The 543121-nt window shown below is 40.1% G+C and overlaps 3 protein-coding genes and 2 long non-coding RNA genes across 11 annotated transcripts; 1 reads left to right on the top strand and 4 right to left on the bottom strand.

Annotated features, from left to right (window-relative positions):
* Nucleotides 1-15132: 15132 nt before the first annotated feature.
* On the bottom strand, nucleotides 15133-115418 carry SUCLG2 (succinate-CoA ligase GDP-forming subunit beta). The gene is made up of 11 exons (XM_048958039.1): nucleotides 115286-115418; nucleotides 96971-97112; nucleotides 69734-69833; nucleotides 69520-69610; nucleotides 65483-65635; nucleotides 64346-64435; nucleotides 61658-61754; nucleotides 56529-56690; nucleotides 55355-55497; nucleotides 20713-20833; nucleotides 15133-15712 (listed from the first exon to the last, which is right to left on the bottom strand). The coding sequence occupies exons 1-11, from the start codon at nucleotides 115367-115369 to the stop codon at nucleotides 15597-15599; spliced, it is 1299 nt and encodes a 432-aa protein (XP_048813996.1). The 5' UTR covers nucleotides 115370-115418; the 3' UTR covers nucleotides 15133-15596.
* Nucleotides 115419-115506: 88 nt separating this feature from the next.
* Nucleotides 115507-409267, top strand: TAFA1 (TAFA chemokine like family member 1). Of its 6 annotated transcripts, none has more exons than XM_048958045.1 (8): nucleotides 115507-115574; nucleotides 117613-117690; nucleotides 204922-205018; nucleotides 212375-212495; nucleotides 222162-222197; nucleotides 369132-369272; nucleotides 401548-401672; nucleotides 405391-409267. In XM_048958045.1, the coding sequence occupies exons 4-8, from the start codon at nucleotides 212378-212380 to the stop codon at nucleotides 405406-405408; spliced, it is 438 nt and encodes a 145-aa protein (XP_048814002.1). In that variant the 5' UTR covers nucleotides 115507-115574; nucleotides 117613-117690; nucleotides 204922-205018; nucleotides 212375-212377; the 3' UTR covers nucleotides 405409-409267. The 6 variants fall into 6 exon arrangements, with proteins under 6 accessions (XP_048814002.1, XP_048814001.1, XP_048814003.1 ...); XM_048958044.1 differs by lacking the exon at nucleotides 115507-115574 and adding an exon at nucleotides 115978-115997; XM_048958046.1 differs by lacking the exons at nucleotides 115507-115574; nucleotides 117613-117690 and adding an exon at nucleotides 153675-153693.
* Nucleotides 409268-409337: 70 nt separating this feature from the next.
* LOC125699008 (uncharacterized) lies at nucleotides 409338-415453 on the bottom strand. The gene is made up of 4 exons (XR_007379402.1): nucleotides 414386-415453; nucleotides 413018-413110; nucleotides 410598-410678; nucleotides 409338-410262 (listed from the first exon to the last, which is right to left on the bottom strand). It is a non-coding gene; the product is annotated as an uncharacterized LOC125699008 (long non-coding RNA).
* A 15317-nt stretch (nucleotides 415454-430770) lies between these two features.
* On the bottom strand, nucleotides 430771-452687 carry LOC125699009 (uncharacterized). Its single transcript, XR_007379403.1, has 4 exons — nucleotides 452615-452687; nucleotides 435270-435419; nucleotides 433129-433388; nucleotides 430771-432698 (listed from the first exon to the last, which is right to left on the bottom strand). It is a non-coding gene; the product is annotated as an uncharacterized LOC125699009 (long non-coding RNA).
* An 8771-nt stretch (nucleotides 452688-461458) lies between these two features.
* TAFA4 (TAFA chemokine like family member 4) lies at nucleotides 461459-509579 on the bottom strand. Of its 2 annotated transcripts, none has more exons than XM_048958040.1 (5): nucleotides 509500-509579; nucleotides 506399-506514; nucleotides 475330-475485; nucleotides 467381-467505; nucleotides 461459-463882 (listed from the first exon to the last, which is right to left on the bottom strand). In XM_048958040.1, the coding sequence occupies exons 1-5, from the start codon at nucleotides 509577-509579 to the stop codon at nucleotides 463871-463873; spliced, it is 489 nt and encodes a 162-aa protein (XP_048813997.1). In that variant the 3' UTR covers nucleotides 461459-463870. The 2 variants fall into 2 exon arrangements, with proteins under 2 accessions (XP_048813997.1, XP_048813998.1); XM_048958041.1 differs by lacking the exon at nucleotides 509500-509579 and adding an exon at nucleotides 507946-508310.
* Nucleotides 509580-543121: the final 33542 nt, after the last annotated feature.

The raw sequence follows: 543121 nt of genomic DNA on the forward strand, positions 1-543121 counted from the left end.
TTCGGTGCTCATGCTCTAGTGTTCTAGAGAGCAAATAACAATTAAAAGAAAAAAAAGTTATTTGAGAGTCAATACAGATTATGCCAAAACTGCTGGGTGTTTCTCTGTATCTGGAGTGTACACATGCCAGCCTATGAAGGGTGACATCCTTGGTGGATCAAAACATGTTCTGATTGCTGTGAAATCCAGAATCAGCAGGTCTGGAGGCAGCTTGACAGCTTTCTTGAGTGCTCGGCACGTCTGTGCAGCACCTGGCACATCTGGGTGGTGTGTTTCCTGCAATACTCATATCTATGCCACTTGACACAATTTATATTTTTTTATTATTTCGGGTTTTGTTTGTTTGTTTGTTTGTTTTCTATTTTTCTAGAAGATCTTGATGGGTGATAACAAGAAATGCAGATGGAAATGCATTTGGAGAATGGCAATGAGGGGCCATAAAGGGCTTGCTAATACAGACTGTGCATTCATTGTATCCTCAGCTTTCTTTATGGCCTAATTACTATGCAGGCTCATGTTTGGTTTCCCAGCAGTTGGGAAACTAGTTGGAAGGTGTATGCTGAAGCTACACTGTCTCATTATGCTACATGCTTCCTCGCTGGGAAAAATCATCTCTGACAAGCCACTTTCCTGGGTGCAGAGCTCAAAAGACGCCAAGAGGCTTGGGGCTCGATGAAAGGTATTTGATGTCAATAGCATTTGACGTATGCGGGTTTGATACATTCCTGGCTTCTAAGTGATGCCAAAAATGTAGCTTATGAGAATAATATAAAGAAGGAGGACAGAGATCTAACCTCCTTCAGATAATTGCTCTGAGTTGTTGCAAGGTGACCTTCATTCACTCACAGCTTATTGGTGAGAGTGCAAAAAACCTTTCTCTCTGCCCAGTTCCTGTGGGCATGCAAGAAGCAGGCAGTGCTCATGAAGAAATGCCTGCTGACCCTATTGGCTGCACCAGTAGGTCGGACGGTAGTCGCAGATGAGCATAAGGGTACCCACCCCAATACTTTCCAAGACTTCTCTGGTCATGACACAGTCTCCTTGGTAAAACCAAAAGCTGTGGTTTGTAACCAGAAATGCTCCCAGAAATGCCTTCCAAACCACCACTCCCTTCAGCCTCGTCCTCTTCCCTGGCAGATGCTTAGGTGCATTCGCACAGAGAAAGAGGTGCTGAGGGCCAGCACAGCTTTTTTATTTTTCCTCAAATAGCAGGGTGTAAGACTTCCAGCAGTACACACTGCATGGCTTTGTCCCATCCTTCCCTCTCTGCAAAGCTCAGCTCCTGTCTATATCCCCTCTCAAAAGTGTGATTTGCTGTGATCACGGGAGCCCTGGACTGGGCCATGAACTGCTTATAATTAAATTGGAAGTAGGGCAGAACATTAATAAAATGGAAATACAGCACCTGCGTGCTGGGCAGCCAGCTGGAAACCTGTTCTTCCCTCAGTCACACAAACTCAGACACTGACACGGAAGGCTCCATTTCCCATCGCCTTCCCTGAGGTCCAGCGCAAGGCTGAGGAAAGGTGCCAGGGGCACGGCTCTGAGGTGGAAGCTGGGCTCCCTCTGATTTCACAGCGTTATTCGGCTGTGTATGTAATGCCTGAGGGATCCGTGCTTCCCTCCTGTCACTTCGCAGCCCCAGCAGCAGTGCCAGACTCAGCGGTCAACAGAGGTGGCCGCCATCTTGGAGCAGCGCCCTCCATGGGCAGAGGCCTTCAGAGGCGCTGAGGCAAAGTGAGCTCCGCACAGCAGCACGAAGGGCTCTACAGCAGGGAGGGAAACCTGTGGATGCGCATCCCCACCAAAAGCATGACTTCTGATCTCACTGTCCTAGTTGCTTGCTACTGGATTTTTTTCCTTCAAAGTCCTTTCCTTTGCGTAGTCCCTCTTGATGTATCCTGGAACATAACTCTATGCCTGGTAGGAGATGCCTATGCCCAATGCCTTCTGCAGGCTCTTATGAATCAATTTCAGTAGAAAAGCCCAGAATAAATGGCAGAATAAATGAGATTACTTCTAGCAACGTAGGCGAGGGGTGGGGGAGGTGTTCCCTTGCTGCTTAGACTCATGTAAACGAATAGCTCTAATATAGAGGAAATCACACAGAATCCTGTTGTCTGGATATTTCCACAAAATTTCCCTCCAAGGTAAAAAGCTTTTCACACTGCACTCCCAAATATAGAAATAAACAGGAAAAACAAGCTTCTCTTTTACTGATTCATTTTCCTTGGTGTCAAGGCATCACAGAGGTGTGAGTTGAGAATATTGATGATGCTCACCTGGCCAGGCAGTGCTGCACAGCCCCTATCAACATGTGCATTGAGCACTAAAAGGGCAGAGAATACGTTTAAACCTTTCTCATGGAGCATTTCTACCTGTGGCTTCCTTCTTTCACAGGCCAGACTTACCTCTCCCTAAATGTTTCTGGTTGCAGATGGTTGTCAGCAAATTACTTTGCTGTTTAATGAGACTGGCTTCCACCTAAGGCTGCTTATATTTATATCTCCTAATATGGTAGCCAAAGTAGTCCAATCTGAGGAAAAGTTTTCTGTCCTCCAGCTGCCCCAAATCAGACAGAGCTGTCTGCTGAAAGCCTTCACCCATATAAGGGGCAGTTGCTCCCAATAAACAGCCAGTTTCACTCAGAAACTTTTAAAAACCACCCTCCAAATCTCACTGAAAGCCTAGTATTTTTTTCTTGGTCACCTGGCAGACCACAGCCTCTAAGGTAGCTGGAACTTGGTTCCTGCATGATTACTGGAAGGAACTTGAAACAGGCTTGCAACCAACCTTTACAGAGTGCCCATCAAACTGCCTGTTCCCATGGGGCAAATGCTTGTCTTTTTGACACCAAAAAGACACAGTACAGAGGTGCTCAATGGAGATACTTGCTTTCAGTTTGCACTCTTTGCATTATACCTGATTTATCAACAGCTTGTAATGTCTCATGATAAATAATGGATAGTCAGAACGTAGTGTACAACATGCTTCAGAATCATGTCCCACGCATACAAGAGGCAATTCTGCATGCCCAGAGATATCTGCTAAAATCTCCACAACAGAAAATTGCTATTTTCTACCTTTTTATAGCCTGTTTGTGCAGTTATCACTTATTTCACTTATTCACTATTTCACTATATCACAATTTCACTATATCACAATTCACTATTTCACTATATCACAATTATCACTTATTCAAATCCATGCCTTTTACCTATTGGTACATTATTCTAGTGAGAGCCTAAGTATTTCTAAATACCATCATGCTCCCTTTAAGGCAGGAACACAGTAAGACAATACTAATGTGAAAGATGCAGACAGATAAACACTGGGGTACAAAATTCCAGAGTGGAATTCTTGTGTACCATTTATATCCTTCATTGAAGTTTCTAAAGCAGCTACCCAGCTTGAAATCCAAGCATCAGACCTGGAAACCACTTTTGAAAGCAGGGGCCAAAGAGAATGGGTAATTTTTCAAAGATGTACAGGGAATTTGAGAGAGCACTGAAGAACAGGAGCAACATTCCCTAGTGAAATATAAAATGCTAGTCATAAAACTTGACTTAGTATAACACTATGCACCTGTTTCTCTGCCTTCTTTGTTGAATTTCTTATATATGCTTTTAAAATATCCTTTAATAACATAAAAAAGGAATAAAAAATATGCAGGTGCTTCTATTTATGAATAAGAAACTTTCTTAGAAGTTCACAAGAACAACAACAGAACCAATGCGTTTTCCAAGGCACAATAAGATTTCTGAGCAAGCCTTCTTTATTATTCAGTTTAAGCACAACTGAAACATACGGCCGCTTCAGATTTGGCTCTGACCTGAAGCACGCCTTGTAGAACAGTGTTTCTGCCTCCCTGTAAGCCCCAGTTTCATTTGCCAGGCCTTGTGAACAGTGATCTATCCATCCACGCCATGCATATTATGTCAAATTTATTACGGTAGCTTTTCAGCAAATTTCCTGTCAGGGCTTCATTCTTCTTGTAGATTCTGCAAATGAACAACATTTTTAGTTACAAATGCCTCCTCGTGAGGCAGCGCTCCTGACAATAGGACTGAACTTACTGTTCAGTACTTACTGTATTTCTTACAGAATTGTGACACCAGTATAACCAATCATTATGACACATTGCTGAGGAACACCGTTTTGCTCTGCTGTTGATGTATTTCCAATTCAAAACGAACAGGAGTGATACTGGGAGTCATTCAAGCCTTGATTAGTACTTGAATAGATCAAGCATACATCTTCATATCCCATTAGAAGAAGACAACACAAAGAATTGGCTGCCCCCAACCAAGGCCCTGAACCCTGGGAGAGGTTTGTCCACAGAACAAACGACAGATACATGGAAACATGAACATCAAATATGCACAGAGCGCGTCGCGAAACAGAAAGAACTGCAAGATGTTCTTGACAAATGGTGGCGGTGCTAATGAGCGTCTGGACTAAATGATTATATTCCCTTTTTGATTGAAAGCACTTACAGGTTTGCATTAGCTCTGACCCAGCAAAGCATTAACACCTGCTCAGAGCAAAGATGCAGAGGCTTCTGGGCTGTAAAGGCAGCGCTCATGCGTGGGTAGATAAATGAACTGGGAGTTCGGGAGAGAAATGCCCCTGCTGGCTCTTCCCAACTGGCAGGATCAGTGCCCAATAAACATGCCAGTGAAATGTTATTTTTAAGAGGGGAACCAGAAAGTCCTTCTGATTTTGTCTACAGAGGAGCCTTGAGCCAGCCCTGTGGACCTGTGTGAGCTGATTGCAATGCAGACAGCTGCACCCAGGCACCAGGTGAACTCAGACATGTTTATGAGAAGCTCTAATTCATTTTGATGAAAGTTTAACTATGGTTTCCTGGTTGTTCCTCCCCTATAAGCCTCACATTCCATGCCAAGCATAGCAACACTTGCATTTCTTTCAGCAGAGGTAAAGCAGAAGGCTAAATATTTTGGAGCATCAGTACACATTAAATTCCCTGCTGCTCTGAGAGTGCTTCTCATAAATACTGTGGGTAGGCTGTGTTATGAGTATCAGACACAGAGAAGAAGACCAATGTGATTAATCACAAATAGACCAAGGAAAACTCATGTTGGAGTTTTGAGGATTGCTATTGGTTGTTCTTGGAGAACTTGCAAGTACAAAGTTATTGAGCATCAAATGACTATTTAACCTAGCATACCAGCATTTCTCTTGCTTTGGAAGTCTATGCCAGAGACTGAAAAAAGCAGGATTTAAGTAGCTGTCAGAAAAACTGAAAAGGCTTTGTGACTCCAAAGGTCTGGAGAAAATAAATACAATCACTCAGAGTAATTTTTAAGTCATGGACAAATGGCATTGAATAAGCTAACCATGGTGAATTTTATAAAGCAGTAAATAGGAATATCACTCTTCAGCCCAAGCTTTAGCAAAGGAAAATGTCCTTTGGCAGACGAGAAACTGAATTTCTTTCCCTCAGTGCCCCATGATGCTAGCTGGGAGTCAAACAGGCAGGTCCTACACACTGCATTTCAGTGGTTTTCTTACTAAGCAACACTGCTCATGTCCACGGTTGTGTATCTACTGCTGATGACACCAAGTAATACTGCAGAGCTCAGTTCTGCAAGGTGCTGAGCTCCTGCAGTGTCTCTGCAGAGGGATGAACTCCGGTTTCATTCCAGCTGATGCTGTTCTCTCTGTGACATAAGCATGCAGCTAAGCCATACAGTGCTGACAAATGCTAATTCCCACCTTCAGGGCAGTACTAATTCTATTTTCCAAATCTCAATTGTATCAAGACCTGTACTGGATTTTCCACTGAGCCCCATGCAAAGTGCAGCACAACCCTATGTCACGACAGGGACTATCCACCAGATTAGGTCACCAGGTATTAATACATGGCTTTAGGTTCTGCTGCAGAAATAGTCCCAGGGCTCAAGTTTAAAGCAGCATTGTTGGGTGACAGCACTGAAAGCCAAAGTGCAGAGGCACGAGGCACTCTTCTGAAGGGATACAAACAATAAACCCCTCTGCAGGCATTGGTAGCAATACAGCTGGAAGTATGTGAAAGTCTAAAGAACTTTTCAGAGGATAAAGTGAACTAACAAAGACATCAGCATCCATCCATCAGCTGTCAGGGAACACAACCTCTGTCTTTCATCTTTGCTTATGGCAAAGCACACATTTAAGTGGTTTCCTACAGAGGGATGTCTTTGCTGAACTGAGGCCTGCAGGAGCCATTGATCATTTCCATGAGTAAACAACCTCGTTTTGCACTAAGCAGAGAACACATGGATGCAAAAATGCAGGTTGTGGTTTTGCAGCAAGCCCCAGAATCTCAGGAAGTATCTTGGGTATAAAAACAAAAACAAACTTAAAGAAAAGTTGGGATTTTGGACTCCCCTCCCTCCAATACGTACCCCTTGGCACCATCATCTTCTTCTCCAATAAAGACGAAGAATAGTTTCCATAATGTAACATCACAGGTAGAGCACAATTTGTGCATCTAAAGTTTTCTCATCAAAACCGGAAAACAACCAGGAAAAAACAGATGTTGATTCTGCTATGGTTTTGTCATGTGAATCAATCAAACACCAGCAAAACATTACTTTCGTTTCAGTGTGAACGATCATTTCCTCACTTCCAGTGAGAAAGATCCATTCCAAACGGCCATTTGTCTCCAAGTGCAAAAACAAATCTTCAGCTACAGTATTTCAAATTAACATTATTTTTCTAAAAGGAAGAAGAAAATCCATTTTCAATCATCTGTGAGTAAAACACTTTGCTTCCTAATTCCAGGCAGGGCTCGTGGAGCAGCAGAATCCTTTGTCTGCCAGTGTATGGACTTAAAGTGCTTTAGGATTAATTTGTTTTCCTTTTTTTTTTGCTTCACACTGCATTAATTTTTTTGGCCGTTAACTGCGGTGATATGCAAAAGATACAAGTATTTGTAATTAAAATCTTCAAACTTAAACAATTCTAGAGTCTGGAATGTTTAATTATTTAGTAGTTGTTGAAGATATTCACAGTATCTAAAACACTGGAAATCTCTTAGGTATTTGCATGCTTTGCATTTATTACTGTTTTTCTTCTTTTTTCCTACAGATTTACTCTTCTTTCCAAGTTTGACCCAAGAATTGAGAGCTACAGGAAGGCAAAGCCGAGGAAAACAGCTCAAATCAGTTTTCTTCAGTTAGGACTTTTGGTTGATTTGTTGCAACTACAGCAAAGAAAACAGAAGCACCTCTTAACTAAGAAACTACTGAGAATCCAAGAGACAAGCAGATAGTTAAGAAACCAATGCTGCATTTATCTCAAGATTAAAAGCTGCTCTTCCGAGGGGTTTAAAGAGGCTTCCTCAACTGCAACATTTAGAGAGAAAAAAAAGAGGCATACCAAGAAATGAACTTCTCTTAAATGTTTCCTTCAAAAGCGTTCCCATCTTCACTGTCTGTAAGTCTCTTTTACACCTTAGGGTAAAGACTGCTTTAGCTGTGTTTTGGTAATCCTTAGATTCATCATAATTACTACGTGTTTAAATAGAGAAACACGGTGAATTTCTTCTTATGTACAAAAATTAGAGCTGGTGTCAGAGCTCACCCACAGCATCGCTGCTAGGCTCGCAGCTGAGTTGGTCCTCCAGTTGAGGCCACATCCCCTTGTCTCTCATCAAGGTAGGGGAAACACTGACAAAAAGGAAAATAAAATAAAAGAAGAAGAAGAAAGGGAAGAAAAGCAAAAAAGAAATCTAAAAAAGAAGGAACAGTAAAAAAAAAACCTCCTAAGTTTCTCGAAATACAACCCGCCACCCTTTGGACTGTTTTTGATAGGCCTCTTATAATTAGTTCTTGCTTGCAATTTCTGTGATAATTGCACTCTGTATTAATTGAGCATATATTGTACTCCATGCAGGCAGCAAGTGATGAAGCTGTCGGTGTTTTGTTAGCTATTACACTGCCTGATTCTGTGGGCTGTTTGATATTGGTAACAAATTAGCCAATTTATACATCATAAATAAGATTCAAAAGCCCTGCTTTATCAGCTAGAGAGAAAAATACTGTTATCTTGGTTGACAAAATTCTTGTGCTAAGATTCTCAGTGCCTTTTGGCAGGAATTCATCACAGCAGATGTATTCCTTCTATTGGGCATCATTTGGTCCAATTATTCTTAATGCTTAATGGCAGAATAATTGGACAAAATGGTAATATATACTCCAATAAAATACTTTCATCAAATACTTTAATTGCTGGATCTCCATAACTGCAGTGCTGAGCTCTTAACTCTGCTTATTGACATTTGACAGACAATGATCTTAATGGGCTATTTTTATAAATCTCTTGATGAGCTTTATCAGTGGCAAGCACTAAACCCACAGAAGCAGGTCCTACTTTGGTAAATGGGCTGGGGAATATGAACAAATAGGTTAAAAAAAACACAATGTGACATAAATCTGCTCCACGGTGCTACCTGAGGTAGGAAGAGGAAGGCTGGGAAGCTACTGAAAATCACTGGGACCAATGGTGAGAAGGAGAGGCTTAAAGTCAGGGGAAGACTTACGGACCAGACGAGGATTGCTGGCATTCCAAGGCACTGACTTCCGTGTTGCCTGTTTGGACAATGTAAGGTACTATGGGCCCTAGGTCTTTTCAGAGCTCCTTGCTGCCCAGGGACAGAGGAATGCATTTTGTCATGCAGAAAGCATGTATTCAGAAGGCATCTTTTCCCAGTTTCCATCACCCACAGTGTAGAAATATCAGGCAGAAGGACTTGGCAAGTACCTTTCCAGTTTGGATTCAGCTCAGCCTCGCTGAAACAGGAGGCACCTACAGGTGTGGGTTAGAGCAGAAACAGGACAGCTCTGCCAGGAAAGGGAACGGTGTTCATGCAATCCTACTCTGAAGGAGCACCTACTCTTGAGTTGCCAAATTAATGTCATATTGTGAATAATGAACAAAGAGGGCTGAGCTAGGGCCCGGGGACCAACGCAGAGATACTGCACAGCTGGTCCTGAATGCTGGGAGCCACACAGGCACCTTCTGAATTAGCTGCTTTTAGCATTCATCTTAGAAGAGGCTCGAACATAGTGGGTGGGTGGTTCTGTTATACCAGCAACAGACAGCAGAACAAAAGGGACCACACATAAAAGTCAGGCTGTGCTTCTGCTGCTGTTGCTACATTTTCAGATCTTTGCAAGATCCGGAAACAACTGGGACAGAACTCTGTGATGTGAGAGATCTCAAGCTTGATAATGAAACCTGGAAATCAATCTTTAAGGAGGCACAGCTTTGGCAGACCCCTTCGTATCTCCTGAAAGTAAGCCATTTTCAAAGGGCAGCCTCATGAGGACGGATCTGGGAATTTCCCAGCTAGAAAAGCCAATGCAGCTGTCATGCAAGAACAGGCTGCCTTCAGCAGATGGAGCATGACAGCAAGAATTCTTTAGGCTTACAAGCAGCTATTTCTAAAATGGGTATAATCCAGAGAATAGCAGAAAAATCAATAGATGGGTAATGTTAAGGAAATCAATAGGATTGAAGCTTTAAGGCTGAGTTGTTCACGTGGAGAACTGATGCCAGCCTGGTGTTGTCCTAAAGCGTTTTGTCCTGATGAGGGTGCACTCAGCATTCCGGACATTGGTGTGAAAACAGCACTGCTTTGCACCCGCCAGACAAATAATGGAAAAAAGGATTCGTTCTCACAGAAGACATTCTGCATGTCTGAGAAAATTCACTTTCTGAGTGTTCTCGGAAGCAAATCTAAGGAGCGATTACCAGCTGCCCTGTGGGCAAGCTGTGGAGGTGAGTTAAGCCAAACATTTCACCAGGGCTACAAGACAATAGTTATGGAAAGGTAAATGCAAAATATTTATGCTTCATTTTCCCCGTGTTTTGCAGATGCTTCTTCAGAGCACAACTCAAAGGGGATTAACATCTCCACATCTGAAGTGGTAGTCTTGCTGTGCAATATGGGAAAAGCACTTGGGAAAGCAGTGGAAAAGGCTGCTGGCACGAAAAGCTTACAGTTCTTCAGGAACTCAGATTTAGGCTGAGCCGTGCTAATCAATAAACCTCAGGTGATGGCCAGGTTATGATGGCCCAGGGAAAGGAAGGGCCAGTTGCTGGCTCAGCTCACTGAAGTCTCTCCAACATCAACCAGCCCTGCAGAGCAGTCAAGCACACTTAGGGATCTACATAGGAGCAGAGGATTCTAGGGTTGATAGTTTCTACTGATAAAAAACGAACAAGGATTCATTGAGCTTGTCTGTATGTGCAGAGAGGTGCGCAAGGGCAGAACCCAGGTTTGTGTTTGTTATGCAAACCCTACCTCACACCTTGCTTGGTGGCAGAAGCAGGATGAGCTCTTTGATGTCCAATGGCAGAGCTGCTGCTCTCCTATTTGAAAGGCAGCACGAATCCTTCCAAAGCTTCAGGCTGTGTGCATTCACAGCCTGCGATACTGCAGCTGTAGGAGATTAATACCATGCTGCTGTCAATAGCCTTCAAATGAAGCCTCTGGACACAACCAGCTGGGAAACACATCCATTTTGCTATGCAAGCTGCCCACGTAAGGCAGGGCACCGAATGCCATGTATTTCTTGAACTGTGCTGCCCTGCATTGGCCATGATCGGTCACGAGGCCAACCAGAGCAGTGCTCAGGTACAAAATGGCATTTTCTAATTCTCACCACCGACCCATCAGGGAAACAAAGGAGGAACGCCACTGCAAGTACTTGTTGCAATGCCCTTTCTTGCCTGTTATTCTTTATTTCTGTTTTGGTGCGGCTGGAGAGCAGCAATCGGCACCTAGCTGCAAAGAAGCTGCCAGATGCAATTACAGAGAAAGTCTTGAAGGACACCGTGCTGAAACAGAGGCATCTGAAATAAAGGGAACAGCTTTGTTTAGCTGGATGGCCCTTTGCTGCCCTGCAATTCTTTATGTCGATTATAATAGAAAGATCAAATTCCTCATTTTCCCATCTATCTAGAGCAATGCAAAAACTCTTACACTTGATCTCTCTGAGCCCTCCTTTCCCATATTCACTTACAAATACTTTGTCACTGTCACCTCTCTGACAGCGGTCTCCTTGCATGCGTGCGTTCAGAAGGCTTGCTCAGGTAAATACAAAGGACCCAGTTTCCAAATCCCATCATGCTGCACATCTCAACAGCAATTTAAAAAATGGAGTAACCTACTTCTGTCAGCTGCTTCCTTCTCCCCAGACTTGGCTACTTTTTTAGGCTTCATTTCAAATTAGCTGGGATGTAATTGGGATCTGGGGGCCAGGCTACTTCCCTGTTGTCAGAGACTCAAGGAAGTTTGGAATGAGACATCTCCTGTCAAGGAGGTGGGCAAAGGCAATACGTTCCTCATGGCACTGCTTTGCCTTCCTCCTCCTTCATGACGTGGGAACGCTCCAAGGACACGTGGAGGACAGCGATGGGAAATTTGCCATGATTCCAATATGGAACTTCTTCATTGCAAGCAAGGTGGCATCACTGCCATAACCTTTCCCTCTTCAGTGATCCAAGACCTATTGGAAAGAAGTGTCCACAAGAAATGGAAAGCATCATATAAACCTGCGTTCCTCCAGTGCTGCTGTTCCTACAACACTCGGCACTGACAAGCATGGGCAGAAAATACAGAACACAAATTCACACATGCTACCAGCTCTTGAATAAGGCAGTTTTATCTGATATGAATAATAACATCCATTAATCCACGTACACTTTTGTTTTTAATCTTTAGCTGGTACTTTCTGAGGCTGAACAAAGACAAAGATGTGTTCAGGATTCTACCAGGGACGCATCTGTCTCTGGATGAAAGGATCCTGACATCAAACTGAGTGCAGCTGGGCTGGAAAAAGTTTTAAATCACTGCGATCAACACAAGTTTTGCACCAAAGTAGAAATATGAATACCATGATTTCCTCTGGGTGACAGACAAATCCTGTTATTCTACTTATGAATGGGTCTCATTAAGTGAAAAAAAATTGTTGGTGCAACCTGTTCCCTTTTAAATTAAACATATTAAAGTTGATAGATACCCCTAATTCTCTGCTCAGCCTTTTATGTATTGCAATAACACTGTTCCCATTGTTAGGGAAAGTCTTGAGTCTGCATAATCTGCTTTTCATTTCCCTGGCAGCTGCAGATCATTCTCAGTGACTAAATTAAAAAGTTTCTTTTAAGAATCCACCAGATCTGTCCTTCTGATTCCTCCCTGCACCTACAAGTCACAACAAAACTAACAAAACAAAAACTTACCAACAAGCATTAAATCCTAGCAAATCAGGCTGGAAGGTCACCTCAGCCAGCCCTCTGCCCTGAGGCAAAAATCAACTCTTCTTAAAGCAGTCCTGGCAGATGCTCATCTGACTCCAAAACACATCCTCTGATGATTTCACAGCTCGTTCCTTGGCTCACCTCTTGCCTATAAGTCCAACCTAAATGTCCTTTGCCACAGCTAAAGCTCCTCAATGCTTGTCCTTTTTGCAAGAAAAACTATTTCTCCTTGGAGAAGCACTAAGCCTGATAGGCTGGTGGATTTCTGTAGCTAAGCAGATTCCTTTCAGAGGACACAGTGTTGCCAGCACCAAGCCTGGAGCACAGAGCCCAGTAGAAAGGCTTGGACTTGTGCTTCAGACCACCCTCAGTGCACTCACCAAGCACTGAGTGCCATCCAGCACAATGGCACCATCCAGACCAAGCTGCCACAGCAACCAGAGGCCTGAGAATGCCAGCAGTTCCCAGGCAGGGCAAGCAGCATAGCTCTGCTCCCTGCGGGGCAGCAGGTTGCGCTGTGGAGCAAAGGCGCTGCCGACAGATCTACACTGACCTGCCGTTCCCATCACAGCAATTCTGGTGATGCCAGCTGCTTTTCCAGACACAGGGAAGGAAAGCTCTGACAAACAGGTTAGCAAATCAATGTTAAGGACATAACTCCAGAACTCCCAGCTGTTACATGCTGTTTGCTGTGTGAATTTCAGGGTATCCAGTTAAAGACATCACAATGTCAGCATTAACAGCTTCCTCTTGCTTTTCCATCTACATGCCCAATCCTACAGAGCTTTACTAATACAGGCTAAAATCTGAAGATTCAAAGGCAACTAAATCCCACTTAAACTCTCACAAAGGGGATTACGTGGAACTTACTGCTGCTTCCACCCTGCTGCTCTCCACAGGAGGGGCGATGCTCCCGTGTGCCCCTTCAGCTTTCAGCGCTAACTGCAGGACATTGGGCTGGGGACAGCAAACCTCACTTGTGCCAGGCTGCAACTCTGTGTGCTAGAGCAAAAAGAGCATCCCTTCCAGGTATTGCATTACTTGTGATTTAAAACAGTTAAGACCGCAGGAAGTGTAACTAGAAGCAAGGGAGACCAGAACCAGCTACTCACGTTTCCACGCAGAGGGAAAGAACCCACCTAGCGATAGCAAACCAGTTCACAGCATCGCACACAGCAAGCTGTGCATACAAAGCATGCCTCTGGTTACAGAAAGCCAGCGGTGCCATGGCACAAGCACAGCATGCTGATTTGGAAACACACGCCCAGAGCTAAGAAAACTTTCAATGTAACAGCTGAAAAGTAAAAATGATACTGTTCTATTCTGCTTATGGCTTAACAGAAGTGAAATTTACGTGTACTGTCACTAGATTATGTATAAGAAATGGGGGAAAGATTATTTTTTATGGTATAAGGTAGACTGCATTAGTGAATATAAATTCCTATGTGTTTAACTTCATCAATCTCTAACAAAATGCTGAATGGAAGAACACAAAATACAACAAACAAATTAAATGTATTTTCTAGAGAGAACAAAGTCATTAAATGGGTTCATTTTTACATTTATTTGACCAAACAATTGGTGTAGATAATGTTAATCTTTGCAGAATAATCATATACACACACAAGAGTGGTTTTGGGACCCAAAGTAGATAGGCAGTGTATGACAACATTGCATAAACAGCTCTCCTACAGAATGCCTCTAGCTGCAGTATTCAAACACAGAAAAGAGTGGCTTTTGTATTTATCCTGGTGAGGTAAACATTTCTTCCTTCAAAGCTGTGCACATCCATGCACCTTCACAAGAACTGTAATGACACCTTCTGTGCCATTCAGTCACTAAGTGCAGACCCAGTGGCATATTCACTGCTGTCCTAATGGCTGTAAGTTTTTGCCTTGAGCAACAGGGAGAGAGAAGAATGGGGAAGAAAAACCTACAGAAACTGATGACAGCAGCCTATCTCCACTATTTGTGTGAAGGGGCAGAGATTAGTGCAGGCAATTTATTTAGAAGGTGATCGTTTTAATGGAAACGTCAAGAAAAAACCATTTACATTTTTTCTAAGCAGAATGTGGTATTGATCAGAGCTGCTCAAAAATCATCATTAAGAATTTATTAGACAAATTCTCACCTCTCTGCCCATTTACAAAATCTTCAAGACCCCATCGCAATACTCACTCATTTGTTCACCGTTCAATTTACTGATGATTCCATGCAGTCCCTGTGCTGAGTGAGATCTGTACTGATTTCTGTAGTTACACAAGCCACTGGTATTGTCTTCTGTTCCCTGAGTGAATGATTCATGTAACTAACAGCTTGAATTTGGACTGTTACAGAAGCATATAGAAGCTAAATAAATTTCAGTCCGTATCTGGGTACTGAAACTCATTTCTGATATAGATTTTGACTGATAGCACAGAAATGAAATACTTTAAAACTGGAAACGTTCGTGTGTGTTTTATTCTCGATAAATCAGAAATGTTTTTTGGGGGGGTGAAGATATTTCAATTTAAGAATATTCCATGACCCTAACAGAAAACTGCTTCAGGATCTCACCTCACTCTAAGACCTCACAGCAGTGGTTACTTAGGAAAGTGGTCATTCTGAAAAGCGAGCAGCCATTTTCTGCCTGATGCACACATTCTCCTCACAAACCCCTCTTATGTGCCACGGTCACACTTAGAAACACTGCACCTCGTTTCCAAAACCTAGAAGATAAATCACATTCCACCTATTTACAGGTACAGTATAAGAAAGGAAAGTCCTTCCCCTACCAGCTACTCAGTCTCTTCTACTGTGAGGTATACTTGTGAATCTACAAAAGAAAGTCATCTTAAGGCAAAACGTGTGCTTTCTAAAAAAAGAAAGAGAGAAAAGAAAATAAACTTTCATTTGAATAAAAATAGATACTGTGAGCACAATTTTTTTTTACATTCTTTTAAAAATCCATAAAAATATAAACCCATTATCAGTTTGCTGACTCCTTACAATATAAAAAGATGATCGATAGTATTGTGAAATAGTTTTCTCAGTGTTTATCAGTGGCAAATTCTGGAAGAAAAGGAGAAAAAAAGATTTATGAAATTAAGTATTAATAAAACCCTTAATACCAAAATTATCAAAGCTAGGTGAAGATATACTTTTCAAGAAAGTAACTGCAAGAATTTGTGAGGCCCAATTTGCAAGGCTATCATTTGCCATGTGTCACAAAGAAAGTCCCCCATACACCGATGACAGCCTAGGAAAATTCCACCAGTCCTTCTGAAGAGACAACAGGGATGATGTCTTGTAAAACATGCACTCTTCCTGCAGGTATCTTCAAGGAATTATTTCTTGGCCACACTCGCCACTGCTTTCTTTGCTGCATCTTCAAGGTCACTTGCAGAGGTAATAGGGAGTCCACTTTCATTCAAGATGCGCTGGGCTTCGTGAACATTTGTTCCTAATAAAGAACATTGGATATAATTAGTAATTAATATTAACGAATAAATGAGCCTCTTCTACTAAATCTCTATCAGAAGTGCTGATGCTTCAAAGTACACAATATTCCACTTAACGCCAGGTTCAATGACTGATTTAGACTGAGCTGAGAGGAAGGAACTCAACTTCAGTGACAATTTGGAAAGGCAGCTCAACATGATAGCACTCTTCCCTGCAAGAGGGACTTGGTAAAGATCAGAGGGTCAGTCCAACACCCAGCAGAAGGGGTAGAAAGATCCCACAGCAAGAGCAATACGTAACGGATCATGTACAAGGCCCTTACGATGCTTAGAAATTCACCATCCACTCTTAGCCCTGAAGTATAAAGGACTGTGTACTGATGAAAATCTTAATCCTCTGGAGCTTTCCCCAGCAAAGACACTTTTGATCACTGATGTTTTGAACTTCACGTCAGGCACTGCACTGAGCAAGTGGAATCCACCCTTCTGGATTGTGTCAGCAGTCACACACACTGCATCCCAACTCGATCCTTTTTAGGATCATTTCTACCCCCTCCTGTGCATAAAGTTTCTTGTTCGTTTGCCACATCAAACCATTCAATTACTTTGTAATTCCTAGACCTATCAAAATGAATTTTAATTATACTTGGAACCACACATTAATTGCACCCTTAATAATTCACCAAGCAAGAAGCATTCTCTGTACTGTACAACTTCCAGAAAGCTCATTTTAAGGGGTGATTTTTTTGTTTGTTTGCTTTCTGTCAGTCGTTACACAACGTCTGAATTTATACAGCATAAGTAGAGAAATTTCAAAGCTTATCTAAGCAGTGTGCCAAGTCATGGTTCCCACTCCTGGACTGGAAAACCAAAGACATCCCCACAGCACAGCCCCAGCACGTTGTGATGGGCACAGGAGGTGGAGGATGGTGCAGCCCACAGAGGTCATCGATTTGCAGAGGACACACTGTGAGACAGTGGCAACTTGGGGAAGAAGGTCAAAGACATCTGCAGTTTCTGACAGGAGGGAGATGTGGTTGCACAGTAACATCCAGAATGGTCCAGAACTTTTCCTACAGAAGAGCACAGTGACTCAAACAAGATCACGCTGTTTGAGGTTTTTCAATCATCCCATACATTGTAATGTGGAAGTTGCTAATTGCCAGCAAAGAACTGTATAGGAAAGTCATAAGACCCTGCATAGGTCCTCTTCTCCATTAAGTTCCTTACATTTGTACAGCAATTCCCATAGAGTCCCGAAGGTTTTATCTACTTTAGTGTCATAAACACTAAACACCTGAGATGATACCAGCCTCTCAAATAGGATTCTACAAGTGTTATCAGGAGAACAAATGGAGACAGGGAGAGATTTTTACTGGAAATTTTCCCACACAGAAACAAACACTGTGACAGCTACATATTTAGCATGTGCTGGTCACCAAATGGCAAATATTCATTTATCAGCAGGTGTGAATCAAACAATACCTTGGGTCTGCTCTGCTCTGCACTGACTGCTCTGCACAACGCCTGTCTAACATGCATCACCGAATCAACACGAAACATGGTGAAGGCAGGGAGGAGTTTATGCAGATGAATGAAAATATGAAAGCTTAAAAGAATCTCACTGCTGTCAGAACACTAAGGTCACACACACTATTTATTATACTGCTTTACAGGCAGGCCATACAACCAAACATTTTTCAAGTATTTCATTTGCAGAATCTTTTTAAAGGGACGCTTTTTATCTCATCACGATGAGTGTTTTAGACACAGAGGGCGTGCAAACTGTAATGATGTCCTGTTGAAAGCAGAGTTTTAAAATGAAATGTTCAGGAAATAGTGGAAACATTTAAGAGTGTACACAAGACATCATCTTATTAAAGCAGATGTTAAAATAAACAAATAAATAATGCCACTGTTCTGACATTAACCTCCTGCCACTGGATGGTGTCAGAGAACTGTACACAGAACCCTTATGCAGACTGTTGGAAGCAACCTGCTCTTTACCTGCACCATCACTAAGGAAGTGAAAATGCACAGCCCTGAAGGCTGCAGGGCTCTGCTGCTGTTTTTTCCTCTCTTGTTGTCATTTGTTTTTTGCTTCTGTCTTTGTTCTGCTTTTTAGACTTGATTGCTATTAGGAGGATGCCTCTCTGATGAGGAAAAAAAAAAGGATGTTTTTTCCTTCTGACACATGTTGCTACCAATGACACTCCAAAGAAAAACAAGAAAGCTCTAATTTTATCAGTATATGCTTTCAAGACTTTATATTCTATTGGAAACCTGAACTCTGAAACAACCTCAGTATTTGTGTACATGTAATCTGTCACATTTACATTTCTATCACCTTGAAATCTCTGCTCTCTCTAGCAAAGTGAATCTATTCAACTCATTGCTCCTCGTAATAAATATTCTATCTGGGCATGATTCCACAATTGTAGGATTATACCTGCACACACTGTTAGGAAAGAGACTGCATGGGTTGAATGAAAACAAAAAATAAAACACCCAATCATACTGCAACAGGATTTTAAAGCCAGGATGCCAGAAGAGATGGATATAAAATAAGTTCTAAACGTGACCTTGAAATGCCCCATTCTTTACTATTGGTAGGTAATGTGGCATACTAAAATCACAGCTAATAGATACTAGACCACATTTGTGCTGAAGAGCCATTGGGAGCGAGACAGACAAGCTACAGCAAAATTCCACTTGCAAAAGATTTCTGAATAGGAAAATAAAGACAGAAAAATCATCAGAAGCTGAAAAATACAGATCACGGATCTTAAGGCTAAATATAAGAAGTCAGGGATTTAGGCATTTGAATAGAAGCCAGGTTGATTCCGCGTTTCCACATTTAAGTAGTTCTAATTCCTCCCAGTTCTTCTCATCCTAGGATGAGAAAAACACAATTCATTCTTTGAGAGAGAACGGAAAATTTCCAACACAGGAAGAAGACATCTAATTCACAGTTCTTTTTTTATTCTTTGCTATTTTCATCAAAGACTGAGCTACATAAGTGAGAAACAATTTTTGGCTTCCATACAGCACTACTGGTTTGCTCGCACAAAACTTAATTGAAATACATTACATTTTAAAGGGAAAAAAAACCCCTGCATTAAAACAGCAGAAGTGAGTTTTCGACATCTGTAAGAGATAAAATTCAGAATATGCAGTTTCTCCGTTTGCCTGTGAGCCTTTCAAACAACAATAATCCCATGTCTCAGCTGGTGAGTTCTTTACTGATAAGGCAAGTAAATACATGTAATTATAAAGTTACCATTTTCAAAGAGAAGAGTAATCCTTTCTTTATCCACTGGTAAAACAGCTTGTAATTATAATTCAACTGAGAACAAAGATTTGTCCACAGAATCCTGCTAAATCAAGGCAGATTTGACTGATTAAAACTCTAGTCATCACGACATTTGTAATACAGGGCATGTGGGCAAAGAGTCTTTAAAGTGCAGGTCACAAATCTGTTAGATTTACGGAAATAACCATGAACCTCCTATCGGAAAAATGGAAATCCAAAAAAAAGGGCTTGTCCCTTTTTCACCTTTTGAAGTGCAAAGTGTTGTCAGTGATGTTTTAAAAAGTCCTGGGTAGTCTTATTACCTCTACCGTACTCATTATCAATTCAAAGTCATATATTTGGATAACCCAGTATGAGTTCAAAGAAGAACAAGGAAGATGATTAAGGATCTAAAGGGATTGATTTCTGAGGAAAGATTAAAAGAACCAAATACATGTACAGTTGGGTTGGGTGATGAACGAGAGAGAAAGCTGGAGTTACATGCTAACAGCTCCTAAGTGTGACTGCTGAAGGCTGTACACATCAGAGGTCAGCATCTAGAACGAATTCACAGAGAACACTAGGAATAACAGAAAGAATTAAAATGCTTTTGAGGTAAACATCATGCAGAAGTGGGAGCTGAATGTACTATAATGGGACACAATGTCCTAAGAAAACATGGCAACGTTATCCACTGCATGACCAAGAAGCCCAAGAAAAGTATAATCAAACCTAGCAAAGAGTGTGCAATCACAGGAAGACAGCTGATGCAAGATATCTGCATTGAATGATGTGCTGGACTTGCTAAGGATTGAGCTTTGATCCCTGTGCATAAGCAGCACGTGGCTCTGCTACAGGCCATGGGCCCCAAGGCAGAAGCTCTCCTGATCCTCCCTACTTCCGGGCAAACTCCATTGAGCAGCACCTTTCACATACACCTAAACATGAATATTTAAAGAGACCATAAAAACTCTATTTTTCCAAGGCTACTTAAGTAAAAAAGAGAAGTTTTAAGCATAGCAGTGCTGTGCTGATTTCAGACAGTATACTTTTTCTATTTAGTGGCAGAAATCTCTCTTCTTCCTTCAGGATATTTCTCAGAAATCAGAAACAAACTGCCTTTAAAGCAAAGGAAAGAAGAGGAGCCAGTAACCACCAAGGAATGCTCTTCCTCACCTCTTCATTATTTCTTTACTGGATTTCCTCTAAAAATTATTCTATATCTTTAGCAAACTCATTTTTTTAATGGATTTTAATGGACACTTCAATTCTTGGCTGAAAACACACTGCAGTAAGCTCTCTGAGAAATACTACTTCTAACCTCTTTCTTTTAATTATATTGGAGAAAAATTAAGAAAACTATTTTGCTGCGGGTTTAGAAATAATAGAAATGCATTCAGCAAAAAAACACATGAAAAGGAAATACCTTCCAGTGAATAGCAACTTGCATCAAAATCATTTCTATTTGCATTGCAAATGTTACAAGCAAAACCATAATGCTTTCATTGCAAAATTTCATCTCTTTGCATACCACCTGGTACACCAGGGATATAGAAATACACAAGGAAAGAGAGTTTATTGGCTTTAGGTCATGCCACAGATAAAGAATTAAACATAGCGTGCTGGACTTAGAGCTTAGAAACCAACAAAGCTGACAACAGTATACTGTGAGCGTGAGGGAGGATTTTGTCTGGGACCACCAGCACTCACCTTCCAGCCTGACCACCAGAGGCACTTTCAGCTCAAGCTCTCGGCAGGCTTTGGTGATGCCATTGGCTATAATGGCGCAGTTCACAATACCGCCGAAAATGTTTACAAGTATCGCTTCAACCTGTGGGAAAGAAGAGTGGGAAACAGTTATCTTCAATGAACATGTGTACCAGATCCAAAGCAGGGTAAAAACTTCCTCTGTTAGACAGTTTCATTTACAGAAGGCTGGAAGCTTCGTGGCTGTAGTTGAAGAAGTGGATTTTGAGTGTATTGTTTCTGTAGTATGTTGCAATGATTAAATGCCTTAGTCTAAAGTGGCACTGCAATTTACATCATAAAAGACATTGTTAAGCAGAAAAGGAGAATTTCTACTCATAAAATAAAAACAGATAATTTACACTTTGGATTTGGAAGAATCTTCAGAGTTTGGGGCTCAAGACAGACTGGATATTTGTTTATGCACACTTCACAAAATAATACAGATGTATGCTTGATTATAAGCAGTACAGACGACATGATAACACACTTGCCCTGACTTGATAAAGATAAGTAAAAATCCCTTCTAATTAAAAAGGAGAGGCATGCAAAGAAGAGTTTTCACTGCTACAGATTAATTCATAACAACTTCAGCTACTGTTCATCAGTTCATAGAAACTGAAATTCCTGCACCCATTTCACTACCCAGATGCTTTGGGTCCCCAGCTTGAAAGGAGCATTTGATTTTCATGAAATCAAATACAGCAATAGTAAAAACTAATAATAAAGACAGGTAACAAAAATTGACAACAAAGGGCTACCTTGATGTTTGCAATAGAAAACAACACAGCACAATGCCTTAGAAAGATAACTGTTCTTCTACACACATAAAATTATGTCAAGGTAGCACAACACTGAATCCAAGCTCCCATGGCAGGCTCTTGGAGGGCTGAGGATGCTCCACAGTAACCTTCTCCAAGCAACACAAATAAGCTTTGCCAGAATCACGCTGACTCACAGGAAGATGAAATAAAAAGAGGGGATTAGGTCTGAAGGAATGAAACAACACTGGATCTCACTTGTGCACGATGTCGACCACAGTTATGCTAAACTCACAGCACAAGGTGAACAGATTCCCCTTGCCCTGCAGGCAGACGGCCTCATGCTGGCACTGAGAACACTCCCTGCAGTCACACGTGTGCAGTTCTGCACCACCAGGTCCAGCTTTCCTCTGCAGATAAAACGTGACAACTAGCACTGGAGATGTGCAGTCACACATCTCACCACAGCCAGAAGTACTGCCATCCACAATACAGCAAGGAAAAGGGGAAAAATCTTAACATATGCATCACTTCCCACACGTAATCAGCTCATCTTTATCCTTCAGTAGAAACCTAGAGTGCAAAGCCATCATTTACTGTTGGCGTGTGCAGTGCAATGCAGATCTCCAACGCCAGCTCAAGAACCCTAAAATGAAGCTGACAGTGGGAGCACATCGCTGACTTCTCTCAACACCTTCTGCTGCTCCCAGTTCCAAGGCTTCTCATGACACTGCCCTTGTTAAACACAGGCCAACATCTTAATGTCACGTTAAATGCATACATTCACCAGTCTAGGGTTTTATGGTGATGTCACTGCAACTATTTTTTTCACCTCTGTGTTCCCAGAAAGTCCTTCCCTCTGTAGAAGATGAAACCTTACAGGGCTCCTTCTCTGATTTCCTCCAACTCTACCTACCTATGCGAAGACTCATGGGCTTGGGGTGTAAAAACATCAAGGGAAAATAGAGCCCTTCAAAGTCTTATGCCATGAACCCCTAAGGTAGGAAGCTACCTATGCAAAATGCTTTGATGTTGAAACTAGGAGGACAAGTCCCAGGCACTGCTTTGCCCTTCCTAACACACGCTCCTAAATCAGGGCCATTGCATCGGGCATGTGACATATCAACTTAACCAAGGGTATTTACTTTATTAGAGATAAAGAGGAGGATATTATGCTCAGTACAGATATTTTAATTCCTAATGCAGACATTCTCATTTAAGGATCTGCTTTTTAGCTTTCAAGCTGAATTCTAATCAGGTCTTCTAATCCATTGGCAGCAAAAGGAAAAAAAAGTTGAGGGAAATTAGATGCAGCTCGAATAATTGATGTTTGTGTGTTTGACTTTAATAAAAATACACTGTTAAATTAAAGAGGAGTCTAAAAGGATTCAATCAATAAGAAACTGATTCAGGTGGAGAATTCAATCTTGGGTTTTATCGTAATCTTCCAAATAAGCCAACACATCAGTCCCAATGATGCTGAGATTCACTTTAACTTCACTGAAACTTGTGAACATTGCTTATATGTGCTTGCATAGACTGACGAGATCTTGAATTTCTAGTTGAAAGAACTTTTAACATTCAGACCCAGCATACAGATGGAAAGGTTTTCAGTATTTCAGGTGCACAGAGAATGTGAATCTCTGCATGTTCAGTATCTAATGTGCGTTCAGTATCTAATGCACATGGAATGGCAGATTAATAGCAAGATGGTAAATTGCCCAATACAAGACTTGGTAGCATTATTACCACATCTATCCAATAGCACCCCTTACTAAATTAGTTTGTATTTCAGTGACATTATCAAGGAAATTCAAGATACCAGCATATCCAAAGGTTGGGCTTTTTCCATCCACTGAAACAACTGATATGAAATCACCCTCAAATGTACTCAGAATTAATTACGGACTCCTCTGGAGAAACAGAAGAACCCACAACAGCATTAAGAAGTCACCACCAATGGTGGAAACAACCTGCAGGCTGCCAGCTCCAAGCAGAAGGGGTGGAAACTTAAGTAAGAGCTGCATTACTGCTGTCTTCATGCCAGGTACAGCATGAGGCATTGCAAATGCTGCACTCCCTATTAATTTCACAGCTCCTAAATACTGTATGTACATACAAACAGACACAGAGCCTTCCCTCTCTTTATACGAGAAATATTTATGTGTAGCTGCATCTATATTGCTTAATTTCCAACAATTTTAATTTACAGCGACTTTTTGTTAAAGCAAGCCTTTACAAGGTTTGACAGAGCCTGCAGTCGTGCTCTAAACACCTGACACTGGAAAAACAAAACCAAGCCAACAAAAACCAACAAAGTAGACGTACAGACCAATGGCAGATGCTTCAACTCTAACAAAACCCCAAATTTCACACAGGAAAAAAAACACCCACCATGACTGCTCATTAATCTGAGTTTTCACAACCGCATGAAACAAGCACAGGTGGCCACCAGTGAGGGCTGTCTTGCTTTCCTCCATCTTTTTCCCTCATACACACAAACAGATGCATGAGTATTCACAATGAACTGTAAATATTATTGTATAATCTCTGACCTTGTGTAAATTGTTATTTATTTTAAAAGTAGCCACTCAGCAGCTATCAATAAAACTGCACCTGCAGCAAATTAAAAGCTCTGCTAGCGACGAGCTCACTCATGCTTTGCCAGAAAAAAAGAGAACACACAAAACATACCCAGCTTTACTGGCTAACTGAATTCATTTATTAACCACTCCTAGCTCTTCCATCAGCTAAAGACACACACAGACTCTCTGAAACACCCCGCATTTGTCACAAGATTTGTTCGCCAGGACATTGCAGTTCACACCCACATTGAGGACAGTCCATCCATGGGCTGCAGTTGGCCAGCTTGTTCTTGCCTGGAGACTTACAGTGCTTCCCAAGGATACAGCACAAATCTTATCCCTCAGTCCTGATGGTCTAAATTTGCATCCTCAAAAACACGTTATTTTACCAAAGTCATCCACAGATTCACCCAAAATTAAACAAGCTAAAGCCAGCAATATGCTGTCAGGCAAAACTGAGGTGAAAAAAAAATACATGCAGAAAATGGGAGATGCAGTTCTTAATTTTCAATTTAATAAGGCACATTTAATCCTTTCTATTTTTCCACGGGTCTTTATATTCATGTATTCACAGTTTTAAAATATTTGTTTTAAAGTGAGAAAATCAGATTGCCTGCAACTCCCAGCATCATGTAACAAAACAAATGCCATACATTTGCATCTTTGCTCCACTTCTCTGCTCCAACTGACCCAAACATTTCTAAACGTCCCTACATTACTCTACTTTGGTTCCAAGTTACAGCTATTTACTCTTATCCAGTACTGAAATCTTACTGTCATCTACTAGCTTCTTTTATCAGGCAATGTTCATGGTTCATCTGCAATTAAAGATTAAGCCTACCGTATCAGCAGTACGAGTCACAAACACAGAAACAATTGCTTCAGACATCCACTGGAGGACAGTGCAACTCAATGTGGAAAGGGAATACAAAAATCCCCTCGGAAGGAAGAGCGAGGTTATTTTTTCTACTTAAAAGCTGAACTCTATTTTACTTTATGAAATGAGAGGCAAAGTGATATTTTGCATCTTTAGGGTGGAATTTTCAAAGTCTGAAGGTGATAAAATTAAGGAAGATGAGTCATCCAAAAGTAAAGCAAGAATGCCTGCAGTCAAGAAATATCAGTGCCATGCAATTTTGAATGTTTCTGACTGTTCTAAAATGGGTCAGGGTTTAGGATTCACTATAACACACCGTTATATCACAGCATGAAAGGAATGCTGATGAATCCTCCAAAGATTCAGATTTTCTTCTGGGACAGGGGGACTGGCTGACAAGTAGGAAAAGCACACTCAGCATTTCCCTTACTATTGTTATGTTACTTTGGCTTTTATTGAAGAGGTTCCTGAGGATTGTGCGTCTCACAGAGAGTGAACGTGTGGCTCTTGCTACATCAGCTGCTGTACATCCGTTGGGAGCAGAAATATTCCCATTCTATGTGCACAGTCTCCTTCAACCTCCCAAATACCACTGCAGCCACCACAGCAGCCTTTGGAATATTCACTTCAGCATTACTTTTCAGTGAGGCAAGTCACTGGAGAAGGCCTCTGAAAGGCTTCCCATCTGTGGGTCACACACTGGGCATGTGGTCACACACTCATCACAACGATGCCATCACTGCTGTGCAGCGGCACACGATCACACTTCAAGTGTGTTTTGGAAGATGTAAACCTTCCCATGTTTTCTGTGCCTGTGCTACTGCCTGACAACGTATCAGTCAGTCCCTGTCCTGAAACCATGTTCTCGACTGCGTTAACATGAGCTAATTAATCCTACTTCAGAATCCAGGCAGAGCGGGCAGAGGAGTGCCTGCAACCATGTAGGCATGTTTTCACTGATAGGAAGCACAGCAATGTCCCAGTGTAATCTTTATTTATGGTAATAAGGGACAAGAATAAGGAAAGAGGGAAGGAAAAATCTTGAGGCCACAGTGCTATTCTAAAACATATTTGAGAGTTGAGAGAACAGCTTTTACTATCATTCGGGGGATGAAATGCAGCTGGCAGTGGCTAAAACAATTGCATTTCCAGTGCCAATATGAGAGGATAATGATCATGGGTACAAGGAATAAAAAAGTATAAATTAAATTTGTTCTGACTATTGTTTAAATATCTGAGCTTCAGAGAGATCAAGCCCCTGGATGAGCCCATGCAGATCAAAATAAAATTCAGGGGTAATGATGACTACCTCCACGACTGCATACTGCAAGAACAAAAAAATGCACACCATTCTGCATCAAAGGTGCAATATTGCAGATGTTTTTAAATTTTCTCTTTGCACCCCCAGAACCAAGGGTAGATGCATGTGTAGGTCTGAGTTAGGGATTTTACTTTGGAAAAGAAATGACGCAGCCATCCACCCCTCTCACAGGCATATTTGGAAAGCGCTGGTCATTAAACACTTAGGGAATTCGTGTTATTTGACTGCACCATATTAGCATAATTAGTTATAAACGCTCTCCAAACCCACTTACCCAAGGTGGTTTATAGACTACAAAAGGTCTATTAAAATTGATCCAATATTTGCCGAATTTTGCCTGCGTACTTTTTAATTTCTCAGAGAAACTGTACTGTGTGCCACCCGTAACATTCCCAGAGTCTGAAGCCGAAATCGGATTTCTGACAAACAATAATCAGCTTTCTGAGAAATAATGCAGCAAAGTGATCCTCATCTGAGCAATGTCATCCGACAGGGTGCGTGCGCGCCTGCTATCTCAGCAGCACGCTGTGCCCCAGGATGGATCTGTGCACCGTCTCGCTGGGCTTTACGATGCATTCAAAGGCCGAAGGCCAAATGATTTTACATCATTCAAACTCAAAAAACGCAATGTTCCTGGAAGGAGGGAGAAGATGGATAGATAAAAATGGAGCGAGCACAATACCCGACCACAGCACGGGGGCAGCCAGATGAATTGCTCACACTAAGTGATGCTGCTCAGTGCATTTGGGTATGTTAACAAAAACTTAGCCAACGACCCAAACAATTAAGTTTTGCAATCAGGAATAGTCACAAAATGACTTGACTACATAGACCTGCTGTTTTGATAATCAGTTCAGGCCTTCACTTTTATTTCAGTTAAAAATTCGTATGATCCATTTGTGAAGATCTTCAGTCGTGCCTTCTCTCAACCTGTTGGCCACGGACGTGATTCTGACATGAAGTTCAGCTCAGTGGTGCTTTACTGCAAACTGAAAGATTAACTTCAAAGTTCAGAAGTGGTGGGAACAACTGAAATCTTGATGTAATGTTTGAGAAATACCAGACAAGTTTCCTAGCAAAGCACAACAATTCAACACATCATTTAAAAACTATATTCACCTATTTTAAAACTGCTTTAAAAGAAGAAAAATAATTCTTAGCCTATAAAGCTGTCTCAGGGCTTCTCTACCTACTGAAAGTTGGGAACTGCCTTTGCATGAAGATTTCACTTGCTGTTTGATTTTGTATCTTAACACACCCTAAGCCATCATACTACTCTTATCTTTCACTTTTCCCAACGTTCAGTTCTACACTTTCTCTTGAGTAAGGGACAGGTCCAGCTGCTACTTTTCCAACCATTATGGCAAGGGATTTATTTCCTGAAACTAACACCCATCCAAACCATTTTCATCCCCAAAGGTATATTTAAAGAGAGAATGGGAATACTGTATTTATCTAGAGTATCAAAATATTGATTGTAACCACCTCAAGGGAGAAAACATGAAGAACAGTGAATATTTTGCTGTAGAGAACGTGAGATCTTCCTATTTTTCACCTGGGAACCATCCCTGGCATGTATTCCCTACGTAGAAAAACATAAATGCTATACAAGCTTTTAACTAGGTCACACTTTTTTCTTATTAAGACAATGGAAACTTTTATAAAAGGACTTTGTAATTCCAGAAGCTTAATTAATGTGAAAAAATGCATTGTCATGGGTACTGAACTGCATATACACGTCTGAAATCCACAAATAATTAGAAACAGTTCTTTTATGGTAACATGCTAGTCATCAAAAACCCAAACTGCTGTGCTCATTAGGTTCTGAATTACTATCACATAAAATCAGCTAACTATTAACACCTAAATGAAATCACAATGGAAACAGTAAAACTAAGGAAGGTACAAAGAAGGGTAACAAAGATACTGAACAAGCTTTGGATACGGAACAGGCAAATGAAACAGGGCTTTCCATCTTAGAAAAATGAAAGCTGAAACACAGTATTTTGGGAAGACCGCAAGTAGCAAGAGGAGAAGGAGCAAGGTGCAATCAGTGCCTGCCTCCAGGGATGTTTCTTGCCCAGCTCTTTGTTTGGGCAATGCCAGAGATAGCATAAAAAGAAAAAGGATAATCAATTGTTTGGTCATTTTTATATAGAGAATACTGTTACTGTGAGGACTGGCACAGCATACTGTGGATGTGAAAAGCTTACACGAGTCCAGAATATACAGCCATAAATTCATGGAGGAAAGGCAAAGGTTGGTGAATACAAGGATATCAAAGATCACTTGAAAGCAGGGGGCATGTGTCAAAAAGCATCCTCACATGCTCGTCCTCAGCTAATGCTCTTTTCTAGGAACTGGCTTTTGGCTGCTCTTGGAGACAGAAGATGATATATCAAGGCAGATCCAAATGCTACTCAGTGCAGATATGTTCCTCCATTAAACAACTGGTATAACTCTCATTTAATTATTATTCTTATGCATTCCCTGCTCAAATTAAATAACAAAGCAGTTAGTGCTTGAATGTTTGTTCCTTTATCTGTATCCCTGCTTACCGTACTGCCTAATTTCAGCAGTTACCATTTAACTGTTGAAGAATGTGTCCATTTGGCAGATGATTGAATAGGTAATTAATACCCCACCATAAAGGCTTGCTGCCACCTACACAATGGTGAGAACTTTTGTTCCAGAAACTTCTTTGGAAAACTGGCCTGTCCAGCATTATATATTGTAGACATTTAGCTGAGAACAGGACTGCTGAAAGATGGATGTTGATCCTTATCATTTGCAAGGTTTATTTAAAGTAATTTAAACTAAAAAGAAAAGTGACAGTTTTAAAAATTAATGGCCAGTAATAACACCCTGACAAATAGGATGCTAAGCTAAGAACTGTATTACTGTGAAACAGGGTGACTCAGAAGCTGACGAAGTGGCTCTCCGTTCTTTCTCGATTGCCTCGCTACTTGTGAAATCAGAAAATGCAATTTAACATTATTGTTTTCCCTTAGAATTAAGGGAGGGAAAATGCCCTGAGACATCAGCGACGTTACCTTATTCACTCAAATAATCTAAACTCTCATCTTCATTTCCAGTAAAGTTTTTTTAACCTATTTTCTGCCTCGAAAAAAGGAATCAGCTTCAGAGAAATAATTATTTGATAATGAACTACCAGACACTTTTCACAAATTTATCAAAGCATCTTATAATAGAAGCAGAGTTGAATTTTGTTAACCACAATTCCAAAGTGATATAATCAGCAAATCTGAACTGTGAAAGAAGTTATACGGCTACATTAAGAAACAGATGGAGTGAGCATAAAACAATCACAGATAAGCCAGCATAAAGGAACTTAACTTTAGAGTAATCAAGGTTGAGATGCTCAAGGCAGCCATGGGGAGTCATAGACATTAAAATTAGCAGGAGAAGCATGTAAATCACAGTCTGCTTCTTATACTTCAGTGCAGGCTTGTATGGAGCAACATAAAGAACTAGAATTCTCTCACTTAACCATATTACACTCCTTGACAAGAGATTTTGCAGTACGGGCAAGGAAAAAATACTTAGGAGAGCGAGGCTGAGTGTTCTGTAAGTACCTAAAAAAATCCAGATGCCCGTCAACTTCAGTGAGGAGCAGAAAATCTTAAATTTTCAACTCCCACATTAAATAGAAAACAAAAAGTCAAAAGCTGACCATCTACCTCAAAGCCCAAAGACCTCATTTGGCTTGAGCAACTGACTTCCAAACTCAAATCTTCTGCAGTGATCCATACTGTGATATACTGTGAACCTAATATTGGTTCCTTGGTGTAGGAATATAAACAGGAAATGAACCAACCCGATTCTATTTCAACTGCAGTATTACATGCTAAGTGAACGGTTCGGTCCAGCACTGCCTCACAGGTTTTAGTTTCAAAATCAGTTAAACAAGTACATGCAAAACAATTTCTTCATCTACAAACTGGTACCATAAAAGTGACATCATAAGTTTAGGAACTTCTTGTGGCCACTTTCTGTACTGCTTTGCTGGATGACACGTGGAACAGGAAAGTTTGTCCTTATCTTGGAGTCTATTTCATCACCTAGCATGCCTTGTTTGCAGACAAGTGCCCAGAACCTATCACAGATGGGAAAGCTGTACAAATAAATGCAAATTCAAAGTCTCTATTTCAAAGATAACAATGTAAATGGTTATAAGTAAGGAAATTGATGCAGGCAGAAACAGTTTAATGCATGTACTGGGTGTAGATTTTGTTAATTACTTTTTAAGTACTTAAACACAGTAGTAGCTAAAGAGAATTTGAAAGAGAGATTACATACAAATGCTTCCAAGTGGGTGTTTCCTGCTGAGCTGCAGTCTGCCATAGCAGCCCTGATTAATCAGGGAAGCCTTGCCTTCACTTTCTAGTTCCTTAATGGCCCAACACCACCCCCATTCCCACCCTCTTTCTTCAAGCACCAAAAAGGCTGCTCCTGCCTCCATTCTGTACTGCCAGCTGATGCCTGCCACTGGCTAAGCTGAAACAGCCAGCCTAAGACACTTTCTTACCCAGAATTTCACGTCTAAGAGAAGCTTTCCAATAAGATTCCCAATGCCACTCCACTGACACCTTTTAGTTATGGTAACCTCAATCCTCAAAGAATTCTGGGTGTGACAAAGATAAGGCTGTGACTGTTGCTCTCCATCTCCATTTCCCAACCTAGATCATGCTGGAACCTTAGGGCACAAGTTCCTGAAATGGCTGGAATCCAAACCAAGCATGAACAAAAGGAGAGAGAAGCAAGATCTCACCCTTTCACCTGAATTACCTGCAATGCAAAATCATCTCCTAAGACTCAGAGCTCTTCTTATTATAGACTTGGATGTTATTCTGCATCAATGCACTGTATGGCACAGTGTTCCTAGGCCATTGAGAGCCAGAGCAAGAAGAGAAATATAGGCAGTAATGACACTGTGCTGTAACAGCAATTAGCCTCATCCAGCAGCTGCAAAACGACCATAGTTCAACAGGGAACTAATGTACTGGCCCTGAAAGCCAACCCGTGTGCACTTCAAGCTATTGTCTTTTAATTCATTGCAGTTGGCATTTTAATGCTACAGTTCACCTCCATAAGGATAATGCTGAACAAATGTGGATACCTGCAGCCAGCATCACAGCAGTGTATGGACATACTCTCACCAGTACCATCCATAAGCAGACAGATTACAGTTCTGAGAAGCAAGAAGGTGACACGTAGGCGTGTCCCAAAAGCTCTCATCCATTGCACACCTTTGCAGAAGCAAAACTTCACCAGTAATCCCATTTCCATGGGACACCAGTCTGAAGTAGTGTGCTACGTTTGGTCTTTGGGGCACCAACACATAACTGAAAAACTCTGAATTCAAGAAGTAGTTCAATTTGGTAAGGCCATCTATCAATTAAGTGAGGATGCATGCTAAGAATCACACTGAAAGCCCCTCTAAAACCAAGACACCCTGCAGCACTCAGCACCTCTTGCCTCAGTGACACCTTGGAGTGCTTACAAGCAGCAAACAAGAGGACTCTGGCTTACTTCAGCCTAATTAAAATGTTTTAAAGGAATTTAATTACAATGTGCCAAACCACACAAATGTAAAGATCTTTCCTACAGAGAATTAGTGATGAATTGAATAATTTTATTTTAATCTAACTGTTGGCAAGCGATGTGGGTTTCTTGTTTGTAAACAACCATACTAATGCTAAACATATTTATTCACAACTTGACACGAAATACAACTCTGTAATTAATCATTTCCCTATCTAATTCTGACAAAATAAAACCCCAAACTTGTACCCCTTTCACATTATGAAATAGTCAGTTACACGCAAATGAATAATTATCTGAATTATCAGCTATCTACAGATGCGCAGCTCCTTTCAGCCCAGACAATGGCATACCCCTGGTGCATACTGGTAATCTCTCACACATTCAATTCTGCTTTGTTTTAAGTGAGAAAATCTCCTTGCATATTAAATAAGCTCAATCATGGGCTATTTAAACTATTGTTTCAGGTTATCTATTAATTGCAGGCTTCCTTCATTGCTAAGATGCCAACCGTCCTTATTAATTGAGAAACGCCTGTGTGAGTGGGTAAAATGTCAAAGGCCACAGGTTGAGATTAATTCTGTAAAAATAAGGTAACGCTTAATTCCAGTGACAACTTTTCACAGCTTGACTGCTTGAAACCCTGTCTTATTGTGACAACACAAAAGCTAAGTTGCAAATAAAAAAATACTCATTAGAGCTTATTTAATTTCACAGTCTTAAATAATTTGCAAGAACAGTTTGCTTTTTGTATCAACAGATGTTTAAATCTGAAACTGTATGATTACAATTCCTGTAAAACAGTATTTTCATCTGAAATGCAACAATTAAGAGCCAATATGAAGACATTGAGAACTATGCTGCTCATGTAAAAAGATTAAATTCTTTGTACAAATGTTACATTAAACACAAATAAGACCAGAAATGTAATACATTGCTTGATTATGGCTTTGAATATAATGTTTGTTTGTATGTTTTTTTCTGCTCTTCTTAAAAGGGAAAAATAGATACACAACATCTTCACAAGCTCACTGCAGTCTCACAGAATAAAAACAGCACACAGGCACATTGTGCAAGTGACACCTTTGACAGTAAAAAGCTTCTGCTGGTAAAAACACACATAAAAACCACGACTCAAACCACTGAAGACAACAGAACTCACCACATGCCACAACCTTGACTAGAACACCATGACGCCAACACCTTTTTTCATGATGTTTAACCCCTGAACTAACAAAAACCCAAATCTTTTGTTTGCAGACTCAATATCAGCATGCTCTAGAAGTCTAACTTAGAAGCCAGCCACTTAATTTATGCACCTGTAAGTCACTGCAGTATCACAGACGGGTTTTCAGTGATGTGATGGAAAGACGAGTGGGAAAGGAAGAGAAATAATTAAACTTCATACTTCAGGAAGTCAACTGAATGATTCTTGAATAACAACAGATGATAATACACTTATCAAAGCTTCCTTTTGTCGTTCGTCTTCACTGACTGCAGCTGACTGACACATTCTTTTATAATCCTTTGCCAGCTGCAGACTGAGAAGTCTTTTAAAGTTAGTCCCTCAACCCAAGCCTATGAATTCAATTCTTTCCACAACTGACTGGGCAATGGTTCAAAACCTCACTTCAAGACATCTGCAAAACCCAATGTTCGACTTAGCAGAAGAACAAACAGGTTACTCCTTGCCTTTGTAGGAATGCCAATTCAGTTTAGAATTACAGACTATCTGGATGAAAAACTGTAGGGCTATTAAAAGTAAAGCATCATAAAAGTACCTTTGCTCTCCAAACTTCTAGACAGTTCCAGTTTTGATTCAAATGTGAGGCATATCTTAATTTCTAAGACCGTCTGGTAAGTAGGATCCAAATAAATGTTTTTAAACCCATTTCATTGGCAATATTTTTTTCCCACCTATATACCATAAATTGGACCTTGCTGCTTATATCCACAAAGAAAAACATTTAACTGCCTAAACTTTCTTCTCCATTCCAAAAGCAAAGGTGTATCTCAGTTGAAACTGCACAAAGAATGTATGCTTTGCAAAAAAAAAGAAAACCCACAAAATAATTAAAGCCAAGGTAAATGGTGCAGTGATTACTGCATCATTCCTCTCCTTTGGGATTATTCCAGTCATACAGAGTGAAGTTGTTCTCAAAAGCTTTGATCATGTCCTCGTGGAGCACATCTCAGCAATCGGAGGATTCCCAATTGCAACTCCAGACAACACATTACTGCAATCAAAATTGATGCAAATCAGGAATGAGAAGTACTGGAAAAGCAAGCGAGGTCCTTGCTGAGACAATCAGTACATTTCACTCATAAATGCTCCAAAACTTTCCATTCACATCTGTCATCATCTCTTGATTTTTCAACTAGCCAGATGACAAAACCCAAACATTTGATTAACAACGTACCAAGAGGCTTCAGAACTCAGAATTAAAGCAAGAACAATCTGTGCCAGCCAGTCACGGCTGCTCATGCATTATGATTAAAATAAAGAAGCATTTCCAAAGGTTCCTCTGCAAGAGACTATTAAAGTAGCAACAGTGTGGAAGAAGCTGCATCATGACAGATTTAAATAAAGCCAGGTGGGATTCGGAAAGGGAGGAGCAGAATGAAAGGGTCAGCGTTTATTTTAGCAGATATCTAGAGTGAACAACTCAACGTTTCACTCAAGATATGCAGAAATTCTCTAAGAAAGGCGAGAAGTTACATAGCCAGGGATGTAAAGGAAGCAAGGTGGGGAGAGTCAATGAAAATTAGAGGGAGAAATATTGAAATGACTCAGTTTACTATTTTTTATTTTACATTTTTTAGATTTTTAATTGCTTCACATGGGGTGTCTTTAGCCTTTTTCTTGGAAGGAGCTATCTGTTATGGCTTACTGTCAGAGATACAGTGACTAGGAGAGATGACAGTTCTGACTCAAATGCTTATACCTGGTGTTTACTGATTCTATATACTTTTCCTTGAAGGACAGGTCACTTTGGATGCAGCTGCTCACTGATGTTTCAAGGAAGTTTCATTCAAGCAAATTGCCAAGGGAAGACCAAGAACAAGTCGTATCACTGTTCCCAGGGTGTTTAAATTCTTAGTCTAAACAGTTAGACCTCTGAAACGGCCATTGTTTTTTGCACTTACTTAAAATGAGCACTCATTCAATGTCATCATCTCAGTTATTTTCTGGCCTGGACTTCAATTTCCCTTAAAAATTTCCTTCCCTGCAAAACAACTGTGGTCCAGTTAATCACCATCATAGCCTGCCTCCATTATTACCTGCTAGGTTTTGATTACCTGCACCTCGGCAAATCCAATATCACTGATTTCTGCCTATAGCTACAGCTGTGATGATGACTTCTAGAGAACAGTGGAACTGGCAGAAAATGCTGAAGTAGTTCTGCACTGACAGCTTGCTTTCCCGTTGGCATAAAATTCATGCAGAAGTTGCAAAGCTACTTTTGACATGTTTATTTATTTTACTGCTCAGGCTTTAAAATCAAAACCTAGCAAGAATTTACAAGTGCTGTTATTTGAATCTGTCTGAATTCTTCCGCCATACTCAATACTCTGGAATTGCAACCCTCTCTCATACCCATATTCATTATTTAACAAATGGGATCCATATACACATCTAATGGGAGAGCTGTGAATGCTCCCAGTGAATGGCTCACATGAAAATGGCACTAAGATTCTTTCAAACATTTTGCTGCTGAAGAACTAAGAATCTAATTGTTGCCAGCTCAGAGAATCAGATGACTACACTGGCCAACATTTAAGTTATCCCACCAGTTGAGGCACAGGCAGGACAAACTCTTAAAACAGGGATTCCTGCAACAGTTCAGCCCATGGATTGCTGGATATGGATTTCACCAGGATGCTTGGATCCTGGTTCTAAACACCTCTGGTTTTAGCACTCATTAGAACAAATACTCATTGCCCTAAGCTTGAGCATTTTCCAGCCTTCACTTGTATGACATATGTATGTAAGCATTCATCTGAAGCCATGTCAGACTACCCATATATCAAAAAATAAGCATGGAATCCATTAAACACTGCACATAGCTGGGAGCGCTGCAACTCTGATGCAAAACCTCAAAGAAACAAGAACCGTTCTATTGATTTCTGGATAGCTCTTTTGGTTTTCCAATTATGAAAAAGCTACAAGTAGCAGTTTTCTTCAGTATAACAAGATGCTGAAGTTGTCGCCTGTTTCTCATTAATTTTTCATTTCTACAAGCAAAAGTCTTTTCTAGGAGTGTTCTGTGGCAGTACAAGTCTGTTCCATTCACTTTTCAACACCAGACACGTATTTATTTCTAAGCTTTCAATTTCATTGCATAGCTTGCTATGCAACTTGCACACATCAGCCAAAGCGGCAGACAGCTTTTCACCAAAAACTTGTAGCTTGACATATACCTTGCCTTGCCTTAGGCTTAAATTGATTAATTCATCTTCCACTTGCAGTAAAGTCTTCCATTTAAAATGTTTTAGTAGGAAGAGGCAGATTTTAAAAACTGAACCAGAAAGAATGCTTCCAGCCCGCTCTGCATATATAGTTTAAATACAGTGTTATGCTCTGCTGTTAAGGAAGTCTTTAACTTAATTTTGCTGTTACTAACTCCATAAATATCTGGTTTCCATATATTCCTTCCCAATTCCTTTCTGTGCAAGAAGACTACAAAGCAATGGCTGTCTCAGGGATTTCTCCTCTTGGAGTTTTCTGGTGACTGGAACACTGACTGTAATTTTCACTTTTTTTTTTTTTTTTTTTTTGCAAGAAAGTTGAGTTGAAGAATTCTACCATAATAAAAACATGAAAATTGACTTGACTTCAGAAACTCAATCTGATACATTTTTGAATGGAAGATTCCAGAGTAAATTTTGCCCATAAAATACTTGAGAAGGCAACAATATACTGCAACTTGAAAACAAAAACTGAAGATTCTAATGTGAAAAACGGAATCACAGGTATAAAATTTGATAAAACATGGAAAAGCTTACAGGTACATATATGGTACCCTCCTTAATTAATGACATTTGTATACAAAGATTGAGAATTTCTTCTACAAAACAGTATGCAGCTTATTCAGCCACATGGCTTCGAATTGAAAGCAGGAATTTTTACTCAGGAGTTTGCAGGAGGTCAGACAAGATGATCTTAAAGATCTTTCCTACCCTTCAAATCTGTGACTCAAGGTGTACACACAGATTCAGTTTTGTAGAACTCCCAACTATGGTAAAGCATTGAGCATATTACTAGTAATAAATTTGCTTTTATCTTTGAGCAGAAAGAGTAGATGGCACCTGGCTTTCCCCCATGGAAGTAGGTACGGGTGTCAAACCAGCACATGCAAGCCTGCTCACCTGCTTTCATTTAGAAAACTATACTAGGTGAACAGTTGATTCACAATTTTTAAGATTGTTTCATTGAAATGCTGCTGGTATCAAGGAAACTGGATTCAAAAACACTGAACTGAACAGCAAGTCCTGGACACAATATATTTTATACACATTAATAACAGCGTCGACTGCAAGAGTTTCTCAAGCAACCAAAGGGAATCAAAGCTCGTATTTCTGTGGGTATTCACTCAAAGTCAGATAAACAGTAACAAGTAGGGCATCTTTTGTAACACTGATGCTGACAACGCATCAAGGAGACAAAAGAGGCTATGGTAATTTCAGGGTTCATTAGAAACACAGAGGGTGGGGAGGAAATCAGATTTTGCCAAATAGAAAAAGAGAAATCAGTAGGGAAAGTAGCTCTAATTTCAAGCTTGTATTACAAATAATGTAAAGTTAAAAAAATAAACTGCATTCCCAAGTATTTTTGTATGCACCCTTTAAAAATGCAGACACTAATTTAAGCACAGTCTTCTGCACAAAAAAAATAAAGGTAGTAACCTAAAGGTAATAAAGTTATAGCTCAGTGATCCTTCTTCATAGATGCCTCAAGCATTCCATCTCTTTCTTTCCCTAAACACTCTGAGCAAGCAAATACCCAGTGACAGGAGCATGCAGCAGGTGCTTTCTCAGCTGACAGAAGGATAAGATGATCCATGCAGCATCTATCTGCCACTCCAAAACCTCTGGAACATCCCAAAAGAGAATCTTCTGTTGACTTAAGTGAGTGCTGGATGTGAGCAAGGGGTTTCCCACTTTTCAGAGGTAGAACTACACTTAACAGTAAAACAGATCCATCTAAATTCTTCTGCTGACCTTCAGTAGTCCTAGAAAGCTGGAAACATTGTCTGATAAGTGGCATCTAGTAAAAAGGAACGCATTTTCAGTGAATATCTTGGTAAAACGTACCATTTACAAAGTATTGAGAGTAAGAGAGTGACATAGCATCATCCTATGGAGCACTAACAGCAATGGCAATCTATGTACACAGAGAACAGATGACTGATCATCAGCATATCCACAAGCTGTTCTCTTGACAGCTCACTGTGATGGCAGGACATGAAGTTTAACCTAGAAAAGCAGGCACCTACAGAAGACTATGCTGAATGGAGATAAACAGATGAAAAAAATGAAAGTTTCCTTCACTCAGTTTCGTAACCCTAACAAAGATAAAGACAAGCTGACTTTCAGCTGACATTATCCCTTTATCAGGGCAAAGTGTGGTAACAATGCAAAACACTCCTCATGTTGCAAACATTCTCCAAGCAGTGTACTGGACACTGCATTTTGGGGATTGCTAGAAACACCTCCTTCCATTTAACACTTCTCCAGGTGACACTGTCCTGTGGCTTGTAGTTGTAGGTCACAAATTGCAAACAGCAGCAGTGTTATTAGTTGATTTTCGCTTGTGTTTAAGACAAGAAGTAAATTTTAGACCTTTTCATATACAGAGCAAGTCCAATTAGCAGGCAGCAAAATGCTACACCATGCTGTTCTGCAAAAAAAAAAACTAAAAACCAACCCAAAAAAACATTGAAAACATCTTTGCTGAAGACAAGGAAAGATATGTGCCTTCACATGTTCAGGTAGATGAGACATAAGCAAATTCCAACGCTTAAAGAGGAAATGGGGCTGCAGAATAAAGAATACTTGGCTGCTATGACATCCCATTTAAGCATGAAAACTAACTTTGAAGCACTGCTACGTGGCCTGTTCTCTAAGCACGCAGCCATACAAATGTTCCACTCACATTTCCAAAGCTGAATTTATCCTGATGTTACAGCCCCAATTAGTGAATATAATAAAAAGCAACCTAAGCAGTGGAGATCAGAAACTATTATTAAGCCTGCAGATTAATGCTGCTAGTGACACACAATAGACACAAGGTAGCTACTAAGCCATTCAAACCATGTATTTTAGAAGCACGTGTGATCCTTCCTCTCTTCCCCTCCTCAAATATTTATTTTCTAATAGCAATAATGACCTCAGCATTCAAGGCAGTCTTCCAAGATTAATGACCAGTGGAGGTTAATGGTCCTTAGCTATTCTTCGAGCCATCAACTCCTCCCAGCCAGTCATTAATCCCCACGAAATGCCTTAATGCTTCACTTATTACTGCTTAAGCATCACGCCTGTAAATTTTCAGGGCATTAAATCTCAAGAAGTAACCTTTCTCTCTTCAACAAAACAGACAAAATGAAATTAGTCACTTCATTTTTATAGGCATTCTCTCAGCCTTGCAAAACAGTACTATTTATTTGTGTTTATTTGCATTTCTTTGTTTTGGACACTAATAAATGACATCTCCCTCCTTGTCATTTCAGTAAATTCCCTGACAAAATACTGGTATCAAACCTTCCTCAGCCAGCATGTTGGCAAGAAAAAGCAACAGCGAGAATGCCTTTGATTAGTTTCTTTCTGCCACAGGAAAAACCACAACACAGAGGAACTACTTGTAATCCACACTTCAGCTGAAGATGCCACTGATCTCTGTACCTATATAAATATGCATATGTATGCATATGTTTTTACATTTTCTCCCCCAAACTCAGCAGCAGTGACCTCCTGCAGTAGAACATAACACAGTCCACAGGACGTGGCACTGTGGGACTCAAAGCCATACAACAAAGATTCTAATGAAGGCTCTGCCTCTGATATTTGAGTAACCTTGGGAAAGTCTCATTGCTTCCAGAGACCTTTTTCTTTTCCTGCTGAACCTGTTTAGACAAGACAGCTAATGAAAAAGCAGAGCTCTTCTCTGTAGGATTTTGAGTAAGAAACCTCGATTTCAGCCCAGGGCTTCTATTCACTACTTCAGTGTAAACAGCTACAACAAATCTCTTCCAGTGGCCCATTAAACACAATGTTTATATGGAAGTACTCCATACACCATGCACTACAGCATGTGAGAAATTACCCTTCCTCCAAAGCATTTGGGTTTGTTTTTTTTGTTTGAAAGTTGTGATAAATGGTAAAATACTTGCTTAATTGTCTCTGGACTCCAGCAGAACAAAACAGCAAAACCAGCAAAAATAAATGTCTTTATTCAAATGGTGAAATCAATCAAATTTAATCTGCATTCATTCAGAAGATCAACTATCCAAATGCGTTTAATTCAGACTGTACCTGATCTAGGCATCCCATCAATCATTTAAAGGGCACCTTTTTTTTTTATGCCTTTTACTTTTTCAATCTCCTAGTATTTTAAATGGACATCAAGATTTACATTCATTTTCCATTGTCATTCTCTGGCTAATAAGACCTGTTTTACAAGGCATTCCCAACTTGAATTCTGTGGTGTTTAAAAGAAAAAATTATTCGAGAGTTCACTGTCCACAGCTATGACAAACAAAGCAAAATGTCATTATTTTTCAATCATTTTTCTGTGAGGAAAACAGCACACAGAAAAATGGTGACATTACATTTAGAAGATTAGACATATCTGACTATTATCATACTCATTTATATTGGCACTCGACTAGCATTAGTTGTGAAGGCAACAGGGCTAGCTGTCAGACAACAACATGTGCAAATTGACAAGCTATTAGAGAATGCCAACTGGATCTATTCAATTAGAAAATTTACTCCAGTACTGGAAAAGCTTGCTTTCAAGATAAGGGAGAAACATTGTGTGTTGACTAGGGAAAAAAAATGATAGAAATTAATAAACACAGAGGAAAATTAATCTCTTCCTTTCTGCAATGAACACTACAAAGAGATTAACTGTAAAATATTAACTCTAAAAAACTCCTTTAAAATATTAATAAGATGGGAAAAAAAAAGGAAAAAAGAGCAAAAGCTTTATGTCAGTATAGGAGACATCTCTTGTTCTCCTGCTAAGATGTGCTGCTACGGGGCTGCTGTGACTACAGAAACTCTGTAGTATTGTTAGCAAGGTGGTTGAAATTCTCATCTTCCACCAAAGCAGCATTTTCAACATTTGGTGGCTGTAATACACTGTCCCCATCACAGCCTGTTTTCTTCTGGAAAACTGAAGCTATAAAAATACTACAAAAATTATAGTCAGAAATACTACTTGGAAAATAAAATCAAAGAGGAATCTGTGGTTTATGAAAACAAACAGTGTTCCTAAACTGTCACAATGCCAGCATGTAGTATTTTCCTGCAAAATTCAGAGTTATGCGAACATTCCTAAACCCTGAGCACATGTGCATGAACAAAACTACATGCAGCATTCCCTGGAAAAAGATCAAGTTAGTTCACTCTGCAGAAGAAAGAGCTGCATGGGTATTAAGGACCCAATCTGATTTCAGTTAGATTAATACACAACAGCACTAACACTCAAGTACCAGGGGTTTTATAGCTAGCAGACACTGAGACGAATCAGACCATGATTGCTCATGGAAATAAATCTTAAGACAGTTATGAAATTTCATTTGTAACTCTAAAAAACCAAATCTGAACACTATGCTTAGTTAAATCCACAGAATCACTGACCTTCAGCATCTACAGTATTTAAGAAAAAGACACTTCTAGTTCTAATTGACAGATCCACTGCAAATACAGCCTCAGCAGCCCCAGAGCCAAGGCTGAGAAATGCAATCTAAGCGTCCAAAGCTCAGTCAGTCTAACTTACTCAAGCAGGTTTTCCTCTGCATTTCTATCAAGAGAAATGAAAGATTCAAGATACAGCTCTTCAGTTAACAAGTAATCAGGAAACCACTATCATGTAGGATCATGGGTGGTGATATAAAGCACAAGTTCTTAAAATATTCCAAGTCAATAGAGAAGTATATGCCTTCAACTCAAATCTAAAATCATCCTTTGTATTTATTACACAGAAAGTCTGTAAATAATTCAGCTAAAATACTAACTCTGAAAAAGTTAATTATATTTGAAATTCCATGCTTCAAATGAGACACATCTCAATGCAACAAGTATGCAAGTCCAGCTGGCACAGGACAAACCTATTATGTTCACTGAATCTTTCCAGTTTGAGATTCCAGAACCAATTCCAACAAAGAGCATCCTTTCCCAGCATAAATCCCACATCTCTGCCACACCAGCACTTACCCAGATAATGCAGTGCTAGCACAAATACAAACCAAACCATGCTGAAATGTTACAGCTCCTCTCCTGCACTCTTCAGACCAACCTCCAAATCAACCCCAAACATGAGAATACATCCAGGTTTCCTTATGGGCTGAAAATGAAGAAAGAAGCATGTGTGCTACGAGCTGCCTCTTCTTATTTAAGTGGAAGGTATTCAAAAACACTTAGAGAATTGCTGTAAAACCCACAGAATTGGAAAGCATTGTTAAAGCTGTGAGTGCTTTTGCCTCAAACCCTTCAAGGCCCTGTGTTATCTGAGGTGTTAGATAATACCTCAGTGCCTTGTTACCTTAAAACCCATAGTTCAGGGCTGAAAAGCTCTTGGATACGAGCAAGATCAAAGCAGGTAAGTTCAATAAACAGCGTAGGCTCTGCTTAGGGGCTTGAGGGGCATCGCTTCTACAGCATGCTGCAAGTAATTTTCTCTGGTGACATGCTATGTTTTGTCTTACTGAACATTTAACCTCTAGATTTGGACAGCACACATTTGGCATGGGCACATTTCTTCAGGGAACACCGCAGTGGTTACTTCAAGTGACAGTTTTCTAATTATTCTGTCAAGCATCAATCTGTGAAGTTCCAAGTTCCTCTCTGCCCTGACTGACAGGGCAATCAGCACTTTACTTAAAGCCTCTGGAACTGTTCTGCCCTGAAAAACGCTTTAAAAAAGAAACAAAAACCCAACCAACCCCTCCTCCCCACAGATTGGAGGCAACTTAAAATCTGACTTCCAAAACAGCTCCCTGTTTCTGCCACACAGCTCCCTGAGGTAACCAAAGAATGGCATGAGTGCATATCACGCAGCTGGGGAAAGAAGCACAGACCAAAACAGCATCTTTTTCGTACTACAGCAATTCATTTCAGGCATTTCATCTTGGAGAAAATCAGCTGATAGAAGTACATCAGAAACAGAGAAGCAGCTGAGATAATGCAATCATTCTCACTGAAAAGTTTTCATCTCTTCTCTTACAAGAGAAAAAAAAAATAACACCTACACACAGCTTGATTCTGAGTTCCCCTTGTTCCTGAGGAGCATCATGCTCTGATGAGCATTGTGTTGTGAATTCTCTGGGGGTGTTATGGTACCAATGACTGTAAGTAGTGGGAAAATGAGGGACTTCGTGAGCAACAAAAAAAATTAGGTCTGTATCAAATGTACAGAATAATACAAGCTATTGAGTAATCGTGACCATAATTTCTGCAATAGTACCAAAGTATTTCATGTTTTTTATCTATCATATAACTAAAAGGCTATTAGGTTGGTATCACAGTAGCAAACATAGACAGATACATGCCAAAGTGCTGCATCCGAGAAGTCAACAGTGGAGATGCTCTTCGTGGTTCCACTTAATAATGGGCAAGAAAAGATGACATCCCAGTATGGGACAGCACCAACATGCCACATATACCTATTTTCAATAAGATGTACAAGTTGCTCCTGCAGTTTTCTAAGTTAACTACGAATAATGCACATTTGGTGACTTGATTACGAGCATAACTGAGCACTCCATGATACACCACACTGCTTCAAATCAGCAACGCTAACAAACAAATTAATTACCAAGTCAGGTGTCAGAGCGGAAGAGCACAACACATTTGATCACAAATCAGAGTGAAATGCAGAAAATCTCTCTCTAGATTTAAGGTTTAATTCTGTTTTTCTGAGGACATTAAATATGTAAATATATTCACACACACAAAATTCAATTTTTTTCTTGGATCTGAATCAAAACTCCCAGCAACACAGACTACCTGTGATTTATGAAATGAAGAAAGGAAGCCTGTTCTAATCAGAGCTCAAGCCTCGTCAGAGCCTAGCAATGGATACATAATTCTGTTTCTCTTGCTGGACAGCTGAATGCTGGATGATTTCTACAAAGAAATTATCCTCCTCCTCAACAATATGACACGATGAGTTTCCCTTAATGAATCAGATTCCTTTTGGATTAGGTTATGACAAACAACATCCTAGGAGAAACTATTTCCCCTCAATTCAACAGCAGCATTCAATGATGGAGGCATTGTGTGATGCATGAAAAAATACCAGTGTGCTAACAGACCAAAGCTCAGGGCTGAAGCATCCCTAAACCAGCACCATCCTCTGGGAGCCACTCATCCCATCCAGCAAAGTGTAGGGAGCCAATCTATTCCTGTTTTTACAGCTTTAGTCTTGCCAGGGCAGCTCCCCGTTGTTCGCTGCACTGTTGGATGAGCACCAGGGCACATCCAGGGAAGGAAGGTGCAAACAAAAGCACTAACTTAGATAAGCTCAAAATGCCACAGACCTGAGTGCCTCCAAGTAAGGGAAAGCCTGCACTGACTGCTGATAGCACACACAGAGGAAGGAAGCTCTTTGATAAAAAGCCTAAAATCTGCAGTGGTCAGTTAAGGGAAAATCTGTTCCACCAGCAATGGAAAGGGCTGAATTCATCTGCGTTACTGAAGTGCAACAGATTTTTAACATTATTAAGGGAGATAAGCTAACAATGTTGAAATGTATGCACTGTCGTTTTAAAATTGCTTCCATTTTATCTTTTCAGTTCAATTCCTTCCATAGTTTGTATTATGAAATGAAAAGAAAAACTTATTTTTTCTCCTAATACATACAAAAAAATAAATAAATAACCCACCCAAAACAGCTGCATTGGGCCCTGTGAAAGTTTTGATTAAAGACAAATCCTTCACAATTCAGAGAACACATACTCAATCAGTGGTTGAAGAGGAAAACCTCCAGGGTGCAGCAGAAACTAAACAATTCTGATAAGGTTTCTGTGACTTTCCAGCAAACAGTAATTTGTTCTTTTATATTTCTTCAATGAGAAGTCAAGCATTGCAGTCCCAAACCTTTAAATCAAATGATTTGCTGGGCATCAGGCATCCAACATTCACCATCTACCATAAAATAATGACTCTGCACATTCATTAGTTTCTATTCAATAACTGATTTTTAAAATTTTTTTATTTTTATTTTTTGCCAGTTACAGGCCTATAATTGTGTTCTGGGAGGGCAATTTCATCAAGATTTAGTTAAGGAAAAGAAATTTGCCGCATTTTCAAGTTCTAATCTTGTCTACACCATATAAGCATGTATACCATTTGTTTCCTGAAAGAGATATTTTTGCTCTTTCCCCCCTCTGATACCATGATAAATTCCAAATCTACCATGCATCTGTAGTTCACGTGAAGGTTTCTGTCACAAAGCCAGCTTTTTCATTCAGTCCTGGAAAAATACTTGTAGTCATCCCTCAGTCCAAAGGAAAAAAAAAACAACATGAGTTTCCACGGAAAATCTGTTTTCAAATAAAACCCTTTACATAAAGTGACCATTTCCACTATTATTTAGGTCCTACCATTGCAAAAATTCTATTCTGCTTTACACAGACTCTGTCACTATTCCCACCCAGTGACAGCAGAATGAAAGCTAAACACCCCAATCAGCTGAACCTTCTGTGCAACTGAAGGAACCATGGTTGGTTGGGAATATTCCTGCTATTTCTCTGCCTTCCCAGAGTGCACACACAAGAGAACTGGGCCATAGGAGATAGAATAGCTCACATCTTCTGCAGACTGCGTTAAGAAGTACGAGCAATAAAGGAGATGAGTTGTCCCCTATTCTAAAGAAAACACCCTGTTGTAGGGAATGTCTAATACAGTAAAATACTGTAGGGTACAATCCAGCTTATGTTGAGACAGGCCAAATTTTCATCTTCCTTTAACGGAGATACTTCTATTAGAAGATGAAGCTAAACCTCTAGCAACAAGAATAAGAAATACTCATTTGAAGTAGATGTGGACTTGATTTACCAAGTACTTAAGAACATGACAAGCTTTAAAAGTGAATAGACTAATTTATTTCAGCTTTATCCATCCACTCAGAATAATAGATAATAAAATATTAAAATCTGAAACAAGTTTGAATATCTTCTTGAATTGGAGCATGAATAATGAAGTCGTGAAATAATTCAGTCTCACCTGAAATAAAACAGGGATTCAAAGGAAAGAAATAGCTTTTCCCTCTTTCATTAACCCATATTTCAAATAATTTTTGTCTTTTCCAAAGCATTTTCACTCCGTTCTCCTCAGTGCAAATGAATGGATGAACACAAGGCAAGGAATACTTTCCTCATTCAAGTATAATTAAATGCACCCTTCTGACAGGACAGAGTGCATCCTGCTCCAAAACTGAAGTTTACATACTTCAGAAAAATATATTTCCTACCTCAAAGCTGTATGAAGAGGCATATACAGAGGAATACAGAAAGCATCAGAAGATTCAGAGCATCTCCATTTCTATAGAAATGGGCGGATGCTCTAACAGATCTTTTTCCCCAAAATATGAATGAATTTAAAAGCTCCCTACTTGCCAGCCCCACACATTATTCTTAGTCACATCACTGTGCCAGACATTTCAGATGGCATATGGGATAAATAATAACTTAGATTATGATAGGTGATATTGTTCTATTTCCTATATTAGGATGCAAGCCAGTGCGCAAGTGTGACAGCAGAGATGAGTGATACATCTGTATTTATTCATGTAATTTTCCCCTCTTTTCCAATAACCACATCACTGAACGTGGCATGGTAAAATTAAGTCTCTTTTTTATTACGGAGACAAAAGACAAGAAGCTCATTTAAAAACAGTGCTGTTTCACACTTTCCCCCTTTTCAGTATAGACGTCCTGTTATTCTAAAAATCTTTGCAAGATCATGCCCCTTTATTCTTTGGTCTTAAAAGATAATTTTATGATGAGGAAATTGTATTTATCACATTGCACCTTTTTTTCCCCTCAAAATCGAGTCTTATTCTTCAACTAACCTCTACTCCTTCTATGTGTACTCCATCCATCAAGGGTGCTCTGGAAATTATAATTAAAAACAGTTGATATTCATTTCACAGCCAGGAGAGTATGTTCTACCCAGCATAAATGGCTAAGAGCACCTAGCTGAAATATACAATTCATCATCTAGGTCTGTTTCTATCAGAAACAGATGGGGGTGAGGTGATTAGATTTCTTCATTTTGGTGGAAAGATCAAACACCTTCCTAGGCAGCCACGACACCTCAAGGCACTTAAAAACAATAAGCAATAAAAGGTGATTTTCTCTACAGCAGAATTTAAGTAGGGAAACTAAAATTTTTATGAACACATTATTTCCTATTTGTATCATTAAATGATTATTCTCTCATTCCTCTCTCTGCGAGATAATCTATAAATAGATTCATAATAAAATACTCATCTCGCCAAGATGAACTGCCAAATGGAGATTCCCAAAATATCTGTCCCCTCTATCCTCAGTAACAGTGGAATGAATCACATAAATTTTCAAGATTTAATCAGTTTGTAAAGTACAGCAAAAGATTAATCACTGTTCCGATGCATTACGCATGGCATTTCTTGTAACCCAGCAATACTAACACGCAAACCACTGCACATCGTGCTGCATGCGCGACAGACGACGTTCTGCAACTAGAGATGACACCACAACGTTCTCAAGATGGAAATATTTCTTCTCTAAACACTGGAAGATTCTCCCCAGTGTTACAAGCCCCAGCTGTCACACTCATCCAGTATTTCCTATACTGGCAGTTGAAGTAAGCACAGTCCATAACAGATCTTTACTACTACTGTGCGGTTACCAACTTCCACCACTCCTCTCCAGCCCAACTTTCTGATACACAGGAGGTAAGTGCAAAATCTCTGCAAGTTTTTTTTCCTTGTTCATTTTTTTTTTTTTAATCCCCCTTTTAAGATTCATTGTAGTCAGACTTAAAAAAGAGGCACTCAATTTCCCAGTGCCTACAAAGAATGGCAAATTGATATGTAAATATGCCTTAACGTGAATTATCTAGAACTCAATAATACATATGCTCCTAAAAGATATGCAACTCTTGATTATAAATCAAGAAGTTCCATTATACATTTTGAAAATGCATAATTGTCCTCACCTTTTCATAAATATTGGCTATATGCTAAGAGTTTAACGTTCAAATGGAATGAAAGAACACCTTTTCAATACTTTAATTGCTCTACAAGATGACTAGCCACCTTAAATTAATACCTGTAAAACTGCACAGACACATTAGCTGAAATCCTTGCTTAAATTCTGTTAGTCTATACTTCCTCACCAAAGCAACACTAATAAAAATTTGGGATTACTCCTATAAGCCCAAACTCTGTAGCATCTGGAAAAGAACTACGAGTGTTAACACTTCAGACAGATGTGCTCCAGTACCCTTGGTTACAAGGTGAAGTATTTGTACAGATTTCTGATAGAAAGCAGACTGTGCCTTTTTCAACTATGCTCAGCTTTACAAAATGTCTCTGTGCTCCAATTGGTCTTTTCTACATCTACAAACTGCCCTCTGATATCATCTTAAACTTTCGAAGGCTTAAAAAGCCAAAGCCCATACAAAACTACCCATTTTAGCTTTAGATTTAGAGCAATTGCAGTTGCCTGAAAGAGGAAAAGAAACCTCAAGTCCATTCATTGGCCCCAGTGCGTGATCAGCTCTTCCTGAAACACCCTGGGTAAGTTTTTAAGGCAGTTCATAAAAGCTTGCTGTGTTGGATAGTCTTGTAGCTCCTTATATAAACTACTGAAGGACTCGATCAGCTTTTCTGCTGAATAATTTCCAGAACACCTAGCTTAGCTTCCTTTGCTGCCTTCACAAAGCAGACATTAGCCTGTAACACTGGGCAGACTGCCCAGGTTAACTGGTTTCCTTCACCTTGCTGCGCCTCGTCCTTTCAACTCAAGTCTCTTCTACATTTGAAGAGAAATGGACTGTCTCACCACACATGTTCAAGCACCCTAAAGCAAAAGGGAATCCCTCAACGCTACTGGGAGATACCACTGAGATGATGGTGTAAGATCCAGCCTCTGAAAACTGATATACAGCAATAATTCATTAGACATTACCTTGCACAAATGTCAAAGTCAGAACACAAACACTGTTTTACTGATTATGACTTTTTTTTAAAATTGCATATTGCATTTATACAAAAACAGTGTTGAGTACAAAACTGCCACTAGGATACGGCTGTGCAATAAGCAGTAAAATAACAGCAATAACTTATTATTTCCATAGCACTTGAATATTTTTTTTAACAGCCTATGAAGTTTTTGATCAGTCCTGAGAGCCATCACCTATGGAAGATGAGTGTTACAACGCACAGCTCACGTAGAGCTTGTAGTCAGCACCTGTGGAAGTACTGGGTTCTGTAGAGCACTGCCAGAAAACACAGAGGTGCTTATGAAGGATGCAGGACTGGAAGAAGAGGCTTCCAGGAAGGAGACTTCCAGCTGAAGTGTGCCAGTGGGTGCTCTAGTTTGGGTGAAAGCAAGAGAATGGTGGTCAGTTCCAATTTTTGGAATTGCTTCCAGGTCTAACACTGCTGACATGCTGCCTATTACACATTTTTCTCCACAATAACTCCTACAGTTTTTAGAGTGCTCAAAACAGCACAGAATGCTTCACCCTCTTGTGCGAATCAGAAAAACACACAAGGCATAAAGATTTTTCATGCTGTGTAAAGAAGAGCTGGGTAATGAAGTGTGTAAAGGGTGCATGATATTTGAACGGGAAAGCAAGAGGATTCCTAATGACTATGTAAGGAATAGGGTTCCTCTGCACTACCTGAAATGACATGCAATCTCACAATTCAAACAAATCCAGTGCTAACACTATTATATGTCTATAACCAAATGCTATTTACCTTTCATTTTGTTATTCACAACTGTACACATGCTGACACAGGCTGTGTGTGTGATACAGAGAAGGTTCTCTGGTTCTATAGATTATTATAACATTGAGAAATGCACTACTAGCAATTTGTCAGTGAAATGCAGGAAGTGCGCAGCAAACAACTCACATCCAGCATGCTCTCTATGACAAGGCTCACTACTGCTGCAAGAGTGGCCATTCAAACTGTGGAACTGTTAAAACCTCTACACACAATTCCCTATCTGACATTCACAACTTAACAGTCTGCACCCCTCCCACTTCCCTGTGCATCCTCCTCTCACTCCACACAGAAGTACCAGAACTGACAACAATAACAGCCACTTTCATCAAAAGACAAAGGCAACCCTAGTAGAAAATCATGTTGTTTCTTTTCTATTTCTGGATGTTGCTTTTGATGCTCAAGCTGCAACTCATCATAAATAAGACAGACTTGACAGTCTTGACTGACTGGCATGACAAATATTGCAACAGACATTCAGCAGATCCCATTAAACAGCTGTGCAAGCTGTCTGCACTCACAATTTGGCTGCTGGTATTATTCTTACATGCTGTGATTACACTGTCTCATCGTGGATCAGGTACACCCCATGATAGCATTCATTCCTCCCTTCTTCCAGTCTCTATGCTTACCTCCAAGACTGTCTAAGATTATGCCTGCTGCATGGAATAATTAGTTGGGAACACAATAAGCACCTGGCAGCCTCTAAGAAGAAAAAAAAAAAATCACTGCCAAAAACTACTTTTTGGCTCACATTTGTAACACTACAGACAAACACCAGGCACAGATCACTGAATAAGACAGATTTTTGCATAACTTCCAGGACAAAATTCTCTGCTCTATAGTCAAGCGCAGTTGGAGCCATACTCAAAAGACCCTTTTCCCCTAAAACTGGGAGCCAGTCTTTGTTTCAAGCAGAATAAGAGCAAAGAGCCCAGAATCACCCCAGCACAGTCACTACACTTCAAACTGCCGGAACACTTCCAGATTTTCTGAATTGCCTAAACTGAGCTAGTTCATCCAGTTAGTTCTGAATTAGTTCAGAACTGAAATTAGGATAAAACTGGTTACAGAAGACAGCTTTTTTTTTTTTCCCCCACCCCCATTTCTGAAATCTGAGAAAAGATGAAAAGAAGCTTTTGTCTTAGTAGAGTTATGCCTTCTGCTGCCAGATAACGGACTGCAATGTTAACAACAGTAATACCAAAAATCCCTCAAGCCAAAAGGATAAACCGTGAAAAATACCTTATGTAATAAGGATGAATAAGCAGTATCACTTTCACACCAAGCACAGCTGGAAAATAACTGAATTGCAAAATTATCATTTAATGATACTTTCCTTCAGAATTCTCTTCACTCTCTCACATGCCTGGAAAATACAAGCCCTGAGACTTCTGCTCCACACATTGCCACTAAACAATGAGGCACATCAGTGCTGTTACTTCTCCCATCACTGAGATGAACAGCGAGATGCATCTGACATAAGCAAACAGCAAAGCAAAGTGACAGGAGTAAGAACACACATTCCACATTGAGTAAACAATAATCTGAATTTGGAGCAAGGAATGGCTACAGGGAAATCAAAAGCTTTGTGTGTGCTTGATATTAATTATTCCCTGGATATCAGTTTCCAGATGTCAATACAGAGCATTTTTTCTAGAGAAATGTCTGTCAATCTGTCAATAGTTTTTCTGCCTATATGGCAAGCAAACACTTGTTAACAGCAATTGATTTGATAAATCTTTTGTAGCACCACCAAAGACAGGAGCCAAAAAAATCCAAACAACTTCAGCCTTTAAGCTCCTGTATTTCAGTGTTACTTTCTATTAGGAATCGATCAGTAAGTGCAGGCAGTCAGTGGCATGACAAACCTGTCCACAGTTTACACTTTGGTATTTTAGTGCCTGTTAGGGAAAGGCAAGGCATGCCACCAAAAACACAGACTGCACATCACAATTTATGCAAGCATTAAAGGGCAACTCTCCTATACCAGTAACCTACACAATATTTCATTTATTCTGTTATAACAGTATGAGACAGGAATGCCAGAGGATAAGACTGGCTTAGGGTTGTAGATGAGATGCTTCTAACTTCTACCCACCAAGAGCCTACCTACTATGGGCTCTCACTAAGGTTTTCAACCTCCTGACATCCAAAACTTCCCATGAAGATTCCTCTCTGCAGTGAGTATTAAAAGGTTGAGAGAAAAACTTGTAGGTAGTTTAGGAACATCAGCTTTGTGAGCTGCCCCATGGCAAAGCAAAGGGCTGAGATGGTCACTAAGCTGCAGTGTCCTGGACAGCAAATTTATTGACAAGACCATGTTTTCAGCTTTAGCCTTTTGGAAACCATGGAATGCTATGAACAGTTATATGGTAAACACAACAGTCTATATCTTCACTGTAAATAAAAATGAGCACCTGTTGAGCTTGGAAGCATGTGAGAGTGCTTAAAGATGGGGACCTCAGCAAGCACAGCTACACCACTGCATCATGCATGCAGGGAGGGGCCAGGCAACGCTCAGAGCCTGAAACACTGAAGTTAAAACCTTTTCTATGTACTGCTGGACAAAGAGGAGAAAAAAGGCTCAGCAGCTCCAGCTCCCAGATCCACACCCTCTTCCTCATTCTTGTCTCTCCACTTTTCATTAAGTAAGACTTCCTTCCTGCCAAGCAGACACACTGAACAAACTCAGAGAAACAAGACAGGCAAGAAGGAAAAAAAAAAAGTCTGGAATTTAAATTGTGAAAAGAAAGGAATTCAGAGCCATAGCAATGACCTGTCCGACCCAGGAAGTATTGGATATGGCAGACTGCAAACAAGACCAGCAGAGCATAAAAGGGTCACTGACTCCAAAGACAGCATTTCCACCCAAAAGCCACTTCACAACCTTTTGCAGCAAACAACTTTTTTCCCCTATTCTTTTTGAAAGAATTATAAACACTGACAGCAGGTAGATTCAACCAAAAGCAAACCAAAGATCTTTTTTCCCCTCACAAGCAATAACCCATTTTACTAAATGAAATTGTGGCACATCTGTATTTTTTTTTTTCTTCAATATAATACAGGAAAATAAATCTACTGGAAAGTGCAGTTGAATATTTTCTTCTGGAAGATTTCCTTTCTTGCAGTGTCCTTAACACTGGCAGTGCCATATTTCAGTACAGCCAGTCACGTTGAACCCTGCAGACTGTTTTATTCACTCCTCAGAAGCCCGATGTTTTTGGGCAAGGATTAACTGGCTTCAGAATTCCCAAGGACAAGATCTTATATTCTCAATTAAGGTGGGAATCAGGTTAAAGGTTGCAGGGAAATTACTGACCAAATTACTGACCAAAATGTGAATGCTACATTAGACAACACTGTGTCTTGGGACTGAAAACCTAATGTTACCTAAGAAAGGATTCATTCAGTTACCTTATTTAACTAACAAACACAGCTGGAGAAATGAAACGAGAGATTTGTCAAGTTTTCTGAGCAGGATGAAACAAAACATGATTTTTATTTTTTAACAGTTAACTTCCATTAACATTCAACATCAGAGCAGTAAGAAAAGCTACAAGAGCTTTGAGGTTAGGCTGGTGTAACTGCCAGAGCTGTTACAATCTCTCATTATGTTATCATGGTTATCACTGGTAGTGCTAAATAAGGGAATATTGAATAGAAGGAGGTTAGGGATTTACAAGTTAATATTGCATATGCAGATACAGGATAGCTGAGAGCTACTGAAATGCCTTTTTGATTCAAGATGGCTTAAACTCATTTTTCATCACCAAAATTAGTACCTGCTGTTTATGCTGCAGCAGACAGAAAAATGTATTAGCATAGTGATAATCATAAGGCAATCTGTGTATTTAGACCTTTACTGCACCTGCTTCTCCACCACTAACACAAGTTTCAGAACTAAATTACATCTCAGCCAAATCCTCATCATCTTACTAAGCATGCACTGCACAAACACAAACAAATCTGTTGATAAGTCCTGAGAATAACTAAAACTGACACAAATGGACACAAGTATGTCAGTATCTACCAGCATCAGACAATGCAGGAAACTAAGATTTTCTACCACGCATCCAAGACCCATCCTATTTCCCTTCCATCCTACACAAGATAACTTGCTTCTCTACTTCTTCAAGGCTATGGTCTTTTAGATATACTACTAATTAGAATAAGACAACAGGTTCTCTTACTGAGGGTCTTGGGAACAACATAAACCTAGACCTCCACAGACAAAAAGTCAGCACTACCCAGGTCTATGAGAGTGTAGAAAGATGCAGTGTTTCAAATCTTGTTGATGATTCCAGTAGAGCTGAGGCATCCAGGTACTGCATGCCTTAGAATATATAAGAAGAGTTGCAGCTTCTAAGGATTTACAATATGAAGTCTATATGTGATTATTTTCTACTGTAGATTTTCTTCCGGATTTTACCTTGAACTACTGCTGCAGCCCTTTTCTATCTGAAAAATCAGTTTGTTGCTTACTGCTACCCAGGGTATATAGTTACAGTGATGTAATTTTCACAGGAAGGTGACATTTAGATGGTTTAATGGCATACAATGAAAGTAAGGAAAAGGGAAGGAGACAAAGGAAGAATTAAAAAAAGCCAAATCCACAAAAAAAGTAGTAAAATGCTGAAACTGGGACTTCAGTGGAGATGCTTAGGTGCAGAAAATGAATATGATGATCAAAGCCCTTTGATAGCTGATAGATCTTCATGAGCAAAAGAAAAATCTACAGCAATGTAGGCTCTGACACAAAAAAGCACAACTCTGTGTTGGCAAGGCTGGCTGGCACTGCTCCAGTGCTGATGTCTGATCAATAGCCTCTCACTAGCTATTCTGCTTCTGTCTGCAAAAGGGCACCAGTGACCTCAGCATGCTAACATGCATCTCTGGAAATAGCTTCTGCTCAACACAATGGTTAGAGTCTTCTCCAGTTGTTTAAGGAAAGAGGAACTGCACCTTTATCTGCTGAAAAAAGCATTAATAGTGCACCAGGATCAGAGGGCTGCCCTAATTCACATAAAGCAGGAGATCCCCAAGCTTTAAAGTGCACAGATTAATCTTTACAATTAACTATCTGCTTAAATTTTCCTTCTCAGGTGGCACAACACTGTTAGGAACAACCTTTCCACAAATTCATCCTCTGTGTTCGTGCTATTAACTGTATTTTCAGCATACTATTTGTAGTTCTGGAACATAGCAGGGCACAGGGGATCTTCCTGACCAAAACCAGGGCTGAGCTGCTTCTTTTTATTTATTTATTACCTTTGGATCAGCAGTGAGCAGTTTGAATGCTTGATACACTTGTGCTTCTTTCACACCTCCACCCAGATCCAGGAAGTTGGCTGGCTTTCCTCCATTCAGAGATATTATATCACAAGTTGCCATTGCAAGGCCAGCTCCATTCACTGTAATTGGAAACATGTAATGTGTGAAAAGAATTAAAGGCATCAGTGCAGCCACATTAACGTGGCCCAACATACTTCATAAATACATCTTGATAGGTCAGTACTTATTCAAGGATATCCAGAAAAGTGAGTATCTATTCAAGGATATCTGTAACAACACATTGTTTAAAGTCCAGTGCACACACAACAACATTTAGGTTTCTTTATGATTAATTTTATGACTTACTCATGCCCCTTCTTTTAGGTTCATATGAGCACTGGAATGGAAGCTGTTAAAGAAAAACTTCCAAGAACAGCAACCTCGATACGAGCTCCCCTCCCTCCATTTTGACAGCAAGAGATAATGCTTAGTATTACTACGAAACAAACAACTAAATTTTGAGGACAGGTATCAGATGAGCCTTAAAACTGCCTTCCGTTTTGCGTTTGTACCAGTCTAGAAGCAGTGTGACAGGCACAAACACACTAAGTTAGCTACAGTAGATGAGAATTATTTGTCCCCGGTATGTTTCCCTGATGGATAAAATAAGGCTTCTGTATCATCTGGAATTTAACAGAAACAGGCAATACTAGATAATAATAGTAATAATAAAAATTACAGCAGCGTTGCCAATTCTCTTTTATATTGAGATTAAAATCTCACTGTATTTATTTGAAAAGAGAACACCACGTTTTTATGAACAAGCTTTTGCAGCGCCTTCTAAGTTACACCGCCTCATTTCCTACAACTAATAATCAAATCCTGATTGCTTTTCTTGCTTTGTTTTTAATTACTGGCAAGATCAATTGACTTTGTTTAAAAGCTGAAAACAGAGAAGCCCCACCAGCTCCCCGTTCAGTTCTCCTCCTCCCCAGCACATCCCACACCCTGCCTGCCTGCTGCAGACCCCAGCGCAGCTTCCGCACAATTTCAGTTTCATTTCTGCTAGAAATATTATCAAGGGTGAATTGAGCATCAGAATGTAAACAAAGCCTGTACACTGAACAAACATGAATGCCTTCAAATGTCTTTCGGATTTATTTGTTCTTACCAAAGCAAGCAATATTTCCATCCAGTCCGATATATTTTAAGTCATATTTGGCAGCTTCGTTCTCTATGGGCTCATTTTCAGACTTGTCATCCATGGCAAATATTTCTTTTTGCCTAAATTCTGCATTGTCATCAAAGTTTATCTTGGCATCAAAGCAAACAACTGAAGAAAAAATATAAAACATAGACATTTAGAGATTACAGTTAGAGCTTCTGAAATACTACCATTGCTGAGTACTACAGGAGGAGAGGCTTCCTTATGGTTTGATGCTGAAGTTCCTGCATTGAGTCCAACAGAAAAGCACAAGCTTTTCTTCAAGCTTACACTGGGAAAAAGTACAAGTGCCTCCACACCATGCAGCCACGTGCCTTTGTCAAGGCATGATTTTCTGTGTTTGCTTTACATGGAATTAAGTTACAAAGGCAGGTTTTCAATCTGCGCAGGTGGTCTGCAGCAATTTCATAAGGCAGTCTACTTTAACTGAAAACAGGTTAGCAATCCCAAGCAAATACTGACACTTGTTTGAATTTCTGAAACTTTTTGAAATTTCTGAATTATTTGAATTTTAATATTATCATCTATACATACCTTATTTCCCCAGAGATCCAAATTGAAATAACTTTGAACAAAAAAAGTGATCCAAATATGATTTTTCTGTCAACATTCACTACAGTTGCAAAAAAAGAAACCAACTACTTGTCTATGCTTGATTATATTAATACCAGAAACCAGCTGGTAAACATAATACTCACATAAAACCAAACAGCAATAGAAATGCAGGTAGAGTAACTGGTTATTTGCCTATTTACTAACTTGTTTATGGGTTTGAATGGGCAAATACCTCATTAGATTTAGTTGTTCTAATGGTCTTATAGTTACTCATCATTTTACTACTTCCATAATCTTGGTTGTACTGGCTCCAGATGATTACTGACTGCAGCATAACTGATTTCTCAAAGCAAACCAGCCAGATTTAAATTTCTTTAAATGTTGCATCCAGAAAAATCTAGTAGCCTTCCATTCTGCTCTGATTTTGCTTTGACATACACAGACAGTACACACACATGAGCACTGCACACATCTCTGCGTTTAGAGGCCAATAACAAGTAGACAATTTGATACAGCTATCCATTAATTAAAATGTCTAAACACAATATATTTTCAGAAGAAGAATGTAAATATTTAACTTGGAGAAAAATACCATGGCAAGCAAAAAATAGACCCATTTAATTGCTTGATTTGTGTTAGGTCTTCTTGGTTTTGATTTTTTTGTCGGTGGGTTGTTTTTTTTATTTGATTGCTTTTCTGTGGGTTATTTTTTTGTTTTGCTTTCCCAATACCTTTGACTTGTAACCAATAACAGATTAAATTAAAATTTAGTTTCAGAAACTTCAGTTTTAGAAAACTGTTCACAAATTCTCACATGTAATAAATCTCTGTTGAGAGTCTAGATCCTACCTTGTGACTCATGTGGAAAGGAGAAATACCTTAAGCCTATTTTTTGTTAACAACAAACTGAGACCTGTACCACTTTTCCTCTTCAAGCTTTCTGTTCCTTAAATTGTTATAAAATCAAAACCTTCAAAACTAGACTAAATGTGCTGTAAGTCCTCAGAGCTCTTAGTCTGCCTTAGACATGAACATCCTCAATGGCACAGCAATAGAACCTCACATCTAAAGAAAATTCATCTTTAACAAACGTTGTGCTGTACCAAGTAGCAAAAAAACAGTTCGTAATATTTATCAAACCATTTTCACCATCAAAAGTGTTTTGTTACATGCATGATAGATTTTAGAAATGAATTTTTCTTCTGAACAAATATATAAAAAAAGCTCCAACTCATATTCATGGAGTATTTCTGCTGTTTTTTGTATGGCGCTATAGGATTTATGTCATCTGCCAATTCAGCAGCTTACATTGAGAACAAACAAACCAAAAAGCCCTGGCAGTTACAGGCTTTTGACCCAGGAGCGTTCACGAAAAGAATGTGACGCAGAATTAAACAAAAGGAAATACATAAGATAATGTATTTTCTAATGGAAATTCACACAATTGAAAAACACAAATCGCAGCAAGAAATAAATCCATCTTAACCACTGCTTTGACAGGAATAATGCTCTTCATATGCAGACTTATATTTTATCATTAGAAATAACTGCTTCAGGCTGCTCAATGGTTCTTCCATTTGTTTTATCTTTATTCTTAAGACATTTCAAATGGAGAAACTGCTAGCAGAACAAATAAATAAATGAGCACAGGGCAGTATGTGTTTATGTCTGCCAGCAATGCGGCTTCCACAGCTTGAAGCCTGCTCTGTTTCTGACGCGCCTCAGTTTCCTGGATGCGAAATGCACAGAGAAACCTTGGAGAAAAGGATGAAAAAGCCCTGTGAAAACTCTTTGCATCCTTCAAATTGAGCCTTGCTCATTACTGCAGCTTGGCCAAATCTACTCATTTTTTGCACAGTGCTGCCTCAGAGTGCAAAATAACAACCACCAACCCCCCCAAGGCCTCCAAGCAAGGATGCAAAGCTACTGCCACCATGGTCCTGCACATCAGCTTTTAGGTGCACAGCAGTTTTGTCTCCTCTCATTCCCAAACATCCCTCCCTTCACTTGCCCTGCTTCTCTCCCAGCTTTCCTTTCCTTATTGGCCAAACCTCAGCACCTAAATAAAATCCCTTTCTGTGGTTACTTGACAACACAGTCTGCACCCTTCATGTGTCCACGGAGATCACTCACTATTATTCAAGATGTACTTAAAGATCTTTCTTGCAGGAATCACTGCTGAGATGTATGTGCTGAACAGGAGATTTAGCCCTTTCCTCTGCCAAAACAGCATAGTCATCAAATGTTCAACCAATTTTTAGGAGAAAGTATATAAATACATATTTTAAATTTTTTTCCAACATCAGTTATCTTGAACCCAGAAAACATACTACATAAGTACATCAGTTATAGCAAACAAACATACTAGTAAATTTGTATTGAAGTGAACTTCATAGCCTGCAGGAACATTCCAGTACTTCTTTTTCTTTTCATTTGAATTATTCAACTTCAAAAAGTCAAAAATGTCACCTGTGCACATTGCTAGAACTTGAAAATTCCAGATCACTCATTTTACAAGTCACTACTTCACTGTTGTGCTATAAATTTACCGTGCAACACAATAAAAATCTCATTTCCAGATGGTTCTAATGAGGCCAATGGACTTCTATAGACAGTGGAGTAAGCAAACAACTTATAGAGTTCTGAGGCAACTTTTCTATTTCTATTTAAAATAGAGCCTGTACAGAAGAGCTGCACTGGTTGACAGAAAGGCTTGTTTCTCCCCCAGTACACACTTCATAAATAGGCCAAGAACCAATGGAGTTAGAATTAGTTGCTAAGAATTTGACTTGCATTTATCAAGTTGAGTGAGGTTTATAATGCAGCAACTATTGATTCAATTTGCACGTTATTATGGTACGCCAAATGAGCTGGAAATCTGAGCAAACATGGCTGCAAAAGATTCTCAAAGAGAGTTAAAAGTGCTCAGCAGAAATAATCCTCAAAGTATAAAACCCACCCAGGGAGGTAAAGCATTATGGACACCAAAACACAAAGGGAGTTTATATAATTCTGCCATCAAAGCACAACTCATGCACTTTGGCAGTACTTCTATCTTAGTTCAATCTCACTTCAGTTCATCAAGTCAAAAAATAAAATACCAGGAAAAGCAACCTGGACACACTTCTGATCACTATTACCATCATCACTGAATTACTCTCATATATAAAACAATATTTCTTCGTTGTATTTGAATAAAGCACTGAAGTATTGCATTTATGACTGAATGTAGCACCTTCTGCAATGAAATTTGGGGGATTTGTTTGAAATCTGAGTTTGTGATTAGCAGAATTTTCATGTTAAACTATGGAAAACTCTCTGCCAATTTGTTAGCATTTGGTTTGTTCATAAAAATGGAAAAATCGAGGTCAGAAAACTGGAAGAATGACATTGTTTCTGGCCGCAATTCAGCTTTTGAATTCCTGACCAACTGAGCCAAAACCATGGATTTTTAGTGAAAAGCTGTTTATTTTACAAACTAGCTGTAAGCACTAAAGGTACTTTAAAAGCAGTATTTTTTTCAGTTGTTACTGACTACAGCGAGGAGCTCACAGTCTTCTGACAAAGCAGTGATCTCTTTTCCAAAAGTTTCCGGAAGAGCAAACAGCTACATTCCTAATGTCTCAAAAAACGGGCCAAAGTTTTCTCCTTACGCTTTCTGATTTCCACTTTAATCTGTAGGTGTATTCCCTAAAGCTCAAAATAAGCTGGAATTGTCTTAAAACCCACTTGAGAACACTCAAGTACTCAAGAAATACCCACTGCCACTTCCCACTATCAAAGATTTCTCTCAATCCCGCACTATTACTTCAGGCAAGGCCTCCTCTAGGACATCACTGGTAGCAGGGTGGTAACACATCTACTGGGATCAGCCCTACTGTACTTACATACTTAAAATAGCCTCTTTTAATTCCTCTTCTCTGCCTCTGACCAAGCTAACTGGTCAGTTGGAAAACCAACCTGCAGAACAACGTGAAAGCTAAATCAGCTCCTTTTGTTTTCCCTGCACCTTCTTCTTGGACACACATTCCAGATGAGAGCAGATCAATTATCCCTTTTTATTCCCAAAGGATTTAACAGTTTCAGCTGGAATTCATCCTGTTCTCTGGTTGGTTGTGGAATCATGCACTTAGAATTTTAACTCTTCTATAGGTTTATAAGCCTAAATTAACATATTTTTTCCTCACAATCTCAGTAATTCTAGCAGTAAATATAAATAATACAAAAAAATAACAGTAAAGCAAAATAAAATGAAAACAACCCTTTGTGTAAGAGCAGCAAAAAACGTTGCTGTCTCTTACCATGCATAACATGGAGAAGCTGATACTTCCATTATTTGAATTAAATAACAAAAGATATTGAAATGTAAAATCTGCTGTGGGAATGTTTATGAATATTGCTTAAATTACATTACAAAATGAAATTAATGCAAAGCTGCTGCCACGATCTTCCATGCAATTTAATTTACAGTTTGCATAAACAAAGAGTTCTAAATTCGTTCGTTTCCTTTAATTTCTTACCTTGCCCTTCTGGAGTTTCACCAAAGGGATTCACTTCAACCTGAGTGGCATCAATTTTCAAGAAAAGATTATAAAGCTTCTTAATTTGATCTGCTGCCTGAATTTGATCAAGAGATTTACAATTACCACACAGAAAAATAAAAGTTAATGTTTTCAAGGCAGAGGTAAGCCGATATTGATTATATTTAATGTGTTAAATTGCACACTGGCTGTAGATAATTATGGCTTTTATTTCTGTTTTAATTATAAATATAAATACTACCTAAAATAGCAATAAAGTAGCATTATGATGCTGCATAACACTTAGTAAATGTGCATTTAAAGACTACATGAACGAGATTTTCTATGAAATAAACAGTGTGATTGGTACGAACAACTTTAATTTCAAAAGTATTTAGCAGTTTATAATGACACATTCTCCAGTACACCCAGATCTAAGTTGTGTGCACGTTAATTAGTCTGAATTCAGAAACCATAAAGCAGTACGTGTATATAAGTGACTTTAGAAACAATATGCATTTCTTCCCGCCTCACTCTCTAATGTTTTCAAGAAATTACATCAGAAGTATGCTCATTTATTCCCTAGAAGATATGCTTGCTTATTCTTCATTGCTTCTTACCGCCTCTCTCTGTGACTACTTCTGGGGTCAGAGTATTGCCACTGCCTACTAACTACCAAACCACTTGTTCATATGATATTCTTCCATTAAAAGAACAGCTTAGTCTTCAACAACAGCAACACAAACTTGCATTAAAATAAAACACCCTTTGGTTCATTATACAGCAACAAGCTATTAGCTGAAACGAGCCTGCAGATGAAGAAGTACACTAATAAAGTACTCTTCAAATTTGTTCCTTCATTACTGATCATTTGACTGAAGAATACAAACAAAAAACATTTGGGACCTCTCATCATAAGCAAAAGAGAAGTCAGTTTTCCCCCACAATTTCACGCGCAAGAGAAAACATTATAAGCAGAATGACTCAACCCCAGTGCAGCCGTGCATCAGGAAGAATGTGATCAGCAGGTTGAGGGATGACCCCATCCCCCTCTACTCAGTGATGATAAGGCTGCACCTCAAGCACTGCATCCAGTTTTGGACTCCATACTCCCAGGTTGTTAAGAAAGAAGGCTTCCAAAACTGTTCTCAGTCATCACATGCCCTGCAATAAGAGGCTGAGGAGCTGGGCTTGCTTACTCTGAGGATGCTGAGGGATCAATGTAACGGCAGCCCATAACTGCTATGAAGAACAGTTACAAAGATGATGGAACTGAACTCTTTTTACCAGGGGCAGACAATACCAAAAAGGTACAACAGTCACAAACTGTGCCTTGGGAAGGTTCAAACTGAATATTGGGAAAAAAACAGAATAAAACCAATGCTTTTTGCTAAACGGCTTCTAGAGCACTGGAGAACAGCGACCAGTGTGGTCAGGAAACCTCTTTGTCTTAGAGGTTGTCAAGGCTCAGCTAGATGAAGTCACAGCTGATGAGATCTCACGTTTCCCACAGCCCCATTTTGAGCTGGAGAACGGACTGCTGACCTCCAGACATCCCCTCTGACCAACACATTTAAGACTCTTTAAAGAATTATATTTTTGTCCTAGCACATCACCAGAATTACTTAAGTTTTATTAAGGGCTGCTCTACCTTTCAGCACCTCACTGAATCAGGGAGAATCGGGGAGCTTAATGTCACCATTTCTCTCTTTCAAGCCTTTTCAAGGCAAAACATAAAATCCCAACCCTGAAGTACTGAATGCATAAGTAAACACTAGGAATAAAACCTACGTCCCTGTGATTCAGTGAATTCCTTTGAGGAGCTGATACACAAACAAAGAAATGCACGCACCAGAGCATTATGTAAATGTAATGTTGAGAAGTCCATGTGTAGTTGTTAATTATTAAGTACTAGAACTCTTCAAGGGTTGAAAGGTTCTACAAAATCATTCCTCCTCATTAAATATACAGCCAACTCTTCAAATGTGTGTTAATCAACTTAATGGTTATGCATTTGTTAATTGCACAGTTGGGACAGAAAATAATTAAAACTGCTGAATTAAAAATAAAAGAGTTCTACAAAAATGACAGTTTGATACTATGGAAAAAAAAAAACCAGGCAAAAGCAGCTTAATATTGTATCTGCCTTTCAGTTATCAATGTTAAACTAAACAAGCTTTTTCTTCTCTGCAAAATGATACATAAAGGCAAAATTCTTGAGTACTTGTGTCCTGTGTGGAATTCCAATAAATATAAGTAAAAGAGATACAGAAAATACAACAAGCTGCTAGCCGTCCACCTTATTTTTGAGTTCAAGTAATAAAAAAAAGTTTCAGTTACATAACAAGATACACTTCTACTTTTCCTCATGTTAAGGGAAAGTAGTACTTCCAAAAAAGTAATCATGTTATTGACTAAGCTCTAATAGCATTCCAGTGGAACCAAAAGAATTTCACACGGTGTAACAGCTTGTCATCAATTGCTTCTAAGACCAAGGATTTACAGTTCGTAAACCTTATTAAAATTGCTAAATCCTGATGACAAGTATGGGTACAATTTAGAATCTAAAATGTCAAAATGGTCTTGATCTAATAGAAACTTAGCATCTCGTGTCCATTTGGAAATCATTTACCATATAGCTTAGCTAAAATGTCTTCAGTAAAAACCGAGGAAGCAGAGTCAAGTCACCTGCTGTTGCAGAGGTCCTTTGAATCCCAAATTTTTTGCCATCTGCAGCGCCTGATGATCTTGTATGCCTTCGAAAATATCTATTTCCTCCTGTAACAATGATATGCATAAATGTAGCTAAATACTCAATCGAATGGAGATTTATAACTTCAAAAGGAAAACACTTAGTATATATTTGCAAATTAGTAATTAAAATATGGCTGTTTGCCAAAGTTTCTGAGACTGAGGCTATAGCAGCTGCCTATAGGGTATGTTATAATTGCCACACTATCTACGAAACAGTCCTTCCAAAAAAATATGTAAATCTTCAGGATGGCATGCTGACAAGACAATGTGACACCAGTTTTCACTTTTAATTACTGTACAGATGGCGTTGACGAATATTTAGTCTGTTGATTTTTATGACATCTTCTGGAATATTTTCAAAGTGATGGTGTCACTGCCCAGTAACACTGTAAAGTTTATATAATTTCAAAATATACATTAAATATTTCTATAATTTCTTTGCATAATTATCCTTGTTTCTATCAATTATTTTCCCAGATGAACAGCTTCAGTACTCATTATCATGCCTCAGTAACATAAAAAAAATCTTAAATGTAATCAATGTTAAAAAAAACAATTAGAGCAGATGTATTGCAAATGCAAATGTCATCCAGGTAGTAAGAAATAATTAACAACTATGTCAATTAGAAGAAAGCACAAAAATAATCCAACTGGCAATGACCCACTTGTGCAAGAACTGTGTACCCTCCTGAAAGCAAAGCATTGACTTACTCATAAAACATTTCATATGTTAAGTTTAACATGTCACGTAACAGCCAAATTTACACTCTTTGAATCACAGAATCATAGAATCAATAGAGTAGGTTGGAAAGGACCTACAAGATCATCCAGTCTAACTGTGATCAAGCTGCAGACACAAATACTGACATAAATCAAGTGTCATGCACACTTCATCTTTTACTGGATGGTTATGTTCAGCCCCTTATTTAGTGAAATGCGATTTCTGTGGTTTTTGCTAGCTTCTTTCCACATTTGGAAGTGGTGTGAATGAAGAAAAAAGGAAAAAAATACGATATATTATTTTTGATAACTGATGAGGAAAATGTTGGATCTAAAATATTATTTCAATACCTTAAAGATAAGTTCCGGGCTTGTAGCTGCAACTTCTTCTATGTCAACACCACCCTGTGGACTGCCAACCATTACAGGTCCATTGCAGGCTCTATCCATCAAGATTGCAAAGTACGTTTCCCTTGAAATATTCAGTGCTTCTGCAACCATCACCTAAAAATCAATACAGGGGAGAGGAAAACAGAACAGTTCAGTGTGGTCCATTGAGCTGGTGCCATCTGATCTGAACACAGCTTCATCTCCTTAATGTATCAAGGTAGTGAGAACTCTAAAATATTTTGCACGTTGGCTTTCTGATGCATCTCTAAAAGTCATTTCAGAAACTAAGTAGTTTCATAGCTTGGAAAATGTCTTGGAAAATTCAGTGTTTTGATGAAAGAATACTAAATTCCCCTAAATGTTCTTCATCTTTAAAAAAACACATCTGCACGTAATGATGAGCAATTGTTCCTACGATCACAACACGTGCCACAATCTCAAGTGCAAAGACCAAGGTGCTGCTCTACCATTTTGCTTTTCATTCTATAAGCTAAGCAGTCACCTTTGCACTTCAATTCTCACTGCAGCTTCTCTTTCTGACAATAATTCTCCTCAGCAGAGCTACTATTTTGTATCTTTCAATGGAAGCAGCAGAAACTATGGAAAACACTTCTTTAAGATTAATACAATTTTTAAAAAGTAGATGGCAATGCCTTTCTAACACCATCTATTTATCAGGTGATGGTTTTGAAAAATGACCACAAAGATCATCACTCTGAATGAAGCATAAGGTCAAATTCATTCTATCAGTCAGTAGTTCAAACTCTTGAAGCACACAAGGAAACCACACACCTGTAGGTATTAAAACTGTCTACCCAGCAAGAAGTGTTCCATCATGGAAATATTTCTGGGGTTTTAATAGTTCAAGGACTACGAACAAGAAAGATGTACTGTACTTTCATCCAACTTGCTTTTTTGACATTCTACTCCTGAGTACATAAGAAAGAATGTACTTACCTTCGGCCAGATTGTACATCTTAACAAAACAGGAAACAAAAAGTAAGAGAGAAGAAATTAAATGAAGCCCTCTGTGGTCAGAATGGAAGGAAAGATGCTATTTCTTTATTCTTTTGACTTGGAAGAAAATATTGTTTACAGTAATTTTTTTTTACCTTGCTTTACGTATAGCAAGCAAGGTAAATACATATACATAACATATAACATAGGGTAACATGAAGCAATAGCTCAAACTATCAGCTATTCAAGAGTAGACTAAAGAAAACTCAGGGAAAGGAGATAAACTATGAATACAGAAAACTACCATACCACATTTCTTACAAGCATCTGCCTATTGAAGGTTTCAATAAGGGGATGCTAGAAGCCCAATTCAGACACATAGCTCAGCTACCTGCTGCTATTCATCAAATTAGAAGCAAAACAATCTGAATTTGTCACAGTCAAACCTTTTACCTGCACACGTAGTTTCACCTTCATACACATCCTGTATCAGTGCATCTGGAAAACGTTGAGTCAATTGCTTTAGACACAAGTTAAACAAAACCACCTGGTCCTACTGGAGCTTCTTGGAGTAGTTCAGTAGTTCCAGAGCCCTCAGGATCCAGGCCTGGCTTAGGTCAGAAATCAGCACAAACCTTAAGGACTACAATTTCATCACAGCACGTTGGATTTACGCTACTAAATCTGTTATCTGCTGCTTCAGATCCAAATGATTATCCTCACCATTGTGAATTAACATCACCAAATTACTGCTAGTCTGTGTACTCTATAGCAGCCAATACAAATTGCTGTCAGGCTGTGCAACGTGTCACATCTCCCAGCAAAAAGTTCCTTTCCTACACCATCCTCCCTGTCTGATGCAAAGCAAAAGCAGGTAAACTGGCATTCAAGGTCTATAAACAGTATTTGTTAAAGTCTACCCACCATTCACATGACAAAAACTAAAGCAAAACAATGCATTGATGAGCATTTAAGACTGGTGCAGTTGAACATACAAGCCATTAATGTGTCTCATATGAATGTGAAGTATTATTAGTTTACCACATTTGGTTTATATTTTAGAACTGCCTTAGGGAAAAATTATTTTTCCCCAAAACTTCCTGATAACTTCAAGTTTCCCTTCTTAAAAACATCACCTGAAAACATGTCACGTCTACTTTACTGAGTGTAACTGTACCAGCTCTTTTATACTGAATCAAATATTCAAAACATTAATTCTGCTATTGCTTGGGGAAAAAAACACAGGTAGCAAATTCTCAGGTTGTCACGATAAGAAAAAACTGCCTTCTCAGATAACCAGGCTCTCCAAATTCCAAGCTGCCACGAGAGGATTTTATGTAAACTTACAAAACAGCTTGCAAGTTATGAAGTTAGAGGAGACTTATTTATTTAAGGAACATCAATCTGAAAACACACAAACACACTTTAAATTCTGTAGTAGTTGCACAGGCTGAGAAAGCAAGCTGAAAACTCATTTTCTGTTCCATATTACTCTAATAGTACAAAAAAAATCTTTTCCCCTTCCTAATACATCTAAAAGTTGTGTGACTTCCACTCCCTGCCTTGACATTAGCTCACTGTTTGCTTTGCAGAAAGGAATGTGTGACAATCATACAAATTAAGCTAGGACTTTCAAAATTCGACTGTATCATCAGTGTATAATGTCTGACAATAGATGATCCACTTCTCCTCGTCAGAAGCGTGGCATCGATTTATCATGCATCCAGTTAAAATGCTTACAGTATTTCCTGCAATGCTTCCTTATATCTTAGTAGCAAAAGAAACATGCTATCAAGTCTGCTTCCCTCCTATACCACTGAAACTGAGTAGCACAGACTTCATATTAAGCTTCATATATGCTCAGTAGCTATTCTATACGTGGTAAATTGGCATCTTAACATAATTTCTGTTTGGAAAAATAATAAACAAACAGACTTCTCTTTCATTTTTATCAATTTCAAAGAAAAACCTGGAAGTTTCTTTGTTGGAGCTAAACATGCAATTGAATGAACAGACTGGCACTCAGACAAAAGAGAAAAACGTATCAGTATGGGACATTTCCAAGTAGTTTAACTGTGGGAAAATGACAGAATCAAATAATTTATAAAGGAAAGCTGCTTTAACAATACGTTTTCAAAGCACAGTCCCTTCATATGGGAAATTAAACACACACACACACCCTTTTTGTATCCTTAGTGTCATCACAATCTCTAACAGACATACTTTAATAACGTTTCTCCTGTTTAGTATTTCTTTTAACACCACCTTATCAGGAGTGACCGTAATTTGCTGTCTATGCTCCCCAAGAGAAGAATCACCTGAGCACTTTCCTGCAGCCCTCATTAGACAGCAGCTTTCCAGATAAGTGTTCCCCTTCTATGCTAATACCAAGCTGTTCACAATATATTAAAAAGTGATCTGCAGATCCTTTCAGCTCATGCCAAATTATCTCCTGGCATCAGATACAGCGTGGCTCTAAACTACACACCTGTCTGAAGAACTTTGTTCAGTAAATCAAAACAAGACAAAATATATATACTAGGTATGTAATTGCTAGGATTTTCTGACTGCCATCAAGCTAAAAATAAATCTTGAAGTGGTATCTATGCTTCAGTGATTTAGATCAACACATAATGACACACTCATTCCCAAAGTTTATGGTGAATGAATTAAAGATCATTATACTGCAAATTACCAGGTATATATTACTTCCTTTAGTGGAAAGTCAATGAGCATGTAGAACTCATACGGAGTTCTGTCAGCATCGAGTACGCATCTGATGAAGGATGAAGCAATGAGAAAGGATTCTGTGCATCACAGGTGGCAAAAAGGAAGATATTTTTCCACTTCTTGGTATACTGAAATGGATAGACTAAACACATGTACACAAAGTTATCTGTTTTTTTCTTTCATCAACTGGATGAAATAAATGTGACATTGGTAAAGGAATGGAAAAAAAAAATAATCTATGACATACACAGCAGTATGATAATGCACAATGCAGCTAGGTAGTTCTTAATTTTTAAGAGACAAAACCTTACCTTTTTCACTTTCACACCATCCTTTGGAGTCTGCTTTGTTGACAGATTGTACCCAATCATCTGTTTAGCAAGCTGTTCAACAGTCTTAGGGCTACAAACAAAGGAAGGTTAGCTTATTGAAAGATATTAGAAGACACCTACGTAGCTATTGTAGACAGCTTGGATATTACTAAAGAAGCAGCTTATGCATAATTTCTCAATTTTCAAGTCTTACTCTTTAGTTAGATGGACTCCTCCTTTCAATCCACTGTTGAAAGTACCTTTTCCTCTCCCTCCAGCCAGAATCTGTGCCTTCAGAACAATTTCTTTTGCCTCTGTAAAAGAAAAAATAGTGCTCTTCTACCATGTGCCATTTACTGAGCTTGTTATTTTAAGTTTCAAAAGCATTTCCAGGTTAGATTGTTTAAAAACAATGAGAAGTTCAAATAATAAGAGAAAATTAAATTTACCATTTGTAAAGCCACCTGGCAAAAAGAAAAAGAAACCAGATGTTGAAGAATAAACAGACAGTACCTATTTAGCTGGACAAATACATCAGTATTTAGACGAAAATCATGCTATCAATACTACAGGACCCGCACAACAAGCCATATCACCAGTAAGTTTGACAACTTACACTCTAGCATGGCTTTTTTAAAGGATATATCAAGCCATATTTTATAAATGCAGAACAAAAATGCTCATCAAGGATAATAAATTTCAGTCCTTTCTCTGAGTACGTGCAGGCAAGGCTATGGATGTGGTCATAAAAGAAGATATCTTCCTCCCCAAAGGACAGGTAACCATAGAGCAAGGGCACTAGCTGTGAAAACATGTTATCTTGTTCATGAGACAAGACATCATTTCAATCTGTGGTAATGTGAGTATAACAGTGACAAGAAAGTGCAGCGAGACACAGAGACAGAATTAACTGCAATAAGATCCACATTCCAAACCAAAGGGTTCCTCACATCCTTCTGAGTAAAACAACCAAAACCAAGACAAACTTCAAAGCACTTCTTGAACCATAGATGTCAGCTATAGGATTTTTATATGTACTGACACTACTCTCAGTGCCCAAAATACTACCAGGTATTTTGCAACATGCAAGACGCTACTATGAACACAACATTTTTGTTTTGTGATTGACTCAGTTCCCTCTGAGTTCTGGGGAGATCTGACTGCAGCGATGTCTGGATGAGGTCACACCTTGAATCAAACTGGTTGCTTCAAGTATGCAAGAAAACATGGTAATTTCACATTAAATTGACAGATTTGCTGCTTACATGGCACAGGATATATATACTTACAGTTAAACAAACACAGGCTTCCTTGGCTTGTATTACATGCAAACGCTTTAAAAATGACTGAATACAAGTTTGGAGGTGCAGTCTTTTTTGGTGAAGACCAGTTCTAACACAGCATCATTTCAGAGTTCCAGGAACATAAACTTCAGTGAATAGAAAGCAAGTTGTGTCTTAGGACAGAATAAATATTATGAAATAAATATTCCTTTTTGTGCATTAAGGCAGAAACGTATTTTTAAAACAGCTATTGGAGGCACTGTATTGAGAGTGACTGATTTCCAAGCTGCTCAAGCCCAAATCCTTCCACGTATTTATCTGTTCAGTAACACCTGACATATATCACTCTGAACCTTAAAAGCCTCCTTGAAAGTACTCCATGCATTTGAATATATGTTCTCAGCTCCCTATTATTCATGCCACTCCAAGGCAGATAACAAGGAAATTTAAATGCAACAAAAAGTTTTATATCAAGCATTTTCTAAGCACACAAATTATTAAGATGAATTAAAACTATAAATCATTTTCCAAGCTACAGCAGTACACCCTAATGTTACAGTAGCTGCTGTGATAAAGAATCTGATGCAGTATTGTTAATGCATCGCTAATAGATGTGGCAAACATTTAATTAGATCAGTTTATGAGCTGACCACACTGACAGGGCGGGTTTGGGATGTCAGTGAGATGCAATGCCAGTTAGGGGAGCATTGATCACCCCCCTGTGCACAGATCCTAGGTCAGCAGCTCCTTTTTATTCCTAACAGCACGGCATGGAGTGTTGATTATCCTCATTTGGCTACAACAAACGAAGACAGAGAAAGGAATTAACGTCTACGTTTTTAGAATCCACTAGAGAAATATCAAGGCAGTGCAATGACTTCAGAAAAACAACTATCAAAAGCATAAATAAGCACACTAGAAAGTAAGCATAACCACGTAAAGATTAGACCTGAGGAACTAATCAATGTGGGAGCTCGGCAGAGCACGGTACAGCAGGTTCTCCTTGCCCTGGGGAAACCAAGAGGAAGCAATTTAATTCAATAGTTATTTGCCCAAGCTCTGTAAAATGAAGTAAACCAGCCAGATCTTATTTTACAGTAACTAGGCCTGATCATTCAGTACTTACCAAGCTGATTCACTACTTAACAACACCATTTTATTTAAAGAGCTGGTTTCCTGAAACGTTCACATAAAGTTGTCTGAATGCCATCTTCTGCCTGAGTTCCCAAATTGCTATGAGAATCTACCCCAAAAGACAAATCTGGTTTTAGCTGGGATATATAAGGCAATTAATTCACCTTCACCTTCATTTGTAGGCACTAGCAAAAACAAACAAGAACTAAAAAGGAGTATATAAAGTCAGTATTACATTTATTAAAAACAAAAAAGCTGTAATTAATTTCAATTAGAAGCCTTCCAAACTGCTGTAGGGAGGTTGGAAAAATGTTTCAGGGCCGGTTGTGTAGTTATTAGTATTGTGTTTGAAGAGAACCTTGCAGAAACAACGTGTCTTTACACTCCATTAAAGCACAGTGCAACATTATCAACAGCACTGCATTTGGTAATTAAGGCTCCAATGAACTTCTGTTTATGTCCATCGATGGAAAATGAAAAAAAGCAAGCAAAACAAAAACAACCCACAGAGACTGTTTCTTACGTGCACACAGATCTGATGCCACAGATTCAAGATCTTCTTTAATCTTAAAGGCAATAATAAAAAAGACTTCAGCATCACTAGTTTAGCAGCTAACAGTTGAATACTTCTCCACGCAGATTAATGACACATTTCTGGTAACAGTATGCGTTCCTAACTAATTTTAACTTGAATGCATTATTATCTCAGACTTGACAGTTTTTCTATTGAATCATATACACATATGCATACACATTTTACATTACCCTGCAGAAAAAAAATCATGTATATACAAATATGTGCATACATGTATATATTTTAGATAGACCAAAATACAGCTAAGCCAGATGCCATTAACTACAACAGACCTGTAATTCCCCAAGTTTAAAATTTAAACACTGCAATTGGTTCCAACCATGTTCATTTCTAACATTTCCTCTAAGAACAGAGGAAAAACTCGTAAGTACTTGTATTTTAACTAAATACCATTGTTTCAGGAGAACAGAATACAAAACTCTAAGGCACAAGCATCCTCCACATTGCATTCAGCAACACATCTCCTTCCCTGCAGTCAGCACAGTGCATACCAATGGCAGAGCTGCTCCTCGCAATTGCAACAGGCTCAGCTCTATAATGAAAGCCTATTTAGAATCAATAAAATCAGTCCTGCTTTTGGGAGCTATGATTACTCTGGTCCACTGGTAATGCTTGCAGCAGAAATGAAACAGCTTGTTCTCAGCCCACTGCTGTGTACATTTAACTACTGAATTCCTGATTGTGAAACAATATACTAAGAACTACAGTTCTGCTTGTTATATGGTATGTTAATTTATTACCTGTGAACAACTTTCCATTATTATTGATACGACTGCGTGATCGCAAATTAGCCATGTTAACAATCACATTAAAGCATGCTGTAGCTTACCAAAAATAAGCTGCTCTAAAGAATAAGGAATGCAAGCCTGCACAGCACAAGACCTCACTCCTGCCTGTTGAACAACAGATCTGCACCCCAGAGCACTCCAGAGTGGCAGCACACATGGCAGTGAGAGCACAGGGCTGAGCAGGAGGTGGCCTCACACAGCATCCTAATGACATCTCTGTCTCACCGTGCAACCTTCTGCAGCTCAGCTTCTCTGTCTGCAGGGGTTCTGCGAAAATTAATTAGCGTTGGCACCTCTTGAAAGTGCAGAGCCTGATTCAGTATTACACTTGTGTATTTTTGCCCCAGTGTAAGGCAACTGATGACAGGAAAAGGGCCAAACTCAGGCATCTCTCCTGTTACGAGGTAAGGACACACTGCAGAAGATATGGAAGTAACCCATGGGAACAGTGTGATGAAGACACATTGAGGACAGGCCTAATTCACATCTTGCAAAAGCAGTGTCTGCTCACTGACCCAAATGGGACCATAAACACTTGTTAGTCCAACCTGCTTTGTGATTTTTCTGAGCCTTTCCTGCTTCAGCTTCCTCATTAATGTTGATACCCAAATGTGCCCTTTAAGGTTTCTGGATAACCTCCCAATCTCCCCCAAATGGTGTCCGCAGTTTATAGCTTGTAAAGGGAACTCTGAGATGTGGAAGGCAGTAGAAACTCAACTCTCAAACTTGACCTAATCTGATTTGATAATAGAAACTTTCCTTCTCAGCAAAGAGACTTTCACTTGTCCTCTTTTATTGTTTTTGTTTGTTTTTTTAGACACTAATGCAGGAGTTTCTAGATTTCCTTTAGGAAAGAACAGCAATTCCTCTATACTGCTCAGGCAGAATCCTGCCACGTGCTTACTGTTCTTCACATTATTTTCCAGAGACATTGTCATGTATTTGCTTCAGCATGAGAAGGGAGGGAGAAGCATAAAAACTACAAGGATGGATAATAAGCATAATATAATAATAGTTAAAAATAGTAGCACAGCATAATTCCCAAACTGAACGCTGAATCTTCAAGTTTCCCTAAGAACTTTTCGTATTTAGGCTTCTTTACATGGACTTGCCCCAAAATTTGGGGCAACTTGTACTGAGGAGCAGTTATTGCCACATCCTGCTGCTCCCAAATTCTGAGTGCTCCAGGGATGCCTAAGATCATTCCCCAAGCTCTGCCAAATACAGACTGACACGGGGAATGGGAGCTGAACACAAGAAGATTCCTCCCACATCTACCAAGCCATTGCTGTGCTTAAACACCTTTAGAACAAAGTTGAAAAAAAATCAATTTGTGTTTCTCCATCCCTCTTCTGATTTTAATTTAAACTCCTTTTCTCTGTTATTCCCACCCTTCTGCCCCATTAAAACCAAAAATTATAAGAATTATGTTCTTATTCATCTACTTCCTATATGCTTTGGTTTTCAGACAAGTTTAGAATTAAAGTTAAATAAATCATCCTTTTCATGACTCCATGGTTTTGAATATATTGTATATTTATTGCCAGATTATAAGCCTCATTAAAATCTATAATGATAAATTAGTCAGTCTCTTGATTCTGTCAGTGTTGTTATTAATTGCTTTCATAGCCATTACTACATACTCCACAAGTGATAAAAATTTTAAAGCTAGATAAACTATGCTAAAGCTCACTTTTAATACTGCACCTTTAAACCTCAGAAGTAATCAGGTCTTCTCAACTTATATATTTAAGTTAAAGCTGATAAATTACTTATACAACAAAGAGCCGTTAGAATGAAAAAAATACGCACATTAAGGCAGACATCCAAAACGGGGAAGTTTCCACATTAAAATTATTTCATTGTATGGACATTTTATGTTTAATCAGTCATCCTATTTGTGATATTTTGCAACCTTTAAGAGTTTCTCTTTTCAACATAAGTTCTCATTAATTTTAATGAAGATTTTACTCTGCATTAGGAGTTTAGAAAAAACTACAAACCTTGGAAAAAGAAAAGAAAAATCTCACTAAATTCATTTCACTATAACCTTTTTTTTTGGATTCAAGTTTCCTTTGCTTTCTCTCCTATTTTTTTTTTTTTTTTTTAAATATTTATAAACATATTTCAGAAGTTAGCAGATTCAGGCAGTTCCATTGCATCCTAAATTCTTGATTGAATACCACAGCACCATTTGTTTTAATGCAATTCAGAGAACAGGTTTCATGCAATCTGTAGTGTTGAAGTCAAGCAGTCATTAAGAACCAACTCTGCTCTCACCCCTAGCTGCAACAATACACACACCTGCTTTTCTGGAAGGATTTCAAAACTTCATTCTTTGAGATTAGGTATCAGGAAGACAAGCCAGAAAGAGAAAAGTCCTACTGACTAATTCTGCTTCTTTTGTCCATTACTGAACTGTAGAGATTATTTTGAAAAATAAGTGGTTAGTGTAGAGAACAGAAAAAATGAGGAACGTGCATTAGTTGTCTCATAATTCACTCTGAGGAATGAAAGAGTTACAATAGAAGATAAGACGTGTTTAAACACGGAGAATAAAATGAGAAGGCCAAATAAACTAGCAGGGAATTCACATGGTAGAAACACAAAACCTACATAAACGAAAAACAACAAAAAAGGGCAAAGCCAAAAGAAATCTGGAGCCCATCACACCGTGGTCACTGGGCACCAAATCAACAGCTTTGAAGGAATGGGAACACATGAAAAAGAAATCACAAGCTCCTCTGGCCCAATTTCTACATGTTTGGCAGCAGCAGTGCGGAGGACAGAGGCCCTGACACCAACTGACCCAAGAGCACAAGATGCATGTGCATTGCCTGGCCGTCAGCAGCTGTCATCTCTGCTTCGTAATAACTAAGAGCAATGAGCACGAATTCACAATACTGAAACACTTTCACCAAAACAGCTCATTATCTCCTTAATTTCAAGCATGCGCTAATGCTGTCTTAGCATTTGAGTACACGCATAATATTTCACGAGCTGGGATTTTGACATGTTTCATGAAGATTTCTTAATGAAGCTCCACACCTAAAACTTCTCTACTGATTTAAGTAAAAATTCTTAGCTGAAAACTTGCATTTTTAGCAAAATTAATGTTTTGAGGCAGTCACCAACAAGCAATTCTGCTTGCCTCTAACACTTGCAGCCCTCAGCTGTTGTTTCATTTTGTAGGGCTGCATTAAACACGACACAGCTGTTCAGACCATACACCCATAAACTCATACCAATACCACAACCATGCAAAGGAGCAGTGAATCTGGCAGTATTTTGATCCGAACCAAGTCCATTGGTATTGCAGTGTTCTCCAGCAGTTCAAACCATCATCCAGCTCAGATAGAATTATGGAGATTTTTGCTGAAACTGAAAATTTTCTGATCCTCTGAAGAAAATCATGGTATCCTGGGTGATGACCAGTCTACAACTGGGTGGGAAATATTTGTTACAGAAATCTAATCTAATTTATGGAAACAGATTCTGGCAAAGAAAAGACTGTCATAAAGCACATAATGAAAATAACTACCATTCATTTAAAATAATAGGGCTTTTTTGGCTTCTAATAGACATCTGATAACAGGTCTGAAATCCAGATGAAGTAAAATCAAGGAGCAGAGCTGGTAAGCAAAGGGTTTGCACAAGGCTAAGTGAAACATAAGTTCTTTTGTAGATGTAAGTGGGGCTTCACAGATGAACAGGTATGGCCCTGGCCATCTGGAATATTAATAAATATCACCCTAGTGTAAAAAGAAAAGCCACAGAAAAAAACTGATTTGAATTGGTTCTGATGTTTCATTCCAGTTAAGGTTGAATAATGGCAGACTTCCGAGCAAAAGCTTATTCATTTTCAAAGCCCAGATCAAGAAAATCAAGTTAACCAAGTTTGAAACAGGCAGAAAAAAACAAAAAAACACACCCTTATCATCATAAGGCTTAAAAAATGGTGAAATGATGAAATTAAAAAAAAAAAAAAAAAAAAAAAAAAGGAGAAATACATATTTAAAGCACAGAAACACTGCAGGAGGAAAATAAGCATATTTATGATGGCATTAGGCAGTACGAAAAAGAAATATCCTAGCCCTCTGGCAACAGGCAAGCAAAGTACTGCAAGCATTAAGTTTCATCTGTGGCAAGCACAACTATATAACAATATAGTTTAATGTAAGATTGAATCAGTAATAAAATAAGCATAATTAACAAGGGAGAGGAGGTATTATCATCCTCTGCTTGTTTTTGTTTACTCATCATATGTGAAATAAGGGTGATGGCCAAAATAATCTAATATTGGAAAAAGCTTAAAGAGGAGAGCAATTACCTAAATTTGCTATTACCTAATTCAATATTCCAGACTTAATTTCCACTCATTACTCCAAAAGGACATCTCTCTGGCCAGTGATAACTGGTGAATTGAAATTCAAAGCCTAAGAAAAATTCTGTTTAGAAGATAGGGCCAAATCTTTACCATCTGAATGACAATCATTATAGATCTACAAAGACGACCAAACTAACAGTTCTTTCACATGAGGTAAGCTGAGGTATACAAAGCCATTCAAAAACACAGGCCCAGTAATGCATCTCTGCCAATATTAATAAGCCATCTAGGAAAAATAATCACCTTTTAATATTTTCTCTAGATTTTTTTTTCTTCCTTCATTTCCTTCTGATATTTTTTCTTAATTTCACACCATCTGCAGACACTTTCCAAACATACCACAGAAAGGCAACTTGGGGAGTGCTCCAGCTAAGCCAAGAAATATTTGGTAATTTTTACCCTTATCTTGGGATTTCTTTTTTTAAACTATTGTGTTAAGAAAAAGTCTTCAGTTTTGAGTGTTTGGTGGAAACAAGATAATGTAAATGCTACAGGCTTACCTGTGAAGACTTGCTGTCTATTAAGAAAGGTTAAGAGAAAAACACAGCAAGTTTTAAATGTTGTGACTGCTACTCCTTGAAGGTAGATTGCAACTACTTGGTTGTGTAGATCAAACAAGTTTCCAGTTTTTACTTTCTCTTCCTTTGTAAAGCTAATCAAATGGAATAAAGCCCTTTTCTCCCCAGAGATGTGTATTTGTTTCTACATTCACAAATTAATTATTTAGATCACACTGTAAAACACTTATCAAAGCACACAGTATCCTTAGTTTTAACCAATGGCTTTCTAGCTGAACTAACAACATTCATGAGCACGCCACTGTACCAATGTATGTAGTCTCTTCTTGTCTCAGCTTCCCTTTACCCCTGCAGTTTGCTTTGTGGATTTATTTAGGAGCTGCTTGTTACTATACAAAGCCACAACACGCTCTGTATGAGGACACTGGGCAAGCTGTTAGCTCCATTAACTCAATAATTGATTTTCGAGTGTGATTTTCAATTAATTTCATTTTCCCCATTCCACTGAAAACCAAAATTACACAGCCATATGGTGCTTCATAAGTAACAACTAAGAGTCACTTTCTAATCTTTGTGCACAAAAAAAAAAAAAAGGAAGAAAAGAAAAACAAAAATACTTACGGTCACAAGGGCAGGGAGAAAATGAAGCTCTGGAATGTCTGCAGCTGTTCTTTAAGCTCCAAGGACTTCCTCAGCTTCCTGCCCGTTCACCTATTTCTGGTCTGTGCTAACCTTTGGATAATCCAATTAACCACAATGTATGCCTCAAAACTCATCATCAAGGTCTTCTGAAACTGCAACTTCATACCAGCAGCTTGTACGAAGATCTATGTAGCACATTGTGTGTTCTGATTGTGATACTCAGCTTTACCGACTGAAATCCCTTCCTGTGAGATGGAAATAACATGGCTACCTACATTACTGAACATTTCTGGAGTAAGATCTACATACGTTGAGGGAAATTTTCTTTAGAAGCACTTTGGATGACAGCTTTCACTACTGCCCAACCACAGGGAGTCACGCTGATGGACAGTCAGTTCTGTCTTTGGCACAAGCATCCAGATGTGCAGAAACCACACTGGCATTGGGTGCTTAGAAAGCAATTCACCTCCAGTACAGACAGATGTGAACACACAATACAAATGATTCCTATCATCTGCACATCTACTGGGATAAAACTGGCAAGAGATTTTGTTAAGCAAGGCTGAGAGGAAGAAAATATTTTCTATAGTTAGGCATCAATGGATTACTTTAAAGTCAGGGCGACTGCATGACTATCTTAATATACCTATTTTTAAATCTGCTGAATTATTTCATTCAAAAATGCTGTATACTATGATCTTTGTCAGTTCTCAAGAGCGTAGTTTTGCCATATTCATCTTTCATGGAAAGACATTTTGAGGCTATGCTGAAGATAAGCCAAAAAGAATAAAATGCAGCATCCTTCCACATTCATATTCACGGGATTATTTTCCCCTAACAATCTTTGTGCTACTTTTATATGTATGCTCATGCTTTATATATAATTTTATACACATGCATGTATAGATCTACTAGTACTAGATTTCATTAATATAAAAACTTAAAGTAGTCATACTTTAAAGTACAGAATATAAAAACTATGGTGATTAAGGGACAAAAGAGGGAAAAAAAATCTTGCTCTACATTGCATATTTTAAATTGTTTCAATTTTAACTGTTGTTTGCATAATGCAAAAATGTTCAATTAACGTCAGGCCTGTAACCTCAGTTAATATTAATATAAACTAAAAGCACTTTGCAAGAAAGATACCTACCTAAGAACTTCACAGGTCTGATGTTATTTAAAGATGTGTATCTTCTGTACATACACACACATACAACATTTTGCATAAACACACCTTATAATTTTGGCTATTAAAAGAGTACAGATGTTCAGCAATTGCTTGAAGGCATAAAGATCTCCTCAAATCTACAAGCACTTCCAAGTTAGTAAGTCTAATATATTTCCCCAAACTGCATCAAGCCAGCCATACTGCAAGGGAACTTGCTTAGTTATGAAATGACAATGGCAAGCCTGCATTTACATCTAAGCAACATGTCACAACTTAAGAATTTGAATGTTACTTCAAGACAAAGCTTGAGCAATTGAGCAATGCGTTCATCTCCAGTTGTGAATACTTCAACTTCTGCATTAAAATCAATCTGGTTTAAATCCCTGATCTTGTAGATACAATGTTGGAGACACAGAAAAGCGAGCCCTGGAAGCTGGGACCTTTTTTCCTGGGAAGGTATTTATAGCAGTTGATACACGTGAAGCCAACATCTCTACCAGGGGGGCAAATCAAATCCCGTGATCCACTGCTCATGTTTTTCCTTCCTTGGTATTCTATTGGGCATTTCATACTGGCATTTTCTTCAGGTTTACAACAACCTGCAACACAGCCTACACATTTCCATCAGTGGTAGGACACGGCACACAATGCTATGAAAAACACAGCAACCACTTTGGTACAAAAACAGCACTCCACAGATGCTTCATCATCAGACAAGAGCTGCAGCTTTTCTCTGAGCATACACAGCCTCAGTCACAGTCATAACAATACATTTTGCTCTTCAGAATGGTTTTTAAATATTCCACGTATACTTAAGCAAAAAATACTATATATTGCTTGAGAAAATGCATGCAGTCTGAATGAAGACAGCAACTTTCTCACACATGCATACATTTTATACTGCCTTGTTAATTACTAAAAAAGTTACTCTATATCTTAGTTATAAACATCAGTAGTGTTTTAACAAAGAAATGCTGGAAATCAGCATTCTACTTGCTAAATTACTGACAAAAACACCATTATCAAAAAAGTGTGCCTAAGTGTACAGTCATTCATCCCAAAGTGACATTTTTAAGATCAGTAATTGATTTTGTTTATAAAAGTAATTATTAATCAAACTCTTTCCAACTTCACCATGCAAGAAACGTTATCTCTAGCACACATCCTGAACAAATGGATCTAAGCCATTCCTCATTTTCTTTCTTAGCACTTCCTTTTCTAACACAAGCTATTTTTCCCCCTTTTATACATCCATTTCTATTGTTTCACAAGGGAAGCCTTTTTCAGATTTGCCACAAACATAGCCGTTCCGATATCAACAGATTTTTTTTTCAAAGCAAATCAGACACACAGCCTCTGGACTAGTTTTAAAGGCAAGCATATTGGATACATGAGAAATGAAATCAGATAACATACAAGTAATTTTCTTTTACTTTATTACACCACTGATCTGAAGCTGAACATCTACAATCACGTCCTTTCTTTCAATTGACTAACACAACCTGCTTTTCTGATATTACCTCAACTGATGCTCGCAGAACCAAGTCTGCATCTGCCAAAGGAACTTTCAAGCAGCAGCAAGTAAACTGAGGTCTGGTCCTGCTTACCTGCAGCAAAGTTAAAATATCAACAGTTTCCTGGGTTTCAGCATGGGAAACATTATTAGAAAGGAAATTGATTTAAATAAAACCCTGGTGGGTCACAGAATAACAGCCTGTGTAAAACCCTCCAAGGCAGCCTGTTATGATATCCCAAAGGCCAAGTGAGAAGACAACAGAACAAGGCACAGAGGTGTGCCTTGCCCAGGATCAAGGGCAATGTGTGTGCTTGTAACCTAAGAAAATGGCAGAGGGGAAAGAAACATGGAAGCAAGAGACAAATATCAGAGTGAAGAACCTGAATCGTCTTGAGAAATGGAGTAATTTCCTCTAGGAGTAGGATATTTCATAGCTCTGCACAGCGCAGCTCTGAAGAAAAGCCTCAGCCAGCGCTGCAGAGAAAGGTGTTGATGGAGAGAGAACAAGAAACCTGAGGCTGTAACCTTGGCCATCCAGGTTAGAGAGCTGTGCTTCATGCAGTAAACTTTTCATGAAGCTCTCAACTGCCCTAGCCTAAAGAAAGAAGAAACAGGGCAATAAATAAAATGAAACATTAAGAGTGGAATATTTTCAGCAGAACTACACGTGCTTCTGTCCAAGCAGTGAAGTGGCGCTGAGATGCCATCCCCTGACACCCCACACTCAGTGGGCAGAGCTGGCGGCCTCCTGTCAGTGTCTCCAAGGATCTGTTCTGCTACACAATTCAATGAACAAAGACAGAAAGAGAAATCCTGCAAACAAGCACTTAGAAGGATCATGCACGTTTATTACTATTATCATTCCTCAAAATGGCTTCTCATCAGCCCCCTAATTCAGAACAGGCATCAAAAATTAAGATTTAATTCTGCAGTATGTGAGCTACAAGTAGTTTAAAGTGGCTCAAAATCCATGCAGATCAAACACACAGTCAGACTTTTATTGCTTATTGACCTCAGCCTTGCACAGCTCTCTCACAGACAGCCAAATTTAAGGTCTGTGGGTTTGCTCTCAAAGCTTTCCTGGAATACATCTGACTTGATGAAGGAGTACATGAAGCTTCTCAGTGCTTGAGGAAGCCTAGATAAAAAAAATTAATAAAATCACAGGCTAAGCATTATAAATCATTCAATCTCTGGCAATCATTTGGAAGCCTTTTATATGAAGGCTCTGTTGGTCAGATGCTACAGAGCCGAGTACCCTGCCCTGACAACCCTGGACTCCAAAATAACCTAGAGCTGCCAGATAATACTGTTGTTTCTGAAACTCCAGACCATCTGTATTTGAAATGAGCATTCTGTAGACAGTTCTCTGCACCTTTACCATGCCAAGACACGCCAAAGTACAGAGTCCCAAATGTAAGCACCTTCTGGCTGCATGGGTAAAGACACAAACATATGGACACAAAAAAGATACATTAAAAATAGTATTTTCCTGCAAAGATGCACCTCAAGTCAGAAGCAGCCTATTTATTATGCTTACAGTATTCACTGAATTAAGATATTACATGGTGAGATCAGGGTTGCCTATACAACAATCCACTTCAAAAAGTGGAAGCACATTCAAGTCAAGCACTTTTTTTAAAAAAAAAAAACAAAACTATTTTTTTTTAACTGGCAGTTGGCACCTCTTACTCTCTCAAACACGCTGAATTACTGTAACAACACAACACAAATTGTAAGGTCAAGGGGTAACTTCCCAATACTTCTAGCATTCTCTACCCAACAAAGCAATTCAGCCACATGCAGTTCAGCATACACCGTAGAGTCTCAAGGCTCCCACAGTCACAGGGGCCAATGATGCCTCCAGACCCCTTTGTGTACAAGATAACTGCAGTATCTCACAGTGTTAACAAAAACTTTGCTTTCCCAACTGAGCTAAACTTGCCACATCTGTTCATTTTTAATTTATGCAGAAAATAACATTTTATTAAAGGAATGCCTTCAAAGTTGTTTCTCAGTTTGGGGCTCTTAAAGTTTTCACACTCTTCCATTTTCTGTTTTTTCCTGTTGACAATTTAACATCCTCCTCTTGTAAATACGTGCCTCTAAGAATAAATCACGTTTTATTATTAAATATAAAAATATGATTGAATACAAAGCAGAAAAGCCAATCTCCATAAAGTTTCCAAACACAGTCACTGAAATTAGCTTTTATATGATGATTCAAATATGCATCCAGCCAAGCATTTAAGCAAGAGTAAGAGTAGCCGAGCTGTGCATGGGCTTGAATATCAAATGTGTTATGTGCTGCCCTTAAAAAAAGGATACTAGAAGTAAAATCAATGATAATTCTTTATAATGTAAGTATTCTGCAATGAGAACCCTGATATATCTGAGAACTACTGCCTATAGCAGCAACAGAAGTCCATAAAATTAACACAAACTTTTTTTTAAAACGTTTATGTTGAAGTTACATTTTTACTCCCCACACTATTGATTCAGATGAAAAAGATACAGAAAAAAAACCCACAACTTGATTCTTCTGTAAATGTACTCTGCTTGGAAAAATGCCTGCATGAAGCACACCAGGGAACAGGAGCGCCAGCAGCCCATCCCACCTCACCCTTTGTTTAGATTGTCAATTGTATCTTTTGATCTTTCTCTGCAGTTGAAGAACCAAAAATTGATTTTCCCTGTAGAACTAAAGTTATAAAAAAAAAAAAAAAAAAGGACAATACTTTATGTAAGATCCTTCATTCTCCCACATAAGCCTATTTCTTTATAGATATACAAAAGAAACTGGTGTTTCTGTTCTGGCAAAAAGTATTTTCAGGTAAGGAATGCTCTCAGTGCACTGACTGTGGTTTCACAGTAAACTTAAAATAAAAACAGTCGGGGCTAAAAACCCCTTAAATTGGTCTCCTGAGGAGGAGTGCACATACCTCGATAACCTGCTGGAGCTCCAGAAGCTGAACTTCAGGAAAGCAGCAGTCCAGGTAAGTAAGTTGCCTGAGTCAACCTAGGTTGCAAGTCACATTATGCTTAAGATCTTGCTCACAGGCAAGGGGAAAACACAGTTTATACAGCAACAGAAACATATAAAATGAGAATATACAGTCAGTATAACCATAATCTCAACAGCTTAATCCAAAACGCATTATTATTCCAGATTTAATTACCAAAAAAAGGAAAAAATCACCACAAAAGTGTTTCAATAGCAACACAGTCAAAATATTTCTATATGTATTTCCTTATTTTCTACCACTTGTCCTGGTGTTCCACTCGCTTTCTCACAATTCTCAGAGATAAACCTCATAACTTAACTAAAATCTTAGAGCTTCCCCATACTGATGCTGCATTCTGTGAGCCTCTTAAGCCAGCAGGTGACCATGCCATTTATCATCTCCTTCCAAAACAGCAGTTAATTGTTCAATGAGAAATATTTTGCACACTAATAGATTATTAAATACACATGTTAACCGCACTGCATCACCAGGAGTACTGCATTTAGGAATTAATTCCTCTGTGGTTACATTTACATTTCAGCATCAAGTGCTGACATAGGCAGAAAATAAAAAAGGGTTCCCTAAAACCTACAGGCATCACTGGTAATAGGAGACTGCATAAATTCTGTAGCTTATGGAAGGAAGCTGAGCTGATCCTGAAGCTCCAAAAAAACTTTGGACGTGCTCATGATTTCCCATAGGGAGCACAAGCAGCCCGTGCCCATTGCAGGCTCTGCTGTGCGCAGCCATCCGCCGTCTCCCATGGCTGCTCCAGTCTTCTAATCAATCTTCTTCCATGGACTCAGGAAGGCTTACACAGCTTTGCCCAAGCATTTCGTTTGAATCCATTCAGCATCTGATTTGTCACACAGGATTTATTCAGAACTGTGGGTGGATAGCATACCAAATGCTGTGTAATTGTGACCGAGCAATCTGGAGTGAGACCAAAACCATTGACAAGTTTCAAGCCAAAGAACACTGACTGCAACTCTCCTTAAGCTATATGATTACCTCTTTAAATCTTGCAGAAAGGAGGATGCATAAGACAACCAAATTTAGTAGTGAAAAAGGCTCTTTTTGATTGGTTGAAAGACAGAAAGCCATGAGCCCTTACATACACTGGACACTTTTGCAAGCCTCGTAATTAGTGTTTTAACTGGATATTTAGAAGCTTTCTTTGCCTTCCTCATACATTATGCTGTCCCATACAAACATTTCTCAGTCCTGTGAGATAAGGCAAGCATCCTGGGCACCAGTTTACTCGTGCTTCTGCTGCCTCTTCCACTTCAGCCTTCTTACTTCGAGATCAAGTTCAGATCCTCTATTTGATGCAGCACAAACTACATCTGTGGAAACAGTGATCACAGCCAACTCCCATAATGTCTCTTGTGACATAATTTACCCACCTTGCTAAAACAATTCACAGAAAGGCAAGAGAACATATAATTAACATTGCCCTACCTGCTGCTGACTGCACTAATTACATTCCTTTCTGCACAACTGACAAGTACAACATCATATAGACAACTTGAGTAGTTTTGTTAAGCTACCTCTGATCCTAGCCATTAAAAGTCTCTCCCTAGTATTTAAGCTGACCCATTTACTTCCTTTCTTTAGTAGCTCATTGCTTTCTGAAGGAATGCTTCATGCACTCTGTGGAAGAGTGTATTGCTATTTACAGGATACTAGATGTCAAAAAGTGTAAAAACAGCCATGAATCAGAATCCATAACAATCAGACAGTTACAACGACCACAAAGCTGAACAAACCCAGGAGAGGCAAGAGCCTTGTTTGGGAACTGAACAACGTGCAACATGGTGGGACATGAAATGGTTTTCATCCCAAAACTGCAAAGTGACTTTTCACTAAGAAAGGATCTTCAGGCATGCAACAATTTTTTATAGACTAAAGAAACAATTATTTAAATAAATACTATCTGCATATGGACTTCAAATAAGACTGTCACTCAAAAGCTATTTATAATACATGTTAAGTACTGCACCTAAATGACAGATTATGGTAAGAGACGTAAGATTTTATTTATGGGGGAAGATTTGTATAAGAAACTAGTTTTACTGTCAGATAGTTAAATTTGCAGTAATCTGCCTCAAGTCTCTTGTTCCACTTTTACCCCAACCACATACAAAACAAAAGCTGCATTATACCACAGGTAAGATGTAGAAAAACAAGTAGCCAAGAGAAAATTCAAGCACACTTATTCAAGCCTTAATGAGCTTTAAAAACAACAACAAAAACCACACCAGAACCCCTGTGTAGAAGATTCCTCTGATGTAACAGGCACAAAAGTGGATGTTGGACAAGCAGCTGCAGAATCAGGATTGTTATGACAACATTCTTCAGTGGAGCACAATGCTCGCACACCTGACAGGCAATGAGATGAAGAAAGCTGCTGCTCAAACACACAGATGAACACCTGCAGGGATGAAGGGATGAGATTTGGCAAGGAGTGGAGGAGAGAACAAGTAATGAACAGGCTTCCCAGTGACTTTAATAGACTTAGAATAGGGCTAAATGAAGAGATTTTTCTCTCCTCCCCCAAAAATGAGCATAGAATCAAACAGTACTAACAGATCATGCATGAGAAACTGGTAGAACTGGTCAAATACACTAAGCAATGAAATGATGCTTCTAGCACAAAAAATTCTTATTTCTCACAGAACATTTCAGCTGTACAAGCATCTGACTTTTTCCCCCAAATCTTCGAAAATAATCCTGTATATGCATCAATTGCACTGCTGTAACATTTCCTTCTTGCCATCTACCACCTCCTCTTCCTCCTTATTTTTCTTTTACCATTTATATAGTTTACTATTTATACTGTAAACTTCTCGAGGTTGCCTTACTTTCCTCTCCCTGCCAAAATCCTGAGTTGTTCTTAAACATTTAGAACAATAAATATATTGAAGATTTATAGCCTGAAGTTTGGCCCTATTTATCTTACTCAGGTGAGCAGTACAATTGAGCCCAAGGGAGGTGCAAGAAAAATGTTCTCCCTCACAATAATGCAAGAAACAATAGCTGACTTGAACAGCAGGACAGGGGACAGTGCACCACTTCTAGGTAACATGGTCAACTTGGAATTTTTGTAAGAAAACAAATACCATTTAAATAATAGCACAGCTAACTTCTGGAACTAAAGTGCTTTTCATGATGATACTCTCGAGAGTTAATGCCTCATTTAAAATACACCATGGTACATGAAGTTAGATAGCATCTCCTGACTGAATTCAGCAGTTACAAAGACACATTACATTCTCATGAGTGTGTTTAAACGTTTTACTTTTCTTAAACTGCAAATATTTAAAGAAATGTAGATAAACATATTTTAAATTCACAGCACTTTCTCAAATACGAGGCAGCAGATTAACGAAACATCAGATCATCTTCAGCTTCAAATGACTGCCCTATCATCTAAGGTAGAGATTATCTGCACAGAAAATATCTCAGCTTCTTAATGGTCATACTTCTCAATTGCTGGATGTATTCCGAATATTAGGTTGTAAACTCCTTCTGTCTTCAAAGATGAAAAAAGCTCTTGCAAGTCGTACTAACCTTTGCAAAATAACACTTAAACTTACTCCACAGGCCAGAGGAGGCTGGGGGAGAAAGGGAGGGGAAGGAGATCATGTGCAATGTTCCTGGTGCTTGTTTTGAGCTGAGCATTGCACAGCTTGCAAGGTCAGCTGTGACAAAGATTTCTGGCTTGTTTCAAAAGCACATCTTCATAGAGCAAACAAGCAGGTTAATATCCTTATACATCAATCACAGCCCTTCCTAAAACAGCTCCTATTCCATAAGGACCACATGATAATATATTTAACAGAAACAACTTAAAGGGTGCCACTTCTTCAACTTGCATCCTGAAAGTGGTTATCTTACAACCCTATTTTCCTGCTACATTCTGTCACCTTTGGAATGCTGGTGGAGAGCAGGAAAATGACAAAGGCGTCCAAGTAGGGCAGTAAGCAGAACAGTCACCTGTAAGACTCAGCACAAGGAATAGTAAAAAAAAAAAAAAAAAAAGCAATAGTTCAGAATTCAGTCAAACAAAAGCATCTGAACAAGAGCTCTTTGTTTTTGTTTGTTTGTTTTTCAGTGCAATGTTAAGTATTGATTTGAAAGGATTTATAACTACTCAAACTTCACTCTTTGCAAAGTTCCTCAGTTTAACTCTCACTACATTTGGCCCGGTTCCTCCTGTTCCTTATTATGTCCCTCTTCTGAGCTCTGATTGCAAAAGGAAGGGTCTCTGCAAGTGCAGGACAGTACTTGTAGGATAACAGTTAATGATGAGACTGTATCAGAGCTACTGTCATCTTTGCCCCCTTGCAGATGAAATTGCAGCCTCTAATAAAATCAGTTTCAAGTGTAAAAACGTCCACAGTGTGGAGGAAGGAATAAATAAGCTATTTCACCCAAGCAACTACTACCAAACTGCTGACCATACAAAAAAGCTAAGTCACTAAGGACCTAAGAGATGCTATAAAAAGGGATTAATTGTAAACCATTCTCATCTCCAGTCATCATTTTACTCTTAAATTCCATACTAATTCAACGTAATTTTACTACTTGTATTCCCATTAGAAGAGCTTAAAGTAAAAATGAAACATTGTACAGACATAAGTATCAATTACATATTTTACATTCCTATACATGGGATTAAATACCATCACACAGTCATCAATCTGAGGAACTGTCATCTCATTTCCAGTTTCTAGCCAATATTGCAAAATTAATACATGAAACATGCCTCCTGCTGAGAGTTTGTTCCATGTAAACAGAAGAATTGCAATTCCTGTGATCAAGGTCACCCCAAAGATCACAACACAACACAGCCGTAGTAATGAGCCCCAGAGAGGGCAAACTGCAAGCTGCCAGCTGAGAAGCAGATCTTTCCATCACAGGTTTAACCAATAGCATCGTGTTTGTTATCAGAATGTGCTCAGCTATAATTAATATCAACAGTGATATTTATTTAAAAAAAATTAATCAGGCTTCATAGGAAGTGAGAGAATTCTCAAGTAAGTGAAAGTCACATATGGCTCCTGGACAGTACTATTTGAGCTGTATACTTTGTTAAAACACTAATGACAACTAAACGATCATTAAGCTAAGCTGGCATTTCTTTCAGTACTGTATACTTTCTATCACATGAAAGATTTGTATTCCTTTCTACCTTGAAACGTACTCAGCAATAGTCAGTGATAGCAGAATCCTAAAACAAAAACAAACAAAACCAAGAATCCAGCACAGCTCATTCATCTTCCATCAGAAGCAGACATCCCCAGGAGGGGATACACTGTGGTATTTGGATAAAAGTATCCACTACAAACACAGGTGGATTTGAAAAATGGCTGTTTGGTGTCACAGATGGATTTTTTACAACAGAGTTTTACAAATTAAAAACAACACACAAGCTTTATCACATTTCCAGAGCATGCCAGAGAAGCAAGGAGCAACAGAATTTGGCTTCAGTAATCAGCCCCAAACATTTTAAAGCAAATGGGCATCTAGAGAGCACTGGAGGGATTTCTCTCCTTTGCAGAGAAAAAAAAAAGTTGTTTAGTTTTTTCTGTCTTATACATAAAGCACATCTAATGGTTCTGATTTTATGCATAGAAAAGGAGAATTTCATGCAGCTGCCTCCCAATTACACATCTGGTTTTTGTTTTGCAGCTGCAAAGCTACATTGAAGAACTGTGAAATATGGTGTGAGCAACCCAGAATAAGCATCAGCACTCATTTTGTACCTTCCTTGTGACACACTGCACTTCTTTACCACCTCTTCAAATCCTCGTATCAAGAGCTATGGCTTCTGCCACCTCCTCCTTTTATAAACAAAAATCCACTAATACATTTAACTCAACAGAAATTTGTAAGTGACCGCTTTCTCTGGCATGCTTTAAATATGAAATTCAGTACCCCATTTCCAGAGCCTTTTTTCCTTTGTGTTCTTACTTCCAAGCAGCTATTTTAGTAATTTGATCAAAATATCCTACACAGGGAACAATAAGTCAGAACAACATTAGTGTCAAACATCTGAAATGAGATTTTGATTTGTTAGCCCCCAAGCCATTACTCATATTACTATAAATCTATTAAATATGAAGACATCTGATGACAAAGAATAGTTGTAAAATACCCAACTACTGTAGGCAGTTTCCAGCTTGCATTTACTGACTTATATTCAGCATGTAATTTTCCAACAAAAGCAGCAGGTAAGACAAACAAAACACATTTGTTTTTCATAACCATGCATTGGAAATTAACTATTCCAGAAAGTCCTCACCAGACTCAGGGTCCCCTGAAGAATTCTCATCTCTAAAATATTAAAAGCATTGAAACTGATCATTTTACTTGGATCTGAAAGGCTCGACTTGAAACACCACAACATGCAGTGGTAAACTTGCACAACATCCTTTCATTTATTTTGCTTCAAAAAGAATAAAACCCGAAATTGCAGCTAGGAAAGCTGAAATTGCTTTGTCAGTGTTTCTGGCATGCAGGACACAACACGTGTGGCTGCTACCAACAAGTGCACGTGCTGTTGGAAAGCTGCCCCTCTCCACACAGGTGCCTGGGGCTTCTGTGCAGGCACGCATAAAGCCAAGCGAGGGAGCCCTTGCAGGGCTTACTGAGGACATGACATTGCTTAAACACTGCAGGGCTTAAAGTTTTGCCTCTTTTCAGCAGCCTGTGAAATCATTTCATTGCACAGAACTCAGCAGGAATTACAAGACTCATAAACAAACCAACCACACACAAGAAGAGGAGGCAGCAGTGGTGTTTAGGGCTCCTGTCCAGGAGAAAGGTCCTCTGATTCTACTGGATTTCTTCATCCAGCAGACGGGGTGAGCAAATTGGATCACTGACATAGCGGTCATTATGGATCACACACACACACACACACACACACACACAAGTTTATTATTTGCATCATTTTCAGACATGAGCGAGATTTTCAGTATCATTGGCACAAATGAACTTGGAAAAAATAATCTGACAAAATCAAACCATTTCAATGTGAACCAACAGAGAGAGAAATATTATTAGAAGTGCTAGTGATCTTTACTTAATCTGTGATCGTATGCGGGAACATTCGTATCCCAACTGCCTGTCAAATAAATGGCAGTCTAAAAAAAGACTTCAGGAAAAAAGAACAGGGAGTGTGCACGAATACACAGTGCCTTCCAGCAGAATGCAGCTGTTGCATTAATTTGTTGTAAACAAGATACAGTATGGCAGACTTCTGCACAACAAAAAAAGGAAGGGCCAGCTCTCAATCAAGTCACAAGGTGAGATGGCAGTACAAAGAGACAAAATAGATAGAGTGAGGAAAAGGTTCTAAGAAAAGGATAGGAGAAGGGAAAAGGGACAGATAACAAAACCACAGACCACAGCAAATTGTGGAGCTTTGAAAGGGATGATGAAATACATAAACTGCATCCAAGAGGCATCCACCAGGAGAAGACTGGGAGCAACAGGGTAAAAGTAGGTATTTCCTAATACTAAATCCCAGCAAAATGCAGGTATCCTCTAGTATTGGACTTCATCACCTAAACTAGGCAAAATCCATTACCTGAGAGGTCATCAATAAACTGGATTCTTAATGCAGGAGATGTTTGCTCTCAATAATGGTGAATGAGGTCCAGAATAAATTCTACTACCACTAGCTCTCTATTAAATATAGAAGACTGTTTTCTAAATGCTTACCCATTTGAGAATAGAATCATATTAGTCCATAACTTATGGCAGCATCTTGTCTGAAAGGATAGTTCTAGAAAGACATAACTTAGGTACAAAGAACTTTAATAAATGCTGTCAGAGAATATAAGAGGACTTTTGGGAGAGCAGTTCCATAACAGCAAGCCAAGCTGCTGCACACAGCTCTATGGAACAGCATGTTTTAACAGCATGTGATTGCTCACCAGATGCAAAAAATCCAGAGGGTTTAAAAAGTAACTAGTTAAAATCACTAAGTACACTGTGGCTTTTGGAGAAATGAAATGTTACGCATAGGTGAAAAATTATTACTACACAGTGAACCACACAATAACATGTAAGTATAGGTTAATTGTAGGATTAGGATTTCTATAGAAAAAAAGAAAATTACCAACTTAAGGACCAATATTTGATTTCTTCTACACATACACTGCTTTCAAGTGGTTTTCTGACCTGTTCTGGAGATGAACTTGGAGGTAAGGGATGTGAAACAACACCTACAAGTTTAGACTTATCCATAAGTGAGCACAGCAAAGAAAAAAAGCCCTGCATGAGACAGGAAGGAATAGGGATCACATGACTGAAATCTCCACATTGTAAAACATAGTGAATAATAGTTGACAGGTAAATTATCTCATAGAGAGAAGCTTCAGAATCCTCTGCTGTTGTTCATAAAGTACTTTTACCTCTTTAGTCTGATATAAAAAGCCTGCCTTTAGTCCAGAGTTCAGTCATGCATAAGACAATAGAAATAGGATATGCAGAGACTACATGTTCTTATATTTTTCTTGAGGGGAAAAAAAAGAAAAAGAGTGAACAAAGGCCTTGCACTCAATTCAATTGCATTTCTCTGTGATAGAGTGTGAACACTGCACCTGACTGATTCCTAAATGTAATGAAACACTCTAAGTGGCAACAGGCAGCACTCTATTGCTTTTGTTAAAAATCAGGAAAAGAAATGCCAGAAGCATGCCAAGCTTCTACCATCCATTTACGATACTCAACATTTTCAACCACCTCTGTAAGTTCTCTACTGATTCAAAGAGCCAATTGACAGTACGTAGTAACACCCTCCAGCATAATTACAATTTCCTTTCAGCTTTGTCCACCTACTGGTTTAAAACGATGGTTCCCCTTAACAACTTCACTATCAGACAGAACATAAAGCACAATGCAAGAGCTGAAGTAGACTTAAGTACCCTTGGTGGGGAAGGGAAAATGATGGATCCTAAATGTTGCATGGCGCATATGTCCAATGCAAGCAGTGAAAATGCTCACATCCTAATAACATGGCTGTATGTATGGATACATGTATGGATAGATAAGGATATTTTTTCTCCCTCCCATATTGATACTATGTGAAAAAGAAAGGAAATTCCTTCCCCAGATTAATGAGCTCTGAATGTATATTTAGTGAGAATCAGATCAAGAGACTTGAGAGTTAGTACAGGAACAGCTAGATTGCCTTACATTTCTAGCAAACGCTCAGCTTCCAAATACTTCACTTTGTTTTCCATTAAATAGAGGTACTTGCACTGTAAGAATTTGTTTACAGGTTGTGTTTCTTCAGATGGCAGATCAAGCAGTACCTTACTGATCCAGCAAAAGAGCACAACACCTTTTTCTTTCACTATTGAAAACTTTGGAAATTCAGCATGAAACATGAAGCCATTTGCAACCGCATTTCCTGATACTCTACAAAAGTCTTTACAAGACTTACAGCTGAAATTTGCTTAGCATGTAAAAGGCAATTAATTCCTTGGGGTCTAATTCTGTATTCCTTACTGTACTCAACTTCTTTTGAAGTCAATATTAATGATGTCATTTTAATCTTCTTCACATCTGTCATTCTTACCTTAGAAAAAAAGCAATCCTTTAATTCCATTAAAAATTCCTTGTAGACTGCCTCTTGTACCATTGGTAAGTTTTGAAAATATTTCTGCGAAAATTAATATTCAGTGTATTCAGTATCCACATGAATAAAACAGAGCAATAGAGGAAATGAGCAAACTGTAATAAAACTGCTGATACCAGGTGAAAGTAATGCATGCGTTCTTGAAAGGCTTTAACACCTTCCTGACAAGTGAAGACAGCAGCAAAAATGGTCTAATCCCATCGCATCAACAGGAAATCCAACAACAAACTGGTGACTACAGGCACTGCAGCAATACAACATGCTCAGTCTTCTCTTTTTGAGAAAACCATGAATTTACTTCTTTTTCAGATTTACACTTGATCAAATCTTCAATATCAGGAATTTCTGCCCCTTTATTTGCATCATTCTACCACATACAGAGATCCATGACAATGATATAAAGCTGCACGATTATCCCACGAACAAACTGCTTCTCCTCTATTCAAGGAAATACACCTACAGAAAAAACCTTTTTTCCCCCAAAAGTACCTTTTATGTATGAATGCCTTTTGAATATGCTGCCAAGCATCCCTTCCTGCCTGCAGAAGTGAAAATGAAGGACAGCTGCATTGAGGCATACGATACCTAAAGCACCAGATTTTTGAGTAGGCCTTAGCAAGGGTGACTGGTCTCTCCTTTCATTATCTTCTACTGCAGAATGTCTATCTATCAAAAATATCCCAAGGCCACCTCCACTCCGTATTTGATTTTGGAATATTTTGTGCCTGTGGTAAACTGAAGGTTTTTGGTTTGCTCTAAACCTTTTACCAGGCAGTTCCACATTCAGAAGACAACAGCTCACGTCACATCGTGCAGATAATTGAGTGATAGAGATACTATTTGCCTGATGGATCACAAAGGAGATAAATCTGATAAAATCTTGCTACAATGACAACAGAAACAGAACGTGTTTTTGATTCTTAGTTTTCAAAAGCATGTTAGAAATACAACAGCATAATATCAGAATGATTACAAGGATGCTTAATTACCTAGTGGAACAATGGGGTGTGTGTCAATCACTTCAACATGTAATAGCTTTCATACCCTAAACCACAATTCTTTAATACACAGCAATGCAGACTGTTGAATATAGTTCTATAAATGAAGAAAGCTACTTCTGACTTGTAATTTTTAAGGTGTTAACAAGCCACCCTAGTCAAAAAGCATGCAGTTGACTTGGATTAACAAATATTTTTCAATTATTTGAATTTCAACAGGTTCTTTTAATAGAGCGAAGTGATTTGCAAAACAACCAACCTACAGAAGGTTATTTAAAATAAATCTGGCATCACAGAACAGAAAGGGTCTACTGCCTTTAATGGAGCAATTTATTTCTGCAAATAGTTAAAGGGATCTAGAATAGTTACAGTTATTGGATAGGCTAATCCATTTATGAGCTCAGTCAGGGAAAAGAGAGTTTAAGCACTGAAAGATTTGTGGAAAAAAGCTGCCATAGCTTCATAGGACATTTCCTGGTTTTCTCAGATGTCCACACACAAAGAAATCCTCAGATTTTATGAGCTTTGCTTTGAGCCATCATTTTTTCCCACTTTGCACTAACAAATGACCATAACGGTACCATACAATGCTTTTGCTTCAAATATATTTTCAAATATTCTAATTGACATAAGAAGGTTTTGATTACTGGAAAATATATCACCTTCATGATGTTACAAAGATTTATCAAGCCATTATGCTAATCCTATTCAGCTACTTGAGGACTGATGAGATCTGAGATCAGTAAATTGTGTTATTTACTTTCTAGTGTGTAAAACTGAAATACATTTAACTAAGTGGCTTGTGCATTAAGTAGAACATTAAAAAAACTTCCTGTTATTAGACAATTAGACTACAATAACGTTTGTCCTCTGGCATGTTGATTATGGTATATTCATTTTAAACAAAAGAAATCAAAAGTGGAAAACTACAAAAAATACTGTTATTAACTTCAGAAAAGTAAAGAACTTTTTTACATCCAGAAATGGGTGGAAAACGTACTTGAACACATTTCCTTTGGATATGACAAGTGTTACATAAACTTCTTTCTAACCCACAATCTCATCTTAATTACACTAAAATGAAGATGTCTCCTGAACCACGACCTTCTCTTCTGACCACTGTCAAATCCTTTTGTGATGGTAATTAACTCAACTCACCTTTTCTCTTTTCCTCAGATGGAATAGTATGCATGGACAAACATGTACGTAATTTTCTCTTGCACATTTTATTTCTCTGAAGAACGATAGAATAGCTGATGCTAAAAGGTTCCACAGGTGTCTTGCCCACCCCATCTGGCTCAAAGCAAGGTCTGCTAAATTAAGTTGCTCAGACTGCATCCAACTCAGTTCTGAGTATCTTCAAAAATTGAGAGTTCAAAACCTTTTTCTTCTTTTGCTTTTTAATAGAGCAAATGTTTGTTTTTCCACAAGTTTATTTCAGTTTCTTAAATTTTATCAAATATACAACATGTATTCACGAGGGTATTCTCCATTCTAAATTGGCAAAATGACTTAGATAGTATCAATTAAAGACTCCATGCTATATGTTGCCTACCCCTAAGAAATAAACTTCAGAGAAAATATTTCTGTTAAGCACTGCTGATCATAAATAAAATAAATATTTATGGTTTGGATAATATATCAAGCCATTTCAATAAACATCAATCTGAAGATTGTGTACAACTTATTAGGAAGCAATTTGTTTTCCAGATTGCTATCTGGTGAAGCAGATTACTCCCATTATCAGTCAACTTACTTAGTCTCTGAGCAGCCTCCAGGGCATCATCTGCAGAATCAGCCACAAAGAATCTCTGAACTGTAACCCCGTGGTCTGCCATCAGCTTTTTGCTTTGGTACTCCTGCAGATTCAGCCATCGTCTAGGGGTTAATTGAACAGCCTAGAAAAATGAGAGGGGAAAATAACATAATGCTCATTAAGAACAGTTCATCAGACAGTCAACTGAGCTTTTCAGCCCTGTGGTTACCTCAAGCCAGCAGCTAAACAACACTGCTTCAGAGGAAAGCTAAAATACATTATTGATTCACTTAAACGTTAAGAAAATGCACTTCTGTCTTCAAAATACTCTGAAAGCTACAGAAGATATTAAGCCATACAAGGCTCCCTGTGTGATCTTGGCTAGCTAAATTGCCTTACATTTAGCGTTATCAACACAGAGCAGCAAACTTCATTTGAACCACTTACGTTCTTATGTTAACCTGAGCTGTAAAAATCCTATTTAAAAAAGTTACCTTAAAAAGAAATCATTTCATATTAAATCTTTACTTACACTAAATTTTACATAATTTCTCCTAGTAAAATTATTTCTACTTATTCTATGCTTCCACTGTAGCACAGCTAGAAAGAACCAAAAAAAACAGAAAACCAACAACTAGAGAATTAGTATCACCATATAGGAAACAGCATACTGATATTTTCAGTGGTCCGTTACCTGTGCTCAGCTGGTCACAAGTATGTTTTGTAGAAGAAACCAGCACAACTGCATCAGCCATGCAAGGCCAACAGCAGCTAGAGAATTCGAACCTTTCATTCTCAACACATACGCTTAGATGATTCTGTGTGCATATGTTTATATTTATCACAAATACAAAGATATAACAGTTATATACATGCACACACATCATGTTTGCTTGTCTTGAAGGTAAAAAATGTTTTGTGTTGATACTTCAGAAGTCCAAGGTTCCTCACAGCAGGATATACAGAAAGGACCCTTTCTCCACCCACAGTGAGTTGTTGCAGATAAAAAAGTTAAGGAGCTGTTAACATTGTGTTATTACTACGGTTCTGCAATGCATTTGTTAGTTTCAAGTCAGTAACAAGGATAATAAATACTTCAGGCCCAGCTCTGAAAAAGCATTTGAGGTAGATGTTTTAAGTTTTAATCACAAGAAACTTTAACTGACCTTTTTTTTTTTTGCCCTGAAGTTGAAAGCACGTTCCTGAAAACACTGTTGATAATTACATGAATTGCACAAAGAGTGCATGTTCGCTCAGACCTAACACATCCAAGACAGGCTGTATTTCAGGCATTGCTATGGACCAGTCAAGCCCCTCTACTACAATATAAAGGAATAATATCATCAACTAGAAAGACAAAAGAAATAGTTATCCTGTTATTCTGACTGCTGGCGACAGTGCGAGCACAACTTACGCCTGAGAAAGATGCTGTTCCCACATAGAGACAAAGTGCTGCCCTCCTGGCAGAGCCCACAGCCAGCTCTTGGTTCCTCCTGAAGTTCAGGAGCACAGTATGCAAGATAGTACTGCATATTCAGAAACATCAGACAAAGAGGACTATTTACTACACCAATACTTTCATCTCTAACAGCATGATAAAAAGTATTATCCTAATGTAACTTTATAGTCAAAACAAAAAACCACCATGCTAAAGTTGTTCAATAATGCATACCCTTCATCAGAACACTAGAATTTTAAATGTTCCATTGCATCAAAAGCAAACCTCTGCCCGCTCCCACTTGCTTTGAAAAATAACACAAAAGACTGATGCATAAAGGCAATACAAAACCCATCTTTTGCTGTATATAATCATGTTTTGTTCTTTTTTTGTAAAACTGACTCCCACACAGCTTAAACAGCTACAAAAAGCCAGAATTACACATTTTAAGTTCTTTTACATGCAACTTGGTTAATAAATTTTAGAAGAATACAGTGGCATATTGTCAGTATGCTCTATGGCTATGTCTAATTCCAGGTATCACACCAGCACCACAGCATGCTTTATTCCCTCCACGTTACTCAGAGACAATGTGTCATTATGTTTATGCAGTGCCTTCAAATTACAATTTAAGCTTGCTTTTGTAATTGTTGACTTCTAGTTTGTTTTCCCTATTGTTAAGATCTCTGTTAGACTCCAGCAGCTATTGCTCCATGATGATTCCCACAAAGGGATTAACGCTAGGAGCCAAGAGGGGACCTGAAAGTCAATTCTAACCCCACATTAGAACAGGACAGAGAATTTCAACCAAAAGTGGATGCTACAAACCCACACCTTTCCAGTAATGAGAGGAAAATTTATTTCAAAGAATTAAAGCAGTCTCGAGGGTGATAAAGAAAATCCAGCCAAAGAAAGTTTGGCACAGAAAAGAGAAGCCTACAAACGTAAGGTTAGAAAGCACACAACTTTGTCTCTTTCAGTGTTACGTGATGCTTAGGGAGACCAACTTCTGAAGGCCAAGAGAAGACTTTCAGCCAAGAGTTTTGACAAAAGACAGACTCCTGGCTGCGAATGACAGACTTCATAAAGTGAGTTAGCACAGCCTACCATTGCATAGCAGAGCACAAGATATTGAGGAAACTGACACAGTCTGTATTAGAAGCTTCGAAGAGCAAGGAACATGAAAAAATTACTTTAAAGCCCTTGCAGTATACACACCATATGTCTTGAGAAGCACAGACAAAATAAAGAGAAGAAATAAAGCAAAAGCCTTGAATCTGAAGATGACTGCTCTTTCAAGACTATCTTGAAAACACACAACTGCTGTAAACATTTGTTTCAGGCTTGCAGCACAAAAAAAGTGACCACAAGATGTTAGAAATGAGAGTAAACATGATTCCCCAAACCAATTCCCAGTACAAAGATGTTCTGGTTGCAATAAAAGTCTGAAAGATTTAAAAGGAACAGCAGTAAAAAGAATCTGTACAGACTCTTGAAAAATCCTTGCCAGATGAAGTTCCTGACCCCCTCAAAAGCATTTACAATGAGCAATCATAAGAATTTGAGGTGGCCTTGAAACAGTGCAAGTTTCTTGGGCAGCATAAATTTCCAGGCATCCTGCATAGAAATACATACGTTTGCCAGTGCTAACACACAGACACACAGCCTTCAGACATCCAACACAAGTCTGCAGATATGCTTAAGCAGTTGAAGACATACCTACATTTTACCTGCTTGTTTATGGCAAAGTTGCACTGGAATACAAGGAGTACAAACTTCATCACAGGAATTCTCTCACTGCAGCTTGTGGAGAAAGCACTGCAAACAGTAAGCAGCCTTTGCTGAGACTTAAGTCCCTAAAGAGCACTTACTTGGGTAAGAAGATGGCAAGGACTTTAAAACCTACTACTGGTGATACTTTGCTATAATCCTTAAACATTTCTTCTGACAACAAAACAAATTTAAAAACACATTTTACTAAACGTATGTATTCTTTCTACTGTAAATGCACCTCAACGTTTTTCTGTTAAGCTCTGAACAGTCCAAAGAGAGGAAGCAGGTTTAAAAATGCTTCTAAACCCCCCTGTCCCCCTCTTTTTTTTTTTAAATGACATTTTGTTTCTTATTGTGTTAGCTACAATTTCTATAGAAACAGCTCGCTTAAAATCACTCCAAAGAACATAGGTGAAAGAACTGAAAATCTAGATGGTATGTTTTCACAGACTGGAACAAAGGCAAATTCAAATTAAATTCAGATTAAGGGATGGAAGTATTCACAGCTCTACTGAAAACTTCAAACCTTCAGACCTTACATGACTACAGTTTAAAAAAAAGGGCCTTTATATGAGCTTTTAGTGCCTTATGTGCACAGCATTGGTGGAGAACAACTCTTATTTGAGAATGATATATGCCAGGTAGGTTAAAAGGGTGTTTTTTCTTTAGTTTAAACCATGGGCAGAAGCAAAAATAAATGAGTTCATGAAAATAAGCAGAGCATCACTACCAGATACATCCATGATTTTATATAGCTTACGATTTTAAATGATTATAATAGCTTTAAGGAGGAATTAAAAAATGTCCTATCAGGAAGCGTTTAAGATTAAATTTCTAATCAAAGAGATTAATAAACTTACATAAAGCTCTTTTACAACTAAACAATTCATCCAGTACAAGTCTCACAGTGGATTTTCTCCTGCTTGGCACTTCTCACAAGTACCAAGCATATGTGTTCGGGGTTCCCTTCTACTCTCATTTCCCTTCTCCACTTTACAAGAGTTTTGCTACCAAGTCAGACTCATAAAAATATGGAGCAAGTATGTACAGACAGACGAGGCTTTCAGAAAAGCACTGTTACAAGTAGTTGTAACTACTTGCCTGTTTTGTTCTCAACAAGCCTTATGTTCTGTTACTTTATGTACATAGATACCATGTGTCTGGTCCAATTACATATGTACAGTGCTACTAAAATCAGCGAGGTAGGCATACAAGGAAATTAAACATCTTTTCTTGGCCATCTTCACGAGGCAATGTACTTTACAGTGTAATGGTTTATTGACTACTGCTGCAGAAAAAATTGATTGTTCACATAACCCACATAACCTCTTATTTTTCCACTGCTTGGTTTGGTTTATTTTATATAAAATACTATGAGTAGCATACCAATAATGCATTCAGAAAGCAGCCAGATTAGATTCCTCCACTACTCAGTTTGCCATTTCTTCAGCTAGCAACAGAAACAAAACAGAAAAGATAGGCTAAATTATATAGATCGTTAATCTGGAGTGGAACTACGAGCACATTTTACAGCAGAAATCAGTTACAAAACATAAAAAAGATTCAGTAAACATTACAAAGAGACAATTTTGTCCTTATGCATATGCACCGTTAACTACTCTGACGCACAACATCTTTCAGATGACCCAGGAGATATCCTTGCAGCGCTTGCTTTTTATGTGTGTGCTTTTTTTAAAAAACACAAGAAACAACCCTAATGTAGTCACAAAAAGTTGTCAAGTTGCATGTTAACTACTTCAGCAAAATTGCTCAGGAATAATGCTCCACGTATCCACAAATAAGAGCATCAGTAATGCAAGCTTCAAACTGAACTACCAGTACTTCTCCCTTAGGAATCAGCGCATTGAGGGGTCGGCTCATTCCTTCATTCTCTTGCTTCCTTGGTGAAGCCACCTGCAGGGGGAACTGTTAAGCATTGTGTATTTTCCTTCAGAATGGATGAAATGCTGAACTCTCCTTTTGTGCAAGTACACGAAGAAAGTGGAAAAGAAGGACGGAGAGGTCAATCTGGTGCAAAAAGCAACGCTGATCCCTACTATGAACATTTGGTCTTAAGAAATTAGTTGCAGTAAGTGTTGTACTCCTGATGCCTGATTCCACGTGAAAATACATTGGCTAGGAATGTACATTAACTGCCTTCCCACACTGAGTTCAGTAATCACGTTTAGACAATTCCTTTTAAAAGTGTAACCTTGAAGATATGGTTTCCCTTGGCAAATCTCTTCAGGTGGAACCCTGCACTTTCCGAAAGTGCCATACACAATCAGCACTATTAAAAGACAACAACAAAATCACCATTCAGCAAATTTCAGGGGTAACTGAACATCCCTTGGCACAGCTATAAAATCTGAACAGCTCCACTGTTTACATGAACTTAATGGACTTTATTGCACCGATGCTGAACGCAAGAGACACTTTAGTGATAGCCAACATTCCCTTTCCATCCATAGCAGGAAAACCAGTATTAACTACGTGAAACAAATATGGACCACTTAAAAGCACCTGAAAGTAAAGCTGGTCAAATACAAACACATAATAATTTTCCCCTCTGCTGCTCTACTGAAGTGACATAGCATAACAGACCCAGCATGAAGTGGTTCTACCAACACAAAGCCTCTGAATGAATGCAGATTATATGAGAAATGTACATAACATCAAGTTCCATAAATACAGACTACCCTGTAACGGTTGTACCACAAAGCAGTCATGTGGGGAGAAAAACTTGGTTCTCTACGGGGAAATCTTTCAGATGCATCCTGCCTCAAAACTAAGAAGTGTGCATAACTTACGTTATATAAAATAAAAGCATCCAGCCAAAAATCCATTTGCTTACCCATCGCATCCTACAGCATTCCAGTTTATTCGATTTGTGTAATACAATTCCAAGTGCATATGAAAGAAACAGATACACCATGATGACAGTAATGAAACAGCATACCATTCATCAATACAGGAAATAAACTTTTATTGTATTTATTGACATACAGCTGCTGTAATTGACAAAGTTGTAGTAGAAGTTCGTAACAAAAAGGAGCATCAGAAATACAACTAAGTAGCAGGCTTCTTTATAAACCAGTTCAGAGAGCAATACATTTTACTATGTTATATACTTGAGTTATGCCACATAAGGTACTGAAAACAAACTAGAATACTTAGTATGCTGGCAGTACAGATGTTAAAAAGTATTAGTAGTGTTAGTCTGACTAGAAACAAAAATTTAGGAGAAATGCAGTATATTGAATGGAAAGTTCATCACACATGCAAATGTATGGAAATCACAACAAATCATTAAGCAGCAAAATAGAAAGACTCCTGGTAAGAAAGATGGGCTCCAAGGTCTGCTATGTTAAGTCAAACCACACATTCTCTTCTCCCCAAAGATAACCAATGCCATGCAACTATATAACACAGATGATGCAGAATGTCCTTCCCAGGTGACACCATCTAGGTTATCACTCAGAATCAGTTCTCACTTTCCAAGACAGCAGCAGGCCCCCAGACTTCAGAATCACAGAGGAAAGCATTTTCCACCAGCACCCCAAAGTGCTGACTTCAGGTTGGACGCAACACAGCACACAGTTCACTCTGATATTAGCAGAGACCACCTTGATCAAGCAGCGGGCATTTTCAGCAACACTTCATTCCATGCTTCCGTGATATATTTGACTCAGTTAAGAAATCAGTTTTATCCTTTCATACGAAGCCTTGAATATTTTTCTGACATAAAACAAATTTTCCACATATTTTTCCCACAGCGGTTAGAAATTATTTCTTGTTAAAATCAGTATCAAAACACTATGAATCACCTTAATATCAAGCAGTGTTGCTTCAGCTTCGAATCTTTCAGTTCCAAATTTACTACTCAGAATGCACCACACAAAGCACCCTGCACAGTAAAATGAACTATACCTCCTAAGAAGAGAGGGAAAAAGCGTTCACGCTTTCAAGTTCTTTAAGGCTACAGCATTTTGATCGATAAACTGCTGGAGCAATTTACTTTTTTACACCACTGACCTGTAGACTCACTTTTCAGAACGAGTGAGATCTGTTGCTGTAGCTGTTAGGTTCATGTAACACAACTTCCAACAAAAAAAACACAACATGAAATACGGCACTTTGCTGCTGTTCACTAAAGCCAGGCAGTTGATTCTGATGGGGAATTCTTATTCCTCCTCCTAACACCTCTGTGATTCTTTGAAACAAGGTACGTGCATTAAATAAAAAGTGACTCTATCTGCGTGCACGACAAAAAGGAGAACAAGTGGTGGTTTGGTTAAAAGAGCAGCATCAAATGTTAATATTATTAGGATTTTTGCCAGTGAACTGTTTACAAAAGTGAGAGTCAAATGGTGGAGGGTATGGCCAAGAGTTTCAAAACTGTAAGTTGTTTTTGGTTTCTTTTTAAAGCATGCAAATGTAAAGCTTCCAAACAGCAGAACAGGCAATGTTTTCTGTTTAGAAGTTCACACCACTGAAAATCAAGCTGCTACCTTGAGAGAATAAACCCCGATAGCAAAGCCTAAGGTTAAATCCTGCACTGGAAAATCTTTGCCTAGCATTGCCTCAATGTTGTTTTTCAATTACCCAAATGAGCTTATTCAAAACTGAGCATTCTGTCTCTGCAAACATTAATCCACCCTTAAGTCATGCTTAAGCAGGAGAAGTGCGTCAGCTCAGTCCAGTTCAGTGACTTTTACAGAGTAGCACTCTTCAGCAATCAAACAACTGCTCCGTGCGCTCCTGCCATCCCAGAAAGCTGCTCCTGCCATCAGTCCTGCCTCACACCTTTCTGCACTTCTCCAACCACACCTGACATTGGTTGAGACTTCACCACCAATTGCCTATATAATGCTGACATTGCCCCATGCATTTTACTGCACCACTGTTAATAGGAACACGATGTCTTATAATCACAAGATGGAGAAGCCGAGGTGTCTGCTGCCACAAGGCTGCAGTTTCCCTGTTTAAAACAGGGTTGTTTTTAAAATACATGTATGATTACAGGAGGTGTTTGTATCAAGATTTTAATTCTAGTTCATGCAACAAAAACAGTGATTAGTTAAATTCTTCTCTGAAGACTTTCATAAAAATTTGTTGCAAGGTTCTTTTAGGAGCAACTACACAGGAGAGATAGGAAGGCAGAAATCACAGCACGTCCCAGCAGGAAACATCAGGACAGTTACAAATGAGAAATAAAGTAATAAACTAGTTTGTTTCTAAAATTGGCATGTTACTCTTTTAAATGAAAAGCTAGAGAAGACATATTTAGCCATCTTTGGTTGGTGGGTTGGAAGTTGGAACACCAGGAGTGCATCCATCAGTTTGAAAGCGTCTTGTTGCTATCAAGGCTTTTTGCTCTACTCCTTCACTGAAGCCCAACTTCTAAACCTTCACCCAGCAGATGCAATCTGGAGCAGTGCTCTAACAAACACCACAATCAGAGGACGACTCCAGAACCATAACAGGAAGACAGCACCAAACTATCTGACACTATTCTCCATTTTGAAACAAATCTACAAAGTCAAACAGATCAGATTAGAAAAGGAAAAGTCCCAGGATAGTTCCTGTTCCATTTTACTTCAGTCATAGCAAGGTGCACATAAAAATCCAAGTCTTTGTATGAGTTTTAGAGGCAATCTCAGTTATGTCTTGAATATCTCTCAGCATTGCAGATAAAATGGTACGGCTCAGTTAAACTTTGCCAGTTTCTAAGTAAATGCACTCTCAGTAGAAGTGGGGCTGGAAAAAACTAAACAGTTTTACAAAACTGTAAAGCCTCCTTTAACAGCTCTCCTGAATGCTCCTGATAGCTGAGGAGGAACATTTAAAAAGGAACACTTTTAGTTCAAGAGTTCCTGAACATTTTTCTCTACAACTCCATGCCACATCCTTTTGCTTTTACCTTGCCCGCCTTCCTGTCTCTTTATAATCAGTCTGATTGCAAACTGATTGTTTCCAAGTTTAGCCTCTGCTCTGCCCTAGAAATGACGCACTATGGTGCAGTCCTCACTTGGGCCATTAGCTCAAGAAAAAAAAAAAGATAAGAACACTATACTGTTCCAGTATGTCTTTAAGTCATGTTTACAAATGCAGCTTTCTGATTTACCCTTCTGTTTACATCTCATGCAAAGAAGCAGAGACAAGAATGAACTGGAAGCGAGTCCTTCAATTATTGTGGATTTAAAGCCTCCAGTAATGATTATACTTTACAGACTTTTTTTGCAGCTTGCTTACACACAGGGATTTTGACAGCTATGCTGTAAATACACTCTCCCACCCACTAAGCTCCATTGTAAACTACAAGGAACAAGCACAGGGTCAGACTTGAGCTCTTTCTGTCAGCCTTATTCTCCGTATCTCAAAAACCAGCATCTGAGCCCACCTCCTTGTGCACTATGAGGCAGATTTTAGCAGCTACCACCTGGACAATCTTCATGGGTGTGTGTGGACACGCTTTTCTGAGGACTGCAGATCTCAGGGGTGCAATAATTGACTGCAGGAAGAAAAGCCCCTCATCAGGAAGCCCCTGACCTCAGGACTCCCTCTGTCACACCTTGCCATCTGTTGCTCAGCACTCAGTTTGGCAGCCATGGGTTCATCCTGAATTAAGGCGTGCATGGCCAAACCCTTCACAGCCCTGCACCACAATGCAGGGGAGTGGCAAGGCCTCTGTTTACAAACACCAAAATAGAAATTGCTGCAAATTAAGTGCCAGAGCATTTCAATCACCGACAAATTCTGTGATGCATTCTACTTAGCAATTAAAGGCTGACTGCACAGAGCTGAACCTGTTCAAATCCCACTGAAGTTCAGCTGAGAGGTGAATCACTGAGTTCTGAAACACAGCCTAACTACTGCGAGCTCCTCATCCTACAAGATCACACAGAAACCTGCTGGTTTGAACAACATGGCTAAGGCCATGTAAGAAGTAGGATGGCAAGAAAACAAAAGCTGCCTGCTTGGCCACTGAGCTCTCAGTCCCCTGCCCTGCATGGGCAGCATGCCCTCAGCTTACTTCACAAACCGTTTGCAAACAATATCTTGCATTCTTTAATTAAACCTTGTAAATAAAACAATATTAAAAATACTTATTGTACATCCACATAAGCTCGGCACTTCTGGAATAGGGTTTCAGAGCCTTTGCTTGGACAAAAAGAAGAATACAAATTCACAGATTCAGTTTCTCCTTTTCTCAGTGTGCTAGCTATCAATAGAGCTCTTTTGCATTAGTAATTAATTTTAGTCAAATAAGGCCTACTTTATTTATTTGAAACTTGAAAGCTTTCAGAAAAGCATGCTTTCCTGACCTAAAAAATAAAGGCTTTGAAGTACCTGATGAAAATCAACTTACCACTGTATACAACTGAGTCATCAGTCGCAGAAAATACTGCGATACATTAGGTAATGAAGGAAATGAAGGAGGACTGCTGGTGATGTGCATTACTTCTCCAAAATGGGAACAGTGCTACCTTCCTCCCATAAATCAGAAATAGTCATTTATTTTAAATGCATTATTTCTGCTCTCACCTTACAAAGTGTTTAAGCTTCCTCATTTTTACAAGACTTAAATCACATTTTTATGCAACTATGAAGAAGGGTCCCACATATTAAATACAGCCAGGAAATAATAACTTGAGAACTATATTGCCACCAACCATGAAATATAAAGAGTATGAATATAAAGAGCCCAATATGAACGTTTTCTACAGCGCGCTCTAATTAAGCTTCCTGAGTTATTGGAACCTCAAAGCATGGTCAGCAGGTTGATCAGGAATGTTTCTGAACTCAGGGCTCAGATAATCACACCTATCAAAGAAGTTTCTTGCACTGGAAAAATACTTCCTCAAGCATTCGAAATCACTGATATTTTAAGAGAAACACCAATTAAATATCAATTTAGACAGCCTAAGCTCTCTTTCTCAACATACAGAAGCAAATATGAAACATAATCCCAGTTTTTGTTCCAGCTCTTGAATACTTGCAGTGAAATCATGATAATTTCCACGCTACCTAATTATGTCATCACAAAGATTATGGCTTTGAGCACTGAGCAGCATAACACACCAAAGCAATAAACATGCAAATGTCCACAGCAGTAGAGAAATATATAGAAGTATATGCAGTAACAGTCTTACTGCATGCATAAGTCATAACTGGTTTACCAAACAACTGAACTGTATGGAATGGACTGCAACATTTTCTAACCCAGAAGCACCACAAAACTGACTGATGCACAGCTTTTGTTTAAATCACCTTTTATAGTTAAAGGCATTTGGTTTTAGGAGGACTGAGACCTATATGCAGTGAATGTAAAGGGATGAACATATAAGAGGAAAGACAGGCTCCTGGCTGTTTTGGCACAGCAGCACAGAAATCAGTACCTGTCACAGAAGGGCGGATGAAAGTATGCTTTTTAACAGGAAACCAAAGGTTATGAGCATTTTTCCTTACTCTGTGGGGCACTTTTCCTTTATTATTAATATTTCTTCATTATTCACTCTGAAAATTCACCCTGCTGCCATCCTCAAATCTCAAAGCAAGTCTGGGACACCACGAGCAGCATTATTTCTTCATCATCAAACGGACTGACCTTAAAGTCTATTTCTACATTTCTTACACCAGTGATCAAACATTCCAGGCAAATGAAAGTCTATTTTAAGTCATCTTTAAAACAAAGCCACCTCAGGTTTCTTGCCTTCTGGAAACTCAGGCGCGTTCATCGCCTGTGCTCAGCTGTTTGCAAGGATTGAGGCTTTCAGACATGTAGAAGTGCAGTGCACAATAAAAGCTCATCAGTGAGCCAAGGGGTAGAGGAGAGCAATCTTTCACCAGAAACACGTTCATCAAGTAGCTCTTAAGAAACATTACCTACCTGCAAGCTGATAACATTAATCAGGCACTAAGCATCCAAAGGCACCAATAAAGCCAATGTCAACCCAAGAGGCTGCTCGTAAAAGACAGCAGAGTAATGAACTGAAGTCACAAGTGCCATGCATGAGGGGGACAAGGAGGAAAGCACCAACTCTGTAGGATCAGCAACTCTCAGCACTGCTCTGTGACCAAACCCTGTGTGAGGATCCCAAATCCACTCAGCCCCAATGCCGCAGCAGCGGTCTGTAAACAAATTTGTAGACAACTTGGAATGACGGATGGTTTTTCAGAATCTTTGTTACTAAATCTTCAAAGAAATGAGGTGGGTTACTGCGGTGAGTGAATTAAAAAGACATTTTACTTTTTAATCATAAAATCTAACTTCATTTCACTCTTAACAGGAACTACCAACGGGATGTGACATGAGCCACCTCTGCAGTGGTGGAAAAAAGCACTGAGAAACGACCAGAGGTTGCAACCCTGAATCTAAAACAAGTTCCAGGACTTGAAGAGAAGTCAAACCCTCCAGCTTCCTCTGTGTGCCATGGTTTTGCCTCCTTGTATAAGCTACAGGTTAGCTAGAAAACCGACTGACCAAAATAACCTCTGTTAACACTACATAGAGAAGTAATTACTGAGAGGACGTGGGAAAAGACCGCAGATGGGAAGGTTATGCAGCAAGGTTCCTTCATTTCTGGCTGACATCTGACACAAGACCTGTGCAGCTCCTAAAACCCAGAGTTACATCAGTCCTAACACAGATCTTAGGTAAATAAAATGTAATCCTAAAAAAAAAAAAAATACTGAATACATATTATTCCCCAGCCCCATCTCTCTCAGTGTTTCACAACATGTTTAACACAAACTCTGAATATCAGATCCTCTGTTCCCTATATTTACAACATTGCTGTAGACTATTTTAAACTGAAACAAACCCAGACCGAAACTCTGCATGAAATAATTTAATTAAATATCTTCACTGTTCCCAACGTGTTTAGAGAGGCAGAGTCGAAGAAGCTAAATAATTTAGGGGAAAATAAATTTCTTATGCCATCTTCAGACCTTAAACAGCTAAGCAAGAAAGCTGTTGATAATGAAAAGTATTTTGCCGCTTTTAATAGCGCTTTCATCTGTAATTTTCATAGATGTGTTATCTTTACCTATCACTTATCTATAATTTGCATATGTAATCTTTCCCATAACTGTAATTTCCCAGACAGTTTCATACCAAAATTATGTAGAAGTTCCTTTTTTTTTTTTTCTTTGCAAGGCTGTAGCTGCTTTCTTGGCTGCCACGAAATCAGCAGATGTCAAATTAAGCTGTTCTTTTGCCCATAGATCCCTCAGAGGAAGAAAACCAACCAAAAAAAAAAAAAAAAGCAGCATTCCACGAGTGACTTGTTCCTGGCTTTTAATTTGCAGCTTCAGATATTTTAGTCAAAGGTCTTGAGCAAGAAGACAACTCCACCAAATATAATCAAACATCTTCCTAACTTTTCCATCCCAGGCAATTCCTACAAAATTTTCACATCTCCCAAAGAATTTAAGAGGATTGGAATTAGACGCCAAAGCAAAGTAACAACAGTAAGAGTGATCTCTGTCATCCTGATACAAACTGAGACTTTTGTTCATTGCTTATATTCCTCAGTCTACCTACCCCTATAATACCTTGCTGTTTTTCATCTTTCCCAGCTATTGCTCCCACAAGTTTGCTTATTGCTCCAGCAGTATCATAAGCACATGCTGTATGAATGCACATTAGAAGTTGCTGCTACCAATGCTCTCAAAACATCTATCCATTTTCAGACAAATAAAATCATCACATTTACAATTTAATCATTGAAAGCAAACAAATGTGCAAAAAGCCACTTGCTCTACATTGAGTTAATGCCCACCATATCCTGAAGGTCAATATTGCATCTCACCCACCCTCCTTAAAACAAACAGGACTTATCACAGCATTCCATCTTAACTTCTCCTCTTAGTTTGATACCTATACCTACTTTTACCTGGTTAAAATAAGATCAGTAGCTCACTACTAATTATGGATCAATGCTTAATTACCATTCCCAAAGTTACCATCACAATCAGTTGCGGTGATAACCTGACTCCTGCCTGCGTCCTGTATTTTATTAAAATGCTAAGGTGGGAGATGAGCATTCAGCTCTGACACAAGGATGGCTACAAACTGGCTTCATCAGCAGAGAATATTAAGGAACGGAATTTTCTGTAGAAAATCCTTAGGGCTTAAAGCTGCAGATTATAGTCTCAAACATGCACAGAAAGATTGGACTGTCTCAGGCAATAATGAGCTGCTCGCTGCAGGTGTGGACCACAGCAACAAAAGAATAAATCAGGAGGGGTTCAGTAATCCCAGAACTGTCCTGTTAAGTGCCTCCTCAAGACTTCCAACTACAAATGAATATTCAAAACAAAAGGGGAAAATTATCTATTCTTAAGAAACAACCAAAATTCAAGCACTTCCATGCACACCTCACTTTATTCCCAAAAGAACATCACCATCTTCCCACATCCCTCAGAGCATCCTTGTTGGTAGTCAGAGTAAATAAAACTGGAACAAAAAAATAAGGAATTGCCACACACATTGACAGTATTCCAGGGAAAAAGAACAGGAGGAAAGAAGAAAATTCCTCAGACACCTGTAAAGGAAACAGAGTTTGTCTACTAACACCTCAGGAGGCTGAACAATGAAAAAAAGAACTTGCTTTCATAGGAAAAAAATTTGTTAATCCTAAATGTACCCAAGCAAGGGCTATCTTTGGGTGAACTGGTTGGCAGATCAGAAGATGGAAGAGTTCACTGGTCCATGGCCAGGTTTAAGAACATAGATGTCCCAGGCAATTCTCAACCACATGCCATACTCATGAAGCCCATCCCTCCTCAGCTCACTGGCCCTATCTGAATATACTTAAATGAACTACAAAGAATGGCCAATAAAAAAGGCAAAATCCTCCAACGAGGATTTTCTAACTGTGCTTGAGGGAACTGCCAGGAAGGAGTGGGGCAAACTTCTGCTATGTATTGGCATTTCAGTGCTGCCTACAGTTCAGAGAGGATGGTAGGTTTTTTTTGTTTGTTTGTTTTAATATAAGCACACATAATAAAAACTATTGCTTGTGGAAGTCAGGAGGCTCATGTAATGCCTGCCTCTAAATGTAAAATATTAGAAATTATAGTGAAACTGACAACCAGGGAAAGCCAAATATAGAAGCAGACTGAGCCTTCAAGAAGCTTTCAACAACTTAACAGAAAGTAAAGAAAAAAAGCAAGATTTCTGGCACATGAGTAGCTGCTGAAGTCATAAATTACAAGTTATTGAAAATAACGCTTTCCCTTGCATGGAAGATCATTAACTCCACTTACAGCTGATAACTCCTTAACAAAGACAAAACTTCCTCCATTCAGCATTAACGAGGCTTCACAAGTTATCAAGTTTAGGAACTGAGAGCATCTGCAGTGAACAATCTTGACTATTTTTAACCCCCACAGAAATCAGTAGATTTTAAAGCAGGAATTCCATGCCATTCCTGCATCCAATCTTTTCTTTCTTACTTTAAAATGTTTTCAACATGTGTGAAATTTGAAAATGTTACTGTAGGACTGAGGACGAGTTTTGAAGGCCAGCATAGGGCTGTATAATGCACTAACTATTACCTGATCATTGTATTAGAAAATTTGAGAGTTACCTTAAGCATTTTATTATGATTCTGACTTAATTGTTCCTTATTTATATTCATCGCTGAAATTCACTGCATCTGAAGCTATTTTGAAAACACAGCGTTCTCCCAAAGGGCTGAATCCAACTCCCATTCAAATAAACAGCCTTCAACGGAGCCTATTTGTTGCTAGCCAACAAGATTGAATTCTGCTGCAGAAAGGTCCCTGGAGCGTTTGTCACAGCTCTTTACAAATACTGCTCCAGTAAGAGCAGGTCTAAATACGCTTGTCCACAAGCACTGCAGACAACTGAAATTTATCTTTTATCTTCTTGAAACACTTGGTCAGATTTAAACTCCAAGAGCACAAAGAACTGAATCCACGAAGAAGGGGAAAAAAAGGGAAAAAATAAGTTATAAGAAGTTAAAGAGACAAGGAGAAAGCTGAAGGATGATAAAATATTTTCATGTGATAAGATCAAGCACCATTTATTCCACACTTAAAGTTGCAGAGAAAAAAAACACCTCTTCACATAGGTTTTTATGAGTGCACACAACCAAACTTCTCGAAATCCTTGTTTCAACATAGCTGTGAGCAGCACCAATGGTTTTGAAGCGAGTAATTCTGCAACAAAAGTGTATGAATACCACTCCTACCATCAGCCTTATGAGGAAAGATTTTGAACCTCATCAGGCATCAACTTACACAGGGTTATGAAAACACCAGAAGGCACTGGATCAGAAACAAAACCAATCTGCTGTGCTCCTGCCTGAGCCTCCTGGTACCAGAGCTCCAACAAACTGCTCCAGCAAACGCTCAGCTGGTCACAAGTCTGAGGCTTTCCCAACATGAAATAACAGAAGAGAATCCCAGAAGTATTTTTAAAAATATAAGATTATTTCTTGCTGTGTCAGGCTTTGAGACAAAACAGATCTTGCTGTTTTATAGTAAATAAATCAAATTATTGGTGCAATTTCCAGTCAACACTAAGTAGGGAATGGGTCAAATGGTAGCAGTTATATCAATGAAAGGCCTCTCACATTCCTCACCTTGCTACTTCGTAGCACCACACAATGCAGACTCTACACCAGGAGAAAGGTTTGTAGCTTGATACCATCAAAGATAAAGGATGAATCTATGATGCAACATCGCAAAAATGAAGACCTTTCCATAGAAAAAAAATGTTTTACTTGGAAAAAAAAAATTGACTCATTGTTACACTGGATAGAAAGGGTTCTTGAAAACAGTCTGTAGGAAGGAGCATAACTGGGGAGATGCTCTTACTATCTGATAGTTCAAACACAAGAACATGTCATTCACAATACAAGTTCAATAGCACTATTTCATAAGTAACAAACAAATTCAAGAAGCTGACACATTAATATCTTAGTAATTTTGAGAATCTGAGCAGATACGCCCTATAAAAGCTGTCCCAATCAGGGCTCTATAGAATCAAAAAGAAGCTGCTTATGGGGGTGGTACTGTAGGGTCAGAGTCATCTGAGCCATTATGACAGAAACACATCTTCAGAGTAACACATGAGCACCAAACACTGCTGGAACTGACAGAACTGCCAATCAAGGCAAAGATTTGAATGTGCACACACAAATATATGAAACAGATGTGCAATAAACCAATTGCTCAACTGTACCCACCATCAGAAAACCAAGGTTTCCCCAGGCTGAAGGGCAGTCCGTACGAAAGGTATGCAGTGTAAATCCTGCCCAGCTGATGGCACACAGCCCCAAGCACCCAGCAACAGCTCCATGCAGCACTCAGCTCCAAACCAGCTTTGTTACCCCAGGAGGCTTTTGCTTTTAGGAAAACATTTGAGAGCACAGACCAAAGAAGACTCCTGTGCAGTTGCTGATCTGCTAAGAAAACAAATAAAGGGGAAGGCACCAGAACTAACCCAAATGTATGTATCTCATTTCATCTTCAGCACTTCCGCTGTTTTGTGGCAGAGCTGAACCAAGGCCTCCTGCCATCAGCCCAGCAGAACCACTGCCCCAAAGAGGGGAGCCAGAGCCACCAGCGAAGCGCAGCTGCCCCAGACACCGCTTAAACTTGCACTACGGAAGCAATCAAGTGACTGCTAAACGAAACTAACGAGGAGCACCAAAAGGCCACGCGAGTTCCTCCCAGAGACCGATTTAAGCCTCGAGCGCCTCAGGCAGAGCCGCCCTCCGACCCTCTGCTGCTTCCAGGACCTTCGCCCCGGGCCAGCGAGAGGGGCGAGTTTGCTTGCTCCTAATGCTACGAGCATGTTTGTTTCTATCACTACACGTTTGTTTGTTTCCAGCGCTCCCAACGCAGCGGGGTTTCAGGCTCAGCACAACCTGAGCAGCCACAGGGGACAGCCAGAGGAAAGCAAATCTCTCTCCAGCCACGGGCTGAGCTGAGCCCCGAGCCCAGCGGGAGCCCGAGAGGAAACGCTCCTAGGGACGGCCAGCAGCAGACAGAGGGACGGGGAGCAGGGCGGCTTCTACAGAGGCTTCCTCCTCAGCAGGACGCGGCGGCCAGGGCTCACTCACCGGGAAGCTGCCCCGCAGGCGGGCGGATCGCAAGGCCAGGTCCCGCACGGCAGCGCCCGCCCGAACGCTCACGGGAAGCGCCATCTTGACCGCGCAGCACTCCCTCCCGCCCCCCGGCCGCTGTCCCCGCCCTGCCCCGCTCCCCGGGCGGAAGCGCTGCGCGGTCCCAGGGCTCCTATCCCTCCGTAGGGGAGGAGATGGGGAGGGACGGGCACGGCTAAGGGCAGCGCTGAGGGCGCCCGGGAGACATCTTGGAGCCCGGCGGGAACGGTGCGGTCACCTGCTACAGGTACCGCGCTGTCTGCACTAGTTGTTCTCGTGACTAAAAGCACTCCTTTAATTATTACCTTTTAATTAACTCTTGCTGATAAGCCCTAATAAGCGTGGCTGGAAGCCTGGGGACTCTTTGCAGTCGCTTTCGTTCGAACTCCAAGAAGAGCCTCAGTTTGTGCTTCGCCCATAGGTGAAACCTCTTCAACGCCCAAACTGAGGTGCTGAATTGCAGCCCTCCTGCAGGACGGTACAGAACATCAGAGTCCTGGTAGCTCATCACGTGGAAATAAAGTCTAACGTAGCAGTTCCCAGGCACAAAAGTGAATGCCAGCAGCTGAATTTGTGAAAACGCCTCATTGCATCCACGTGGGGATGGAGTGAGCACAGGTGTGACGTGCCTGCATGGCTGGGTCTTGGCAAAGGTCCTGCATGAAGCCAGGTGTGTTTTTGGGTAACATACTGCATAATCCGTGCTTGTGGAATGGAGAGTACAAACAATTCACACCAAACTGGTGATTAATTAAAAAAAAAAAAAAATACAAAAAATTGAGTAGCAAATGAGATACCTGTACAACAGGTCAGATTTTCACCTATATGAAAGAATGCAAAGTTTAGCACTGTAAGAAGGCACAACATTATTTGTTCAGTGTTTGGTAATGAAAGGCGGAATAAAATTCTAATGTAGGGTGTGAGTGGGAGCAAAGGAGAATTCTGCTGTCACTGCTTAGGGCTTGTGCTCCTAAATACGGCCTTAAAAAAATCAGGACTGAACATCTTTAGATGAATTTAATCAGGAAATAAATTACACTTCTATTAGAAAAAAAAAAATAATCTGCAATTTCATAAAAACAGAAATCTGGGAGAAGCTGAAATTGAACAGTTTTGTCTTTGTCTCAACAATTTAAGTAATGTAATATGTTTCAATAAAGAATCTGAAGATGCAGCTTTTTGATAGCATTGAGCAATAATGTGTGGCTTCCAGTATTAACCTATGTATTACTGTGTGCTTGTTCTTTAAAATGTTATATATTGGCTTCACTATTATGGTGGAGGAATATAATTTCATTTTTAGTTTCATAACTGTGGCTCAATAAGCACAGTGTTTCCTATTCATACAAACTATTATGGCTGTCTACATTAGGTTTAGATATATAACAGGTATATCTAACAGGCCTTCAGATAATGTGCATAGATTGCATGCAACGCTATCATTTAATACTATATGGAGCACTTTCACTGCTTAATATAAATTGTGGAGAACCTTCTTTACTACATTTTTACTGTTTAGATTTGGTAAATGGAAAAACACTGCAAACACACAGTCTGTATTAGTCACTGAGAGATGTTTTTTGTGTATTGCTAAGGTAGAAGATATCTGATTCTTGAAGTATGTAGAGAAAAAGTATAAAGATTAACTGTCTTCATGTTTAGTCTCCTTGTTTATAAATATAAACCAAAGAAATGTAGATTAAGTAGGTCTCACATGGTTAGCAAAGCAAGCAAATGCCAGCTTTCTTGCAGTGTGGGATAGAAGGCTATGTGTGTCAACGTTTAAGAGATGAGATAGCCAATATGGATTACTGTTGGGAAACTCACTTAGGGTGCACTACTTTGAGATCAGTTAAGGATCATTCCCAATGCACTATCCTCACAGCAACATAAAAATAGGGTCAAGGGAGACTGATTTCAAAGCACATTTCTTCTGGGCTTCTAAATACTCCTCCTTGTACCTGTCCTGGGAGCGCAGCACTTTATATGCATTCCCTAGAATGCATATAAAGCTAGATTGTAGCTAAACTTTTTAGCAGTGGTCCACTTAAAGCAAAACAACCCGTAATGTTTTTGAAATTCAATAAGGTCTTATACAATGCATGTTATAATGCTCTTATGATCTGATCCCTAATCCTACGTAGTTGATAGTATTTAGTGAGAACACACACACAGAAGTTAGCACAGGTAAAAAAAAGCATATTTTTAATGCTCTTGCATTTCTTGTTCGTTACATCTGTACTTGTTAACAATGAAATTGTACATTTATTTTCTCACCCATACAGATTACCTCCCGAAACATTATTTGCTAAAGATGGACTTCAGAGCCAGCACATGGATGGTGTACCCAGCAGTTCAGAAAGGTTGTTTATGATTAATTTTTCATTTCACCATAAAGCCATTTGACAAATACAGGCTCATTATAGCTTGCAGAGCTGAATGGAGTTTTTTCTTATTAATTTTTCCTGAGTAACATATCTGAGCTCATGCTGATCCATGTCAGGAACAAAACCATTATTGCAGCAATAAAGCAGGGAACATTCGTGTTTTTACAGAAAGTATAGTCTTCTAATTTAGACTGAAATAAAATTGGGACAAATAATCTTTCATTATTCAGGTGATTAGTCTTACAACTTCAGTGAAGTACCTAGTCAGATGATCCCTCACCCTTGCACTTTTTACCACTGATTATAGAGTTGCCCTAATCTGTTTTTGATGGGTTGCAACCTGGTTTTCAGAACATTGTTAACAATGAACAGAAAGACATTTCACTGTGTACATATTATTTAGTAATCATACTGGTGAACAGTATACTGTTCACCAGTATAATGGTGAACATACTGCAGAACAGTCTTCATATCCACATGCATTTCCTAAAGAGTGTGTTTCTGTGTAAAAGGCATTCCACACACAGCATTCCCAGGAGTAAAGCAGGTGTGGTGAAACTACATGAAATCCACCAGAATGGTACCACTGAAGGTGACTGAAAAACAGAAAATAAGGTCACAAACCAAGCCTTGTGATGTGCAAGTACCATTCAGCCTGCAACACTGAATTAGTTCCACACATTCCTCATCCCTTTCCTCTGTTCATGTCTTGCCTCCAAATACAAAATTAAGAAAAGAGAGAAAAAGTTCATGGCTAGTGGTAAATATACCAGTGAGTGCAGGGAGGGTAAAAGAAGGTTAAAATTCAAGTTTTTTTCACATTCAGTGCTAGAACACGAAAGAAGACTGAAAATTAAAAAAGAAAAATAGAATCTTAGAATTTGTAAATGACCTTCTAGGTCAATGAGTTCTGTCACTGCACACAACCACAGAATTTCCATTTGTTAAAAAATTACTCAAGTATAGCATAAGGGATCCAGAAAGCTAGAAAGGTGGAATACTTTAGGGCTAGGTAGGATTGGATTTTGTGCTTGCAGGCTTGAACAAATATATGGAGCTCTATCTACTACTGCATTGCCAGTCTATCTATGTAAATAACAGTTTGCATTTTTCATTTTCAAATTATATGCACTTCTGACATATCTACTGGAGCTCTTATGTGACTAGGAGCAAAAGAATAAAGTGAGACTTAAAACAGTCCCTGAACTTTGCGTTTGTTAGGGTGGAAGTCAAGGTGCCATGTTGTAACATTGTGTGATTACTGTATAGTTAATACTAGAAGCAGGAAATAAGTGACTAAATTGAGGAAGGTTTTAAATAATAAAGCATAGTAATAAAGACAAGGTAGTAAAGCAACCTAGGGATGAGCTGGGAATGTTCAGCCTGGAGAAGAGGAGGCTCAGGGGAGACCTTATTGCTCTCTATAACTTCCTGAAGGGAGGTTGCAGTGAGCTGGGGGTCGGCCTCTTCTCTCGTGTCATCAGTGATAGGACCAGGGGGAATGGTTTCAAGCTACGCCAGGGGAAATTCAGGCTGGACATGAGGAAGTATTACTTTTCAGAAAGGGTGGTCAGGCACTGGAATGGATGCCCAGGGATGTGGTGGAATCACCGACCCTGGGAGTGTTCAAGGAAAGACTGGATGTTGTGTTGAGGGACATGGTTTAGTAGGAGCTATTGGGAATAGGTGAACGGTTGGACTGGGTGATCTTTTAGGTCTTTTCCAACCTTAGTGATTCTATGATTCTATGATTCTAATTTAAAATTATTTTTAGCAAAAGAGGCAATACCAATGGCAGCAGCAGAACTCCTCCTTTTTGATATCTAAACATTTGACTTTGTGGAAAGGAAACATTCAGGAATTATAACATAAATTAGTTGACTGAAAACAGTAGAAGTGATGCAGCAATATACAAGTGGTATCTTCCTTTTGCCAGAGGCCTGCTCTCTAATAGGGCAGGCAGGGGAGTTCAGGTTTCTCAGCAGAGATAGACTATAGGTCTATAACACTCAGTTCCCACAATGTTGAGAATCCTGATACTGTGGATAGAAAGACAATTTTATTGAACTTCTGACAGAGACAGTATAGGACTGTGAACAGAAAAAAATGTAGAGATCTGAGCTGTGGGATACAATGGAAGAAAAACTCTCAGAGGCTGGACCTCTTTGATAAGATGTGTCTCTATCCACACAAAGACCTTGAAAAGTATAGACAATCTAAATTCAGGAAAGAAATATCTAACAGCCCCTCCCAAAAAGTAGAGAGAGGGAAAGGTAAAGAGTTACTTGTGGAAAAGGACAGAAGGTTAGAATAGCATCAAAACAGTCATGTAATGAGAGAGCAGGCTCTATCATGTATGTGCTAGCAATTCAGCCTGTTACTGAGATAAGCATTCTAAAAAACCCCACTGGCTTATCAAATATGAAACAGAATGATTAATATTATTTTGTAAGTTACATTAAAACATTATCACTAAGACATTATATTTAAAAATGTATTTAACAGCGAGCTAACTAGAATGCAAAGGAAAGTTCACAAATGAGTAAGATGCCCAGTTAAGCATGTAACATCCATACCCAAGGGCACATACTTACCAATAGGAATTGGAGGTCTCTGCACGTACCAAGCAGTTAAGCTCTTCAACTATTGTACAGTAGGGCTAGAATTGTCATCTAGAAGAATAAAGGCAAAGTGGCCTACCTTAAGAGAAGCTAAGTCTTAACAGATTCATTGTTAGATAGGATGGTCTGAGTCCTACACAGCCTCTGCAAAAAGCTGAGCATTTTCCAGAAATGGAACCTGGACTTAGCATGATAGTTAGACCACTCTAACTGAAGTGTTCCTATGAGCAATGTTTGCTTTTTTAGTAAATGAAGGTTAGAAGAATTATAAAAGCTGTATGTGTCCACATCCGTAGCAACTGTACAGGTCAGTATAATGGGAAAGGTGCTACAACGAAAGTGTGATAACAAAAGGGCTAGCACAGTAGAGAGGTACTATAAAGGAAGAAGATTGTTCAGCCATATCAGAAGATAGCAGATTTACAGAGAAAAGCTTCACCAAGGAGAGATCTCCAGGAAGAGATCCTTCCCTGCTGGGAGTCAGCCCTTAAATGAGATCTAAGAGAGGTGTAGCCAGGCTCCATCCCTCCTGGTTGCACAGCTGAACTGCCTTCACCTGTGCTCCCAGGGCTGGCCAGGTCCTTTCCCCAGGTGCTCAATCAGAGGTTCAAGCCGTGACTCAACAGTTACCATACAGCACCACATCTAATCTATGTTTTAATTGATACATCACAAAATACCTTATAGCATAGCACCCCAACCTGTTACAGAGCTTGAAATTGTCTATTCTAATTAAATTCTAAACCTGTAGACTGAAGGGACTGATAACATGTGAGGGGTAATTTTTTCCTGATGAATTTTATGGATTGCAGAGGGAGAGAGATTGATTTTTCTGCCGAATTAAGTATTGATTTAAATGTAGCTTTCTGTGCTAGGTAGTTTGGGGTCATGGGGTACCATTTCAGTGGATTTTGTAGATTGCTTGCTGTGTCTTCCTATTTCAATAAAATCTTTCTGGCATAGATGGAGGTTTCACTTTCATTACAACTGGCTGGACATCAGCAAGTGGTTCAGTAATTATGGAAGTTCATGAAAACCATAAACTTTTTAAATAGCCTAACGGAGAACTGCAGCACTGTGTAAAAAGTCTTAAAACCTAAACGCAAATCAGATATAGCTTCTGCTATATGGATTGTTTGTCCTTAATAAATGTTTTGTTTGTCCTTAACAAGCATATTTTGATGGTTTTGTTTTCTTATGAAGCCTGGATGTGTTTTGATGCATAAAAATGAGTCTACAATCAGAATTCTACCCCAGTGGGTATTTGCTTACTCTCTGGCTGTGCTTCAGAAAAAGCTGATTTTTGTCTTAAGCAGAAAAGCAGTGAAGACCAATTCATTAAAAACAACTGCCATAGGAGGAATGTGATTTGTTTTGAGGATCGTTTCAGCTCAAAATGCAAACAGTAATAAAAATTCAGGGAAACAATTGAAAATCTACAAGGACAGCTCATTTAAAGGCTGTGATGATTTTATGTTTAGAATTAAGGTGATGTGCATTTAAAGTGTAGTTTTCTGAAATAATTACTCGTTTTATTCTCTCTAGATTTGGCTTCTTTAGATTTTTAACTTATTTTTAGTGAATGTTAAGCTATATACTGAAAGGTGCCTATGCGTTACTCAAGGCTACACATGGTTTATGCAATTCAGAGGATTCCCAAGAAATGGGAGAGTTTGAAACAACAAATGTGATGATCTTATCTCTGCTTGTCTCTGGGAGCATAGTTGTTACAGTGTTTGTGAACCATATATACATAATATTAGATTTACTTTGTATTAGTTAACCAGTTGAAATGAATCTGAGCATACCTATAGTTTAACAGTAGCAATACCATAGCGTAGAAGAAATGCTAAGTCACAACCTGAACCAGTGATGGAGCACCTGGTGAGAAGGCAGGGCCAATCCAGGGGAGCTCAGCTGCATGCAGTGTACCTGAATGATGGAAGGGGTGGAGCCAGGATCCACCCTTTCCCAGACCTCATTTAAGGGTTGGCAGTGAAGGTGAATGTCTTTTGCTGGAGATTTGTACCTACTTGAAGCACCTTTCAAAGGTAAGCAGCTCTTCTTTTTTTTGCATCTGTTCTTTTTGCATCTGTTTTTTTGCATCTGCTGCATTTGGTATTGTTCTCAGTTGTTTTGCTGTTCTGCTGTTATCGTGCTATTATAGCATTGTGCCAAGTTATCAGGTGATATTTTTAATTGCAAATATATTGCCAGTAAATACTACTGTAGATTCTAATGAAATTTGTTTCTGTGTAAGAGTTGATGAGTATGTCTTTTAATAGTCATCTATGATGTTGCTGTACATGAAAAAAAGTAAGAAACAGTACTGTATGACTTGAATAACATATGCAAGTGGTTATGACATTCAAACTGAAAACATAGCTGTTCTTGTTCTGTGAAACTGAAAACACTCAGTTCATTATTTAAGAACAACAAGTAACTGAGGAATCTGAAAAATACTTCAGTGCTCTGTGAAGAGAATAATTTGTTTAGCAATAGTTGTTATGAATTAATCAGTCAGCTTTAATACTTAATACAATTTTGTGATACAGCATATAAATACAAGCTTTAGTCAATACACAGGCAGAGAAAAGGCTTGGCAAGAGATTTGTCTCTTGTCCAGAGTTTCTGGGAAGCAGCAGTGAGTCTTTATGCAAGTCTCATATCTCAAGATAAAGAACAGCTAGGCTCAAGCTGTCTTATATTAGAAGTACAGGTCAGAGTAGTAGCAATACTCCTTCTCTATATCACTATATCCTGGTGAAGCCTCTTACTCTTTTCAAGCTAGTGGGAGCAGTAAGCCAAATATTTCTGGCACTCTATAAAGCACTATATATGTATTTTTATGTGTGTGCATTTATATATAATGCAGTCCTTTATTGATAGGGCATTTTTATAGTAATGTAGGAGGAAAAAAACTTTTTTTTTTGTGACATAAGAAGGCCTGCAATATTTTTTTCTGTAATCCCTCCATTTTCTTTCTGTGTACCCCTAATTTTTTAGCTATTACTGGCAAAGTGAGGGCTAATTGCATATATATGTTGTTAATCAAGTCCAGTGATTTCAAACTGAACTTGTATAACAGTAAGTAGTGCTTAAGGATCCTGAAGGGCTGAGAGAGTAAGAATCAGCTCCATAAAACCCCACCCAAATGGGAAAATCAGCCCTCAGTGAACTGTGAGTGTAGACCATCAGAGGTCATTTTTCTTGATGGACAGATGGAGAAATGTGTTTTTGAAGGTAGGCTGTTAAGTTTTTGAAAGGCAACTATCAGAGGTCATTTAAGACTGTTGATTATGTCTTAGGCCTTAGCCAAGACTAAATGGAAAGTTCAAAAGTCTCTTACATACAGCAGAGTGAAGGGTACTTAAAACAGATGAAAGTTAAAGAAGAGAGATGAAGTCAGAGTCAAATTCAAGGAAAAGAAGAGCCCTCTCTTCTAGGGTAGTGTGCTTATTGATGAAGTGAAAAAGCAGAGATTGTTTAATCATGTTTCAATTTAATCATTTAATCACTTTTCCTCCCTTAGCTATGTGAAACTGGACCAGTGTTCACATTTGGTATTCAGTTTCTGTTCTTACAAAGAATGCTGGGTTGTAAGCACTCAGTTGTATCTCAGGAAGATAAGATGGTTTGCAACTTGAAAAATAAAAGTAAAAAAGAGGAGAAGAGCATGCAGCAACTGTCATCCTAGTCAAAAAGGCGTTTAGAAGCATGACCTTATCTCTGTGATGTATTTCAAAGCCACTTAACGTGGATGAAGCAAAAGCTTACGGGGGGGGTTGATGTTGACTTATTTTGCCTCATTGCTGTTGTTATCTGCCAAACAATGCAGTAGTCATACATGACAACTCTCCTTTGCAGATGTTGCCATACTAACTGAATCCAGCTCATCTATAACTTAATTCTCGTGGTGTCTCTAGGCAGGTGGTCTGCACTATTGCTAAGGCTTCTGCTCAGATACCACAATGGCACCAAAGCAAAAAGGTCCTCGCTCAAGGAAATTCCCCTCATTTGTAGAAGTAAGCTGAATTTTTCATCAGGGAGCTATTGCTTCTCATTTATAAAGGAAAACATCAGCTACCATGATAATAATACAGAAAACCTCATTAATTACAGCACACAATAAAGGATAAAGTCAGTTTAAAGAAGTCTAACAGATGGTGCAGTATAAACAGACCTTTAAAAACAGTAACCTTCACAGTAGGGAATGCTATAGGAAAGAGTGCAGCTTAACTTGCATTAAAACTTTTTATTTCTATGTTTAGAACATAGAAATATTTCCAGGTATGTTGTTTGCTTAAAGTTGAGTTATTCTAGAAAAACAAAAAGCAATGCAAATGCTTTCTAATTACAGAGATTATAAGGTTGAGTGCTGGGAGACAAGAGGATATGCTGTAATGTTTTTACTGCTTTTCTCTCATTCCTTCTGCAGTTTTGTAACCCTTAAAATTTATCAAAACTTTTCTGGGAAGAAGTTTGGTGATTAGCAATGGGGAGAAGGAACATGCAAACAGGAGCACATGTAACTCTAATTTTGGGGTTAGGAGAAAGGAATGCTAGAGATTGTTGCATGGAAGGAGGAGCCTTCAAGGTGCCTCCCTTTGGGGTAAATGGCAAAAGCAGGGTGAGGAATTTTGCAATCATAAAATCATCTGAATTACAAAACATCTTCAAGATCATCAACTTGACCTACCAAGTCATATTGCTAACCCATGTCCCTTAGAGCCATGTCCACCTTTCTCCTAAATACCTTCAGGAATGGGGACTCTGCCAGCTCTCTGGGCAGACCATTTCAGTTACTGAAGTATTGTTATATGTTAGAGGCCATTTTAAGAGGCAAACCCACTGAAGATTCCTCCATCAATATTAAGTATTCTTCTGCACCTTGGAAACTAAAGTGATTGCCAGATTCCCTTGCAAGTATCCAGAAAATACTTGTACAAACCTATGAAGTATTTGATTGCAGATACCATGCCTTAAAACTAAGCTTGTGAGGTTTAAAAACTCAGTTCCCATCCAGTTTCTAAGTAGCAGAATTGTAATGAATGAACTGAATGCTAAGGGAAGGCTTCCCTCTGCTTCACTGCAACAGTACTGGAGGACTGCTCATATTTGCTGGTACCTTAACTGACCAGCCCCAGGAAGGAGAGATGCTCAGACAGCTGCTTTGCATCTGTGCATCTTTGTAGGCTGCCTATGTGTGAATCCCGTCTGCCTTTGCCTTCACTGAAATGGGAGGAATCTCAAGCTTTTGTTTTTTTTCTCCAGTAACCAGTGACTTCAATAGGAAAACAGAATAACAGCTGAGGAGTGTCTATGTGAGAGTTGAATCTAGAATGACCATTATGGTCCTTTTCAACCCAGGCTCATAAAGGTGGTTTTTTTTAATGTATCAATGGTTATATTAACCTACTCCTCATATGTGGCGATAGCAAGAGACAAAGCCTTGTCTCATGAAGAAATCTTTCAGCTGTTATCAGAGCTTTCAGTTATGCTTCTGAGATGATATCTAATTGTGTTCACAAAATACAGGTATGAAAATGACAGCTCTGAAGCTTAGGGGAGGATTTCTTTTCAGCTCACTGAGAGATTACAGCAAAGAATAGAAGTATGTACATACTTTATTGGTGTATTTATTTGCCCACCCTTTTCCTGACAGGCAGCTTAATTGATTTTTTTTTCTTCTAGAGAATCGTTAACATCTGGGAACTTAAAGAAATGAAATAATGTTATATTTGTTGAAAATCAGAATTGTATTTAAATATAATCTCATAATATAATCTCATATAGGGATATAATCTCATAAATATAATCTCATGAAGGGTTAGCATACTGGAACCTCAGTATCTCAATAGATACTAAATGAAACTGAGTCTCTATGTGTAAATACATATGTTCATAACTGATGTGATGCATTGAGTGTGCTGAGAAATGGAGTGTAGACATCGATCTGACTGTAGATGATGGTAGCATCATTTAGATATGATGATACAGGATTAACACTGACAAAAGATGTAAATGGCAGAGACAGTAAATTGCTTCCTCTATGAAATGAGACAGCTTTTTTGAAAGCATTTTTAGATCTGTCTCTTCCTTTTTTTGATAATAAATGATGAAGAGGGTGCGACTGATGGGCAAACTATGAAATCATTTGTTCATCAGATGTTCAAACTAAGTGAAAGAATGTACCAAAATACGCAGTGTAAGTCTCTGCATAGGTGCCACAAAACTAATACTAACATTTTGTAGAAACATTGTGAAGTATGTGGTGCAAATCAGTGCTGAATTCCATTTCAGCTTCATTTGTATGAAAGAATTGGGGAATTCAGAGAAGGTGCTTTAGCTTTTTCAAGATTTCTGAAGTTATATTCTGGATGTGTTTTTAAGTTTTAAGGAAAGATGGTGGTATTTTAACCTGTTCCTGCTTGGTGGCAGCAATATTTGGAGGAATAGTTTAATGTTTGTATCATTACAGGAAGTTTCCTTAATACAGCTCATAAGGATATCTCATTAAAATCAAAGAGCGTGACTATATGGCTATGCAAACACAAAGTTTGACCCAGAAAGGGAAGACATGCTAGAGTTTCTGTGACATCCTCTGGAGAATTCACTATTGCTATTGATTTTTGCATGAAGGTGCTCACACAGTACAGTGATGGACAGCAGTATAAAACCCTAAGAGAGATGGATAGATGTGATTAAGTGTTTATTGGCCAGTAGTCAGTACCTTTCCCTTATTCTCTCAAGTCCCAATCCACAGATGATATGCTGTTACCGCTTTTAGCTACAGGGTTGGTCATTAAACTTGAGAAGAAATAGCTGATATATTTAGGTCCAGAGGTCTCCAGTTTATTGCTTGTTTATCTCTGTACTAGAGTCTAACATAGTTACAATGCAAAGGCCTAAATCAACTAAAACTATTGTGAATATGTAATTTGTTAAAACCTTCTAATTCAAATATTAATCTCCAAAGTTTTCAGCTATCTTGTCTGTTCCCTGGAGAATTTAGTTTCCCTTGAGATTGTGGTCTGTTGTTACTCTTTCCAAAGGAAGTGTAGAAATCATATTATCCTGAAAGGATTATTTTCCCTTTGTGCTCTGTTTAATGGTATGAACTTTTCTGAGCACACTTCTAGGATTTATAAATTCATATCAGATTCTTGATAAAGAGGCTTTTTATCAGATAAGAAAACCTGGAAGAGAGTCTGAATCTTAACAGTGGGGATGGGGACTAGAACTGTTCTCTTAGAGCAAATCTTACTGCATTTGAGTCACAGAGAAGATGGAGTACCTTTATTTTGTTCACTGGTTATATTACTCCTGCAATAAAATAAATAAGCTCTGTAAGAAGAAACCTGTGGGATGTGGATGTATTCAATAGCAGTGTGTACTAAGAAAAAATGAGCATATTTGGTAGTTTACTACTATGTGGTATCTAGATGGCCAACTGTCTTAAGAACGCTTTCAGATCCTGCAGGTCAATGTTCTGCTAGATTCTGGATTTAGCATCGTTAATGATGTTGCCATCAGTGTCTTGCTATGCAGAAAGATATCTTTCTGGATTCAGGCATGTTCTTTCTCAGGTGATACTGCACTTCTTTGCCAGCCATCCCTATCAGTTGAGAGGGTGGTGTTGGTACCTTGAAAACTTATTTTTTCTCAATCCTGGTCTCTTCATTGGAAATACTGTATTGTTGTTTATATAATTCTGCCTTCTTCCTTAAGATCAATCAGCAATTTATACCTCATTAGATCAAGTTTTTGTAGCAAATCGAGGCAGCCTGACCAACTCAATTATTTTGTGTTCCAGAAGAATTAACTATCATAATTTCATAGTAGAAATAGGAGAAAAAAAAAAAAAAAAAAGAAAAACAAAAAAACACAAAGCTGGATAATCCTAGGATAGATGGAAATAAATACAGTTTAAAGTAGTGTTCCACAAGTGCATAGTGTCAAATAAAATGTAGGTGGTAGAAGGAGGAGGTAGAAGATACCAATAAAGTTAGAGTACAAGAGAAGCAATGGTAAACAATGTAGTAAGATGTGCTAATATCACAGCTATATAACATTTCTGTATGTATTGTAAGTATGGAGTATGTATTGTAAGCAACCTATGTTCTCAGATAGCTGGTTTATGACAAACTGTTTTATAGCTGTTGCCTAAAAAACCATTCATGATTTACCTTTTTTTTTTTTTCCTGAAATGGTTGTGCGTTTACTACACCAAAATAATGCTTAAGTGTTCAATAGAAGGCAGAGGAAACCGTGTGACAATGCATTAAAGATGCCAGTAACTTTATACCTTCGTGTATACTTTGAAAGAAAATTCTTGAAAGGAGATGGTGAGTTCATACAGAATGCAATACATTTTCAGCAATCACACTATTTTTATCCAATTAGTTTGAGAGGATTTGGGTTGATCTTCTGGGAGGCGTTCGGTAGTGATTCTTGCTGTGATTCTTAGTACTGGTGGTATGGTCTAGTGGGCTAGATCCCCAGGAGCATGTCAGCTTTAGCTCAGTCAGCAGCACATGAAGAGACCTCATGCATATCATCTGGAGCTCCATAGGAAGGAATACTGTGATCTCCTTCAGTATGGAAGCAAGGAGAGGACTTAAGTTCACAATTTTCTTGAAATGCTTGATATATTTTTCACAATATAATGGCTGCAGAAGCTCAGTGAATTTGAAAGTGGGAGAAGATGGCTGTAAATATTACACAGAATTGGAGAACAGTCTTAAGAAATTAATAGAATAACGTGCCTTCCAGCTATAATTTGAGATTGCATGCAGAAATCCTTGTGAATTCTGATTTCTTTCCTTGAGCTAGAAAGGATGAATGGATTATGAAACATAATTATTGTAGTCAAAGCAAGGAAATGGGCTATTAGAAAGAAGGGGACAGACTTTAGAAGGATCTGTTGTGACAGGACAAGGGAAAATGATTTCAAACTCAGAAGGCAAATTTAGATTGGATATAAGACGTTGTTTTGTGTTTGCTTGGTTGTTTGTTGTTTTTTTTTTTGTGGTAAGGGAAATGAAACATGGGAACAAGCTGCCCAGAGGGGTGGTGGATGCTCCGTTTCTGGAGACATTCAAGGTCTCATAAAGATGGACTAGCCTTGCTTTTCCCAAACAACTGATGCAGCTTAGAATGGCACTGTTTCTCCTAGGCAAAATGGCCCCAGCTCATCCTAACCACATCTGTATGTCACACCTAGCCTTTCTAAAGAAATGGAAGGACTGTAATGATCAAGAGCAGTCCAAAATGGAGCAGGCCAATTCTAGTCTAGGCTAGGATAGACTGGTGGAAGCATTTTTCCTATTAGGCATACATATAGTCCTGTGTCCTATGTTGACTGGTTGGGATATTTTTGTCAGCCAGATACACATTGTATTACGGCTGATTGTAGTCTGGATAGAAGAACGATGTGCAGGACCACAGTCATAAGCTCCCAAAGCAGAACTGACAGCTCTGACACAAAGACAGTGAGTATTCTCTGAGCAGCAGTAGTAGTATCAGGCCTATCATATGTAAAGCAATTACAGTGCAAGCTAATGAAATCAGATGCCAGCTTTGCTGTTATGACTAGTTTCACAATCTCTAGCCTTCTGAGCATAACACAGAATAATTCATAATGGGACTGCACAGAACTCTTTCAATTAGATTTCAGCAGTGGAGCGAGTTATTTTAGTTAGGCAGAAGTATGCAAAGCCTGTAGGCTCTGGCACATGGTAATTGAATAAATAAACTCAGGCTTCTGCTATCACAAAAGAAATTAAGAACACGGTGTAAAAGATGTAAGAGTCTACCTCTAAAAGACACCCGTTCTGCTGAAATCATCTCACTCCATTTATACTCCAGTCAAAACACTTCTGTATGAGGGGAGAGGTTGCTTTTTCTCAGAAAACCTCTCAGAGGTGAGGATGCCTTCAAGTGCAGACTGAGTGCAACTAACTTTTGCATGCTACAGATGTCAAAAATGCCTGCAATGCATGAAAGAAATTGAACATTAATGAATAAACAGCGACTGTGAAGACAAAATCATTCAGGGATGCTACTTTTATCAAATATTTCAGCATTTCAGGGAAGTATCAGTGCTAATCACTTGATCCTTACACAGCATAATCTCTTGTATTTCTGCTTTTTTTTTTTTTAAATCCTTCTAAAATGTGTTCCACTCCACATTGCAACTGTTTTGCGGTGGTTAGTGTCTGCCTACCTGCCAAAGCATATTGAAAATAGCACCTAAACATTGAACCAGCTGAATGTTTGAGCCAGTGTATTCGCTGCCTGGAAGTTTCTTCCTATCTTCACTGTATTCTGCACATTTCTGCTAATGATTACTGGTAGATGATCAGGTCTTTGGTCGCTTGATCTTTTCCACTATTGTTGGGAAAGCTCTCCCCAGCTGGATGGCTTGTTCCCTAGCCAAATTACTTCAACCAAGAATGTTTGATTCAAGACTTTCACTCTTGGCTTCAGATGCTTTCAAGTAGCAAACTGTAGATGAATGTATGGTAGGCTAACTCTTGACTTACTAATAGATTTGAAGAAAAAGGAATAAATTCAGGACTCCATGAAGGAAAGTTCGAGGAGTCCCTAAATGCTCTTTCTGGACAGTAATGGCATACTGGAGAGTAAGCAGAAATGGCTTTGTTTGTAATATTTTTATATTATTTTCAGAAATTCTTTATAATCCTTCACGGGGCTTCACTCTGAGAAAGAAGCGTTACATGCTATGGCAAATTTGCAGGGAGAAAAAAAAAGTCATCTGAATTTTGATGATAGCTTCAAAAAGGGAGAACTAATTTCTGCCTTCTAGGTTTGAATAAGAATTGCTTATACTGAACATAGGTTTTTCCAGTCCATTAAGTTCAGTCTGTACAGAATGAACTTAACTGGCCAGATTGACACCTTGAGAATACACCTCGTGCTGGAGGGAATCCTCATTTGGGTAAAGGTGGTGGGGCTACTTCTGTTACTACTTGCTTCAGAACTGACATTTGTGAAGTTTCTGTTGCCAGAGCTATGTGTTGTGTGTATGGGAATATTCTGAGGCAATACAAGAGACTAAAGGGAAGAAAAAAAAAAAAAAAAAAAAAAGGAAAAAACAAGGCAAATAATACTATCTGTTATGTCATGTCCTCAATTAGCTAAATAAGCAGAGTATGTGGGCTTACACCTAATATCTTACTGCTCCAGAGCCATGCAGATCCTCTCTGATGCATGCACCTCACTCCCCTGATACTCATATCTGAATACAAATGTTGCAGTGTGATGAATCTAATCCTTTTGATACTTTTGTTTCATTATTATGAAGAACAGACGTATTTTCTTGCTTACAAGGAAGAGCTAATGTCTTCTAGAGAAATGTCTCTAGTAGAAAGAGAATAGGATCAACTGATGTCAACTATCAAAGGCTATTAACATACAGACACTAAGAAAAAGATGAGCAAGCAAACTTCTGGAGATGTTCTGGTTTAAAAAAAATATATAAAATGCCAAAAAATTCTGCTTGGCTGTAATTCCTCTCTACCCTTCTTGAGTCTCCATTTAAGTGATGGAGTATGAACTTGGCTGAGGGCTCATGTAATTCAACAGCCATTACACCAAGTCCTGTAGTTAGTTGAGTGAAGTTGTTGCTGTTTAATCATTGAAAATTGTTTTGTATCATAGTCATAACAAATCATGAGCAATTGACCATCTTTTCCAGCAGTAGGAAATTGTGAAAGCTCTTGGTCTCTTCTACGTAGTGTCTGGCACTGGTTTATAGTTTCTTAGTAACAAATAGGAGAGAATTTAGCATTTATTTATGAGAAGGCTGTGTGGAACAAAGAAGTCATTAGAAGTGCTTTAAGCAGCCAGGCGAATTATCTAACTGACCAGTCTGAATTGCACCTACCAGCATCTAAGCCACTTCTGAGTGCTTTTTTGGAAGAAAACTTCTACCTTTGCACAAGTCTAAAGGTGCTGCTTTGGTTCTCAGGAGTGGAAGTGCACTGTGGAATTATTTCCATTGATTGTAACTCAGGCATTTACATTCTCTTTTGGTTTTTTATTCCCTTCCCTTTTGAAGAATTGATTTCAATAATGAAGGCAGTAGCAAGAAAAAATTGGCTATATTGAATTCACATTGAACTGATTAAAAAAACATAGAAGTTATCAGAAAAATAAACATATTTTCTTTTGCATGATGTAGTATTTCATCTCCAAATTTATTAGTTTAATATACTAAGTAAAAATGACAATGAATATTATTTAGCATCATTGGAGAATTTCGGCAGCTTGCAAACAGTTTTTGTGTGCATTAGTTTACCATTTTTTAATGAAAGAAATCATAATTTTTCATCTTATGCAGCAAGGAATGAGTAGTATGAGGGTAGGCTAGACATTACACATCTAATTTTGTTTACATATTTTTCTTGATTATTGTTAAGCCTTAACTACTGAAGTCAATCTTGGTAAAGTTTATTTGGAGAATAATTAAGGGGTAGTCTGAGCATGCAGATATTGGTCATTATTTCCATTGTTTGAAGCTTGAGGCTTTTGTGCTGTGAGGAGTTGTAGCTGATGCCAGAATCTGTTTCCAACTCACAAAGAAAGATAACTGACAAAACAGTCAGATGCAGTACACTCCCTTCCATAGGGAGGCCTAATTGATTCTAGAATGAGCGGTGCTTGTCTGTGAGCTGGAGGAGAAGCTGAGCCCCAATGCTATGGTCAGCAGAGCCTTCCAGAGAAACTGATGGTATATAGAAGAGACCTATATTCATATAAACCTTTAGGAATAGTTTGTGTAAGAATGCAGGATCAGTCTGAATTAAATTCCCTCAAGTATTCCACTGGGCATATTAATTCTTTCCCTTTTCCTTCTCAGATGTGTAATGCTGCAATCTACTTCTAAACAGCTGCTGTGGCTCCTGATCAAAGGCAGGTGAAGTAGTCCCAGATCTTTTACCTGCCTCATACAGGTGTTACGAGGTTTAATAAATGTGTGCTTTTATAGCACAATGAGGTCCTTGAAGAAAAGATAGTATAAGGTTGTATTCCCTGCTATGTTGCATTACTGGCTAAGCAGATTGCTTGGAAATGCAATTTGTTATGCACAGGTGGCACTGCCTTCTACGAGCTCCTTCATTTGTGTGCTTTCCCTGGGTCTGATCTCATTCTTTCTCCTTTAGAATTTCTTAATAAGAGGTGAAAAAGAGAAGGCAGGTCAAAGAGATGCTTAGTGAAAGACATTAAACTTTTCCAAGGAGGTTCTGTTGTATTGTCCCTTGTAATGATCAATTATGGAATCTTTTTCTCATGAGCACAACTCCAGGAACAGATAATGAGTTTGCACAAATAAAAGTACCAGTAGAATTTGATATGGAAAACAGACGTGCAGAGACTCTTGATGTGCTATGTGACTTTGCTATTCATTTTTGTAATATCCCAGCAAATTCATGAGAGCCCATTCTCAACCATGCTATATCCATATATGTTCAAGAAAAATGAAAATTTCCTGTCAGAACTTTTATTTTTGATTGTTCAATTGCTTTAAGTACTTATGTAAGGAAAGCAGCTGTTCTCTATAGGAAACATTTTAATTTAAATCAAAAAATGCACTTCCAAATGTCAATTCAATAAGGATGTGAATATTTAAACTGAAGAATTTTTCACTCTTGCTCATTTTGGTTTCATAACCCCAAATCTTTGAGTGACACTGATTTTTAAGCGACTTCACTCTGAAGAACGAACAGCATGGCTTCCTGGTTTTCCTTCAGGTAGCTTATCAGAAGAGCCTTTTGTGTCCTTGCCCCACTCCCTCAACTTGGGGTCAGACCAAGAATATGAACTTTGGTTTCATCAGTGCAGCTCATTCCTTCTTCTTTCAGTACATTTTTTCCATTGTTGCAACTGTTAGCGGTTATTAGCTGATACTATTAGACTTGGGAGATGATGCTTTCCTCAGGGGAAAAAAGCATGAAAAATTGAAATGACAGCACTGTACCAGTGTTGTGATGGCTGTGCAGCTCCAGCTCAGCCATAGGTTCTGCTGTGATATTACAAATGCCTTGTTGTGATGCAGGGAAATCATAACAGTGCCCATGGGCCCTACCACAGAACACAACACATTTCCCACGTCTCTCTCTCAAGAACATGCACTAACTGTGTGGAGTGACTGCACTGTTATAAATGTTCCACAAGAGGAAAATGTCATACCTGTGAAGTGCACTGACAGAAGTTCAGGCAATGTTTTCCAACCACTGATGTACTTGTTACTGTTTCCAGTTGTTTGAAGTTGGATTATTTGGGGTGTGGTGCAGCGTTTGAATCAATAAATCACAGAATTGGAGAACTGTAGGGGTTGGACGGGACCTCTAAAGATCAAGTCCAACTGCCCATGACCTTAGAAACAAACTGTGCTTCATGTATGATAGTGAGCCGTGGCCTTAATGTATCTGGGAGCAGAATGAGGTCCCAGAACTAACTGTATGATCAGGAGTTAGATGTGTCATTCATTTTTCATTGATTTCAGTGCAGCTCTTAGGCTGTTGCATCATTTGGGTGGCTTCTCTGAACGGGGGCAGAATGGCTCAACTGAAGAAAGTTATGTATTTCTGTCTGGACATCCTACTCCTAACCAGTTCTTAGATTTAATAACCAGACTCTTCAGTTAAAATTCCTTTGAAAGAGCTTTCCCAGTGGTAAGAAGTCTTGGCTTTGGCTACAATTTTTTTTAAAGCCATTGCACAGGCAGCAGCACACTGCCTCTCTCTTCAGATCATAGGATGGGACACTGTGCTGACATAAGCCTGCTTTCTCTGGTGTAGAAGGACCTTTAATGATTTGCACTGGCTAAACGTATGACCATTACATTTCATACTTGTATTTATTTTATGTATCTGTGCATATTAGCAATTCAAATCTAAATATTTGCTCATTTAAATGTTTGAAATTATCAGTCTCACCTCTATTTTGAGTGGCTTGTTCATTCTTTTGCCCTTGACTAATGGTGCAAAGTGTTTTGTATCACAGTGCCTGTGTGTGATCCTCCCAGCTTAAAAATTCATGTATTCAGTAAAACATTAGATTTAGAATATTCTTCGTCATGAGAAGATAAATACAGCCCATAAAAGTGGCCTTTCTTATATTATAGAAATGTTTTCCATCATTACAGGTGAGTGCTGAATTCTGCTTGTTCAGATCAGTAACACAGACTGTACATCAGAGGTGTTGATGGGCAGAGATAGCTGTTCTGCAGCCATATGGGAAATGAGAAAACCATCTGAAGAAGATGAGGCTAATTTAACCTGTTGCCTACTTTGTTCTGAAACCAAAGATTAAATTACTTGAGTTAACTTTTTGATTGTTGAGAACACTTACTCTGCATAGACAAATGACAGCATACACTACAGGTTTAATTAAAGAGAACAGAGATAAGTACTGTATTGTATGCTAAAGTAATGTTTACTATAGCAATTGATTACTCTGCAGACAGCTTGTTATGTTCCATTCCATTTTAAAGTGAAGATAAGAAATATAGAAGGATGATAAATACTCTATCTGAACTGCACCTTTTAGGGAGGTGACTGAAAGATACTGAGAACATTTATATAAGAAATACAGCTGTAAAATCTGCAGGTGATGCAAATTGGCATGTTCCTATTTGATATTACTGAGTGTTGTTTTGCACCGTCTGAGAAACTGACTGCCAGGAGTGCTAATGAAAAAAAAAAAAAGCATTGGTATCTTCAGACCATTCTAAGAAGAGCTGAACTTTTTAAATCAGTATGCAATGGCCTGATAAATCATCAGCAATTTCTTCTGAGAAAGTGAGAGAGAAATGGTGGGGAACAGCATTGTTGTACTCTGGAAGAGAGCTGTAGGGCGTAATGGAGGGACATATCGTAGCACTGACTCACTGGTGAGTCCTTCAGAACCCATGGTTTTGTCATTTCTGCAGTTGCTGCTCAGTGTTCTTTCTCTGATTTGGCCTGCTGGCTGCATTACCACAGGAGATCAGGTTTTCTGTTGAGGTCATAGATTAGGAAAAAATGTTATCTTGGGTTCATTATATGGCTTTGGCAAACTCCATTGGTAATGTATGATTCAGTGTCTTCACTGACACACTCTTCTGAGCTACCCTTTCTGAAAGGCAGGATTGCTGTAGGTGAGGAGTGGGCTGGTGTTTAAATTCAAATTACTTGGACTACAGCACTGCCCCACCTCAAACTGCTTGTTATTCTGGGTTATTCTGCCACAGCTGAGTATAAAACAAGGACAAAACAAAACTTACTAAACGTTGAGCTATGAGTCAGTAGGACCACAACTTGCCAGCTCCACAAGATGATGGCGTGAAGGGGAAAACAACTTGTGTCTTAAAGTTATCAAGGGAAAATTAATCCCTTAATCATGGCACAGTGTGCACTTCAGGATGCTGCAGAAAACGTGGTTCAAGTGCTTCAGGAGGCAGTGAGCTGTGAGCTCTGCTGGCTCCTTGCTCTGCTCTCGGTCATGCACTGAGCAGGGACTGGAGTGCTCAAAGCATTCAGCTCACGTTTGTGATGCAGTGGAGCAAAGGCAGGCTTCACATGTGACAAATTTGTCCAAAAGGAGATCTGGATTGTGAGCTTTGTTATTCTTTTATTACTGTTATTAATGTGTAGGTATTGCATGTAATTGTGGCATGGGCTATGTTAATTAATTCCAAGTAGCCTTTTTAGCTAGAAAGTATATGTTGTATTTCATTACTGTAATAGTCTCTGGTTTTCCAAGTTTCCTCAAAACAATTTTCTTTTCAAGTGTACATCACCGAAGCCAAAAAGACATAATATTCCCAACTGTATAAAACAGCCTGTGGCAACTAGGTTAGAGCTGTCAGTTTTACACATGGGGTGCCTGACAAACATATTATACATACAACTCAAGGCTGACCTTATACTGCACCTGAATTTAAATCTGTGTACTGCATGATGCTTTATGTCCTAAATAGGCTGTTAACACAGTCTTTCAGCCCTTCCCTTTTATAATGGGCCGTAACTGCAAACTCTAAATTGTCATGAGCATCAGCCAGAAGGTAACACCATCAAATTAACTAATTTTAACATAAAGATGTCAAATCACTGCTGCATTTTCTTTTAAATGCTTGCATGCTTGTGGATGAGAATGTTCCATCAAAATGTCACTGTGTTTCCCAGTGTATTAAAATGCCTGGTGTATCCAGAACACCTGGGATTAGATAACACATGGACTTGTAGAGCTGGAGACCTTTGAGAGAAGCTTAGAGAGGAGGAGGTATTGCAGATGAAGGCTGTGCAACCTTATGCAGCCTCTCTGGAGGTGTGTGTCCACATCCAGCATACAGCTGGACAAATGTGTGCTGTGAGCCAGGGCTGTGCCAGCCATGTGCTCGCTATTGAGCACTTTGCCTCTGAGCTTTTGCGAGTCATCTGATGACATTTTGTGTGCAGTTGTACGAAAGCAGTGCCTGGTATGGAGAGAGGAGCTTTTGTTCATGTTATACAGAGTGTTCTTTACTGAACAGTCCCCACTAATTTTTTTTTGTAACTAAAGCCTCCTAATCTATCTGTGAGATAATCTTCTAACTAGAAGTTCTTGGCTCTACTTGCCTGGGGATGCTGAGATATTAGCCAGTGTTTTCAAGAGGTGTAACAGTCATTTGCAGGGGATGAAATGCATGCCAAACTCCTGATGACTTCAGCAGGGTGAAATTTCCACTGTAACTTTAATGGAAGTGCAGATATGCAGCACCTGCAGAGAAACCAGCGGTGGTGCTTCTGCTGATGTGCTGGGGAAGTAATAATTTGTTTCCTCCCTTATTATGACTGGAGGCAGTACAAAGTCTTTGCAAGGGATGGTGCAACTGCAGTCAGGGAGGCAGGGGGTTGCTGGGGGAGGATAGGAGCAATTTTCTGGAGCTCAGCCTAAATTTCTGTAGGGTATACAGAAGGCTGAAATAGAGAGAGATATGTTGTGCTTTGCCACTGCTCTACACATAGGCAATCAGACACTTCTTTTGGTACTGTATAGTTGGAGAAGGCATCATGGAGTGTTTCTATCCTCATCTCCCTCTGTGTCAGATTTGCTCTGTTGGAATGCTGCTCTCAGTAGCTATGTCCTTGCTCAGAATGCAAAACAAACTCTGATGCTTACTTTACATTGCTATGCTTATTATCTTTCATGTGCTTGCTGCTGCAGAGTTATATTGTTTGCATGTCAAATCACCCCCTGGTTTCTGCTCAGAATAAGAGGTTCATTCAGAGAAAGCAAACTCTGGAGGGGTCTGGGGCAAGAAGCCTGATTTCAGACCGACTCAAGCAGTTGCAAGATTGACATTATGATCTCAGCCTGAGCTTTGTAAACCAGGCTGGACTTTTCAGATCAGTTCCAGTTCACACAGGAGCTGCTTGTGTTCAGCTTTGGGCCTTGTCTCTGGGATCTGGTATCATGCTTGGCACCTTGAGCAACATTTGGAAAGAAGGCTGTTATTCTTTGCATAAACAAATCCTTTTGGAAATGTTTTCAGGCATTTTTGAGGTCTGCTTGGAAGTATCTCACTTCAATCCGTAGGCTGCTTTTGCTATTGTATGTGCTCTTGTCAAGCACTGCAACTGATAGGTACCATTTGGGTTTAAATTCCTTTGGAAGTAAAATCCTTAGGATTAGTGCTTTTGTTTCCTTTGATTTGGTTAGTTGCCAGTCATTGACTGAGGTCAGGCTTTAAAAGAAACTGGCTGCTATTCTTGCTAGAGAAAATGAAGACTAGGGTGAAGTGTAGCATGTATATTGTTATAGTTAATGAAATTATGGCTCACCAGTGATGCTTTACTAACAAACACTAATAATTCATTGAGTGGATTAGTTTCTGTAATTGATTTCTGACTTTCCTTTCAAAGCTTGTTCTCAGAAACTTTTAAACATAAGACAGTTCCTCTCCTTCCTCTGGAGACATCTCGCTTGTATGCATTATGAAATGGGCACAGCCTATTAAGGTATTCTTCCCTGCTTGAATATGACAGATATTCTCAAAGGAACTAAACTCATTTCTGCACAATGTGCTAGAGACCTGAAGAAATAAACTATAATTTATCTTCCCTGAATAACACTTCTCAGTTCAGTGCCTAAGCTAGATCACCTTCCAATGAACTCTTCATATGGATATTTATCTGCTGACCCAAAGCCATATGGAATTATTTTTATTATATGCAAACCATCTTGTAGATAATGAAAACAAACTTTTATTATGTACTTTCTAGAAATCAGAATTGCCATTGACAAAAAAAAATTGACTAGTTACACAGTTATTACATTCTTGCATATTGCTTTTTAATTATTCACTGTTTAATAAAACAAATATGTCTTTCCCATCAAATGATAGGTAAAGCATGCAGTCTCTTGGTACACATATAGCACAACTCAGAGTAGAGAAAAGGGCAGGAAACTGTAAGCAATTCCTTTTGGGTTTCTTCAGCAGCACGCAGTCACTCAAACTTTTTCCTGTGAGAGAGACGATAACTTGAGCAAAGTCACGGTACAGCTGCTGCAGGAAGTGCCTTTGTCCCTAGAGATGAGCAGGAACTAAAAACAAGGCATGTTAAATGTCCCAAATGTCAGCTTCCTAAGTGTGAATAGGCTGGCACCTGCTGAATATCAGCCTCAACATCCCTCTGAGTAATCTGAGCATTCTGCTCTGAAGCTCAAAGCCATGAGACTGACTGTGGGTCAGCATCTCTTCATTTCTACATTCCTCACTGTATCCTGATTTGTGCCTGTGTCCTTTGTGCTGCATGATACATTCTCTCTTCGCAAAAAAGAGGGAATGACTCATTGAGATCAAAGAAATACAAAAAATTAGTTTAGAAACAAATGTGAGAAAACTAATGACTTCTGATAGCCTGTCTCTAAATGGTGGGATTCGCACACGCATTTCACTTCAAAATAGCCATGTTCTTTTTTTTTGTTTGTTTTTGATCATCCCAAGACTCTTCCTGAGTCCCCATATAGGGGAAACCCCTATAGCAACAGTTGTAATTCCTCAAACAATTCCTAAAATACATTTTAAAAGTAAAAATAAATGTAAACTGTAACGAGGATGTTATTCACATATAAAACCACGGTCTGAACTATTTTCCATGTGTTTTATTTGCTAATTAGTCTGGAAGCTTCCCAGAGTTTATTTTAGAGTCCACTTTATAGACATGCACAGCCAGCATAGTAGTCTGTGCTGAGGCATATGTTTAGAATAGATGCACAGAATTGCTTTATGTCTGTATAAAGAATAAATGTTTTCTCCAGATTGCAGTATCACACTTCTAAAAAAAATCAAAGACAAAGGGTGCTGTATTAAAATCCTGTCAACAGAATGAACAGTAGTTATTGGTACTTAAACTTTTTTATTGCAGTGTAAAAAATACTTATCTGTAGTCTCTTCTCACCTCTGCGTGACATCAGAGGGTGAGGCTAAGGAGTCCTAAACCATTTCAATTTGCTGTTATGTAAGAGACACCAGCTATTTTCAATTGCCCTCACTGCCAAGCAAGCTGGCAGCAATTAATTCTTTGAAAAGCAACCATTATTTCAAGTGGTAGAGCTATTCCTTTAACAGCTCCTTCTGTTAGAAAGTTACCGGCATTTGGAGCCAGAATGAAGTGATTTCCCAAACCTTCATTTGTAAGAGAAACTTTGGCTCATAGACATAGTGGGTATTCATACTCTTTTATTATAAGTGGCATTTAAGATGTTTCTTCCCTTGAGGCTACTTTTGTAGATAGTGGAGAGAAACTAACTTCTTCAGGTATGATTCAGATCAAACAGAGTCTGAGCCACCTTCTGGAGACACAGAACTTTTGTCTAGGGATGTAGGTTTACTGCACTTATAACACAAGCATCTCTGCTACGTGCTTACACTGAGATGAGCTGGGATGAAAACAAAATCTTTGTGTGTCAGAAGAAAACAATAGGCTAAATTTATCTCATTTCTTCGTTGGCTTAGAACTTTCTAAAGAAGAATGAGGAATTAGGAATTAGTTTATTGTTTCAATGTATACTGAGGAGAAAATGACTTTAAATCCATTCTTATATATCCATTGTGTGTTAGGTTCAGTCAGTTACACCTCTAATTCCTGATGTTAGGAGAATCTGAATGTATGTACAGTGTGGACATACATGAAAGGATGCACTTGGAATCATGTAGGTTCCATTGAATCAAGTCCTGACCTTCACATGCAAACAACTTACAGAGTATTAATTAGTTAGCTGTTGCCAATTGCATGTTAATTTACTATTAATAACTGTTGCTTAGTAACTCCAAGACAGGTGCATGAGGAAACAATGCTCTAGATGCATAGGCGTAAATCATAGAATCACCAAGGTTGGAAAAGACCTCCAAGATCATTTAGTCCAACTATTCACTTACTACTACTATTTCCCCACAAAACCATGTTCCTTAGCACCACACAGCTCCGTATTGCTCTTGGTTAGCAGTGAGTAAATTCACTGCTGCAGTTTCTGGTACTAGAAGGGACGTATATTCCATGGTCAAACTCAGATCAGTGTATTTGGTGAGGCAGGCTGTTTCCTCCCAGGAGAGGAAGGAGGAGACATAGCACTAGTGCTGTACTTTTTCTCTAGCTCTACAGCATGTGCATTTGGAGCTAGGAATCCTAGCTTAAGCCCTTGGAGCCAGCTAACCTGGCCAAGTGTAGCATGTGCATCAGCAAGAACAGCTAATGAAGGAAGGCTCCAAAAACAGGCTTCCATGCCAATAGTGGTGCTGTATAACAAGTATAGCACAGGTGCATTAAAGCATTCAGAAGCTGAATTTCCTGTATTTTTGGCTGCGCTTTTATAAAAGTGGCAACTTTATCTGTGCTCTTACATACAACAGAAAGCAATGGAAATTTCTTAAGTAATCTCAAGAGGCTGAATCACAGCTCCAGCAGAGAGGTACCACTTCTCTTTATTGACCTCTCATGTACCTTTCCTGGCATTCTGCAATCAATGCAATCTTTTCACTATGATCATAATGGCCATTGTCCTGAAAACAATTGATACATGTAGAAGTAATATTAAATGAGAAAAATAGCTGACGGATTGTTTTCTTTATGGATTTTTTTACAAGTTTTTATTTTTCTCCACTTTTTTTTTACAAAAAGGGAAATATTTTTATATTGAAACAAGTGGTTGGCTCCATTAATATTACACTTTCCTCTGCCTCAATAAGTTGCCAACAGTAAGGTATTATTTAGGGGAAAACATAAATGCATAATAAACAGATCTATACAATCATTACTGAAGTAAAATAGCAGTTAGGGAAGTATTTTTATTGTGAAAAATGGCCCTGTAGGACTTGCTGGCTATTTGTAATGTTGCAATGTAACTCAGATAAATTGGTGCCCAGGAGTGTGACATTTCAAAAGCTTGGAAATACACTACATTTTTCTGGAACACCATTTTTGTAATTCTGCTAGCTATTTTGCAGTAGCAAGAAGCAATTCCTCTATGTCCAGGCAGTTCAATTAGAGTGTTGTAGATGTTGTCAGAAAGACTCAAATATAAGTGCCCCTGAGCAGCAGTTGTGATTTCATGAAGTATCCTGTGGCCCTTCTTCCTAGCAATTGACATCTGTGGTCAATTGTGTGCAATGCTATAAACTAACTTTGAAAATAATGACTCCTGTCTTTGTGTTGTAAACTTTGCATGATAACCCCTCCCATTTGGGGTTAGCCATGCTTTTCTCATTAAGAAGGGGTTAATAGATGAAGGCTTTTTCAGAAACAAAAGCGTTCAGTGTTTCTACTGACAAGCAGAAGTTCACTGCATGGGGATGGATGTAGGGCAGCCTGGCAATGTTATCTGCTTACCTGTCATTATTCATAATACAGAAGTTCAGGAGGTATCAGAAGTCCATAGTGAATCAAAGCTGTGCAGTTAGAAAGGAAGATGTGCACTGACATGGTTGACCTTTGACTAAGTAGGAATCCAGCTACATATAGGCTAGTTAAAAAGCACTGCATTTTGAGCTGCAGAATTCAGAATCATTTGGGACTTTGGCTGTGCAAGTAAAAGTTTTTAAAAATGTACAAGCACACCAAGATTTTCAAGTTTCTCTTTCATCCCCCAGTGGTTTGGGCACTGTTAGGGAGCCCATGGGTGTACAGTCAATGTTGTGAGGGTTGTTTGCAAGGTGGGAGGAGAGGAGTGGGTCCAGGCCTTCGTTGCTGTACTCCATGTGGCTGGGATGTTACTTGGGACTAGAGCCAGTTTGAGTTCCTGACCCTTCCCACCACCCTAGTGGTTCGTTGCTGCAATCTCTTAAGCTCCAGTGAGGTCTGGAACATATTTGATACCTACTCTTCTGTGTAAGTCAGGCTGTCATGCAGTGAGTAGAGGTGATGTGGGGATTCACTACTGCTACACATCAGATACGGCCCATTGCACCTTTAAGCACCTAAATCCCAGTGGGTGCATCCATAGGAGAAATGGCAACTGTGAAGGTTTGAGAATAGCTCACAGGCAGCACAGGAGTGGTGACAACGTTGTATTTCAGACCCTGAGCAACAGGGCTCCGGATTGTGCCATGAGTTTCAAGGAGTGCAGACCTCAGAGCAGTTACACTTCAACTGAGTGTGAAGCTTACAGGACTCTTGCTGGTTATTCTCAATCCTGTCTAGTTGCCTAAATACCTGCAGTTTTCACAGCTTTTCCTTATCTTGCCCTCACTTCATGCAGAAGAAAGATGACTTGTGCATATTTAGAAGTGAATTTACTTCCTGCCTCTGCTGCAGTTTTCACACAATGCCTTTGATTTCCTTGCTCTGAAATGGGACAATAGGATGCCTTCTGATCAATCTGTATAGTTAACTTCATAAGGGCAAGTACATTTTCCTAATGCGTGTGTATCTAATGCTCAACACGGCAGAGCACTGGCTCTGCAAAGCAAAATGCAAACACCCTGGTTAACCCCTAAAGGTTCCTTAAGCTGAGAAACACCTTTTACAGGTGAGATTTGCAAAGCCTATTTGTATCGATTTTTCTGAGCTTCTACTAGAAGATTGTACTGGCTGCCACAAGCAGTAGCTACTGACCAGTTGTCTAAAGGCCTCTTGATAAGAGGGAACAGTATCATTTTTGCAGTATTTTCAAATTGATTCATGAGGGGGAAGACCAGTCTTCATAGAGGTAGAGTTAGAATTCCAGCTCCCAAGGATAAGTAGTAGCTGGGCACAGTGTGGTTTTAATGCCTTTTGAAAATGTCTTCATGTGATTTAACATCAGGGTATGAGACAGCATGACTTGATGCAGGCTTGGTATTCTTACCCAGAGGCTTAAATGTCATAACACAGCATCATGTGATGGCATTACTTAAGAGGCATTTGAAAGCTTGGAGATGACAATATAAAATAAAATTATGGACATAATACAGTGTTGACAGTTTCAGTTTCAGGACTCAGAATACATTCTATTCCTTTAGACTACAGTTGCAACGTTCCACGTTGAATCACTTAATCTCCCATTAAGCAGCTGTCTTATCCTATTTTTCTCATAGGCATTCATCCAGATGACATCAGCATCATTGCCTAAATCAAATCAAACACTAATACCAAGTTGGGAATTTGTGCTTATGTATGGCACATAACATGGCACGTTGACCTTAGCAAGGTCTGTACACACAATCTGCTACAAAGGAAAAAACAAACCAAATGCCTTCATTGTAGCTTCATCTATCTTGTGTTTTCCACATACTTCAATGATGATCTGACTTTGAATTTTCTTTTGGAGGAAACTATTGCCATTTTTCTGTTGACGAAAGGACAACTATGGAGTTTGGGGGGAAAAAAAGCAAACACTGACAGATATAGTGAATTATAATTATAAAAGTAGCGCACAGTGCTTCCTAAAATTGCCTTTGGCATGTGCTAAATTTATAGCATATCACTTGGAAATCTATTATCAGAGGCTGCTGTTAAAAACAGGAGTTACTTTTATAATCATCATGCCTGCGTTTTGCTCAGCAACCCTGAGGTGAGAAGCTAGGAGAAATTCTCTGGTGCACATGAAGAGTTAAGTCAGATTTTATCCAATATGCCAAATAAATAATAATAATAATTTAAAAAAGCATAACTTACCTGATCTGGAATATTTTATAAGTTAGCTTCTACGTGTGCTGCCACTTAGTGTCTCCATTGTGGTTCTAGGTTGGTTTGGGGTCTGTATTTAAATCCCTGTCTGATGGGGACTGCAGAGTCGCAATTCACAGACGTTACCTGCCATCAGAGATAAAAAACCAAACAAACCACTGAACAAACGAGTCAACAAACTGCAACAGAGTTCTGACAAAGTTATTCAGAGGATGATAGTACTACAGAGAGCAGTTGTTGTTGTAATCATTGTGTCTGAAGCCTGACAAACACTGACAGGTGCCTCTTTACCTTGGCAAAAAGGAAACACAACAATCAGATCACAAAACTCGTAGACTTTGATATCTGATCACATCTAGACAGTCCCTGCCTCCTAAAGACAGTCATCACATGCTTTCCATCAATAATTTGATATGCTGCTGTTTTCAAGATGTTGAACATTAATGTCTCCTCCTTGGATCTCGAGTGCCTGCCTCTTTTGCATTCATTATCTGTAGGTAATAGTGGATACTTTCTTCTGTTTCATTTTAATAATCTTTTAGAACAACCAGATTCAATATCTGAAATAAACAGCTTTGCAAATTAATCAAGTGCCTAACAAAGCTTTTTAAAGGCAGCCAATAAAGTCATTTATGATGCATTATACAGTACGTAGCCTTTTCTGCTCTGTGCTAAATACTGTCACCAACTGTGGCGATGGAGGGAAATTCTATTAGAAATCAAGTTCTCCAGGAGTTTTGACCAAAGTGTAAAACTTGATTTTATACAGGAAGACATAATCTAACATCAACCCTCCACTTTCAGAGGATTATTTAACAGACTGCATGTTTTGGAGAATTGGTAAAATGAGCTGAAAATGGAATTGCTTTTGTGTTATGAAGTAGTCTTGGATATTTAGATGCCTTGCAGGATGTTGTAGTTCAAATTTCTCATGCTGGAAAATACAACCTATGCCTGTGTTTGAGTAGGACTGAATTGTTTGTGGTTGAACAGAAACGAACTTCCCTTAGATCAGCAGCTGGCTTGTTGAGCTTTTAAATTTTGTGTGGTTGTAGGAAATAGCTGAGTTATATGCTGCAATTTTGCATCAGGCCATCAGTGCAGTGGGAATTGATCAGAGCTATAATTCATTTCTCTTTGGATTTTATATTGGATGTGAATAAAACTATAGTTGTAATATTGAGATAACGGTTGCTCTTGCTTCTGATAACTCCTGGATTCCATTTAACTCTATCTTCAATCTGTTTAACAAATCCATGTCCCTAAAGCCTTTATGAAAATAACACAGAGCACAAACTGACAAATTAGCACTGATAGATATGCAGAGAAAGTGATGGTTCTGAATGTATCACACTGTAGAAGAGAAGATCTCAGTACAGAAATGATCTCCTGTGTAAAATCTATATGAGATATATAGAAGTTACTACACAGAATACTGGCTTATTGCACTCCATAGATTTCAAAATGTCTTTCTTGGATGGCTGTGGAAAGCTTCAATACACTCACATGAATTATAAATGATGTCTGGTTTTCTTGCTAAAGTAGGTACCCTGTGTTTTTCTAACATAGCTTTCTAAAGTCTGAAGTACCTACTTTGTGCATGCCCAAAAGTGAAAGACCTGCATGTAGAAACTTTTACTGCTATCAGTACCACTGTGTGCTCTATTGTAAATATTTTTATTTTAATTGGGAGAGCCACAGATATTCCTTTAACATGGGAATGAAGTCAGGGTTTTTAAACAGTTAGTTTAGAGACGGAATTGATTTGGAAGAAGCAATGCCTGTGAAGATAGTATATGAAACCAGAATTGATTCAAGGTGACAATTCCTACGTAGTTCAGACATTTTGGTGCCTTGGAATGATAATCTTTTCTGTCATTTCAGAAATATAGTAATACACAACAAGGCAGATCAAAGACAAGGAATCTTCGAGTTGCTTTTCTGATTCTCAGCAGTGATGCAATTTACATTCTTTTACATGTCTTTGTATTGTTTTCATTTCAAAACCAAGCACGTACTGTGGTACTGCCTATTGGTAGCCTGAAACATTAATTTTTTGTACTATTTAGCAAATGGGAAAGGTTACAGTAATGACAGTAATGGGTTCAGTACCTGAGCTGGATAAAATTCACAAAGTTGTGTGATAAAAGGTGCTAGACAGAATGACCTCCTTGATCCTGCAGGGCTATAAACTTACCGGTGCTCCTTGGCAGAAAGCAAAAATCTGTACAGTTTTCATTTAGAGCAACCAAGATTCTAGTTAAATCATCAAAACAGCAGTGCTTTTAGATTGGGCATGCACTTCTAAAGACTGGATTGAGGTGACATCAATTGCCACAGATCTTGCACAGCCCCATCTGAACAAAGCGTTTTGGCTCTGCTGCAGACTTGTTCTGATCCAGAGGAGGCTGGAAATGCAGCCTTCAGAACTGGAGCATTGCACTGGGGACAGAAATATGTGAGCAGCTTCTCATTCAAGATGAAACATGAAGGTTTTGACACCGCATAGATCTCATCAGGATATTAGATGAGTGGAGTTGCTGCTTGCAGAGCTATGTCTGTGTTTCCTGGAAAGCACTGCCCTCAGTTACGGCACCAGACTGTGGGTAATGGAGCTGATAGACAAGGCATTAGCCAGACTAACCCAGCAAAGGTCAGTCAAGGATAAATAAATCTTGGCAGACTACCTGATGTAAGCATTACTTTATGCAAAAAGGACTTAATGGGAAATAGAATGCACTTCCTGGAAGAACAAGCTGACAAAGATGCAGTGAAAATAGTTATTATGTGTGCCAAGAACACAGTGCAGTCTAGACTGGAGAGCACCAATGGGAGTGGGTTTTACTCCATTTCAGACCTGCCCAAACATGGGAAGGCTGCACACAAACTCCAGCAAATCTGCAGGTTATTTACCTGGCATAAAAAGAACTGGGTTAGTTTAAAAACTGTCTGGTTCCAGCCCTGCAAGAGTCTGCCTTTCAGCTACTGTAGAACTAAATCTGAATCACAAAACCAATGCATTTCCCTGGCTGATGCCACAACTCGGGTCATTATCACAGATGTGATACATTTCAAAATGTAAGACTTGCCCTCAAGGAAGTGCATGAAGAGACCCATCACAACGAGTCTGATCAGTCCAAAGGTGACAGCCAGGGATCGTGTGACAGCACAGAAACGTGCCCACTGGTCACCTGTGCAAATGGGACTCACAGAGGGATTGAATGAAAAGACAGACCTTAAGAGACCTGAGGTCATTTAAAAAGAAACATGAGTTGTTGTAGAAACGGTGACAGTGTTCAAAAGGGCACCTAACATAGGTTGACGCCACGTGAAAGGAAAAACAGATTGAGTGAGAAAGTCTCCTACGCTGTCACCTTGTCTAAGCACTGACAGCACTTTTTCATTACAGATCTCAAAGCATCATAGAAAGAAAGATAATTATCATTATCTCTTCTGCACGGCCAGGGAAACCCAGAAAAAGAGGAAATACTATTTACCTATTTTCATGTAAAGATGAATAGAAAAAGATAGAAAAGCTAGAATAGATGGGCTTCCTAATTCAGTCCATGCCTGCTATCATGTGGCCATTGAAGTTGCAGATGAATGAACTGTAAAATACAAAATAATATTTTGATGAATATTTAAATCATGTTTAGAATATTTGGAATGATATATTTACTCATAGTACCACCTGCATTTCATTTTCTGCTGCTTGTGTACTATGCTTTTTTCATAGTCATGGCATCATGTGGCTCAGCTAATATTATTTAAGGAATTTGTTGAAATTTTATATGGCATATTGGGTTTTTAACTTAGAAGATACAAGCCAAAGACCTTTGCTTTTGGATTATTGTTACTACTACTATAATGTTCAGACTTCAGTTCCTCAAGTTCAAAGTCTGTGTACAAAATGTGCTTTTTTTTTGTAATCTAAGACTCCCAGCGCTGTTATTTCTCAGTGGCCACTGTTGCAGAGCAGCCTTTGAGCAGGCTTACTCAAAGAATATTCAGGTTATAACAGACTTCACTGAAAGCGCTTTTGACATTTAAGGTTTGTGATCTTCTGACTTAAATTAGATAGATTGCCCTTTTTTTTTTTTCCCTGATTCACTCCTACACTTTTCCCAAGCAATAAAATAATGAACCTTATCAGCGTCCTGTGTTCGTGCAGTGCTAAATATTAGGGAAGCCCATACTAAAATGTAACATTTTAAGCAGTAGTTAATGATTCAACAAAACTCACCTTTAACAAAACTAAGTCGATGTCTGCAGGATAACAGAAGAGGTATTGAAGCTTCAGAAAAGTTTGCAAGGTTGAAATTTGCTTTGATTAACTGGCTGGTTAACGTTTGCTCTTCTCTATCCTCACTTACTGGCCCTGCCTTTTTAGGGCTCTGGAGCAGGCTCAGTTGTTCTGCCCAGCCTGATACTATTGGTACTGTAGTCCATTTGCAGCTGGTTATAAACCAAGTATGAGAAGAGCATAGATGGAGTCTTCACAATTAAGGAATTAAAAGAGGAATGCTGGAAATGGCTGTGTTCTGGAAAGAGAGGAGCGGGTGCATGGCAGAGCCTTCCAATTCCTAATTGGCCCCATTACTCATACAGCTGTGTATGCCAGCTGAAGAATTAGGATATAGGAATCCTTGTGGTATATTCACTAAATACTTCTGAGTAGTTAAGAATATGGTTTAGAGGTCTTCTTCCATTTCTGCAGTATTTATTCTTTTGCATCAGCAAATAACTACTTTGCCTTTCCCATTATCCTGTGTGTCATCTTTCAGCTATTTTCCTTTGTATTTGATAATGTACGTGAACTAAATATAATAAACCTAAATATATACAGTGCAGAAAATACAAAGGATCTCAAACAGCTTTACATAAAACAATATCTAGGAGCTTTAAAACTGAGCTGCATTTAATGCTGGGGAAAAAAAAAAAGCAGACTAAAAAGATAAGATTTCAATTTTGTCTTAAATGAATTCACTGAATCTGCATTTCTGATGTCAAGCAGAAATGAATTCCATAGTTCTTGTGAATAGCAAGCAAAAGCCTTACAGCTAGGAGAATTTAATCTGATTCTTTTACTTTGCATGTCCAGGATTTTTAAAAATACATCTCTTTCTATGTATTCTGAAATCTTTGCGGGTTTTTGATCTTATGGTTGCATGGCTATTTTTTTCTCTGCGGTTGTCCTTACATTCCAAATGGCTAAATGAAACAGTCTTCTGGAAAAAAAATGCTGCTAACACAATAAATAGCTATGAAATGACAGCCATGATTCATTGGAGCGGAATACTTTTAAGTGGAAAAGTTTCTTGCTGTACTGTTTTCTTTGACAAAACCTATGCATTCAACAGCAGATGAGTACACATAAAAGCAGTTACAATTATGCAACAAGAAAAGATAGAAATGAAAGATTATCAAGAACTTTGGCTTTTGAGTCTGCTGCATTCTGTATTCTTTCTGTACTCTAGTATACAGGATCACTAAGCAAAAATGGAGTGCTCACAGATGAAGTTTCTGTTGCTATGGCATGCTTCTCTACCTCCTCCTGGCAGTAATCACTGTGCGATCTCAGGGTATGTAGAGCTTATAAACTATCTAGCATAGCTTTAAACAACCTAGCTTGGTGTTGAGACTTGCAGTAATGCCAACATAACCACTGGATTCATTTAACAAGCCTGGCACCACCTCTGCTGGGTTGCCTAACATGAGGTGAGATGTGTGCTTTTTATGGCTTCTGCATTTTTGCTCCCTGACCAGCTAATTTAACAGTAGTTTGGATGTGTTAACAGAAACCAAGGGCACACGTGTACGCATGCCTTTGGTGTGGCAGCCAATGGGCTAATCCATCCAAAGATCTGACGGGCCCTACTTAGCCAACTTTATCACTGCAACCAGCTGAAGGAGACAAATGCAGTGATCAATAATAAGCCAAATTCTCAGAAACTTATTCTTGCATATTTCTATCTATAGCCAGGAGTGCTATCAAATACTAAGTACTCTCTAGTTCCTTGTGTTCAGCGTAGAGAAGTGGGAATAACCCCTTTTCCTCCTGGCCACGCACTGGCAGACTTGGAAGGGCTTTAGAGAATGTGATGAGGTAAGGGAACTGGAGAACAACTGCTCTCTGCAGCATGCTTGCCAGGTACTGGCAGTGATACAGGTAGGTACATGTGCCAACTGTAGTGCCTCACAGACAGCATACTGCTCTGGCTTGGGCAGAGGAAGTGTTGGCCGTGTGGTTACAAAATGGCAGATGTGTAGGGCGCTTTCCAACTTGGCTGGCTCTTCCAAATCTCCGGCAGCTGTTATTAATATTTGCATAACATACCAGCACGCGCTATTTGGACTCAGCCAAGCTGTCTCTCGTGTCTTCTCCTGTGCAGGCTGCTAAGCTGTATTCTTTACTGCCATGTTCAGCCTCTCTGAAAGCCAGAATGGGGATGATGGTGTGGGTATCATTCCCAGGGCATAGCTTAGAGCAGACTTGGGGTTGCTCTGCCATCTGTTACCAGTAGTCTCCAACTCCCTGCTCCTTCTACCAGCCCATCTCTCGCATCTGTTCTATCAAACATATCTAGTGAGATGCTGCTCTCAATCTTCAACAATAAGCCCTCCCCAGCCTGCATGTAAGGAACGAACTGAAAGAAAAAATGCTTTGTCATGTGCAACCTCTTCTGATCTTTGTCCTTGTAGTGGAAAGTCTGTCTCTGCTTCCTCTGACTGCAAAGTCCAAGTAAAACTTGCAGGTGGGTGGAAGAAAAGACAGGATGGATCTGTGGCTCATCCTCACAGATAGCTTACAATAGCTGTTGTTTATTTACATAAACAACATTTTTTACATACATAAAAAGCTGCTAGCTGTACTTCTATAGAATAAGTTATCCCTTTCCATAGAGAGCACTTAAGGGATTATAAATATCTATGCCAGAGGTCCCTTTAAGGTGTTCACTGGCTCCTGGTATCTCTTGTTACATCTCTAGTCCTTCAAAGAGAAATCTCGCTACCATGGGCTGCTCACTTTTTGCCTTTGTAAAATGTGTTTGGCTAACACATACACAACACTTCCTGTAGCTACAAGGTCAGACGTAATGATGCTAAAAGAAATGCAAGTGAGCAAGTTTTGAACAGGCACTAACATATTGGAGTTGCTTAAGTGGGAATAGATTTTAACAAGAGTTTGCATAGTCAGATGCTGTTCATATTAATGTTCTATCCATATGTGTATACCTATGAAATCCTGTGCAGAATACGGTATTTCTCATCTACTTCTGTTCCCTGATGTCTGAGCCCTGCAATGTACCTATGTGGCTAAAATGTTCCCAGAGGAACTTGAATATCCAGTGCTGAATAATTACCATGTTCCAGTGTGGGAGAGATAAAGGAGCAAGCAATTTATAATCAGTTCTAAATGAGAGTGTGCTGCAGAAGCAGACACATCTCTCTGCGAGAACATCTGGCTGGAAGTAAAGGGAGTACCTGGTGCTGCACCTTGGTGAGAAATTGGTTTCTTAGTCTGCAGAGGCTTATAAAATTTCAGAAATAATAATTTTGAAATAAAATTGGAAGTGAAAAAATCCAAAGCAACTGAGCAATTTGTGCAGCATTACTTTAGATCTTCAATCGTTCTGAAAATACTGGCAATCTAATAGTCTGGGAAATGAAACGTCTTGGCAAACAAGTTGTTTGCTAATTTTGGTATTTTGTGTGAGTCAGAAACGTGTGGAAGGAAATATATTAAAACTAAGCCCTCCTTGTGAACTGCTTCAGATTGCATAACTGACATTTGCCAATACAATTTGCATCAGAAAGTATCAGAACATGTCCAAAAGAAGAGGAATTAGTAACTACTGCAGACATTCTCCCACGTGTCATTAAAGAACATTGGTCACCCTGAATTTTCAGTGGTCAGCATGAAAAATGTCTGCTTTCTTCTGTGTCTAACTCTTGTTAGTCACAAAGTGTATGAACATTGCCAAGTCATGGCCCGAACCACTGATAGAGCACCTGGTGAAGGAACACAGCCAGCCCTAGGAGCACAGGTGAAAGCAATTCACCTGTGGACTGGAAGGGGTGGAACCCATCCTTTCCTGAGCCTCATTTAAGGGCTGGCTGCCCCAAGAGAAGGGTTTCTAACTGGTCATCCCCTCTCACTCCCTTTTGGAGTATTTGGCAAGCACTGATCCTTGGGTCTGGTAAGCAAATCTTCCTTTCTTTAACTGGTTTGTGACCGTCGCTCCTTTTTTGGGCAATTTAGAACTGGTTATCTGTCATTGCCTTTCTCTGCACAAGGTGCTTATGTTTGTTTCTACACTTGAGAGTTTTCACATCATTACCTTGATTATAGAACTACGCCGTCCCTTCTTATTTTGTGCTTTCAGCTGCTTCGTGGAAAAGCAAGGCAGTAAAAACATTGTGCTTCTTAACGTGGATGTATCATCTACAGATCAGTAAAGAAGTTGTAATTCCCTTCACACCCGCACGTATCCAAAACTTAAGAGTTTGATTTTTGGCTTCTGGAAAGTACGTTTTTTAAATGAAAATCACTGTTGTGAAATTAGACTTGTGGTGTTGAAAAAACCACAAAGTAGTTTGATATAAATTATCCACAATCGTCTGTTTTTCTTCCTGCTGAAAAACATGTCATAGGTTCTTAGCATTTCCTTTGAGTGATGCTAAGAAGCCTTGCACGCTGCTTATTTGCCTACTGTACTTTTGAACTGAAGCATTCAATGTTTGGAAATAAGCACTAAATATACTGTAGTTAATTGGGGAGAAATAACTTTGGGAAGAACTTGAGCTTTTGCAACAGTTTAAAAGTTACAGTGAGATGCATTTATTCTTTGTCTTGATTTATGAGAGCTGTGTTGAGTTTCCATTGCATTACATAGGGAAAAGTTATTAAGAGGCACTTTTGAGGGACAAAATAAAGTGAGTGAATATGTAAGTCATACAAAGAGCAGAAAACTTAAGTAACTACTTTTGGTAGCAGGTTGCTCATGGATTTCAGTGTTAACAGTGGGGGGGAACAAAGGTGACCCTGAATTTTCAGGAGTTCTTTATTAATATCTGTGGCCTCTAAAATGTCTCTGAACATAGACAACTTGTAAGAATTTGAGCAGGCAATAACAAATCAAGTCCTTAATTTAAGATGTCCTTTTATGAGGGCTTCTAGTTATATTTTTGAAGCCAGATCTTCAGCAACATATTGATGATGATTCAAGATGTTGAAGGCCAGGGGGCAAGTCCTCAGTGAGAAACCTCTATAGAGAAAAGGATATTCTTTTGCAGTGGGTTCAACTGAAGCTTATAGCTCTGGAAATGTGGAATGTCATCAGAAGGAAGTGATGGCATCTTATTCTTTTGGACGCTTCTGCAGGCACTTTAGTGAGAATGCCTCTAAAAGAAAAACTTTTTATTTCAATTTATCCCATGGATGCCAAACTGTTGAGATGAATTGATTTCATGGAGGCAATTTGGAAGAGCTGCATACAGACTTATTTTTTCTTTTGCTGCTTTGAGTACTTCAAAGAGCTTCCACCCATAGTGAAATCTGTGTAGTCCTTCAGTGCCTCCCAGATGTCTGAGAGGAGCATGTCCCATTGCCAAGGAAGGAGAATGAGGCCACTGAATTTTGCTTGTGGTGGCGTTTCTCTGATAACCACAAGGTTCTCTGTTACGGTTCTCCAGGTGAAGTTGAAGGGAGATGACACTGTAACCATCATCTACTCTGTTTGTTTATCTGCCCCTCTGTTGGTGTTATGTTTTTCTTTTGTTGCAGGACGTCAAGTCCTGGTAAGGGAAGTGCTGCGCACGTTGCACAGTGTCTGTGGCCCTGTATTATCAGACCACGTGGCAGCTTCTAACTAAATTTTGGATCCAATAATCATATTAGTGTCATAGCACCAGAAGAAACGAAGGAAGAGCAGTTGTGCTCTAGTTAAGTCCTCTTGCCAAGCTATAATCTCCTAAAGTCAATGTAAAGTCAGCATGATGGCAGATGGTGGGAGTCAGAAGTGCCCTTACTGAGAATGCCTTTAGATCTGATTTCTTCTGTGTGGTGAGGAGGACGTTAAAAACAAAACAAAACACCGCGTTGCAAGGCACTGAGAGATAATGAAACAGAGAATTCTATCAGGAATTAAAGCTGTTGGGTTTTCAGCTCCAAATGTGGGTTCTTTGTGGAGTTATTTCCAGTAATGACACATGGTGGGTGGTAGGTTGTGTATTCAGCTCCCCAGTTAGTTGTCTTTGTGTGAGTTCCACTTTTATCAAATTAAATAGAACAAAACTCAGGACAGATGCTACCTGCTGATCAGGATAGTGTGGTACATATGCCACAGGAATGCTGTGATGAAACCACAGAGGCTGAATAATCTGACATAAAATGTGACTTTTGTTGCAGCTAGAGTAAAAAATGATATTGATCAAAGTTCCAGCATCAAAATATCTTTGTCCTCCTTCACAACCTGAAATCACTCGAAGTTAATTACATCTTCAAATTCCAAGGACTCTTGGTTATTTGGATGTACCAGCTTGACGTAACCCAGATCATAGCATCTCTGTCACCAGAAAACTTACTGTGAAGAAAAAGGAGATATGTAACAGAAACTATTCTGTGCAAAAGAGTAGTGAGAGAGATGGCAAGTCGTTTTCCATCTCATAATTCAACATCTTTTTAGGGCGCAGCAGAGTTGATGTGTCAGCTCTCTGAACGTGTGCACTAGTTCTTCCCTTTTCATTCTGGCTTTGTAAGTCCACACATCTTCTGTGTCTTTCTGCTTTGAGAACATAAAGGAATCTCCTGACTCTGTGTGGTGCAGATCCTCTCCCATGGAGGGATCTGTGCACCAGCTCATCCTGCTTCTAGCGTAGGGATATCAGGTGCTTTTTCTTTCTTTATCAATGGATGAAATGTGAGAACAGAGAGGCTATGATGTTACCAGTGGTTGTGAGTTAACTTTACAATAAGTTAATATTTGAGTTTCAAATCAGTGCAAAATTCCCCCTAAATTGTAAAATCTTCTCTACACTTATTTTGCTGAAATGCTTAAAGCACAGATTCCCCTTTTCGTTGTGTATACATATGCAAACTGTTTAAACCACGTGTTATGTCAAGAATATGGAATGGAAAGAAAAGTGTGAAGGCTGTTTTGCCCATATGTTGAGGAAAAAATCTGCATCAGACAGTAAAGAAGCTGCTAACAGGAAAAGTATCTGAAGTTACGTTACAGGGTAAAAGACAAGACTGTGGCTGTGCAAACAAACTAAAACAAGCAAAGGAGATAAAATACCCTTTACAAGATGAAGTGGTAATACTGTGATGCTGTAGTTCCTTGGGGGTGGTGAGGGTATTTTAAGAGTGTGGGTGCTGGCACAACTGATCCTGTTGGTGCTAATACTGCTCTAAGTTCCCTCTCATCTAACGCTATGAAATGAAGCTCTGACCAGGAGAAAACTTACAGGGGAAAAGAAGACAGGAATGTCTGAATGAGGAAGACGGAGGCTGCACTACCCTCAGGAGTGGGTTGTTAGCAGCATGGGCTATACAGCCAGGGAAAGAATCCCCTCTCTGAGCTTTAACACTGGAGAGAGCTGTAAACAAACAGTTGGGTATTATGCTTCATTTGACATTAATAATGCAGTGCCTAAAGTATGCTGGATGTGCTTTAAATATTACATGTGAATCCCAAGCCGCTCTTGTAGTAATTTTAGGAAATATCCGTAATCCTGTCATCTTAACAGCAGAACATGTTTTCTGGCCTTTTCATCCTCCTTTCAGTATTAGGAACTGAGATGTGCGTGCCTTCTCTACATGAAGAAATGCTGCCTCTATTTCTATGTAAGCAACTGCTTACCTGATTTCAGACAAGTAAATTAAGAAAGGATGGAGACTCAAGCACAGTAAAACTGCTTTGTAGTCATATGATGTTAGCATAGAACAGATACCAGGTCATGTCCAGGTCTGGCATCAACAGTCATAGCTCCAGCTCTTACAGGAATTGACTGTAGACATCAAAGTTACATTCATATGTCAAAGCTTGTGCTGACTGGAAAATATTTGGGCTTTGGAAAGCAATACCATTTGAATCATCAGTGCAAGGTTCTTGCCAGCAGGATTTCCATTGGCTTATTTTGCAATCCAGAAGAAGCATTACTGTACATCCAGATGGAGATTACCCAGCTCTTTACAACATACAGAACGCGGAACAAATCTGATTCATTTTTCTACTCCGTGATTTGCCCTGAATTAAAGAGTAAGTAGTAAGGGAATGTATGAAGAAGAAAAACAACCAGGGGGAGTTTTTCTTCCTGGGAAGAGAAATGTGTATGCTTCCAGCTAGCATTAGTGGGACTTCTGAAGCATGCATGCAAGAACACACTGTATTCTGTAGATATTAAAAGATGCTCAGCCTGCCGCTGTCAACAATACAAGATGGGCAAGTGACAACAATGCCTGAGCTAAATCGGTGGATGAAATACATATGAATTTCATTTTTTTTGGTTTATTCCACAACTTCTGTATTGCTGCATTGCAAAGGTTGTGGTGAAGCTTTTCTTTTGTGTTGGGGGTATTATTAAAGCAGAGCTTAATTAAATAAATCTGTGATATATTGAAAGAACACTTATCATGTTACATCAGTCCCTACTCCTCAAAACTAGGCCGTGACAGATTCAGTCTGAAGGGTCATAATGATTATCTTCCTATTTTCTAACTATCCAGTTGTAATCACTTTTTTTTGCTGTTTGATATGATGAAAAAGCTGTTTGTTTCCTCAGCTACTCCTACTGCTAAATACACCTACTCTCTGCTGTAGCTGTGGAGTAGCAATTCCAACAGAAGCTGTCATCATCCCAGTTTCAGTAGTGGGGAGCAGGAAGGACTGGGTCTTAGGAGAGCAGTTGTCCTGTACACTGTGACTACAGGCAGGTCGCATCACCTCTGTGTTCTGCCTTTCTTTTTGTTGGCTTTGACATGCTTTGAAGCAGGGATTGCATCTTTCCTTGTGTGTCTATGAAGCTCCTGGTGTGTTTTCCTACTGATGTTAGCTCTTGATCTTGAAAGAGGTGCCTGAGGGGACTGTGCAGATGGCTCTGCCGTGCCAAATGTCCACACAGCAAGCAGGAAAACTGAGCAGCTCAGGCGGGAGGCTCAAGCTGTCATGGATCTGTTCATTTCCTGGGAGTTAAAATCTCAGTGATGCCAGGTACAAGTCAAGTCCGTTGAAACTTGCTGGGGATTAGGGGGCATGTCACATAACTCCCTTCTGGTCTATCCCAAGAATAGGGTGTGCTAATGTGGGGGGTTACAGTCCCCTCTATCTCTTCAAACTTGATCTGCTCTGGGAGTTGACAGATATGCTGCCCATCCACACACTGAGACTAGAGCAGATCCTCCAGGAAGCTATTCAGCGTGGAAGTCATAAATCACACAAGAAACAAGTGTCACTTCAATGATCTGTTTCATGAGGGCACCCTTAGATAATAAACAATCCCAAAGAGAAGCTGAAAATGGCTAGATTGCTAAAACACAACACTCTGCTGTGGAAGAAGAGGATCTGGCAGTGCTCCTGTGTTTATGTGGTCACTGATGAATGGGTGTGTGCATAGGAAGTAGGGAACAGCTCTGCAGAGAAGAAGAAAGCTGGGAAGAAGAAAGAAAACCACGCAGAACTCGAGCTGTTAATCACATCCCTATGTTGATAAAATATTTATGAGATCTCATTCAATTAATTAGAATAAACTATGTAACACTGCAGGAAACAAATTGAAAATTTAATAAAGTAAGTTCACTTCCAATTTCTTTTGAAGAAAGAAGCTAATTATATTTAGTTCTGTAATTATAACTTTAATTAAAATATAATGCAAAATATTCCATAAAGTGAAAACAGTTCTGTGTTAGAAAATGAAGCCTTTAAGACAACTTGCTTCTCAGATAAAAGTTCATAACAATTTCAAATGAACATTTTACTGTACCAGCTTCTAAAATCTTTTCAGGCTAATTTTAAAACAAATCCATCTTAGGACTGCTCATTAGTGTTAGCTTTTATTTAAAAAGTAATGTCTTACCTTCCTGCCTCTATTTAGAAATGTTTCTTACTCTGTGTTAATGACGTGTTTTACCTACTGTATTTGAACTAGTGATACGCTCATTATTTATATTTGCCTATTGCAGCCTACAGAATCCAATTTTTGTTTAGAGAACAGTTTCAAAATACACTGTGAAGTATATCCACATAGCAGCTGCCTTCACCTGAGCAGCAAGGGAAGAGAGTGCCTCAAGCAGAGAGGTCCAGGCAGAATTTGGGTCTAGCAACATAAAAGGAGAACACTGACAAAATGATCTTTCATTTCTGTTTTTGTGATGATTTAATAGCAACAAGGTCTTCTAGGCTTTCTAAAATGAATTTATCTTTAGGACTAAAATTAATTTTACAAATGACTTCTAATGTGCCGTTCACAGGGCAGGCTGGGGTGAATGCGTGGCCTGTGTGTTCACAGAACCTATCTGAAGTACATGTGAAGTCTGGCTGCATTTCTCCCACTTTGTTGGGTTTTTATTTAGGCCAGTTCATAAATGTTTCCATTTAAGTTAGAAGCCATAATCAATGCTTGGATGCATTTTAAAGTAAAGCGTAGCGTTGAGTCCTGTCCTCAGTGATGCCATTAGAGTCCTGCACCTTTAACATTTCTTTGGTTTCTGTCTGGTAGGTAGCTATGCAGAAGAGTTAATGCACAAAGAAAAAAATGAGAAACTTATGAAAGAAAGAAAAAAGGATTATTGCTCTTACCAATGTTAATGTACAACAGTGGTCCCTAATGGCATGTGTTACAAAGGTGCTTTTTGCAGACCTTCTGTCTGGAAGAAAAGTGACAAACTTTGCTTATCCTTACTTTGCAGTGCTAGCAAAAAATCCTGTTCTCCCCGAGCAGATCAGCAATGCTCAGAGTGAGTCGGTTCTAACAGTGTTAACTGGACAAATGGGAAGCTGGAATAGAATGCTTTGAAGGAAATGCTGGACTGACATACGCTGTTTTCGTACATTGGTTGAGCATTATCGAGCGTTTCTAGTGCAGTAATCAGAAAATCAGGAAAATATCTGGGAGTGTTTATTTGATAGAGTTTACATTACACAGCCTGCCATTCAGCCTGGGCGGTGTTTTGTGATCCTTCTGATCATGTTCCTTTTCTTCCTCGCTTCACCAAGGGATTTGTAATGATCAAAACTGAGCACTGAGTGACCAGGAGCTGATGTTTCAAAGTCTGTCTGGTGAATAAGAAGTTCCTTAGCAATGTAGTTCCCCCAGAGTGATTCAGATAAGGGGCATTTATGTTGCAGAGCTGACTCCTGTTCTGAGGCCATGGCAGTGCTTTCATTTCCCGCAGTCTCTAGCTTGCTCTGTCTGATGAGTTGATTGAGGTGGTGGCCTTTCTTCTCCTCACACCATAAATCCCTTCATCCTTCAGGCCCCTTCTCTTGCTATTTTTTCCTCTCGAGGAGAACAACTGAAGACTTTTGCTGAAATTGAGCTCCCTTAGTCCCTGTTTGGCACAACAGGGTGACATTTCAACCTCCCCGCAGAACTGGAATGTTAAAGATCTGGATCCAGGTGAAAATCAATACTGAAGTCAATGAAAGTAAACCAGGGCATAATTTGTGGAAATCAGTTTTAACTCCACTGAATTCACCAAAATTGCTGCCATGTCTAATATAAAGCAACTCTGCTAAAGTCATGGGGTATATTTGGTGTGAAAATAACAATATACTTATTTGCTACTGTGTATAAGAAGAAAAAATATTCATGTGTGTTGCTTTGTTCCTTTGCTCTGTAAGTAAACTTACTGGACTTAGCAAGCCTTGGGTGAAAATAAATCCTTAAGAAGAACCTAGAAAAGCTGTACACGATCAAACACACAAACAGGTTGAAATGTATTTTCAGCTTTTCCATAACAACTGAAGAGGAAAAAATGTTTTTCCTTGGAAGAAAGCTTACTGTTTTGTAAAGCTTACTGTTTTATGTTTTGTACTTCGCAGAGATCAGCTCCCAAACCTCACTGCTTCCCAGATGGGACTACAAGAGCAGAGCATGCTTAGCAGAAAGGATCAGGTGGGCATTTATGCCGAGTTAGTTAATACAGTGCTACTTAGTGAATCTTAGTCACAGTGAAATCAAATCCTCTAATACAGACAATAAATTATGCTGTTTTTTTTTTTTTTTAAGTGGATTAAGAAAATTAGGTGCTGAGCTGCAATTAATTAAATTTGAAGAAAAATACAGTTTATATCCGTATCTCTGCTGGTACTGTAGCATCCTGTAGAAATAATCTGTGGTTTCGGTGACTATTATGATATGATCTGAAAGGTGGGGATGCTTCCAAGGCATTTGCGGTCTAAGAATCATCTCTAATCTAAATGTAATATATTGCCAGGTTTGCCATGAATCTGCTGTACAACCATTTTCCCTTTTCTGTGCAGCTCTTTCTGCTCTGTTTTTCTGCTTCTCTGGTTTACATGAGTTCAGTATTCTACTGCAGGAATTAACCTTTATGGTATGTCTCTAAAATACCTAGAATAAATGGGTGTTCATCTCAGTGGGGGACATTTGACATTGTCATCATGCCACTAAGAATTTAATATGTAACATCTGACCATTTTGTTATCAATGCTTCTTTATGCCCAAAGAAAAACAATAATGAAGAGAAACAGACCCAGTTGTCATATGAGAGATGTGAATGCTTAAATAGCTGTCTGCTCTCTTTCATATTTTTAAGATTTAAAAGTTTGTGGGTTTTTTTCTGCCTATGTTAAATGAAAATATCTTTACTTGATATTCATCATCCTACAATGGCTATTTTATCACTTAGACAACATGAATAAAAGTTATTATTCTTAGTCATTAGTCACTCAGTCAGGAAAAAGAAAAAATGAATGCTTTAGAGCATTTTACTTTTCTGTCATTTTAGAGTAAATGACATTCCTAAATGATGGCCAGTCAAACCTACAGAATCTATTAGTAACTTGATAATAAGTGTGGAGGGATGCTGGGACCCAAAGGAGTCTTAAAGTGGCATTTATCAGGCATGTCACATCATTGCTACTGGTAATAAAAGCATTTTTGTTTTATGCTGTAGCGTCTATGGAGAATAATATTTTTTTGTGCTATAGCCAAAAGTGATATTGCTACATTCATCACACTGTTTGATATGAAATAGCCTAAAAACTCTGGAAACTGACTGTCATTATTTGTTTCTTCCTTTTATTTTTTCTTCTTAATCAAGCAGCCTGTTACAGTAGTGGGAGAAGTTTTCCTAGCCTTCAAATTAAGGCACACAAACATAAAACAGTTTACCCGTCATGAATCTGACCCTCTGTTTCAATCACTGCCTTATGTTTTGTGTCCTTTCAAGAAGAATATGATTAACTCATTTCATTTTCATTTCATCTTTCCTGAAAGTAAGATTCAGGGTGCTTGGTTTACTATCCCAGTCTTCCTGGTGAAACCTTCATTGGCTTTAGTGAACGCTGTGTTTGGGGACTGCAAGATGATGATTTTATATATTAGCTTTTGAGTATTAAAAATCAGAAATAAAAAAATAAAGAGAATCCAGCAAAAATAACAGGAATAAAAACAAACAAACAAAAAAAACAACTCTTAGACAGTCTGTCTTGATTTCAGCTGACTTTCTTGGTAGGAAAAAGATCCATCAGTTACTCTCAATTGATGGATCAACCAGTCCTGGCGTTGTACTGTGTGGCACCTGTACAGCTCCTGCAAAAATGTATGGGAAAGCTTGCACAGTTTCCTATGGAAATGTAAGGCTGGTATAGGCAAATGCATCACAAGAGCCCACTTAATAACAGAGAGGGAACGAAGCACACTCATCATGTTGAATTCTTACCCACAGATATTCATCTTCTGTATGTAAAAATGCCATCTGATTTTCTCCTTCATAAACCTGGCGCGATGTTTTTTCCTTTTTCCTGTTGTTATTTTGGTTTGGACTTAAATCTGTCGCTTTCTGAAACTTATGGCTTTCAAGCCACACTTCTCTCTGGCAGTGGAAATGAATGAGATTTTGAAGGACTGGGGAGGTTAAAATACCCTTTTTAAATTGTGTTGGTGCAGCATGATGGGCTTTATAATTATTTGAGCCTCTTGTGAGTAGAGGGGTTTCTCTGTTGCTCTCTGAAGGTAAATTCTGCCCTGACTTTTTTTTTTCCAAGATACAGAATTTGTCATATTGACTGACTGTGGTAAGATCTGGCATGTCTTATTAATATTCTTTAGCAAAGCAACCTGCTCTTTGTCTGAAGCATAAAGCCAGGCAAGACAGTTGGTACAGCTAGGGCAACCTTCGTGTTTTGAAGGGGCATGATGGTGTCAATATTTTTGAATGGCCCTCTGCTCTTCCTTCAATTAATCTTATTCCCGCTTCACAACATGCGGACATATCAGCTGATCCCATGGGACTTTCAGTCTGGTAAGAGGATGATGCTCTGACAACTTAATTCAGGATTTTAGAAGTTCATACAGCTGGTAAAAAGCACAGCATACCATGGAGATATGTTAAAAATGCAACAAACTTTGTAGTGCTATACCATTAGGATGAATGGCCATACGTAAACCAGGTAAACAGCTTATACCTTTCTTTTCATCGCTTCTTACTGCTAGTTCTCTGCTCATACAGCTAAGTACTTGCAGATGAAGCAAGGTGCTGCTTTGAGGTTGAGTATATCACTACCTGAGTATGGTGCTAAAGAATGGCCCTAATCAAATAAACGAACTTGTAATTAACACTTACTGGGCTCTAGAAATCCCTTTTTGAACCTGTTCAGCCTTCACAATGTGTGACATGCCTCAAACCATGTGTTGAAATAAATACCCCACGGTTGCAACAACTTGCAGATCGCACCAAGAACTGCATGGCGAGAATCATTTTCTTTATGAATGTCTTTATAATTAAATGCTCATGTCATCGTGCACAGACTTTGTTTTTTCTACCTTCCTTTTCACTGACATTTCTTTCTGAGACTGTTTTTGGCAAAGACCCTTTGGTGTGGCCTTAGTAGTGCTCCTGTGTGCTGTGGGTGCTGTTTTCTACTAGTGGCTGTTCTCTCTGTTCCTTACCCCTTGCTCTGGTAGCGTTTGCTGATTTATTTCTGAAAAGATAATGCGTACACTAGCAGTCAGTTCTTCAATAATCATGTCTCAGTGGTTGTCTTTGGTCAGCAGTAATGAGAAGAAAGGAACGAGCTGGAGAAAATGCTCTAATTAGTTTCTGTAGGTCAGAGCACTTTGCTGCTGAAATAAGCCACGTGTCTTCACTGAGCTAATAGCATTGCACTGAAATGTCCCCTTTTCTGGGGAAAGAAATTGCAGTATGTTTTAGGGGACAAACCAAAATGATTTCATAATGAAAAACAAACTGGTTGCAATAGGCTGAGAAGATGAAGTTGAAGCTTTGTATCTGAAAATCTCAGACTCAAACTTGTGTTTATTTATGTTATTATGGATTTATATTTAGATCTGCTTAGTACTCCATGGATATTTTCAGTGTTTGCAAAAATTGTCTTTTCGGTCACTAATTCCTTGCTTATTGCTTTCAAACAGCACTTCCTCTCCTAGTGGGTTTGAACTTAACAGAATGACCCACTTTTCTCTTGTTAGTATTTGCATGCAAAGCTAGAGATGTTTGCAAAGAATCTGTGAATTTATTCTGCAAGAAAATTCTGCTTGTATTGCCAGCAAAGACAGTTTTTCCATGTGAGCACAGTAAAATTTCATCAGGAGCAAGCCACAGATGTGTTGCATGAGCCAGCTTGCCATTTGTTAGCAGAAACTCTGCAGCTTCTAAAATATCACTTCTCTCAGGAGGTGCTGCCTCAGTATCCGTGTGCGTGTTCTGTTGGGGAGGGTGGCTGTGCAGATTGCTGACAGCCATTACATACACACGTCCCCCATATGTGTGCACTCACTTCAACTTGCCTATGTGTAGCCCCTTCAAAGAGAAGGAAAGCAAAACAGTGACTGTTCCAACTCAGCTGTTTCTTGGCCTATGTTTATCACTTTGCTCCAGGGCTGTGTCTGGCCGTATGAACAAATTGTGAGCCAAGCTAAAGGTCCATCTAGGTCAATATACTGCCTTTCACACTTAGCAGAAATGGATTAGCTGGGGAGCAGCACAGGAAGCGTCACATCTGATTCTCCTCCCTAAACTTTTTGTGGAATCCAGCCATTCTCAATACCTGCACTAAGTTATTAGTAAACTTCAGTGGGTTTTGATTCCAGAACATTCCAGTCCTCCCATCACTTGAAACAGCTAGCATCCACATTACCCCTTCACCAAAGAATGTATCCATCTTGTGAAGTGCCACTTAGGTTTCTTCTAAGCCTGGCTCAGAATTTCCCATTTCATTTTTTTTTTTCTTCTTTTTCTAATTTGAAAATTGCTTGTAGCATTTCTGTGACCTCTTTCCTTCCCTCCTTCATATGCTATCTTGCTCATTGTACTGCTCTTCCCTTCAGAACTCCAGCATTCTCTGGCTCTTCTGCTTGGAACCAGCAACCAATATGCTAGGAACATAAGGTACTTAAAAGTATATCTTGTTTAGAGGATTCTCCCCTTCAGCTTCACAGGTAGGACCAGATATTTAAACAAGGAATGTGCAGTCTGTATGTTTGAGGGCTCTCATCTCACTAGGGCATAATTCATTCCATGACAGTTTTTTTTTCTCTCACTGAATGCATAAGAATTCACTTCTTATCATCCATTCAAAGACCATCCTGAGGCGTTTCAGAAAAATGTATTGGAATGAGTCAGCAGTAATAAAATCTTCCATGCTCAGATGCAAAGTAAAATGCAAAAAATTTTCAGTTTTAACTAAATTCTTGGAAAGAGCATTCTGGCTTAGGAGCCAGACCAGGTAACAAGTAGCGGCTATCTCATAACTCAGGTCTAATGCTTTTCCAGCTGATTCTAGTAGCATGTCTGACGCTGTTTTGAGGGCACACAGTACCTTATGAAAAATGCAAACAGGAAGATGAACTTGCATGGAAAATAAAACACCAGATGGAAAGTCAGGAGGCTCTCTGTAACAGAGAAGCTTAAAACTTCTGTTATTAGTCATGGTCAGTCAAGTAAGAAGAAAAGCAGTTGAGGAGTGTCTGAAAAATAACAAATGTATCTTGTTTCATACCTCTGCTGCGTAAAGCATATGTTTGATCTTTAGCAAACCCATGGAAGGATAAGTGAATTCTTAAGTTCTTTATTTTCATGAAACTTTACTGATGCTCTAAACAGTTGAGCTAAAAACATAAGAGAAAATGGAGTGATCAGAAATAACTGTTCTACTCTTCCAGAAGTTCTAGATTTATTACTGGATGTTTATAAACTACAAGGAAAAGCTTCATAAACAAATAAGTAAGGTTATGCTTGTTTGCCCATTTCTACAGATTATATATAATTGTATTTATAAAACAACCTTACAGAAAATAATGTATTCATTTGGTAGAGAGTGCCTCCAGATACACTGTCTTCTATTAAAGCTGTGAGTTGAAAAATATCACTCACCTTTAGCAAGCAAACTGCTGAATGTTTTTGCAAATTCATTGGTTTGCCACTGTCCTGTATTGCTTGTGAGAGTCCAGCACTATCATTCCTTGGGCATCCTTGCATGCAAGAAATTCAGCATTTCATCTTCCCGGAGAAGTGCATGCAATGGTGAAATCAAGAACGCTGCCTAAAACAACAATGATAAAGTAGGCATTGCGTTCCTAGTTTTACACTGCATGTTTAGCCTTTGAGAGGCACTTAAATTTCTTCTGCTGTTTCTACAGCATCTTAGTGTTTGAGTATACAGTCTGTGTGTATGTAGTTCCAAATCAAAGCTGATGAAGGTGGGAGGAATATAGGAAGACAAAAGAGTAATATTTGCAGGAGAAGAGCTGGAAAGAAAAGGAGAATTTCACTTGTCTGGACAGCTGTATTGCAGTGGAAGGCAACGCTTGATGGAAGACCCATGTAATGTCAGGCAAGAATGCAATGCATTCTGACAACTACTGGAGGTTTAAACAGAAAGCTGCCTCTGAAAAGTAAAATGCAGTTCTGCAGCAGCAACATCTTAGGTGTTTTTTTTGTGTGGAGTGGAGATGTAGCAGGTAAGACAGAGGAGAAATTGAATGCTTTGATACAATGTTTTTAAAATCCATCTGGAACTACAGAGCAGGGAGGGAATTGTTAAGCAGATTTCTTGCAGTCCTACCTCCAGATATTTGAGCCAAATATTGTACAGAAAAAGAAAACTACAATTTCTAGTGAATTCATTGCTTTTCCATGCTACTCAAAGCTTGAATAGTTGTCAGTTGTAGTTCACAGGGACAGTAAAGAAATGAAAGACAAGAGTATAACAGGTTGGGCTGGTAGGAATGCATACAGAAAGGGATGAAAGGCATTGTATGAGCTGAGGTCCAGGCAACTGAGATGTACAGGTGTCACCTCCCAGTCTCTCTGCACAAAGGAACTTACATGGTCTAAACCACCTGGTACTGCAAGAAAGTGCCCTTATTACTGCAGAATGGTTTGAAGAGGTGCAGTGTTAATGCTCGAGCTTGAGAAGACTGATAAAGCATCTCAAATAACCACTGTTTCCACTGCTCCAGTCATTTTTGTATCAAAAATAAAGCAAGATCCATGCTTATCTTTCCGGATAACAGTTTATATTGTAGTGGGAAGGCCTCCGTAAATTAATCGTGCTTCAAAGACCTTATCTCCTTGGTAGGCAGTAGACTGTATAATGCAATCCCAGCAGCTTACAAAGGATCAGAGGCTGCTTTCCTAATCATAGCAAGAGGGCAGTGTTTCTTTCAGTTCTAAGCATGCTTTTTTGAGATAGGAAAGGGCAGTACAAGTGAAATACCTTAAGATATTTGCTCTGCCTCCTTCTCTGGAGGAGGATTTTTATCACACATAGGCATGCTTTGGATGGGGTAAGAGAAATTCTCAGCCCTGCCCACACGGGAGAATATCAGAGCCATAGATTTAAGGGAGGAATCCTGTATCAAGGCTAGGCTCATTTCCTGGCAGTTAGATTTTATCAGTACATAGACTTCTGGGTGCTTTGTAGGTAACTGTGCCCATGAATTAATCAGATGGAAAACTCTGAACTGTAAGTTCAGCCAGAAGGATGATTATTTACAGTGGCACTTTGCATCAATGTGTTGCAGCTTAAAGGATCCATTGGTGTAACATATAGCTATTAAGATTGAGGTCAGACTATGATATTAGATTATTTCAGACTTTGGAATTCAGGGATATAGTCTGAGAACATGCAACTGTTTGAAAAGCTGACTGTAAGTATAGTGCTGCCTTCTGTCTTGGTTTCCATCACTAGTTATTGAGAGTACTTGTTAATATGAAAGTCTGCCTGATACTTTTGTTTTGTCAGCTTACCCTTGAACCTCTTCTCCTTTAGAAAGCAAACCAAAAAAAACCCAAAACAATGTTAAGCAGAGGTTACTGACCAGCATCTCTGTCAGGTGAGCTACCATGTTTACCCTGCCCAACTGTCTATTGAAATCATCTATGACTTAAAGATCACTCTTAAACAGTATGTTTTTATAACATGAAATAGGAGTGATTGCTATCTGGCCAAGTGGAATGGAAATAAGATCCCACAGTTTGTGATAATAGCATCATAGTATGTCCTGAGGGCTGCTGAGCAACTGCAGTGCTATTGATTTCAGGATACTGCATACAAGTTCTTAAAGTGTTACTGAGTAGGATTTTCTCCTGTCCTTTGATATGAGTGCAATATGAAGCACCCCACAGAAAGTCATGCTGGAAGGACAGCTGAGATGAGGGGTGAGTAAGGCTTGAGATGCTATCGTATCGATGATGCCCACCTTGCTCTGATGCAGCCAGGATTGTGTTGAAGAGCCACAGCAGTTTGAAAGTGGAGGAAGTCAGTAGTCCTTTGGCTCTTTTGTGAGATTTTTACTTCCTTTACATTGCAGGATTAAATTTCAGCCACTGACTTTTGCATTGCTTTCTAATAACTGTAAAATTGCCAGGTTCCTTGGAAATCGCCCAAGGGTCACGCACTACAACAAACCTTTGGAAATATTGTTGTAAGTTCCAGATGCTCTTAGGAGTGTTTCCAACAGGCTTTGGTGATGAAGCCTGGAAACTTTCCAAAGCTGTTAAATGCATCTAATTCCCTTCAAGTTCAATAGCTTCTACAGCCTCCCTTGGAGCCTTGAACCATTAGCACACTGGACTTTTGTTGGGTAGCAGACTTAGCAAATGATCAGGATGTGATGTTAGCAGTGAATTTTACATGAAAGCAATCCCGAAGTACTACCAATCACTTCAGGTTTGTGAATTGCATCTCACTGAAATGAACCTGACTGGTAACAGGAATTGAGTAAGAGTGAGATAAGACTTCCAGAGAACTGCAGAAAATTCTCTTAGCAATTCTTTTAAGCTGCTGCTGGAAGATGAAAGCACTGCTGTAACTGTTCAACAATAATAAGTGGGGGTTTTTGTATACAGCACTTTATTTCTGGTCATCACCTGATCATCCATATATTTTAATCTGATGCTGTAATGGTTTACTTCTGTTTTTCTCTTGGTTCTTTTCAGCCTGGAGGTGTTATATTTCATTTACTTATTCTTCAATGATTCCTTATTATGCATTTCCCATTACGATCACTATTGTTTTTGAATGATTTGTGATTAGAAAGATACCACAGTTATTTTAGCTGCATGCATTCCAACCTTGATGGGTTACAGAGCAGGATTGCTCCTTTGCATAATAGTAGGATTTGTATATTAAATCCTTTCCTTTAGCCCTGTGCCACAGAGCATTCAAAACTAAAACCTGTAGAAGTAGTTGGCTACAGGCACATGACTGACTGCATTCTAGTTCTAACAGCTAACCAAGTTCACCTGCCAAGTCAGGGCACAGCTGGGACACTTTGACAACTAAATCCAACCTGTTCATCTGGAAAACACAAGCAAACAACTGGTCAGCTTCAGAGTTTAGTTAAACTGTAGGTTGCACTCTGGGGTTGTTCTCACTGATGGAGCAGCCTAGAAAGGTGCGATTTTTTAATGTGTAAAAGTCTAAAATGGTCTGCAGGGGCTTCAGTAGTCATCTGAGCGATGGAAATCAGATTTCAAGTGTACCTAGGCTTTCTCTCTCTCTGCAAAATCTTGATGGACATATTTTTTCATCCTGTTTTCAGAGACCTGAGAACATCTGATGAAGGACTCCTAAAACTGTTGAGTTTTCAAGTCAGTGCATTAAGCGAACTGATCTCAGGTTATTTAACAGACTAAAGAGAAAAACTGATGAGTCTTGTGGTTCTTCACAAGCCCTCTGCACCATTTGCCATTTGTGTGATAAAGTGAAAGACTGCAGGTGGTGATCTCTTGGTCAGGCAGAGTGCAACCCACCCTGCTTTGTGTGGCATAGTCCATTGGTTTGCAGCTTGAAGGCTTGAGCATCCTTGTAGACAAACCTTCAAATTTATAACCTATTAGTTTTATTTCAAATCAAGCAGTGATGATCAATATATATTTCAGAGCTGTGTATTACATGAGACTGTGGAAAGGTTTTCTTGCTTCAGTGCCTTTTCTGGCAGAGTCCTCAGGACACAAAGATGATCAGGCTCTAGTCTCATCCACTAAAGAAAGATGCTGGTTCATTCTCTCAGTATAGGAGTACTCTAAAAATTACTATAAAAATCAATTCCATTATCATTATCTTTTAGAGATGTTTTTTTTTTTTTACCTTTACCTTCATCCAGATTGAATGCTTCCAAAGACTTAGTGGAATTTCAATTATTAAGTTTTAAGCTCTGTACTCTGCCTGCGATTTATGACATTAACTATGGACAGAGCTCAAAATGCAGTGGTTGACTTCATCAGCAAAGTTGTTCTTCACACAAATTCTAAAATTTGTGTGCAAAAGTATTTTTTTATTGCAAATTTTCGTTAGTGTTTGTGCTGACTGCAATGTCGCCATCTGTTCAAGAAAAAACAGAATAAGGTGCCAGCTCAGATGTGTCAGGGAGATTAAAGCCCTGCAATGTTTCAAAATTTCATATTATTCTAAATCTACTTGGTTTCATTTAATATATATCTGTGCTGTTTGTTTTTTTTTCTTTATAGTCAGAATGCCCAACTAGAAGAGTCATCCATGAGAAATGGATGGCTGACAAGACTTGAGACTGATGAGATACTTGGGACAAAATCTTGATATCAGAGAAGCCCAAAGCAGATTTACTTTTTTTTTTTACTTTTTTTTTTTTTTCACTTCAGCTTGCAGGGTTTCTGAAGTTCACTCCAAAAATCGCCTTGTTTTGGGCCTGCTTTATGAAACGCATTCAATTCAGAGCAAGCATCATCTGACCAGATCAAGCTCTACTCTGTCCAGTGCTACATTTCAGCTGTAATAATCACCAACATTCAATGCTTCAGCAAGAATGATTCTTCTATCTTATCCTTGTCTAAGACTAGATCATAGTAGGTGTAAGCTATCTACCTTCGCTTTGTGGTTCTATTTAGATGCCTGAACATCTCACTTAGTATGACCTTTAGAAATATATAGTATGAAAAGCATGAAACTCTGACTCAAGCATAGCTAAGTAATAAATCTGCTTAATTTCACTCTAACATAAACCAACCATTGGCTCATAAATGCACTTAAGCTCAGTAATATTCCTTCAGGCAAAGAGGCCAGTTTGCGAGAGTGCTATCTGGGTAAGAAATGGATGTATCTCAACAGCAAATGTACAATATTGAAACAGTTCCTCCTTTTGTGTATAAAACAATCAGCAACTCCTCTATGCAAGAAACCTGAGGTACTCTAGGATCAGATATAATTCGCAGAAATAGCTGTGTTCTGGAACAATCTGTGACTTCAGAGTGAAATCAGTACAATTGAGATGACCATCTTTTCTATCTGGACAGTGAGATTGTCACGCTCCTTGTGCAAGGCAGCATCTGGGATTCCAACAGCTTGTATGTCTTGGAGGGCAGGAATGCTTCCAAGATAATGCATCATGGACGACTGTCAGTTCGGTAACAGTTTTACACAATTCCTGTACTAAACCAAACAAAAATACAGATGCATGGTTAAGAAATAATGCTGAACTATTTGAGTTGTGGTATTTAAAATTCAATCTGCAAAGAATTCTTAGCAATATACTTCAGTGAGTCGTGTTAATCGTAACACTAAAATCCAGATACTTTAATATTTCTACAGAATAAAAATAGGTGGCGATAATATCCCAAATCCCTGAGGCTACTTTTTTGAGCATGTTTAGCCCAGAAGTTAGTCAGCACAAGGAAATGGATGAAAAAGGATTTAGGCATGTTTAAAAATCCCTGAAAACGCACTGTGACAAATCTCATGCAATGGACAGCTCTTGGTGATACATACAGTCCCGTCAAAATCCTTTTCTACAGCTCAACAGAGACCTCTGGGCATGTGAGCTCAACTTGTGCAGAAGTGAGAAAATGTTTCTAGAGCAGTTTAGCTGTTTCGTAACTTGTTGGGTTTGATCTTTCAGTTCACTGTACAGGAGGATCCCTCCAGCTGTCTAAGGCACAAAGTGACAATGGGTGATTAAAAATTATAGAGTAATTATAGAGAAGGCAAGATCTGAGGTCAGTCATATTTCTGTTATTGGTTAGTGCCTTAAACCACAAGGACTGAGTAGAAAGTATGATGGCGTAAGCCAATTCTTCCCTGATGTAGAAAGGCAGGAATTAATGTTTGACCCCCACGGGCTGACTGGCATATGTCTGTAACTGTGAGATTTAATTGAACAGATGGCAGCACACGTTACTGCTTTAGAAATGTGATTAATCATTATGAATGTTCTAGGTACTTTAAAAGAATGACTAGAGCATCTGGCTATCCACACTGAGACAGTGTACACCCACCTGACAGGAATCCATCCCCATAGCATAGATGATACTTGTATTTATGTTAATTGCTTTGAGTCTTTATGCTTCAGCTGATTGGATAACTGCTGGCACGTTCCTTTAAATAAGGAAGATCAATTTTGAAGTTAGATTGCTTTTAGTTTGTTTACTTTCGGATTTTGGTATCACTATGAAGCACAAAGCAAACAAAAACTAATCTTAGCCTACAAGTTTTCAAGAAGCATGGAGATAAAATTTCATGTAGAACTTTAGACTAGAATAAGGCAAAATGCCTTTGCCTGCTGTCAGAGTACTTTTCTTCCCTAAGCCATCAGGTCAGTGAGGAACATCATCACTCCTGGGCACACGCGCTGTTATCAGTTCTACTGTGCTCTAGCTGGAGTGCTCACCCACTACTGCAACATCTCCTGTGTTACACACACCTGCTATCTAATTTTTTCCTCAGGCACTGAATAGAAAAGCTGCCTGTTTGAAGTTCACTGTTTTTCTTGTACGTCATCCTGCCATTCATGACCACTCACCAGGTGGCTTTGCAGTATTTCTTCTGCAGGTGCTTGACAAGTGCCTAGAGATTTCTAAGGGACATAAGTCAGGAGGAGCTGGCTAATGCCAACCAACCACTTCTGCTGGGTACGTACCTTTCAGATCCTGCTCTGGTTATGAGCACGGTGATTTATTTGTCTCAGATCTTGTTTTTTTAGTCCTCTATATTTATCCACATTCTGTCACTTTCTTCCATCTGCTGTACACAGAAAATTTAGTCTTTATTATAGAATCTAGTTCCATGTAGTGCCACCATCATGAGACTCAGTGCTTAAAGCTGGACAAGACTTTTGTTTTCAGCCTGTTTTCTGCAGTGTGTGACTTGGTTCAAATATGTCCTGCAATTGCACATTGCTGGCTGATCTCTAAAGTATATGGCAGCTGTGCAGGAGCTGCTCAGTGCTTTACAAGATGGAGAGATGCCCACAAAGTGCTCTGACATTCCTTATCTTGGGAAACTTTCATTCACGCTCAGAGAAAATAAATGATGAGACCAGACTGAGGCTGAACCTTGAGGTCAGCAGCCAAAGTTGCAAAGCAAATGTTGTAGTCTTAATGCACAAACATCTGTATAGGTTTTTAAATGTCTTCAACTGCTAAAAGTCAGATTAAGAGCCAAAGATACCAGGACAAGGCAGCTTGCTGTTTGTTCAACAGCTCTTGTTGAACAAACTGGTGGATTAACACTCTCTGTCATTTTCATATGACTCTAAAAGGCTTACAGAAACAAACTTACTTCAGAGGATTACCTTCTTGTTTCTGTGCATTTATAACTGCCATCTGTTCATATTTGAGAGCTGGGTGTTATGGTAACCTGAGTCTTTTAAACTTGAGCTGATTGCAGATCTCATGCCTATACTCATGGAGCACATTTAAGTGTGGGTGCATAATGCTGGCAGGAGCATGGCGACTGGGAACAGCCTAGAATTTGGGAAGCCCTTCAGTCAACCTTGTCTGCCACAGTATGCACAGAAGGGCAGGGAGGAAGGAAGGAGGTCTGTCTCCTTCACAAGCAATGTAAAGTGAGCAAGGAATGTTAATACTGTAGCATGCCCAGAGGCAGGATGGGTTTTGCTCTCTTGGCAGTAAAATACAAGATCTGGGGAAAAAAATGAAGGCAGGGTAAAAGTCTCTCTGCTGTAATTATCTTTTCCATACAAACTTTGTCACGTCTTGTTGGTGTTTTCATGATATGCTGACTGATTCAATGTGAAGGTGTCACCTGTCTGCCTCCCTCTATCTATACAAAGAAAAGCTCATGATTATTGTTCCATGAGGTCAATTTGAATCGCTGTGTGCACAGCTCCTTCTGCATTTACCACGCTTCTTACATTATTCTTCATAGAAAGCAATTTGGCTTAGCATCAAGGCGTCTCAAATGACTTTTGCTCTTAAAAATGTCTGTCAGTTTATGGCCACGTAGATATAATAGAACACAGTATCACAAAGGTGCACAGCCTCGTTCCCTGTAGTTGACTGCTGTATGAACTAGTATCTGCTACTGTTTTCCTCCTCTATGCATCCATTAATTATGGATCAATTATTCAATTCTTTAAGAACTCGGGTGGTGCCTGGGCTACTGAGTTGTGAAATTAAAGCAATGCCACAGTGAACAGGAAAGAAACATGCATTTACTATAGCACCGTCATCCCGTGATTCTGATATCCCTGGGATAAAAGCATTTTTCTTCAATAACTAAGCTGGCTTGTGTGGATGTCCCTTTTCTCCATGCTATTTCTAACTCTCCTTACATAATGCCTATACTGGCCTTCTTTTTGTCTAACAGTCCTTCCACGTACTTTCTAATGGCGCAAACAAAATCTGAGAGCCAAATTCCTGTTGTCACCATAGGGGTAATTCACTGTGCTTTACAGTTAGCCAAAATAAAACTGCTTTACAAAACAAATCTTCTAGCCTAGTAATCTATAGCCACTAAGGATCAGCCTAACAAAGTATTAATTTACAATTTGAGATACTGGAAAAAATGTCGAATGGGGATGAGGGTTTTTCAGCTTCTGGGGCCTGGAGTAGTGCTGTCCCACACATCATTCATTGAGCAGACCATCTCTCCTGCTTATGATTTCACAGAGGTGCCTCTAATGTTTAGCTGGATGAGCTGGTTCCTCTTTGCCTTTAGGGAGTGAAATTTCTGCTGGCAAGTCTTTTGTTAGTGAAAATTGTTTGCTGCTGAAAAATGTTCTGTAGTGTAAGAATGTGAATAAAATTGAAAGCAAATGTTTACACAATTAGAAAATATGCTAACAAGTAAAGGGATTGGCTTAATTTTCATTGCTTTATCCTTTGTTTTGCATCAGTCAATTAAGCAGCTAACTAAATTACTGGAAAAAATCTAACATTTCAGCTTTTCTTTCCATGGAGGGGAAAGGGAAATTAAGGTGTTTGTTTTCAGATACTTGCCATTTTGTTGAAGTGCTGCATTTTTTTAAAGAGTACTGTACTCAGTGCTCATCAATTGCCCTATTATTAATCATCTTTAACACTGTAGCAGAGGTCATACTTGTATAGGGAGGAAGTGCCTTTGTATTACTTCTCCTTCAGGGCTGAAACTGGTCCAGTCTTACCCATTTTTTTGCGTTTACCCTGAGCCCATTTCAAGCACACCTTGTGCCATTTAATGCATTTCCTGATTGCTTTTTCCTTTCTTTCCAACATCGGAATACATCACATCAGGGACTGTGTATCCGTGAACTGCTTCCCTTTGCCTCCTCCAGCTACTGCCTGCTGTGTCAGCAGTCCAGCTGCTGTGATGTTTTCCACTCTGTCTCAGAGGCAGGCAGTGCTAAGCCCTGGCCAGATGCTCTAGCATGGCTTTCTATGAAGTCTGCTAGATTCAACTGCACAATACTTGTAGCAGGAGGGGCAGGTCTTGAGAATGAAAATCAAGACAAAAACAGGCTCACCTCAGATACTGAGAGCACTTGGAGAAGATCCTTATTTCTATATGTAGGGCACTTCTGTTTTGCTAGTTCTGGAGTGCAGTGTGCAATTCTAAGAGATGATTATGCTGCACAATATTGTCACTGAATATTGTCACTGAAGCAGAGTGAAATTAAAAAGGTTTCTTCTTACATGGAATGATATAATGATTTCTGTCATGCTTACAGCCATAAATGAAAATAGCAATTCATTACACACCAAAACTAAGCAAATAAGTTGAGGCTGCAGGTAGTGCATAAACAATAAAACCAAATATAAGGACCCGGAGGCTGATTGCATTTTTGACTTTATTTATTACTTTTGATCTAGACTAGAATGGACGAGACTAGAAATAACCGTTCTCCCTCTCTGAGCACCCTGCCAATTATTTCAGTCTACAAAACCAAAATGCAATATGAACAGTTCATGCTTCCAGCAAATACCCATTCAGATGTTCCAGCCCCTCCTTTTCTACTAATGCTTAAATTAAGTTCTTTCTTGCTCCCAATGCTAGGCCCACATCTGCGAGTAGTGCAAGCACTGCTGATACGTGCAATAACAGATAGTTCTTTTTCTTTGTTTTATTGCAGTGAAAAGTAGGAAATGTTTCCTGAAGTGCAATGAAAACACGTTACTATCTGTATAGAAGCAGTAATGTAAATTATTGGGCTTTTTGTTCTTTATTCTGACCTCTCTTGAGAGACTGTTTGTCGTCTGCTTTTCTGTACTTAGCTAAATTATACAATGCTTTGACCCAACAGCTTCCTCTCTTTGCTAGATTTCACCCTATGACTTACTGAAATATGGGAGTATGACTAGCAATATTGCTTTGAGTAGGAGAAAGGTATATGAAAATCTGCCTACACTCTAGCTATTTAACCATCATGCCCTTATTTCTTTTAATCTCATTAGAAGTTAAATGCAAGAGTAAATAACGCATTACTTTAAAGGCATCAACAGCTTACCAATTAACACTTTTAACAATGACTTTAACAGGTGTTACTATTGTTTAGAGACAGACTGAGAGAACAACTTGTTTTTCCCAGACACATAGGAGTGATGCTATGTTACAGCTGTGAGGAAATGTAGAGGAAATGTTGATGCCCTGGAAGTCAATGGCAGAACTTCCTAGCCTGCCAGTACCCCAATCTTTGAACAAATTAAGCACCCAAATCCCAGTAGGATTTCCTTCATCTTTTCTACAGTAAGCACTGCAGAGCATCTGAAGTAAAACTTGAGGTACCTTCTTTTCCCCTGCTATTTTAATTTCAGGAGGCAGTACATAAATAAGTCTGCGAAGTGCAGATGATGGCACCAGACAGAATATCAGTTAAAAAAGAAAAAACAAAAAAACCTATTTTGCTTCTACCTTATCTTGAACAATGATTCCCTTCCCATAAAAGGCACCTGAAAATGCAGTGCCCTTTCAAAGATCTTACTGCAGAGACTGCAAACCAGCTGATGCTGTTGCTCACAGGAAACCTGAAAGCCTTTGTTTAAGGAAAAGGTGTTGTACAGCCTGTTGGATACTCATAAAATTGATTTCTGAGCAAAACTGAGGCTTGATGCATAACTTGCCTTATGTATTTTATAAAACAGTGCAAAAGTGTATCTTTGCTTCTAGACTGCTTCCTTCCTCTTTCAGTAACAGCAACAGCTGTGTGTTGCTCTGAAGAACTTTTGTTTAGGTGCAGAATTGTATTTGAACTGGCATCAAGCCCTTCTTTAAATACACTGTCAAATAAAAGGGGAAAAAATCCAATAGATGCAGATCATAAAATTCCATATTCGGTGCTCTTTAAGTATTGCAATCCTATGTTCTTGAAATTCCTTATAGAAATACTATCAGGCTTAGAACTGAGTAAAGGTGAACTTCATTAAACAGGTTCATTACAATGGTATTTCATTGGTTTGAGCTCGCGATTAATGGATTGTACATTTATACTTTAAGACTGGAAGAACACGATCATATAAATACTCTTATTGAAGTTAACAGGGCTATTCTTTGATGGAAAATGCCATTCAGCAGAACACTTAAGTGTATGCATAGCTCTAAGCGTATGTTTAAATTCAAGTCAGGTCAATTTATTTGGTTTTAAGAGGGTTTGACTGTGCTTATGTTCCTTGAAACGTCTTATTAATATATGGGGTGGCTGCTTCAGCAGCCTTGGGATGTCATTAATACCCTAAAAGCAATGGTCTTCCTAAACATGCATGACTGTTAGCTAAGGGAACTGCTAGTAGTTTGTGGCCAAATGTAAGCCCTAAAATATAACATGTTTATTAAACTTACAGCTGTGTTAAACAGGTGCAAAGAAAAGTATTTAGTTGTGCACCAGTTTCCAGAGTTTATTCCCTGGTGCCAAATATTAAAGATAAGAAGTTGCCAGACAAAAAGTACATCTCAAGAATAGAGGTAAGAGAAGCAGTTTCTATTTTTTCTGATTAGTTACTCAGGAAAAAACCTTTTTCTTTTGGAAGTCGTTTTCCTTGGGTTACTTAGGACCCTTCACATGGACTGTCAAAGTACCTTGTGGGAAAGTAAACAGTAAATATCTGTGGTTAGCATTTTCTCTAATGGGGAAAGCACAGTGTGAGGAAGGAGCATCACTGATGCAGTGCATCTCCTTTACGGTGAAATGCTGTGCTGTGTAAGAGTAATTTGAATGAAAAAGATCATTTGTTATATTTCTGTAACAAGGGCATCTAATGTCCTAATTACAAGAGATTAATACAGAACGAACGGGAACTTTCTACATTATTAAATGAGGATATAAAAGATGAAAGTATTTTTTGCTCTATATACTTAGGACACTATAGATACAAAGCTAGCTGTTAATGAAGAATTCCAAGTCTAATCTCAAAGTCCTCAACATAGCTAATCTATTAAAAAATGCAGAACAAGCAGTTTAATCCCTTTGCTTTATGGGAGTATCTATGGGTTACATGGCAGCATAAAGCAATGGCGCGTCCCACAGAACTTCATTTCCCTGATTGAAATAAAATCATACCATAATTTTTCTCCCCTTGTTCTCCAAAATATTTTTTACAGGAGGCCATTTTTATGTATCTGCTGGTATCACTTTTTCCAAAACTAAAGGATACTACTACTGTCTCACTGGTGGCCATAGTCCAGTTCATACCTTAAATTGCACCGAAACCTACTGGCTTTTCTATTGTGAGGAGTTTCATGGACATCAAAGAGGTACTGCAGTTACTTTTGCCTCAGCATCCTTTTATCTAACTTAAGAAAAATGAATCTAAGAACAGGAACGGTGATGGCTGATCAAAACTGTCTTCTTTATATGTGAGCAAACATTTTTGGACATCATTTTGCCACACCTTCAGCAATGTTCTTAAAATGAGAGAGAGAGAGAGAGGGAGTGTAAGCATAGGAGCCTTTCTTTGCCATTTCTCATCCATGGTCTGAACTCAATTACTCATTTGCTGATGTCTTGAATAACAAAATTCTCATCTGCATAAATGGGCATTTTCTTTAAGTTAAGTCTTTCAGATAAATGCACAAAAGCAGCAGATTCCTATCTCCATGCTATATGCTGGACAAAAAACTGCACCATTCAGAAGAAAGTCTATTGTGCCTCTTTTTTGAGATATGCACAAACACACGACTCAAAAATTAGAGAAGTCCTTATCTTTCTGTTGATACTGAGATGCAGTATAATAGGTAAATGTTGATTAAATGCCGGTTACACCACACTGGGCAGCGCTTTAATCAATTATCTTATGTACTCCTAAAAGAGATGCACACTTAGAATTAAAAGCTTTGGGGAGAGAGAAAGTCAGGAGTGCTCTAGTCAATAGAATGCAGAGAGATGGTAGAAGTATCATTCAAACATTTTCAAGTTTTTTATGGCAAATCTATGCAGGGCTTACAAAAATAGAACATCAGAAATGCAAGCTTTCAACATTGCTGTTCTGCTCCAGTGAGTGGCCATAAACATGATGCTTATGGAGTTTTGCGTTTGGCATTTGATCATCCAACACAAAACCTATTAAGTTTATTATTAGAAACATATTCTGTTCCATTCTTCAAATTCCAGCCTGCACTCTGGAAATCAAGGCGCAGACTTTCTGTCGTGCATGCTGACAGCAGAGATGAAGGCTCTATGTCAAATTAGACCCAAATTAACACCTCAAGAACTTCACGTTCTTTAATGTGCCTGCACTAGGCTAAGACTTATTAAACAGCCTAGATGATGGTGGTGTGAAGGAATTAATTTCCATCTCACTCTTTTATCTCTGAGTTGGCTCTCAGAGGCTGAGAACAATTAAAGTAATTTCTGTCACAATAGTCAGCCAAATAAGAAGACTGCTATATGAAAAGGACATGGGGCATAGAAAAATGTGTTGTTCTTAAATTGCCTTTTCTAACTGCAGCCAAAATCTGACTTGTAGTGGATGTTCTTTATTCTTCATAGAGAAAATTCTTATGGAGCTGGTGTAAGGGTGCTGTGAGGAAATAATCCCTGGGTATTCATGTATATAGAGGTGAGGCAAGTGCCATTTGTATTTCTTTATCATGTACACATGTTCACATATCACACATGCATAGAATCATAGAATGGCTTGGGTTGGAAAGGACCTGAGGATCATCAGGTCCCAGCCCCCCTGCCACATTCAGGACTGTCGACCTCCAGACCTGGTGCTAGACTGGGCTGCCCAGGGCCCCATCCAACCTGGTCTAGAACACCTCTGCAGAGGGGGCTTCCACAGCTTCTCTGGACAGCCTATTGCAGCACCTCACCATTTTCTCTGTGAAAATCCTTCACATCTAATCTAAATCTTCCCTCCTTGAGCCTATAACCATTCCCCCTTGTCCTATCACTATCCACCCGTGTGAAAAGTTAATTTCCTCCTTTTTATAATCACCTTTTAAATACTGAAAGGCTGCAATGAGGTCTCCCCTCAGAGCCATTGGCCAACAGAATTGTGGTCAAAATAGTTGCTCAGCAAAAAGAAGCAGATACATGCTTTGGAACAGCACCTACCAGAATGTTTGTTGCTCTGCTTTTTAGCAAATATTTTGAATAAGATTTCAGAAGCAAGGTGTAACTGTTTTTTTAAATTGAGTTTTACAATAAGAAAGATGGGCCTGTGACTCTTTGGTGTATCCTTACTGATTTTTTTCTGGTTTGAATCAGAATCGAGTTCCTATGAATAGAAATTTCCTCTGCCACTTACCACTTAGAGAACCATTTCTCTAGTTGCAGCTTAGTTTGGAGGCTCAGGAATAGCAGAAACTTTTTAAATTATAGAACTAATTACCTCCATGCAGCTGATCAAACACTTTGCACTTCTCACTGTGAGCACAACTCACCACATCTGTTGGCCTCTCCTTGGGTAAGTCAACACTTCAGTTTCTGCTGTGAATGCTATAAAGCAGGGATATACTACAGGCAGCATTAAACTAACCAGCCTTGGATTTGTTAGTATGTCAGCACAAAGCTTCCTAGCAGATTCTCGCTGGGAATCTTCCCCAGTTTGGAACCACCAGAGGGTTTGGGGTGCCAAAGCTGGGCCGCCATGTCTGTGTTTTGGTTACTTGAGTTGTGCTGAAAGCTGGCTGGGCTACAGATTGCACACAGCACTCTTAGGGGGCAAGCTGGCGTGAAGTCAAACCCAAGCAGGAAGAGAGGCCAAGCAGTCTGTGAGGTGGTTTGTCAGTCCATGAAAAAATTTGAGTATTCCTATATGAAAGAAGAAGTTATCTGACAGGTACAGTCTTTTCTCGAGTACATTACAATCCATGTATTATACATATGTATATTACACAGTGTTTTCTTCCCACTCTTAGGTTGCCAGGATTCTCTGAGCTGCAGAATACAAACACTACTAATATACAGTGTACTCATTCTTGCCTGTTGCATGGATGGTTTGAATGATAGATGCTTTTGGACTGTCTGAATAGCCTGTCTATAAAAAGGGAAAGGAGTGGATGGTGTCATCTGGATGCCTTGGAAAAACCTTTACTAGTCCCTTCTGTATAACTGCTAACTTGGAAAAACCTTCACTGGTTCCTTCTGTATAACTGCTAACCTGTGCTGTGTCCAGCTATGCACAATACTATGCACAATACTACCAGAAGTATGGCATGTAATGTTGCATTGAATATTTATGTATAATAATAGTGCTAGAAAACCATATGATGCTCCATATTCTCTTTGTGAGCAGAAGTGAAGAAGCAGTTGAGCCTTTTTCGTTAAGAATCACACCATTCTTCACCTACTGTCATCAGCAATTGTCAGCCTGCTATTTAAAATTCCCTTGTACCCTTCTTGTTTGTAGTACATAACAGCTTGCTTTGTCTGACTAACAAAAACTTCTTTTTATTATTATTTTTTCCTCCACTGAATGAAAGAATAAAGGCAAGCAATTTTTGATTTAACCTCCTGCTGCTGACTTTTCAAATTTTAAAGTGTTAACAAAAGAGGCCGCGTGTTTTCAGCTCTGAAAGCTCTGACTGTACTGTGGCACAAATTTATAGAAATCAAACGCAGATGGAGAATGGCAACTTAGAGATATTTGACTCTCTTTAACTACTGGCCTCCTGTACTGGAAATTGAACTTTCTCAAAAAAGCAAGCTGTAAAAAAAGAAGCTGTTCAGCCAAGTCAGAGACTGTATCCCTTGTTGATAGATTTAGTTAACCTGCAAGGGAACAACAGTATTGACATATATCACTTTGAAAAATGCCAGCTGAATGAGGTCTTTTTGTTTCCTGGGTTACACGCTGAAGCCATGTCATTTCTTCTCATTTTTTCCCCACTAACACACTCTGTTCCTGTATTTTATGATTGTGTCCACTTTCAAAACTACTCTGGTGTTATTGATTAGATTTTTTCTTTTTCAGGTGAGCGAAACAAACAGCCTACATGAAACTCTCACGTTTGTTTCCATTTGTCTTTAGATTAGAAATGTAATCAAATGAGTCGAATTCTTATCATAAGGAGCCTGGCAAATAATTTTTGATGGAATGACTTTTGGTTCCATAGATTTCCTCAGCTGACACCCCACATGAGAAAGCGTTGCCCTCAAAGGAGAAAACTAATGAGATTAGTTACACCTGGGTGTTGCCTCAGTGGCTATTTCCTGGCAATGAATCGCTGCCTGGTTGCATGTCTTTTAAGTCTCCATACTGGAAATACAGTGAATCTTAAAGGGAAGGAACCTTAAAGTATTTTATGTCTGTAAAGCTATGGATGCAGCTGCCTGCAGAGGCACTCGTGATGTAGAATCAGATCTGAGATTTTCAGATTAAATCTGTTAAGATTCAGAGCATGATCAGAAAACCAGAAAGGGACAGACGATGTCACCACTGCTGTTACTTACAGCATGTTTGGTGAGAAGGGTCAGGGGCAGCTTGTCAGGAGAGTTTGACGTGAGCAAAGTTTTTACAAGAGATTTGTGCTCTTTTTCTTCCAGTCTTATTTCATCCACTTCCCACCCGCATAGGAAACAGAGGTCTGTGTGGGTAAAAGCTGCACTCAGTGCTGTTTGCTGAGCCCCTCCAAGTTAGTGTGCAGCAGGCAGAAGCACTTGTACAGTTACTGCTGGTGGGGTTCAAGGTGCTGGTAAGAGCTTACTTCCAGGGAAAGGTACTGCTCTTTATTTATTTGTTTAGGGAGGCAGCTGATAGTTTTGATGGCAGCCTTGCTCCCAGGCCAGTGCAGGAAAGCAGATGTGTGATGTGCCATTTCCTTAACAGATGGGGGACATGCCATATGCCATTAAGAGTGCTTATCCAATATTCTCTAATGCTGTGGGAGAGCAGGCTCAAAGCATCACCAGGCAAAAAAGAAAGGTGCTATCTCCTTGGGGAGGTGAGTAACTCAATGGAAGACTTCCCAAGCACCTCCCCAAGTGGGGACCACCTCTTGGTGATGAACACCTTTCAAGGCTTTACTGTCTGAGGTTTTGTCCCCATGTTCCTGATTGCATGAGGTGCCCTCTCCAACTCACAGTCCTAGGATTACACTAAGGCACATTCAAATCTGAGCTAAATTGCTGATTTTTGTCTTCTCTGTATAAATGTGATCTATTTGAATGGATGGACTGGGCTCTGGGCTGCTTGGTGTTTTAGGTGGAGATGCTGCAAAATGGGAGTAGAGAGGAAAGGATGTGGTCAAAGTCTTAGTAGGTAAAGTTGCCTCAGACCCCAGCCAGCTTGTGAAAGTGGTTGTGTTTGTGTCTCAGGTAATTCAGGGCCCCTAATGCAGGAGGATTAGGATCAATGGTTTTGATTTGGCCTCATCTTTGGAGAGTCTGCAGCGTAATGTGAGACAATGGCTACAATAAAACCTACATGGATTGAATAATGCAGAATCAATAAGTGAATAGAAGTGTGATACAAGGGTTGCTATGGCATCTCCTTTATTTAATAAAAGAATAAATAAAGGAATGGAAATCTCCTTAAATGGTCTGAGCTGTTCCTGACTGTTCTAAGTTATGCAGTATGATTTTTTTTTAATTAATTATCTTTTTCCTTAAACAATAACATTATGTTTTGATCATGGTTGAAATTAATTTGTCTAGATCTATGTCAATCCCAATTAAATAGTCACCAAAGCTCTTAGGGAGTAGGGAAATTACAGGTATAGAGATTTGTACAAGTGTTTTTTTCAAACGCTTTCTGCAGTTGTGTGCTGGATGTGTAAGAAGACAGGCACAAATGCACTCCAAAATGCAGTTCTTTAGAGAGTAGGGGACCTAAATTTCCAACTTGAGCCCCCAGTTTTATTACTAGTCTTGGCAAAGGAGGGAGACTGACAGGATCTACTCCACATGGTGAAACCAGGCTGAAGGTAGTGCTGGAGTTCACCTGTGAGGTCTAAACTGATTCCCTAGCTAGGGTGCTCCTGAGATAGAAAACCCACATCAGAATCCAGATCTCACATGCTTGAAATTGGGTTCTCTAAGGAATTAACAGGATTATAAAACGTGGGCATGGAGAAATGAAAGGACAAGTAAGTCATATGCAATGTATAATTAATCCATGGAGTTAAGATCTGGTTTTGCTTGTCAAACACTGATTTTCTCATTTAGGCTTACTTGATAATATCACACGCATTCCAATAGTTGTGCCTGACTTTAAACTTTGGGGTGTGCTGTTTAATTTTATGCGGTTAATTGTGTGACAATTCTTCATCTTGAATAGGTCAGTGTTGATGTTGTGCATTACATCTTGTAGGTGTTTAGACATGTATATTGTTTATTGTCCACAAATATTTCCTCAGTAATGTTTCTTATTTGTAAAACCATAGTATCATAGAATGGCTTAGGTTGGAAGGGACCTTAAATATCATTCCAAACCTCTGCTGTGTGTTGGTTGGCCCTCATCAGTTCAGGCTGCCCAAGACCCCATCCATGGCCTTGAACACCCCTAGAAATGAGGCACCCACAGCTCTGTGCAGCTGTGCCAGAACCTCCCTGCCCTCTGAGTAAAGAATTTTCTCCTAACAGCTAACAGAAATCTTTTTTCTTTTAAAGTCATCCCTCCTTGTCCTATCACTGTCAGAATGTGTAAAAGTGAGACTCTGCTTTGACAACAACAAAAAAGCAAATACCAAATGACAAATGATTAATATTTGCTTAGGAGAAAATATCTGTATTTGCTTGCAAATTTAGGCATTTATATGGTTCTGGTGCAAAGCCTGCCACTTACCTGAAAGACCTTACAGGGGTCAGGCAGCTGAGAAGGTGCTTTTTCCTCAGATTTTTGTGGAAAAAGAAAGCAATGTATGTGAATATTCAAAACTAGAATAGTTCTGTATTTCCTGCTGTTTGTTTTAGTTGCAACGCATTAAAATAGAGCAAATATATATGAAATGCTTAATCTTGTGAACCGTGGCTCGTGGAGGATCCTAGCTGTAAAGCAAGGAGGTGGTGGGGAACAGCCTCCAGCAGTTTGCTAAGGGGACTGCGGGTTTAGTTACTTACAGGCCAAGAATTGCTGATGTTAATTAAAAGTATAAATAATTTGCATCAAGAGAGAAAATTATTTGTCCGCATATTGACTGCAAGTGTAGTTTTCAAATCCCTTGTGATGTGATGAATCCCAAATGCCATAAAAAAATTTGGGCTGGATCATTGGCTGAAAAGTCAGCTGCGTTTGCACTGAGTTCTGTAGGGCTGAACAGCTTTGCTACACCAGTAGCTCTGCTCTGTACATCTGCAAGCAGAATTTGATAGCTGAGTATTTTGCTGTTAGTAGTAAACTGTATGTGAAGATGTTTGCACTTACTCTCCTTCGTGGATTCATATTGCCCGTTACTCCATCCGCCTTTCTTTGGCATCACGTCACTTCTCAGCAATAAGCTAAAATATGCCTGGCAGGTTATTAATTTATGTTTGCTCATCCTTTAGGCCGCGTTTTTTACCTTTTTGCAAGGAGATCCTTACATATCTTTTGACCAAAAATATATAATAGGGAAGTTCACACAGTAAGAAAGTTGATGACCACTTTGTTTTGCAAGGGGATTTTACCTGTGCCTGGGGTAGGGACAAATAAACAACTGTGTTCACTGTAATATCGCTCCGTGCAACTTTCTCTTGCCACTAGTTAGGCCTTAATACGCTTAGAAGGTTGCTCTTCTAATTTGAACTGTGTGAGACTTTGGCTGGAGGCTACTTCTGTGTCCCAGTGATAAAAGAAGACATAAAACAAGCTGGTGCCTGATCATTCTCCCTGGCTGTCAGTGAATCATGTTTAATAGCATCTCCATTGCAGTTTTGGCCAATTTGCTTGCAATGGCATCCTTTTCCATGGGCTTACTGCTCAGTAGGCCCTGAAGCAATCTATGAATAACTTCCCAACAGATGCTGTTTATGAATTGAAGCAAATGGCTTCCCTGTTTCTCTTTTTTCTCACTTCAATAATTTTCAGTTACATTACGATGAATATTTATAGTCCTATAGCAGTGCATAAAAATGGGAACAAGCAGACCCGTGCATTGTTTCATACGTGAGTGCTGTTCTAATGGGTTTTGGCTCAATGGTTTTAATAATGTTGTGTTGATGGACTGAAAAGAGAATGCAAATTGTAGATCAGTCACTTCCATTCACTGTTTTAGCAGACCGGGCATTGATGGAAGACTGTATTAGGAGCATGCATAGTGCATCTTATCTTCTGGAAATAATACACCCCCTAATACAAGCCTACAGAACCTTTCTGCTCAGCTTTATCCCCAGCGAGTGATCCCAGCCACTGCTAAACAAAGGGTCTTACACTACCACAGCTGGTGCTTCCTAGATTTATCTGACTCTGGATAAAATGTCATGTGGTTTATGGTAAAATTATGTTCAGAGGTAGGAATAGCCAGTGTTACATGTATGTCATTCCTACAAAGTACGATGGAAAAACTGATTTGTAATCAACCATCTTTCTTTAGCAGAACAGCTCAAAATTCTTGTTCAATCCTGAAAAGGCCACTTTACAACATTTTATAGTTCTGTAACAGTTCTTTAATGTTGTTTTGCCAAGAAAAGTGGTGAGATTTACAACTGTGTATGTTTATTGAGTTTTTTTCCAAGGGAACAGTTCTCAGCATTGCTTCATTCATCTTCAAATGTCTGATCTACTTTGTCATTTCTATTAAGCAATGAAGGCTAAAGAAATAATGCTTTTACTATTGCAGTAATTCCAGGATTAATAAATCCATTAAATTACTGGATACACTTGTGCAAACATATTTTGCAGACACATATACCATATGCAAACTCAGACACAGAACGTGTTAAAATATTTCATTATCCATTGCTTTATAATAAATTCATTTATGCTGTACAGGTGATAGGAAATAGGAATGCCCACATGCACTATTCACACTACACATCTCTAACACAGCGTTTTATTCTCTGGTACAGAAGTTGGAAGCAGGAAACAGAATGACCAATTTCTTGTAACCTAATGTGATGGCACTCATGTGATTTAAAAATCTGTCGTTAATAGGGCACACTAAAAAAATACGACTGTTGTGCCTATGAAACTCAGACCATGTGGTTTCATCACTTTGGGCTCTCCATAAATGAATGAAAAGCATTTACCGTGTTAACTTATATTGTCAATTGCCATCTCAGGAAAGTAAACTCAGACATGCACTGAGTCCTGAGTTCTAGGCCATTAAGTAGCAAAATAAACTTCTACTTCTTTAATATTCTGAAGTCTCTTGTAAAAGGCACTGATAGCTGACGGTTGGCATTTCTAATTCACAGGATAGTGTGACATTTTAAAATGTGTACTTGTTCCATTTCTCATGAAATCAATATCCTGGTAAGCTGTCAGATGGGGACATTCAGGTTTCCGGATTTGGATGTCAGGGTGAGGTCAGGCTCCCTGCACTGGGTGATGGGCTCAGTCCTGTGGTTCCAGCCTTCTCTCTTCAGCTCCTGACCAACTCTCTTTCCTCTCCAGGCTGTGCCGTGTCCTGCTTTATAAGTTATTGGCACTTTCTTTCTGCTCCTTTTGAACCATGACAGTGCAATGTGTGTCTTTCTCACATCTTTGTTTTTTCTGGTCTTCTCTATGTGACACCCCACTTACTGCATAGAATCATAAATGAGTCTTCCCTTGAGATTAGATCTAATTAAGAAATGTACAAAGCCCACAGTAATACAAAGGCCTAATTTGAATGTTTCAGCATCTTTTAAAAATAATAAAAAAAAGTCATTAAAATGTTGACCAGGTATTTACAAAAATGCCTTCTCGCCATCAATCATACAAAATGCTTTTTTATTTAATTATTCAATATAACTTATCTTCCCCTCTAACTCATTTCCACAGCTCCCTGCATCTTGGACAGGTTATTGATCAGAAGTGTACAGAGAGGGTCTTTTAAAGGCGGGCTTTTAATAATAATCACCTATGCACATAATCAAGGAGCAAGCACTGGTAGAAATCCGATCAATGGGAGCATTACAGCATTAGGTATTAAATAAATTGTTTCAGCTTATAATTTTGGTAGCTTTGACATCATTTCAATATCTGTTCTTTTTGGAGTTCTGTCGTGGAGGAAATGCTATCTTCATACATCACTGTCAGCTAAGACATTTTGCTGGGGAAGGAAGTGAAGTAAGCAGAGTAAACAGTTTTCCTCTGGAACTGAACTAGATCCTAGCCCTGGTTTCCAACTCCCATAACAGTGACTTAATACTTCTGAAGTCCCCAGAGAAAGCAGTGAAAAAGATCCACCCAAAACATTTGACAGAAAGCTGATAGCATGGTACAGCAGCGTCAGTCAACCGGGCAGCGGGAAGCAGCAATTAGCTGTGCTCGAAACAAAGATTGGGTCTGTATCTGAGATATGTACTTTTCAGTTTCCCTAAACAGATTTTGAATGCTAAACATATTTCTACTAGTCAAGTTTTCATTTTAATAAAGGAGTATTGTATATTTTTTAACCAAGGAACAAAGACCAGTGCTCTCAACCCAGCGCCTGTCCTTGTGAACCTCAGCTAGGAGTGGTAAACAAACACTTTCTCAGGTTAATCATAAAGAATTGATTTTTTTTTTCAGTACAAACACCCCAAGCAGCATCTCGACAGTGAACTGCTGGGGTCAGGCACGAGTGACATTCAGATCACCCAGCAGGCATCCTGCTGGCTCTCCCAACGACCACCCCTGCTGCCTGCAAGCAACCCTCAGTGATGGGAAGAATGGGGCCCACAGAGATGCAAGGGAGAAGGGTGCTTTTCCCTATATAAATACCTATATAAATGCATATTTATTCCTTCAAAGGGGTTTAATGGTTTGCGTGCAGTTGTGAACAGCTTTAAAGCTTGGTGTTTCTAATGAGTTGTTTATTACTGTGGACCTTCAATTTGCCACACACTGAGCAGGCTATAAATATTGCTCCTCTATAAATTATTGATAAAATCAACCTCTTTTATCACTTTCTTGCCTGATGTAAACTATTTTGAGCTTTATGTCCTACAGATGCTTTTAACCACTTCTGCTACTCTTGCACACACGAACCAAATATTTGCTTTTATGCTACTGTGGAAATGATTTTGTTGTGGCTACAGTAAATTTCCTCTGATTTTTTTACAGTGGATACCAATAACCAATACCAAAGTAGCTTTGTTATTGCCTAACAAAAGGCTAGCATGCTTTAGCTTTAAAAATCATATCTCTCTCATTGTTCTTTTCATCTCAGGCTTGTTTTCTTCTGTAGTTAATTATTTTCTAATAGACAAAATAAACCCCATTAGTACTAACAAGAGAGAGTCAGATTAAGGGCTCACAAAGGCTTGCATCTCAATGTTAACATTATTGTGTGAGCAGAAATTTATCAATTTGGAATTAAAAATTAATCACCAAAAGTGTTTTAGGAGCATGATTCACAGTCAAACCAAAATACCAGAGTGTTTATTTTATTCCATAGAGAAGACAGATGTCTTTATCTTAATTCTGTGGGAATTACGCTGGATAATAGAAAGGAGTGTGACTTTAACAAAGCTAAATTTGAACCATCACATGCGATCACTTTATCCCTTTTTATTTCTTTCTTCTTTGTGCCTTTCTCAGTGTGACATGACTCAGACAGAAATAGCAGGATAATGTCACAGATGTTCTTTTACACCAATCACCAGCTATTGCTTATCCAAATGATGTTTTAATACAAACACAGATCTACTCATTCTGTTTTATCACTGTCAAATTTTGTTTCAAATGGAATAAAAGGAGAGGTGTGAGCAGATGTGTCATTGACAGCTTGCTTCCTTTGCTGGGCTCCGTGGCAAGGCAGAGGATGTCAGTCACACCTGCACTTTTAGAATATCTAGTTCTGCACCTTTTTCACCCACTCTGGTGCTCCATGAGCTGTTAAGTCTGGCACAAATTGGCACAACTCTTGTTACTGTCCCAGCTGTGCTGTGGTAAAGCCCATGTGTTAGAGCAATAGCCAACATTGGGTCAGTGCAGGGAGCCTGCAGCTTCTGGGATGTCTGAGCCACCAGAGAAAGTGAATTTCTTGTTGGATGGAGGCATATCAAGCATATTGCTGTACAGAGGGATTTGGATAGGAAGGTTGGCTAGATCTGAGCAGGGTCCTGCTGAATTGGGTAGTTTATGTTTGTGGGAACCAGGCTGAGAGAAATCCCAGGGAAGAAACTGTGTTTGTACAATAACAGCAGAGGCCACAAAACACTGCGAAATAAATAAATTCATAAGCATGAAGTGAAAAAAATACTCTCTCAATCACAGTTTTTATGTGATTTATGTCTTTAATTTATTTAAATCAGTGACCCTTCGAATGCAGACACAAAATTAGAAGCTCAGCAAAAAATCCAATTGCCATAAGGAAATACCGAGCTGTTATTTTCTCCTCCTGTGGCTCACGCTCCGTGTTGCATGAATTTATCTCCAAATGAAGCACAGCAAGGACTCATCCAGCTAGAGTATTATTGGTCTGTGATTTGGGTACCAGGCTCAACACGCTCCCTGTCGCCCCCAGTCTTTTCAGAGAGTATTTGGTTTCAGATACATAAATCTGTAAGCATTTCATAGCAATTTTGTGACCAAATATACGCTCCATATTACTTAGGAGATTTTTCAGTAAGCCAGGAATGCGTCAGTGTCCCTGTATTAATCAGATGGTCATGGTTTCAAAGCTGCTGATATCCGTGTCACATGGCCCAAAGGGGTCCACAAACAGCAAGTCTGCTCTGCAAGGAACTGAAACGAAGGGGTTTTTTCCGTATTTTTTTTTCCCCATTGGTTACAGTGGGATTTGGTTCAAGCTCAATAAATTCAACAACAAGCACTGGATCTTCAGCTGGTGTAAATTTCACACGTTGCTACAAAAGCAGCCGCTGCCTTTCATGGTGGGAATTTTCCTGGTATCTTGGGTATACGCATTTCACAAGTGATGAAGTTGAAGTGTCCACCTCTATAACTTTGAAAAAGATGCTTTGCTTATTTCCATGCTTTGCTGGTGTCCGCACTCAGAGAAGCAGTTTTCTGCTCCTTTTTACTGTCCTTGTCATTGACTAGTAGAATTATTATTTGTGCAGACATTTTCCAGAAATATGTGACCAAATTGTGCCCGCAGCACAATGAGAAAAACATGTTCCACGTGTCGGGATGAGGCAAAAAAAAATGCAGAGCATGAGATGTACTTGATTTTCTTTTAGGAAATTATAGTATTTTTAACAATCTGGCCCTCCCTGCCAAAATAATCCAACCCTCTTTCAATGTTTGCCAGGAAAGCTACACCGATATATCAGTCTTTAATTATAGAAAACTGTGTTTGAGAAAAAAGGGAACATTTAATTCTCTTTAAGACACTGATTTCTTTTGCAGTCTCTAGGAATTAAATCAACCTGCTGGCTCCAAAGTGGCCGCTTACTCAGAATACAGGTGGTGCAGGAAGAACTTGATGGGGTACAGTTTACCTATGGGAGTATGGTGCAAATGAAACTCTTCCATCAGTGACTGCCTTAACAGAGAGCCAGCTCACCTTCACAGATTTGGAATTGTGCAAGCACACATCAGAAAAACTCTTTTAAATCGTATAGAATGGGGTTTGTTCAACTCATGAGCGTATTCACTCCTTAGGAAGATATCTTTAGGGATTAGATTCTTTGAAGAGCAGCAAAGACAAGTTGTGCTTTCTAAAGACATTTTACATTGTATGTAAAAATTCCTTCTGAAATTTGGCCATTTAAATTATTTTATAAGGGAGTTTGTTGGTTTGTTTGTTTTTGTTCTTTATTGCCTCAGAAACTTTCCTGCATTTTCCTTCTGAAAGTGCAATATTCCTAGGCTTTCTGACTGCCTGATCCAGCTCCACTGCCTGCTACCATCCTGCTGTGTGACAGCTCCTTCAGAGCTTTGATAGTGATGGACAACAAGCACGGCACCCAGCTGTTTCTCTAGGAGTGTTTCAGCTGCATTGAGATGCAGATTTGATCTGCTTTAGGCATGGACACTCACCACATTTGTGTCTCATTGACAGAATCCCTTAACAGAGAGCTTGTGCCAGGTTTTTCTGGGCCCTTAGAAGACAAATAATGCCAGAATGACCACCAATGCAGCATATTATGAGAGAGAGACTCATGGTCTACTACTCATGGCAAAATCAAGCCCCACTCAGCCTTTCTAAAGCAAGTATGAGTCGGTAGGATGATTTTATACAAGGTCAACTCGTTACATTTTGCAGCTGTGACTTAATAGTAAAATTTCAGAAGCTGCATTTACAATACCATCAACAAACCACAACTCCAAGAGGAGTCTATAATCCTTTCCCAGCGTCATCTCCATTGATCTCAAAAGGAAACGCCCTCTTGCCATACTCCGTGGATTATGGAGCCCTCTAATGTCAGGAAGCTGCACTGGGTGAAATGTGTCAGCTCCACTGAAACATAGCATAGTTTATGAATGAAGGACATGTGTTATGTATGCCAGCCCTATAGGCACACTTTCAAATTGTACTCCTGTTTACACTCTGAAAACCACTGACTCCAGTGGTATGGAATCAAGACAGAGCTCAGCACTGTATCTTTAGGAGACTCATTTTTCTTATGGGAGATGTTCTTGCTGCAGCACTCACATACATTGCTATCAACTTCTGATTAGAAAATGAGGTAAATAAGCACTCTACATTGCATTACAGTTTTCTTCAGAATAGACACAAAGCAGATTTCTGGAAAAGGACAGTGAGTTAAAGTTAAAAATGAAATCTTTGCATTAAAGCTGCGCAAAATATGTGGTTTCCAAAGAAACCAACAATACAGAAAGAGAGCCATGTCACCGTGCTTCAAACATTGCCCACTTGCTAAAAGTCAAAGCTATGCTAACAGTAAAGAGCTTAGCATGTAGCAATGAAGAAATCTGTATTAAAAAGCATAGAAAGCTGCTCTAATTTTCCATGACCCTACATAAGCCTAGTAATACTCATTAGCGTCTAAATACATTTATTAAACCTTCTCAGCATTGAGAAGATATGACTTCTTTTAATTTGGATTTGTTTGCAGCTAAAGCTTTCGTATGCTGTAACTTTCATGGGAGTGACAATAACCTATACTTGAGGATTAAGGAAACACATATATTCCACATTTAATCAAAGTCACTGATACTGTAATCTACCACCCTTCTCAAAGCAAGCAAATGGACAAATCTGTGTCCTTAGGTAAACAAGTTTGCCTGTGACAGCCGCATCCTGGATTTCATAATCAAGTGAAAAATTAGATGAACCCAAGTGAAGTTGTGAGTTGATGCAGCTGAATTGTAACAACAAGGCCATTAATAGTTATTAATGATAACTGGGATAAACTGTCAGATATCATCCATGTGTAACTAGGTAGACATGAACGGATGATTAATAAATGTGTCCTAAAGAAAAGGAATCCTTGGCTGAGACTTCGGTGAACTTGCAAGCTGTGAGAGCAGATATAACAAAATGCAGAAACAGGTCGTTTGTTTTAATTTTGGATATACTCTATTTTAACGCAGACCCCAGCATCACACAGTGCAATGCCATAGAAACAGCAAACTTACTGATTTTAGAAGTAAGTAACAATGAAACGTCCCTCTTGGCTCAGAAGCCTTTATTCACCCCTGACTAATTTCATTACGCTGCTCAAGCTGACATACTGATTAAAAGAAAGTCATTCCATTTACTGTTCCTTTTAATCATTAGGTAAACATAATAGGCAGCGCTGGGTACATTTGGTAAATACGGAGTAGATCAGTTATTGCTCCTCAGGTGCTGATAGTACTATCACACTGGATTATCTCCCCTGTTATCAGCACCCCATTCTGCCATATAGCAACTTCTTGAAATTGCAACGTTGTAAACAAGAGGCCTTTGGGTGTTTGCTTTCTCTTTTTCAAATATACATAACTGCTCGGTAATACCAGGATGGTTAAATTATCCGTACAGCTAAATGACTTTGAATTAGATTTTTTCCTTAACTACACCAATGCCCCGTATCCACTGATATCTATAGAACTGAGACACCCAATCTATTTATTTTGTTCTATTGGAGTTCTATTCTGCACCCATTTCCAGGCTAAGGTGAATCTAACTGCTTGCAGAGCATGCTCTCCTGGTGGAGGGCTGGCCCAGACTGCCCACACAGCTGCCCATCTGGTGGCTGCCAAAGAGTCCTCACCTGAGTCACTGCTGTCACCCCTTCAGAAGCTTGACATGTTCAAATAACCTGCATGACACTGTTTTCAAGGCTGGTGAAGGCATTGCCACAGCAGGGTGGGACTTTCAGAGCACTGATACAGATCTAGTTCTTCTCAAGCCGTGGGAGCTTTACTTTATGGTTTACATGAGAGTGGAATTAGAGAGCACCTCTCTGAACCTCTTCTGTGCAGAAAATTGCAGAACATATTTTAAACAATAGGAATGACATAGTGTGGATAGGCAAAGCCTAGCTGGTGCCTGATGTGTCTCCTTCCTTTTACCCCTCTTTTGGCCATGGAGAGCCACTCCTTTTCTTGCCTTTGCCCTGTCAGTAACTGAACCTGCAAACTCAGGGACAACAGAACACAGAGATAGGAAGGCCTTATAGCAAGGCAGCAGTTTTCCCAACCTTTCCCTCAGATCCACAGAAATACAGACCCATGCTATGGTGCCTTATAGGGTACCACACAGAAAGATACATGTCTAATTCCTGGTTAACTCCACTAACAAGGCTGTCCTGTCACTCTGCAGGAAACAGCCTTCAAATGTCCTTTAGGCAGAAGTCTCAAAAAGCTCCACATTTACAATTATTTTTTTTTCAGTCAGTTCCTGTCACATTTGTTATCACAATTACTATTATTGGCATTTTGGCCATAGCTGCTCACTCATTTTTCACAGAGTGAGGGTAAAATTGGAACCCAATTAATTTTTCCAGTTGTAGTCTCGCAACTCCGAAAACAAAAGAACCCAGAAGTTGTCACCAGCCTGCCCATTATTTTGTTTGCTGCACAGCTCTTTCCCTCCCGAGCAGTTGCATCAAGATGAGCTTATATCTGATGCCTTGTTGTCATTTCTCTGTTTCCTCTTTGCGAGACGCTGATGGCTCATTGCAGATTGGAGAAGGCTCCCGGCATGGCAGCTGTCTGGACAAGCTGCAGGAACAGGTTAGCAGGAATAAAACCTCCCCGAGACACAGGCTTAATACTGTTTGCATGGCTTTCACTCTTTGGCTTGCAATCACTCTCACATCAAAGAAGTGTTTTACGAGATCTTACATTCAGAGCGTTGTAGAGAAAAGTATTTGTTCCCTTCAGCTACTCCCAGGAACAGCCTGACAACAGTTGGTACAGGGGAGGCGTTTTACCCTTCTGAGTCCCTTAAAGCAGCAACATCTTGCAAGACTGAAGTACAATTATAGGTGCCACAATTTTTATTACTATCATCCTCCTGGCTTGTCTATTCCAGTTTAATACACACGTCCTCACCGCTGTGATTTTCCATGGGCATAATTAATATTTTGCCTTCTGAATGCAGCAAGAGGCATTTGTTGGTCTGTTGAGAGGCTGAGCCAGAACGCACTGCTTCACTGTTGGTAAGATTTTAATATTCTCAGGGAACACTGATCTATTTGCTGCAGTTTTGTTCAAATAACACATCAGTCAAAACCAATATCAGTCTTTTCACATGAATCTTTCCAATGTCCTTGTTTTAGGCGTGGATTTTCTTCAGTAGCTTTTTATTTACTTATTTGTGTATTATCAAGGACGTTGCAGATGGAGAAGAATAAAGTCAAGCAGGCAAACCTGCAGGCTGCTGAGAGGCTCTCATCCTAATAGCAATGTGCAGTGAGATGCAGAATCTGAGGATAAAAATCTGGCCATGAGCAATGACCAAACTCGCAGTCTCCAGGACATTTCCTCCAGTGGCTCTCTTGTAAGAGCAGAGATTCACTTTTCTTTTTGTCTGAGTCTTGTTTCCAATTAATTCTTTATCAACACTTTCAACCTTACTAAGAACTTTATCCATTTTTTCTCTCCCCTGAAAGAATGATACTTCTTTAAGACTGACGGTGAATTGTACAGAAATATCCTGATTTAGGCAAAAGCTCTGCTGAACAATTTTCTCTTTTGGTTTTTGGTTTTGTTTTTTGTGTTGTTTTTTCTTTGTTGTTGTTTTTTTGTTGTTGTTGTTTTGTTTTGTTTTTTTCTATAAAGAAGACAGTAAGCACTGCTTTTATATCAGTGCTGACAAAATGTAGCCTTCAGGCCCGTATCTGAGTCTCCTTTTGCTTGATTACTTACAGATTTTTCTCTTATCAGGTGAATAGTTTCATCATTTGATTTCATTGTTGGTTTCTTTCCAGGTGCCAAAAGTAGTGAGTATTTAAATATATATCTGAAGTGCAGCAGGAAATTGAAAATTGATTCTCTACAGCATTTATTTGAGTTGTGGTTCAAGTTCTTGCTTCAGGTTAGCGAGAGCAGAGCTAAAACAGTCTCAGTGGAATGCCAGCTAGGCAGACAGTCTGGAGTTGTTTTGGTGGCATCTTTGAAGAGAAATTCAGCAACTGCATTTTTTTAAACAAGTTTCTTGTTTACTGTTGGCACTTCTAAATAAGCATGGAAGGTAAAAAGAGACCTAGAAGGATTCTGAATTACTTGTGTAATGTGCAGGCACCTTTCAGTGGAAGCAGAGGTGATAAGTTGGCAAAGATGATTGATGATCAGATTACAAATCCTAATGGTTTTCTTTAGCTTAGTGCTGCGGAGCGACTGCAGGTTCTGACACAGGTCAGAATTATTCTGTTCGATTTCATACACAGAGACATGAAGCAAGTGCCTTCTGCCCAAAGCACTCACCTACAAACTGCAACAGGAGTTAGTCTGGTGAGGACAAGAAGCCAAGATGTCACAATATGGCAGTCCATTAGTGAAGCCTGAACATCCAGCAGGCAGACAGACAGCTGTATGGCTGCTCCCACAAGCATCCATCCACTGCTAACCCATGTTGGAGACTTGTGGCTCAGTCTCTGCCATGAAAGTGAATTTACTTTCCTTCAGCTTTCCAAACAATTCCCCAGGCTGCTAAGTACAGCTGCAGCACACGAGAGCGCTCCAGGAAGCTAAGTGCCTACAATGAAAGTAAGTGGCAAGACATAAAGTCATATTTACACTGATGTTTCCATCAATTTGATATACTAACAGCAATGTACTTACTCAAAATGGTAACCTTTGTCACTCTGAGTCTTATTTCAATGAGTGGTTGGAACTGCACTTGGGTGTCACACACTTTAGTGATGATATTCACAGAAAACCAATGAAACTGGTCTTGAGTAAAACACTTGCAAGAACATAATTGTGAGTTAGACCATTCTCTGCCTCTGTTTAAGTTCTCTAGAGCAGCACCTCCAGTGGTGGCCCATAAAATGCTGCCTGGACTGCAGGACTGTGAGATGTGAGACAGCTCTAGCCACCTTTATGCTCTGGCAGGAAAGAGAGTACAATAATGATTCACTGTTACAGGCCAGTTCAATGCAGATTGATTTGGGTTCTGTTCCTTTTTTGTTTAAAATGTATTTCCACACAAATGAGTTTGATACGTTCCAACTTCCTAAATAATAACTCCATCAAAATTTTGTAATAAATAATTTTAAATTGCCCTAAAAAATCTACTGGAATTAGAAACAAATCAGCAGATTCTCTGTTCAGCAGGAGCAATAAATCCTTTGCCTATCACAGCGTACAGTGTTTACATTTGCCTAGGGGCTCTAAAACATTATGAGATGAAATGATTTTCCTGTTCCTTGGTGTCTGGCCGCCATAGAATTTAAGTGTTTCATGAATTTAATTGTGAAGAGAACAGTTTAACATTTTTCAGCCCCCTGTGGGAAGTGGAAGGAGGAGCCAGATGGATGTTAGGCTGCCTGGGAAATGATTCATATTTAAAGTCTTGCTATGGCGACTCTATCAGCTGAGATTGAGAAGGCCAGCAAATGACCCCAAGTCCATTGAAGCAATGTAAACTGTCAGAAGGCAGTTTTGGTACTGTAAGTAGGGCCTAGCTTTCTACTCATGGTGAAGTTTCATTCCAGGTTGCATAAATATCTTTATTTATGCAACATTAAGCTAATTTTCAGCATTTTCCTGAAAGTCTATTAGTTGCTTTCAGGCTCTCTGAAAGGTATCATACTTCATGGGGTGAGAATTCATCTGTCAAACTTTGGAGAGAGAGTTTATGCCTCTAGCAGCCAAAAGCTTGTTAAAAAAGGGCTGCAGTCTTTTGCTGGAGCACAGATAGAAGAAACAAAAACCACCACTGTTGCTTAGATGTAAAATTAAATTTTTTTCACTGGAAAAGATTTTTCTGATTTACTCTCATTACTGGAACCAAAGGAAACATATAACCTAAGTCAGCCATTTCTATACAATGAAGAAAATGAGGGATAATCACTGCAAACACTGGGGGAAAAAAAGCAGACCTACTAGGTAAGCTTCCTTTAAACACATGTTTATATTTTCATTCTCCAATCTCTGTTTTCTTACCTTGACCCTCTTTATTCATGTTTGTGTTTTGCAAGCAACATAGAAAGATTTCTGTGCCATTATGTATGCTCACTTGTTCTGGCTTCCCTACTTGCCGCACAGAATTCAGTGTGACATGAACAACAATTTGATGTACAGAGCCTACAATGCCAACAAAATGTAGTATTTTATTCAGAAGCAAATGACAACAAAATCTTTGAAAACCCAAAAAGAAGGTGAGGTAGTAAAAGGGATGTGTGGGAGAAGAGGAATATAAAAAAGGATCAAAGCGGATCAATTTCAGCTAGCAAGTGATAACATACTCCTCAGTTTCCTAGAGTTAAATTTGTAGCTTCCACTATATTTTAGTGACAGATCCCGTGTAGCACACTTAACCAAAATTGTCCCTTATAAATTTGTTTCCAAACAACAAAAAAAAAATAGAATTAAATATCGTCTTATAAATTTTACAATTGTGCTTGGGAGTGAAGCAAAATCAGCTGTCAGATGAAGAGTTCTATTGACAGTTTCAGTGAAGAACAAAATCAGTGGAGTATAATGTTAATAATTCCTTCTTTGCTATGATAATTCAATCCCAGCATTCTGCACTGTGACACGCATGGCTTGCTTTGTTCATGATGTGATGTTACACACGTTAATTCTTTGGGCACAGTCATCTTCCTTTGCCACCAACACCACACATGCTTTTTACTATATACATGCACTGAAAACGAGTGCTTCAAAGCTTCCTGATCAGCCCCACACCGCTCCATATGCATACCAAATGACGTGGAGACAAATGAATTTGCTTCCAGGGACACAATTGCATGAAGCTTTTCTTTGGTTCATTAAAACGACTGCCTGGATACCCGCTCAATAAATGTTCTTTATCACTGAAAATTAGCAGTGATGTGAATGTGTCTCTTGAACTTCATTACTACAGTCGGGGTTACGAATGGCACAGGCTGAGTGTTGGGAATTGGAAGAAATAAAAGAGTAAATCTGAAAACAGAACAGACTGGAGGCTGGAGCACTACTGCATCTCTCTTAGGGTGGAACTGCGCATTAGCAGATGGCAGCCTAAAAACAATATGTGCTGAGAGAGCTTGAGATGTATGGCAAGATTTTCAACACCTACACAAACGTTCAAAAGAGTATTGTCTGTCAGGAGTGGTGGAACAATTTACAAGTTGCTTTTGTGTGGATTTCTGAAGCTATTATCTACATAGGATCAGCTAGGAAACGTTGGAGGCAAATTCAAGGCAAATTTTTGCAGAATGGAATACGATAACTAGTCACAATATTAATCCATATGTTTTGATGTGAGTATTGTAAAACTCACACAAAGCAGCCCAGGTCCTGCCTATTGGCAGATCATGTAGCTAGGTTGTTTGTGCGAGGCAGCAGAAAATTGCAACTGAAGAGCAAATCGTGATCTTGCCATCTGCCTGGAAGGAATTATTATATAGGGTTGGCTGTCAATCAACCAACCTGTTTTGAAGCAAAAGCAGAACAGTATATGATTTTTTCCACGTTCATTTCATGCACTAATTTCGTATCTGGCAGCTCTTCTTTTCCAGCAGCCGTTCAGCACGCAGGGCTCTGGCCGCAGCACTCTGCCCAGCCCTGCAAACAAGTAGACGAGCTGTGGAAGGGAATGCCTGCAGCATTTTTCTTAAATAATGGCAAGGCTGGTGGCAGTGACAGGGAGTTAAATCTTAAGGTATTGCGTTCTTCCAAGCGATGGCATCAGGGATCCGTTGGCTCCTGTATATCACATAGTCTTTTGAATCTCACTTTCCTTTTTTGTTCCATTGGAAGAATTTTCCCCAACTTCTTGTTTCTACCTCTTTAAGGGAGACTTTTGTGTTACTTTCCAATGTTGGTTTTTTTTCTTCTCAGTTTTACCATTTCTTTACCTTTTTCTTTCCCTCACCTCCCTCCCTGCCTGCTTTATCTTTTCAAGGCTACTGTATCGCACAATAGTTTACTTAATTATAATCAGAATTGCTTTATAGAACACCTCTAATCCATGGTGCTCCAAGCATGCCAAAATAGGGGTTTGGAAGCCACACCTGCAAAACCCAGGACATGTTTTAAGAAATAAAGTGAAATATATTTTAAGATCACATTGTGAACCCATTATAAGAGCTGGCTTACAGGGTGCAGGCAGCAAAGAACCTTCTCAAATTGCTAACTGTTTTCTGCCATTGGTTTACTTTGTGGTGAAGTGGAAGAAATACACAAGTTTGCAAACTATCTGTTTGGTTAAATGCCCTGGTTCAGCACAAGAGCTGGTACTCCCTCTGCAGCTGAGACCAATGCAGAGTAAATTGACTTTTAAGTGCTATTTTCAGAGTAGCACCTACAGTTATGGAGCTCAGAAGTGATAGGATGAAGAGTAGAACTGGCTCTTTGAATTTGTCTTTTGCATATGTACTTTGTGAACTGAGCTCTTTCTGAGGATGGGTTCTGAGTTGGGCAAAGATGGGCATTCCATGTACACTGGGGCACAGAGGGATGGGACCTGGAGGCATCTCAGAGCAGAAAAGGGCATTAAGCTCACAGACTGGCTTCATTTTGGCATTCCCTATCACACAGCACAACCACCCTGGCACACTTTCCAATTCACCCATGTTATTGCAGGGTTTTATTCTATCTGAAGAAATTTTGTGTGGTGGTTTTGTGTTTGTTTGGGTTTTTTTTTTTTGTTTGTTTGTTTTTGGAGCTGTTAGAGCACCTGGACCTTGTGCCAGGCAGTGACCATTAGCAGCTGAGGTGTTTGGGCTTACAAAGCTTCTCTGCCCCAGCTGGGGTGCAGCTGCTGGGAGGGAGGGCTGAGCTGATGAGTTTGCTTCAGGGCTAAGGTGAAGAAACACACTCACAAATTTATAGAAAGAAATTTCTGAGTTAGGGGGAGTCAGAAACAACACCTAAAACAGCTTGAGAGCTCAGACCTCTGTATTTTAAGGTTGGTAATCTAGGTTTCTGGGGCTGGAGGAACAAGTTCTGGGTACTGCTGAAGATGTGTGCTTTTAGCTTTTGTGATGAGCTGGGGAAGATCTTTCTCACCCCTGTGATCTTCTGGGTGGAACTGGAGGTGACCAGGGATGGGCCATGTGCTCAGCATGGTACCTGGCTGCCCTCCCTGAGCTCAGCGGTCTCTCTTGGTGCAGCTGGGTCTGGGACAGTGGAGACCTATTGTTTGTTAAGCTTTATTTAAAGCTAGCAATGTAGTGAAGCTGAAGGGAACAAAAGCACCCTGGTGACCATGGCTGAACTCTCTGTGCTCTTTGCCTACCAGCGTATAGCAATTGCTTTGTTCTGGTTGAATTGCTTTTATTTATGTTGTGAATTTAGAAGTTACTTACACCTTCGTGTAAAACTTGACTTTTAAGCAGTTAAAGTAAGCCCTAAACTTGTGCTTGGAGACTGCTATTTGATCCCTTGAAGCTGACTAACCCACTACCAAGTGTCTTCTATGACTACAGATGCACTAATTTTCAGTTCATGTACCCTGGCCCCTGATTTGGCTGCTGTATCTGGATCTTCATGGAATGTTCTAGTTGGTCTGCAAGGGAACAAGCAGGCTAATTCTAGAAAGAGTTCTTTCCTAGCAATTGGTTATTTCAATAGTACTTCATTTAATGGATTTATCTGGCTAATGTAAGAATGCATGATCTTGAGTTTATGCCATGAAGACATCGATGAGAGGAAGAGATTCTGAATGTTTCAGATTAATATGATCTCGGTAGCTGGTAAAAAATAAAAATATTGTTACTTGACAGGATCAGCATGATCAGCATCTCTCTAGGGCTGCTTTAACTTAGATTTTGTTACTGGGTTATTTGTTGTTTTTTTTTTTCTTGAAATTTTCTGAACTGAAACAAAACAACTTATCTCATTATAAGGCAATTATGTTCGCCTCCCACAGTGTGATGAGACTGATCATGTTTTTGTGGTTGTGTTTATAATATATGCTACTGATATTTTGTTGCTTATTGATAATGTACTACATAGTGAATTCCTCTTAAATACTGATCTCATTGGCTAAAGACAAGTTATAGATAAGCGTAGCAGAAATGCAAAGTCATGGACAGTGATTGAGCACCTGGTGGGAAGGCAGGGCCAACCCAGAGGAGCTCAGCTGCGTGCAATGTCCCTGAGTGATGGAAGGGGTGGAGTCAGGTTCCACCCCTTCCCAGACCTCATTTAAGGGTTGGCAGTGGAGGTGAGGGAATTGCTTGCTGTAGGTCCCTGCATTCCTGAGGCCTTCTAAAGGTAAGCAGCTTCTTTTCTTTATTTTTGCACCTATAGTTGTTGCGCTTGAGTAAATCCTCACTTGCTGCAGCTTGGAGCCTTACTGCTCTGCTGTCATTGCAGTGCTTTCCATTGTGTTAAGGTAAGGGTTTTGATTTTGGTGTGTTGTTCTATATACTTTAAAAATAACTGGAGTGCAGGCTTCTTGGTATAAATTTCCTTGACAAAGGTAGATTCACTTCGATTCACTTCTTTTCTTTGTTTTTTATTTTAGGCGGGCACAAGACGTAAGAAGCAGAATCTTTGCCTTCCAAGCATAGGAACTGTGAAAACTAGGCCTCTTCTTAACAAGGAAGAGTGGTACCTTAAAGGTAGGCTGAGAAAAACAACTGTGAAACTGTTCCTTTTGTGCTCTGCTCTCAGTTCTTCTCCCCCTTCCATTGATACTTGCACTGGATTTTTAATTCTTTGTTGTTTTTCATTGAAAGTGACTTACAGTGTTTCTGTATTTGCTTCCTAATGGCTCCAGCTGTGTCATCTTGTTGGTTGAGTCTTTGTGTGTTGGAGGGGCTGAAAAACAGTTTCTACTAACCAAGGCTGCTATGGCTGAGGAACAAGGAGGGGTGATAGAAGGATAAGGTACAGACATTGTGGGAAGGAGCCACCAGGTATTCCTATACCTAGCAGAGCTTCTCCATTGAGCATTATGTCCTGATCTTACTGTATCCTTGAGCAGACCCCTATGCCAACATAGGTGGATGGGGAACAGGGCAGAATTCCTGGCACGCTGTATGTGATGTGCTATAATAACCATGTCAACTAGTTCCTGAGCTCATGCAGGTAATGGTGTCCCTGCATACGCTGCTGTTCAGTTCTGCTTCTGCAGGCTTTGGGTGTCTGCAGTCTCATTGTTTGGCCAGTAGAGGCTGTGGTCATGGCCAGGCAAATCACCAAACCTTTCTTTGATGCTCTTCCTTCATGAAAAAGAGTGTAGTTTTCTAGCTGAGATTTTCATGCTCAGCATGGGGACGCATGAGCAAAATCACTGCATCTTCTTTTCACTGGAAAAGCTAAAAGAGAAGAAAACCTGTCAATACAGACTAAATAATTTAATACTATTGCAGAAGACATGAGAAGGAAATGCATTCAGTTCAGACATCGAGGTTAGGCCCCTCACAAAAAAGGAATTAAGGTGGTGGGGACTTAAAAAGAAAAGTGCCTGGACAAAGTGGGGAGGTGAGGTTTTTTTGGGGGGCATACAGAAAGTACTGGAAAGGAAATGAAGCACCACTGTGAGCATCTGACTGCAAAGAGTGTGCATGTAACATCAAACATTGCTGCAAGCACTTGTATGTGTTAAACAGAACTTATTAACATCTTTTTTTCTTGGCAAAGCTGCGTCCACAGATGAGTTTTAGGAAATCCCTAGGTCTCACCCCTCCCTGCAAGGATCCCGCTTTAGTGTTTGTGCTCCCTGTTCTCCTGTGGGAGAGGCCAAGAGCCAGAAATGCCCTGGATGAGGATTGCTTCTTCACTGTTTTTACTCAGTGCTCATGGCTGCCATTCAGACTATTACATATATGCATACTGATCATCATGTGCTCAATTGTTGTTTCTTCACGTGGGCAGGCTTTCCTTGGAAGCTGCTGTGGTGATGAGGTGGGATAGGAAAACTTCTGCTCTGTTGCATTTTTAAAGATAACTTCCATAAATGTTGTGGACATGAGAAAATAGTCTGCAATTGTCCTTCAAGTGGAGATAAGATGAAATGTACTGTTAGACTGCCTTGGCTCACCTGGAGTGGGGACATGTAGGTACCCATGAGCTGCAATGTGCACTGCTTGTTACCCGGGCAGCAGATGACACTTAGTTTGGTGTATGGGAGAGAGCTTTGTAGGGTGGGTGGAAGCAGCTGGGTGAGATGGAGAACACAATCTGTGAAAACCAAAGCTTTATTGTCCCAGAAGCACTAGAACTAATGAGCTTTGCATTTCAAAGGTGCTGAGCCTTCTTCAAACTCTGTAAAATACATTCCTGGGATTTGTTGTGTTAAATCTCTACATGGGGCAAAGGGGCATGTGGGGGAGGAGAGGAGCAGAGATGGCAGCATGAGAAAGTAGAGGCCAGAGGCCCCTATTTGGGTGCCAGTCCCAATCTGCTGTCTGCGTGACTCTGCCCAAGTTGCATATGCTCTCCTTCTCTGTCTGCATGGAAACTTGTGATAAATAGAGGCCCAGGGAGTGAAGAGCATTTATTTTTATTTGCCTATTTTTGTCATCCGCTTGGCATCTTTAGATGAATGGTGGAACCAGGAGGAAAAAGCTATTCTTGTGAATACAATCATTGTTTGTGTAAGGCAGCCTGTCTCAAAGACAGTTTGATGCCTGCTGACCCTTTGCAACCTACTTTCACCTTGGAAATATCGCCTGAGTGCAACAGTCTGCTTTTGGCAGCCCTGCCGGCAACCCCATGGAGTTTTTCAATCAGAGCAGTGGAGAGGCAGTTTTCCATTGCTCTTTGTTCAGGGTAGCTCAAAACTCCTGGTCTCTGTTTTGTTTTTTTTTCTGTTTGCTGTCAGGTGTCATAGTGGAGGTGGATGGGCCAAGTGGGGGGGAAGACCAGGCCAAAGTGAGAAGAGCATTCACTGTAAATAGCATAAGTTAAAAACTGCACTGTCACCTTCACTGTTCCTGGCCTCTTCCATACCTAAAAGCCTTTCTTCATTCTGAGCTGAGCAGATGGTAAGCTTCTCCAAATGTCTGGAAAGAGATGGGGCAAGACTGCGTTTAGAACACCCTGCTTCACTGTATTCCCACTTACAAGACGCTTTGGGGCAAACAATATCTTGTTTATAGATTGATGCCTCTGGGTGAGCAACCTGCAACTCTCCCTGGCCTGTCTTTTGATTTTTGCCATTTCCCCTCCCAGGCAGATACCATGCAACCCAGGGGCTGGTCTCCTCGCTGCAGGTTCTGGGTCCATCCTACTCCAGTGCTGGATGGAGCTGCCACTGTACTGGATGGATGGTGCGGCCTTTTGTTGCCTCTTCCTTCTAGAAAGGAATTGCTTTCAGCCTTCCTTTGTTATGACAAAGGATTTTGAAATGTGCAGACTGTTGACTCCTATCTTATTTTCCTCCATATTTTCTGTTTCTGGCCTTGTCAGCGTTAGCATCTCCAAATTCAATACGCTATCCCATGGGTGCTTGTAAAGAAGCATCCCCTTCCTGTCAAAGTCAGTGATGCTTGATACAAGGAGGCAAAAGTAAAGCCCCAAAGTGTCAGGTGAAGACGACAGCATGCCCAGCTGAAGACAGAATAAGAGAAGCTTTTTCCTGTCTTACTGGTCCACTGAAAGTAAAAACTGGCAGCAAGGACACCAAAACAGGTGTGAGGATGCTACTGCAAGATTTGCCAAGGCTGCCTCTGTTCCCAGTTAATGCTGGAAGCCAGGGCGGGGAAGTGGCTGTGCAACCTGTTTAATATTCTCTTCTGTTCCTCTGATCTCCCTCCTACCCCACAAAAGCAACATGTCCCATGCTTCTGCGGAGCTTGTCCTGAGCAATAGCAGCATCTGTCAGGGGTTATGGTGGCATTAGCCTCATGGTGCTGGGAGTTAGCAGTGCCTGGCAGAGTGACAGTTCTGCTGTACCTTATGTAAATCTGTATCTTGCATAAATCTGTCTCTGCCTCCTCTGCCAAGGTGTGTGGTCACAATTTTCTGTTCCTCCTGCTGTCCAGGGGGCCTTTTGCTTTCCTAGAAGATCTTCTTGAGACCCCAGTCCTGCCTCTTGCCTCACACCTCCCCATTCTATACCCTTCATCACCTTTCCAAGAGGGAATGCATCTTGTTAAACAGGTGCTATTTTAAAATAAACTCCCACCACCTGCCTCTCAGGTACTGCAGAAAGCTTCCATCTTCCTGTAGAAAGAGGGAAGGTATTGAGCCTCCCTGTGGCTTTAGCAGCAAACCAGGACTGCTGCAACCACCAGCTCTTTGCCCATCCCCTCCTGCTGTGGACTGGCCCAGGTTGGTTCTTCAGACATCAGCAATCAATGTGCCTTGGTTGCTTCTATAAACAGAAGCTTTTGGAAATATCTAGACCTTTCTGAAGCCAGAAAGGAGCAGTGATTGCTCCAGATCTTGGCCTTCTTTCAGCATCTAAGGGAATTCTTGGGGAAGATGAGGAAAAAATTTATTGAGGAGAATATTGTGTGCCAAACCAGAGTCCCGTATTTCCACACAACGTACCATAAAGAATCACTGATCTCTGGCCACTATAGGGCTTGCCCTAAGTGACATACCAGGAGTTCTGTGGCAGTGGCAACCTGGAGTGTTTCCCTCCTGTGTCACTTCATCCCACATCACCGTTGCTGTATTGTGGTAAGGCTGTAAGGAAGAGCTGCTCTGAGCGCTGTGCTGGAGACCTGTGTAAAGCAGTGCTGGTGGGGCCAAACTCTCAATGCTTATTACATAATGACACAGGGGCTCCTGGGGAGCGTGTGCACCGCCAGGTAAACTTGTCACACCTCTCAGCAAGCGTCTCCACGGAGACATCTGTCCTTGGTGCACAGAGTGAGGTGCTTGAGAAGAAAGGCACTTATTGCTGTTACTTGCTATTGTTGGTGTCAGGAGCGGTAGAAGGAGAAGGTAGAAAGCTTTTCTGCAATAGGTTAAGTTGGAGGGGGAAAAAAAAAAGTGCTGTATTACAGTGTGCACACAGAGCTCTTAAAATGGAAGTTTGTTCTGTCTCCTTGCCTTCCTCCTTCTGTAGACAGGCTTGAGAGGTATAAAGGGGAGTGAATGGCATTGAGGATGTAGAGTGCCTCTTTAAGAAATAATTACACATGGTACAAGACGGAGAGGAAACCATGCCGTTCCTGTAAATGGCTGCTTGAGATGTGGACGATAAATAAGTGTAACAAATAATTGTCACAAAAAAAAAAGCAGCTTCATCAAAGCAAGGCTCCTTCCTATTGTCCGTGAGGTACAGGGGCAGTGCTGCAAAGGAAACTTCCCCCCTCCTCCCCACCCCTCCCACTTACAGCGAGGTGTAGCAAAGCCCTGCGAGCGTGCAGAGCTCACACGCGTGTGTCAGAGGAGGGGCTGCCTCAGGGCTGCGACGCTGTCACCAACAAGTGTGGGGGGGACGCCTGGGGACAGCACAGCCCCGGCGCTGTGCTGGGCGATCCGGAGCTGTGTCACTTTAAGGCATGTGATACTTTCCTGAGCAGGGATGCACTGAAATAGGCTCCGGTACTTCCAGCATCCTGTAGCAGTGTACGTACAGCTGCCCGGCTCTGCACTGCCTGCGCTGGAGTGAAGCTGCTCCGTCTTTAAATGCAAACTGCTCCTCGTCTTTAAGTAGCTTGGAAGCTGCAGATTGTCTCAAGATCGCTTCAAAGGTCTCATCAAGCAGAAGGTGATGCTAGGAGATGATTTAAAGGTGAAAATGAGAAGGTTTCCACCCCTCAAAGCTCGGCCACTTTTCTGACGGCAGTGCCTGAAAGCTCAGATGTCGTCTTTACTCTGGGAACAGGATTTGTAACGAGATTTTTTATTTTTTTTTTTCCCTCCTAATCCTGATAAAGAAGATTATTGGGAAGCTATTAGAAATCCCTTATTGTGGTGCAGATGGATTTTAAAAAGTGTTAGACCTTTCCAATGAACACTAATAGAGTGCTCTGCTCTTGGCTGGATTACTCAGGTAAGGAGCTTCTTTAGGATTTAGGATTCAGAAAGCAGATCTGGAACTCATCAGATAATAACGGGAGGAATACTTGCTGCTGTGTTTCTTAATAATGAGGAGATGATCTGTGCATAGAACTGCGTGTATGATAAGTGCTGACAAATGAGAGTAAGAAGGAAGGTTTATAGGAAATGCTGGGGCTTCAGCAAAGGTATTTTATAGTAGAACAGTTTGGTAAAGATTTGAAAAATGTAGAAATGGAAAGCACCAAAAAAGAGAGTGGGTTAAGGAAGTCTGCTGTCCATGTGGTTTGGAACACGATTCCTGAAGGCTGACACGAGCATTTAGCAGACTGTGGAAGTTTGGCTTTGCTTTGTTTTTTTGTCCAGGATTTCAGAAGTTTGGGTTAAATAACCCAAATGCCTGAAACGTTCCTGTGTGCATCCCTGTGACCTCTCCCTCATGTAAAAAGCATGGGAGCACCAAATGTGACATAAAGGCATTGATTCCTGCAGGCACGAGGAGCCTGCTGGGAGCTCCCTGAGCTCGGGGGGCAGAATGTTTCGCAAGGGAAGTGGGTCTGAGGAGAGGAGCAGAGTTCACTGTATGCTGGAAGTAAATTGTCAGCAATGGAACCAATTATATGCTGAGTAGTGCTTCAGATACTCCGAATGGGGGAAGGAAGAGTCTCATGCTGATCAAAACAACGTTTTGCTGTTTGCTAGTAATTAGATTTGTCAGTTTGTGCGGCTCTCTCCTGACAGTTAGTCTTAAAGCTATCCAGAGGCTATGTCTACTCCTTTAAAATTTGGGGGAAAATAATTTTTCTTGCATATGTTTCACAGATGCTGAGTTTCTCTTTTCATGCTGCTGATTTTCCTGCTGCAGAACCCCCGATAGAACACACAGAATTCTTACTTTCACCTGTATTTGTAAAGGCACGATTTTTCTATGAGAGAGATTTGATCTCTAAGTCTTTCTTCCCCTGTAAAAATGATGTTCAGCTGATTGGGTTATTAGACAGAAAATGGCATCATGTCATTGGCTGAATAAGGAGAGTGCCTCAAGTTTGATTAATTTAGCAATATGAAATGCAGCAGAAGGTGTTGTTAAGGGAACCGGACGATGTGTAGCGTAGCTGAGCCTTGCAAGCCTCCAGATTCTTGCAGGCACTGGGAAAGAGCCGAAGTTGAAAAGTCAGAGGAAAATTCAGGCAGCTAGTACAATAGTGAATACCAGCATGGAAATGATTGCCTGTTCCTGATGCCCAAGCATGTCAGCGCTGAGAGACAGAAACAAAGTGCTCTTTGCCTTTCTGTAAGAGTTTCTGTAGGATTTTGACACAACCTGCCTTGTGAAAAAGAGCAAAGCTTTTACGGAGAATGTATGAAATGCAGGATACAGCCAGGCTGGTCCCTGTGCACACGCAGGTCAAACAAAAGAAAGCTGGTTGTACTTGGGAGTTAGAGGATAATTCTGAGAAACGGTTACTTTCTTTAGCAGGCAGCATCATAATTAAAAACTAATGCTTGCAAAAGTCAAAAACAAGAATCTGTTACCTTCTGGGGCAGAATGAACCTCCCAGTCTTTGGGTGGAATGTTGTTGAAATGCCTTGATGCCTGATAACATAACATGCCTATCTATTAGGCATTTATATTAGTTTTGATGTTGTCTGGATATCAGTGTTTTCAGCTGATTTTCCCCACAACTGTAAATTAGATGTTGGACCAGTGTAGGGAAAATTTCCCAGCCTTATTGTTGGTTTTTTTTCCCCTGGTCCTCAGATCATTACAGTTTCATTTTTGTCTCTGAATTATTAAAGTTCTCCTGGCTCCTGCATACTGTTACAGCAACTGTTCTTTTTTGGACATGACCTTTGTTGTATGACAATTGCATCCTGCAGGGGGGGGAATAGGCAGGCAACAAAAGATTTTGAACAAAAGAAGTAGAAAAGTAACAATACTGTTGTATTGGAAGCTGATTATTCTATGCGCTGCAAGGCAATGGATAATAATGTCTGTCTAATATTTTGTTTAGAGAATGGCAGTGGTGTCTGCAATGTCCTGGGTCCTGTATTTGTGGATAAGTGCCTGTGCAATGCTGCTCTGTCAGGGATCCCTCCATCACACTTTCCAGCAGCATCACCTGCACAGACCAGGTAGGACTGACAGCATTCTGCAGCTGATCCAAGATTGCAGGCTTTCTGCCATGCTCGTGTCTATCTTGATGAATGACTGAATAATCATAAAAACCCATTTTGTCATTTAACTTTTCTAGGTTGACTGCCTTTATGTTACAGAGCATGAATTCATTTGGTCAAACATGTGTTGCGCTTTGCCAATCTGATGTTAAAATATTTATTTTAAACGCTGTTTTGTAGCAACTTCCCACTATGGGAGTCTCCTTTTGGATTACAGTTTAGTCTCTGTCCTTATTTCTATCTCCTTCTCCCCTTCTCATGCAGTTCTGGAGTGAGCGTATAAGTCAAAAAGACATTGTGACAACAGTTTTGGGTAATTTTGTTTGCAGTATGGAACCCAAACAGGACAAGGTTTTGCTATTTGGAATGCTGCTACCACATCTCCTCAGTCTCTATTGCTCACCAGAGGTTGGGAGTTTGCCTCAGCGTAACTGAGAATAGAGCTTGTCTAAGACTCTCAAATTTACCTCTCAAAATCGATGGGGATGTGGGTGTGTGGCTCAGAAGAGAGTCTGGGCTTTCCCATGGAGTTAAACACATGTAAGGTTGGAGTTAGTCCCACAGGTCTGCGATGAGGAGCTCAGACACGTTTAGCACTGTGATCCGCAAGGGCTGCACATTAGTTTTATTGCACTTCTGTTTTTTATTGGTAGAAATTGGTCGTTAATTTTTCAACTGTTAGTTGTGCTTTGAAGAGAATGAGCCTTGTTTAAAAATTGAGGAGCTGGCATATTCCAGAGCAGTGTTATCATCTGGTTGAATTTAGATGGGCTCAGAGTGGTGTATTCCTAATCCAGATCGACAGAAGGAAGGGAGAGGTCTTAAGAGCATAAGAAATTGAAGATGGCAAATGTTAACTTGCAATGATTCATCATTTAATATTTAATAAAGAAAACTTTGATTATTTTTTAAGTCTTTCTTAATCTAATGACCTACCTTCAAAGAAAGCATGTCTTGAACTGCAGATTTTTAGCAACCCAAAGTTTTCCTGGTTATTTCCCTTGTGTAAAAGTCATAGATCTTCCTTCTTGGCATAGTCTAGTTTGCTTGCAGTAAAATATTCATAGTACAGAAGAACAGACGTAAGTCTTCGATGGATCAGTTCAGTGTAGCTACTGGTTAATGAAACTCCACCATCTTTATCAGCTGCCCCTGGAAGTCTGAGTCTTTGAGTGGCACTTACTCAGAAAGTAAGATAGAAATATTTGTTATGACTCAATTGTGAGTATTACTCCTGGTTATTTGAATCTGTCCTCCAGTGAAGGCAATAAGAAAAAAGGGTGCAGCTAAGCAGATAGGTAAAAGGAAAATGTAATCTTGTTTTGCAAAATTGGTTGAAACAAAGTGACATTATGAGAAAAAATGAGCTGGACAGATTCAGAACCCTGCAACATTTGCCTAAGCTTGAAAAATCACCTCCTTTATGAGGCAAGAACAGTGGCACACTGAGCGCATACCAAGTGTTGGGGAAATGCGAAATATGACAAAATCTTTCACTCAGAGATGAGATACAGATAGAGTGAAGGTTTTACAGCTGCCTCATCACCTACTTAGAAACAGCCCAGCTTTCCCTCTTGCGAGCCTTTCTCAGGCAGCATCTCCGCGCCCTACATGAACAAGATTGATGGCGTTCCGATCCCAGGCAGCCAATTTCAGTCTCTCAAGAAATAATCCACTACACTGACAGATGAGTGGAATTTGACATGATGTTCACCTCTGATTCAGACTGTGTGGCACCTGGGAAGTACCAGCAAGCAGGCATTCTTTAGGGAAACTGTTCCAGATCTTGGGCGATTTCCGCTGTCACAACAGAAAATCAAGGGAGTGTTTTTTACAAGGCAGTGAATTTGCAGTCCACCAATTGAATGGAAAAAGTTGTATGTAAAAGGGATGGAAATATGTTAATTAGCAAACAGAGTGATTTTAATGTATTCAACTGCAGTCCCTGAGCACCCCCTATTTTTCATATTTATAATGTTAGGAATGCGTCATTTACTTTTAGTTAGTCACTGTGTAAGTAAGATTAAAATGTTCAGCTAAATAAAAGTGAGTAAAAAATGGATGCAGATGAACCAATACATAATTTCAGTAATTTAATATTTGGTACATGAAATTTCAACTTATTGAATCAGCAAATATAGCTGTGATCAATAGCGTGCTCAGCATACCTCTTCCCTCAGCTTGTGATCTTCCATAGATAATAGAAGCTCTAAAACAAGAACAGAGCTGTTCAGCTCCATTGTGGGGTTACTTTGGTACAAGATGATGAAAAAGGTAAATTCCAGCCAGTCATGTGCTTCTCATACTTGATGAATAGAAGTCTCACTGAGCACAAGAAGGTGCAGTTAAAAGATAAAATCCTCATGGAGTGGATTTAGCATAATAAACTTGAACTGAACTCAGTGGATTAATGCAGTGACTACACCTATCTGTAGTGCTGCTGTCAATTCCATTTTGAAACACTGGAAATCAAGGGCAACATAGTTTACAATCAGGTATTTCTGATCTTTTCTATTTCCTTCCTGAAACTTTCTTAAGCAAGCATCTGAATGGATTGAAATAAATTTCTACACACAATGTGCAATCACAGAAGTTTAAATCTTCCTTTCAGTCTAGAATGCAGTTTCATAATTCAGGCCTTTATTCGGTTAGATGACTTGGCAGAAGGTACAAACCTGAAAACAAATGTGATAAACCATTTTACGTGACAGTGTTTGTAATTGACTGGAGCTGTATCTTCTGTGAGATGTTGGCAGGAGGGCACAGGTAGTCAGAGGACGGTAAATGTTGCTGGATGTGAAGATGGATTATTGTGCTGTCTGTGAATTCCTTCTTGTCTCATTAACGCAACAAAAAGTTTCGATGCTGCTGTTAAGTACTTCAACTGATGGTGTTCTTTTTTAGTTGAGACAAAAGAGAGGGGCAGGGTGGGTTTTGGGGTTTTTCCAGCAGAATCTGAGGATCTTGGAGTAAGCTAACTGAACACCTTTGCAGCATGATTCCCCCTGGGTAATACGCATCGTTGTCTGCAGTGTTTTAATGAATATTTTTCATTTTCAGGAAAACTGTTAGACAGAGGATGCATGAAAGCGTTCACGGGGAATATAACTTGGAGGGGGGGGCAGACCCCTTCATTTTTTAGAAGCATGTCATTTGTGTGATTTAATAAGAACCGGCAGTAATGAGAAGAATTCCACATTGGCCATTTTCGGCTGTAAGATGCAGACGGTTGTAGAGCTGTTGAATTGGCCTGAGGATTAGAGTGGACAGGTTGTGATTTGCAGAGTTAGCCAAGTGCCTGTGATAGTCCATTGATCATCTGATTGACAGTATTGACTCTGCCCCAGAGGCAGAGAGTAGATGCTGGCATTTGGCAGGAAAATGAGATATTTAAAAAGCAAAGAGTCTCAGGTTTTTTTTTCCCTAAATTAAAAATAATAATTTAAAAATCTGTGCAGTGTGCAGTTCTTAGTGAATTTTCTGGCTTTGTTCCGTGAATGAGGGACATCTTGCACCCAGCTAGGACTGTTAGCTGGCACTGAATCGCAGTGGGCAATACTGGCCATGTGTTGCTTAAAAACGCAGGAAAGCACACTGGAGCCTGTAAGTTCACGCAAGATAATTAGCTACATATTAAGGATGCTGGGTTAGTCTTGCATTCAGCATAAAGATGCGCAGCAGACACAGGCAGAAACATGTACTTACTATAGTAATGCTGACATTTGCAAATATGTTAATTAAAAATAAGTTTATTCCAAGGAAGAAGTCACAGAGTGAATTAAGGATGGCTAGAATCTATATCTACTAAATATAAAAATATCTTTATTGTGGCAGTTCTTAATGATGTACCCATTAGAAATCATCTCAAGGAATCTCTATACCACATACTGTGAGGAGGAAAATCTGTATCAAAGCAATTCTGCACAAGTTAACCACCAACATCAACCTAAGTGTTCTGAGCATCTTTCTTAGTAGACAGCATTTTGTGGAAACTTGAGTTTGTGATGGTGAGCAGAAGATCTATGTTCCGATCTTGGCCTTCCCACTGTTTTGTTTTTTTAATAGCCTTAGGAGGAAACTGCATATTTTCCCATTTTGAAAGACTGCTATATGCTCTAAACACGTTGGCTATTTCGTTCAAAACAGCCTGGGAAGAATGTTGGTCTGACTCTCATTCCCCAGCAAAGTGTAAATAGAATATTTTCTGCTTGCCAAATGAGATATGGAAGATGGATTTAACAGGGTTTTTGCTCTTGGTGTTGATAGAAGCAGATGTAGAACCAGGTAGTTAATGCATAGAAGTGTATGGTTTCTGCGAGAATTGTATTCCATTAATCATATGGTGGGAATGCAAATTGTTGCCTTTATTATACGGTGTCCATAATGGTGTGCAATGACTCCACCTGTGTGCAGTAGATCAGCTCATGGATGTGAAATTTGGCAACTGGTGCTTCGTGCTGTGTTAATTGGAAGAAACAAACTGATAGCTTTAGCACCTGATTTAGTTCTCATTTATGTCTGTAAATGCACTTGAAATGCTGTGTCTGTATACATCTTGCTTTGTTCAGAATCAGACAATCCCAAATACCCAGCTTGGTATCCCACAGGTGCTTGCTGGAATTCTTTCTCTCTCAATACTTTTCTGTTTTATACCTCTGGTCTTCACAATCTGTTCTAGAAAATATGAAATTACCTACTGCAATGTAAAGCAATCCAGCCTGGAGGTACTGACTGCATTTCCTGGTCCCACACAATATATTTGGACAGAAGTGGATGAACGTGTTTGTGGTCTGTGTAGGCAGAGAACTGATGTAATGAAGCTCAGGCTGAGGTAGGGCTGCTGCCAGCATGATAACACTGAGTTGCCTGTAAATCTTGTGCAATGCACTTCTTGACAGCAGCAGGCTGTATTAGAGGTGCTGCAGACTGATTTTTGAGGAGTCAAACATCCAAATCAGAGAAACGTGGCTATAGGGGGTGTTTGCATCCAGAGACTTGGCTGTGTTTTTCTAGGGCCTCTGAGCTGTTACTTTAATGGTCTTCCTTCCCTCAGATAGAGGAGAGGGTCTGCAGCACTGCTAGTGAGTATGTGGTACTTGATGGAAGGCGGATGGCAGGAGAGTGCCTCTCTCCTTCACCTGAGATGGGAGCATGGCTTGTATGCAGGTGGAGGAAAGCTGTCACCGGTCAAGCTGCTCAGCTGCCTCATTACTTCTGATCCAGGGAGGCAACACAGACTGTGGGGAGCAGGTGTTGCAGCTCAATGGGCTGTGAAGAACAATGTGGCCAAGGTGTGTGATGGGCACTGGATACCCACTGCGCACAGCGTGGCTCTACGAGCTGCTGTGAGCATTGCTGTCCTGTTGTGTGACAGCAGGAGCCCAGGGTGCTGACAGTGGTATTCTAAGAGACAGCTCTGCTCTTATAGGTGCAATTGATGCATTTTTTTCTGTGCTCAGCTTTGGTGCATCCTTCTCATGCTACCTCAAGTCCCCCCTCCAACTTCTCTATGGGTGGCTATGTGGGCAGTAGTGTGGCACATCCCTCTGCAGGGCTGGAGCTGCTGTGGGGGAGTAGGGACACAAAAGCCCCTCTGAATGCAATGCCTTCCTCTTCTGGAGCTGCCCTGAGGCTCCATGAGTCACAGAAGGGACCTCTTGAAGCTCTGTACTATTTGTAGCTTGCTATCACAGTTTTAAAGACCGTGAGAATTCATACTGCGGTGGTTGAGCTCTAAGGAAAAGTTGGCACCTACAAATATAACCCCCAAATGCAAATACAGTTTGCTCTGCACAGAAGTGTTTCTGCTGATAACATCAGAAGCCTGCCTTTAATGATTAGCCTACTTAAATCCTAGACTCGTTTATATTTTAAAAGGCAATATCCAAGTGCATTTCCCCATAAGATAGGTGTCTCTTTTCCCATTAAATTTCATATTGTTTTATCCTATCCCTCTTACAATCTTTGGATTTCTTTGTACGTTCTCTTTTCTGTGCTGCTGTGAAATCAACCTTTGCTGTGAGCGAGATCTATTTTCGTGATGGGATTCAGCATTTTTGCCATTTCCAGATGCTCTGTATAGAACAGCTCACTCCAGCTGGACTTATCTTTTTGCCTGGTAGCAGTGCTGGAGACTTTTTTTCATTGTGCTCTAGGTAGGCACTGTTATGACTGCAGCACAGTTGGACTCCAAATTTATTAGATTCAGTCAGTGATGCACAGTGGAGAATTGGGGGTGTAAATTAAGCTGAATGAAGTTACAAAAGCCCCATGTATGTATTTGTGACTCATATTTCTATGCTCTATTTAGAAGATTATCTGACATCTCTCTTTCACCTTCTGTATTCCTGTCAGAACAGGAGTCTTCCTCTTTTTCTTTGCGTTCAGTGAAGAAACCAGTCTTGCTGTCCTTGAAGGTCACTTCTCCAGTGATAAGATCACTGTGGCTACTATTTGATGATAATTGTTCATAGTATTCCATAGTAATCCTTCTTTTCCTTTGTTAGGGTGGAAGGGAAAAAATAAAGCTAAAAACTAGATGTGCTTGGGAAGTGAGTTGGTGGCACAAAGGAAGGACCTTGCTAGTGTTTTGGTTGATGTGAATGAATCGAGATTTTAAGAATAGACTCCTAAATGCTTGCTGTGATCCCAGCACCTTGCTCTCCCGTTGTAGATGCCCATCTGCTCTGAGCGTTTCTGGAATTCAGTGCACTCTCATGGCTTAATCAGTAAAGGTTCTGCACTGCCCAAGGGGCAATGTTCTTCCAAGGGCTGGAACTCACTTATCCCTTCAGAATCATCAAGTGAAGCAAGATATAATTTCTTCAATTATTTTCTCATTGTGGTGTCTTGACTTTGAACGTGGGAGAAGACTGATCTACACCAGCAGTTCCTACTAAAGGTCATGCAGGCTGAACTCTTAATAGAAATCGAGTCTCAATATTTTTTGTACAAGCTGTAGGCACGGTATGGGGTTGTATGTTATGGAATAGGCAGTTAAAGCACAGATTGAATGGTAAGCCTTGTTTCTTTGTTCTTAGGAGAGCTGCAGATCCAGTAAAAATATGCATTTAATCTGTCATTTGATGTGATCCAACACTCACTCCTATTGGATGGATAGTTCAGATTCTGTAGGTGACAAATCAAGAGCTTTCACTGTAAATCTACCAGATACAATGAGTTAAAATCTCACTTGTAGTTAATTTGCAAGTGAGTGAAAGCCATACAGATGGAGGACTTGATTGGGAAACACCTCACATCACACATGCTGCTTTGTTGGAAAGTGAGGAACTGGGCCTTTCAAGTTCTGGTGCACACTTGATAAAACTTTTTTTTTCAGTGTCCTCATTAATGCTATTAAAAAATGCCACTAAGTATTTTTGTCAAGCAAAGCTTCAGTGTGATTTTACTGTATTGTTAGGGATTTATTAATTATAATCTTTTCTTGTGGAGTCTATTTATTTGATCATGACATTAATTGGCTGCCAAAACAAACGAGAGTTAATTGTGTTTAATTAAGTGTTTGGGAGCAAGCAAGAATGGTTTATTTGGAAAATCAGTTTCATTGATTAGTATGTTTATTTTTTAATAGGACACGAATAAATGAAGGGAACTTATTGTTTAGCACCTTTTTCCCCTAAATGCTGAAGAGAAATCATAGTAACAGCTATGCTTCAGGCAGATTCAATACCAAAGTAAACTCAAAGTTCTCGTGTTCCTCTCATGTTCCTCTTAGTATGCAGAATCACTGAACATAAAGGAGGACTTCTGTTGCCAGAAGTTGCTCTCAATTATTTTTTTTTCCTTAAATGAGCTTTCTCAATCTGCTGTTGCAATGGAGACCAGTAGTACTGGTCTTAACTAAAGTATTGCTTAAATCTATAAGCCAGTAGGTCTGCGCTAAAGCTCTTTACTGTGACTGTCATCAACTCATGAAGAACTTTCTGGCTGCTTCCATGGGATGCTTTTAATTTTGAGTGGTCAGTCAGCCAAAAGGGCACCATGATGCATGAAAATGAGAACTGAAGAGATGAGTTGAAGATAACGGAGGTCTACAAATGAATTTGTGATTGGTTTCAGTGTGCCAGTGCATGACTTGACAGAGAATGATTGCATCTAAGCCAGCTCCCACATCTGTAGTATAATTATTTCTGTAGTAATATTTTTGTGAGGCTTTAATGACCTGGGGAAAAAAGCTGCGTTTTAGAAACTGTCTTTCCGTAGCTGAAACCTCAACCCTTTCTTTGCAAATTCAGCTGCCCAGGTGGTGTTTATCTTAACTTTGTTTTGAGTTTCTCTTAAAATATGCAACTCCTTTAGTTTTAATTTAGCTTCTCTTGGTATTTCTATTATCTTTCTAGTTGGCAGGCAAGAAAATCCAATGTGCATCAAATGAAACCATTTGTCATGGATTAGTGCATGCAAATGCCATGATGACAGCAACAGACAAAAGCCTGAGAGTGTCTGAATGCAACTTTGGAAGAGAAAATTAATGAGGCCCAAACACCACAGATAGCAGTCCCTAAATGAGTTGATTCTATGCCTAAGTGCAAGGCAACACTCTTCTGTTCATTTCCATAAGACTAAAAAAAAAAAAAGTGAGGAAACTTTAAGATGTTTGGTGTTCCCTACCTAATTGGAAGGGTGTCCATGGGGACCTCCTGGTTTTCCCAAGGCTACACAATGGCAGAATGTTTACGGCCTGTTAATGTCTATCTGGACCTGCAGTGGGAAATAGGTGTGGGGCTCATGGTGAAGCAGACACAAAGAAGCCATGTCAGTGATGCTCCACCATACACATCCCTGTTTGTCGCAGCACGTTGAGTGCAGGTCAGCTGCCATGTAGGGCACTCCAGTGACTCCAGAGGTGGCATTCTTCTTCCTAGTTGTCTTGACTGGAAACTTTCTGCATTTCTTTTATCCCTGAGAATAAAGTAGTTGTTTAATGCTAGTTCCGTTGATAAATGTCAACTCATTCAATTCCATAAGTTATCTTCATCTCCTGCTTGTATTTGTTACTTGAACTTCATTACGAGTCTACTCTAGAATCTGTAGAGTGCTAAAAGATAAATGTGGGTTTTGCCAAGCTTTCCGCTTAAAGAATGGTATGAGGAAGTGTTGGGGAATGCAGTCATTGAAAAGGTGCCCTGACTGGGTGCAGGCTGTGAACAGTGGGCATGTGGTGTTATCACCCTTAGGAGAGCACCAGGCAGAGAGGCGGTAACTCAGTGAAAGGTCCTCAGTGTAGCCAGACCAGCTGCTGTCCTCTAAGTTTTTAACCACACTCATTGTCCACCCACCCCCTCAATTTATTCTCTTTCTAAATGTCTCCATTTGAATCAGTTTCTTTTATGTGTGCTCTTAAGGCGCTCACGTTCCTAAAAGGTTCTGTAAAACTTCAGAGCTGATGCACCTGGGTGTGAGGTACGAGCAACAGAACACCTCTTGAATTCATCCCAATTAGAACAACATACGCATTTATCAAATAGTCTCAACCATTTCTATTTGGGGAAAAACAGATTTGACATGTAAGATACTTTTTCATTTTCTGACATTGATACCAAATTTTGTTAACTGTATTTTCTAACGCAGGAAAATATGATCTATAACTTTTTTCACCCACAGGAAAGGCTCTGTCTGTGAATCAGATTTTCCTGTGGGGTAAGTTACATGTTTTGTTCCTGTTCCTACAGCAGACTATATACAAAGGAAATTTACTATTGCAGCAGTTTATGGCTTTTGTTTGTATTTTTCCTTCTGTGCTTGGATTTGTGTATTGCGGGAATCAGACCCTCATCCTTCACATCCCCAGTTTTTTCCACTGTTTTGATGTTGTAGTAAAATCGAGGCACCTCACTGAGGTCATGATATTGCCATAGAAATAAGTGTGCTGGTCAGGTTGGGTGAAGCAGGCTCTGGAAATCAACAAATGCTGGGGATAAAAATAGGCACAAATTAAAGGGAAAGGGATTTCTGTTTTCAGTGTGAGTCATTTGATGGTTTCCCCTGGTAAAAGAGTTCCTTGACTTTTTAGATTGGATTTGAATTAGCTTTGAGCTGCAGTGTTTCATGATGATGTGCTTTGTACATGCAGTAGGATATCAAGTGGTTTCTTTATCAGTCATGGTCTTCTTCTGAGGCTCAGGTTGTGTAATTCAAGGGGGACTTAAGTTCTTATGTAAATTGAATTATTCGCTTATGTTCCTGTTTTGTTTTCTAATCTTTCAGAGAAATAAGAGAATCTATAGAGTCTAGAGATGGAAACAAACTACAAAGTAGTATCACAGTTACACTGCAGTTCTTCTGATAAGGATTATGACTTTAGAGTGCTGCTCCCTGCCTCTGAGGGGCCGTGCACTTTAACAGGTGAGAAGGGATAATCCCTTCATCCTGGCAGAATCTATGAATCAAAGTCTGTTTGGGATTTCATTTCAACTCTATATGAATTTTCCTGCTTTCAAATTTAAGTAGAACAAAATTGTGTTTTGTTTAGGTACTAACTATGTAGCACACTCTTATTACAGTTTTGGAGTTCCTTTTGTAAGGACCTCCCTGCTTTTAAAGAAGGGCTTTAATGTCTGTGTTTCACATCAGAACCAAGTATATGAACAAAATTCTTATGTACTATTGTTGGAAGAAAATCCATATGCTGACAGCACATGTAATCTCCAGAGCATCAATGTTTGCTGTGGAGAGAGCACCCAAAGCAGCACTTGTTTTTGTTTGAGGTATTTCTTTCCCTTCTTGTCCAACCGTGGCTGATCCCCATGTATGATGTGCAGTACTTCCATAACATCTAGCATTGCATCACATGAGGATACTGAGATCTCCATCATGGATGTATTTTCAGTAGTGGAGGCACTGTTATTCTGTTCCTTAAGCGAGCTTTTGGTAATGTCTGGTGGCTGCAAGAGAGTCTGTCCTCCCAGCTGGTACCCATGGCAGGCATACTGTCCCTGGGCATCCTCAGCATGGCTTGGTGAGCAAGTGCAAGCATTGCTGTGAGCTCAGTGAGGATCATGAAGCTTTTTGCTTTTTCTTTTCATGAAATCAAGTGCTTTAGTGTAAGCCAACTTCACAGCAGCTTAAACTTTCATGGTGGTTAAGCTATAATCTATCTGACTGCCCCAGCTGTGAGGTGTAAAGAGCCTTCACGTTCACTTACTCTAGCTCAATTGACAAACAAGTTGTAAAATGCAGTGAATTTTCTTCCTTGTGTTCCTGTTCTCAGCTAAAAAAGAGGCTCAGCACATGCAGATGGGCAGTGTTCTACTGGCTTCAATGTGCAACTCTCCACTTTTTGCCTAACTGCTTCTTTCAGGAGATGAGTAGGCTGGGCTTGTCTTTGGACAAAAAGATTTGTTTTAAGTGTGTTTATCTCTCTCCATGGCTGTGCTTCCTACCAGAGTGCAATGCTTCCAATCTCCTGCAGGCAGTGTAACACTGATTCTGCATAACTTAGAGTGTATTTTTATAACGCGTCTGACTTGCAAATCTTGTTAACTGCATGCTGTTATCTCAAAATGCTTGCAGGCTGGCTACAGCAGCATAAAAACCTGTGGCAAGATAAATCTTATTTAAAAAAATAAAAGGGAAAGAATCAGCCTATTTGCTGCAGATGAACTTTGCTCTCTCAATTGCTTCTAAAGACATGGATTGCTCTGAGTTGAGCTTGGAAGGTCCTCCCCAAGAGAATGATGCTGTGGAGACTCCTACCTGGAAGATGACTCACAAAGGCTGGAGGTGCGGTGGGGACTGCTGTTGAATGCCTTTTAACCAGTGTTAGATTTCCCAGAAGGGTTTTGTACTGTCACAGAAGCATAGCAGGAATCCCACATCCCATCTCATGTTGGGTTGGACTGGGCTCTTCCGCTGGATCTTTTTTCTCTCGTGCAGTATGGCAGCTGAGCTCCAGCTGATGGCTGCTACCTGGCTTGCAGAAGGTATTTAGAGGCTTCTGTTAGATCTTGAAAATCAAACTTGGACTTGATTTCATCTGTACTGCTGCATTAATGCAAAAGTAATTATTTCTAACATCTTGTGATTATGAGCTTCTGTGTGCATAAGGAATTGTAGCAGACTTTCATTTCTATTGTGACAATTGTTTATTTTCCTAGGCAAGAGGTACACAGGGTAACACTGCATTTTGCAAAGCAATATTTCCTTTGTGTGACTAAAGTAGTGTAAATAATTGAATTTTTTTATGTGACAGCCAAAGCAAGATATCAAATGCTGATTTGGCACAGTATTTACGTTCTGAAATTAGTTTAGAGCAATTTAATTGTTTTCCTTGCTAACTGGAAAAGAAAAAGAAAACAAAACCTGAAATAATTTGTCCGATTTCTAAACACTGAAAGAAAAGCAAAGAACAGCCAGATTAAATTATTTTTTTTTTATGGAAAAAGAGAAGTCTAGAGCAGAAGGTACTGCTTCTTTCCTTAAATTGTGCTTTGTATTGTATCTAGATGCTCTTATTTTATTGGTTTCCTGCGCCTCTTTCTCTCAAGAAGGAGTGCTGTTGTCTTACAATGCCAACTCTATGTGAGGTGGGCATAGTTTCAGCTGCTCTGCTTCTGCAGTGGAACATCAGGGTCTGAACTGTGGAAACTTAGAGGATGTTTAGATTGGATATCAGGAGGAAGTTCTTCACAGGAAGTCTGGTCAGGAATCAGAACAGGCTGTTCAGTATGGTGGTGGAACAGCCATCCCTGCAGGTATTTAGGAGATGTGTGGATGTGGTGCTTAGGGACATGGTTGGTTAGACTTGCATGAGGCTGATTGTTGGACCTGATGACCTTTAAGGGTCTTTTCCAGCCTCAATGATTCCATTCTATGATTTTTTTTCTGCCTACTTTTTGGAGGAGGCAGAAGCTGTGCCTTAGGGTCCTGGCCTCTGCACTTCCACTTAGAACAAAAGCAGGAGCCAGTGGGGAGCAAAGGCACAGCTTGGGTGGGTTGATGTCTGTGATGCTATTGCAGTATTTAGCTGACTTCTGTCATCTCCAGACCTCTGCTAATTTAATAAGCTGGTTTCGCTTGTCAGAGTGATGTAGTTATTTGTGTCTGAGATCAGTGCTCCTTCTTTACAAATATACACCTGTAGCACTTATTTGGTGTCCTCGAAGAAATGCAAACTGGATTCTCACTTTATTTTAAGAGGTGGTGCTTCCAGAGTTCTTATTGTTAGCTGAGGCTTTATATTAGAAATGTCTTTCTGTAAGTGGTAGCATCGACTTTTGTCATTTTTACATAAACTCTGCTTTGCGAAGCACCACTGTTTGGCTTTGGAATGATAACTGGTTAGTTGTGCACAGTGTGTTTTTGTGCTGCTGCCCAGATCAATGGCAAGCCAACGTCAAATAGGAAATGTAGATTGGTTTTATAGGTAATTTGTTCGTTAGAAAACAAAGAATGTCTGAGTGTTTGCTGTTTTTTATCATTATGTATGACTTATATTTTCACGCTGTTCTTATATCATGATAAATTGAGATTAAGCAACAAACAGCCCTTGAAATCTGTCCATCTTTTTTTTCCCTCCAATGACTTACCTATAAATTACAGAGGATATTGTGAATGAGCAAATACTTCGTTTGCAATTCAGTTTTACGAAATATCTGTATGTGCAGAAGGTAGTGGGTGCCATTCTACTAAAACCCTGCTTAACACATTCAGGACAGTAAGCCATGATGCAGAAGTGCAGATTCTTTGTCGTCTTGGCATTTATGACATGAAAGTGTGAGTCTTTATGCTGGACTGCACGTATTTCTTTTCTTGTTGCTTTTACTGTGGCATGTAAATGTCACAAAGAACAAAAATACACATCTTGTAACAGGAAGAAGATGAGAAATTTCCATTTTGCTCTGGTGCTCTGAATACTTTGATATCTGTAACATAACTATTTCTCAGTAAACAACTGACCCAGTTTTGGATACCCTCTTCTCTCTGAAGTCTCTCTCCCTTCTCTAGCTGGAACTTGCGGAAAGATGCTGTAAGGAAGGAAGTCTGACTTTGTTCTGTTGCAAAGCCTCCTTATTCAGGTCTATTCCAATCTCTTTTATTTTTAATTTCTTTACCTTTAAGCTTTGCTTCTGCACTGGGACATCAGGGTCTGAACTGTGGAAACTTAAGGGAAGTTTAGATTGGATATCAGGAGGAAGTTCTTCACAGAACTTTAAGCTCACACCTTTATGCTCAGCTGGCCAGCTAGATATCAGAGCTCTCAAGGGTTGTGTTTTCTAAATGAAGCACTTAAAATCATAAAGGATAAATGCATGAGGCATGAAGCAATATGAGTTGTCTTGCTTTTCTTCTCATTTCTCAATAAATACTTTTCTTATTAAATCTTGAGTTATGGTTCCTGTAAGAACTTGTAAAATATATATCAGTGCAAGTGGAGCAAATGCCTAAAATGTGCTATGGCTGTTTCTAACAGTTAGATATTTGGGTAAGTGCACTTTATGTTTTAAACAAAGCTTTGGTATATTGGTGGAAAGTAATTGAGGTGTTCTCGTGTACATACATACCTATACCTTAGCTATAAGCCAACTCACTTTCTGCTTTGTGCTCACTGCTATCACCTAGATTTCTGTTGTGGGTTTTTGGGGAGCCATACACTTTATATATATATATTATATATATATATATATATATATATATATATATATATATATATATATATATATATATATATATATATATATATATATATATATATATATATATATATATATATATATATATATATATATTATATATATATATATATATTACCCTATATATATATATAGGGTAAGATCCAGAATCCTCGAAACTATACAGTCAGTTCCTCCAGAGATCTGTTGCTCAATGACACCCAGGAAAGGTGCAGTTGCCCAGCTGGTAGTCATGTGTGCAACAGCATTAGGAGGACGCTCAGGGCTCCTGGTGCAGTGCATCTGCCCCGCACTGTGCTGTGTTTTTGGATGCAGTACAAAGATGTGCTGTTCAGCAGCGAGTGAGGATTTGAGGTAGTAGCAGGTTTTCTTTACAGTAAGCTTGCCAAACATTTTGGTTTCATCGCACTTCCTCTGGCAGTGATGGATGTATTAATTAGCATTTTTCTCATGTTGTTGTCTATAGCCTGAAAATGTCAAACTGTGAGCACATTTGTAGATTAAACTATTAGTGCTTTTCCAGGAATTATATATAGATGTGTAATGCCAATAAATGAATAATAATATTAAATCATTGTAGTTGGAGAACTATATATCTGCTCTTGATTCATTTTTCCCCTGCCACCAAGGCACACGCAGACAGTGCAGCATCTCACCCAGCTGTCAGCATCTGAAGATGTGTTCTCATTTTGAAGTCTCTTATATAGGTATATAATGTGGGGGAGTGGAGGATATGAAGGACCCATCGGTATGTGTTTCTGTAGCTTAATTTACATTTATTATTTTTCTTGAGGAAGGAAACTTCCACACCTGTGAGGAGAAAATGAGATAGACTATAAAACATTGTTTTTACTGGCAGCAATGAAAATGTTCAGTGATTTGGGATGTTAGAGCAAGTCTGTTGGGAAGGGGCTTAGTAGGCCAGGAGAAGGTATTGTGATCAAAGTGCATAGTAAATTAATTTACCTCACACTCCTGCAGGTTTATCACGTAGGTATCACCTCTGCACACAAACAGATATTGAGTATGGATGCTATATTGCTCTAGTGCTTATATCTTATTCCAGAACTTAAATAATTTAACACTCCTGCTTTAACCTTATTGAAATATTAAAACCTTGAGATCCTTTAGATTTGCTTTTGTTACAACTGTAACATTACATTTTCATGTCATTGTGACACTGGTTCATAATTGCAGCCCAGACAGATCTTTGGCCATTTGGAGAGAAAGCAAAACTGGCTCTGACTGGTAAGCACAGAGAAATTTCAGCAGGAGCACAGATACACATTGTAGAAATGTGGGAATTACGGATTCATGGATATCAGGAGGCTTTCCTCAAAACTAATTTGCTTCCTTATTCTTGCAACTCACATTCTGACTTTGTCACTTCCCATCTATGTAACAGTTCACGGTGGGGTTTTTTCCAAAGCTGCAGCAGTTACACTCCACAATTAGATGTGACTGGGAAACAATTAAAAATAGCTGCTTTAAAGTATAATGAAAAGTCTGTCAGAGTTTTGATGGAGAGTGGAACAAATTAAAGATCCACAAATTGTTGTAGAAGGGGCTCTGTGTTGGCAGTGGTGCAGGAGAGAAGAGCATGGAAAAGGCAGTTAGGTCCTAATGTGGGCTGTGGGGCTGAGTGCTGCCCTGACCCTCAGCAACTCCCTCCTACTAAAATCGCTGCTGAACAGCTTCAATGCTGTTAGGTTTTAAATATTGTTAACTCAAAAATAATCCTAATAAAAAAATTCCGATTAGCATTAGTCACTGTACTTAACTCAATTAAGCTGAGCTGATCCCCTCTGCTCATGGGGCTGTAAGCCCAGCATCACAGAGGAGAGGGCTCGCTCCTCCTGCTGTCCCACATCCTCTTTGCAATCACTGCACAGCCATCAGCTTCTGGAGCTGGAATCCCTTCATTGCCTGCATTCTTCTAATTAAGTACTTATCTCCAGGTCTTTTAAAAATTTCATAATTGGTGTATGTAGCTGGTTGTTTCCCCTAACGTCTGAAACCATTTTATGTACAACTTATCTGAATGTACAATCAGCTAAATTGATGCTAATTACCATTTGTGAGACTCCCATGAATTGTTCATTTTCTGAAGGGAGAGAAGTTCTCTTGACTGCTTTTTATGGGTAGAGGTCATAAATATCATTGTGCTAATCTTTTTTTGATTAGTAAAACCTGCTGACTTGGATTTCTTCTTCCTAAAGTATGGGCACAGGGCCTTTACCTGCAGTGTGACAATACAGTACACACCAGGATGGCAGGGTCAATGTGCTAGAGTGATGCCAGATGAACACTGCTTGTGGGAAGCAGTTCCAGGCTCTCCTGATGTGTGAGAAGGAGACTGATTCTAGGAGCCAAGATGGGCTGCAGGGGGGGGTGGAAACAGCTGATGCTGTGAGGGTGGCAGTGCTTCTGAAAGCTGCTAAATGATGCAAACTTTGGAGCTCAGACTCCAAAACTGGCAAGGAAAAGGTGATGGAAGAAGTTGCTACTCCTGTAGAGAAGACAGAACTCCTTCCAAAGCAGGCACTTGGCACTCAGTTGAGTTTTCATTGTAGTGTTACTCCATCAGCAAACATGGGTGCCAAGTAAGACTGCACTGATTCAATGGCTTTTTACAAGCCTTGCCCAAAAGTCTTAGGGGCACTGGAGAACTGTTTTCTGGGATTTTATATATATGTATATATAAATGTGCATAGAATTTCTTACAAAGTGAGCTGTATTCATTGCTCTTATGAAAGATTTCATATGAGCTAAGTGATCCGTCACAGAAAGGAGTGAATGGTTAATAGAGGCTCTTGATCTTAACCACTGCAAAATTAACCTCTTCCACTGAGGCAGAAAATCTGTATCAGGACAACCATCGTTCAGTGCCATGAGGGCGGCTGATACATAACTGTGTCTGCAGGCAGCAAAGAGGTGTCTGGCTAGTCATGGAACAGAAGGAAGAGGCAACAGTTTTCTTCAGTAAAGGAGAACTACTGAGCCACCTCACAGTGCAATATTCTAACCACAAATCAACCACAATCTCAGATTCAGCAGACTAGAGGCTTCAAATGACTAATGACAACATCTGTAGATGTGCTGTTTTCTGTTTACAGTCTTTGTTTTAACAGTGTAATTGTATTCACCGCTTCATTTTGGCCGTCATGCAAATTTCAGTCATGCCTGCATAAAAATCTGCTCCCATCTCTGCTATGTCCATATCTTTTGGCTTTTGACACTGACCACTGTATCCAGAGCATTGTATATTTCTGTGGCTGAAGCAGAATCTCACTCTTCAGTATCGTCCCCTGAACACCTCCATCTTGCATATAGCAGTAGTGTCACTTTCAGCTCCTCAGCTGTGTCACTCAGACCACCTCTCCATCATGCTGCATGGCCTGCCTCAGATGTGATCATTCCAGCTTGCGTGCTCAATCAGAAGTTCAGACTCTTGTCTCATGCTCTGGTTATTTCTATCTTTATGCACCTACTTTTTTATTCTGTCCTGATGTCTGTCTGTAAAGATGAAACAAAAACTCTCCTTAGTCTGTATCTTCTTGCTGTTCTTATATTCTTTATTATGTCAACCATGAACTCCTTGTTTTCATTTTAATAGCCTTTTTGGTCTGTTCTCAGCAGATTTATTCCCTGCTTATTGTGGTGTTTGCGTTTTCATGAGTACCTCATTGTTCAGGCTTTCATGCAGTTCGTTCAGACAGTGCTTTTTGTTCCCTTTTAAAGTACTAAGCCAGTTCAGTGTTGTTGTTGGGATACAGGATTAGATGTAACAATCGGTTTGGTATGCTAGAATAGTTTCCCTGATAGCATATAGAAGACTTGCTTTAGAAACTAACTGCAAATATCCATAGTTTGGATAAGAGACATTTTTCTTGAACTCAAGAGACCGTGTCTGATATATAAGGACCCCTCCTGGGACACTGGTCTAGATTTTTATTAGGCATCTATTGTGAAAAGGTATCAAGTTTAAAAAATCAATTGCATAGGGCTATTATTTCAATGGGTCTTCGTCCTCTGAATATTCCTTTCGTAAAAAGATTATTCTGGGCATATCCACACACTGCTAAAGAAGACAAAGATGTCCTTCTTGGAGCCTGTACTGGTTCCCAAGTCAAGGTAGTTGCAGCAGAAGATATTAGCTAGATCTGATTGCTGTGTGTGTTTGGTGTCCTTCTGCCCTAGCTGGGCTGCTATGTGTATTGCTCCAGCGTCACATCTGGGTTCTTTGCAATTCTGCATTTTGTGTTCTGTTGTTTAGTGTAGGTTTTAAGATGGTGTGCTTGTTTTGAATACTCCTTTTAATAATTAAAAATTAATTAAAGATTATCTTAAAATCATGTGTGTTGTGTGGTTCTCAGGCTTTGATTAATAACTTTAAAAAAGCTATTAAAATGTGTAGGTAATATTAACCAATATTAAGTTTTAACTTATGAGTATGCATAATGTGGAATGGCCCTGTTGTGTTAATGTGTGCCAAACTATGCTGCTCTGCAAGAAGGAAGGTGTTATTAAAATGAGGTATATGTGTGTGGTGGGCTATCAGCTTACAAACTGCAGCAGTAAACCTCAGGCTTGTGAGCTCTCAAATATTCTTTATAGAGAAGTGCATATATGTATTTGTTTATAATAATAATCAGACTTAGGACAAGATATCTGCTAGAGTTTGTAGCCCATGCTTTGGCAGCAGCCAGCAAGCACTTAATTAGCATCTAATCCCTATGTTAGGGCCTTAAGGGTGACCTTCAGTAGAGGGGAGCAATCAGACACTTAATTTCCTAATTAGTGAGCGGGGCTAATGGATGCATGGCGACATCAATTCCACAAAAACTATTCTTGTTCCTCTTGAGTTCCTCAGAGTCCTTTGCTTGTATCGATCGCATCTCTGCCCTGAAAAATGTATAGGCAGTGTGAAAGAAAGCTATTTTGGCTAGAGATGCTGTGAGATCAACGCTGCTATAGTGTAAAAAAGTGATTTAAGTGATGTTCCAAAAAGAGGGCAAGACACTGTAGCTCATCTCTGCTGAAATATGTTGCTAATAACTATGTTCTGTTTAAAAATAATACTAATTAAAATGTGGAGCAGGGAATTCCCTCAGAGTTGGGAGGCTTAAATTACTGCAATCAATAGTACACATAATACTATCAGTAATACTTATTAAAGACAACTCTCTGAAAAGGAGAAACTCACATTTTTAATATCTGTGGTGACTAATCTATGTACATGTGCAGCATGCTCACAAAGCATCCCTTATTTGCCAAGGGTTGCTGGTGCTATGGCTCAGTGAGCTGGTGTTGGATTCAGTGGCCACAGGGAAATGATTTCCCTTGCAGCAGTGGGATGCAGGGACCTGCTTTTCCCCCTTTCCAGCTTTCTGTTCCTTTTGCTAGTAAAGCTCAAGTTTGTGTAGTGACCCAGAGCTAAGCAGTTACCATGCATAAAAGTCCATGCATAGTCCTGCTAGAGTAAAATATTGGTGTGTGTGCTATGTAGACATGTAATAAAGTGACATGACTATTAAATCAGTTTGGTATGTGGCATCTTTTAGTACTCTTCACTTGGTTTTTTTACTATGAAGAATGGTAAGTAAATCTCTGCTTGATCTTTCCATGTCATTAGCTACTTATGCTTTCCTGTGTCCATCCCCTTTGTTTGTACCTGCTGGAAATTAACTGTTTAAATCTTTGTTCATTACCCTTGATTATTCCTGGTCCCTCGCACTGCTGTCTCTCTCTATCCCGTGTTATTTCTGCTTCGCCTTTTTCAGAGCAACTATCCTAAATTTTGTACTTCTAAAATTTATTTCTTCTCTACGATATCTGTTTCCAAGATATTATTTTTCTAGCTCCCAATTCACATGGCATTATGGCTGGACTATGATTTTCCAACTTGATGCTGTGTGCTTTAGAAGTATCGTGGAGAAGACAGATCTGGCCATTGCAGTTTGAAATGGGATTGCATCAATTGTGTTAACTCTTATTTAATTTAATGATTTTTTTTTTTCCTTCTTAAAAACAAAACGACAACAAAAACTGAAAAAAGTCAATTGAAGTGCTGTTCAACAAATTAAAACAACAATTAATGTTGACCTTCAAAGTGAGGAAGGGAGAGTCGATGCCAGTATTCCCTCAGAGCCCCAGTGCTGTTTTTCTTCCTTTGATAATACCAACCAAGTGGAAGCAGCTTGGGCAGATTTGTGTGGGGAGGTGTAAAAGTTGTGGGAGTGTGGAAATAGAAAAATAAATTTATCTTCATCCCACTGCAATGTGTCACTGCAGCTGTTTATTTCAATAGTTGTTCCACATAAAATACCGACACAGCCAGCTTCTCCGCTGCCTCAGACTGGCAGGTAATGGGCCAATAAGCAACAGCAGCCCCAAAAGCTGTCTGTACGGTCACATGTGGCTTGGGCTGGATGCAAGTCTTGCTTAATTAGTTGACAAAAAGCTACTTTTTGTAATCAGTACAAAATATGAAGCCACCTGCGAAGGAGCTTGAGGTGAGAGGATGTTCTTGACTCACAAATGCAGGAGCATCCTCCCCCCCCCCCCCCTTTTCTTTTTTCTTTTTTCCATCTCCTCATTTTATTCCTGATGGAGCTGTGGGAGAAATGTTGGAAAGGATTCTCCTCTTCCTCGGCCATCTTCTTCATCTCAACTGCTTCTCGGAGCCACTTGCTTAGAAAAACAAAAGGTGAATTCCTCAGGTCATTGCTTCTGCAACTGACTGTATGGAGGGTGACCTCCAACACCACCCTGACAAGCTAGCATCTCTGCCCTTGTAGGGTTTTCTGTTTTGGCTCTGATATAAATTAAAGCCATTAGTTCATCCCCAGGCCACCTAAGGCACCCGTGAGTTGTCACGCTGGAAAGCAACCTCGCCATCTGCTCCCACCTTCCCTATCCCTGTCCAAAGACTTCTAGCAGAAGTGTGTCTTTGGGCAGAAGGGTAAGAAAAGTCTGGACAGCTTCAAACCTTTTCATTATTTAAACGTGGATTCTTTAGTATTTATTAAAATGTAGTAACTGTCAAATTTAAATAGAAAAATAGCTGTTGTAAATGCAAATTATTTCTAAAGTTCAACTGCTGCTAAATGAGATTCTGTTGCTCCTATACTTAGAAATGCTTAACATAAATTATGACCTAATTAACATTTGCATGGTAATCTAGACTTCCTACAGCTTATTCTGCTAATTAACACATGACAAATGATCAGAAATTAATATTTCATTGAAACGTAACTTGTCCAAGAGAGCCCATTAATGTTGCAGAGAACATTTCATTTTCTTACAGTTTTATACCTGCAAAGTGTTTTCTTATAGTTCAGACTATTACATAATATTTGTCATTAAAATTATTTGTTATTGGCAAAATAGGTGCGATAAGGATAACTGAAGGTGTTTCATCATAAATTCTTCTCAGGTCTATTAAAAAAAGAAGTGCATGTCCTGACGTGATCACCAGGGTTAATTAGGATCTGGGATAGCTAGGATTCTTCTGTAGCACCCAATGGACTGCAGTCAGCTTCAAACGGATTGAAACAAGTGCAAAACCCATGTGCTGTTTTTCAGCTTTTGTTTATTTGTATAGTGGTAGCAGCAGGGCATAGTATCCATTCTGTGCAGTGCAGCATTATGAGCAGATCTGCAGGTTCGCTCCAAGCAAGCCAATATCAGTGCAGAGCACAGAGCAGTGCTGCGCAGAGATACCAGCCTGGCTCCTTGGCTATTCCTGTATTTGCTGTTTCACGTTATTTTTCCCTTTTCAATGCTTCAAAACAACCTTGTGCTCATTGCTGCTAAAGTGGGGCCGTGCTTCCATCACCCCAGTGGGACCCATGTCTTTCTCCTCACCTTTCTGGGAAGGTGGGATGGCTCTCTGCAGGATACAGGGCTCAGAATTCCTGCTTTGAAGAGAAATGGGTGACAAAGTAGAAATTATGGCTAAAACAGGGAGAGCTCACTCTCCAGAACATTTCTTTCCTTTTCCTGTGGATATAAAGAAAAGAGCCCAAAGACTTCAGAAATTTGTATTGGCTAAGGATAATTAACACTTACATAATAATTAGCTGCTAACTCACATACCCAAGAAACTGAAGTTTTACATCAAGGTTGTAATTGGGAATTACGTGATCGGTGTAGCACAAAAACCCAATGAGTTAGTTCCTTGAGTTCAAAGTGATTAAGTACTGGCCATTCTTACCATGTTTTGTCAAGCATTTCTACTTCTAAGCGCTGCTTACTCCGAATGTGAATAAGGACGTGTCTCCTTGGGCTAAAACACTAAGCTTGATTACCCTTTAAAAAAAAAAAAGTTACATGGAAGCAGGTTGTTTCCTTCCTTCCTCGCGTATTCCTCTGCAAATAGTACCAGTTAAAATGATAGATATGCTTTTGCAGGAATGTGTGTCTCATCTTCAGTGTCTGATCATCAGACACATCCCTACAGACACCACTTGCTCCATTTCTTTTAGATAATACATCATTTGTTCACTAGGCAATAAATCCTTAGTGATTAATCAATCAAAATGCTTATTGGCTTCAGAAAGGAGTCTCAGCTGCTTGCAAAAAAGCAGGACCTGCTCTCTCAGGGAAGAGCAGAAACACATGCGCACATTAGACTAACATTTGCTTAGTTTAAAGTCAAATTAATTTAGCCTTGCCTGAAGCTGAGAAGGAACTTAATCATATACAGAGGGCCTGTAATAAATCCTGCGTGACACCTGGTGTTTTCCAATGAGGTCTCAAATGAGGGGGCACAGCAGGCAAGTGGGTCATGGACGAAGGCCTGGTGTTTATCAAGGACCAGTTGAACTCCAATGTTTTGTATTTGCTTTTCTGCTCTTGCAGTGCATGCCCTTGTTGGAAGGAGCTCCTCGCTCAGTTCTGTTGCTCATGGCTGCTCGTCACTGCGCTCAGAGATAAGCACAATGCAGGAACATACCTGAAAACTGTCTTATAGGTATTTCTCAGCCAGCTGGTCTCCAGTGTATAACATCACTGTCTAAGGCTTGAGCTTTATGGATATCATTTTATAGCAGCCCCAAATTAAGAGTGAATTTCTCAGAACTGTGACCACAAAGAATTGGGACTGTTTGTTTCTCCTTACAAACCGCAAAATGCAGTGCAAGATGATGGGAGTTTCTGGGCAGGAGGAGGGTGACTGGATGTCTGTCTGAATGGTGGCATTGTGTAGCACGGTTTCATTAACCAATCAGTACTGCAGTGCTGATGATCCCTATGCACATGTTCTCGCACTGCTTCCTTAGGACAAACCTTAGTGAGTACTAGCTATAACCTCTTGTGTAATTAACCATTATGGCTTCAGTATCGTAATCTTCTGGGTGTTAGTAGAGCCATATCTTTGAAATCTGTTTTTGTAAGGGCAACTGTTATAGAAGAATTTCCTTCTTCCACAGATGGAAGTGCAGACAGAGATTGGTGATATTGATCTGCCAGCAGTAATATATATTTTACAACGGAGCCTGAAAGATATCATCCCTTTGAAGCTCTCATTCTTGTTTAACTATTTTTCCTTTGTTCTCTTCTGTGTTCTGGCATTGATGCCCATGATGTAAGAGAGCTGAATGAAAAGCCTGTCAGGAGTCTAGCAGTCAGTGCCTGTTTACGTTTTTCTGCTCTGCATTAGGTACTCAAACACATTTGACTCTGAAGAAGACTTCCTTTAAGGCTTTTGATTCACCGTGACAGGTTACTTGTGTCTGCATTATGCAGGTGGCATCATGGCATTTGCCCTCTACCATAGAGCTGGAGGAGAAAGTAATAACGTAAAATTTCACGTCAATCACTTCAACTGCAGGTGGCCTTTCACTGCGTCCAAAACCCTGAAGTGCATAATTTTCAGTGTTTCATGGAAAGCTCTAAAAGGTTTCTAGTATACGACTTGTGCTTAACAGAAAATATAGTGACAAGTTGTATGTTTTCTTAAACTAATTAATAAACTGATTTCAAGTTTGGGGAATCTCTAGGTCAACTTTGAAGCTACAGATATATACTCTTTCTTCAGAGAAACCTTGAGGAATTTGATTAAAATCAAGGTTTTCTTGGGGTCTTGAATCTGTAACAGTCGATGAGTCTTTGCGATTTTCAGGTTGAATTATGCTTCAGTGTTCTTCCAGGAAAGAGCAGCACCTGCCACAGGTGCAGGATACATCTGGGATGGCTCATCCCTCTGATCTCTGGGCTGCCTTGTAACCAAGGCAGAGTAAATATTCTTGATGTCTTACAGGCCAATGATGTTCTCTATTTGAAAGTTGTGTTTTGGATAAATCCATGTTTATCCAAGCTTATGCTGCACTGACTAATTGAAGCAACCTGATTCATGCAAGTGACGCTAAAAGTCGGTGTCTCCCTTCTTTAAAATATTGGGAATATAAAAGAAAATATCTTGAATGCCTTTAATCTATGACAAAAGGTAAAGTTTGAGATGCAGGGGATATGGCACATCGCCAAAGGATCTGGGGATGGCAGATACGTCAGTCAGGCTCCTGCTTGCTTTACAGCAACAGCAAGTTGTTATCTCCAGTGGTCCTACATCCTCCAAACGTAGAGCTCATATGCTTGTATCCATCTTCAAAGTTTTCACTTTGAACTTCTGAAGGGCAACAGCAACTTGGGCTGCAGACTGAAACAAATCTTCAGCCATCAGCTCTTGATTCACAATAATCACACAAACAGAAAAGATGCTTGTATGGGCACTGCTGAATCACGGACCTGTGATTGATCACCTGAGGCGAGCAGTGATTCAGCCACGGAAGCACAGGTGAAGGCAATTCACCTGTGCTGCCAGAAGGGTAGAGCCTGGCTGCACCTCTCCTAGACCTATTTAAGTGCTTACTGCCAGTGGGGAAGGATCTCTTCTGGAGAACCCTCCTCTGGAGTTTTGCAGTGAGCCCAGGATGCGGGTAAGCATTCTATCTATTCTCTTTTTGTTATTATAATCTGCTTTGCCAAACTCTCTTGTTTATTTCATAACTATAACATCTTTGTATTCATTGCTGATACAGTGCTCCAAGTTGGCTGCCTAGCTCTGGTGTTGTGGAGTTTGGGGACCTGTGCTTTTTGACATAGTTATTTCTTTTACCTGTTAAGCAGGAACGTTTCTTTATATTTTGGCTCCTTTAGGTTTGCAGGTAAACACACAGCTGCTTTGGGAAAGGCTTTTCTTCTTTCCAATTGTTTGAAGCAAAAAATACCTTCAAATAAACAGCAAGTCATTACCAGTTGTCTTTAAGAAGCACCGGTCAGTGTAGTAAGGAATGAACTGCCCTTCCAATTTGGCTGTCTAAATGCAATTAAATGCTGTAACAAACTGCTAAATTGTCACAGTCATCTGCTAAAGGAGACACCTCTGGTTATTGAGGGCACTGCTCGTTTCCTCCTTCCAGATAAAGGATCTGTCTGTCTGTCAGGTGTCAAAGATGCTGCTGTTGTTGGGCTGGGCAGAGAGTAGCACATTTCTTGTTATGTGTTTTTCTGTATTTTTCTACTTGAATTTGCTGCTCTGGGGTGTATTTTGTGTTTTCAGCTTCCTAAAGAAGGGCTTCAGCTGGTAACAGGTGGGGTGCTTCTACTCTGGGTCTGGCAGCATGAACTTGCAGTCAGAAGGGTTTTGTTTTCTCTGCTCAAACTCATGCTTTGTTTTCAATGTCTCTGGTCACAGACCATTGCAGTCAGAGATAGTTGGGCTGAGAGAGAGGGAAAAGTGTCTGTTTTGGTGATTTCAAAGTGAATTCATTATGGGATAGGATTTTCTCATGCTAACTGAATTTGGTCTGTTTCTAGCACTGGACTATCTATTACTCTTAGGCAATTGATATTTTTGCTTCTTGTTTTGCTTTTGAAATGGAAAGAGCACACCTCTTAATTCCTGTCACTAATTTAAGATGCTGAAGAAAGCCATGACGGCTGTGATATTCTTGTTCAGGCTCTATTACTGATGTTAATTTTTCCTTGTACTAATTTAGTGTGTGTGTGGGGGGGGGGGGGGGGGGGGGGGAGCGAAGTGTCCCTTTTCTGGATGGATGTTATCTAGCTCTTTTCTGTCTCCTCTCATCCAAAGCATCTGGGGCTCATGGAGCATCTGCCTGCATTCTAGGCTGTTGCCAAATGAAAGTGGCTGTGCGCTGATGCACACGTTGAACGCTTTCTGACTTGTCTAGCTATATTGATGCTGGAAGGCAATGTTTTGGCCGCTGGGTCTGGTATCTACATTTAAAGCTGAAATGTCTGCTTCTCTGCTTGGAGATGAGGTTGTCCATCCACAGGAACTATGTGAGCATCAGAGAGCCCCTTGGGCCGTGATGAGCACGGAAGATCGCTTTGCAGCGGGTCCTCTGGATACGTAACCCAACCATCCTGCTGCAGTGCCTCCGAATGCTAATCCCATCCAACAGATTGTTGCAGAGCAGCCATGTGTATTAACTCTATTTATCAGATAATTAATTTTGGTCACAGAGAGCAGGGATGACCATAGTTTACAAAGTAGTTTGGGGCACATGGGAAAAGAATGATGCTGCAGTGTTGCGGGCTGCAAATGGGCAAGGCGAGTACGCTGTAGTGTCTCAGTGGATGTACTAAATACATTAGGGAACCTGAAGGTCATCCTTATGGAAGCAAGAGAGTCCAGCTCGCTTCCTTCTGAGTGCCTTTCTGCTATGTTTTTTTTTTTTTGTTTTGATTTAATTTAGTGTTGCACAGCTCTCTAAAAGATGTTATTGGCTCTCTGGCGGCAGTCGTCTTTTAATAATCTTAACCAATGGGATGTTTATAGGCCAGCAAATGATTTTATAATAGTTTTAAACCACAAATGCTGATTAGACCATGGGGTGTGGAACCCTATAAATATATAATCGGTCCCAGTGCTATTTCCTGTCTGAGTTTTGCTGCTGAATGCCCTGGATGACTTCACTGCTGTCTCCCTGCTCCTTACTAGCTGAAGAGGAGCAAACACCAGCTGTGCCTTCCCCAGAGCCTTGAGAGTGCTGCTGCTTTCCACCCTTCTTCAGCAGCGTGGGTGCAAGGCATGTGGGGTACAACACAATGATCCTGTTGCTCCCTATTCCCTCAGTATCTTCAGGCTCAAGGTTATCCTTTTTGAGAAAATGTGTACAACATGCATAGCTTTGTCTAATTTTTCGTCATGGAGTGCCTTCTGTTTATCAATAGCTCAATGATTACTGATATTACATTTCCTGCAGAACATGTAGTACCTCTTTGAATTCATTCTCCTTCCTTACAGTTTTTTTCATTTTCTACAACATTTGGCTAGAGGGAAGAGGAGGAGAATGAACATTCACTTTTATTTTCCAGTTCAGGATCCCTTTCATCCCTGCCAGCAAAATACAATTCACATTGCAAGCACTAGATAAATGGCTCCAGTTTTACCTCATCACCAAGTGCAACTTTTTGCTCAGTTTTTTGCTGTTACAATATATTTGTTGTTTTCCAGTCCGATGAGGTCCTGCCATCCCTTCTCAGTAGATGCTTTCAAGAAGGTGAATTGTTATAGTAAGAGAGGGAAGGGACTGGCAACGTTTCCTTCAGCACTGCTTAAGGCACATTTGGAATGCGCTGCGTTGTTAACTTGCTTTCTGTCTTTGGTAGCTGAGATTGGATGTACTGAGCATTGTGAGCAGTAGGGATGAGATGAAGCTTACGCTGACCATGGCTTAGCATGAGCAGCTTGATTTTGCTCTGAGGAATACATCCATTCAGGGAACGGCAGCCAAGGGGAAGCCCTGGCCAGGAGGAGTTGTGGCCCTGGCTGAAGCAGTGTCCCTCTTGACTGTGATCTCCTGCCCTCTATGGATGGTGCACGACCACCCTCTGGCACTCCTTCCCAATAGGACATCAGGTTTTGGGCAAGGCTAGGAAGTGGAATTTTCCTTTGTTTTCATGAGGAGTTTCTTTTGTTCTCCCAGATTTTTGTGTTTTTATTAATTTTGCAATGTGTTTTTACAAGTGAATAGTAGTTCAGTATTTCTGCTTCTCTTTCATGCTGCATCTCCTTTCATGTTCTTTTGAAAGCCGGTATTGGTTTGCATTGATCAAATCGCAGTTCCCTTTATTTAGAGCAAAGTGTCTGCTTTGAGATGCAGTGAAGGGTAAGTCTGACACTTGTACAAACATCTTACATTAAGGCATGTCAATAGAAATGTAGTGCAGGATGTTACCATCATTGTGTTGCAAAATGTGAAATACATCAACTGCATTTCAATACACAACATCTAAATATGTCTCTAAATTTTCATTTTAAGAAGTATCTTATTGGAGTACTTTATATTCCACAATATCTTTGTTGAAGTTTTTATTGAAGTCAACAGAATCTGCAGAACAATATCAATTTTGACAAAGACTGGCACTTGGATACAAGAGCCGACAAACAATATATGATGTGGGGGGAAGGGAGGGAGAAAGGCCATTTATGACTCCATATTCCTTGCCAGAATCTCCAGTAGATTGGTGTTAAACACCCTTTTTATGCTTGGGAGCTCTTTTTCAATCAGCCTCTATTGTGGGAGAGAGGGAAAGGAAGAGTTATTCTTTCAATAAGCCCTTTTCTGAGGGTCTAAAATCTCAGACACAATCAAGTCTTTATGTACCACAGAACTGACTGGTAGATGTCAACCTAAATAGGTTAGATGAATTATTAATGTAGCTATTTTCTGGATTGACAATAATCAGTTGAAGAAGACAACTCTATTTTTTGTAAGTAGAGTGCTCCCTGACAGCACCAAATCGAGGGTCTGTGCTGGGGCCCCTTAGTTTGGAGGGGAGAAGGCTGAGAGGCACGTGGCTGTGGGTTATCAGATGGCAAAGACAAGAAGTTGTTCATCAAATCCTTCAAGTTAGGGCTGCCCAAGAACCAGCACGATTTTTAAAAACATTTTATCTCGATCTTCTTCAGTGTAGGGCTGGAGATGCTGGGGATGGGATGGCATGAAGCAGTCATGACTTGTGCTCCCATCAGACAGCACCTTACTTTTCTGTGTTTCTGTGGGAGAGGGAGCATCCACCCCCAGGGCACTTCATTTGGTAGTATGCCATTTCTAAAAAGACTTTTCATTATTATTATTTTCCTGCTTTTTCCTCATACATTCTGGGCAGGCAGACGGTATATGAATTTGAGCTGAGAAAGGATGCTTTGGCTGTTTCCCCACATTGGTGAATGTGCTTCTGCAATGACAGTTTGTATAAGAAAACCTTATCCCACTTTTCTAACTCTTCTCATTTTCTCACCTGCTAACGACAACACAGACTCAGGTCTGGTCATCACCTGGAGGCAGATTGCTGCTTTTGAAGAACTGAATGAAATCTTGGTGATACGGACTTTTGAGATTAGTTTGCAACTTGCTTAATTTGTTTCCCAAGTAGATTTGGCTCAAATTGTCCAATATGAAATATTAATCTTCTGCTTAGTCCTCTTCTTATCTGATGTCCAAGCTTGTGCAAGGTAGGCAGCTTTCTAGGGTGTAACACTATCAGTCCACTGCATGCATAATGCATTAAACCTATTTGTAAACAAATACAGGATGATGTTTGCCAACACTTGCTACGTATACAAGCCAATCCTTACAGCTCAATTTATATTGATTATTTTAGTCTGATTTCTGCCTTTCCTGTTTTTGAACTGATGCCCTTAATTTTGCCCTTTGGAGCTATAGGAATGACAGAAATGATGGTATTTTGTTGCTCTTCACATAGTTGATGGTGGCAGTGGCCGCTTTCACTTCAAGTCCCCAGAAATCTTAGTGTGTGACTGATATTCCTATATTATTTTCATCTCTCAGGTCAATTCTGAAAAAAGAAAAACCTAATCCAAAAGCTGTGCAATTCTATCACCTCCAGAAGAGAGTACAGTGGAGGCATTAACAGTTGGTACAGCAAACACTTCTGCTGCCCTTTAGAGCCTCTTTTAAATGACACAGAAACAACAGCTTTGCTTTCCAATCAGGCACAGGAGGTTAAAATTTAATGATTGAACACTATCCCACTTGTAAGGTTGTCATGAATTTTATCTGCAGCCTGCAGAATGAAAAGGAGTCTCCTTGACAAGATACCACCCAAATCCCAAGCCTGAGCTCCCTTTTCAGAGGTGGAATTCTCTGATGTTTGCATGTTTTCCAATTTGGCATTTGTGGCTTTAAGAACTATATGAAATATTTATGTGTTTTGCAAATGGCTTAGTTACTATTGGATACCTGTTGTGGTACAAGGCTTGAATTAGAATTATGTTTAGTGTGAATTGAAGGATGCAAAAGGGCCCCCCAAAACAACTCCATTTTGTTGAAATAAGCTGATCCTTCAGTGTAAGGCTAATAGAGATTCCAAATTCTTCCCATTTGCAGAGGGATTCTGCTTTTGTCTGAATCTGTTGAATGCTTCCCTTTGCATGTTTTGTGAGAACAATAAAGATTTCTTAGCCACTGTATTCTATATGCTTAGATCCACAGCATAGGGAAGAACAAGACAAATTGACCAGCCTGCTGTTTCAAGTCATGTACTCTCACTTTGTGGTTATCAGTTAACAGATCAAGAGCTATGGTCAGCAAGATGCAACATCTTCTTTTTTTTTTTCTTTTTTTTCTTTTTTTTTTAAGGTGTAATTATTATTTCTACCTAGGAGCTGAAAACACTAAGCATCTCACACACTATGGTCAGTGCTTTACAGGACTGGTTCTGAAGGTGATGCTATTAGGGCTGATTTTGGAGGTGAGGATCTATGAAGAGGGTGATAAAAATCACTCCTTGAAGTGATAGGTTCAGCACTGAAGCTGTCATGCAGCATTTGCTTAGTCCTGCTTAGCTTCTTGGTGTTCTGTGGTCCTTGGGAACAGGGCTACACTACACACAGCTTCAGTAGGTGCCTGAAGATGCTACCAAAAATCCCCCTAAAGGTGGTTGTCCCTGTTAGTGAATGCTTTACTTTTGTGGATCTGGCCCTTGATTTGTGACTCCTTCCTGAGCTTTTTCAAACCCTAAAATCTGTTTTTAGTGTTTTGAGTTCGATTTCAGATCTGTTTCTTCAGAATTTTTGAGGCTGGGCCATCTTGGGTTATTTATCCCTTTGGAACATTAAAAGATTGACAGACTTTTTTTTGATAGATGTGTACAGCTGTCGGTGCCATTTGCTTATTATGGGGTGAAAAGACCTTTAATACAGGTAAATAATTGATGACATCAGTTCTTAATCTGGGATTTAAAATCCTGTGAAAGTTTTTACATGCTCTCAAATTGTGTTCATTTCATGCCTTTGTAATTCCTTCCACATGCTACAATGTTAGCAGCCCTCCCCTCCCTGCCTGTTAGGTACAGAACCACAGTTGCTCCACTTGAAAGTCATTAGAATGGAAACACAAAGACTGTCAGAGCCCTCCCAAAGCATTTGTCTAAAGATCTGTTTTCACTTATATTACTTAGGGATTCTAATCTTTGTTTCAACTGTAGTAACGTGTTGATAATATCATACCTGGGAATGGATCTAAACCAAAATTAATGTGTATGTAAATTAATAGGTCTTCCTCTTTAATCTGATGCATAAACATTTCTGTGGGAACTAGCTGCATACAAAAATGATGGTCCTGCATACATTGCAAAACCAATTAAGGCCTGATATTGTAACGTACTTCTCTGGTAACCTCCCTGCTGTCTGCTCACAACAATCTCAGTCTTTCCTACCACGTTTTGAGAAAGGCTCTCTGGATACTGTGTGGAACACAGGTGGATTTGGATCTGATGTGTTGCATGGTATCTGTTGGTTCTGGATTTGATCTTGAGTGTGTTGTAGGGCTGAGATGGAATACACAGTTGTCATGTAAGATTAGCAGAGGGAATGGGCTCCTCCTTCCTGAAATGAGAAGTCATCAAGGAGTTCTGTGTTACCCACCTGGAAATAAATAACTCTGTATGGAAAGTTTAGTGCAAAGTCATTTTCAGAAGTTCTCCAGGTGGGTGTAAATGTACCCCTGGCACTAAATTACTAGCTGACAGAAAAGGGAAAATTACTACAATTAACTTTAAATGCTCTAATATTTTTATTTTTTTGTTTTATGTTCAACTATATTGCATGTAGCAGCATGGATTAAGGAACTCTCAGGAGTTCACAAACGTTTCTTTAGGTTGACCTTCAGAAGTTGCCTGGGAGTTTGCCGTCTGCATTGGAGACGTTCCTGATAAGTGCCAATTAAATATTTATACCAGACCATATTTTTGCATATCTATATAGGGGCCACCATTAACATTTCAGAATTTGTTTACAGATGCTGCATTTTCACCACAGTTATTTGCTAATTCAGGCATATACACAAACAAACGGTGTCTCAAATAACTCTAACTGTGGGAGAAATACTAAATTTTTAATTGTGAGCACTGTGTATTCATGTGGTTCGTATTGTTATTTTAAATAATTGGGCCCAGAAGCCCCAGCTGAGAACAGCAGTCTATTGCACAAACTTGCATGAGAATGTGGCCAAATACCTTTGCAAAGGACGAGAGCTGCCATTCAGAAAACCTTCTGTTGTTGACTTAATGAAGGTAGCTGCTAATTGAAGGTAAACCAAGAGCATTCATTCACAAATCGTGTCAGTGTGGGACGTGAGGTTTGATCGCAGGGGCATCACGTTAAAATAGAAATAACGCAAGATGAAGGAGGTTCATATAAAACTCATCAGTGATGTGTCCTTACAGAGTTTCTCCTCACTTTGGATTAGGATTTAAATGCAATTTACAGTCCAATGCTCATAGTGCAAATGATGTTTCTTTTCAGCTGTAGTGATTCCTGTGCTTCGAGGGTACAGCTTAATAAAACACTGCTTCTCTTTGAAATATGAGTTGACAAAATTAACACCCCAATTCTCCAACAAACTTCATGATTCATGGTAGTTGGCACTGGTGTGTTGAATACGAAGTACATTCCCACTGTAGGACTTGTTTCACTTCATTTCAAAGTGGCTTATTCTGCACATTGAGCATTTTCGGTTGTAAGCAAAATAAATGATGAATGAACTTGACAAGTAGCAAAAATTAAAATGTACTTTTAAGTGTGCATTCATCATACTACTACTATGTAAACTTTGTTCAGAATGAATAGTCTCAGTTTGCTTATTTACTGAGCTCTGATCAGATTCAAGATTTTTGGCTATTTTTTTTTTTTACATTTTTTTTTCTGGTTGATAGGTCACATCCAACCTGGTAAGCTGCAGACACAGAGGCCCCATCCTTTTCTTCTTGCATAGAGAGATGACACCACAGAAATACCTTCTACTTAAGTATATACATGTTAACAGTGTGGCTCCTTAAATAATCTGTGCCTTTAAAAGCAGCAGCTCATTAAATCTTTTCACCTGTAGAGCCTCAGAATATTTTGTTTAAAAGCCTCAAGCAGTGGGCATCTGCAGTTGCTCCTACAAGTTTTGTTTCACTGGCAGTAGTTCTTGGAGAGACTGCTTTGGATAAGTGATGTCTTTGCTCAGAAGCTCTGCTCCGGGGTCACAAAGCTGAGAGTCAGGCACAGCTTTTCAGTGCATCCATCAGGCATGAGGCACTAATGATTTTCCACTTCAACTGGGCACACTGGGAGCAGGCAGGATTGCAGGGGTATATTAGGAAGGGCAGTCAGATTAGTGCTAGTGCTGTGAGAGAAGCAGAGCACTAGGGGTTGCCATTCAGCACGAAACTTCCATTTGTGGGGTTTGAATCTGGGAGATTTCTCAGCTTATTCGTGCCTGGGAATGGAAGACCAGAACAAGGCTTTAATTTGCCAGTGCCTTGGAATGACTTTGTTTGCCCTTCTCATGTTTTGGATGTTTCAGAGGGCTGCAGAGAGGCAGATACGTAGCAGAGTAATTGGCTTGTGGTGTGTGAGTCCTTTGCACAGTGATATAGGCACCTCTGGGAGGTGAGGGATGCACCTCTATTGGCCCTGGCGCAGGTGATGAAGGCCCACACAGGGGTATCGACCAGCTGGGTGCTGCACAGGGAACAGGCAGTCACACTGCCACTTCCTCCGGTAAATCACTTGCTAAATGAGCAAGAAAGCAGGTGAGCAGGATTTATGCAATGCGAGGATGTCATCCTTTTACACAAACAGGCACTTAAACTGCTTGGTGCAGTTATTTCTTGTTCCCTTGGGAGTCTGGAGTCATACTGGGGGGGGGCAGTTTAGTTCTTCTCAGAGAAGGCTTACCTGTGCTCCTTATTGTATGTCACAGAATCACAGAGTGTCACAGTGAAAGCTGCTGAACTACACCAGCCTGCCCTTGCTCCCAAATGCTTGGTCTGCGCAGTACCTCTGTTCCCCCCAGCAACTCTGTTAATTCATTTAAATCTCTCCTAAGAAGTAACTTTCCCCATCTACCTTCAGGTGGGGAGTTGTAGGGGAATTACAAAATCAATATACATAATAAAGACAAACTAAATTTAGAGAGACCTCTGTCAAAACAGTGTGTGTATGTGTGCCTTATTTAAGAAAGATTTACTTTTTGCATTGTTCCCTGCGTTCCTCCTCCATCTGTCTCTTGATCCTTCAGATCAAACGCAGGGAAAAAAGCTATAGATTCTGAGGTGTGAGTTTATGTGTGCATTTCAGTGTTTAATTGACTCATCTTTTTCATCTCGCCATTTTTTTAGAAGTAGATCACGGTTTGTGCAGCCTATAAACACTGCGGTGCATTTGTATGGGTGTTTAAGAGGGGAATACTTGGAAGAGGTGCATTCTGTCTGCCTCAGCACATCACTGAGTGGAGAGGCAAGCCCAAATCTATCCAAGTTGCTCATTTGACTGCAGCTGTTGTATCAAAATAGGAACGTTCAAACCTGGTTTTAGTGATCAGTAGAGTATGAAACCCTGAAATTTGGGGGAAAAATGATATTTGATGGATGCACATTAAGCGCTCTGTGTTTGGCTCTAGTTCAGAAAACATTGGCAATGAGATGAGAGGAGTTTCCCTACAGTGCTGAACTCCCACAGTATGCCCAGTTTGATGATGATTATTTATTTTTTTTTCCATTTCTTTAAATAAAACCCCCAGGACTCTGGCAGAGCACTGAAATTTCTTAGGAACTCAGGAAAATATGGAAAATAATGGCAACTAATAGGCATTAGCCTTTATTCAGTTGGCATTAACCCTTAAGAACCAAATCCTTTCCTTTTCCAGATAGTGAGAGGAAGCCTCTTGGGTTGCTAGAGCTATTCTAGCCCAGACCCTCACGATGGCTGAATCAGAGCCAGGTTTTAAAAACATGCTAGAGACCTTCTCCTGCTGAGCAAACCCCAGGCCTCATGATATCTGTGTTTGCTTCCCAGACATCAGTGAGCTGTTTGCAAATGGTGTTTGCAAACTCTTCCAACGTGAGTCACCACTGTGAGGAAAGCAGTATGGGATGAGCTGGACTGGACTCTGTCAGGGTAAAGCTGGGTTCTGTTCCTACATCTCCTATTTGCTTCCAGGAGATGAAAGCTGAATCTGTAGTGCTGTGTCACTCCTGAGAAAGACATGCACAAGCCTAATGCCTGCAGTCTGCAGACAGGGCAATTCTAATCCATGCATCTTTGTAGCTCAAGGCTGTCAGCCAAGGTTATCCCTGAGCCACGAGGATTCAAAGGAAAAATAAGATAAAACAACTGTGATATTGTTGTTTTGGTGTGGTTTGGAGTGGGTTTGTTAGTTTTTTCAACTACCCTCACCAAGCAGCATATAATTAGCATTAGTATATCCCAGGAAATGCTGTCATAATCAAGTGGACACATTGGACATGATTCCTGATTTCTGGTTTCCCAGCTGAAGCTGAGCACACAGCAGGCTAAGTCCTGTGTGTATTAAGATCAGTGCTGATCTTAGCACTCCATACAGACAACCTCCACTTCAGGACAGAAATGTTTTGTAATACTTACCCTCGGGAAAGAGCAGGTTTCTCACAAATTTCTTCTGTTCAGTGCATGGCACAAAAATGGATGACTGGCCCTCCTTTTTTTTTTCCCCTGTTTAACCAGACCCAAATTTGTAACACACGAGCTCCAACACACAGCCTACGTACTTTGTTACCTCCTTTGTCAATGGTTGTGGAGGCCCTGGCACCACCTCACTGTGTTGGTGGTCTTTAATCCCATGCTGCATTTCTGTTTGGTGGCTTTAAGTAGATGATGCTGTTCTACCTTTTCTTTCATGGCAGGATAAAAGCCACCATCCACTCTGTACTGCACTGGAGGCAAGTGAAACTCTCCTTTTTATCACTTGGAGTCAGCTTATAAACTTTTGCAAGTTAATTGTTACTTGCTTAGAAATCGTGTTTTACCATTAAATGTCCTTCTCCTTATTATTAATCAACTGAATGACTGACATAAACCCAGTATTTGGAAACCCTTCTTTCCATGGATCGTAACAAGCATCAATTTGAATTGCACAGCACTACCTTTGGGATGAACAAACAACATATAGCCCCTGTCTTGTAGTTATTGCTTTATTCAGAAATCATCAACAGCAACTACCTGGCTATTTAACTAACTTTTCATTTTAATTACTTAGTTATTTATCTACCACAGCCTCATTATTTAACATTAAGAGAAGCATTTTGCTTTCAGAAATCTCAGTGCTCTTTTTACCTGGTGCTGCTGTTCTATCAGGGAACTCTCATTACAGATTATTTTATGCATTTGTTTTTGCAATATATATGAGTTTAGTATTCAGCCCTATGCTTACTGTGTCCTAGCTGTCCTCATAGATTTCTTTTAGAGTAGCGAGGGCAGGCTGTGTTTATAATTTGCTTCTCAGCAATTTTCCTGTGTTGACAAGCCCTAAAACAATTATTTTTGAGCCAAAGGTCTGAAAAAAAGTTTTGACTACTCCAGAAGTGAAAACATGATCTTAAGGAAGAGGAAGATTCTGCACTGACTGCATCCAGTGTTGTTCTTCATATTCTCTATAGGTTTTTGTGGGCTCGCATCCACACTGCACCTGGAAACCTTTTGCTGTTTATTATGTAATATTGTTAACATCTGGTATTTATTTTCCTTCTCACCTGCTCCTTGGGAAGAGAAATGTAAGCTGCACTGTGCCTGGGTGTTTTTATTTGGTTTATGCAATATGCACATTTCTCTGAGATTGCTCAACTCAAGTGACTGTTTTTGGAAATGAGAGGTTGAAGGGCATGTAGTTCCTATTTCAAATTGGGAAAAGCTCACCATCTTGCACACGTGATCATAATCCTCACTGTAGCATTATTTATCCCACACAAAGCCATCCTGAAGCACAGTTTTCAAGCCACTCGTACCATATAGATTCAAAATTTGGTACCAGCATCTCTTAGAGAGCTACGTTTCAGTGTTGATGGAGGTATTTCACTTGTGCCCTAAGATTAATTGAGTGAGTGCTGGGTACCATGGCTCCACACCCTGATGTTGTAGGCTGCAATTGGGATTCAGGCTGCTCAATAAGGGCTTGGAATCTTTCTGAGGTTATTAATGTAGAGAACAGAAGAGTAACCTGATTGACTTCCAGTTCCCATGAGCTACAAGGACTGCCACAGGTTTCTGTGTTCCTTAGGGGTTCTCTGGCCAGCTCCTGTCCAGCCCTCTGCAGTAGGTGCAGATTTGCCTGAGTTACAGTGGGCTGGAACCAGGGTCCTCAGCTGCAGGGGACAGGGAGCAACCTCTGTGTGCATGGATGCTTCATAGCCTTGGGCTTCTTCAGTCTTAACACCACAATGAAATTCTTCTCAAGACAGTAAGAACCTTGAATCCTATTTCAGCCCCAAAAGAAAACTTCTAGCGGATTTTGTTATTTCCTCACAAAGATTTGAATAGACCTCATGTTAATTGCAACAGCACTTCAAATTTTCCATTAGTCTATGCTGTATCATTTTTTCATGTCAGTGGTTCTTTGTTTGGTCTGCATCGCTGCAGGAATGTATTAAGAATCTTTATAGCCCAGACATGCTTAGACATGATGATTTTTCATTTATTGTTGTAGGATGCACACTGCAGAGCAAGCAGAAGGCTAACCATTTAACACCAAGTGTCTTATTAATCAGCTTTTGTTTATTTAATAAGCAGCTTTTGACAGCTGTGAGAGTCTGGTCATATATTTAACTTGAGCAGTACTTGGATCTTTGGAATGTTTGACATCAGCCTTCCTGACACTTCACAACTGCATGGCAGACTTTGGATCTCGGATTTCTGTTTAGAAAGTTTGTCTGGCTTGCATGCCTTCTGGGGCTGAAAGGTTTACACTGCTTTGTTCTAAAATATAGGAGGTGTCTGTAAGCACACAATGTTCAAGCAACTGTTTGCCCCTTAGCATTAAACTTAGAGCAGCAAGTGCTAGATACTGCTGTGTGAATCCTCTGCTGGTGCTCTGGGAAGTCAGGGCAGCCTCTCACCATCCTCCATCCTCCCTTCTTTCCTGACAAAAATATGCATTTTCATATATCTGTGTTCAAGCAAGTCTCATTATTTCGAGAGAGAGATAAGGACCAGAAATCACCTCTATAATTTCAGGGTCCTCTGGTTTCAATATCCCTAGGTTTTTTCAGATGTTTATTCTTAGCATTTAAAATGCTGATATGCCATGTGCTGCTATTCTGCACCTGGTGTTGCAGGCATCATCTCTTTAGGGATCTGGGTTGCAGGAGATGGTTTTTGCTCTGATCCCACTCCTCAAAATTCCCTAGGACAAAGAAATAACAAACACCTATGCGAAGCTTTTCTCTACTTCCATTTGTTTCACATAATCAGCACTTATTTATTAAGTAATTAAATTGGTTTGTTTGTTTCTAAGCTAGAAGAATGTGTGGTTCTGTATCTTCTGTTAGTTCAACCATGTCACATTAGCAGGATAAGTTTCCATGTACTGCCTATAGCTCCAGGCGGCCTCAGACCTTGTTGTGTGGATCCAGCAGCTGAAGCTGGACTTGGCTGTAGCTAGGGAGAACTGAAGAATTCTCCTTGATGTCCACTGCAACATGACTCAATAAAATCTTGAGGAAAATGAGGACAAAATATTCCTGAAGGAAATTTACAGACACGTGAGCTCCAGAACGTTATTTTTGAAGCAAAAAAGGGATATAAAAAACCTTCTCCTACTCATGATAATCATATTTGTGCATTTTTACAGCTTCAGATTGATGTGGAAACTGTGTATTAAAATGACTTTATAAATATGCCTAATTCTAATTGCAGTGCTGTGGGCTATAGTACTGTGTCTTTAAAGATTGTTCAGGATTAAGTCTCAAACTTTATGATGCATTGCATAAATTGGTTTAAATACCATGTAGGGGTGGGGAAGGGATTTTCATAAAGAGGATAATTTCAATTGTTTTGTGAAATACATATTGACAGGGTTAATGTTAATTTCATAAACTATTAAAATAAATAAGAGACCACAAAAAAACCCAGCCTACTCATCCTGTTGATGGTGCAGCTTTTGGCAGATCCTAATACAATCTGAGAAATACAGAGATTGGTACATAACTGCAGGGTGCCATGTTTCCTTGGCTGCAAGTGAGCCTTGTTATGCCATTCTGATATTCACAGGTTGATATGTCAGGGCCAGTTATTTGGTGTTATAAAGCCATTAAAAATAAAGTATATCTGTCAGAAAATTCATTGTGTTGTCTATTGTAAAATAATAACAAAAAAGCAATTCCATGCTTGGTAGAAAGCCGAGGGCATGGCCAGATTTGATTTTCAGATAGGTGGGTATGCAAGTAATTAACATAACAAAGCTTTTAAACTCAAATTAAAAGAAAAGAGTGAGGAAGAGTTTTGAAGCACATAATTCATTTTCTCTTTCAATTTGTTCCTTTGCCTTCATTGATTTTTATTTATTTATTTATTTTTTTAGGGGACTGTTGAGTGGTTCTGTTGTAGTCATTAGGGCCCTAATTCTCCTAAGTACTTATTAAGCAGTAAATTGTTTGCTTATGCCAGATCTTAGTAAGTCATTGTCCTGACACAAGAAAGAGATACAGCGAAGACTGACATAGGAACTGTTATTTTTCCTAGTGTAATCAGGCAGAATAGTAAGATCAGCGTTTTCCAACATTTTCCTCTCTGCCCTATAATTAGAATGTAAGAGAACTCCAGAAACAAAGGAAGTGGGGTGCCTAAATGCGAATATTTACATTCTGTTCTGGTATTTCATCCTTCCAGGAATGCGCTTCCACAAAGAATTCTTGGTACCCAGCTCCCTCTGTTTCCAAATTTCCAGATGAAGTGACCAATGTATTTAGGAGCAATTTAATGTTCCTTTATCCACTAAGAGTGGGACTTTCACCTTTCCAAGCAGGATCTGAAGCAAAGTCTTCAGAAGTAAATGTGGGAGAAATGGCTCCAAGAACGGATCATCTCACTTGTTATGCTCAGTGGGTGTATGTGCACATCTAAAACATATTTCTGCCTCAAATAATGTCAAAAGGTCCAGAAGTCAATTATCTCTAAATGCTAAAGTTCCTGAGGGAGCGTAAGCCCAAAGCCAAATGATGCTGTGAGCGTTAGATGCGTTAATATGGCAGTAATATTTCTGGCACAGAAAACGCTGAACGTGGAAGGAAGCCTACTGCTAAGCTTTGAGTTCCTTGGCTCTCCTCAAAAAAACGTATCCCTCTGAAGATCAGTCTGCAAGAGTCGTGTGCTCTAATGGGATGGCTGATGTGCAGGAGCATCACTGAGTGCTCTTTGACAGAGGAGTTCTTGATGAAAGATGTCCAAGATGGTCCCTGGAGAAGGGGAGGGAGGTGAAATTAAAGTTTAAGTTGGAGGAGGAGTCAGCTCCTTACAGCAAAAGGCAATGCCATGCTCCCTGTATGGGAAAATGGGAAGGAACTCATCTTGAAATTATCCATTATAGCCATTATCCAACCTAAAATGATGTGGGCATAAAGGAACTATTAGAGGACAGTGGAGGCAGAGAGAAGATGCTCTTTTAAATGAGAAATAAGTCATTTGAAGAATGAATTTGCTTGTATTTTTTTTAATGTAATTGCTTTTCTCTCTATTAGCTAAATATCAGCTTTGAGACGTGCTATTCAGGCTTTGGGAATTCGTCAGCAGTATTTCCAGTTTGTTTCTGTCTATTGGTTTTATAGACTTGTCAGCAGGAAATCATGGGAGAACACAAATCAAGAGATCTTTAATTGGGTGCAACTTATCAGTTCATTTCCATGTGTAGTTCTTGATACTCTTATTTCCACAATAGTAAATGAGTGTATGCATTTTATTTTCATTGTGGTTATTCGCTGAAAAAAAATAATAATAGAAACATGTTTTCCTAAATGCAATCTTGCTAGCATTGTAATGTTATGCCTCTGGATTCTTATTTATGCCAATGAGAGTATTTAGTACTGCCACTTTCAAAAATTAAGATGCAGGCTGCTGCTCCTTCTCGGTTTCTTGTATTTTTATACAGATTTAAAAAAAAAAAAGGGGGAAAAAAAAAAAAGAGGGTTGGGGAGAGAACATCATCATATCTCTCCTTTTCCATGTTCCTGCACCTCACTCCTCTCGTAGGCAGCGTTTCACCTGCTCTGGTTTTCTTATTTCTGTTCAGAGCGCTTTATTTTGGTTTACACCAGGACTGTTTTTACACTGTGCTGTGGTGGAAACAGCCCAGAAACAAACCTTTCTTTAGGAATGAGGAAGCCCTGGAGGTGTTTTGCTGGCTGTGCCCCAGTGGCCCTCGTTTGGCCAGATGTGGGAGCATGTGGGCAGGCTGCAAGAACTGCCTGGGCCCACAGCCCCTTTGTCTGCTGCTGCTTCCACTGCTTTGCTTCCATTGCGCGAGGCACTTCCACCCAGCCATCTGCCTGATGTGAGCATGCTCCTTCCCTTATTGATGGTTTGCACCATCTGTGCCTGCCCCCTCGTACTGGTCAGAACTTGCAATATTGTAATGGGTTTTCTGATTGGCTTCCTCGTGATTTCTTTCTTTTGGCAAGAGCCAGGTGTCACCAGAGGGGCTACATTGTGGATTTTAACTACACTGCTCTCCTCTGACGCATCTCATTGATGGTTGTCTTTAATCTCACTGGCCCACCTCAGCCCTAATAGTGTCTTTCTGAGTTTCTGGGTACTACTGAGGGCTCTTCTTTGGCAGCAGCCGTGCTTTTAATACTCTGTGATTGTATAAATCACTCTGATTCACCCGATCTTTATTGCTGTTGACAGAATGCATTGTCCTCATTTATGATGATAAAATATATCTTTGTATCCTCAGCCTCAGCTTTGCCTTTCCTGGTTGCAACCACGATTGTTTTCTTCTGCATCCCTCAGTGTGATGTAGACAGAAACTGTTTTGTCTATAGCTCTGGTTAACTGTGGGGAATATAGAAAAGACTTCTGTGGCATTTGCTCCTTTGCAGAGGGATGGGCTATCCCAGCCACTGTCCATTTCCTGAGCCAAACAAATGGGTTTGATGCTTTCTTCAGAACTAAGCGTTTGCTGCTTCACTAATTTAACTGCTCTAAGGATTTTAAAATAAGAATCATTACCTTCAGCTTTACTTAATTACGTTTTTTTAATTGTGTACTCTCTTTGCTGCATGAGGTAATTTGGGTACTTCAAGGAAGAAAAAAAACACAACTTATTCTTGTTACTGGGTTGTGGATTTTTTTTCATTTAAAGCTTCCCTCAATATGACACCCATAATATTCAAGCACATCAGGCTGTGGGAAAGCATCTGCCACGTGCAACGTGGGAAAGATGATGTGGGTCCTGGGCAAATGGTGGCGTGGCTGCTGGAGCCGGGTCTGACTTCTCAACAGCCCTCCAGTTGGTTATTGATGGATTTCATTCCACTGCTGGGAACTGATGCTTCTTTTAGGATTAGATCCCAGAATGAAAGCCATGGGTCATTTAAGCCTGATCCCAATTTTTAATGATTTTATCATTCCTCTGAAATGAATACTGGAGAAGAGAAATAGGCCCACTGGGTCTTAGGATCACAGGGTACGTACCACAGTCCAATCCCTGTGCAGTCTATTTAATAGAAGAAAGCACAGCACAAGGATCCGAATGAGTGGTTTTAAGATCATCAGCTCTCTAAGCATTGTCCTTATTTCCCAGCAAAATTTCATAAATGGTAATCACTGCTTTGGGAACAGACCATTGAGTGTCTGAGGATATTTGGCAGCACTCATAGCCCAGGGACTTAAGGGCTTTTCCACGTGGGGAAATTTACTGCCGTAATTACATCAGTGCAATTATACAGCTATAAATGTAGCAACGTAAATATCCTGTGTCTTCCAGAGTAAGGGTGACTTCTAGCTCATTGTGTTACTGTCATGATTTGCTTTGTGCAAAAAGGAGCATACTTTGGCAGGCATGACTTGCCCTTACTGGGGAGCTGGAGCTCTTGCTGTGCCAAGCTGTCCATAGATGGACATCCCATCATCTCCCCAACGTGTGGCTTTCAGTGATGTCCCAGCACTACTGTAAAATGAAGAGGGCTGCACTGCATACCCCAGTTGGGTTACAATGACTATGCCTAAGCTGCTATTCTATAAAGTCAAAAGGAGCTATCTAGCAGGAACACATCTCTTTTGGTACCACAGATTCTGAAAAGGGATGGAGTGATGAGCACAGGTATGGCAGTGTATTATTAAACATCCAAAGCATTACTTTAGAGAAATGTAAGCAGCACACTCAGCAAGTGTTCCCTTCAGGGCTGGGAGGAGAACATTGCCAGGCTCAGGGCTTTGCTCCCAGGGTAAAATGAAGTGTAGGAGATGTCATGAGGGTTAACTGGGAGTTAATTTACTGAAGTTTCTGTGCAAGCTCCAGTTAAAAGCATTAGGAGTCTTATTTGCATAACCACTGTTATTTGAAGAGACTGAACTAATTTTGGAGTTATTTCTGTTCAGGACAAAGAAATGTTGCTTCTTTCTGCCAGTCAGCATTAGTAGCCAGCCGGAACCAGCCTGAAAAAAGTTTCTCTTTAGATTTGCAATTATTATTTCAGATTAAATAAAAAAGAGGGACCTCATTTTGTTTTAAGCACACGTTCTGCTGTATTTCTGTACTATGGAAAAGAGCACACTATGCACTTAAAAAATAAATAATAATTACTGCTCATTAATTAGATTCTTTGATCCTCAGAGTGAGAACATCCCACCTGTGCTATAAGGTGACTTGCAGTGTCTTCTTCAGGGAAAAAAAGAGAATTTTGCTGAAAAAGCCTATCTTTTCTGCTGCGTTACGCAAACATTTTTTTTCTTTTGGTAGGAGTTCAGTATGAGCTTTTTCTTTTCCTGGCTTGCTGAAAACGTGTGATAACAAGTTGACTTCAGTGGGAGTTTAGCATGGGTAAAAGCTGAAGGATCAATCGCCATATTGTATGTGATTTTTGCCCTAGTAATTATTCTTCAGTGGAAAAAATTCTCCATGGCAACTGCTTCAAATAAGTCTTGTGTCTTCACCTATTTTTAGAAAAGGACATATTAGGATGTGTGTTTAAAAATTTTTTTTCACCCTAGGAATGGAGGGATGAGAAGGTCCAGACAAAAGCAGAAGTGTATGGGAGGATTTAGCCAAAGATGCCCTTTCTTCCATTCGCATCCCCATTTTCCTCTGTTCTAGGAGGCAAAATTATATATATAGTTTAGAATAAACTGTCTACCTTGTCTTTTCACATCCCCTTCCTGAGTCTCAGACATTACAACACTGATTTGATCAATCATCCCACATCCACCCCAACGTTTCCTTAACACCAACCTTCTTCTCCCCACTTTTTCAGCCACAGTCTGCTTTCTGTCTGGCAATTAATTGTCCTACTTCTGTTCTCAGAACCGCCTTCTCATCAGCTGAAGGTCAGGGCTTGCTAGCTGCTTTGTTTTGCACCTTCATCCCATAAACTAGAGGGAGGAACATATTTTCTGACTGGATTATTCTCTCGTATTGGACTCATCTCACTGGGTTATCAGTGATGCCTCCACATGCCGTTCTGCTCCTAAAAAGGGGGACTGTCTACTTTTTTTGCCAAGGACCAGAAAACACATCCATTGTCAGCTATACAGTAGTCGCCAAAAAAATCCAATTATTTTAGACTTAATTTTCTCTTTTCATTTTAGTAAGGCAAGTGTGGTTTCCAACAGAAATCCAAGAGCAAGGGTTTCTTAGAAATCAGCTTCTCTTTATGGTTTTCTATTGTTGGAGACCTCTATCGTTGGGAATAATGCATTCTTTTGGAAGGTCTTTTTTCCTTGATTCATTTCCAAATGCAGGGTTATTGTTGTATGCTGGGTGTATTACTTTGTGTTCCTTGTGCTGTGCCGCATTATAAAAGCTAATGGGGTAAAATGGGGCCCCCTCCTTTCTGCTGAACACATGAATATGCAGAATGGTGGATAAGTTTACCTGTCCTGGTGACATGAATTTGAAATGCTGCTCTCTGACAGTTTTGCTGGCAGGTTTTCACCCATGGCTTTTTAAAGGCGATACATAAAGCCACATTACATCTGTTTCACCTGAAAACCCACGTAGTGCGACATACAAAAGTCATTATCTAATAGGTTTCAGCAAGGCTACGTACAATGTGAGAGCTCTTTTGTCACTTTTAAGGTTGCTTGTGGAAGTTTTTGCAGGTTATGTCTAATTTTAAAATCATCACTCTTCTTTGTGAGAACCATTGAATGCTGACTTGTAGCAAATCCAGAATGACTGATGCTGGCCCAGTCTTGCTTTCTCTGTCTGCTCAACTTTCTAGTTAAAAAGGGTGGTGAGGCAATGGCACAGGCTGCTGGGGAGGAAGTGGAGTCACCATTCCTGGAGATGTTGAGGAACCATGGAGATGTGGCACTATGGGATGTGGTTAGTGGGCATGGTGGGGGTGGGTTGGGGTTGGACTTGGTGATCTTAGAGGTCTTTTCTAACCTTAATGACTGTACGCTGCTCTCACCCTCTCACCAATGGACATTTGGAAATCTATGTTATGACCCAATGAAGAGCTTAATATGCAGAACTAAGATGTCAACAAAAGGTCAGCACAGGCTTGCTGTTACACTATAAAACAGTGCTTTTTGCTGTTTTTCAGCAGTCAAAGCAAAGAGAGTGGTTAATAAAGCTAAACTAGTATTATTCAGCTAAAATATTGACAGCCTCTGTAGAATTGCTATTTTAGCCCTGATATTTTGGGAAACAAGCGAATAATTGACGTTGTAGTGGGAAGTTTAACTTTCTACCAGTTCTGATGCTTACCAAAACAACAAAAACTCACGAGATCTAGCAGCAATACCTAGGTGGGCTGGACAACAGGCTCTGAAGAGCAGCTGTCGTGTTTGATACAGTGCCATTCAGTAGAAGAAACTCTACCTGAATTTTAAACAAGATGCATCTATTAAATTTTTGTTATACGTATTTGACTTGAACAGTTAAAACACCAATTTAATTGTCCTTTGGCACTAAGAAATCAATCAGCAGTATAAAAAGAGAAATAAACAGAAGGAGAAGTGAAAATCTAGGTTTTTTTAAAATGTGTCTTGGCAAAAATAGTGATGAAACAGAATAATGTCAGCCATACTGGGAGAATAATTTGACTCTAGAAAGCTGTGAGACAAAGCTTGTTACCCTTGCTTCTGCGCTGCCTATTCTGCCACTTAGCCTAACGTTAATTAATTCCAAAGAGCTATCTTTGAAAACAAATAGCCCAGGATTCCTGCTGAAAATGACAGAGATGAATCCACAGGGAGAACAAAAGATAAACAATATTTAATTCTTATCACAGAAATATGGACTCTTCTGCTTCATTGAGAAGTATCCAAACTCTCAAAGTACTCTCTGAATAGGAAATTCATATACATTTCTAATGGTTAAAACAGGCGTGATTTGGTGCTACACATCAGTGCCTGTACAGGTCCTTTAGAAAACAAGCTAAAAAACTGTAGAGGACTCTGCTTTGTTAGCCTTATTGCAAAGCTTTTAATAATAATTAAGACAATTAAAGCATTTCATGGCTTAATGTGTTTCTACAGACCACTGTGGGTTGCTTACTGGTGTCTTGTGGGCAACCAAAGGGAGCTGGGGCAGCACATGGGATCCACGATGCAATCCATGAACAGCCCTTGCTGAGAATGCAGAATTTCCATGGGCAGCAATACATTTCAATCAGCACCAGTTTCCCCATGTGGCAAAGAGAAATATTTTTTGCAGTAGCAATAAAATGATTGATGCTGTTGTTTTTTATTACAGCTAAGTCTTAAAGCATCCATTTATCCTGTTCTTCTGCACCATGCAGATTTTAAACAAAGTGACATCTTTTCCATGAGTCTCCTGAGCTTGTTCCTGTCCCTGAGGCACAGCTCCTTCAGTCTTTGTATTTTCCTCAGGACACCCATCTCCTTGCTTGTATAAGTAGGATAGTGAATGAAGTATTCTTTGGTGAGGCATTCAGCAAGTTTATTGTTTCGTTTATTGCTGGATCTGGATTTTGAGCAAAGGCTGAAGCAGTGGGACTGTGCATTGAATGCTGAAGGGAAAAATAAATGTTGCACAGTCTGCATTGCCAGATGAACTACATACTGATTTGGGCAGGGTCTTGAGGAGCAGGGAGTTATGTACAATCTGTACTGATGACAAATTCAGCTGATGACTGCATAATGTGGCTATCAAAATAATGAAGAAATGAGTTTGTGTCAAACCTAGACATGGGAGGAGAACAGAGCTTGATTTCCACATTTGCAAGAAAATTTGTCATATCTGCCTTGCTCTTAGTTAATGATTTTCACCACCTTTTCTATAGAACCCCATTGGTTAGTTTTCCTTTCTTTCCCCAAAAAGAAAAACTGTCATAAACAGTCTACTGAAAGGGAGTATTGCTTAAAATAAGATGACAAATGCATCTCTTGGTTGTTCCACTATTGAGAGATGTTGTAAGCAAGGCAGCTAAAGTCCTTTTGTACCATAGTGTGCCATCTTGTTGTCACAATTATCATGTGGTGAGGCAGGTATTGGTTATCTCCTTAGATCAGAGCATTTTGGCTGCTAATACAAATTGATGACACCAGAGCACTAGGCTAGATGGGAAAAAACGAATGTATCAGTAGTCCAGCTTACAATATTAAGACTTAAAAAAGAACACAAAAGCAAAAGCAGGGGTTTGTATCCAGTGAACTTGAAAATGGCAGTAAAAAGCAGGAAGCCTAACATGTGCTCCTGTCAAATAGCATTGTTGGCTATGGAAAGTACATGAGTAGATTACAGCTTCATGTTTTTCCCAAGGCATGTTTGTTTAATCTCCATCACAGTGTAACTGCAGGATCTGCTGTCTACGTATATTTTGTTATGTTTGTATCCCATGCCTGGATTTAGGTAGCACATGAGTGAAATTTTGCCATTTATTAAGCAATTAAAAGTGATCCTACTTTTCAAGTGTCTATTAGAATGCAATAGAAGGAGTGACATTTATCTTGCAGACTCATGCTTTTGAAATCTGAATGCACATGGAATATCTAGTAAAGAAATTCGACTTGCTGAGCTGGATTTTCAGGTCACGCTGAATTTTGTGCTGTCTTTTCTGAGGAAACAGCCTTTGCTTATATCTTTGAAGGAATGTGAGATAATGGACTTTTGCACTGCAACATTTGTGCTTCTAGAAAAGCTTTTCATGGCCAAGAGCAATGCCCAAGCACTTCGTTGGCTTTGATAAGATTAATTGGTGAAGAGGCATTCTTCATTTAATGAAAATGAGAAAAACATGTTTTGATGACTTTAGGGACTCTTTTGTCTTCCTAAAAACGACCATTTGAGCCTACTGAGGATGGAAGTCCTAATACATTGACGTAAATCACTGAGAAGCACATTAGCAGGCAGACAATGTAGTTTTGGATGTAATATAAATTATATGGCTGTAGATATGGAGAAGAAATCCATGAGGTGAATTTTGCATGTAACTGTGCTTGTAAGCTAAACCTGTGCAAAATAATAGCAAAAGGAATAGTGAATGTTGTGAGGTTGGACTTGAATGATCTTTCTGCAAGCTGCCTCCTTTTTGTTTAACGAAGATAGAGGAATCTTTGTAACTGGGAAATTTGGACTCCATAACGTGTTGATTATCCTTCCACTAAACGTTATTCTGACATAGAAATGGAATATAAGTTATCTTTATAGGGGAAATATTGACTAGACAGGCTGGAAACGTAGAGATTGATTTTATTATTTAGGAAGGCAGAATATTAGGATACATGAGCGTTTCTTTTTTTAACTAAAATGCTCGGCTGTCAGTGGTGAAATATGACTGCAGGAGAGTTTTCTTTTTATACACAGTGGTAAGAAGTATGGCTTCCTTTCTCGGCACTTCAGCCACAGATGCTATCAGCTAAACCATCTGTGGTGACAGATTTGTGTTATATCACTTAAAAACTAAGCGAAGCTGGTAGAGCCTCCTACTACAGGATATAAGTAGCTCCTGCTAAGGCTGCGATGTATTCCAATTCTTTCTTTCTTCAGGGGGCAGAGGAGTGGGAGGGCTGTGTGGATAGGAACCCACAATAGCTTTCAGTCGTGTCTTTGCTGGGTCTTGAAATGCTGGTGCAGATCTGCTGGGGCAGCGTCCATACACAGCTCCTTTCTTGCTGTCCTCACAGAGAGAAGTCTGGGCCAGTCTTGCTCCTTGTGAGCTGCTGGCATGCCTGGCTCACCTGCAGAGGTCATGGAGAAATCTGGGGAGCACTGACTTCCAAGGAAGTCTATGGCAGGTGGTACACACCAGGCTCTTGTGTGGTCTGTAGAATGAATCTGCAGAGAGGAGGATGTTTCCTCAAACATACGTTGTCTTAAAGATGGTGGCACCTGGGGCAATGTTAGGTTCCTCCTGCCCAATTATTGTCATGATTTCTTTCTGCCAGTCTTCACAGTTAGCAAGTCCTGACCGTGGGCAGCAGCTGAGCACTGCCAGAACTGAAACTGCTCCACCATACATGCAAAGCTGACCATGCCAGGGGCAGTTTCTCAGCCATGACTGTTCAAGAAAAGGGTGTGAATGTCATGTAGTGTCTCACAACATTTCTGTGCAGTGAGATGTGGCAGTTGTTTTGGAAAAATGCTGAACAAAGCTTTGCTGAGGCAAGAATGGAAACTTTCAATCTTTGCACTTGTGACTGTCCAGTTGAAGCTATGTGGAGCCATGTTCATCTGGAAAAAAATACATGCTTTTCATGTCTCCATAAGCATTAAAGAAATGTGTTTGTACTTTCTGAAACAATTTTTTGCTTCTGAGAATGTTGGGATGTCATTCTACATACATCCAGAATACTCAGATACCAAATAAGCACAATTGAATTTAAGTATGTTAGCTCTCCGAGTATTTTGTGCTGAGAATTTTGGGCTTTTCACCCCATAATGCTGTCAGCTCATTCTTTATTTCAAATTCTAGCAAGTAATGACAGCTAAAAGTGCTGAGCACCTTTATGGAAGTTGGCATTTCACGATCTCAGGCTCCCCACTTTCAAAACAGAGACCATCTTTGGTCACGTAGAGAAGTGGCCTTGATTGCTTTCAATAATAGAACGCGTAAAACAACCAGAAATAAAACTATGTCATTTTAGCAAATCTGAGTTATAACAAACACCTACTTGTCAGTATAAATTTTCAAAATTGTTCTTCCTTTTTTAAAAAAACAACATCCTACCAACAACTTATCTTTAAATCCAGCAAAGAGACTTTCAAACAGATCATCTTAGGAAAATGATTTTTGTCTTTGGGAGACCAGGCTTGCTATACCTCACCCACAATAACTTTACAGAGGAAAATCAGAGCAGTGGTTCCCTGGGTACCTAATTCTTTTAGGATATAGTGCTAAAATGCTTTGGAGGATTTGAATAAAACTGTTGAGTATAATAAAAAGATAAGATCTACCATTGTGTCAAAGAGAAACTTTTGAAATTGTTTCCTTTCTGTCTCCGATTTTCAGAAATTACTATTTTTTGCCTTTAAAAATGTAAACCATCATCAATTTTAAAGCAAAATGAAGCTGGCAACAAAGGGTGATGCAATTAATTTTTTGTGTTTTTTTTTTTTTTTTTTTACATATCAAAATATTACAGACAATGGATATGTATTATTAAAAGAGAGAAGAAATGGTGATTGGTTTTGCTATGAGATTAGTGGTGTCTCTTGAACTGGGTTTTTTTCTTTATCAGGTTTTTCTCAGGAAGGTTTGTTTTATGTATTTGTATGGTAGCATTAAACTAAACTGAGCAACATTTATTCATTTTGCAGGTTTTCATGTTTATCAGGTGTGCTTAATTTGCAGTCTTCAATGCCTTTAACTTGCTGCTTGCCAACTTTCTGCCCTGCTGGCCTTGTGTTAGGAGAGGGAGCTTCACGGTGTCTTTGCAGTGCCTTGGAGCTCTAGGAAGCCCACATAACAAAGTCAAGTCAGACTTCTTGGTGTGTACTTGTGGGGAGTTTTTTCATGAAGGACCCCAACCACGTTCTTAAGTGCTTTCTTGATGCTGTCATCTGAAGTCCTGCCTCAGGAGAGGTTCCTTGGTGTCTTTGGTTGTGTGGTGTGCTGCTGACTGGACAACACTTGGCCCTGACAACATATTGCTGAAGGGGATATTGTGAAGGACTACACTCTGACAACCATGGGTTCTTGTCAGTGGGGAGACACCTCTGAGCATCACCCAGTCTAACCTACTGTCGTGTCCTTGAAGCCAGGAAGTCCATCTGCCTAGTGTGGGTCAAGGCTAGGTTCTGCTAGAGGGATGGGATGAGTCTTGTGTAAAGAAGAATACTGTATTAACAATGTGTTTAAGTTATGTCGACTGTCAGCCATTCATGAATTTATTGACAGTCAGATGGAGCCTGAATGACTTGAGTTTTGGCTGTCATTCAAGGGTGCTTTTCCTTTCAGGTCTATCTTAACCTGAAAGCACGTAATTTATTTCATTTGTGGTGCTGCATAGGAAATGAACCCAGGTCTCTAGTGCTCAAAGGCAAATGTAGTAATCATCTGCATGACTTGATTCCTTATTCCGGTAATATGAAAATTGTCAATTATGGATGAATTATGGGTGCTACCGATACCTGTAATTTGGTTCTGCAGTTTTGTAAACATGCAGCTGTATTTAATTGTATTTTGCTAGTCATGTAATTCATTAAGGTGCACCTGCAGTCACCTAAGATACAGATATTAATGAAGTGAAGAGCTGTATTTCATTGTCTGCTGTTTATATTGACTTTTCTTACAAGTGTTTGCATTTAATCACATCTGTGTATCTGAGTTGCTGATTAAAAAAATCATGAGATAAACAGAGAACATAGTTAACTGCTATATTTTAAGTTTCTGAAGGTACTCACTTAAATAATTAATTTAAATAATTGCCTTTCCATGCAAAGCCCAAGACTTTGCAAGGAGGTAAAGCTGTAGAATTGATTTTTGCAACTGTTGGCAAAGTTGAATCAGTAGATAACTGATTTCAGAGATGTGAGCTAGTCAGGACCTTGCTCTTTATTTCCATGGTTGACTGATGATGGATGCTGTTCAGCCCTGCACAAGTACAGAACCTTTACCTTTCAGTGTTGGGTACAGTTAGTAGAAGTTATTGGGAGTGTACATTTAAAATAGATTTGTTTTGCACGAACACTTTAAATTTGCACAACCTGTCCCTCCTCTGCTTCTAAATATTCCTACCATTGTGGTTTAAAAACATAGAAATGAAAAAAAGCAGGTAGCTTTATTATCCATATAACCATAAGTCTTGGGTTCAGTGCATTTTGCAGAATATACAGGTAGAGCACTGAGACTCCAATCATACAAATAACATCATCGGTTTCTTTTTTTTTTCCTCTTATTTTTCAGTATGTCTCATTTGGCCCGTTATTATGGGGGTAAAATCTGGTCTTGTGGTTTCGGCAGGTCTGGAGTAAACTCTGGCTCCACAGGGAACTGTCATAACATTATTGCATAGCATAAAGATGGAAAAGAAGGTGACACAGAGAGCTTCTGTTCCCCTCTGTGTCCTGGGGAACGTTGCTCTGTGGCTGCTGTCTATATGAGAGCACCCAGCAAAGAGCGATGAGCCCATTAGCTGCAAACTGCTTAGGTGAAGCTCAAACCTTTCCATCAGCACAGCAGAAACACTCTGATCTCCTCTCAGTGTTAGTGTCTGCCTGTTTCTGCTCTCTGTATGAGCTGCCTCTTGTCTCTGACCAGGTGTGAGACTCAGGTACATTTGTCTTGTCATTTCTGTCTCCGTGGGCAGAGCATCACTCTTCTTCTTTCCCTCAACTCGACCTCAAAGGATTGTCTTCATTCACACTGTTATGTATGAAAAAAGCCACACCACTGAAGTTAAATAGCACAGAAGCTGAACAGAATAAAATGACTGAGTCTGGGAGAGAGGTGGAGTCACCATAATTTAAATACGAATGTACTGTGTTTCTTGACAAAATCTCTTCCCTAAAAAAAAAAAAAAAAAAAAAAGCTATTGGTTGCTTGAGGATCTTTTCTAGAAACCTTCTGTGTATTCCATGTTCACTGAATTTTATTTTTATTTTTTCAGGAATGTTCTTGCAGCTCTAGCTAATAGAATACACTTTCTGCCTCAAATAAAGTTGGTCTTCTGCCTTGTAATGTGGGCCCTGGGGCAAAAATAGATTGAATCCTTTCCATACATCTTGACATGTTCAGAGATGTGTAAAATATTTGTCACAGGTTTTGGAGGGGAGGAGGGGGAAGGAGGGTTAAATCAGTGTTTCAGAAGTTTCTGTGCTCTAAAAAAGGATGAGGACATAATGAAAGATGCTCCCTGGCCTTACCATGAGATTCTGTGATAGGTGCTTTTGTGGTTGCAATATTTCTCACTAAACAGAGTAACCCCATCGCTGAGGTAATGGACTCTGTGTCTTGGCCATGCAAGGATGACGTTTATTGTAAGTGTAAGCTAAATATTCTTCATCGTATCTAGGCTGGTAAGTGTATTACCAAGTATCACGCCTCCATTTCTTGTAGTGCTTGGCAGGTACAGTATAGGATAGATGAAGCACAGTTCCAATACATTATTGTCTCTGTTGGATCATTTTGGAGTCTTATATCTGTGTAAGTCCAGGACTTGTAGAGATAATGAAATGACCAAATCCCACATGTTTGTCCATCTGCTGGGCCTTGCATTTAAGCCAATTCCAGTTAGGGTCATTTTCTTGCTTGGGCTCAAATAGTTTCTTCCAAAGCCTGACCTTCACTGGTCTTTGGATTCAGTCTTTGCTCTACTGATATCTCATCAACTTCACTGGGTGAAGGAAAAAGATTTAGCTCTTATCTCTGGTTATTAACATCATTTGAAGTTGTCTTTAATAAGATGCTTTTCCAAGCCACCTAGATTGAACTACCACAGTCACTAAATGGTTCCTTGTTGTTGCTGCAAATCATGCAGTGTTGGAGAATAACTCCATTGGTTTAGAGTTTGCAGACTTATTGATTTCCTCTGCCTTTTCCCCTCTGCCAAGCAATGTAGACTTCTTATGACAGCACCTCTCTCTTATTTTTATGAGAAAGTTCTACACACAGCAACAAACTTCAGAAATTAATGGCTTTATGATAAACTTACAAACATTTACAATTGTGTTTACTCTGATCATTGCTTTGTCGGAAGTGTTAGAAGAGAGGTGCATCCAACTCCTAGCTGACCAGCGAGTGCCACATCTAACTGTATCTTTTGTGCCAAGTGGAAACTGAGTTTTCTTGGCTCAGGAAAAGGTTCCTATTGCTGGCCTTTGCTAGAATTTAATGCTCTTCTGTTCATGCTGGCGATTGCCATAGCCACATAGTACTGTCATTTGCTTTTTGCTGTTGATCCCTAAGTATGCTGAACTAATGAACTTTAAAACCTTAGTGCTCGTTTGTATAATTGGTTCTTGCTGCACTGAACACTTACTCTTGTATTGCAGATCTTTTATTGCTGATCTCCACTCAAATACTTCAGTGTTGTAGGCTTATCCAGGCCACAGAATAGTTCGATACACAATCTGGGTAATTCAATGTTTGGTTTCCTGCTGCAACATATGTCAAGGAGAGTTACCTTAAATTCAGTTTGTCCTGAATAAGGACAGAACTATTATTTTTTGCATCGATAGAAGTCCAAGGGCCAGAAAATAGAATCATTTTCTCTTTTGTAACAATATTGGCAATTTTAGGATGCTGCAAGATGCAACCTTTGCTAACATTCAGCTTCCTGCTGTCCATTGATGCTTTCTGAAAGGATCTCAGAGCAGAACTCACAGTATGAAGCACACAGTAGCTGTGCAGTAAACACGGCTTTAATTTGAAAATAAGCGTGGGATAGTTTGTAGTTTAATTGCTTTGTGACTCCATCTATCTAAATAAGGTAGGAAGAGGGTATATGAACCATCCTCTGTTCTGCAGCTTGCTTAAACCACCAGTCCCAGTGAGAGGACTGGGAGATGGTAGGCAGCTCCAGGAGCTGGGTAACACCTTGGCTCAGCCCTCCCACTCCCTGGGTCAAAATAATTGAGCTGGCACCCACGTACAGGGAGGTAATAACCCAGTCCTGTTGTAGGCCAGTGGTAAATTGCTAGCTACACTTTCTCTCCCACGGGAGTAGGTGACTGTGATTCAGTGATGCATCTCTGAGTCAGGTGGCTTCCTGCTGCTCATCATGGGCTGCTCGCTCTGGGCTTAGTGTGCAGCAACGCACAAGAATCAATGCTCTTTGGAAGGGGCTACTTTGAGAAGAAAGTATCAGGACCTGATTTGCTTTTTGGGTTCCTACTAAACCAGTCTCCCATCGAGCCTTCAGTGATAGACAGTGGTTTAGCATCCTGAAGTTGAAATTTTACATCCAGTCTTTCCAACTGTTTTCTCGAAGTGCCTGTTGTAAAGCATAGGAACATAATCATAGTAAAGATTGTGTGCCTGCTGAGATGTGCTCTTCTCATCTACGCATGTCAGAAGACCGCACTACTGAAGATAGAAGAAGAATTTGAACTAGTTCAGGCAGCAGGAGTTTTTTGGCAAATGATTTGAAATTTGTAAAGATCAGAAGTGTTGAGGTCGTAGTGTATGCAACACTGCATGAGTCTGCTGTGGTTGAAGAAACAATTCTTTTGCATATTGCTTTTGGATTAGGGCTCATTCTAGAAACAAACTGTTTCTGAGATTCTTGTGAAAGGTGAAGACATACTCTGAAGCTTCTGCTCCAACATGAGCAAACATGCAGGAACAATATGGTGCATAGAGAGATCACCCAAACATCCAGGAAACATCTGATTTCTCCTCTGCTGGGCCCAGTTGCTCACTAATTATTCCTAGACAGTCCAATTTTGTCTCACACAAGGGGAACGAGAAAGTTATTATTTGTAAATCTATTACTTGTCAACAATTGATTAGCTGAAAGTGTACACAGAAACCTTCCTTAGACAGGAAAGCAAATGACAGAATAGGAGAAATTCAGAGTTTTGACATGTTGTAACAGTAAGTGTCTCAAAGCCATACAAGGTACCTTTTATTCCTGTCTTTCGTGCACAATGCTGCTCAAGTCTTTTTCTCTCTGTAAAGCAGCTGTGGTACTTGTGAAAAGGCTGTCATCAGTTCCAGAGAGAGAAATACTGCATGAAAAGTGGCAGTGGAAGATTGTCTGCTCCACAAGCGTCCTTGCCTTGATTTTCTTAGGAGCTGTGTAGAAGATTAAAGGTAGTACCTCAGCCATTATAACCATTCAAAGAAAACTAGCTAGAAATGTCTCTGCTCAGTTGGTAGACTCTTCCCCATGCATCATTTAGTAACATCTCTGCCACATGGCAGAGGGAGTGCTGTTCTCCAGAGCAATGCTTCCCCATGGGGCTGGGAATTTGGCCTTTCTTCCCATTACTCTTCAAGACTCTTGGTGGGAACCGTGACACATCTCATAGTGTCTCAGAAAGGGTATCTTGCACCTTGGAAATGATCTGATTGTTGATCCAGCGACTACACTGTTGGCTGTTGGTGTTGTTATGGGAACTGGTGGTTGTCCCATGGCTGAGACAGGACAGCAGATTGCCCAAATGATTCTGCAGGGGATCTATGCATCCCTTTGAGTGATTGTTTTTGAGTGATTTGAGTGATTTGCTGAGTACTTCCAGATTTCCTTACTCCTGTTACCTTTGAGTGAGTCCTCTAGCTCTACTCTTAAAACCCAGGTTGAACAGTAGACTAACATCTCACATTAATGCAGTTGTTCCATATTAGACGATCTCACTTCATAAAAGTGCCTTCTCATGGTCTGGAAATAATGTTACAAAACAGTAAGACCAGAAACACTAATGCGTCACCATCTCCAGAACTGTGTTATCTGAAAAGTTCTTGAAGTGCCTTTTTCTTTGCACTGTGTCCAGAATCAAAATGAGGAAAGACAAATTCTTAAGATAAATTGGTTTGTGAAAAATTTATGTGCACTTTACTAGTGCAGGCAGGATGTAATGTGTTTTGTATTGAATCTGCTTGAAAAAAAAATAAAGCACAATGATAATGAGATTATTTTAAAGGCACTTTTAAATTCGTGCTGGCAAACGACAAATAGTCACGACTCTTAATTTCTATAAACTTAACAGCTGGAGACAAAATAAGCATTATTAACTTAAAGGGTGTAAGGAAGTTGCTTTTGTTTCAAGAACAAAATAAGCGTTTCTATTTTCAGTGTTATTCATCTAAGCTGTCCATCTGATCTCTCTGCTAATATAGCCAGGCCAGTGAGTGGCTTTATTTACATTGCTTTTATCATTAGTTGTGAGAGAAGAGGGGCCACAAACATCTCCTGCCATCCCTGTGTAGCCCAGCCAGTACTGCTTGGAAGAGCTCTGCATATTAAGGAACAGTGCTGCAGGGGCAACTTGCTTTGCTACTAAATAGGATGTTGCCCCTATTCAATACAAAAAATGTATTACCAAATGGTAAGGAGCTTCTTAACCTCGTTTCATTGTTTAGAAAAATATTTTTTGTCTTTTCTATCATGACAGCTGTTAATGATAAGATGTTTCTCATTGCCAAACTGAGTTCTAACGCTGATTTTAATTCCATTAAGTGCACTTTACTGTTATGAGAAGGTAGGTTATGTTGCTTTATCACTGTATGTTTTATATTCCAACAAGAGCTAATCTGATTTACTTTTTTTTTTTCATTTTGATTAGAAATTTAATGATAATTCTGATGCCAGCCATGGTTTCCTGTTGTTCTTATGTACCTGCTGATTCCTGTGACTGATATATTCAATTCTGTTTCAATCAGTGGTATCTTTTTCTAGCAAATGTTTTTCATAGCCACCTGCAGGCTCCTCCTGTGTTTTCCCAAACTCCACCATAGTAGAAGTTGTAGAGTATATTTATTAACAGTAAACGACAAGTTCATGTTTACGTACCATGGGGTTTCCCTTGAGTCCTGAGTCTTTACTAATGGATTTGTCATAGAGGAGATGATCACAAACTCTTTGTTTAGGAAATCAATAGCAGCTGCCACTTCTACTAAGGAATGTTGGCTGAAGCTCTTCTATCTTTGCATATTGTACTGCTGTCTGTATTTGCTCATATTCTGAAGCTAAAAATGGGACAGACCAAAAAGGGTAGATGGCTTTTCACAAATAAGTGCATCTTCTCCCCAGAGTTGGGAAGGGCTGATCTGAATATGACTTGAGGAAAAGGGAAAGCAGAAAAATTGATTCATCTTGAAGAACAACCAGTGTTTCAAGTAAGTGTAAGTGTGGTAATAGCAAAGATCTGCATGACAAGAGCAGCTGGATTGTGTTTAAGTTGTTATTTAAGTACTGGCTCAGTGCTTGACTCAAGGGCTGCGGACCTTTACTGGGACCTGTGTTGCTGTTCTTTCCATCACTTCACACCATCTAGATGCATTTTGTTGCTGGCTTATCTCTGAAGTGCAGAAATGCACGAGTGCGGCAGCACGACACTGTCATTACAAAATCAACTCACCTCACAACATTCTGGGTAGAAAGTGGGCTGAAGCCATCCATAAATACTCCTAAAGTCAGCATGTGCAATTATGAAACGTGTTTCGTGATTTCAGCTCAGTGCATCCCAATTGGTGCTAACAAATGAGAGAGTCATTTAACGATCATACTGCATGTGCTAAGGATAAACTCTCCTCCTCTCACTGTGCTGCTCATGGGTTAGCTCCTGAAGTTGGAGCACCCAGGCCTGGAGCAACCCAGCCGTGGTGGTATGCAGGTGGCCTACAGGAAAACCTGCTTGCCCTACTTTTGGTTTGTCATCTTGCTGCCTGCTGTGGTGCTGTGCGTAGGTCGGATTCTCTCTCCAATGCATTTCAAATACTGAACTTTTATATACTGACCTGAAACAGAATGATGCCACTGCTGAATGCTTCATTTGCAGGTGGGATGCTCTTATGGAACAAGCATTTCTATGAAAACTATTAGAAGAGACAACTGATAGAAGTGTTTCTGTTAAGGCTTATTAAACACTATCAATTTTATCCTCTATTTTCAGGAATTTCTAATTTTGCAGTAAGAATTCACTCAGCCTTGAAACTTGGCACCCAGGGTTTCATTTTAGAAGAGATTTTTTAAGACACAAAGGCAAAAATATTCTGGCAATGGCTTAAATGGATAATAACTTCCAGTCCTGTGCACAGCATACTGGAAAGTTTTGAAAAGGTATTACTGTAAGCTAAAAAAAAGTATAGTGAGATTATCCATAGAAATATTTGCTACTTTGTTCTATTTAATGTGATGTGGTATAAATTGAGGATTGCTGTACAGTTTGTGCAAACTGTTTAGATGCACAGATAGCTCTGTGCTGTACTTCTAGCAGAAGCTGGAGCCACATGCTCTTAGGAGGTCCCATGAATGAAGGGTGTGTGGTAGGAAGGATGTCCAAGAATGGGCAGTCCTGAAAGCACTATGAACTAATTATTTTGCAAGAGAGTTTTAGCTTTGAGATGTAATAAATGCTGCATTACTCAAGTGCTTAGGACTCTCAAAGGAGGCTGTAGTGAGGTGGAGGTAACTGTGATGGGAGGAGAGGTAAAGGCCTCATGTTGCACCAGGGGAAGTTCAGGTTGGATATTAGGAAAAAGTTCTTCTCAAAAAGAGTGGTGATGCAGTGGAGCAGGCTGCCTGGGGAGGTGGTTGAGTCACCATCCCTGGAGGTGTTCAAGAACCATGGAGATGTGGCACTGAGAGACGTTAGTGGGCACGGTGGGTGCGGATTGACAGTTGGACTTCATGATCTTAGTGGTATTTTCCAACATTTATGATTATATGACTTGGCAACAGGCAAAATTGCACTGGGTTTCAGTACTCCTTAGCCTTAACTGGAGACAGGAAACGATCTTTCTAGATGTTAAGTCTTGGAACAGTTTCTGTAGGGCTGTACTGAATTTCCATCATCAGACAGGACAGGCAAGGCATGTGTCAGTAATGGTCAGAGGGAGGGATGGACTCGCATCCTTCAGGCCATTTTTCACTCATTTTTCATTATCATGTTCTTTATATACTTTGTCATTGGTGCTGCTTATTCCTTTCCCTGTTTCACCAGGCGAGTCCTTTATAGTCATCTTAAGTGGGTTCTTATTTCTTAATGCAGAGCAGAGTTTTATGCTCTCAGTAGAGGTCTCCATTTTCCTGTCCTTTTTACCTAACACATCTGAGCCTGGTGTCGTCTTGATTTCATTGGCATTTAAACTGCTTGACATCTTTAGCCCTCAAGGATGCTCTGAGCTGTAAAGACTCCTTGCTGAAACTGCTGTTCTGGAGTAATAGGTGATTCACGATTGGTTGGCTGCTTTGTGCGCTAAAGGAATCAGGCAGCATGTAGCTTCTCCCATTAAAAATTAACACTCTGCAGCAGGCTGTAAAGACCTTTAAATGTTTTGTTGTTAAGGAGCAAATAATGGAAAAACACCACCTTCTTGTTAAAGAGTGAAGGACGCTTCAAGTAGGGAACTCTTTCCTGCTGCGTGACGTTTGCTGCATTGAAGCTGGTGGTAAAGAGTGATGGCCAGCAGTGTGATTGCGTGTGTGGGGTGTTCAGGTGTTATTCCACCATTAATAATCTTACTGCTTCTACCTGAAATGGCCAATGTGTGTATGCAATATGTGAAGAGATGGATAAGTACCTGTGTGATTTGATAGTATTTTGGGCATCCATTCACATACTTTATGTGCACGTAAAGCTTCACGAGGCTGCAGATGGCTAATTTGAAAAGAGACCTGTGGGAAATTTGGCATAGAGCGTGTTTGCTAATGCAAATAACAATAATTCACGTGGGAAAGAGTGAAAGGATCATTTAAATGAAGCACTGATTCCACAACTTCCCAGACATCCATGGATATTCTGGGTGAAGGGGCTAAGTCTGTGCTGGGGGAGCCAGAGACTTGATAATCGTTCAGGGCTGTGGGAAGATGAATTGTGGGATGTCAGTATTCATGTCTATTCTGCACACTCAATTTGCAACAGGAGATTTGCCCGGTGCACGGGGCCCTCTTGCCTTGTTGCAGCTGTCTCAAGCTGTTCTTCACTCTGCAAAACAGTGATGAGTGGAAGTCTGAGATATCCATAGAGTGGGATGCGGTGATTAGAGCTGACCTGTGGACAGCAGGCACGTTTCCTCTGCCTGCCTGCAATAGCATAATATTTTTGGCAAGGGACACAGTGAGAGAAATGAGAAGGGGCATTCTGTCCAGCCAACTGTCACTGCTCATGTCCACTTCCCCTCTGCCTCGCTGGTGCTTTGGTCCTGGTTCAGTTGCACCATCTAAATGCTAAATAGCAGGGCTGCTGCGTGTCTGCAGCTAGGAAGCACTCCTCTGTGAGGCTCTATGCTGCTACCAGATGAGGGAAGAAAAATAGTTACCATGTAATCAAAGACATCAGAGAACTGTAAAGCATTGCCATGCAAATAGGAGAAGTCATGCTATAAGAATTAATTGTTGAGTTTGTCTGTGGTTTTTCTTGAGGCTCTCTGGAGTAATATAATATGAGGCCTCACCATTTAACAGGGTTGCAGCAGAGGGGTCCATCTGCTCATCTGCACGGTGATGGGCTTCACTAGGTATATAAGCCAGTGCTTACAATGTCTGATTGAGAATAATTGCAGTAAACTACTGATATAACACAGAGGAGTTGGAATAAATGCTATTAATGACAGTAACTCTCGTGTTCATGCTAACAGGATGATTGGTGGTATTGCTGAGTAATTGCTAGCTTTAATTTGAATTTCACAGAAGAAAGTACCTATTGTCAGCCACTTGTCCAGTACAATGTGAAGAAAAAGCTAAGACAGATGCTTGTATTCAAGCTGCCTTACCCAAGTTGCGCCGTGGTTCCCTTTAAAGCCTGCCCACAGCCTCCAATGTGCAACCTTTATGGAACGAGAACTGCAATGTGACTTTGAGACAGATCCACAGGGTTTAGACCAACTTTCCATTTCCTCAGTTAATTACCAACATAATCTCTAGATAATCTCTTCTCAAGTCTATGAAGATTGGCTGCCTTTGAATTCAGAGGACACTTGGTCTGTTTGGATCCCAGCCATAGATTAAACTTCTTCAGAGCAGAGATAGCTGTACTCTCCTGCTGTTGATTGAAACACGCTGCTGAACGCTTCTGAAGTTGGATAACTCCTCCAGAAACGCAAACAATTCTGGCCTCCCTGTGTCCTCCCACCTCAGAGGTGCCAAATCCCATTATAACTCATTCTGTGCAGACAGTCAATCACAGCGCTGTTGTTCAATGTCAGAGTTATGCTAGGAAATGACAGTCAGAGTTATCAGTTGGAAATTACAGATTATCAAAGAGCCATTCCCACCAAACTTACGAAATGATGTCTATAATGTCTTTATTTTTACGTGGTTTTTTTTTTTTTCTTTTTTTTTTTATCGCTCTTAAAGGGAATATTTCCTTACTATGAGAGTGGTGAGGTGCTGAACAGCTGCCCAGAGAGGTTGTGGATGCCCCATCCCTAGAGGTATTCAAGTCCAGATTAGATGGGGCCCTGGGCAGCCTGGTCTAGTATTAAATGGGGAAGCTGGTGGCCCTGTATGTGGCAGGGGGGTTGGAGATGCATGATCATCGAGGTCCCTTCCAACCATGGCCATTCTGTGATTCCGTGAATGTTATAATTTTATTTTTTCTTAACTATTCTCATTGCAACCGGGTTCTTACATATGCCATGTAAGGAGAGGCCTCCTATCTGCAGCAGACTACCACTGTCATTTGCACACCTCTGCTGCCTTCTGTCCAAGCCATTTTGGCATGCTCTGCAGAGAGCATCTGCCTCCAGAAATGCTCTGAGTTTGTCTGACATCGCCTCTGAGAGCTTTGCAGAAGATCAGAGAATTGTCAGAGAAAAATGAAACATTTTCCTGCGGAGGGCCAATTTTCCTTTTCTTTCTTTTTGTAAATAAACACATTTTGTGCACTCTCTCCCTCTGTATGTGTGCAGGTGTACAGATCATCTCAGGACTCATTTACTCACTGCCTGTCTACGGCTGGGTTGCAGATTTGCAGAAATCTATCTGGTTTCTTGTGAGCCCCATGTTCTCGCTGGTGCTGGGCAGCCCTTCAGCAGGTTGTAAGGCCGTATCTGGCCATGCCCTTCTGGCCATACACTTCTAATCTTAATGGGCTCACTTAAAAATGCTGGCAGCTGAGAGCCTATATTCCTGTATGTCACTGTTGGGGAATAAAAGTACTAATTTAAAAAAAAAAATATTTAGTAATTTATGATACAGCAAGAGAATCAAATGTTTAATATCTTCTTTCCTGTAGGGCATCATTTTAAATTAAATTTTGCTTGTCAGTGGGTCTTATGCTTCCAAGCTATTTTACATCCAAAACATGCAGAGAGATACCTGGTCATGTCAGTGGGCTTTGTGTCTGCTTTCAAATGGTGTCCCTGGCAGCAGACTGTCACTTAATTTGTTGGTATTTGTTACCGACTAAGCCCTACCCTTATCTGTAGGTAACTCAGGGAATGCCCACACGCTTCCAACAAGAGATGTCCCATCATTCTGACAGATATCCATTGAATAATTTCCCCTGAGCTTGCAGGAAATCATTCTATCTCCCAGAGGACCTCCAGCAGCATTTCCTATCATATTTTCTTTGCTTTGGAGTATTGCACTTCTACCCCAGCCCACCACACGCACAGGCGTTTTGGTTTCTGGTAGTATGTTTTTGATCAGTACTTTGTACTCTCAGGCTTTTTTGCTTTTTCGTACTCTCGGGCTTTTTTGAAAGCTTAACATTGGATACAAATTTCCCTTTCATCTTCACATGGCCTTCTCCTCCCCTTTTCCTCTGGAAACACCTGAAATTGGTAAGGAAGGAAGTTGCAGACACAGTTTGCTTGTTTAGCTTGAAGGTGTAAACTACCCCCTCCCCAGTGAAAGAAAAAAAAATAACAAAAAGACTGTTCTTATCTTGTGACATTAAAATATGAAATTTCTACTTATAAAGACTAAGACAGCTCTTTCCTTCACTGTCTGTATATTTTTACAAATGTCAGGCTTCGTTTTGAATGAATGAATGCATGCAAATATAGCTGCATGCTTAAACATGGTGCCATAAAGGCTTCACAATAGGCAGAGATGGAGTTGGCACACTGTGAGTGGGAGGAACAGTGCAGTGTTCTCTTTTGCCCTGTCTGATATTTTGGATGTTATCTGCAAAACACAACAGCTGATGAGTTTGCTAATCAAATCCTGCTTTCTACCAAAGCACTGATGCCGTGATTGAAATGTTTGTCTGCATGAAGTGTTGAGAAGTGAGAAAAGTGGGTGAGAAATAGCTTTTAGAGAATGACAGTGATTTTAGTTTAAGCTGTAGCAAACTCTGGCTTGGCTTTCTATCAGGAAAGAAGTAGAAGATGAACTTAAACGCAACCTCTGAAGCCACTGATGTAGCAGGCAGCAGTCTGCACGTTAAGAACTGCTGGGCAGGTGATCCCTGCACATCATGCCTCTGCCATTTCCAGCCCTGCTCTGGCCACAGCTTGCTCCCTCCACGCCATCCTGCTTTATCTCTACCCGTGGCAGTAGCTCTTTCAGCACAACTTTCCTGTACAAAATGCTTAGAAAGGCAGTAGACAGGTTCTCCTTAGTCATTTGTCCTGCCCTTTCCAACACTTCCATGGATCAACAGTGACCATGGGGGAAACTGCATGAAACATTATTTCAGTAACATGCTGCCTGTAGTGTTGTATTTTCCCTTTCTCCCTGCAACCCTTTTATTTTCCAAAGCCAATAAGCAGCATCCAAAAACCCTACAATCTGTTTCTGTTTATTGAGGCCTGATGCTGAGTCCAGAAAGGATAAAAGTAGGAAGAAAAGGGCTTCTCAATTTTTACAAGTGCATATGCATGTATATAAATGTGTTTGCACACCAAACCATTTCAAATCTATGAATGACCTCTGATTGTTGATTAGCATGGCATAAAAGGACCCTATTCAACCTGGTAAGTGAATGTAACACCATACTGTGAGCCGGGCTCCCAGCTGCTGCAATGTGGCGTAGTCTCAGTGACATCAAGAAAGAACCAAGAATTCAGTCTGCTCAGTTAACATGTTTCAGAAATAAGCTATTAATCCATGATGCCCTTAAAATGTTTTGTGGGACAGAATTTTGCAGACAGCAAAAATAAACAGCTCCCAAACTTGCTGATATAGAAAAGACTTGAACGCTGTTAAAAGGTGTTGTTTTACTGAATGCAGCTTATTACTTGTATAATTGGCATAAAATAGAAAGCAGTTCGTGACAATGGTATTGTTCATACTTCTATAATTAAGATTGTATCAATGTTTCAAGGGCATAATACCCATTTAGAAAAGCACATGCAATTAGAGCATTAATTCCTTGGGAAGTAGATCTTTAGCTAATTTTTATGGGAAAAACACTGCTTTGGTCAGTGACCAAAGGTAGAGGATTCCAAAGAAAATGATTTTGTGTTCCAGCATGCCATCAGGTGTTTTGCATTCCTGTCATAATTAAAGCCTAATGTAGAAGGGATGCCTTAACAGACTTTACCAGCAGAAATGCAAATATTAGACCGACGTAGTATGTTCCACTTTTACAATGTATTAATTGCTGTAAATATGCAAAGGTATGCAATTAAAAGAGAGAACGAGTATTTCTAATTAGGATGGAACAGTAGCACATTTAATCAAAGTAGGACACAGTGTGCTACTTAACCGTGTATATGTTTTTGCCAATTAGTCAACAAGGAATTCTCGTATGAACAATTGAGCCTTATATAATTGGAAAACGAGCACTGAAGCACTAAAGTCCAAAAACAACATTTATGTGACCCTGTAACAGGGTATTTCTGGCCACCTTGACAATTGGGGAAGGGGATGATTCATTGACAGAGCCAAATGAAGCACTGCGTGTGGGTCTGGGGACCCTAAGTGAGACCTGCATCCTTCCCAGCTCCCTGAGCAGCCTGTGGCCCGAGGTGCTCTTCAATCCCTTTCCCCCTTTTGGATAAAGTTCTGTTGTGTTGTGAGAATTTAGAATCTGGGTTGTGCATCCACCAAGTTGAGGGGTTCATTTGAGAGGAGGAAAAGCCATTTCTCTCTTGTGTAATAACACAAAAAAAAATTAGATACAGGCTCTACTTAAAGAACTGACTGACAGCCGTTGTGATGGATGAAATAGAATGTTCTGTGGTTGCAAAAGCAAATAATGTAATTCCTACTGTACCGGGCAGCCTCCTGCCATGCGCCCTGACCCCTCAGCAGATATTCCTCCCGTAACCTCCTGAAATATTCCCAGAGCTTCTTTCGTGGTGAAAGGTAGCTTGCTTAGTGCTTCTCCTACACTCAGAAGGCACTGGCCTGTAGCTATAAATAATTACTGACTGCTTGCACTGCCTAGTACAAAGTTAGGGTTTGAACTTTCATTCAGGTACCTCTGTGCCTGTCCGTGCTCGCTGTACGTGGTAAAAGTTGCATTTTTTACATCTACCCTGTTCGTTCCAAGTTAAAGCGATTCTGTCATCTGGTTGAGGTGCTCAGACTGGGAATTAATTTGGGATTTTTTTCTTTTTCCTGAGGAAAGTTTCTGATACCTTTTCTTTCCAAAAGAAAGAAGGAAGATGGCAATCAATTCCTTATCGTTGCTGTCTGAGTCTGTAATTCCTTTCTGCTCCACTGTGAAGTGCAACCAAAAGGCTTTGGTTTGCCCTGCAGCCGCCTTTAACAACTGTCCTGAGGAAGTGGGGAGGTCCCAGCCGTGAGTCACAGCCCCTTCAGCCTGGCTGGAACCCATGTTTCTGTATGGAGGATATCTTTTGTCATCTTTCAGCTCTGAATGCATGAAAATCCAACGCTGCTATATTTTTTGCTGCTCCCTCCTGCAAAGCCTCAAGTTAAATCAGATTTATCTGTGCTTGCCTGATCTGGATGCACCTCTGTGCACCTTTTGTTGGGTCATCTAAGGAAGGGGAAAGGATTCAAGGACATTCACATGGAAATTAGTAGCAGTTAAGGGAAAAGTGTACTGTAGCAAAGGGGCAGTGTGTCACCAGCCCAAGCTTTGTTCTTAGCAGATGAACACCAGGTAGGTTTGTAACTACCTTGCAGAGAACTGCTCACTGGGGAACCAACTGCTCTGCATGACAATACCCAGAGAGCTGTGGATGCTCCATCCCTGCAGGTGTTCAAGGCCAGGTTGGATGAGACCCTGGACAGCTTGAACTGATAGGTGGCAACCAGCCTACAGCAGCAGTTGGAGCTGGGTGGGCTTTACAGTCCCTCCCAACCCAAGCCATTGTATGATTCGAGGATACCATAGAGGCAGCTTTGGGTAAAGGTATGGAGAGCCACAGTACTTGTGCAGGTTTATCTGACCTTCTCTCAATGCACTGTCAGCAGTTATCGGTCCCAGAAAATGCAAATCTAATGTGTAAATAGAGCTGGATGCATTCATGGGTGAGGAAGACTTCACCAAAGCTGGCAAGCTGGGAGGTGACTTCCAGCCCACAGTTGTTGGTGGGGATGAGTGGATGAAACTGGAGAACATTTACAGGTCACTCATTCCTGAGAGTCTCCAAGTCCTGGCAGCTGCCCTGAGGTAGAACACTGCCCTTCAGGCCATCGTTGCAGCCGGCGAAGCCTTGGTGGCCCAGCCCCACGGCACCCTCCTGGCTGAAAGAAGGGTCCCCCAGTATTGATGTTCACTAGGCGTGCGCCAACTCTCCTATCATGGCTGAGCCTGGCGTGTGGATGGCTTTGCTCACAGTACTTCAGTGGAAAGAGCAGTCTTCTCCACTCCAGCAAACTCCAAGGCGTTTTACATCCATATTTTTTTTTCATGCTGTTATTTTGACAAACCTCCTACCCAACATGCTTTGCATCACTCAAGCTTGCCAGATAGTGAGCTTTGTATTTGAAGGAAAGTAACTTTCCTGATGTATTGAAGGTGTTTAGTACTTTCATCTGACCTTAGCTTTAACTTGCTCATATTTGTCACTGGAAAGAAAGGTGATTAGGAAGATCTATGGCACCCCATACTGATTGCAGACAGTGGGTATGTGGTGCTGTCAGAGTGGGCAATTGCTGATAGAACTGTTTCAAGTGCTGTGCAGTTGGGATCTTAGGCTCACGTCTCTGTCAGCTCAATTTGAATATCTCTTAGAGCAATTTCAATATTTACTTCATGTAGAATAGAGAACATCTGGGATTTATGTGGCTGCTCACAGGAATAAAGAAAAAAGAAGCGATTCTGGGGCTTTGCTGACAAAAGCTTCAACTTTCTGAGCGAAGCTAAATGGTGTTTGGCATTGCTACAGTGGAAAATTAGAATGAAAATAGTAGAAAGGCTTCTGTTAGCACCAAAAGAACTTGTACTTCTGGAGAATTTGGCATAACAGCATCGTGCGTTCCCAGCACTCTCCCTACATATTCAGAAATAATGAAGTGAAAGCAAATTGGGTTTGTGGAGTGTGTTACAGGTGCCAGCAGTCTTGTTTGTGTGTGTCTGAGATAAATGTGCTTGTGCCTGTGTTTGTGTGGGGTAATTGTTATCTGCTAAGAGGTGATTCCCCTCCCCCCTGGACTTAACATCCCTGCTCTGTGATGCGGGTATCAAAGAAATACTGCCTGGATGCTACCATTTCTATGGCCAGACTCTGTTTCTATGGGAAGAGCCATATGAGGATATTTTTAATCCCTTTTGCTTTTAATTGCCGTTTTCCCTGCTTCATCCTCTCCATTATTGCCATTTAGTCATTGCTAAACTGAAGAAGTGGCTTTTACAGAACATTCTGTAGTTATTGAGATATTTGATTATTAAAGGTACACACGGTCTCCGCTGCCTTCTGTAACAGAAATTTGCACGTGGGAGTAGCAGTGAGGGCTGTGCTGACAGGTGGCCAGAGCCTTAGGAAACCCACTGACATGAAAGTGCTGCTCTGCTGTGGGCAGGGGCAGGATCTGTGTCACCTTTGTCCCCTCAAGGGTGGTGATTTTGCCAACAAAATAGGGGTTTCCTACAGTGTCAGGGCTCTATTATCCCAGAGAAAGCCAGCTGAATTTCAGGGCAACGCGGTATCTTCCCAGATGTTTGATGCTGTGATAATATACACTTTAGTGACAGGCTGCAAGAGAGCTAAATCTTTGCTCTCTAAATTAAGAGCCTAGCGTTCTGCAGTAATGGCACAGTGATTCCCTTCCTGCAATGCTCTTTTTATTCCACAAGTCCCAGTTCCTTACTTGGCTTAGAATAAAAATAACTTGCACTGGGCCTTGGCTGAGCTAACTGATCTTTACGAGATTAAGGCACTCAGGGCAAGGGCTCTTGCAGGAAGTCACAGCCCTTTGTTGCTAACTCAGAGCTGCTGATACTGTCAAATTCCAAATGTTACTTCCTACCCTACCTCATAAATATATATATACATTGTGAGTCAAACTCGAAGGCACCATATGTCTGGGGTTTTCTGTACTGGTGTTCCTTTGCAATGCTCTCCTTTTTTTCTAAGTGAAAATTACCCTGTTTATGTAATGTTTTTCAGCCACAGAATAGTCTTTATTTGCACTGGATGTCATGGTCAGGGGCACTGCAGGAATGCAGAAACCTTCTTGCTCAGGGGAAACCTTATGGCCCTCTTACAACTCCCTGAAAGGAGGTTGTTGCGAGGTGAAGGTTGGTCTCTGCTCTCCGATAATAGCAGTAGGACAAGAGGGACTTTAAGCAGGGGAGGTTCAGGTTGGATATTAGGAGAAATTCCTTCTCTGGAGGAGCGCTGATGCCGGCTGCTCAGGGAGGTGGTGGGTCACCATCCCTGGAGATGCTCCAGTACTATGGAGATGTGGCACTGAGGGATGTGGTCATTGGGCATGGTGGGGGTGGGTTGGCAGATGGAGGTGATGATTTTAGTGGACTTTTCCAATTCTTACGATGTTATGAAAGTCAAACTAACTCCGGTGTTCCAGGAGAACACGGGCTTTATTAGAGCATGTGGCTCATGGCTCTGTGGTATGGTGTATCTCCATGCTGCTCCCTTTTTTACAGTGGGTCTTCCTAAAGGGAGACCAGACAAATCTGAATATGGACTGATCACCTGGAGGTTATAAAATTGCTGGGGAGAAAAAAGAGGTGTGTGACTGACTGGGGAAAAAAGTGGATAATCACAAAGGATAATTACTTCTGCTTGGCAGTTCTCTACAAATGCATCCTTATACTTGAAAGTTTGCTAACATCTCTGTAATTGCTTAGTCACTGTGTCTCATATCACAGTGGAGCTATTCTGCATGTGTAGGTGCATATAATATGCAGAGATGGTTTTATTCATCTCAGAGGGACATCAAAAGTCTAAACTGTATCTAAGCACTGGCATATATTAGTTGAATGAATCTTGGTTTGCACTGACTTCTATATGTGGATTTCAGCATTAATTTCACCATCAGACAGCTACAGGTTGTCACTGTGCTGAGTCTAGGTATATTATTGCCATATCATTTTTGCATGGATGTGTTGATATTTATGCATACACAAATAAAACCAATAAAGCACATATCTAGTGCATATTTTATTACTAATGTAACATTTACAGCACTTTATTTTTAACATAAAATAACCATATAATGATGGTACACATATAAAAAGCAAATGTTTCAGCATAAATCGCTCTAAATGCTCAACCAGCATGACCATCTCCTATAATGTTTCCATTTATCCATCAGTATGTCAACATGCCCTGGTGCATCAGATGAAAATTATCATCCGAGGTATCTTTAACTCATCAAAACATCATCCATTGATCCACACTCATTCAGGTTCACCTTTTAACTTTTTCCCCAAGATGCTCACTGTCCATCAAGTGTGTGAAGGAGGTCGTAAGTTAACGATTCTTAATTGGACTTCATTATGTGCTAATATAGCACCTTGACTCCCTAATTATACTCAAATATTGAAGAACAATGTCATAACATTAGGATGTAATGAACTGCATGCCATGCATTACCATGCACGGTAGCACTTCATGACTTGATATGGCTCTCTGCATTGTCTCCAGTGAGGTATAAAGCTTGGTGCATGTTAATGCAGTCAGATTTCAGATCTGAACATTATTTGAAACACATTTTTATTTGATGAATTGTGATGGAATGAATTATGTTGTAAGGCAAGACCGGTACTATATAACTTCTATTATTTCTGTAGGCTGTTGTTCTTTGTGTGTGATATTTGAATGGGAGTTGTATTCCTTCACCTCAGGTAGAGTAAGTCAAGCTGAAAAAAATCCTTCATTCAATATCTCCCAAATTGTATGGTGTACATTTGCTGTATATTAATTTTCAGGTCTTATTTGAGACCAAAGAATTACAGTAGTTCATTAAGTAATAAAAGTGTTTTACTCAGAGATGGAATTAGGCTGTTATCCTTTTCATTTTCCATGTGGAGGATTGCAGGCCAAGAGTAGCAAATAATAACTGTACTTTGCTTCACAGGTCAAAAAGTCTTCTTTTAGGCTAATGTTTAGTAACTGAAGTATGGAAGATATTAGTGAAGTTAGCAGAGCACTGCAAGATCAAAATACAAGGAAACAATATATTTGGGGTACATTGAAAGTGCCACTGTATACACATGTATTTGTTTCCAAAACTTCTGTAATCTGCAACAGTCCCATTTTGCCAATTATTTTACAGTCGTCATTCATACAATCGGTTTGTCTTCTGATTTGAAACGGGAACCAGGTGCAATGTCTTGTTGCTAGAAAACATATTCGGTGAATAAAAGTTGTAGTTGAGAGCTTTGTAGAGCTGCATAAATCATTGATAGATCTGTTTGCCAGCTGAGCTGTTTCGTTCTTTTGTTCGTTTGTTTGCTTGCTCGCTTTTCCTTTTGTTATTGGTGCCAGTCTCTGCTCCTGGGATCCCGAACAGGATGTATGGGGATGGTATGGAGCCAGGCACTGGAACAGGCTTCCCAGAGGCTGCTGCCCCATGTCTGTCAGTATTTAAGAGACATTTGGATGCCTTCAGTAATATGCTTTAACATTTGGTTGCAGGTTGGACTTCTTGATCTTTGAAGGTCCTTTCCAAAGGAACTATTCCATTCTTTTGGCCAAAGTTCTTCATGGATTGTGCATTACAAATGCAATTTTCCTTGTGTTAAACTATTCACTTTTCAAATTTTTCAAGTTTTAGGTCATTCGTTTTAGAATGAATTTTTTCTTTTCATCTTCATAGATATTTCCTTGCTGGGCAAAACACAACCATCATCTCTTCTAACATTATCCATTTTGGCAAAATCTTTCTTAACAATATGGGAAATCATTTTTAAAAAGAAGATGAAAATCAGTAGGGCAACTTTGAATATCACTGCAGAGAGAGAGAGAACTTCAGTTTGGCTTACGTAAGAAATGTGCTGATTTTCCCCTGATGTTGTAAATGGCAACTAATTCAAAGTTGTTTTTATAAACAAATGATTCTCAGTCAGCAAAGGAGCACCTCCATTTCTAAGCTGGAAATGGTAATTTTCTTGAGGAGTTTCAGTTCTTATGAAAGGAAACCTCATTATACACTACTGTCTATACCATCAGGTGTCCTGCTTTGAATCCAATAACCGAATCCAGCAGCCTCAAAAGGGTATTAAACATCAATATCCTTTCCTCAGCGAGAACTAATCAGTTCCATCTCTCTAGCTTTCAGGATGAAATGAGGCTGCCTGGTTGCTGCAGGATTTACAATATTTATAGTTGCATTTTACATTCTCTGTTTCCATTTCCTTGTTTTCATCACTCTCGTTCTCTGTATTTACATAGGAGATGCGTAAGCTGAGCGTAGCGCCACAAATTGCTCCAAGAAACCAAACAGTAGGGTGTCTGCCTTAGGAACAGCTACGTTATTTTGCTCCACAAACCAGTGCATATATCATGTGTATATCTTTATTGTTTCCAGTCTAGAACATCCCCCGGGGCTAAATAACCACTGGGGGGAGTCTTTGGACATAGCCATAGCAGTCTTTGTCTCCATGGATGTGCCCACATCTCCTAGGAGCTGGGCTGCAGGGGGGGCAGACCCCTTCAGTCCGTTGCAGTGTTTGATGTGATAGGATGTTTGGGGATGGTAGGCAGGGGGATTTCTGTTACCACTAAATGCATCATCACGTATTGCCTCCCTTCCCCCGAAAAGAAATTTTCTTCGAAAACAAAGGAAAAAGCATACAGGTATAAATGGCCTTTGAAAGCATATCTGAACCACTAATAATTTTTAGACCATTAAAATACGTTTCCCTAGAGCATAACACATAACTACTCTCTTTAAAATGTGAAACAAATACAAAGAACCCACTGGCAGTGAGGGGTAAACATTTAGATAGGGTTCATCTGGTGGTATTCTTTCACATTTTGATAGATTTCTGACAGTTCACTTACAAGTACAACAGTCACGCACACATGCTCCATACCCGCAGGGACAATACAGGTTCCAGGAAACACAATGAGCATTCCAGCAGCAATCACTATTCAGGACAACAGTGTCTTCAGTCTGGATATCAGTGGCAGCATCTAATTATAAAGAAGAAAACGTCAATGCTTTTCCTTTATTACTAGCATTGTAGCTGCATTAAATCTAACTTTATTTGACAGAGACTACTCAAAATTATCTCCTACAGAAATGTGCTATCAGACAGCAAGTGTATATCTATGTCAAAACAGCAAGCAGTAGCTGCTGTTAAGCAATTTAGCAAATATGAAACCTTCAGGCACATATACTATATTTCATTCCACATTTACTGATATGACAATTAGCCTTCAGTGTCAAGATAAAAAAGATTATGGATGCAAATATGGCTATTCCTTTTCTTTCAGTTGATTGTATCTGATCACAGCCAGATACTACTTCTTGGAGTGATGAGTTTAAATATATTCTACTCCTTCCTTAATGAAAAAAGAAGAAAAAAAAAAGGAAATTGACAGCAGAGTGCTTAAATGCTGAGATTCATATGTTCAATTTATGTATATATGAAATGTAATTCAAGTAGCTGCAAACATTGACTAATCCAAGACTTCAAGCTTATTTGAGTTTTCTGAGGAGAAGCTTAGATTAGATCAACTTGATGAGTTCTTTTGAGTTGTGTATTACAATGTCCTAAAGCCGATCTAACTGTATTCACACCAAATCCAAGCTGGGCTCTTACTCTCAGAACAGAACCAGAATTCGCATTTTCTCTCCAACTGAAGCAAATCTGCTTTTTGATTATGGGAGGAGTTGTGCAGATTGTCTCATTTTGAAGCAGCAAAATGACATGAAAAATCCTTATTGTGGAGTCAGTCTGCATATATGAATTTTCTCATTGTCATTTTCTAGCTGTGAGCTACGCTTCAGATTTGCAGCCTGGAGGTGGCTAGAACGTGTTCAAGAAATTCAGATACAGAGTTGTAAAAAAAAAAAAAAAAAAAATCCATAAAATTAACCAAAAATATGAAAATGCATAGTTAAAGTGAGTCACTTCTTTATGGCAGACCATGGGGAAGGCATGTGGAAAAGTCTGTGATGGGATCATCTATCACATAGCCAGGCATGGAGGAGTTCAACTGAAGGGCTGGCACAGGATGGGCTTGACCTGGTGCTCCAGGTGAACACAGGGGGCTCATCCCCACACCAGGCTCTGCCACCAGCATGTGGTAGTGGGGACACAGAGTTGCTGTGGGCACCCTTGAGCACGCTCCTAAGAACAGAGACCTTTTTCTTTGAATCTATCCATTAAAAAAAAAATAGAGTTATGCTTTTTATATTTGTTGGTTGGTTGGACTTTTTTCAAGCTTATTGCCTGAAAAACAGGCATAACAGTGCAGGGAGTGTGTGTGTTAAAGAGATGGAGCTAAATAAAGAGAACAATAAAAGTTGCTGAGATTATGCTGTCAGCAAAAGAGTTGGATGCAGGTAAAAATCCAGCAGATCAGCTCAGTAAGATGAAATTCACTGAATGATGCTAGGAAATAATCAGAAGAATGTGTTCAAGCCACAACAAAAACTGAAAAGAAAACATGGAGATGGCCACAGCAGGTGCACTTTGTACTGCCAGCACTCCTGAGACCTGCCAGAGAACATTGCAGGCATGTGGCAGCAGAGTGTTTGAGTATAAAAGGAGCATAAAGTTGCCTTGGCATTCGCATCCAATACAAAAGAAAAGCATTGCTTGGATACACAGAAAATGTGTATCTTCCAAATATTTCATACGGAGATTGCGGTGCTTATGCAGCTCTAATCAAGAGGACATTCATGGAAGAAACCAGCAAACAGCAGGCTTGAACAAATGCTTTCCCGGCTCCAAAGTAGGAATTATTTTTAATCATAAGACATAAAGCATCTATTGCAGTAAACCCCTGATCAGTATCTTGTTGTCATGCAAGTTGTTACACTGATTTCAATGGAGCTATTAAAGATAAGCATGTACTTAAGTGCTTGGCTGTGTTGAACAATAAAGCAGGTAAGTGGTTTTCGCAAAGATACCTGACAGAATCTGCACTCATTTGCAAATTAACTCCCATTTCATAGTTCTGTCCTTTAAGGAAACATTAGTTTCACTGAGAAGAAAGGAGTCAGAGACCTAAGCTGTACCAAAACTGGGAGAGAATGTTTTCCCTGCAGAGATTTTAACAATGTGCAATGACCTCCAACAACTTAATTAAAGAGAAAATGCACACACGAGAAAACAGTACAAAGATATAGCCAGGGCTAACAATTTTGCTCTGCATCAAAGGTCAGTAAATGGTTGTGTTTCATGAAAAGCAACTGTCAGTCTTTGGCTAACTATAAAACATACTGGGATGCACTGAAACGTAATGAAACTATTGCTGACTACTTAAAAATGGGCACGCAGCTTTTAACTACCCAAGGGAATTAATTAATTGGGAATGAATAAACATCACAAAGGCAAAGTCCATTGGGGAGTTAATTGCAGGTATCTGCTCCCGAGCTCACCTGCTGCTTTGGCTGTTGCTCCCCAGAACTGTCATTGTTAGCCACTGCTGGCCTCACCCTGTAAGGTTATTCTACAGGCTTACCTAAAATTGAGGTGCTGTAACCCCGGGCAGCATTCATACTGTAAAAGACATGGTTGAAGCTTGGACTTTTACATATAACTAGCTAAGCAATGTAACTATACACGTTACTAAAATCTTCTAGTACAAATCAGACTTGATAGTTTTTCTGCAAGGCCGCTTACTGTATGCTGTTTTGGAAATGTAGATGGAGAGAGTCATTGAGAATTAGAGCAGCTAACCAGCAAGACTTGCTGTAATCTTTGTACTTTCTGTTGTACAAACACCAAATTATTTTCTTTATTGCAATGTCTTGCTCCCAGAGCATTATTGCAGAATCCATGGCTGAAACTGACTAGCCAAGTATTTGAGCTTTTAATCTATGTATGTAGATTAGAGTTCACAAATGAAATCATCTAGGAAATGCTTCTGTTTCTCCTGAGTAAAACCCAGTAGATTGAATTCTAATGTCAAAAGTTCTAGGTTCAAGTAATAGGAGTTCAAAATTGAACTCTCACTTCATTGGTAGGCACGGTGATCTGGAGAAAGGTACTCTGGCTGTTAGTATGACATCTGTAGTAGTGCAGGCAGACGTCTTGTAGAAGTGTGTGTTTCATCTGAACTGTACCATTTAGCAAATAAAAGCCATTTAGTAAGATACAATACATGCTCAAATTGGCCTATTAAAGATGCTTTAACAAATGGCGTAAAGAAATTCTTTGCAGCTGAGATGCTAGGCTTAATATGACTCAGAATAGATAAAGCAAATAGTGACTAAAAGTAAAAGCACTTTATAGGAGATAATTATCATGTAAGTAAGGTACTTTGCAGTTGTGAAGAAATTCTGCAATGCGCTTGTATTTCTGCTAGCATTAAAGGTAGTTTCCTCTCAGTAGTGACTCAATGTGGAGCAATTTGTTTCATAATTTGGGAGTTTAAGGTGTAGTTTGAAGGTTTGCTAAAATATCTCAGACTCTTCATTTTCTGATGGTTAGAAATAAGCTGTGTATTTATGAATGATTTCCCCCCGAGTCTTTATTAACTAACAACCACAAGCCCCCTCATCCTCCAACACAAACTCCTTGTGAGCAGATTTTCTTGTTATCTGTGTGATATTTTCATATACTGCAAAGAGCAATGTGCTGCAGGGATACTCTGGTAAAATTCTGATTAACAAGCCTTTCAATTTAAGGTCACATTTCAAATGCATATTGGAGCAATCCCTTTTTTCTGGTTCCGTATCGTAGTTACATGAGCGTATGGGGTCTGGCTTATAAAGATGGGTTATAAAGATGCATCCGTGTTACAAATATGTATCTGTTTCTGCTGTGTTATAAGCAGGATTTCAATGCTCTTCATCTCAGATAAAGATGCTGGGAGCAGGGAGGTTGAAGATGGATTTCCATCATGAGTTGGCGATCTTCTTTATGTATGTCTTATGTTGCAGAATGGTTAAGTTAGGAACTTAACAGCAAAGAACTGAATGTGCACATTTTTTTTCTTTGGAAATAGGTCCTTTTTTTGCATGTTAAGTCTCCAGACTCAGGCTCAACTTTGGGAGCCATGTTCATTTTCTTTGTGTTTATGCTTGCACATTTAAGCCCTCAGTATTACTGTTCAGCACAAATCTTTTGGAAGTGTTGCCTGATCACTTGTGAAAACCCGTTCTGCTTTTTCCAAGTCTTTCAATATTCTTCGTAGAAGCAAGGCAAATACCTGTTATCCTGCCACTCTTGTTTGCTTTACCTCCTCACTATTGTTTCAGTCATCAAAGTAAAAGCCCTGGGTAAAATACTGGCTTTCCCCACACCCATAAACAAAGCTTAATAGTGAATTATTTTTTTTTTCCATTACCTCCTGTGAATGCACATGGTTGGAGAATGGTGTCAAATGGCCCAAAATAATTCTTAAAATATTGGTGGGATGTGAGTCTATTCAATCATTGGAGTTCTAAATATTAAAGCTAAATAATATTAATAGCTATGCTATGGCTACTAAAAATGGCCTTCATAAAATACAATTAATAATAACTTAAGGGTAGTGTTAACAAATCAGGAAGTAAACAGTAATTTTTCTTCTCGCTGGTGTGTATTCATATCTGACTTTTTCATCAGGCATTAATGAATCTTTAAATTTATCTTTAGATAGCAGTTAACTGAAGGTAAAGAGAGAGGCTGTCTGGATCAAACATGATCCATGTGATATGACAGAGACGCTTCATTAACTGTTTTTCCATCCCTTGCAGTCCTTGTTTTCTTCTGGGCAGACTGACTGCTCGTGGGTTGGGTTCTTGGCAGAGCAAGCCTCCCTGGATGAGGTGGAGAAGGTTGACAGACAAATGATTTTGCCAGCTTAAGATGTCTTCTGAGATATGATTCCTGAATCCCTTTTTAAGTAGGTGACTGACTTGGTTAGGTTGATTTCTGCAATATGTGTTACTCATAAACAGTTAGGAAGCGTTTGCACCTCATCACAAAGCACTTTTATTTCACTGGGCGTTATATTTATTTAATAAGCAATCTATTCAGCAACTGATTGCGGTGCCCCATACAAGATTTTTATGGGTGTTGCTGTATGTTTTAGTAGTCCAGGTAGTTATTGTAAGCTTTAATGTTTGCAGTACTTCTGAAACAAATGACTTTCCAGTGTCTTTAATATGTGTATCCTATCAGGAGTGAGCTAATATTTGAATACAGGACAAGTTTTATGTGAGACAGAAGAAAAACAGTATTACCATACCATTACATTCTCGTTTTGTATTAAAGATGTGACTGAGAATGACTTCTAAAACAAAACTGAGCCATGTATTGCTGTATAAAGAATGTCCTGAGAAGAAAATGCTGCCGTTGTGATGAGGATAAATGGAGTTTTGCTCTTAGATAAAAATCCCTTCTTTTAAATACCTTTCCCCACCTGTAGGTTAAAGCCTGGCCACATTGTTTAATCTTGGCCCATGGAAGTACAGCAGCAGCCCCTTCACATTCATTTAATTCCTCAGGCTGAACCCCATGATGTGGTCACTCTGAGGTGTTCTCTTACCCAGCCCTTCCCCATGCATCTGGCATGGCTGTACGCATCTCTCCTGTGCCTTTCTGCCTTGGAAGGGCTCCACAACCTGTGCTGTGAGCACTGCAGATAGAGATTAGATTTAGGGTCAGGTAAATGATTTCAGGGATGAAGCTATTCACACATGCAGGTTGGAGCTAGCCCATAATGCTTCACTGAGAAGTTAAAATCAAATTTGCTGAATAAAATATTTCAGGGTAAATCCAATCAGAGATTTGCGTACCTGCACACAAGGAAAATTTCTTCCCTCACTTCTTTTTGCACTGCACTGCCTCCAGGGCCAGCCGTGTCCTGGTCTGTGTTGGCACACCTGGTTTACCTTTCCATGTCGTAGCGATTTGCACTTCTCTGAATTTCCTTTTCTTGATTTCAGTCCATTTCCCCAACTTATCAAGATCATTTTTCTAAGCTTGTCCCCAGGAGACCTTCCTGCCTCTTCCAACCTCTTGTCATGGGCACGTTTCAGAAGTGGCTCTCTTTTCTAATTACTCACTGTGTAAAAAGCAGTACTGCTGCCGCTGATAAAGACTGGTAATCATTTCTTTGCAGCCTGCAGAATTTAATGAGTGCTACACTGCTGCTCTATGAGGCTATAAATGGGCTTAAAACTCTCCAGAAGATGTATAATTATTTATTTAATTGTAGCAGGTTTATCGATTCCTGTGGAATCTGTTTCGTTTCATCCCTGTTAAAGCCCAGGTGACTACAGAAGGAAGCCTCTTTGATAAATTAGTGATTGGACATAATGAATTATTAATCACATCTCTTGTTCTTCCTCCGGTTGCGCGAGGTGCAAAGACCCCAATTAATTCCCTCCACCCCCTATTTCATTCAATGAGTTTCCACACCAAATTCATTCCAAATCTAGCAGAATTGTCGTAGGTCTGTTCCTTGTATATTGTGTTGGTAGAATGAACTGCATATTTGCAGTGTCTGAAACTTAAAGAAGTTATTTCAGTTTTCTTGTATTAGTATTTTAAACATACACGTCTGTTCCTCACCAGAAGCTATGGAATTCCACAAGTGCATGCTATGCTTGGGTGTAAACATGTACTCCTTCACCTCCAAATTATGGATCAAAACTGCAAGTGCTCTAAAACAATTACTGAAATTACAAATCATATGTTCACGTGGCATAAATACCCAGTGAAACAAAGAGCCTGAGGATCAGGTCTTGAACCTTGTGCAGAGCAGTAAGTGGAAATCATTTGTGGTACAAGGAAAATTGGTTTAAGTAAGCCCTGTCTGTGCTATGGGAGAAATCGGCCAAATGTACGGCACTCTGCTATTTGCTTCCATTTCAAAATCACTGTTTGCTCTGAAGACCCCATTTACTGCAGCTGCACACATCACTTTTTCTCATGATCTTGACTTATCTTCTTATTGACCTAATGCGGGAGAACTCGATATTTTCTCTAGAAGATGGGATTGCAGACAGCACTGAACAAATGATCTCTCCTTTTCTCATCACGGCCTCAGCTACCTGGTGGCTCACTGGCCCAGTGACCAGCAAATCTGCTGCTCAGCATCACCCTCAGGAAGCAGCAGTTCTGCAAAGCGTCCTTGATCTCACTGAAGGATTTTTAAGTAGCACTACCTCATTTCCAGAGGTTTTATTTTTCCCTGAAACATTTTAAAGCAAGATATTCTCTAAAAGGATTTATAACTTACCATTAGAAATCCTCTTCATTGCTTTTTATCCCTTTAGGATTTTGTCAGGATTACTATCGGGATTTTTATCTCTAGGGAAATATGGCTTCAAACCTCATATTTTAAAAAAATACATCTGCAGTATAGACTGTCAATGAAGCAGCCAACGCATTTATATTCCTCTCTAGAATTGCTTGCCTTGTAAACCAGCATACTCTTAGCAAGGTGTTTTAATTTTTTGCATGTTAGCATAAAGCAAAGTTCTTCCCGAGGAAGACTATCCCTATAGATGACAGCTAGACCTTTCTGCTTTACCATTTTGCTACTATGAATGTTAAAAATGCTTCACCTTTTTTTGCTACGGCTACATTCTTACTCACCCTGCTCCCATATTTAAATATATTCTTAAGTCTAGCTCTGCTCAGCTGTTCACTCAGGACTATAAGCACGTACAGAAGTAAATCAAACAGCCTCTCAAGTGCTTTCCTGCATCAAGGCCTCTCTCATGTGCCAAGGAGGAGCGAAGAAAGAATTAGGGACATTTGTTCCTGCTACTCTAGACCCAGGAGGCATTGTAGGGTAAAAAGCATTCAATCTGTCCTGTAAATTTTTCTGTGGGTGTAACAATCAGAAAATACACATGGGGTAAAAACTGAGCAGGCTTGACTGCAGGAGTGAGCTTGCTATGTGATGTTGTTGAATGGCTTTTCTACCCAGGCTTCTTATCCTGACTTAAAGCAGTCTTCCCACCTAGAGGAAAGGCAATCAGCAGGTTTTGCATCCGCAGCCTCCTGCTTATGCACGGTGAACTCCCTGAACGAGTTGTGGAGGCAGCTCAGCAGCAGCGCTTTGCCAGAGACCTGTTCATGGCCTCGTTATGTCTCAGTGTTACACCTAGAGCATCCATAGCTGGGGAGCAGCAGGCAAGTGAGAAATGAAGCTGGCCTGCAGAAATGCTGCATCATAGGAGAGAGTTCTGTCCCCGTTCCCTTCCTCCTGGTGCAAGCGGTTGATCTGCAGAAGGCTCGGCTGGGAGGCTTTTCTGGTGGCTCCAGGTCAGAGCTGAGGAGGGCCCTTAGAACAGGAGGTAGCAACTCTTATTTCTGGAAGCGTATTCCACGTCTTGGTTATGCCTGGAAGGTTGGTTCAGGTGGTGGGGCTGTGTGCTCCAGGGCTACTGAGGCTCTGAATGTTGTTATTGTCAATCAGTTAAAACTGTTATTGAAGTAAGTGCTTTATTTAGAAAATTCTTGGGTTGTTTTTTTTGGTTTGTTTTTTTTTTTTTTATATCTCATTTTGCCTTTCTGATCGATTAAGAGAATTTATTGGTAAATAAGCCATCCGGCAGGCTGACTGACACTGAGTTAATTGGATAAAATGCATGACACTGCAGAGGTTAGTGGGTCACGTATATCTTTTACAGCCAATAACTCTGTGATCTGAAAAAAAATTACTTAAAATTGTGTGTCTGGGGATGCACTACCACAGCTATCTTAATTTCACATCCAGTATTGTTATTTAAATAGGCTCTAATTTATTATCTCTTAGTCTAAAATGCAACTAATAGGAATGAAATGTTGTGGTTATAACATTTCTAGCCACTGCCTAGATTACATCTAGGAATTCTGCTATGCTTCTGAGATATTTTTATGTTTGACTTCTAAAAACTTTCTGGATCACTTAGAGTAAGTTTAGATCCATTAACAAGAAGGGCAAGATACAGAAATGATAAAGGGGTGATAGAAAATTCAAACAGTAATTAGCACAATCCATCCACAACTGGCCATACGATGTCCACGAGCTGCATTCTTATCTTCCATTTACAGCAGTATTTAGGATGTTCTCCGACTCCTCATCATTTTCCTGAAGAGTATGAAAAGGTTTTGCATTAAAAAGCTCTCAATAAAATGCTATTAACTTTTGAACTGCTGATTACAATCCTCACAGCCGGTAGCTCTATTCTGTTTAAAGCAGGAATTATCTATTTGTATTTACAACAGGCCAGGTAGTGAGTAATGGAGGCAGCTTTCCTCACCAGGCTCTGCCACCACTGAGGTCCTCCAACAGAGTCCTCTTCCCCATGCCTCAAACAGCCCACATCACCTTTGCCCAACTGCAAACCATAAGTTCTGCTTCTGCTCCACTGAATTATGTAAGTCAAAAAACTCATGCAATTGGTTTAAATGTGTGTGATCTTTAAAAAGAAGCCTGTGTCAGGTAACTTTTATTTCCATCCTTGGCTTTGACCCCTCAGGCTTTAATCTGCTTTCATTTTCAAGTTCATCTTTGAACCTCTCTTGTCAAAGGCGAGATATTGTATCTAATCACTTGACTTCAAGAGCTGGGCTTTAAAATTAAAATACCAGATAATCAAGTTCACAGTAAGGACGGGAGAAGTCATCCTTAAAACCGAAGTTAGCAAGATTTCTTTTTTAATCTTCCATGCCACCTCCAAACTGCCAGCACAGCCCCACAGATGGAGGCAGCCCTCGGAGGTGCACGGTGAGGGTAGGGGCACAGCAGCCACAGAAATTTTCAAATGTCACAATTACCCAACTTGGCAGCTCGCCTTAAGCACGTGGTTTGTTTTAGCAGGAAAGCAAACAGTTTAATTGCTTAGATTCCAGGCCCTGACATCAACTAACCTTAATTAATTAATTAGATATCGGCACAAGTCATTAAGGCAGTAGGTGAGCAGAGAGAAAAGCTTCTATTTTAAGAGCTGCTCTAGGACCTTTTTGTTTGTCTTTGCCAGAGGAGAGGAGTGAGAAAAGTGCTTTCAACCGCTTTTAAAGCAAGATCTGGAGAGACTCGGATGGGGGTGAGGTGAGCAACAGCAGGGCATGACTTGGGGCTCTCCTCCATGGCCCATCATTCAAGAGTTCATGAGGCTCCTGTCACCTCAAGGTGGATGATGTCCATGCCCAAGCTTAACTGCTTCTGATCAGCTGAATCGAGTTTATAGGAGCCAAATGTACATCAGTGCAGGACTGCTATGGCTGGAATGGATGTTAGATTCTATCTCATAGATAGGTTAAATACATTTAAAGACTCCAACCTCACGGCAAGTCTGTATCACAGATAATATCCAACGTGTTGATCTCCGAGCTGAGGTCAAGCAGCAGAATTAACCCTGCTCTCGGTGCCTGCTGACATGGCCATGCTCCTGCTGGGACCCAGCCAGCTCCCTGCACTGCACTCGGGGGAACAGAAATCCCAGTGCCCTGACCATCCCCACCAGGCAGGAGGTCTCATACACCTTCTAACACAAAAGTGCAGGAGGGCTGGTAGTAAGCTTTCCAACAAAGATTTGGTAGTTACAGGGCAGTCTTATCTCCAGGTAGAAGATCTTAAGTCCATGTAGACTCTCTGGATAGCAAGGAGAATTAGAACCATCAAACAGGCAATTTAGAGGAGAGGACTCAAATGGTGAAACTCCCTCTCTATAACACAAGCCCCTGAGCTTCCTCCTGGGATCAGCAGCCTCCACGCATATTTCCAAGGATGCCAGGAGAGAGGTGGTATCAGCAATAGCTCTCCTACAGCTTTGGATGGCTCTAACTCAGCAGGACACAAACGTGTTTGTCTGCAGCCTCAGATTTGGGATGCAAATGCTTCCTTTGGAAAGGGAAACAGAACCGCCCTGAATAATTCATGCCTTTTTCTTAATTACTCAGTAATAGGTGCCCATTCTTCTGTATTGAGATCCTAGATTAAATGCCAACGGTATATTATGTCTCTAAATCTCATTTTCAGGAGTATTTTGAGGCCAACTTTTCAAGGTTATAAAAACATCTTAATATAGAGATAGCAATTTTCAAGACTAGTAATTAAGCTGGGCATCCAATTCCCTAGGAGCACAGCCACTGTAGCCATTCCTGTAAATGTATCTTTTGGCACCTAATGACCTTGGCATCTCTCTCAAGAACAGAGGACTGATGGAGTTTGGATGACTTCCTATGGTTAAATTGCTGTGTAAGCTTTTGTTAAATAGGAAATGCAAAAACGGTCTTTTAGCATGTTTATTTGGTTAGCTGCTCACTTATAATATAGCAGAAAAGACAGGTCTTGTAAATAGCTGAAGTGACAAGTGAGCTAGTCTTGTCATTTTAGGGGAGAAAAAATAAATCATGTCATGTTTTCCTTCTAGTTCATCTTAGATTTTATATCTGACACCATGGTATCAGCTTTATATGGCATCCTTGGAACGCATGTATTTAAATTAATGTTACACTATGAATTTCTTAGAAAGTCTGAAGTCATCTAAGCTTGGCCTTCCCAGCTGCACACCACTGCTATTTGCTTTGGCAGAACCCCAGCATGGTTATGGGTCCTTTCTGCTTTTGTCCTCAACATGTTTTCTGGATCAGAGCTTTTGTCAAGCAGGGAGTGTGTGAATGTACAACAGCTTCAATCGTTAGGAAGAACTTGAACCAGAGTAACTCAGTATTCCTGCACTGGCTGTGGCAGTAGTACATTTGTTTTGGTCAGCTGAGATTCTGGTCTGTTTAAGAATAAAAGATTAAATGTAGATGAATGTTTTAATTGAGGTGTTTGGTTGTTTGCTTTTTGCGTATGTGATCTCTTTTATAGTGAAATATTGCTTTTCTTTACAGATTTATGCACGTGTATCTTTAAGGTCAATTAAATTAATAACAGCAACTGGAACAACAGAATGGAATGATTTGATAAAGAATAGAAAATAGCAAAATCTGTGCATTGATTTTCATTCAATTGGAGCCTTAGCCTCCCCTGCCTCCTAATGCAGGAGGAGCTCCATAATGTCCCTGCTCTGCCTGGTGGGAATGGTCATGGGGATTTCTGTTCCCCCGAGTGCAGCGCAGGGAGCTGGCTGGGTCCCAGCAGGAGCATGGCCATGTCAGCAGGCGCTGGGAGCAGGGTTAATTCTGCTGCTTGACCTCAGCTCGGAGATCAACACGTTGGATATTATCTGTGATACAGACTTGCTGTGAGGTTGGAGTCTTTAAATGTATTTAAAAACCGAAATATGCAAGCGATTCCTGGTAGGCTTGCCCAAGGTCACAGATGAGAGCTGAGTGGGGAAGCAGCAAAAGCTGTAACCCTTTGCAATCCCTACAAAAGAAGCAACATTTGTGGGAACAGTAAAGTCTGTTGGGCAGTGCTAGAACTCATAGAAAAGCATTTAGTTTGGAAAAGTGAGCATAACACTGACAGAAAGATTGCCCAGCCCCTGCTGAACACGTGCTAACCTCATCCCTTCTGTCTTCTGGTGCTCTTGCAGCTTCTCCTTTAATAATAAACTAAATACTACAAACTATTTACAGAAATTACATGGTAAAGACAGTGCACAACAAATGTATTTGGTTGAAGGATAATCTTGCAAATAATTCACAAAGAGGAAACAGAGAGGGGTTTCATATCTTCATATCCCTTCTTGCCATCTGAATTAACCTGGATTAAGGTGGCTGTGTCTTTTGTCTCTGTTTTATTGCATGTTTCTGGAAAGTCAGCTGAGCAGGCATGACTCAACTCAGAAACTATCCTATGTTTGTATGATTCAGTTAATATTTTGTGGATATTCAGAAGTAATTTTACAGCATGTAGGTTGTATACATTATTATATCATTAGCTAAGGCAACAGGAATGCAGTAGAACAGTAGCCATGTAGTCTTGGGATCCCAAATAGATTTATAGTAAACTTAGGGATTTTTAGGCTTTAAGCAAACAACACTGACCAAACTGTCTGTGACTTCTTATATTACTGTGAATGTAGAGCTATGGTGATTTTTCCCATTCTGAAGATCCAGCTACACTGTTTTAAAATTGCTTTTCTGACTTTTTACAAGCTTCAAAGGGAAGAAGCCTATGATGAGAGGCCCAGGTTTGAAAATGCAGCAGCATTCCTTTCCTGTGGTAGCTAGGGAACAGGCTTGAAAGTGAAGCTTATACATATATGCGTGTATATATGTGTGCTTATTTGAAATGTGTATATCAGTATTTTTGAAGCCTTTAAATATACATGCAGATACACGTATATTTACATATGTAAAAATAATTGATTGATGCTAAGTCTCATATGATTCTTAAACGAAGAACCAAAGTTTTCTTCCTCGCCCAAGAGATGCAATCCAGATAGCGTGCCAAGCAAAATACCAGTTTGCGTGCCAAGGTACTGGGGGTTTTGCCTATTTAAGAAACTGATTTCAGAGATGTTGTTTAACGAGAATGCTTGCTTTCTTTCACACTGGCGCTGTTTATTTTTGTCTAACTGTGGCTCGTTTATTAAATATCACTAAATGATATTTACAAGTTTGCAATGCTCCCACGGACCAGGTGCAAGGATTCTTATGCATCTATCTATCTATATGTTACATATATATATTCCTGATAATGCGTAACTGAAAGGAGAAATTAATGGCAATTTCCCACCTACCCATCATTGGGAATGCTACTGCCTAAATACCATATCATTTCATCTCTTTTCAGTTTCACGCTCAGAGAAATGGATCAGACTTTATAGCCAAAAAGACTGAATGTCAGCTAGTTGTCAATGAAACTTTAGAGCAGATAAAGGTTTGAATACCTCTCTCATGGACTCATGCCCTTATTTTACCAGAAACTTCATCTGAATTCCCTTACAAATCCCACAGCTGCTCTGTCAGAATATCCTCTTCTCTACAGCCCTGGCCATCTGGAAGAGCCCATACATGTATCTACTCCAGGAGCTCTCCATCTATTTTCAAATATTGGCCATAAATATCTTCTCCCCCTTGTACATGACCCTTAATTTCTTTCACCATCTGCAGCCACATCTTAAGTGTTGATTTTGCTGTTTGCATTTTGGGATGCAAATTGCCCCCCCAGTCATCGAGCTACATGTGTGGGTGCCTGCACAGGGAGCACCCAAGGGAAGGAGAACAGATGCCAAGTAAGGAGTCCCTGTGACCTAATCATAACCCCATTAACCTCAACTTCTGGCCATGGGGAAGGTCACTGTGGGTCCTTTCAGTATGACTGCAAGTTTTGAGCCACAGATGGGTTTTTTTTGCAATTATTTGGGTGCTTTCTGTGAGTACATCTGAAGAAAACTGTGATTTCGTTCCATTCCCTTTATTATCTTTAATTATAAAGAGCAATTTCTTTTTTTCCTCAAGTTATTTCTAAACTTTGTTGCAAAACTGATGTACACGTAAGTTGAATTGACTGCAGCATTGCATCAGCCAGACACTTTCTTAAAACCTTGTCAGGTGCCAAATAGAGCAAACGTAGCCACAAAGTATTTTACCCTTTACTTCTTCAGGGAACTGTATGGGTGATGCTAACTGGCATATCAATCTCTGCTGCCCAGGTTCATAGTACACAGGTAGGTTTTCATCTGCGTTTACGTATTAGGAAAGTTGCTGTATGCTTTATGGTGGTCATTGCCACCTCACAGTATCCTAGAACACATTAGTACATCTGCTAGGTCTGTAGTCAAATTTTTCTGCTTAATTCTATGGCATTTTGGATGATCCAAGGAACAGTGTGTTCAATCAGGGAAAAGCTCCCTGATTCTTGCATGGAAATGTAGCTCACCTGTCACATGCCGAAGGTAAATTTATGACAGTGATTCTAATTCAAGTCACACTCTGAGTTCAGCCCACCTGAGCACAAAGAAAGACCATTTGATTGATAGAAAAAATATGTCATCTACCTGTCCCTAGGGTGCCATCTTTTCCTATTGTCCTTTTTGAGCTCTCGATTCTGACACAACTGAAAACAAGGGGTCAGGTTCCTGCTCAAAATGGAATGATTTTATGCCACTTGCTAATGCGATTTCCTTGTAGACCAGCCAAAAATATGGAAGAATTTGACATGCTTTTACGCTCCCTGAAATGTGGTTTTGAAGACCATGTTAGCATACGCATATTTGTTCCATCTCTGCTCCATCTCTTTCTTCTAACATGTTCTAAGCTCAATCTGAAGGAGGTTGCTCACAGAGAGAGCGTAAGGAATATGCTTATTTGAAAGATTTCTTACATTGATTTTTTTACATAAAATCTGAGCTGTATTTACATTTAACTATTGATAGACAAATAACTCCCCTACTGCTTTAACGTCCTGTTATTTTCACATTTTGCTGGTAATTGTCACTGGTGAGTCCTGAAAATTAGCAAGATAGAATCACCTGATACAAACAAAATACTCTGAATATTGAGATACTGAAGTGGAATGCAAAAACATCCACGATTTTCCTGCCTTTTTTTCTTCTTTTTTTTCCATAATCGCTTTGGGGTGGCTGTTTATGTTTCAGAAACTGCAATTTATTCTGCATAGGTCCTTTCATGCAGAAGAAATGGACTACAAGGTGCTTTATAGACTGTGGTAATTTAACTTACAGCAGTAATACAGGCACAACATGGCACACGGGCCTTCTAACTGGCAGAGCACTTAATTCCCGCTGAACATTAAGCACCTCGGTAGTCCCATGATGAAATCCACTTTGAGACTGCTGACAGACTGTTTTAATGTTAATCACATGCTTACAACCTTTGCCATATCAAGGACTTAATTTATCAACACTGGAACAGTATGCAGCCAAAGAAGGAAAAAATAGGGAGGCTTGTAAGAAATGATTCCAAGATAGAAACCACTGCACTTCAAAAGTTGCTGAAATGGTCACACTCTCAGAAATGTTACTTGACTTAATGCCAATATATTGTACATTTTTCCTATCCGGACCATGGATGAAAGATTGTCTTTAATTTCAGAGAGATTAATTTATTGGTTTTGGCAGTTGAATTTAATGGTCTTGTCATTTTCTTACTTGCTTCTTTTTAATGTAAATATATACCTTTGTAAAGATACATAGATTAATCTGTTTGGGATCCAAAAGTAAAATATCTATCTTACAATTATTAGCATCTAATATTCTAAACGGAATCTCACACTGAATGAAAGATGGAGAGAAGATGTGTGCTGTCTATGCTGACAGCAATAAAACCTTCCTCAATGTACGTCACTAGAACTATTTTATTGCAGCTGGAAATAACAAGAACTGTGAAAACTAATCATTAGAGACAATAAAAAGTGTAGTTGTTTTTTTTTTACCCTCCACATAGGTAAATCACATTTTGAGAGGTAATTGTTAAACTAATGCTACGCAGCCAGCTGTAAATACACCATCGATTCCAAGGTTGAAATATATACTATCTTTAGTCATAATCCTGAACCTCCATCAAAGATCTAATTTCCTCCCTTCAGCAGGAAAAAATACAAGCCCATATCAAACAGTAATCCTTTTAACAGAGATGCCAATTAAAACTACCCTTTTCTTTCTAGTGTACGGTTCTTACCATCTGTCTTGCAGCTCAGTACTGTAAATAAGAAGGGAAATAAGAGGATTCTCAGTTTATTATAGCTTTAACTGTAGGAAACAAAATTCGAGCATTCCCTTGATGTCAACAAATATCTCTCTTGGCACCCAGTGAAAACATGATTGTACTCTTGCACTTCTACTTGAATTAATGAGTTTGAGTTTAATGCTTGGGGTGTGGGGCTGGGAGCCAGGGCCTTGTAACCTGTAATCCAGGGCTGGAGAGGCTTTCCTTCAGCAAGGGTGAGCAAACCTTTGAAATGCCTTTGGAGACCATACAGCAAGTGCTAACCAGAGTAGCAGTCAGTCTGGAGAATTCACTACAAAACTGAGGAAGGGGAGAATGCAAATTGCAACATGGCATAGATGTGTGGTGTTGGTGCTATCAATAGCACTCTGCACCATCAATTAAAACTTCTTGGGGACAAATTAGTAATCTCTGCTGAGCAATAAAGGGACCATAACATCTCATTTAGAGATGTCTCTCCAGGCTATGAAAGCTAGAAGTCTTCTGCACTCTTCTACAGAGCTGTGGGCTGAGTGAGAGCAATGTCCTGTATCACATTTGGAAGTAACTTCTACCTCTCTCTCCTTTCTCCATTGTGCCTACATAGATAAATATTTCAGCAGCTCAAAATTAGAAAATCATAGAATCATTGAGTCATTAAGATTAGGAAAGACCTCCAAGACCATCTAATCCAACTGTCCACCTATCACCAATATTTCCCCAAGAACCATGTTCTTTACTACACCGTCTTAACATTTTTTGAGCACCTCCAGGGACTCAACCACCTCCCTGAGCAACTCATTCCAGCACCTGACTGCTCTTTCAAAGAATAAATTTTTCCTAATATCCAACCAGAATCTCTCCTGGAGCAACTTGAGGCCGTTCCCTCTAGGCATTCATGCTCATCTAAACTATTAGCAGTTTAAAATCACAACAGGAGTCAGTGCTTCTTGATTTTGCAAGGTATTTCAGAATATTGCAACACTTTGAGATGTTCAAGATTTTTTTCATGTGTGGGCCTATTTTAAGTATTCCATGACCCTTTTTCTGTCATTTTTAGTAAATGATTATCAAGTTTATTCCATGTCCTCTGGGATTGATGTCCTCAAAGCCTTTCCTGACCAGTTAGGTAGAGGAATTTATCTGTGTGCAGAAAAGCTGGAGACCTCCAAATTTGGCTGAACTCTAAATTATTACTAAAAACGGGGCATGAAAATGCAATACGGAGTACAGAGATTTGTTTTTGTTCTTCTTTATGTTAGTTCTGTCTCTGAGAAGTGTCCCTGTTGTCTGGCAGTGGCACACAGTGGTTTGGCAGTAGAGGGCTATGGGACAGTGTGAGAGTGGGTGCCCAACATTAGTGTTGGTTTTGATAGACTTATCTGGTGGACTCTGTGATATGAAGAATTCAGCAGTGCATTTCAGTGCAGAAAATGTGTGTTTCAATGTGCACTAAACTGAATGGCAAAGTAAATATTTTTTCCCTCCTGTGTATAACAAAGGACATGGCTCCTCCAATACCTTTTGCTGGTTATAATTAATTATGTGCTTATTAAAGTTTTAATTTTTTAATTGATTTTTCCTGTTTTTTCAGCTTTTTCTCCACTTTGCTAATATTAATTCTGCTTCAGATACACCTTGCATAAGCCTAACTATGTTTCTACAAATTCCTTTAAAGCCAACAAGCTTCTCCTTTGAGACCAGAGTAGCAGTGCTTTAATTCCCCTTTGCATTCAGGAAATACACTGCAATGCTTGCTGCCTGCCTACTTCCCATCCTTTTAATAACTCCTTTAACTCTCCCATCTCCAGTTTGATGGCTCGTGTTTTATTGCAAAGTGAGCTTTCCTCTTAAAGATAATGACACCCTTTGGTTCCTAAGTACCTAATAAACTGGTCCCATGGTGTCTTATGACTTTGACTTGTTGAAACATCCACCCCATTCATTGTACAGCTTCTCTCTTGTAAAAAGTTCTTTACTCACTTTGTGGCAGTGATGGAGTTTCTGTGTTGCACCATTGGTTATGTCATTAGTGATTGATCATCTGCACATCTGTGATGTTGGGATGTGGTTGCTGTCATATGTACGCACACAGAGCTCCAATCATGGTGTGTACACTAAGACGTGTTTTGTTAACAGAAAATACATTATATGCATCATAGAAATTACTGGTTTAATTATGGGCTTAATTGTTAAATTTTCTTGCCTAAAAATTCTAAGAAATGAGAGACAAGATAAGCTGTTCTACATAGGGGGTAATGCTCTAAAAGGAAACATTTCTATTACATCAGACTTGCTTTTTTCTACAGACGCCCAAATCTTACTATGAGCCATTTTTCATCTGTTTTTCAGACAAAATCAGTCAGATTTAATTGTGCTTCCTTGGAACTTGATGGTGTGTAAGGATAAATGTCAGATGTGATCCCAGGTGGCAATAAATGCTGGGATATTCCTAAACCACAATTTCTGAATATGTGTAACTAAAGATAACCAAAACTTTGCTGTATTCATCTCAGGAGAATACAAAGGACTTCAGTTACATTTCCAGCAGTGTGTATTTCTAGGGAGCACTAACCAGTTGTGCAAAATCACCCTAGAATGGCCCTATCACAAATATCCAGGAGAGTCTGAGGACAAATTCAATACTTCCTATGGAAAATTTAAGACAACTCAGAAACAGTCAGAAAAGCAAATACTGAAATACTCTATTATATATATATATTTATATATATATAATAGAAAATATATATTATATATATATATATATATATATACACTCTATACTCTAGGCAGGACATACAGCTTTCGTTTACCGAAGGGTTTCATAACAATTGCTACAGATGTGAGCTTACTTCAGGCAAATGGAAATTGGAAATCCTTTGCAAGCACGTGAGCAATGGTGAGCATTGCTACTGTCTGTATGGCAAATTTCACCACGTTGATTTGCACTCAGCATACACTGTAATTAATCAGATTAATTTGCTGTGTGAAATGGAGAGTGGCTTTCTTGTGAACCAATTCATAATGAATACAAGTAATACCCCACGAGGACTGTGTCATTTTTTCCCCAGCACCCCTTTCTGAATAGTTTCCTCTGAATGACCCACTTGGCCTGCCATTCTTGTGGCTTTTGAAGTTCAACAATCCTCCTTATGTGAACTCAGTGTAATTACTAAGGCCACTGCTTAAATAACTCTGCTGGAGTCACTCCATCTGTGAACTGCATGAACCTACATAAAATAATTCACTGGCCATGTAAAAGAGAGGGAGATACATACAGGAAAATTGCAGACAGCCCCAGGGCTTAGCGGCAGGTCTGCTACAATTAAATAGAAGATTTCCTGAAGGTGACCTTGCGGATGTTCATTTCTTACTCTTGTCAACAGTGGACCATGATGACAAGGCAGGCAGAAGGTAGTAATGAGACAGTTTGATTGATCAGTGAATGTCAAATTAATTCAGCAGGAAGCTTGCCAGAGCAAAACACAAAACTGCATGGTGCAATAAACAGGAGTGTGGATTTGATGCTTTGGCTAGAGTAATGTTCTGAAGCCACTGAAGAGATAGCTCAGGCATGGAAAGGTAAAAAAAAAAAAAAAAAAAAAAGTATTCTGTAATGAATTACTTGTCATTCAAAACAAATTTGGTTTTACAACGGGAGATAAAAACTACACACAAATCTTAACATCTTTGCCAAAAGAAGCAATACATTAGAAAAATGTTACTGGAACAGATGACGAATATTCATTTATCTGTAGGCAATCTGCAAATTCAGCCTCTTCGATTAAATCAAAGGCACCAGTCTGGAGAATTCTGTAATTTAAATCATGAAGGAAAAAAGCCCGGTTTTCTGCTTCCTTTTATATGTGCAAGCACGTATCTCTTTATAGGGCTTCTTGAGAATCAATCTTGAGAAGATTGGTCTATTAAATATATTTATTTGGATTTGATTGCAATCATTTATGAAATGTTTATGGTCTGCTGTATACACAGAGGGAAACCCCGACCTACTGATTCAATGGCAAAGGCTCCCTGCCTTCAGTAGGTGCTGGGTATTACTGCTCTGTGTACAAGGAAAAATTGCTCCTCCGTTTTATCTGATAACCAAATATAGTGGCTATTTTTGAACTTATCTAATTGGACACTCATTTCCCTTCTATTAGCATGAAAAATAACATCCAGCTCCTTAATTATATTGCTCCTTGAAAAAAAAAAAAAAGAAAATCACATAAGTTATGTCTCCAGACAGTATATTGTACAGTTCTGTCCCTTGTGACCTGGCTGCAGTTCCAGAAAGGCTTCTTGCTGCTGAATGTGGTTGCTCTGACACAGCAGAGCTGGGAGGAAGAGAAGTGATGGGGTTGTGGAGAGGACAAGGGGAGCAAGAGGTGGGAGCACCTCTGGCATAGCCCTGTCAGCTGGATCACCCCGTCCTGCTCTTCCCCAGGGCTGTTTTGAGATGTCCATGCTGTTGACAGGTGCTGTCTTTGCAACCACAGTGTTGTTTTGTTTTGTTTTGAAATACTAAAAATCTGGAACAATGAATGTGAATTGTACACCATGGAAATGTCAGCGCACAAGTTGTGTCAGCTGACGGCAGTCTGTAACTACAGAACTGCATGTTGCTAAACGCTCTCTTTTTCATTAAAAAAAAAGAAGAAGAAGAAAGAAATCATTGTCCTATATAGACTGCAAAGATACTTATATCAACTTTGTGATGTGAACATATGGCGTGAAGTGGGAATTTGCTAGTTTCACATGGAACGGTTATTTATGCCACAATTGTAAGGCCTTCATTTATCAGTGTAGAAAGACATCTAGCTGGGCTTCATTATCAGCCCTGTGTGTGAATGCCATTCTGCTGGATGTGGAAGAATTATTCTTCCAAGTGTAACGCTGATGTTGAAAACACTGAAAGAGCTATGACAACTGGAATCAGTTCAATTGCTCAGTGTTTCCTGGGGATAGTCATTCTGTCATACTTGTAAGTTAATTTCCTTTGGCCATTCTGTGTTCCACCTGTGTTAATTTTCTATGAACGTTTCTGTAAGATGTTTGTATCAATACAAATATTCATAGAATGACTATGTCAAAGCCAAGCTATGTTTGCAAGGGCTACTCCTGTTGCTCACTCGTGCTTGTATTGAAACAAAGCTCTTGCATTGTTTGTAAGGAATTGGTTTTTTAAATGCTTGCTGAAAACAGTAACAGCTTAGACAAGCAGCTTTCCTGCTGTATTAACTGAGTTCTAGTGTTGCAAGTACAATTTGTTGAATGCCAGGAAAGGCTGATAGTAAGGTTCCTCTGTACCACCACATCTCCATTTCCTTGTGGGACTGTTCTGTAAGTCTGGTTTTGTAACAGAAAGAATGAAAGCAAATTCCTCAGTATGCGCTGCCTATGTCTGTGCCCATTAGTACCAGCAGGCTTGACTTTACAGTGATGCTGGGAGCTCATTCTGTACATTGTAAAGGGACCCAGGCATGAGCACACAGTGGCAGGACCTGGGTTCTGTGGGTTTTCTCCACAGGAAAAATCCGTGGTGCTGGCACATTTGTTCTAACCCAACACCAGGATTGCTGTGAGCACATCTGGGTCTCAGGGCACAGATTGGATGGTGGGTAGAAATAAGACATGGGAGTTTTGCCACCAGCATCAGTGGGAAACAGTTCGAGCCCAAGGTATTGTCTTTTTTATGCATTTATCTGCAATGATTAATTTTTCAGGGAGTCAGGGGCAGCCAGCTGCCACTAAGCTATCTGTTCCTAGGCTCCAACTGCTCAATAACTTCCCAGATGGAGAAGCCTTTGTCCCCACCTCATCTCTTTTTCGGTGGCTCACATTATCACACTTGATAAATATCTCATGACACAATGCTCTGTTTTACCCAGACCTGCACCTCAGAGACTTCCTTGCAGCTTCTGCCATCTCAGCCCCAGGAATGTAACACATCAATAAAAAAACTGACGGCTTGATGTGACACAGAGAGAGACCTAAAATACCCCTGATACTCTGCATTAGGTACATTTCAAACCTTCGCAGGCTGCGGGGCTTAACAGCTTACTGCAGTTCTATTGGTAAACTTTACTTTTTTTTTAAATTCAAGTAGAAATTTGAGATTTGTCATATACAGATAGATGGTTAGATGGACAGCAGAGTCTTTTGATCCATTCTGTACATGATGCCTATTCTCAGTTCATTCTTTTCCTGTAAGTGTATTGAAGTACTTGTTTGGGCACTATTTGTCCATGATGAAAACCACTTATTTTAGTAGAGGTCAGCACACCTTGTCATGCAGCTTATGGAAGAGAAACTCCAACATGAAACTTGAGGTACTTGATTTCAGTGCTCTGAATTAGGATCCTGAATTAGGAGACTTCTTTCCCTAAGCTTGGAGTGAACAAAGAGATGAAACTGGCCACTGATGAGCAGAACTACCTGCAGGAACTGCCAGTTTGTTTCCACTCAAGCAAAGCTCCTGAATCATGGATCTGCTTGAGTAAAGTGTTTGAAATGCCTCTGCAGAGTGCCAACATTTCAAAATGAACTCTACAACTGCAAAGCTCATCTTTCTTCCAGGAACATTGGGAAGTGTCAACTGACTTAATTGCAGTACAGGAACAGTCTTTTGGTTTTAGTAACGCAGATTTCTTACCAGTGCAGGAAAAAGCACCGTCCTGCATGTCTAGGATTATCTTATTTCAAGCATTTCCACTGGAAAAAAAAAAAAAAGATTCCTTGGAATTTCTGAGTTTCAAGGCAGGAAACTCAATGCTTTTCAAAGGAATCCTCTTCTTGGTCTGCCATTGACTTCAGTGAGGAAGATGTCGACAGCATCTGACAACCCAGGCCTGAAATTCCAACTATTCTTTCTCGAAATATTAAGAATTATTCTCCACTGTGTTGATGTGATTTACCATTCTAGTTCATGTAAAATAATAACGTCTCCCATTATTTATTGTACGTGTAGTTGCACTTGATTGTACGTAGTACTGTACTTGATCTTCATTTCCCAATAACATCTGTATGTCAGAATGATAACATTCTGATTTTCCAGCTGATGTCCATTTCTCAGTAATGAAGTACTTGAATGCACAGCCAGAGCTCTGACCTTTAAAGAGGTATCTTAGGACTGGGATTAACAGAAACATAGTTGAAAAGTCTCTCTTATCTTAAAACAATGCACACACCAAAAAAAAAATCAACACTAAAGTATGCAATTGATTAAGGATTATTTAGCATGCTTGAATAGCTTTCCAAAAGTAAAACTCCACACATGTAAAACTTAGTCGCATTTCTGTAAACCTGAATGAGTTTTTGGCATGGCTTTTATTAATGGTAAAGGAAGGAAAATGTTTTAGATTTTTTTTTTCCCCCCAAAGGAAATGCCAGGTTTTAATGTAATGAAGAGGACAACCATCATTTGTTGAGATTTCTGTTGCAATGATTCATTTTCTCATCCCACTCTTCTAGCAATTAACTGAGACTTGCTCCCTTTCTACATTTGGCATTTCTGGACATCTGAGGGGAATCCTAGTGCTTCCCATTTCCATCAGCTGAAATTAGAGGTGCTGGGTCACTTCTAAACATGCACTTTGGCACTGTACTTTCCTGTTGGCTCCACGATCCTCCTTGACTCTGATACTAATTACAGTGCTGTGTAAGAGCAGTCGTTGTGCTGGTGTTGGACAGGTGGCATCTCAGGAATGTCGCTTATGGGGAGGGAAATGTAAAACCTGTGGGAAGGAAAGGCTACCTGGGAGGTTCTCGGTGCCTTGAGTTTTTAACTGGTGTGTGGATATGACATTGCTGCAGTGGGGATTTTTCCTTCTTTCTAAAATCCCTTACCACGTTTTGTAGTACAATGCATTCTTTAAGTTGAGGGAGGGGGAAAGTAGAGATAAGGATTTTGTTATGGGAAGTGACCAGCCTTAGAGCCAACGAGCATGAGAAGATGGAGGTGGAAGTGCAGAGACGGATTTTTGATGTGGATAATTTAACTTAAGACCATGACTATCACTCTCAGCTTTACACATTGTAATGAAGGCAGGCATGCGGCAAGAACAGTTTGGGAGCATCTGATATGTGAAAGCATGAATATGATATTAGGCACTTTTAATTGCTTGACTTTCAGTGTCTCATGCTCTTTTTTCATCATTTCCATTGTTCCTTTTCTTTCTAAAGAAGCCATAAGTGTGTTCCTTAGATTTACAGAGAGCATTGGACACGGAAATGTTGAAACCAATTGAATTGTTTCTATACTTTATGCTTGTAAGTGACTGTTTTGAATGAGAGCAGCTTTTGCGATGCATCTCCCTAATTAAGCTACTTCAAGAACCCTTCCAAATGCAGTGTATATTGGCCCAGACTCAAGATCTGCTTGCTGCAGGGGAGAGGTTCCAGGGAGCCGATTACGGGTCTCAGACTTGCAAAGCCCATCTGCTTCAGCCTTGATTTCAATTAGAGCATCTGAAGGGGTGGCTCCAAGTTGCCCCCCAGTTGTTCTGTGGCCTCAGAGATGCTCAGCTAGCTGGGAACTGAGAAAAGGGAGATTTTTAATCATTGTAATAATTGTGACTGGGTCAGTGACAGCCGAATGTGTCCCCAGCTGGGGCCATACTATGCCCAGATGCACTCTATTATTCGTTGGGATGAGTGGGGAGAAAATGTGAACTCAGTATAATATGACTTTGCCATTTTAACCATCTTCTGCCAGCAATGCCTTCTATTCTCCTATATCCTCTATGAGGGAATATTGTTCTCACCAGGCCTCCATGCTTGCAACAGAGTAATTAGGAAGGATATGAAAATTTAGTCACAATCCACAGAAGTTTCCTTGGGATATTCTTCTCAAGGAATTCCCTTTCATGAAAAGCACAGGTAGTGGCATAGCCTCATTGAATTCATTCAGATCTTTGATGTGATGAATTCTGTAGTATAATCTGTCAAAAACATAAATTAAACTGTAACTGTCTTTACCAAAATAATATTTGATCTGCTGCCCCTAGGGAGGCAGATACCGATATTGAGACTGGGGGGAAGATGCAAGTATTGAACAAATGCTCATAATAATTATTCATAGTTAAAAGTATGGTCAGTATCTGCAAATGCCATATTAACTTTAAGAAAAAGAGAGAGATTCTGTCATCCTTGATTAACTGAAATCAAGTGGTTGTGGGGTGCCCTTTTGTAGCACACTCGCTGACATTTGAGACATTTAAACTCATCTACAAAGGATCCTTGCCAGAAGTGGTGTTGTACTTGAGCAGCTCTGAGACTAAATTATGAAACTGTAAAATTACTAAAAGAAAATCTTCCTGCTGTATGAGCCAAGGACAAGCCTAAGGTTATAGGGAATTGAACCAGAATTTTCTTTAAATGATTCTGCCGGGCTATTTAAGAAGAAGGTTTTACAGATAGAGAATTTTTGAGATGGCTGCTGCATGTATGTTTATGTTTTTATGACTTGTTCAGGGGTTCAGAACTTTTATCTAGTTTAACAACAGAAAGTCATTATGGGAGCACCTGAGGAAGATGCTGAAAGGCCACTGGGGTGCCAGCAGCAGTGGGTCCCTGGAAAGTCTGTACAATGAGCAGCTCTGCTGGCATGGAAACTTTTAAGTAAATGGCTCTTTCTGATCTACAGAAGTCTTCTTTTGGGTAGAGCTCCCAAGGGTCTCTTGGTAGATTTCCCCAGTAGACTGAAGAAGAAACATGTAGGTGTTGCTTGGAGTTTGTTCTCTAAATACTGACAGAATATCCTTGCCAGAGACACCTTACATCTGCGCTTGAAGAAAACAACCTACATCAAAATGTTCTTTTTTTTTTTTTTCTTCATTCTTACATAAAGTAATGAATGGTATTTACAGAAAAATAAATCACCAGGAGGAGATGCTTTGAGCACTGCACAACCCTGTTCAATACCATCAATATCCCCAGGATGATATTCAGGTCCAATATATAGATATTAATGAAAACAAGGATCTTAATAAAAGCATGTTTTTCGTATTTATTTTTTCTAGTTGCAGAGCTATTACTTCACAAGAGCCATTAGAAGACTCCTCTAACTGTGCTCCCTGTTGGAGAAGGATGTCATGTCTTAAAATGTTGTCACCTTCAGAATACTGTGAAAGTCAGGGGCAAGTTATTTTAATACAGCAGTGCTGGAAGCTGTGGGTAGAATAACAATGGAAAACTGTTTTCCTTTCTACAGCCAAGGCAATAATCTCAGATTCTCTGTGTATACTAGAATTGTGTGGAAGGTGAGATTCGATTCTGAAGATTTTAGTTGTGAGAACAGTTACCACGCTGGCTTTGTAATACATTAGGAATACTTAACATTTCTGAGTTACCTCGCCCCTCACTTTATAGATTTGTTGTACCCATGCCTTCTTTATTGCAGTTGGCTCTGGCTACCTCGAGAGATGGAGAAATAGGAAGGCTTTCTGAAGGGAGTGATTGATTGGGGTGAGATAGGGCTCCCGCAGGAGGCGATTGAAGCTACCTGGCTCATGCCTTGGAAAATGCAGCTGAACAACAGCATGACTTTTATGAAGAAAGAGATTTTCTGGAACAGGAGGGATGTTGTGTTGTACAGGAAGAGCCCGATGGTGACTCTCAGAGGAAGGGTTAATAGGAGAGGAGTTTTGTAGTCGACATAAAATTCAGCTTGCATTGATGACTTCTTCACTTGGAGAGCTCTTACTTCCTGCAGGGGAAGTCACAATAGGGAATAAAGGAGATTTCTTACCCATTCTCCTCTGACTGACCCCAGGCCTCACAATTTATGCATCCTGCTCTTTTCTGTCCCTCAATCCATCAGCTGCCTCCACCAACTCTGGTGCCAGTAGTTAAACTGCTTCTAGTTTGGGTTTTCCACAGCTTTTGCTTTAAAGTTTCATCTCGCTCTTGGAGGCTCCCATCCCAGATTCCCTACACTTATTTATTTATGCACAAAAGCTGCTTCTCAGCAGAAGTACATATCTGGGCAGGAGACACAGTGACATGTCTAATGTTTCTGCTGTCTAATAGAGGATTGCTGGAAGGGTCAAGCCAGCACAGCAGAAACAACATACTTCACGCAGAGCCCAGGCAATGCAGAGGGGAGCTCTGTTCAGCCTTGGATTTGTTTGTAGCCTCAGATTAACAACATTTCCACCCCGTGTTTCCTGCTGTGCTGCACTTTGCCTGCCTGCCTGCTGCTTGCTAAGACCCAGAGAGCATCGTGCACTCGCACAGCCTTCGTAATTATCCCAGCTACTTTGCCTCCTTCCTCTCCAGCCAAGGCTGCCAATCTCTGTTCTGTTGCTGACCAACCAGATTTGCCCTGCAAGTCTTCTTAATTGGCTTTTGGGATAACTGCAGTTTACCTATTCTGTCTGGCCGATTTGCTAACAAGGCTCAGTTGCCTTTCCCAAGCCTTCACAGGCTGAAGAAGGATTTTCAAGGCTTGCCAAGGCTCAGAGGCTTTGGAGCATCAGCTGGTGATACCTGGGGGTGGCTTGCATTTCTCCTGTGAGAAGGTCCTTGTGCACGTCCAAAACAGGGATTTTTCTTGTTAAAAAAAAAAAAAAAGGGGAGCTGCTTACCTCCAGTGCTCCTTCGCCAACCCCTAAATGTCCTCTTTTCCTCCTCTTCTCACAGGCTATACAAGTGTTGTGTGCCAAGGAAAATAATGAACCTGTGTGTGGTGTTTTACTGCGACTTGCTATCTGTGTACACTGTGTCAAGTATATTGAAAGTAATTGGATTTATAACACTATTATGGTTCTGATAGTTGGCCATATCTACAGCTAATCTTGTTTTTCTCTGAGCTCCACTGTCCTCTGCTGCACTCTGATTTGATTTTTTTGAATGTAGTGATATCAATCTCTAGGAGGCAATGTTCTGTCACAATCAGAGTTATTAGATGGCACTGTATATAAAAAGAGGCCAAAGTGACTTGATAGTTTTGTTGTATTTTGTTTTTTTTTTTAGCCGTAGACTCATTAGAAGAGACTCAGCCACTTGTGGCAGGCAGGCCAGAGCACATCTCATTAGTGTTTAGGATGAGAAAATCCTGGCATGTGGAACGAAAGGTTAGTTACAGATGTGTTTCATGATAGATCTAAAGCTCTCTATTGTAACAGTATCTCTAAAGTAAAGCTACTGAACCATGCCTCTGTATTACAGTACATTAAAATGCAGTGATAATTACCCTCATTACGAAAATGTGTCCTTGTAGCTCTTGTAATACTTGCTTCAAAATTGTATTAAGGAGGAGTACACCTGGGAGTGAATTCACAGAAGAGGGATGAACACTAAGAAAGCCAAAGCACAGGTAGACAAGAGCAATGGTGAAGAGATGTCCCAGCCTGGCAGCAGATCCTGCTGCAGAATGCTCTCCGTCAGCAAGGCTGTGTGCCTATGTGTGCAGTCACAAATCAGAGGTGTCCACAAGCTCTGCAGACAGCGCTTGGTCTGCGTGAGACAAACAGTGCAGGTCTGCATGAGGACTGACCAAAGTCAAGGGTGCTGTGTACAGGGGTGCTCATCCAGCACTCTCTCACATGGAACTGTGGCTTTTTTATAGTTCTGAGATGATAGAGTGAAAGGTGTCATAGCTGAAATCAGAACTCATTAAAAGTTAGGCTTTTGTTTCCAGCCTCTCCATGCTCACAGGGGGAAAAGCAGTCATTGCGTAGTATGTAACCCACAGGATTTGGTTTAAAGAGCTGCATTAGCCTGGAGACAAAGAGGAAAACCTTAATTTGGAGAAAAATAAGCAGGCTCTCAACACCCCTGAACTTGGTGAGATATAGGAGAGGCCTTGCAGTAAAAAAGCCCCTTGATCTGTCAGGTTTACACCAGTATCGCTGCCTAGAAAAGCTTTTATATTGAGTAAAAGGACAAAAGTAGGATTTATCTGCCCATACCAAGCAATGGTAAAGCTTTCTGCAGTGTTTCTCTTAGCAGGGGGACAGCAGTCTGATAAGGATCAGCATCTGATCCTTACAGTTTCGTGCAAAACCTTGTTGATGTACAATGCCTTGTTGCTTGTTTGTAGCCTGCAGGAGGAACAGGAGCAGAAAGCCACTCACTTGGGCAATTGTAGTAATTAAAAGAGATGTAAACTTCCAAAGTAGCTGACACTTAGTCACTACACCAAACTGTCATGCTTGACTGAGCTAACATTAATTCCAATATCCATTCATATCTAGCTGATATGAGTTTAAAAGGTAGCTGCTGTATTTCTTCATCAACTTGAAGCTGTGGCATTGATTGCAGTGCATATCTGACAGACCTGAGATGTGTTTAAGAGAAACTGTGCCATAATCTTTTGCATAAACTGTTCAATGCTTTGTGGACTCCAAGCATACCTGAATTTCAACCCTAACATACTATGGAATCTGCCTGAGAGGTGCAAGGATGAGAAGATACCTTCTTTCAGGTTGCATTTTTAGCTTCTTTGTTCTTTAGTCTTTGATTTTAGTATGTGAAGATAGAGGTGGCATCCAGTGGGAGAAAAAGCAGGTCTTTAGCCACCACCACCACCACCATTTGCCTTGAGACTTCACCATGTACTCACTTACAGATCTCTGCCAAAGCGGAGCAGTCTAATTGACACCAGCAGCCTTTGATGCAGGGGATGAGTGCATCAGTTTTTTATTTCTAGGGAATTACCTCCATATTTAAGAGTTATTTTATCTTGTCTTTCTTGCTGCCATCAAACTGTTTTCCTAGTAGTGAATTATTCGTTTTAAGACCTAGTTAGATTTCTCTGAATACTAAAACCCCAGCACACAGAAGCTGCTGGGAGCCATAAGGGAGCTATGGAGAAACTCTCCCTTCTAGGACATAAACTCTATGGAAGTGGTGAGCTGGGCTGCTCACAGCAGACCTTGCTCTTATGAGTGTCCAATGGACATGGAGCTTTCTTGTTCAATTCTTAAATGATGTCTGTTTTCCTCTTCTGCAAAGTATCCCAGCCTTTGTTATGCTGTGAGTTAAATAACCCTCCATTAGACATCATATTTTCAATTTCTTCTTTGTTTCTGCATGCAGTTTTGAATCAGTCCAAATGCCTGGACTGAAGCATGAGGAAAATGCTGATAGATGTTCTTAAATAAGAAAACATAAGGAAAAAAAAAAAAAAAAATCATTTCCCTTAAAAAAAAAAATCTGGAAATTAAAAAGATAGCAATAATAAAAAAAGAAAAAGGCAATTACTTTTGTCTTTCTTTAAAGTCGTATGCTGGTGCATAGCAAGGCAGGAAAAAAGAAATCAGGAGCAGATCCTCAAACGTACATGAAAAACAGAAATAGCAAAATGAAATGGCAAAAGTACTATTCATAGATTTATTTCTCTGGCCAAAAAAAATGGTGACTCTGAGGATTTTCACAGAGACAGGCGTGCTAGCATTATGAGAAAAAAGGCCAAAGTTCACCCCTAGCTAAAGATTCAAAAGCTGTCATCAGATCAATGTTTGCCTTGCAGTGTTGCTTGCAAAAATCGTTTCTCAGCTAATATCCTCAAGGACAAGATATAGTTTGATTTGGCCCTTCCAGGAGGTATTCTTGATTGCTTTGGAAAGCAATATTTTAAAATGGGGACAAGGGAGGGAGGATGGTGGAGAGTTTTGTTTTTAAAGTTCAGAAAAATCACAACATAAATCAGCCATGAGGACGGAGACACTGTTTCTTTCTTCACAAAATGAATCTTGACTCTTCTATTTTATGCCTAATTGGGAATTGTTTTAATGAGTTTACAAAAATCAGTCTGCCTTCCAATATGTTTCAGGGGTTGTTTATGTTTGGGTTAGTGACTTATTCTGCTTGTTGTTTCCTGCACTGCTATATGATGGGACCTTTGATTTATTTACTTATTTATTAACAACCTTTGCATTTGATTCATTTGTGGATAAATGCTCAACTCTCTAGAACCAGACTGGATGGCCAATTTTATCAAAGGTTGCTTGGAAAAATGCTGGAGACAGTAATCCAGTAGCTCAGTGGCATTATGGAGACCAACAATTCAACTTCTTTTGGTTTTTGCTTTTGTTTCTTTTCAGAAAGATGATTGACACAGAAAATGAACGTGGCAAATAAATGTTCGTGCTACGTTTATTTAAAGAGGTGCACTGGCTTTTGGTGTGCATCCCACAGGTTATTTAATAAGATTTGTGCACAAGGCTCCCACACCATGCTTACCACCTGATGAGCAAATATGCATGCTGCATGGCCGCTTTTTAAATGTGGGAGCCTAAGAGGCCTAATTCCTATTTCTTTATTCAGTCAGCAATGCTATTATTGCTATGGGGAAAAGAAATCTTGTACTTTCAGAAGCGCCGATATTCCCCCCAAGCCCTACTGTGGCAGCAGTAGCTCCAATGAATCACACACATGTGAGGAATTACTGATGTAGAAATATCAGCTGTAAAACTTATCTGAAAAATGCTTATGCAGAGGTGTATTTGCACAGGAGAACTTACTGGGATCTCTAAAGTTAGAGGGTGTCATCACAGGTCAGAGTTCTCTTTATGTTGCTCTTGGTGTGATGGTACATCTGCACAGTGGCTGGTCTCATTCCTGAAGCTAAGCACTAAAAGTTTCAGGGCCCAGTGGACCCAACTGTGGCACAAAACATGATGAGATCTCAGGAATTTCTGTTACAAAGATTTTTGTGGCATACGTCCTCTGAGTTAAAACTGCAGAGCTATCATTTCCCTGGCCCACAGCAAGGTGGCTGGAACTTAATGAAGTGAAGGTCCCTTCCAATCCAAGCCATTCTATGATAGTATGATGTGCAGACTAAAGGAAATAATGGGAAAATTCTTTTCCCCTTTCTTCATTTAGGTCACTATATGGCCTATCATGGCACATATCACCCTTGACTTCTCCATCTTTATACTGAAGTGGCTTTCATCTGTCTTTGGTAAGACGAAGAAATGCCTAAGTTCTCAAAGTGTTTTTAATCAGCATCAGAAGTATATCTGTGAGAAAACAAGGAACTTCTTTCTAATGGCTTTGCTTCACGTAGAAAACAGAGAGGTGTGCTCTGTTCTGGCAGAGTTGCGTGTCTCCATGTCTCTATGGAAGTGAGCCAGTATCGTTGACTTTGTCCCCTTCATTCAGCCTGCTGTTTCCCAAGACTCTGGCACCATTTCTGCCCATGTATCACCAGGCTTGTCCCAGGTGGAGCCACAGTGCCTTTGGTTAAAGGAATAGCAATTTCAACGCCAGGTCAGGCCTTGGATGGGGCTCTGGGTTATCTGATCTGGTGGGTGGCAACCATGTCCACGTCAAGGGGGCTGGAACAATCGAAGCCATCTATGATTCTATGAACTTGGCTACCAGCTTGAAGGTGAAAGTTACTGAGAAGCAGAAAATTTGCAACATGATGGTATTTTTTCAGCTACTTTCTTGAGTGCAGCTTCCTTGCAGTGATTTAATGGACGTGTTTGTTCTCCGGAGCCTGGTGCTTTTATCATTTAGTGAGAGTTGAAATCCAGATTAAATAAAACTCAATAATTTGAACAAAGATGTAATCAACTATTTAAAAAAAAAAAAAAAAAAAAAAAAGCAACCTTAAAGACATGGGAATCTTTCATTTAGTGTCCTTTGCAATGATACTGGGCTGGTAGTTGTAACTGTTTATCACTCTAACATGATCAATACTGTAGCTAACTGCTGCTCTCTCTTTCAATACCATTGATTGCAGCAGCCCTGACCGGCAGTCGCTTCGTGTACACTACATTTGTAGCAACATATTAACATGACTTCTGAACGGCTGGGGAGATTTAGACTCAAAGGATGCTGTTGTACACTGATTTACAGCCCTTGCAATATTCCTGAGGCTACGTGGAATGTAAATCAATGGAGAACTTGGCCTTGATGATGAGCTATTCCATTACAGGGAAACGTTATTTCCATGTTGGTGTATTTACAGTATAAAAGCACTTGGTATTACCTCTAAGATGAAGTAAGGCTTCAATGTTGGGATGTAAAATTAAAAATAAAAGTAAATTGGGGGAAAAAAAAAAGAACTAATTGTTCTTTGAACACATTTGCTTACAAAGTTATTACTAGCATTTTTCATAGTTTTTGAGTCAGCAGAAGTGCACAAACATTAGAAATGCATTCCTGGCAGACTGCCTTTGATCTGACAGCAGTTCAGTGCACGTAACTTTTACTCTCTGCTTTGCTTCTTTGTGCCGCGAAGGCTGTTAACATGGGTGAGCTGTGAGCTTCCCTGGGCAGGCAGCATCCATCTGCAGGAGGGTACAGAAACACCAGGAAGATCCCAGGGCAGGACAGGGCCAGCAGGTGTGCCCAGGTCCCTGCAGGCAGCCTGTTCTGTGCTGGTGTTCAGTTCAGTGCAGGCACAGTGGCAGGAATTTATGTTTGCAGATGACTGAAGTGGCTTTATTGTACTGAGGGCCAACCCAGCCCCAGACAGCCTCGGGATCTGGGAGCAGACAGCATTTTTCAACATTTATTTCTCCTGGGATCACAACAGAGTCGCATTCTGGCAGCTTAAAAGTTTAGTCTTTGATTTTGTCTCTGACAATAAGTATAAAAAGTGGAAGGTAATTCCCTGTCAAGACAAAGCTACCATTACACTCTCCTCCAAGCCCTGGCCATTAACTGAGCTGAACAAATTGATGGCATTGCTTCAGATCCTTATTGACAGCTTTTAGACTTTTCTCAGTTTTTAAAGGCCGCTTATCTAGATTGGTGTGGGGGTCTGTTAAGCAATCTATTAACACTTGAGGCTATTGAAAGACCACCTTGAAATGCTTAAATGACATTCATTGGTGTTGGTTGAAAATAAAAAGGCTATCAGAGTTCAGAGAGAGAAAAATGTCCCCTCTTCTCCCTATCCCTCCTTTCGTGTGGGCACTAATGCAGTCGTGATTTCTTTCTGCTGCATGCCTGTTTCAAAGCCGGTCCTTGTCTAAGCAAAAGCCACCATACACAGTGGCACAGAGCATGAAAAAAAAGCATCTGGCCTACATAAAATAAGTTCTGTTTATACTTTCCTTTTCTTTACACTTCTTGCCTCCTCAAATCACTAATCACAGGCACAGAGGCGAAATCTGTATCTCTAGACTCCCACTGACTTGCAGTGAGAGATTATAGAGAAGTACCTGAGGCTAGAAGGGTTTGCTTGAGCTTTACTTTTCATTCTGGGAAAAGGAAAAAAGAAAGGCAAAAAAAGAGCAAGGAACAAGTTGGAGCTCAGAACTGGAAATTAAAGACCCCAAGTAAATTATTTTTGTGCACCTACATCTCGAAAACAGGTTGTTTTCCTGCTTCTGTTGTGCTGGTGTCTCACATGCTGATTGCCTTATTAACAAGCTGACATGCCCTCTATTGCTGAATAGCTGAGCAAATGAGGATATTGCTACGTGTGTGTTTCTTGTAGGTCATGCTTCAGCTGGGATTTCCTTCAGCGTCTTGTATTTGTATAAGCCTAATGTAACTGCTTTGTATTTAGTGCTCATGATGGTGCCTCTGACCTTCTAAGCTTCTCTTCTCTTCTTAGACAGGGCACCTGCATTTTTTGACTGACTTACCATGCATGTAATTCACTCTAAGAGGCAAAATGATGACTTCTGATTCAATGCAGGGTACTAAGAATTGTGCTTTTGTTCCCTACACTACTGAATATAAGAGTTGGCTAACTATACATACTGTGAGAGCTATTGTATCACGCTGTTAAAAGCTAAGGACCTTTTTATTGGACTTTCATGCTAAATAACCTTCAAGGTACTGCCTGGTGTTTTTATATAAATTATGAATGTTTTAAAAATGCATCAGAAAAAAAAAACTTTAATAGCACAGTTTTCTACCGCAGAGCCCCATGCTACGTAAACTTTCGGTTACGACTATTTCTCCCTTCCTCCACTAAAGACAGTTGGTTTCGCAGGACTCGAATTATAGCTATTTATTCATCTTGAATAAAAGAATTCTCCACATCTTTCATTCATCTTTATTTTGTAGACAAGCAGGAAACAAAATGTTTTGGTTTTGTTGGAAACGCCCACATTTCTGATTTCTGCTTTAGTCCCCCAACAGCGGTTGTTTGTGACAGATGACATAAAGACCATCGTAAGAGAGAAGCAGCTGCTCTTTCCAAGAGGAGCACAGAGTTTTCATTATGTTGCTCCTACCGTGATGCTCAGAGCTGCACCAGCACTGGGTGCGCGATGCTGCAGCAGCTCTGGAAGGTTCTGCAGTCAATGGGCCATTTTCCCACTGCAAGAAAAACTGTAGTGTAACTCTACAACCTCTGTGGCCAACGTGACTTCTCCTGAACACCATTTCCTAACAGTGGAGGAGAAGCCGTGCTGGCTGGTGGTTGCCATGGGCAAGAAGTGTGTGTAGGAGGCTGGTGCAGCTCCGCAGGCCTGCTGGAACTTGTTAAGCTGCAGCAACTCAACTGTGAGTCTGAAATGCAAGCCACTGGTGCTTCTCGGCGATAAAAGAAATGTCCTGGGGTCATGGAGTGTTTCCTATTTCCCTTTCATGTGGGGGATTTGCTTGTTATCCTTCTGCTAAGGATTGTTTCAGAGCTGCCTGTGATAACTCCTAGGACAAGAGAAGCTGAAAAACTTCTGCTGTAGGCAAAGGTGGCAAAGCGAGCCCCAGCCAAACCCCCAGCCCAGCTCTGCTCCTCATGGAGTGCGGCTCTGAATGTAGATGAGAAACAGCAGCTCTGCTCCTCTCTGCACTGCTGGCACAGGAGAGCAGTTTATATTTAAGGTTCTGTGTGAAGCTGCGCTAAGATGAGCATTCATGTTGGCACCTGTGGAAATGGTGGAGAGAAAAGCAGGCTGACAAAATGCATAGGTTGTGCTCGTAAGGGATGTATAACGGGCTGTGAGCTGTAGTGCAAGGATTAAGCTCCCCAGTGAGAGAGGCTGCACAGGGACAATGTTCGGTGTCCCCCCTCCTAAATGGCAGAAGCCATTTGTTTTTTTAACTTAATTATTTTATCCAGGCAATTTTTCTCCCTCTACTTTTCTGCCTTTCCCATTAACATTGACTTCAGAAGAACCCCTTGTACCTCATCTAATGAATACATGAACTTTAGTACAACAGACTTCTTGCCTGCCACCACGTGTATAGTCAGCTGCAGCGAGTGATGGAGCACCAGCAGGGAAGGGTCCGTGCTGAATCCACTGGATCTGCTGTGGTCCACAGTCCCCAGGGAGAAAGCAGCTGGGTGAGGTTGGGTCTTTTCTGTCCTATTCCCAGATGAATTTGGTGGCGAGTTAAATGATGAGCAGTGATAACACTGAAGGACAGAAACAGGCTTGCTTCCAGAAATTTGGGTATCACTGGCTTAGAGATGATTCATCAATAACCTAAATGAGCAAAGTAGTTCATTTGCACCAAAATCAGATTGTTTCCTTAAATATGGAGTTCCTTTCTGTATGTAACTCTCATGACCATCGGCTGTGCTTACACTACAGATCACAGTATTATTTTTGAAGGCCTCAGAACTGCTGTCTGGAGTGAGATAGTATCTGCAAGTGATGCATTGTAACTGTTGACAGAGGAAAATCGTGTTTTGCAAACTATAAATTAAAAAGGAAAATGCAGAACTTGCAAGCATTACAATCCTACAAATATTATTTCTTTTTGCCTTCCTACTTATTCATACATTTGTAAGTGCCAAAATGTCTTTTATCTGCCCTTTCACAAGGGCAGTTCCCTAGTGTCAGAGTAATTGAAAATTAGGAATTTACAGTACCATAATTAAATTCTACCCTTTGAACTCTTGTAGACTATAGCTGCATATTAACAACATCCCACTCAGATCATGAGTGGCAAGAAGTATTTTGAATGCCAACTGCTGCAAGATAACATAACAAGCTCTGACAGTTCCCTAATTACCAGACTACCCACTAGTTAAAAACTCTTTAATACTGTAGCAATTCTTTTCTTTGCACATAAGTCAAAAGGTATAACTAATTTGTCCTTTAATTGATATCTATATTGCTTTTTAAATAAAATATACATATTCCCCCAATATACTTAAGCATTAATTTATAACCTAGGAACCAAATTTAGAAAATAATTAGATTGACTATAAAGTCTCTTTTTCATTGGCTTTTATTACTTTCACCAGGAAATTTTACCTCTGATTCGATCAGTAGTTATGATAAGTGACCATCATTGCTAACCTAAGCAATGCCAAAGATAAAATCCATCTGTACCTTTAAAATATTCCCACTGTATCATTTCCCCATACTTAAGGCTGAGTTGCAAACTAATGATAAATAAACCTAAAACAAATGCTGCAGAGTCACTCTGTCACCTGAACCAAGTCCTGCCTCCTGAAAGACCCTTCATTTGTAGTCTATAACACAGAGGGATTAAATGGGGGCTCATTAGCAGTTTGCTAATGAGGGGTGAGTGACTGCACTGCTGAACTCAGCTGCTCCAAACCCTTCTGCCCTCAGCTGATAGCCATCCCTATCTCTCTGCTTTTGCTCTCAGTAGCTATAATTTAGGAGGAATAAAAAGGGACCCAAATGGCTTGCCAGTTGGAAAGTAAATGTGGGAAGGTGATATGGAAGCTGCTGAAAGTATATTGTCAATGCATACATGAAGAATAAACTCTGGAGGGATACAGAAGTGGAAGAGGGTAAAAGCAGGGTGTTCTGCTCACAGGAGTGTAGTTATTTCTATGAGAGATGAGGACTTCCAGAAGATGTGACCAGGGTGCCTGTGGCTTCCCTGAAGGAGGCAGCTTGCAGAGATCGATACGTGCATCTGCCTAAAAAGCTGCTAGAGAAATGCACACCTCTCTTGGGGCTACTAATGAATATGCTGTAGATTTCTTAACAACTTCTGGCTCTGTGTTCTTTGGCACGTTGCAAATATGTCATGATTGAAACCTCTCCTTAAATTGCAGCCAGAGGAGGTGGGAGACCGCTAATGAGGCTGGTTTTGGGACATTCCTCATGCTGTGTAAATACCCCTCAGAGACTGTACTATATGGGAAGACAGTAAATATGAGTTTCATTTTTGCTTTTCTCTTTTGTTCAGTACCTGGCATGAGTTTAATAGAAATGCTGCCTCCAGTGCAAATAAATGCAGTGTGATGTTTTGATTATGACTAAGGTTATTCACGTTATTTAAGTAGCTGAAGATGCAGACAAGCTGTTCTGTGAGCATCACTCAGTGCCTTGCTCTTATGGAGGATCCAGCAAGAACAGAGGTTCAGATAAGCCCACGTGTCCTGGCTGTACATTGGGGCGTCTTTGTGACTTTAAACCCACTTCATCCTTCTCTTCTGCCCTTTGTGATAAAGAAAACAGACCCAATGTGTTTATTTGAATCTTCTCCCTTCAGCAATGCCATATCCTTTCCATGTATCGCCGTTGAATTCAAACTGCTTGCATTCAGCCAGTGAATGGCACAACAGATCTGTGCCCTTACAGAACACCTAGAGATAGAAATTCTCTGTTGCGTGTAAAAAGGCTCAGAACAATTTTTATAACTTTTATTTGTGTTTTGGTTCCTCAAAATGGCAGGGTAGGAAATTATTGATCTAGCCAAAAAATGCCTCCTGTAATATAAAAACAGCAAGCAGCTTACCCACAAGAAGATGGTGACCTATTTGCACATTATTTCAGAGAATCAATATTATTTTTCCCTTGTAGGACTTTCTGGGTCATGTTTTTAATTTGGTCAAAGCAGAGTCTGAACTGATTGCAACTTCTGATTGACACAGTGAGGAAAGTGTAATTTAGAAGAACACACGATGATACAAAATAATAACATGGTAGTTGTATGTAATATTTGTCATTAAAATATTCTGAACCAGTTGCCATTGCATTACTAGAAAGGAATATCTTTGTACGTTTACTTTTCTCCTGCAAATAGATAGAAAATACCAGTGCAATTTAGCAGAAGAATGACTAAGTAAATATTGAGTAAATAATCACACGTGCCAATGCACAAAAAGCCCCAAATGTTGGTTCACAAGAAGTCAAAAGCTGAAGTACAGATGTGGCACAGATGATGTTGCAGAGAGGAAGAGTAGATGCTCACTCAATGCGTATGCACAAACTGTAGGATGAGTGCTATCCCAAAGAGGCTCTGAATATAGAAATGCATGGTCCTGTTACGTGTGATGTATCATACGTGATGTATGCTTGGGTCTGATGGTCTAATTTCAGAAAATCTAAAGGAAGTGGTCTGCATCTCCCAAAAGAATGTTATATAGTTTATTGCACAAAGTTTATGTCCATTTGGTTTCTCCACTACCTCCATGTTTCCTTGAGAACCCTTCAATGACCTTTTCCTTCTCCATGCCACTGTGGGCCATGTGGAGCTCCTTATATGCAATGTCTGAGTGCCTTTGTGGTGGGACAAATTATGGCTCATCAAAATTCTTGCCAGAACAAAAACTGTAGAACCAGGTTGAGGAAGGCAAGAGAGGAGATACCACTACCCAAGTCTCTTTGATTTTATGGATACAACCACCTGGCTTTTTGTGCCAGCTTTGAAATGTGCTATAATCATGTAAAAGGGATCTGTAGGCAGAAATCTATTTTTTGTTCCTCTTCGCCTTTGTATTAAGTGAGCTCTATTTTGATGTTGCTTTTTATATCCTATAATCATAGTAATTATATTTTGTTGAATCTTTCACAGTAGTCTAACATTTAGTAACGTTTATCTCACTGTGCTGGGACTTGAAATCTTCCCTGCCATCAGATGCTAATATGGTTATATTATTGTAGCAATATGGGAGCTGAGCCTAAGTACAATTTTTACTTGTTACCATTGTTACCTTCAGCAAATTACTCCTGGTTATTATGAGTAGCTGAAATCAGAAGGTCAGTGTTAAGCAAACGGTGAAGTTATAAGCAATAAATATGTTTAAATATCCACACAAAGCTCAGAGTTCAGATTTCTAATGCACTGGTCAGCGTCCAGCAGTCAGCAATACTTGCTTTCAGTGCTGTGCTCATTGCAACGATCATTTCTTGCTGAAGATCCCTTCATGTGTTTTTTCAACAGAATGCACATGTGGCCTAAGTTAACTCATCCAGACAAATTCTCCTAAAAGCCAATATTAGTGTACCATGCCAGCTTATTGCTATAAATGCTGGGCTACATAACTTCCTACTGTCATTAGATCAGACTGAAAGGAAAGAATTTTAAAGAATACTTTAGTTTCTGTTATTTCTTCTGAAAAAAAAGAAGTGCGTATCCCTTTCTCTTTCTGTCACCTATTCACTCTCTCTCCCACTTAATAACTGACATCATATTCTGTGCTGTAAGCAATCATCATTAACCTCAATGGAGCCACTCCCAGTCAGCAGCAGAACTGACACCTCCTGTTTATTTCTCAGTATTTTCCTCCAATCTGATCTGCTGTCATCGTTCCAAGGCAAGATCCTCAGCTGGAGAAAATCAGCTGAGTAAGTCTGTATCAGTTAGGAGGTACCCTGTGATAATGTACTGTCTATAGGATGTGTAGAAGGTTGGACAGCTGGTTGGGCTGCATGTTTGGAAGTGATAGATCCTGGACCAGCAGTGGGAGAGGCATCATCCGCCCCAGCTCATATCTGCTACTCTCAGCTCTGTAAGTTACAGTGTGGACATTAATAGTTTTATGCACATATTGAGCTTGAATAAGATTGATCAAACGGCTGATATTTAAAACTAAAAGCATTTCTCTGCTCCTTTTTTTCTTCTTTGTAAAGCCTTTTCTCAGATGCTCATTAGCTAGGAAATGTAGTCAGTACAGTTTCTGCCCTAAGGCAAATCCTGTGATATACCCTGTGCACTTAACAGAGAGATACTGCTTTAGTGAGAGAGAATACTTCTGCTTAAATAGGATAACACAACAGTGTTTCAGAACAGTAAAATTCTGAGCTTTTCTGTCTTGTGTGTGACAGAACTGAAAACCCTTTGAGATCCTGTATCTGTGTTTCCATGTGGACCCAGTGAGCACACAGTGGCCAGCGGGCAGCATCTCTGCACCATGCAGAACAGGGCTGCCTGACACGCAGAGCAACACAAAGGCTTGGAGGGTTGACCTGACATCTCGTGTAGCTGTGAATGATATTTAAAATGCTGTAAAGAACATCTTGCATAATTGTAAATGATATTTAGAATGCTGTAAAGGCAAATGGATTTCAATGAAGACAGGTTGCCACGGGTGGCACATGCCGTGTCACGAGTGGTTAGGAGTGAGAACCAGAGGAGGAATTTCTCATCTTCTCCTGCCCTCTCCTCCCAGGCATCGATTGGTGTCTCTTTGCCAGGAGGTTCCCCCTCCTCCAGGTTTCTTTGAACTTGTCATCCTTTCTGTCTGGAGGCACCAACACTTCTCCCTGTAGGTTGTGGTTTTGACTCAGCAAGGAGAGGGAGAGCAAACTTTGTGTTCCCTGCAGCAACCATGGGAGCATGGGAAATGGTGACATGCCAGCAGCAAGAGGATCTTTGCAGCAGAGCTCTAGGGAAATACAAAGCAAGCAGTGAGATGCAGTGTGACCATGGCAGTTGATTTTTTTTCTTTTTCCCTTTGTAATGGCATCGTTTAGATGGCTTTGTTGCTGTTGCTTTCTAGAAGGGGCTGGTGGTGCTCTGGGAAACGTAACTTTCTTTCCTCTAGAGCAGACTGTTTAGCACCAAATCTCCCAGTGCTCTATGTGCCAGTAGATTTCCTGTGCCTTCAGATTTTAAAAAAAGAACAATGATACATGCAGCATCCAATTACAGGGCTTTGTGTTGCAACAAACATGTAATATAAGAAAAGTCATTATTGATTTGTAGTGCTATTAGAGTTTCTTTGCCCTCCCACCACTCTGCTTCAATGCCTCTGACAAGCAATTGGCTCTCAGGTCCTGGAACAGGAACAAGCAAGACAAATCCAATAAAGGATTTAAGCATCACTGTAAGGCTTGGGCAGAATTCAGGTTCCTGTGTCTGAAATTGTGGCTGTGGAAGCTCAAGCAGCTACCTGCTTCTGGGGATACCTGAATTCTTTGGTTTAACAGATGCCTTGAGTGATTGGATAAAACATGTCAGTATTCCTGGAAGTGGGGTCCAGCATCCAGTGCTGTTACCTTCCCAGAGGTAGTGATCAGCTCTCCTCTTATCTCTCCTATCCAGCAGCACAGGGCTGCTCTGACTGTCATTTAGAACCAAAGTGCTCAGTAGAGGTGGATGATGAGGACACCTGAGTCTGTTTTGCTGGCTGAATGCTCAAGCAACAAAGCTGCTTTCCAATAAAATGGAAAGCTCCAACACTGGCAACTACATTTAAAAGCCAGAAGACTGATCAGAGCCCATGTTTTCAAAGAGAGGACATGGCTGCACGTTTTCAGAGAGGGTCTTCGATGGAACTTCTTCCCAAAGAAATGAGCTAAAAGTAGGGCTTTTGTTAAGAGGCACTTTGAGGCACTTTATAAAAGAAATAGATACAGCAACTGCCTTTTCTAGGTCTGCTCAGACAAGTAAAATATTCTTACCATATTTTATCTGTCCATGCTTTCCAATTGTACTTTCTAAAACATCTGACATATGTAAACTATATATACCAATGAAGAAGAAATGCAAGTGTAGCATTAGCCACATCCATTTGCTTGTTTTGCATGGTATGCCATATTTTAAGCCAGTTTTGCACATTTTAAAATGCCTTTCATGCCAAATAGCCCACAGAACGTACAAATCATCTCAATTGTTAAATTCATTAACCTAACAAACTGTAGACTAAAAGGCACATTAAAAACATGCATCCTAAATAGTATTCTCATTATGTGGAATCAGATTAGTCCCTAATCAAATTTGACTTGGAGCTTGGACCAAAAGTAACAGAGTATGACCCCTGATGCAAAACAAGGATAAATGAAGTAAGTATCTAGCACCACAATGTCTCAATTTTGTTCTATGTCAACTAATTCCATCCTTTCTAATCAGTTTCATCATTTTGTAAACAGACTTGTGCTTGTTAGCTCCTTACCTGCTAAGATATTTATGATATCTTCCCAGCAGCTTGATGCTTGTGTATCTGTAGTAAGAAGAAAAACATGGATTGCATTTGCATATTAAAAATCAAGAAAAGAATGGTTAATAATTCTTCTAAAAGCATCCCTCTGGTATTCAGAGGCCCAAAGAAGAACTGTCAGCTCTCTGAAAACCAAGAGACAAATACTTTTCAAAGTGTGGTCAAGGACATGAGGTGAGGTTACTGCAAAGCAATTTAGCAGATAAGAAGGTGCATGGCAGTGCTGAGGTCGTTGCAAGCTGCTCATAAGCTGGTAGCAGGCTGATTTGTGATGGGGTTTTAGACACCTCGTATTTGTTGCTGTCTGTTTGCAGCATCTAGTGCTCTGTCACACTCCTGTACATATTGCCCTGCAGTAGGGTAATACGCAGTTCCTTCTACTCACTGCTTGCTGTAGTAGGCCTTTTTGAGGGTGTGAATGCCTATTTATGAGTTTGCAAGTACTCCTTCTTTTTTCCTTTCTACATTTTCATATGAAATGGATTACCTGAACATATAAACAAACCCATTAAAAAAACTCATTAGTCTGGAGGCAGCATGCATTATTTAATCAGATCTGCAGTTCTGGTTGCAATTGTATGGCACTAAAATCCATCTCAGAGTGAAGTTTGACGGGTTTTGGTGTGCAAAATCAGGGTGCAAAGCCATCAGTGGTAAGCTGAAATAGACAGCAGCCCTTCCTAATGAAATGGAAGGACCAAGTTAGTACAAATTACAATGATTTTTCATAACTTGCAGTTTTGATTTTTGACTTCAGTAATGTCTGTCTTTCTCATACTTGAGGAAAACGCAGTTGTAAAATGTGAAGTATATCAAAGCCTTTCTTCCTGCTGAAATAAAATAACTCAGTGCTGCCCGTTTAGCAATTACTCTCACATTGTCTTTCTGCCGACTTCTGGGGTGCTATTTGGTGTCAGCAGCTGGACTACAATTTGGCTGCAATAAATCACTACAGATTGAAAACTCGAACACAACATGAGTATTGAAAAACACTAGGGGTAAAAAACAGAGGGGGAAAAAACAACAAGCAAGCATACCTCAGTAGCTGCTCTGTGGTTCATAACACAGCTTCTGTGTGAAGTCCAGCTTGGAATGTTTGATTTGGTTCAGTTAATCTATCTGCTGGCAGAAGCATCAGTGACTCCCCTACCCTGAACACTTTGTCTTTGGGCACAGAATAGAAATGTGGCCGTTTCCACCCAAGTTCTCACCTAGTGTACAAGTCCCCATTTAAATGCACAGAAATTCCTAGGAAGAATGTAGTTGCTAAGGGGGATGCACAGCTCCAGTTCCCTACACCAGCATCCAGATCCTGCAGCATCATCTCGGAGGACAGCAGAACACTGGTGTGATTTCATAGCAGGCACTTGGGCTTCAGCACAGGTGTTGGACATAAGAATTGTCCCTGAAAGAAGACATGGAGTAGGGAATATATCATCAAATAAGAGAAAGCTGTGTTTTGAAGACAGGGTAGGTCTGTTTTGAGGGTCCTTTCTTAGGAAATCTTTTGAAAAATAGAAATGCAGTAGGGACTTTCCATGGTTCTCCTTTTTCTGAGGTTTTTAAGAGTTATTTTACTGCTTCCTCTTGATAACTAAACTGATGCCACCTTTAGATCTGGGCACTACTTTACTGGACAACTAATAAATTAGTTGAAAAATAGGAGCTAGCTGGGAAGAAAAGAATGTGGGTCAAATTCTATAAATAGCTCCTGATGAAACATATAGGAACAAGAAAGAATTCAAAACCTCTTCATGACAAGTACCAGAATGTTTCATTTCAGTGCTTTAATGATCCAACTCCTGAGCTTTTTGCTTCAAATCAGCTTTTTATTTTATTTTTGCTTAAAAGAGAGATCTAGGTACTAAAAAAAAAAAAAAAAGGAAGCAGTTCTTTGTTGAGGAGTTAAATCAAAACACAATAAAATACTTTATTTTAGATTAAATGAAGCATTTCATATTGTCCATATTCTACATGGAGAGATTTTGTTGATAATGAAAACCACGTGTTTTTTCACCTAAACTGATCTTCTCAATCTCAGAACAGACTGAGAAGCTGACAAAGCTGTTCTTTTCTCTCTTTCTCCAGCATTCCTGAAGCATTACATTTCCTTAGAAGACTTTTCTGAGAGAGGGTAGGTTTTTATGGAAGCAAATCTCTCCATCTGTGAATAGCACAATAACATTTTCTGCTGAAACATTTTGCACGTGGGTTCCTTCTGAGGCAGACTGTGTTGCTCCACAATGCTTTGTGGAGCACTTCCCTTGGCCTTGCACTCAATGAGTAGTTATTCTGAGTTTATTTGTGTTAAAGCTTTGGGTATTATGGCAAATTTAGGTTTTTAGATTCCTGTAATAGGAATCTGCCAGCAGTGAAGATGGATCCATTGCTGCGCTTCTCGAAGACTTAAGGGTCAAATGATGGATCTTTGCTAAGCACTGAAGCCCTCAAGTTAGCACTGGTTAGTCAGGGTTACCGCAATCCCTTATGTTTTTTCCACTTAGGCTCTCTCCTGGCTGGAAAATACACCTCTAAAAGCTGCACTGACATGTTCAATGATGTCCAAATGATATAAAGTTTAGTGCTGCACTTTAGTATCCTTATCTCTCATTCTGGTGTCCTTATCTCTTTCAGTAATGTTGAAAAACACTTCAGGAGTGTGAAGAGTTGCACAGGCAGAGAATACAAAAACTGAATATTGCTCAGGACTCAGCTGTTGAAGTGGGTGTCACACATCTATTGCTTTGTCTGTAACAAAGCAGCTCCTGTCCTCTTCTGTTCTCTGTAACTTGAATGGCATGCAAACAGAGAAAAATCTATGCATATCTAGCACCCATTTTGTGGTCCTTCTATTACGAGTGCTCAGAGGGGAAGGACAGACAACCAAGACAGCAGCTGCAGTTGTCTCGGTACTCACTATATATGCCTTTTAAATTTCCCATAGCACCAGGATCTGGGTGTACATGGGATGTGATGCAGTCACACAGTCCAGCATTGAGCTCACAACCAGCCCTGCTATTGCCCAGAACATATAGTGATGAGTTTACCCCCAAACCCTAATTGATGTCCATGAAGCTCTTTCTGTAGCTCTTGCCTGGAATTTCTAATATACAATCCAAATCACACTGAAGCGGCTCTACAGTGAGTCTTCATGCACATTCATAGAATCATGGAATCATAGAATGGCCTATGTTGAAAAGGACCACAATGATCATCTAGTTTCAACCCCCTGCTACATGCAGGGTTGCCAAGCATAAGGCCAGGCTGCCCAGAGCCACATCCAGCCTGGCCTTGAATGCCTCCAGGCATGGGGCATCCACAGCCTCCTTGGGCAACTTGTCCCAGTGTGTCACCATCATTAAATCATTGGGGCTGGAAAAGACCTCTCAGGTCACCAAGTCCAACCATCAATCCATCACTACCATGCCCACTGGCCATGTCACTCAGTGCTACAGACACATACTTTCAGAGCACAGGGTTTCTTTTAATTCTGTCTTACCACTATCTTCCCATTTTCCTGTTTGGGAAAGGGAGAGCTCCGTAGATGAAATCAGACTTCTGCCTGCTCTTTGCAGCTCTGCTGTGATTATGTGTATAGAGAAGAGAGAGGAGAGAAAATTTAGGCTCTTGCAATGTTATGGGACAAAGAAATAGAGAAAATGTTCATGAGGAACAAAAAAATTGTGCAGATTTGCTATAATTTAGAGTAAAACATTTCCTAGATATATGAATGTTATTATCTAGATGAAGAGTATTATTTGGAAATATCATTTCAGGCCCGAGTCCCAGTTTGATTTCCACTAAGTCAATTGAAAAGATTGTGATGTGTTCAATGGAAGTGAGATGCAGGCCTATAAACGATGCTTTCTTGTCACAGGGGATGTTGCTTTCCTATTTGTACTCTTTGTTTCTTAGGAACGTCTCTCAGAGGTACTCCCTCTTTCATTTCTCTTGTCAGAAACATGTGATTAATGATCTCTTTTTAAGCTTTATTATTCAATTCAGCTCACTAATCTGGTACACATGTGCATAGTTCTGAAAACCTGAATTGTCACCACATTCAGCCACACTGGTATGCATACACTTACAACTATCCCAGAATCTGACAAATCAAATCATTTTAATGAACCACAGCAAACAGTTCATGTTGAAACAGCTGTAAGCACAATATGCAAATCATGTTTACTGGTAGCTTATGCTCCAGAGAAATAATCTTTATATGACTGCTTTATTATTTACAGTAGTTCCAAAATTTAATTTTAGTCAACATTGACAGATGCCATCCATGCTAATACTTGGACTGCTATATGTGGAAAATGCTAAACATATGCAGAGATCTCATGTTTGTGAGTTGATAATGTGGTTGACAAATGGGTTTAACAATATCCACTCATTTTGGAGCAGTCAGCTAAAATTCACCTGAGGTCTGTGGTAACAGAGTGAAGAGGAAGGTCAGAGGAATATGAATGAAGAAGAAATAAAGGAATGACTCCAGAGAGCAGTGAGTATAATAAAAGCATGACAGAGGATGATTAATTATATTTTAGAGTCAGATAATTCCCAGAGAATATGTGTGCATGATAAAACTTTCTAACCTTTCCAGTTGTAATTAAATGAGAGATACACTAATCTGACCAAGTGGAGACTATTCTCTCCCTTTAACAGTGCTAATGCACATATTAAAAATGTGTTATTTTAAATAAGCAATCCTACCTGAAATGAATAAAGACAGATATATTAAATTCAAAGGACAGAACTGAGAGTAAAACTGCCAAATTAGAACAAGAAATAGAGATTGTTTGAGTTGTGAATTGTAATTTGTGCATATGTAAGATGCAGGGAATAGAAATAGCTGCAACATCTGTTGCTGGAAGTTCAGGATTGAAACCCTCTAAAATTCTCTATTTCTCATCCCAATCCCTTCTGCTTTGTTTTGAGATTGCCCATTTACCTCTTTGGCTACTTGCTGTCAGTGACTTTGGTGGCTCTAGTAGAAGTAAATGGTTTTCTGCTCAGGTCCTGAGTGAGTGGCAGGCTGATTTAAACAAAAATGTATGTGTATTCCGTAAAATAAAGCATGGGTAGCAGAGAGGAGGGCTTCTCCTCTGTTACTGTTCAGTACTATTCAGTGGTATCAAATACTGAGGAACCCCAGGTACAAAACCAGTGTGCTTTAATTCTTAATTCACTCAAAGAGAAGAGCTTAAGGACAGTGAGCCATGTCCCCCTGTTTACTGAACTTAATTTTGATAGCAGTTCAATTATAGCTGATGCTACAAGAGATGTACAGTTATGACACTCACTATCCTCCCTTGCTTTTAAACACGGGGCTGTTGTAAACCACATCTGCAGTGTGTTGGACTTGTTAAGCAGGTCTGGATCCTGAAACACAGCACTTGTTCCTTAAATAAAGCTGGTTCCAGATTTCATACTGCACTTTGTGCTGATTTTTGAAGGGAGAAATCGATCACGTTGTTCTGAGATGGATGTGCTGGTGACAGAGCAGTCCTTGGCCTGCCTTCATATAAAGATGTCTATTGCCTTTCTCTGTTGGCTGAAAATCTGCAAGGAATATTGATTATAGCAATTGCCTCTGCTATTTCTTTTGCTTTTTCCTGCTGATTTGTTATGAGTTCTAAGAGAGGAGCATCCACAAGAGCTCATATTTCCACGCTTTTCCTCCACCCGATCCAGGATCTATCCCCATTCCTGGCTGTGGTTTCCTCACGGCCTCCACTCCAAGGCCAGGTTGGATGGAGCTCTGGGCAGCCTGGTCTAGTATGAAATGTGGAGGTTGTTGGCCCTTCATGCAGCAGGGGAGTTGGAGCTTAATGATCCATGAGGTTACTTCCAACCCAATTCTATGATTCCATTCCCATTCCCAGCATGTCTTGCTGTGCAATATTCTTGCTGTAGAATGCTCCTTCTCTTCTCTTTCACATAGTTTCGTTCATCTTCTTGGCCAGACTTCCTGAGAACCTAAAGTCATTCCATCCCTGCTTTGCAGGTACAGCAGTAGGTCAAATAAAGCAGAGGTCCTCCTAAGATATTTGCAAGAGGTGCAGGTTATTACTGTGGGCTTTCCTTCTTAAAACTCCTTGGGTTACTTTGTCATGAATTAAGGTGACTTCTGGTAGTAATACTACATAGCGATTAGGAACTCTAACCAAAAGAAGTGGGAAAACTATGTCAGGTCCTCCATTTCTCTTAGGAAATATTAAAATACTCATTTGCTATCCATGCATATATATGGAGCATATTATTGAGGTGACTGGACACACAGTGGGGAAAAAAAAAAGACCAGATCAAGATGGATTTGAGAAAAAGATTTTCTTTTTAATAGAGCTAAATGTATCAGAAGCATTACTGTACAGCAAACCTTTAGATTCATGGTCTGCTTAGCAAAAGCCTATCATTTGGCATTAAAATCTGAATCTGTGAAACAGTTAAGCACATGTTTAATCATAATGGATTGTGGACCCTCTCATGTATGTCAATTCCCACATTTTTTCAGTTTTCCTTAAGTTCTAGAATAATAATGCAGTGAATTATGCTGATTTCACCCCGATTTCACATTTTTAATATTGCAGGCTTGATCAGCAAGTTTCAAATCGAAGCATTTCCTGTGGCTTCTTAGATTAAAGTCAAAAAACACAGCTCAGCTGTTTATATACAAACATGCAGCAGTTATAATGAAAGAATTACCCACGACACCAGTGTAACTATAGTAACCTGCATTCATAAAGATCTGCTTTTTGAGGTGGTTAAAGCCAAACACATATTTGTTTCACGTAGACAATACCTTTCTTGCAGTAGAACACAGCAAAAGCATAGAAGCTATAAATATAAAAGTCTAAGCTTTATACAAACAGAAGAGCAAAAAATCTAAAAGAAGCCATCTTTTGCATTTTCTTTTGAAGATGGCACCTGTGGAGAGCAGACATAGAAGTCAGATGCTGGAGTTCAGTGGGTTTGGTTGTAAACATGAGTGCAATGTACACATTTAAATACTTCAACATCCGCAGTCTGCTAAATTAAATATTCAGCAATGTTTAAGTTGTCTCTTCAACACTGCTTTTTCTATTGTCTGTGGATAAAAACAGAGGATGTGGAGTATCCTACAAAATAGATCATACCTCTGCTTTTGCTAGCAGTGTGCAACCTCCCAGCATGCTTCAAGCATGTCAGAAGATGGAGTCATTCATTTGCTTATTTCAGCACAAGAGCTGAAAATCAGTTTGTCCAAACCCTCATCCACAACAGTGTCCACTGGCAGAGGACCCATTGCACAGGGTGGTGGTGACTTCAACAGGATGATGCGGGGCTGAGGTGATCCCTACCCTACATGGTTGGGTGTTTGGCCATGGCAGAGTTGTTACGATTCCAAGTGCTTGACAAGAAAAGGTGAGAAAAAGATAAAATAAATGGAAGGAAAATGGAGGAAATAAAATAACACGTGGATGTACAGCACAATCCAAAGATCCTCTGTAGTTTGTATAAACTTCGAAGGATTATGTTTTGATACACTTTATGATGACGCCCTGTTAAAGAATGGTAGTTTTTTTCAACTCTGCTTTTGATGACAAGCAAGAGTAACGTCCAATCAATACATTCCTCCACTGGGAACGGAGCATTGTCTGGAAATGTTGTTAGCAAATCTATCTGGCGTATTGCCTTGCAGGTTTACACAACTACATCTTCACAGTTTTTTTGGTTCCTGAATGCAGAAAACTCAGGGTTGGCCTAACTCCATCTTTGTAGCCTGATAGTTTCATGTTGAAACGGTTTCTTTAGAGGTTGAGATGGAAGATTGTGGTGGCGGTGTCCTTCTCCCTGCTCCAGAACTGCATCCATATTGTCTGCATCTTTGACATATAAGGCAACATAAAGCAGCTTGAAATTAGCTGCATTTTGTTATGGCTGAAAACAAGAACATAATTTCAGGTGAGCAGCAGAGAGTTGTCAGCTGCTGCTTTCTTTCCATCTAGAAGTTTAATGCAATTTGTTGTATGTGAGGAAAGAGGAGAGGAAGTGTGGGTATGCGAAGCGACGGCCAGCAGGCAGCAGGTAGAATGGTTCATCAGTAAAACATGTCCATCAGATCTGAAATAAAACTGAGAAAGTGAGTAAAAATTTAAATTATTTCTATAAATAGAAGGATAGATGAAAATAGAAAGCAGGCAACAACACAGCTGGGATATAATCTTCATAACGACACGTTCACAACATAGGAAAAAGTTAAAAATCTTGCTCCTAAATCAGTAAATAAAAATGACGTACTTTACTCCAGTCAAATAGCTTTTTGAATATCCATCTCAAATAAAGTGAGAGTAGGTTGCCATGACTACTGAGTGTTATTGAATGTCTTCATATCTGTATAATTGCCGAATATTTGTAGACAAACAGTTAAAATGCATCTTTCATTTTCTCTTGAAAACCTGGAAGATGACTAGTTGTTGATGTGAATCCCCTGTTGTCTGCATGAATAATTGGCTCGACATTAAGCTACAATTAGCCCTACACAGACAAAAAAAGAGATATTCAAACAACCTTCATACACACATACATCAGGCCCTGATATCATTATGTGTTAACATACTGTGTGTCTTAATCCTGCAGCGCTTTCCCCATTTAGATAAATCAAGAGCTGCTAAAGTGGTGGACGTGATTTTATGAAGCTTGCCTTTGAGCTGTTTGATCTTTGCCTCCAAAACTTGATAGCTATTCAGAGAGGGGTGGATCCCTTGGCATAGCTGCAGAGATCCTGAGTGTGAGAGCTGACAGCTGTCTTGGGGTAATTTTATATGGTGTTATACAGTGTTTGTCCACAGTGCCTCTTTTCAAATGGTAGATTGGAGATCATCTCTAACAGGCATTGCTCGTGTTGTGTTTCTTTTTCTTTTGAGTTAAGCTGTTCATATGCAAAATGAGATTTGAAACTTCCAGTCTTCATATATTATGCATACATACTTTATTCCGTTTGCCTGCTAAATGCAGACTTCCCACTGTCATAGAGCTAATTGATGTTTAGTCCCGGGTAAGCAAGAATTGCCCCCACTGAGGTTATACCCATAGCTTTCAATAATGTTTCTAACCTCAAATTTTGATTAATGTGTAATCATTTTGAAGTTATCAGTGCAGTTCTTGTGATCCTAGAGAGCTGAGCTCAAACTGGAAGGAAAATAGTTGAGGAAAAAAAAAAAAGAATCATTTCCATGTTTTTCATCCAGTTTAGGAATATAATTAAGTATTGGACTAAAGGGCTACTACTAAAACTAAAGGGCCTGCTACTTCCATTTCGCTTTTAATTAGGGCCTGCTCAGGTTCTGCTGAATTTAGGGTTCTCTCTCTTGTAGTTGGCTTAATTGTAGGAGTGGTATTTCTTTCCTCCTTGAACAGTTTTTGAAGATCCACACCTGTATTTTGTTGCTTCTTTGTCTGTAGTTCTCCACTCTTCCTATTTTGCAAACTCTTCTCTTTTGCTGTCAAGCCAACCTGTACCTCCTGTGTGAGGCAAATTATTCTTGTTGTGAAAAAAAATTTATACTGATAAAGTTCTTGTTAATTTTTCTGTAGTCTCTTCATAGTCATGGATTTTCCCCCATCACTTCTCAGAAAGCAGCTTGGGTTGCTCCATTTGTAAGCATGAGTTCCAATACAAATAATTCATATACTTTTCTCCTTTTTTCATAATAAATGTCATCTGCTACATCAATTTAATGAATATAATTCATGGAATTTTGAATTTTTTCATTATATTATATATTAACTCCAGTGAATTAGGTGGAGGCATAATTATGTCAAATTCTAGACTCAGTCTCCTATGTATCTGACCACCTAAAATTTCAAAAGCTAAAAAAAGCTTAAAAAGGAAATAAACTGAATTAATTCTGTCAAGGTTCGTGAGATCAGCATTTCAGAAGTGTGTGAAACTTCCTTTTCTAGTATTCCATTGACTCAAAAATTTTTAAGGTCAGAAAGTGTCATTGGAATTATGTATTCCATTCTCTTGTGGAATACAGGACACTTCATCCAGCTGTTTCAGTGCTGGACCCTGAACAGTCTGTTGAATAAGCATATTTACCAAGCCAGAAGTCAATGAACTGGAGACATTAATCGACTTCTCTTCTTTTCCCAAACAGGCAAAATCCCCACTTGCCTCTCTGTTTTCAATCAAGATGCCAATCTTTTTTCTAAAAACTTATTTCCACATATAACGGTGATTATTTTTTTTAGAACAGCTAAAGTGTTCTTCATAGTAAAGCAGACACATATGATATACTCCTTTTAATGCACATGCACACACACACACTAGTCTTTATTTCATAAAGTCTCCCTGAGAAAAAATTATCTTAGATCTGCAAACATTGGTAATCCCTCTGCCATGATCACTTCTGCATCTGTAATCCATTTCTTTTAGACAATGGAAACTCTTCAGAAACTTCACAAAAGCTTTACAGATCAAATTTATAAAGTAGAGAAAATTCTGTCTCACGGAAGCGATGCTTCTGGAATGAAGATGAAAAATGTGTGGTTTGTGCTTGTTTGTTTAATTTTCCGCTAACAAACCTTCAGTGATCTGCTTATGGCATCTGCAGCCTGAATGACTGCAGTCAAATTCAAAGGGAAGGAATGACTCAGAAATTAAGTTGAGCTTCCAATGTGGTAGAAAAAATGTCCCTGTTGAAGTTGCTGTGCACTGGCTCCTATTCCCCAGGCACCACAGATGGCCAGACGTCCTCTGGGTGTCTGCTGGCCCTGACTGCTGCCCAAGACACCAGTGGCCAACCTGATGCTTTCTAGAAGGGTGGAAAAGTCCTTGGAGCTGAGGTACAGTCCTCCCAGCCCATCCTATGTCAGGCAAATAGCTGGGATTCATTATCCTGCAGGCTGCGGTTGGAATGACGAGTGGCTGAGGGAACTGAGATTGTTCAGTCTGGGGAAGAGGAGGCTCAGGAGGGACCTTATCACTCTGTACAGCTCCCTGAAAGGAGGCTGTAGTGAGGTAAAGGTGATAGGATGAGGGTAATGGCCTCAAATTATTCCAGGGGAAGTTCTGGTTGGATATTAGGAAAAAATTATTCCCTGAAAGAATGGTAATGCATTGGCACAGGATGCCAAGGAGGTTGTGGAGTCACCATCCCTGGAGGTGTTCAGAAACAGTGGAGATGTGGCACTGAGGAATGTGGTTAGTGGGCATGGTGGGGATGGAGTGATGGTTGAACTTGGGGATCTCAGAGGTCTTTTCCAAACTTAATGGCTATGATTTGAATGGTGTTGGATGAAACTTTTTTTGTAACCAAACCAAGTGGAAGCTCAAATCTGGCTGTAGTGTAGCCAGTAAGGTGCTGCTACAGAGAAGCATGAAACAGAGTGTTGTTTAGCCCTGATGCATATGGAATGAGAGAAAACTTGAAAAATGCAGCGTATCAGCTGTACTGCTGAACGTACTTGTTCATAGAGAATCTTAAGAGGGGAAAAAAAGAGAGAAAAATCAAGTTCTGAACAAATGCCAGCAGAAACTACTGACAAAACTCTTGTAAGTGATAAGTTGAATATCTTGGGAAAATTTCAGTACAGTTTCAGGTACCTGGAGAGCTTCAAAGCTGAGAATCGTAAAATCACTGAGGTTGGAAAAGACCACTAACATCATCCAGTCCAACCATCAACCCATTACCACCACACACACTAACCATTTCTCTCAGTGTCACATCTACCACATGAACGTTCACGTCCATAAATAGGTACCACATAGGTACCATACATTTCTCACACTTATCACACCACATCATGCTACAACCTCTGCATGTACATCTAAGAGGATGGAGGATGTGATGCAGGAACTATCACCAGTCCTCCCATGTTGTCTCTCCCTGAGTTGCAGGCAGTGGCCACAACAAGCAGCTGTATGAGTGCCAAGTAGGGGGATATTCATGCAATGGCATAGCAGGATCAGGCCCCCCCAGTGCATTCCACCTAATGGCACATTTCTCCACTGAGCTGGCTGCATTAGGCAAATGGGGGAGCAGATCACTGCACACACAGGCTGAAGTCCACATAGTGCTGGAAAAACTTGACGTCAAGGCGAAGTGCCACTTAAAAAAAAATCTCTTATGTTAAGCATAAAATCTCACTGAAAATAAGATTTTCCATGTCTTAATTGTAATACAGAGAGTGTCTTTTATTCTTCCTATGCCTGAGATGGCAAGGTAATTTCAGAACTGAAACTGATTGTCTCAGACATTCACGACTCAAATATTTAATCTAAAGGGGAAAATTCCCAGAGTACTTCTCTCATCATCCCTCAGTTCTATAGAGAATAAAAGCTTCAGCTTTATATGATCTGATATTATTTCCATTATTGGTATTATGCTGGAGGCAAATATCCTTCAAAAGGCAAAAATCCACTTCCCCAGTGCTCAGTACGTTACGCATCACAAAGGCCCAATCTCTCCTCTGCAGTGTGTTCTGGAGATGCCTTGTAATCTGCCGAGAATTTAATAACAATTATTCTACTTCTTGTAGTGTAGAGCCTTTAAGATGTACTATAAAATATTCATCTGAAATCTGCTGTATCCAAATTTCAGGGACAATTTAGGATTGAAGAATGAATTTTTCCAGCTAACTTGAGAGTTTTAATAGTAGCATGCATCTGTGCATGTGCAGCTGTGTACCTCTCCATGGGGTGTGCGAGGACTTTTTCTGGTACCACTCTGGTTTTACTGTTCTGATAGCTAAAAAGACTGCGATGAATAATAGCTTAATCTTAAGTAGTTCTTACATTTTCAGAGCTCCACCTCTGGAGCCAATAATATAAGCAAAAGCATCTTTGGGGGATTTTTTTTCCAGCAACACCTCAATTTTTTTTTTTCCCTTTAATAACACCTCAAAGATTTCCATATGATAGATCTGAGTTCAATTTCTTCCACATAAAAGTGTTAAGAGCTGCGAGGTAAGGATTTCTAACTGCATGTAGTATAATATGACAAACCAAAGTATTCTGCAATTGAGAACAGTGGGTAATAGAATGCACTTTACTTGTAATATGGAAAGAAACTGTTAATGATATCAAACAAATTCCCAATCTCTTTTTTTCAGATATTACTGAGTAGAAATTCCATTGACTTTATCACCTCAGTGGGGAGGGATTTTATCCATCCTGCCTGATACCATAACAACACGTATATGGATTGATTTCTATATTTATTGTAATGCAAGGGAATATGCTTTGTAATTATGCATACCAAGGTTTGTAAGGCTATGAGCTGTGTATGTCTGTCTGCACATTAGCCATGGACATGCAGGCAGGAGATGGATACAGTTTCTCTACTATTGATCATTTCTAAACACAGAACATGATGGTTGGGAAGACTGTTTAATGCTTCTGCACAAAGCAGTTACTGCATCTACAGAAGGAGCTCGTGCAAGTAAGCGTGAGGAAAATAAATGCATGAAAAATTAGGAACACATTGGTGATAATTGCATGATGGCACATACACAGAACAGCAATATCAAAGATTAGACAGAAATATTGAGGCAGACAAATGTCCTGCATCACCAAGTCTTGTTGCTTTTTGTGTTTGGGATATTGTTGGAAGACATGATTTACTTAGTTGTCGCATCAGATTTGGAGATGACACGGTTGGGCTTTGCTCAAACAATGAAATAATGGAATCACAGACCAAGAATAAAGAATTGTGATTCAGGGTTGTGTAACAGACTGAGAAAAGCACGGTCACAACCAGAGCCAAAAAGTAAGTGTGTTAATATGTGCTTAGTTTGAATTTCCGTAACAGTGCAAACCAGGAAAAAGTGAAGAATCCACTCTGGATATCTAAAGAGAAACCAAATGGTGATAGAAAATGCAGTCATTTAATAGGAGATGCTGCAGGCAGCTCGTGGTGATGGTAGTTTTATTAAACTGATTTTAATTAATTGAAGCATTATCAGCTAGTCATATCAAGCCATAATAGTTATCATAATCCACATAAATTATGGATCTATTTCAAGATTCTAATTTTGGTATTTTTCAAATATGAGAGAACAGAAAAACAATCCAATGAGTTATTGAACCTGATAAAGTTAATTTCCATAATAGATCATCCTTTCTCCCTCCCATCTGGGTGTATATGGAGTTAGTATTCATTGGTTGAATTGGAGTTACCACCTAATTGTGACACTACATTGTAGAAAAGGACATGTATGTTCAATTTCTTACCTAACTTGTGAATAGCTGGTAAATGTCAGAATATGCCAGATGACATTAAGAAAGTTATTCAAGCAAAGCTATCTTAAAACACTTGCTAGTGCCTGTGGTGTTTTTAGATAGAAGCAGAAGACATCAGTCAGCTCCCTCTTGTTTTGGTAATAACAGCAGGTAAAGGCAGAACAGTTGTTCCAATGTACCTCGAGCTATCTGCTAACTGCACGTATCTTTCAAGACAGTCACAGACTTCTGAGGAATATACAGTTGAATTTAAAAGTCTGAGCTAACTGAACCTTTATGCACATATATGTTTAAAAACGAATATGTTTATAGGCATGTGCACAGATTATAGAGATATTCCCTGCATGTGCAAATACATCCTTAAATGGCAATTTACTCTCCACGTAAGTACAGAACGTGCTCTGCTTCAGTTGATAGATAACATTTCTCTTATTCTCTTTTATTTGCTTTTTTTCCCCCAAAGATCACAAGAGTGAACTTGCACTCAGACACAATTTTTATAGGTAAAAATAGATAGTGTCATTTAGCATTAATTGATGATGCTTTTTTTATCTTCTCTTTCTTGGTCTCTAGAACAAACGTAATGCAGCTTACTGTAGCATGAAATCTGTACAAATAATTGCTGTCTGGTGACTTGAAACAGGTTTCCTCACCTTTAGTAGAGCTGGTGTTTCTCAAATGGTTAAGTGATTGAGAATTTTATTTTGCATTTTTAGCAGCTATCTGTCCTTCTGAGGGACCGTGTCTCTAGGAGACATCAGTATTCAGCAACAGTGTGAAGATTAAAAAAGAATTAGGGGAGCAGCAAGAAAACAACAGACAAATAAGAGACTCACTCGGAAAATGGGAGTACCACCTGGGTTGGGAAGAATGACAAGCAATCAAAGAACTCATTCAATATCTTAACAATTTGCATCACTGCCCAACTCCTGTAGTAAAAGCAGGAAAATCTCAGACATACACGCTGACAAGTGCAGGAATCCCAGAATCATATCATTTCTGAAACGATATTTTCTTTCAAAAATATAACAAGCTGCCAAGTAACTTCCAGTTACTCTTGCCATGGCAATAACCTTTCTCAAATAAATCAATGGCAGTGTTATTTTATTAACTCATCCAGGTGGAAAACTGTCTCCAGCCAGGCAAACAACAGCCCTTTTAAGAAAATGCAATGAATTTAAGCATGCAGCAAGGAGATTCTTGATGCTATGATGGCCTCAGTAGATCACCAGGAAGAGGTGATACAGTAGTTCATAGAGCAGATAGTTCAGGATTAGTGTGGGACTTGCACTGCTAAAGATGTTCCTCCCTTACAGTGATCACCATTACAGACATAATAGCATTCCTCATTGAGGAGTGAGTGTGGTTCTCCTACTATGTCAAAGCTTGATGGTTATATAACACTGTTTCTAATGAAACTGAGATTCTCATTAGAATCTCATGTGGTCTAATGAGGAAATGTCCTGGTTGTTCTTGACGTTAGTCAAAAAAGGCTGGGAATTATGGTTGTATGGTTTTGTCCAACTATGTCAATATATTACTCAGAACCAAGAAGCTTTAACGTTTTATTTTGCTGATGTCTATGAGTTTTCTCAGGAAACCCATGTTCTGGATGGAAACATTTTAGTATTCTGCAACATTTTCAGCAGACTCCATAAAGCAAGTGTTAGGATATACAGATAATGTTGTTTACACTCATCCATACTTTACGGTAATTGTGTAAGTTTCGTAAGGTGTGTTGCAGTGAAATTATGAAGGTGTTTGGATGCTATTTGAACACAAATAAGGCAATCTTTGGCGATGTTTTTTGTACGTGATTGTCTGCAATGCTTAAGTTGTTCCACAGGAAAGTAGGATGGTGGAAAAGCAAACATCGGAGCTTATGAAGTACTCACATGAATGCTTAATATACCTTACCTGAGAACATGTACGTGGTCAGGTGCTGAGCTGATTGCTGCCTGGTTATCTTCTGATTTTTACTTTGTTCCAGCTGTAAGTGACAGGACTCATTAGTTATTGGATCTCAGTGGTATTATTGTCATGGCTAATTCAAGGATTTCTTCAATAACAAGATGCCTACTTGCACTGCCACCTAATAAATGCTGACAGACAAAAGGGTCAGCGGATGGAAGACATAGAACCAAATTTGCTTTTTTATTTACTCAGTAGATATGCCATTTGATATGATTTATATTACAAAGGCTCATTCAGCAGCTTGCAAATCTGCTAATTTCTTATTGCTAATATTGTTCTAGTTAGTCACTTGAAATACAGCCTATACAAATAAATATGACATATGCTTCCATTTTAAATTCACAGCTTTGCATCCTGCTAAGACACAGAGATGTTTAAAGGAGTGATTTGTTTGGAAAACCTACTCTTTTATGCTGAACAAGAATCTATGCATTCAAATGTTAATATAATGAGGGAGGAAAAAGTTTCATCACACATCAGTGAAAACAGTGCATTTATTTCTGTGTACCCATAGGTTTGGACAACGCTATCTTTATACTTTTTAAATCATATGACTGGAGGTTGATAAAACAATCACAGTGGTGTTTCTGTTATTCCTGCGTAACTTTTCAATTATGAAGGCAGAAATACATCACATTAAAGAAATTCATGTTATGGGAGGAGACATGGCAATATAACATGGTTTTATTCATTTTGCTCATGTTCCTAGTTAGGTTAGGCACCAAACTTAATCCAGATAAAATATGAATATCACTAAGAGTAAAGCCTCATTGTCTATTCCACTCAAGCAAAAACTATCAGAGCGTAATTCAAATGATATTTTATCTCCCAGTTAATACTTTCAGTGTTAAAATAGAAGCATCTGCAAAGGTCATACAAATACTTTAGGTTTAGTGAAGTTTTCAGGAAGCACTAATTCATATCAGTTTGGGGGTTTGCTTTAGAAACAGTAAAAGAATGCAGCACTGCCTCTGTTAGAACGGGCTTTTTGGCTGGATCCCTTCAGCCCCAGCACATTGATCAGGTGCTGCACGTTCCTTTGAACGTTTCATTTCATCCTTTCTTCCTTGAATTGTTTTGGGAGAGAAAAAAAATGAAAACAATAAATCTGGGAGGTTAAAAATAACTTAAGAAGGGCTTGGTTTCTTGGGGAAAAGTGCAAAACTTAAGAGGCGTTAAGGTGTCAAAGTAATTGAATCATTTGCAGCCCAGAACAGTGGAGGAAGGAACAATTTCACAAAATGAGCTTTTAAATTCCACTTAACCTCTTGCATTTAGAGGTTGGAATCCCTTACCAGAGTCTGGAAAAAGGGTTGTGCAGATGAAATTAAGGCAGATTGATTTAATGCTGTCCACATCTCATAAATAAAGCAGATTGTAGTTTCAATAATTAAGCAGGTAGAAGGAAGTCTGCCCAAATTTGGCACTTTGTTCACTGGGACCAGGAGTTCGCCTTGAGATTCTGTGGGACCAAATCTCTAGTCAACTTTAAGAGATGTCTTGACAATTTATGTTCCTTTTTTACAGGTACTTCTGTAGATTTTGCTACCTATTGTCAGAGCAGGTGTGGAAACTCAGAGTGACAAAAGGGGGCTTATCCAGAAGTAGAAATCTTTATATTCTTTTGATATTACAGATTCTGAACTTCACCTTTCACATTTTTTTTCTTCCTCCCCTTTCTTCTATACGTTATACTATCTGGTTACTTAATTATTGCTACCAGCTCTCCTGCATTATCATACAGATAACTGTTCCCCTGTGTTTCACTTGGGCCTGAGCATGAGGGCATTAACCTGTTGGCTTTTGGGAAAACAAATCAACATCTCTTGTACAGTCTAAAGCATGCTAGCAAGAAAAAAGCAACGTTATATGAGGGTAACAGCATTTTACCTTTTCTCCATTTGCTCTTTACTGATTGGTATCACGAATCAAAAGGCTTTGACGGATCCCTTAGGGACAATACCTCTGAGACGTGGATGGTATGCAGCAGAACTGGCTTTCCATGGATGAAATTCCCACATTTCTGCACAAAACCCATGATGGCAAATCTCCAACAAAGGCCTCAGTCCCAGCTCTGTCTGAAATCTTGTCACTGTGGCGATTAAGTTTGTGAGGCTCATAGCTGTAACAGTAAAACACAAAATACGCAGTGTGTAGTGTTTAGTATTGCCTAGCAATGCAGAGAGAACAGCCTAGTGGAATTATATGCATTTGTGCATGTTCGTGTGTGTATTTAATGAACTGAGCTAAAAATATATTGAGCAACATATTTTACTGTGCTGAAAAATACAGAAAAAATGTACTGCTCATCCCTAATGAACACAAATTTTCTGTAATAGGCCCTGTGAGTATAACATGCAAAACCCTGCAGATCTGCACGCCAACCACAGCCAGGCATGCTCAGTACTGATGGCTGCAGAGCTGGATGGGTGCTGATGTGCACAGTTGCCCACTCCACGCATGACAGCCAGAGTTTTCACAGGCTGATGTGCACAACCTCAGCTAAAATATGTGCATGAGTCCACGTTCCCTATTGTAACATGAAACCCTCTTGTGCTGTGTTCAGACCAGTCTTAAAATTAAGACCTCCTTCTTTTTCAGCAGCCAAGACAAACTAAAGCAAAATGTTCTTGTTACAGAGTGTGTACAGTATGGGGTGAGGGTGTCTGTGTGCAAACAATGAAATTAACTCCAGTGCTGTCCTTAATGTGCTAACACTATTCTCATGAATTTCTAGAGCTATGGAAGAATATTTGTTAGTTTTATCTTATTTTTAAGCACTATTTTTAAGCACTTATTAATTAGCACTAAGGATGTGTTTATACTAAATTAGGTTAGAGGAAAGGCTTGGGCAACAATCTGACAAGTCTGGAAAAGCATGATGTTAAAATCTCTTCTTTTTTTCTGTAATAGAAGGAGAGACTTAGAAAGACTGATAAAGTTGATAGATTTTGTGACAGAGGGCATGGCAGAGAGTTTCACACGGACTAAGAAAACTAAATGAATGGGTAGCATAAGGGTAGGTTGTCTTCTGTGTTGATGAAATCAGAAAAAAAAAAAAAGAAAGGAAAAATGCATACATAGAGAAAAAATCACAAAGGCTCATTTTAGCCTTGGGGCATCATCCTGCCTTTATACTCAGTGGAAAGAGATAGGCATTTAAATTGCCACCTAAATGACCATCTCTGGGCTAAAGCTAGTCCTTGTGCATGTCCCCCACAGTACTGTTCTCTAATTAAATAATAGCTGTTCAATTCAAAGACCTGGTTAATTGCTTAAGTAGAACATCTGCTCACTGTACACTATGGTTAACATGTTGCAGTGTGTGATGTGGTTAGCAACATTGTTCTCAGGAAATGAATAATGGATTCATGAAGGATCGTGTAAGTGAAGAACCAGGGAAGGTGATGTTATCAAGATGTAAACTGCAGAGAGAGAAGAGCACCCAGGGGAATGTGTGGGGAATTGTTTCTAGTCACTAGCAGAGGGGTTAGAGACTGCAGAATAGAGTGACAGGAGTTCAAGCCCAAAAGGACAGGAAGGAAATAGAGAAAGAGGCTGAGAATCATTAGAAAGAAAAGCTAGGGAAGTCTTCAGGGTGGTTCACCTGCGGTCACCTACTGCTCCGGTGGTGGTGAGAGAGCCATTGGTCATCTGCTGCCACTGCAAAGGAGCTGCTGTGAAAGAACTGGCTATTGAAAACAACAGTGTCAGAGTGAAAAAGGTGTGCTCAAATGGAGACTGCGGAAATTCTTGCTTTAGCACACTGCTTTAAAATGAGGTGGGAAATACCAGAGTGAATGCTGAATTCTTGAATGTTTCAATAGGAATCAAAGTCTGATGGGTTCACATCTCCCCTTCCATCACCAGATCTGAAGCAGCTTTAGTTTTAGTTTTAGATTTGAGACACAAGCAAGTAGGTCTGTGTGAGCAAAAATTGATGTGAGGTACAATACAGGAAAAGCTCACGAGGAGGCATGAAATAGAACCGCAGAATAATTTGCAGCTCTCTTAATGAGTGCAGTCAAAATATTTATGAAACTGATGTACAGAATCAGGATTAAGGTTCTTATTTATAGTGCGCAATATATATGAAATACACAGGGTACCATTAGTGCCAGAGACATAAAACAATATGGATATTTTGCCTGACCATTTGAGCATCATGTCTTTATATAGGATTAAAATGCTTCAGAAGGAATGGGAGCTCTTACTGCTTCTGATATAAGTATACAAGCTGTATTGTAGTTGTCCCATTTATGGGCTTCCGTGATGCTCTTTTGAAGCCCTCATTTTTTACCAAGTCAGAAAGAGGGCAGAGCAGATGATGGACAATTGTTCTGATCTAGTTTGGCAGTGTTCATGCTCCACATTTGTACGTGTTTAAGGGCCATTTAGCAGTGAACCTGGGATGGTCTGAGGATTTCTGGGATGCGCTGGAGATACAACCCTCACTTGAAGCCTAAGTAGAAAGGCATGGCTAGCAGGAAAAAAGAAGAAATAGGAGGGTTGTTCTGAGAAATGTGCATGACCACTTTGACATTTCCTTCCTTGTTCTGTCCTGTAGCAGTGATGCTGGACAAGGCTACGCAAGGCAGGCTGTCAGGTGGTAAATAAAATAGATGGAACTTTGAGTGTATACTTCTGATGGCATTTCATAACACAAGTCTTCTTTTGAGAAAGCATGTCAAAACTGATGTCATTGGAGTACAGACAGAATACAGGAGATGGAAATGTGATGGTTTGCTCGGAATAAGAACAGAAATAACAGCGATACAAATCCTACAAAGACATAACAAATTCCCAATATATGATTTATGTAAGGAATACATGTCCTAAATAAAACAGTAATACTTTGCAGCAGGTTACTATTTTTGGATGATTAGAAAAATGACCTCTGGGATGTAATAATCCTTAAGGGAATTTTCCCCATTTGCTTCTCCAACCACTTTGCGAGCCCATGGAAAACTTTTACCTCATGTGCTGTGTGAGAAAGTCTCTCTCATTTGGCTGAACCTTCAGCTGCAGTCAGCCATATCTCCTGGGGGCTGGAAGAGAGTGAGAATTCCTATTGCCATGACTTTCAGTAGCACACTGATCAAATGCCATTTTGGAAGCGCATCACTTGTTCAGCATTCATAGTAAGATTCTTTTTCCTGAAACTCACCTATTTTTTTGCTTCAAAACCATTCAGATTTGATTGTGAGCCGATATTAGTCACTGAGATAAGTTTGACAGTTTTTACAGTATTTTACAGTTGGGCAGCTCAGCTCAGTTCTGGGCTTTGGGGTTTACTGCATTGAGGAATAGTTGATTTCTTTGTCCTCTTCTATTCACTTAATTGTTATATTGCTGAGTTTCGTTACCTTTTTTTTTTTTTTTTTTTTTCTTTTGCTTTATTATGAATAAATTCAGACCTAAGGTAAACACTTTCCAGAATAGCAAATGATTGTGGGGCTCTGTTTCAGGGTCTACAACTGAAATTCCTAAATAGTGCCTGATTTGCAGCCTATTAATCTTTAACCTTTTCCAGCACTTGGGTGTCTTAGCATATCTTCAAGTAGACACCCCAAATCAGTAGCTACTGCAGAATTAGGTATTACCTTTGCTCTTGGGGTCAGTGAAGAGCTGTTTTGTTCACAGGAGTTAAGTGCTCACTGCAGTCTACAGGCAGAGAGTTGTGGAGCTCCTGCTAGGAGTGGGATCAGGTGTTCCAAGCACTGTCCCATGCAGGAGCTGCCCTTATAGCTATCATTTGCTGCTCCACAGAGGCTAAAAGCACAGCCACAAGTTTTTCAGAAACAGAAGTACACACATTCCTTGATGATATACAGGTACTTTCTTGCAGTTTATATTTTTTCTGTATGAATTCTGAACAAATTTCAAGCTCTTATTTTTATTCTTCTCCGGAAGCACCTTTCATACTAAAAGCTCAAATAATTATGAGAGAAAGAGTGAGAAAACATTCTGTTTATATAGATCCATTAATTTCAGAGAAATCACACAATGCTGTGCTGGGACCATTTGCTGGTCGAACTCCATAAGAAGTGTTCTAACTCATGCAAAGAAGTAAGAAATGTATAATGCCATCTTGAATCACAATGTGGTGCAGTCTTCTCTGGGGTGGGACATGAGGCCCAAAAGCAAAACTAAAATCAATTCCAGGAATAAAGAAATGGGTATATTTGTTTGGAACTATGTCGTGAATTTATGTGCAATGCAATTATCCAAGTCAGAATTCTGCCCCTACTCCTACACCTTTATTTGCCTTCAGCATCATAGTTTTCAAACATCTCCCATGAATGAAAGACACATTAATGTTGCTATATTCTTTGCCTAATGGAAATAAGATATTTCTATTTTATTCTTCATTGTGATTCTTACAGCATACAGAAGAGTATGAGTGTTATCTGGCTTAGCTTTACAGGGGGAAACCAGGTAGAGAGATTGGTTCTCCTGTGTCTGAATGTTCCTACTTCATCTGGCAATATGATTCAGCTGTTCGAAGCTCATGTTTCCTTTCACACACACACACCAAATCCACCTCCTGTCAGGAGGTGACAAATAAGACTATAATGAATATCATGGTATGATGTCTGGGTAAGGCAATCCATAATTCTGTGCAAGACTTTCAAAAATCTGTGGGGTAACCATAAACCTGGCTGTCTTGTAGGACTGGTACAGCGGATGATATTTCCCAGAAAATAATCCTGTTGAGATGATATCTGCTGCTTTGTGGAATTACTGAGTTTTCTTGGGCACTGTTTCATTCTATCTATAGGGAATTTGGCCAAAACAAGACAGTAGATTTCATCTTGTATTGCTTGCATCTTTTTCAATGATGAATGCCATTATCTTTTGTAAAAATGCCTGTTTTTTTTTTTATAATCTACAGCCAAAAATATCTATGAGTTTAGTGTTAAACATCCACGTTAACAAAACCTATATTCCTTCAAGCAGTGCAGTTTTACACTTCTTGTTTTGTTCTTTGTTTTTATGCCAAAGTCCCTGCTCTGCCTCTGGAGAATCAGAAATAAAGCCACAAAACCTAAAGCAGTTGACTGGGAGGCCCAGTAAGTTAGATAAGTGGAAGAAGGGAGCAGAGATACCATCAGTCCATCACGCTGATGACCATCTGATGAAATTCACAGCATGATGAAAGTGAGGGTCGGTGAGTGAGCAGCAAGAGCTAAAAGCCTGTTTGTCTGGGGACATTGATCACTGCATATTTTCAATCTTCTTAAATATCATCTCTTTTGAAGCAGTCACAGCTAGTAATTTATTTAGGACACAAAACCTTTAACAGAAAGAGGGATTAATCTTGGAAGAAAACTAACAGAGACAACAGCTTTGTGCCATTTCTTTTGTTTGTATAATTAATGTTCAACATTAAGCGTCCACTCGGCAGATACATGCATGGTACCAGCAAAGTAAATTCATTCAAATGCAAACAGTTTCTCTTGTATTGTGTTTGGAACTGTATGGTACATTTGTTCAGCTCCCTGGTAATACTTTAAAAGCTAATTACTTTGAAAAGTAAACAAGTATGCAAATATACATCAAGAAGTGCCATTTGGTTGTTTTTGAGGTTTGGGGATGAAATGAACCAAGAAGCAAGAACCATGAGTTTGCTGAATTCCTGACAGAGCTGCATTTTCTGTTTTCTGCTGTAGCTCTCTGCAGTAGTTTTTTCTATTGTCAGTCTCCTCAATGCTTTCCTTATCCTACCCAGTTTAAAAAAAATCAGAATCAGTGCTTCAAGATCGTGCATATTTTCAGCTGAAGCAAGTCATCAAAACTGATGGTGGGAAGGAAGGAGACCACAAACACCCAGGAGATTTGATCTGTTTGCAGTACTTGTTAATAAATTGAGTGGACCTCACAGATAGTTTGTGTTGGCTGGGAATGATAGGCTTTGGATCTCTGCAATGAAAACATGAAGAAACAGAGCAGGGAAGGAGAATGAGAAATCTGGGGCAGCTGTGTTCTGCTGTGCTGAGATGAAAGGTCCCAGGCTTAAGGATTCCCTCCCTAACATTGCCACTGCGGAAGCTCAGGACCATAGATGTTACAAGCATGTGTGCTTTCTGCTCTGTGCCCTATGCTGTGACACTGTTATCTTGGATGTAAATGAGGGGGAAGAGATACAGGTTTGCACTTCATTGGTTTCTAGTGATGCCAAGCATCCTACTTGCTGAGGTGATGGCAGTGAATCATATGTGTTCATGTACCCTCATTGTTCCTGCCTGGATCTGAGAGGCCACCTGCTCAGCTTTGCTCCTCACAGGTCCCCATCAGGAGAAAGGGAACTGCAGTTGCCCCCTGCTGCCACACTCAGTGGTATTGCATGATATGGTTCCCCATGGATATGGTTCCCTGTGCATAACCAGCAAATAGGAGGACAAAATTTAATCCTTATAGATCTCGCCAGAACCTTAGCTTTTCCAATGATAAAACCATGTCTGTAATACTTAGATACTCACAAAGGCAGATAAAACAAACAGTTAATAACCTTGATAAATGGAAAATCCTGGTCCACGTTCTTATGTGAGCAACCAGATTATTAAATCCCTCACTCAAAACCTGGGGCAAGCAGCCTTACTTCTTCTGATAAAGCAATTATTTAGGACCAGTGCTATCTCACCAAGATAGGAAAGCTCTCACAAGAAAGGCCATCTCTTGGTTTGAGAAACAGCAGCCATTAGATTTCCCTTCCAGAACCATTAATTCTCTGGAATGCGCATGGTATGAAACTGTGATTGCATATCAGTCGCTCGGAACTGTTATTAAGTCTGCAATTTCAGTATGGCTAAACGTTAGTAACTGCTGTGAAAAGTATCTGATCCTGAAAGTATTAATACATATATTCAGGCATTGTACAGGTAAGTTGTCCCACAGAGTGAATTATGCTTTCTAAATAAGAGAAGGGCTAAGATCAAAGATGGAAAAGGCATAAATGAACTTTATAATGATTACGGTAGCTTACCTCCCCCAGAGAATATGTAAATTATTGTAATGTATTTAGACAAAATTTGTATTTTTTTCTGGATACGCTAGTATATAACAGCAAGGTTTTCTTCGATGTTTTCTGTGGACTTCTTTCTGTGGTGTTTGAAATAAGACCCACGTCCTAAAGCTATTATTGTAGCAACATGGATTTTCTGGCTGCATTACTTGTTCACAGATGGTTAGCCTTTGACATGGCAATGAGATTGTTCACTTCTGCAAGATGTTAGCACAGATCAATAAGAAAACTGTCTTACAGCAAGAACACCTGTTTGTCAACCAAGCCTGCCTTTAAGGTATTACTGATATTACATTTCTGTTTGTTCAGTGGAGAGCCAGTAGCTTCCTGGCTGCGAGGTTAAGAATCCCTCTTTGCTGGTGTGGTGTTTGTTAGCAGTAAGAAGAAAACTCTCTTTGGAAAAAGATACAAACCCACATCTCTGTGTTGTTGGATATCAGAGCAGGTTAGGCTGAAAACTCTGTTCCCCTTACTCCATTTTGAGCCACAGGGGTAGTACGGGTGCTAGTTCAGAGCCAAGCAAGAAAATGCCTTCATCTTTTGAGTTTTAAAATAAATATTTGGGAATTGCTTTATCCAGGTTGTGGTCTGGCTTTATCCAGATATATACGCATCTATCTGTCGTGTTTAAATATGTTTTGTGACAGATGAGTCATAATAAAAAGGATCTGAAAAATTTGAAAAGCAGGCCCAGAAAATGGAACAAGTGGAACTCAAAAAATGTGAGCTAATAAAGCTGGGGAAAAGAAGTGTTCAGCTATTGACGCTGGAAAATTGTTAGCTGTTACAATGGAGAAGAAAAAGCCGGAATGTGGTGGTGTTTTGTCAAAGAGCAGGGATAGCTTCCTGAGTTGCCTGGTTGTGAGCACTGCTGGAGAGCACAGAGCACCATTTCAATTAGATATGGTGTTCCTCTTCCACCCTCAGACTGTTGGCTAGTTTTTTCTATTACATGGCATCTGTCTCTATTTCTATTGCTTGTTTTCCATTCCTTGTCTGTCTCCATACAGCCTAAGCAGTAACAGATAAATGCCTGTGTAAATTTCAGTTTATACGCTGATGCACAAATATTTTTGAAACTTGATTAACTCATGTTTGTTGTCTGTGTTTAGCCAACAATACTGTACTGAAGAACAGACTGGAGATAAATGCTAGGTTGGGAAAACAGGGCAGATTGCCTGTCTTAAAAGGAGATAATAATACTCCTTAACTTAAGAGCAATGAATTTTTATTACTGGTTAATAATAATGTTATTATTATATAGTAGAATCCTAAGACCATCAGTACCAGTGATGTCAATGATGCAGAGAAGAGCAATAGACATAATTAACGTGATGGAGGCAGGCTTATGAAGAAAGATGAAGAGAAGCAGCAAATGCACAGCTTGGCTAAGTGGTGATAATGATGATGGGGTATGTGATGACCATCTAAAATGTATCTGACATCTGTAAACACAGAATGGGGAGTAGTGGTGTTCAGTTGGTCATAGCATTACAATTAGAGTTAATGAGCAATACAGAGCAAAAGAAAACACAGTATATTTTTTTTCGCTTTTCAGCCCAATAGTGGATCACATTAAATGCTGGAATGTTGTCTTCCGAGGATCCCTTGTTGCACCAGCAGAAGCCCAATTGCTTAAATAATGTGAAAATAAATTGAGCAAGATGCTCATGAGTGTGCAGAGCGAAGCATTTAGTTACTGAGAAAGGAATGGGCAACTTGACCTCTTCTGCTTATAATTTCTAAACCTTTATTAGAAAAATTGGCAGAGATTCCCTATTGTATGTAGTATGCAGGTATTTTTCATTTTTTCCAATGTCAGCCCACTTAAATTAAATGCTACTCAAAATTTTCAAGATTGGAAACGCAGGTGAGAAGGGAAAGGGGAAGCTGAACTGAGAATGGAGAAAATGAAACTGCCCAGAATGATGAAGTTTCCCAAATCTGAGGACCACTCAACACAGTTTAAGTAGTTGATGCTCCAGTTTCCTTGGTTGGCTATACAGGGAAGAAACTGGAATTCACTAAAAAGAAATGAACTGTTTGAATAATAATCCCTTTGAGACAGGGATTTTTTCTGGATTTGAAATGTATTGATGTTTGCCAATGGAGCATCAATATTTTTCACAAACAGTGTTTTAGTTTAAAAAAATATCCATTTAAAAGGCAGCTATTAATTAAGAAAAAGCCTACCTCAAACTCTCAGAGATAGTATTTGGATGAATACTGATCATTATCATGGGTAAACAGGAGAAAGAAAAATACTCACATATTCTGCCTGGCCTCTTTGGTTCTGTGCTCTCAGCACACTGCTGCTGTTTAACTAATAAAAAAAATAAATTAAAATGAATTTCAAGCCAACACTGCAATGTATCACACATTGCTTTGAAAGTAGGAAATTATGTGCTCACTAGACTTCATGTATTTCCACTCAAGTATGCAACCCTTTTTATTTGTATTGTAAGGGAATGGAGTGAACTGAATTGCACATGTATTCAAAGAAGCAGTACAAATCTGAACAGGAGCCAGATGATCAATTATCAGGAGGTAGTATTGTATTGTGTTGTTCACCAGGAGCTTCAAGAGAGACGAGAAAGAAATTGTCAAAGAGAGAAGCATTCAATGCAGTTACAAAAAAGGTAAAAAGAGAGAACCAGAATAAATCATGGTTTGAATTGTGTGCTGAGAGCTGGAGCAGAAAGACAGAGCAAATCAAGGTGACAGGAAATAAAATATTGCTCATCAACAGCAACAGAGAGGAGAGAGACATCAAAACTCGGAGACTTGAGATAAAAGGCAGCTTGGGGTAGAGACTGCTCAGAAATGTACGGGAAAAGAGGGCTTAGGAGTGAGTGAATCAGTTTGAGAAATGAGAAATCTATCAGACTTGTTCTGTTTGAAATTAACGTCACTGAAACAAAGCAGAAAGAAGCCAATACAAGGGAGCCAACGTTATAATGAGACCAAAAAAGTGCCTCAAAATAGTCCTCATCTTCAAAACATTTTTGAGGAGGAGGCAACCACCTTTCCACTAAAGCTTCTCATGGAAGTAGCCGCACTGAAGAGATGAAAATTGAGAGGAGAAAAGGCTGAATCCCACATCATCTTCTGAAACCCACATCACCTTCTGCATCTCTCCCTCATACTCAGACCTGTTTTGGTACAGATTAGACATTAAACAGTTAAATTATGCTTCAATCTGGATTTAATAGATTATTCTGACAAAGAACATTTTAAAACTCATCAATTTATAACCCTAGTAGATTAGCCTGAAAATTAAAACATTGTTCTTCACGTATCCAGCCTGTAACATTTCCTTAAGTATTTAACTAAATACAGTTCAGTAATGAACATGCTATAAATTCCTTAGGCTGCAGAATATAAGATTCACCTATAGACAATACATATGGCTACAGATAATACATATGGTGTGAAACACCTTCCAATGCAAAACCAGCTGATTGCTTCTGTTCCTTCACCTCCACCCTCTGTCCCACTGTGCCATTGCACAGTCACTTCCTGGAAAAGGGATCATTTTCTACGCAAGTATGAGACCAGCTGCTGGTCCAAACGATATGAATGGCTCTAGAAATATATGGGATAGAATAATGTGCACACTCATGCACTGAGAAATGACTGCTTGACATTGTGTGGCTGCAACGGAGTACAGAATTTACTGCTACTGCTCATGTCACACAGCACCTGTACAATGACATTTTCATTATATATGCCGTAACTTACGGACCTTTGTTTTGTTATTCATGAATTTTCTAGCAGGTGGTCAACCCCATTGACAAAAAAAGTTACTGCCACTATAGCAAGACAGTCTGTCTATGAGAGATTCCATTTAAAATGTCTAATCTTTGATGCCACTCTACATGTTGGTCAAATTCTCTCAGTCCTGTTCCTCATTGTTATTTTATTTATTGCCATTCTGTGGAAGATTAATGCAGCTTCTGCACTGGTAATAATTCTCTATATCAGTTTGTCCTCAGTATCTATGCATTCCTGGCTCTCCATCACTGTACATTCTTTATGGTTCACATTACTTTCACCACCCCTTATCTAAGTACTTCATAAAAACCACCTCGCACATTTTTAAAGCATGACAAGAACATTACCATAAACTATGTTACTCTGCTCAGTAAACACATCATAGTCTCTCCATAGGCTAATCACCTTAGTGAATAAAATTATCTGGGGATGAATTTATTTACAGCAATCATGTCAAAAGACGAACTGTGTAGAATCGCATGGTTCTGCTTTTTGATGAGTTTAAGGACCCTGCATCATTTTGTTTCCACTGAAAATCTGGATTTTAAAATTGGTTATTGATGATCTTTTAAATTGTTTTTTCATTATCGATGTTTTCACAAATTCCTAAGTGAGAGATTTTCTAGCTTTGTATGAAACATGCAAAGGATAAATTATGAATATAGCAACAGCAATTTGGAGTCTCTTTTGAGATGGATGGGAAAAGGAGTATAGTTTACTAGTTTGAAGAATAGGCTGAAGCTGCAAGCATTGAATAAAAGGATCGGTCATTTTGAAGATCTAGAAACACCACAGTCATAGAATAACATCTCAAAACTTTCTCAGCAATGGCTTTTCATGCATACTCCCATGTTCATCTCTCAACATCTGCGCCTCAATCACGTATTTCTTACCAGCTTAATTATTCCATCTGAAAAGAGTATGATCCTATCTTTCACTGTGTCCGTTTACTAAGACTCATTCCATTTGACATCCATTCTTTGGATTGCTTTGCAGTATCCTGTGGTTCACCTCAATTTTCCTGTTAGGACATTTTCAAGCCTAATTCCTGTACAGATTTTGTCTGCACTCTGTCACGGAATTGGAGATGGCAATAGCAGGATAGTTCATTTCTCCACAGCTTTGTTAGCACCATAGGTCTTTTCTGTCTCTAGCTTGTACTTCTGGCTGCAGTTTAAGTTATAGAAGGAGCACTGCCTGAATGCGGGCGTAGTACATTTTCCCCATATTATATTTTCAGATCCTCTCTGAAGAATCAAATATTAAACTTTGCAAACCACTCAAGCGACAAAGGACAAGATTTCTGTAAAGATTCAAGATTTTCTGATCATGTTGTCCAGGCTGACATCACTTAGTCAAAGAAATCCCATTTACAAGCGATACAGAAATTCAGTGGCAATTTGAATCATGGTGCCTATTACTCATTTTTGTATCAAACTTAAGTTCTCTCAAAAATAATATTCCTCTCTTTCTGAGCTGTCAAAGCCCTGCCTCTTCAGATATGTCTCTTAATGTCATTCAGGAGCTGTACATTTTGCCAAAACTTCTAATTTCTTGAAGTTGCTGTAAGCTGATCTCCCTTTGAAGTAGAAAAATCTCATTAAAAGACTGAAGATCCCCACTAAGAGGACATTGGATTCTTGGCTGCCTCGTGGGTTACATCTCTGCCTTTTGTAGTTCATCTATACAAGAATGTTAATAGTACCTATTACAATTCACTTTCAATGCTTCCTGTGACAAAAAAAGCAATCAGACATACAGGATATGTGCATGGCCCTCTGCAGGCAGCACTGCACTGCTGCCTATCAGGAACAGCACACGCACACAATAGGTGGGATTTTCTCCTAAATTCTGTCATTTAGACATGAGTACACAGGCATGCAAAATCATAACCAAATCTACCAACAACTTTACTTAAAAGCTAGAAGCTCCTCATCAGCATTCCTCCCCAGTCCCTCTTGCCCCGTTGTCCTGCTGCACCCAGCTCTGGTTATTGCGCTGCCATTTGAAATGCAGTGTGCCAGAGGCAGGAGCTGCTCGAAGCCTGCCTTGTTTTCCTGGATACCATTTTTCCTTTGATTCATCTTTAAGAGATTTCTTTTTTTTTTTTTTAATATGCATAAGAATAAGGTTCTGTGCGAATTTCTCAGGAGATCAATTTGCGAGGCTCTTTAGTAGAAAGACTTATTCTCTAGTGTGTATATTGGTTTGATATGGAAATCCATAAGCCTGCCCTAGATCCTCCCACATCTTATACACTGGTGAGCTCTGCGTTTTCTTTGTGAATTTGAGAGTAGAATCCATACTGTATCTCCTTTTCAAAAAATACTTATTTTTAATTTCTGTGAATAAACCAGCTATTGTGGATCAGAGTCTATTCCGAGTGTAAGTATAAGAATCTGTAAATCTCCCAGATAAAAAGCCTCCTGTGGCTGATGGGAGAGCATTAGTAGAAAATTATAAAAGGCTACAAATCCATGTGTTAATTAGAGCTTTGCATATCCCTGCTTTCGCTATTATACTGAATGGGAAATAAAATACAAATGCAACAAAAAAAAAAAAAAAAAAAAGAAATGAGTTAGTATTCAAATGAAATATTAACATTCCTTTGAACAAAATACTTTAAAGACAGTGTTTTCTTCTCGTTGTTCTGGATTTTTTTTTTTTTTGGTAGAAAAGTTTGATTTCATGGATACGGCCCTTTCTGTCAAAAAGGGTCTCAGAAAATTCACTTTGAGCACAGTAAATAATCAGAGATGTCTTTGCTGAATGCACATTGCCCATCTTAGGTTTTGAATTCTAACTCTAAAATCAGTGAAAGCTTTTACCTCTAATGCAATTTGCTCCAGCTGTAGAGGACCTGCTTTGCCCAGCAGTTCATGCTCAGACTCAGATCACATGTGCCACAGGTCAGTGTGAACCAAGAGGATTAGTCTGATGAGAAATTAGGGTCATTGTATCAGTGATACAGGACTTAGGGCCCTGAACCAAGAGGACAAATTGCACCACCCACCAGGAAAGCTGAGCTGTGATCTCCACAAGTATTCTTTAAATGATCAGATATCGTAATAAGCTTCAGTAGCAGCTCGAAATAAGCCAGGATCATAGGATCATTAAGGCTGGAAAAGACCACTAAGATCACCAAGTCCAACCCCAACCCACCGCTACCAGCCCACTGACCACGTCCCTCAGTGCCACATCTCCATGGCTATGGAACACCTCCAAGAATGGTGACTCCACCACTCCCTGGGCAGCCTATGCTACTGCCTCACATCTCTTTCTTGAAAGGTTTTTTTTCCAGTATCCAACCTGATGAAGTGAATCTGTCAGAAACCAAATTTTGTTACTTCCTTGTGGAAATACTTGTTCTGATCTTTTGCAAACAAATAGAATTTTCATTGCAGGAGGCACCCTCTGTCTCCAGAACTCTCTCATAGCAACAGTGTTTGTAAAAATGATATCCCAACCTAAAACCTAAAACTTAATGATTCACAGTGGGAGTCGTGTGCGTTGCATGGAGTGCTCCACACTGAAAATAGTATATGTTCCACATAATGACAAAGAAAATACTGAATATTAATGAAAATGTAAATATAAATTTAGGAAACAGAACACTGCAGCCTATTCTGATCCCCAGGGCAAAAGTAATGCAGTGTATAACCAGGAGGCACACAGAACACGTGCAGTGAGTTACAAATACCACCCTTACAGCAACGCTGCATATAATTAGTAGCCCATGAATCTATTTATGCCAGTTATCGTAATGGGCAAGAATTTAATATGAATTAGAAACCTGGGTTCTGGCTTAACACTACCATTTTATACTTTCATTCATTTTTATTTTTATTTTTGAGGGTACCTTTGTGTTATTAAATGTTCATGGGCCCAATTCAACTGTTCTGTAACTTGGTGAGCTGTAGTTATCCTCCCTCACCAAAATGAATAGCAACCCTGCTTGCTCTGCAGCCATTGTCACTGTATGTGAAGAAATGTGTCCTGTAAACTTGAGCCTACTCTTTCTGGAGCAAAAACAGCGTGTCAGAGAACGATTTGTAAAATAAAAATGGGAGTATAATTGCAGTGGGGCTATGATGAGTTTTTTATTTGTTCACTGATGAAGTGGCTCACGAAGTAGCATGGGGACTTCGTTTTTCCATTTGTATGCGAATTGCTGTTAGAAGCAAAAATGTTCCTTTGTAGGTAATAGAGTAGTGGCTTATTATTTCTTAGAGTAAAGTAAAATATGATATTTTCCCCTGAGCACAGTGTAGTCTGTGGTTCTGGCACATTAGCTGGCATAAACATTTTGATTAAAGCGTATGAATGTATTAATTACACCTGGGAAGTTTCCAAAGCTTATTCAAACTACAAACTTCAAACTGCTGCCCCCAAATCTGAATCCTTTTTAGAAACCATCACAGCATTACCTTTTTGTTCTCTAGGATGTTTGTATAAAGACATGATGTGGCAAATGTGCAATTTTTTTTATCCTGTGGTTTCTGTAAGCACTTGTGCAGTGCATCTGTAAGCATCTGAAGAATTTTTGCTGTCATGTTATTGGTTTTTTTCACTCTGAAGAACTTCAATTCTGTTTAAAGTTTTCTGTGACCGCCCCTAGGTATAGCAGTATCTGCATATACTTTAGCACTTTTCAGAATAATGTCACTGGCTGTATGATTTCACATAGGATGATAGCACTGGAACAGACTTAACTGAGGCTGTATAAATAAGTACAGCTATCAAATCTAGTCATATTTCTAGTAAGATGTCTGGAAATGTTGTTAGGATTTGATCCATAATGATCTCCATTGTTCACTTTCCTATAGTTACTACATATGGTGTAACAGAGGGCAGAATATGACCAGCAGAGCATATAAGTTGTCTGGGTATCACTGTTTTTCTGAAAGAAACAAACAATTTCTCATAACAACCTTCAGCTGAATCAGGTTGCGTGATGCATTGAAGATGAGATGGAAACAAATACAACAGAGGGTCTGAATTCTAAAATCACTGGGCATATGACCCCAAAAAGAAAGGCCTATCTTATCTATCAGCCACCTGTGCCTCTGCCAAACAGCCCAAGAAGTCTCACCGAAGTGCTGCTTTGCTCATGCATTCATGCACACACACATTCATTACGACTGACCTGCCCTAGGAAGGTCCATTAAATGGAGCTCATTTCAAGCACAGATGGTCCTGAATAGCTTAATGTCTGCCTGGTGGCCAGAATAAGTGAATTCTTGATGGTCTTAGACTTCTGATCACATACATGCAGCCAAGGAGGAAATGAAAACATGTTTATCATTTTGATAAACAACCTTTCTCATTGCTGCAGGATGCTCAGTGCAACTCAGTAGAGTCAAATACTATTAAATTGTCATCACTGTCAAAGAGAGAACGTATAAGTTTTGCTACCTGAGTCATAGTTAATGACTTCCACAATGTATAACACAAATCAGTAGTGCTGTTTTTCCTTTTTTATGTTTGTTTACTGATAAGTTCAGGCTCTGCTAGAATACAGAGGCAAGTTATAATTTTGAAGTGCAAAATATGCTTTTATTATTACCTCTCAGCTAGAGATATAAAGAACAGAGATGACTAGAAGATGGCTTCTTGGCTTCTGCCAGGCATGCACTCAGCGCCTGTAGCTGATTAGGTGTTTTAAATCACAGCCATCCGCTGTAGGTTCGTACTTACGATAAAATATTTCACTCTGTGCTGTGTAAACTCAAGGTGGCTTTATAACTGAGATAAAAAATGAACGTGTTTTCAGGAGTTAGGTGTCTTCCAATTAGAATTAATCCATTTGCAGGCAGTAGCAAACAGTTGTCCCTGTCCTACAGTAAGAATGATAGGTAATTTCTACACTTTCATATTTAAACTTATGCAGAATAAAGACTTCCAGGAAGCTAGGACATCTGAGGATGGTCATAATGCCATGGACAGTTGCAATCCTTGGTAGTCCAAATTCCTTTCCAGAATTTGATTCTGTCCCTCTTGCTTAGATAGGTAGCAAATTCCCAAATTTCAGGGCATCCTGAACTGGGTGCTTAGAAGTGGTCATCTGCTCTTCTATCGAGTCCTGCTAATGACTGTTGTCAAAAAGATGTAAGTCATGATAGGACATTTCTGTTCATCTCCAAAGTTTCCTGAAGAAAGAGCAAAACTGCTCCTGATTTGTGAGTTCCGATGCGTTTCTAATCTTCCCAATTTCCTGCAAGAGGGGAAATAGCAAATAAGCAACCAAACAAAGCTATTTCTCTTGCCTTCTTACTTAAGCAACCACCTCATGGGATGTAGCTGTCAGCAAGACAGTCATAGCACTCTTAACTGAGATGAGTTTAGGGTGCTTTCCTCTCCTTTTAAAATCAATGGAAAATCCCCAATTGACTTAAATGAGTTGGATAAGGCCATTATTGTAGAAACAAAGCCAGAAGACAGACTAGCTCAATAGACCATAAACTGTTTAAAAAAAAAAAAAAGAAGAAGAAAAAGAAGCGTTATTTCTCTTGTTTGTGACAAAGATTCAAACTTCCATTGCACTCCGACTATCAGGTCAATAATCCACATTGTCATTTAAATTCCTAAGTATTCCTTTGTATACATTCCCAGATGGGAATGGCTTCCAAAGAGAAGTTTGGAGTCAATAATCCATGTTCTTTAAAAGTCCATCAGTTTTGAAATACATTCATGCAATATAAATATTTTTCTGTCTACCATCCGGGTCATCCCTAGTAGGCACTACAAAATGTCTTTGAGTATTGTTCCCTCTCTTTTTTTAAAAAACAAGTTGATATACCTATGAGATGTATATTTTTATGTATAATGTGAGCACTGAGCATATTGCTGTGATTTGTCAGAGATCTGCTGATGACAACTGGAAAGACAATAAAAAATAATATTCTCTGAATCTCTTCTCATTTCTATGACAGTAATGGAACTGAGGGGGGAATATTCCAGTTTCCAAATTTCAAAGGGTGCCCTTAGGGTTGAAATCCATAGTTACCCAGCAGGATTAAAGATGTCATTTTTGACTGGACACCAGTTTTGTTTCAATAAAATTTACTCCTCATGTGAGAAGATCTTTAGTATTCAGTGTCAAGCCCTAGGCAGGTGAACAAAATGTGTTGACTCTCCAAATGCAATGCTTCTTGTGAACATCTTTTTCTTCCCTTTTAACTAAAAGTTGACATATGTAATTCCAACACTGAAACAGCAAACAGCATCAAGAGAGAACAAATGTCATCATGCACCTGCACTGCACAAACTATCTTTGTGTTTGCGGCGTGAAGTCCAAAATGTTCTGTGTGCACTGTTTAACTGGTAGTTTTATTAACAATCCACCTCTTGGCAGTGTGTAAGGTTGCTACTTCCATGCTACATCTCCCATGGAATGGTTTCAATGGAGTTAATCTTTAATATTAAACCTGAGAAGCTCAAGCAACTAGAGGAATGGAAGTAAGGGGAAAATATTTTTCTTTTGCTCAAGGAAAATATTTCCAGCTACGGCTCTGCTTGTGTTTCCATCCAAGAAACAGACACTGCAGAGAAAACTTCATAATGCATTGCACAATCTTTAGTCTTAGCAGTAGCATTACTGTGGGTATATTCTGATATTTTTATCGGAACAATTAAAAGTTCCAATTAATGTACATAACTACCCAGTGGTAACAAAAGGGTTTTTACGTTGCTTTTATAGTTTTGTTATGTTTTCCCACTCCTATGCAGCTACGCACTTGTAGTTAAATTCTTTACTGCTGCAACAACTTGAGCTTCCACATTACAATTAAAGGTGTTATAAAGCTCATCAACCACAACCCATTATTTTGAACAGATAATCAAATGAGAAAGACTAGCTCATGTGGTTATTAGGACTCATACAGGAAATTAATAGAGGAAATGAAGCTTTTAGTTTATTCACAGATATTTACCAGACAGTATACATAATCTAAAATTAGAAATACTTATTACCACATACATTATTTTTATTGTTGTACATGCAATCAATAAAATCACAAATCCTTCTTCTCTTAGGACATGACCATAATGAGTCAAACAGTGTGAATGTTTTTATGGCTTTCAATATGATTTGGATGGGGGAACAGGGAGTTTATGTGAAGAACTATTTCTTAGAAAAACACAGGGATTTGGGGCTGAGTTGATTGTCACAATTCCTCTTCCTCCAAAGAGACAACTAAATGACCTTTTGTCAAATAATGGCTTTCTGAATTGTTGGGATCTCTCTTCTGTGGTACCTACTGGCTTTCAAAAATCCCATGTCAGCAGATCAAATGTACCTAACAAGTAGTACATGCAGCAGCATTTCTTTCCAGATGAGGCAGTTATTTTCTGCAGTCTTGTCTCAAGCTTGCAGACTCATCAGTGCTTAACTCCAAGACCATGCAACCCAAGCTCATGTACTTTAATGGGTGTTCACCAGCTTTGATGCACTGACTCATCCTGGAAGGCCAGATTCCTTCTTCACATCCAGATATGGGCCAGCATCTGCACATGCTCACAAGCTCTCAAAGCTTTTTCAGTAAAAGGGGGAATGCCAAAGTGGCAATCCTTGCACTGTATTGCTAAGGTGAATGGGAATGGTACATGTGACACTTCACTTCTGTGTCTAGTGTATGCCACAGACACCAGGGATTCATGAACCCTATGACTTAATTTCTCTGCCTATCACTCCTTTGTGCACTTCATCCAAACAGATCATTGCAAATAGTCATAAGGGGCAATGAAGGAGAAGACAAATTAATCCTTGCCCATGATGACAGTATTTCTGGCTTTAAACTGCCCATTTTGTGAGTGGGGTAGTGGAGGGAAATGCTGTTGCACCATTCTGTAGTTTGGAGAGGCTGATTATCACCCACTATGGACTGTGAGCTGGCTTAGAATCAAATACTTTCTAGATGGATGCCTATAAGCCCCATCTTTGTACAGAATATTTGTACAGAGAATATCTGGGAGAAAGATCTTCCAGTATTACAAGCATAAAATCATCCCAAAATTATTTCATTTGTGCATGCAGCATAGGTAGTACATCACCTACATTTCCTCAGGCCCAGACTGTGACTTACTTCATTTTCTTAGTTCAAAAGTCTACAGATGTCAGAGAAGCTTTTAATACATGACAGGAAAAAAATATCGGCTCTTGAGGGTCATTAATCTGCATTTCCTATAGGAAGTATATCAACATCTGTCTTAGTAAGGGTCACAGTCAATGGGAGAAAAATAGCATTGTAGTAGTAGGGCTGTATAGAAGTCATGCAGAGAAAAGGACAGTAGCACACCGGGTGCTTTGATTAACTACTTCTGCTCTTCCTAATCAGAAAGTCAATATTGTCTCTTTTTCTTTTTTCCCTTTTTTTTTCTTTTTCTGCCAGAAGGAGGAACGTGTGAAGTTATAGCAGCACACAGATGCTGTAATAAGAATCGAATTGAGGAAAGATCACAAACAGTAAAATGTTCCTGTCTACCTGGGAAAGTGGCTGGGACTACACGAAACAGACCTTCCTGTGTTGATGGCAAGTAGCTTCTCTTGTGTATATGTCTCTGTACCTGTACCATCCAGTAAATAGCTTCAAGTCTATAGATTTCACGTAGGAACTTTGCTGTGTTGTCTGTTCAGCTCAACAGGAAAGCTGTGCACATGGATCACACCGAGGTTTACTCACAAAAATATGAGTAAAGCATTCAGTACAGCTGCTCAGATCAGTGTAAAAGATATTGTGGCAGAATCAAGTCTTTAATACATAACTGGATGAAATTATTCCTTGCATCACTTCAAAGGTATCTGAAGTGAGACAGAAGAATCAGTGGGTAACGTAGAATGGAGGACTTTGTAGACAAAGCTTAGAGGCTTTTACATTCAGTACTAAGAAGGTGAAAGACTGGGGGTACATTCAAGAGATGAGAACCTAATGTTTTCTCAGCAAGCATTTCGGTTAAAGGCTAAAAGAAAATATTGAATGATTTCAAAAAGGCTTTCAAAGTCTTAAGCGATGTGGCAGTAATCTGTGTCTTGTTAGTCTGGGAATGCCATTCAGCTTCTGAGCTCATAACTAAAAATGCACTATGAATGGACCTCTGAAAGACTGCACTTTAATCCACATTCTGTCATTTTGTTATTGCTTAATTAGCTCAATAAAAAGAAACTTTTCCGCTGAGCACAGTCAAAAAAAAAAAAACAAAAAACAACCATAGGTGAAATCTACCACTGATCTTAACCGGAGATCAGCTGTACAGCCTTGAAAGGTCTCATGTTCTTCAGCAGGTCGTGAGAAAGAGAGGCACTGGGTTGAGCAGACACCATTAATTCAGATCTCATAATTCTGCTCAGAGGACAGGAGCTCAAAGAGTGCTGTGTTAAGAAAGCTGGGTGCAGGTGTGGACTGGAGCCTAATTGCTTTATCAGGATTACAATAAAAAGAAACGTTTTTGTCTGGAATTTTGAAAGGAGTTAAGGATAAAACAATGACTAATATAAAAGTGCAAAGCTAGTTCCATTGAAGTCACTGGTAAGATTCACGGTGACTTCAAAGCCCAAAAATGTGAACTACAAAGGAATGTCTTCCCTTTTCAAGTTTAGTTGTTGTAGTCAGACCATTGCTTCTTTTGAGAATGGCTGGTGAACAGTTCAAAAGCCCAATATGTTGCATATAAAAATTAATAGAATGGGCATTTCCTTTGGCCTTTGTTTTATCCCAGACTTTGCTTTGTGACTTTTGACATACTGAACGGTGTAAAGTCAGATCTTTGACCTGTTTGATGCAAAAAATTTCCTGTCAGAGATCTGTAGATGGCAATACTTTAACTCACATGAAGATCTGGTGTTTGCTGTCTCTTTTTTACATGTGGACATTTACAAAGGTCGTGTACAACTTGTTATCTTGTTTACCTACTGCAGCGAAAGGACAGAGACCTTTTAGCCACATTGGGTTTTACAGTGCGGACGATGTCCAACCACAATCCATCATTCAGAAAGCTTATTTGGATCCATTACTTTAGTGGGGACATTCAGGAACAGCAGTATACTCTCAGCCAAACAGGTCAACCACTTTTGAGGTGAGAGGAACCAGGAGATACCATGTCAGCAGTTTGACTCATATTGGTAGTGATGATCTCCTTTAGCTTTGTGTATAAAAAAACTTGAATCTCAGTCTTGCCCTGTTTATACCATTAGCCAAACTGTGACTTAATGGGATCAGAAGAAAACTTTTGGAGTTTCTCAGTCCAATAGCATCAGAAACCACATCAAGGTCAATGCTTGACTGTTTGTTGCAAACAGAATCGCAATCAGAATTGCTCCACACACACACAAAAAGGCTGTTTTTATTTTACTTTTGCTTTGTTACTACTCAAAACACTTCCTTAAAATACATGGCTGGGGGCTGCTTGAGTTTTGGTGGTTCTACCAGATTTAGCATTGTTAGAGGTCTGATAACTTCAAACAGGCTTTAAAATAACTTTGTTACAACAGCATCAAACGTGAAGGTTATACCAATGCTATCACATTTGAGTCAGGACTGTAATGTCCACCCATCATTCTTCTTTGACCTAATCTTCATGCAAAATTGATGTCACCTTTCTGAACAGGATAAGATTTTCTTTTGTGGCACAAATCAAGCTGGCTCGGTGAACCAGAGAGCAACAATGAGCAAGTGACCCAGTGAACTGATTTGTACACTCAACTCATGTCTTCCCCTTTCCCCTTTCCCCTTTCCCCTTTCCCCTTTCCCCTTTCCCCTTCCCTTTCCCCCTCCCCTTCCTCTTCCCCTTCCCCTTCCCCTTCCCCTTTCCCATTCCCTTTCCCTTTCCCTTTCCCTTTCCCTTTCCACTGTCTACCCATGACTTGCAGTTTTCTTCAGTTGCCTCCATTAGCAAAGCAGTCTTGTGGTCACTTTTTTATTGCAGACAAAGACTTTTTTTGGAAGCTAATTGTACTACACTTTAGTACTTAGTATACCCAGCGTGAGTGTTTGATCAGACACAGGTGTAGAACACCTTTTCTACACTGATGTAGCCTGGTCACAAACAGCAAATGTGAAGGAAGTGGGCACAGAGGCCAAGTGACCCCCTGGGGTTCCTGTCTAAGTATTAAAAGAAGAGCTTTAGAAATATTCTCACAGCTCGAATACTTCACATCATTGCTCTAAAAATGTAAGAGGAATACAAAATATTCATAATTTTAGTACTGTCACTTTCATGCGGCAAATAATGTGCATGTTACCATGTCATTTACAGAGGTATCGAGCCATTCTATACACTCAGCAGGTGGTTATGCCCATGTGTTCTTCAACGCCTTGAATAATACATAATTTGTTCAACAGTACTGAAGTTTACTGTGTTATGGTTAATGATGCTCTCAGGCACGTATTTTTGAAATGCTTCAATTCCCTGTTCCCTTCTCTTCACTCTTCTTCCCCTCTCTTTCAAACTGTCAGAGCCAGTCAGCATCTTTTACACAATTCTCTGTGAAATTGATTGGACCACAGAGCATGCAATCAAAGAAAAGCACATGTGCTGGCTTTAGAAATTGGTCAAGAAGGGACCATCACACAGGCTGTGCATGTTGGCTTTTAGGAAATGAGGGCTTTTTAGCACTGGTCAAAGTCAGTGAGAAAGGAGGAAGGCGTTACTACAACTATTCCCAGTTTCAGTGCATTCTCTCTCTCTCCAAGTTGTTCCTCTAGGAAATGTCACTGCTTTGGTTTAAGTGATCCCCCTCCATGTTGTCAGCAATACAGGATTTAAAGTGTTAGCAGGACCAGTGTGCTAGCTCCACATACCTGCTGCTGGCCAGCTTTATACCAGCCATGCATCAGGGCAGAGGGAAATCACTCACTGATACAAACTATAAAATGAAATGAACCCAGTGTTTCCCATTCCCGTAGCCTGGCCTTGGAGCACATCAGCTTTCAAATCATTCTGTAATATATGAAATATTCACTCGCATGTACATACTTCAGGTTTCTATTAGTTTGAGGACCATCCATCACTAGCCACCATACAGCCCTGTGAATTTACATCAGACTTTGTCAGGACAGTGCTAACAAACTCAACACAAGTCTTAATGACTCTTGGGAACACCAAGACTTTTAATGCCGCTCTGGGCCAGCACCTCACAACTCTCCCTGTGCTTCTGATCATAGATACTGCACATTATTTTTCCCGTGCATTATTAGGAGCAGGGAAAGGATAACATTCATCAACACTTGGGCTCTTTGCTGGCATCTGCCCTCCACATAAAAAGGTCTTGGCACATAGGTCGCTCCTTAGGCAGGCAGTACTTGCAGCCACACTGTTGACAAGAGCTTAAGCTATTTTATTTGTAAATTATGGACAGGTTGCCAGCTGTAAAATGAGCATTCATAATTAAAGGGCTATGGTCCTGCACCAGAAGAGGCGCAGCTCACCCCCTGCAGGAGCCTGAGCTGGCTCCTATCCACACACCCTGCCCCAACTCATACCAGCAAGAGATGGGCACAGGAAATATGGAAAGCTCCCAGAGTGAGAGCAAGATTCGAGCCCTGCAGAGTCAGATGAAAGACTCTATTGACTTTGAGTCAGATCCTCAGCAAATACTTTGTTAGATATAATCCTGTATCTATCAGCACTTACATCGAGTGAAAATGGTTCGCCGTCACAAAGCCAATGGTTTTCTATTTATCTTGTGTGTACTTTAGGTGGTATCACCAAAAAGCCTTCCCCCCCTTCTCCCCCCCTCTCCTCCACTTTTTGAAAATACTTTCAATCCATTTTTATTTCTTGAAGAAAAAAGGAGAAAAAAAGATGTTTTTCTGCAATGGAAGGAGTCAGCTTCTCATCCCTCTAGCTGTGCTTCAGCCTAGATGAGAGGAGATCTCAGGGTCCCACATTATTAATGCACTGTCTGTATGAATAACGAGCAGGCTTGGTGAATTATTTCACACTCCTGGGAAAATCTATAGCCCTGTCCTTCTGCAGCACCGCGGAACCGAGCGGGAGTCTCGTATTTTTTGATTTGGTGAATTCAGATGACTTCATTTGTGAAGAGGAAAAAAATGTATCTGCTCCCTACTGACACCCATTTAGTAAGCTCAAAAAAAAAAAAAAAATTCACAGCGTATCACATACACTATTAAATAGAGGCAGAGAGAGAAGCCTAACTTTGTGCTGGAATGTTTTCAGACTTTGCTTTTGTATGGAAACATGTCTTCTTGAAATGTCCTTGGAGTTGCCCTGCCATTGCAGCCAGTGCAGAGGAGCTGACTTTATGGAGGGTCATCCTCCTCGTCGTAGCACCCAGTGCTGTTTGGAAGTGTAGGCATGTTGTGGTGGCTGAGGCACACCATGGGAGGATATTCAGGGGTTGAATTTGTAACCAACATGGGATGAAGTTCCCATTTGTGCCGTGTGTATGCTGCCTGCAGACCTCAGCCCTCCTTGGCACTGAGGATGACGGGTGAGCTTGCCTCTCTGGAGTGAGGATGGTGCTGCTATTGAGATCACCTGAGCACATCTTCATCTCTGAAGATGTTTATCTCCCTCCCCACATCTTATATTTCTTTCTTTTCTGATTGACACTGTGGTTTCCTGCAAAGCAAAGCAATCACCCCTCTAATACCATGCCCAAAGAGCTGACTAATTCACCCCTGATGGAGTATTGAAGTGTGCAGAGCACACACTTCAATCCCAATTATTTTCTTCCACAGGAAAAACATTTTTTATTCCAATTTTGCTGTTGCTTTTCTTTTTTAAGAAGGGAAAAAGCCATCAGCATGGCTGTACCTCCACCTGTACAGGACGAGCAGGCACTTTCCACACCCCAGCTGGCAGCCTCAGTGCCCACGCGAGGGAGGAGAACCCTTGCAGCCACCAAGGTGCACAAGCAGCCACTTTACAATGAAATTAGAGCCCAGCATGGCTGCGTAGCTGTGGGAAGGCACACGGGAACATACAGAGGAAAGTAACGTTTCTCTAAAATACTTCTCATAAGCCAGCCAGAGGCTAAATGGAAAAGCAGTAGGAGTTTTCTTGTCCTAAAGGTGGAATTAAGTGTTAATCATAATAGTGGAAAGAGGGTTTTGGAGGCAGAGGCAGCAAGCTGGCTGGAGAAAGAGCTTTGTTACCAAGCACTATGGAGCGATCTTGCCAGCTGAAATAGGATATATGACAGCTCAGGAAGTACAGGTTTAAACATTTACACTCTGCTTTTAAGTAAACACTGAGGTTATCCGTGTCATGGGACATGGCACCCATGTGTGGTATCAGTATGACAACAAAAATGCATCCAGAAAGCACTGGACACCCAGAGCCAGGTTTTCAGCTGTGGAAATCCAGAGAGAGCCACTGGTTTCTGCCAAATGAGGACATGGTTTGTTGAGTTTTGGAAAACGAAGAGAATGGTGTCTGGCTATTAATCCTTCCTGTGGTGCTTAGGGAATGTCAAGAGCCAACATTCAGCTAACCAGTGGCCAAGAGGAGCTTAGAGAAACATTAAGGTCAGGTTAGCATCTGTACTACATCTCCTTGCAGCAAACCTCTGCAGTAATTCAAATGACAATTTATCTTTGTCAGGAAGGACCATATTTCTCAGTGGCTAATTCTGCATAGGGTCACGTCGTACATCTTTTCTGCATCAGATACCGTGTTTTCAGTGTGCTGGGGCTGTGAAATGCTGCTTGCCTACAGGCGTCTCTAACGTGGTGAAGAAAATTCGTGATTGGAGTATTGCAGAACATGAAGATTTTTTCTTCTCTTTCACAGCTACTTTGTGTCTGTAAACAAGGAGCTAGTTCATGAGGCTGGAATGTGTTTTGTAGGATTAGGATATGAACACAAAGGAAATGGGTGATTAAGTAAAAGTGGAAAACATTGCTCTTTAGGAGACAAGAACCTGAAGCTATTGCAGAATGCAGCTTTAAAGAGACAATGACCAAACCGTTGTAAGAAGAATACAAGTCATTAATTCTTTTTACTGATGCAGTAAGTTGCAATGAGAGTCACTAATTTAGCTCGAGGATTGTCCATTGTGTTGAACTCCATGGATTAATCTGGCCACTGCAGCTAGAGGCAGACAAGTTAGCAGGTGTTTTATTGATTTCAGAGAATTGCTAATCCATAAAATTGATCACACACCTTTCCAGTCTCTCCTTCCAGAGCACAGCAGGTAGCTGTAGGACCTGATGTCTGTCTACCCATAACCTCTTCTGGGTGGTTTTCATGCACTGACATTGCAGAATTGCCTTACATTTAGGAACCAAGCAACATTTCAAGCAAAAGCTTTATTTCAAATCAGACTTTTTGCCAAGTTTCCTATTCAGCAGATATACCTACCCTGCAGATTTTGAAGCAGGTCTCCATCCATATTTGTCAGAAAGCAGTTTGCTAATCTGCTATCCCAGAAAAGCATTATTCCTCTTTGGCAGTTAATGTTTCCATGAAACGTCCAGTTCACTGCAATAACTGCTCAAGGTTAAGCAAGCACAAGCACTGATGTAGTATGGCAAAATGCAATAATATTTTAAAAGTGCTGCCTTTCCTTTTTGTAACTATCATGCAAAAGACAGTGGAGTGGAAAGAAGCTGTGCTATACAGATTTAAGCATTCTGCCCCGAATAATTCTCTGAAACACTGCTTGCAAGTTATGTGTGAAAAAAGAGTGCTTGCAAAAACAGCACTTGCACACACACACAAATTAAGTAAATAACAGCATTCCTGTCTGACTTGCACTCTTCAAATGATCCCTGGTGCCCACAAATGAGGATCCCTAACAAAAAGCGTTGCTTTGAGTTCACAGATTTCCCAGCTGAGCTTGCTCAGTAGCACACAGCAAGATGGGGACTGTGATCAGAAGTGATCTGTAATTACAGTGGATGCAGTCTATGTGTATTGTGTACAATTAGGATTCCTGAATAAAATGAATAGGGGAGGTTTCAAACTTCCTAAAGTTCAAACTCAATTAAATACCATCGAGGTCTCTCATTGGCTGTTGCCTGGTGCTGGAAGCAGTTTGAAAGATGATAGTTTCTTGATGAAAAGAATAAATTGACAACACAGATTAGAAAGCTTTAACTCTGAATGTAGCGACCCTTACGTACAGATCTTTAGTGAAAATGTCTGCATGCGTACCCTGCGTTGAATCAGTATTTTTCTGAAGGAATCAGGAACACTCAATTATAACAAGCTTTGGGTGAGACCCTTTCTACGTGACCCACTTTAATTTTAAACTCATTATTTATGGTAAGCACAGCTACACTCTTCATGCATTTCACTTATTCAATTTTTCAAGCCAAAATATGGGAGCTGCATTAGCTCCAGCACTCTCAGCAGGTAATCATCCTCCTGCAATATCAAGCCTTATGTCACCAGCAGTAATGGGCTGAAATAGTCAGAGCCCCACAAGGACTCTTCCTGCCCAGTTCCTATTAAAATTAATGGGGACCAGGCATCCATTCCCTTTAGGCAACTTTGAAAATATCAGCCAAAATGTAGTTGTAAGTATTAACCTTTAGGAAGTTAGTGTTGGCAGCTTCCCACTGCTCTGTAGCTGTTTCCAAAATCAGTGATTAGGAAGGAGCCCTATGTGGGAGCTCCCATGCAGGCTTAATGAGGTCTTCCTTTAGGGCTGAGAGGAGGAGCAGCTGTGGGCACTTTGCACCTTGGTGCTTTGTTGGCTAAGCAGGTAGTAGGGAAGCCCAAAGTTCAGTGTGAGGTTGGGTGTTGTTTGTACAGGAGTACAAGTTTTTGGTTTTTTTTTTCTTTCTTCCTTTTTCTTTTTCCTGGTCTTCAATGGTGAGGAAGTTGGTCCTGCAAAGGTAAGAAGAGATGGTATGAAAGGTCTGCGTGTATCTGCATGTGATGCAGTATGGTAGTCTGGGGCAGAAATGCTAATAATATTACAGCCTAATTGTTAAAAAATGTATTTGGCGTAGAAGAAAAACTGCCTGTGAGTGCTTTTATAATTGAAACCCTGTAAGGAGCTTCTACCCTACTGATTTAACCTGCTTTAATTAGGGTTTTTTTTCTTTTCCTCTCTGTATTCATAAAGAAAAGTAGCCTGGTATTTAGAAAGAAAATGGGGATTAGAATCACTTATTATTGGATTACTATTAAACCAATAGAAATAGCAATAGAAATTCTTGCTTTTAAAAACCTGTGAGGTCTCAGATCTAATCCATACATACGACCTGTGAGGAAGCAGTACTTCAGGAGTACATTGGTGGTGGTTTAAAACAAAGGACTTCAGCTCAGCTGACAAACTGGCAGTAGAGCACTGAAATGCTTCCATGAGAGCTGGAAAGCAAAATGTCCTCTTGGAAATTTTCATCTAGTAGTTCTAAAAGAACCAAAGGGTAATCAACGCCCTCAGTGAGCAGACTGTTCAAGGATGGAAGACACATTCCTAAATCAAATAAACTGCTAACTGTGAAGCATTAGTTAGGCTCTGCTTTACTTGGCATGAAATAAGATGCACATATAACACATGGATCTCTGTTACTTGCTGCTGCTGAAAATGCAAAGTGGTAAATGCACTTTCTTGATTTCAACAGTGCATCACGTGAGAACCAACTGGATTTTAATGTCCTGTTCTGCTGCATTTTCACCACCATTGTGAGTGCTAGCTTTGTGGTTTTTTGTTTGGCTGGGTTTATTTAAGTGGATATCTACACCTTATTAGAGAGTACTAATTGCATTTGGCAGGATTTTTATTCTCGTATTGATACTTTTTTACTTTCCTTTCCCAAATATGACTGTTTGGTGGTCATGAATCTGGAGGAAATGCGTAGCCGGGAGCATTAGCACTGCTGGCAAGTCCCAAAAGAAGTAAGAGGGCCTTCTAGAGCACAGCCTGGTTCTGCTGAGCCTGCAGGTTTGAGCAGAGTTACGGGCAAGGCTTTATGTGAAATCCCTGTGCTCAGGATGTGGATTGTGAGCTTGTTCTGCTGGCTTTCCCTGAAATATTAGATCTTGCTAACTCTAGCTTTCCATGGCCTATAAATCAGCTGTGTAAGAGAGGTGTCCTGTCTGTACAACATATTTTGGTTGTCTACCCCTGTACTCACTCACTTTGTGGCATAGTGCAGTATATCAAGGAACGTAGATGCTGCTGCTTTCCACCACATTTTTCAGCTAAAGTGACATGTGCCTGAAATTATTACAGTAATTTTTTTTGTTTGTTTGTTTTCTCTAAGAGAACAGCCCTGTGGATGCTGGGAAGTTCTTGCCAGGAGTTTTGCAGGGACCGAGAGTTCTATGCTTGGTTTCTTTTCCCCAGCAGGGGACCATAATCTTTCTTTCTTAGAAATGCTTCTGTGCAGTATCTAAATATAGTAAAACCATACAACTGTTGCTGTATCTGTGAAGGATGAGATAAACATGTGTAGAAGGGTGAGGGGCAGACCGACAGAGTCCTGTTTTACGCTCCACTTTAGGTAGCCCTAAGGTAAAAGGAGATACTCCTACAGCCTGCTTTCCATTCCCATCCAAAAATGTTTTTCCTTTTAATTTTTCTTGGGTGTCAAAATAAATGAAAATGTTTCATAGTGATTAATGGTGCTCTGGTTACGCAGTGAGTGCTGGTAAAGATACAGCCGATCAAGGAAGAATTTTGAGAAAGCCTCATCCTGTTTTGTTTTGACTTTATGCTGATATGTTGAATTTTGGGGAAAAAAAAAAAGAAACAAAAACAAGAAGTGATGAAATTCAGCCAGCTACCTTGGCATGCATGCGTGCACATAGACACACACGTAGAGAGAGATGATGGATGATTCTGCTGCTGGATGGAGTCCTTTCTCAGAAGAAAAGCTCAGTTGCTGGACACTTGCTGTACTGCTGGTCATTATTTCCTACTGGATTGTCTACTTTAGGGATTATTTCTGCAGGGTGGGATGGCAGAAGAGTGCCTGTGGTCACCAAGGCCACCCAGTGCTGTGTGGAGCTGCAGGAAAAGAGATGAGGGGATGCCCAGAAGTTGGGTGAGGGATGGGTAAGCTTCCAGCTCTCATGTGCCATGTTTGGGAATAGAGGAGGTGCTGAGTACTGGCCCATCCCTATTTTCTTCAATGTTTTAGTGAATTTAGTGCTTGCTGAGTTTTGGAGAGAGGTTCTACGCCACATCGTTCCAATGTCAGTCAACTCAGAACTTCTATTTGGTTTTGACAGAGCTCATTCTACACTAAATCTACACTGTGTTTGTTCACCTGGAGACCTTAACTGCTATGTTCAAAAGAAACTGCAGCATAGTACCGTTTCTTTCACTGCTATTGATCTTTGGTTTCACATTGCAGTTTTGCCCTCTAGATTAAGGTGTTTGGGTTGTTTGTTTCTCTCACGCTGCTCTGTGTGTGAGCTGTTTAAAACTCGTTTGATATTTTGACTTCCAGAGGGTTCTGCAGGGCTAAAGTTGTAGCTTATCCAATATTTTGACAAAGTCCAAGCTCTGTGTTGAAAATATCAATATAGTTTTAAGCTGTTTTTTCACCGCAACTGTGAATAATCCAATTTTTAATTATCTTATACATTATTTTTTTAATGTATTTTTTGATTAAAAGTTACTTGTTTGGCATTATAATAATTTTAATGAAAGGGATGCTGGAGGAACCAAGGGATGCCGGAATAGATTGTTATCTAGTGAAATGTATCGATCAGGTCAGGTGGTAAATTAACAGGAGCAGAACATCATTAAATTTTGAACTTAATTGCCTTCTACTCTTAATTTCTATTGAATATAATCAATAGGTGTCAGAGGAAAGTTAAAAGAGTTACTTAGCAAGCCGCTATTTCCTGCAGCATAGTGGAAAACTACTGTTTCATCCTCTAGTTGATGCAAATAATTTGCAGTTCAAGTGTGGCCACTTAAGTATTTTATCAAAGACACACTTTTAGTTCCATCTTGATTAATCTTCATCCCCGACAGAAAGAAAGGTGATTTAGTGATGCAATCTGTTTTAGTTTATCTGTCCCTTTTGTCTTTCACTTACACTGGTGTTGCAGCACCATGTTAACGTCATTTTGTTTGAAAAGAAAATGTTACAGCCAATGAAATGAAGATCGTAGCTTCTTTCTTGTCTTCTTGGTTATTCCACTAGCTTGCTTGGACAAGTTTCTCTCCTATTTTCTTTGCTTGCAAAACAGTGACTTAATTGCCTTTACCAAGCTCTAGCGTCAAACCAACGTGTTGCACTCCCTTCTAGAACTTCCTGTGCTGATGATGCATCTTGTTCTGATCTCCAGCTTGCTGCTTGCTTTGTAGCTTCTTGTATTTCACACTTCTCTCTCCAGTAATAATTCAAATACTTTTCTTGTTATTTGCTGTCAGCCTTTAAGTATTGCTTATGCTGCTGTAAACTAAAACCAGCTCCTTATAAATCAATATCTCAATGCTATTATTATTTTACACCTCCATGAACAGTCTTTCTATTACCTAGTCTTTTGCTAATAAAGTGCTGCAAAGGAAACACCATATTTCAGGTGGCCTTCTGCCAAAACTCAATGTCCAGTATCGCTGCCCTCTGGAATCACAGAGACATTAAAAAGCCATTGAAGGTAGGATAGACATTTGATGCAAATTAGGGGATTACTGCAAACCCTGGTAGGCCTTGGAAGCTGTATTACTGAAGCAGCACATAGAATAAAATAGACCACGGTAAGCATTCCTCATATTTCACAATAGTGTCAGTTCTGTGCCAGTGGTGCTATTCCATATTTATAACCTTATATTGGCATGAGGCAATTCACATTCAAGCTAATGGGAGTTTTCCAGGAGTGTTGATTCAGGTTCTTGACAAGAAATGAGTATAGCCTCTTTTGCACAGCTTTAGAGCAGAAATAGCATTTAGACTAGAGAAGAGTCTACTTGAGATTTTTATGAAGTGGTGCATAATGATGGATCACCAAATGGACAGACCTTCATAGAAGTTTCATTTTCTAAGAGATCTGATGTATACACTCTGAAAACCGAATATCTTTAGAGAGTGGCAAGTTACCCAGCTCAAAATAGTCAATACCTTCAGCAAGATTTGCTCTGAAGTTCTGACCTACATTTGTCCACGTCTCTCTCCATTGTGAAATGTCATTAATAGGTATTTTACTGTGAATTCTTTTGATTTTATTCAAGCCCGGTATATATGGGGATGAAAATAAATAAATAAATAACCAGTGCTTGCTGTCTGCAAATTTCAAATCTGCCAAATCATCAAGAGAGCTAAATAAGAATTTGCCTTTTTCACAATTATTCCTTTTCACTTAATTTTGGATAGGAGGGAATTTGTCATGGGGAGAAGAAAATAAAAGTATCTTGACAGTTATGAGGAATTTATTGCCCTTACAGTGCATTCCTGCTCTGTGTAATTAAGGGTGTGGCCGTGAATGAAGTTTTCTAAAGATGCCCCAAGAATTGAAATCCAGATAAAACACAACTCAAGGCTGGAGTTTTCTGGGATTCTCTTTCCTGCTTAGAAAATGCTGCCTTAGCAGATTGGAGGAAGGAAAAGGGAGATTTTTAGATGTTGAAAACAGTTAGGAGCTAATCACATTTATGCATGCTTTGTTGACACTATTATATATCTTTGGGTCCACTCTAAGACTTCATGAACATCCGTGGCCCAGTGTATATTCCAGCTTCATGCAGAATGTGAATTTGATCAGAATTTGTAAAATGTTTTATTCTCCTCTCATTGAAGTACAGACCACAAGAGCTCACCTATTCTTGTCTCCTGACTTAAAGACAGAATTAAATATACTTGTGCTCCATTCCAGGCAAATACTGATCTGTTCTGACCTTCTGAATCACCAGTAACAGGGATTCCACAGTATCTGTATTCCAGTGCCTAGTATCTCTTGCAATTGGGAATGCTCTCTTGTCTTTTGATAGTCAAGGATCCCATACTTCATCTGAATTAAAAGAAAATAATCATTTAGTGTGAAAGAATAAAAGGTACTAGTATGGGTTTTCCAGGGCAGTAGTCGTGCACCAAGCTACGCAAATTTGCATTTGGACAGTGCTGCCAGACATGGGATTTGAATTTTGGGTGATCCTGTGTTGAGTCAGGAGTTGCACTTGAAGATCTTTGTGAGTCTCTTCCAACTCAGGATGTTCTATGGAAAATATTTTCCAAGGGAAGGATGGAGAGCAGAGTTTTATGCTGAAGCTGTACCGTTGGCACATTAACAGGACTGCCTCTGCAAAGAGGTGACTTACTGTTCTGTATTACAGGGCACAATGAATTGTGCAGGTCTGACAGTCCCAGCTCTGAGGACAGGCTGAAATTCCCTGGTTCAGGTCACTCAGGTGTTGTGCCTATGTGTACCTATCCTCACATTATGAGCAGACAGAGATGTGCTGGTGTTTTGCGTACAGTATGTGTAGGGAACTGAATCACAAAGCAGGGCATGCAGAAGCCTACAGTCAAAAAGTGAGTTGGTTAATTGAATATCTATCTCTGGCCAGGGTGGTGTCAACAGTTATAATAGCACTTGATGTTGCCTGTGGAGAAGAGCTTCTCTTGTGTTTCACCCTTCTGCCAATAAAAGCATAAAAGGAACTTCTGTTGCTAGGAGAATCAACAAGTCTCATTCAAATTATGCTGATTCTAAGGCACTGAATTAGTCTCTCTGTGATATCCCATTGACATTGTTTCTAGATTAACACATAGCTGAATTTATTCTTTCATCATCAACTGCTATAAGCAAAGGCTAACTTATGTGATAGTGTTCTGCCACAATCTGCTGCCAATGGGAAAACTGTACAGGAACAATTCGGTGTACATGTACTGCTCGCTGAGCAAGCAGAGATTTGTTGTGCATTGGGGTGAGTTTTCACCCTTCACTTGCTTCGGAAGAAGGCTCTGGAGGAAATGCTTCAAGCAGCAAAGAGGCAGCTGAGATGATGTCTGAGCACTGATCATCTTTTCAAGCTGTCCTGACTTCTTCTGTGCCTTTTGAAGTGAAAGGATCTGGTTGCACTATGCAGCGGCCTATGGCATCCATTCTTCTCTATGGTATAGATATCTGCAAAGATCCCTGGCTGATTAGATGAGGGTAAAAGGACAACATTTATGTTAAGGTTGATGATGAGTTTGGTGCAATTAAGTTCTCTCTCTGGGTAGTTGTCATCATAGGAACCTTGAGAACTATAACTTACAGCATTATAGGTGCACAGCAATGGCAGACAAGGTAGGAAGTTCGAGACACGCATGAATTAGGATTAAATGGAGCAAACTAATTCTTAATCATATCTAGTCACCACTAAGAAGAAGAAGATAGAAAGAGACAGAATCAAAATTAGGAGGATAACAGATTGCATATCTGGTTAGAAAGAAGTCCTGCATTGTCAAGTGCTTGTGGATTTAATGTTTGATTCTACCCTTGTTTGTCATGCACATTGTAAAGCATATTTGCAGTCATCACATTCTAGGTGAATTAGGGCAGTGAGTTTTTTGGTATTTTTAGAATATTTTATAGCTTAGGGCCTTGGCTGAAGTCCATCTGCTGTAATATTGAAGATTCACACCATTGTCAGGCTGGAGACTGCAGTTGTTGCTTTTTTCTCCATACTCCACTGTGTTTGCAGGAGGATCAGAGCTGTGAATTTTCCCACATCCACAAGTGGATCTGTATCATTTTTTTATCCCTGTATCATTTTAGGAGATCTGTATCATTTTAGGAGAAAGTTATCCTCCACTTGCAATTTAGCTTTCCTGAGAAATGGTCAGATGGCATATGGAAAGCAGGCTTATTGTGAGCCACTGGTATTTAAGAAATTAGATAAGACAGTAATTCTAGTTATGACCAAAAGTAAATTAATAAATATTAATTAAAGGAAAAATAAATCCAGCTCTTTGTGAGCCAGAATGCGAGGAATTTAGCTGAAGAATGTAATTTGTACATAACTGTTCAAATTAGATAAGTTGACTCTATACATAAATCATTTTCAACTCCGTCTTTGTTATTCAGTCTAAAGGGTTTTTCAGTAGAACTTTTGTGGAGTTTCTCAAAACTCTGTTTCTGCCAGCTTTAAAAAGACCTGCATCAGCTGAAGGGAAACTTATGCTTCTGAGGGGGATTTTTGCCAATAATTTCATGGCAAATAGAACAAATAACTACAGAAAAGCTGTATAAGATGCTGCAAGTGGGAAATTCTTTATCTAGCATCACTGGAAATGCAATATGAGTATTGTAACCAATACCCATTTTCCTATATGCACATATCTTCCAACATTTTCAGCAAAATGAGCAGATTACAGTCTCTCTGTCTTGAATACTGAGTGCATTTTATAGAGACATGCTCAACATTCATATAATAATTTCTCTTCATCTTTGCTAGCCACCATCAGGGGGTGAATGCTTCTTTGCTTCTTCATTCTTTCCCTTCGTCTTCTCACATAGCCATAGCTGCATGCATGCATTTCAGACTTGCAATTTAAATGTCAAGTCTTCAGTCTTACTCCAGTTCACTCAGACCTTCTTTTGCATACAGCATGGCTGACTTCTCTTAGGTTTCTTAAAAAATGGTAGAAGATGCATCTATGGTTCTTTCTGATGGTTCCATCTGTTATTCTGTTCTTCCTGAACAAATACATAATACAGTATGCTGCACTGAGAGATCAATCACACCTAATCCCTTTGGGTTATCGAATATATATTTATTGTCTCTATGGTGCTGATCTGCCTCCCCTTTGCTTCACAATTTAGCAAGATCTTACTGAGCTACTGCTGTAGTTTAGCCTCTCTGCAATACAACCAGACATTTTTTGATGTGATCCTACAAAGGGAGATGAAGCTGCAAAGGTGTGTCCTTATTGCCCATCTCTTTCAGCATCCTGAAACAGAAACAAAATGGTACAGATAATGTATTATACTGTATATGTATATAATCCATTTCACAGCTGTTTGTCAAGATTGCTGTTATGGGTTTTTCCTCCTCCCCTCACTGTGTCTCCTAAATTCCACAGCTGGACCTACATGACTTGGTCTCAATGCTTGTCTGAATTAAGAATTACAATTTCTAAAAAAAAGAAGAAAAAAAAAAAGCAGTAGCAACCATAAAATATTTTCTCAATTTTTCTCCACCTGAAACTAATAGGAAATACAATGACTTTAAAAAATAATTGTATATAGCTCCTTAGCTTTCAAAGAGTTTTCTTCTCAACAGTGATAATAAATATACATGTGTGCCTTTAGAGGTTTCTCTTGGGTCCAATTTATTTAGTCTTAGGGAAACTTGTTTTTTATAGCTATATAAAAGGTTACGACCCTTCCCAAACAATTAATCAGAACCTTTTTATTCAACTGCCTGCAGAAACTAGAAGGAAACTTTCCACTTCTCTCTCTCCCCAGCAAAGAAAACAAATATAACCCAATATTTTTCCCAAATATTTGGTATCCTTTCTGCCTATGTTTTCTGTAGCAGCCTGTAGGGACAGGAATACACTTTTGCTTCCATTGTTGCAGGATTACCATGTCAAGGCAGAGCTTGGAAACTGTTTGAAATTCTGGTGGAAGAAATACTAAGGGCAACTATGATGTCATCATGACTTTGCTGTGCCTGAGCCTCCCCATTAACTATTGAAAGGAGCAGTCAAAAGCCATCCTAACTTGCCTATTTCTACCTGCTTTTTAAATGAACAACTGCTAATACCATTTGACTAATTAATTTCTATTAAGATACAAAATCCGGAAGAAGGCTCTGCTTTGCAGGAAACGTCCTCTCTGTGAGGCAGAGCTGGAGATGTCCCCATAAGCTCCTACTGCAGAGCTGAGCTCTGGATGCTCCGTGGCACCAACTGAGCCTCTGAATGCACATGGGTTGAATATTCATTTTGTCCATTCTTCAGGAAAAAAAAAAATAGTTTCAATGTAGAATACAAGAATAGCTCCGTTCATAAGCTGCAATGTGAGACAAGGCTCTGTCACTGGTGCCGTATCTGCATTTCTTAATAAGAAGCGAACAAAGCCAATGTATTACCACATATAAAAATGAGGAGAAAAGATATGCAGGGAGAGAAATTACCTTTTTGTCACGGAGTGATGTGGGTTGATTATAAGCATAGGTATTATTTCTCTTTGTTGTTCACCTCATTGTGCGGTGCAGGCGAAGAAGGGAGCAGCGCACACCTGCTGCATGGCTGGTTGAAATTAGGGTTTCAACATTTGGAACAGTGGATACTTAGGGTAAAACTTTCCCTGATTTGAGCTGTCATTAATCTTACATGCAGAGCCAGGCTTTTCATATTTCAAAATGTGTGGAGAGGCAGCTTTTTAATCTGAATTTGCTGCTGCTTTTTTTCCCCTCTGAGATTGGTTTCTCTTTGCATAAAATGCTGTGGTAGTTTCCATTTAAACAGAAACCTGAAATAAAATAGTTGAATATGAAACCTTTGCAGAGAGAAAGGAAAGAATTATCTTGAATTATTATTATTATTTTTAATTCCAAGAGGTAAAATCTTTAATGACAGCACGTCTGCCTGACAGAATTGGCATATATTTCAACTTCTGTTTCAAGCAATGGATTGTCTTAATTACAGCAAGAGGGCATATGCTCCTGGATGGGACCGTAAGCTCAATTAATCTCACTAGTAATTCTCCATGCAATTCATATTAATATAAAACAGCACCCTGAAGTATGTAGCCACATTAGAGCAGCTAGAGCTGGGTGAAGGTGGGAGGAAAAGGCAGAAGCTGCTGCGAGTTGCTGGCTCTCATCTCCTGCACCAGCCTGGGGAGGAGGCAGACCTGGGGCTGCTGCTAGGAACCGAGGCAGGAAAATGAGGGAACAAGAAAGGAGAATGTCAGGAAAAACAGGAGAAAAGGCGAGATGGATGTTAGCGCAGCAACCGAGAGGGCTTAAGGCCTGAGCTGCTGCTGAAAATACATGAATGGCAGCAGCTCCAGGTAACAAAGTGTGTCTATCAAAAGTTTCTGGTGACCACAGGCAAACTTTTAAGTGGTTTGCATATCTCTCTGAGCACTGAGGTGATAACAGCTGGCTGCTCCTTATTTTGCTGGTCATTTATACAGCTTATTTTGTAAACCCTTCTCCGTGCTCCGGATCTCAAGAAAGGATTTTATTGAAATCCCAAACTGCTCACCATTTTGCAGAGCTCAGTCCGGATGCATAACATTAAGGCATCAGCAGTGTGTGTCACTAGGGGAGCTATTTCTCCCACTATTCATCTTTGGCACTGAAAGTGTTTTGACACTTACTTATGGGTATTTGTGTGTGTGTGTGTGTGTGTAGGAATCCACCAGGCACATGCACACATAAGCATTCAAATGCACATATGTACAATTTACAATTAAGCACTGAGCATTAGCATTGCTCTGCTCTGCTCCACCATTTCTTCTTATTTTGCTTCATTTAGCATAGATCAGCAGCGTAGTAAGCCTAGCAACCAATCAATTACCAAATTCCTTTTCAAAGGAAGGAAAAAGGAAGATTATGAAACTCATCAAACTAGCATAAATCATCATATCTTCACCACCTGAGGACCTGACCTGCTAACCGTAGTTTCTTCCTCATAGAGGTAATTATTCTATTAAAATTAATAGTAAAATGAATACTGCTGTGAATGAATTACATAGGATAAGCATGAAATACTGTGATCTTTTCTGCTGTGAATTAGTAATTATTGTGTGCCTGGTGAAATTTGCGTACTTTCCTCTTCTTCCCTGGTATCAACCTTGGTGTATTTGCTACATTTCTCTCTGGAGTTGGAGATTACTAGTGCTTTCCTCTGGTTCAGCAAAGAGGAGGTGTTCCTAGAGCACAGTACCCTTGGTTTTAAGATAGCAGAAGTTACAAGATAAGCATGGATTTATTTGATGTTTGAATTATCCGTGATCACCTTTCTAAATGTAGTGCTTATATAAGCTTTTCCTTGTGCTTACATATATAAGGTGAGGGGAGAAAAACCATTTTGCCTTTTTTCCTTTCTACCCGTTATTTTTGAGTTTGACTTTGTGATGTGACATTGAGTTCGCCCTGCCTGGAGCAGGGAGGGCAGTCAGTATCTTCAGGGGATGGCACTCAGAGTAAGAGAGACTTGGGCTCATGTGTGGGCTCACAGACCTACCATGGCTTTGTTTCGACATTTGTGCTCACCTGCGTGCACTGAGGTGGTGACATGGAAAGCTTAAAGTTGACTTTAAGGAGGATAAACAATAGCAGGACAAAAGATTACCCTTCCCAGACATGTATTGAGAGATATGCTTCAATAAGTAATTGCTATTGTTGGCTCAACTAGTAGATGGAGCGAATCAATAGTTTTCAGGTGCTGTATGGGTGTAGTGCAGAAGTAGAGCATCAAGCCCAGTCTAGCTTCTGAGAACTGGAGAGAGAGCCCAGCACTGGCAAAGAAGTTCTGCCTTCCAGCTACTCTGCACTGGGATCTGAGCTCAGCTCAGCACTGTGGGCTTCTTGCATCAGGATTAACTAAATCCCCAAAACCTAGCAGAAAGGGACAGATGGGAGACAGAGTGAGGGCTGTTTTCCTTTGGCCAGCACTAGTCTGAATCTGAAATCCTTGTGGATGTCCTACAAGAGCCACGCGCTCAACGTGGTTTCAGAGACAGAAGAAGAAAATTACTGGGCAGCTTGGGAAGGTCCTAGCTGGTTGGCTTCCTGTCAAGTAATTGCTTTTGTTAATAGGATTTTATTGCTATTGACTATAGTAAGATGGTTGCAAGCTGGCTTAGATAGATTAAGTTTGAATAAATAATGACCTGATGATGTAATAAAGGTAGATGTGTTCTATGGAGTTAAAATCTTGTTCTTTCTTGAGAATTGTTTGCAACCACAATTACTCAAAAAAACCCAAACAAAGAAAAAAAAAAAAGAAAAACAAACCCACACACTTAATGCTTAATTAATACAGTGTATTTTGTTTCTTTGGATAAATCTTGATCTTGATAATCCTCTGGCTTATAGAAAACCCTTCTCTTGTTCTTCCTACAATAGTCTGTGCAATGCAAATAGCTTAACCGTGTAACCAGACTAATAGAAGCCCTTTTTCACCCCAAGAAGGCAACTTTCAACAACTTAGAAAAAGGTCATATCAACTTTAAATGCAAGGCACTATTTTTAATTAATGTGGTCTATCTGTAGCTACTTGCACCTGAACAGTCCTTCCTGAAAATTACATTCGTTTTGTGAATATAAACAGTTTATTAAAACTCATGTATTAATTATTTAAATGAGGTTATAAATATTTGAGGAAGCCCATGCAAAAGGCACTCACAATAAATTATCATATTCTGCCTTTATTGAAAGTTAAATTGCGAAACTCTGAAGATAGCTGCTGCAACAAAGACATTTCTGCTGCCTGCCATCACAAGGGCCAGGTTAAGAGCATTACCTCCAGGTAGCATCAAATAAAAGAACAGTACCTGGAGTTTAAATGGAAATGTCAACACTTCAGTCTTAGAGTGGTAGTAATAAATGTGGCACACAATCACAAATGAGAGTTTTTAATTACCTGTACTCACTGTTTTCTTGGAGGAGCCATTGTTGTCCAGCCTTGACTTGGAGATCACTGGTGTGGAGACTGAATTAATGAGCAGAAGAGGAGATAGGGGTACAGGGGAGAAGCCTGGAGTAATTGAAACAAGGTCAACTGAATGAGTGAGAGGTCAGACACTGTAAGTGCAGGAAAGAACATCAATCTCACAACTGTATGGTAGATAGCTCCATTGCAGCTTTCAGGTATTCTTATCTGAGGGGATGGAAAATATAGAAGAGGGCAAAAAAAAAAAAAAAAAAAAAAAAAAAAAGCCAGCAACCTAATTGCCACATTGAGAGATTCACTAGCAAATTATATTTCCTATTCTGTTATAAGAATTTGTGAAGGTGACTGTTTAGAGAGAAAACCAACTATTTCAACCTTGAATAGTTTAGAAATTAACAAGAAGTATTCCAAAACTTCACCTAAAACAGATTCCTGTTTTGTTTGTTAGTCACTATTGCACTTTTGTTTAGCTGTTCACCTTTGGAGGGCTTCTGCTTGCAGACATTTTGCAGCTGGCAGAGCCGAACACATTCTGCAAATTATTTCATGCTAATTCATGCTCAAATTTGTAAAAAGTACTGGTGCTGGGCATGCTCAGGCTCCATTTACATGCATTGTGTATAAGCATTAATGAAATCAAGTAGAATAAGGATAGATGTTTGTGAAAAATAAAGCATTAAACTTGTATTTATGATGATGACAAAAAAAAGCTTGTGGCTTTCAAGCTAAGCATCATCTGACCAGAGTATGCAGGAGATTCCTGGAGTATCTGGAGTCCCACACTCACAGCTCCTTCCCTCTGGTTATTTTTTCAAGAACGCATCTTGTGTATTACAAATATAGGAGATAATGATCCTTGCATAAATTCACCCCAAGGAAAACAGAGTATGGTCATCACATAAATTATCTGTAGCGAGGAGTGAGTTAGAAGTGCATTCCAGGGACTCTTCCAAGGTTAAAATGACACCACCACCACCATTGTAATGGTAGTGAATTATAATCTTTTAAAATAATGTAATTTAGAGTTACATTGAATGGAGGTAAAAAGACACGAGCTGTGCCAGTAGTGTGACGGCCAGGAAATTTCAAGTGCCCATTCCCAGAGTTCTCATCTCTGTAAAATGCTTCAGAATAAATAAGTATTATGAGCATTGAAGGAAAACATAATTTCAAAGAAAAGCTTGTCAGTTAAGGTCAGTTTAATATCCGCTCATGAACTGCGCTGTTTTTAAGTCTTGCTGATAAGTTTTTATGATTTAGTTACTTCTCTTATTCAAGCATACTGAAGCATAATTAAGCTATGATATAAGCTACAAAGTATTGTGTGCTCAATTCATCAATTTTTCTTCAGTCTCACAGTTCTTGTTCTGATTGCACTGGCATTGTTGAGATGAAATATCTCCAAATCTATCGTGTCAAGATTATGCATGATGTAATTTGTAATAGTAGCTAGGGATTTGTTTACAAAAAACAAATGTTCCTTTAATCTTTAATACAAAATTAGACTTGTCTTACATTGCAGAACAAAGAGATTTGCATGAATACAGCACTTTTAATAAATGAGTAATTACCTTGTGGAGTGGCAGTTGGCTCATTTAATGTAACCTTTGAAAACAGCTTTTTCCATTCAGAATTTAAACAATGCCCTTCTGAGAGTTGGCCTGGGGAGGTTTAAGGGCTCTACGGGTCTATAATTTATACCACAGCATCCCCCATTTCACAGAAAAGAATTTGGACCATGTCTTCCCTTCACAGTAGAAGTAATTGCAAGTTACCTAAGTTACATCAAAGAAATTTGCAGGCTCTGCCTGTTGGTACCGCCATGAATAAAGTTGTATTTATTCATACATACACATGGTGTATGTACATGTACATGGTGTATGTACAAATGTATGTACACATTTATTCATACTTACACATGGTAAGTCCATGTGTAAGTCCACAGTAAAACTGCTTTTGTTTATCATTGAAATTGACTCACTCGTATCCTGAAAGCATGGGCACCTGACCCTAGTTTACAGCGTGAGTTTGTGGGTTGGTGTAAGTTCAAATAACACCAGCTCTACTCTAATCTAGTCCATTATAAACATATTTCTGTGACTGCAATGGCCTGAAAATTACCAGTGAGTACAGGAAAAACTAAAGGGATGCTCCCATTCCTTCCTTGAGGATTCCTGTTCTTTCCTTTGGGGTCACCCATGGGATTACATCTGTATGGCTTTGATCCACAACTTTACCTTGAAAATCAGCCAGTAACACACCAACAGGAAACTAATAAAGGCTGCTTAAGTGTCCTGGCAAAGAGTTCTATGCATTTTTTAATAAGTTGCAAGACACAACAGGCAGAATATTTGGGTGTAAAGAGTATAGACCAAGAATGTATTACGAGGCTTTAGGTCAAGAGCAGATGAACTTCAATTAACAGAGAAGAGTTTCAATCACCAGCTAGGCAGCTTTCCTGCAATTAGAAAGACAAAAGCCACGTGCTAGATGGGTATTTTAGCATGACTGCACTGACTGATGCTTGCACTGCAGAGGACAAGTAGGGCCTTTGGGAACCATGTCCTGCTACCATGCTGATGCCAGCTCATGGCTGCTCGCACTCTAGCCCCATTTTCATATGGTAGGGTCAGCCTGTGCAGAAGGATGAGAAGGATGAGATCTTAGGCACAACTAAATCACTGAAGCAATAGCTGAAATTCATTTTTAATTGCACTCATCAGTATATTGTTAGATCTGCCAACATCTCTCAACCCAGCAAGAGATCCGGTCCAACAATGATCCTTTTAAGACTTCCAATTCTTATAAAGACCTGAAAATTATGGGGTGATTTGATTCAGGAATTTTCTAGCTTGGATTGTTAAACTCTTCCACTCCTTTTTAGGAGAAGAGTGGAAAATGGTTTAATGTACTTCACACTTTTTTTTTTAAGCAGTCTCTTTTTCAAAAATTCCTTGAAATCCAGATTATAGGACAAACATCAACCCTTTCCCTACTCTCATGATATCTGGCCATTATGCTTTTTGTTTTTTCTTTTTTTTTTTTTCTTCCTTTTGCCATTTCTCTTATCCTCTTTTTTCACCAGCAGATACCCACACGACAACCCTCTCAGTTACAGAAAGAGATTCTGTATCCCCAGACATGTCAGCACTTTCAGAGTTTAGGGGTTCATCCTTCTGGGCAATAGAGCAAAACATAATTAGGATTTGATGTGACATATATTTATACATACATGTGTGTGTGTGATATAATTACAATATAATTAAAAAGAAAATAATAATCATTTTTCCCTGGAAAAAACATACGCAAAGTTTAAAATAAAGTATTTTTCATTGATTAGAGGCACATAATTACTTTGCATGTTATTAATTTCCCGAAATTCAATGGAAGTTATTTTTTTGTGTGTTTATTTGTTTAGAGGAATCTTACACACAGAGTGGAAACAGCTTGAGTCAAATACTTCTAGGAGCACACCAGATCTTAATTTCATAACTGATAACCATCCAATGCATTATGCATGTTTTGTTATGCCTAATGAATGCATTACATTTATATAATTTATTCATTTCCAATGTTCTTTCATGGCTTTACTGCTAAGCCACGTTTCTGGCACTTCATTCAGACAAAAATTTCATTATAGATTTTACTCTTTGGACCCCATCTTGCAGCTTTTCCTTTCCACTTCACTAAACCCAAGGATGCAGGGAATTCCCATTTGAGCAAACATCGGGTTTGACAAACACCAGATTTGGTTCAAAAGCCCACGACTATGAAGGAGGACCTTTTCCCTGTTTTTGTTTTTTTTTCAGTAAGCATTGGTTCAGACCCTAAACATGGATCATTGGTTTCTAATGCAAAGACTATAATTGCTCCTCTTGGGCACTCAGTACCACAGGCACAAAGGACAAAGTCACAGTAATCATATCTCTGGTTCAACATTGCCATTTCCTGGCATCAGCAGCCATGTGAGCAACCATTTGCACAGCAGAGGCAGGGCCATGACAGTTCACAGCAATATGTGCATATATGTACATAACCAGAGGCATAGCAGTGCAAGGCCACCCGGCGGCCTCCAAGTATCCCCATCATCTTCATCTCACAACTAGGATCTCCTCACTCTCCATTTTGACTCATCCCTTTGCTCTATTAATTATTACTAATGAAAAATTAGCATTGCAGGGAGGCATTTTTCTCCTTTGACAGCATGCCAGTCCTCAGCCCTGATCTGAAAAGTGTGAATATTTATAAGCGGCTTCCTATTGTCTCTCCAAAAATGTGTAATTATGCTGCAGTTCATAGGCGTTTCATTAAATATATAACAATAAGATTAAGCATTCACTGGCTACTGAGAAGCAGTTCAAATAGGATATAAATAACACTGCTAAACTGCACAAATATTTTATCAGCATGCTCTCAGCTTTGTCCTGCAGCAAGGTTCAGCTTCAGTTCCAAACTTAGTGGTAATTGCAACAAGGGATCTCCCTGACCTACAGATCAGTTTTCCTCATGCAGTTTGGGAGTGGATCCTCAGTCATATGCATGTCTTCCAGCTCTTTGCATGCAGGAGTTTTGTGTTTTCATTAGTCTCATTAGCACTCATTGACAGCTGGTTGCTCTGAAGCAACTCACACCCTTTGCAGTGATGTTATATTAATCACTGATAAGCTTACATGCTTAAAACTATAAGTAAAGGTAGGTGGATCCATACTTGCATTAGATGCATGATGCTGTGCATGAGGTTAAGAATCCCCAATACAAACACTTGTGAGAGCACCTACGTGAAACAAATTTTACTTCCTGAAATCTAAAAGCCAAAGGTTCAGCGCTGTATCTGTCAGATTTACTTCATTCAGAAGATGTCATACAAATTCTACTTCTCTCCTTACAACCTGGATGTATTTATACCTAGCTGACAAGAGTTTTTCCCTCTAAACAGCTGCACTCATTTTCTAAGTACTCAGAGGAGTTGAGTGCTGTCATTATTAATGCACTCATGGAAGTGAAGATGCACATTTACTCACCATGAAGGTGCCACCCATGAGAGACTGCAGTCCTGCGTCTGTTACAGATGCCTCTTGGCCATATGTTCAAGCAGCATTCATTTCCAAAGGTGCAAAGAGGGGCACGTAGATAAAAATGACAGAGCTGCAGCATCCAACCTTTCCAAACTGAGCAGCACGAGGGCTAGAAATTCTCTTGCAAACTCTGAGCTGTTTTGGTTGAAATCTTCTCTTTACTGGAGTGTCTCTATGTGCAGCAGAAAGTAATGCACATGCTTAAAAACCTCCTGGCAGCAGATGGACATCACAGAATTTTAATGTTATTCTTGGTTACCATAGTACCTGAAGTATCTCATTATTGCTTGGGACACCATTCTAAATGTTGTGCAAATGAGGAAAAAAAAGAAGGGTTGGTCCCAAAGTGCTACAATACAGCATCGAAACCTCAACAGGTTAATACATACAGAAAGGAACACGTAGGGAAACAGTGCAAAACTATCTCTTCAAGTAAATAATATTGCAGATGAAAAACTGAGACAGCAACAGGATGATTTAACTGTAATAATAGAAGAAGTCAGAAGCAGAGCTAGCATTAAAGGAGCCTCAGGAGTTTCTGGTTCCCAGGCCATTAGCCAACACTGTCTCTGTTAGACACATTGTTGTGAGAGAAGCATACAACACGCTTGTGTTATTTTTTCCAATTTACCTACCAGTATGCCAACTGTTAGAAAATGGCAATGTAAGTGTTTTTTCACTACTGAGTCTTCTCCCGCTGCTGAATTTTTGCTGGCTTATGCAGATCTTAAATGGAAATTGTTCAGGGATTCTCTGCATCTAATCTACCCTTTCATATTTTATGGGTGTATTTTAATGCAGCCCACAGAGTTCTTTAGACACATATTACACCCTTAAAAAATATCTTGCTCTGGCCGCTGAATACATTACAATGAAAAAGCAAAAAATTCTGGATGGAAAGGGAAAAATGTGAAAACCTCAAATCCTCTATAAAATAAAAGAATTAATAAGGCATTGTTTAACAACCTGGGGAGTGGATTGGGAAGTTCTAGAAGAAAGAATTTTTATTTTATTTTATTTTTTTTTAACATATACTACAATTACAACATTAAATTAACTTCACAAGACCAGCTCCATGGTAATTAGGAATAAGACACATTGCTTGCCTCACTAATGACAACTGGAGAAATGTCAGTTTTCCCAGTGTTATTAGAGGTCTGGTATCAAAGTCTGCAAAGTATTATACTGAGTATTAGATTGATGCTCCTAAAATGGAGTGAGATTGAATTAAAGCAGATTGATGGACTCCCGGTAGGAAAAATTCTGTATTTCTCCTAGACAATATTATTCAACCTGAAATTTTTCAGTTTTGGATTTATATTCTTTAACTTATCAGACTGCTGGTTTACAGCTCCCAGAGTAAATGGTACCTTGCTCTGTTTATGAAATACATAACCCTTCAAATGACATGTTCTTTCTCTCTAGCTTTCTCACCCTCCTAGTGTTCCCTTCCCTGTAATTCATTCTGCACCCCATGACATCCCAATAAAATAGGAGAAACGACATCTCATTCAACTCTCTAAGATTTTGTTTTCTAAAGTATATGAGCACAGGGTACAGATACAAACAGTTCTATTCTTGCTTATATCAGATTTCTTTTTCTTAAAGGCAAAAAAAAGGCCTCGAAGATTTTACCTCAGTGCTATATCTATTGCCAAAAGTCTCCATCAGTACACGAGTCTCTCACAGGGAGTTTGAACTTTCCTTTAATCTAATCCATTTAGAAAATGACTCACAATTTATTGAATAAAGTGGAGAAAATTGATATCTTTTCATTAGACTGACAAAGTCTTTTTCACTGCTGGCATCTGTGAAATGTGTTCGCTATTTAAATTTTATTTATATCAATCTTCTCTGGTAGAAACTAGATTAAATGGAATGCTTTACACTTACAGTAAAAACCTCCCCATCCCCAATGAGTGTCATACTGGCTCTGCAAGCCATCTCTGCTCATTATTCCTTGGATACCTATGATCAGGAGGAAGCACAATCTAATATCTCTCTTCCTTTGTATTCTATCTGTAAATAACCCAAATGCATCTACTTTATCACAGGCAAAAAGAGATAGCGGCTGTGGCTTTCTAATGGCAAATGCAGAAGTAATCTTGGAACACTTTCATACATAACATGCTTCTTCTGAGCTGCTGAAAGAATGCATGATGAGACTTTGCTCTGTTTCCATACTTCAGGGCTTTCCACAAGCATGAATTTTAAGTTATATATAACAATATGCCAATACAGAGTCATTTTGTTAAATACATCTTTATCCTCATCGTCATACATGCTTTGTCACATCGTTAAAACTATTTCCTATTACAGATGTAAAAAAAAACTAAAGTAAAGTATTACAGGTGTCAAAAAGTTAAATGAGCGTTGCATGCACCAAGAAGAGATTTGCACTTTGCTTTAAAGGGCTCAGTAGCTGCAATTTAATGCAAGAATTTGAAGACTGGAAAAGGTGAAAACAAGTTTAGGAGTTTCTGCAAGTAAGGAAGTTCTAATCAGATGCACTGTGCATTGACTTTAAATATCATTTGAATCAAGAGGAAGGTAGTTGAATGTCTAACAGCTCCATGTTCATTTGATTTTGTAGATGTAGGTGTTTGAGGGAGTGCAAGTGTGTTTCTACTGCACCGCTGTAATAGAACAATTTGTCTCTGATATTCAAGGGAAAAACATCTCCAGCCAGCACTCTTCATGTACCCAACTTTTGTGCTCCAGATGGTGCACAAGGAGACAAAAAGCCATCACTGCATGCTGAAGCCCATTGAGTTCAGTCTAAACTAAGTTCCCTACAGCCAGCTAGGGCTTTGGGTGCTGTGTTTGGGAACAAATTTCAAAATGCAGTAAGGTTGTGTAAGCATTAACAAACATAAGCTATGGTCTTGCTCTTTGTCTATACACAGTCAGATTATCAAATCTTTTATCTGTTGTTTTATTCCACTGATGATACACGTGATTAGAAAATGACATTTCAAGCAAGTGCTTTTTTGCCTGCTAATTCATGCAGACTAAAGCCGACCAAAGTTAAACATTTTGCTACAAAAAAAATTTAAAAAATCTATAGCTTTGTAAAGGTGGTAAAAGTCCAGAGTGAATTGAAGTGGAAAAAAAATTTTTTTGAAGAAAGTTCCCTTTCTCCCCAGCTCCATTAGTTATGTGCTCAGAATTTAATATTCTCATAAAAGATGCGTCTTATTGAAAAGAACTCAGATAGAAGCAATCCCTTATTTACGCTAGCAGGAGCTGGGGAAAAATATCACAAACGAAGCAGGAGCCGTCAAGCCTCTTTTAAATCACATCCCCTTTCTCTCCCTGTGGCTGAGGGTGTCTGTCTCAGTCAAATCAGCCTTGCATGAAAAAAATAAAAAATCTTCACTTTGTATATTCCCCAGACAGTGAGAGAGAATACAGTGAAAGCTGCTCCAAAATGTTACAGCTGTCTCATTCAGCGTTATGTGAGCACTCACAGCAGTGACTATGGGGAGCCTGTAATTCTCACCTGGGTTTAGCACCTCAGGTTCAGAGAGGAGCTGAGGTTCCTCCTGATCCTGGAGCTCTCCAATATAAACCATCCCAAGGGAAAGCACCTTAATTTCAACAGTTCTCTCACACAGCTGCCGCAGCACACGTCAAAGCGACATCACCTAAACAGTGAACCTGGGTTGTGGTCTCCAGACCCTTTCCCTACACAAGTGTACTTAAGTTCAAACACAGCCAACTGTGCTTCATTTTGAAGCTTTTGCCTTGTCCTTTGAACAGAGCTGCATGTGTAAAACTTTGAAATTGAGCAGACCTCAAAGGATCAGCAGTGCCCAGGAAAGATAGCTGGTCCTAGAGATTCAAAGGCTCTTAATAGAAGTGGAGAACTATAGACACAAGACTCAAAGGAAACAACTTTCATCAGGCTCTGGATGCCCCTGCCACAGCATGGGGCTGAGGACAAGACAGTAGGGAGCTTTGTAGTGCTTCAGACTTACAAAGACTGCATCCACCTATACATGAGAGACAAATAGGTGCTCTTCGTCTAAATGACCTTAGTTTCCCCTTTACAAAAAAAAAAAAACAAAACAAACAAAAAAAAAACCACCTTTTCCTCAGCCCACCTGTACTGATAAGGGACCAGGAATGAAGGCTACTGGTGACTGCAATTGCACTATGATCACAAAAAAAAAAAAAAAGGACATATACACTAAAAGCTGCATGTTGATAGATGAAAGGGTTGACATCACAGTTCAGCATTCACTTTGTGTTTGACTTTTTTCGGTGTCAATACCCAAATACTTGAGCTGTTTTGAGGAACAACATCAATGAGTAGCTAAGACCATTTTAATTGCAATAAACAGCATTGTTTTCCCATGCTCCCCTTAGCTTGTATTAAATCATATCACTGTCTTGCATTACAGTCTCCCTGTGCCGGTGCACTTCATGTTGTGAATTTTAGCACCTAGCATCTTAGGATCCTTCTCCATGGTTACTTATTGCTAAAGCATTAACACTAAGAAATAAATACGACCATCACTTTTGATTCCATGTCATCAGATTGTCCTCACGCACTCTGAGGATGCCCAGCTCAGATGCTTGCAGTGAAGGGCATTTAGCAGGACACGATCTGCAGTTTGCCCATTGCACAATGTATTATTAGAGTGCAGATTCACCACCATGTGCCTTTTCACACATAGCAAAGAGAGATTCTTTTCTCCACTGTTAGTAGCATTAACGATACCCTTCAGAAAGTGATGTGTGAATAGCATAATTACATTGCCTTGCAAGCACAGGTGTAAAGTCTTTTGTGTGTGCAGTACACATGGAGAAATGGTATATTGCATGATATAAATGAGATACAAGCTGTGAGAAAAAATAGGAGAGAGGAAACAGCTTAACTCATTTGTTCCAAACTTGCTGACCTCTTCTTTAAGACCAAAGGAGTTTTTTCACACCAAGATGTTTACTCCCTGGGTTTTGAGTAAATTCTGTGTGTGAGAAATGTGTTCTTATTGGGACAGCTATTCAGCTTGTGGACAAAGCTCTCCTACAGCTTCACTTCTGTACCTGTGAATTGAGGTGATAGATATAACGAGCAGCACATGTCTTTGAGCATTTCCTTTGGACTTTGTAAGCATAAAAAGATTTTCGCTAGATAAAAAATAAATCAATAATTTAATTATAAGTTCTGGGATGCACTTAAATCAGTACATGCACAAAAGGGCATTTTCCAGAGTTGGTGTGACACGACTCACACTGCTGCATCAAAGGAATTACATAAGCTTGAAGAAGTTATGAGGGGAGAGAGAAAATAGTTAAGGCTCTGAGTGTAGGAGAATCCTTAGCAGTTAGACTTCAGCAGTGCAACCAAGAAATTAATTCTTGCCAGGGAAAACAAGCCACAAACAGAGCCACTCAATCCTCAATTAGCTACAATTTGCAAGATCAGCTAAAGTTTATCAAAATCCCCAGACAAAAATTGTCATTAAGATACAGCTAAGGTTATAGGAAGATACCAATTCCCAGGCAAAAAAAAAAACTTCCATTAAGATACCCTCAAGGTTGTAAACATTCATGCCAATTAAACTCAAACAACAAGACTCAAACTCTGCAATTACTTTGAATGCTAAATGCTTAGAAATCAAAGGCAACTGCTAATGACCATACGGTTTCCATAAAAGTCATAATCACATTTCAACAAAAAGAACTTGTACAATTCACTATTAACTTACCTTCTATTTCCAGTTGAGTTGTTGTACTCCCTACAGCGGGATATTGCAGAAGATAAAAGGCTGCGTGGGTTCACACAATTAGGCACAGGTGTGGGGGGGAGAAAAGGCCAGCTGTGGGTACTCAAGACAAATCAGGTACAGCTGATTTTGGAGATCCTCAAACCACAAGTCCTGAAGACCTGTAGAATTTCTATTTCAACTCTTTCTTATGTATTTATAAAGGCCAGACTGGCTACTCAGAGTGAAGGGCTGTTAGGCTGGCTGGTTTTTTTGTTCTGAAATAGTATTGCTATCATCACAGCATCCCAGTAGACTAGATCTCGTGTATAAGAAAGCTATGGCAAGAAATACACTGTTTTGGATAGACAGTATTTAATGAAAAACTAGTACAAATGTAAATTCCTTGCAAGTAAACCTGAGATGAAAGGTTTCATCTCTTAAATAGAGTGCTGGCTTCTTGAGGTATTATTTACTATTCTTTTCATTACAACATAACAATGGATATTGTCTTTCTTCCTTTAGCTTCAATAGTGATTGGGAAATGGTGGTGTGAGATGGAGCCCTGCCTAGAAGGAGAGGAATGTAAGACATTGCCTGATAATTCTGGATGGATGTGTGCGACCGGCAATAAAATCAAGACCACCAGAGTAAGTTGTCTTTCTGTCCATAGCTGTGAGTTTTTAATAGGGGTGAGAGTCAACAACTGTAGCTCAACCACATCATTTCCAGCATCATGTCTGCTGTAAATGTCCCAAAGTTTGCTGCACACCTCCCAAGCCAGCCAGTGCTTCTGGCTTAGTGAGATACAGATGCAGATGGAGAAAGTAGAATGTCAAATGGCTGAGCTTCTCCCATTATGAAATTACCTCTGAAGAAAAAAAAAGAAGTCTCTTTCAAAAGTATATTTTTTTTTACATTGACCAAATATTTCATAAATATTTTCATAAAGCTGCCATCTATACCTATATTCAACAATTTTAATTAGATTGTTTTCATACCACGGTTGAATTTTTTATGCAGATTGTCAACTCAAAACATTTTTTTTACGAATGAATGCATCTTGATTTTCAGTGAAGTGAAAAATACCTTCTGAAACCTGTTAAGTGGAAGAAGCAAAATACTCAATAATTTTTTCTTTTTTATGAAAAAGCACAGCATGCCCATACCTGGATTCTAACTCACAGAAAGTTCAGTCATCGTTTTCTGGCTTCTCCCTTTTCTTGTGATCCCAACTCTGGTCATTTTTAATGTCTTCCATGCCTTTTACTGAAGGGGATCTTTCTCCAGCTGATCAGCATGGCTCCTGAATTCTTTTCTTCGCCTCCATGTGATTTATCCCAGGAAGAATGATTTGTATAGCAGCCTCATCTTCTCCTGGCATGGCTATTTGCACCGTCACTTAAAGTTATGCTGCTTCTTTTTATTCTTACAACTGAAAAACAAAAAACCCAACAAACCACTGTATGACCTTTTCAATGAGACAACAGCTTTCTTGCTAAATTAGGAATTTAAAATGGAAAAAAGGGATCTTAAAGAAGTAATGAACAGTATGAAGAACTACATTGTACTTTTCTATTTAAATTACAGTAATATAGTAGCTCTGTAGTCTCTCTGCAAGTTACATAATTTAGGTTCTGTGAACTTATCCTACCCTTAACTCTCCCAGCCATCATCATATAAGCTCGTTTTAGGCAAGTCTGCATCTAGAAGTGATTGCTAGAAATTTAGCAGCTTCATTAATATGCAGATGTATGGCCCAATCTATTCAGTATTCATTATTGTATTTCATTTAAATTAAATACTTACAGAGTGAGTGCTCATAGCTGAAGAAATATTTCTGTCATTTACCCACAGGAGTTATTTTAATTAGCTTGTGAGGGAAGTACCTTATGGTACTGCTTCCAGTAGAATTTTGCTTTGTTGCTTTTAAGTATCATTACAGAACCCAACTGACAAAGGCAACATGACATGATGATTTTAGCAACTGTCTCTTGCAGTTTCCAAGTAAAAACTCTACTTTATAATCCCTGAAACTTTGCTTGAGTCTGTACTTCTGTGTCAACTCTAGCAACATAAATATAAACTAATGGAAGCAATCAGATCCTGAAACAGTCATTTTTTTCTTTGTTTTGTCATTTCAGATGGCATCAGAGAAAGAGATTACACTATAATCTGCACTGACCCCAATCTGGGCTGCAAGATTGGGCCATGTGTGTCTAATTTATGTAGTTAAGGAAGCTAAGAAAGCAGAAGCAGCAACACAAATCACTCAACATCCTAGATACATCTGTGGTGATTAGCCAGAAAAGCTAGAGCAAGTCACCACAGGCTGTAAACTATTTTAATGAAGGCTTTTCCTTACACAAAATACATTTATGTTAGGCTGCTACTGTCCTGACAAGGGAAACATTCAGGTTTATGACTCACAGTATTAAAAAAACCTATTTATGTTATCTTTGAGGCCTGCAGTGTATCACATATAAGCACGTGTATGTTTGTATGTGTATATATAGTGTGTGCAGTTTTACAGTGTATTACTTCATACTTTGTTCTCAGGAGTGATTAATAAGTAATTAGCGTCAGAAGGTGGACAGCAAATCCAGTGAAGACTTTGCCAGCATGGCCTCCACCCCTTCTTTTTCATGTATTTATTCCTGGGCTCAGTCCTTTAGTACAGCTCACTAATTAAGTTGTTAAAGTCAAAGATATAGAGCTCACAGCCTCTGTAAATTGATCTGTTTCCTAATGCTAGTTAGAGCAGGTGACAAACACTGGAAAGAAATCATTTTGTAATTCAATTTTTGGACCAGTTTCAACCCTTTTTGAGTCCCTGTTCACTCCTTTTTTTTTTTTTTTAAATTTATTTTTCTGAAGAATGTAAATTTCCAAGCTTTCTTTGAAAATGTGGTGGGTTATTTTTGGAATAGTACCAGGACCTGGTTGGAAATTACACCGTGACATTTCAGGAGAGCAATCAGGACAGGGAGGAGAGGAACACATGGTCTCAGCCCTGATGTTGGGAGATGGTGCACCAAGCAGACAATAAACACCACTGAGAACCAGACATGTTGATAAACACAAAACCACAAATCCCAACCTCAGGCTGCTGTCTACACCTGACCTTCAGGGCACCGCTTTGCAGGGTCCATAAGGGCTCTCCTCTCAGGGCTTTGTGCCCGTCCTTTGTGCACTGCCAAATGCTCTTCAGTAATCTGCACTAATAGCACCTGGCATTCACATAGCAGCCCTCTGAGTACTTCAGCAAGCTGTTTTTCTGCTGATCCCTTGGAGAATGGAAATTAAAGCCTTCAGCACTTGGGAACTGGCACAGCAGCTCCGCTTGGAGCAGCTCTCTAGCTTCACAGCCTACACCCTCCATTGCAGCCCATTGGTTTATAGCACACGTTTTGCCATTGGAGAAATGTATTTTCACAGTGACCTGAACAGCACATTTCACAGCAGTTTTGGCTCATCTCATGCTGCAGCAAATGGCACCTGAAGTGCTGGTGGCCCCTTGGCACTCCCTGCTCCTTCACCAACCATGCACATCCATTTAGCAGGACAGGGATGCATGCATCCCTAGGAAAGATAATCCCACTTGTCAGCAGCAAACCGGGAGAGTGGAGTAAGGCAACAGGAAAGGAAAAGAAATGGGAAATGAAACAAATTGTTTTTGTTTTGCTTTTTTCTTTTTTCCCTAATTTGTCCAACTAGATTAATACCAGATGCATTTTAATAATGTCACACTGCATTTTTCTTTAAAGAAAAATAGAAGAAACCCCTCTATTTTTGCAATAACTGTCTATGTAATTAGAGGCCAATTCAAAGCAGTAGAGCATAAAATAGCAAATATCTCTTGCTATGAGACTTACCGTGGCATTTGATGGTTTCAGCTGGTGCTTAGCTGACAACTTTTATCCCTAATTTAATGCACAGTCCAGCTCATATTCAAGTCACCTGGCTTTTCCTTGATGATCTAGCAAAGTGTTGGACCCCCTTCTGCTATTCATCTAGATGTATCAGGTGCAGTGTTTGTCATGGAGAGAGATGATTCCATGGACTGTGATGTTATATGCAGGTGGATTTATCTCACCTGAGGTGAGCAGATGAACTCAGACTGAGTTATGTGTTCTCTCTCATACCCAGCCCCTGTAAGTGAGCTGGTGGACCCATCCACAAGTCCTTCCTTGCAGCAGCTAGGAGAAGGTAGACAGCTTTTGGACTCATGCCCAAAGCGACGCAAAACATCAAACTGAGATTTGAGCTCAGCCATACAGTGAGCACGGCAACACACCAAAAAGCCTAGCTCTTTTTCCCTCCCTTAACATTTTTAACATAACTGACTCTCACACTTTCACCCTGCAGATCCACCCAAGGACCTAACAGAGCCAGCATGGAGGCAGTGAAAGCCCAGCTGATTTATGAGGACAAAGTATCGAAAGTTGAAAACCATCTCAGCATTTACAAGCCAAATGGATTTCTTATTTGCACTCTGACTGTTTACCAGATGACAGCAGTGGCTTTACTGTGTGAAAGAGAGCATTCTGCGGAAATAATGCCCCTGGTTTTTGACAGATGAAAAGAAAAACGAAGAAAAATGATTCCTTTGCTAAAGTTTCTGAGATTACAAAGTACAAACAACAGTATAAGTTTGGATCTACAATTTACTTTATACCATTTAAAGTATATATATAGAAATATATATATATTAATATATGATATTTTGAAATAAAAGCCTCACTCTTCAAGAAATTAAATAGTACCACACTTTGCTGCAGCTGCTGTAATTTTTTTTCTCTATTGTAATGGTCTGGAAGATCCCTACCTGTTTCAGAGAGAAACGTGGCAGTGAAGAGGCAAAGCAAACCTGCTGCAGTACAAGGACGCCTAAGAGTTACACGGATCCTACTGATATGGCATCCAGAGCTCCCCGTTCCCTTCGGCAGAATTTTGAGGGCATTTCATTGTTTCACTTTGTGTTCTGGAGGCTTTTCCCCTTGTGCAATACTAGCATGCTGGCTTTGCTTCATAAACATACTTGATACTCAATTGATATATAACAATGATAATTCTATTCTCTTCCAAGAAAATATTTTTAGAGCTGTTAGATATTCCGTGGAGAAGAAATGGACAACTGCTGAGTGAAGTACAGTATGTATTAAAAGTTTATTTGGCAGAGTTTGGTAGACTGTGAGCTCCCTTCTTATTAAAGATGTACCGTATGTACAATGTCTTCAGACTTTGTATAGCTCGTAGAGACTACAGTAAAGTCCCAATAACCAACTCCAAAGCTTTGCGTTGTTGGCTCAATTCTTTGAAACAACAACAAAGCTCCTTCTTTCTAGACTAACATGGAAGAGGGTTTTTGCATATGGTTTCTCCTCTTATGAGCCAATTTGGGGCTGGGCTGAGATGCCCTTCAGCAGGGACATGTCGGCAGAGCCATTTGCCTCTTAGCAGTGAATGGTCTGAGTTCACATTTCTAGCTCAGCTATTGCTGTTCACTGTTCAGCCTGGCCCTTGTGTTGCTGAGGAAAGATCAAATCTGAGGGTTCAAACGCTCAAGCCTAGATCACATCGCCAGGCACTTCTGTGAGCGGTTCAGTTAGTTTCAGGGGGTTATTCATGTGGAAGGCATCCTGCTGTCACGCATAAGTCTGCACAGCCCGCCCTTCAGCACACCTGATGCTACCAAATCAAAGAGGAATTTAGATGTGTAGAACTCATTTTATCCAGTCCAGGTTCATTTTTTTAATATTTCCAATTTCCTTTCACCCTGCTTACCTATCTCTCACAGGACCCCTTTGGCCATGCTAATCACTTTTAATCCAATGCAAAGGAAGTGCTGCACTTTCCAACCTAGAGTTGGTCAGAATTCTCCCACTAACTTTCTTTCTCCTTCGGGGCAACCACTTCAGTCCCCGATGTTCCAAGAAGCAGAAATTTGTCACTGTAATTACACTGCACATTAAAGCAGCTACATGACATGTCACGCAAAACTCCATGAAGGCTTCCCATGCTGGTTTTGGCCTGATGCTCGCAGCAGAAATAGAGACACTTCTTCCAAGTAGTTCTATTATTTCACTTTTAAAAACAGATCAGAATGGAAAGGTCCATGAGAAGATTTTTTCTTTTCCTTGAACAGAAACACTAAATAGGAGCCTCACAAGCAGACCCACGGGTGGCCCAGCTGGGCAGGCTGTGCTTGTCTGGACACAGACATCTGCCTAAACCACAGAAGATCCCTGTGCCTTAGGCTGAGCTAGAAGTGGTGTACCATGAACGTACGTCCCTAGTCCCATCCTCTTAGTTTGGCAGGGACCACTCCATGCCTCATCACCCACAGACAGAGGCATTCCCAAAATGAGCTCTTCACACCAACTCCAAGTTTAACTAGCAGAAATAAGAGAAAACTTTTCCCAAATAAATCCTTAGCATTCTCCATTACAAAAAAACAAGACTCTCTAGAGCGAGGAAACACTTGATGCACTAAGAGATAGATCTTGCTACAAACATCAGAGAGGATTAAAACATAGGAGGAGCCATCATTCCCTTACCAGCAGGATCAGAGACACACGTAGTTAAACTGCCATTTAAAACCCCATTGGCAGGCTATAGAAAACAGTAAAAATTGATCCTAAGTTTTCTTGTTCCCAATCTAGCAATGATCTAAAATCTTACTTTGCACACAACAAACTAGCCCCCACGGCCTCTCGCCACATTCCAAGGTACCACCACTGAGCAGCATTTAACCCACAGCAGTGTATCTGATGCGGCTCAGAATGTGAGCAGACAGCAACGCTCACATCTGTGTCTATGAAATACCCCTGTTAAGACTGGGAAATATTAGACTTGCTAAAAATATAAGAAGGAAATGTTGTCGTTTCCACAGCAAAGTTTCTTAAAGATGTTTATGAATCCTTTCTTTGCCAGTGGGCAGCCTCAAATATCACCACACCAAATTCCGTAAACATCTGCGTCTCTTTGAAGTTCCTGAAAAATCTGCTCATGAAGCGCAGCACTCAGAAACAGCTTTTAATTGTTTTAATTAAAATGTTTTAAAGGGGGAATTAGGCTCTTTGCAGAAATGACGGCTAATAAAACATGAAGTCAAATTAAGAGCTGGATGCAGCTAACAGTCATTGTTTAAGTGAACAAAAATAAAAATCTCCAACCAGCCTGAAGTCATGATCATCATGTATCTGAGTGATGTGAGCACCAATGCAGCGTACGGAGGGAAGAAGTCAGAGCTGTCTTTTCACCTAGGCAACCCTGTGTGTTTCAGTGGTAGAATGAAAGGGTCCCCCACCCTTGTGCAGGAGAGCCTGCATAATGTGAAAGGTTATTTACTTCAATAGAAGAGAATGTTAAAGTTCCCTGTTTCGGGCAGAAGATGAAAGAGAGAGATAATGGGAAAAACAAAGTCAAATGTTTGTAAATGTCTCAAAGACAAACTTGGTTATATCAGTCAAACTTAGTTATATCAGTGTTTCTTCTTCAGATAGGTGAAAGCAAGTTAAGTCTGAAGTGCACCAGCTGAAAAAATACTGAACAACAAAGTAGTTACCATCTGCCTATTGATTCAGAGAATCTGGATTACATGTTTCTGTCCAAAAGTCTCTAGTAATAAAGAGCTCAGCGTGATATGATTTGATATTGCCTTGAATGTGCTTCATGCTATATTTAAAGAAAAATGTTCCGTGGAGAAAGTCCAATGCTATGGCCAGTGACTTTGAACAGGATGATGTGCACCAAAACCTGGCATTACACACAGAAAGACCTGTGAATAAACACTGAAGGTGACTGATGCAGTTTATGATGAGTGATGTTCCTATCAGACCTATTGATCCACCATTAACAGAGCGTGCAGATACTTGCAGTGGTGTATTGCTTGTATATTTTTCTTTTCTGAAATGATTCGTTATGTTTCAAGCTCTCCTCACTTGCCAGTTGTATGGCATTTCTCATGGTCACTTTGTCAGAGTAAAGCAGTGCTTTTCTGATTCACTGTATGGTCTAAATATAATTAGAGATGATGGAGAAGCTGTGGAGGAGATAAAGCTACCTTAGCTTGGAAAGCATATCCATCTCATCTGAAGGTGGCAGCCTTTGTCTCTTTTTAGTGGCAGGATGAATGCTGTGTCCTAATATGAGCTCCTTTTGTATCACTGCCTCACTCACTTCCCAGCACGTAGGGCTTAAAGCTTGCCTGAAAAGAAATGGGTCATGCTCCTTTGCTTGGTATTCTGCCTTTTTTTTTTTTTTTTTTTGATCAGAGAAAGATAGAAATACATTCCACAAATGATCTTTCAGGTAGACAGAAAGGGAGAACGGGGCAGTTGGTTTAAGGCTGTCAACACTTTTTCTAGTTCACCAGTTTGAATTCAGATGATAGTCCTGACACATATTTATGGTTTCTTGCCTGAAATACACAGTCAAAACACTTAACTGCAGGTATTTATACTATATAAAACTCTGCCACTGAGGAAAAGCAACTGAATCCTCTGCTCAGCAGCTAGGGAACCAAGCCTCAGAAGACTTGAGACCTGCCCAAGTTACACCAATTTGTAGAGCCAGCAGAAGAATTGAGAACAGCACCACAGATGGTTCATCTAAGGGTCACATCAGTGTGACTGCACTGACAGCAGACCCCAGCTTTCAGATTGGGACACAGGGAGCAGAATCAGGATGCCTGCAGCCAAGCGTGGACAATAGCATGCAAGTGTCAACTGGATAAAGCTTGCTCACCTCTCTTCAAATGAGATTTGCAAACTACTGATGCATGGAAGACCACTGTTAGTCCTGGTCCAACATCTGCTACCACAGGGACAGTGACACAGTCCCATCCTGGTTTCTCCATGTTGCTCCTGAACGGAAGCTACTCTGATCAGACTAACGATGAGAAAATGCAAGAAACTGGTTTTGCTCAACACATTTGGGTTGTAAGTACCCAAGCATCGCCAGAAGTCCTGCTTTTGGAGGGTCACCATTCTTCAGAAATGCTCAGCTGACAGAATAACTTTCATGTAAGTGTTGATGTGGAGCAGAGAAAGCACACATTCCCTGACATCAGAAAGTGCCTGAAGCAGCCAACAGGAGACACAGTGAACTTGTATTCATTCATCTGAAGAACGTGAGCATCACTACTGCAGGAGAAAATACTACACAGAGTAACTAGGGAGTGGAAAAGACATCAGTAATTTTAAACAGCATTCACCTGTTGAACATTTGGAAAATCTGTAGGAAAAAAAGAAAAAAAAAAAACACACATTGTTGCTTGACAAGTGCTCCTAATTCTGGAGTACAGAGGTCTTTCCCATATCTCATGCCTGGATATCACAGAATGGCCAGGGTTGGAAGGGACCTCAAGGATTGTGAATCTCCAACCCCTGTGCTGCATGCAGGGTCACCAACCTCCCATTTAATACCAGACCAGACTGCCCAGGGCCCCAGCCAATATGAATTCATTCAACATTCATTGTCAGCTAACTTGCATTTTGCCACCATGCAGCAATGCCATCAAATTTGTATAACCAGAAACAGCGCACATGTTGAAGCATTGGGTTACTGACCTGCTTCCAGTTATTTCTCATCTGCTTTCTTTGTCAGATGGCTGTCCTTGATACTGTTAGAAATGAGAGTCAGAGGCCCACCTAGAATGTGAAGTAAACTACTCATAACCTAAAATATTGCTGAGGGGGAATATGCAATTTCTTCCTCCCACCTGCCATTCCTCTTCATTTCCTATTTCATTTAATTTTCATTTCTTCTCATCCCCTCTTTTCACACCACCTAATTATTTTCATCCATCTCTATTAGTCCTTTATCACCACTACTACCCCACAAACTAACGAAAAGCAGCTGCACTGTCAAGACCCAATTCAGAGAGCTGTTCCCCCAGCAGCAGTGATTTATGTGATCATCTTTCTTTTCCTTTTCCTTGTGTACTTTGGAAGACGAGAGCCTGACCTTGCTGCTGTTGCCGTGCCAGCAGCTCCAATATTTGCACTGCACACACCAGCAATCCTCAGCTCAAGGCCACAGGGTCCACCTCAGCTGTGTCCTTTTGTATACCAAGCAGCTGCTGCTGATTCTTTGTTTGCAGCAGAGGACTAAATTGCCAGCTCCTTCACCTGTCCCCTTTGTTGCATCACCTACAGTCTTTTACACCCTGACCAGCACCAAGAACTCAGCACAGTGATCACTGTAGGACTGCCATTTCTTTATGCCTCTGCAAAAGGAAAATTTATCACTACTGATTTGTTCGGACTGTTCTTGGACTTGATATCTAAAGTTGGGAAGAGCCTAAGTTGCTATCAAATGTTCTATTTGGGATCCAAGCACAGAGATGCTAGTTTTTGTCTGGGCTTTTTTCCCCTGCCACTCTTTCAGTTCCTTTTTATTTCAGAAAGACACTCCAGCCAGATTTGTAGAGGAAACAGATAAAGCCCCATTAGTATCTCACCCACACCAATGTGAAACGGAGCAACAGTTAGGAAATGTTACAGGTTGAAGCCAATTGTCCGTGTTCCTCTCCTTCAAATAATCTTTCCTAAAAGAATCTTTGAGACAGTATTTGAACCTTCAAATAATTCTGCATCCTGGAGAACCTCAGTACTACATTAATGCTGAATATCAGCTAAAAATCCTTAAGGACAAAATGGACTTGGCTCTTAGTGAATTCAAACCCATGGTCAAATCTTCCATTAGTTTTCTCCTGGAGCGGTAGCTGACGGGTCACCCTGAGACTCGTTAAAAGCTTTGTAATGAATGTAAGCAGGAAAGGAGACCTCTCAGAGACATCTCTGCCTCTCTCAGCACTACCTCCAGACACCCTCCAGCCTTTCTTCAACTCTGCCAACAGAAAGTCCAACATTTACGACACCAAGTACTTGCTACCAAAGGACTGCACTGGATCTGCTGTAAGCAGGTTTGTTTCTCCATACAATTTGCTGATCTAAGTCTAGCCTGAATTCGATTGATGTATGTGTGATAATTGCACTTACAGCTTTGCCGCGGAGTACAAGAACCTAAATAAAGCTTCCCTCCAGAAGAAGGCATGCAACCTTGTTATAACTTCCTGCTTTTTTATCAGAGTGGGATGCATCTTCAAAGCTGCTCAAGAGGAACAATCAGGTGGTGATGCTTTTTCTTAAGCAGCTTGGTGATTTTACTCCATTTATCTTGGCCACTAGACTCTCAAAGACATAAAAAACTAAGCAGCACCTGCTAGTGCAACAAAAAAAAGTCTCACAGTCTGCACGTATGCCTTGAAGAGCTAGTTTTAATGAATGCTTGATTCGTGTTGCTTCATTTTCTTCTGACCTTGACTCCTAAGAACTAGCAGGCTCAAAACAGCACCAAACAGCAACTACACAGGAAAAAAAAAGGTGGATAAAAACAGTCACCTTAATTGGTACGCCCTTACAACTCTTTCTCGTGAGCTAACACAAGAGAAGATTTAGACTTTTCTAAGCAGGGGTCAGGGGCAGAAAACTCCAGTACCTGAAGCCCGAAAGTGTTACGCGTCTAGGCTGGCCTTTCCTGCCCACCCGTGCAGAAATGTGATTATTACAAGAATTTCAAAATCCCTGTAAGCTTTTGTATTCCCTCAACAGCTGATTTCTGAATATTTTTATAGACCTATCTCCTTTTCAGCCTATTTTCGCTCTGCTTTTGTTGTAGGTAGCAAAAAATTATATTCTGCTTACACAAAAGCCTATTCTTTTACTTGACATACAAAATAAAGCAGATGATAAGAGCCCACTGGTTTTATTCAGCAAAACTAATCTCATCACTTGCTGCACCATGAGCTTATAACAAGTATTCCACTCCACCCTCATAACTGAAAAACCTTTTTGTAGATCCCATCTTTTTCCTCTTTATGTCAGACAGCTTTGATTTGTTTACAGCTCCAGCCTCTGCAACCCTTTTCTAATTATTTTATTTGAGAAGATGGAATATCATTTCAAATCGGCAGGCCCCAACTTACCATTTTTCCTCTGTAGACCTTGTGTCTGTGTACCCCACAGTTTCCAGCTTGGAATGCTCTCCCAATAAGAATTTTGTTCCACATTTGCCATCCCTGGGCAACACAGAATGAAACAGCCAACCCTGAACTTACAATCCAGACATTCACATATTTTAAAAATTGAAATACATCTTAGATGGTTTAGTATTTACTGTTAGTATTTTTACTCTTGTCACTCACCTCAACTGAAGGCACAGCAAAACTTAACCAACTCAAATACACCTGTTTCCCTCAAAAAAGGATTTGACCCACAGTGTTTTCTTGTTTACAGTATCGCTTCGCAGCTCCACTCTTGAGTTAAAAGTGCTTTTTCCCCCCCTCAATAATTATTTGTATTTTGACTGTTAAGACTGCCCGTTACATATGATCTATGAGACATTTGAATTAGGGACAAACATCAAGAGCTCTCAAATCTGCCACATCTTTTCTTAATAGCAGCACCTCAATATTGCCTCTAATGACATCCTATAAAAATACTTATACGTCTCCTACCCCATCACATCCCTTTCTCCATCACAGAATAAAGCTACGCAGAAAAAAAAAGTACAGATAACAAGATTTCTTATAGTCAGTGCTGTTCAAGATTTATGGACAAAACAACAAAGAGCAGCCCAAAGCTTTAAGAAGAGCTTAGCATATCTTCATAATTGATTATTAGCCCCTATGATCCTTCCTTCCCACGCCAACCTGGACATTGTAATAACTCCACTATGAAGCACCTCCTATTGGTACATCATCCACAGCCTTGACACGAGCAAAGGAGACCCAAAACCCAACTACACCTCACAAAGCATGCATAGCCCCAGTCCATGCATTGATGCCTTCAGTTTACATTTTTCTACTGCTACCCTTATGCTCCCAACAGAATTTGATTGGAATAGCTGTGGGAGGCTTGTTGTCCATATATTGCTGCGAGGCATGAAAGCTATCCGTGCCTGAATAATTAAAGTACTCAACTCTACCAAAAGTCTATTGCTTGCTATATTCCTCATTAACCTGCAGTAGCCCTATTTAAACTGATCTAATTAGTGTTTTACAATCAAAGGCAGTGGTTCGGGGTAGAAGAGCTGAAAAATATAGGTTCACAACAAGAAAAGCTACTGATCAGGATTTTATCACTCTGCAAGTCAAAACCAAAGTTTGCATTATGAGGATAGGTAGGAAGATATTGTCTATTATATAGGAAAATTATTTGTTCATTGCTGATTGACCCCACCCTTCTCAGCCCTTTCTTACAGACACCCAGATTCAGGATTTCTGAGCACATACAAGCCTAACATTAAGTTAAACGAAAATTGAAGAACTGACCTGAAAGCAAAGATTACCAACCTTAACTTTCAATTTATCGGAACCTCACCACGATTGAAAAGCTGGCTGCTCTGCTGAAATTCAGAAGGTTTTCACCTGCAGCTCTTGATTTTTTGCACTGCTCTACAACACACAGGCTGAACTGAGTGTAAAACCCACCTAAAATACCCTCCTTGCCTCAGCGGTAACGCTTCTCACCTGTTAGCAGCAAGATGCCAAAGACACAGGTGAGCCACTCAACATGATCCAACATCCAGCACTGATGGGAATGACACTGACTATTCAGTTTCACGTTTGTGTAATATAGAGGTAAAAACATACTCACAAGAGGAACAAATTGGTATCAAAACTAGTGTCTGGACAGCTGAAGATCTACATCTCACAGATGATTTACGAATAAAGAGAGCATATACAATGGTTATGCTGATCACTTCTTTAGGATTTAGAGAAATGAGCAACTTTAGCTTTACAGGCTTCATGGTTGCTTGATCTCACTACAGTAAACAGCTCCATATTTTTCCTTTTCATGTTTTATCCTGAAGCAACAGAGCATTACATTAATTGACTTGTCTTATTAATTCAATAAGCTGCTTCCAAGATGAAATGCTTAGCTATGCTTGCTTGTTTTTGGCACTTTTTGGTTGTTGGAAGAAAAGCTTTAAGGCTAGAATTGCTCTGATGTTTTCCACAGTTCACTGAATAATTTTATGCACTACTGAAGATTTGCCACATTTGGAATTACTGCAAACTGCTACTTTTTCATCATATTATAATTTAATTCACACTTTTAGTATGATAAGAAAACATTTAACAGTTTGCACATTATAGAATAGTATTTGTTCAGCAATATAGTTGTGGTTAAGAATTCATTATAGGTCACTCCTTTCTAGGACTTATAATTTGGACATAAGATGTATTTATAAGATTAAAGATGACATAGAAGCCACTCCATTCAAATGAATTATATGCAAGAAAATTCAGGGAGAAAAAATTGACCTTGCTGTAAATATATAGCAAAAACTATTTACTGAAAACTTGAATAAGATGATTGAGAATTTTTTTTTTTTTTTTTACTATTACAGTAACTTACTGGAGGGGAGGAGAATGTATTTTAAAGTGTAATAAACTTATATCCCTATGAAGATTTCCTATATTTCTTAAGGGCAGATACTTATGTAACTATGTGGATTTCATACATTTCAACTTCTCTAGGAAATATAAGCTTCAGATTTGCCTTTCAACTGGTAAAAAGCTGCTTTTTTTTGTCTGTGAATTGGGTGAAAAGTTATTTGTTTACTGAGCTTGTTCTATTTCAAGAAGGTTGTCCAAGGGTTGTCAGTGCTTTGAGAACTGCGCTTCTCTGCTCCAAGGCTGATGCCTGGCCCAGGCTGGGTTGCTCCAGGGAGCAAGGGCGAGACACAAATGGACTGAAAATCAAAAAGCTACAAGAAAGGAGTCTGTCCCTGGGTAATCAGGTCAGTTCTTAGGGCTCCTGATTAGTATGTCTACAAAATCTGTCCTTCCCACCTCCTTCCTCTGCAGCAAGCCATGAGTCTGGCAGCTTTATTCTCAGAGGAAATGCTGGGGGTCCTGGTATGGGTTGGAGCAATGGGTGCAAAACTTTCTCTCACCATAGAGACAGCTACAATCACTTCTGCAGTAAAACCAATCTGGTGATCTCCGGGCTTTTTTGAGTGAAAATGCTGACTTATTTTTAAATGAAGGTTATTGATCAGGTTGCTGGCCTTGAGAAAAGAGATCAAAACATAATTTATAGTTCGGAGTGACCCATAAGCTTTTAGCACTACGATTAATACCCACAGTTATGGTAATGCAGCTGGACACACTGCAATAGATCTTTTCCTGCAACGTTTTACTCTTACAGCCACCGCATCTAACTCTTCATTATGTCTCCCCATACTCTTTGCATTTTAAAATTATCGTAGTGAGCAAAGCTCAGTGCACTGTTTAAGAGAGGAAGGAACATCTGGTAAACGGAGACTGCTGGGACTCCGTGGACAGATAAAGCCGTAGCACTTTTCCCCTGTATATGGAAATGCACTGTAAATTAAAGCTATGAATCCTATGAAAAGGCACAGGTCAAAAAGGAGGTGCGGAAGGGACATCACCGTGCCAAGGTCATAATCAGGGTGGCGTAGCATAAAGTCACAGCAATGGCATGCACTTGGTCAGGATGGGTCGTGGTTGATGTCCTCTAAAACCTGACAAAACGTCTGCATACAAAAATATTCTGTTCCTCCTCACACCTTTTTAGTTTAAAATTAAAAAAAAAAAAAGTGAGATAATACTGAAATCTCAATACGGGGCTGCCTGAGACGGAGCTGCTGCCTGCCTGGCACCTTATTTTTTTTTTAGACAAGGAACAAGTTGTGCAGCAGGCCATCTGCCATGAGACACAAATGTCTTGTAACAGCAATGAGCCAAGAGCCACGAACCACTCAGCCCGAGGGGAAGATGTTTCAGCAGGGTAAGCAGCGAGGAAGGCCTCGCAGGGATGAGGTGATGCTCTCTCTCAGCTCCGGCTGTCTCTACAAACCGGGCTGCTCCCTGCAGCCTGCTCAGGCTGAGGCTCCCTGCTGCCTCACCTCTGCTACCAAAACCCTGAAAATACCTTTTATTCTGCATTCATCTGTACCTCAGGAACCCTGACATACCTTACAAGCACAGCCCAAATGTCAAATGGGATTAATAGGAACCAGTAGGACAATAGGAACTGTTTATGCTGAAACAGGACTAATAACAAAAGACAAGCAACATTCAGCACAATCTAGGGTTAGCTCAGGTCACAGCAGCTATGTAGTGTCATTTTAAAACCCTGAAGGGGAAATTTAACAAAATCTCTTTCAGAAAAATCCCTGCTCTTGCTATTGGTCTCAAGAACAGGCAGCAGAAACGTGGTACCTTTGTCCTGTCAGAGTACAAATGGCACTAAGAATATGAGAAAAGTGAGTGCTAATTGTTTATAAGGTGATGAGTAATATTCCCAGCTGGATACAAAGGAAGAGAGGGAAAGGAGATAAACAATCCTTTGGATTTCTCCTTTCAAGAAATTGTTTAAACAAAGACAGGAATGAGAGGAGTGGCAGGAGTGAATCTGCAGATGGTTCTGATGTCAGGGAGCATTCATCTTAAAGCCAATAAAAATGTGACAACGTGCTGTTTCCCAAGGCTTTTAAATTCATCTTGGTGACTGTTTAGAGATAAGATAATAATGTAGCAGAGCATCCTTTTTAGTGCAGCACTATGGGGTATGGCACATGGGGCTGATGGGCTCTGGGGAAGGCATAAGACAATAAGAAATGCCCACCTCATCACCCACTGTGCAAATTTCCCCTGAAAATCAGCCTTCCATTGCTCATGGAGTACCCCAGCCCTAATGCTGAAGGAAATGGTGAGCAGCTCCTCATTAGCAGCATCTCCCACTGATTTGGTAACCCATGGCCACATCCCCCTCAGCCTTCTTCCCTCCAAATGCAGTGGCCCTATCCCAGGCCCTCAAATTAGTGCTGTGTCTGACCTGTTTTAAGTCACAGCCCCAAAGCCCACCTGATGACACTTCTCACGTTTGCAGCCACATATTTCTCAGCCTCTGCCCCAGCTCACAAGACCTTTTACCACTCTGGAGAAGATGCTGTACATTCCCAACATACAGGTCTGTGACTTTATTCAACAAAGCAGGGCTAAGAGCAGCTGAGAAGAAATGAAGGCAACGACATCCTATATCTGAGCAAAACACACCTTCTGGTTCAGGATAGCCTGACTTTAGTTTTGTACAAGCAGAGGGCTGCAAAGGACAGTGCAGAATCACTCTGACAGTTCCCTTATATGAGATTATCTGATGTAGTTGATATTAATCGATGCCCAAGGGCAGAGTGATTGGTATTAACCCAGAAAACCTCTCAATGCCATGAAAAATAAGTCCATCCTTGTGTACTCCTAGGAGAAGGAAATAAAGCTGGAAACAAAGTGTTTAAAAACCTGCATTTGTCAGACTGATCCTGCTTAATTAAACAGGAAATTGCAGGGCAACTAAATCAATCTTTACAAAGAAAAGCTGTTTGTCTGTTTACTGAAGAGGAATTTGTGGTGATTTATCTTAAAGAACATAATTGCCTAATGATTAATACTGACCAGAGACAGTCAAAGGGAGGAAATGCAAAGCAGGAGTGATGTCTTGGTGCATATTTGAAGCACGGCAGAGCTACATGCCACTGCCACAGTTACAGACTCCATGCACTAGCCAGAAACAAGTCTTGTTTACCTAAAAACAAACAGGAATTAATACTTGAGGGATACTTGGCCTCCCGATAAATCTATCATGTTGCTTAAAAGGACAGCCTGTTCTTTACAAAACAAGATCATGGTCTTTTTTGCAGATATTCATCTCAAGATACACTCAAAAATACAGATCAGTGTGACAGGCTAGACAAATGAGCATGTCAGGGTTATTTTTTCATTATATTTATTTATTTATGTGTGAAGTTCTTCAGCCTGACAAAAGCAGTAGGAGTAGACACTGGAATTATTTGATTATCCAGAGAACAGCTAGTTCCTGGGCAGCTTCTCAAACAGCTGCTTTCTTTTACTACTAATACAGCACAACTTTCCATTTTAGAGATCCTTAGCACCTCATGAGGTGTCATTATAACTTGCAGTGCTACAGAACCACACAGGGTGCTGACTTGATACCAGGAAGCCTTGAATGTTCCCTGTGTATTTCCAGGAAAAACATGTACATTTCTCAGGAGCAGAGAAATGAACCTGAAGCTCCCTTTCTCCCTAGGCTGTAAAGTTAGGCTGTGTGTTGCTTATTCCCTTTTCATGACCCCATTGATTTTCTTTCTTAAGTCCCCAGCAGGAGGCTGAGCACCCAAGTGAGCATCACAGCGGAGCAATGCAGCGTATACCTGCAGCATATATCTGCAGTCTCCCCCTGGGGCTTGTGCCCAAACCCTGCCCTGACTTCTAGATCCCTGCAGTGGAGGCAGGAACTGAACGCAGCCTAGCTCCATCCCACTGCAAAACTTCAAGCACTAAATACTCCTTTCCCTTCCAAAGCATGCCCATTCATGGCTTTACAGGAGATAAATCAGATTTGCTGCTCACTGCTGATGGTTAGCAGGGCTTAGAAATGTGGATTTCTCACCCAGACAATAACAGCATGAATGCAGAGCATTGGTAGGATGGCCAGGCATCCCCCCCACTTCTAGGATTTCATTCACCCATTTATCAAAGCAACATCCTCGAATTTAAATAGGCAGTATAAGTTGAATTTTGAGTGAAGAAGACTCAAAGAGAGGGCAAAGATGGGCAGGTGGGGTTATCATGGAGCTTTCATCTCCTCCTGAGGCGGGGGCACGGTGGGCTTCACTGGCTCAGAGGAGCAGCCCAGCATGCAGCTGTGCTTCCTGAAAGCCGCTGGGAATAAGGCTTTGCTCACCTGCCTGCACGTAATGCAGACTGAAAGCACACAACTGCTCTGCTGTAGGACTGACTGAACGACCCAGGGTTTGATGAATTGTGATTCAATTCAACAGCTTCTGACAAGGTCAGGGGCAGCATCCTCTGCAGCCACAGAGAGGAATGCCATTGCTGTCCCTCTCCCCGCACCAAGTGGATTAGCAGATGGAGACAACTCCTATGCACTTTTAACTGGCAAGGGTGAGGCTAAGACTGTAACTTTTTAAAAACCTGCAGTTTTTTGATTACTTATGATAGATACAGAAAACGCAGGCTGAGGTCTTGTGAAAAAAAGTAAGAAACCTGTCACTAAAACTGCATGTTTTAAATAAATGAGGAATGCTTATTACTACTCTCAGTTGACTTGCACTGAGCTGAAATTTTGAAAGACTCCTTCTGAAGGAGGTGTCCTAAGCTCAGCCAACATGGGAGCACTGCACTGGTACTACAGGAGTTTTGCTATTTTTCTGCTGTAGCTGAAATAAAGCTATACAGTGCTTGTTTTCTGGCTCAGTCATGTTTCATCCACACCTCCAGCATGAAAGTTCTGATCCTGAGAGTTAATGCTCCTTCCTTGGGAAAGCACTTTGCCAGCATTTCAGCCCCTTACATTAAAACAAGCATTATACTTCCAGCAACATGTTCTTACCCTATTCTCTCTAAATGACTCGAGGAAAAATCTGCTCTTGGTTTGTTGCAGAAAGGAATCCGTCTGGTTTTACCCCGTAACTCCTCTGTGCACTAGTGACCTAAAACCTTGCTTCTTAAAAGGCAGATTCACAGTCTAGAGCATCTTCCTCCATAATTTAGGAGTGGTCATAAAGCACAGTGCAAGCATATCTGTTCCTTTCCGTAGATCATTTACTGATTATTTATAGGCAGCACCGTAACTACTTGTTTAATGAGTGTTTTCATTCCTATGCCCCCATACGAAATCACTCTGCTAGTCTAATATCCACAGATTGCAGTGTGAATTCCCTATTAAGCCCTAACCTTTGTAATTACTCGATCCTAAATATTCTCATTTCTTCCTCTGTAGGTTCCAGAAATATCTGGCACATGAGGATCCCACAGCCACCCTCATCGATCCCCTGCCACCACTTAATTGAATTATAACACCATAAATAATCTGGAGGGTATCTCAGAGGTACCCCATAAAATTTTCAGGGATGTTGCCTGGCAGATGACCTATTTGAAGAGATGCAGACAGGTTTCTTGGGATTTTCTTCAAACTCATTATCTCAGTATTTCCTGATGTATCTTTACTGCAAAAGCATTAACAATTAAAAAAAAGTATTGAACTATTTAATTTATGAACAGCTAGTCCCAAACCAAATTCCTGAGGAGGAGAGATATTGATCAGATAAACTTCAGGAACTGAAAGCTCTAAGACAGCAAAGCCTTTTCAGATGTGGATCTGAATTTTGCAGCTGAAGACCATCTCCTGACAGTGAATGGATTAAGGAGATTGTTCAGGGAGCCAAATGAAGAAGGCACTTATTGCCAAGTACCTTCTGGCATCCACAGACATAATCTCCTGAAAAAAGATTTTCACCACAAATAAATGCTTCACATATGCATTCAGAAACACAATTGCTTATCTGAATTAAAAATTCCGGGGCATTAAGGCTAATCTATTGGCAGCACTGGACCTGCACTTCAGATAGATGGAGTGCTTGTGCTGTATTGTACTCCTGCATCCACTCAGCAGAAGGCATTCAGAGAACTGCTCTTCTCTTTGCTCGCCCAGCTGCGGAGTTCCTGCCTGCCCTGCTTGGGGGACAATAGAGAGGCTGGATCAGGCTGAGTGCCAGCCGAATGCCGAGTGCTATCGTATTAAGCAGAGCTCTGCAAGGCACATGCAGTCTCATGAGAGGTGAGAGCTGAGCCTCGTCCTCACCCACCTTCAATTAATGGCACTGTGAGTGCCAGCACCACACCAAAGCCCAGTGCAGGTGGTGGCAGCAGGTCCCCAGGAACCAGCTAACACTAAGAAAACAAATGCAAAGAAACCCAAAACAACCCTCTGAGCCCAAATTTCTGATTAAATACCACTAAAGATGCTCACGTAAACCATTGCACACCAAGGCATGAGGGAGGTGTGCAGAGCACCAGGAGACCCCAGTTGGAGCGTGACTGAGGGTACTCTGCCCTCAGCAAGGAGAAGGGAAGAAGAGTTCCCACAGAAATGACTATGACAGGACAAGGCAACCAGACACAGGACGGCTTAGAAGAGGACAGAGCCTGCAGTGACAATGCCCATCATTCATCCCGATCCCCAACTCCTGACTTCCTGCTTGTCTCTGAATTTCTGCTAAGTCTCCACTGGGAGACCCAAAGTATTCATCCACCATAAGACCGTAGAATCATTTGTTTTGGAAGGGATCTTTAATGGTCATCTAGTGCAACTCCCTTGCAGCAAACCAGGACAGCTACAGTTACCTCATGTTGCCCAGAGCCTGGTCCAGCCTGACCTTGATTGCCTCCAGGGTCAGAGAATCCACCACTTCTCTGGGCAGCCTGTTCCACCATGCTTGGAGCTCCCATTCAGCCATCAGAAGCCAAACCCAGGGCCAGAGCTACATGCCTCAGAGCCATGTGCAGATGCAGCTCAGCATTTTCAGTTCCAAAGATTTTTCTTTTGCAATATAGGACAGAGTGAACGGTGATTTAAGCTTGTTAGCTGATCCCAGGCTGCTTTATCTACTCCAACGTTGCAATTTCAGGTGTCTAGTTAACCTCTATACCATGGCAGGGTTTGTAGCAGACAAAATCTTCCCTTCCAAAGCTTCAGCAACTCCTGGCACGCGACAGGGGCTCATTATAGGACTGACCTGCACAGAGAGAAGACGCCTCCAAGTACAAATTCCACCTATTCAATTATCCCCCATCCTACACCAAGCCATGCTGCAGGAGGAGGGTGCAGGGTGATGCGTGGTGCTTTGGGTACCTCACTGTCTTTGAAGACATCTGAATGTGCTCAGCACCTCCTCAGGGTAGTGAAATCCCATTGCTGCCTCTGTGCTCTGCATCACCAAATTCCCAATAGCAACTGGGTCAACACCATCTGTCCCAGAAAGGAGAACATAAACTAGGTTACAAGTGGGAAAAAAAAACAGTCACCCTATTAAAGAAAGTAAGTAAACATCCTCCACCGAGTGATTGATGCGTTAGAAAGTCACACAGCCTAATGAAGAGCACTATGAGCTGCTGGCATTATTATATTTGCTGTGACCTTAAAAAAGAATAGCTCCAGTGGTCTCCAGAGTACAGCAGTGTATGTTCTTGGATTTCTAATACTAGTGGGAGCACAAAATCCAGCACTGATTAAAATCATAGAAGCTATTGCTTCTACACCGAGGAAGGGGTGAGAATGGATTGTATTACAGGCATTTTGACAGAAAAAATATTTGCTTTCTCAGTGGGAGATATAATGTGTCAGTCATCTAGTCAAATAGCAGACAGGCTCACTTCCACTCTAATGTAGTTTCAGCAAAGCCTGGTTTTACTCTATTCCATGTTGCACAATACGTGAGCTCAAGCCCTGTGCAAACGTGCCCAAGAAGCTCCTTTGCAGTCCTCCTGGTGCCACTGGAATTGGCTGCCCAGGTGAGAGGCATGGGAGCAGAAATGTGCCATGGAGAGCACAGCTGCAGTGAGCAGCTCGTGAGCTGTGCACAAGGTTGCCATGCTGCAGCTGCATCACCTGCAGAGTTGTGGACCAGTAAGGGCTGCAGAGGACACTCTTTGTGTGTTTTTCACTTCCACTCAGTTACCCTCTCCACTCTGTCCCAAGGGGCAGAAATAAGATTGAAAAGAACCTCCCATAACACCAACTTTCAGTCTACGCCAGTCCAACTACCTGACATATGTCTCAGAAATACCAGCAGTGGTTTGTTGTGACTGAGCACACCATAAACACTGGCAACAAAGCCATCACATCAGGTAACTTCCCTGGTCTAAGAATGTTCAGCAACAGGATTGTAACGAAAATAAACCAGCTTCAGGGAAAGCAGTGAATGCCAATTGCATTTTCATTTCTGTACAGAGGCTGATGGCGAGTTTTGTTCCATCTAACACTGCATTCAACAATATGTGACTAATTGCACCAGAAAACAAAGCAACGTGAATACATTTCCAACTTCATTGGCTTCCATTTGGAACTTTATTAAACAAAAAATGGAAATAAAAATGAAGTCTGTCTCTTTGAGATTGAAGTAGAAGATTTAAACACATACTTTCAGACTTCATGCCACTCTTTCATATTTAATCTTCCTTTTTCAGGTGCAGTTGTGAGCCTTCAAGTGAACAGAATGCCTTATGCTTAAGACATTCATTTATTTTGGAAATTATATGGGAAGATTTCAAAGAATAGAAAGTTAAGTTTCACCTGCTTTGAGAGCGCATGAGAAGAGGAATACAATGTTTTAATTAAACGTATTCATAGAACAGAGTCTGGCAGAGCATATTTCTCCTGTTGTTGGGAAAACAATGGCATTCTCCCCTCTTTTGTTATACTACCTATGGAAATGAATAATTTCCTTTATCCGTTGTTTTAATAAAATATCTATATTTTTATCAGTGTGAAACGTCAGATCGAACCACGTAGCTATTTGCTTTGGAGTAATCATAATATTACCCACAGCTGTATTCAAAGCACAAAAGAACATAGTAGTGTTAACTATAATTGGATTATTTTTCCAGAGAGTTGGAGCGATTCATTGCAGTAGCAGAAGTCTTCACAAAGAGCTGCTTTGCTGAAAACCTCAAATACCTCTACAAGAAATGGACTTGGAGAATTCACTTTGCCTTTGTGCCTGGGTTTTAATTATTGTCTTTTCTTTTTTTTTCCTTGGTAACGCACAGATTCTAATTATCATGTTTTAACGATATGATAGATGATTTAATAGTCAAACGTGGTCTCAGAGTACTGCATTAGCTTATCCCACTCTGCTCTGAACCTCTTGGATCTGCAGCACATAGCACAATGACTCTTGAATACCACCATTACCTTCTATGTGGCCAACGTGCATTTCCTCCAGTGAAAATTTCCTTTCCACGCCATGTTCAGCATCATTCCCAACACTGTTCCAGAATTCAGACAGGTGTTTCACTCCTACCCTCCAAACAGATGGCACAACTCTCTTGCTCAAGTAGTTATCTGTTAGCACAACACTACAGGGTTAAAAGCATTGAATCCGACATTTCAAGGCTGTATCTTCCTGCCTCAAAACAGGCAGGCTATCACAAGAACTCGTATCACTGATTTTATCAGTTATTTCTAAGCAAGCAGGTATCATGGCTTAAATCACTTCTACTTCAGAAGGTCTCCACGGTGTTTGTTGTCTTTTTTCACACCTGGGGTCTGTGTCCTAATAGATGTTTCATGGATGACTCATCTGGCATCTGAAGCAGAGACTGAAGCCTTTATTGACCTGTTTGGTAGGAAGTCAGCACTGATCATCATTGAATCTGACAAGTTTTAAGAAATCCCAGATAAATGGATGTTGATAAACTACTTGCTGTTATACATCTGGCACTTTTGGGTGTACAGGATTTATAGCAGCTGCTTCACCTCCAGTTTCTTGGAAATTAAAAGAAACTTAGGAAATCTTAAAGTATAAGATAACTTCAACAGTAATTTAAAGGACACTGCACAGTTCAATGGCCATTTTGCTATGGATGTGATACCTTTTTTGGGAATGGTATTGACTTCCAGTCATAAAGACCTTTACATTTCCTAGGATGTATGCTAAGTGCTAGTTAACTAAACTGCTCAACTAATCAATATAGTTCTGTACAGGTGACCTGGAGAGCATGAAATAAACACTGGTTTACTCCTTTCCACATCTTCACAGATGTTTAGTTGGATCAAACAGTTTTTAGTATTAACCTTGGTCTCAAAATTAATTTCTTTTCAGTTCTACTGGGTTCCTATGTGTTTTCACTCTCTGTGAACACCAAAAGGATCAAGTTCACATCTCAATGTTGGCAGGAAGGGAATTTTAAGCACCAGCCAGTGAGCAATAGGATTCCCCATCCAGCTAGGAAGAATGGAGCAGTTCCTAGATGTAACTGTGCCTAATTAATTTTGGAGACACATCAACACATGGTACAGCCTTGGCCTCCAGCAATGTAACAGTAGCCCTGTAAGGTCTGTGGGGAAAAGCCCCTACCAGGCTGTTAGGAATCACTATCACACACCAACTATTAAGAGACCTTTCAATCTCACTTCAATAAATTGATAACAAGCATATTTATGAATGCCCCTTTTGGAAGAATTCCTCAGTAGTCTCTACTGGCTTATTTTCATGTGTCTTCCCAGAAATGACCTCTCCTAGTGCAGAGGAACCTGACATGAGAACATGTGGAACAGCACTGATCAGAACAGTGCCAATTTATTGAATTATATGGCTGATTTTTATCCATAAACCTGAATTGTTCTTGGAAGTCTTCCATTTACAATGGACATGGCCCAAATTATCTTACCTTGCAAGACTTCTATCCAAATTTCTGTGGCTTTGGCTGTAGGAACATATTTGTTTCAGAGAGAGCCAAGCAGGAACCATAGCAAGGCTACTGCTGGCAGCAAGTGAGATTTTGTGTATCGGCGCTGGGGCTTCACAGACAGCAGCACTGGCTGTGGAAATCACATTATTAGCTCCAACTAAACAGATCTTAAGCCATTACAAAGTCAGTGGGAGGTTCTAATTGACCTCTGTGGGCTTTGGATCAAGTCCCAGGAAGAATATGACTGAACTGGGCAGCGTTATTGCAACATGCTTTTCCTAGAAGACTGCTTTGCCCATGAGAATGCTGAGGTTAGTGGACAGCTTTCTAACAGAGGGCTTGGGCTACTAAAGGAGGTTGGTCGGTTTTTGAGGGTAATTTCATGTTGGTTGCTACAGACGAGTGCTGGATAAGGAGCCTAGTTTAGTCCAGTGTTCCTTTCCCTGCAATATACTTATCCCTAGATGTTACTAAGCACATTTGTTCACAGTCATTTCCTTTCCCTTAAAGTCTGAAGGTAGAACTTCAGGAGAATGGAGACCTGGGGTTGTTTGTGGGCTCCTTGCTGCCCTCCCTGCCAAAGCAGAGCGTGATGACACATATTATGAACGAAAACTGCCACCCAAACCTTGAGACAGCTATTTCTTTTGGAGAAGAGGAATAAATATACTGAATACATAAACGTGGAACCTTGGCTTCCTTTTTCCAGACATGTTATTAAACTGGTAAAAATTGTTTTGGGAGCATCAGAATCTCTCACTCCTAATACTGCACAGAAATGGGAAGGAAGGCAGGGTCCAAAGCATGCCATTAAATGTCTGTCATGATTACTCGTTGTTCGAAGGGAGCTGCAGCTATGCTAATACAGTGTGCTCGCTACAAAGAACCCTGTAATTGGGACAAAGCAGTTGCAAAGCTTCCCACAGCTGGCAGGAACTGCGACTGTTCTCTTTGGTTTTAATCATGGCTTTTAAAGCAGATCAGTAACAGCAACAATTAGCCTTTTAGATGGGTCTCAGAAATTACCATTTTTAAAATATGGTGACTCTGCAGGCACAAAACCAAAAGCTCTGAGCTCTGCATAAAACAAGCAGCCAAACACTCTGGGCTTGTTTGTCACCAGCATGGTTTCTCCTTTGTTTCTGCTGAATTGTAATTCTGAAAAGCAGACAGGAACTTGCACAGTCAAAAGGAATTATCCTTACTCACTTCCCTTTCCTCTCAAAACCTATCCTTCGAAACAGCTTCAGCTCTGAAGAACTAACTGCCTGGCATTCCAGCTGTGTAAGGAAGCACAACCACAAGGTTATACAGAATAGCTTGCAGGTTCTACATCAGCAGAATGACTTTGAACCTCCTCTCATTGGACAAGTCTGAAAGACAGCCATTTGGGATACAGAAACAGTGGAAAAGGAATCAGAGGGGAATATTCAGCGCAGCAGAGGACCCCTGGGAGAAGACAAAAAGCAGTGCAACAGTAATAAACTCAAAATCCTCACCAGAGCAGATGTCACCATCACACTGCAGTTGAGAGAGTCCTCTGCAGCATCGCCATGCCTTGCAGTGAGGTCTCAGCCTGGCTCCCAGAGCTGGATGGAGCTTGATCTTCTCAGATCTGCCTCTGCTTGGCCATTTGGAAATTTTTGCCTGTGCAGCAAGGTTATTCAGTGACTGAACAGCTTTTATGCAGCCTCTCTTTAATCCATGTAAGTCCTGGTGTACAAATACCTATTTTAAAACTCTCTTGCTCCTCTGTGTGGCATTACCTATGCTTCATTCCTTCTAGGAGAGTTTGCCAGCACAGCAACACAAAGGAGCTTTTTCAAGTACAGATCTGGCCTTTGTGCCTCAGGGCTTAATTCTCTGAAGCTAGGACTTTGTACCACTCTGGCTTACAGTCTTTAAAGTACAAGTGTAAGTGCACTGCGATGTATCTACATGTCGGGTGGTAACAGGACATTTCTTGCCTACCTCAAAGAGTGGGTAGGAACCAACACCTCCACCAGGCTTTGATTTCTCTCAAGAAAGCACTTACATTGACACTCATTTCTCAGTCTGATTGAAGCCTGCTGCAAATCCCACATGTGAGCTTCAGGATATGGTGTCCCTGCCAGGCTGTCGTGCCAGCTGCTGTCCAAAATCTTGAGTTCCCAAACTTATTTTCCTGTCCCAGCTGTGCACGTGCCTCAGGAAGCAGAGAACTGGGATTCCTGGTTGGGACTGAAGGCCACCACTCTTCACAAATAGTTCATTAGTTCAGCTGGCATTGCACTTATACACCATTAACAGCAGTAACATGATTGGCATGGATGTTTAAATAACATACCTGCACATAGAAATAACATCAAAGCATGGCAGCACTGGTTTACAAAGCACCACTGGCATTAGAACTGTAGGCATTGGATCTCAAGGAGACATTTTGAGTGGTTTCCTCAGATACCTGTGCTACTATTACACCTGGGTGCCCTTTTTGTAATCCTGTTCCTGCTGACAACCAGCACAGACAATAACGTAATTTTAAATCTGTCATTAGAGGATTTAGAAATAAAATTCAGCAATGGAATATTTCTAGCAATGGAGAGTAGAACATTATCTACTACATAATGTCTTCCTTCCAAAAAAAACCAATAAAAAGACTATATACACTGGATCACTTTTTCCACCAAATGCAACTAGAAAATGGTGACATGATAGAGTCCAAATAAACAAGAAGTGCTGACAGACACCGCTCCATAGCTAGCAGTTCCAACTACAAATGATACTGACATTTCCCTGCTTTATTTCTGTCACAAAACTGTTGGGAAATTTAGAAAGTCATCATTTTTTCAACATCATAATTTGTCTTTCTCTTTTTACTCTGTAGAACTAAGAAGAAAAGAGTAGAAACCACAATTAGATGGGCTTTCAAAGAAGCAAAGGAAAATCAGCTCTATGGAGCAATCTGCATGAGTAATGATATGGGAAGTTTAGGTTGAGCCTTTCATCCCAATGGGCTCCATGTACATGTGGACAGAGTGCAGAGTACCCATTTTTTACTTCAAGCCTATCATTCACTGCATATGTTTAATCAAATGGCATTGAAAGGTGGAAGTGCTGATTTCGTCCATGATGACTGATAATGGGTTTAACACCACCCTGGGAAACTGCAATAGGAATTGGCAGGAATATAAACCTTCTATTTCCTGAGGTCATATTTTGCTTTTGAAATGTGGAGAGGTTTTCGTTGTGGTTTTTTTTTTGTTTCATTTTGTTTTTGTTACTGTAAATATGGTGAATACAGAGCCAAAGCCATCATTAAGGCTTGTATGTTCCACGCTTTACATTACTCCACTTGGCTGCCTCAAAATCTGCACATAACAGGCACAGCAGGAGTCTGATAAACCGAATGCTTTTTGAATGTGGCTACTAGTTTAACATGGGGCTTCCATTTTTTTCCTACCTTCTGAAGTCATTCTTTGAGACAATGTGCGTTAATACTAAACCAAGAAGTATTTCATCCAATCAGGACATGGCAAGGAGGAATGCTATTACAATAACCATAAATGATTCCTATTATAAATAGCCATGGCTTCATATGGAAAGCAAAGGAAAATGTGTTTATTTGAAACACTAAAATGGGCAGTATTTCTATTCCATAACATCCAAAAGCATATTCTTCTTCATTTCTGCAGCAAGATGGAGCACGAATGACTTAGTGCTTGCATTAGGCTTACACAGCTTACCTCTTTCCTCCATACTCACCATTCTCCAAAGGTTACATTTGAGTCAAATGTCCTCTTTATTGCTTAGTATTTCACTGTACATTTTCCTCCATTTCCAGCGGTGTCTCTTAGAAATGCAAGCACTGAGCATTAATGGAAATGTTTTAATAGAAAACTCAAGAGAACTCTATTAGCAAGAGCAGCCCTGTTCAAAGCTGGATGATTCTGATGGATCTGATAAGTGTTGAACTTGCTCACAATGTATGAAGTGGTCATTGTAGCCTTGATTTTCTCCTTCATGGCATTCAGTAAAACTCAGTTATATTCAGAATTTCTGTCCTTGGGAAAACAGCAAGCTGTCACCTTCCTTCCCATCCCGAAATGGGACAGGAGACTTCCTGAGAGAGGGAGATAGAAACTGCCTTTCCATGCTTCGAAGAACATTAGTAGAGATGTGTAACCTTGTGGATATCCTTTAGGCTATTAAGACCTCATAAGCAGGTTTTATAATGTTTCAGGTTTTATAATGTTTCAGGTTTTATACATAACTTTTGAAAGTTATTTCCTCCCTCTCCCCCCCCCCCCACCCCAAAAAAGTGTTATTTTTAATGACTGATTAAAATTTCAACAGCTTGTGAAAAATTCAAGGAAAGCCATCCCTTATAATGAAAATTTTAATTGATATCTGCTTGAATATGTTATCAGATTCATTATTGAAATTCTATTTTTGCTAAGCATTTTTATTAAAAAATTTCAGGGTTTCATTAAAAGAAATGTGACAGATCTGAATGCCTTGAGATGAAAACTAGTTTGCTTAATGAATTGTGTGGCATTCAAGCCAATCTCATTGTCTGCCACTGTATCTAATAATGCTATATAATGTTGGGAGCTACTCAAATCTGCAGTAATGTAACATTTGACATCACTATTTTTGCAATTGCTCTATTAGTGAGTATTGCAGCTGAATTTCCTGATGTCCCAGGATGAGGTTTATGGATTTGCCCATAGGGATACTACAGATGATACAATCAAATATACCAACCTGCCCATGAGTTTATCTTTTCCTGGAGAGCCATACTGATAATGTTATCAGCTCCAAAGCAAAATTGAGAGTTGTCCTAGCCTAGCTGCAAAAGCTTCTTTATTCCTGGAGAGTATTTCACTTGGTGGTTTAATGAAAGTAAAATAGAAAAATATCAGGGGAAGAAAAAAAAGAAGAGACAAAGTCTATTTCTGCCTCAGATGCTCTGTACGTTCTAGACAGTGTCCTGCTAATTGCAAAAAGCATGACTCATTCAAGTCATAAATCAGCATTTCTTGAGGCAGCAAAAACAGCCTTTAAAATTCATTGCAGTAAGACTGCTTTATTACATCGCTGGAAAAACTGCTTCCCAACAGCAGCTCCCTATTCTGCACAGCTATCTCTGCCAAGATTTGATAAGACAAATAGGGAGACTTGGGCGGAAAAGAGGAAAATGATGAAAGAAAACTTTGCTGCAAATTAGATACAAAATGGTTTTAAGCTATCTTGTTTCAAGTGTCTTTCGCCTCCTCCACATCTCTCTGTCACATCCAGGAGGGCTTATGGATTATGCTGAGGAGATCAGCCTGTGCTCATCCCTTATTCAGGCAGTTTTCTCTCAATGGCAGTTTTCCCAGCAAGAGGTGGGGAGTGGTCCATAGGATTTTGCCAGTGCTGCTTAAAACAGCAAGCAGGACCACTGAGTAATGTGTCAATGACAGCTGTCTATTCAGAGATCTTCCCTCTTCACTCCTATCCCATCCCAGATTTATGTCCGTTTTTCCTTCCCAATCTCCACCAGCTCTGCCCTCAGCTTATCACCACTCTGCAATGTCTTCCTAACCAAGAGGAAGGAGCGATGATTCCGCAGCTCACAATGACAAACTCCATCATCACTTGCAGGGTTTTTCAGAATGATGATTGACAGCCCTCCTGAAATTGTGTAAAAATTAACATGTTTAAAAAAAAAAAAAAAAAAAGAAAGAAAACCAGAATCTGTGGTCTGTTGATCTGACTCTGGGCAAAACACAGCTCTGGCTGTGGCTGTTTTACATCTAATCACAGCAGCAGAGCAGCTTCCAGCCGATCTTATTTGTAATTTTTTATCTCACTGTCCAGCTAAGTCAATCAATTGCTGCAAACTGTGTTGTGCTGCAGGGGAAAGAATAATAGAGAAATATTCAGCCAAACAATAAGAAACTCGTTCCTACTGCTGTGTATGTATGTTGAAACAGCGGCCTGTCCCCTGCCTGCCAGGTAGTGCCACCAGTCCTTGATAAGACTGCTACAGCTCTCTCACGCTCAGAAAAATTGGCAAAAAAAGCCATCACTCACACCTTGGGAAATGTCCATGGAATAATTACTCCCTCCAAGACAATTATATCCACAAAAGCTCCTTCCCCTCAGAGGGAAAATCCTGGTGGAGGCTCTTCTCAATTAAGGTTTAATGTATGTCTCTACTTCTGAAAAAGGGTTGTTCTCATTCCCACTGGAACCACTCAGAAGCTTTAATGGTTTTTGAACCAAGCCCAGTGATGATGCATCTTCATCAGTGATAGGAGTGCTTCCTTGCTTCAGGTTTTCCCATGGTTTAGATGCATATCCATCACACTGCAGCATGCTAGGGATGACAAATTGGACATACAATCACACAAATAAGTGAGATTTCCTACGGACTCTTTTGCTCCTCCTGTCTGCTCTAGGGATTGCATGGAGGATGGCATTTTCAGTGACTTTTGCTTTAAGGACACTGTTTGGGCCAGTTGCTGCCATCCACACCAGCATGGCTGGGAAATGGGTTTTAAACCCTGAAATGCCCCTCGGCTGGAGGGCTGGAAGCTGGCCAGGCAGGAGAAGAAAATAAGTAACAAAATGTGGAGCGTTCTTGCTTTGTACCCCTGTAAAACTGCTTCAGAGTAACTTTCATTTCAACAACCCCACAGCAATTACACATAATGGTCCTGGGAGGAGCAAAGATTTTCTTTGATGGAATTATCATTTAATTTCTGTTGTATATTTAGCAAACCAACTTCCTATAGGATCCCTCTTACCTGGCAAGGGAGAAGATAGATTGCCTCTGAATCTTAGGGGCTTCCCTTCAGCTCTTCTGTGCTTCCTTCAATCCGTATTATTCCTGTATATCCCATTGCTTTTCCCAACAAACTGGGTGCACATCTTAGTATTGATTGCCACTCTCCATCACACACAGACACATTTCTCTTCTTCTTTGCTCAAAGAAAACTGCACAATTGACCACAAACCAACAGTCAGGTTTTTATGATATCTGTATTGGTTATTAAATTTCTGAACTCTGTGAGAAAAATGAGAAACACGTGTGAGAGTTACTTGTGGATATACGACAAAATCATTTCACTCAGACAAGCTGCTTATCAAATAAATGAATAAAGAAAAGCATTCTTTCTTAACATAGAACTTACATCTTTAATAAACATCTGCTGCATGTTCTCGTGAGAATCCTATTATACAACTTCCTTTATTGATTCATATATTAATACCATTTTGTATTAAGCTGGTACATAATTGATGATATGGAAGTGTTTTCATATTACAACTCCTTCACTACATAATATAACCCACTTATCATATTTTCAGCACAAAATTCACAAAGTTCATGGGTGCATTACACACTGAAATGAACAAATTAACTGTAGAAAAGTACAGTATATCATTTGCAAATTGCATGCAAGCTAAAGTAAATACACAGTGCTAAATGCTGACTTTGATATAGTTCAGGTTGAAAGGCATACATCAGCTAAGAGAAAAAAAAAATCTAAGCATTCAGTAGAATGGAAAAATCTCCCTCAGAAAACAAGACCTTGTCAGTTGAGTGCAATATATACAGCTGTGATTGGTGACTCTCCCCAGGAAACACCTTCCCAGCTCCAGTAACTGTAGTGCTAGTACTGCCTTCCTGCAGCATCAAGTACTGCTCACTGTAAGCAAAAGAAGCAGGAGAAATCCCTGAGGGGATTTATTTTCCTTTAGGTTTTAGGGCCTTGTTTTGTTTTGGTTTACCTGCAGTTGAATAACAGGCTTCTGTAGTACTTCAATACCTAATGCGGGGAGATTACACAAGGCTTAGAAACTTGCTCTTTCTTATAAAATATAATTTAAACTAAGCTCAGAAATGCAGATAAGGAAATCTTCCTGCCAAGCAACACACCAGAGCAACGGTGGCACAGCCCCTATCCTGCAGTCCTGGGAGCCCAGTGTTCCTCTGGCTTGGCTTACCAGGGTTTCATCCTTGGCAGATCAGTTAGAACCATTACTGATGGACTGCTCCTCTTAATACTTTCACCAATGGAAAAACATTGGTTTGCAAGAACAACATGCATGAAACCTCAGCCTTATGCATCCGTAAATAGGGTTCATTTTTATGCTGCTGCAGCATCAGCTCTCTGCCCCCAGCCTTGCTGAGCGACTGATGAGATGCCACTGCCTTCCCATGGATGCGTGCCAGCACAGAAGCAGCTCCAAGTTGCTGTTCAATTACCTGTTATCTCCTCCGTGCTGTTACACAGCTAAATAGCTCTAAGCTTTAATTGAACTTGAGAAAATAAGTGAGGAAAAACACTTTTTTATTTTAAAGACACCAACTAGCTGTGGCCATTCCATTCAAACTCCTGATTCCTGCATCGTCACGCTTCAGTGTTCACTGAATGTCAAAGCATTACACCAGTGTTATAACATGAAGTTACAGTTATTGATACTACCAATGCCCTCAAGCTTTGCTTTCACCAGTCAGTCTTAACTTCTGTTACCCAACTCTGGCCCTCATGTTGTTTCAGTGTCCAACACTTACTGCTCTAGAGAAGCTGTCTGTAATGCTCAGAGCCTCTCTCCTCCTCTCAGAAAGGTCTCATTGCTACTTTCACAACCACAATTATACTGCCAACAAGTTCAAATGTAGTGCTACATAAGGCATTACCTACAATTCATCTACTCTCCTCCACCATCCACCATCGTGCACTTTCTCACCCACTAATAATGTCCATCCTGTGCCCAGAAAAGTGATCATTAAATATTCATGTTTCAGGAACAGACACTTCATCCACAGATCTGCCCACATCAAGTACAGTATTTCCTTTAATCTCTTTAATTCTTCCTCCCCAGTACAGTATAATTTACAGCAGGCTCAAAATATGAGTTAATGCATCTTTTCTTTCATTACCTTTTCCCCAGCTTGAAAATTTATTATGTGTTCCAGCTGGTTTGACAAGGGTCAGATGCATATGGGATGTTTCAGATTTATACACAGCATTTCAAGTAAGGCACAAGGCACAGCTCTTAGATTTCTTCAGTGGAGTACAGCTGCCCCTGCCTGGAGACATCAGAGACAAAACTTGCATTGGCCCAAATACGTGATGAGAGCCCAATAAGGGAGCTATTTCCTATTTCCAATGATTTGTAAACATCTTTGCTTCTACATGCAATGAACTGCAAGTACTGAATGTGCACCTATTGTCCGTTTGACCTTTTTCTTACCACATTTTAATCTTGGACGTATTTTTAACAACAAATCATAACAATAAGAAATTCAGTTGCCATCTGATTTGATCAAAGTCACAAAGATCTTCCAGACAAGGAGAACAGCTAATATTTCTTCTTTATCCTTTTGGTAAGAGGATTAATAACAGAAAACCATTCCAAGGATTTTTCCCCAAACCATCCTTGCCTTTTGCGTGACTAGCATTGCACATGTGAATGCTTCAATACTTACGTGTTAGTAGGAAGCAATGCAAATACTTCAGCTGCAGCCATGGAATCTTTCTGCAGCTCTAAGCCAATATCACTTCATGCCACCCATAGGAGCTTCTCCATTTGAATCTAGAAATTGTACTCCACAATACCTACATATTGGGGGCAAGTTCTTTCATCCAGATTCTTTTGCTTGGGTCCCACAACCAAAAGGTGGGAAGGGATGGAGGGCTGCAATTTCCTGAGAACCAGTAGATCCTGGATCTTCTCGTGCTGACAGGGTGTGGAGCAGCAGGTTGTCACTGTGACACCCGCTGGCAGAACTAAAATCTGAGCAAATGGCGAATGCTGTAACGTCTGACAGCTCTCCCAAATTCCCCTGAGCACAGGCTGTCTCAGAGTGGGTACTTCGGCTTGCAGCTTAACATTTTGTAAGCAAGTTGAAATAATCAGGCACAGGTATCTCTAAGGCAACAGTTCTCACATATACACACACACACACAAATGTAGATTTATATACACACACATGTGTGTATATACACGTACACTTCCTCACTTTCCCTGCCTCACATTTAGATAGCAGAAAATGGAGGGCCCAGCCACTTCTGCACCCTGACTTCCCCGACAAAACCATTTCCTGGCTCTTCTACCACCACAGCACTGACTCATCACATCTCTGCTGCCAGAAAGGGTGCTCCAGACCCGTGGTTTCCTAACAGTTCCCTTGGACAGGCACTGACCCTCCATACGTGACTTTCTAACTCCCTCCCCTCAAGATGACCTGCCACTTCCAAAGCTCCTGGTTCCTCTGTGCTGTAAACAAGTCCTCCTCCAGGAGCATCGCAATCCATTATTAATCCTGCATCACTATGTCTGGGACTTTCAGTCCAAGACAGAAATAAAAAGACTGCAGCACAGGCAGACTAGGACTGCAATTGGAGCAGGGTTTGTAATTTAATAGAACTACCTGGAGTAATGCTGTAATCTCAAACAACCTTCAGAAGTAGTTCAGAGAGAGATTCTCTAAATCCTCAAATCAGCTACAAATATACAGTTGCATTACTACTACAGATTGAAATGCCTTTGAAGTCAACAGAGAGATTCTTACAGGGTTTTTTATAGGCTTATGCATTTATATATATGTATAAATATATACACACACACGTATATACATACACGTCTCCCTAGGAGTTTAATTGGGCTGGAGTGTCCCTGAAGAAGTCTGAGCTGAAACCCTAAGGAACAGCACACTCTGAGAGCTCTCTGCCTGTAGGACTTTTTTGTAAATTTTTTTTTTTTTTTTTTTGAGAAGAGAGATTCCATTAACCACCATTTTTCTTTCCTTCTCTGTTTTGGCAAGGTGAGACTTGTCTCTATTCTGTAATGTAGACATCACCATCTCAGAGCATGGTCCCAAGGAGGCCAATTTGGAGACTGACAAGAAAATCATCCTTTCTATTTGGACAGAGAGAAATTATATTTTTCCAGCTGGAAAGAAGAAAAAACGTAAACCCTGTTGTGTAGTCTTGATCAAGATTTCTGGACAAATCAAGAAAAGTTTGAGATTTGCCAAACTAAGGATCACAGTCATGAGATTTGATTGCTTGCACCACAGCACTGATTTTCCCCAGGCTGTTTTATATCAGTGCAGGAGCACTCCCTGCCAAGGGAAGCTGCATGTTCACAGGAGCCCCATGGTCCTCATGCTGCCAATGCCACTGAAGCATTGAGTCACCCATCCATTTTTCATCCCCATTTTTACCTCACCAACCTTACCACTCCCTTTATGGCTCTTTACCTGCAGTCTCGTAGTCACCGTGTTCACTTCCACTTTTACATTGTAAATTTTAACTCCTTGTGTCTTTTCTCAGCTCCTGTTGGAAGAGCTGAGGGATGGAATCAGATCAGTGTATCACCAGCACTGATGTAGGCTTTGGAACCAGGAAGTGAGGTTGGAGGTAATGGCAGCATCCCCCTACCAACCAAATACACCAACAAGCAGGATTGGATGGGAGACCAAAGGACAGAGTTTTCTACTTCTTTCCACAGAAGGGCTCAACGGAGCAGATCCAGGCAGACAAAGAAGGTGAGAGACAGGTTAAAACAAATGCAGGTATCCTCTGGGGGACACAGGTCAGCTCAGAAATCTCAGGCATTTAAACTTAACCAGCGACTGTGAAAGCATTTCCAAATCAGAAAGAAACTCTGCAGTGAAAAGGGGGAAAGAGGAGAAAATCCCTATTTTGTGACCTCAGGAAAAAGGGAAAGTATTTTTACATATTTCTTGTCTCATGTTAGTTTGGGGGTAGGAGTTAATAACCATCTAAAGGCCACCACTCGTAATAGCTGTCCCATTGGGAACAACCCTTCTGTACAGCTCTGGGCGCTGATGCCCAGCAGGGGCTGAGCCCATCCTCTGAGATCCGAGGGAGAGCACAGCATCGCATGGGCTCGGTCTGCCACTGCTCTGCAAGAAGCTCAGCCCCAGAGCAGGACTGTAGGAACAGAGAGAAGTTCATACAGAAATCAGCTGAAAACCCAATCGCATATTTTACCAAATCGTTCCTAACGTGCTCTTACTTTGTTTCAAAGCATGACAAATGGAAACAAAAGAAACTGCAGACTTAGACCAAGAACAAAAGGCTGAGTGGCGTGCACAAAGTGGATGAGTAAAGCAAAGGTAGCGAGCCTCAAGCTTCTCTAAATGTCTTTCTAATGCTAATTAAAACACCGCACGGAATTTCCCATGGGAGGCATCGTGAAAATTAAGCCTTGAGGTGGGAGTCTGAGTGAGGGAGAAAAAAATTCTCTGCTGGGTTTCTCCCCCCTCCTTCCCCGGTCCTGTCTCACTCCATCACTATGCTGCTGCCATGGCAAAGTCCCAGCTCTGACCTCACGGCCCCAAGCCAGTCCAGAGCCCTCCTGCACCACACAGAATGTGAGCATCTCATCCAGCATCTCATCCTCTGCGCCCTCTGGAATCATCTCATGCCACGTTCGCAGAGATCAGGTGAGATTTATTTCTAGATGAAACTCGGCTGATAAGACAAAGCAAGTTATTAATCCACTCAGGCCAGGCATCTAACACCCAAAGCCTGTTACTTTTGCTGGCTGGAAAGAGGTATTTGATCGAATCAAGAGGGATTTGTTTAGCTCTCTCTTCTTGTTTAAGTTAGAAGACACTTAAAATTTGCAGCTGGGGGTTGTGCCCCTGCCAGCTCTGCAGCACCTGCAAACAAACCCACGAGCTGTGGTGCAGCTAAAATGGGAACGAGAGCAGGACCTGTGTGCTCTCTGCTACAGCCTTGTTTGGTATCAGGATGTCAGGACTGGCAATAAGAGCAACTCTGATACTTGTGGCATTTTCTTTTTGTCCTGAATATTCGTTAAACATCCGTTCCTTTCAGGCTGTGCACTCGGCTTCCTGACACTCCTCTGGCTACTCTGCAAGTTCTTTCTCTTTACCTCTTCCTTCAGGAGACCCAAGACACACCTCATGAGATTCCCAGGACATCACTGCGCTGCCCAAGTTCCAGCTCCCAGCAGTGCCCTGTCCCAACCCAGATGCTGGGGTTGCTTTGAATCTCAGGGGGGGTTGAGTAGATGTGTTTCTGTACCACTGTGCTGGAAAGTTGATTTCTCCATAGCGGTGGTTTCAATCTGTCAGAAGCCTGTGTTTAGCTGCTGCTTTAGCCAACAGGGACCAGATTTTCTCTTTCTGTCAGTGGGTTTCATGACAAAATCAGTATCAAGGGGATCAGCTGGAGAGTGATGATAATGCTTTTAGCATCTGAGCCAAAGCCCACTGCCGTTACTGAAAGCCTTCCCACTGACTTCAGTGGGGCTCAATCAGCCCAATGCTCCATCGCAGGATGGGGCCAGATTTGCTTTGAACACATTTGCAGAGTTAGACACCAAAGTTTCCAAAGACCACGATCTACTCCAAGCAAGGAAGTTTGCTAATAGGTAGGGGAAAAGGGAAGACAAAGGAAGTGCTGTTCCTTCCTTTCCACATCCTTGCAAACCTTTGTATTTCTTGCTGCCATTATACTTCTTGCTTAAGTATCCCTTAAATATCTACTAAGGGATCTGAATAGAAAAATAGATTGATCCATTTTTAACAGAGATGTAAAACCAAAAGCTCTTGCACAACTAAACAAATAAGAGTAAGTAACACGATTTTCTCCATCTCTATTGCATTAAGCCCAAATTCTGCTTTCTGGGGAGCAGATCTTGACACGTGGTGACAAGCTGCCAAAGTTCCCACAGTGAGAAGACTCCTGACCAGCCCTAATAAACAAAGCACTCCCTCCACAGCAAACCCCATGCAGCTGCTCACTTGTCTCAAGGTGACCATCCAAGGGTTGAAATAAGCAACTTCACTCAGGAGCTGGTTGGCACCACATTGGTAAGGCCAGAGGTTCTTGCTTTCTTCTTAGGCTCTCTCTCTGTTACAGAATGCTGGAAGTTAATTAGCCGCTTGCATAAAAAGGAGGAGAGCTGAGGGAAGGTGTGACAGAGACAGTTGGCTGTCGGAGGGGAACATCTCTTCATGTAAATACCCATATCCATTCACAGGCTTCAGGAAACCTCATCCCTGAGAAAATACATGCCAGATGCAAAGCATCTGATCCGCAGCAACTTCCCCTTCACAGCCCCTGGTTAATTATAACTTTAAGGAACAGCAGTCTATAATCATGTACGTGGAAACTCATTTCTCTTTAAATGGATCCCGGCTAACAGTTGCTTTTTACTGGAACAATTTTCAAGTAAACAAGCTCTGAAACTTGAAAGGAATCTTAAACTCCATTAAATAATACAGTTCCTTAGCAGGAATTTCTCCTGGGAAGAGATGTCTTCTACTCAAGTGCCATGTTATGACAAGCATGACAGACTTGATAGCGATCTGTTCCAACTCATGACATTGCTTAAATTAGGTTAGATAGAATCTGTACAGGCTTTCTAAGAAAAGCTCCTCCAGGTGAAAGCACTATTATTTTTGTTAATGGCTGTGAATTATGATTTGCTTCTCCTAGGAGTCATAAACAATGTTGTTACACAGTAGTACATCACGTAATGTATGTAATACATGATGCCTTAGTAGGGGAGGAAACCATTACATTTGCATACATTAGAGCTACAGTTGTAATCAGAATGTGTTTTCCCACTCATTCACTGAATATGTATGGCTCTCTTTCCCACTTCCCTTTCTGTTACATACGTCTCTTCCTTGACCTGGTGTCTTGCTCTATTTTATTCAGACTTGGGAAGGATGCATGCTTACAGGATGTTCCTGTTTCTCTGCAAAGACCAAGCAACCAGCTTCCTTTCAGACCACTTCCCGAACCTCACCCGTACCTCAGCCTCATGAAAAGACAAATGGAGGCAGAAAGCAGCTCAGCACCACTGCTGTGGGCTCACACACACATCAGGGCACCAGTCAGCAGCTGATGGCACCAAGGACACTTGCAGGTAAACAAGGGGATTTTAAGGTTAGCAATGCCCTGCAGCCTGAGCAGGTGACAGCTTACACCTCAGAGGGCTGCCAGACAGGGCTGGGTGGGAGGGATGACAAACCCATCCTCCTGCTGCAATCCCCACAGAACACAGCACCTCTGCACCAGCAGTAGAAGCAGGGTGGGAAGGCACAGAGCAATGCATCCAGCGTTGCTTCATGCAGTTGTTTCCAGGGGTTCACATCTTCAAAGGTGAGCTGGGTTCCTAAGTCATCAAGATCTTATTCGGAAATTCTGCACAGCAGTCCACCAGGAGAACCCTGTTTTTATTCTCACACACCATTAATCATTCATGTCTTGAATTTAAGGAAAGCCATTCAAGTGCAAAGCCAGATGACGAAAAGACAGACTTAAAGGGTTTGTTCTGAGCCTATATGAACACACCTATTTCCCCATCAATAAATTTCAAGCTGAGAAAACTGACACCCATTTGTAATTTGTGAAGAGGAGCTGGAGGCCATCTGAGCAACATGGACAAAGAAAATCAGCACATGGTTTTGCTGCTTCACATGAACACAGAAATGAAGCAGCAAAGCTGCTCTCAGAACAATAAAAAGGCTGCATCCCAACACAGCAAATTCATCATAGAATGGCTTAGATTGGAGGGGACCTTAAAGATCATCCAGTTCCAACCCCCTGCCACGGGAAGGGCTGCCAACAATCAGGGCAAAATAACACTTGGGACTTTGGAAGATATGCTCCCAGGTACAATGATGCTGATCAGCACAGAGCAGACCTTCTCCATGTCCATCACATCACCAATGGCTTGAGCAGGGGAAGAGAAAGGCTCAGGTCTAAGAGTCAAAGCTTTACAGTAATGCTGGGCTGCACATTCACACCTGAGTTATTGCCAGTGTGGGGAGGTTATGGAGAAACCAAGAGCATCTCTTACCGACTTGAACCAATTTAAGCACAGGTTTCAAGTGACACGTTGTTATTTTTATTATTGAGCTGAAAGATCACTGGAGGTAAACTTCAACCTTTCAGGCAGCCTATGGATAGCACAGCAAACAGTGAGAGGCAGATGCTGGTGGAGCTTCTGTCACCGAAGGGACACATAAGGATTTATCTGTTTTGCCACACAGAAATATTCTGTCTCAGAGCAAATTTATTGTTGGGCTGCCAGGGAAAAGCTGTTCTTGTTCCTTTTCATTAGAGAGAGGGTGGTTGCAATGTGAGGTTTCTGAGTGCACACTGAGGAGGAGGTGGCATTCCATGGTACTCCAAGGATTTTAATGCATGACCAAAGATGTACTCAGAGCTAAAAGATGCTTATGTGCCTAAAGGTGCAGAGAAGCACAAGGGCTCATGTCCTTAGGGAAGAAAGCACTGAAATGCTTTGTTTCCTGGGCAGGGCTTAGTGCAATTTCCATGCCCTCAATGTCTGGAGCACCGCATCCCTCTGCTCTGGGGTTTTGTGGAGCTGCCTGTGCACCTACTTCACCCTATAGAGAAATAAATGATCATACAGAACTGGTCTCTGTACTAAAGAACAGCAAGATTTCAAAGGAAAACACATTTGTCAGAAGGGTGTTGCAATTTCTGAGCTATCAGGACAGGCACAAATCAAACAGTAGCTGGTGGTTTTACTTTCTACATTTGAATTCATGAAAAGTTCATATTAAAACAAAGGGGAAAAAAAAAAAAAAAGAAAAGCAATGCATAAAAACACCTTGAAACATTTCTTGCCTCTCTCTTCCAACATGAGACTCTAACCACAATTTAAGAAATATATAAGCATCATTTACCATCCAGGGATGGACAAACACCAGCACTCTGCTCCTGCATTCAACCTGGAAAGATTGTTAATGCAAAGCAAACAAGAAAGGATCAGGCCTTAAACCACCATCCCAGCCCAGCATCCCTACAAGAAGAGATCATGCACAGACATGTAGGGGGGATTTGGTAATTGTATCGTGTGATGATTTTGCAGTTGATAAGCAGCAGTCTTCCACCTGCAGCGCTGTTAGTCTGGCTTCTTTATGAAAACAACATTTGTTTTGTTTTGTTTTTAAAACAAAAAGATATGTATGGCTGATAAGTGTTATTTGATCATTTTTGTGAACTTTAATTTGTTTTATACTTTATGCTCTCCAAACTACTATGTAAAGTTATACTTCAAGCAACAACGATATAAATCAAAAACAAACTCAAAAAACTCCTCACCCTTTTAAAGTATTGCATGAGTATTATTTAACCACGATGCATGCAAATTAAATTCAAATTAAATAGCAATGGGTGTGGTGCATATGCAAATTTCTAAATGCACCCAGTCCCCATTTCCCCATTATGAAATGCCTACAGCTGTAACTCCCTGACCTTACGAGCTGCTCAGCCTCTAATACAATCTTTGTCATTGTAACAAGGCCAAAAGAGTGGAAGATGGAACAACATCAGCCCATCTCCACAGACTTTCAAAGCACTTGCAAAGACCCCTACAAAATAAGATCAGTGCTTTTCTGAAGGAAATATGATGACTGCTCTCCTGACTGACCTACCTGGCACTCAGCAATGAGACAGTAAAACCCACAGCATGGGCTGAGCCCCATGGGTGGCTGGGCTTCTCACACAGGCTCTCTCTGTGGCTCACAGCTGGAGGTTGGGCTGGTGAAGCTTTACAAGCATTCTCCTCCATCTTCTTCTGATATCTGAAGCCCTTCTGATTTTGACTTCCTTTGAAATTTCCTTTTGAATCTCTTATCTGAGTGTTCTTACCAGAGATGTGAGGACCTCCACCCCTTGACAGCCTCCCTACATTCTTCTCAGGATTTCACAGAGAACCCTCCAGCTGCTCAGTTTCCATCCAGAGCCCTTGTCAGAGGAGAAAGGCATCAAATTTAGTTGCAAGAGACTTGGTAACAGAGGAGTTTCTTTCAAACACCACCTCCCATACCTGGCAGACTCAGACTTAACACAAGGATTGTTCCTCCACCCTTTAATTAAAGGAGTTTCCTTCAGTTTCAAAGCAATAGAACAAAGCAGCCCCAGCATCTCTCAATAACTATCTTCCTTTCTAGCTCTCATAATATAAAAGGAATCTGATAGTTTCTCTCCTGTATCAGTGTCATCACATCTGTCATCAGGACTTTTCTCTGAGGATGCATTTATATGCATTCTTTCCAAAACCAGTTCTCCACCACAACCCACAGCAAAGCCAAAAAGCCAAGGCATGAGGAGGGGGACACCCCATCCAGCCCCCTGGGCACAACCACTAAACTCAGTCAACAACAACCTTTGGAGATCAGCCTCTTCAGGGAGAGCAGAGGTGACTCCAAGGAGAGCTGGGGGAACAGAAGGGGCAGACAAGAAAATGAGCACGGACTTGTGGAGGCACTCTGAGCACAATGCACATGAAGCCCCATCCACTGCAGATAGGACATCCTAATTTATGATTGCAGATCTCAGAGTAGCCTGATCAGAGGCAGCGTCTGAAAGATGAGCATTCATGACTTTCTCCTGTCTCCTGTTCCCAGATAATTATCCCTTTCTTAGGTGATTAGAAGACATTCTAATCTGTTTTTTTTTGTTTTTTTTTTTTGTTTTTTTTTTTAAAGCTCATTCCATCAAATTAGGCATCAAGGCATGCAGTGGTGATGGGTAAAACCTTTACCTGTAGGGTAAAACCTTCACGGATGGTAAAACCTGTACCAAGCAACTACTGAAGACAACAAAGCCATCTCCATGTAATCCTTGCTGTTTGACAAACCAGCGATTACTCCATGGGGGAGGCACAACAAGCACAGGGAAACCCACATCTTCTGGAACATCCTAGTTCCCCCCATCCACCTCTGGGTGCAAATGATGGTGGGGAGCATGCAACACACCATTCCTTTTCACCCACTGATAGTGAGAAAAGCCGAAACCACACTGCAACTCACTGTTCTCCCCACCCGGCTCCATAGGGACATTGAATTGCTCAGCACTGATAATTACTAACCTCCAAGACTGCTATGGTGCGGGATGTGAACCTCAGCCTCTGCAGCATCTCATAATGTATGCTTGCTCATACTAGGGATTATGTGGTCCTGATGGAAATCACATCGCTTCGCAAGGATAGAGAGAGCACACAGCTTTTGGATTAAGAGAGTTATCCACCCTTTAGGTGCTTTTTAGCCTATTCTTATCCTTGGAAGGTAGCATGAAGTAGCAGTTCCTACCCAAGGAGCACTCTCCTTGGAGTATTAGCAGTTTTGCAAATTGGGAACTCTCGTTAGTGGACATTTGGTTGACTACTGTTAAGATACACCTGTGCTTTGGTCTCATGAGTCTGCCCACGTAGTCATCCACTTGACATCTCAACCTGCTGCACATTTTATCATTTTATAGCCTGCTCCTCCATCATGTCACTGTGTACATACACTTAATGTGGTCTGACCTTGAGGAAAAAAAACCCTGTTGTTATATAACTGCACTCATTAATCCAGCTCAGCCTTCATGTCCCACTGATCCTTCTCCATACCAAGAATAACCCAGGTCCTGCTGAAGATATGGAAAACCTCCAGCTCTAAAGTTATTGCTCTCCATCTTGTCTTCATGCTGCTTTGACCAAGTAAATTGTAGCACTACTAAACTTCTCTTATAAAAATGATCCTTCCTTAGTTAGAAATGCATTAAAGCAGTGAATAACAAAAGACACAGAAACAAAGGGGTTGAAAAAGCCTACTCTCTCCATACTGACAGAGGAGAATATCTATACAAACTATTCTTGAAGTATGTTTTTTAAGCTTTTCTGAGAATTATTGCGAATGAATGAATCCTGCTGTACTTCTATTTTAACAAGATTTTTTATTTTTCCATAGTTTGGTCCTTTTTTTTTTTTTTGTATGTTTTTTTTTTAGTAAATTCTAGATCTATATACATTTGTTCTAGATGGAATGAATCAAATTAAAAATTACTTCTCATGTTTGGTTTTGGTTATTTTGTTCATTTGTTTTGTGTTTTATGCATTAAGCTCATGTGTAAAATACACAAGACACTATCAAGACAAATTGGAATCCTTTTGTCTTTAATTTCCAATCTGAAAAGATTTCAAACTATACAACACATAGGAAGTTGGAAAGCATTCCATAGGGAGAAATAATGAATAAATCAATTTGATGTCTTTCCAGTCTGACAAAACAAAGAAACATTCTGAGCAGAGGTTTTCAGGGACAAAAAAAAATCACATTTTGATCTTTTCTTTACAGTGTTAATTTATGCTTTACGTATTTAGAAAGTAGTAGATGTGAAACTTTAAAGCCTGCTGTTACCTCTCTCCACACGCATTGTTCATGGAATGAACATTGTCACATCGTGACGCCCTGGTAGATTTAAGTACCATGAATGGTGTACTTGCAGTTACTGCACTTCCTTGTTTACTACAGGATGGTTCTTCACTGAAGGTTTTTTTTCCCCCCAACCACAGCTCTGACTTCAGTCACATCACTGGGAGGAATGTCTTAGGACATTTGGCTCTGCTGCCTTGCAAGAACATCCAGCACTTTCAAATATACTTCAGTCAGTGAAACCAGTTGTACCCAACTAAGCAACAATCTCCTACTACAGAGCAAAACAGAGCAGAAAGAAACTACCTCTTTCAGGGCTCAAGAAGTGGAAACCACTTGAAGTTTCTGGAATATCATCCTCCACCTAATTCCATAGAAAATATTTCTTCCAATCATGTCATATATGGAATCAGATCTGAGCCCAGCTGCTCATCTTGTGATGCCATTGAATGAAAGAGAAGGAAAAAAGGACTGCAATGTTCTAACAGCTGACTACAAGATCAGATGCTGATAAAGCCAATCATACGAGCCAGGATTTCAGTTTGGATGTTGTATTTAGTCTTGTTTGTATAAATAAAACATGATTTGATGGTATTTTTGACTCTTGAACAGACAGTCCTTTTCACCTTAGCTTCTTCTCACAAAAAACTCTCAGGTATTCCAATTTTGAAACCCATATCATTATCTGGATTTTCTCATGAGGCAGATAAAAATATAGATACAATAAAAACTAGAATCACTATGTATGAAAAAATCAATGACTTTCCTGCCTGTTAAAAGTCAGAGAAGAATAAAAGACTCTTTTATAAATACAAGTAAACAATACTTCATTAAAAAAAAAAACAAAAAAACAACCAGGATTCAATATATTAAAAGAAAAAAAAGAAAAAAAATGCCTTCAAAGGTCTTCTTCCACCAATCAATAGTTTCTTTAAGCTTTTCAGAAATTCCTCCTTGACCTTGAACATCCCTGCATGTATTCCTCTGTTACCTCTCCCTCCTACCTGCCAGTGGAATCACATGGGCCTCAGAGAGGTTATCACCAATGGCACAGCACAAACAGCTGTGCTGTAGTTGTTCTCATGGCTACCACCACCTTTGCTATACTGGCTCAGTATGCAGCTTTTGATGCAAAAACAAAAAAAAAAACAAAACAAAATACAAACAAAGAAGCTAGTAATAACAATTTATACCAAAAGTACACTCTTCATCCTCAACCTAGTTACTATTGCTGGTGATCAGATAGTAGAGAAGTGGAGACAGGTTCTGCTCTCCCTTCCTTGAACAGCCCACAGGCATTCAGATAATCCCTTCTTCTCTCCATTAATTATGCAGGATGATTAGGAGAGACGTAGAGGTGCTGCAGGCTTGGCTGCCAACAGTCTGCAGTGACAGTCAGAGTTCTTGTCCTCCACAGACACAACCATTGACACTAACAGCATGCCAGAACACCTCCAGGAAATTAGCTCTTGGAGAGGAGCAGATGGCTTGAACTGAATCCAAGTGAGGCTGAAGTGAACGAATCCAAGCACAGCCAAAAGGCAGGTCCAGAATAGGGATCATGGAAACATCATCTTTCCTTCGTGGAAAAGCACACTGTCCACATTTGCCAAAGCTGTGCCTTGTGTCTGACACTTGGCAAACTCCAGCTGCTTGGGTTGCATCATTAGCCCCTGAACATGTCACTTCTGGGAAGTAATATAATAACTCAATGTGTCTTGAAACTCAACTTGGGAACGGTACACCAACTCCAGCTGGTTGGGAATGGGGAACAACTGCTTTTTCTATGGCTCACATAGCCAAGAGCACATCTGATTTGCACTCAAGTCTTTCCCAGAGCTCTCTGTCAGCATCTGATGCCAACTTAGGGTTCTGCTCCCATTTTTCAGAGCAATTAGTGTCTTAAGACCCAACTGCACCAAAAATGGAATTTTCATCCATGAACACCCATGGTAACAGTACTCCTATGAGAGGTCATAAAGCTCAGAGCAAAGTTTTGAGGAGAACTGTGAAGAAAATACGCCCTTTTTGTCAATAGCTCTGGAGTAATTTTCTTATGGAGATGATGTAAATCCAGACTGTGGAACACTTCAGACATGATTTCTTTGGGGCAGACTTATTTCATAATTTAATCGTACAAATCAGATGAGTGTTACATTCCCAAGCTTTTCTCAATTTTTTCATCTGTTACTGATAAACTGCCACAGTTTTCTACTCCCATGTGGAGAACTGGAAGAGGCTTTGTGAAGTCCAGTGAGGCTGTGAATGCCCACTCACTGGAAGCATTCAAGACCAGACTGGATGAGGCTTTGAACAGAAGGTGTCCCTGCCTATAGCAGGAGGGTTGGAATTAAATGGTCTTAAAGGTCCTTTCCAGCCCAAACCATTCTATGATTCTAAGTCCACTGGAATCTTAACACCTCAGTCAATCTCGCCCACGTACAAACGCTTCAGCAGTTAAATACCCTCAAAGGAATTAAGGAAAAGGAATGTTTATTTGCACCGAAAGAACTTTGGTTTTCCACCTTCTTAAGACTTACAGAGAGACATTCTTTTGTAGATGGGCACAGTCATATAACCACTAGTGTGCCAAGCTTCAGGAACAGAATTATTTCACAAGGCTGTGGCTCCAACCATTCTCTTCCTTTGTTGTTCACCTCCCCTGAACACTCCTCTCCTGCTGATGTTTTTCAGCACATAGCCCTGTTAGTGCTGAGATTATCTTCTTGTTCCCACCAATCTCTCTGGTATCAGTTGTTAAAAACACAGTCAGAGCAGCACAGGCAACCCCTCACATCCATCATATTCTCCCCCTACACAGACAAGATTAAAGACCTCTCAGTAATTAAAGATGGAAGGATGTCATTGAGAGGCACAGGCGAGCCAGGAAAGGTGGGTTATCCAAGTGACACATCTATGATTCTCTCCTCTTTTCTGACCCCTTGTTCTGAGGGCTAGTGTTTTGTAAATCAAGATTAATGAGAAGAACAGCACTTAAGTGCACCTGATCATAAATCTGGGAGAGTTAGTACACTCTCTGACAAGATTAATATATTTTATATCTGACACTGTCTGTATAATGCTTCGTGTTCAATTTATTACCATCCCAGACCTGAAAGTGGAGCATGTATTTACTTGCAGTGCCACTTGCGCTTTGTGCAGAGCATTTCATGGACAACCTGATATTCATTTTCATCCCTCCTGATGTTATCTTTGTTATTTAAAAAAAAAAAAATCTTTTTATTTTGATATAATTCTAGCATAATTATACACAAAATATATCTGCAAAAAGCCACTGATGACTACTGCTGTTAGTCAGGCTGGGAGGACAACAGGTGCAGAATTTTTTCATAAGAAAACATATCAGTAAATGCCAATTCACCTAAATCAAAGCATTTTGTAAAAACCCATTGCTTTAGAAAAAAAACCCTGCAATCTGTTTAAGTTACTTTTTAAAATTTGTTTCTACTTGAAACGGACTGCTTGCTTTCTCTGAAATTTAAAGTGATCAGCAGATAATTCTTTTAAATGTGAAAAGGTTCTGTTCCAACTGCAGCGACCACAATTTACTGAAACATTTTTCTTTTTCCTCCTCTGAAATTCCCACAGCTGATGAATTAAAATTGAGATTTTTGAGGATCTTTTCGCCTAATTTGGGACAACAATATTTTTCAGATCCCAAATTCCTTATAGTTTAGGAAAACAACTCCCATTCAGCCATAACCAATAACCAAACTCTAGAAGGAGCCAAAATCCATCTGGGACAGTTCCTTAGCAGGTCTTCAGGCATCAAAAAGTTCTTGACCATTGTCAGAGAACACACTAATGAATTATTTATCGATTTATCTCCTTGGTGGGCTAAAATCACCTAGGATTGGCTTTAGACACTGCAGATTAAATCCCTTTGTGCAACGGCTGCTTCAAGAACTGCAACAATTTGGTATAAAACTGTCAAAAATAATGCAATCCAGCAGATCCCACACAGTGGGCAAGGAGAAATAGAACTCAGTCTTGTGGAAGGAACTCCTCATCTGTCACTTCCTCCTCATTTACTTCCCTGTCCTGCTCCTATCAGTCCAGCAAACCACCCCAGGCACCATGAGGAAAGGAAGGGCTGTTGGCACACCTCCTCCCACAGCCAGTCCCTCCCTCCAGGACTCTCACAGTCATACGTGCCATGCAAATAACTCTTGTCCCCTCCTGAATTAAATTCAGAACCAGCAGAGGTCCCCAACTTTTATTCCTTCGGGGAGAAACATATGGGCATAGATCATCAAGCTTTCAAAATGCTCTTCTAATTCACATCAAAAGTTCAATGGCTTCCAGGCTGACATATGCCACAAGAAGTACGTGCATGATAGAAGCTGACTGTACCACCCAAGTCTCTCTCTCAAGATTCATCCCTGTTCACAGCTCCCATCCTTAACTCACTTTGATTCCCCTGCACAAGCAGCCATGCTCCGCACCAATTCCTGTCCTCTGCCACAACACTTCCTAAGTCGGCACCCTCCAAAACTTTGCTTCTTACTATAATTTCTTGCTCTTCAGTACCACTGTCACCTCCTCCCACAGCACCATATGTTCCCTATCTCTTCCCTGCTGAGCACCCTCTGCTTCTGCAATCTGACAGCTGAAGTGACCTCCTCTTCTTGATCCCTTGATGTTGTGGTCAATGCTCTGCCCTCCTCAGAAGCCAGACCAACACCTGACAGCCAGGGTAACTCACTCCCAGACTTCATTCACTCCATCACTTGGTGGCAGAGGTATACTGGGACACAGAGTCTCTTGCTGTCTGTCACTTAACACAGGGCCTCACCAGCACCACCAAAAGGCTTCCAATGCCAGATGAGCTCTCACAGAGATTCACAAGTTCAGGATCTTTCCTGTCAGTAAAACAACGTGCTCCCTGTACGTGCCTACGTCTAACCCAAAGCAAAGTCAAGTCTTCTAATCTTCCCTGCTATAAAACACCCAGCAATCAGAGCCTTATTAGCAGATAATGATTTACTTTCTACCCACCAGCTATTTGCAAAGATCAGCCACTCTCCCTGTCTGAAGTACCATCAGGGTTTCTCCATAACTCTGCTTCATTTATCAATATAGGGATTTACACTGTAAACAGGACAGCTGCATTACTGAGTCTAATTATACCCTGAGAAGACAAAGCACCGTGTGCCCACACACTGTACTGGAATTAGAAGTCCAGGTAGAACAGAAGAGAGGCTTTTAATTAAACAATGTCAGTTACCTTTCACAGAAAGCCTACAATTTAATTTAAACACACAAGCAGGAGGAGCAGTAGGTCAAGCACCTTCCCCATCTAGTGAACTTCAGGCCCAGCAACTGACAAACACGGCACCATCATTTTTGCCCACTGCCTCACTTTTAGAAGTACTTTATTTATTTATTTATTGGGGTGGGGGGGCTTTCTTCCTTTAATTAGGAGCAAGAAAAAGATTGTGGTGACTCCACAGCATGTCAGATTTAATCAGCATAAGACCCCATCACATGTTGGTGGCATGTGTGGCAGCAGTTTTTAATAAAGGATTACAGAATGCACCTGCTGTGGCTGAAATATTGCGAACTTTTCCCAGCTCCAGGAGGCCTGCATTAGGTCATGTTAGACTCCAGCATTTATAACTTATCAACCTTTGGAGTCAGGATGCAATCTGAAGCACTGCGATGATGCCAGCTGATTTCATTTGCCAAAAAAGTGATCAGGTTGTTTGCACGGAACTAGATAAGTGTTTGTCTCAATAGCTGTTCCAAAGATGGGCAGGAATTCTTTATCCCAGACAACGCTTTGTTTTGTTCCCAGAAGTCACTGGATAATGACTTCTATGCCAACAAGTTAATTGCAAGAGCAAAGCAATGCAGAAAATATTCAGATCCACAGTCACATGTCTTCGACAATTGCTTCAAATTTAATGCAATGAGCTCAGTCTTTTACAGAGAAAGCTTGCTGGTGCTGCAGAAAATAAACACTCAGGATAGCCATCCCAGAGCCAGCTGGTTTTCTAATTCTCCCCTTTGCTTACCTTGCTTGCACCACTTGTAGGAGATGAGGTGTGGGGTCATTCACTTCCTCCATCAGATCAGCACACCCCAAAGCTCACAGCACGTGCCTCTGACTGCTGCTGGTGAGGGGAGGAAACTACTCCCACCAGCTGAAACAGCCCTCGGTTGTGTGGGCAGAGATGACGCACCTGTGTGCTCTCTTACAGGCCTGAGGAGCCTCTTACTTGTGAATCTGTTTCATTGCCTAGTTTTGAGGTCATTTTAATGAAGACAGGCTTGTCATAGACCATAATTGGCACATGCAGCTCCCCAGCTCCATTCAGCAGCCCTTACAAATACCATTCAGCAACCAACAAAAGAGCAATTAAACAGACCACTTCACCTAAGCATTCTGAGCACAGGAACTGCAGAGTTGTACCTTGTGCCTGTCCAAAAATGCCTGCGAAACACCCATCTTTGGAGTGTTAGATATCTCCTTGTGACTAAATCACTTGTCAGCTCATTGCTTGCAGCTGCCAGTGTAGACCAGACTATTTACTGCTTCCAAGCCATTCCCATTCTAATAGTGCACAATAGAAGAGAAAGGCATACTAGAAATACACAGAGCAGTGACAAGTGTTAATAGGGCTGCTATCCTGCTTTGAAGCAATTCTATTAACGCATTATACTGCAGCTGAGGGTAATTATTTCCAAGGGAAATGGGTTTTGCGACCATGACCCATAGTAGGCTCTCGTGATTAAATTCACATGTGACTAATATACATAAGACATTAACAGAAGTTTGAGGATTTATTAAGATTTGCAGACATCTGCAGAGCCACAGAAGACAGTCTCCTTGAGGTGGAGAAGCAAAACAAAGCAAAACAATTGATTGTTGGCCTATCAATTACAGATTTTCAGTAGTGTGTCTTAGTATGGCACCTCTGCAGATGTAACATTTCATTCAGCTAGACAGGGAAAATAAAAGAGTTCTTTCTGCTTATAATTTGTTATAAAATATTTCATCTTCAGTTAACACAACTTCAATCTACCACTGGAGATGAAGCTAATTTGGAAGAGGAAGGAAATAAATATGGAGCACTTAGATTCACAGCATCTTGTCTGTCGTGGTCTTGTTCCTTACTGCACCATGATGGCAGCCCAAGGCTCTGCCTCTCAGTACTTCCCTGGCACACGAATGAGCAAAGCAGTGGTAGATAAGGCATGTCCTTTCCCTGGTAGCATTCTACTGACTAAGCTAGTGCTGGAGTTTTCAGAGCCAGGGAAAGATTGCTGGTACTGCAAAATCCCCACCTCTGTCTCTCCACAGACCGTGGGCTCAGGATTGCATTCTGTCTGCACTTACTGCAGTCCATATCAGTCTCATCATGGAGTAGCAGAGGGCAAACAGCTGAAGTGATAATGCAAGTTATTCCGTGCCTGCTGCAGCATTAGAACATAAAAGCCTTTCCAGCTTCATAAAATAAATCCTTCTACAGTTTTCCACTGTGACTTGTTATGATCTCTACGGGTAAATGAGAGCAATACCATCAAAATAACAGCTTCCCACACGCTCTGAGGTCTGCTGTGCCGTGTCAGCATGGCATCTGGCTGCAACTGGGGAGCATTTGGAAGACCTTGAGCTGTGCTTGATGGGAAGCAATGCTGCAGCACCCGCCTGCAGGACCCAACCAGGAACACTGCTACAAAGAGCTTCCCCTGCTGCACAACACCATGAATGCATTTGAAGAATAACACGCTATTTGGAAAGGAAGAAAGTTATTGTCTACTTTTGTCCATGAAACAGCAGTGCAGGAGACTTGAACAAATCTCTCTCCACTTTCTTTTCAATGACTTCATAACACATACAAGAGAGGAAGGGAAAAGAAGGCAGAAGTGAGGAAAATTTGGATCTACATTGTGGGTAGAATGAGTATAAACATAGCTTTTATCACCCAGCCAAGTCTTCGACTGCACATCCCGTTATTCCTTGTGGCTGTAGCACACAGTCAATGTTTGACAGGCAAGTTGGCAAAGCTCTTCACATCTTCCGTCCCCGACTTACTGAGCACAGATCAGAGCTGCAGACAGCCGGGCAGCGCTGCCGTCTGCTTCTCCCTTGGCCCTGTGCCACAGGGATGGAACAGGAATGGCTGATGTTTCTTAGCCCGCGCTGTCATAGGCAGCAAGGCAGAGAGAGATGTAATTGCTTTCAAACATTGATTGAAATCCTATCAGCTCCATCATTCACGCAGACGCTCTACTTGATAAATGCGTGCACTGAGACGGACACTGTATTTAAAGGACTGTCTGTACTTAACCATTTTGTCATTCTCTGGGTGCGACACAGTTTGCAAGTGGATCTCACACTCATTGCAGGACTCTGATTAAGTGCAGGACCAAACCCAGCGCTTCTCCCAGGCAGGTGACACCTTCTCACTTACTCTCCTGTTTGGCCACTCTCCAAAATAAACTGAGAGAAGTGACACTGAATGGGCTAAGACTTGGGAAGAGCCAGTTTTATTGGTACAGAGAAGGGTGGTTTGCTATGAATTAACTCTTTTGGGAAGGGGCTTTCTGAAACTGTAAGGAGAAAGAAAGGAAAATATTCCATCCATTCATAAGGTCCTGCACTGGGAATTAGAACATTGCTAGTACAACTGTAACAGAGGGCTTCTGGAGGGCAGTGTTCTTCAGCTGCTTCCTAGAATAAAAGTGACATTTAATAAGCAATTTCTCCATCATACATCAGGACTTTTATGGACTTAAGAGAGAAAAATAGAAAGGATTGATATACTATTCATCAAACACTGATTTTCCCTAAATTTCAGGATACAGTAGATCATACCTCAGAATGTAGTGTGCTATAGCAGAAAAAATTAAGAAGGGAAAGAATTTGGTTTATCATTTCAGAGGCTATTTATTGAGCAGGAAGAACATCCTTGGCAGGCTCAGCACTGTCATTCCTTCACAAAAAAACAAAACAAAACAAAACAAAAAACCTCTGGAATCTACAAACCAATCCTTACATTGACTCTCCTGAGGTAAAAATATGTAACTATTGTTGAAGAGTAGAAGCAATGTTCCTGACTCGATTTCAGAGTTCATCTGACAGAAAGTAATTCTAAATACATATGGATCATCAGATCAATGACCTGGGAACATAACTGTGTTGAAATATTCTTCACACAGTGGACATTAATGGCTTGTAAGAGGCCCATCGGGTCTATCCTATCAATGCAGCTGCAGCAATTCAACAGACTGTAGCATATCTGAAATTGCTATCAGCCCATTAAACCATAGGTCTGCAAATGTACATCTCTCAAAAGGAGGAGCAAACTCTGATTTAGTCTGGCAGACTGAAACAGCCTCATCAGAGCTATTAACTAAAACCTCTTCAGAGGTGCTTATGGGGGCATCAGATCCCACTCCTTTTACACATCCTGACTACAGAACTCCAGTGTGATGCTTGAATGGACAAACCAAGATTTCACTTACGAAATAGCATCAACTCAAAACACAACCTCCCCACACAGCCCAACCAAACTTCTCAATTCATGATCATCAGGGCATTTTTCCAAAGGGATAATGTCCACGAGGGTCTCAACTTGGTGTATCATTGCTCATTACCAGAATTTTGCTCTGATGTAGAGTACAGCTGTGTTTGAATTGGCCAAGCCCCCTTCATGAGCCTGGAGCAAAGACCGGCAGCTATAGATTTCTGTTTTCATCCAGTTTGAGCCCATCATTTTCTGCTGCTTCTCCTCTTCTCCCTGCTGTTCCAAACACTCCTTTTTTTTCTTGCCTCTGCCCTTGCCAATGTGTGACATTCTTGGTGGATGGAGCAGAGGAATGAAGCCTGAGAAGCAAATATTAGGGAAAGGAGTGGCCAAAGCTATGAACAGTCACTGTACTGACTGCAGCCTGCTGCACTGAGATCCACAAGAGCTACACCAACTCATGTGAGAGCTATCTTAGCAACCAGTCACTTGCCCCCTCCCCATTCACAGAACTCCATTTCTCATCACTGCTTGTCAGAAAAGGATCCCAGGGTAATGAACTGCTGTTGCAGTGAGGAAGATAAGCTGGTGGGTAAGTGGAGAAAGGGCACGAGGCAACAAAGGCATGACCATGAGAACCAGAGTTCCAGACAATTCACATTAAGAGTGCTTCTCTGCAAATATTTTTGGAGGAAACTTTTTTAAAATGAAAACTAAAATATTGAAGCATTCACCATCAATAAGCATACTGTGTAACAAGTGCAGTTCTATGAACAGAGTTCTGAAAGATACTCTAAACAGCTCAGCATTTCTTCTTTGTGCATCAGCTCCAGCATTCCAAAACTATTTTATTGCTAGGCTTAATTTTCAGGCGAGGGAGAAGAAAAGAAAAGAAAAAAAAAACCTCGTAATAAAAAAATGCAAATATTTATGTCCTTCACAAAAGAAAGGACCATTTTTGGCAGGGTTATCCAAATCTAATTAAAAACTGTGCTTGTCACATCTTCGAAAATTAACTGTCTTCACACAGGGTAAGTGCTGTCATTTGAAGAGGTCACAATAAATTACTTATAAGCAAGAAAAAATATTAATTCCTTTTCTAAGTAGCAAGCTCTACCAGCCCAATTAAAAAGCAAAAATTAGCGTCCAGAGTCGGAGATGTTTCCCACTTGCAGAACAGAAATCTATGTGTTTAAGGGAGCAACAAAGCACATTAGGGAAAGAGGCAGAAGGCACAGAATGAATAATAGAAAAGATGAGAAGCAAGATTTTATGCAAATGTATTATGAATATCAATGCACCTTAAGACTAGAACGGTGAGGGTATTTTTACAGTGGAAACTGGGGGATTGACTTTCTTGTCATTCACTGCCAAAAATCAATGCAAAGAATCCTTTTCTCATGACGCTGTTACGATTCATAAATTATTAACCTGAGTCTTTTGTAAAAAGTTCCTGTTTACAAGGTTACTCTGTAAGTTAAAATGTTTGTTTCCCATCAGGCCCCTACTGTAAAGCATCTGTGGGTAGATTTACATGATGAAGTTGATAGATTTGTATTTTGACAGTACATCTGTCATCTTCGCTTCATGTGTCAAGAGGTCAGGTGTGCACTTGGTAGTATCAGGTGGCTCATTAGTGTCCTGTGGGATACACTACCTTGTCTGCTATACTTTAAGTGACAAAAAATGTTATTTTTAGCCCTTCCTGCAGGAATTCACACCCCTTTCGTGACTGTTTATATTTTCCTACCGTCAGAAGATTAGAACATATACAGAGAAGAACGTGTAGAGGCACAGCACCACGTGAAAGAAAAGCTCAGTTCCTCTGTTCCTTCACACTTGCCCCATCAATCTGCTTTGCTACGGGTGCAAGTGCCCTCGTGGCATGTGAAACACAGGACTGGAATACATATTTAGGCACTCAGCACAGCTGTATTACAACCTGTACAATCTCCAACAAATAAATATGTTAGCCATCAGCCGGAAGCCATTGAATACTTATGCTCTCTACAGAGGTAGGGCTAACCCATAGGCTGTGAAGTGGTCCAAAGTAGAATGAAGTTGCCTTGCCAAAGATTAGTTGAAAAGTTGCAGTGCCATTCCTTTACTCCCCCCTGCAACATTCCACATGGATTTGTTAATCCTTCTGTTGTCTCTGGGCACATTTTCAAAAGACAGACTAGAGAACATTGTACATTCGTCCAGGCCAGTGTGAACTCATCATCTTGAAGAGTTTCATATGAAACCAAGTGAGGGCAGAGTCCAGTCCTGCGAATGCTAGCATTTTTTTACAAAGCACCGATTTTATTTTGCAGGGACTTAGAGTAATGTATTTTGCATTGATTTTACCACTGTAGTAGATTGCTTTTCAGGCCAATTAATTTAAAGGGTAAGCAAACAGGGTTGCAAATCACTTGTTCTAGTGAATTTTAAGCAATGGGCTTATTTGTTAAAAACACAGTAAAAGAAAATAATTATCGTGCTTCTGTAAACTGGAGTCATTCAAAGCATGAGCTTGGACAGATCTACATCCTATTATACAGCAGATAAATTGATTGCATACACAATTTTTTATAATCTTTTAGGCTACTTTTCCACTGTTGCAACATTCCTCACCTCCTTCTAGTGGTAGCTGATGGGTGACATTTTAGATACTCCATTAAAGTGCAGGAAAATTATTTTTCCAATTATTGCAAATCTCTTCAGTCTCAGGAATAGAAAGGCTACAGGTCAACCATTCTTGAAAATGCCATAAAGTAATAATCCTCTATATAGATAACATGAAGTATCTTGAGGTGAAGTTATCCCACCAACATTACCTCTTCTGGCTCCACATAGAGATCATTTCTGCAATAAGATGGAGCTTGCCCCTCTCTTTGCTTTCTTTTCACACCCAAAACAATCTTTCCTCAGAAGACTGAGCAAAAAGATTCCTGGCTGGAAGGCATTTATGCAAAAAAACTCCCTGATGATTCAAATTAAGACAAATTAAGACAATTTAAAATTAAAAAAAAAAAAAAAAAAAAAAAAAAAAAAAAAAAAAAAAGAAGAAAGTACACCCACCCACAACCTTGAATCACAGAGAGCACAAATAAGAACTCTATAGCTAAGAGCCATGTGAGTGGGCTTAGTAAACCTTCACCCAGTGCATACATTAAAGAGAAGGGATACAAGATTCCTAAAGTCTGCAAGCTTTTGTGTAAATAACTTTACTAATCTGTGCAATCTTGTGCCAGTATAGATTGCTATGATATGAAACATAACTTCAGTGGGTAGACAAAATATTTGAGTTTCAGCTCCTTAGCTGAGAAGTCTTGGATGACTCAGTACCAAGATCTAAGTGGAAAGAGTCTGCAAAATTTCACTTGCAAAGACAAAATCCTTTCATACCCTGCATGAAGAAGTGACCTCTAGTAGTGCTGGACAGTCCAACTTCCCTAAATGTCCAATGTCCCTACAGGCAGGCACAATACAGGTTACTGCAGAGGCAGAAAACTACAAATGGAACAGTTAGTGCATCTTTAAAAGTGACAGACTCCTACCTAGAATCTTCACAGGAGTTACAGCTACCTTTCTTAGTTAAGCAGACTACAAGCATGCATTGTATGCACTCCAGGTTAAGGCTAATATCTTGTTAAGAGCTATGTAACCACTTGTGGTCTGACCATGCCCATAGATACCTTCTAAAATGAAAAACTTGTATTGGCTAGGTGATAAATAACCCACCTTTTAGACCTGTCTAAAAAAATCCTGTTTCGGAAAGGGGCTTTTGTTTCTGAACTAAGTTCACCGAAGGGGAAATCAGTTTCCCATTCTCATGTTCCTTCTTTCCAAGCAGCAAGCTTCCCTGCAGCCATTAGCACCAAGAAACATCCTCATGAGCTCAGAGAGGCTCTCCATAACCAGCACGTTCCGAATCCCAAGGTGAGCAGATCCATTCTGAATCTGCCAGAATTACTGCCACAATGCAATACTTTGGGACTCTGTGCTGTGAAAAGCAGTCCTTAAAACCACACTGCAACAGTTTATAGGCAATTATTTATCCTAAATAGTTAAAAGTTTCTGACAGGATCATCTGTATTTCAGTAAATACAGAAGCATCTCATGCTGTGACAGAAGCCTTGCCTGCCTTAGCTCAGGGGCTGCTCGGTCTGCAAGCAAACTGCTATACTTTAAAGACATTTTCTATTGTAGTACGTTTGTTATGAACTAACCCTTTGAAAAAAATTACAGCAAATGTAAAAAAATTATTCACTCTCTTCAGGTACCAATTCTAACAGAAATCCTTGAAGATAACAGACTTAGAGGAAAAAGGAATAAAATCCATCACGGATTTAACAGAGTTGTAACACACAAGAGAAACCTGGCAAGGATTTCTATTAAGATAATTTATTTTCTAGATAAAGAAAATGCCATGAATCTAGTTTGACCTACATATCAGAGCATACATCTTCTTCTATATATTTATTTTGATATCACAGAGATTTCCCTGTCTAATTGACGAAGATAAGGACAACGTGAGGAACTCACTGAGCAGCGAACAATGGCACTTGCTGTTCAAAGTGGGATATGGTGGACATCCTCCTCAGTCAGTCCTGATCGTTCAGCTGTGGCTCTGCCACGAGGCACACAGAAGTCCTCAGCACAGGGACAGGCAGCACCCTGTGACCTCAGCCTGGGAGAGTAACAGTTCAGCAACAGAACTTCCAGGTCACACGCTGAAGTGGAACTGGTAAGAACATACCAACAAGAAGGTATGAGCTGAAAAGAAGCAAGCCTAGAATAGCAGTGAATAGCGTTTTGTCTACTGAAATGTCAATTCAGTGAAGGAAAATACATCAGGGTCATACTAATTAGGGGAAAAGAAAGCAGAGTTAAGTGAGATATAGGTATAATCAGGACATAAATCAGCTCAGCTTGCCTATCAGAATAATATATTACCAAAGGAGTGAGTGTCTGCAACAGCCTTTGGTTAGAAATCATATGGCAAAACTTGGCAGCTTTAGGACAGAGGGAGGGGATCAATCTCTGAACCAGATTGCAGCAGGCAATGCTGTCCTGAACAAAAACCTGGACACAAGAACCACACATTGTAGACTCACAGAAGCTTAACAGTGGGAAGTAATCAGAGATTGCCAGCATGCTGCTTACAAATGCTGCTCTTCTAGAAGCAGATATGCATAAACTAAGCCACTTCCATAGAGAACACACGACAAATCTGGGATGCTGATCTATTTTACTAACAGAGCCTCTGGCAAAGGCTTTAATTTTGCAATCATTCAGCAGAAGGGCCATACCGGTGTCAGGTGCCAGACAACAGCATTAGAAGAAACAGCAATCCTCTAAAAAGAGACAGGTATCTATTACAGCATTTGTGCAGCCAGTCAGAAAAGGCTGTAAATCATCCCAAGATCCTCTGGAACAAAGATTCTTTAGAAATACAAAATCTTTGTCATCAGTGGAGGATCTAGGAAGGAAGTCATTCATGTGGGCTGCATTTCATAATCCCATGCAATCAAACTTATGCTCTAGTTTTCCCTTTCCCCAAGGGCACAGAATGCCCCTTCCAGGTGGGTGTTGTAAGGCACGTCACGTACCTCTTTTATGTTCCCCACAAGAAAAGCTTAATCAGATGTAATAAGGTTTGAGTCAATTCTCAGCTCTGCCACAAATCTAGCATATGAACACTGGTAAATAATTTTTCTTTGTATTTACATTCAGAAAAAGAAAAGTAGTAACTTTTCTCTGAAATTCTCATTTATCCGCATAGATCAGAACACCTCAGCAATGGTTTTTACTAAGCTTTTATATACAGAAATTAGCAAAATAAATAAATAACAATTTGGGGCCAACATTGTACAAACAGGAAACGAAAAACAACTTTCACAGATGATACTCTTGAATAGTCAGATACAGAAAAAATAGAAAGAGAAAAGGCAATATTAAAACTTAATTGGGAAATAGAAACAATGGAAAAATACCAGTAATGCAGAACTCATTAGGGAAAGCAGAGTCTGCTAGGTAGAATCACTGTTTAGCTGTCCGAGGATAGAGCAGAACATTTCTTTTTTACTTATCACCAAGTACAATGACCACCATGATCCCAGCTTCATCAAATGCATAACCAAAAGTGGGCTAAACCAGAGAAATCAGAAGAAAAAGAACACAGGGCCAGACCTTCCCCCACTAACTTCTGTGGAATTCTCTGGCTGAGAGCTTGCACTCACTCCAGCAAATCAAAAGCTAGAAAAGCTAAACATCATTATTCTGAACAGCTTCACACAGCTGATGGTATCTTCCCCACAAAGCTGAAAGCGTATGCACAATGATCTAAATTAATACAACATATTTTTTTTTTCTTTTTCTTTTTTTTCTTTTCTAGCTATATAAAAATTAGATTTACATTGTTCCCCTGATATTTACATAAAGCATAACAATGAGTTCAGTAGCTGGGTCAGCGGCAGTTCATCTGCAAGATATCCATCTGCATCATTGCATTTCAGTCAGTTGTAATGCATCCTAAGTCCAAAATGATATACTGGGGATCAGCCTGGCTACAGCTTCACTTCTACTTACTGTTCTATTTATGAAGACTGATGACAAAAAACTGCAACAGGCAAATAAGAAAAACAGTATGAAATGCATCTACAATAATATGGAACAATTATGTGTCACAAAATGTAATCACTTGGAAATTCAGTCTGTCAAAGAACTGGACATTTAATTATAATAATCAGTCTAAACAAGAACTAATTGGAAGCGAAGATTCACTTTTATCTAGAATTTTTGCTCATGAATTTTAAGCATGTTACCTAGTAGGATATAACCAAAGCTATGAAAATCCGAACAAATTACCCTCCTTCCAGTAAGCCCTCCTTATGCAGTACAAGCATGCTCACTTTTTTTCTTTTTTCTATCTTTTTTTTTTTGAGGCATCTGAATGCATATTTCTAGCTAATGGCTAAATTCGTTTCCACATCTAGATTCAAAGAGGCAAGGGATACATATACTTTGCTATTCCCCTAGAGAATGGATTTATTTTAGGACAGCAAAAGCTTTATCTACTTTCCAATTTTGTCTCTTCCTCATGCTTCCCTGCCATCACTTGTGAATGTAAAAATTAAAGTACCTATAACTACCTAAGGAAATAAATTCAATTGCAGAGATATAACCAAAGTATGCCATACTATAATCATTGCTGATTTATAAGTGCCATCTTCTCACTTTCCAACAACCTTGATAGTTACTAAATCACAGCTGAAAATACACTAATATGTTATTTACTAACACTGCCCTGTCAGCACTGGGATCAGCTTTGTATTTTTCTGCTGTACTGTGAGAAGTACCTCAGACAAACCCATAATCGTTCCAACGTAAGAATTTTCTTTCTATGGTATCCTAGGTTAATTTCATAATCTAAACTCTTTTAGAGCAATTTTATATATCTCAGCATCACGAAGAAAGTTTTGTCCTTGATGTACTGCAGAAGTTCAGGTTTGTGCTTCTACAAAATGCTGTCAGGTGGCAGAAGCTGGAGAATCCAAGGTGCATTTCAGGTAGAACCAAATCTCCTTGTGTTTTCTCACTAAATTAAACATTCATTGTTCTGTATAGCAAAATCCAGCTTCAGGAACTGCAGCCACGGTTGAAAGAAGAGTTGTTCTTTTCACTAAGTCATTTTGCAAGTTCAAAGAATGAAGTCAATAGCACCCTCACAAAATAGGGTCTCTGTCTAACAGCCAAGCGATGCAGTTGCACACACCATTGTTCCAGTAGGACCCACAGGTTTATTCTTTGCTACCGTGTTACCTATAAAAGAGGAGGAAACAGTTACCAACATAGAATCTTTCCAATGAGGATTATAAAACATGCTCCATTGTAAAACAGGACACATCATGAATGAACTAACCCCAGCCAAACATTAATTATACTGCTATCCAAAGTACAAAGATTTGCAGATGAAGAAATGGCTGTTTACCATTAAACAGCCACCAACATCACATGGAACATCACTCTTCTGCTTCATTTAGTTTAGCATCAGTTTCAACACCAATGTCTACAGAACCAGTGTACCACTTACATCCCCAAGAACCATTCATGCAAAGTGCCCATTCCCAGCAGCACATCTAATGGAAGGGATGCACAGATCAGAGAGAACGTCATGTGCAGTGTGGACAAACTGCTGTTGCAACTGCAGTCACTTCTGGATAGCACTTCCTCCACAGGATCCCATGGTCTTCACTTTATTGCACTATGCACACTCCATCAGGTGTGTTAGGGGTGTATGTGCAAGCCTTATTGCACGCACACAGTGCTAAGCAAACCCAGTGGGTTTGTCTGCACAGTGAGAGGCATCACCACCGTGCAAATGGGTGAGAATAAAGCAGCCTGCAGGGAGGAATTTTGGTCAGCTCTGCTCTGTAGCATCTGGACATGTTATAAAGCTTAACAAACACATAGCACAGTTCTTATTTTCCTCCCCACAGTAACTGGTTTAAATACAAGCCCTTTAGCTTTCCATGTATTTAGATGTCCCACTCAGCTACCACCTATACATCTAAACACAGAGTAGCATCAGGAGTCTCTCCATGCTTCATACACTTCAAGTCACTCTAATATTTTCGAATAAGATAGAAGACTTAAAAGTGATTACTTGGCATTTCCTCTCTTGGTGTGTAATTAACCTGAGGAACTCGCTATCCCAACTAGCACTGATCCCAAGGTGTTAGTAGGCTTTAAAAATTGATTAGAAATTTAAATGGTAATGAGATCATCTTTGCTACATAACATAGAAAAAAAAATTAGTATCGAATGGATCTCAACTCTCATGTTTTAGATGTAAGCCTACTACAAACTGAAAGCATTTCATATGTGGGTACATTTTCTATAACTGCCCACAAAGGTTTTGCTGTGTGTTTCCTATTTAAGTATCCCAGCACTGAGCTACACGGGTGCTGTATAGTTTGGACTACTGGTCATAGGGCAGTCCTTTACTTGTGCTGAGTTTTAATAATGCACTTAATTCATATTCTGCAGATTGAGTTGAGTGTGGACAATTATTTTGATCATTTTTAAAATAATAAAAAAGTTACCTCACACCTTTTCCTCTAATAAAGGGTTTTTCCATCCGTTCCTTTCCACTCTCTTTCCAGTTCAACATTGTATGTGCCACAAGCTTCTGTTCAGAATCTGGAGTTACCTTTATTCATTATATTTGTGCAATGACTGTACCTTAGTAGATAATCACCCATGAGCAATGCAAAACGTATACAGAGGAAACATGGATGTGCTCTTTAAGGTAGCCTGCTACTCACCTGTTCCCTTCTCTAACACGGCCAATAACTAGTAAAGTTTAGGACTCCTCTCAATAAGATGTATAACCATTAACTTTGTTATTCATATCTATATTTCTGTTGTTGTAGAACTAGGATCTCCCTTATGCTGCCACTATGCACATCCACAATGAAGCACAGCCCTACTTTAATATTTGTAAGTCTAAAATAACAAAGGACAGCAAAAGAAAAGCAAAGTCATGCAAGACAAAAAATGGGCAGCTCTCATATCAGTAATGTTGTAGAACAATTCACATCTAAGTATACGTGCCAGTTGTTTGCTTATCCTTTCAATTAAATATCCCTTAATCTCCTATGGTATAAAAATCAATGCAAAAAACATCACTGCACATCCCAGCAAAGTAGAGGACAAGTTTAATGAAATATCATTTGCTCTCATATTGCTACATTATGCCCTCTGTTAGACTCACACAAACTCACCAGACTTGACGAATTTGCACAGGTCTAATTGCAGGCAGGATGATTTGTCCCACTCCAGCTTTATAAAGACATCTCTGAACTCATCAGAATGCATTGCTATATTCTGTAGCTTGCCGGTTGCATTTTTTGTCATGGATAATAAAATAAATGATCCATGCCAACTTTGCCCTTCTATTAGTAAACTCCCACTGAGTCAGGCTTCCTCTTTTCACTGTTTAAGAGCAAGAGTTGTAAGTACAGGCTATATTATATGTCTTGGGGTCAGTTGACCTCACTGAACTGAAAGGCAACTGCACACCGAAGGAAAAGACAGCAACATGAATGAAGACCTGATGCTCCAGCTGTCAATGCCATAGATGTCATTATCTTATTCAATCCTTACTTGTCCTGTCTCACCATTCTGTCTAATGCCACCACACCACACTATCCCTTATTTACATATGAGCAGCTGAAGTCAATGAAGTCAAGAAAAACTTCAAACGCTGAGGGTAGTCTGTACCTTTCAGTAATTCCTCTGACTGAGCAGTGGCATTGGACCTGATGACCTCCAGGTTTCCCTTCCAACCTAAACCATTCTGTGATCTTTAAAAGAGAAATAGTGTTTTTCATATTTTTCTGGTCAGATTTCTCCAAAGAATTTGCCATCATGGTAAGTGTATGGCTGGGCTCTGGACCACTGAACTCACTCCACAGCTGCCCAAAACTAATTTTCTCCTTCATCCTGAATTAGAACGTGTTTTTCTCCTTAAAACTGCAATTGTTAAACAGCATCTGATGTCAGTGTTTGCTTATTAATTCAGACTGTTACCTAATCAACAATATTCATTTCCATTCAGAAGAGGCTGTAAAGGAAAAAGCTAAGCATATGTCTTTGCTGCTATAGCCTGGTGAAAGCTCATGTTTTATGATATATTTAGACATGCTGTTCACTATTACTTGTTGAACTTCAGTGCACTGAACTCACTTCAGATTGTTAAGTAGACAGAGAACATGATATTTTCTTTCTGCTGGCCATTAATTAAGAAATAGATGGCAGAGAAAAGCTTATTTTAAAAACAGGCTGTCTCCACGATGGCCTGTAATTAGAAATTATTGGAACCAGCTTGATTTCCACTGGTGCTCAGTGTCCCACAGTTCCAGTGACGTCAGTACAAATTCTCAACTCCAAAGGTTAGCTACTTCATTCCAAAACTAAAAGGGCTTTGCAGTAGTGCAAGAATATAACTTTAGATAATTTTACACCCTGGATCTATGTAATCAGTATGCAAATAGAAGAACTGATCCTGGAACACTACAACAGTCACATCTGAATCGTTTCTTTGGTTTGACTCCAACATCCAATAACTCAACTAGGCTGGGAGCAAAAGGGCAGTTCTTACCCAGCATTTTCCTGTCTGAGAACAATTGCATTAATCACTCTTTCCAGAATACTGAGGAGTCTAGCACTGGTGCTCACAACCACGAATGCTACAAAATTAGCAAATGCCACCAACAGACTTCTATCTATATTAAAATAGGTGATTTCTGTACTTGCCTTTGTGGTTTTGACTTTATTTCCACTGCTGCAAGACCACCCTGAGTAGTCTGGTAGCACCTTACAGTCCTCTCCATCCAAACAGGGGTTCATATGACACCACCACTTCTGCAGGACAATAGAAGCTTGAAAAAGAAATGGGAAAGAGAAACAGAACACAATCGTTTCTTAATACTGTTGTTTTTTGTAAGTAGGTTGCCCGTGGGTTGTTCAGTTGTTTGATTACAAAAGGTAGAACCCACAGTTACTGTTTTAGAAGCTTAACACACTGATCATGTTTGAGCTGCAGATATGGCTAAAAAAGTTCACCAGCACACAGAAGAATAAATGGCATAGAGACCAATGCTAACAGAGAGTGACCTAACCTCTGGAAGTGCCTCTGCTCCTCTACTGACTACAGAAGTTGCATACTCCCTTCATTTATGTGCCTTAGCAAAGAACCTGCTGTAAGGCAGTAGGAAACTAAGGCTTTTTGTTTAATTCAGATATGCATATGCGAGACTGGACAAAGAAATGGCAGTTTCTCCCTCCACTGGGTAAGAAAATAGAACTGCATAGAAGTAAGCATGTGAAGTCTGTCAGTAGGTAGCGCAAATAAGGACATGAAAACCATTGAAAAGCATTAGATTATTAACTGAAAATCTACTTGCAGTTACACTGCCAGTTTTGCAAAATGTCTGGCAAGGCTTCAGTAGCACACTAACTGTGCAAATTTATTAATTTTCTACCCTTAAGCCAATTTTTGTTAATAAGCTCCCACTCGCTATTTTTATACCCGTAGTCGTGACTTTTTAATACTGCTGGTAACAGATACACTTTCCCAAAAACTAATGCAAACTTCTGCATGCATTTCTCAGTTTTGCATTGTTCACAGGATTCATCCAATCCCAGAAAAAGTGATTTTGAAAAGTATCGGTTTGTAATCATACACAAACTAAACTGGATTTCAAAATAAAAAATGGTTGGGAATGCTGATGTAGTTAGTCTGCATTATTCTACTCTGTGCACAAAATATGCTTTACAGTAAAGTACATCCAAAAGAGATGAACAAAAATAATTTAGTCTAATTGTTGTAAAGCACTTCTTTTTCCTTCTAATTTCAAGGTAGATTCATATCTCTGCAACCTTCAAATTAGGGTGACAAGCAAGCAAACTGACATAGGAATATTGCAGAAATGCTCATTCAATTACTTTTGTTTTGTGCTTTCATTCTAGGGCTACGTGAAGAGCACTATGAAAAATGCATTTCTGAAACACCAGTTTAGCTTCTATAAATGATTCTTTCACTCTCCTAACATTATAAAATGAACGCATGATTCCTGTCACCAGCTATTTGCATCCTAGATAATTTGCTTTGATTCTGACTGATTGCTGATGAAATGGATGAAACCTGGTTAGCTTCCCTAAGAGGTGAGGGATCACTTCCACTCCAGATAAACGGTCCAGCAGTTTATTTCATATCTTTGCTACTTTTTAAGAGAAAAATTGAATAATTACATTAATTTCTGTTAAATGTAACCTACTCTAGAAGGTGAGACTCGAGAAGACTGAGGGCATCTGCAGGGATGTCTGCACGAGATCCTGGTAGTAAGCTAGCTGCATTTACAGAGATGACATTCAGAGCCAGCAAGCCCTGCTGGGAGGCCTGGCTACCACATTACACAGCTCTGCAGTGTGCTGTTGTGAGCATGGATGCATTGACATAAGAGCTTGCCTGCACTCAGACAAGTGAGCCCGCTTTCATATTTATACCACTATCACCACATACCTTCCTGGTTCATGAAATGTGGGCCGTGTACAAAAGCAGTGAATCAGGCCCATCACTTCCAGCAGTACCATCTTCCATTAAAATAAGCAGAGATATGAGAAGGAAACGTTGTGGAGTCAATCTAACTCAAACAAGCTCTGCCTAGTTCACCTTCTGTTCGTCTTTTGTTTAGACACTTTCAGAGAAAATGACTCTTACCCTTCTCCAATTTGATTTCTATTCTGTGCAGACATCTTTCCTCTGATTAATGGAAACACTTTGAAATCCCTAATGCAGGTCTCATTCTATTAACTTTCAGCAAATCCCTAGTCCTTTGCTGTAGCACTGCACTAATTCTTATATCCATTTTATGTCCAGTCTCTTAGTAGTTCTAATGTCCACTATGCAGGCTATATATCCTAAATGGCTGTGGCTGTTTGTGTCAAACACACTCCTGAGATTAGTCTATTAAAATTCTCCATCAGTCACTTAGGTTTATCTTCAGAGTGAGAGCTGTTTAACTATTGCTGTCCTTGCAACCATGTGATTCCATAGGACATAAAAGTTTCCAGTTTCCAGATTGAGGCACTCTTGGAGAGGTTTCAGCAGATGACTTTTCTAGGAAACAAGAGCAGCTGTGTCACACTCATACACAACCACCCTAATGAAAGGAAAGGAGACTACTTTAGTTTGACATTTGCCAGTCAATTTGCTGGTGGTTACCCTACTAGAAATAAATCTTCTGCTGACATCGTTCCCTGGATGATGCAACTCCATGGAAACAGTAGATTCACAGAGATTAAGGCCAAAAGGTACCAATACATCATCTTGTCTTGCCTTATGCAATTCACTGTGTTGTGCCCTCAGTTGTGTTCAGTTACATTGTCTTCCAAGCCATTCTGGCACAGGTGAAGAAAGTTACTTCTCCCATTGACATTTTTCACAACAATTAAACAATCTCAGCATGAAACATACAGCTTTGCTTTTTTTTTTTTTCCCTCCTTAAACCTCTTCTGCACTTTCTTCTACTTTACAGCATCTGTTAGTAACCATCATTTTCTCCCTGTGAAGGCATTGAACGCGCTGCAATCAAGTCACTTTTCAATCTTCTGCCTGATAAGCTGAGCTGATTCAACTTCTTCAGTTTCTTGATGCAATGCATTTGTCTTTATTAACACAGAGTTTTTTCAAACAGGTTCAACTCCCCACAACAGAGGACTATGCCATGTGACTGCCTTGAGCTCATCGTTAGTTACTCCTTTGATCCGGATGAAATCCATTCTTTCTTTTTTGGTCAATATTTGCTTTCAAGTCAGTTGAAGGGATTACAAAAAGTTTATTTAATGATTACTTCATATTCTGCTTAAACAAATCCATGTTATCTGTAGTCATGACAAATACAGATGTCTTTCCTACCTCACTGGATTAAGCTTTCCATATAAATTTTCAGCTGACTATTCATTCTATTGTATATTTCCTTTTCTTCTTTGAATACTGACACAGCATTAGCATCCTTTTGAGTTATCAAGTATCCTGAAATACATCCAAATACAGTGAGAAGGAAATCTTATCTATTTGCCATGTATTGATTGATTTTTTGTTTTGTTTTGTTTTCTTGTTTCTTTATGGTCTCTTCCTTTCGGTCTGTAATCCAGTTGGCTTTCAGCCTGAACCGTACTTTTTCTTCACTGTGTTTCTTTGACCCTATAGAAAACCTTTAATTATTTAGACCTTGAATCCGAATGCTTTTCCTCATAAATTCTAGTTCTACCAGACTTGGCTGGATGGAAAATGATTTGGGTACTGATGATTTACTCAGAGACATTTAAAGCACTTCACTTCTCTCCAAACAAAAGTTATTAATGTTTTATCTTCTTGGCAGTAGCTGCTAGACAACCTAGAATTGCTTACTCCATTCCACAAATTCCACAAAGAAAATGGAGAAAAACGAAATCTCATTATGACTATTTTAAATGTAATTGTTGATCACTGACAGAAGAATGAGTTGACCTTTGTTAAGCAACATTTTCTACAGCTGCAATCAAGTAGTATAGCCACAACTCAAGGCAGGATACACAGGCTGTATGGGATGTTTTCTCTGTGTATTTAACTACTTGTGGTCGTATTTTTTTCCTGAGTTTAGTGGCTCATTTCATCTACAGCAACATTTCTCAAAGCAGCAAGTTAGCCTGTGTCTGAAAGGTGGGAAAAAAAGAAGAAAAAATACAGAAAAACGAGGTGTGCCTGTGTACAGAAGCAATAGCCTTGCTTTTCTTGTTTGCCAATACTTGCCAATAGCTTTCAGAACTAAGTTCAAATACACAGATTAGAGCTTTTTGTTAGCTACATCCAAAATACAATTATCTGAGAGAGAAGAAAGTTAATGAGCATGTCAATGTGGACAAGGGATTACAGAAATACCCTGACCCAAAGGCTTCCAGCTTTATACTCTCATTTAGGCTACCACAAGCGATTTTACTATGCTTGTGAAACCCTATTGAATATCCCAGACTATAACACTGACTTTAGCCTTTATATCCTTCTTTTAAATGAACTAATCTGACTTCTGCTGCTACCGGTGTTTAAAGTTTCTGGGAAGAATGACACTGTAGAATTGCAAAGCACTCTATAAATGTTAGTTAGGGCCCACAACGATGTGGGTATTATCATACCACACTGAAAAGGAATGGCTCGTAGCACTCAAGGCACTTAAAAGTTTCACTTAGTGTATTCATAAAATCTAAATATTTTTATATTCCTTCCTGTACAATTTTAACACATTATTTTCCTGGAAATTTATCCAGATATTTATATTTTTTCTACAACTCAAAGTACCTTTGTTTCCTCCTTATCGTATATCATGAGGAAAAAAATATGTCACTTGTGGAGATCTATGTCTAAATGTAATCATATAGACACCCAGTCTGACTTCCCTCAAACAGGAGGCTTTCCCAAATTCTGGTAGCTCTGAGTATTGGTATGCTGTGCTCTACTTCTCCAAGCACAGTTTAGCCTTAACATACAGTACTGCTTTAATAAAGTGCTGGTTTAATCTGACCTTGTGTAAAGTTCTTCATCATCTGTCAAGCTATTTCAAGATCCAAATATCCAGCTGGCCTATGACTACATCCTAAAAACAATAATGACAGGCTTTATAAACCTTTTTTATGGCCTGTTTATGCAAAAGGGCACAATGCCCAATACCTATCAACAAGGAGCTGTGTTTGATGAACTAGATTCTACCTCCACCCAAATTAATCAAAAAATCTGTCACTGAAATCCTGTGGGAGTTGGGTCTGAAAACCCATATGCTGAAAGAGTAAGAAAATCAAGGGGAAAGAAAAATAACATCTATAAAGTACCAAAACCAGAAGTACAGATTTCAGATGGAGCTTATTTTAATTGTTACAATTTTCTGTGGAAAAAAAAACCAAAACATATATATATATATATATATATATATATATATAGCTGAAGGCTACTCAAATGTGAAGTTCTATTCCAGAACAGAACAGCAAGTACAGTTTGTCTAGAAATTGCTGAAATCCCACATCTTAACTGCCTTCCATACTCTGAGAAAATCTATTTGCTGCAGTGTCTTTAAGTTCTTGTGGATGAGCTACAATCAGTGATTTGCCAGCCTGGCTGAAATGAACATTAGAGCCAGCTCACTGTGCTGCCTGGATTGTAAACACTAAAACAGAAACCAGACCTTCATTTAGGAAGAGCAAGAAGCAGCAGACTTCTTTAAAATCATCAAATAGATATCAAATTAATTAATTGTAATTATGTAATCATGTAACCAACCATTTGTTTGGCCAAGAAAGAAAAATTCCAATAGCTTTATTTTAAGGTTGCCACTCAGTGTTGAACATAAAACATGAGCCCGTTCACCCTCTTCCAGTAATCTCTTCATTGATGGTAATGGTTAAAATACACAAAACCTGAAAAGTTCAGTCAGTGTTCGCATTTGGATGATTTCACCCTGCTTATTATTGTTCTCCACCATGACTTTCTCAGTTATTTCCTTTTTGAACATGCGTTGAAGAGGCTAAGGTCCAAATAGAACATGTTTATAGGTATATATGTTGTACTTGGATTTAGAAAACATTTTTAATAAACATTACTAAGCACTAGACTTCTTTAAAATCAAGATTTCAATCTGTAAAAGCATCTGTGTGTATGACCAAAAATCACATCGTCTGACACAACCAGTGGGTGGCACCTAATGAATACATTCAGTGAATGTGAAGTGCCATATTTCCTCTTTTTATCTGAGCACAATCTAACAAGTATGTAATGTGAGGAAGGAACTGCAGGCAGCACCCATGTGTGCCATGTATGTTCATAAGCACAGAGATAATTGCTACTCTAATGCAAATAGTGATTACTACTGGATAAGGTCTGAAGTTCAAACGAAATACTTTATAATACTGCTGTAAGACAATTGCCCTACAAAATGTTTTCTTTTGGTTAGAAAAATTGTAATTCAAGCATGTCCTTCCCTTTAAATTCAGAGGCAAATCAAATATCCTTCTGTTTGGCAAAGAGGTGTTAGAAAAGAAAACAAAACCTCTGTATCAGCCTGAAGTATGCGAATTCAAGAGGGTTTTTTGTTTGTTTGTTTGTTTGTTTGCTGTTTGTTTCATTTTTGTTTTTTTTTCCAGAAAAGATTTCTGGCTTCCACAGCATAGAAGCCAACTGGAGGCTGTGTACAGAGTGGGGAAAAGCACATTTAATCCTGAGGCTGAGTAAAAATAGTTATAATTTCTGTGCTACAGCAACAGAAAAAACACTGCAGGCTCAGATTCTTGCAGGGAAAAGAAACCAAAAAGTGAAGCATGTTAAAGCATTACCCTAAGAAATGAGGAGGAATCAAAGACTTCCACTTTAGGAACCAAAACCTCACATTGATAATATTCTGTCTTATTTAATTTCAGCTATCCTTGAAGGTAACAAACAGCCACTAAATTCTTTCAGCAACTACTTGTACTGACAGACTGAATTAAGTTTCTATCATATCATACATTTATGTCTTTCTATCATGGAATGTAGTGTCACCTTTGCAATCCTTAGGCAAGTTTAGAACACTGACTGACTTTTATTATCTGTCATATTGAAAAGTATTTCTGTTTGTTGTATCACCTGAAAACAGAGGTTATTTCTCCTTTGAAGAGAAAACTACTTAACAAATTGTACAGTTAAAGCTTATTATGCTCCCAGATTACAAGGCATGTAAAGTCTGAATAGCCTTTTTAAAAAAAATTTAAAATGTTTTCTTTAATAAGAAGTGGAAAACAAAAAAGAAAAAAAAAAGACATACTGCACGTATTTAGTTTTATTTCTAGAACTAAATAGCTCTGAAAGTTTAGAAAAAATGTTTTTGAGTCTTTTGTTTTATATTTAACTCATAAGGTTGTAGTTTCATACAGAAAAACAAAAATGCTCTGCTCTGGTCTACCAACTCCAACTCATTTGGAGTTACAATGTACACAATCCAGTAGAGGTGGGACACCATTATAGCACTGATGTCCAGCGTTAAGAGACCATTCAGCACATAAAATGGTGAGTCATCCATCTGGAAAACAGCTTTCACAATCAGATGTCCCAGCATTGTCTACATGCTCACTCTTAGGGCTGCATTTATTATCCAGTGACTTTCCAGCCAAGTTACTAGGTCTAAAGGTAACTGGAATCACAGAATCACCAAGGTTGGAAAATATCTTTAAGATCATCCAGTCCAACCATCCTCCTATCACCAATAGTACTCACTAAGCCATGTCCTTCAACACAAAATCCAACCGTATCTTGAACACCTCCAGGCTAGGTGACTCCACCACCTTCCTGGGCAGCCCATTCCAGTGCCTGACCACTCTTTCAGAAAAGTAGTATAAGGGTTAATATCATTAATTGAAGTCTTTTATTTCTGCTGTTTCCAGAACAGTCTTAAAGTAGAATTCTTGTGTGAAAAAAAAAAAAAAAAAAAAAATTAAGAAGTTTTATTGGCACAGACATGAAATGGATGAGTACATATATTAAGAGGATTAATTACACCCGGATTTATGCACAGACTCATTATAATCAATGCACAGCGATGTTTTCAAAATTAACAAAAGGAAGGATTATGCTTTTGAGGCAGTGGGGAGTCAAACCATCAAGGAGAACAAACTTAGGAGCTGTGGGTGAGCAGGAGGCTGCTTACCTTCCACACACGAGGGCTGAGCCCGCGTTGTCCCAGCCACCTGCCCCGGGAAGCAGGAGCACTTGACTGTTTGCGATCGTTCCTCAATCCGGTTCTTATTGCAGCAACGATGCACTGCCACAACCTCGCATGTCCCTTGCTTGACTTGGTGCTGGCCTAATAATTGCAAGGATAAGTGATGGAGAGCAAAATAAAACATCAGGTGTATAAAGAAAAAGTCACTGCTCTTCAAATAGATGGCAAGCACATTTCCCCAGGACCCTGGGCTCCTTGTACTGGACTGTTTTCCTCCAGTCGCCTCCTAAACCCTTGCTCAGAAACCCCACTTCATGATACTCTTCTCTTTGCACAACTCATTTCCACATTCTCACTTTCTGAACTGCCTTCAAGTGCTTCATCTTGCATTTGTCTGTCTTACACAGAGTAGAGTCCTGAATGGCTCTTATCTCTGTTTGTTAAGCACCTTGTAAATTAACACTACTATGGAAAAGGGTGCTGGGTTTTGTTTGATTTTAATTTTACTAAGTTTGACAGATGATGCCAAAAATATTCAACACCTAACTAGGAGAAGGGACTAAATTACAGATATTGATGTAAAGTTATGCAGTATCAGAGCTACTGAGATGTAGCAAAACAAGTGAAAATATTACAATGGCAAGCTTGTAGAACTACCCTGCTTGCCCATCCAGTATCTGTAACTAACTATACAGAGGGCATCTTGCTCTGATTCAATATGGACACGTTTACATGGTTACATCCTTATAGACAAGATGTTACCAAATGATTAAGTGGGAAACCTTCAACAAAGTTAGCAATGCAATTTAGGCCTCCAAACTGGTTTCCCATGACAGAAAACAAAAAGAGGACAGTATACAAATATACACTTAATTTTTAAGAGGTTGACTTGGCAATGTTACTTTGCCGTGCGTGTTTTTGTTCCACAAGTACTTCAAACACAGCTGGAGGGCTGCCTGACTTTTCTTGCCAAATATGTATTCACAACCATCTCAATGGGCAGAAAACTATGTATACGAAATCCTGGATAGGAAATTTAGTCTTTATTTGTGCACTCTAAATTTAAAAAGAAATTCTATGCACAGAGGTGTTTGGATGCCTTTCCTTTTTTCCTCAGTAAAAACCCACGCTGAACATCTAAGCAAAATGTGCCAGAGCAGAAAAAAGCATAATGCATTTTACAGAAAGTAGGAAAAATGTTGAAGACAGCATAAAAGTATCTTACATATCTACTGTATTAAGTTTACCGGCAGACTATGAATTTCCATGCAAGTACCTAATACCTATACCATAGTAAACATGAAAAAAAGGTGAAAACAGCTATGAGCTCGTAGGTCAGCAGCTTCTCTGTAAGTCAATAAAAAAAATAAAAGCACAAACAGACAAATTAAATTGGCCGTGCCACTTCATTGCAGAGTATTTTTCTACAAAACACCCCTGAGTGACAGCGTTTGGAGATACAACAGCGTTTGTAGATGGACAGAGATTGTGACAGAAAAGATTTTGTAAATTGAGGTTGTTAGTCTGAGAGCATTTCTCTATTTATTTATTTATTGGATCAAAGTCGTGAGCCAAAACACTTTGGAGTAAACAGGGTAAGTTTCCATTGGCTTAGAGTAGTGGTCCTGAACTCTCTGGAATCAGTGGCAAAATTCCTCCTGACTTCAGGAGAGCAAGGTTACTGGGCCATGACCTGAGAAGGACACTTCATATTGGAGTGAGGAAAGGAAAAAAATGCTCAAGCCACATACTTGAGTTTGCTATGTATCTCACCTGAAAGACCAAGTGGTCAAGTCTTGTTTTAATTAAAGTCATTATTCAACTCACATTAGATGCCAAGATAAGAGAAGAAGCCATTTTGTCAGAGAGTACATCATAAGGATGGACTAGAGCCAGCTCCAGGGATCAATATGTAGCTGAAAGAATATCTCTTTTCAAACCCAAACCCTGCTTCCTTGAGGTGAATAGCCCTGAGAAGTCAATACCAAAATAAATCAAACAGGATTTGACCCCCAGGAAAAAAAAAAAAAAAAAAAAAAAAGTGCCAAGGGCTTGCTTTCAATTATCTTATTTGAATTTTGAAGCACTGGCATTGCTCCTGTAAAGTGCCAGGAGTCAACAGGAGCTCAGATACGTCAGGCAAAATTATGTTACATCCCAGGTGAGTCCCGTGGCTCAATAGCTGTTTTGCTATGTGCTCATTCATGCACAAGCAAGAGAAGGTGTCTCCTCTTTGCTGGCAGAGGTAGGATTTTAAGGTTTGAGAGTCCTGCTGCCATGCAAAGGAAGACAGAGCTCCCATCCTTTGCCCCTAGCATGCAGATCCTATGGAGTAAAACAGCAAAAGGTACTAAAAAGCCAAAGACATCTGCATGCATCATTTGCATTAATTGGATTGCCCTTGTAATAGTCTTTTCCCTCCTACATACTCACATCTGTATTTCCTCCTGCTTGTTCACGCAGATCTTAACAACCCTTCATTCTGTTGAACACCCGTATGCATTTCCTCTTAATGTTCAGGCACATTTGCGAACAGGTGCTGAACAATTGCTAAGCACTAACAAGCTAGCTCTGTGCACCATTTTTCTCAACATTCAGCAATCTAGAGGACAAGCACTCAGTGTGCAGAGCGGCTTTCAGAGTTCACAAAACTCAACGAGTACCTAAAAATCTAACCATCGACTCAAACAGGCTATTCGCTGCCTAAATCTCTTGACATCTTATCTACATCCAAGTGCCCAAATGCAGAGAAGAGAAAGAATACAAGAATACTTTTCTGCACACTTTAACCTTCATTTTGCCACTAGATAAACCTTCAGCTCAGGTTTAGAGTACATTTAAGTTATGGCTAAGAGTAGAAGAATCAAAATGCTCAAGAACAATCTCAAAATATTTTATAATGAATGGATTCTCGGGAAGACAACGTACTGGAGAAGTGGGGTCTGAAGAATTTTTTAAATAGTGAACATCACAGTAAACGAATTCTATGCCAGGAAAGCCATTCCAGGGAGAACTGCAATGAGAGATAGGTAGAAAACCAGAACTGGGAGAGCAAAGCCCCTTTGGGCTCACTTATAAAAAGCCTATAAATTCACAGCTCTTCACCTGTAAACCTATTCAGATCTGCAACCCAAGGGCTGTCAATATTTGCAGTTGAAATTCAGTTACATCTTCACATTTAAATAAGAGAACTCTCCAAGGAGAGATGCATTTTATCAGCAACAGTACTAGAGAAAGGTTCCTGCTGTTGAACACCTTTTGCATACTGAAAGAGGAGATGTCTGCCAGTCAAGCACTGTGGAGGATAGAGGACAAATCCTAAGGACTGTAGGACACCGGGCTGCTTCTGATCAAGAGTTTGGCACAGATGATGTTCTCCATATCCCTCATCTCTCAGCTTCCTCAGAATTACTAATGCTAACTAACAACACCTTCTATATCTCTCCATGTGGGATTCAGACAAAATGGGAGACTGCTTGTTAATGGAAGTTGCTTCTGTTTAATACAATTGTTCAACTATTAAATTTGACAAGACTTTGCTTTCACTTTCTTCTATTTAAATCAAGGGACAGATATGCAATTAATGCTTCTAGAACTCTGCAATCTTCAAATGAAACAAAGAAAAACACAATTATTGTCAATATCAAACATCACAGTGATGTACTTCAAAACTACAAGGAAAAAGAAAGAAAGAGATAGACTTTCAGAATGCTACTAGCTAATCCTGTCCATGTCCATGCCATCTCTGACTAATTCTAATCCCTCCCAAAGAGATTCTTCCAATGCTACATGCACACAGGCTGCACGCCTTTATCAGAAAGGCTTAATCCTGGATAACCTCCTCTTCTAATTTCTTAGCTCAGAAACATATGGAAACAGCACATATAAAGAAGGTTTTTAATTTCTCTTTCATAAGTTGCTCCATTGGATGAAGAATGCAACTAGCACTGTGAAGAACAATGTATCTAGGATAATACAACCCTATCTCAGCACATTCTTCGCTGAGCCTTGAAACCAGCAAACTTGGTCTGCACACAAAAACCTCGCATCATTTATTTAAAAGGTAAGGGGATGTCTGTCAATAAAGAGATGAATGGCTATGGAAGCTAATACTGCACCAACAGTATTAGAAACAAGTAAGTTTAAAAGTCAGCAATGCAGCATGAAAGAGAAAAGCACTCCAAGAAGCCCAGTACCAGTTCATCTGTTCTGTCTTCATTTCATGTTAGCTTTTGCTTACATAAGTGCTCACCAAGAGGTGAATATTCCTCCAGAAAAACAAACAAATAACTAAATAGTATTTGCTGTTTTTCACATTTTGTTACCCAGGATACACATGAGAACCTCACCAGATCACTGTTGCACTGTTTGTGTGTCTGTGTCTTCGTGAGATGAGGGAAGGGGAAATGGAGAGGGGGCATTTCCAAAGACAACAGGGGTTTCTAGAAGAAAAAGCTGAAAGTCACTTGGAATGTAAAACTAAGACACCCTCTTCTAAGATGAAACGAAACCAGAAGGCTTCTCTGCTAATATTCCACCCACCACTGGATTTTTTCACAATCACTTCACATTCACATCAAGGTCCTGACCTAGATGCTCTCTTTCAAGGATGCACAATACTTACATGAATACTTTCTCATAAACTGTCTCTGCATACACAGCTTGGTTCACTTTTGCTTGTAAAGCTGTATCTTTTCACTTGTTAGCAGTAAAAAGACTGTTCAGAGGCAGTCCAGATCTGCCACAAAAAGACATTTCAACTGCTTTCCAGATAAACAGACAAGAGATATCTTCCCATAATCACCTGCCCATGATAACAGGGCAGATGTAGTACAAAACCAAAAAGAGAGAAAAGGTATTCAGCTTGCTATCTATCCATTACTTTCATGTTCCTTCCTCACATACATAGCAGTACTGTGATGACTGAAGCTAACAACTGTAATGAAGCAAGTAAGAAGAGATGCAGTGATCTCCCACATTAAGAAATTGACACAAATGCTCACACAGTATTCATGTTTCCAACCAAAGAGTTCCCATAACATTGCATCCCGTGTTCCAATCAAAACATTTCTGCATCTGCTGTTGCAGCAGCCAGCAACATGGGATGTACAAAATCCCAAACAATATTGTAACAAGTGAACCAGCACTGAACACCTTTAACTTTTCTGGGGCAAGATGTGATGATGATTCTCAAACATGCAACCAATTTGAGAGGAATTGTAGGAAGAGCAGATCTAGGTATGTATTCCAAAAGAAAATGAGTGGCTTCAAGCCCTGATAATGAAACCCCGAACAGTAAATGAAATCAAAAGCATAACCCTTCATATGTACAGGTAGAGGAACATGCTGACACAGCTGGAGTAAATCATGTAACACAGTGAATTCTTTGGCAAGCATCAGAGGTCACATCCATATGGAGATTAAGGTCCTCTGGAATAACTACTGTAAGTGACCTTAGATCAGACACAAACACTGAAACTTCTCCATGGAACAAAACATTAAATCTGAGCAGTCAATAAATCAAAATAGCTGAGACCAAAGTAAGTGCTGCAAGTGAAGGAGGGAAGAGGGAAAAGTTGCTGCAAATGAAAAGAAAGGTGGATGAAGAATGACCTGGAAGCAAAAACTATGCTGAAGCTAATCAATAAGGATTGCCTTTCAGCCAGCCAGTAATATTCATCCCAGTTCAAGCACACATACTGCTTGTACAAACTCAAACTGAGAGCATAAACTTCACAAATTATCTCGAAGTGGTGCTTATACTTCCAGCAGGAAACTTTCCAGTGTACCTATTTTAGGTGAGGCATGACAAAATATTTAAGGGAACGACTTGGTTTTCCACCACATCTTGTAGCAAATGAACAATGCTGTGTGCTGTAACATCAGCATATTTCCTGCATGTCCCATTATCATGCACACATACTATTTCTTTTTCTTGTTTCTTTCTTCCTTCACAGATTTACCAAGGGAGAATGGGAAAAAGAACGGAAGTACTTTTAAACAAGAAAGAAATGAATGAATGAAAGAAAAACTTTGTCTCACATATGCAACAAAACAAATTTGGGGGGATTAGGCCTTGTGCCCTTCTGAGCATTCCTCCACCACCTGAAATATCAAATGACTGCTTTTGGGCTTAGCTGTATAAAACAAATGTTTGTAATCTACTTAATACCAGAGGTATTTCTGACTCAGTTCAAGGTCATTCATCAGACAAGAATGATATTTGTTTAGAGAACACAAAAGAGTAATTCTCAGCTAAGACACGAGCCTCTGCAGATTAAGAAAATAGCAGTTGCCAGAAAACAGAGCAGATGTTGGAGAAAAAAACATTTTTTTCATTTCAAGCAAAAATTAAATTTTTATAGTCATGCCCAAGTATAACAAGTAAAATGGAGGAGAGCAAGTAAGGGAACTGTGCTCTTGCATTTCAGCGCAACATAGTTTGAATACACAATCAAAAAAGAGCTCCACCTTTTTATCTTTCTTAAATGCAAAGCTGAGTCTCCCTTCTTTAACTACCTTTTCTGTGACTGCAAAGGAATAGGACTGTGCCTGAATTTGACAGTCAAAGGTAAACAAACAAGTAATTACTTGTTAGTTAACCTTCATTTGCTAATCTGCTCAAGAAAGATCCAAAAAATAACTGGTCATTAAACACTGTGGTTTATGAAAGTTTTTCTGGTGCCATTTCCTGTTTGACAGCCTTAATTTAGAAGACTGAATTTGGCAGTGAAACCCTTCCATTAATTGCTCTGTGTTTATTATAACCACGTAGCAATATTTGCTGCTACTAGAAGAATCGCCTCTTTCAAAAACAAGGGCCAGTGGATAACGCAGAGAATTTGAGTGATACATTTCATTGCTGAAGTGGAATGAAATTTTCATGTGATAGGCAAACCAGTAAATGGAATTTCGAGGCACACTGAAAGCAATCAGATCGGTTAATGCACTGGGCACCGGGCCATCAGCTCCTCAGCTGGTCTTTAATCCCTGGAAAAGCCTCTATGCCTTGATCACTACTGATTAATTATTTTCAGAGTTTGCTTCATTTTATATCAGGTTTTATATAGCTGTAATGGTTATCTTGGGTTTATTCTGATGGAGTGGACAAGAAAAGCATTGCAGCAGTCCAACTATAAGATCCAGCTGCCAGTTAAGCAATAACAGGTCATAAAACTAAATTGCACAAATGCATTTTTAATTCTGAGTGACGTGAGGGCTTATAAATGGCTTCAGCAAGTGCAGACTATCCAACCTGGCTGAACAGCTATTTGAACTTAAGCTGTTTTTACTATTATATCCATAAGGGCAACACTTAAGTGAGCTTTCCAGAATGCTGACAGACCTTTTCAGCCTGTACTACAGAATGTTTTTTTTTCCTTATATGGAAAAAAAATGACAGTGCAAAGTGCCTGCCATTCAATGGCACATTGTAACAGCAAAAACAACAACACATAATCCAAAAAACCCAACACATAAAATATAGATACGCTCGAATAAAGAAAAAGAAACTGATCACAATCTTCCTTCACACTGTAACTCATGATCCTGAATTATTCAGCATTACTATCCTGAATTAACAGTAAAATGATAATCTAAAAGAAGGGCAAGGATTCAGATGTTGTAAAGGTCCATCAGTTTCTTATGTCATGCTGGTGATTTTTTTTCCAAGTTCTACCATGACGATATTTTTCAAGGTTCCACAGATCTCTGGAGTCTTTCAATTTACACATTTTTTACATTTGGATCGGTTGCTTGAAGGAGGTAGGACAGAACGTGAGAGGGCCTCAGATTCCCAAAGGCTTTTAGATCCTGTTGCCAAAATAAGAAATCAATATCTATCTGAAATCAATGAAAATGAGATATTTAAATAGCAGGAGGACACCTGGATATCTTTCTAGATCTTGGCCAGAAAACAAACAGGTCACCTGGAAAAAGGAACAGCTTTAATTTGCCATAGAGAAGATTCCCAGTGTTAGCAGGAACATTTGTCACAACAGGGCAGGTTGCAGAAACAATGTAGTGAAATTGTCTTTTCAAAGTATCCCAGGTAGCTTGTCAGATTTGACAAACTTTTATTCTAACCGGAAAACAACAGACTGCCTCACCTGGTGAATTTTCCCTCGACCCTAATGAGACTATCAGCAAATGCAGAGATGAATTAGAATAGTCATTAAGGAGGCAGAGCATAAAAAATGAGCCATGGGAAAGGTCAGAGAAATGAGGGTGAATGAAGAAGAGCACGTGCCCTGTCACAACCACTGCAGATGTGAAGGAAATAACCAGGGGAGAGAAGCAGATGTTCCTGTGAAAGCTGTGCAAATTTGACGTCTGCTTTCAAGGATAATGGAGCAGGCATAGGTGGCAGGAGAGGGCACGCCATTAACTTACACAGTGCTAGAGAGTCTCCCCCAAGAGCCATTGACTTTAACAGAAATGTTGCACCATCTCCCCAGCCTGAATCAGATTAAAGGTGACCTGGTACAGTTGTCATTAGTTCCACTATTCTTCCACAAAGGTGGTCCTCTGACCGTTTTAATCAGGTTTTTCCTCTTGTAGTGTGCACGTTATAAAGGGGAAACTTCTCAAATGTTTATCCTGATCACAATCTCAAGGAAAAAAAAATAAAATCAACAATTACACGGCTTATTTCACTTGCCTTTTGAATCTATGTTGATTTTAACTCATTAGAAAAATAGTTACTCTTTATGCAACTGACTTCTTAATCTTAAAACATGCATTGCCTCACCTGCAAAATACATTAGCAGAATCACAGCCATCTCCACAAATACATGAGCATGGACAACACACCTTCTGGTATTTCTCTTAATTCAGCGTCCCACCAGAGACAAAGTGGGAAGGACCAACAGGCATTGCTTGTGATAGCTGTTCTACAGAGCAGTGGCAGCTCCATGAAGGCAGGTATTTCTGCAGGAGCAAGGTTCTGGGAACCTACACAAAGGTCAGTTGTATCACTCGTGAATCACAACAGCAGGAGTCACTGACAACTGCACTGGCACCACTGTCAATAATGAGCTGTGAAGCCCCCCACAGGCAACACGACTCACTTGCACAATGGCTGGATGGGTCGTGGAAAAAGACCTCTCCTTCACTCACACCTGTTCATCTGTTATTTTCAAAGTTCCTTAGGACAGTGAGTGTGGTTGCAGCGTGCCACTCACACTGTTTTTCCACTAGCCTTTAAACATGAACAACTCTACTACCTCTTCCTGCCCATGTTCCTCCAGTGCCCATTGCAAAGGACTCATGTCTGGCAGCATCATTGCTGCTCAGCAGGTTGTTCTCAGCAGCAGTGAAATTGGCCAAAATCCATTACTTTTACCCAATCAGCTGAAGACAAGAAAACAGCAGAAATTCTGTCCCCCATCCAGATAAGAAGGAAGGAGACAGTCAGAAAGAAAACCACAGCCACAGCAATTTTTCTTAGGTAGACAAGTACTTAGTAATAACGCCGCAATCCTCAACTAATTTCACACTAACCAGCTATCTGAAGGCACTACCAATCACTACCCAGCAGATCTGGATTAAAAACAATGACTTGGAGGTGAAAGGCTGTGTATCTCATTACTAATCCATTGAGGCTTCCTGTTCTCTTGTGATTGCATCTTGTAATTATTTACAAGTGCTTTCTTTGAGCACAAGAATTTACAAGTCCTTCTTTGCAGCAACTATACACCTTTGGAGTATGTAAAACTGGCCATTTGAGATCAAGCAATATAATTAACTTATTTGTTTCTGCACTACCACTTCTGAGAAGAGAACCCTCAATTGTCAGCAAACTGACAGGCCTGGCTAGACAAGTTTAAATTCTACCTTGACAAGCAGAACATTTAAGGAAAATAATTCAGACATGGACTGCCAGGCTGTAACTTCTTTAATGAAACAGTCTGGCTTTTTTTTTTTTTTTTTTTCTTCTACAAGAATACTTCAATTTCTCTGTTAATAAAAAAAACTCAGTTTTGCCTGAAAAAAGACTACAAAATTTTATTCTTAGGCAGAAAGCATGGCATCATTCAGCATAAAAATGCTGAGAAATAAATGGATTTTCAAGTCTTCTTGTCACTTTATATATGATCTATTGCCTGCAAGTTTCTTGTTTGAATACTTCTAACAGTCATTCAGTTTATACTCATGCATTACCTAAGAAATAAGAAGAAATTTAAATTGAGCTCTCCAACTTGCTTCTGAGAATGTAAATGTAGCAGCACAGAAGTTAAGGAAAAAATTTCCTTTCTGGACAAAGGTTGAGAAAGAATCAAAAGAGGAGAAAGATTTAAGAGATTCTAGAATGACTACAAAATAGTCATGAGTTTAAAACAATAAAATACAGTGAAAGATACATTTTGCTGGCTGTGATAAGGAAGGGTGCACCTAGGATGAGTATTTTTCTTCCTTGTGAAATTGGTGGCAGATCATCCGATGGCCTGAGGTTATCGTAAATATGTACGCTTTGGAAGTGGCCCTTAGCTGCAAAGGTATCTGTCTTCCATAGCATAACCTGAAAATAGTTCACTTCCAAACAGGAAAGCAGATTTTCCATTATCAATGGTGTTCCAAGTAACCTGTGCTCTGAGAAGCTAGAAAAAAATAACAGTGCATTTTGGATCATAACAACTGAAACATAACAAACTTGATCGATGAGCTGAATGTAACCCAGAATTTAATCTGATAGTATATAGAGTATGCCTAACTTCAAATCACACAGAGTGTTGGCTTACAAGGTTCATCACCACAGCTTTAGACCTTCAGATATGGCCTTTAAAACGTCTGACATTTTACTTAAAACATCCTACTTTTAGTGAAAAAAACTTCAGGTAAGCATCAGAACATAACTACATATATTTCTAGAGCTCACAGTTCATAGATATGGGGAGGCTAAATGACATTTCAGCTTCACCTTTTCCCCAGGATCTGTTTTTCACCTTCTGAGGACAAGACCTGAAACCTCACAAAGACGTAAGCAAAGGCAATTCCTCCAAGTATTAAGAGCACAGCTCTGAGGAAGATAACATCCACAAAGACGGACTCAGAGTTACATGCTCTGCACTGGCCAGGGATGGGATGCTCAAAGCAAAGTGTGAAAGTTCTCACACTGATTTCTCTGTTGCCTCTATGTAGAGCCCAGATGGGCCATTGCAGTGTTCTGGTGTTCTCAGTTAGAGGATGACTCCCAGTAAAAAAGCTTGGAAGAGATTTCGAGTATGGCTTCCAAACTGATCACAACAGTTAGGCACCTGAAGGACTGTAATTTAGTATAAACTTAATTCTCTTTCTGAGATCAAGAACCTCACAGATCAACAACAGTAAAAAATCTCAGACCCACAACTCTTTCTCATTAGCTACAAAGCATAACCTTTCCTCCCACCCTTGCAATCTATTCGGAGAGTGAGCTGGGGGTACTTTTGTTTCCAAGGTGCCCTGGCTTCACATTTGTTCTTTAACAAGTTTATTGTAATAATTTTACAATAAAATGAACAGGGTGTGTCAAGGAAGAACGTGGGTACCTCCCTGCTGAGAACCATTCCATTTTTTCAGTTTATACTAATTAAATTTTGCTAACTATTGGACATGAAATAGAACACATTATTTGGCAACAAATTTGACAGTTACTTTCAACGGACTAGAAAATACAGCATCATTTATCTCCTGCAGGAATGTGCTTTGTACACTACAATTAAAAGGTACAGCCTCTTGAAAATCGTAACTCAATTTTCATTTCTTTTTTAATTTAAGGATAGACACATTTTATCCAAAACTTTGGTAATACATATATATGAAAAACACTGACACTGGGTAAGAGAGATTCTTATTTCTTTGGATGCTCCTATCAGCTTAAACGTGAGGGTTTTTTTTAAATGATATATATATATTTTTAAATGTCTATCAAATTACAATATAAATCCCAGCAGAGGAGAGGAAAATTCTTAATCAAGACCATCTAAAGATGAAAATACTATGGTGAAAAAACACATATTTGTGCACAAGGCACACAGGCCATTTATGCAAGCCTACTGTTAGAAGTGGAAAACATCTTCGCAAAACCATGGAACACTGAAAGTCTTGAATTAAAAATGTTCAAGAAGAGCCTGTAGCAAGGATTGAACAGCTTCCAGTTACAGGCAGATAGAAAATGTACTCTAGATTCCCTCAGCAAGCGATCACTCCTTGGGTGTAGAAGCAAATACAACATGGTTTACATCTTACCTTCACCGGTACTGAGCCAAGACAGGCAATTAGGCAAAATGACACTGGACACTGTGAGACCATTTGTTTTTTGTTTACTATACAGTACGATAAAATAGAGACTCTGCAGAAATGAAATCCCTTCCTGGAGGTCTTGGCTTTGCTCATAACTCATTACCCTAGAGACAAGAGAGATCACTGATGTTATTTTAATCTGCTAAGCTGCCTTTGCTCAGCCATATAGTAAGTCTTACAAAACTGTCGAGTAAAAAGAAAAAATCTCTCCCCTGGCAAGACGACCTTGAACTTGAAAGTTTGATTCCACAGCAAGTCAGTCTACTGCAAAATGATTAGTCATAATAGTACAGCACAATAATGCCTTCTATTTTCAAATTTTAAGTTTTGATGAACAGTCAGTGCACATGCAGCAATCCTTGTCACCAATAATTACTGTTTCACAGCAGCTACTCAAAAATTCTCACCAATTAATTAATTCCATTTTGAGAATTTTGGAAACAAACAAGAAATACCGATGTCTTCAAACCACTGTCAGTAGTTGACACATATCTTTGTTCTATCTGAAGGAGCTGCTGTCAAATGGATTGCTTAAAAATGTATCTGAAGTGATTCTATAGAATACTTCAAGGGTGTATTGCAGAAACTTCTGCAAGTGCTAATTCTTGGGGTACTGTTAAGATCTGTACAAATGAAAAACACTCCTCCAATAGCCAAAAGTGACAATTTGAGGTAAGTGCTATTTCTAGATGGCCAACGTTTCAAGGGCTAAAAGAATGTTGAGAATTGCAATTGCATCTAAGAATAAAAATAAAATAAAGCAATTCTTGACTCTTTCAGCAATACACACTAAATATTTAATAAGGGATCCTGGAGCTCAGAAAGGTTTAAGACAGTGTGTTAGAATATTGAACTAATAAGCTCCTTCAGTAAGTCTCTAAATACGTATAGTTAAACACTACCTAGTTTATTTTAATTATTTAACACAGAGACTGAAGGAGGTTAATGTGACCCAGTGGACTTGTTTATGTTGAAAACTATTGCCTCTCCTTACTCAAAAATCTGCATGCTGAGCTGCATCATAGCACAGAGCTACAAGAGAGCAAAACAGGATAGAGGTTTACAGCTGCTTGCTAGCGTCCAAATGACAGCATTTATACCAGGGCACTGACTGCATGAAGGCACAGGTAATAGGCAAGTCAGGCCCATTGACTTCGTTGACAGCACTAGAAAAACTAACATGTGTACATTAGTTGCACACTCCAGAATAGCCTGGATGATGGAAGATTTTCTTGCTAAAATTTAGTTTTATATATCTACAAATCCCCACCTAACATGCAGCTTACAAATCGTAACTGCTGACCAGCTGACTCTCTGCAGACCATGGATGGTGTATCACTTTCATCTTCAGCATTCTCTTCCAGTTAAGTTAATGGAGAAAGCAGCCTTCACTAAGCCACCGAAAACAATGAAGAAAATAAAAAGAAAAAAATACTTGCATTCAAAAAGCCCAAAAGATAAGCATTTAAGAAAAACAAAACAGAAGGAAAAAAAAGCCTCACTTGAGAGAAAATAAAAAGTCCAGTTCTAAGCACTACCAGCTAAGGATCAGTGTATTCACTGTAAAAAGTAAAAAGATTAATAGCTAGCCTTAGTGAAAAATACTATATAAGTATAATATAAGTAAGTGATATAAAGTAATATAAACAAGTGATAGAGGATTTGAGTTTCATTTTTAACTCTGTAACAAGTTTAATAAAAGAAATCTTGTTCAAGAACATTCATTTCCATTTGTCCTCAGGAATATAAACATAAGATGTTGTTTATGTCCCTTCTCATATATGAAATGCAAAACCAAAAGCATCATCCTCAGCATGATGTGTCAAGGAAAAATGTGGCTATTTCAGAGTTCGGAGTCATCTTTTTTTTTTTCTTCAATCCAACATTTATGTAGCAAATGTTATAGATAAAGGAAAAAGCTACGGAAAGAAGAAGGCATGGGATTCTTAGAAAAGGAACAGTTTGGAGCCACCTGCACTGAGGGTGTTTAGATGCATTCAGAGGGAATAAATAATGGACATTTTGCACATAGAAACACCCTGCTGTGCTAGTGCAATCCTATTAGCAAATCAATGCTGAATTGCAGCTCTGTGTCACTCTAGCCTCCGAGATCAAGTGGCTTAAACTGCCCAAACGCCGGGTAAGCACTGTTACTGCAGCAATGGGATCTGCACCCTTTGCCTTCAGACTCTCCCACCACTGTCATCACCTTCCCTATGGATCTCAACAACCAGGGCAGCGACTCTGGTTTGTTTCCAATACAACTCTCATCCCTTGAGTGAAAGGTGCAGCAATTTTAAACCCTTTCTCAGACTGAGGTGCCTAAATTCCAAAGCTGTTGAATTCCAAGCATTTAAATAAGCTGTTTTTGGTATCTTGGACAAAGATTACTGCTCTCCCTGAAAACAAGATTTTCAAACAACACTGAGGTAAACTGATTCCAAAGCCTTCAGACAAGATCAACACTACCTTTAATTACCTAAAATCTTAGTAACAGAAGAATCAGTGGAGCAGAAACAAAGAGAGATGTTTATCCATACAAGAAGAACGCTTACAAATAATTATCGATTCACATGTTTTATCTGAAAATAAACCCAGAGGTACCAGAGCCTTTTTCCTCCCAGTCCTGGATAAAAATAGCACACTTAAGTTTTAATTTTGTTGGCTTATTTTTCCTTTTCTGCAGGATTTTCATTACTGCTTTCCTTTAAAGCTCTCCCAAGACTCAGTTATGCGCCCGGAGAGCTTTTAAAGGAAAAGAGCTTACTTGCCTGGCATCTCTTTCCAGCCTATCTCAGCTCTAATTACAAGGTGAAGATTAAAAAGACAAATTAGTTTTATCATTGCATCCTTGGCCTTTTGGAAGGGAAAAACAAAGCAAAACAAAACAAAACAAAATCAGTGGAGCTTCCAACCTCAGATAAATTGTTGAAGTCAGCAGCTTGTACAGAGTGGGGGGAAGGGGAAGAAAAGATGAAATTCAATTTAAAAAAAAAAAAAGGAAAAAAAATTCACTACAAAGCTTACATGCCTTGTGGCAGTCTTGCTGGAGTACAAAGTTGTACAGCATGCAGGTGACATAATTAGGTCACTGGGGGCAAGGCTTCTTAGAACCATCACATAAATAAATCTATAAAACTTCTCAAATTAGACTTTTTCCAGGTTTCAAAGATAGATATTTCCTTTTTGCTGCCATGGCTCAAAACAGTGACTCTGCAAGAAACTTGGTGTAAGTCCTTCCTGGCAGCACACAGCATTGCAGTTACATGTTCTGGCCAGCTAAATAGTTGCTTTTCATCACTGTTCCACTCTCTGCTTGAAATAATTTAGGGGACACTGCTAAATACATTTTAGAAGTTTGGTGCTGAACACAAAACAAGATTAAAGAGGTGCAATAGACAAGTTGCCACTGGTGTTTCCCTGGCATGCCAGGATGAGGAGTGACATTTCTCATATAATAAAAGTGGATAATAACACTGAAGATCATTGTTTGCTTGGAACTGGCCCAGCAGGTTCAAAAATTTATCAGGGATTCAGGTGACATCTGGAGGGACTGTAAAATTACATACAGCTTGCCCCTTTGAGGAACTTTTAGTCCTTCTGGGACAAGAGATGTTCAAAATGCAAGATGTACACATAGTTCTCATTTTGGAAAGTACAGTTGTACAGAATTAAAATGCCTCACTAAACACAGTCAGACTCAGACACCTCTTGTTCTCTACGATGGTCACAATTCCATTTGCTCTGAAGTTTTTCATAATTAATTCAGAACATGCTGGAGTACTGGATTGACAAGTATTGTAATGCACAAGAGCAAACTGAAATGGAACAGACTAAGGAGAAAGAAGAAACAGCTTGCTCAGGACAAAAAACAAAGTATTGTTCTTGCTGCTGATAGCTAAACCTTATACTTGGGAACAAGACACCAACCAACATCAGGATCTATTTCCTTTCACATAATAATTGCAGCTACATAAATAATTTCATGACTGTATTATATCATTTTCCAATGAGTATATGGTAAATAATTCTAGTGGTTATCTATGCTGTTACCTTAAAACTCCCAAATCCCTTTTTAACTGCCCAATTTCAAAAGGATTTCGTGGGTCTTCCAGCTAGAGTTGCTCTTCTCTCTGTGGATCTTCCATCATCTGTCACTTGGGGCATATACAGCATCATGCCCAAAGGGCCAGTCAGTCAGGAGTTAGATTAATAATGCTAATCAGTTACCTTCTCTTTGTGACACAACTAATCCTAACTAAGAAATCTCCTTATTTTTAAGAAAAAATAAAACAACAAAAACTTCCTTCAGTGAGATTTTTCCTTTGGGCTTTTAAGCTAACCAGATACATCCAACTGCTCTTCCAGATCCATACATTGAATGGATCCAATTTCTATACCATACCATAATACACTCAGCCACCACATATTTCTTGTACTGATAAATTCAGGTTTGTGTCACTATGTTTGCAAGGAAATTGCCAAAATCTTGTTTCAGTCTCAACTGAAGGCCAAACAAGGTCAAGCCTGTTTCTGCTTCAAGTTTGAGTTTTTCCCCAGATAACTTTCCTGACTACACTGTCTTCACATGCTTGCCTAGCACCATCATTAAGACCTGTAGCTGGAATTAAGCCTTTCCTACATAACCAAAAGGAATTACTGTGTAATCGCCACTAACTCTCTAGTCACTGGGTGTCACTGTTAGAGCATTTATAGGCCCTGCTGCACTGTTCTGACCTTTTTCACACTTGCAACATCAATATCTTTACCCACTTAATACCATATTCAGCTCCCCCACTCAATAAAAGTATTGTCTCTTAAACTTTGATGTGAACAAGCATGATGTGCTCAGAAACCCTTCCTGTTGTCATGTCAGCATGCTATTTACTAAGTAATCGTGACTAAAAATATCTACATAAAATCTCAAGATCTAGTTGCAAGTGACCAGAAGTCAAAGAATAAGAAAGCTCTTGTTCTGCTGATCAAGGCTCCACGTAGATACCCAAAAATGTCACCATCGTTAAAATTTTAGTTTTCTGGGACTTTCTCACACTGCAGAGAGAATCTTCTCTATCCAAATCTCTTTTCCCTTACTGTACAGGCTGTGCCCACAGACAGCTAGAAAATACTACACTGAGGAGAACTGCCCACACTTCCATCCCAATGACTGTTAGCGAGCTGGGTCTCATTTAAATGCTGGCACAAACATAAAACATTGCAAGTCCAAGAATAAAATCACAACATTTTCTTCAGAAACGTGTTATGTTATAAAGGCACGGTGCTACACAAAGCGTTGTCACAAATTTTAAGTGACATAATTTAAATGTTGAATAGCCTCAAAAATTAAGAGACTGCTTCAAGTAACATAAAAAAAATGTGGGATTGCTCAAGGTCAAATGCAATTACAAAGCTTGCTAAGATGAAGACAGTTTTTAAAGTAGTGGGAAATTAAATTATTTGTCCAAGCTATCTGGCAGTAAATACCTGCCTGTTTTAATTGCTGTCGATTCAGCCTAATAAATACTGGAAGGGAAATGCTCACTCTCTACATCAGCTCCCTTTCCAGGTAAAGCTCTGCCTGATGTCCACTGGGTTGGTGTCACTGCTGCTGCCTGCACCACACAACGCACACCAGCACATCACTGGCTCACTGGACAACTCAGTCCTACTGGGGCTGCTACAGAAGAATGCATTCTTAGGCACTGGGAAGAGACTGAAAACCAAGCTGTACCTCTGCTGGGCACAGAAAGGAAAACAACAGAAGATTAAGTAAGAAGAAAGTCACATGAAATCTGGAGGAATGTTCCTATTTAGACGGTCCCACTACTCAGTCAAAGGAAAAATAAAATAAAGAAAAATAAAATAAAATAAAATAAAATAAAAATAAAATAAAATAAAAATTAAATTAAGTAAAATAAAATAAAGTAAAATAAAATAAAGTAAAATAAAATAAAATAAAATAAAATAAAATAAAATAAAATAAAATAAAATATGAATATATGGATGCGTTCTGCTGCTGCCACCCTGTGGGAAGGTTGAGTAAAAAGCACTTCAGTAGATCGGTGGTTAACGAGGGCTGAGCCTGAGTCACCGTCAGGCTGATATTTATGCTGCACCTTTTGCTCTCAGTGCTTTCCAAGACAGACTTTTTCAGAGAAAGCAAACTAAAACTGAAGGAGAACCATTGCAACTGCCTGCACCTTCTATGCAAGCGAGCCACCCTGCTGCTTTGACTCATTCCCAGTGCCTATAAAATCACTCCATGGATTTGATCCACTTCAATCCCACAGCTCTTTATCTCTTACTTTGGGGTGTTGATTTTTGGTTGTCCTCTGTGGAGCCAGGAGTTGAACTCGATGATCCTTGTGGCTCCTTTTCAACTAAGGATATTCTAAGATTCCCTAAGATGCTGGAGCTGACACAGAGAGGGTTGGATGGAGCTTTGCAAAATGCAGGATCTCAATTTATAACATTTCAATGTTCAGCTCTTCAAATTGTAGTTAAAAATGAAGTTCAGCACCTATCCTGTTACACTCGTCTGAAGAAGCCTAGTCGCTGCAAATCTGCAGCAATAGGGGTCTAAATGCCTTTCTAAAGTTGGCCTTAAAAGTCCAAATCTGCCTTATTTCAGTACTTGGGAGCTGGGAATACAGATGTTCAAGGTAAAACAAAGAACTCTGATACTCTGCTATCCACTTAGCACCCCCTCATAGGTAACAGAGGGCCTCTGAACTGGTAAACGATAGCATAACATTTTTATTATCAACATCATTAATTGTGGATGACAAAGCAGAGGCAACGACAACAATTTAAAGTCAACTCAAGTTGTGAGGATACAGTCTACAGGGCAATTATTGAAGAAGATAAATTTCTGATGTTTAAGGACTCTCCAGCAAAACACCAACAGACAAGAATTCCTCCAACAAATCAAGCAGAATGGGAGGGAAGTGGGGGGAAGTAGACTGCCTTGTGATGAGGAGAGATGAAAAAGGTAAGCCCAGCTTACCTTTAAAAAGGTAAGCTCAGCAGCCCAGCTGCATAAGCAGCACTCTGCTTTATGAGATGCTGCTCAGATTGACTCTCATTCCTCTACGTCTATTTTTTTCATGTCTCCATAATATTCCCAATAGAATGACTACAAGCAAAATTAACACTGAATGCACAGCATCAAACTGCAGTATGCAGAGCTCTGCCAAACAGCAGTAGTGGCATGGCAGTTAAAGAATGGGATGAAGCTTTCCTTTTGCTGCATGGGAGACAGCAGGTAAACTGTGTAATAAACTCCATCCACCAGTACTGACATTCAAATACACCATCAGAAGAATGAAGGAATCAAAATATCAAAGTTCACATTTCATCTGAGCAAGACACCAATCCTAGGATCCTCTCAGGGCTTAATTTCAGAAGCATTAATTTAAGACAGTTAAGTTTCACCAGCAAGCTGATGTCCTTGATTTGCCACTATACCAAAACACAAAAAGCCCATTTAGTGTTTTTTCTTTTTTCTTTTTTTTTTTGAATGAATTTAAATACTAAAGCCCCAGTAATATGCACACCCATATAAACATTACACAGAAAAATACTTGTGTAGGTAGCATGTAACATGAATAATCTCTGCCTTTGCACACTGCTGTTAGGTTACTGCTCAACCATTTTAAACTCTAACACTTGTTTGGATACAGGACAGCAGAATTAACAGAAGATGTCAATACATTATTTGATCTTTGATTCTAGTCAAGAGGATATGTAATCATTAGCACAGACCTATTTATCTTCCTCTCATTTCATCATCCTGTAATTTAAATGATTTCTGGATTTCATTTGGCTTATCAAGTTCTCAACAACATCATGAGATCCTGTCTCCACAGAAAATGATTTCTGCCTTTCTTCTTCCTTGAAGACTGTCATGTCCTGTTCACTCCATCAATCAGCCTGACATTATCTTCCTTCCACAGAGTGGCAAGCTTAAGTTATCAGATTTATGCAAAAAATAACAAGTAGTTCTCATTGCCCCAGAGATCACTTTGCAATTGGAAGTTGTTCTTTAAACAGAGTTACTCCTATTGAAGCACAGGATTTATTCTTGTGCATTTCATCCTCTCTTCTATTTATATTCATCTATTCATTGCTTAATTCTTTATTTACAGCATGTTACAACATCAATGACTGTTTTTTAAAAAAATACTTCTTACTGAGTTTTAATCAGATACAGAAAAATAGATACAGAGGGAAAAAATAGAATGGCAAGCATTAAAGAAATCCATTAGCACAAAAAGGAATCAAGATCTGGAACGCACACTCACTGTGTGTAAGCTAGTAAAGCTCATCTATCAATACACAGGTTCTAAATACACCACATCACCCAGATAACTCCAAGGACCATCATCTTCCTTTCCAGAATGTTATACATTCTCTCTCAGGACTCGTGTGACCCTGATGGTGTGCAGGGATGTTGTCATCTCCTCACCTCAGAGGGAAGGACTCCACTTCTCTTCCCCATACCCACGTGCAAGTGGCAAATCAGTCCTCAGTGAACATGCTAATAAGAGCAGTAACAATTAGCAATATCTCATCACATCCATCTGCTGAGACTGCCACAAAAATGCCATCTTTCCACTGCCTGTCTCCTGACTGAATTCATCATTTCACAACACGCAGTTTTTCCTTGGTCAAGAAATGACCTTGCTATTACTATTTATTACTTAATGGATCTCGGTCTGAAAGCCCACGTCATAGTCTATAATAAAATACAGCAAGCAGAACTTCGCCCACTTTAAGAGTAGAGCATTTAGCATTCAACACAAAACGTTAATAATATTTCAAAAGTGCCATTTCTTCTCATGAACTTTTGACCAGCTTAGCTAATGGATTCAGAACTAAGAAGTATTGAAAATAATTTTGGGAAAGAGCTTGCCAGACACTTGTCAGCTTTCAAATGTTTTTCACTGTAGCTGGCCAAAACAGTGCAATGATGTTATTTAAGTGCCATACTCTGTTGTTTGCATAAATAAAACTCTGTAAGTACCAGCCCAGCTGCCAAGTCCCAGGCAAGTCGATCTAAATGTAACCCCAGCACCATTTTGCAACTAAGACAAATTTGTTCCTAAGACCTGGTGTGGTGGTTTCAGCCCCCCATCTGTTAAATGAAAGTGATCACACTTTGCATGCAAAGCGCCTCGTGTTCCTCTGACAAACACCTTGCATCACTTTGACTGCAGCCTGGCTGACACTGGCTGAGGAACTCCAGCACACTGCAGTTTATTTGCACTGAAGCACTTGGGACAGAGGCCTTTGTTTTTTTGTCGAAAGGCAATACAAAAGAAAAATTGGAATGAATTTGAAAAGAAAAAAAAAAACCAGAACATCACTGTATTCAGGCTACAGCATATTCAAGCTTTGATTCTGATCCAGAGTTCACTTAACCCAAATCCCTCGATACTGAGGAAGGGCTGAGAAGTCAGGAAAATGCTTTCTGCACTCACTGTTGGGTTAGATTTGTTCCCTGAAAGAGGACATGTTCTCACAGCAAGCCCTCTTTTCTCTCCAACTTGGCAGAAACCACCGTGCTATACAGCCTGGATGTTTCTAGACTTTAGCATAACACAATTATTTGTCAGTTGTAGACTAATTATTCCTGTTCCATGCTTGGGGACTGTGGCATCCCTTGCAGAAAATGGCATTTTGCTGAGGACAGCGATTTCACTTCATTTCTAAAAAAAAAATGGGGAGGCAAAGTTGTGGATCAGCACAATTTCAATTCTTTAACTAAAGCAGGATGCACCCAGACAATATTTGAGGACCTTTTTCTACATCCCAACCATTTTAGATGAGAAATTTTATGATTTCTGTTTGGGCTATTTGTTTGCAGTTGGAAGAATACCAGCATCTGCTGAAAGGAGTGAATAGACAGAAATCATTAGCATAAACACAGCTTGGTCCAGACACTCATACTGCTGGTGTGATTTATGCCAACAGACATAATTTGCACTTTGTTCAAATTATATCCTGACTTGATTTTCATACTTCCAGTAAATTTTATTTTCTACAGATTATCTAGGAATACCTAAGAATAGAAGCAAACATCACAGTCAATATAGATATCTTCCTATTTGGCCTTTCTTTGAAGAGAACACCTCCCCAAAATAGTAAGTCATGAGAGGACAGTCACCATTCCTGTGGGTGACCAGTTATTTACTGTCCCTCATTAAATAATAATAATAAAAATGTGCCTGTGCACTTATTGCTTATTCATGAAATGAGATAATATGCTTCCTTAAATTACAGTGTCTCAATACACATTTTATTATACCAGGAGCAGACTGTGCAAAGGACATCACTGGGACAAGAGCAAAGAATGTGTCAGAAAGCCTTGATACTTTCAAATTCTTTTGTGCAGGGAATGTTATTAAAGAGCTTTCTATGCCTGTTTTCCCTGGACATACATATTTTCATTATCTTTTTCAAGCAATATTCTCTTTCATTGTACTGTGCATTTTGGACCAGGAAGAGCACTGGATCCAACCTGGTACTTTACAATGGGCATAGTTACAAATGAGGGGTTTGCATGCTGTTCTTCTTTTCCCTTTGCAATGTTAGCTGCTGAACACCACTTGTGCTGGAGCCAAGCATGCTACCACCACCCTAGGCCCAATGTACTCTCACCTTCGTGATCCATCCAGTGATGATTCAGAGGCATTGTGAAGGAGAAAGCTCAGCATGATCTTTATTCACTTCTATTTCTTGCTATACAGAAGGAAATCTCTCAAAGAAAAAAGGAAATAGAGAAAAAAGGATACAGAGAGCAGAAGAGACACTACAGTTTTTCACCCAGCCAGAAAATAAAATGCATGGGAAAGACTGCCTCGATACACTTCAATTCCATTCATTTGTGCTAATCAAGAATCAACAGACAACAGGAAACTCAGTCAGCTGCAGGCAACACCTTGCAAATACCTGCTAACACAACCATGATCTGTTACATACCAGTCATGATGCTCCACCCCAGAAGTGTAACACCGAGCCACTGTGCAACAATTTGTTCACTGTACAAAAATGAATTACTTAATTTTAAAAAGACAGTGAAAGAAAGCTGTTCTAAAATATTCACTGCATCTTTCGATGCTACTTTAAGGAGACTGAGGTGCAAAAACTAATGAGACAACTGTAATCAAGAAGATGTAAGCAGCAAATAAAAGCTGAGAGTAAACCTCGCACATGCTTATCTGGACACCATCTCTTAGAACATTCAGATAAGTAAAAAAGACAGTGACCATCATTGGACCATAAGTCACGTGAATGATGTCCATTTTAGAAACAAGAGTGGGAATAAAGAAAGGGGAAAAAAGATAAAGGCAGGTCAAACAGTAAGAAATAGAAATGTTGATCCTTGAATTTTCTGCTCATAACTTCTGTTATTGGCAAGGTATCATTAATGATTGCCTCCCTGGTAGACAATGAATGTCAGGTGAAGCATCAGTTTGTGTGCTGACATACAGCATGTTCAGTGTGATGAGGAGGGATCACCCTGCTGAACCCTGTAAGACATCTTTAATCTCCTGATTTAGAATCTGTTGTCCTCCACTAGTTGTCATTCTCCTGAAAGAACGCTGTCAAACAATGAAAAAGAGGCAACTGCAGCAAAGGGATAAGAGGCAGCAATTTAATTATTCATTTTTTAAGAAAATCCATTGCCAGTTTCTTCCACAATTAAACATTATTTTGTTTCCAAGACGGTTGGGAAGCATCTCAAGTCCTCAGCCACACCACAGACTTCCAAATGTAAACCAAGCAGCAGCCATTTTGCAGGGGAAATAAATACACCTGGCATGAGAACAGAGCTGAGATCTTTACATAATCTTAGTGGACAAGGCACTGGTGAGGTCAAACATGACAACCAATTTCCTGCTTTTAAGTACTTGACTATTTAAAGCCTGTGCAGTCACTCATTTGAAATGGAACTCTCCAGTAGCACAAGGCCTTACAATTACATTAAAATTGGACTTGAAGTCTGGGACAGGCTCTGTGCTGCTATTACAACTAATGTGATTGTAAGGCTGTGACAACGCAACCCGTGCAGTAAGCGCAGGCATGTCGATCGATAGCTGAACGGACCCTAAAGCAATTTCCATCCCTCAAAATGGCAGTGATTTGCAAAACGCTGAATGATGAATTCAGTAAGAATTTTATTAACGCTCAAGCGTTAATAAAATCATAACTATGAAGTCTGACTTTTCTTTTGGGACCAAACACCATATGACGTATCTGGAGCAGGCTGGAAACTAAATCACAGAAGAAACACAAACTCCCCATTCAGTTTGGTCAGGACTTCCATCTTAAACAAGTCTTTCAATCAATTCTGAGAAAGGAATTCAATGCAAGTCCTTTACATTTCAATCTATTGCCTTCATCACTCAAACATCAACCTTCCCAAGGACTCAGCATGTTGACCTCCATGTAAACCCAGAGCACAGCTCCTCAGTAGAACATGCTCCACTTCCCATTGCATCACTATACTCACCTGAACACTGAGCACAAGATGCCTTCCATCCTACTTGCAGATTTCTACTCCTTTCTCCCAACACTGGTACAAGCACATGCACTTGAAGTACAGTACTTTTTTGTAATATAAGTTCTAAGTCTGGGGGAGGTGAATGAAAAAAAAAAGGAAGAAAGAAAGATAAAGAGCAAACAAAGCTTGCTTGGTTAGAATTGTGGACAATGGAATGTGAAGGTTACCATTTCTACACGTAGAGACTATATAAAAAATAATGCTGCCACTGTAAGATGAATAAAATAAAGATAGTATTTTCACAAGCTTTCCCCCAAAGTTTTAGAATCTGGTCACCCTGATATTGCTAGAAACAGCTTGGTTTTGGCCTCCTGCTTCACACTGATACAATGGACTTAACATTTTTTTGTTGAGACTGGATCTTCCAAAAAGTCTCTCTTCTTTTTGCTATATATTACTGCTTCCTTTTTTTTTTTCCTTTATTTTTTCTGTAACATGATGAAGTACAATACCAATAAGTAAACATTCTTCACCTCATCAGTACTTTTTTCCCACAGCTCCCTGGGATAAACTTTTTATAAAAGACTATAAAAGACTGAATTAACACTGAATTTCTCTTTGCTGGCAGCCTCTATGCACACATGGATTTTGAAGAAGACCATCATATATACAGCAAGTTCTCATCGTTATTTAAAACTCCTTCTTCACCCCTCGACCCCAAATAAAGGTTCAATTCTTCCTCTTTTTTCCCCCCTCAAAAATACACCAGCAAACATCATGCAGAAAACTCCATCTCATTCTGTCTCAAAGGGATCCTATTGCTCAACTGAATTGCTTTCCCTACCCTATTACTTGAGATCACAGCCAGGGCTGTATGTTGTAGCTACCCTATATTTAGAAACTGGGTAATAAAACACATAAATAACACACTGAATAAAACATTAAGACATAAAAGGAGCTAAACAGCACAAAAGGCTAAAGCTTATTGTGCACTAACCACATCTGACCCATTGAAATACAAAAGACACATAACTCTAATTAGCAAAATGCACCGTTGTGACTTAAATCACGAGACAGCAAGTGTGCTGTCTGTCTGCAGCTGTGCACTGGAGTCCTTTTCACAGCCTTGCAGGGCCCTCTGGTGGAACTGGGAACCAAACCCCTAGCAATCTGACAGCACTGTTAGAATGAACGATATTCCAGCCCAAAAACAAGGGGACAATCAGAACCCTGCTTTTCCCTTTTTCCCTTGAAAGTAGCAGTATTTCTAACATAAAGTTGCATCTTCCAGCTAGCCTTCAATTAAAGTAGATTAAGCCCTGGAGCCAATGTAAAAGAGAAGTTTTTCTACTTGACTCTATCAGGGCTCAATTTTACTCAGAAAGTCTTTAAAGCTGTGAAAAGCTGCAACTGATGAGGAACAACCCTGTCTGCTGCCAGACCGCCTGAAACCAAAAGCCCGACCAAAAGGTATTAACAAGACTGAATTCCAGTTGACATCTCATATTCAGAGAAAAGAAGAAAAAAAAAAAAAAAAAAAAAGCAGATCCTGAGAGCCCTGCAGACCAAAACAACTGCAGTCAATGGTAGAACTCTGACCCAGGCCTATGAACATAGAATATTTGCCATTACCAAGTGACAAGCAGACTGCTTCTGCGAGAAACAAGTGTTGGATTGTCCCACTGGTAGGCTAGATCAGAGAGCAATTAAAGACAGATAGAAAATCAGAAACAGAAACATTCTAAAAAGACTGCCTTCTCTAACCAACAGCAAGGGAAGAACAGGAGCAGCAGAGAGGAGAGCCTTTGTTTTCTGCATCAAAGGCACAACTGCATAACTCAAATGATGAGCTGAGTCCCATGCATCAGCCTCATCCAGTTCAGGCATCAGTCAGAAGGGCACAAAGGAAAATGATCATGGGAGCCCAGAATATTATCTCAGATCCCTGTGCAGATCCTGTACAGCCAATCAACAAAAGAAGCCCATCTTTTACACACAGTTAAAAAATTGAAACCCCTGGTCCTCTGAACAACAGCCAAGACAGCATCCTGGTTGCAGGAGATTGCATCTAAGATGCCAAGCAGCAAATTAGATTTTCTGCTGCATTTCACTAAGCAAAGAGGTAGAGTTTTCAGCACCTCAGGCTGCTGCTAATTCCCTTATGAATCCACTTCCCAATCTCCACGGTCATGCACATTTGACTTGCCATTGCAATTTTCAACAAGACTTCTCTCACTGAACCTCTGATAACCTTGTAAATTAATCCATCTGCAGAGCAATGGGAAATAAACTCTGTGAAGTTACTATTCATTCTTCCAGTTGGCAAGAAGACCAAGCTGTCCCAGTGAACTCAAACAGAGTGATTTATCCCTATGCTCTGCATCATCCTATATCTGTGGGAAGCAAGCAGATTATTAGGGCAGAACTCTTCACTTGAAATCACAAAGAAAAAAGAAAGTGAACCAAGTAAGACAGTTCAGAGTCAAATTTGGCCCTACAGATGTATATTAAGCATATGGTTTCCAGGTGCATTCGTAATGGATTCTCCAAAATCTGGAACCTTCAGCAAGCAGAAGGAGGCTGAAAGTATTTCAGGTAGAAATCTTCACATCAAAATAAAATGCAGCAGCCCCAAAAAAGCCAAGCTGCACTGGTTAATCACAACAGAAACTGTTCAGCTGGTTATACCAATCAACAAGCTACAAGTCCAGCCCCCAAGTGAGATGACCAGAGGAAGTGTCTATTCAATGTTTCATCATTTGTGGATCCTGACTTACAGCAGTGAGGTGGAAACAAATCTCTGGTACTAAAGGTACATTGCTTCATTCAGCACAGCACAGAATTGATAGTTATCCTGGTCTCAGTTAGGAACTCTGGGAGCTTGAAATACTGCCTCATTCTAAATAGCTGTGGTAAGGTTGGTGCTCAGCCATTGTCAGTGCAAAAGACAAGCTCTTCAACAGGGTACTTCACAGCAATGAAATCAGATGAATGTTATGAATTATCTTTTCTCCACAGATAGAGAGGGAGCCTGCTGAAATAATCTGCATAAGCAGCATCTTCAGTGATGTAACGATAATGAGAAGGAACATCTCCCCTTTACCTTTTGCCTAGTTAATTTTGTCAGTCAAAACTATTGCACCATTCAAACGGAAGATAGGTTGAGGCCTTCAAGCTGGATTCAAGATCCAAACTTCTTCAAAGAAATGACAGAATTGGCTTGCTAGATTGAACAGGGCTCTTTCTCCACTAAGAGTTATTTGATGGCAGCAAATATATTGCAGAACAAAAGAACAGGCCTGCCTTGTCCTACACTTTATTACAGTGATGAGGCCCTTTTTGTCAAAGGGACTGCTCAATGCCATTGTCTCTCACTTTTCAGCAGCAGGATTGTTTCTGGGTCCTTAAAGATCTAGCCTCTGTTCCTGTCTGAATATTATGGAGACAGCTGTCAAATGTCATTCTTTCAAGTGCCATCTAAAACAACCAAAGTCAATATGTGTCTTTTCCTGGATTAGACTCCTTAAAAATTGCAGTATTTTGCAAAGAAAAAAAGTCAATCCCACTTTTCAGCTTAAATTCTATTGTCTGCCCTTGGCTAATAAACTTTCCTAGATGTCATGAGTAAGCACTTTTTCTAAAAGAGACTAGTGATCCCAAATACAGACTGAAACACATGGGTTTTCAGGGGCAAATAACACATTCTTAAAAACAAGTTCCTCTTAAAGTATCACAAGCTAGGTGCTATCACAGCCAAAAAAAGATGATGCTGGGAAATGCAGGCCCCATCATGAGGGCCTTCCAAATGCTCAGTGATGCCATGCATCAGATAAGGGAGACAGGGAATCAAAAATGGGGTGACTTGCATCTGAAACATAGAATCAATTTGGGATGGGGGTCACTTCAGTGTATGCATGAGAGAAGCTCATGTCCAGGGAAGAATACAACACGTGTCTAAAAAGGTGCAAAAAAGCTCCAGCCTCGAGGCATTCTGTTTGAAGAAGAAAGAGCTCTATGATCTGACCATACTACTATGCAGAACCTTTCTTTAGCCTACCAGAGAAAGCACTGTAAGAAAATTTGCTTAACAGTTGAGAACCTCAATTATGTTTTATAATACTTCTTTGATGAAGGGAAAAAATCCTTAGTGTCAGTTAAAAGAACGCAGTCAAGCATTCTGAAATGTTGTGTTAAAAGTTTGCCAAAATTTACATGACACATAATGAGCATTCATCGTATGAGCCCACAACAGGGGATCACTGCTGCCTTATTACATGTATTTCCCCTAGGTACACATGCAAAGTGCATCTTAACAAGAGAAAAACAACATTTCTTTTTGCAAGACCCTTCCCTGAATGACAAAAGGAATTTCAATGGTTTAATCAGCTACAAAACGTGCCGATAAGCAACAGTTCTTTATAGGAAGGGTCAAGAATGCCTAATTAACTTGGCATTGTATGTAGACCCTTCTCTTTAGTGAAGTGATTCAGTTACCGTAACAGCTACCTGTAAGAAGGTAATACAAATCATCTTGTATTCACTGGAAAACCTTATAGGCTTTCGCTTAGACTTCTGTATTTCTCCATGACCCATGACTGCATCATATGGCAAACACACTTCACTACATGGGAAAAGCATCTACCAGGCAAAGTAGTTTTCAATTCTTTTGGTATTTTGTCAGTAACTTTAACACCCTTACTGCTGGTTTATAGCAGTATATCTTTTTGGCCAGATCTCCTTCAACAGTGAGATGTCAAACTCCCAAAAGAAAGTAGTGGGCTGGAATCCATTTTCAGTGGCTTCAATCATATGGTGTTCATAAAAAAAAAAAACCTGCCAGTAAACCATATCAGTCCATGCTTTAAACAAAACTCGAGGGATTTTTTCCCTGATAAGACGACTAAATTTAAATAGAACTTGAATGAAGCAGTAGGCTCATGCTGGATGGGCAGTGCCAAATGACACATCTGAGCATGGTACAAATGCTCTACAGCACCATGGAACACAGCAGTTGGTGATAAAGCAAGGCCAAGAGGTATTCTGTGCAGTTGTTAGATACACACATGGCTAACGTGCCGTGAGTGCATAGACAGACACAGCAGCTCTACGTAGGTCAAATTCATTGGGGTGCACCAGGATTTTCAATTTTTTTGGCAAGCACACGAGGATCCTTCAGCTCTTACCTAGACAATCACCAGAAGCAGCCAGGAAAGAGCTCAACAGGTTGTCTCATCTGGAGAATGAGCACTCAAGCAAAAGTACCTTCACTTCCTAGTGCTGAGCTGAAGTGTATGTTAACATTACACGTGGACCCATGAGAACGTGATTCAGAGTTAAAACATTACATGCATTAATGGCAATACACCTGATTTAAGAATGTGACTATAACAAATAGGAAGCAGAAATCCCCAGGCCAGCACAACTCTAACTACAGTACTGAGAGCTCACTCTTCTCATCACGTGGGTGCAGCCAGGATTTTGAGCTCTCCTAAAATCAGAATTCACTGGTACTACTGTGTTAGCTTTACCTTTCTTGCTTCTGGGATCAAAGGTGATACAGGGCATTAGCACTGGTACATCTATATGCCTTTCTGCAGTGAGGCTGGGTTCTCTGCACAGTCCCAGCACAAACACATTGCTTCCAAGATCCAGTCTTGTATCAATTCACAAAGCCAACCCAGCTTGTTCTGAGCTTTTTCTGCCATTTATAGATACTTACACTGTTCTTGGTAGATCTATCTCGCTAGAATTTAAATGCATTCCTTTAAATGCAATTATTTTTGCTTTACTCTGCAGGAAAAAAACGTAGCATATGACAAGATGAACTAAACCACAGTCCATATCTGTGTTACTCTGTGAAAGAACTGGCTCACACAGTCTTAGAGCTTTGATTTATTGCTCACCAAAGCCAAGGATACCATTAGAAACTCTCCTGGTAAGGACTAGATTAGGAGGGGGAAGATAAAGATACATTTCAGAGTTGTTAAAAAAATAAAATAAATTAATTAATTAAAAAACTGAAGTCCCAGCAGTCTTGAAGCTCACCAGAAAAAAATTTGGAGGGATTTCACTTCAAAAAATTGCTAGAAACTCCATGAATTTTTACAGTAACATGTTTTGTCGCTGCTGTATTTTTAACCCGTTGCACTGATTGTAACACGCTGTCAACAGCCTCATCAGTTATCCACTGCTAAAAAGTGGGCCCTAACATCCTGCAAGTGGTATTAATTGGTCTCAGTAGCACATAATGAGTTCAAACACTCCTACCTGTGTGTCCCCGGGGATGGTGGCTAGAGGCGGACAACAATTTACAGCAGACCATTAACACATAGACCAGAAAAAGCCAGTCAGATAGAAGCATTGATTTGGCACAGAATCTCATCCTGGAGGCAGAAAAGGAAGAAGATGAGTGAAAGAACAACGTGGGTAGGGAATAACATAAAAACCAGTGCTGGAAAGAAAACTCTGTGAAGATACTGAAGAATAACAAATAAGGCAGCACTGACAAAAACCACTTTCACAGTTTGGCTGAAATCAATTCATTTTTTAAGTATGCTTTACCAATAGAAGAAACGCGATGGCTGTCACACATCAGATTACCATACATCTATTTGTAACAACACCACACAACTGCAGTACATCTTGGGCGGCGTTGTTTTTTGGTTAAGGTCCATCCACAAAACTTCAATATGCATACTGATAACAGCCCTTGCCTCAAAATCATAGAAACACCACAGTACAATGTCATCTGTATTTAACACCCCTTCGGGTCTATTTGCTAAGGGCACCAACAGCAGGTAGGCATGTACAGAGTGGCTCTATCTCTCAAGTTCACATTATCTGCTGGCTTTCCTGGACATCACTAGGCTTGCTAAGGGTTAAACAGTCATGAAACCATCACCTGAGCCAAATACACAAGGTCTCACTACTCTGTCAGTGTTAGAAACTATTTCAGAAAACAGTTGCTTAACAGAAGGCAGATGTTGTTAGTCTTATTTATAGGAGCGATAGAAACACAGACACAAATCCCCAGTAATTTTGCTGCAAATATCTGCAATTAAATCCTTCAATAGCTTATGTTATGCCATTCATCATATAGAAAGTTAATCTGATCATTTTCTTAAACTCAATTATGGTGATGTATTACTCGTGCAACACATAAATGTGCATTATGCACTTGAACTCCTAGATGTAACATTTCCCACTTTCAGAAAATGCTGTAAGCAGGAATACATCAAATTAATTAAAGGCAAATCACAGATTTGCATAAACTGAACTAAATACTGCTTTCATAGCAGCGTTAGTCTGTAGTTAATCAGCATGCTGGGATTTGGACAAGCCTATCACAAGCATTTTTATTTGCACCAAGAAGTCCTTTGAGAACTTTTCCCTGCAGATTCGAGTTCTGATTCCTCCAGGTACATTCTGAATTATTTTTTTTTACACCTATATATCTTTATAATACCTGAAACTGTTCAACTAATCAGATAACTCAAGTGCTGAACAGCCTGATAATTTGAAAATAAATAAATAAAATTAAAACAATCCCATGCCTTAGCTTAGTCTATGGCAGGCAGGTTTTAAATCCAGTAACCATCTGCCAGTGAAAATAAAGCAGATCTCACATTTTCTCATTTGAAAGTGCTTGCCCGATTTTCCTTTTTGCTCATCACAAGACAACGCTGTTCTCTCAACATGTATTAATGAGAACATTGATGAGGCTCAAGTAATTCAGAAATGCACTTCTTCATATCAAACGTTAAGAGGCCAGAAACCTGCTGCAAATATATTTTAGCAACAATCACTATTTGTACCTGCTGGTTTGGGATTCCTTTGTTTTTAATCAAGGAATTGTTCTCCCCCCTTCAGCTGTCCTTGTAGTCTTCAGCCCATCATTATATATATATATTTTTAAAAGCTTCACATTTATTGTAAAATAACACAGAATCTTAAAGAAAAAAATAAATAAGCCATATTTTAAGGATTGATTTGGGAAAAATATAGATATTAAACTATGTTAAGAAGATGCTCTGTTTTGAAATCAATTGAAGAAGAAACAGATTCTTCATTAACAGTGTGTGAAACTCTTCTGTAAGCATGAATCAACCAATCAAGAGACAAAAGCTCCAGTGCTCCTTATCAATCCTAGAAGTATCCTCTTACAGAGCATCCTAAGCTAATTCACAGCAGTTACACTTCAGCTGATAACCATGGGCCTAATTCACCTGCACCCAGCTGAACCACAGGAGGCCAGCACAGCTAACGGGGCTGAGTGAGAGTGAAGGCACACGTGTTGTTATTGCTGTTGATCTTCACCTGGGTAAACTGCACAGCAGGTATTTACATCAATCTACCGTTTCAGAGTTCAGTCCCCAGATTTTCCCCAGATAATGACAGTAATGCCACGCTATTGAGGAGAGAGCTGAATTTAACCATTTAACCATTGTTTTCTGTCTCCTCTTATGACAACAGTAACACATGGCTTGTACCCTGTGCACCAGTACCTCTGAATAGGAAGCCAGGATTTACTCATCTTGCTCATCAACTCTCTGCTGCCCTAAACCCAAACACAGAAATTTGACCCAGGTATCAGTGGACATCCCAGGTCTGGTGTCACTCTGTAGTAATGTAATGAAGATAGGGACCTTCCTTCAGGTTTCCTAAGGTGTTACTAAAAGCAGGATTTAACCCTTGAAAGTAAATACTATAGACAGAAATTCTGAGCGTGTCATTTCTGGTGTGACTTGACAAATGGGACAGATATTTGGCCTCAAATCATGCACTGGCTGCTCAACAGCTCCTTTTTCAGAATGTAAGTGGATCCAGGTGTTCCCACCATTCCCATTAGAGGAGCGAGCCCAGGCTCAGTGGAAATGTGAGCTGACATCATTTCAAAGCTTTCCCATGTTATGAAAGTCTGACTGCATTGAAACCAGGACCCTGATGTTAGATAGGTAATGGGAAACAAGGTTCAATTAGCATAACAGAGTGAACTTAATCTTGAGTATGTTCATTTGAGTTCAGAAATAAGTGAATCACTAAAAAACATCCATACAGTTATATCCAAGCTGAGAGGCTGCTAAAACCATTCAGTGTCACTAAAACGATACAACACTTGCAGACTTCAGGTAGACAGGATACAAGTCTTCAGCCCACTAATATAGAGGAATACAGGGTGATCTTTAACAAGAGAAGGGATGGATGAAATTTGGCAGACAGATGCAACAAGGGGTGCTGGGCCCTTCAGCGTCAGAGGGCTGCCACTCTCAGAAATGTCAAGCCTTAGCTCTCTCGGATTCAAGTGCATAGTGTTGCTAACCACAACAGCAAATCTTCAGTGTCATTTGAAAGCTAAAAAGCACTCTTACCTTGGGGACTTTGCAAGAATTTTGTTCCAGTCAAACACAATTATTTCAGTGTGTTTTTCATAGTTATTCCAGATTCCCATTTGCGGCTGCAGATAAGCCTTTCTGCATTTCAGAACGTTCTCTTCACTTTGGGGACCTACAAAGAAAGCCATATTACACTGCAATTAACAACTAGAATGATGCTGTGAAATAGATCTTTGTTATCAAAATCGTTGCTTCACAGTGCCATCTACAGTACAACCCGATGCCAAAGGCAGCAAACGCTGCTCTTCTCACTTGTTTAAAAGAACACAGGGAGAACTGTGTGGAGACAGCTGTGAAATACCACTACATTAACTACATTTAGGCTGGATGTGGCTCTGGGCAGCCTGGTCTGGTGGTTGGCTACCCTGCACGTAGCAGGGGGGGTGAAACTAGATAATCATGATGGTCCTTTTCAACCCAGGCCATTCTATGTTTCTATGATTAACAAAAGGCAGAGTTTGCTCCACTGAAAATTATACACACAAGGCATGCTGCTTACTGTGGGCTGACAATCAAGTGTCCTCTCTCCGCACAAATGCCATGGGAGCTGTTAGATTGTGGAAGGACACTGCCAAGGTGCAAACAGACTTCCACACGATTGCTCAAAACCTCCAACAAATTGGATAAGAGGTTATTAAATGCGGAGTGAAATCCTTCACCATATTCATAAAGGTTTGGCCAAGGCCCCTGAAGTCCAGCCCCGTCAGGAGCAGAGAGGGTCCACAGGGCTGCATCCATGGGATCACGTCTGTGTGATCAATGTTTTTCTGCTCCCACTGATGCTTTTGGTTCTACTTGCACCATATTCAGGCCAAGCCCATCTGCACCCAGAAGCTACATTTCCAAGTCATTATATGAAGATAGCTTTCTAGCACTAGTGACACGCATTCCACTGAATAACGAGCTCAAACACTCCAATTCATAGGCAGCCAAGTCTCTTTGCTTTTATTGTTTATATTCGTTCTCTCACTTCTATCCCTGGGCTCAACTTGACCTTCTGTTATTGGAAACAAGACACAATGTAATTTGTGAGAGTAATAATAATGTGGTCTCCCCTGACGGAGTGATCACAATAAACTTTTCCCGTGTTCTCCCACCACTCCTTTCATTTCAGTAGTCCTTTGATCAATAGGAAACCCACTTTTTAAGAAACACAAAATTACATTAACACACACTGGGGGCAGAAAAGTCAGTAAGCAGACATCTTCCAGGAGCTTAGGACAGGAATGGCACTGGCTCAACACACTCCATTTCTTCCTGCTCAGAACACAATGAGAAAACAGCAAACACTGGAATTAAAGCGGTACCAGGCCAACAATCCATAATTAACCACATTTTACTCCGTCTCAATCCTCAAATGTGGAGTTTCAGAGTGAGCCAAAGTCGCAGTGCAGCAGTTCAAATCAAAACATAACATGGGCAAAAAGATGTCTTAAGGCAAGCATTATATCAAGCCTTTCTTGTTAGTAGTTCTTAAGCACATAAAATATTAAAAAATAAAAAAAAAAATCAGTGTGCTTCCAAAGGCTTACTGAGAAGAAAAGCACGCAAGCAGGCTTTTCAATACAGTATTGAAAGACTGAAGTGCGGCGTGGTACATTTTTACCCATTTCATAATAGAACAGATAAATATATCCTCACAGTGCTCTTGCACGAATCAATACCTCCATACACCAAATTAGGTTTTGGCGCTTCTTTGCTCTGTAATTTTTACCAGAGAGAAGGAAGAAGAACTTGAGATGCACCTACAGGTAAATACTAACTTCAGTGTCACCAAAGACACGTTAAACACTGGGTAGAGACAGGGAAGTACTGGTTATCCAACTCATTCCAATTAGAGGGATACAGCAAAAGAGACGGATAATATTGCATATCCAGGGCATTCTGATGCCTTGCAGGCACTGTGTATTTCTTTTGACAGAATAAGACAGCATTCTAAAGTAAGTACTCTTCCCACCAATATTTACATGTTGCAAAATGCCTCTTACAGCCACTTTCTGCAAAGGATGAATTACCAAACCTTTTTAAGCCATCTCTTATAATAAGCTATTCAATAATTTAGACAACCTCCATCCATTAAATATTCAGAAAGCCCTAATTCCTCCATTCTCTCTGACTCCTGACGGGGGGGGGGGGAGAGGGCAGTCAGGCTCCCGAAGGCTCCCGAAGGCTTCCGAAGGCTCCCGAAGGCTCCCGAAGGCTCCCGGCGGCCGCCGCCTCTGCCGCGTGGCGCTGCTGCCCCCTGGCGGCGCCGCGCCGCCTCAGCCGGCCCCATGCGGCGGAGCTGTCGTCGGCCCTTCCGAGCTCTCCTTTGTGCGGGAATGAGCTGTCCAGGCAAATTAAGTGTTATCATTAATCATGCTAACACGCTGCTGTCACAGAACTCCTCCGTTCACCTTCCCCTCTGGGAGCCAGGCTGCTGTGTGGGCAGCTGCCAGGCTGAGCGCTGCTCCCAACCCTCGAGGTCCTTCGAGAACCCCCAGAAGTGCTTATAAGGCAATAATGCTTCAAATCACAGCCACGGGTTTGATCTGAAGCCTTCAAGTTGCAGTAAATTCAGCACGGCAAAGTTATTCCAGCAGTTCATTAACCTCCCTTTAAACACTGCGCCTTATTTCTAATCAGCGTTTGTCCAGCTCTGCTTCCAGGCATCCGATCTCATTAGGCTGTTTCTCCTTCTCCTCTGCTATCACACGCAGCACTTGCAGCCTGCAGCTCAGCCCTTGCTGAGCAACTTCACGTGTTCATTCGATGCAGGAAGCCTCTCCTTGAGAGGTTTTGCAATATTAAACCCATCACCTCGCTCTTCTCTCTATTGCTGCTGACTTCTCAGCGTCAGGTTTTTTGAAGTGAACACCAGAAAGTAAAGTAACTAGAGATGATCTTTATTAATACCACAACGAGAGGTAACCAACTTTCCAGACTGTACTCAGTGTTCTCTCATGATAGATCCTGTGCATCTTCCAAGTGGGTTCATCACAGTTCTGCCCATCCTTATTAACACCTACATCTATTAAGAAGGCTTTATGCAAACAGAAAGAGCACAAAACTGTGCACAGAGTAACATGAGACTGTTCTCCCATTGCAAGAAAGCAAAACTTTTACTGTGACCAGTTTCCAAGTCCTTTACTCACAGACTAAGCATCAACTTCTCTGCTGTAGTTCCCTCCCTGCAGGTACCACTGAGAAAGGCCTGATCACACCAATTACTGAACTGCTGTTATATCCACATAGGATGAGGCATCGGCCCCAATAACAGTTGGCCTATCCGCACTAATACAAATATCCTGTGTGCCATTTGTCTAGGGGCACATGTGTCTGTCTTCATCAGCATTTGGAGCTCTCTCCAGGGTGTATCTGTCATTACTGCCCTGTTAGAGATGAGAACAAACCGTCCATCCGTTGTGGACCTGTTAATAGGATGAGCTGGGAGGGCTGCAAAGAGTGAGAATATGAATCCTCTGTTGGAAAGCCTTCTTTAGCTGGACAAAAGGCCTCAAAGTTTAACCCGGTGGAGCTCAGGTCACACAGAAGCAGGAACAGAGGTATGTAGAACAGGAAAACAAATTCAAGGTGAGAACAAACTGAAGGTGAAAACTAGAGGAGTGCCAGAAGCTTTCAAATTCACATAATGCAAGGAGGATCTTGAAATCAGAGCAGTTGCTGCCTTTGCTTAGGCAAAACAAGTCAGGTATCGACTCAGAACCTGACACAGTGCGAACTGCAGGGCACAGCTTAGGTCCACTCCAGGCAGGACAGCACTCATGTCTTCAAATACACCAGCACCTGCGATTCCCAGCACTCTCAGTTTTAGAGAGCATTTACGTGGCCAGGAGAACTAGCAGCTGAGTTATGCTGGCACAAGTAGCTGATCACTCGCAGTCCAGAAATACGAGAAAAAATATGAGAAGATCATCTAAATGAAATAGAATCTAATTTAGTACTTGAAATGTTAGGAAAAGATGCTAGACCCTGCTCTCTCAACTCAAACTGAGCCAACATCTTTCCTTCAAGAAAAGATTCTACTAAGACCAATAGGATTACAGCTGTAATCCTGAAAATTATAGCTGTAAAGTGCAGACAGAATGTACGCTTTTCTCCATATAGCATTATTTATTATTCATAATCATCCTACAAAGAATCCTTCTGCCAAAGTAAATGCACAGAGAGGTAAGTAATGCTATCAAGGTTTCATTTTGAAGGTTTCACAAACAGGCTTCTCAACTTGGACAGCAAACACAGGATATTTCCTCGTTCCAGCCTAGCGTTTCAACTCTTTCAACTACATTTATCAGAGAGAATTTTTCGCTGTGATTATCCAGGTTCTTTCAGGCCCTCACCGTAGCCTGTGAAACATCTCAAAGTCTTCCCCCCTCCTGGTGTATGGCCTAGTTAAGAAATGGGCAGAATTGCAGGCACTGTGTTCCAGGAAGCACAGGATCTGCCTCAGCCCTGTTCAAAGAGGAGGCAGTGTCCAGCTCCACTCCCAATTGACCTCCCCACAAGCAAAGCAGTGCTGTTGGAAAGCAGGCAGCATGCCAAGAGATATGGAGGAATGCATATCTGAAATAAATCTCTTCAGCAGAATGTTTCAGACAGAGCAAATATGCATTTCCCCTACTATAAGCTTTTTGCACCAGGTAGCAAAGTGGTAATTGGTCGCACAGAATATTTCAAGCAGTAAAGACCCCTGTTTTCCATACCCTGGGTTGACGTAGGAATTTGATTCATTTCCATAGAAGTAAAAGATAACTGACCCATAGCTATAGAGTAGATCTCTTGCCTTTCTTCCCACTCACCAGGGAAATAGGTGGGCTGGTAGGTGTTTTCACGGAGATCACTTGAACAGGGGAATGAAGGGTGAGGGAAACAGGTCCCATACCTGCTTGTGCCTCTGGATAAGGCAGTGATCCCAGGGCTGTGCTGGCTTCTGCCCCACTGTGCAGCCAGGCCTGGACTCACATGCAAGAAGCAAACGATCCCCAACTGCAGGTCTTCATACCTCAGAACCCTGAGCACAGACAGCCATCCAGTGTACATCTCTCATAAATGGAGGAAAGTAGCAGCAGAAAGAATCTGGAAACACTCCTAGGTGAACTGGAGTTTTTACACAAAGACATGGTCAACATCTAGCTATCACTATGCTTTTCAGGTGGTTCTAGGGGATTTATGCAGACAGATCTAGTTCTTTCTGATCCTTCTGTATTAGAACACTATATTCTCTCATTCTCTAAAACATTCCACTCACGGTAAGTAGTCACATCACATCTGCTCATTCTTTCCCCTCAGTCCCCATCAGGCCATGACTGCGACAGGGTCTGTCCATTTCTGCATCACCAGTGTCATCTGATCTCTGTTTTCATTTTGCTTCATGAAACACTCCAAGAGGAAAGCACAGAATAGTTAGATTCACTCTTAGAACACAAACATGCTTTATGAGCAATGGATGCGCTATGGCCGATGAAGAATCCCAACTGCCTGGGTATATGGGATAATTGTCCCACTTGGGACTCATTAGCTAATTGTTAAAAGATTCTAATGAAAAGCATCTCATAAATACAGCACTAAATTTCCAAAAGTGTAATTATGGACTGAATGCACACTTTTAGCACCTGTGTTATCAACTACACAAGCCAACAGCAAAATATGTTGTGCTGTGCTATTTCTGTTCTTGCTCTCAGCCACATTGCAGTGCATAGGATAACTACTAGCAAATTGAAATTTTAATATTCCTATTTTTGTACAAAAAATAGCACAGTTAGCTTGAGATTCCAGCATACAAAATTCCTTGTGGCAATGAGCTGAAGAACTAAATTTGCTGGGAGGGAAAAGGTGCAGACCACAGAACTATGAGTAAATTTTTGATCTCTTATTGTCATTTGACTTTGAACCAACTGGACAATCTTTTTATTTGGAGTTACAAAACATTGTTTGCTTATCAAACTTTGGTCCTCAAATTATTCTAAAAAAATTACCCAGTCTCAAAGTTGTACAGCTCAGCAGCACCACGCTGGATAAAAGTTCTGACCATCATGAAATGCATCCCCCAAGTACACAGCTCTATCTGAGCTGGAGGTACCTTAACTTGCATTCCACCAGTGACTGCACTGTCTTGAGTCCTAAATTCTGACTTTTGCTCAGCCTCATATCCTGGAGAAGTATCTGCTTTTTTGGAGCTAATTGGAACATGACCATCACTGTATAGACACAGCACAGGCTAAGTTCAGGTCTCATTGAGTTTGAGAGACTTGAATGAGGCTTTACATCCTTTATGTTGTGCTCTGCAAGTACCATAAGCCTCGTAAGATTTTCTGCATGCCCTGGTGCAAGAGAGTTTCAAAACTCCTGTTATTTACATTCTGCTTCCTGCCCTCCAGAAGTGATTTCCTTTGTTCCCTCCTCTTCCAGCCCTATCCTTCACATCTTCACTGTCTCTCCTCAGCCCCTTTCTTGTTTACATAGCAGCTCTTCCTGCCTCCCCTGGGAAACCCACCTGCTCTGCAGCAGTGCATGAGAGCATCAGGGGAACGGTTGGCAGACAGAAAGAAACCCCACCTGGAGGTCATGCATTGATCAATAGTGAAAAGTGGCCTTTTTTGCTTAGAGGAGGTTAATCATTTGCTAGCTGCTGTTTGCATCCTTTCACAAGCACAGGGAAGCCAGACAGACCTCTTACCGCTGCTGAGGCAGGACAGCAGCAGCACCAAGCTGATACTGTTTGTCAGGAGCAGTAAGAGGTGTTAGCATGGTATTTACCTCTGGAGCTCCTAAAGTGTCAGAAGGGAGACAGAAGCAGAGCCCTCCTTCTGGCACCTGCCACAGCTAAAGGAGCAGCATGTGAATGTGTTTCCACACAGGAGGCTCAGCCCAGTTGTGCTGACTGGAGTAAGAGCATGGCTAGACTCTGAATAACAGCACGTCCTCTTCAAGAGCAGAGCTAGAAACTTCCTTCTTTATTTGCTTAAGAAAAAAAAAAAAAAAAGGCATTTTCACAAACCTTGTTCTTTCTGTTCCCAATCTGGGTTTTGCTTTTGTGTGGCCCCTTGGCTCACTTCGTGACCACACAGCCGTCTGCATGAGTGATGGGAGGAGCTGGGAGGAGGCTAAGTGGCATAATTTTGATTGTGCTTTGAAATGCTCAGGGATGGAAATGAAGTATGAGATCTGCTCACTTTCCCATGATTACGATTGCCTTGAAAAGTGTGAGATCTCTAGAAAGTAATAAATTGTTGATCGTTTGTTTGGTTTCATGGCAGACAACAATCAGCTTTTAATCAGCTTTTCATCACCTCTGGAGAGCTATTAACTCTCTTAAAAATAATTACAAAGTAGAAAAGAAAAATTTCCTCTAATTATTTTCATCCAGGAACTCGAGACTTCATGAATAAAATCAAGATCCACAGGGAAAGAAAAAAAGAAAGAAAAAAAAAAACAAGCTGAACTTGGTGGCACATTTAGTTCACTTATTTAACATGAGATTCTGTTTGCCAGAGAGCTGGGGCAGCAAAACACGAACAGAATGATAGTCATGTTTTTCACCAAACCTGCTTCAGCACGTTGCCCAAAGCTTTATCTCAGCCTGTGCTGAGCTCTGACTGACTCATACACCTCGTCACAGCCAGCAGTGCCCTGCCTTCCTCCTCTCCAATCTCTTTGAGGTTTTTCTCCACCTTTTGACTCCCGGAGCACTGTCCTTTTGCCACAGCCTCCAGATTTACTATCAGATTGGCAGCTGTTTTCCCTTGCTTCCCCCAGATACAATTTGTCTGAGGTCACGCTCACAATGGCAGAGCTAAATAAAATAACCACCATTTCTGTTCCTGTGTGTTGTGCTTTCTGAGCACGTTATAGGTACTCACATCTGAATAAGAACCAGTATTTCCAGCCGCCTTGGATGGACAGTTAATTTGGTTGATGGTTTGGTTTGTTTTTTCGGTTGTGGTTTAAGGAAAGAGATTGCAGGAACCTTTCATTTCTCTGATTTCTGACACAATCCCGTTTTTCAGGTCCCTGCAATACATATTTTTGCATTTTCTGGTAAATGAAATGTGAATATCGTCCTAGAGGCAACAATCCTCACACTTAGCTACAATAAAGAGAGCAGCCTCCAATTTTGATCCTATTAGCAACAGGTAGGAAACATCTCAGCAGATGTCATCTTTCTGTGGCTTCAGATAGGCAATATTAAGTAAACAGAGCCCCACCATCCCAGGCACAACTTTTCAGTAGTTGGCCCTACCAATAATCCCATGAAAATAGGACAAGGGAGAATGGTTTTAAACTAAAGATGGAGGAGGTTTAGGCTAGATATTAAGAGGAAGTTTTTCACACAAAGGCTGGTGATGCACTGGAGCAGGTTGTCCAAGGAGGCTGTGGATGCCCCATCCCTGCAGGCATTCAAGGCCAGGCTGGATGTGGCTCTGGGCAGCCTGGTCTGCTGGTTGGTGACCCTGCACATAGCAGGGGGCTGGAACCAGATGAGCACTGTGAGCCTTTTCAACCCAGGCCATTCTATGATTCTATGAAAATAAACCCTCAGCATGCCCCTCCATCCTATTGCCATTTGTAGCTCAAATGCAGCTGTCCTTCCAGAAAACAAGATTATGAGAACTTCACTGGATTCTGAGTCAAGTTTTCAACAGATATTTCCCTTTTGGGATGATGACAACCTCCTACACTTTCCTAAACTGCAGTTAAGTAGCAAGCAGCCCTTTGTAGGAAGACTGGGAGACAGACATTCTTGATTGTTACATACCATGAAATGTGTCCTCAGACTCAAGAAAAGATGCCCTTTTTGCAAGTAGGCACAAGTCAAATATATTTCTCAGACCCAGTCAATGCTAACGGAACAAAAATGTAATGGACTGTGAAAAACAGATCAGACTGGATTATGGATTTTAAGGGACAACTAACTAGAGTGTGTGAGGGGCTGAGCTAATTAAATACTTCCCCATCAGGACCACAGCTGCATTTTATTTAATTTTTCAATTTCCCATTGGAGATGAATTGTGATTCACTTTAAAAAGAGATTCTTCTTGTAAATCGATCAGTGTTAGACCCATTTGACCTACCAGTGTCTCTTTAAAGATTGATGAACTGAAACACAAAAGTGAAATTCTCTCACTTTAACCGTTCCCATCTGAATTTCCTTCACCGTGAGATACATTTTTAAAGAGCCCTGTGGAGAGGTTACGTCATTGATTCAAATCCAAATGTTCAGGTTATTGCACAAAGCACTTTCATAGCCTGGCAATAAGCAAAACAGCCACACAGAACAAGAGACAATCACAGGACTATTGCACTTGAAATCTTGCTGTCAGTAGAAATGCTCTACATCTCAGGGACAACAGCAAGAATTTCTTAGGCCTTTTAACTTTAACAATGGTAAATAACACAATGGAAAACAAAAAGCTAATGGAATTGGAGAAAAAAAATCCAAACGTGATACATAAAATCAAATATTAGATCTCCCTGCAAACAGCAACCTTCACAATCAGCAAAAGAGCCTGTAGGTAACCAAACCTCTGCTCACCAGAGGCTGCCACTGCATCAGAAAGAAAGGCAGAGTTTCGCACTGTTTTGGGTAAATCCCTCTCATTTTCCTGCAGCCATCTGCTGCCTGTTTGGTCTGACTGTTTTTAAACCATCTCCACCCTCACCTCACACTCAAAGAGAATGGTCAGAATTCCCTTCTCTGCTCACAGCTGCTGACTGATAAGTACGTAAAGGATGTTTTAGAAAGAGCCCCATAGAGACAGCTGTTCATACGTAAGATGGAAATGAGCGATATTTCTGCTCCTGAAATATTCTTCTTTATTTATGTTACCACCCTCTTGGTCCTTTTCCTAATTTTGATGGCTTTGAGCAAATAGGGGAAGTACTCGGGTAATGATCTACTCAGCTTCCTTCAAACTGTTTAATTCTGAGGAGGTATTTGTGAGTATGAGGTATTTTATAGCATCTTTCTGGCAGGAAGATACCATAACTTACTTGGTGCATAGACAGTACTGCTTAAAACAGAATAAATGGCCATTTGGGGTGTGGTTCATCATTTTAGTTTATTTTTGTACTCAAGCCAAGGACAGCTGATCTTATCTTTTTTAATTTGACTCAATTGAACAGGACTTCCTCATTATTTTTCTGCTTGCAGTACCACTATCCAGCTTATTACATGAGAATAGCAGTATCACATGAATAATCTACTGCCTTTTGAACCTGAAGGTCTCAACATCTGATCTTGGAGAGTATGAAAATTTCCTAATTTAATACTGGAATATTCCTATCATAGTCAGTCTAATGGGAAAGAGCTTCTGAAGCTCACTGTTTTCCATTCTGAAGTATTTAGGGTCAAAATACTTCTGCACAGCAGATGACAGTGCAGAGATGCATAAGTGTGGAGGTCAAGAGCAGGCTACCTATACAATGGAGAGTCAAGATCTGTGTGCTGTTTGTCAGCATTTAGGCTAGAAGTGTGAGTGTTGCACCATGAAGATAGCAGATTGAAGGCTAGCATGACTGCTATTGCTCTGCTTGGGTCTGTGTTAAGTTAGCAGAGCTGTTAAGCTCCAGAGCAACAACCTAAGCACAGCTGTAGGTCACTGGGGACCTCCTGAACCTTTAGGATTTGTGACACAAGTGTAGAGCCACAGCCATACCCTGCCTGTGTCTTGTGCAGCACTGAACAAAAAATTGTCAGGATGAAAGAACTAATCCCACTGTTGCTCCCCTGGCACTAAAAAACCAGTAACAGGGTCTCTGCTGTGACTGGGTTACCTTCAGCTGGATTTGCACAAGTAGCAGGATTTTTTTTTCCCCTAACATCTCTAAGTAAGATCTGCTGAGCACCATGTAATAACAATGAAGACAGACCAGACTTGACAGGTTTGCAATTAATTTTCCTTGGCTCTTATTTACATCTTTGGTCCTGGCAGCCTTCCTCTTCTGAATGAAAAACACTGGCTCCAATCGTAGCTCCTAATGTAACAAAATCCATAATGTGGCAGGTGTTTGCTACTCATTTCATTGACACAAGTATTATCTTTAATCAAAAGCCAAAGCAAGACAAAATGAATAAAACAAGACAAACCCACGCAAAGCCTGAAGCAGCAGTCTATGCTCAACTTTTCACAGTTTCTCAGGGAGCTGCTGAGTAACAATCTCAGGGTAAAATTTGTCTGTCTGGGGCAAAATCACGCTCTGTACTGTCAAATCATCCCGTGGAAGCTCAACAGAGTCGTCCTAACAGAGTTCTCAGCTCCTGTCCTATGTGCCAATACCACACTGAGGGAGTTTACAAAGGCACTGCCCAATCGACTGCATGGCATACCCACAGCATAGCCCCTCTCTTTGGCATCACCCAGCTGAGATTCCTCAAAGAAGGCAGCCACAGGAGAAAGCAAAATCTGAAATCTTTGTGAACTAACTATTGCTTTACCCTTGGAAGCTAACAGTTGTCTAGAAACAATAAGAATAACCAAACTTCAGAACAACTGTTGGACAACGCAATTGCAACAGAAAGTCAGTGACCCAAGGACCTGAAGCAGCAGCTCAGCCATGCTTGTCAAATGATGTATTTGTAGCTGCACTGAAATTTGAGAAAATATATTCTGGAAAAAAAAACACCAAAACAACAGGATCTTCAAGCTTGAAAACCAGCATGACTCGGGAGTCACTTAGAATTTAAGCATGACAATTGTGGAAGCTTTATTCCAGGCACAGTACTGTGCACATAAATATTCTGCTGGGGAATCCACCAGTGGAACTTGTGAGAGAAAAAAAAAAAGAAAAAAGTTTGTGACAGAGCAGCCTTTCCAGTAGAAGGCCGTTTATCTCCTCCTTTAATGAGATCAGCTACCATGCTGTCAGAGGGCAGCTCCTTCTACCTCCTCCTCCCCCGGGAGCAGTGGCCAGAAGAGCAGCCGGCCATCCTGGCACGCACACAGAGCCCTCCTCCTGCACAGCACAGCCAGGTGCCCCTTTGCAGTTAGCTGGTCTCTGCCCTGACAGGAGGTGCACGATATTAAAAGCAATGTGGGCTGAAAGACAGAGGCCCTGAGACATCCCTTTTCAATTACGTGTAATTTGTAAAGCCAGTCCAAAAAAAAAAAACCACAAAAAAAACAACAAAAAACAGCAAGATTTGAGCCTGGGATTTTACCAGCTATGATATGCATAGCACAGGTGAGCAAAGAGAAGAATTTGCCAGTCACTGGAAAAAGCAACCTGGCTCCCACCACGTAAAGGCTGTAAATATTACTATTGATCAGAATGGAACTATTTTCATCCAGCTGCATTGCACTGGACATTAAGCATCTGCAGAATGAAGGCCTGTATAAGCGAAAGCTAGGACAGACAGTCCCAGAGATTTAACATTCTCAATACACAAGCAATTTGCAAAAGAATAATTCACCGAAAACACTATGAAACCACATTAAAAATTAAAGGATGATATCAGAAGTTGATGTTATGTAACATTCAGGTTATGTCACGGTATATTGACATATACAACAAATTAGAACAGCTAATTCATCTTACCACCTTCCACTGATAATTTTGTAATTAAGTCACTTATCTTTATCTGCATATTTAAGAATTCGGATCTTTCATTATTCATCTCTTAAAGAAAATCAATGTCGCCCTGATTTTGCCACAGCTCAAACAAGCGAGCGGTATTAGTTAAGATAAGACAGCTTAATAGGAAAATAATTCATTAACTTTATTAACAAGCACTAAGAAAACGTTGCGAGGCAAATTTTCCTACTTCTAGAAGTCTGAATTATGAACCAAAACTTAAAGGTGTTCAGTGTGATTAAAATACATATAATGGATCTTAAAACAAAACAAAATAACACGTAAACAGAAAAGGCAGATGGGAAAACTAATTGAGATAGAGTTCAATGAAACATTACAGACTTCATCCTCAGTACCGAATCACGTTATAAAACCCTCCATCAAAAAGCATAACAGTCTGAAATGAATGGAAGTTAACGTGCTGCGCCGGTGAGAAGTCAGCGCCTTCCTGCCTCTCCACTGTGCAGTTCTAAATATTTGCACATCAAAACAGCCCCTGGTTTTACACTTGGGATCCACATGCTTTGTAAAAGGCACCATGGAATAAGTGAACTTTGAATCTGTGTTTCTTGAGGAAGCGGAGTTTTCTAGTCATCTTAAGTGTCCTTTTCTTCTCAGGGTGACCTTAACTTTCAGATTTGTAAAATGGTTTCCTCTTGTGCTCAATCCTACTGTGTAATAAATTTTAAAAATGACTATTTATCTTCTTTAATATATTAGTCATACGTAGCAGGAGAAACCTCTGTGGGATTTTTTGCTATTGAGTTTGCTCCAGCTTAAGTCAATGCTGATTTAGAAAAAATAACTTATGCTTAGCGACAAACAATCATGAATACATTTATTGGAATAACATCTTTCCATTCCCCTCCAGCAGCGCGTTTGGTTTATGGTTTGCCATCCTATAGATCGGTGTATATTTACAGTGACCAAGGCAATTTCAAAGCAATGCTTTTATGTTGCCCATCTTATTACACTTCTGCAAACCTGGTCCACTGGCATTTCAAAAACAAATAGATCTGATCTGCTAAAGAAATGCAAATGAAATGCAAATCAGCCAGGCAGGTATAAGTTTTATTTATCTGAGAAAAGTGAGAATCGGTGCCATGTTGCAAAAGTTGTACTGAAGCAAGTCGAAATGTTTCTAGATGTCGCCTCACTAATCATGACCTCAGCTGCCTGCACCATGTAATGACAATAATGAATAAACATGCTGTGCTTATGAAGAACTAGAACCTAACAAGCTGATCAATTGTTAATTCTATAAAGTGACTAAAACGTGTCTCTACTATCAATAAGTAAATCAGCTTCTATTTGTGGGGCTCATGCACCTTGCACATATCCTCCAGCTATTCTACCCTTCTCTATAATAATGTAATTATCAGTTTGGTCCTATTAAAGTACAACCTGAATTAGATTTATTTTATTTTATTTTTGTTCTTGAGTGTGGAAAAATAGAAGGAGAAATTACCAGGCTATTTAAAGAGAGACACCGCATTCATCTGGAGGTTACGGATCTTCCATTCGCCTGCCAATTAGTAATGCACAATCCTTCATTTGAAAGCCAATTATTTTAAAATATTGTTCTTAAATGTTATGGATTGCTAGCAGATAGCTATTGCAGAGAATGTGTCCCTTTTGTTATTAAAGCTCTCTTACTTTAAGCCTCATAATAAAGAGTTTAAACAAAAGACAACAATACCCATTAACTGTAATGGATTGTATTACCTCAGTACAAAAATAAAATAAAATAAAATCAGTCTGGCTTTATTCAAGCTGTAGCTTTCATATTAGATGAGGAAAAAACAGAAGATAGATCATTTTTGTAGTCAGGATACAATTACTTATATTCCAAGTATGCTGATTACAAATACTCAACTACCCTTCCAAGCAAGGCTTAACAGCAATCATTTACACATTAGTGAAGCTTCTGTTCAAGAACAACACAGAACACACACACAAAAATACACGAGTTTTGCTCAAAACACCCCCATTTTCCTCTCATTTCTCCTGCCATCTGCAAAGAAACCGGGTGCATGCAGCTACCTTTGCATCCATGCAACAGCACGGCTTGGCTCAGCTGGGGCCGCGAGCAGGCAGCGTGTGTTGGTGAGTGATGCACAACAGCACAGTAAGTAATTGTGTTTTATGCTGCTGCACCTCACTCAGAGCTATAACCAGTAATTAGTCTTAAAGGTTTAGAGATTATATGTTTATTATGTTGTTAAATTTAAGGATACGTCACAAAAAAAAAAAAAAAAAACCCAACAAAAACGTTGGGAACATCTACAGGAAGGAAATGTTCTGGAGGGAAATGGTATTAAGTGTGTGGATAAGCTCAATACCAATTAATTTCTAACAGTTAACGAACCAAATGAGCCTATTCATTTCTCAGGTGGAATGTTTCACTGATTCTGCCAGAAATTGCCTTGCTTCACCTCACATCCATCCCTCTGTGTCAATTTGGTGTTGAAACAGAGGGACAATCCTTCTTACCTGATGTACTCATAAATTAAAAGAATCAGTGCAGCTTCCTAAAGGCAAATTTCCTAACAAAATTTTGGTCTCTTAATGGGCCCTAAGCAGAAACCAATCTCTAATTAAACAGAAGCCGAACAGATCATTTTAGCAGCACACAAAAAACGTGGGATAATTCAGTACTAAAATGATTATTTTACTTATCCCCCTCCATTCAGCTCGTTAAGCCTATAACAGGTAAACACTTCCATAGTTAAGCTGCTACTCCTGTAGCACATTTCAGCTAAACAAGCCACGTCAAAAACTCTCTTCTGCTCTTACAGGTAATGGATATCAATGCAAGGGTTCAGAGATGCTGTTTGACTTCTGTAACAGGAATACACGCATATGACAAACTTTCTATATTCCACAGAATTGCTCATCCTTTTTCAGACTCAGTGGCCTATTTTATTTATTATTTATTGCTTTCTAACCACTGTGCTTCACAGTCATTACATCACATTACAAATAGTGATGCAGCCAACACGAGCCCACCAGATAGTCAGGATCTTTTACAGCTACCCGTATTCGTGCTGGGGCCATTCCAGTGAGATCAATGAAAATCCCATGGAGTGAGACAAAGCTGCCTATGTGGAAAGAGGAGAAGTTTGGCTTTCTAACAACAATGTCAGCTGATCAACATTAAGTTTAGCAGCTCGCTGCATCCCAGTGCTTCTTGAGGAAGGAGCGGTGCTGAGCCCCACCAAGGTTTCAGCAGCCTTTTCTCTGCTCAACTGCACGCTTGGCAAGGCAGAACCCAGGGAACATCTCTGAGTAACATGGGGGCTCAGCCAGCTCCCCCCAGAGCTGATAGAGACGGTATGCTGGTGGCAGTGGGAGCACATTGCCAGTCATCACCAAGATTTCCTTTGCACTCTTTACGCATGTTCTAGGAACAGGGCATCTGGATGTCCCAAACACTGTCCTGGCACTGACATGACTGTGGCAACAGCCAGAAGAGCAGATAACAGTGAAGATGACTCCTCTTGCCTTCAGGCAATTATATCTGCTGGGCATTTGTCAGGAAACTGGAAGGAAGCAAGGAGTCAAAAACACACAGGCTGCTGGAATGGCCAGCTTAGGGATCATCACCATCACTTTTTCCTTCTTGGGCTACTAATGAGGAAGGTTAATTTAAAAGGAGCGTATTAACCCCAGGACTTGTGTCCAAAATCAGCTTCTGTTAAAGATCTCATCCATATCTGTTTTATAGTTTCAACAGAACAATAATTTCCATTTAGGAGTCTAACTTAATTTTATTGAGAAATTATAATATCAATGCATTATATTCATTTCGAAAGACATTCCTCTTCCTATCCCCAACATTATTAGCATGTTACAGTGGCTTAAATTAAAAAAGAAACATTTTATCACTCTCTGATATCAGCTCACTGCAGTATAACATTTTTGAAACAGGAAAATATCACAGCTTGGCATCATAAATTCAGTGCTGCAACAAGATAAATCCTTCCTATTAATATAAACCGCTGTATTTTCACTATATCTCTTTATCTGCAATGCAATTCTATTTGCTGATCAGACCATCATAAACACACATAATTCTCATTGAATAATGGAAGCAGCAAAGAAAACCAAGCGTAACTGTGCTCTCTAGGCTAAAGCAGCCACAGCCTGGTCCTTCAAACAGATTCACTCACGCAGGGATGCTTCTGCTCACCAATGACAATATAAAATACCACAGCCTCCGTAACCGGAGTCTGGATGACACAGCAAATGACATCAAAGTACAGTCACTCCTTAATTACACATGCACAGAATGTACGCTGGAAGCTTTAATAACTCTCGGTCTATACAAATCCCAGATGCACCAGTGTAAGACTAGGGACCCTATCAACAAATCGTTTCCAAATTTTTTAATTGAGTATCTGAAATGACTCAGGAAAAAGGAAACTTGTTTAATTTCGTTGAGAAGAAAAATCGCTACCCATCCAGTGCTGCCTACGACGACTGAGTTTCCTCCTCCTCAGAAATTTATACCAGGTGTGAATTTGGCACACAGCTTGGGAAACGTAAACACGTTGATGAAAAACCTGCATTATGCAGATGGGAACCTGAGATCTGCCCAAAGAACTTGTGTCAGCTGGTTTGCTCATGGCTGGGCACTACTCAAATGATTCTGGTTGAGGCAGCAGTTTCTTGCTGACTAGACAAATGCCTAGGAACATTTTAAGAGCTAAAACATCAGTGTCCTGCTTTCTCCTATTACATCGTTAGTCACTTCCAGAATCAAAGTCAGGCTGGTGCCAGCTATACTGCATCCCTCAGCTCACCAGGATGTGATGCGCAGCCAGGTGCTGAGAGTGGCAGGCTGGAGAACAGCAAGGAGCAGGAGCTCTGCGCTGAGGGCTGGGGACTAAGGCCCTTAACCAAAATATTGCTGTCGTGTAACAGTGAGGCTGGAAGTGGTGCCACTTAATCCTTTATCCTCATGGCACTTGTTATTTTAAAGGAAGGAGGGGGAAAGCTTGTGCTGTTGCTGCACAGAGGGAAATATCCTCCAAGGAGAAAGGCCTGACCCCACCAGAGCTTTTATTCCATAGATGTTCCCTGTTAAGTGTAACTGAAATTGAAACACAACAGAAGGGCAATAAAAACAATGGGTCACCTTCGGAGTCACAGAGATACCTGATACTACTTTCCTTCATTTAAGCTTTACTCCGGCATAGTTCTACTGACTCTGAGGAAATCAGTCTTTCACCTCTCAGTCTTTCCAAAATAATCACTGGGGGAAAAAAAAGAAGAAAAAAAGAGAGGGGGAAAAAAAAAAAAAAAAGAAAAGAAAAACTGGTGAAATCTACCATCCTTTTTTCCTCCATATAAGACTCTTTAGAATAGCAAAGGACCTGACTTCAGTGACACAACCCAATAGAAATCCCCATAGCTTGCAAGTATTCCGGATGCTTTGCCACTGCAAAGCAGCTCACGTTGCACTGCCTAACCTCAGGTGAAAGTGTGCTGTGATCTTCTGATCTACAGGGTTGGCACTGGCTTCAAAACAACTGCTTGCATAGTGGTTATCAAATTTTTAAAAGGGAAAAAGAGATGCTGAGAGAGTTATCCTGAGTAGACTTTGAGAGGGGGCAAGAAGTCCCAGGGCCATAAACTATAAGACTGAGACAAGGAAAATCCAATATATTGGATACATACATATCTTTGTTCTGAAAACTCTTCCAAAAACTGAGACAAAGCAATATCCTCAACACTTTCCTCAAAACACTGGAATGAAGCTTAGCACACAAAGGCGTCTTTGCTGCTCTTTATTCACATTGTTAGCGAGTTAAAGATTTGTCTTAGAGTGTTATTAAATATTGATGTTCCAAACAAAACAATTACTTGCACTCACAAATTCAAGTTTAGCTCTAGATTAAGGAATTGATGTTTCATTGGCCAACAGAGCTATGCAGTATTGGAAGAGCATATTAATTTCGAGATTTCACGAGAAGCCCTATTCTAGATGAACCTGAGTATTTTAGTGTTTACCTCTTCAAGATACTTTTCTTTCTACCACTTCAGCAGTGCTGGTCAAATTCTTTCCATTCAAAGCCCAGTCCTTAATTGGTCATCTTGCTTGAGTAAGGGCAGCAGGTGTTGGCTTCAGATTGATTAAAGGTCAGCATGGGGAGATCAAGAGCTGCTCTGCACAAGTACTTCCAACTGGTTGTTAATTATGTAAGCCAGACCCATCATATCTGGGAGGCAATATCAGGGAATGCTTCCTTGTTAAGACGTACGACCCAGAGAATGCTGGGCTTAATCTTGTTCTTAGGAACAGATATAAATCTCAGTTTCCATGGAACTTCAGTCATATCCCAGAATTACCAGAACTGGGACAGCCTTCTGTATCAGTTGGGTAAAAGTGCTATGGAATACATGGGCACGGACCAGACCATTTCTGCACCCTGGTGAGACAGAAAAACTGTTCAGAGTTGGTCTGAAATCTATCACTAAGCCTCTTGTGTCATTTTGTGTGTGTTTTTCTTGTACAATTAGGAGCTTTTAGCTGCCAGGGTACCTTTGCCTTGCACCAGCGCTGAAGAAAAATAATAGTAAAAATAGGTGTGAAAGTAGGAGAAAGAAAAGAATTCAGCTACAGCATCATCTAAACATGAGATAGTAAGTAATAGCATTTAAAAAAAAAAATCTATTTCACAGAGATGAAAATCATTACAGTTCTCTAGAGACCCTTCCTCTCGGCAGTAGCCCATGTTATTTCCTAGCTGGTAAAAATGTGCCACAGGATACCAAAGGACGCTAACATTCTTCTCATTTTAATGCTCCCCTAATCCAATGATGGCTTGTTTACTGCTTTCTAATTTAAAGGTAATTCATTAGATGTATCCTGTCACGTTTTATTGGCATCAAAGGTGTAAGAATCACATGTACCTCTGAGGCACATCTGCTCTATTGCTAGTATTCTGCACGGTTCCCTCAATACAAATGGCTATCAATGCAAAGGCACAGGTAAGAGAGTTTGTATGTGTGTGTACACGTAACTACAGACAAATATATTTTAAAACTTCAGGGATGAACTCTGGACCAAAATTTTATGTTTGAGAGTAAGAACTCCAGAAGAAAATAGTTAAACTGATACACATGATTTGTGTGCAAATATCTGTGATACTGACACACGCCTCACACAGCCAGTGCTAAAGACCCCCACTGACCTGCAGGGAACTTGAACAAATCTGCTGCAGACTGATGAAGGTTACAGAAGCAGAAATGCCCATTCCAGGGCACAGGCTGTGCTTGGTAACACGTGCTGTGATTCTGCAAAAAGCTACCCTAGACAACTGAGTTTAAGCCACCCAAGAGCAACATAGCAGGATCAGAGGCTGAGAGCTTCAGCCCTGCTGGACATCAGCAGCATAGAGACATCCAGGTCCTGGGGTGAAGGCAAAATCACAGCAGGACCCACCAGCATGGCATGGGGATGCAGGCCATCCTGCCCCTCAAGCTCCAGCAGCACCTACTGGCTGCGTGGTTTCCCTGCTCACCTTCCAGCACTGGGTCTGTGCCCACCTCCATGCAAGCAGCTCTGCTCCAAGTGATGAGGTGCAGTTTGTACAGGTGCAGCCTCTGCGTGCTCTCACACATTGCCCATGCTGCCTTCCAGCCACAGAGCCTGAGAACTCTTTGGCTGTTTGTATTCTGCCAACAAGCAGCGCAGCCACGTTGTATCTATCAACATCAGGTAACTAATATGTCCAACTCTTGCCAAATCTTTGATCCATCAGACTAACCATACACACGTGTCTGTTTAATGAACCGTGCCTGAGAGGGCACAAGACAGAGCAGAACAATGAAAGCATGCTAGGAAGCCACCCTGTACGTCCAAACTTGTGTTATACCATCAGAGCAGGGCAGGATCACCATCAGTTTGGAAGGCAGTTTGGGTCAGTACGTGACCAAAACCATCCCCTCATTGGCTGTTGGTGATGTCATGCCCATGCATTAATCCCCAGTGACTGCAGGTTTAACATCACACATATCACCGCGTCATCTACATAACGATGACAAACTCGACTTTGAGAGGAAATTACCGGCTCAGAGAACAAAGCAACTTGTTGAAACAAGGAAAGCGGCATCCTTTAAATCATCTCTTTCAGCTTTTTCATTTTGTCAAACCGAAGTTGGTGGGCTCAGGGAATGACACATGCCTCTCTGAAAGGAGTGGGTATTATTAGGGCTCTATTTTAAAGAAAGTAAATCTTCAAGCCCTCCCGCTTGTGAACATAAAAGTACAGTGGTAAGAAACAACCCGATCTAGGAAATGAAAGTATTTCAGAAGCTATAAAACTGATAGTGAAATTAAAAACATTTCTAAAAAGGGAGAAAGAACACAACCCAAAAGTAAGAGTGATACCTGCAAAGCAAGCTGCCCGACTGCTAGCGCCATCCGAGTCACTGGAATCACCGGACTAACTATAGCAGTAAACGAGTTTCACACACAGCAATACGTCTGTATATTTCAATAAATAGCAATACTTTCAGCGTGATTCCCACAGCCGCACTCCCGCTGCCAGAGCGCGCCCAGCCCGCAGCGCCTTTCTAACGCGCCAGTATCCCATCCCAGCCCCTCCAAACCGGGGTGCTGCCGGGCACGGAGCCTGCGGGCCGGGGCAGCCCGATCCCAACAAGTCTCTGCGGGTGAAGCCGAGCTCTCAGGCGCTCCCCCGTTGCCTCCGTGCGGGACGCGCTGTGCCGGCGCTCCCACCGCCGCCTACCTGGCTCCGTGCCTCCGGATGGCAGCTGGCAGCGCGCCGCCCTTCAGCTGCCGGCAGGATGATGCTCCGCACCGGCTCGGCGGTGGCTCTGAGTGCCTTCGGAGCTCCCCTCCCACTCCTCCTCTTCAGAAGCGGGCGGGGAGGAAGCGCGATATCACGGCCCTCGTTTCTCTGCCTCCCTCCCTCCACCTTCTCTCCCGGTGCCGGGGTTCCCCCCGCCCTCCAGTCGGCTCTTACCGTGCCTCTCCGCACCGGGCGGCCGGCGTGCTGTCGGGAAGATTGCGCTGCTCGGAGATGGAGCTGCCCGCCCAGCTGGGCTCGGGCGTGGAGCTGCAGAGCAGCCCGGACCTCAGCTGAGCCCCGCCGCGGTCCGGCAGAGGGAGGAGGAGGAGGAGGAAGGAGACGTTTCCTCAGCCCGCAGCCCGGCCAGAGTTCGTAGCATCTTCCGGAGAAAGCCGCAACTTGAGAAGGGAGAAAAGGGTCAGGGCCACCACCTCCCCCTCCTCTTATCACGGATCTGGTCACTGCGGCTCCGGACACCACAGTTCTGCGTGTTATCAATAAATCATCAAGCTCGGGAATTTAGTTCAAATGGAAAAAAAGTGAAAGAGCGACTGCGAAGCCAGGGTCAGTGCTTTCCAGCACGCTGGAAAACGGAGTCTGCCTCCTGCTCTGCCACTGACTTTCTGCGCAGCCTTCACCAACTCACTTTGCAGCCTCCGTTCCTCCTGCAGCCCCGCTGCGTGCTTCGCCAGCGATATCCGAATACGCGCTTCAGCGGGAGGCAGGTGCTTAAATACGAGGGAGGGCACCGTCTCGCAATAAGTGGTTGTAGAGCTTAATGCGATGGCAGGGAACGCAGCCAGGATCAGACTAAGTGCTGCTGTAATGCAAATCATCATCTAGAACAAACATTCTTTAAATAGGAAGAACCACTGAAGATATGCTTTGTGGAGCAGGGCAGGCTACTTTGAGTATAAGAAATCACTCAACTGCTATAGATTTGGAATTGCATTATTTGCCTTCCAAGTTGGCCACTTGCAACTTTTTTAAGCATGCTTTTGAAAACCAGTGAAAATGTCTGTAGCTTTTACACCACAGCTCATTATGAATTAATAAGCCAGCAGCAGATTCTCATACCTTGGATAAATTTATTCAGCCTGAAACAAAGGGTCCAAAAATCTCATCTTAGCTCTCCTTCATTCCACTTTAGCACAACCCATCTTAGCTCTCCTAGTCAACAGGACTTACAAACGAGCCAAAATAGGAAGGAATGAGCCCATGGCATCAGGTCAGTTCTCTCAGTCCTTCCCCATGGAGCTACCACCCCTTTTGCCTACTGCTCCTGACACAGTTACTCCCTTCCAGTCTTTACCCTAGACCCCTCAAAAAGCATCAAAAAAGAGGCAGAAATGGTGGAGCAGGGAAGGAAGTCCAAGCTTGCACAAAGGGTTGTGAGAAGTAAGTCGGAAGAGGGAGGGTGGGGCGGGGGGGGGGGGAGGAGAACTGAAGGTACTGGCAGCAGAAGGAAGGATTTAGGGGATGGAGACACAAATCAGAAGAAAAAGATCAGGTCTTTCTCTCTGGGGAATAATTTGTTGAAAAGAGCCTGGCCAGGACATCAGGTGGGGATTACATGGGATCGACACCCCCAGCGTGTGTGGATAGAACAGGCTGCTGGCCACAGGTGCTTTTATAACTGAGCCGCTGGAGACAGGATCTCACTGCTCCCCTGCTCTGCTGCCCCCTGCACTCAGCTCTCCTCCCCATCTGCCTCGGGCTGGCCGTGGACTCAGTTATCCCATCCAGACAATGGAGACGGCCACGTTTCTTGCACAGGGCTGCTGTCAAAATGAATTAAGTGATGTCCAAAGAGTACTTTGAAATGCAGATATTATGCTCGCCAGTTTTAATGCCTCCAAAGCGGTCTCCAGATATCTCTAAATCCTCAAGATATCCCTGATCAATTCCTGTTTTACAGATGAGGACGTTGAGCAGAGGGACGAGCGCTTTAGTCCATCTCTTTTATGTCGGGCTCTGCGGGTCCCCCTGACCTTGCCATGGCTCAGGCTCCCAGCTCCAGCCCATAATGAGCGAGCCATCTTTTGCTGATGACATAGAACAAGCATCACACACTCAGCGCATCCCCACTGGATTTCTACCCCACTGCCTTTCTCCCCGTATTTTCCTTTGTAGGTGCAGGACACAGGAGCTCCCAGTCCCCAGGCCTGTGATCAAATTATCTCTCCCTCTGTCACACATCCTAATCATCGCAGCTGGCGGTCATGCCAACAATATTAACGCTGCTGAGTAGCTTTCAGTTTTGCAATTAGCAAGGTTTTCTGCTTCCTGCAAATATAAAATAGGCTTGTACTGCTTAACGCTGCATAAATGATACAGATGCATCCAGGCCCATGGTACTGTCTCGTTGAGATGAACCGACATTATAAGTGCTGTAGATATTTTAAATCTTTTGAAGATTACAATAGTTACAAAGCTCATTATTTCTAAATGTGTTTATCTTTCCTCTCCTTTTTGTTTGCAAAATTAGGCAATGCGCAGTTTAAATAAACAGCTATTGTACTATTAAACATTGATTAAAGAAAAGAGCTCCATTTAAATTATTAAGTGGTAAGATAAAAAGCATCCTTTCTCTTTCGTATGCTACTTTATTCAGAAGTCAAACTTCTGTAGCCTCACTGAATGCTAATGAACAGCATAATAATGCACAAGGGCAAGAGGGGGCTGAGTAATTAAAAACAGAGGCCAGAAATCAAAGGGCTTGAAATATACTTACCAAAATAATTCAATTATACATTAGAAACTTGGGATAATCAAGGCACGTCCCTCAGTTTCATTCATCATTACGCCCCAATTTAATATCTCCACCAGTTTGCAGCACGCAGGGAGCAGCAACTGGGAGTGCCACGTGCTGTGCTCCAACTGAGGAGACAAAGGCAATGCGTGCTCAGGTCCCACTCTCCACATTCTGCACGTTGGAAATGGCTTCACTTGGCTGGGTAGGATCTCAGTTACACTCATTTGTGGGACTATTTTTAGGCACAAGACAATTCTGTATCGGTTGTATACTCCTTTTCTCTCCAGCTTTGCAATTCATTAATAAAAATCTCCACATCCACCATTTTAGCTTCCCTGTGAGCTCATCTCTTTCCTTGGCTTCACTTCTTATGGCTTTAAGCCTTCCTGGTTATCTACAAAATCCTCTGCCCTGCCATGCAGTCTGTAGGTTTATTCAGTAAAACGTGCATTTAGCCAGGATGGCACATCGAGCCTCTGAGGTTTTCACACAACAAAAACTGGGTCAGAATATCCTGATGTAGTTTCACAACATCACCTCTTTCATGGGTCAAGGAGTCCCTGTGCCGCTTCTGGTCTCCAGGATGGCAAATGGGGACCATGCATTTCAAGGAAGCTCCAGTGCCATGTGATAGAACAAAGTAAAAAGAGCCAGTCTGACCTTGCTCAGGGATTTTGGAGTTCAGCCCTGGGTTGGTATTGTTTTGTGCAGTCTTGATGCGACAAGCAATGATGGAATGTTGTCCCATTGGCTCCAGTGAGAGCGCTTCATGGAGGAGCTCCAAGTGGGGCACTATTGGGAAGCATGGGAAAAACAAAACCAGAAAAACAGAAGAAGTTTTCAGCTGATGAAGAACAGCGCTATTGTTCACCAAGTTTGCAGATGAATGAGTTATCCCTTCCCTTCTGGTATATAATTAAGGCAAAACCAGGCAAAAATGGTTGGAAACAGCCAGTGGCAGGAATTTCAGCAAAACCAACACTCAGTGGTGTAGCAGCTTCCTGAAGAATCAAAGTCTGATTGTCTTATTAGGATTTTTAAAGATTTAAGAACAGAGACTGCTAGTTGTCTCTAATGAGTGCAGAAGTCAAACCCAATACTGCTGTGCTTCACAAGGCACCGGGAGCCTGTATGCCAGCATAGGTCAGAGAATTAGATGATGGAAAAGAGAAAGCAGAATCTCAGGTCAAGCTTTCCAAAACTAGAGGTCTTAATTAAAATTAAGGTTATGACTTTAGCAGATGGGTGCCATTTAGCAAAGTTACAGCTATTACTCAGATTTGCTGCATCTTCAATTTAGAACAAAACAAAACACTGTATGGGGAGAAGTGAGAGGGATTTGGCCGCTTGTTGACAGCAGTTAACGTGGCTGCCTTCAGCTTTCTTCAGTCCTACCAGCTTTGTTTTCCTCAATCAGAGGTAAAGTTCCTTTTAAGGTGTGTCAGCTTCCCAAAAAGATGTCCATGCAGCTGATAGAAATGAGATCATTAAGACCAACCAAGCTCGTACTGTGAGCCGGAACAGTGTTTGCCAAAGGGGAAGAGGAAAATCTACAAATTAAGATAGGCATAGTTGCAACATACAGCAGAGCAGAGAGCAAAAGTACCTATTTTTCCCCTATTTTTCTAATGAAGATTTCATTTTCAGAAAAGAAAACACCAACGTATGCTTTGCATGATTTTGCATGGGGATGGCCTGGAGGAGGGGACCACGTCCATGGGCAGAGCTTGGGCTATGCTGGAGTCCAACTGCTCAATATTCAGTTCCCAAGTTCGGCAGTGAAATACTCTAATAGATATCTTAGTGACATCTTTTTCTTGAGAAGCAGTCTGGGGCAGTAATTCTAACAGGACAAGTCAGCTGTAATGAATCTCTTTCCTCGGCGCAGATGGGGCCTCGCTTTACTTGCATGCATAGCTCCTTCCACTTCCTAAGACTGCACGGAGACAAGAGCAAGGAGCTCTGGCCTCTTATGTTTACCTGCCTTAAACAATACAGTGGCAATCAATAAATGAACTTCATTTCTTTTAAATATGCAATTACATGGAATAGATTATAGAAGTGACAGAAACCAGAGCGACTCCACAAACACAGAGCCAGGCTCTGATTTCTATCAGTACAAGATCAAAGTAGCGTAGTTGCTCATTTACAGCTCAAAGCTGCATTATTTTCCCTAACTCAGGCTCTATTGCCAGCCAACTGAATGCTGTAATGCAGAAATATCAAGCCATCTTGATGTTCCTCCCACAGTAAATAACGATTCACAAAGGAGGGGGAAGATCTCCCTTCCCCTCCCTCTTTTAATTCATTAAGTTCAACTGTGATAACCAGTGAGGCATACAGGGACGGGTTAGGTATCTCTGCCTCTGAATATTTAATTCAGGACTAAATGTAATGCACAGCATCTTTATACCCTTGGGAGTTCAGCAGCCAATATGCCAATGAATATATCCTGACAATAGTGATATTTTCTGCACTTTGGAGGCATGAGTGACATTTGCTCACCACATATGTTACACTGGATGCTAAGATCTACACTTGTGAGAAATTAATCAGAATCCATCTGTTTCCTTCTCATCCTGGACAATTTCATTACAACTTAACCAAAGATTATAGGATTCTCATGGCTGTGTCCCCAGCCCCCAGCCCAGTCTTGGTGTTTCCATACCCGATGATTAAAGCTGCTTAGTTTAACTAAGGTCACAAACAATCTCCCTTCCTGCAGGAAAAGGCATAATGCTCATGAGCAGGGTCCAAAATCTGCTCTAAATTACACGTAGGCAAATCCAAAATATCCCTACTGAACCAAGCAGGGTTTAGATTCATCACAGAGCAGAACCTGGCCTGGGTCTTCCCATGCACATTGCTGGTGACTGGTTTTGATGGGCATTAGGCTCGAGATGGCACAAAGTCCCTGTTACGTTTTCATTGACTGACCGGGGGGTGAGCAAAGGGATGGCTCAAGGCTAGCAGATATTTTGTTAATGATGAGAAGAGAAAGTGCTCTTTCTTAAGAGAAATGAAAGAAAAAAAGAAAAACCACCTCCCTACAAGGAAGCTTCCCAAAAACTATATTCGTTCCTTATTTAATTACAGCTCCTTACCCACCAGAGCTGTCCATCAGCCTTGATGAAGGCAAGCTTAGAAATACGAGGTTTCCCACCAGCTTTGGCTCATCCCTTCCAGCAAGGAGGTGGAAACCAGATGCAGAAGGGATCTGCAAAGAAAACTCCACTCGGGCAGCGTGAGATGGGGAATGGCACAAAGCTCCCTGACCCCGCTCCGAGCCGTGCTGCCTTCCCTGCTTCTCACTGCTATTATTCCAGCTGACTTGCAGATACCCGATAGTTATTTTTGAAATGGAGGTGCATTCAGATCAGGCTGTCACTGCCTGTCTTTTCAATCACGAGTCACTTGATCAGACGCTTTTTTGCTGTAATGTAATCACGGAATGGCAGGGCTTTAGACAGGACCAGCATTCCAGCTCCAGAGCTGGTACTTCCTCGCCAGAAAGATATTGACACTTTGGGAGATGGCTATAAAAGAAAAGAAAGATCTTGCATAAATTAACTTGTGCTATTTATAGACATGGAGAGCAGTCTATCCATGGGACCATCTGCTAATCTGTGTCCCATGGCAATTAGAGTCAACATTTCACCATATCTTCTCCATCAAGGGCTGAGATTATGCACTGTACTCTTTTTTTCCCCTGTACGAGACCGACCTTACATCTGTGCTGCTTCGTGTTTCTCTCCAACTTCTCATGACACTTCTATATCTTCTCCCTGAGCACCTGCCAGAAAAGGGGGAAAACTGGAACATTTTGTTTTATTATTGCGAGGCTGAAGGGCCAGCAGGTGACAAAAGCTTAGTTTAATGCATTGATTCTCAATAACTCTTCCATTTCATTACAAATAGACATTATGCACATTATGAACATATAGATCAGATGCAGAGCCAAGTGTAGCCAGTTAAATTTCTTCCTTGCATCTTTATTATAAATATCCCACATCACGCATACATATTCAGAAGTGACTTGTAATTTTGGATGTTTTTTGAGCATCCAACTCCAGATGCTTTATAAAATTATGACAAAACCCAACCCATTAGCAGACCATTTTCTTCAAGGAACACAGGAAGCCTTAAAATTGAGGCATCCAAACACATTACTTTGGAAAACACATGAAGACAAACAAAATAACTGTATTTAGGGCATAGCTTGTCTGTATTATAAATACTAGAGAATGTTCCAAAGTAACTTAAAAGCTCAAGCTACACTGCCCTGTTCTGTATCTTTTTATGTACAATTCATTTTTATGATTCTACATAATTTTAACAATTTACATTGGCACCATCATTTCAGCAATTGCATTCACTACTTATAGCAACAGGAATTACTATGAAAGCAAGAAAATACAAGCAATTCAATTAGCAGAAAGACTTGCCAGTCAGCCTTACTACAATCCTGATGATCCCGTTCGCGCAGAGGATACCAACTTGTGGAAATAGAACTGAGATATAGGAGAGGGGGAGAAGGACATGGAAATGTTAAGCTGTGACACAACAAAACATTATCCATTTTGGTCTGAAACTTGTTGCAGTCCCAAGATATTTTGCAGCCACATGAGAGCAGAGATCCCTACAACTGGTGCTGCCTGAGCTGCTCTGTACAGAAACCTTTGGCCCTTCTGTATGCAGCATCCCCAGGATTTCCCTATCTCCAATTTACATTTCCAGGCACAGGATACAAAAGCTCTGAATTAACAAGAGCCACAGCCCAAGACCAAAGGTGCTGAGAATGAACATCTGCAACCATGACCAAAGGTCTAAACTCTCTGCTCAAAACCTAAAGGTTATTATGCAAAGTGCTGGAGGAGAAAAATTGTTTTAATACCCTCTCTCAGCATCTGAAAAGACATAACAAACCATTACTGCTGCGGATATAACATACACAAAGTGTACTATGGCACAGACCTAAGTATGGGGGAAAGTTTTACAGCCACTGTTGTCCATTCTTGCACATTAAAACCCACAAAGAGATTTATTTAGAGCACTAAATCATTTCGTTTCTCTCTGGCTAGAGTTTTAACTATTAAAATATTCATCACGCGCTCCAAGAGTCTCCATGCCAAGAATTTATTTTATTGTACAGCTTTTTAAAGAAATAGCTTCTTTAAAATACCTTCAGGTGTAGATATGACTCTTAAAAACACTGAAAATAAGAGCCCAACTACAGTCTACTCAGATGAGTGAGGGATGTGCTTGTATATAGTTACTGTACCTGTTCTGTTTTCTTGCCCAGACACAAAGATTGATGCACAAGGCGAGCAAGACTGCATATGTAGACACTGACTGCATCATTACCTAACACAGAACTTAACACCGAGCGTCTGGGTCATGTAAAAGGTGACATGTGTTGGTGAGGAAATGCATTTAGCTTATTTATGGACAACAGAGATTCAGTAGCTCACAGGTTTTCCTGAGTGAAGTGCTCCAGCCAAGGTAAAGCAAGAGAAGACGTTTTGCAGCTGGGGGAAGGCTGGACTTCTTCAGCATATTGCTTGCATATGGTGTATTGGATATCATTAATGGACCTCTGAATCTTTACTGAAACATGACCTGCTATTTCCACAAACAAGGCCCTTACCTTTACCACATTTACTTCCTACAAACTCTTTGATTTTCATTTAATGTTCATCTAAAGACCCAGGCACTCCACTCAGCTGCATTGACGTTGTCTTTTAATTAGCAGAGGTCACTTAATGCTTTTAGTACAATCAACGTCTGCTTTCTTTCCACGATCAACTGCAAGAGCATCACCATTAATGCAGACTGATTAAAACTTGAAAATCCCTTAGCACAGAAGTATCCCAGGACAAATATAATCAAACGACTGCACGTAGATCATTTTCTTTGACAGCTTTGATTGCCACTCCATTATAGTGTGTGACCAATGGCCACTGTGCAGTGTCATTTTATAGAAGACACCCCAGTTTCTGCAGCACTTCCAGGTCATGGGAGGAACAGCTCAGCATTGCTGATATTTGCATCAGGAGTTTGTCCAAAACGAATGAGTTTTGGGGGATAGGAATCATGTCCAATTCAGAACAACAGCAAGGCTTTCCACGCCAGCATCATTTCCCCTTTCAAGAGAAGGATTTTAAGAGCTAAAGGTAAGTAGACTGGTCTTTTGTCTCTGATTACCAACAGTTTTGTTAATCCTTGCCCTTTTGACCCATGCACAAAGACTATTATTCCAGGAAACCATTGGTAAGAACTCCTTCATAATCCCTGTATTATATTATATCTGCTGCCGAGTCCCCAAAATTAGTACAATGAGAGGAGCTCTTATTCTGCCTGCTACAAATTAATGAAGGCTTCTTAGTCTCGGTAGCTTTTTATTGCTAGACAAGGAGCATATGTCAGAAAACATATGGCAGTCGACAAAACCAGGATGAACCAGACTGAAAAAAAATAAAAACAGAGCAAGCATTTCTATTTAAAAAACAATTACATAAAGCTCCCTTGGAATGGCCACATACATCCACAAACCAGCCATTCTCATCTCCTGTGCTGCATTTAGGTTATGAAAGGATTTTGTTTCCCAGAAAAAGAATTTGAGACATAAGGAATGCAGGACAATTTTAAATTAAACAGCATGGCTATGGTAACATCTGCAATAGATTGGTTGCCTGAAACACAATACAAGAGATAACAGTCGTCTTATCTACGGTTTGGTAAATAATTTCTCCTACCTCAAGGGTCATTATGTCTTCAGCTCTTTCTGTCATTTGTGATTCAGCTGAGGGGCTGAGGAATAAAGTCTCTACAGGTGCTTCTGGCAGTGGTGAATGGCTCTAAATCACAGCTCTGAGTTCAGCCATGCAGGACAGGGAACCTCATTCCTGTCCCAACACCAACTCCACAGCATCTCCCTACACCAGATCGGGCAGGAAGACAAGAACAGGAGCCATTAGGAAAAGCCTTTCTGCTACATCCTGAAGCTCCATAATGGGGAGCTTGTAAGGGGAAGAAAAATGAAAAATCCCTCCCACCCAAAGGCAGGCCACCAAATCAGCAGAAAACCTTTCATCTGCAGTTCCTCAGGTTTGGACTCATTGGGTGAGGGTTAACAGCAGCCAAAACCTGATCTCCAGTGCTTGGGTAATGCCTGTGCATCACTTGCCCGGGGCAAATGGAGGATGGGCAGCTGCTGCTGAGTGCTTGGGGAGCAGTGCTGATGGCTAAACAACACCACAGGTCTGCAGCTGGAGGCTCTCCCTGTCCTGGGAAAAGGATGCAAGAAGAGAGTCACCTTAGCTTAGGAGGAGGGTGAAAAACAGCAAGACTGAGTGTGTTAAAACTAAAAGCTGCAGAAAAGGTGAGGAGCAGAGCTGAAGTGATGCATGTTGCTCTCCTGGGAAAAAGTGAGGAGAGAAGAGACAGCTGGCCCGAAGAAACAGCAGTGTAAGATCCACAGCCCTGCCAGGAAAGCCCAGCAACATGGACAATGATGAAGTCCAGTAAAAATGGGCAGGAAGAAAAAGGACGCAAGGTACATAAATACATGCTGACTGAATAAAGCAAGAAATAGAACAGCAAAATTGAGCAAACAAGGCTGACTGGTGATGGGAGACACCCTGAGTTATTTGCCTTGCTGAAACACAGGACAGTGGCAAACACAGCAGGGAAAGCGTGTTGCCTTGGTAGGAATTACTCAGCTGAGGAGGGTGAGGTCATGGTGAGAGCATGAGACAGAGCCCCTGGAAGCCATCTCCAAAGGAAGAACAGTCAAACAGACAGCGCCTGAGGGATGTGGATGCATGTGGAGCATTGTGCTGTTGGCTTGGGCTATAGAGAGGAAAGTATTAAATTTAATATATACTTTTTAAACCAACAAAGGGTTAATAATGAAGCAGTTGTGGCTTTAATTACCTGCATGCAGCTGATTGCTGCCCTGCACAGTGACGAGCTGTCTCTTAGCAACTCGCAGCAGCTGTAGGCAGAGCTTGGCCCAGGGACAGAGGCTCTGTTCCTAAGGGACCAAAGTTCAGTGGTGAACTCTACCCAGACTGATGGGTTCCAGGGGCTGAATGTATGGCACTCAGGCCATTTACCTCCCTTAGGAAGGGACCACACCATAAAAATACTTGGCAATCACTGAATCATTAAGGTTGGAAAAGACAGCTATGATCACCTAGTCCAAACCCAGCCCATGCCCACCAACCACGTTCCTCAGTGCCACATCTCCACAGTTCTTGAACACCTCCAGGGGCAGTGACTCCCTCACCTTGCTGGGCAGGGTAAGGAATGAGGATAGGAATAATGAGATTTCTCAAAGTGGAAGCTTGAAAGCTTGTATTCAGCACAGGGATGTACAGTTCTGGCAGAAGCCATGACTTCTTTCAATGCAGAAGAAATTGATTACTACTAGACATCACTGAAAGTTAATCATGCCGAGGTGAGCAATATGTTTCTGTAGAAGAAAGCTGCACTTCTCTGCAAGTTGCTCTGCAAAATAATAAGGAAAAGTCACCTAAAAATTGTGTCATCTTTGAATAGGTCTTTGAGAAGGTCTGAACCAACAGCACTGGCAAAGGTCTATGGATGACCTGAAGAATCTGTAGACATGAATACTTTAATTTACCAGAATGCTTTAATTTAGTGCTTCACATAGGAGCTAATCGTGAAAAAGAATAACAGGAAATGGAGCTGCTTACAGGAGCCCTGCTAAAACTTCCCTCTATGATGGGCTGGCTGGAAGAGCGGTGGGAAGAAGCACCACTGCATAAAATGGTGCCACCCTTATCTGATGCTATCTGAGGTGAGTTGCAACCAGCACAGCCATGGCCAGCCCATGTATCACCTCCATCCCAGAGCAAAGCCAAAGGGTAGCAGGAAAAAGTTGTCCAGCTATGGTCAGCTCCAAGTGGAGATGAGTAACAGAACAGAGCAGAGATGCATAAACACCTGTCCTGAGCAGGAGAGAGCCAAGTCCTGCTGCTGAGATTGAGCTTCTGCTACAGACAGGGATTGCATTTCCAGCTATTGCTCCCAAAGTGACAGCAGCATTATCAATTGATGTCATTGCATGAAACTAATATTAAATGCTTTCAAATCTGATCAATAAAACAGTTTAACATTAAATGATCTGAAAGCTGTCAATTATTTTTCTTAAATCCTCGTCTTACTCATGAGGTCCCAACTGGAAAGGCAAACATTATGGTTATTAAGCAATGATTGATTTATTACATACCATACAAAGTGTTTTCTTTGAAGCATGCATTAAGAGATCCAATACCCAAATTTTCCTTTAGGTTGAACGTTAAAAACACTGAACAGCTAATGTCTGGGAGAGCCTCGCTATCAAGGGCATTAGAAGGAGGTCTGTGTTCCTCTTAATTTAATTAACTTTTTTTTTTTTTTTAATGAAATGTTTTAATAGTCTGCT

The sequence above is a fragment of the Lagopus muta genome, chromosome 11, assembly GCF_023343835.1.
Source record: "Lagopus muta isolate bLagMut1 chromosome 11, bLagMut1 primary, whole genome shotgun sequence".
Taxonomy (NCBI): Eukaryota; Metazoa; Chordata; class Aves; order Galliformes; family Phasianidae; genus Lagopus; species Lagopus muta.

Excerpts from the sequence above, each read along its gene's own strand:
- SUCLG2 (XM_048958039.1), bottom strand. The coding sequence starts at position 115,369 with ATGGCGCTTCCCGTGAGCGTTCGGGCGGGCGCTGCCGTGCGGGACCTG. Across the intron at positions 97,113-115,285 it reads GCCTGCGGGGCAGCTTCCCG|GCTGTTCAATTAACCCCTAG; the intron begins GTGAGTGAGCCC and ends TCATTTTTCTAG. Across the intron at positions 20,834-55,354 it reads TGCTCACTGCTGATCCAAAG|GTTGAAGCGATACTTGTAAA; the intron begins GTAATAAATAAA and ends TCTTTCCCACAG.
- TAFA1 (XM_048958045.1), top strand. The coding sequence starts at position 212,378 with ATGGCAGTGGTGTCTGCAATGTCCTGGGTCCTGTATTTGTGGATAAGT. Across the intron at positions 212,496-222,161 it reads GCATCACCTGCACAGACCAG|GAAAGGCTCTGTCTGTGAAT; the intron begins GTAGGACTGACA and ends TTTCACCCACAG. Across the intron at positions 222,198-369,131 it reads GAATCAGATTTTCCTGTGGG|AAGGAGGAACGTGTGAAGTT; the intron begins GTAAGTTACATG and ends TTTTTCTGCCAG.
- TAFA4 (XM_048958040.1), bottom strand. The coding sequence starts at position 509,579 with ATGGGAATCTGGAATAACTATGAAAAACACACTGAAATAATTGTGTTT. Across the intron at positions 506,515-509,499 it reads ATTCTTGCAAAGTCCCCAAG|GATGAGATTCTGTGCCAAAT; the intron begins GTAAGAGTGCTT and ends TTCTGCCTCCAG. Across the intron at positions 475,486-506,398 it reads CCATCCCCGGGGACACACAG|GCCAGCACCAAGTCAAGCAA; the intron begins GTAGGAGTGTTT and ends TGCAATTATTAG.